The 521,883-nt window shown below is 42.7% G+C and overlaps 10 protein-coding genes, 1 long non-coding RNA gene and 4 other non-coding genes across 33 annotated transcripts; 10 read left to right on the top strand and 5 right to left on the bottom strand.

The window, feature by feature from the left end:
• Positions 1 to 27,761: 27,761 nt before the first annotated feature.
• NRIP3 (nuclear receptor interacting protein 3) lies at positions 27,762 to 53,775 on the top strand. Of its 3 annotated transcripts, none has more exons than XM_048855033.2 (7): positions 27,762 to 28,132; positions 37,272 to 37,448; positions 38,819 to 38,901; positions 43,638 to 43,777; positions 45,031 to 45,086; positions 45,192 to 45,289; positions 49,531 to 53,775. In XM_048855033.2, the coding sequence occupies exons 1-7, from the start codon at positions 27,959 to 27,961 to the stop codon at positions 49,544 to 49,546; spliced, it is 744 nt and encodes a 247-aa protein (XP_048710990.1). In that variant the 5' UTR covers positions 27,762 to 27,958; the 3' UTR covers positions 49,547 to 53,775. The 3 variants fall into 3 exon arrangements, with proteins under 3 accessions (XP_048710990.1, XP_048710989.1, XP_048710987.1); XM_048855032.2 differs by having other exon boundaries at positions 27,768 to 28,132; positions 37,269 to 37,448; positions 45,034 to 45,086; XM_048855030.2 differs by having other exon boundaries at positions 27,770 to 28,132; positions 37,269 to 37,448.
• On the top strand, positions 30,014 to 30,874 carry LOC125638835 (cilia- and flagella-associated protein 77-like). The gene has a single exon (XM_048855029.2). The coding sequence runs from the start codon at positions 30,014 to 30,016 to the stop codon at positions 30,872 to 30,874; it is 861 nt and encodes a 286-aa protein (XP_048710986.2).
• A 23,823-nt stretch (positions 53,776 to 77,598) lies between the features above and the next one.
• Positions 77,599 to 92,386, top strand: TMEM9B (TMEM9 domain family member B). Its single transcript, XM_048854656.2, has 5 exons — positions 77,599 to 77,788; positions 81,289 to 81,380; positions 85,107 to 85,215; positions 86,367 to 86,501; positions 91,259 to 92,386. The coding sequence occupies exons 1-5, from the start codon at positions 77,717 to 77,719 to the stop codon at positions 91,412 to 91,414; spliced, it is 564 nt and encodes a 187-aa protein (XP_048710613.1). The 5' UTR covers positions 77,599 to 77,716; the 3' UTR covers positions 91,415 to 92,386.
• A 1,360-nt stretch (positions 92,387 to 93,746) lies between these two features.
• ASCL3 (achaete-scute family bHLH transcription factor 3) lies at positions 93,747 to 98,654 on the top strand. Its single transcript, XM_048853929.2, has 3 exons — positions 93,747 to 94,827; positions 95,071 to 95,137; positions 97,736 to 98,654. Exon 3 carries the CDS (start codon positions 97,753 to 97,755, stop codon positions 98,278 to 98,280), a length of 528 nt encoding a protein of 175 aa, XP_048709886.1. The 5' UTR covers positions 93,747 to 94,827; positions 95,071 to 95,137; positions 97,736 to 97,752; the 3' UTR covers positions 98,281 to 98,654.
• A 2,626-nt stretch (positions 98,655 to 101,280) lies between these two features.
• Positions 101,281 to 113,673, top strand: C6H11orf16 (chromosome 6 C11orf16 homolog). 4 transcript variants are annotated; one of them, XM_048853927.2, is made up of 9 exons: positions 101,294 to 101,489; positions 103,137 to 103,321; positions 104,773 to 104,929; positions 106,525 to 106,753; positions 107,588 to 108,271; positions 109,044 to 109,231; positions 109,862 to 110,034; positions 111,816 to 112,065; positions 112,479 to 113,673. In XM_048853927.2, exons 2-9 carry the CDS (start codon positions 103,155 to 103,157, stop codon positions 112,560 to 112,562), a joined length of 1,932 nt encoding a protein of 643 aa, XP_048709884.2. In that variant the 5' UTR covers positions 101,294 to 101,489; positions 103,137 to 103,154; the 3' UTR covers positions 112,563 to 113,673. The 4 variants fall into 4 exon arrangements, with proteins under 4 accessions (XP_048709883.2, XP_048709884.2, XP_048709882.2 ...); XM_048853925.2 differs by having other exon boundaries at positions 103,124 to 103,321; XM_048853928.2 differs by having other exon boundaries at positions 101,295 to 101,489; positions 103,268 to 103,321.
• On the bottom strand, positions 113,162 to 123,165 carry AKIP1 (A-kinase interacting protein 1). The gene is made up of 4 exons (XM_048853931.2): positions 122,671 to 123,165; positions 119,712 to 119,789; positions 117,102 to 117,215; positions 113,162 to 113,610 (listed from the first exon to the last, which is right to left on the bottom strand). Exons 1-4 carry the CDS (start codon positions 122,785 to 122,787, stop codon positions 113,467 to 113,469), a joined length of 453 nt encoding a protein of 150 aa, XP_048709888.1. The 5' UTR covers positions 122,788 to 123,165; the 3' UTR covers positions 113,162 to 113,466.
• A 7,783-nt stretch (positions 123,166 to 130,948) lies between these two features.
• Positions 130,949 to 417,005, top strand: DENND2B (DENN domain containing 2B). Of its 12 annotated transcripts, none has more exons than XM_048854347.2 (21): positions 130,949 to 131,285; positions 193,428 to 193,517; positions 265,843 to 265,947; positions 304,755 to 305,972; positions 315,051 to 315,187; positions 334,694 to 334,845; positions 338,194 to 338,409; positions 341,807 to 341,903; positions 343,206 to 343,250; positions 346,913 to 347,097; positions 347,838 to 347,947; positions 349,858 to 349,927; positions 361,344 to 361,421; positions 365,995 to 366,135; positions 369,185 to 369,333; positions 401,329 to 401,506; positions 402,841 to 402,882; positions 408,628 to 408,739; positions 409,779 to 410,018; positions 413,595 to 413,681; positions 414,156 to 417,005. In XM_048854347.2, exons 3-21 carry the CDS (start codon positions 265,868 to 265,870, stop codon positions 414,188 to 414,190), a joined length of 3,372 nt encoding a protein of 1,123 aa, XP_048710304.1. In that variant the 5' UTR covers positions 130,949 to 131,285; positions 193,428 to 193,517; positions 265,843 to 265,867; the 3' UTR covers positions 414,191 to 417,005. The 12 variants fall into 12 exon arrangements, with proteins under 12 accessions (XP_048710304.1, XP_048710308.1, XP_048710311.1 ...); XM_048854351.2 differs by having other exon boundaries at positions 130,952 to 131,285; positions 334,697 to 334,845; XM_048854349.2 differs by having other exon boundaries at positions 131,272 to 131,368.
• Positions 417,006 to 422,237: 5,232 nt separating this feature from the next.
• Positions 422,238 to 427,888, top strand: LOC125638242 (large ribosomal subunit protein uL15). The gene is made up of 5 exons (XM_048853745.1): positions 422,238 to 422,313; positions 422,926 to 422,989; positions 423,295 to 423,370; positions 424,418 to 424,592; positions 427,717 to 427,888. Exons 1-5 carry the CDS (start codon positions 422,311 to 422,313, stop codon positions 427,843 to 427,845), a joined length of 447 nt encoding a protein of 148 aa, XP_048709702.1. The 5' UTR covers positions 422,238 to 422,310; the 3' UTR covers positions 427,846 to 427,888.
• Positions 423,902 to 424,036, top strand: LOC125639258 (small nucleolar RNA SNORA3/SNORA45 family). Its single transcript, XR_007357439.1, has one exon. It is a non-coding gene; the product is annotated as a small nucleolar RNA SNORA3/SNORA45 family (small nucleolar RNA).
• On the top strand, positions 424,979 to 425,110 carry LOC125639257 (small nucleolar RNA SNORA3/SNORA45 family). Its single transcript, XR_007357438.1, has one exon. It is a non-coding gene; the product is annotated as a small nucleolar RNA SNORA3/SNORA45 family (small nucleolar RNA).
• A 3,383-nt stretch (positions 427,889 to 431,271) lies between the features above and the next one.
• On the bottom strand, positions 431,272 to 435,264 carry LOC125638241 (large ribosomal subunit protein uL15). The gene is made up of 5 exons (XM_048853744.2): positions 435,172 to 435,264; positions 434,759 to 434,822; positions 434,481 to 434,556; positions 433,291 to 433,465; positions 431,272 to 431,444 (listed from the first exon to the last, which is right to left on the bottom strand). The coding sequence occupies exons 1-5, from the start codon at positions 435,172 to 435,174 to the stop codon at positions 431,316 to 431,318; spliced, it is 447 nt and encodes a 148-aa protein (XP_048709701.1). The 5' UTR covers positions 435,175 to 435,264; the 3' UTR covers positions 431,272 to 431,315.
• On the bottom strand, positions 432,171 to 432,302 carry LOC125639256 (small nucleolar RNA SNORA3/SNORA45 family). The gene has a single exon (XR_007357437.1). It is a non-coding gene; the product is annotated as a small nucleolar RNA SNORA3/SNORA45 family (small nucleolar RNA).
• Positions 433,953 to 434,084, bottom strand: LOC125639255 (small nucleolar RNA SNORA3/SNORA45 family). The gene has a single exon (XR_007357436.2). It is a non-coding gene; the product is annotated as a small nucleolar RNA SNORA3/SNORA45 family (small nucleolar RNA).
• Positions 435,265 to 436,389: 1,125 nt separating the features above from the next.
• On the top strand, positions 436,390 to 519,283 carry TRIM66 (tripartite motif containing 66). Of its 3 annotated transcripts, none has more exons than XM_048854860.2 (21): positions 436,390 to 439,699; positions 441,289 to 441,413; positions 461,474 to 461,577; positions 466,322 to 466,469; positions 474,971 to 475,103; positions 476,589 to 476,705; positions 478,543 to 478,657; positions 479,080 to 479,226; positions 479,700 to 479,817; positions 482,027 to 482,919; positions 484,854 to 485,015; positions 497,106 to 497,378; positions 497,594 to 497,819; positions 505,379 to 505,439; positions 507,783 to 507,957; positions 508,871 to 509,175; positions 510,816 to 510,948; positions 512,597 to 512,671; positions 514,825 to 514,977; positions 515,648 to 515,866; positions 516,185 to 519,283. In XM_048854860.2, the coding sequence occupies exons 2-21, from the start codon at positions 441,341 to 441,343 to the stop codon at positions 516,242 to 516,244; spliced, it is 3,690 nt and encodes a 1,229-aa protein (XP_048710817.2). In that variant the 5' UTR covers positions 436,390 to 439,699; positions 441,289 to 441,340; the 3' UTR covers positions 516,245 to 519,283. The 3 variants fall into 3 exon arrangements, with proteins under 3 accessions (XP_048710817.2, XP_048710816.2, XP_074985497.1); XM_075129396.1 differs by lacking the exons at positions 436,390 to 439,699; positions 441,289 to 441,413 and adding exons at positions 443,428 to 443,493; positions 445,731 to 445,784; XM_048854859.2 differs by lacking the exons at positions 436,390 to 439,699; positions 441,289 to 441,413 and adding an exon at positions 442,805 to 443,493.
• Positions 501,313 to 504,192, bottom strand: LOC142072508 (uncharacterized). Its single transcript, XR_012668899.1, has 2 exons — positions 504,115 to 504,192; positions 501,313 to 501,919 (listed from the first exon to the last, which is right to left on the bottom strand). It is a non-coding gene; the product is annotated as an uncharacterized LOC142072508 (long non-coding RNA).
• Positions 519,284 to 521,883: the final 2,600 nt, after the last annotated feature.

Raw genomic sequence — 521,883 nt, 5'->3', positions numbered from 1 at the left:
ACTTGATTATGTAAAGAGTTGTCACTTTGGATGGGCTAGCACCAGCAGGAGAGTGAATTTGTGTGGGGGGGTGGAGGGTGAGAAAACCTGGCTTTGTGCTGGAAATGGCCCACCTGTTGATCACTTTAGATAAGCTATTACCAGCAGGACAGTGGGGTGGGAGGAGGTATTGTTTCATATTCTCTGTGTGTATATAAAGTCTGCTGCAATTTCCACGGTATACATCTGATGAAGTGAGCTGTAGCTCACGAAAGCTCATGCTCAAATAAACTGGTTAGTCTCTAAGGTGCCACAAGTACTCCTTTTCTATATACACTGTGATACAGCACAGCCAGAGGGCAGCAGGAGAGTGTTAGAAGGGAGCCTTATTCCCTGTAAAGAGAAGAAAGTTTGCTATAAATTAATTAAAGCACCTGAAACCAGTCACATGATAATCCCCCCCTGCTTCTGAGACAAGGAGAGGAGTTGAAGCAGAGTGGATTGATGTTGGAGCAGAGAGCAGTTTGGAGGGAAGCAGAGGAGAGTTTGGAGAAGTGCTGCGGTGGGCTAAGAAGACCAAGACCCTAGGTAAAGAGACACCTGGTTTGTGCAGAGGGAGGGCAGGAAGCCCCACAAGCTGAAGGGCAGGAGAGGGAAGTAGCCCAGGGGAAGGAACCACTAGTTCTAGTGGTTTACCGCTATCTTAGGGCCCCTGGGCTGGGACCTGGAGTAGAGGGCTGCCCCGGGTCCTCCCTCTCCACTCCCCTCCCCTAGGACACTAATGGGGCAGTTACTACCCCAGTTCAGGGGCAAGAAACGGTACCCTGAACCCCCACCCAAGAAAAGAAAGTGCGAGACCCATCATAGTAGTGCCTGCAATTTTCCACAGCACATTGGAGATCAAAAACCCTGTAGGACAGGGATTGTCTCTTTTCAGTATCAGTACATTGCCCAGAACAATGGGGGCCTTTGGGTGCTACCATAATATAAATATTTAGTACTACTAATAATAGTGTAAGATTTGCAGCTTATTTAAATCCAAGTGATAGGAATGGATTTGATCAAAATAAGAGGGAAGGAATGGTACTATAATCTCTGAAAACATAACCCAAGGGTAACAGTTTGCAAATATAAGTAAATTAAATAAACTGTCTGGATTCTTTCAAATGCAGATAAATGGTTTACTGTCTGTGTTAATTACATTCTGTAAATGAAGTAACAAAGAAAATGTAAGTTTCCCTAGGTACTCTCCATTTTTTTATACAGTTCCATTCGTACATCGCTCTTCATTCTGACTACAGCTTTGCCCACACAAGTATTGCTTTTTAATAATTCTGGGCCAAATTCAGACTTGGTGGAAGGAGGTACAACTCTGTTGATATCAATGAAGCTGCATTCTCTTACACCAGGTCTCAGTATGGCCCATTACTGTTGTATGATTCTTTTGTTTGTAGGCAAACTATTGCTCTTAGATCTGTATGGTGGCGATCAGCACTGGTATTCTGCTCTCCCGTGTAAAGCTCCAGTGGACATTGATGAAAAACCCACATGTGCAGGGAGAACAGAATTATCTGTTCATGAGCTGATGGTATGCATGAATTAAATTCTGCCCTTAGAAGATGAGTACACATGGTTTATCTCAAAATCAATGTTAGCTCTGCATGGCCTTTGACGGTAGAATTTGGAATTATTTTATTAAATGGCCTTTTCAGTCTTAAAGGAAACAAACATTTGCTGTCTAACTGCATCTTTGTGTTCCTGCAGCCATTGCCAAGAGGGTGTTCTGATGAAAGAAATCCAGAATAACAAAAGAATCTGTCAGGTGGTAAGCAAAGTTCTCTGGGCTTCTATGTAGTGAAACCCATTTAGTATGCAATGAAAAATGTGAACCAGTAAAAAAGAAAGTTTCAGCCTTTTTGTGGCCCATGTCTGTGAGCTGAAGTTTCATTTCCTAGTAGAACAACATCCATAGCATGTTTAGGGCAATCCACTATGCAGCATAGACACCAAATTTGATCTAACTTAGGGCTAGTCTACACTATAGCTGTAGGTCAACCTAAGTTACAGTACTTCAGTTACAAAAAGAAAAGGAGTACTTGTGGCACCTTAGAGACTAACCAATTTATTTGAGCATGAGCTTTCGTGAGCTACAGCTCACTTCATCAGATGCATACCGTGGAAACTGCAGCAGACTTTATATATACACAGAGAATATGAAACAATACCTCCTCCCACCCCACTGTCCTGCTGGTAATAGCTTATCTAAAGTGATCAACAGGTGGGCCATTTCCAGCACAAATCCAGGTTTTCTCACCCTCCACCCCCCCACACAAATTCACTCTCCTGCTGGTGCTAGCCCATCCAAAGTGACAACTCTTTACATAATCAAGTCGGGCTATTTCCTGCATAAATCCAGGTTTTCTCACATCCCCCCCACCCCCATACACACACAAACTCACTCTCCTGCTGGTAATAGCTCATCTAAACTGACCACTCTCCAAGTTTAAATCCAAGTTAAACCAGAACATCTGGGGGGGGGGGGTAGGAAAAAGCAAGAGGAAACAGGCTACCTTGCATAATGACTTAGCCACTCCCAGTCTCTATTTAAGCCTAAATTAATAGTATCCAATTTGCAAATGAATTCCAATTCAGCAGTTTCTCGCTGGAGTCTGGATTTGAAGTTTTTTTGTTTTAAGATAGCGACCTTCATGTCTGTGATTGCGTGACCAGAGAGATTGAAGTGTTCTCCGACTGGTTTATGAATGTTATAATTCTTGACATCTGATTTGTGTCCATTTATTCTTTTACGTAGAGACTGTCCAGTTTGACCAATGTACATGGCAGAGGGGCATTGCTGGCACATGATGGCATATATCACATTGGTGGATGTGCAGGTGAACGAGCCTCTGATAGTGTGGCTGATGTTATTAGGCCCTGTGATGGTGTCCCCTGAATAGATATGTGGGCACAATTAGCAACGGGCTTTGTTGCAAGGATAAGTTCCTGGGTTAGTGGTTCTGTTGTGTGGTATGTGGTTGTTGGTGAGTATTTGCTTCAGGTTGCGGGGCTGTCTGTAGGCAAGGACTGGCCTGTCTCCCAAGACTTGTGAGAGTGTTGGGTCATCCTTTAGGATAGGTTGTAGATCCTTAATAATGCGTTGGAGGGGTTTTAGTTGGGGGCTGAAGGTGACCGCTAGTGGCGTTCTGTTATTTTCTTTGTTAGGCCTGTCCTGTAGTAGGTAACTTCTGGGAACTCTTCTGGCTCTATCAATCTGTTTCTTTACTTCTGCAGGTGGGTATTGTAGTTGTAAGAAAGCTTGACAGAGATCTTGTAGGTGTTTGTCTCTGTCTGAGGGGTTGGAGCAAATGCGGTTGTATCGCAGAGCTTGGCTGTAGACGATGGATCGTGTGGTGTGGTCAGGGTGAAAGCTGGAGGCATGCAGGTAGGAATAGCGGTCAGTAGGTTTCCGGTATAGGGTGGTGGTGTTACACCAACATTCCACACAAAGATGGACTACAAGCCGTCAAGAACACTATCCCCGATAATGTCACGGCTAACCTGGTGGCTGAACTTTGTGACTTTGTCCTTACCCATAACTATTTCACATTTGGGGACAATGTATACCTTCAGATCAGCGGCACTGCTATGGGTACCCGCATGGCCCCACAGTATGCCAACATTTTTATGGCTGATTTAGAACAACGCTTCCTCAGCTCTCGTCCCCTAAAGCCCCTACTCTACTTGCGCTATATTGATGACATCTTCATCATCTGGACCCATGGAAAAGAAGCCCTTGAGGAATTCCACCATGATTTCAACAATTTCCATCCCACCACCAACCTCAGCCTGGTCCAGTCCACACAAGAGATCCACTTCCTGGACACTACAGTGCTAATAAACAATGGCCACATAAACACCACCCTATACCGGAAACCTACTGACCGCTATTCCTACCTGCATGCCTCCAGCTTTCACCCTGACCACATTACACGATCCATCGTCTACAGCCAAGCTCTGCGATACAACCGCATTTGCTCCAACCCCTCAGACAGAGACAAACACCTACAAGATCTCTGTCAAGCTTTCTTACAACTACAATACCCACCTGCAGAAGTGAAGAAACAGATTGATAGAGCCAGAAGAGTTCCCAGAAGTTACCTACTACAGGACAGGCCTAACAAAGAAAATAACAGAAAGCCACTAGCGGTCACCTTCAGCCCCCAACTAAAACCCCTTCAACGCATTATTAAGGATCTACAACCTATCCTAAAGGATGACCCAACACTCTCACAAGTCTTGGGAGACAGGCCAGTCCTTGCCTACAGACAGCCCCGCAACCTGAAGCAAATACTCACCAACAACCACATACCACACAACAGAACCACTAACCCAGGAACTTATCCTTGCAACAAAGCCCGTTGCCAATTGTGCCCACATATCTATTCAGGGGACACCATCACAGGGCCTAATAACATCAGCCACACTATCAGAGGCTCGTTCACCTGCACATCCACCAATGTGATATATGCCATCATGTGCCAGCAATGCCCCTCTGCCATGTACATTGGTCAAACTGGACAGTCTCTACGTAAAAGAATAAATGGACACAAATCAGATGTCAAGAATTATAACATTCATAAACCAGTCGGAGAACACTTCAATCTCTCTGGTCACGCAATCACAGACATGAAGGTCGCTATCTTAAAACAAAAAAACTTCAAATCCAGACTCCAGCGAGAAACTGCTGAATTGGAATTCATTTGCAAATTGGATACTATTAATTTAGGCTTAAATAGAGACTGGGAGTGGCTAAGTCATTATGCAAGGTAGCCTGTTTCCTCTTGCTTTTTCCTACCCCCCCTCCCCCAGATGTTCTGGTTTAACTTGGATTTAAACTTGGAGAGTGGTCAGTTTAGATGAGCTATTACCAGCAGGAGAGTGAGTTTGTGTGTGTATGGGGGTGGGGGGGATGTGAGAAAACCTGGATTTATGCAGGAAATAGCCCGACTTGATTATGTAAAGAGTTGTCACTTTGGATGGGCTAGCACCAGCAGGAGAGTGAATTTGTGTGGGGGGGTGGAGGGTGAGAAAACCTGGATTTGTGCTGGAAATGGCCCACCTGTTGATCACTTTAGATAAGCTATTACCAGCAGGACAGTGGGGTGGGAGGAGGTATTGTTTCATATTCTCTGTGTATATATAATGTCTGCTGCAGTTTCCACGGTATGCATCTGATGAAGTGAGCTGTAGCTCACGAAAGCTCATGCTCAAATAAATTGGTTAGTCTCTAAGGTGCCACAAGTACTCCTTTTCTTTTTGCAAATACAGACTAACACGGCTGTTCCTCTGAAATACTTCAGTTACGTAACTGAAATCAATGTAACTTAGGTCGATTTACTGTCAGGGCCGTCCCTACCCATACGCAAAGAACGCAGCTGCGTAGGGTACCAGGAAATTTGGAACACCACATTTCCTGGTGCCCCATGCAGCAGCGTGCTGCTCCGGCCCCTGCTCTGCCTCTTCTCCATGGCCCCTGCCCCGACTCTTCCCTCCCCTGCTCTGCCCAGCCCCGCCCCTGCTCCCCTGAGGACTGCAGCAGGGCTGGGCCTGCGCTCACCAGCAGCGGGACGTGCAATGGCCTGGCCCCAGCTGTGGGTTTGCAGGGGGGCTGCCTTGGGCCCCAGAATAGCTAGGGATGGCCCTGCTTACTGTGGTGTCCACACTGCACTGTGCTGATGGGAGACACTCTCCTGCCGACTTCCCTTTACTCTTCTCAAGGAGCTGGAGTACAGAAGTCGACAGGGGAGTGCTCTGCCATCGACCTAGGGGTCTTCACCAGACCCGCTAAATCGACACCACCGCATCGATTGCAGCAGTGCCCAAGCCCTTACAACTGTTATTATCCGAGGCCCAGTCTCTTTAATGGAAAGTTTGCCTGATTAATGACTGTAGACTTAGGATCCTCGCAGGTAATATTGTCTAGTTTTTAAAAATTTACAATGAAATTTCATTTAAATGACTACCCATGGGGCCAGGATAAATGGTTCATGGTCTAATTGAACTAAAGTAAGGCTAGACTTGTACTGGAAATGATTGTGATATTTTAAAGTGGTCACTTAAGACAGAAGTTGGATTGTTGAAGGTGGTCTGCAGCGTAAGTGTATTTTGTACACAAATACATTTATATGATAGTCAATGGGGATTTTGTGTGCAGAAAAAACGCATGACGGGGTCCACACAAAGTGATTTTGCCTTGTACCCTGTGCATGGCTCTAAAATGGCAAAGATGGTTGGAATATTGTCCTGACTGTGCTCTCTTCTATGCGCTATGGTGGGAGGAAATATGCTGTGAACATAAAGCCTAGGACTAATCGATCAGAGTCTTGACTTTGTCCGGGAATCTGCATATGGGATTGAATAAAAAAGGTGGAGAATATTGTGGGGCATAGGTTAGAGAGTGTATATTTCATGAGGCTAAGATGGTGATGTGAGACTACAGAAGCAGCCTGTAGAGATATAACTGTCATTCAGCTCAAGAGGGAAGAGTCTGAAAACTCATTCAGGACTAATAACCTGGGGATATTTAGAATATCTGAAAAGTCATGAAGTGGGTGCAGGGGGGAAAGAGCTTTATTTTGAAACAACTTGTTTGTGCAAATTCACTCAGGACACACCGCCTCCATTGCCATAGCTCACATAGTACCACACAGAAGCTCCTCAGATCCTGTCCTGCCAAGGATGGGTGACATTAGCAGTATATAAATCCCCCTAAAGGCAAAACATGTGATTTGGAAAAAAAATTCCGAGTTTTCAGGAGGGGTTCTCAATGGGGTGTAGAATCAGGAAAAGCTGTACTGATACTCAAATCAGCTTAGAGTTCGTACAGGACTTTGAAGATGTAACATGCCACATAAGTGTTAAGTAAAAAAAATTATTAGGAACCTTTAAATACATGCCAGTATTGTCGCCAAAAGTAAACTAGCAGTGTGTTGAATGCTAATAGTGTAATTTCTGTCATTTAATATTATGCATACTCAGGAGACACAGTTCATGAGACAGCATCAGCTACAGCAACACAGTTGGATGTCAAACGTAGAGGCTTTATCTAACATATGACTATTGGCCCCACCCAGTGGTGGTAAAGACAAATATGTACAGTGCATGCATTGATGCAGATCACACTTCACTTACACAAAGTGTTTGCCATGTCTACAGCAAGTTAAGAGTATAAGAAGATGGAGAACAAGATCTGACATATTTAACTTCATGGCATATGGTTTGAGTGATTTTTTTTTTTGTATGTGATGTTATTAGCGTGATTAAGCTGCACAAAAATACATAGGGCCAAATTCAACTTCCATTTACGCCCAAGCAGCCCTCCCCAAAGCCAAGGGGAGCTGTGTATAGAAAGAACATAATTTGGCTGCAAAGGATTAAAGTTTCAGTGTTTGTTTATTATCAAGGCAATATCCCAGATTCCCAGTGATGTTTGTTCCTGTGTAATCTACATAGTAACAGCTGTGTCCTTTCTCTAACTTGCCTCAAGTCAATGTTATATGTCTTATCGTGGCCAGTTGTGAGAATAGAGAGCTTTGACTGAGAGAGGTATTGTAGGATGTTAAACTGCATGAGAGCCAGGGAAGTATTGCAGTGGCAGGGCCTGAGGTTGGATGGGAGACCTTCGAGGTGCTGTAGGGCATGGTAGTGATGGAGCAGGAAGCACTCAGTCAGTGCTGGAGCAGCATGCCAGGGATGCTATGCTGCTGGAAATGTTGTATTTTGGATTAGAAGTAAAACTGCAATCCTGACCCCACTGATCATTAAGAAACGTCTGAACGTCATCATGGAACGTCTGACTTGGGTCTGGCTGTGTTACCCTGATGTACTGGCCAAATTCTATATACTGTAACTCCACCCGGCCTCCCCCTGCACTGTCAATCACATACATTCTCCCTCTTCATTTCCTGTCCTAAAGCAGCTGCTGCCTTCTGGCCCAGAGGGGAGTGCACTGCAGTGCTGGGCCAAGCCTGTGAGGCCTGTGTAGGAAGGGAAACACGATCCTGCCACTCCCCTCTGAGTCCCTATGTTGGGAGGCAAGGCAACCAGTATTGCTGTCTGCACTCCCCACGCTGCCCAGCCGGCCCCTGTAGCTCTGCCCCCAGCTGCTCAGGCAGTGCCCCTCCTGGAATGGAAACCTGAGCAGAGGGCAAACAATGTGGGCGAATTGGCTGCTGAGTTAAAGGCTCCCCTGTTACACACGCCTGGCAGGAGGTGAGGCGTCACCCTGGGACAACTCACCATGTCCCTTCAGTGGAAGAGGGAGGGATGGGGTTATTTTAGGATAGGGGCAGGAGATGGGGTATAGTGAGAGGCATGTTGAGGGCAGGCTATGGGGGTGGCATGGTTGGGGGTTTCTAGGCTAGGAAGGAGGGTGGGGGTTTAAGGGCAAGGGATGGGGGATGAGATAGGAGATTGGGGGTGCTAAAGCAGGGAGGAGGGCATGTTAGTGGAGCAGGGGAAGCTGCAGGGCAGGAAGAGTATGGGGGTGTGATAGGGAGAATGGGGTCTTGGTGGAGGGGTCTGAGGATAGGAGTCTCCAGGAGGACATAAGTAGGGGTTACCACCTTTGAAATACAAAACCCTCGGCACTCCTCCTCCCCCACATCACACAAGGCAGTTATGTACATATAACATATAACATGGTCACGACTCCCACTGCACGCTCCTTGCCTCATTAACTTGTGTTGGTCTGGTGTTAATTTTTTTTGATGTTCTGGTACTGCTTTGGGGGGGAAGTGATGGAAAAGCTGGGATGTTGCAAATCAATCCATGGATGTGGTTGGGTAGCCTGCCTGGCTCGAGCAGTGTCATTATTACACTTTCACTCACATAGGTGCTAATTCTGTCAGCCAACTTACAAAAATAAAGTTGTGAAAAGGCTTTTATCCGCACTGAGAACAGTGGTTTCATTGAGCTTAATAACTAACCTGAATACTAGTAACTGGGCTATTTCTGTGTAGTATTTATTTAATAGAGATTGTAAGTCTGTGCACCTGTGTCTGTAGCATTAGGATGACAGAAGGATGCCACGATATGGAAAACAAAAATACTTATAAAAAGAAAAGGAGTACTTGTGGCACCTTAGAGACTAACCAATTTATTTGAGCATGAGCTTTCGTGAGCTACAGCTCACTTCATCAGATGAGCTCATGCTCAAATAAATTGGTTAGTCTCTAAGGTGCCACAAGTACTCCTTTTCTTTTTGCGAATACAGACTAACACGGCTGTTCCTCTGAAACCTAAAAATACTTATTGATCTCATATTTAGTATCCTTTTATAAATCTGTCTGTCTTTGCCATTTGCAGCTGGGACAGATAATCAAGGCATAGTTTCTCACCTACTTTCCAACACAGCCCAGCATCCAACATAAATCATCCATAGAACATATGATCTGTGAGACTGTGGCCTTCCCCTGCCCCTAATGTATTATTACATGCAATACTATGGAAGTAAAACTTGGTGTTGACAACAGCATTAGTTAGGAATGGCTATGGCCTGTGCTCAGTCATCTAAACACCTTGATGTAACAGCTTAGACCCTTGTGTGCACCATTAGGAGCTCACAGAGACCATTCTCCCCCGCAGTGCGATTGGGTGTGTGTATAGCTTCATGGGCTGTATAGGGATCAGACACACATGCTGTACAGACGTGTGTACTCTGTCGTTCCCTTATAGCAGGCACACATAGTGGTGCCCTCTCTTATGTAACTACCCCTGCAGGATATTCACAGGTTGTGGCTCTCTGTGGTGGCCATGTTTGCCATGCCATTGAGTGATGCTTTGCATATGGATCATGGGCCATACTATTGTGCTCCTTAACACACAGTTGTTTCCTGGTGTTTGGCACAGATGTAGCGCTTACCACATGGTTTTCCACAAGAGGGCAGCATATGGCCCCTAGTGAAACAACTATTCAAACAACACATGATGCCAAGCAACAAGAGGTTTTGTTCTATGTCCACTGTAGCATTCGGCTTCAATCTAAAGGGGACATTGAAACAGTGAGCTTCATTATGCAGGGCCCATTTGTTTCCTGCTGCACAGGTACATTACATAGTACTGATGAAAAATATCTTGTTACGCAGCCATAATTTCTACTTTATATGGTGAAATCTGAATGAAGAAGCTGCTTCCCTCTGATCCAGGCAAGAAAGACTCTAGATCTAAGCAGAGAAAGCATTCAGATAAATAACTCTAACAAAATGGTGCATCCAGTTTTACCAAGGGCACACTTAATAAAATAGCAGGATGATGAAAATGTAAAATCCTGTTATACCATGGATAGTATTTGTAGCAGCAACCATTACAATCACTGTAACTTTGCTGAATAAACATAATGACTTTAAACAAACTCATATCTTGCATTATTTCATATCCACAAACTGATTTCAAATGACAGAAACAAAATCTGGAAACTGTTGTGAAGCTATGGAAAATGCATTTTTCCACCTCTTCAGTCGGCAGTGGAAAGAGACCTTTTTTCTGAATGAAACTCCACACTGCCTCCCATCAGGACTGTTGTCTCCACTTTTGAATTCCCCGTGCAGAAGAATCCAGGCTGCAAGCTGTGGTTTGCACAGAGAAAACATCCAGCGCATGATGGGAAAAGGTATCCTGGATGGGTAAGACTATGCACAGTTACTATTGTTTGTGCATGAACACCTTAAGTATTTTTGGCAATCTGTTTCAACATGAAAAGTCCCATCCTTAACGTTATCCAGTTCTTATACTTGTCATTAGTGACATCTGAAAGTTTAACCCTGTCAGTAGAACTATACCTTCCCCCCCCCCTCCCCATTTTCTTTCTTTTTTCAGAAAAGCACGCTCAAGCTGGATGACAGCTTGACCAATATCCAATGGGCAGGCTCTCTTGGAAGAGTTGAGTTTCTAAGGTAGAGCAGAAGCCTTTTGAAGGAAAGGTATTCAATAGCTCAGTATTTCTGATAATTCTCATCAGTGCTGAGCAGACCTAAGCCTGTAGACAGGCTAGCATCCAGGCTTAGCGTAAGCTAAAATACTCAGCAGTTCACTAGACAGGAAGGTGAAGGTATTTAACTAAAACCACAACATGGCAAACACACCCACTCAGTAAAATTACATTCCAGGCCATTTGTGTACTTGACACACGGTTGGCAAATGTGTGCATTTGCAAATATTAGCACTAAAGATGCAGTAATGTCTCACTCAATCTTATTGGTTATGAGTTGCAACATTTTTGAATATGTTGTGTGGAGAGAGGGTGTGATATTAATTTGCTTGTACGGTACCACTCGGGAGTTCTGGATGTTTGGCCTCATAAAGTAAACATCACAGCACCATGTAGGTGAGAGATCCTGTGTTTGATTAGCACTGTGGTGTCTGCTTCTTTTCTATTGCTAGGTAAAGTATTTTTGTCCTAAATGGATACTGTCAAATAGCTCAGGCTCAAATTTTGATTTACCATAAAAATGATTCCAGGCAAATTTCAGGATTCAGAACTTGGGGTTGTTTTTTTCTGCTGGGAAATTGACTCCCCCCCAACCCCCCCCCCCCAAAAAGTTTGCAAACGACCTACACAAAAATGCTCTCGTTCCCCATCCCCTTTCTGCCCTCTCTGAAGGAGGGATGCTGCTGTAATAGTTTTGGAGTCCATAAGAAGGAGAAAATATTTGTCAAATAATGTCCTCTCCACAACTGGTCTTAAGAGGCAGAATATTTTCAAGTTTTGTTTATAAAAGATATAAATGTTAGTGTTATAGTTTGGAGAACCCACCATCCTTATTTGGTGAGATAAACATCTGGCTGCAGGGTTTTAGCAAAGGACCTGGGAAGTTCCTAGGTTCTAATCCCATTATGTAAACTCGGGCAACTGGACCAATGCACGAGAATGGCAAGCAAATCCACCCAAAAAACTGGCATTAACAAGTAGGATCTCAGTAAAAATCATGAGCTGTATCAGAGCTGAGTTTTCCTAGCTATGTTTCGGAACTGAATGATTATTTTTCTGTAGTTTTTAACTTTGTCACAATATTTCTGTTATGCAGACTGTTAAACATTCTAAATCAGACCTGACAAAACAGCCCTTTCATTCCTCTTCAGAAATCATGTAACAAGCACTCAACAATGTTTGGAAAATGAAAATGACCTTGCAGCTGATTTATACATGGGTAGAAGAAAATTTTTCATATTACAAATACCATACCAACCCCAGCTGGAAGGCAACAAATGTTAAATGGAGTACACATTCATCGTGTGTGTAGAGCTCCTTAAAGGAGGGTCTTTCATATTGGGAGGCACTTTCAAACATATTGGACGTCAGAATTAGAGCTGAGTGAATGAACGATTTTATGAGTTTGTTGGGCAAACTGAAAAACCTGGGGGAAAAATTTGTTTTGGGTCGAACTAAATGCTCTGTTGGACCTGAAACAATGTTTTTCATCTTTTTTGTTTTGTTTTTTGGGTGTGTTACTTTTTTTCTTTAAAAAAAAAAATCTAGCTAAATTTCAAAATGAAACATTATTTGGAAATTAAAAGACAAAGCATTTCAACTCCTCAAAAATATGTTTTCATTATTCTTTTTTGGCCGAAACTCTTGGCTGATTTGGACCCAAATTTATGAATCATTTCAGTGGAGCTGAAACTGCATTTTTCAGCAAATAAACTATTTGTCTGAAAAATTTCACCTAGCTCTATTTAAAGTAGTAGACCAAATTTAGGCCTGCTGTGAGCTGATACAATGTTACTGAAGTCAATGGAGTTACAACTACTTGTACAGCAGGCCTAAATTCGGCCACCTAACTCTACTTTGTCTTCACACATATTTTCCCTCTAATGCTTCTGACTGTGTGTTCTTGTTTGCTAATGACCCATTCATGATTAAACAGGGACTTCTCTAGTCTCAGCTGACCTTCTTCTTTCATATGATTCTGCAGTAAAGTCGTCATGCGGTATATGTGACATCAGTCACTTCCATTCTTATGTCACAGACACAGAATTGACTTTACCTCAGAGTCAAGCCAATAAAGAAGCAGGGCTCTGAGGAATTTGCCCTTGTGCTGTGACAAATATCTGTAATAATGGAGATAGAAAATGGAGCACAAACAAAAGGAAGTATTTCTTCACACAACACAGAGTCAACCTGTGGAACTCCTTGCCAGAGGATGTTGTGAAGGCCAAGACTATAACAGGGTTAAAAAAAGAACTAGATAAATTCATGGAGGATAGGCCCATCAATGGCTATTAGCCAGGATGGGCAGGGATGGTGTCCCTAGCCTCTGTTTGCCAGAAGCTGGTAATGGGTGACAAGATGGATCACTTGATGATTATCTGTTCTGTTCATTCCCTCTGGGGCACCTGGCATTGGCCACTGTTGGAAGACAGAATACTGGGATAGATGGACCTTTGGTCTGACCCAGTATGGCCGTTCTTATGTTCACGCTTTGAGTTACAAGGGGAAAAGCATTTGGTCAACTTATCCTAGTCTATCGCAGGCATCTGCCTAGCAGCAAAACTATTCTGAATGGAAGTCTTTGTTGGCCTGTTGCAAGTCACAGTTGAAGTGCATTAGCGGAGCTGTGTGGAGGAAGTGTGTACTGTATCTGCCCACAGTGCTAATGTGGCATTGCTATACCATATAAGACCACTTGTCCAGTTGCTTTGGCATTCTCCTTCTGGCAGTGTGCCATACGTAATAGCTGATGCTTTAGAGAGAGGCTAGAAACCCCTATAATATCAGTTGTGCAATGCTGTACTGGTGAGAGGGGGATTTCCTCCCTTACGCACACAGAGAAGACGCTTCTGTCCTGAAGCTTGTTATTGGATTATTCTTATTTTACAGAGCTACAGTTATAGAGCCAAAGCCTTCCTGTCTAGGCCTAGTTAGGGCTTCATCTGGTGAACAGGATATGGCTAAATACAACTTATACATCTTATTTTATTTAATGCTGTGTAGTTGTAACTGTATCGGTCCCAGGACATTAGAGAGACAAGGTTGGGGAGGTAATATCATTTATTGGAGCAACTTCTATTGGTGAGAGAGACAAGCTTTTGAGCCCAACAGAGCTCTTGCTGCAAAATGCAAGGTGGAACAGATTGTTTAGCATAAGTAATTAGCACATATTGTAAAGGACCATTCAAGGTAGACTGGCCAGTTAACACCTCTGCAGTCATAGGACCAAAAGACAGGGTTAGTGAGTTACACATAGTTGTAATCAGCCATAAATCCAGTGTGTCTGTTCAGTCCGTGATTATTAGTGTCTAGCAAAGTTATGAATTTAAGCTCCCAGGCTCATCTTTTGAAAATGTTGTGCAGGTTTCCTTTGAGGATAGGTCAGATACAGAGTGATCGCTTTGTGGAGAATGTGTTTAGCCACAGGTGATATGGTGTGTTTTGCTCAGCTACCCTAGAGAGTTTACAGCGGTGGAGCTGCAGCGATGCAGCTTCTAATTTAACCGCTCTCCCGTTGGCTTAACTATTCCATCCGTCCCCCTTCCCAGCCCCCACAGCATAGCATTGTCCTCCCCAATGCTTAGGTCAATGTAACTTACGTCACTTAAGGGGGTGGCTTTTTCACACTCCTGAGTTATACTGCATATATACAGTATACTGAGTTATACTGCAATAAGTGCTTGTATAGACATAGTCTTTGTCTTTTCTCATTTTCCTGTGTGAATTCATTCTAGGGTGTAGTACTAGATTGTCTAATTTCACCCACATAGTTGTTATTGGGGTGTTTAGTGCACTGGATGAGATACACCACATGTTGTGACAGGCATGTATAGGATCTTGAAAGGTGTGTTATGGGGGAGTGTTGATCATCGTAGCAGTGGAGATATGTCTACAAGTTTCACATCTGTTATTCTGGCAGGGTCTGGTGCTGCTTTGAGTTGTGTCCTGGTCTGTGGGGAGCTTGCTTCTGATGATGAGCTTGGAGAGGTTGGGGGGTTGTTTGAAGGCCAGAAGTGGGGGTTCAAGAAAGATTTATTTCAGGATGGAGTTCCCATTGAGTATGGGTTGTATTTGTTTGATGATACCCTGTATGGGTTCCAATGTAGGGTGGTAGGTAACAACTAAGGGTGTGTAGTTGGAGGGGGGTTTATTTCTGTACTGAAGCAGGTTCTCTTGGTGTATTTTGGTGGACCACTCCACGATGCGATCTACTTCTCTGGTAGAGTGTCCTTGTTTGGTGAAGGTGGTTTTAAGCGTGTTAAAGTGTGTATCCCAGACTTTCTCCTCAGAGCATATTATGTGGTATCTGAGTGTCTGGCTGTAAATAACAGATTTCTTGGTGTGTTTGGAGTGGTTACGGGATCTGTGAAGATAGGTGTGGTGATGCGTGTGTTTCTTGTACATGGTTGTCTGTAGTTTTCCATTGTTGAAGCTGATTGTGGTGTCCAGAAAGCTTATGCTAGTGTGGGAGTGTTCTAGAGAAAGTTGGATGGATGGATGGTGGTTGTCGAAGGTGTGGTGGAAATTTATGAGGGAGTTTAAGCTGGCTGTCCAGGGGATGAAAATATAGCTGAGATATATCAATGGTATCATTGGTTTTGTGGTCTATTTATCCAGAAATTCTTCTTCCAGATGGCCCTTGAAGAGATTGGCATATTTGGGAGCCATCCTAGTACCCATGGCTATTCTTGTGGTTTGGACAACATGTTTGTTGTTGAATGTAAAAAAATTGAATGTAAAATTGTTATGGGTGATGATGAAATGGATGAGTTTGGCAATGTGTTTGGGGTGGATAACTGAGGGTTATCGCATCATGGAATGGACCACCCAAACACCCTGAGTGGTATGTCTATTTTATTTGTCATAGTGTTTCTTTTCTAGTAGTGATTTTTCCACATGTTGATTAGCCTATGTAGATAAAGTAGCATTTTCTCTTATTCAAAATGTACTGTTCTTTAACTTCTTTGAGTGTCTACTTGTAATGAGACAAGTAAAGTGACACTAGATCAGCTCCATATGCCATTCTCTCACAGTTTCATATACCTTCATTGTATCCCCTCTAAGGCCCAGAGCCTGCCTGTGGTTAACTTTCCCATGATGAGAGTTAAGTATGTGCATGTTTACAGGATCAGGGCCTAATTTTTCTTCTTCCCAGTCTGCAAGAATCAGGATTATTTAATCTCATAAGTAAATTCCACATTGCCTTTAACCCTTCTTCTAATTCTGTTCAATCTCCACCTTATTGTAAAATGAGAACAAATTGGACCAAGTACTGCAGTTTGTGCCCTGTTTGTTTATCATTATTACACTGGGTAACTAACAGATGGACAAAGTGTTCAGTAAAAGCTACATAATTGATTCAGTTTGTGGGGCAAATAGAAATGGTTTTCAGTCTTTAAAATATCAGTTTAGAATATTTTATTGTTTAAAATAATAATGTTATTGACATGAAAAGACAGTAAGAAGGAAGCTATAACCTGTGGTTATATGTTTATGGTAACCTATAGCTAAATATTTATAGCAATTTACTGCCAAGTTAGATTGTTTAATCAATTACATCAGCTACAAAAAGAACCATCAGAAATTGACATTCTGAGCCAAACACATCCCTAGTGTAACACCAATGATGTTGCATCAAAGATAAATTTGGCTCTCTGGCTTATGACATGAATTAGGTCTGGTCTACACTGGCCGGGGGGGCGGTGTCGATCTAAATTAAGTAACTTCAGCTGGGTGAATAACGTACCTGAAATCAACGTACTTAGATCTACGTACGGAGGTGTCTTCACTGCGGTAAGTCGACAGCTGATGCTCTCCCATCGACGCTGCTTGCGCCTCTCGCCCTGGTGGAGTACTGGAGTTGACGGGAGAGCACTCAGCGGTCGATTTATTGTGTCTAGACTAGATGCAATGAATCGATTGCTGCCCATCAATCCAGCGGGTAATGTAGACAAACCCTCAGTCATATAGGTCTAAAACCAAACACAATCTCTTCAATTTCCCTAGATTATGTATGCAGTGAGCAATTAATATAAATACCTTTGCTCCAGCATCACATACACTGCAAGTTTTGGTGTAAGCATGTTGCTTCAGACATAGGAACATATACTTGCCAAAATGGGAGGAGACTTTTGCACACAGCTCTTGCAGTCTATAATCCCAACTCAGCAAGACATTTAAGTATGTGCTTAAGTTCACCACTATTCAGCAAAGCTCTTAAGTATATGCTTAATCTTTAGCTGGTGCTTCAGTGCTTTGCTGGATAGACATGGACAGATTGGGGCCTTTAATAGGAGAATACCCCCTGCAATGTTTAGAAACTGTTGAGATTTCTAGCTTGTAGACTAGCATACAGCTCTCTAATTATATGTTTCCTAGAGCTTCATCCAACACAGTCTTTGCACTCATGACAACTTTGCCTGTCAGATATGGGAAAATTGCTATTGGATGATTTAAGAAAAAAAGCAGAGAAATGGGGATCCATCATTATAGGAACAGACTGTAAGTGTCCATTTTTATTTGTGAATGGCTGCATATTGCTATCAATGGTCCTTGGTAGTTGGATTTATTTCACCACCGTCATGTTAAATGGTTTCTTTTTTGTGGATGATGACACCTGAAGTGTCAGAGATCACCTCTCTTGGGTGACCTTTTCAGTGAAGAATGCTTCTGGAATATTGCAAGAAATCAAATAAACTCTACACGATAGGAATGGTTTAAAAGTACTCAGCTGCTGTGTAAGAAGATGGCTGCTCAATCCAGTTAAAATCCTATGAGGCGCAGTCTAACAGCACTGTGATATGCCTTAAGTTGTGCAGGGATCCGGCCGTTTCTTTTCTCGATGCACCGAGCTGGCTCTGTAAAGTGACTTCCTGTTCTAGCCATTGCATGACATTTTTCCTCTGACTCTGGAATCAGCCCAGCTGCGTCACTGACAACTACAAACAAGCTGCAGCACGTGGCAGCTTTGGAAATGAGAGCCCAGTTCTGGGCTTCCTACTGTGGATGCTGAGAGGTGGCCCTTGCTGCTTTCCCCTCCCAGCTCTGCTGTGGTCCCCAAGGAACAAAGAGGAGCCTCTGGGCAGCCAGCAAAGGGAATAGGTCTCAGCAGGCGTGGAAGCCTCCAGAGAGGCTGCTGCCATTCCTGTTTTCATTGGTGTCCCAGCTCAATCACGATGAGAACGAGTAAAGATGTTGCTTCAATGCTGAAGGAAGTGACTGTCCCCTACCTTCCCCCTTCCCCCTCTTTTTTTCCAGCAAAGACTGAGAGGCAGCATAGGCTGGCAGCAGGTTCCCATGACTCTGCTGTGGTTACCAGAGAGCAGAAACAGTTGCAGAGCTTTAGCTTTAACATTTAACTGGGCCCCTCCAATATTTTTAACGCACTGAATGTCAATTTAAGGTGCAGAATATCCCAAATATCAAGGCTGGAGGAAACATTCAGCACGCAAGCATATCTAAAGTTTCTGTTAGGGTGAGGATACATATGGTTAAGATATGGAGCTATGGTGGGCACTTGGCACATACATTTAATTTACCTAAAATAAATATTTGCAGCTCAGTTCTAGCATGTGTGTGAAGGGGGGGATTAATGTTTCTCAGCGTGCTTTCAGAATTCACACATTTTTAATTTATGTATAGGAATAATCTATTGAAAATAGAACAGAATTTTGTGTAATAAATAAGAGGAGGAAAAGCTAGCCGCACCTCTGAGTCCTACTGTTAGTGTTTTGGACTGATACAGTGTGCGGAGAAATCTGTCACATCAACAGTAAAAGAGAGAGTATGCACAAATCAAGGACCTGCCTTTGCATGGAGACTGGAACAGCAGGCTGTGATCTCAATGCGAATGAACTAGAGAAGTTCTGAGCAATATTTTTTAACAAATCAAGAAGGCTTTGAAATAAGAGGCACGTGTGTAGCCAGTTGTGTTCAGTGTGTGTAACCAGTTGCAGGACAGGAACAATGTTAAGATTTTTGTGGATAGCATCCTTTGAGTTTCCTACAAATATTGTCTTGAAGGAAGCCAGCCAGGGAAAGGACCGTTAAGGTCAACCTTGCTATTGGCTTGTCTGCAAACAAAGTACAAGTTAATTCCTACAATGGTAACTTTAAAAGTCTACGAGAAATGCTTTGGCTAGAAAATGTGCCCTTTCAAGAAAAGAGGAAGACTTCTCTTACCACCTCTACCCCCACTTCCTCTTCCTCTTCCTCATTGTTGTTGTCATCTCCTTTTTTCCAGTGCCAAGGTTGGGTTGGGCTAATTGGTTTCTTGGGTTAAGTAAGTACCTAGACTGCTAGCCACATAAAGTCCAGGGTTCCTTAACCTGCCTGTGTGGTATGATTATTATTAAGGCTACATTTATGTCATGGAGGTCATGGAAGTCACAGAATCCTTGACATTCTCTGCTTCAGGCCCAGGGGCTGTGGGACTTTGGAGCTGGCAGCCAGTGGGGCCCTGGCAGGGTTCCAGCGACAGGCGAAAGCAGCAACGGGGCCCCCTGCAAGGTTCCAGCGATAAGTGACAGACTCCTGAGGGGGACATCCTCAGGGTTCCAGCGATGAGCGGCAGCCTTGGAAGGGGGGAAGTGGGATGCCTCAGGGAAATATGAACTTAAATTTAAATATGAAATAAAATTTCTCTTTTTGGGAAATATGGTCACCATGCAGCTTCAAGCGGTCGTGGATGGAGGGGGAACCCCACAGCTCCTGGCCACTATGGTGGCGGGGGAAACCATGGAGCTGCAGCAACAAAAGTCACAGACAGGTTACAGCTTCTGTGAATTCTTGTTTATTGGCCACAACCTGTCTGTGACTTCTACTAAAAATAACCATGACAAAATCTTAGCCTTAATTATTATGAATAATAGTAATTAGGAGAAGTGCTTTTCAGTCTGCATCAATCAAGAAAATAAAGGTAAGGAAGCTTTGGTGATACTAGTCATTTTAAGCCATATTTGAATAGTAGAACTGGAAGGGACCTCGAGAGGTCATCTAGTCCAGTCCCCTGCACTCAGAGCAGAACAAAGTATTATCAGACCATTCCTGACAGGCGTTTGTCTAACCTGCTCTTAAAAATCTCCAGTGATGAAGATTCTTCAACCTCCCTAGGCAATTTATTCCAGTGCTTAACCAACCTGACAGTTAGGACGTTTTTCCTAATGTCCAACCTAAATCTCCCTTGCTGCAATTTAAGCCCATTGCTTCTTGTCCTATCCTCAGAGGTTAAGAAGAACAATTTTTCTTCCTCTTCCTTGTAACAATCTTTTACATACTTGAAAACTGTTATGTCCCCTCTCAGTCTTCTCTTTTCCAAACTAAAGAAAGCCAATTTTTTCAATCTTCCCTCATAGGTCATGTTTTCTAGACCTTTAATCATTTTTGTCGCTCTTCTCTGGACTATCTCCAATTTGTCCACGTCTTTCCTGAAACGTGGCACCCAGAACTGGACACAGTACTCCAGTTGAGGCCTAATCAGTGCAGAGTAGAGCAGAAGAATTACTTCTCGTGTCTTGTTTACGGCACTCCTGCTAATACATCCCAGAACGATCTTCGCTTTTTTTGAAACAGCGTTACACTGTTGACTCATATTTAGTTTGTGGTCCACAGTGACCCCCAGATCGCTTTCTGCAGTACTCCTTCCTAGGCAGTCATTTACCATTTTATATGTGTGCAACTGATTGTTCCTTCCTAAATGGAGTACTTTGCATTTGTCCTTATTGAATTTCATCCTATTTGCTTCAGACCATTTCTTCAGTTTGTCCAGAAATCATTTTGAATTTTAATCCTATCTTCCAAAGCACTTGCAACCCCTCCCAGCTTGGTATTGTCCACAAACTTTATAAGTGTACTCTCTATGCCATTATCTAAATCATTGATGAAGATATTGAACAGAATCAGACCCAGAACCGATCTCTGTGGGACCCCACTTGTTATGCCCTTCCAGCATGACTGTGAACCACTGATAACTACTCTCTGGGAACGGTTTTCCAACCTGTTTTGTGCCCCCTTATAGTAGCTCAATCTAGGTTGCATTTCCCTAGTTTGTTTATGAGAAGGTCATGCGAGACCGTAACAAAAGCTTTACTGAAGTCAAGATACATCACATCTACCGCTTCCCCCTTATCCAGAAGGCTTGCTACCCTTTCAAAGAAAGTTATCAGGCTAGTTTGACACAATTTGTTTTTGACAAATCCATGCTGACTGTTACTTATCACCTTATTATCTTCTAGATGTTTGTAAATTGATTGCTTAATTATTTGCTCCATTATCTTTCCAGGTACAGAAGTTAAGCTGACTAGTCTGTAATTCCTAGGGTTGTCCTTATTTTCCTTTTTATATATTGGCACTATATTTGCCCTTTTCCAGTCTTCTGGAATCTCTCCCATCTTCCATGACTTTTCAAAGATAATCGCTAATGGCTCAGATATCTCCTCAGTGAGCTCCTTGAGTATTCTAGGATGCATTTCATCAGGCCCTGGTGACTTGAAGACATCTAATTTTGGCCAAGTAATTTTTAACTTGCTCTTTCACTATTTTAACTTCTTCTGATCCTATCTTATTTTCACTGACATTCACTATGTTAGACGTCCAATCACCACCAGCCTTCTTGGTGAAAACTGAAACAAAGAAGTTATTAAGCACCTTTGCCATTTCCACATTTTCTGTTATTTCTCTCCCCTCATTGAGTAATGGGCCTACCCTGTCCTTGGTTTTCCTTTTGCTTCTAAAGTATTTGTAGAATATTTTCTTGTTACCCTTTATGTCTCTAGCAGTTTGATCTTGTTTTGTGCTTTGGCCTTTCTTATTTTGTCCCTACATACTTGTGTTGTTTGTTTATATTCATCCTTTGTAATTTGACCTAGTTTCCATTTTTTGTAGGACTCTCTTTTGATTTTTAGATCATTGAAGATCTTCTGGTTAAGCCAGGGTGGTCTCTTGCTACACTTCCTATCTTTCCTACAGAGTGGGATAGTTTGCTCTTGTGCCCTTAATAATGTCTCTTTGAAAAACTGCCAACTGTCTTCTATTGTTTTTCCCCTGAGACTTGCTTCTCATGCAACCTTACCTACCAACTCCCTGAGTTTGCTAAAGTCTACCTTCTTGAAATCCATTGTCTTTATTGGGCTGTTCTCCCTCCTACCATTCCTTAAAATCATGCACTCTATGCTTCTGCTTTCATGATTGGCTTTTTAAAACTGAAAATATCAACTATCTTTCTGTGTTGTATGTCAAATGAACTAGGAAGATGAGCAAAGCCTATACTTGTGCAAGGATCTGCACTGTATCTGGTTCCTGTGCCAGTTTTCATTAATTGCTCAGTGGCTTACCAAACTCCAGTCATATCCTCTAATGTTCCATATAAAAGACATGGAGAGAAGGCTCCAATTGTGTCAAAGATAAATGGGCAAATCTGCCATTAGGAACAGTTATCTTGACAGGGATGTTCATATTTGTGAATGAGCTCTTTAGCCCGGTTCTGGAAGCTTCTTTATCTGTTTATCCACTGAAACTTCAGGTAGTGACACATGGCTACTGGCTGGAACCACCTAAACAGGAATTCTTAATCTTGAGAGCCACAAGCCTAATGCTGCTTATACCTTGCTATGGTATAGCATTTTCCATCTCCATAGATTTTTTAGTTCTTGACATAAATAATCAACTCTATTACTACCTGATTAAAAAAACAACTAAAATTTTAAGAACATTTGTAACAAATCCACATAGAAAATACATCCTTTCTAATCTTTGAATTACCTCAGTTGTTGGAGTGATTACACTGCATCTGACCCTTTTCTGTCTCAGACAGAATAATTTATTTCTCCAGTTCATCTGATTACACTTTGTGGAGTTCCATAGTCTTTACTCTGAGCTCTATCTCCTTCTATGAAATTTGTCTTCATTTCAGGAGTAAATTGCTCTTTCTGGGACTCCAATCTACCTTCACTTCAATTTCCAGTAGCATAAACTACTCTGTCCCTTTCTTGTTTACAGTGCCTGGATTCTTCTGTTTCCTGCAGCATTTTATCTTGACAAGAGTCACTTTAAGATATAGCTGTTACTAACACTCTGTTTCTTAAAGGAGAGATGAAAAATCATACGAAGACCAAGCACCCTTTCTGTCCATTTTTACTTGCCACTGGGAGGGGAGATGAAAGTGTCTGTGTGAAGCTCCCCAGCCTTTCTTCCCCAATGTGAGCTATAAATCACAGGTGCAAATTAAACCAATATAAGACAGTTTTAAACTGATGCATAGCATTGCACTGGTTTAACAAAATCGGTTTAACATCTCACATGGTGAAACGTCTGTGTTTAGACAAGCCCTGAGTGAAACATACTCAGTCTGGTTTAAATTCCCTTTTCAGCAAGGAATGCAAACAACATGCAACTTGATTATTCTCATACCCATCTAACCTCCTAATCTGGAAGAATTGGGACAAACAATCTCAGGACATCAGAAGCATGACAGTGAAGTTGACACTGAAAAGAAGAGAGCAAGGGTCTCTCATGCTTTTCCCCAAGGGACTGGCTTGGGAACTGGGGGCAGAGGTGTTGCACTTTGATTTTGCACATCTGGCCAATGTGTTGGGTGCGGGAGAGAGCACAGGTGCTTCTCCCCATATCAGATGTTTGAAGCATCACTAGCAGCCTGTCTTTGCTCTTCAGCACATGCTGTCTCCAGCATATGAAGCCTGTCTACGTCTGCAGCTATGACTCTCCCAGATTTCGAGCTGAGATTTAGATATAGGCTGTGATGTGAAATTACTTTTTCTTTGTTTTCTGACAGCTGCCATTGCTTGAGGAAAATCAAAGTTTCGGCCTCCAATCTTCTCTTACTGCGCCCTTAGCAGCTCCTTTCAAAAACCCCCAACAGAGAAAATGAGTCAGAAGAAAGACTGTTGTCAAACATTGGGAAAACTACACACGTCAACAATCCATGCTCAAATGGAAGTACCTGCTGCTGCAAGTGCTGGAGCTGGATTCACAGAGCTGTGTGGGGCACTTACATTCACATTTGCAAATGGAGAAAAATATTTCATTAGGAAGGAGGTAACCTAGTTGCAAGGATCCTTCCCTCCCCCTCTAAAAACAGCCCATAATCAATGTTAGGGGGCTTGTCAACCTCCACACCATATAAAGGCACACGTTGTTTTGGCCAGATTTTCTTGCACCTTCATGGAAGATGGGACGAACTTCTCCAAAATTAGAAGAGAACGTGTTTGATAGCAGCCTGGTTCAAGTCTCCTGATGATGGCAGCCTTGGTTTCATGCCACTTTGGAGTCAGGAAACATGGAGAAAGATCTTGATGAACTTTGGGTATGTCTACACTGCAAAAAAAAAAAAAAAAAAACAACCACCCAAAACAAAAACCAATCCCACTTCAGCAAGTCACAGAGCCCAGGTCTACAGATGCGCTAAAAATAGTAGATGTTCTGGCTTGGGCTCTGAAGCCTGAGGAGGGACATCCGGCCTGAGCCAGAACATCTTTTTTTTAGCACCATAGCAGAAGCCCGAGTTTGTAGATCCGGGCTCTGAGAGATGCTGCTGCAGGATTTTGTTTTTGTTTGCAGTGGAGACGTACCCTTTGAGGCCTTACTTCCATAAAAGCTTCCATGGAAACACCTTTGTCCAGCAGAAGGAGACTTTTGCTAAAGTCTTTTCTGATTTAAACATTCCAAACTTGGAAGAAGGAATACATTTGGCTAATCTGAGTTGATCGTTTGTTTGTTACAAAAGTTAAGTGGTGTGTTAAAAACACAGAGAAGAACTGATGTACTGCTCTGGATACAGCATATTTTGATTGCATAGATTTGTTGCTTTTTTCCTCCTCTTTAACACCTAGGATAGGGGGTCAATCTGAAGACCTTTTGTATCTTATAAATTGCCTTTAAGCACAAAGATTTAATCCTATTGGGCACATTTTCTGCTTATTTGTTGGCGTAAGGTATATTTATAACGTGTGGATGGTGTAAGTGAATTTGCGGGACTTGTTTCTTTGCCAGATTAATACATAAACTGTACCTTGGAGCTGTAGTAGAAGCTTTTAGTTTAGTACTCCACCTGATATCTCTGTTTTGATGCAGATGCTCTTCTTGCTGTGAGTCAGAGCTAACAGGGCATTTGCTAATACAGCTAGACACAGAATGCTTCTGCAGTGTGGCTCCTGTAATATAGAATTGATACACTGCTTTTAATATGAGTCTTTGTTTTATTGTACCTTCTCTTGCCTTAGGGATGCCATAGAGCTAATTAAAACATCTTTATTTAATCAGCTGGCTGAGTGCCAAATATTTCTTAAGGTGAAAAATAAGGTGCTTTTATCCTCATCCATGTTCAAGCTGTTTTGGTGATGTTTTGGTCGTTATCTTTCAGCACAGACACAGAATTGCTGAATGCTCAGGTCTGTTCCCACTTCAATGGCCTTTTCAGTCAAGACCGGGAAAGAACCGCCTTGCACGTCAGAGCATTCTGCATTCTATTTCCCCTTCTTCAGGAGCATGGGGCCATGGTATAAAGTGGCATAGGTAGGATGACTGTGCAGCTGCATGCTGTACTAGATTGGTTACAAAGCTCAGAGGCCTGAACTTATCTAAGGGGCTCCTCCTCTCGAGCATCAGCACAGAGCAGTGGTGTACGCTGACGTCGGCAGCATGCCTCCAGGAGACTGTCAACGTCAGTGTAACTCTTTGTCTTGGAAGAGAGGTGATGTCTTTGGAACCAGCGGATCTGTGTACTGTCTGAATCATATGGCTTATGGAATGTCAGTGGGGCCGGGGGGGGGGGGTTTGATGTAAATGTTTGAATAATTTCTCACTCTATCGTAAGTCACAGTCAGTCTTCCTGTCATCATCGGCTGGGAGCTATTCTGAATGAATGGTCTCCTGTTAGCCTTCAGCACCTTCCTAGCAGTGAAACTGTATTAAGGTTTAAATGTGCTAATATAAATTAATATGAGATTAATGCTGCATTGCTGCAAACGGACGGATTATATGAGGGGATGGGTCTAAGTGAGGAGGGATGGGTGACTGCTGCTCCCGCTCTGGCTCACCGTGAGCCACATTCTGATCCCCTTCCTCTCATTATGTAGCACCTTCCTGCATTTACTGTAATAAGACTACTTGTGGAGTGAGGTACTATTCAGCGGGAACACTGGGACGAGAATCTGGCCCTATGTAATTTACAGCCAGTTTGCCTACCTGCCTTTTTGTTTTTTTCTTTAAAAAAATAATCAGCTCAGTTTCTTCAAGAGGAGATAAATTTGTCTTTCCTTGTTGGTCAGTTTTTTTTACTTCTTAACCCCATCTCCACTTATTTTTGGTCACTTTCTGGGGCATTTTTCCCTGTCTGCCCCATTCCTTTTTGCGGCTAAACAGTGACAGACAGAAACTTGTGAAACCCCTATGAAGCCTACATAAAAATCTGAGTTATGAGCTGTGTCCCTGGTGAGAGACTGAAGCCCTGTGTGTGACCCAAGGGAGCTAAGGCTCTGTTTAGGGGGAAGATCCTGGCCTACAATGTGTGGAACCCATGCAGACTGTTCTAAATATTCAGACATGCGTGTCATAAGCATCAGCCCTGCCTTGTGCTTTCTGTGCGTGTGCAGGCATTATTTTTATTACTGAGTAAAAAATGACCTTTGGTCAAAACCATGCAAATATCTCTCTTTCCTCCTTATGTACAATCCAACCAGAAAACCTACTCATGTTTTCAAACATAAAATATTATTTTAATTAAAAAATAATTCTTGTCTTCATCCTCTGTTCTGTGCAATGTAAACTGCATGGCTGGCTAAGCTGTAGTATTCAAATGTTCAGGCTCTTTTGATAATAAACACATTGTCTTTCTTCAGCAAGCAAAATCTCATGTGAAACCCCTTGGATATACTGAAACAAATCTACATATAGTGATGGTCCTTAAAATCTTCCCAGTTTCACATAAAATGAATGGATACAGATAAGCTGGCCTCAGTATCTGTGGTATTACCATGACACACTATCAGTGCTGCAGATATTTACCATATCAGATTACAGATAGTTAAGAACCAGGGTCTAATGGCTGCACAGGGAGTAAGGCCAGGCCACAAACCCCAGCATGGCCACGTGAGACCTACCCAGATCACGACGCCAGGTACAGGTGGGAAAGCAGGGGACTGTGTGCCCATATTTTCCCTCAAACCCCCCACTACCTGGGCAGGGGTGGGAGGGCTCTTCCCCACATGGTGTCAATCAGCAGTCACCTGTAAAGGGCTGTAGCAGATTCCTCCCCTCACTCAGTACAGGAAGGGAGTGGTTATGCCTCAGGGGGTGTCATTGAATCACAGTGTCTCCTAGGGCTACTTCTGGGTAGTGCAGTTGTCACATCACCCCTTGCACAGGGCAGTGCCTAAAGCCATAATGTGACCCTTAGTTATCGAAGGCACCTGGCAAGCTTTTAAGAGCCACCCCTATATTGCTTATTGCACACATCTCTGCTTTATTTTTGTTTGAAGACCCACATCTGTTTTATTAGAAAACAAACTGGTTCCACTTGCAAACTCTTGTAGCTCACGAAAGCTTACGCTCAAATAAATTTCTTAGTTTCTAAGGTGCCACAAGTACTCCTTTTCTTTTTGTCTCATTTTGTGAAACTTTTTTTTTTTTTTAAAACAACCCACCCGGAGTCACCCAGCAGTGTGAAGTGTGAAAGGCAGGTAGCCTATGGCTAATGTTCCTTTGTCATTCCAGTTCTCCCTTGCAGAGGAGCCAATGAGGAGTAAGCGTGCAGATTATTCCTCTAGACCGAGTCTGAACTAACCCATGTTGTTTGTGCAGCATATTGCAATGTGCCTAACCCCGCCTTTACTACATTGCACTGGCTGGAGTACCTGCTGGTCTCAAACGTCATGAGGCTTCAGTTATAAGTGCAGACAATAGATAATTTCATTGCTCATTTTTATATAGGAGTGTAACGTCTTCAGAGAGAAAGAGAGTGAGAGGCACACAGACTGAAAGATGTTCTATTCAGGTATCCTCACCGAGCCTAGTCGGAAGGAAGTGGAGATGAGGGAAGCTGCATCTCTCCGACAACAGAGGAGAATGAAGCAGGCAGTGCAGTTTATTCACAAGGATTCAGCTGATCTGTTACCTCTGGATGGACTGAAGAAACTGGGGACTTCCAAAGACACTGTAAGATTTTTTTTTAATTCATGAGGAAAAAATTATATTTAGGAGGCTAGCATGCATTGCTCTTCCCTCCCCCACCCCCCTTCTTGTTGCTGTTTAGATATGTTTTTATGTTAAGAGGATAATGAACTTGGTTGCCTGTGGAAGCAGAGGTAAATCAGCATGACCATGAGGCTCTTGTATATCGAAAAAGGAAGTGGAAATATGATTTTAGTTGCTCCTGATGAGGTTGTTAGCCTTTTCACTACTAACCTCATTTACAGGTCTGTATCTCAGACCTCAAAACAATTTAAACAAAATAGATGCAATTTTACCAGTACAGAATGCTTTCTTTGTATTGGAGTACATCAAAATGGCTTCACATATAATATATATGTATAAATTTGGTAAAACATAGAATCCCTTTGGTATTTAAAAAATGTAAAATTGTTGACATTAAACTTTGCTCAATGTTTTCTGTCTATGCAGTTTAATTTCCTTTCATTGAGATTTCATATTCAGGCTATAAATACATATTTGTGATCCGTGTTATCTGGTAAATGGTGTACAGTATAGAATGGTGTACAGTATACAGTATAGTATCACCTCCCATTTCCAGAAGAACTGGCTTCCTTCTAAAAGCTAATAAATAAAAACTTCCTTGCTTTCTTTGAATAGGAATAAAGATAAAATAGAACATTTAAGGTTCTGATGTAAATGAACAAAATTCCCAACATGTAATGTAAAAGTTGAATATCACTTCCCCATTGAGTCTAGATCTTGGAGTATATAACATACAGTATGTCTGACTGCTGTAATATCTCACACTAGGTTAACTGAAGGAGCTGAACTTTCTTACTATTTTGGCAAATTAATTTCGTTCTAACCTGGTCTTTTTGCTTGGAAACTTTGCCTTAGATCTATACATAAGTAACCAGTGGAATGAGTTTGGTGTTCTCTGCATTGTGCATAACAGAGATTTGTCTGACATTATAGAATTCACACTTGGGCACAACTCAGGGTGACTAGAAATTCTTGCCTAAGGGGTACACTTGGGTCCAGACTTGGAAAGTACTTTTCAAGTCAACATTGAATTGTGTTATTATTTATAAAGAGCCTAACACTGTGTGGTATTATTATTAGTATTACAATAGAGTCTAGAAACCCCAGCTGAGATTAGACCCCTGTAATGGTAGGCACTGAAAGACAGTCCCTGCCCTGAAGAGTTTACAGTCTAAACTGACTACAGAGACAAAGGGGGGGATGGGAGATAAAGGCACTGAGAAACTGACTGTGGCTCTTAATGAGCAGGTTAGCAGCAGAGCCAAGGATCAAACCCAGGTGTGCTGACTCCTGTGTCTAGTGCCATGTCTATCAGTGCCTGTCAGTGTTTGAAATGTGTAACCGGTGAAAGATTCAGGCCTTTTAGAGGCATTTGAGGTATCCTGGTCTGGAAATCTTTTTGATACATACAGTAGCAATTGTAATAACTTGATATATAAAAGAAGGAAAAATATTGCTCTTTGGAAGTATTCTTGTCTAGTCATGACAAGTCATTGTTGTCAGGGCTGGATTAGCAGCATCCAGAGTGTGGGAATGAACTCCCTTTGACATAGGTAAATTTCCTCCCTTCATTCCAAACCATCGCTATATCTGTCATGCTGGCTTCAACAGGGGCTTTCATTCCTTCTCTTCAGCAAGCACTAACAATTCACCCACAGCCATCTACCTCTTACTACTGTAAATGGTGACTGAATGGCAAGCAATAAATACATGGGTTGATGACCTAATATATCATAACAATACAGATTGTATGTTTGTGATGTCACCAGAGCCTCAAGTTACACGAGCAGGACTAACAAGTGGAGTTGTCCTCATCAGATGAGAGAGTGGGAGCAACTATCTATGCTAGTTTCTCGTTCATCAGCAATGGAAGCATCTAAGAGTCCAAAACCTTTTCAGAGGCTGAAAAAGAGGCACAGTGCTACTGTCATCTGTCCCCCTCCCCTGCTGCCCTTGAGAACAGCTGAGCTCCAACCCGGGATGGAAAATGAGAGAGTTGGAGTAGTGAGGGACACCATGCTCCAGAACCACCTCATCCTCAAGCCAGAGCTGGGAAAGACTCGCCCAAGGTGCACCCGGCTGCCTGGATCTGATTTTGTGTATGGACTAACCCTTCATGGGACCGATGGGGGAGTTCCTGAAGCAATAGGCCACTGGAACTCAGTGAAACACATTAGCAAGGCCACAAAGGAACTGCCGCGTGATTTTGTTGCCATGAACCGTGGAGCAGTCATAGCTGGTCTTGTCACAACAAAGGAACACTACCGGTACCGCCAAACCCATGACATCCGCCGTGCGGAAGATGAAGAGCGTCACTTTAAAAGGGACCCGCCGCGCCTCCCTGATGCCATGATCTATGGAATGCCAGCTCGCCCATCCACCCCCATCATAGATGTTTTTCAGCACAAGTATAAGGAGCTTTGGATGGAGGGACAACGAGTAGCAACCCAGGCTCATCATAAGGCAAAACAGAAAATAATGCAGCGAGGGAAAGTATATGAAACATATTCCACTACGCTAAAGAAATACAAACAGCCCATGAAGCCAGACCCACTTTGGCATTTGCCCCACTTTCAGAAAGTGGGTCGTCATCTCGATACCTTCCCAAGCCAAGGAGATCGGGAGAAGGCTTTCAAAGTCCACCAGTCAGAAGCTGGAGTACGATGTGGAATATTTGCCCAGGGCATTTATACAAGCAGCTGAAAACTCAATAGGTTAAATTATTATAAATTGTGTAATAAAATAGAATATTCTCATTTCAGGTCTGAAAGAGAACAGTGGCAGTAACCAAACATATCAATCATAGACTTTAAGGTCAGAAGGGACCATCGTGATCGTCTAGTCTGACCTCTTGCACAACGCAGGCCACAGAATCTCACCCACGCACTCCTGTAACAAACCCCTGACCTATGTCTGAGCTACTGAAGTCCTCAAATTGTGGTTTAAAGACTTCAAAGTGCACAGAATCCTCCAGCAAGTGACCGCTGCCCCACGTGGCAGAGGAAGGTGAAAAACCCCCAGGGCCTCTGCCAATCTGCTCTGGAGGAAAATTCCTTCCCGACCCAAAATATGGCGATCAGCTAAACCCTGAGCATGTGGGCAAGACTCACCAGCCAGACACCCAGGAAAGAATTCTCTGTAGTAACTCAGATCCCACCCTATCTAGTGTCCCATCACAGGCCATTGGGCACATCTACTGCTAATAGTCAGAGGTCAATTAATTGCCAAATTTAGGCTATCCCATCGTACCATCCCCTCCATAAACTTATCAAGCTTCGTCTTGAAGCCAGATATGTCTTTTGCCTCCACTGCTCCCCTTGGAAGGCTATTGGAAGGTCTTGGAAGCTTCACTCCTCTGATGGTTAGAAACCTTTGTCTAATTTCAAGTCTAAACTTCCTGATAGCCAGTTTATATCCATTTGTTCTTGTGTCCACATTGGTACTGAGCTTAAATAATTCCTCTCCCTCCCTGGTATTTATCCCTCTGATATATTTATAGAGAGCAATCATATCTCCTCTCAGCCTTCTTTTGGTCAGGCTAAACAAGCCAAGGTCTTTGAGTCTCCTTTCATAGAGCCTGATTTTCAGAGGTGCTGAGCACATGTGAAAGTCAGGTCAGTAGTGTCTTGCCATCCTAATTTTGACTGCTGTCAGAAAGCTTTTCCGGCCATGTTTATTACATAACACTGTTTTGTAATACTTACACTGACGATGCCAGGTTTCAAAGCAGCAGCCGTGTTAGTTTGTATTCGCAAAAAGAAAAGGAGGACTTGTGGCACCTTAGAGACTAACACATTTATTTGAGCGTAAGCTTTCGTGAGATTTCCACTGTATTTTCCACTGACTGCGTCCGATGAAGTGAGCTGTAGCTCACGAAAGCTTATGCTCAAATAAATGTGTTAGTCTCTAAGGTGCCACAAGTACTCCTTTTCTTTCTACTGACGATGCAGCAGCCTCTTTCTTCCTTTATAGAGGAGTTTGATATGCACAAATAATAACTGTTTTAATTCTTGATATTCTTCCTCAAATATTTTTCTTTTGTTTGAATTAACTCCTTTTAGCCCAAATTACTTCTTGTAGGACTGTGAAACCACCCCCTGGGCAATGTTTATTAGTGTCTTTAATAAATTACTAGCACCCTGAATTATTGCCAACCTGTAAATCTTTCAAGCTGCTTTTGCCTTCTTAAGGTGCCTTAAGAATCCCAACACCTGTAACATGCATGAACTCAGAATGGGCCTGCTTCTAACAGATGATAGTGTTACCTACAGGAAATCACTGAATAGGCTTGAATAAAGACTGGGAGTGGATGGGTCATTACACAAAGTAAAACTATGTCCCCATGTTTATTCCCCCCCCCCCCCCCCCCGGCTGTTCCTCAGATGTTCTTGTCAACTGCTAGAAATGGCCCACCTTGATTATCACTACAAAAGGTCCTGCCCTCCCCGCCCCTGCTGGTAATAGCTCACGTTACCTGATAACTCTCCTTACAGTGTGTATGATAACACCTATTGTTTCATGTTCTCTGTGTATATAAATCTCCCCACTGTATTTTCCACTGAATGCATCCGATGAAGTGAGCTGTAGCTCACGAAAGCTTATGCTCAAATAAATGTGTTAGTCTCTAAGGTGCCACAAGTCCTCCTTTTCTTTTTGCAGATACAGACTAACACGGCTGCTACTCTGAAAACTGAATAATAGGTGGAAGTGATTTTAATCTGATATCTGCAAGTGTGTTAGAAGAATATGGATTTCTTCTCTGTGTTTTTCCCTTCACATACAGTCAAAGCTCATTTATCTGGACCTTCATTATTCAATAGCAAGTATCAAATACAGTGAAAAATGTCCATTTACTGGCAGCTGCTAGCCAGTGAATCCAAATTATTTTTGTATCCTCCTTTTCATTTGTATAACAGAAAGTTAACTGTATCTTAGCACATATTGGATTTTGGCAGATATATTTAAATGTAATGTTATAAGTATTCGTTAATTTGCCAGTAATACATTGTCATCATCTCTCTGATCGAAAGCCTGAAGATTGACAGAAAACCTTCATGAATTGGGTGGTTTTCTTCCCAAACAGCTGAATTATGACTCATAATCCAAAAGTTATTGTGCACCGCCTCTTCAGTTTTACCCTCTGACTTCTCTCCTTCTCTTAACAACCGTACAGCAAGAATCCTTGCTAGCACCAAAAGTCCATCTGTGAAAGCTGACCAACAGACTGGTATCTTGACCACACACACACCTGACCATAAAGTCCTGAGAACAGCATGTGGAGCAGAGCAGTGGTTCCCAGACTTTTCACTAAGCTGACCCAGCAGCTGCATTTTGTCTTTTTTTGTGATCCACCATTACCTATATGGCCCCTCCACCACCTCACTCCTAATCCTGCCTGGTGCAGACGGGAGGCTGCAGTAGCTGGAGAACGAGCCCATCCTGCACCCACCTTGCAGCAGTGGCTCCCTGCTCTGGGCATCGTGACCTCGTGAGGGGGTCGCAGCGCCACTCAGGTTTGGCCCAGTTGCCCCTCTGCTGCCGGGCCAAACCTGAGTGGCGCTGGGACCAGTGTTCCCTGTAATTTTGTATGTCCACGTGCGGAATGAATTTTGTTATGTGCACCAATATGGAGGTGATGTGTGGTGGGGGTGGGGCCGAGGGGTTCGGAGTGTGGGAGGGGGCTCAGGGCTGGGGCAGAGGGTTGGGGTGAGGGCTCTGGCTGGGGGTGTGGGAGGAGGCTTAGGGCTAGGGAAGAGGATTGGGGTGTGGGAAGATGAGCGCTCTGGCTAGGGGTGCAGGCTCTGGAGTGGGGCTGGGAATGAAGGGTTTAGGGTGCAGGAGGGGGTTCAGGGCTGGGGCAGAGGGTTGGATGAGGGCTCTGGTTAGAGGTGAAGGCTCTGGGGTGAGGCCGGGGATGAGGGGTTCAGGGTGAGGGAGGGGGCTCAGGCCTTGGGCAGAGGGTTGGGGTGCGGGGGGGTGAGGGCTCTGGATTAGGGCTGGAGTTGAGGGGTTTAGGGTGGGGGAGGGGGCTCAGGGCTGGGGCAGAGGGTTTGGGTGAGGGCTGAGGGGTGTCGATGGGGATGAAAGGTTCATGGTGCAGGAGGGGGCTTAGGGCTGGGGCATAGGGTTGGGGTGCAGGGGCATGAGGGCTCGGGCTGGGGGTATGGGCTCTAGGATTGGGTCAGGGATGAAGGGTTTGGGGGGCAGGCTTCCCCGGGGCTGCGGCAGGGAGAGAGGACTCCCCTCAGCCCTCTCTCGATGGAGAAGCTTGGGACTGGGTGAGAGATGCCTCTCCCTAGCTGCAGCAGTTCTGGCTGAGCTGGGCCGGGGAGAGGCACCTGTTGGGTAATTTGGACCCTGTTGAGTAAATAAGATGCTAGGCAAGGGTGGAAATTTCTATAATTAAGTTCCCTAGCTTTTTCCTACTCTAGCCTCAGGGATAGAACAGCACTAAAAATATTTCCCTGATCCTCCTTATTATTTGTCATGTGCTTCAGTATGCTAAATCCTGTGAAAGGATACAAAGTGACACAGGCCTTGTCTCCAGGAGAGTGCAATCTAGTTCAATCACGGGCAAAACAGTTCAGATCGAGATGATACACTAGCTGATGGTACAGGCTTGCGGTGATGAAGAAAGGATGGAGTCTTGCAGATGCTGTCCATGAAAGGCTGTGAGGGAGAAGAGCATCTGAAGGAGAGGGGACAGGGTTTGATGCAGAGAAAAGGTAGTTGAGTCCAAGCGGAAGGGGGGAAGGTGTGAAGATGACCGTGCCAGAAGAGCACAAAGGGGCTGTCTAAGGGGAGGCACGGGTGGAGCAGGAGGAGGAGTTGGAGGCAAAGAGAGCACAAATGTACATTTTGGAGGGGCCTCGTTTAGTTCCAAATAAATATACCAGCAGCATTCAACAACAGTGGGCTTCCGTGTATGGAAAGGGATTGGTGAAGGGAGACCTACATTATGGCATCAAAAGGGAATAGATTCAGTAGCTATTCCCAAGGGGATTGATTCCATGAGGGGCCACATATAGAAGTGAGAGGGCTATAAAGGGCAGTTAGAAGCCAAATACAGTTGGGGAAATTGGGAAGCGAAAAGTGAAGAAATAAAAACGTACATTCATTCCTCTGGCACCTCATCAGAGCTTAGCCCTGGGCCATATTCCTTCCAGCAGGCCTTTCTCTGCCCTGCATAGGGGACAGTGCACTCTGGAGATTTTTGTTTTTGCAGTTACCTCTCAATTGTTTCATCTGGGATAGGGTTTCCATCCCCAGAAATAGTAAGGGTGTTCAGACTTATGCATCAGTAGCCAAGGCTATCCGCTTACAGATCCAGGGCTTCACACGGCATCCTGTCCCCCATGGGAGCATGATTCCCTCCAGAACTGTACTCTGAGACTTCTGATCTGTTGCCCCCAAGCACAGCACTTGTGTGTGTGTGTGTGTGTGTGTGTGGTTTGATTTTCCTGTAGTATAGCTATTCCACCTGCCCTCCCTGGCTGGTCCCTTTGCAATCCACAGAGCCTATTCTTTGCTGTGCTCCCCACCCCAGGATCACAGTAAATGGAGATTGTGCTGTTGAACTAGCATGCTGGATGTCCCCCAAACCCAGTGTGAATTGAGGGGACAACTGGGCCTTTTGTTTGGTAGAACTGCTTGCTTGATTGGATGCTCTCTAGAGATCGAGATGTGACAGGCAGGCCAGAAATGTGAGCGGGGATGTTTGTGTTGCATAAATTGGTTAGTCTCTAAGGTGCCACAAGTATTCCTTTTCTTTTTGCAAATACAGACTAAAACAGCTGCTACTCTGAAACCTGTCATAAAATACTATAGAGGCTGAAGCGTCACATTTAGAGCCTTGTTTGTAATTTTCCTGCTATTTGCTTTATATGAATGTTTGGATCCAAAGGTTCCTTTGGTTTCTTTGTTTATTTCTCAGTTCTATTCTGTTGCAGCCTCACCTACCTGATGAAAGATGACATTTAGCAAATTCATTTTATAGTTATTTGGTCATATTTTTATTTTCTTCTTCTTTAATAAACTTTCCTTCCTTCAGCTACCTAGACACTCAATTGCTCTTTGACTGCTTGGCTGATACTTTGAACAAGCAGAAACAATGGTTCTCAGGCTTGTACAGTGTCAGAACTATGAATGACAGAACTTTATCTGTTCTGCTTAGTGGTTAATAGTTAGGCAATGTATGTACACTGGAGGCGGTCTGTGACTTGTTAGCAAATCCTCAGGAGGGAGGAGAAAGGTGACCTACTTTGTGATATTTCCAAGAAAGGCTGGCTTATGAAGTACCTCCGTCTGATCACGTATTTTACAGTAGTGTTTAGGCCCCAGCTAGGTGTCCTTGTGCTAGACACTGTCTCTGCCCTAAGAGGTTTACATTCTAAAGGGACAAGACAGGCAGAGGAAGTGCTATCATCTCCATTTGACAGAAGCAGAACTGAGACATTAAATGCCTTGGTCACACAGGCAGCCTGTGGCAAAGCCAGGAATTAAACCCAGATGTCCTGCCATCCCTGTCTTGGGCTGTAACCACAAGACCATCCTTCCTCTCTGTTGAGGGCCTAATTCTGAGAGATATTGAGCACTTGCTGGTACGTTTCTCTTTGGCTTGGCTGGAGGGTTGTCGTGGCCAGTGTAGTAGAGAGCAGAGCTTCTCAAGCGGCCTGATGTGGGGGACTCAGTAGGTCACGTAGTCCTCTGCATATTAAACAAGGCACTTAGTCAAAGGCCAAATTATTATCAGTTAAACTTCCAGATAGTTGAAGAATCAAATATATCTTCTCAAGTCTTTCTGAGGTCTGTTCTGATTCCAATGTTAATATCATGCCCTCAACTTGGCTATCCTCTTGGAAGGGGAAATAATGCTCTCCAAATACTATTTTGATGTCATGGAGTTTTCCCTTGGCTAATACATTTATACTTCTTTTGGTCTAGGAATTCCTATTGAATGTAGCTGAAGTCAGGTAGGTTATTTAGCCTTTGCTGTCTATATAAAAGACTTGTTGAGACTCAAATCACCAACCAACGGAGCCCAACAGTAGTATTATAATTTTATAATTGTATTATTATTTTTTGTTTTGTTTTAAAGCAGCCACATAACATTCTGCAAAGACGCTTAATGGAGACAAATTTATCAAAATTACGAAACAACCGAGGGACATGGACTCCAAAGAATGACATCTCAGCACAGACCAATAAGCTGAATCAAACCAAGCCAGACAACCCAAAGAAAAAGGAGGAAGAAGACTTAATATTAGTGTGCTGTCAGGTAATGCTTCCTCCATGTCTTCGCTAGCTTTTCCTAAATCCTTTTATCAGCAGTGCAGGAGGAATTGAACCCACCCATATAATAAAGGTACAACTAGGCTCCTTGTATTCCAGGGTTAGTGTTATGACACCCAATGTTTTTGCTGATGGGATATTATTTTTGACAGCTGTCTGTTTTCCTTCATACAAGGAAATGGACAATGTTGACAGCCCTGAAAAAATGCATTGTTACTTTCCAGCTAACTGTTCTCTCTCATATGATGGATATAATAGCAGTTCTGCAAAGCAAAGGCTCCAGTAACTTAAAAACGCAGCTGTTATGCTGGGTGAGCCAAACATAAGTCTCCTGGGGCTTTGGAGTTCCTGTGCTCCTGAGATGCCCAGTACATTAATCTTTCCATCATCATCATCATCATCATCATCATCACCACTAACTTCCCTTCAGTGAAGGCAGCCTGAGTGTGGTAGAACTGTGTGTGTCAAACTCTAAAGCCTTCCTCTCTAGGCAGGCAAGGGTCTGTCTGTGTGGAAATGCTCCAGGGAATGTCCTGACTGCCATTCCCGTTGACATTGGAGCATATAGGATAGCAGATCTGGGGTATATTTATTTTAAAAGTTTGGATAATTTTGTTTTGTGATTAAACCCCCCTACCTCCAGTGTCCCCTGTATCTTAGTCCCCTCAGGTCCCATCTCTCTTTCCATAAGGCTCCCACTTCCTGCCATCTAATATTGGATCTAGCAGAAGATGCTTATTTATAGAGCCAACAGGATGCTCAGTGCTGTATATATGTCCAGATCCTCAGATGCTGTAACGTAGCTCCACTGAAGTCCGTATAGTGACATTGGTTAGGATCAGCTGAGGAACCAGGCCTGTAACTTTTAAGGGGATAGGGAAGTTTTGATTGCCAGCATGTGGCCTCCAGTCAGCACAATGACTTTATCACTCTATCGAGAGGCTATGCCAGCCAAGGAATGGGATCTGAGACCTTTGGGGAAAGGGCAATCCCAGGACACCACAATAGGGACTATTTTTTTAGATATCTGATTGGCCCAATAGCTACAGATAAAGGTTCAATGGAAGTTGCAGGTGCTCAGCACCTCACAGGATCCAACCCTACATTTTCATTATTCTGTAGAGGAGTTTCATTTAAACATTAGTATGAAATCCTCACGTGCGCTAAGCCACAGTTGAGAGCCTGAGGGAAATAGAAAAGAAAGTGCTGGAACACTGAAACCTCAGTGGTGACATAGCAGGTGCTGTAGGAGTGCTGTGTTCCATGTACGTGGACCTTAGCACAGATGCAACTAACATTGGATTTCTTTCTTACATTCTGTTGTTCCTTTCCAACGCTCTTGTTTTCTCCTTGCAGTGTGCTGGAAAGGACTTGAAAGCTGTGATTGACACCAGTTGTCAGTATAATCTCATATCGTCTGCATGTGTGGATAGGCTGGGGTAAGTGGCCTGTTTAAACCTAACGCACGGTACAAGGCAGCATGTTGAGTACTCATACATGGTATCATTGCTTCTGTACAAACAAGGAAAGCTTTCAGAATTTCCACATTATTTCTGAAACGGTATTTAGGGGCCTGTTCTTGTGCCCACTGACATCAGTAGCAAAATTTCTCCCCATCAAAAAGAAAGGAAATAGGTTTAACAATATTAGAAGACTGACTTACAATAATGTATGGCAAAACTCCCATTGACTTGAATGGAGCAGGGTAAAGCCATTGGTGTTGATATTTCCCCCCCAGCAACACTGAGGTTTCAAGATCAGTTTACCATGATTATGCAAACAATTGTAATTGTTCCCTACGCACACACCACTAGGTAAATAATGACCATTTTCCGTAAAGTCTGTTATTTATTTGCACAAGTCTTTAATGGCTGCAAAGCAGCTGCACCTGCTATGAACAAGGAAGTAATCACAAGCATCCGACACTGACAAGTGATGATTATGCATTTAGGACTCAGTCCTGGAAGGTGCTGAGCACTCCTGAGAGGAGAGAAGAATTCTCAACTCCCAGTGAAGCCAATGGAAGTTGACAATGCTCAGTATCTCTCCACAGTGAGCCTTTACACACCAGACCAGAATGGCGCCCGATGTGTCTGTTCTTGTCCATTTACATGTCAGACTTGATTCTTGTACTATTTTCAATCCCCTTAGAAAAAACAGTCCCAGCCGTCAAAGAGAAAGTCTAATGAGCTGACTTAGGTCAATATATGGGCCAATTTCTGCTCCTACTGAAGTCAATGGGAAACTTCCCGTTGGCTTCAGTGTCAAAACCCCTCTCTGTCAAAGAGAGAGGAAATGCGTTTAAATATTAGAGTACAGACTTACAGCCATGTGTAGTATTGGGCCCTATATCAGGAAATTCAAAATTAAAGCAGTCACTGCCTCCCTATATTTATTTGTACTACAGTAGCACCTCAAGGCACCAATTGAGATCCGGACCCCACTGTGCCAGGTGTTATACTGACACACATAGTAAGAAATGATCCCTCCCCTGAAGGAGTTAGTCTAAAAATAAATAAATAAATAAATAAATAAAGAGTATTATTAACCCCATTTTACAGATGAGGAACTGAGGCACAGAGGTCTTCAGGTCACTCAGGAAACCTAAGGCAGAGCTGAAAGCTTGAACCTGGACCTGAGTTTCTTGCTAGTGCTTTGACCAAAAGACCATTCTTTCTCTCAGCCAGCCTTTTGGGCCATTTCAGTTTATGTTTGCAGTGACCTGAGATATTGGGAGGTTGTGCTGCAGTGTGATTAATACAATAGCTTTGGTTAGTTTAAATCAGACATCGCACCCATTCAGTTCTGGCATCCACAGAGGCTCTTGTGCTGCAGCAGAATGCAGCAGCAGAGTTTACTTCAAAATGACTTAGATGATACATGGATCGACACTGAAAAAATTAGGGTTATTGAATATAGGCTTTTGTATTTCATGCGGCCATTGAAATCAGAGATTGAAAATACCTATGAAGAGACCTCATCCATTTCTCTGCCAGTACAAGAAGGTGCTTATAGTACATTGTCTAGTATTACTTTGAGCAGTCTGGTTTTAAAGGTCCCAGGAAAGGACTCCACCCACTGGACTCCTAACTCCTTCACTGCCTAAGAGATCTCACCATCAGAATGTTCTTGATATTCACACTGAATTCTCCCTTTCTTTTCTTCATCTTTTTACACTTACGCCTTGTGCCACCCTAAATACTTTCCTTACATGTTAGGTAAGAGATCAATTTAATTAGCCTGAAGTGATCTTCTAACAAATCCTCCATGCCTGGCAGTGAGGGGTATTAATGGGCTCGCTCTGCAGAGATGAGAAGAAGGATCCCACTTTATCATCATTTAAGTACCTCCTTTTGCTGGTTATGGCTTTTCAAGCTTGCTTTCAGGCCGATTTTCTGTCTGACTGAACATACATGAACACATTCATTACACGCCCTTAAGGAGCTGTCACCATGCATCCATCTTGTCCTGAGGTTCTGTCCGTGTGGCGTGCTCTATCCACAGCTCTGCTTTTCTTAACTGAGTCTGGTTCTGACTTGCAACCAAAAGCAATTTAGAAAAGGCAAAAATCCATGTGCCTGCCCCCAAGTAATTGTTCTCTCCTTTGCTGCAGGCCACATTCAGCCCTTGGTTACAAATGTGCAACCCCACTGACGTTAATCTGGCCCTGACTAAGGGACAAAAGGGGCCAGATCTTGCCTTCTTCTCAGCTTCCTGTGTACTGCTATAGTGGCACAAAGGGGGCAGAAACCAGCTGCATCTCACCTGTGGATGTAGATCCAGCATAGCTGGCTCCTACCGACTCCCTTCTTTGCAGTCCTCAAAATAGGTGGTATTTAAGGAACAGGAAGGGTAATGGAGGGAGTGTGGCCAGAGTACTGCACTCCTGTCCTCTACTGGCAGACAGCTCCTCGGGCATTCTTTCCAGCTCATGGAGTTTACAGCAGCACCCAGTCTGCTCTAAACATTTCCAGGGTCAGCATAAAGCCAGTCTGAAGATCAAGGAGCGACAAGTGGCTCCCTGATGCCTTTCCCCACCTGCGTTGCTGTTCCCAGTAGAGACTGGGTGCAGCAGAGGATCTAGGCCAGTGATTTTACCTAACATCACAGAGAGACATGGAATTCCTGGCAAATAAATTGAGCTACTTTTTTCTATATAACGAACCCTTAACATTGAATATTAAACAGCAAATTTCAATGTCCTCCTCTGGCCGTGACCTTCTTAGAGGGACAATAAAACAGCTCCGGGAGCCTTCTGCATCCCATGGGCCAGATTTTCAGAACTGCTGGTTCCCCAGAACTCCAACTGAAGTCCATGGGAGCTGTATGTGCTCAGCTTCTCTGAAAATCAGGCTCTTTGGTCCTGACACTGCAAGATACTAATCCCCCTTCCGCCCCAGTGAAGTCAGTGGGAGTTTAGGGTGCCTGGCACCTCTTGGGAGGCTCAGGCTGTATGATCTTTTTGTGCATCATGGGACTGTGAGCCTGAATTCCTGTTCTTTTAGCTACATTATTCACCATCTGATGAATCATTTGGTCATAACTCAGCCAGGCAATGATGTCTACACGCTGAGGTAGCAGAGAAGCCACACACTTGCCAGCTCCATAAAAAAGCTTTGCATCCCCAGCTGAGATATCTGTTGGCATCGGGGCAAGACCCAAGGCATCTCTTTACTCTACATTTTACTATAAGCTCTGTCTGTCTAGGCTTTTACACTGCACTCAGTATACCTGAACACCCACACCTCCTATAAGACAGCCCAGACAGAAATAAATTGATAAATACAGATCTAAATATAACCCATCATCTCATAATTAATTATGGAAATTAGACAATAGCCTTCTTTGAAGAGAGTCCCTTTGGGGCTGAATTTGCCCCATTGTCTAATAATTCCTGGTGCAGCCAGGCAGAGTGCTGCTTAATATCATGTGAGTGCTGGTGGAAAACAGGATTTCCTAATATTGTGTTTATACTTCTCCTGAGTGGATTATCAATTTAGATGGTGAGGTCATCACTTTGTGATGCTCAGTCATGTGCATTTGGTAGAAATATTATTGGTAATCACCTGCTTCACTCTGAGCAATCACAATAATTAATCAGAATGTTAAATGGTAATGAAATCAGCTAAAGGAGTTTTGCCATTCTATTCAGTTCAGATGTAAAAGGAAACTCGGGGGAAAGTATTCCACTTCACTGTCTTTAATGTGCCTGGTAAACCAGAACACATGGAAAGATTTACAAAAAAATGGAAATCAACAGAATTAAGAAATTGAAACTTGTTGGTCCTTCGCTCGGCAAGACAGTTCTCTGGGACAGGAAAATGGCGCTTTTAATGGACCCAGCCTCAAAGTGCCTTGTTCAGGGTTGGTTCCTCTAGGGATGACTGCTCTTGCAAAGCAGATTTGTGGGGGGGAAAACCACCTTACAACAATCAAAAATGAATCTGGATTATCCCAGGCAGGAATTATTGCTTTGTGTTTGAATTTCTACTTAATTTCAGTTCAATATAAAATGTGAAAAAATGCACCTAAATAATCCATACATGTTATCAGAATAGTCTCTGGAATGTAGTGAGCTAGGGAAAATACCTTGTTGAAATATAATACATCATTGACAAGCCTTTCCTCTTCTGCTGGATATTTTATTTATATGTTACCACTTCCAGGGAAGTAATTTGTCATCATCTCCTAATGAACAAAAATCACATATACTCTCCTAGCTGTAAGATAGTCTGGAGAAATTTTTGGCCAAATGATGATGCGGTGGTAGTAGTTCAACTGCCTTGAATTCAAAGCAGCGAACACCGGCGCTGACTTTGGAACATTGTTACTAGAAGACAGCTTCGGATTAACAGATTCTTCTGTCCTGGGGAAATGAGAGAGAACTCTAAAGAACAGGCTCCTTCAGAAAAATAAGCTGTGAAATACAACCCAAAACAATTTCTTCATTTTGGGCTTGATCCCGCCCCATAGAAACCAATGGGACTTTTGTCATTGACTTAAACAGGAGTAGGATCAGGTCAGGATACTGTATCATCACAGACAGGTTACTAATAAAGAAGCTTCAGATGATAATCACTTAATAGGAATGAACTGAGAGCTCAAAGAATAGAGTTTTACTGCCATCTCAGCTGAGCAGCCACTGTTAAATACAGTTACTGATTTCAATGTACAGGTTAAAGGAGCATATCAAAACATACAAGACTGAAGGAGAGAAGATTTCATTACCACGCAATATGAAAGTGATTGGCCAGATAGAGCATTTAGCTGTTACAGTGGGAACTATCCACGTGGACTGTTCTGCAGTTGTCACAGGTAAGTGGTTGGGCAGTATCTTTCCAGTGCTGTAGATATGATATCTTCAGACTGGCTTTATGCTGACCCTGGAAATGTTTAGAGCAGACTGGGTGCTGCTGTAAACTCCATGAGCTGGAAAGAATGCCCGAGGAGCTGTCTGCCAGTAGAGGACAGGAGTGCAGTACTCTGGCCACACTCCCTCCATTACCCTTCCTGTTCCTTAAATACCACCTATTTTGAGGGCTGCAAAGAAGGGAGTCGGTAGGAGCCAGCTATGCTGGATCTACATCCACAGGTGAGATGCAGCTGGTTTCTGCCCCCTTTGTGCCACTATAGCAGTACACAGGAAGCTGAGAAGAAGGCAAGATCTGGCCCCTTTTGTCCCTTAGTCAGGGCCAGATTAACGTCAGTGGGGTTGCACATTTGTAACCAAGGGCTGAATGTGGCCTGCAGCAAAGGAGAGAACAATTACTTGGGGGCAGGCACATGGATTTTTGCCTTTTCTAAATTGCTTTTGGTTGCAAGTCAGAACCAGACTCAGTTAAGAAAAGCAGAGCTGTGGATAGAGCACGCCACACGGACAGAACCTCAGGACAAGATGGATGCATGGTGACAGCTCCTTGAGGGCGTGTAATGAATTATAAGCTGATCTCATATCTATTTCAGTGTGCCATGAAGTAGGTAGTGGGTTCATTTGTGCACATCAACAACAAATGTGAAGCTGTTTGACCATTTTAAAATAGAGATCTTTAATATAAGAATGAAAGTATTTTTTTCTCTTATTGTTTTAAAGTGAATTTATTGCTGGATCAACAGCGCAAGTCTGTCTGTTGATCCACAGAGCAGGTATCATAAAGGCATCAGCATGTAAGATTCCCTGTACTTCCCTGCCAATAACATATCTTGTCCCTGACCTGGAAACAGTTTCGTCTCCACGGCGTATTCTATCCTTGGCGCCTCTGTTGGGACTGCCAAAAAAGATGATTATTTTGTGTTGTGAAAATCTGATCACTAGGAATTGGATGGAAGTCACCAAACTCATTTCACACCAGGACCTGATCAGGCAGTAATGACTTTCAGTCACTACCCTCTTTGGGTCAGAGGTGAAAAGCTCTGTAGTCTACTTCTGATCCCTCTGGGCTCATTCAGTCCCTTTAGTAACTGATCTGTATTTAGCTGAATGTCTTTCCATAAAAAGTGGAGATATTTGCAAAGAATACAATAGACCATTGTTAATTCAGAACCTGATTTTATTTATTTATTTTTTTTAGCAGAAGACAATGAGAAAAACTTTTCCCTTGGGCTCCAGACCTTGAAATCTCTGAAGGTAGGATTTCTCTTGTGTGTACCCTCTTGTTCTTTTACTATTGTGGAGAGGATCATTATGGGTTTTTTATTTCCCCTCTTACATTTGTATTTATTATTATTTTAGTGTGTCATAAATATGGAAAAGCATCACCTTGTACTGGGGAAGACAGAGAGAGAAGAAATTCCATTTGTTGATAATAACATCTCCACAAATGGAGAGGAGTAAGTATGTAATTCTAAAGCTGTGCTGGAATCTCATGGTGTGTGTTTTCCTTTTAGCCTGGAATGCAGATCTAGCTAAAGCAGTCATCAAACTGGACCTGATCCAAAGCCCATTGATAGAAAAGGAAATCTTTTCATCGATGTCAGAGGGCTTTGAATCGGGCCACTGGATTGTTTTCGGGTGATTCTTGTCATGTTTTTGTAAGCTACCCTCAAACAGTAGAGGGTCATTTTCAAAGAGATACACAGAGGGGATTGACTTAGCTACTTGGCTCTTTTTGAGGTTAATGGGGGTCATCTGCCTGACTCCTGACACTCTGCTTTGAGAATGTTCCCTGAGAAATATTTTTTCTGGAAAGGACTTTAAATACAAGGGAAATGAATACACACAAAACTCTTAATAGCCCACAGTGCAGAAATGTTGTGAAGCACTTCAAGGTAGTGTTGGTACCCCTTCCCCTCATGCTATCCTGTCACCAATGGTGCCTCTCTGCTGAGTTAGCTGATGGTCCGAGGCCATCCCCAGTGGAGGAGAAATCAGTGACTTGGAGTCTGGGTATATTCTAAGTGTCACTTGCTTTATTTACACACACCAGTCCTGAATAGAGGCAGTCAAGGAGCATGCAGGGCAATTCCTTCTTCCAGGAATAATAACAACACCTAGTTCTTGCATAGCTCTTCCCATCAAAGATCTCAAAGCACTTTACAAAGGAGTATCATTATCCCGCTTTTCAGATGGGAAAATGAGACGTAGAAGGATGAAGTTTCCTAAGGTAACCAGAGCTACAGCTAGAACCCAGATTTCTTGAGTCCTAGTCTGGTGTCCTGTCCATTAGGCCACATTATATCTCTCTTTGAGTGTTACATCAATGTCTGGTTACTAGAGAGCTTCTCTACCTCAAATATGGACTCTAATCAGAGACCAAAGCAGAGACCAAACTCGCCTGCAGCTCACACAGCTCCTTCTCTCAAGATCACCACTCTTTACAACAAAAATTTATAGCAACACAGCATGTCTTCCCAAAGCTGAACATTTGCTTATTGCTAAGGAAAAGAACTGGGAAGAACTATGTGAGAGAGGACCACCTGCTGACCCGTGACATAACAGTATTGTAAGTTTTCATAGTGTTGTTCAGGTGTCTTTTAGCAGCCTGTTGTTATCAATAATTATGTGTATTCTAGTAATACCTACGGACTTCAACTAGTTCAAGGCCCTGTTATGTTAAAGATGACCCCAATAAATATAGCCCAGTGAGGGGTCTCAAACATGCGGCCCGTGGAGTTATTTCCTGCGGTCCACCATAGGCACCAACTCCACTGGCAGCCAAGCTCCCCTCACCACCCCCACCACCCCGCCCTAGTGGCAATGAGAAATAAACAGGACTTCAACTACTTCTATTTGCTTTCATACGGCAACATGCCCAAAAAGTAGGCCCATGTACTAACAACGAGATTAGGGAGTCTGGGCACATGTATATACAGTGGTTGCCATTAAAAGTCAATGTTTACCAGCAGGTGACACACAACTGTCTGTGAGATACTGCTGTTATTTTCCATTCTAAGCAAAGAGAAGTACTGACTGGGGGGTGACTGTGGTCCAATGTTGACTTTTTAATGGCAACATCTGTATGCAAGTCTCTGGCATTTCTGAGACTCCCTCCACTACCATCCTTTCCAAATCTTATGTTTTATCATGATGATACCAGACAGTGCCGCACCCCTGGCATACTCAAAAACTCCTGTTCACTCCCAACAAATTTACTACCGTAGCTCGGCTGAGTGCAGAATGCTGCCCTTTGGCTACCTGGGTTAGAATGGAAATTTGGGATTAGGAATATCATTCATCTGACCCTTTCAATCTACAAGGTAAAAACAGCGTGCTTTTCCCTTTTCCTTCAAGACATATGTGAATATGGCAGAAGCTAAGGTTGTAGTCTGTTAGAACTGGCAACAGTAAGAGGTGCTAATATTGCTAAACAATACTATCTCTTAGTACTGACTAGGGTCCAGTCTTGCCATTTTTACTCAGCCAAAATGTAATGCGCAGACTCCAGTGCACCCATCGTTTCCCAGTTCCTAGGACTCCGAGCGAAAGGCACCTACCCTTACCCAGTTCCTAGGACTCAGGGCCACCCATACCCACTTCCTAGGGCTTGGCATAATCTGGTCCATTTAAGTACCAACCCTTACCCTTCCTTTGGACTCAAGGCATACTCTTCTACAGGTTTGCAGGATCTTTTTACCAGTGAAAGAACCTTACACAGAAATATCCTTATTCTCTATTTATTAATTACCAAGCAAAACACACATGCTAGGCACCGACTCCGTGGCTGCTCCAGGGCTGGAGCACCCATAGGGAAAAAATGGTCACTAGCAGCCCCCCCCCATGAGTCCCCACCATCCCCTAGTGCCTCCCTCCCGCCGCAATCAGCAGTTTTACGGTGTGCCAGAGACTCTGGGGGGAAAGCGGGAGGACCGAGGATGTGGTGTGCTCAGAGGTGTTCCAGGGGTGGGAAGAGGCGAGGTGGGGACTTGGGGGAAGGGGTGGAGTGGGGACAGGGTCTGATGCAGAGCTGGGGGTCGAGCACCCCCCCGGCACATTGGAAATTCAGCGCCTGTGCTAAGCATACAATGCTATGCTCACCAGTCCTGATCACGCAGGCAGACTTTCCCTATTGGCCACGCAAGGTCAGTTACATCTGGGTTCTGGTTGCTTGCCGCATGTTACGGTCATGCAGAGGATTCTTAGCAGCTCTGATTTTAAGGTGTGTCTTGTGGGGTGTGTAGTTCTTTCTTCTTTCAGCTCTTTCCTCCTCCTCCTCCTTCTTCTTCTTCTTTCCCCACTGCTGGTCTCCTTCTTTGACCCTAGTTTATATAGTGAAATTTGAGTCCTGCTTAGCTATACCTTAACCAATCATTTTACTAAAATATTACATAATAATTCTTTGACCAATCCTAACATATTGCAAAATAATTCTTTAACCAATCATATCCTACCACCTTGGTTGATTTAAATTTTTCAAAATTAGTTATGGAACAGACAGAAACAATCAAAGAACCAGACAGAGACCATACAGCTGAACAATAGAGAAGTAGGGACCATAAAGACAAAACAATAGAAGTATAGCTTTTACAATCACAACTGTTGATAAGTGATTCCTTGCCAGACAACGTTTTCCTTAAACAGCTTAAGAGATTCCTCACTTATCTGTGATGGTGGGTACTACTAGGGGGGGCGGCTTCTTAACAGTCCAATATTAATTAGGTTGTTCTGATGTAATTTAGAAGAAATGTGAGGAGTTGACTTTTTGCTTCTTGGCTCTTGGCTGCTGCTCTCCTAATGACAGGTTTCAGAGTAACAGCCATGTTAGTCTGTATTCGCAAAAAGAAAAGGAGTACTTGTGGCACCTTAGAGGCTAAGGTGGGCCACCAAGGTGGGCCATTGGAAATCAAGGTGGAAATGGCCCACCTTGATTATCATACACATTGTAAGGAGAGTGGTCAGTTTGGATGAGCTATTACCAGCAGGAGAGTGAGTTTGTGTGTGTGGGGGGTGTGTGAGAAAACCTGGATTTGTGCTGGAAATGGCCCACCTTGATTATCACACACATTGTAGGGAGAGTGGTGACTTTGGATGAACTCTTACCAGCAGGAGAGTGAGTTTGTGTGTGTATGGGGGTGGGGGGTGAGAAAACCTGGATTTGTGCTGGAAATGGCCCACCTTGATTTTCATACACATTGTAAGGAGAGGTTTCAGAGGAACAGCCGTGTTAGTCTGTATTCGCAAAAAGAAAAGGAGTACTTGTGGCACCTTAGAGACTAACCAATTTATTTGAGCATGAGCTTTCGTGAGCTCACTTCCACGGTATGCATCCGATGAAGTGAGCTGTAGCTCACGAAAGCTCATGCTCAAATAAATTGGTTAGTCTCTAAGGTGCCACAAGTACTCCTTTTCTTTTATTGTAAGGAGAGTGGTCACTTTGGATAAGCTATTACCAGCAGGAGAGTGGGGTGGGAGGAGGTATTGTTTCATGGTCTCTGTGTATATAATGTCTTCTGCAGTTTCCACAGTATGCATCCGATGAAGTGAGCTGTAGCTCACGAAAGCTTATGCTCAAATAAATTGGTTAGTCTCTAAGGTGCCACAAGTACTCCTGCTCTCCTAATGTGGCTGCAGAAAATAGCCCCAGACCTTACAGAAACTCCAGTTGTATTACATTCTTTTTTTCTTCCCATTTCAGCTCTTCTGAGGAATAAAGATTGAAACACCCACAAATGAGAAACCCTGACATCGAAGAAAAACTGCACAGCTGCTCCACATGAAATAGCAACGTGTATCATGGATAACACCTATGCTAGGCTACAGCTGTAAAGCTAAATTCAATCATATTCCGTAGCCAGTAACTTAGCAATGTTGTCTTGTTTTTGAGATAGAAACATATGCTTATTTTCTAGACTCGAATATAGTGCACCACTGATTATGAATGGTTTGACAAACCTGATGAGTTTACTCTAACGATGAGAATAGTACTTTTTATAGCAAACACAATTATTTCATTTGAGGCTATCTGTGATTAGAAGCTACCAGAATTAGATTTTTACTAATGATTTTTTCAATAGCTACTATTTATATTCACTAAATTGACACCACCAGGTTTAAATAGCCATAAAAGGAAGCCACTCATATTAAAATATCAACATGAATACCACATATTGGTAAAAAAAAATGACCCTAGTAGCCATAACGTTATTGCCATGTTATTAAGGATGTGACTGTGGAGTCTATGAGAAGAACAATCATATGATTATTCACTGATCAAATTTGTCTTCAGGACTTCTATTTACCAGAAGACTATGACCAGAACTATTCATAGTTCAATAACAGCAATTATCAAAAATTCTCCATCCTGCTAGATTTGTATGTTGAGTCACAAGCACAAAGTTTTACAGTTTAAAAAGCAGCCGTGATGCTGATAGACAATTTGGCCTACTAGATTCAGTCGTGAACCAAGCCTTAGTGGTGTAGGACATTGTGATCCAAATTCACTCTGAGCGCCTTTACTTGTCTCCCCACCCAAGTGCTACTCCCTGAGCCTATGCCAGCATAACAGCTCTAGCTTGAGCTTGAAACTACCCTTGGAGCACCAGCAGTTAGATAGCTGGGTGGACTTTAAACTCCTATACTTCAGCATCATTATCTTTAATGCACTACTTTTATATCTATCTGCAAATTCCCCAGGAAGTCTTAAAGTGCAAGACCAAACCTGATCCCCCTGAAGGAAACTGGGAGTTTTCATTGGGACCAGCATTTGGCCTTTTTTGCTATCTTATTTTAATGATGATGCCACTACTTCACAGAGAGCCTACCTGTATAACAAAAGAAATCCACTGCACCACTTGAAAGAATCTGACCTTTTACAAAAAGAAAAGGAGGACTTGTGGCACCTCAGAGACTAACAAATTTATTTGAGCAGAAGCTTTCGTGAGCTACAGCTCACTTCATCGGATGCATTTTACAATGATCCTCTATATGTTTTTAAAGGCTAATGGGAATTATTTACTATCACCAGCTGAGGGGCTTCTTTCAAAGCTAAGAACTTTGCTAGCCAATCAAGTCAGCTAATATCCTTCCTTATGTTATTGAGTCAGAGTGTTTGGCATAACAGGTGTCAACACAGCTAGATTTTCAAAGAGGCTCTTTGTACTGCTTCTTATGCTGTGTAACCATGGGGCTGAATCCTGCAGCCATTACTAAGCCTAACTCAGGTACCAAAAGCACTTAGGTACCAATTCAGCAAGGTACTTAAGCATGTACTTAATTTAAACATGCGTTAGTCCTACTGAAATCAATTAGACTACTCATGTACTTAAAGATACATGTGCTTATTAAGTTCTTTGCCTGATCAGGGTTTCAGCTGGTAAAATCCTGCTAGACTTAGTTTCTGCAGCACCCACTGAACTCAAATGGGACTCAGCACCAGTTAGGAATTGGCCTAGTGGGAATTTTGTTGGAATAAGGACTAAGGGCTCTCCTTGACTTCATTGGGAATTAGATCAGGCTCAGAGCATGACCTGCAGAGTTTGACCCATGGTATAGGTTTGTCCTGAGTTTAGGGGATCTGTTCACAATAACATTGATCGCTGTATACTGCTGTCCTATGACTACAATAGCAGGTCTAACTTTACCACATGGGTGCCTGTATTTTACCAACTTGGAGCTTGGTCTCTTGCAGTGGATTTGAAACTATCCATTTTTAGTCTTGGGTATTTATACTGCTATCAAATTTGGATTATTAGTGTTTTGGGCTATTTTCTATTTCAGTGATATGGTGCAGTACTCTCAGGGCCGTCCTTAGGCATACGCAGCTGTGTAGAGCACCTGAAAATTTGGGGCACCACTGGGTCTTAATGTCCACCCTTCTTGCTTTTCTATCCCTGTTCTGACCCTTCAGGCAGGCTCCCACAGCTGGGTGCTGCAGCCTGGTGAGTCTTCCTCAGGAGGAGATCTAGCAGTTAAAAGTGAAAAAGCCTTCCAGCCTGCCAGACCTATTAGCACAACACTGAAACTGTTAAAGAGCCATTCAAGGGGTAATGAAGCCTTTTATCAGGCACTTGACAACCCCCAGTTTCTGAATTTACTGACAAAAACAGTTGTGCTTTACTGTAATATTTACTCAGAACATGTTAGTCTACAGGATCTTAGTTTAAAATGTGCTTTAAAAATATTTCATTAGTGAGTTGGTGAAGATTATAAAATCACATCTCTAAAAAAATCCTTGCACAGATTTTTTAGATGCACAATCATCTTTAGCCTTAAATGCTTGGATCTTCAGACATACCGTTTTTTAAATAAATCCTTCAAAAGACCACCCTTATCTAAAATACACATTTTAATTACTATAGTAAAAAAACCTTGCTTCCAAAGTTTTCCTGTCCTTTCTGTCCATCCCTTTCTCCCTTCATCCCTTCTCCCCCCAACCCCCATTGAAGAAAGCCCTTAAAGGGACAACACCCCTTTCCTTCCAGATAGCTGGACAAAGAGTTTTCCTTTCTTTAGTTCTGGCTATCTGATGAACTAGTTTTAGGGTGACCAGACAGCAAGTGTGAAAAATCGGGACAGGGGGTGGGGGGTAATAGGAGCCTACATAAGAAAAAGACCCCAAAATTGGGACTGTCCCTATAAAATCAGGACATCTGGTCACCCTAACTAGTTTTAAGAAAACCCTCCAGCAAAATCAGTACCTTAGTAAGATATAAAATCATTTGTTATGCCTAAAATCTTTAGAAACATATTTTTTAAAATTGGTGAAATTTCATAAACATGTCTATTGTTATGGAGATCACACAAAGTAAATTAGTGTTCCCTTTTTCTAAAAGCAATGAACATTGTAATGAACACACTAAACTTCTGTGACTGATTAATTTAAAATAATATCTTTATTTCAGTGAGTTAAATATATAGTAATCTGGAATGATTACTTTATGAAGGCTTGAGAGTACATTTAAAATATAAAATCAGCTTAGAAATACTGATTAAGAAAATGTAAAACAGAGAAGAGTTGCATCATGTATTCCATAATATTTAATGTTGTATTCAGCAAAGCAGCTGGCTCACCCTCACTACGAAGATTTTGCAAATAAATGTCTGACAAACTTCAGGGCATATCAAAAAACCTGTGACTGACATTTTTTATTCCCAAGTTTAGTGCTTTTAATTAGGTATCTTCTGCATATCCATTCTGTGTGAGGGAGAAGGTACAGGGGTCTCTGCAGGGAACTCCGACTGTCCGCCACTGAGGTGGGCCAGGCGTCTCGTTATCCTTTGCTGCCTCGTCCTTCCTCCCCCTTCTCCCCCCAGGGCTGCGAGCTCAGGCTGCTGTCGGGCATAGGGGCACCAGTTTAATAATACTGAGTAGGGCCCCATAAATCCTAAAGACGGCCCTGAGTACTCTCCTGTACATACAGTATTTTATATAAGACCGCTCAATATATAGGAGAGTTGGACTGCACTGTATGATTCTGCCAATGTGTTGTACAAATGTCTTTCACTAAATAGGGAATATATTTGATGAAACGTATATGCCATGAGTTTTGTATTTTGGTACTTTATTCTTTCTGTGTTTGTTACTGTGCCAAATGTCGAATTAAAGTCTAAATAAAGTTTAAGCTGCTATTACAGTTTATTTGGTTGTGCCCTGAATACTCCAGTGATCTGTTTTTACAAGACTTACACTTGCAGCCATTGAAAATATGTAATAGGTTTCTGGCCTGAATAATCTAAAAAGTAGTTTTGTAAATCTTCCTGGAATTTATTCTCTGCAGTAGTGACATGAGTCATTTACCCTGTTAACAGGACATGAGTCCCTTTGTGATTGTTTGCTTCCAAATGTGCTAAATAGCATGCAGCATATTGTTGTAAAGTAACAATGTTGGAACTTTATCTTATTTCGCTGTATATCAGATTGCAATAAGATCTTTGAAATGAATTTTGTTTGTTTCAATTTTACTTTTTTTAAAAAGAGCTGTTTACACTCACAATAAGTTTCCCCACCTCGTTGAGACAAATATAGGTAGGTTTAGAGTAATATCAAGGAGACTTTGTGAATTTCAGACACTCCAATAAACATACTCCTAGAAACCTGGAAAGCAAAATAATTAGATGAAAAAGATAGAAAGGTCATTAGTGGGTGGTTTAGTGGATATATTGCCTGCAACATATCAACAATAAAATAGCAGAAACCTAGGAGTTAAGCCTTCCCCAAGCTTTTAATTTTTATTTGAACAGTTTGTAGCACTGAGGCCTAAGAGTGTACTATGCAAACCTCTTTGTTTCAGAAGATGCTTAGTAGAAGATTTCAGAGTAGCAGCCGTGTTAGTCTGTTTTTGCAAAAAGAAAAGGAGTACTTGTGGCACCTTAGAGACTAACCAATGTATGCATCCTCACGAAAGCTTATGCTCAAATAAATTGGTTAGTCTCTAAGGTGCCACTAGTACTCCTTTTCTTTTTAGTAGAAGATGTTGCTGGCCTCCTCATAATTTACAGGGTTTACTGTCACATTATCCTACATGCATATAATTATTGCTTCTCTAATCTAATGTCCTGCTGAGCTGATATTCCTCACTTGGATTAGAAATTCCTTTTGATCCCTCGCTTAGCCCTTCAGATATAACTTCTCCTTTTTGTCACATCACCAAATCTTTCTTTCTTTCTTTCTTTCTTTTTCTTTCTCATGTATTTCTGCTATCTGGGTGAACTAAACAATACAATTTGCTGACAAAAACAGTTGTGCATTACTGTAATATTTACTCAGAACATGTTAGTCTACAGGACCTTAGTTTAAAATGTGCTTTAAAATTATTTCATCAGTGTGTTGGTGAAGATTATAAAATCACATCTCTAAAAAAATCCTTGCACAGATTTTTAGATGCACAATCATCTTTAGCCTTAAATGCTTGGATCTTCAGACATACCGTTTTTTAAATAAATCCTTCAAAAGACCACCCTTATCTAAAATACACATTTTAATTACTATAGTAAAAAAAACTTGCTTCCAAAGTTTTCCTGTCCTTTCTCTCCATCCCTTTCTCCCTTTATCCCCCCTCCTCCCGCCCCCCATTGAAGAAAGCCCTTAAAGGGACAATACCCCTTTCCTTCAAATCCTTCAAAAGACCACCCTTATCTAAAATACACATTTTAATTACTATAGTAAAATAATGTTCTTTTAGGGTCCAATCCTGCATCACTAGAGTCAATGGGAACTTTGCAATTTACTTCAATGGGCTAGGATCAGACCTTTAGTTTATATGTGTATATACAAGACTAGCTCATCCCAAGATATGGGCCCTCACTCCAAAAACTTAAAAATCACTAATATTTTTTAAAAAATCGTATTAGATCATGTAGATTGCTAGGGTCCGCATTATCATAATCTAGATCTGGCATTTCTTCCATGCTACTAAACAACTCTGTCCAACCCTCTTCCCATTTTGTCTTCAAACGCCTGTGGGCGGTTGGGGGCATGATTTTTCAGCATGTCTGGAAAGGAAATAAATCTAGGCCCTGATCCAGCAAGGCACTTAAGCATGTGCTTAACTTTAGTGGAACTACTCAGATACTTAAATGCTTTGCTCAGTTGGGATCCTGTGCTCTAATGACCCATGTCTGAGAGTTGAGGGGTATGTGTGGAGAATACCCTGCCAGCAGTTCCCTCTTCCAGAATCAAAGCAGCTCCATGTCAAGCCCCTCTGAGACAGCATTTGTGGCAATACAACACAGCGGAAGGAGGAGTTTCCTGGTAACCCTGGCCCAAACCACTTTAGTCTTTAAAAGTCAAAAGTGACAACTTGAATTCCAGCTGGAAGATACAGACGGCCAGTGCAGCTCAGAGTGCTGGTGTCACGTGCTTCCTATGAAAAGTGCTATTTAATAAGCAGCTTGTGCATTCCAGGCTCGCTACAGCTTCTGAATGGGCTCAAGGTGTAGCCTTACAGCAACCTAATCCTGGCAGGATAGTCACAACCAAGCACATCTAGGTCTATGTCTGAGACAAAGAGTTGCATTCACCTTACCAGGACATATGGAAAAACCCAGCCTGTAAGAAAAATTGACACAAGCGTCCCAGGAAGGCAGCTGGGAAACAGACAAAATCAGTTTTATTTCTCTCTAAATAAAATTTTTCTTTAAATCACCTCCCACAAAATTTTTCACATTTGCCACGTTTTGTCCTAGTTTGGACAAAATTGTTTTCAAAAACACCCCCCACCCACCTCCAGGAAAGGATTCCCATTTTCCAGCCAGTTCTAAATAAGGGCTCTCAGTTTGTAAAGGTGATTCGCAAATAACATCCTTGACTAGAGGGGCTGATATAATTCTTGCCAATTCTTTCAGTTACTTCCCTCTACCTACTAGCAATATCTTTGCCTTGTCTGGATTGAGCCTGCATCAACTAGATCTCCTGTAGATCCTGGGTCATCCATTCTATTACACCACCAGCACCAGGTATCATCCACATGCTGCAGACAACATAGCCCATATCTCCTTATCACTCTTTCTAGTGTTGATGCCAGTTCTGTGCTTAATCCACTAGCCCATTGTCTCTCATCTTATTTCTCACTCATTCTGATATGACGCCCTCACATGCTGACCCTATTAAACTTGTATTACTCTGTCCTTGGACCACTGCTTTTCTTCTCTAGCCCACATGGCTTGCGGGGGAGGAAGGGTGATTTGGGACCTGAGTAATCTCAAATGGGAAGTCTCTGTTCTTTGGGCTGAGGGAGCCAGGAAGGAAAGGGCAGTGAAGCCCTGCTTAGAAACAGCTTATACACCCTCAAAGTACATTCTTTAATACTGATCCCTTTTAAACAGTTGTGTGGCACAAGGATTTTATTCAGTACGTAACATTTAGGAGCCTGTGTGAAGATGGAGGGCCAGACCCAGAAGCTAGGCCTGCCAATTTGCACCAGCTGCAGATGTGCTCACAACAGTCTAGTGGTGTGCGGTGCTTACTGTGCTCAGACTGCTCTCTCAAGAGCTACTTTTCTATTGTTGCTGGCAAAATGTTTATTTTCCTCCAGTTTATTTTCCTCCAGTGCCACAATTACAAACAAATTGAATTTTTTCATGGCTCAATAAGCCTACAATTTGCAGCTTTCAGCTTGTAGATTTGTTTGTCAACAGGGTGGATGTTATGATGTTCTCTCTCTGATTACAAAAAGTCCACAGGCATCAGAGTTCAGCAAAGACACAGCACAAGAGGAAGAGAAGTTAGTTGTCATCCTTCCAAGAGTTGTTACAATTTTCAAGATGCTCAGAGCTCTTGAAAGGAAGAAAGCAAGAAAGGAAAGCAAAATCTACATACAGCCACTCCCAGCCAGTGGAAAACACAAAGCCCCATGCTAGACTCTCCCAATGGGAGCCTCTCCATTGACTTCAATGGGCTTTGGATCAGGCCCAAAGCCCATTTCACAGTAGGACTAGGAAATCTACCACAAGAACAAAATATTGGCTTTCCCAAGCTCAAATGGAAATTCCATAGCCAAACCTCAGAACAACTATTACCAAGAGACCGGAAAGTCTTTTAGCAACTATAGCAGCGTGTTCTGCATACTCATTAAGAGCAGACCCCTCTAGCCCAGCCTATAAGGAATATATTTCTGAGGAAGGCCAAATAGGTTATATGTTACAGAGATCATGCAGTAGCAAACCACTGTATCTATCACAGGTATTAAGAAGGCCCTTATTGCCATAATATCTGATTGCCTCATAATCCTTAATGTATTTATAGTCCTGTCAGGTAGGGAAGTGCTATTATCCCCATTTTGCAGATGGGGAACTGAGGTATGGAGAGAGTGAGGTGCAGATTCTGAAAGGTATTTAGGCTTCTAACTGGAGATCGTTACCATTCCACTATCATAACACTGAAATCCATGGAAGTTAGGAGCCTAAACACCTTTGAGGAGCTGGGTTAAGCGATTTGCCCAAGGTCACACAGGACGCATGTGGAGAAAGGAATTGAACACAGCTCTTTTGAATTCTAAACTAGCACCTTAACCAACCTTCCTCTCTTTATAAGAAAAGCTTCAACTGAGGCACAGCAGCTGAGATCTGGAAAGATCGGGGGAGAAGAAGCACTCAGCATGAGAAAGGGAGGCGGAGGAAAAGGCTAGAAAGGGGGCATTGAACTGGTGTTAGAGAAAACCCTTGAGGAGAGGGTTCGGAACCAGAAAAAGTCTTTATCGGAAGAGGTCCTGGGACTAGAGAGTCAGGGCAGTGTTGAGTCTGAGAGTGAACAGCGGGTCCTAATGTCAGCATCCAGTAGTAGAGGGAGGGCCTGGGTCCTCCCTATGGTGATAACTATATCAACAAGCTGAAGGCTGGGTGGACAAGAAGAGAAAGCCATAGCCCAATGAAGGTGAAGGTACTGGTCAGTCTAGGCAGGGAAGCCTGCATTAATGGGTGAAGGGCTACTGAGCCTCACGAGGACAGTAAGAAGGTGTTGTTTTGAATGTCATACCCTCTAAGGTGGCATTTTGAACCTTAGCCAGAGGGCTAAGTCACCTCAGCACAACAAAACCAACATGGGAGACCATCAGTCAGGAAGGAAGCAAACTGAGGCAGACTGGTGAGTGGAGCGGACAGAACCTACTTATACCAACTATTAAGACTGTCTTAGAAAAGTCTCAAGGCCTGATTCTGGGCTCTGCTGTGGCCCCCTTTTGAATGGCTTAGTCATTATAATAGGGCTTCACAGCCAGCTTAACTGTCTCTCAGAGACTACCCCAAGTGCAGAGGTAGTGCAGGGCCAGTGTAGGTGACCCTATGCTTCACCCCCCACCATGAACTCTTTAGCTTAGGAGCATGCCTGGGGTGAGTCGGGGTGGGGGGAAGAGAGGGAATGCTATGCTGCAGTTAAGTTTGCACTGTGGATCAGCCGCCATAAGTCAGAGTAGCCCTCTGGAGAGGGCTGGCCTCCCAAAAAGCAAGACCAGTATTGTGATTCCTTGGCTTTCCAAAAAGGAAGTGAAGAGGCAATCTCTGCAGACCAGAAATGACCATTCACATCACTACACTAACCAGCATTAGTGGTAGTGTCAGGACTCATCAGATGTTATGACCTTTTGCGATAGCTCCCTTTGCATCTTTTACACAATGTCTCGCTAAGTGTGTTGCCAAGAAATTCATTCCCTCAAGCAGGGAGGATTTCACAGTGGAAGGAAATCTGAAGGAGTTTAAATCCTCTTAATTCCAGAGAGATCTGGGTATTAAACTGAGTCAAAAATTCCATTTCTGGGAAATCAGTTTCAAAAGAAGATACCAAACTATTTCAGATTATTGCCAGCAAATATCATACTTCAAACAAAGAACATAACCAATGTTTTAAAGTCTAAAAGAGGAAGAGATCATTGTTTCCGCTCTCAAAACTGTCATTGGTGCTAAATCTGAAACATTTTTATACAGAGCTAAATCTCCCAAGACAAACAGCCTAAAAGCTGTAGCCGTTGTTGGGCTATAGGGAAAGCTACCAATAATGGAACATTGTGAAATATTTTCTATGTGTGGTTGAGCTAGTTAGTAAGAGGGAAGGATTTTCTGTTTATCTACAGCTCCCAGAACATGCAAAGTATAAACATTTTGTTTTTCATATTTTAGATGTAAGGCTTCTTATACACTAGTATGGTATCTTGCCAGTTCACACGAATATCTCACCCACCATTTCAACAGCACACATCACCTAGATCATGCTGTTAATTTTTAAGCAGAATGTTACCTTGACTTCAATGCAGAGTTCAGTTTAAAAGCTGATGGCATGATATGGCCTGTCCATTTACAGACCTGAACCGACAAAGACTTAAGCGCATGCTTAGCTATAAGTACATAGTGGTTCCATTGAGTACTTTAAGTTAAGCACATGCATAAGTCTTTGCAGGATCAGATGCTGGGGCCTAAAGCAAAGCCCTTCTGAAGAAACGTGACTCTTTCCACTGACTTCAGTAGGTTTTGGATCAAGTCCTTACATTATTTATTGCTTGATCATAGCGAAAGTCAAATGACAAATTACACTGACTTTGATTGACCTGCATATTCAGATCTCCGTATACATCCTAAATTACCAATAGTGACATCTACTAGAAAGTAGGAATTCTTTTATGGTAGGCCAAATTCTGTCCTCTTGTCCACTAATGCAACCTCACAGACTTTAGGGGGCTGCCCAGTGTAACCAAATGTCAGAATTTGGCCTAGTCTATTTTTTGATGGACTCAATAATTGTACTGTTATTTTAGCAGCTTCCAGCACTGTCTGCAAGAAGATAGTACAAGCATGTGCAAATGATTTTGTTAATCTATACGTTTACCGTGGAATCAGGATCATGCTTGGGCCTAGGTAAACTAATGCAGCTATTTCAGGGACCCGGTTATAACCTGATCATGGTTAAAATCTGGTTCTGTTTCATAGTGTAGACAGGATGCACACTATATTTTAAACATGTCCCCAAAACATACTGTCCCTTTGGACTGTCAGGTATATGGTTAAGGTCCAGTCTACACTACAAAATGCTACAATGGTAGAGGATAATAGGATTGTAACAGCATTCCTAAATATGGTTGTATATGGTACAGATGGGCTCCGGTATTTAAACACAGTGATATTCTAACACAGGTTCTCTGACCAGTTGAGATTGGAATCTTTACTGAGAACTGTGCTAGTCAAATCATGCTATAAACTAATCTATCTTAGAGACACCTGACCGTACCCCTTTCCTCCCAGAAGTGCGCTGTATGTTGGGGGCTGGGAGAGGTGTACTGTAGGAGCTGCTACAGGGCTCAATACTGCCCAAGGATCCTCCATATCAGGGAAGATTTAGATTTCTGACTCTGCCAGCTTTATGCTGATGGACTGGCACGAAGCAGCCAAAACAGAGACCAGGATCTGATCCTGTATGTTTGCTTACCAGTATAAACACCACAGCTTGTTTTTCCTCTCATGTTCATGCTGAAGTATAATATGTTTAGTGCTCATTGGTTTTGGTTTTTTGGAGAGCCTCATGCACATGCTTCTGCTCTCAGAAGTGATTGTACGGCTAATGGGGCAGAAAACATACAAGGGGTTACTGTTTCATCTTGATTTTAGAAGAATTGGATTCACAACATTCACTAGCCATAACTAATGAGATTTAGAACTGATTCCCTGCACACTTCACACCATAGTTTGTCCCAGAGACTCATGCTTTGGAGATTCAAACCTAATGGGCCATCAAGACCTTCATTCCAACCTCAGAGTCATCTTCTAACAGACCCCTTAGTGGCAATGGGAAAAATGAAAAGCCTAGTCACATTAGTGCAAAAATGCTAAAATCACTTTCAGACCTGATCACCCCTTCTCTTGGGGGCTTGTTAAGCAAAGCACCTTGAACTACCAAAGGACAATTCTCTAAAGCAGAGGTTCTCAAACTTCATTGCACCGCGACCCCCTTCTGACAACAAATATTACTACACAACTACAGAAGGGGGGACTGAAGTCTGAGCCTACCCTAGTCCTGCCACCCTGGGTGGTGGGGGCCAAGCCGAAGCCCAAGGGCTTCAGCCCCAGGCTAGGGCCTGTAACCTGAGTTCCACTGCCCAGGGCTGAAGTTCTCAGGCTTCGGCCCCAGACCCAAGCAAGTCCAAGTCAGCCCTGTAACCCTATTAAAATGGGGTCACCACCCACTTTGGGATCCTGATCCATCGTTTGAGAACCGCTGCTCTAAAGATATACTGTAAGGGACTAGCTGGGTAATGGGCTACAGTCTAGAGCCTTTCACATCTAAGTGCAGGGCAATGTATTGGCTGAGTCTCTTTCCACAACTGCTTCATGGAATGTCAGACCTGCTCAGATGTGTCTGACAATGTTGCTTTTTAGTGACTTCAGCCTAATGATGACATATACCCTAATGCTACTGCAGCCAATAGGGTTTCTTCTTTAGCTCAGGTGGAGTAGGCCTGTGTTTCTGGAGCAGAAGGACCTGAGTAGCACACCGGATATCACAATTTATACAGCTTAGCTAGCTGATATCTGTTGTTTGCAGCAATGTATTTATATCTGATAAATGGTTGCCAATTGATAAATTCTTGTGAGCCTGAGATATTCAGCGATCAGCTTTCTGTGACTGGGGAGAATAAATAATGTAGTGGCGCAATGTGCCTTGTACCGCTGCCCTCTACAAGATGCAGTCTCAAAGATATGAGTCTGCTGCCTTTCACTGGCTGCACCAAGGACATAAATTCTTCAGCTCCAACAGCAAATGGATTAGTTAAGTCTTTTATATGGGATTTATCTGCCAACCAGGGTTTTTTGGTCAAGGATTAATTACAACTGCTTCAAACCTAGCTCAGGGCAGAAGAAGAGACCAAGTTATCACATCTGATGGCTCTTTGGTGGCTTATATGAGCTGGATTGCTGGTCTCAGTCCAGTTTCTAGTGGAGAAGAGCCCACATTACAAAAACCACCAGCACAGTTGATGCTATTCACCACACTGTCTGGCGGTCTCAGCAGAGAAGCAAGGACCGAATGGGCATGGCAACTGGATTACTCACGGGTCTGTCTGTGTTTTGTGCAGCAAGAAGAAAGGCCTGTCCCTGGATGGGAGAGAGAGACATCAAGAGGTCATTTTATTGAGTGCTGCAGGTCCTCAAGCTTAAGAACATAAGAATGGCCATACTGGGTCAGACCAAAGGTCCATCTCGCCCAGTATCGTGTCTTCCGACAGTGGCCAATGCCAGGTGCCCTAGAGGGAATGAACAAAACAGGTAATCATCAAGTGATCCATCTTGTCACCCAGTCCCAGCTTCTGGCAAACAGAGGCTAGGGACACCATCCCTGCCCATCCTGGCTAATAGTCATTGATGGACCTATCCTCCATGAATTTACCTAGTTCTTTTTGGAACCCTGTTATAGTCTTGGCCTTCACAACATCCTCTGCCAAGGAGTTCGACAGGTTGACTGTGCATTGTGTGAAAAAATACTTCCTTTTGTTTGTTTTAAACTTGCTGCCTATTAATTTCATTTGGTGGCCCCTAGTTCTTGTGTTATGAGGAGTAAATAACACTTCCTTATTTACTTTCTCCAAGCCAGTCATGATTTTATAGACCTCTATCTTATCCCCCCCTTAGTCATCTCTTTTCCAAGCTGAAAAGTCCCAGCCTTATTAATCTCTCCTCATACAGAAGCTGTTCCATACCCCTAATCATTTTTGTTGCCCTTTTCTGAACCTTTTCCAATTCCAATATATCTGTTTTGAGATGGGGCGGCCACATCCACACGCAGTATTCAAGATGTGGGCGTACCATGGATTTATATAGAGGCAACATGATATTTTCTGTCTTATTAGTTGGACAGCTTGGACCTCCTTTGGGTAATGCTGGGTATGTCTCTCCCTGTTTGGACAGGGACAGTATAAGAACAGACCCTTAGTCTGCCAGCATAGGGGAAAGGGAAGAAAGTTGTGATGACATATACATTTCTGTGTACTAGAAGAATAAGAATGTTTCTAATGTGGGAGTATAAGGTTTACAATGTCCTTAAATGTTCATTTCCTTGGGTCAAGTGCTTTCCTTTTTGTGATAGGGTGCTTACCCCCACACTAGCCCCAGAGGGGATAATATAGGAAAGAGAAGCCAATTAGTCATAAACTGCACCTGGAGGGGAACTAGGCCACAGGGAGGCTTAATTGGGGATGAAGTTCACATGAGCAGAAACAAGCAGGACTTCCATGAAGCTAGGGCACTGGCAAGAGAGAAGGAGGATCTGCAGTCACATTCCCTGCTATGGAGTTATAGCCTATAATAGGCAGTGTAGAAAGTGGTCTGGGGAAGGAGCAGTAAGGGCTGGTAAGGGAGAGTAAAGACCTGAGCTGCTGGGTTGAGGGTCCCTGGATTGGAAGCCAGTTTAGCGAGCAGGGCTGGGTTCCCCTAAAAGCCACTGCAGGAGTGGCACACAAGGGGCAGCCTATTTGAGGGCTGCTGGGGATAATTTTCAAGGGGGCGTTGCTAATATCCTGGAAGGAGGGGAGTGGAACTTCAATGTGACTTGGCCAAATGGCTAAGCCACAAAAGAGAGGCGCTGCAGCTCCTGACTAGCGAGAGAGAGAGGCCACAGAGCGAGTGACTGAGGCAATGGGCTGAGTGATTGCAGGATGGGGTGCAGACAGAAGTGAGGTAGTTCCCCAGCTGTGTCATGAGGAGGTGCCACTGAGCAATGAGTAGCTGACCCCATTATCTGTCACCTCCTTTACAAAAGGGTAAGTACATTGTCACCTAGCAACCTTAACTGTTTCTTTTTTAAATGAATTTTTTTTTTGCATTCATATGCTATCTCTTTAAGGTACTTCTCTGGCCCCCACTTCTGTAATATCTGAGTTCCTCAGTTTGTACTATAGTAATTATCCCCATTTTACAGATGGGGAACTGAGGCATAGAGAGACTAAGGATAAAATTACCAAAAGTGATTTAGGCATCTGAGTCCCATTTTCACATGTGCATTAGGTACTTGCTTAGGAATAGTGAGATGCAGGCTCCTACATGCCCAAATCACTGTTGAAAATGGAATGTAAGCTCTCAAATCACTTAAACACTCTTTTGAAATTTTCCCCCCTACGTCACTTGCCCAAGATCACCCAGGAAGTCTGTTGCAGAACAAGGACCTGAATCTTGATTTTTCTGAGTTCCAGTCTAGCCCCATAACTGCTAGACCATCCTATGCCCCATAGTACTAAAATAGCATTGCCTGGATTTTGCATTGAGCTCTTACCTGCAGATTTGTTTTCCTTTTAAATTAACTTTGAACTCTTTACTAGATCCAAAACTATGGAGAATGACAACTGGCAAAACATATACCCTAGCCCATGAAGTGTCAAATACCTTCCTCTGATTTCAGTGGGAGTAGAGTGGGCTCAGACCTTTGCAGGATTAGCCCCACATCAGGATTGTTACTGAGTGTTTTCCATATGATTTAATTTTATGCCCCAAGTTTCTATATCTTTTGTCAGCGGAGCATCTAATTAGACTGAGACCCTCTATGGCAGGGGTGGGCAAACTTTTTGGCCCAAGGGCCAAATCTGGGTGGGGAAACTGTATGCAGGGCCATGAATGCAGGGCTCAGGCAGGGGGTTGGGGTGCGGGAGGGAGTGTGGGGTGTGGTATGCAGGAGGGGACTCAGGGCAAGGGGTTGGGGTGCAAGATGTGGTAGGGGGCTCAGGGTAGGGGGTTTGGGGCTCAGAGCAGGGGGTTGGGGTGCAGGAAGGGGTTCAGGGCAAGGGGTTGGGTTATGGAGTGCAGGAGGTGTTCGGGATGCGGGCTCTGGCCCGGTGTAGCTTACCTCGAGGGCTTTGGGGTGGCAGCAGCACGCAGCGGGGCTAAGGCAGAGTCGCTTCCTGCCCTGGCCCCATGCTGCTCACAGAAGTGGCCAGCATGTCCAGCAGTGGTTCCCAGGGGTACGGCAGGCGGCTCCACTGCGTGCTGCCCTTACCTACGGGTACCACTCCCGCAGCTCCCATTGGCCAGGAACTGGGAACCATGGCCAATGGGAGCTGCGGGGGGTGGTGCCTGCAGGCGAGGGCAGCGCATGGAGCCCTCTGTGCCCCCTTCCCCTAGGGGCTGCAGGGATGTAGTACCGGTCACTTCTGGGAGCAGTGCGGGGCCAGGGCAGGCAGGGAGTCTTTGAAAGCCCAGATTGAAAGCCCTGATGGGCTGGATCCAGCCCGCGGGCTGTAGTTTGCCCTCCCCTGCTCTAGGGCCTTCACTAGGGCTCTGTCTTGGGTACTCTGTTATCTAATCTGCTCCATGACACTCAGAAGTGAATAACTGGATGCCTTATTTTAAACTATAGTATGATAAAAGCAAAGTGTCTTTGGGAAAGTGTCTTTGGGATTTTTATTTCATTTTAATACATTCATTTCAATATCTATCTGAGGTGTCATTTTGTAACCAATCAAGGACACTGACAGACACGCACAATGGGCATCAAATCCTGATTTTCAGCAAGGAAACATTTCTATCACTTGAGCAGGAGGTCAACCCCCTTCATTGCAAGCAAGCAGCAGGCTGCTGAGGATAGCCATTACAGGAAGATATGGTTGTGTGAAGTTAGCTGCATCATTATATAAACATCCTCGGGTTGAGTATGTTCTTTAAAGGGCTTTTTCATGAACTCAGCTAAAAAGAATATTAAAAATGCACCATTTATCTTATCAAAGGGGGAATATATATTATACTTTTAATCCCCTGCTTCCTTCCCCCCACCCCCGCACCAAAATGATGATAAGAAATGGAGAATATTTTCAGGCTCTCAAACCTGAATCACTGAGAACAAATTAAAGCTCAGTGGCAGTTTAATCCATTTGACAAACCTCATTACAACCAGCTGGTCTGGCTATCCATTTAAAAAGAGAGGAAATATTTTAGGATAGATCATTAGTCTTTCCCAAACTCTATGACCACACTGTAGCTTAGCAACCAGACTTTCTACTGACAACCTTAGAGATTTAGACCTTTTGAAAAATGATCAGAATCACTTGAGCATTACTTAAGTGGTCTTGATGCTGAGAAGGAGTAGGCCTTAAAGGAGGTAAAATCCGATTCGGTGCTGGTCTACTGAAAAGTAGGTGCTTAAAGGATCAGAATTACAGATCATTCTGTATGATGATAGTGGAGTTAGGCGACTGAAACCTTCCATAAAGCATTACTTTCTGACTCGGCAGACTTACAGTGAAAACCTGTGGATTCTAAGAACTCTCTACTCACTACCAGCTTCTTTACTGAAGCCAACATGTCCTTTATCAATTTCAGCTTAAATGCAATATTTTAGGGTTGGGATTTTTTTTTTAAGTAAAAAGGAGTGGGGGAAAGCTACTTTGCTCCTCAGGATGGAGATTTTTTATTTTTAAAACCAGATTCTACCTGAGGACTAATTAATTTGAAATTTACAGCATCTGACTAACTTTGTAGGTGAATTTGCTCATACAGAGATCATATTTTTGTTGCCAAGGAAGCCCCTCCATAGTCTCTGCCTGCCTGCTGCTCTGTATGCTGTGATGTGAAGGTCATGAGCCACTTTCCAGTGTCCTTCCAATTAAGTTAAATAACAAACTGAAGACCGCTTGTGTCATTTAGCTATGAGACCCGATGATGAAAGCCTTGCATCTGTCAGCATGACTTCATGTGGCACAGGTTAACATTTTAAGAGCTAGAAAGAGCCTGCGGAGAGATACAGGAGTCAATGCTCCCAGGAGAGTCAAGTCACAGAGATGCGATTTGCAGAGGAGGATGCTTGTGCCTCTGCTTCAGTTTAGTGGAAAAGTTCTGAAAATGAATGAAGGAAAGTGTGATGAGGTATCTAACAACTCAGGTGGGGAAAGGGTTAATGTGGGCCTGAGAGGCCAATTAACCCACCTGGTTGCTAACAAGCTGTCAAATTATGTGACATCCTGATGGCTGAACTAATGGGGCTAATGTTGGCACTAATCTGGATAAGAAAGGGATGGTCATAGCCTCTTATAATGAGGGTGCTGCACCTAAAGGTAAAGAAGAGGGCTATAGGGAAGAAATTCTGCAGCATTGCTCTTGGTACTAGAGAGTAGGGAGACTGGTAGGGTCAAGGAGTAAATTGAAGGAAAGAGTGAGACTTGGGATCCTCTACTGAGTTTTCAAAAGTCACCTCTGATTTTTGGGTGCTGAAGCTGGGCACCCAAAAACGGTTGCAACCAAAATCAGAAACTACTTTTGAAAATTTGACCCTTAAATTCTCACCTGCAAAAATTACCAGCATAAAGCACTGATGTAATGAATCTTATTAATCTCTCCTTCCTAGAGATTAACAGGCTGTTCTCATTTAAGAACCATAGGAGAATGTGACAGGTTTCAGAGTAACAGCCATGTTAGTCTGTATTCGCAAAAAGAAAAGGAGTACTTGTGGCACCTTAGAGACTAACCAATTTATTTGAGCAGAAGCTTTCATGAGCTACAGCTCACTTCATCGGATGCATTCAATGGAAAATACAGTGGGAAGATTTATATACATAGAGAACATGAAACAATGGGTGTTACCATACACACTGCAATGAGACTGATCACTTAAGGTGAGCTATTACCAGCAGGAGAGCGGGAGCGGGGGGGGGGGGGGGGGGGGGACCTTTTGTAGTGATAATCAAGGTGGGCCATTTTCAGCAGTTGACAAGAACGCCTGAGGAACAGTGGGGGGTGGGAATAAACATGGGGAAATAGTTTTACTTTGTGTAATGACCTATCCACTCCCAGTCTCTATTCAAGCCTAAGTTAATTGTATCCAGTTGGCAAATTAATTCCAGTTCAGCAGTCTCTCTTTGGAGAATGTGGTGATTTCAACCAAAAGTGAGTCTCTGTCAGTTGCTCTCCTTTGACTATTACATTTGCAAACTTAACTTGATACAAACAGTTCTTCCAAGTGTTTTAGAGGAGCAGACGCCTTCACAGAAATGAATAACTAACGAAAGACAGGCAAGATAGAGAAAGTATACAAACATACAGACAGATCCTTGTCTGATGTAAATCGGAGTCAATGGAACTATGCCCATGGACAACATTGGAGCATCTGGCCCACAGTGTGTGTAGAGAGAGAGAAGACTCTCAGTGCTCTGTTTGCTAGAAGACAGGACCGATCTGTACTAACAATAAGATTGATGAAGTATGAAAGTCTTCAGTTGCTTTGATTAAATGTGCAAGCTGAAATCCTGAATTTCTCTAATCCCCCTTTGATTTTAACTGATTTTTTTAAACCCTGATTTACACCTTTCAAACTGTATATATGCTGTTCACTTGCTTCCCACAAGTCAGATTTGTACATCATTTGTATGAGTCAGATGATAAATATGTGAAAAAAGTATATACAATTGAATAATGATATAGATCTATTGTAGTAAACCCCCTAGTATTAGACACTGTACAAACATATAACAGACAGTTCCTGCCCCACAGAGCTCACAAGCTAAGATTCAGACAATATGACAGGTGAAAAAAGGACAAACAAGAGGTGGGGTAAGGAAGAAGCAGGGGGTAAACAGGGTTTATAGCAGAGACAGATGTGTGCAGAAATTAATGGTAACAGTGGTCTTAGTGGCTAGCAGCCAATGACACTCCATTGGACAGGACATGCTGCACATTTGAGAAACCAACACAACTATATTAAAGGGAAGATCTAAAAAAAAAATCACATACGTGCTACTGCCCAAAGTGAACTGCATCCACTCTCCCATTTTAAAGAAGCAAAGCAACTGAACGCATTTGGCTGTGTACTTATTAGAGCTGACCATATGCACCCATTACCTAAAATTGTAGATGCTCAGGACCTCTGAAAATCGGGCCCAAAATTGACACCCAAAATAAGAAGCCACAGCCTTCAAATACAGTACAGTGCCTTTCTTTCAATTCAAACAGGTTCCTTTCTACCTCCTGAATTTAAAGTAGCTGCTCTTATTAGTTATAGGTAAGGCTGCGAGTCTTTGACTTTCTGGGACCTCTGTGACTTCTGCAGGGGCCAGTGTGGCTGAGCCCATGGCCACCCAAGCTGCTTGAGTGGCCCCAGGCAGCTGGTCCCGGACGTTGCCCCAGAGCAGCGGTCAGGAGTGGTGGTGGGGCCATGAGTGCCTCCCGCCTGGAGTGGCAATGGCGGCGGGGCCCTGGGCCGCTCCCTGCCTGGAGCCCCCCGCTGCCCAGCAGCAGCATCCACTGGAGCACCCCCCCAGATCAGCAGCAGCGTCCGCCTGAGCGCTCCTCCCACCCGCAGCACCTAAGATTTAGTTAGGGGTATTTTTCGTAAAAGTCATGGACAGGTCACGGGCAATAAACAAAAACTCACGTGACTGAATTGTAGCCTTAGTTATAGGATCACCAGAAGCCTATTGCCGCTGGCGCAGAATGTGGTATGGGGAGTACTTGTCATGCCTCTAATAATGTTTAACACATTTAGTTGCCGTTTTCTTTCATTAACAACCTGTGGGTTGTCTTTGGGCTCTTCCCACTTTTATCTCATTTAGAATGGTCCCTCTCTCCTTATTAATTTAAAGTGGGCTTACTATAGATAGTGATCAAATTGTCCAATAGTACCTGCTTGAAGCGATCAAAATAAGAGATGGAAACTGTGTAATTTGCAATATGCATGATTCAGTTCTAGAGGCTCATCTCAAATAAAATGGAGAAGCAAATGATCAGTGATTGAATTAAGTGCAAGGCAGCATACTGGCTAACCTTGAGATTGCAGCGTCATTTGGGATGGGACATGCAGACTAATCTAACATATCAAAATACATGTGTTGCAGACAGGGAGCAGCAGAACTAATAATTTACAAATTCATTCCTTGTATAAATACACTGGAGCTAATGGACTTACACCATTTTATAAAATAGATAGATTTGTACTAGCTAAACATTGCCCAGATGTGACATGAAATCAGTAGTAACATCAAGTGCAGTTACATTTTTTTAATAATAGCGTGTGTGTGAAGCACACAACAGCTTTAACAAGCATATTGTGCTCAGCAACAATAAAAACAAATAGAGTCCTGGGAGCAAAAAAAGTCAGACCTAATTTCGTACACTACCAAGTCAATTACATTTGATGGCCATGGAGAACAGAAACTGAAACTGTCTGCCCTAACAATATTTGGATTGGGGTGTGTTTGATATCTATGTTCCGCAAACTAAAAACATAATTATTTCAATTGTTTCTTTTCATAAAACATTTTTTGTTAATTGGAAGAAGATGATGGGGATGGGTCTCATTCAGAGTACAGCTGTCATGTAATGAAGCAGTCAGAAGGAAATTCACAGGGAACTGTTTTGCAGATTGTTGTCATGGAAACACAGAGCAACTAGGGCATGGGTGGTATTATCACCTGCTTCTGCATGAACTCTGGCAGTGTGATGACACAAAATCAATACTGTATAGCAATATTAGGACAGTCAGCTATTAAAGATCTTTTATCAGAGATTTAGTTTGGACTAAAATCCAAGAGCCAGAACCTCAGCAGGAGTTAAATTGATGTAGTTCTATTGATTTCAATGCTTCTAAACTGACTTTACACCAGCTGAGGATCTGGCCTCATGTTTTAGAGGCAATGGCTTCAGTACAAAATACCTAGTAAAACAAGAACTTCATTTAAACTTTCTTAAAGAAAAAAATTCCAAAAGCAACTATTTAGTTTGCTTGTTTAAAACAGACAACAATGTATCACCAATTAAGTAATCCTCTATCTTCATTTACTACTTGTTTTTTTTAATGTTATTTTGTATAGATGCATATTACTTTAGAAACACACACTGGGCAACTTCAATAGGAGCAGGATTTAGCACACCATAATATTAATATCTCACTGAGGTACACAAGCTAAGAATAGGAAATACTGCAGTAAAGGCAATAGAATCATAGAATATCAGGGTTGGAAGGGACCTCAGGAGGTCATCTAGTCCAACCCCCTGCTCAAAGCAGGACCAATCCCCAATTTTTTCCCCAGATTCCTAAATGGCCCCCTCAAGGATTGAACTCACAACCCTGGGTTTAGCAGGCCAATGCTCAAACCACAATACTGCGGTCACACAGTACTTTAGTTCACCTTGCATTATACAGAATTTGGTGTCCTATATACGTAGTCTACATTCTCCCTGCAGATACATGAGCAGCTTTTTTTTCTTTTTTTTTACTTCTTTGTGACATCCCTGTGTGCTTTTCAGGATAGAATTTGACTCTTATAGTAAAAATTACTTGGTAGTGTAATTGCTGGGGCAAATATGAGTAGTGAGAAGAATTGCTACCCAGATAAAGACAAATGTAAAGAGGTCCTATTGTGGCAGTTATAAAATAGAGAATAGTGTAGCGTGAAAAAAAATCTATTTCCACAAAAGAACTTTATCATTTTACCACAAATGATACCCAAAGAAATCAAATGTAGTTGAGGAGTCACAAGTTGGGAAAGGTTGGAAAATGATGGGTCTTGGATTGGTTAAGGGCAAAACTCAATGAACAGTCTGTAAGTATTCATCTTCGATTGCCATCTGTCAATGGAAGTAAATTCTTCCTCATTTAGGCTGCCATATGGAGTGCAATCATGTTTCTGCTGAAGACTCAATCCTGCTAGGCCAGAGGTGGTCAAACTGTGGCCCGCAGGACCATCCTGCCCTGCCCCTGAGTTCCTGGCCCAGGAGGCTAGCCTCCGGCCCGTCCCCCGCTGTTCCCCCTCCCACGCAGCCACACCGCCACGTGGGCAGCGGGGCTGTGAGCTCCTGCCGCTCTGAGCAGCATGGTAAGGGGGCAGCGGCGCACGTGGTGGGGGGGGTTGGGTAGGAGGTCCCGGGGGGCAGTCAGGGGACAGGGAGCAGGGGGTGGTTGGATGGGGCAGAGGTTCTGGGACGGTCGGGGAACAGGGTGGGTTGGATAGGATGTGGGAGTCCCGGGGGCTCTGTCAGGGGACAGGGGTGTAGATAGGTTGGGGCAGTCAGGGGACAGACAGCCGGGGGGGTAGGATCCTGGGGAGGGGGGTCCCAGGAGGGGGCGGTCAGGGGACAAGGAGCCGGGGGGAGGGGTTGGATGGGTCAGAGTTTCTGAGGGGGGCAGTCAGGGGGCGGGAAGTGGGACGGGGCGGAGGCCAGGCTGTTTGGGGGGCACAGCCTTCCCTACCTGGCCCTCCATACAGTTTCACACTCCAATGTGGCCCTCGGGCCAAAAAGTTTGCCCATCCCTTTGCTAGGCGCTGAGCATGTTTTCATCTCAGTGAAGTTGCCTGGGACATGAGGGTGCTCAGATCCTTGCAACAGGCACTTAACATGCACCTTGGAAGAACAGGTCTCTAGCCGGCAATATAAGAAAATGGAGTTTACGCAGAGAGAAGTTCAAGCAAGGTGAGATCATTGATTAAAGCTACTCCCCTTAGGAAAGGCAACAAGCTTGAAAATATTGATGCTGAAATTTACTGCAAAAACAAATGTCTTTTGCAATTTCTGCTTTGTTGCTTTTACTATAACGTTTTATTGTTTTTATGAATGTTATGGCAGAGAGTTGAATAAGATAAATATTTTTAACCAAGGCTAACTCTGGTTAGAACAGATTCATAGTGCTTTCAGCCTAAGCTCTGACTGAAATATCCAACAGAAGTAATGAATTTCCAGGAAGGATGTGGAGATAGCAGGGGGAGAAAAGATTCACTAGAATAATTCTGGTGGCCCTGTGAAATGAAGCATGAGATGATGAGAAAACTATTGTTAGAAGATGCAGTTCATTATGCTGCAGGGAGTGAGATTAGAATCTTAGATTTACAGGCTAGGAGGTGCTAGCTGAAGACCTCCTTTCACCTACATCTATAGTTCCGTGTACTTACAGCACAGTTGGTTACTTATTGAAGGAAAGGGTTATGCTGTTAAGTGAATCGCATAGGTCACTAATCCAGATCGTACCTTGTCCACTGTATCCCTCAATAGCTTGTTGAAATTTTGGGCTAGTTGGTGGTAATGCTATGCTTTATCATGAGAGGATACAAAATTACCTTGGAATAATGGAGATAGACCATGGACATCATCCGATAAGATAGGGAAGAGCTGATACATACAGCTCTGCACGGATACAAAAGCTGTATCCGCATCCAATCTGCAAATGTGGTCTATGGATATATAACAGCCGCAGATTTGCAGGGCTCTATTGATACTTTTGAACTGAAGAGTATGCTGGATGTAAAGCTCCCTCGGCACCTCATGCCATCTGATTCAGGTAATAAATAAAATAATACACACAAATGCATACGCACAGTCTGCTTGTCTAGTTCCATGCCCTTTCCATATACATATGTTCATCGGGATGAAAGGCACATCATATATAGAATTTCCTTTATCATAGACATCACTGAACTCATCCTTCCTACTTCATTTGCTATATATTTCAAAAAGATGAGGTGGATATGTTAGAGCAGAATAACAGCTCACCGTGTCCTGAACCAGTCAGATCTATGGCAGTGACCAGAGTTCAAGGGGTGAAACTGCACCACCAATCTCTAATAAGGTATCAACAACAGAATGTATTCAAATGAATGCTGCTAACCAATTTGCTGAAATGCATTTCTTGTAATCCTAGAACAATTCAGATGTGTAGCTAATTGCTACCCCCATATCTTTCCTAATTAAAGCCTGCTGTACTGAGAAGGATGTATAATTCTGTTGACTTTACTTTTTAACTGCAAAGATGGGGCTTTCCACAATGTATTTTTTTCCCCTCTGAAAATGCCAGTTGTCCTTGTACTGGCAAGCACAACAAATGTGTTTATGTTTCATTCTATTTGCTTGCTTATTCCTAGCTGACTCTTTTATTATGAATACGTATACAAAAGAGAGCTTCTCAGCATAGAAAAGGGATGGAGGCTGGCAACATTTGAAAGCACGTAGGCGAAATTGATATAAAAAGGTGACAGTGTGCAGCAACAGGAAAGCATCATAATGTAACTGATTAAAATCAGGGTAGAAACTATCTACCCTGCCTGTCCTGAGGTGTACCCACTGAGACAGATTGCCTATTCAATGGTGGAATGTGAGTCCTATACCATAACAATGCCTGATAAAGACTAACAGACACGATATTATTACTGCAGGTATTTTTAAACTTCTGTACCTGTAAAGTACTGTTGATCATATCTGGTCCAATCCAGCACAACAAGAGGGAGTAGAGACACTGCCCAGTGCATTGTTTGCTACAGGAATCATGTGTGCCTGGGAAGGATTATCTTGTTCAGGGGCTTGATCCAAAGCCTAGTGAAGTCAGTAAGAATCATTTCATTGCTGACAATGGGATTTGGATCAGGTCCCTGAACAGAAGCAGTATGCACTTCTGACTAGTTCTTCAGTCAACTGCAAGTATGTACAGTGCTCTGAAAATGTTAAGCTCTATATAAATGTAAAGTATCATATTGTTTATTTCTTGGCTGAGAGGTTAGAAATATTCCCCTAAACCATAGATCCTTTTGGGATGTGGTATGTGGGCCACGTTAACCTGCCTTTTTCCTTGTGCTCTCTTGAATGCTATGATGAGATCCTGCCATCTATTGCACAGGGAGGAAAGGCTCACTACACCCTCCTCCACTTCCTCTTGTGTGCCAGTGAAGTAAAGGGTAGGATTTAGCCCTGTATCAGAGTTCTGAGATGGAACCTATGAATTTTTACAAAATTATTTGGAAGATTTAAAGAGAGTCATTGTTCAATCCATACTGAAATTGCTCAGAGTGATCATATGTCTAAGGGAATCCAATATGACAGGAGCTATGAAAATATAAAATGACTATATAAAATTCACCATATACATTGATTACCAAAACTGATTTCAAAGTTAGAGACTGACAAGTAACTCTAACCTTATTATGCTCAAATAAATTTGTTAGTCTCTAAGGTGCCACAAGTACTCCTTTTCTTTTTGCGAATACAGACTAACACGGCTGCGACTCTGAAACCTTAATAACATGCAGACTTGAATAATAAAAATATTTGCTGTCCAGTAAAGCAAATGAAGATAGAATTCTCTATCCCATTGACTTAAAAGAGGAGTTTACCGGGGTAAAGACTGAATATGATTTGGCCCTAGATTTGCACTGCTGTGTAAACTCCTGAAATACACATGCAGCAGACTAAGGTTATGCTCTACAGTTACATCCTTTAGGGCTCTATACAGAAAATATCTTCAACCTTTCTGGAACACTATGTACATGAATGTTAGCAGCAAATGGGGCTGTAATGGCTAGGGTAATATTTTCTTTGTCTTAGTTTAGTGCAATATTGCTACTACGTTCCCTGTATATGCACAGGTTTTTTTTATACTGATTTAACTATACTGGTTTAGGATTCACTATAGTAGAGCTGGTCTACAATATATTTTTGTACCAGTCTTAGGTACAAAATATTTTTGGGGAAAAAACATTATTTTTAAAGTACAGGAACTAACTTCTGTGCTTCCTGTTGTTTTTCTGCTTATTAAATAACTTCCTTTTGTGGATAGCATAACCCAAAGTATAAATAGCTAACAAATTGTATAATATTTTCAGAAAAGAATTAACTATTCTAAGTGTGAAGAACTCCATTTCATGGAGCAGTAGCTTGTTGCTAACAACCTCAACTTTCCTCAATAGATGTCACTAGATTGCAAGGTATTTCCAAGATGAGGTAAGAGGGCACAGAAGAATGTTGACTAGAGCTGGGCAAAATTTTTTGGACACTTGTTTTTGTTGTTGTTTTTTTTTGCTGAAAAATGAAGTTTTGGGTCGAGTTAAACATTTCATTAATCTGCACCCCTTCCCAGAGCTGTCAACCCCGTGCCCCAGCCCGGAGCCGCCTCCTGCACTCTGAACCACTCATTTCTGGCCCCACCCTGGAGCCTGCAGGCCCAGCTGCAGCCCTCACCTCCTCCCGCGCTCCAATCCCCTGCCCCAGTCTGGTGAAAGTGAGTGTGTGTGTTGGGGGAGAGCGAGCAACAGAGGGAGGGGGCTGAAGCTAGCGGGGGCAGGGCAAGGGTGTTCGGGTGTGAGATTAGAAAGTTGTCAATCTTATAGACTGTAGAGCAGGGGTGGGCAAACTTTTTGGCCCAAGGGCCACATCTGGGTATGGAAATTGTATGGTAGGCAATGAATGCTCATGAAATTGGGGGTTGGGGTGCAGGAGGGGCTGAGGGTTCTGTCTGGGGTTGCGGGCTCTGGGGTGGGACCAGAAATGAGGAGTTCAGGGTGTGGCAGTGGGCTCCAGGCTGGGGCAGGGATGTGAGGGAGGGGGTGATGGCTTCGGCTTGGGGTACAGGCTCTGGGGTGGGGCTGGGGATGAGGGGTTGGGGGTGCAAGAGGGTCCTCCAGGGTGGGACCAAGGGGTTTAGAGGGTGGGAGGGGAATAGGGGTTGGGGTGTGAGAGGGAATCAGGGGTGCAGGCTCCAGGTGGTGCTTGCTTCAAGCAGCTCCCGGAAGCAGTGGCATATCCTCCCTCCGGCTCCTATGCAGAGGATTGGCCAGACAGCTCCGCGCGCTGCTCCATTTGCAGGCACTGCCCCTGCAGCTCCCATTCACCATGGCTCCCGGTCAATGGCAGCTGTGGAGCCCCATGGCTGATCCTATGCATAGGAGCTGGAGGGCGGACATGCCGCTGCTTCCAGGAGCTGCGCAGAGCTACAGCGCGGGGCAAGCCCCCAGCTGGAGCGGCAAAGCAGAGCAAGCCCCGGACCCCACTCTCCTGCAGGAGCTCAAGGGCTGGATTAAAACATCTGGACGGCCGGCTGTGGCCCCCGGGCCATAGTTTGCCGACCCCTGCTGCAGAGCAGCTTTACAAAGGGAACCCCTGCAATGCCTGGCACGCTGGCAGTGTATAAGTACTGCTTTAAAAGGAAGTGTCTGATACATTGCTTTAAAACAAAAACCACTCTCTGGATAAGGGATCACTTTAGTCACCATGTCGTTGGAATCAACTCTAGGGAAGAAGATGGCACCTATTTGACAGTCTATGCCAGTACCCTACAATGTTTAGGACAGGAAGTGAAGAAAGAAATAGCTAGTGGAAGCTGTGCGCTCACGGGGGGGGCTAGGGCCAGGCCCCTCAGGGGGCTTCTGAAAGGCAGGATCTGTCGCTGCCCTGCCAGGGTCCCACCCCTGTGGCGGGTGACCCGGGAAGGCCGCAGGGCGGCTCGCCAACCCCGCCCCGCTTGTTCCGCCCGGAACGTTGTGGTGAGTGCACCGAGCCCCCCACCCCCACCCCCGGAACCCGCGAACGGAGCCGCAGCTCCCCGGGGGCGCATTAGCCAGAGGACTGGCTGTCACGAGACGCCAGCCCGTAGCGGAAGTAGGAAGCGATGGTAGCGCAGCTCCGAGCTGGGCCTCGGGGGTTGCTCTAGCGGCCGTAAGGAGCCGGGCCCGGAGCCCGACATGGCGGCGTGCGCGCGGCTCTGCTCGGTGCTGGCTCTGGCCGCGCTCGTGGGGCAGGTGACGGGGGTCAAGGTGAGCGGAGCGGAGCGGGGGGTCTCCCGCCCGGCCGGGATCCCCCGCAGACGGTCCGTGGTTTCCGGCGGATTCCCCCGCGGAGCCGGGGCCAGACTCCCTTCCCCCCACTGCTGGCCCCAGAGCGGCCCCCCCTTCCCCTGCCGACCCTCCTCAATAGACTCCCCCGCCCGCCTGGGGCCCTCAGAGCTGCTGCCGCCCAGCAGGTCCCTGCCCCGGGAGCCGGGGGGGGGGGGCGCGGGTGGTGCGGTGAGAGGCGAGCGCGTGAAACGCTCAGCCCGGTGCCAGCGCGAGCCCGGGGAACACACGCGGGGGCTGTTGCCTAGTTCAGGCTCTTGCTGCCTCAGCGGGCTGGAGCTGGGCGTGGGGCTTAGGGCGAAGAGGTGAGACCTGCCCTGAAGAACTGGGCTCGGGCTTTCGAAAGCAGGGGCCGAAATACCTGGTTTGGTTTTCAGGAGTTAATGGGCCCTCCTCAGCCTTGTTGAAGATCGGGCCACTTAGAATCATAGAATACCAAGGTTGGAAGGGACCTCAGGAGGTCATCTAGTCCAAGCCCCTGCTCAAAGCAGGGCCAATCCCCAACTTTTGCCCCAGATCCCAAATGGCCCCCTCAGGGATTGAACTCACAACCCTGGGTTTAGTAGGCCAATGCTCAAACCACTGAGCTATCCCTCTCCTCTCTATTTGTCTATATAGCTATATCTATATATAAAAAATCACTAGGACTACACACATGTTAGGCAGATGCTTAAGTACCTTGCCAAACCAGGGCTTGGGAACCTGATCTTGCATTATTGAAGTCAATAGGTCTTTGCCATTAGTTTCAATGTGTTCGGGATTAGGCCCTTAATGAGGAGAATGAAGAAAGAGAGGAGCTCTCCAGCTTCAATATATGTCTATATGACTATTGTAGAGCGGAGGGGAAGTGATTTTCAAAAAGCACAAAGGGGAATTATGTGCCTAATTCCCATTGACAACCAGTGGAACCTGGGCACCTAGAGGAGCTTTCTGCCTTCAAAAAATCTCCCCGAGAGTTCTGAGCAAGTAATTCATAGCCAGAAAAAATACTCATTCACGTTCTTTTTTTGTGTCATCCCCTGTACACTTAATTCAGCCCTGTAAAAACAAGTTGCCAGTAAATATTCTGTTGGGTTCACCTCCAGACCCCCATCCTCACTACATACAGGATATTTTATTTATGGCAAAGTGAAGACTGTAGAGCCAAAAAAACCCCGTTTCTTTGTTTCAGCAGCAAGTCTTCACTAAAAGACACATTTTTTTTTTCCTCATTAACACTTGTGGGAGTTGCCAGCTAGACAGCACTAGAACCTGAAATCCTCTATTGGTCTACCAAACCAACACAGTGCAAGTAGTAGTGACGCAAGTTTCATACAGTTCTTCCATACAGTTCTTGCTCCTACCCTATCCCTGTGCGGCCTTATTTTCTTCTTTGTTCTCACCTTATCAGAAATAATAAATACTACTTGAACTTTGATCTGGAAGTTCTGCCTCTGGGGTAGCAGAATTGTTATATGCCCATTCAGTCCTAAGTATCTCCTATAAGATATCTATTAGTGCACTTACTTAGCAACCTCACTTTAGGCTCCTGTTTTTGGAAATCAAGGCCTTGGCTTGTCATACGAAGTAATTGGGGGGGGGGAAAACCAAAATCTTGAGTTAGGATGTTATTTTGAAAGGTGGCTTCTTACTTCAAGCATGTAAAAATATCTGCCTTGGGGTGAGTTTATGGACAGTTGGGGTTTATTGGATTGAATGTTTTAGGGCATCCATGAATATGCATGATTCACTCCATCTTTAATAAATTTTGATATAAGAAACCACATGAACCCTCTTTTCCCACTACCCCTCTCAAAATTCTTGATTATTGCATTTTATGTGGCTTTTCCTCAGTCACCCTTAAGGTCCAGCTCTTTATTTGTGCTCTCTTATTATTGAATTACTCAACTTCTCATTGAAGTTTTTGGCACCCATCTCCTTCACTATCTCTCAGAAGTTTGCCTTAGTTTACTTAATCTGTCAGTATCCTTCAAGTCCCATATCATCTGAACTGTGTTTTTGTATGGTTACGTAGGTAATGCACTCATAAACCAGGGTAAATTTGAATCTTAATTTTTATTAAACCAACATAGCTTGCTCTAGGGACAGAAGGCTGGGTCAGTGTGAAGAGAAGTTTTCTTTGGCAGAGGACCACCGCCTGCTAATTGACGTAAGCGAGGGATTAAGAACATAAGAATGGCCATACTGGGTCAGACCAAAGGTCCATCAAGCCCAGTATCCTGTCCTCTGACAGTGGCCAATGGCAGGTGCCCCAAAGGGAATGAACAGACAGGTTATCATCAACTGATCCATCCCCTGTCGCTCATTCCCAACTTCTGGCAAACAGAGAAAGTGACACCATTCCTGCCCATCCTGGCTAATAGCCATTGATGGACCTATCCTCCATGAATCTGTCTTTTGAACCCCATTATAGTATTGACCTTCACAACACTCTCTGGCAATTTGTTCCACAGGTTAACAGTGCATTGCGTGAAAAAATACTTTCTGGTGTTTGTTTTAAACCTACCTATTAATTTCATTTGGTGACCCTTGTTCTTGTGTTATGAGAAGGAGTAAATAACACTTCCTTATTTACTTTCTCTATACCACTCATGATTTTATAGACCACTATCATATCCCCCCTTAGTCGCCTCTTTTCAAAGCTGAAAAGTCCCAGTCTTATTAATCTCTCCTTATACGGAAGATGTTCTATACCCCTAATAATTTTTGTTGCCTTTTTCTGAACCTTTTCCAATTCCAATATATCTTTTTTGAGATGGGGCGACCACATCTGCATGCAGTATTTAAGGTGTGGGTGTACCATGGATTTATATAGAGGCAATATGATATTTTCTGTCTTATCTATCCCTTTTTTGATGATTCCCAATCTTCTGTTCACTTTTTTGACTGCCGCTGCACATTGAGTGGATGATTTCAGAGAACTAAATACAATGACACAATGAATCTTTTTCTTGAGTGGTAACAACTAACTTAGACCCCATCATTGTATATGTATAGTTAGTAATCCATGTTCTCTGGTCTGTAGCTGAATATGTACATGCTCAGACAAACAGATATATGGGTCTCATTACCAGAGTAAGAGCCTATATTTGTTTTCCCGGTTGAAGGGTCTTGGGAAAACCTGAACTAAGATATGAGGAATTTGTTGTGCACACCGTATCAGATTTAGGAGGTGACTTTAGCTTATTCAGCCAAGAAACTAAACTTGTGGGCTTTCAGCTGGTAGACAAGCTGATTCTTCTTTACTGTCTGTATACTGCTAATATTTCTTACATTTAAGAAAAATTGGTGATTAAGACAGGTTGCAATGGACATATGTTTGTAGTATAGTATATAATATGTATTGCATCAACTATATGCTTTTGTAGAAGACTTTTTGATAGTTGATAGCAATTTGTTCTAAACATGTGTTTTCTTTACAGAATTCTGAGGATGTCCGATGTAAATGTATATGTCCTCCTTACAAAGATCATCCTGGCAATATTTACAACAAAAATGTTTCACAGAAAGACTGGTGAGTTTATGGAGTTCAGAAATTAGAAGGTGTATTCTCATTAGGGTTATATTGTACTTCAGTGGGTCACCCTTCATTAATGATTATGTAAGGGATAGTTATTTCTTTTGTTGTGGTGTGGGGAGAAATGTTATCCCAAATATGAGTAGTTGATGCTCTCACTCTTCAGAGTGTTCGCCTATAGCAAGGGACAAGGCCTCAAACCCTTTCTTCCTGCTCTGGTTTTTTTTTGGAGGGGGGAAGGGGAGGTCATAATTTAGTTTGGCTTCTTGGAATTGTTTTTAGAATGTGAAGAAAAAGCATAGTCATGAGTCTGGGAGTTGGGAGATCTGATTTCTGTTCTATTCTGAATTTGTTGTGTTACATGGGTTCTGCATGCCTGAACCTTCTCGTGTGTGCAGTAGAGGAAAAGTAAAAAGTCTTTTGAGGCCTAATTCATTTCTGTAAAGTGCTTTGTAATCCGTGGATGGACTATCCTGTAGAAGTGCAAAGTATTCATTAGTGACATATTGGCCTTACCTTTTATCTATGTTTAAGAGACCTAGAGACCTCTGAGCATGATGGGAAGCCACAAATTAATAGTTCAATCCTGCAAATGCTTTCATATCTGAGAATTTCCATTGAAAACAGTGGAACCTATCATTGGAGTAGAATTATTCATGTACGTGTCTTCAGGATTGGAGTTTAATTTATTAAATCACTCACTCTCACCGGGGACACACACACACACAAGGTTTGGTAGAACCTAAATATTGTATATTTGAAGCTAAATTAATGTCATGAACATTATTTGAGTATAAAATGTTTGGTCTAGTTAAGGCCATTATTTTATTCCAAATTATTAAATTTGTCAGAGTAGAAATAATGTCATGGTGCAGTGATGAGACAGATTGAGACTATCTCAATTGCAGCATGCTTACGTGCTTAATCTAGGTTCTAGCAGAAGGCCTGCTGCTCCTATTTTGTTAGGTAGACATTTTCCCTGAATTCAACTGGAGCAGAGTTGAACCTAAGGTTCCTTACTATTGTCATTAACTGAAGGAAAAATCAGCTTTGAAGACTTGAACAATAAATTGTATGTGGAGAAAAACTGGTATATGAAGGATCTTGGATAACCTGCTCTCCAGCTTTAAATGTCATCTTGTAATCATGCTTGAGATGGACCATTTGAGAACAGTTTATGGTTTTGTGGGCTTCTTTTGAAATGTCTTGATGCTATTTCAAATTCCTGATTTACTTTTTCAGAGGAGTATGATGGCTGCAGAGTGCATTCATGTGTAATAAAGCGGGGATCTTAGTGCTGTACAGCTGGCCTCTTCTGCATCTGCATGAGTTAGTTTTATTGCTGAATAGGACAGTGATAGACTGCATTCACTTGATATTTAGCTCAGTTAGTTACATTGTACTGAAGAACCAGATCAATTTTTAATGTGCCTGTATAAGTTATTCACCATATAGTGGCCGCTTACAATTGGATTATCCAGTTATTAAATTAGATTTTATATCCAGTGTGGTGTCTGTAATGTGAAGATAATGAACTTCCCATTAGGGAGACTTGTCAGGGTTTTTATTCACACTATTTTTCCTGGTTCAGACTTTGGACATGATATTGCAAAGTGCTGATGTCAGTATGAGTTGAGGGTATTTTGACCTCACCAAAAGTGCTTACTGCTTTGTGGGGTCAGGCCCATAACTATCGTAGACCGTTCAGCCCTGATGACTAATGCAGTAGTCTGGCATAAGGGATGTTTGAATTTAATAGTTGAATACACTGTGCTCTCAGATATCAGTAAAATGTTAACCCTTTTGAAGGAAGTGTGTTTGAATGGGTTATAGTGCCCAAGAGACTGATCAAAGTGGTATAGCCATAGGTTGGCATTTAGTGGGGAGACGGAGGTGAGACACCTAACACTCTTCTGGCATAATGAGTAAGGCTATGATTTTTTCACGGAGGCCATGTGTGACTTCCAGCAACCTCCATGACTTTAGCCAGGAGCTGCACATTCTCCCTGCTGCCTACAGAGCTGTGGGGTACCTCTGCTGCCTTGTGAGGGACCCCAGAGTTCCTGGCTGCTGCGGGTCCTGGGGGGACCCCAGAGCTGAGCTCCCCATTTTGTCATGGATATTATTTAGTAAAAGTCACGAACAGGTCATGGGGTTCCGTTAATTTTTCTTTATTGCCTGTGACCTGCCCGTGACTTTTATTAAAAATATCTGTGACAAAATCTTAGCCTTACTAATGAGTATACATTTTATGTATAGAAACCTCCCTCCTGTCTAGTCTGTCTTGCACGCAAGGAAACTCCCTTAACAATTCAATTCTATTGATTCTCATGACTTCAAGCCATAAAAATACTGTTCACAGCAGTCATAGTTTGGAATGTTTAACTAATCAATTAGATTTGCTTCTGAATGATACTTCTGTAACATTGATATCTTTCCTTCATATTTTTGTGACTGTGTTCAACACACAACGATATTCTCTTTTCAATGTCCTTGTTAGCTGTAAATGAGGATGAAAGGTGGACCTGAGGAATTAAACAAAAATGTGTTGTACTTTGGCTACAATTCTATCAAAATCCTCATGTGCTAAAGTTAGTGCATAGCTTTTACAGGAATCTGTAAACAACACTTAGGCGTGCTTTTGACAGCACATTAAGTCTAAGATTTGCTGATATTGATATTTGAAACATTTATAATCTAATAGAATGGAAGCAACTTCATATTTCTGCCCATATAAGTATACTTCGTGGGTAACACGTTTTAATTTGATTTTGGATTTTAATATTGCAAGTAGCTGGTAGTTACTCCTGCCTTGCCATGATATCTGTCAACGTACACCTTGTCCATCCCTTAAATTCTGAGTTTGCTTTCATCATTAAAAAAAAAAAAAAGTAAATTCAACCCTTCTAATTTCTTTCCTTGATTCTATTGAGTGTTGATACCCTGCTCTTGAACTTTCCTTGTGTATTGTTTAAGGCCAAAAATCAGTGAAGCAAATGTCCTGTGCTCCATTCTTGTTTTTGAGATGTGGAGAAAACTAATGGAAACGCTAACCTGTGGGGAAAGTGAGGTCTGTTGCACTATTAACTGTGGCATCTTAATGTCTATTTCTCAATGTTTGAATAGACCAGTGCCCAGCCTTATTACACAGGAGGGCCACATAAACCTAAGCACAACTTTGTATGGGTCAGATAGATTCTACATATTTTAATAAGATTGAAAGTCACCTGTATTGAATTATATTTTAAGTTCATATGTATTTAGATAGGTTGTTTCTGTGCACAGTCTTGTCTATTTACACACTTGCGTAAACTAAAATAATGCAAACAGGACGATAAAACGCTAATGAATCGGACAGGAATATATTGTGTTCAAGCAGGCTCTGGGCCTTATGAAATGCTCTAGTGGGCAGTAGATTGGGCACCCCTGGAATAGACAATCTATATTAGTTTTAATAAGAACTTTCTAGCTGGCTAACTAAGTTGGAGCAGCTGAGTCGCTGTGTAATTCATCTCATTTAAGTAAATTCATTGTTGAAAAGTTAAAATCTGAAAAAGTTAAATCTTGACCTTTTCTAGGTATTAGATATTTCTAACTCTTAATCAAAGATCAGTTCCTCTTGCCCCTTGCTGTGGAATTGGCATGTGTTCAGAGCAGAGGGAACTGTCTAAGTAGTGGAGTAAAATCAACCAAACTGACTCTAAGCTGTTTTTCTTTCTCCAGTGATTGTCTTCATGTGGTTGAGCCTATGCCCATCCCTGGACCTGATGTGGAGGCATACTGCTTACGTTGTGAATGCAAGTACGAAGAGAGAAGCTCTGTCACAATTAAAGTAAATATGTCATTCCACTGCTGTATAGTAAACATTTCAGCCAGTTAATAAATGAACCACCTTTTATAACTGTATTCTTAAAAACAAAGCATTCTGAGTGCTCTAGAGGCATTATAATAATTAAATCACATAATCTCACCTAAACTCAGAATAGCAATAGTACTAATAGTTAAAGCTGAATCATCAGGCTTAAAGGGACTCTATTAAATAGTTTAGTCTCAAAATTTGCCATTCCTGACAGTTGCTAAGGGGGATTCATGTTTTTCTAAGCATTCTGGGTATTTTTATCAGTTTATGTGCTTAGTATCTTTCTCACCCTTTCCCCCTCCTTTGCTCGGTCCCTTGTTACTAAGATGCATATTTTGCTAGCTTGGCAGACACAGTTGGCTAACTATTCTCAGTTATGCTCAAAGTGATGCTATGCCCACAAAAACCATATCAACCATGTTAGCTTTAATGGGTGAATTTCATAAAAATGAGCTCAAGTTTGGGCAGGCAACCAGGTCTCTGTCTGCCTTTTTCATCCCTTTGCTGCTCTCCCTCTCCTGTGCCTGTTTTTGGCCATCTTGGAAGATCAGCTTATGGAGAAAGTTTTTAAAGTGGATTTTGAAGCATAGATTTTACATTTTGTTATGCATTGAAACTGAGCCCCCACCTCCATTGACATTATCCAGTTAATAATCACTGTGGGTTTCTTGTCCAAACCCAAGATAACTGAATGGAGACAAACAAGCTTGACTGCAAAGAGAACCCCCTGAATCACCAGCCCACAGCTGAAACTGAATGTTAGTCTTATTTTGAGATGGGATTTTTCTCACCACTCTTTTGCAGAGAAGGAGCTTGAGCTCTCAAGAAAGACTAGTTAAGAGGAAATTTTGTCTTAAACTGTGGACTTCCTTTCTCTTTGTTATTCACTCTAAACACAATATTATTTGAATCTGTGTCTGTGGCTTAATTTCTTGAGGTTGTTTGTTTAATTTAGAGACATTGTCAAGGTTAATAAGGTGTAAAGCAGATCTACTGACTGATTTACAGGCATTTTGTGTGTCTTGTTGTTCCTTTGTTCGACTGTCTGCCCTGTTCTTGAGAGTATTATGTGGAGTAAGTACTCAGCAACAGTGAAAACTGTGCTTACGTTTTACTGCATGCAGGTTACAATCATAATCTATTTATCCATCTTGGGCCTGCTGCTGCTGTACATGGTGTACCTTACATTGGTAGAACCTATACTGAAGAGACGTCTGTTTGGACATTCACAGCTAATTCAAAGTGATGAAGACATTGGGGTAAGTGCACTTGAATGAATGCAGTTGAACGCTTCCTTATGAAGGTTTTTCAATGGCAAAATAGCCCTCTTTTTCGAGGGGAGTGGTGGTAATCTTCACTGTTGCAGAAAGTTGTGTGGTCTCTCCAAGACCATTTCTTCACTTCCAATATGTCCACCCCATAAACAGGTGGATAGCGAGTTCAGGAGCCAGGGATTACCATTTTCTCCCCCGAACCTAGATTACGGAGTAGTCCCCCTTTCTCAGAGTGGTCAAAGGATGGAAAGAATAAGAAATAAAATTTTCCTTACAGGGCTAAATGCTGCATTCCACCTCATGAGGGTTGCTGTATTTTAGGTGGATCAGTGCAATTGTAAGGGGAAAATCTAAATAATAAATATATGAAGAGGTGTAGTCCTCCCTTGCTACTTCAACTTAAGTTGGTTGACATTATTTAAAAAAAAAAAAAGTTCTAGCAGTGAAATATTGTCATGAGGGGACATTTTATTTCAGTTAAGTCTTATTCTTATAATTAGTTTCCTGCATGTGATGAGAATAGGTTCCATAAGATCCAGACCAAACTGTTTCAAGAGGTCTACTTGCACTATGGAAATGGACCATTGGTAAGATGTATGAGTAGACATTTCCCATGTTTGGACCAGTTTGTTTATTAATGTAGACAAGACAAAACTGTCTTCAGCATCATAATGAGAAGGGTGTTTAAGACCGGAAACATGGTGCTGAAAATAATGGGGGATTTTGTCCTGGCTAAATTAGCGAATAAACCGTTCGTACCAGTTGAGTGGGGTAAGGGAGGATTATGTTACAGACAGCCGTTGCTGGCTTGGGTCATTTTTTATGTTGTAGAGAGACTTACAGAATATTTATTAAAATAGAGAGATGACAATGCATTATAACTAATCAGTTTTACAAAGCTGATGGTCTGTTGTTTGCTATGTAGAGATGTCTGAACAAAGTAATGTAGATATGCTAGTCTAGGGTGACATGGCTGTGAAGCCATTATAGTCACCTGTTACCTTGACTGAACTGACTTATTACATTGATAGTGAAGCACTTCACAAAAATATAAGCCAAACTCTCTCAGGGGAAGTTTGCTGAAACAATGTGAAAAATCAAGAACTTACGTTTGCAGTCTAAGAATTTATTAAGTATGTAAGGTTCCTAATCCATGCTTACAAGTAACTGCTAAATATACAAAACAATTTATCAAGTCTAGAAAATACACTCGTGTATTTACCATATTGTATAACCAAGCAACATTAGCAGTAGAGTTAAAGCACATTTTGAGCATAGTGTAACTTTAGCAGACCTTAAAAAAAAAAAAGCAAACCCATAAAGAGGTGAATTTCAGTTTGCTTTATCTAAGTCTGCCAGCAGCTGTGACCACTTACTGTCCAGTTTAGTGTGGTGGTGGTGTTTTTTTAAATAAACTAGGAAACAGAATAAAGAGATTAAAAGTGCTTGTTATGCCATTAAAACATGACCCTTAAGAATATTGTCATTATTGCTTCAAAGTAAATAGTAAGTTAACAATGCAGCAACACTAAAAGGTGTCACACAATCTTAGGGAACTCATAGCCATTTTGTTTACAGTGAAACAAAATGATGATATCTTTATTTACAAAGTCTATTTAAAAACCCAGTAGTATTGTGTGGCTGTCACTTTAATAGCTTTAAATCCATAGCAACTTTGGGCAGTAGTCAAACCCTAATGGATCAGACTTGGTTTACACTCATGCTCTGCATTTTTATTTGCAAGGTGCGTGAGAAACTCGCTTCCATCATATTTAGTATGGTGATTTGAACACTTTTTAATATGGAAAGACTTATCGTCATCCTGTGTAAACCGAGAATTAGATCACTTAGAATTCTGTCATCTTAGTCTACTGTCTTCATCAGCCATCTGGATGAAAAGTAATCTCATTCTTAAAAGATGTAAACAATTATAAATATTTCCATTCTGGAAACATAACTACAATCTCAACATTAAACACTTACATTCACCTGATACTTAATCATGAAAACAATCAAATACTTCACAAGTATTATTAAAATCTTTAAACTATTTTATCTAAATCATAAGAGGATCAGCACCAGCCCTCTTACAGATTTCAAGGCCAGAAGGGACCATTGTGATCATCGAGTTTGACATCCCGTGCACAAGAATTTCTTGCTGTGAGTTTGGGATGGTCATTACTTATATGTGGTCCAGCAGTGTAAATTTTAACTCAAGGCAGTAAAAACACGCTTCAGACCAACACATTTATACATCATCTGTTCCTGTATTTTCCCTCTTCCTTTTTGAAGCAACATTTAATATGAAAAAAATACTTCGTATGAGCGTTGTGGCCGTACCTAATTGTAGTATAAAACTGTCTGGTAACTTATGCCATGATTTATGACAGTATGAAACTTTCACAGCTGTGTATGTGGGGTTTGAAATATGCCTGACTACCTAGGTTAGATACTAAAGCTGTTTAGTATTTGTTTACTGCAGTTTGACTGTTATAACATAATGCAGAGCTAGAATCTAAGGCCCTGATTCTGCATGGCCCTCTATGTGGTCAGACTCCATTGAAGTCAGCAGAGTTTTGGATGGACCAAGGAGTCCATCTATGCAGATGTCACAGCAAGTCTGGGACAGAAAATAATATTTTCTTTCAGGGAGGGATTTTCAGAAGTGCTCAGCATAAATCTACCTCTGCTCCCGTTAAAGTCAGTGGTAAAAGTTAAGGCACCACTGAGTGCCTTTGCAACTAGCACTCTTAAGCAGAATCGTATTTCAGGAGTTTTAAAAATGCAAAATGGGCCACAGACAATAAGAAGTTTTCTGCACCATAATTACTGTAGGCAACACCTCCATCTTTGCTCTCCCTGAGACTTGTAACCTGGGTGTCATCTTCAGCTAGGTCCCAATCTAGATTTATGTCAGAATCTTGCAGCTTCTTCCTGATTAACATTTCTAAAATCTGGCCTTACTTCTCCATCCACATAGCTAAAACCCTTGTCCAAGCTTTCATCTCCTGTCTTAACTACTGCAATGTCGTCTTCTTTGGCCTTGACAAATGGTCCTGCTTATATCCTTCAGAACGCTGCAAAGATATTTCCTCATTCCTGGCTTTGACTACGTTGCCGCTCTCTTTTCATCCCTCCACTGGCTCCCCCTTCTCTGTCACATCAAACATAAACTACTTGTCTTAACTTTCAAGGCCCTTTGCAGCTTATCCTGCACTATACCTATGATCTCATCTCTATCAACTGTCAGCTCTTGCCTTCAGTCGGCCAGTCTTCATCTCCATCTTGCTAAACTTTTGAACGAGCACTTTTGTGCTTTCTCCTGTGCTGGGAGTGGATGGGAAGTGCTTCCAGGGAACGTCTACAAAGCCACCTCCTCTGTCCTCCTTTGAATTCCTCCATAAAACTCTCCTTTGCTATGTTTACAAAAAAGTGAAGTTAACAAGCTGCTGTGCTGAGACCCTCTATCATGCTAACTAGTATTTTCTAATCTTCCTTGTGCTCCCCAACTGGCCCATCTGTGTCTACCTACTGTCTCTTGTCTAATACTTAGATTGTAACTCTTTGGGGCAGGGAATGTCTTTTTGTTCTGTGTTTTGTACAGTGCCCAGCACAGTGTGGTCTTGGTCTATGACTGGGGCTCTGAGGTACTACCTTAATACAAATAATTAATAATCCATTTAAGGGAGAGGTGTATTGCTGATCACGGAGTTGCTGTACTCGACATCATGTCACAAATAAAATAACCACTTCTGAAAACTTTTTTGCAGTAAAACAAGGCAAGGTATAGAAATACACAAGCTTCAACATGGAATCTCCTTTGCTGTGTTAGCACAGTGCATAGTTTATAATGGTGGTTTTTCATCTGAAACACATCATATACGTGACCTTTTCCAATGTAGTTTTTAAAACATAATTTTCTTTGTCCAAAACATTTTGGGAGCCAAATAAAAGGTTCTGTTCCAAATGTCTTTGTTTATAACTTGGGACTTTTTTCCAGTAAATAAATCCAGCTTTGCAGATACTGTTAGAAAAGGGACAGCGTAAATGCTAAACAAACACTCAGTTGTTCAGCTCTTCGTCACTTAAACAGCTGTATTTACATGTAGCAGTGGGTTTGGTTTAGTGACAGTAAACATCAGTGTTTTGGTATTATAGGGCATCTTTGTGTAACTATCCAAAATTGCTTTATGGTAACAGGTTAAAATCTGGTAGCATGCTGGCTAAGCAAAGACGCGGGCTCCTCAGTTCAATTTTAAATTGAAGTACCAGCATGAAAACAAATGGGAGCATCCAAGTGTCTTGGTCAACAATTTCAGGCTTCATGTTCAAACAGGTGCTAATGTATGTAAAGCTGTGTGCATGTTACTTTTGAATACGTAGTGGTGCTCTTACCTACAAAGTCAGCATGGGCCTACTCCCATTGAACTCAGTGGCTAAATTCCCATTGACTTCACTGGTGTAGGATCAGCTTCCATATGATCATTACTTATTTCCTTGAGACACTGATCATATGAAAGCTACTGCAGAACATAACACTAAATTGTTTTATATAAGAAATCCACAGAAATTATTTTCTATAAAATGTTGAAGTGTACAGTCTCTATTCAGCTAAAGCTTGTTTTGCACACAAAGCTGCCTGGCAAGTTTGAACAACTTCTTTTATCCAGAAGAATATTGTAATTAACAGTAGTTACGCAGTGAAATTGCTGAAATATAAATACTACTTTCTGCAATTGCAGGATCACCAACCTTTTGCAAATGCTCACGATGTGCTGGCTCGATCCCGGAGTCGTGCTAATGTGTTGAACAAAGTGGAGTACGCCCAGCAACGTTGGAAGCTACAGGTCCAAGAGCAGCGCAAATCTGTCTTTGACCGTCACGTTGTGCTCAGTTAATTGATGTCTAATTCAATCTTGACCAGAAGAAAGTAAAAGGGACTAAAGGAAAGAGCTGACTTATGTCTTCCTGATTCTACCACTTTTGAATGGTTTGTTACGGGCAGCAAAAAAATGTTAACTTAGTAAGAATGTTCTGGAGTGGAAGCTATCAAAAATAAACAGCAAAGTTAATTAGCCAAAAGATAATTCTTTACATTTTTTTAAATGGCATTTACTAATAAAACTAAAAAAAACAACTTACTCTAAGGTATCTTTGGATGTAACTGGTACCTTATTTATTATGACTAAGATTTTTTAAATGTAACTCATACGGTTTAAAAAGCACCAGAGAGCATAGTCTGTAACAAAAGATCAGTTACAACACACTAATCATTTTACTCAGTGAACTTTTTTGTAAATATTCTTGGTTTTTCTCCTTGTTTAATGCGATGTTCTGGAAATCTAAATCTTGCTGTGTAGTTTTCCTATCTGACATTGGCCAGTTGTGTTCATCGTTTGGTTTCTTGCACTGTTACTTTGAAGATGTTAGTATAGCAGCTGACTGTTGCAAACTTAAGGCAAAACTTAAATGGACAATGACTTTTGGTGAGAAGCTGCACACTTAAGGTGCTGTGATGTAGATAAACTAATGCAGTGCATATTAAGACAGCGCTTTACTCTTTTGCTTTGATCACTTATTATATTGTATGTGCTACCTACAGATCTCTTCCCTGTCTCTTCATGGATAAAGTCTCAGGAGTTAGTGTATGATAAAGTATATATTTAAAAAATAAACTCTGTATTTGTCTGGGTTGATGGTATAAGGCATATACTCTCCAGCATCTTCTGTCATCTTGGGAGTTAGGTGTATTTTTTAACTGTGATGCTGTACTCATCCCTCTAAGATATACAGCTACTGAATAACTATCTTTCATATATCCTCTTTGGAATGGAACAATTAAAGATTATCATGATTTTTGAAAAATCCTATTTGCAGTATCTGTATTTCATCATTTCTCTCCCTCATCACACTGCATGTAAATTTCATATTTAAAATAATTTTGCCAAATGTGCCTAAGATTACAAATGATGTGCATTGTTTGTAAATGTTCAATGCTTGGGTGATGGAAAGGACAGCTCAGAAAACTGCTAATATACAGAGTGCCTCAAACCTCTGATTCAAATCCAGACCCAGGCAGCAGTGGCTGCAAGTTATCACCCATCTGAAGGCTCTGTTCTGTGTAAAATGAGCTGGCCTCAGTCCAATTTCTAGTGAGAGTTCACATAAAATCCCCATTTATTATTGCCTGGCACTTCTCTTGGCATTTTAAACAGCAAGGTGGAGGACTGAATGGGCATAGAAGCTTAAACTGGCTGTTGCACCTAGAGCTAGTCCATCCATGTTAGCATTTGAGACACTAGCAGGGCCATATAAGGACGCTTGCACTGCCCTTACCCTTCACAAATAAGTAGAGCATGGCAGTCTTTTGTTGTTTCAGCACGAGTACTAACTTCACAAAAGCAGAAACTCTTCAATACTAGCAGAATCATAAGCGGTATTTTAAAAAAACCCAAATCCCAGCAACATGGTGTAGCCACTAACCAATTGAAGGTTAACACCAGTGGGCTGACAGTACAAGTAATCAAAGTTCAGGAACTACCATCTCCCCACCCCCCCATGCAACACACACACACACACACAGTATCCAGACTGGTGACAATGATGCACTTGACATTCACAGAGGAGAAAGAGTTGCAGTTCCTTGTTGCAAGGTGCCTATTGCCTACCACTTCAGACAGCATCAGTGGCAGAAGACTGCTACTTGCCTGCCTTCCCTCACAAGCCATCAGCAGGTGAAGTGAATTTTTAGGGAGATAAACGGAGGACAAATGCATTTGTCTCTGAGTAGTGGATTAGCTTTCACTAATTTTACTTTCAGAGTAGCAGCCGTGTGAGTCTGTATCGGCAAAAAGAACAGGAGGACTTGTGGCACCTTAGAGACTAGCAAATTTATTTGAGCATAAGCTTTCATGGGCTAAAACCCACTTCATCGGATGCATGCAGTAGAAAATATAGTAGGAAGATTTTATATACACAGAGAACATGAAACAATGGGTGTTACCATACACACTGTAACGAGAGTCATCAGTTAAGGTGAGCTATTGCCAGCAGAATGGTTGACAACTGCTGGAAATGGCCTATCTTGATTATCACTACAAAAGGGTTTTTTTCTCTCCTGCTGGTAATAGCTCACCTTAACTGATCAATCTCGTTATAGTGTGTATGGTAACACCCATTGTTTCATGTTCTCTGTGTATATAAAATCTTCCTACTGTATTTTCCACTGCATGCATCCGATGAAGTGGGTTTTAGCCCACGAAAGCTTATGCTCAAATAAATTTGTTCATCTCTAAGGTGCCACAAGTACTCCTGTTAATTTTACTTTGTATTTCAAGTGTTCAAAATAAAGACTCTGCAGTATTATGATCTACAGAAGGTCTGATTAGTAAATGAGTCCCAAATTTAAAAAAAGGCTAGCTTCCTAATACTAGACTACAGAATTGAGGCTTTCAAAATGAGTTAATTTATACACACTCAATTCTAGTTAGAACTTATCTATAATACTTAGTAAAAGTTTTATAAACTAATTTGGCACAATTAATAGGTAGTAGTTGCCCACTTAAAGTTGCACTTGCTGGTAAAGATGCTAAAAATCTGTGTTCGGGTTCCCTAGTTCTCGCCTCAGCTCCACCCTGACCCTAATCTAGGAACTGTTCACAAATTAGGGAAATTAGCCAGTGAGTGTGCAACTCACACACCATCTGTATGGCTACTGGGAATCCTCCAGAGAGGATATCCAGGCAGTTTCTATTCCTCAAGTAATGGAAAGGAGTGGAGAAGGGTTGAGAATCTGGCCCAGTGTTGAGATTTTGGAATTAGCACACCAAAGCAGCAGTTTAAAGATTACTCAAAGCAAGACCTATCTTGTGACATTACCATAAAATCAATCTAGTGGCAGATACCAATTTCATATATCCTCTTGTTCAAATATATTGAGATTTCTGTATTTAACAATAAAAATCTAACTGAAGTGCTAACTAGTTTTTATTCTTTTAAATATTTGGGTGTAAAATTCAATTAAATGAAAAGGACATTCATTACAGCAAATTGCTATAGCATATGGATCCAAGGGCTGTAAATAAAATTTGTCACTGATTACTGTCCAAGGTAGTTCAATTGTATCTAATACATTTAAACTTTCTATCCCATAATTCTAATATTTGTTGCCATTATAGCTACAGTGTGGGTGGAAAAAGCTAAACCAGAAAAGAGCAGATCTAAGTGTAAGCTACTTTGCATATTGTCAATTGACTATAAATTACACCAGTCTTCGACACAACAAAACAGCTTTGGAACAACAATAGTTCAGGTAAGAGATGTAAAAGAAAGCAATATGTCTTTGAAAATATATAGCATTATGGCTTGAATAATTATAAATCAAAATTGTTGTAAATAACTTGTCAGCTATTTAATGAGTACTTCAAATAGTCTATTTTAATGTGTATTTAGAATGACACATTGTTTGATAAAATAAGTTACGCTGGCAGGTCAGAATTGAAAATATTAACTTTAAAACTTTTAATTTTCCATACAAAATTCTGATATTTTACAGACATTTTGAGCAGCCTGAAAATTCTGTTTCCTTGGATTACTTGAGAATTTTCTCCATCTCAGAACAGGTGAGTCTCTATAGCAATGAAACAATCTTTGGTTTTGTATTTGTCTTGGACATTAGGACGGCAGAGAGTGTTTTGTGTAATCCTGGTGTGCAGCAAAAGTGTTAGTGCCATCCAGTCAACGCTATGAATTTCTGATTTTTTCAGTTTTTTGCTATACAGTGCTCATGTAGATTTTATCTTATGGTAATATTTCACATTCACACGTCAGTAGAATATAATCAAAGAAAATAATTCATTTTCTTCTCATATTAACAAAAGGAACAATCACCATTTGCTGTTTTGAATTTATCTATAATAGCTATATGTTCACCTCAGATTTCCCCTCATGTATAGCAAGTTAAGTTGTCTTCTGTAACTGAACATGAATTTGTGTGTTCAGTGCATGTTTATGCTAGCAGCTAGCCTATGAAAGCATCTGTTCTAGAACATATTTGATTTTCTCTTTTGGAGAATTTTTGGTGAATATGGATTCTCAATTCAGTGAAAGTTTTTAGTAAAATCAAAACTGAATTAAAACAGAATTTGAGATTGGATACACAAATATTTTGACTGAACATGACTTTACACATGGGAATAATGTGCACTTGGGATCTGAAGATAGGCTCAAACTTTGGTCACACAATTCCCTCCCTTTTGAGTATGGAGGGTATGAAAGTATTGGAAAATCTGCTAAAATAGCCCCAAATCTTTGTGAAGGAGTTGAATCAATGGTGGCATTCCCTCTGTCAGGTAGCAGACATCCTTCTGTGTACACACTGAACACCTAGTGCTTGGCAATTTTATTTTTAATGAGTGATGGAAGTAGGGCATTTCCAGTAATGCTTTTTAGTTCTCCTCCCTCTTCTCCCTTAGAGGGCATGAAGGAACCTGACTACTTTAGATGGTGCCACCTTGATGACGTGGGGGTGGATGGTAGCAAAAGGAAATCAGGCTGGTCTCTATATAGGCAAGGATTGCACACAGTCACTGAAAACCAATAGTGGTCTTATGAAGTTGCAGCTACGTTATTTTTAAAGGGTAGCTTTGTTACAAAAACCTTACTGGAGGGCTGAGGTTAAACTACTCTTATAGTGTCTTGACAATCCCATAGAAGTACAATATAACTTCGTATTAGAGAGACGATTTTACTGTCTCTCTCAAACTTCCAAGTGTGATTTTAATGGTTAAATACAAATCCTGGACAATTGGTTCTGTCATATCTGCTGTCAGGCAGGTGTAGCGAGAGTATGTGGTCCTCTAATGGGCCATCATGAATTAAAGCAAGTGCGGCTCCATGCAATACTCCAAAGGGAAGTTCATTCACTTACCATGTAGACAAGTATCAGAGGGCTAGCCGTGTTAGTCTGGATCTATAAAAGCGGCATCCGACGAAGTGGGTATTCACCCATGAAAGCTTATGCTCCAATACGTCTGTTAGTCTATAAGGTGCCACAGGACTCTTTGCCACTTTTACCATGTAGAAACCCCTCTCCCTAATAAAACTAACAAGCAAACAAAATGTTTGTACAGCTGGAATGTAATCTGAACAACTTTCATTAGCATTGTTTAATACTGGCTATTAAAATGATCCTCAAATAATCCCGTCTCAATGGGAGGTGGAGGGGTGGGGGACGGACTCTGCAAAACAATCCTGGGTACAAGAATCCATAAGGAATCCCCTTCAGAGGAGACCTGTGGAACCAGTGTGTCACTTTACAGACATAAAGATAAGATTGAGGTCCCTGCACAAAGGAGTTTTCAATCTAATTGCAACATAATACAGTGAGTGAAAACATCAAACATGTCGGTGAAAAGACAAAATAAGGGGAGAGTTTAAAACTCTTAATGAATGTGTTGTTTGGCTCAGTGAAGGTTACAGGCACTTGAGTTGTAATGGTTTTTGGAGGGAATGATGGGATGGAGAGGCTGTTTACTTTGCCAATGTGTGATGGGTATATGGCAGTGCCTGTGTCTCTCTGAGTGGCAGAATGCTAACTGAAAGTGGTGAGGGTTGAAGAGGGAATTGAAGGAGATTGAGGTCACTGGAGGCACAGGAGGAAGGAACAAAAATTCAGCCAGTTTTATTTTATATAATGCCAGCAATAAGTATTTTTTGTCAATTTCAGACTGAGCTGGACATATGTTTTGAAATGAAGAGGATCTGGTATTACAAATGCCAAGTAAATTTGAGCTCTCAGTGTAGCTTAACTGTGGTTTCCTTTAGGAGGCGGAAGGGATTACTTTATCTTTAGTCAATGCTTAGTAAATTTCTATAGCGTATGCTGGTGATTATGCACTTTTGTGTGTATGTGAAGGATGCTATTCAGTTAGGACATCATTACATACCATGTGACAACCTCCCACATCATTTGATAATATCAGAAATGCATTAAAATCCCTCCTTCTGGAAAATTATTATTTATAATTTGTTTAATTGTAGCACCCATGAGCCCTAGTCATGGATCAAGACCCCATTGTGTGAGGCGCTGTACAAACACAGAACAAAAAGACAATCCCTGCCCCTAATAGTTTACTGTCTATGTCAGTAATAGAACTTAACTCATTTAAGTAGTTGTAGTGTATGAATCATTCAGTTAATGTGCAAATATACATTTTCAGGTTAAACACAAAACCCAATGGATAGTAAAAGCTACTGTAACTTCATGGACACGTTGTCCATCTACGACTCACAACATGTACAAGTGACTAGGCCTTTCAGTGGGGACCCTTTTGTCACGTTTCATGTGTACCCTGAGACACCGACCCAGTTCACTTGCTCTGAGGATTTGCCACTACTTCCTTTTACATCCGAGCAGTTGATCACAGAGAACTTCTACATGGATCCTTGCAACTTTCCTTACCAAGTGGCCCAGGCTAATTATGGCAGAGGTGACTGTTCTTACGGACCAGCTTTCATCAGAAAAAGGAATGAAAGGGAAAGGCAGAGGGTTAAGTGTGTCAACGAAGGATACGCCAAACTCCGACGTCATCTGCCTGAGGAATACTTAGAGAAACGGCTCAGCAAAGTAGAAACACTTCGAGCTGCAATAAAATACATTCACCATCTACAATCCGTTCTGTGCAGTGATTCTGCAGTGACAGAGAAGAATAACCTGGAACTGGGCCATACTTCCAAGGCAATGGCCAGAGAGATCCAGTTTTGAGGACTATCTGAACTGCTCCAGGGAAGAAAAATAATCACAGCTGAGGCTAATAACAATCACATTATTGGTGACACAAATAATTCTGTGAAACTGACACATTTTATGAACTGTACAAAGCACACATCCCTACCAGTCTACTGGGAAAAGAGTTTAAATTAAGCTACAGGGAATTACATTGAGATGAGAAATACTAATCTACAAGAAAATGAAATGTAAACTATTTTAGTTAATTCATGGAAATTAGAAAAAAATCCTTTAACTTTGTTAGTTGGAAACCGAAAGTAGGACTACGTTTCATTTTTCAGAAAGGAGCAAATATATATGCCATTTCAGTCTGCATATTTTAAATAAAGTGTAACCTTCTCATTGATGGGGCTCAGCTTCTGTTTGTTTTCAGGGATGTTTCATTTCCTGCTCATTTTCACACCTCCCCAATTTTTCTTTTAAAGTTGCTTGTGTATTGGTCTAGTGGCTATAGCCTGGGACTCCAGTTTTGCCACAGGCACGCTGGGTGAACTTCAGCAAGTCAGTGTCCCCCATGTGCCTCAGTTTCCCCAACTGTAAAATGAGGATAGTGACCTTTTGAAATACTTTGAGATCTACTCATATAAAGCACTATAAAAGTGAATTATTATTATTTATTAAAAAGGGGTAAAAACACTTTTCAAAATAGTTACCTGAATGTGGAAAAATGCAGCATTTTTGGAAATGCAGCTCTATCCTTTTGTTAACCCATTCTTTTTTGTACTTGAAACCTGGAAGTCTTACTGTGGTTTTAAACCCCTTTTTTCCTGGCCAAACTCCAATCTGTGAGCTGGATTCCATCACCCATGCTGTCAATGAGCTTAGTTCATGAGTCGTCTTGTTGAAAATCACTGAATATGGATTTACTTACTGACATAGTAAGATACTACTCAGAGGAGGGGTGGCAGAATCTGGCGCTGGGGAATGACATCATGTAAGCCTGTATGCCGCTGCACTTTCACTGGGATAATGTTTTCTTCACTTCATGTCCTAAATTGTTGCTCTGCACTCTTAAATAGCTGCTCCATTTCACCCCACAGCTAGCTGCAGCTAGCTGTATTTTCAGCAAAGTTTTCTAGTTAGGGCCTACTCACATGAGAGTGATGAGGAAGATTTAGCCCATAGTTTGCAAAGAGCTTTGACATCCCTTGGGTTGAAAGGTGCTATATTATTTACAGTCCTATTTTATTGATATTCAATAAAAAGGCTCTCCACATACCATAATGAGAGCCACTGCAACATGGGTGCAGCAAAGTACTGAGGAAAAAGTCATTAGCACCTGATAATCTAAACCAGATGTGGCTTTTCCTTGAGGCCCAGCAGTCATCTGTACGCTACTGGGTTTATGGAAGCAAAAAGCTAGTTTTACCATGGCACAGAAAAGGAACATTAGTCTACTAATCACTATTTGCAGTACTATCCCTTTACGTGTGAGGCAGGTCTCTAGTGCACACGTAGCTCTCTCCATTCTACTTGAAATCTTGAAATCTCCACTGTTGTTTTTGAAGGCTTAAAAGCTTTGTTGCTGCTACAGCCCACACTGGACCTGGTCATGACCAAGCTTATCTTTGCTCTTTTCTGAGTGAAAACAAAGCTTTAAGCCCAAGAGTTTCAAAAATAGGATCTTCAAGTCCACATTCAGGTTTCTGAGTAAGTGGCCTGATTTTCAAAACATTGGAGCCCCCATGACTTCATGCCTGAGTTCCTCTCAGGAGGAGGAAGACAGCATGACTATTTTCCAAGCTTTTGGACACTATATTTCCAAGCTATTTTCCAAGACAATAGGGATCAGAAGTAATTCTGCTAGTCATCCACTTGTTTTAAATTCATTTCCTTAGGACAATCATCTGGTTAAAAGACTATGAAATACAATTCTGATGAAACAGCTCGAAAGTAGATCTTGTTTCACTAGCTGGCAATGAGATTTCATCCGTGCTTAATTTGTAGTGAAAGAGGTGCCGGGGCTCGAGCAATTTTTTTACATTCATAATTCATGCAGCAAACCCAGAGGTGCCAGGGCTATGAACTGCCAAGCCTAGAGGTGCCGGGGCTCAGCCCTGGAACAAATTAAGTACTGGATTTCATATGTGTAGCGGATGAATGTAAAAAAACCCAGCAGAGGAGCAATGAAATGCCTTTGCAACAATTCATTAATGTTATGGAAGAGGAGACAGATCTAGAGGTCAGAGCAGGGATCAACAATCAGGAAGACTCCTAGATCTTATTCCAGGTTAAGAAATCTCTGTTTACTCACCTGAAAATGGGAGGGAGGCAGTATTGTCCAGTGGGTGGCCCCTTGACTGGAACTCAGGAAATCAGGGTTATGTTCCAGGCTCTGACATTGACCTGCTGAGTGACCTTAGGAAAGTCAGACTGGAAGCTCTGTGGGGCAGTGGCTGTCTCTGTTAAGTTTTTGTACACTGCCTAGCACAATGAGGCGGGTGCTACTGCAATACAAATAAAAATAAATCACTTCACCTATCTGTGTCTCCTCTGACCCCTTATCTGTCTAGTCTAGACTGTGAGCTCTTAGGGGTTGGAACTCCCTCTTACTGTTTATACAGTGCCTACCACGATGGGGCTCTGATCTTCTTTGGGGCATTGAGGTGTTACTGTAATACACAGCATACTGTATTATTATCTACCTAGTAGATGGATGTGAGGCTTAATGACTTAATGTTTGTAAAGTGATGTGACACCAGCTCAACCACTTCCCTTTTGCCCTAACTGCACTGCAGCACTTTTGTTACCTCATATAGGCATTTTTATTTTAATCCCACAGGTTCATATGACCCTGTCTTGGTCAATAAAATTGTGTTTGGTCATTCAAGGGTGCAAAATAGACTGTATATGCACAATGCATTCCTACACTATGACCCCACCACGGTAACTGATACTTTGATCGAATGGATTATGTCTGTCACATTTAAAATAGAATGGATATGTGTTAGATGATCATCTATGGGACTACCGTTCCTTTGGCTGTTGGCTGAAACACTCATGTACGTGCATGCGTGGCTTTCTTCAACACAGTCACTTCCTGTTGGTAATGAATCTATGGCAACCAGCTTAGTAACTGGAAAACACTAGCAACAAATGACTTTTCACACTGAACAGGCAAAAGGGCAGGATTTCTGAAGTCAGGCCAGGTGTGGGACGACAAGATTGGGCACTCTCAATATCTGGTAAGTTCAATATATTCAGTTTCCAGAACCACTGTATCTAAGTAATTGAAGCTGCTCAGTATTTTAAAAATTAAAATAATATAATTTTATACAAGTCACCTGTGTCTTTGCTCTCCTCTGCCCATGCTGTATCTGTTCTGTGGATAAGAAGGGACTTTGCTCCTCAGGGCTGTCTGGCCAATATCTTTCCCCAGCACTAAATTCACTGCAAAAAATTTTTTTAATGTTAAGTTAAAAATAAAATTAATTTGAACATCAATACAAAGTCTAGCTTTACATTACATTAATTTTTTCATTAATATTTATGTGTAAGAATCAGTATGCTTGTAAAGTAATCAATATCCTTGACATTATTTGCTTATTTGCAGACACAAGTTTTGCAGAGATTATTACAATAATTGTTGCAATCTGTGATCCTGTTGCAATTTATGATCTAGTTGGGAGTTTATATAAAACACTGGTTTGTTAAATAAGAATTTGCTGAAATCTGACCATATTTATCAAAAGAGCAGCCAGATGATAGTCTTTTATACCAGAGAAAATGAGAGAGTAAAATCCACAGGTAACATTTTTCAAATGCAGCTAAATAACATAGGAGCCTAAATTCCATTTGCAAATGTAATTTAGGAGCATAGTCCAATTGTCTTTCAGTTAGAAAATTTTACCCCATGTATAAATATTTTAAAGTAATATAAAAAATCTAGTTAGAATAGAAATGTCCTGCTAAATCTTACCCAGGTTACAAGGTAGCTATAGCATTGTAAATCTTAACTTGACAGCCACAGAATAGTTATCTCTTCACTTGTCATATGTGAGCCATGATTTCCTTCTCTTGCTAAAAGCATAACCTTTCATCATAAAACATGACAGAACAGCTGCAAGATCAAATGATTGCCCCTTAAATACATCACTATAACACAAGTAACAGGCAACATTAATCTAGTGCTACATTCAAAAGCTGTCTTCGAGCTCATTCAGCTATATCAGCTCCAGCTATGATTTTGGTCATAGCTCATAAAATATGTAGGATTGGGTTGGGACAGGACACAGATGGAAATCATTTTAGGAAGAATGCAGGTGCAGCAGGTGATGGTGTTGATTCCTGAGGTGGCATAACTATGAGTCTCTCAGTGGTGTTCGAGGGCACTAATCTATGGAGGACTTGATTTAAAACAGGAAATTCCCGAAGACTTTTCTAGTTTATTTAATGTTGCTAAGGTGCCAATCACCTTTTGTAAAAGTCTGATTCAAAGTCCTTTGAAGTCAATGGAAAGGCTCTTATTGACATCAGTGGGTTTTGGATAGTATAGGGGTGTTAACCACACTGACTTCTCCTGGCCAAATTCAAGTCTGGTGAATTACATTCCAGCTACCTAAATCCCCCCTGTAATTTCAACTGAGTACCTTAATCTTCAGTTCCTGTTGCTCTGCACTGTTAAACAGTTGTTATATTTCACACCAGAAGTGGCTGCATTTTCAGTGGTAGGCAAAGTTTTGATTCATGTTCTTATGTAAAACTCTTTTGGGAGCCACTAGAAAATGTAAGTCATTGTGATCATCATCTAACTACTGTGTATATTTGCTTAAAACCTGGTACGTTGTGTTTATTCACATCAAATATAAAATTATCACAGTTCCATTTTGTAGGTAACTGCTTATGGGGGAATGGAGAATCCAGGAAGATCCTTGTTTACAGAGCACAAGTACTGCAGAGCAATGACAGCACTAGATAAACTCTCATGCAGCAACTTTCTAACTAATATCGATCCCTTCTCTAGTGGGTCTTCCATGGTGCATCCTGCTTGGGTTACCAGACTTCTCATCCCACAAAGGTAATAAAAAGTTCTTGCTTGTGTCTGTCATTTGCTTTCTCACTTCGTCTCTACCCATCTTGACAAATTAGCAAACTGAAGATAGTTTGAGAATTGCCACAATGTTTTTCATTGTCAGCTTTATAGACCATTACTGATTAAAATTTTCTGCAACACTATTGACGACTGAAAACAAGCTATGAAGTAAGTCCACAAACTAAAGAGACAGGCCCATTGGCGCCAGCTGTTCTTTACAAGCAACTCTTCTCAGATCTGACAAACTCACTACACTTAATACATCCCTTTCGTGGTATTTTTCCATGAAAGGTAGCATGTAAGGTCTCTACTGAAAGCTTGTAACTTAATAATACTCATAATCATTGTGAGATGTGTGTACGGGTAATATTTAAGGCATAATTTAACTATATTGAAAACTATGTTGTATCATCTTAAAGTTGGTCAGAAAACATCGTATGATTGGGTGATAGCCCACTCGAGTGGGAGGGAGTTGTCATCCCTCCCTGCTCAGCTGGTGATATAATGCCCTGTCCCAGAACAGTCATTGGAAAACCATCAAAGACAACTGCAAACAATCAAAACCACTTGGAGGTGAAAAGGACCATAACAACAGACAATGCCCTGTGTGTGAATAAATACGAAAGACTGATTCAGTGTAACACATGATGGAAAAAGACTCCTTGTATCCATTCATTGAGGAGACATGTTGTTGAATGGGGGGCAGGTTTTATGAAAAATTGGATCCTGGTTCCTGTGATGCCAGCCAACTCTGCAACAGACTGAACTGGGGGTGGGGTGCTTTGTTAGCTAGGAAAAGTAACTATTAATAAACTGTAGGCCCTAGTTTGCATTTTATGATTTGTTTTCTATTGTAACTGGATGTTTCCATTACTGTCTCTTTTTTCTAGTGGAGTCTCTCTTCTTTCTTATGATAAAACAAAAGAAGGTTTATTTAAATGCAGTACTTTATACAAAAGTGATTTAGGGTAAAAGTGGTAAACTGGGGCACACTGCTCCTTTGAGGGCAAAGGAGCTGGGATTTCTGAGAGTAGCCAGTACAGGGTCTGGATATCACAGGGGAATGCTTCAAGGGAACTTGGGACACCTCTTGTTAACCTGATGTTAAGGGCAGTTAGAGGCTAGTTTGTTAGAGCATAAGTTAGAGCAACTACTGCTGTAGGTTATACCAAACTAGGATCACAGTGTGATCCTTCCAAACACCCTCCCGCACAGTGGTGTGAGGCTGAGAGGAGCTGCTTGAGTTATGCAAGCAAGGGAATCTCCTGCACAGGCAAATCCTCAGCCAGCTCCTTATGCCTGCTTTACACCATAGGGGTGGAACAAAACAGGTCCACCAGGGCCCGGGATCTGACCCTTGAAGGTTAATAGATTGTCTTCGTTTGACTTATGGAAGCCGTTTGCTCTCACCACTAACCCTTTTCTTTTTATTCAAGGTGCTCATGGATCGGCCACTGTCCACATTTCCCTGACACAGCATGTAAGGGGCTGAAGGTGTGGGAAAAATCAGTGGACATTGCTCATGTTCCTGTTCTAGCAAGAAGGGAATCTGATGGGTTTTATTATCTTGGTACGATAAAACAGGAGATAGAGGCAAGTGATTATTGGCTCACCTATCTTGTATAGCTATTCTTAATTTACTGTGTGCCCCCATTACAGTGAGATCTGTTCATTGTAGGAAGTCACATGGATCAGACCCTGGACTCTCCCAGAAGAGATTCACAAAGGGTCAAATTCATGGATTGCAGAATGCCCCCCAGTAGCATCTCTCCACCACTTGAACCCCTGCTATGGGTGGAACTGGGTGGGGGGGTGCAAAGGCAGATCAGCTGTGCAGTGGGGTCTGTGCATCATTTCTGTCGGTTCTGATGTAGGCTGTTGCATGAAGTCAGGAGGCAAGTCACAACCAGAGCATCTGCATTTGTGATTATATAGCTCCAGTGGATTAAAGACCATGTATACGGGCAGTAGTGTCCAGTGGTCCAGCCCATCCTACTGTACCTATTGATTAAGAGCATACTGTATGAGTCTGCTCCGGATAACAAAGGTATGGGCTGAGATGACACCTGTATGCAGCCTCTATGCCTCCTTTGCTGGGCCTTCTCTTCCTGATGTCGGACTTTCTGGCAGCTATTCTAGTCTGCAAAAGGGACTGTTGGCTTGTGGAAAGTCGGGATATGCCCATTATTCAGAAAACAAGGCAGCTGCTTGTCCGATAGGGACTACCAGACTGATCTCTTTAGGGAAGCTCCTGCTGTGACGCTATGCTACTGTAACGCTTTGGCGTCCCATTCTTCCACCAGCGCTGATGTTTTTTTGGAAGGTCGTTTTGCCCCAGTTGGGCCCATCCTGCAAAGTTGCAAGAAGCCTTGGCTCCTGCTGCGACTCAGGGCTCTCAGCACCTTGCAGGGACAGGCTCTTTGTTTCTGAGCCAGTCGTGCTGGGCATTGAGCCACGTTTAGATTAATTTTGTGGTGTTATGGCCCGTGCCACACCTACTGTTGTGAATAGACAGATAAACATCAATACTGTTGGAAAACTGTTAGTGTGTTATGGATACACTTAGGGCTTTATTCCCCTGCAAACCAAGGCACAGCATGTCTTTTCAGAGACACTAGTGAATGCTTTAATTCATTAAGTTGTTAGCACTTAAAACTTTAAAGAAAAAAGGGCCTATTCTTTCTGAAGAGCAGGGGAGTGGCTTGCTTCACTTGCTGATGCAAAGCTCCTTAACTGTTTTCTAAAAGATAAAATGCCTGGTTACCCAGTATGTAACAGGAAAGGATTCATGAGTGAATAGAGAACAGTTCTGAACTGCCTTTGGGTACTTTGTCACCATCTATGTACAGGGTAGTTTGTGAAATTGGCAGCATCCCATGAATTACAGCTGGGCATGGAATCTCAGGCCTGTAGTGTCTTTTGCAGGGGAGAAAATACAGGTCTTAGTTGTCGTATATGCACAGGGGTATTTTACCAAGGCTGCTGAACACAAACATCCCCTGTAGTTCTTTCCAGTTCTCTAGATGAGAGACTAACACAGCACGTGCTGCTTACTGTCACCATTCCTACTGTCCTAGAGTTCAGGCCTAGTCTAAGCTGCCATGGAAGGGACTGCTGACTGCAGTACAAGGCCTTATATTATGTATACAGGGTGGGCTTCCTCATAATTGTTTTGTTCCTGGTAACAGGGCGAAAGAGGAACTTTCCTGGTAGAGTTTGACAAACCACCTGCATCGGGTGACAAGTATTCAGTATGTGTGCAAAAAACAGCCAGGGATGACATCCTTGAATATGTCAACAGAATGAGGCACTCCATACTCCCTGGAGACAAAGTGCTGGCACCCTGGGAACCAGACCTTGTCAGATATGGTCCTGGAACCATCCTCCTGGGCATTGAGACACGGGATCCCCTGAGAGGTAAGAAGGGATCCCCTGAAGTGGTAAGAATGAACACTGTTTTTGATATTGCAATTGCAGCAGAAGCATCAGTACAACTTGCAATGTTTATTTTAAAAATTTATACCAAGGGATGTAGTGGGAACTAGTAACGGATCCCTAGAAAGTGCTCCTTAGTAATACCTTGAGTGTGAGAGTTAACTTCTAGATTGCTCTACCTTTTATTAAGAAAACAGTGACTTTTTAAATTTGCACCTTTGCTATCCACTACATCTAGTCTTTTAGCAGTTATTCAATTTAACTTCTTACTGAAACAAGGGCACCAGCCATTGGGGAAAGGATAATGTGTTCCATTATCTGATTCATAGGGAAACCCCATGGGGGTAGTGTTAAGAAGATGGCGCCCGTTAGAATGCTCAGATCGGCACTGGGTTATTTATATATCCAAGTGCTGATCTGAGCACCCACATGTGGAATTTAGATAGACTAATAATCCACCCATGTTTGACAATTTGGCCCTGTTTGCTTATCAAAATACTGGTAAAATGTCATTGGATTATCACGGCCCAATTTGGCTGCAATACCAAAATTACCAGACAATTACCACTTGTGTCTTTCACATGGGGACAGATTTGCAGGAAAACTTCTGCCAGGTCTGTGATAACAATGGCAAATTCAATAGCAGCCTTCATATTGTACAGTATATGATGAGGAGGTGTTAGAACAGGAGGGTGTTCCTGCTCTTGGACAAAGGTAGAAAACGTGTATTAAAGTGCTAAGACCAGTCAAGAAACTAGTATTTTCCCAACCAGAGCAGTACTGTCTAATGGTATCTTACCTTTTTCTTTTCAATAGCCTCAGAGGATGAAGAAATCATGGTCTATTTTTGGAATGACAAGAAAGTGAAAGTACCACTAGGTGTGGCCTTATGGATTCCACCAGACATGTGGGAAAGGATAGTTGAGATGATTCACATGCCCTTCAGCAGCAGATTAAAGTTTATGAACCCCCACAACACTACTAGCTCTTACACTTCTACTTGCAGATTTCTAAGAGCCCCCATCCATTCATGTGCTTTAGATGATGGGCTAAGTAAGTACAGGTGGCCAAGGCCATGCCCATTAATCTGCCCCCCCTTTCATGGTCACTGTCACAGTGTATGCTGTTCACCAGTCCATGTGGGATGTATCGGCTGCTCCCATCCCAAATTCAATGCCTGGTGGCCTCTACTATCCACATCTTTGGTCTCTCAAAGAGGCACTAAACTGCAAGAGTCCAATAACAAACCCACGGCACAACTTCTAGAATTGGAAAGTCCAAAGGAAAATGAACCAGCAGCTGCTGCTGCTTCTTCCTCCTCCTCTTCCCCTTCTGATTTAGAAAGTGAGGAGGAGATGTGCCTAACTAAGAGCACGATGGTGGATAGTGCTATTTATACAGATTCCAGTCTTTCTGAAAAGCCCAAACTGAAAGATGCTGCAAGACCTGAGTGGAAGTATTGGAAGAGAAGCCACCCCAAGTCACATCCTAGGAATCCAGGTATATTTCATCTCTTTCCTTAGTTATTTGTCAACAGGTGCTTCTTCACTGAAAGCGTTCTATGACCCTCTTCAGTCTGGCACTGTATCTCATTCAGTGTTAGACTTGAATGTGGGTCTATATCTCTGCTAGCAGTGACACAGATGTACTTGTAAATGTCTAAACTTACCTTATTTCAACATTGGTAGACAAATCGTATGTATGATGCATAGAAAGCAGAAAAAAAATCTGACCATCAATATGTCATTTATCCTTTAACTACTACCTAGAATTTAAAATAGGTTAAATAAATTCATAAATCTGAAATTCATAAAAATGTTATTTTGTAGCCCCACTCCCCTTTTTGAAAAGCAAAACAAAACTTTGTACTGGGGCCTAAATCAGGCATCAGTTAAAAATCCTTTTAATTAATTTCTATAAATGCAAGATCTGCACCAGGTTTTGCCTTCTTCATCACATGTAAGGGCTCCTCTTTCAGTACTTTATCCAGTGGAAAAATGGAATCAGCAAAAATGGAATCAGATTCAGGAACACACACACACAACTCTAAATTCCTAATCTTCCCCCCCCCCCCACTCTTCCCACATTTTTCATGATGCCACCCACACAGTTAACTTTTACTTTAGTAACTGATATCCAGAACCAGAAATCGTGAACCTACAAGAGTTCCTTTTAGGTTAAAATTGCACTTTCCCTTCCAAATGATTACCATTTTTTATCTTTAATGTAAAAGTAAGATTATGCACATTAAATATAGTATCTATATCCCCAGGAATCAGCATTCCCAGCAGCAAGTGTACAAAGGGGAAAGCAGAATCCAGAGCCATTTTCTGCTTGGACATGTACCCTGTTGCACCAACCAACCAGAGTGCAATGTTTGAAACTATTGAGCAGTCTCAGAAAAAACATTTCACACTGAAAGATGTCTTAATCCACCATGATTTCAAGCCATCACTGGGGGTAAGTAATCTATGGTGAAACAGTATTATCATTAGGTACATTGGTTCTTTAAATTGAAGATGATGATGTTCTGGATATTAGCTGCAGAAGCAAATGGCCCTAAGGTTACCCTGTTGCCTACTAACCCCTCCCCCACCCCATCTCTGTTTTTGCGCGAGAGCTCCTCTTCTAATTCAAGATGCAGCTGGGCAGGATCTGAAGCCATCTTACTCAGTTTAAAAAAAAACCCAAAACTAAAACTTGGCATGTAACTCAATGGTGATTCAATGGTGCTTGTAACCTTGGAGACTGATTCAATGCTCACTGAAGTCATGGGAGCTAGATTACAGCTTTAGGAAGGTAAACAACTCCTATAGAATGCTTGATCCTGGGAATGGATGGCTCTGAAATTCAGGAGTAATAGAATCCAAGCAAAGAGCTCTCCTTCCTTCTATCTACACAGCTCTGCACCAGGCTCACTCCATCGAGGGCATTTTGTATTGCCCCAAAGCCTGATGCGTGTGGGTATTTTTCTAGAAATCAGTCTCTGCTGAATACTGCTCTAGAGTTCAATGAGAGGATACAAAATGCATAAACCAAGTCAAAGGAAAGAGGACTAAAGTCCTAGTTTTCATGCTTAATTTCTCCCAGCCGCAGGCCACTCCTTGTTTAGAGAAACTTGGAGAAAATCAAATAGAACGTGAACGCCAAAGAAAAGCCTGCATGGAACAAAAAAGAAAGAAAAAATTCTGGCAGCAGACGTGGGAGCATGAAAGAGAACAGCAGGCTGAAGAGAAATACTACACTGCACAGGAACACCGGAGGTACATCACACAGGTCAAGTATTAGCTACTCTGCATCTTCCCTCTTTTGGTTCAATGGACTTTGACCACAGAGTAAAGCATTGTGCACACTAAACTTATATGAAGAACTCCTAATAGAAAATATGCATAGTAATTTCAGCAGAATGTGTCTAGTTTAAATTATCAATAAATGTCCACATTGTGCTCTGTTGTAACTGATTTATACCTTTCTTAGGAAACCACTGTTCATAGGCTTCTTTGAAACAAGTACAAAACTTCAGGCATTCTGTACATTAATGGTTAATGGGTAGGTTATGTCAGATATTTGTTTCTACCAGTTTTGGAATAAATGACTAAGCAGTCATATCCTGATGGACAGGGCTTTAACACAAACCCCTATGTAATGCATAATTTTTACTGAAGTCAATAGTTTTGCATGTGGGAGGACTGCAGGGTTGGGCCCTGTATGTTTGTAAAGACTATAAAAAAAACTAAATGAAGAGACTGAGTTGCATCTGTGGCTGGCCATCCTGTTCCCTGCAGAACTGGTGGAAGAAACACAAGGGACATTCCTTCTCTGATTGATTAAAGATTTAAAGGGTTGACTCAATATGACATTCCCCAAAAGACATAGGCCCAGTTCAAGTAATTTTGTGAGACCAAATTACAATGTGACTGTCCCTAAACACAGTTAAAGCACAAGTTCTATCTTGTACTCTAGATCAGGGACAGGCAAACTTTTTGGCCTGAGGGCTGCACCGGGTTTCTGAAATTGTATGGAGGGCTGTGCCTCCCCGAACAGCCAAGCAGGGCCTGGCCCCAGCCCCAGGCCCCTATCCGACTGTCCCCTGGGGACTCCTGCCCCATCCAACCCCCTGTTCCCTGTCCGCCCCCCCAGGGACCCCTGCTCTTGGTCCCCTACCTGCCCCCAGACCCCCCACCCCTAACTACTACCCCCAACCGCCCCATCCAAACCCCCCCTTCCTGACCTCCCCCCAGGGACCCCTGCCCCATCCACCACCCCTGCTCTCAGTCCCCTGACTGTCCCCCACTGCTCCATCCAACTCCTCCTCTCATTCTTGACTGCCCCCCTGGAACCCCTGCCCCCATTCAACCCCATTCCCCACCCTCTGACTGCCCTGACCCTATCCACACCCCCACCCCAGACTCCCTTGCCCTCTAACCAACCCCCCCTGCTCTCTTACCGCGCTACCTGGAGCATCAGTGGCTGGCAGCATGGTTGCACCAGGAGAGGCAGCTATGCCGTGCAGAACAGAGCACTGGGTCAGGCCGGGCTCTGCAGCCACACCACGCAGAGCATTGCACCAGCTGCGGGGGAGGAGGGGCAGTGGGGGAGGAGCTGGGAGCTAGCCTCCAAGGCCAGGAGCTCAGGGGCCAAGCAGGACAGTCCCATGGGCCGGATGTGGCCTGCGGCCCATAGTTTGCCCACCTCTGCTCTAGATGGAGCCTTAAACTACTTGACCATATCCTTTACAAACATACAAGTTTAGTTAAGAGCCAACTAAAACTTCAGGGTGGGTTTTCAAAAGTGCTTAGCTTTATCCTATCTTTGCTCCCACAGATGTGAACAGTGAAAGTCCCACTGAGTGCTTCTGAAACTCTATCCTAAGGTTTATTTTTAAACATTTCTATTCCATTGAAGAGTTTATGTACCTGTAAAACTGCTTCCACTGAGAAAGCTACACCAGGCAGGTGTATTTATTTTGAGGATAAGAGAAGAGCAGACAAAAAACACAATCTTTTCAGAAAAATGCTTAACTCACTGGGTTTTTCTTCTCCAGGAAAAAGCTGCTGCAGCATTTTGAGAATGAAGATAAGAAGGTAAAAGAACAAGATATAAAGCAGAATCAGACAATGAAAACAAAGCAACTCACACAGCAGAGGACAAACCTGAAAATGCAGACTATGGCAGAGGACGACAGGCAGAAAGGACAGCAAAGACTAGCTCATCTGCAACAAGTCAAAAAGACACATGATCAGAGGGAATTTAATAAGTGTATAGCTGAAGAAATTAAAAAGAAACAATCTCAGGTAAACTACCCATCTATACAGGGTTATTTTTATACAATGAATAAAGTGTGCCCTCATCATCAAGCTCTCTGCTCTAATGACCTTCAACTCTCTGTTAAATGAACAAAAGCTGTAGGTAGCCAGAATAGCTTTATGGATAACACCACCTTAACCGATTAAAATCAATTCCATTTAGATGGAAATTCACAGTCCTGTCCAGAGGATGTGTGTCTTTCCATATTAAGTTCCATTCTAGTCCACTGTGCTGGACTAGAAACCAACACTCTTGGGGACAGAGGAAGAACAAGTAATAGTACAGAAAACCTGAACAATTGGAAATTGAGAGAACAAGGTTTTAATAAGCCTCTCGTTTGTTCTCATGGTTTCAAAAAGTCTGTGAGAGGGATTTCAGCATGATGGTTTCTCTCTTGTAGGAAGCCCGAAGGAGAAGAGTGGAGACCCAGTACAAGTTAATGGCAGAAAAGATCTTTCAAGATGAAAAACAGAAGGGAAAGTAACCAAACAGCACAGAACAAAGGAGATACAAACAACAAAAGTAAAAGTTTGCATATGGATACTAAAACACGACATCCATTTTATTCCCAGGTGCCCATTCAGCAAGCTACCTAAGCCCATGAGAAGTCCCATCGACTTCAGTGGGATTACTCATGTTCTTAAATTAGACACATGTTGAAATGCCTGGCTGAATCAGGGCCTTAAAGATAATGAACTTAAGTGGGAGTTAAGCATGTGTGTACATGTTTTGCTCAAGTGGGATTTGGCTTAATGAAAGTGAAACCGAACAATACTGCCGAAACTTGCATTTATGTAGCAATAACTGGGATTTTTTTTTTTAATTGCAACCGTGTGCACATTTTAGCTTGACTTACAGCTCCAGTTTCTTCATTCACACCAGTATGACCAGTTAACTACAGTACTCTACATGGCACACTGTAGCCAGATCCTCACCTGCTGTAAATGGGCATGAACTTCAATGGAGCTACACTGATTTATACCAGTTGAGGATTGGGCTTTTCATATTCAAGTAATTATAAATATAACTTGCATGACTTTAGTTCCTAATTTAAAAAAAAATAAAAAAAATTCATCTCAAAGATTAATTTTTAATCCTTTATTCCACTGATTGCTTGACTTAAAAATAACCCCAAACTCTGGGTGATACATGTCACATAATTTCAATTAAGGCATATTTATACAAACATTCATAATGTCCGTGTACACAATGGACTATAATAGCACTGAGTGCACAATAAGTAGACAAAGTGAGTAAAACAGAAGAAGCCCAGAGAAAGGAAGTTGTTAAAGTGCTAAAGAGAAACAGATCTGCATAGCTTGTTATATTAATTCATTAGGATACCTTAGTATTGTTTTATTCCTATGATTGCTGAGAGAGAGCGATCATCATATACTGAAAGTTAAATCAATACTTTGTCCTGCATTAACATCCACCACATGTGTGTCTTTCACCATATCCTCTGAGGTCGCTGTGACAGAATAGGTGCCAGGGGAGACTTCAATGTAGAGATCTTTGGAAGTCTTTCTACCCTGAAAGGGGAAAAAAAATAAATGGTAAGTAATACTGTTTGGTTGTCTTACCTAGACAGAAATGGAATTTAGTTTATAGAGTTACAGTTCAACTAATATACTGACATTTTTCAAAAATACATTGGTAGGACGGATGTTAATGGTAGCAAAATTTTTCTGTCCAATACAAAAATTAGCAAGCTGTGATTGTAAAAAATTGCCATATTCGAATCCTTTCGTTTTTTTAAAGAATACTTAGGTAGAAATAATGTGCTAATTAGCTATCCTCTAACACTGTGAAAAATAGGTTGTCAAAACAAACATAACAAATATGGATAACACCACAAATTTAGTAGAAAAAGAATTGTTTGGGGTTATGATAAAGATTCCATATTTCTCATTTTCTGTGGCCCAGAAGCCAAACCACCTGGTTCCTAAAACTGCCTCAGCAAATTAGCCTTTGGGAAATGTAAAGTATTTCTCTCCTTCCCACTGACCATTAAGCCTACTGGGTCAGAATTATACTTCTCCACCAAGTCAGTGCAATGACTGATGCCCACAACCAAAATTAACTTTCCACGGTTGCAGCAGATAGTGTGTTCAGTAGTTAACATCTTTAAAGAGAATTCTGAAACATGTGACCTCCTCCCACAATAGAATTTTCTAGGCCAGATCCTTGGCTTCGATATGGTCCCTTTGCACCACTCAGGCAGCACAGCTGGCTCAAAAGTTACACTTGCCTGGCTTTGCTCCAGTACAGGAAAGATGCCAGAAGTACAAGGTGGGGCTGAAGAACGGCTGGACTGTTACTCCTGGTGTAAGTTAGAACGCCTAGAACAATTTAATCATCCACTCACAATTCCTCACAAATTTTACATCCATCCAAAACTCCACACATGGGTAACCTTCAATATTTTCAGTAGCACTCTGCTGCCAGCCTGGGGTTCCGTCCGCCGGCCCCCTGCCAGCTGAGGTCCCGTCTGCCGGCCCTGCTCAGCCTGCTGCTGGCCCGGGGTACGAGCCGCTGGCCTCGGCCTGGTGCTCTGCAGCTGCCCCTAGCTGTGACCTACTGGCCCCAGTCTGGGGAAATGAGGGGTACAGACAGGGGCAAGAGGGGGTGCAGCTCGGCCCCCCCCTTCAAAATTGTTCCAGTGCCACTGGGATATTTTTAAGTCCTGATTTGCTGCTTACACCATGCTATGTGGAACAGCGCACTGCGTTTGACATTGTGCGTTCAGTCTGTCGCGATTTTTCCCCCCCCACTGTGAGTTGAGGGGTACATTTGACAAAATGTCAGGTCCTAAGAAAGCAAAGTTAGATCATTTCAGCCTTTTTGGACAGACACATTTGGATTTATTCCAAAAAAGGACCATGCTGTTTGCGCTTTCTGTTGTGAAAGCGTTTGTTGCACATCAAGTGTTCGACATTTTGAAACGAAGCACGAGAAAACCTTTCTTGACTAAGCAGACAAGACTGAATTGATCAAAAAGGCAATAGCAGGATATGAGAAGCATAGCAGTGTTTTTAAAATGCTTAAGTGTAAGTAAAATATCAAGCTACAGAAGAAAGTTACAAGATTGCACAGTGCACTGCAAAAAAACGGAAAGCCATTTACAGATGGGGAATATATAAAATTTTTTTCAGCAGTTCAGAGGCTTTGTTCACTGATTTGCCAAATAAAGATACGATCGTATCTTTAATAGAAAAACTGCCTGTCTCTGCCAGAACAGTTGAGAGACACAAGCGAAACAGCAGAAAACATTAACGAAAAGCAGACGACAGCATTAAAAGACACAGCAGTGTTTAGCGTTGCAGTTGATGAGAACGTGGATATAAACAACGTTCCATGTTTGGCAGTTGTTGCAAGATATTGTGTCTCCAATGAAATCCAAGAGGAACTTTCTTGCCCAAAACCCCTGCATGGCACCACAAAGGGGGAAGATACAGTGGAAAGTTTAGTAAACCATTTTGAAGAACGAGGAATTGACATCAGAAAAATATTTTGTGTGACAACAGATGGTGCTCCTGCTAGGGTCGGAAAACAGAAGGGATTTGTAAAGTTACTTGAAGATCAAATTGGCCGCCTGACAGTCAAATTTCACTGTATCATCCATCAAGAAAACCTGTATGCTAAAATTTCTAATTCAGAGTCAATAATGTGATTAATACAGTGGTGAGAATTGTGCATTTCCTTGTTGCTCGATCTGCTTTGACTCTGACAGTTTCAAGCACTGCTAGAAGAGATGAACCATGCTTATAACAATATTCCAATTCACAGCAACATTTGGAGGCTAAGTCATGGCAAAATTGTGGTGTGCTTTGTAAACGGTTTTGAAGCAATCAAGGCCTTTTTGTCGGAAAAAGAACAAAACTACCCCGAACTGGATGATGACAAATGGCTGTGTAAGCTCATATTTCTAACTGACATCACCGCTCACCTAAACAAGCTCAACCCCTGTCTCCACGGTGCAGGGCAAATGTTTCTAGATCTTTATGAACCCTGGAAGGCATTTGTAGTAAAACTAGCAGTTTTTTCTCGGGATATTTGAACTTCGACTTTCTGCTACTTCCAACACGTAAAAGAGCTATCGGCGTGTTGCACTGTCAGTGTCACTGAGATTGCAATGTACATGCAAGAACTGGAATCAGAATTTTCTGACAGATTTCAAGATTTTCAACTATTTGGCCCAATGCTTTCTTTTCTAATTAAACCTGAAAAGTTCAACGAAAGCAACTTGGATTTGTCTGTATTTCAGTGGATGAGTGTTGAAGATTTCGAAATGCAGCTCATTCAGTTAAAAAGCTCAGAATTGTGGACATCAAAGTTTGGAGATCTGCACTTAAAGCTACCAAGAGAGAGCATGGGGCCTCTATTCTGACCTGTTGGACGTCCCTGCCAGTGAAATTTAACTGTTTGAAGAAAATTGCGTTTGCAATGCTTTCAGCATTTGGATCCACATACCTGTGTGAACAGGTATTTTCACACATGAAATCTGTCCTCTGTCCCTCTCGGGGCCAGTTAACAACTGATCACTCAGAAGCCTGTGTCCAGCTTAAAGTATCCAAATGTAGGCCAGACATTGGAAAACTCAGCAAGGAAAAGCAAGGGCAAGGATCACACTAAACTGATAAGATCTGCATTTTTTCATTTAATTTTAAATGAAGCTTCTTAAACATTGTAAAAACCTTATTTACTTTACATACAACAATAGTTTAGTTATATAGAGACCTTCTAAAAAAGTTAAAATGTATTACTGGCACACGAAACCTTGAATTACAGTGAATAAATGAAGACTGGGCACACCACTTCTGAAAGGTTGCCAACCTCTGCTCAGATTCTTATATTGGCACTCATTACTATAGTATCTGAACACTTGAACTGAAACTCAGATTAGTGTGACAAAAGGGCCTGGAGAAGAAGCAGACACAGGGAGATCCCGTGAACATTATGCAGACATCTCCATGTCTTGGATGAGGAAAAGAATTAAATTAAACATGAGCAGTACACTTACCCCTTGTTCCAATGTCTGTAACAAGTTTTCTGCTGCATGTCTGCTGTGATATCTGCAGATGTGTTTAATTTCATTCTCTTGGCATCTACTTGCTGGCACGTAGCTATAATATTTCTGGAAGACAGTTAAAGCAAAGAGGTTTACATAGCCAAACCTCACAACCACACCTAAGAAATCCCTTCTTTCACAGTTAAAAACTAAAGAATGGAAACCCATCACTGTTGACCTTTTGAATTAAATCAGCTGATCTGTTCCCATGTTAGAAAGGGGACTATACCCTGAAGCATCAAGTGACTTGAAACCAACCCCTTCAAAGTACTTGAGAATGACTCTACTGCCATCTGCTGTTCCCACTCAAACGAAACACATGAAATATGCATGTGTAGATTTGTTCTTTTGGGTTCCTAGCTGCAAAAGTAGAAAGTTCCATTTTACTTATTTCCTCCATCTGATCAGACATGTGGCCAGTAGACATTTTTGTTTCCAATTCCACTCCCTTGCTTTACTCCTTGAGGTTACAAATGGAAGGAGTTTATATTTGGCAATTGGTTAGTTTAATTTTTTTGTTTATATTGTATGGGTGCCCAAAATTCCATAAAAATAGAAGAACAGCTACACTGACATAATGGATAATATGTTACATATCACTGCATCACAAAAGTCAGCAAAACTTTTGACATGTGGTAAAATTTTCCAAAAGTGCTTAAATGATTTAGCTCCCTAAGACCCATTTTCAGAAGTGAGTTAGTAACTTAGGAACCCAAGTTCCACTGATTTTCAATTACACTTACCCATAAATTCTAGGGTCAGATTTTCAATGTGTGTAAGAGAATCCCCCCTCCCAAAATTATGATCTTGGAGAGTATATTAGACAGCATGGTCTAGTGGACTGAGCATGAAGGGTGGAAGCCAATGACACAAATTCCCATCCCAGCTCTGCTACTGATTCCATTGAGATGCAGCAAGATTTAGGCTCTTGCCCAGCTTCCTCTTTTGTAATACAGAGAACGTCCTGTCCTGCTTGATGGTTGACTAGTGTTTACACAAATGCTTAGAAATTATAAAAGGTGCTGTGATACATGAAGGGGGCAGAGGGTGGGGGTGGGGAGTAACTCCCTTTAATGGACATCCAGACAGCCAGTTAGCTGTAAAATCCCTCTTGGTCTGTTCTCTGCTTGCTTTACCTGTAAAGGGTTAACAGGTCCACAGGTTAAAAATAAAAAAAAGGGGAGTGGGCACCTGACCAAAAAAGCCAACGGGAAGGTAGAACAATTTAAAATTGGGAAAAACTTTCCCTTTGTCTGTTTTCTTGGCTGCAGGGACACAATGTTACAAGCAGAAATGCTGTGTGAGGTTTGAACCAGGTATGAAAAAGTATCCTCCATACCTAGAAGAAATAATTTTAATAGGGAACATTTAGTTAGATGCTATCAGGTTTATTTCTTATTTTGGCTTGTGGATCTCCTGTGTGCTAACCCCAGTTGCTTTTGTTTGCTTGTAACCTTTAAGCTGAACCCCCAAGAAAGCTATTTGGGTGCTTAAATTTTTGGAATTGTTTAAGATCTAGTAAAAAGCCTAAGTTACAGATGTATTTTTTTCCTTTTCGTTTTTAACAACATTTACCTTTTTTAAGACCAGGATTGGATTTTTGGTGTCCTAGAGGTTTGTGCATGTTGTTTGATTAGCTGGTAAACACAGCTAATTTCCTTTATTTTCTCTCAGCTCTTCCCTGGAGAGGTAGGGAGAGAGAGGTGTGTGTGTGCACGTGCGCTTGCTTGAGGGTATCCCACAGGAGGAATTCCCAAGTGCTCCTTCCTGGGTTCAAAGGGGTTTTTTTTTGCATCTGGTTGGTGACAGCGTTTACCAAGCCAAGGTCAGAGAGAAACTGTAACCTTGGGAGAGTAATACAAGCCTGGAGTGGCAAGTATTAATTTTTAGAATCCTTGCAAGCCCCCACTTTCTGCACTTGGAGTGACAGAGTGGGAATTCAGCCTTGACAGGTGCTGTCCAAAACAAAACTACTTCAGTGGTGTGAATGTCTGTGTACCATTGGAAGCAATTGTGTGTATAGATGCATGGGCAGTTCACAAGGGTAAATAGCGTTTAGCAAGTTTTATCTAGTACAGATAAGATTTATGCAATGGATAGCTCCTCCATTTGAAGTTTCTCTTTCTGTCCATCACTACCCCATAATCGAACTTTTCTTCCAGCTGAGAGGAAGAAATGGGCAGCCGCCTTAGGCTGTGACTCCATTATAATTCCACTGATGCTAGTAACCATGGGAATGTAAGTACAGGCTAGGTGGTGGTGTATATACCAGCATATTATCTAACCCAATGCAGAGCAGGTTTAAAAGACAGTGGTAAAAATGCTAATCATCAGTCTAAATTTGCTCTCACACAGGTAGCATGGTGAGGGTGGGAGATGTCCCAAGATTTCTTGTTTTAGACAGGGCCCTAGAAGCCACTACCAAAGCTCTTATTGGTCAACTTGTGAGGTTGCTCTGAATCTTTAATTCATTCCTAGTTTTCCCTAACAGCAATGGAACTGAGCCACTAACAGGCACAACATTAGAATATTTCCCCCCATCCCTCCTCGCATAAAATTTACCTCACACTCCTTTGTGGTTCGACTCATGAACTCCACTATTGAAGCAAATGCTGCATTGAGACGTTCAGAATCTTCTTCCTGTGATTAAACACACGTGTGTAAGTCATTATGTCATGTTATTTGTTTCAAAGCAAAAACCTGCCGAGGTGCCTCTGCAGCTTATGCCTTGTTCGTTTAATTCATAAAGCCAGTCCCCTTGGACATTACTGCAGCGATGCTAGTAGCTTACATAACAAAATGCTGATGAGTTCTGACAGTTTTCTCCATGGTGAAACTGAACCATCTGTAGCCTAATACTGTGTGTTACGTAGCCAATTAAAAACTATGCCACGCTGGCTTTACTCTATCCTTGGTAACATACATCAGAGGCAACAAAGACCTTTACTGTAGGATTACATCCAGTCAACCCACTGCTACACTATGTGAAACAATTACCTGACCTCAGTCTCTCTCAAAGCACCGAGTTAGATACTAATTTATGTGTTAAGCAGCCTTGAAGATTTCATGTTGGCTTTGACTGTTTACCAAATGGAAAGGTAACCAAGCTTGACATTGTACTAAGGGATATTCAAGTGTCCTCATGTGTTATAGCTAATTAAAATGTAAACACTGTACATGTCTAAGTCCTGCACATTCATATGATAGGCCCTTATGGGACATGGGATACAATCATTAAGGATATGTCTATATTTAAAACACTGCAGCTGTAGTGCTTCAGCATAGACACTCACTACAACAATGGGAGAGGTTCTCCCTTTCCCCTCCAAGAGACAGGAGCTAGGTCAATGGAAAGACAGGTTGATGGAAGAATTCCATCTACTCACGGGACTAGGTCGGCATTGCTATGTCTCTCAGGGTAAGGACTTTTCACATCCCTGAGAGACGCAGCTATACCAATGTAAGTTCTCAGTACAGACCAGCCTTAGATATAACATTTCTCTGACACTGAGGTTCACATGAATTAGTTTATATTCACTGGTATTTTCAATCCTTCTTTACCTTACAGCTTTCTCAGAATAAATCTATTACATTCAATTTGCCTCCATTTTAAAGGGTCTACAATATTTGAACAATTGCAGTTAACATGTCACCTTCAAAGCTAAAGGTTAGCACTGTCTTGACTTGGGGCAATACTCAGTCAGCAAGTCGAGCGGCGATGCTTTTGCAATCCTCTGTCTTATATTTATTTTGCAATTTACACACCAGCCTGATTCAAGTCCACATGGCAGAAAATCTAGGGGAGTCAACTCAGTGACCATGTTGAATGAGTTTCAGCAGAGCATGATCACTCCCTGAATGAGCAATAAAGAACGTACCACCTTGTTCCAATTTAAGTGTCTGCAGATAGGCACAGAAAATTTATTTAAATTATTCAGGGAAGGGCCCAGTCTCCTTACCTGTAAGGTGTTATACAATTCTCTATCACTATAAATTAAACACGACCTAAAAAGTACCAAGCACCAGTAAATGTTTAGTTTGAGAACACTGTTTAAAGTATTTTTCATATTTAAAAAATGAAAGCCATAGTTAATAAGCTGAAGTATAAATTACTGTAATATCTTGGCACCAATTCATCCATCACTAAAATGCAGATACCTGCAGGGCTAGATGTGACAGCTGTTTAACAGCACACAATTTCAGGCAGGAACTAAACAAAGTCTTTCAAAATTGAAATTTCAGGGGGATTTTTTGGGAGCTAACACCACTGTGCAAGACTGGGATTTGGCTACTTAAAGCATTATTGTGCTGCAGGCAAGTTAGCCTGCATTACTCTGGAGGGAGTTTATGGTGATGGAGATAAACATGATTTGTGCGTGCTGAGCAAATCATCTAAATACCCAAAGGAACACAGGGTGAGATTTTAAAGAGACTTGTGCTCTCAAGTCACTTAGGTGCTTTTGAAAATCCTATCTTTAGTCAACCTGCACTGACTCCTTACAATATTTATTCTTAAAAGCTATGGGACCCTCTATATAATTCAAATGGTGCCCTTACTTAAAGCTCAGTGTTTTTTACCAGAATATAACACTTAACAGTGGACCTTTTTCCCGTCAACAAAGGCTCAACTGCTCACTTTATTTTTCAAATCATCTTGCAAATTACTTAATATGGCCAGGTGTGTTACATTGTCATATACAACAACTGCATATTTTAGATCCCCAAAATGCTTTGAAGATAAAAAGGCAATTGTATGTGCCAAGTGTTTATACATATATTAAATTTAGCTATTATTAATACAGAAAGACTGCAGAACTATATTAAGCAAAAATGCTATTCAACAGATGTGCAAACATAAAGGACTAGTGGTAGGGTCTACTTATCATGGCATATGTGGAACTAAGGGCCAGCTCTATGTTTTGCAAGAGCTATCTGCCAAGACATATAGGGCTCTCTCAGCTTCCCCTGACCCCTAACTTAATCCCCCATCTCCACTCTTGCCTAAGCAGCGAGAATGGACTGAAATTCTCTGGCAGAGTGGCAGAAACAAGAGGGATGGGCACTAGAGAAAGCATACAAGGATAAGTTGGTTGTGGAAGGTTGCCACCTTTAAAAAGTATTTTTAGCTGGCCAAAATAAGGCCAGTTTTCCACTGTGGCATTGTTACAGCCCTGTCGTCCACAAGCAGTGTCATCAATGCATTGTTACAGACCTGACACGACAGAGTCAGAGAAGAGAATCTGAGGTTCTTCTAGCCACATAAAGTCTGGATTTGTTTGGTTCAGCAAGCAGGCCTTCGGGGGGGAGGGGGAGGCAGCATCCCCCAAATCCATAACTGCCCTGTGTAAATCAGAAGAGGCCGCCACCCTCCACACTTACGTGGCTACTCACGCCTAAGACTAGCACCGGACTAACGACTCCTGGACTCTTCCCGGAGCACGAGGGAGAGCCGCCCTGACTGGTCCTAGGGGTTCGTTAGTAAAAGCCAGGCGGGGAGGAATCGCCGTTTCCAGACACTGACCACAGGCTCCGGCCAGCTCACTTTCCGCCGCTTAGCCCGTTCCAGGACTTCCCGAGCCAGCCCCGCCGTGCGCTGAGCGACGCCACAGGCCCGCCTCGCTGGCCGGCCGCTCGCCATTCCTCGTGCCCTGGGCCGGAGAGACCCAGGCAGGCTCCTCAGAACAGCCCCCCGGCGGGGAGGCGGCGGCGGCGCCCGGGGCCGGGAAGTAGCTCCCCTGAGCCGGTCTGTGCTGTAGGCTCCGCGGGGCAGGGGGGCCTTGCCAGGCAGCCCCTCAACCAACAACCCCAGGGGCGGGCAGGGCCTCGGGCCGCCCGGCGGCGGCACTCAGCGCGTCTCGGAGCACCGCGGGGGCGGGGCGGCTGGCTACAGGCGGGCAGGGAGCAGCGCCTCTCTCCCCGCGCTTATCAAGGCCCGGGGCGGGGGCTGGGAGCGACTGCAGCCCGAGTCGCCGCGGCCACCGCTGCCGCTGCCGCTGCCGCTTCCCTCGCCCCGCGCGGGCCGGGGCCTGCGCGTGGAACACGGACAGTGCATCACAATGCGCGTGCGCTGAATGGCCGCCGCGCGCCGCCTGCCCGGGGCTGCTTCTCCCGCCCCGCTGCGGACGCGACCCCCTGCCGCGGGAGGAGCTCAGCCCCGGGCCGGTTCCCAGGGCAGGGGCGGCTCTCTCGGTTGTGTAGCAGGGGCTCCGCCTCGGGGAAAGCGCTCCGCGGGCCCCGCAGCGGGGTTTGCGCGACCCCGTGCGGCTCCCAGGGGCGATGCACCCTCCGCTGCAGCTGCTCTCCCTTAGGGCTGAACTTCAGCTTGTTAGCCCAGAAAGAAACCCTCTTGTCATATTCACAATATGAATGTCCCCAAGGCAACCCCGAGCAGATTATAATCCCTGCTAGGTAAAGTTCCTTGAAATTGCGTTAATCCTCTTTGTCAAGTGCAGGGCTCCTCCTCCTATAACTCAGTGGTTCTCAACGAGGGGTACATGTCCCTTAGGGGACCCAATGATCTTACAAGGGGTACATCAACTCATCTAGAAATTTGCCTCATTTTACACCAGGCTACATAAAAAGCACTAGTGAAGTGAGTTCAAACTAAATTTTCATACAATGACTCGTTTATGCTTTTCTGTATGCTATGCAGTGAAATGTAAGTACAATATTTAGAGTTCAGTTGATTTCTTTTATAATTATATGGTAAAAATGAGAATGTAAGCCATTTTTCAGTAATAGTGTGCTGTGACACTGTTGTATTTCTATGTCTGTTTTGTAAACACATATTTTTAAAGTGAGATGAAATTTAGGGTACACAAGACAAATCAGACTCCTGAAAGGGGTACAGTAGTCTGGAAAGGTTGCTCTAAGTGACTCCAGATGAAATGTATCCCATTTACAAATAAAATGATTGTTTTAGTTTAATTGTCAGACCTGCAAATGCAGCGTGGGCTCCCAGAGCTAAGCAGGGCTCTTTCCATCTCCTACATCATCCCTAGTTTTGTAGACCAGACTGTATTAGTTGAAGATACACAAGCTGGAACAGAATCTACAGCTTAATCAGTCATAGTAGCGTTGAGCCTGCAAGGCGAACAGTCATAAGAAAAGCAGTAAAAAAAGTTAGTTTTGTCACTAAAATCAGCAGGTGGGACAATAAGCACAAGGCTAGATCTGTTGAATAACAAGTTTTATGCAGTCATTTTTTCAGAGTAACATTCAACTGCTCTTTAGTCATTAACAGCAGCAGGGCGGGATTTAGGGACAGGTGACCCAGGCGCTCTGGGTGCTGGGCTTGGGGGGGCAGGGGGGGTTGCTGTTTTTGGTGTTAACAACAAAAGGGAAAATAGAACGTTTGAAGTAAAATGTTTCAGGTATTCTGTATGTGGATTCATTTTTCACTAACTTCCTAGAATGTTCTGGACCTTTGTAGAATCTCATGGAACCTTCCAGACTTTCTGAGAACTACATTTTCCTCAAACCTCCTAAAATGTCAGTCTAACGGTTATATAAGGGCAGGACATGGCCAGCCAGTTAGTGAGATATGAGAATGAACTGAATTGAAGGGAGAGCCCAGCTGTGATATTGTGAGCCTTGTTTTATTCTGTAATTGTGAAAGTGTACTTGTGTTTTAAGACTTGAAGAGTGTAAGTAGCAACTGATTAAGGACATATTTACTGAGACATGAGAGAGATATATTGAACTCCTATCTACGCAACAATATAAAAGAAATACTGTTACTACTTTTGCCATGCGTAACACCGAACATCGACTTTTGCTCTCCCTAATACTGTCTGTTTTCCCCTGTAGAAAATAAAAGATGGCCCAAAGAAGCCTGGGAGATCAGTAAGCAAAAAGCTTAATTGCAATCTAGTTTGCAACAAGGGGTAAATTTGATGGGAAAATATCTGAACCAGAAAAATGTAGGGTTAACATTCTAAGGCTGTCACCTACTATAACACTATTTAATACTGGTCCAACCAATGTTGGTGCACAGTTCAATTTCTTGATGTTAGTACATTCCAGTTATTCTTAAAATTAAAAAGTTAAGGTATTTCAAAGTTTAACAGAAGTTTTACTAACTCAGAGCCCTCCCCATCTAGTTCCCCATCTCAGGCTCTTGGGGATTTTTGCTGCAAGCAATTGCTGATGGGCAACATGCTATTTTAGGCAATTTCATCATTACCATCCCTTCTATAAATTTATCAAGCTCAGTGATGAAACAAGTTAGGTTTTTTGCCTCCCACTGCTCCCCTTGAAAGGCTATTCCGGATCTTCACTCCTCCCTTGAGTGGAAACTTTGGTCTAATTTCAAGCCTAAACGTGTTGATGGCCAGTTTAAATCCATTTGTTCTTGTCTCAGCATTAGCACTTAACTTAAATAACTCCTTTCCCTCCCTGATATTATCCCTTTGATGTATTTATAGAGAGCAATCATATCTCCCCTCAGCCTTTGTTTGGTTAGGCTAAACAAGCCAAGCTCCTTAAGTTCTCTACATGTAAAAGGACTTGTATCTCATTTAAGCAATATTATACACAGTGATTTAAAGCAGTACTATACCTTGGAGGTATTAGAATGATATTCTATTTCATGACATTATATGCCAGAAAAAATCCGGAAATTATTTGTAAAGCAATGTGACACTTCATAGCTACAGCTACACTTCTCACTAAATCACTTTCCGTGCAACCATTGCTCTTTGGTGGTATGTTTAAAATGATATGAAGAAAAATGACCACACTTCATGCAGCCAGTGCTTGCTTCATAATGCGAGTGCTATGAAGTTGCACATCTACTTAAAGAACACAGAGTCCTCGTCCAGTTTTGGAGCGTTGCTGCCATTGTGTTCTTCTGACAATTTCTAGGTGGTGGCTCAGCAAAAACATGTAACTATAATGTAATTTGTCATTGCATTAAGTTGCCTTTTAAAATGAACAAGACAATAACGCTTTCAAGGACATTTAACTAGTTACTTTTACTGTGGCGTATCAGAGTTTATGAGACTACAATATTACTACTATTCAATACCACAAAAGATATTAAATAATTCTCAGGGCTGCATTGGAACCAGCAAAAGCACAGGAAAGCTAAAGGCTTGTCTCATTCCAAGTATGCTAAGTTTTGGTTTGATGTTGAGATATAAACCCCTTAAACTTGTGGTTTATATGGCATTGCTGAGAGACCCTTACCTAGAAAATTGAACCTTGTCCACACTACAGCATTGTGCCATTGAAGGCACTGTTGCAAGTTTCTGGAAGGCTAGTGACATATCTCAGGCCTGATTGTCCATTCTACTCAGGCCTCTTTACACTGTTTTGATAGCAAAAAGATTGTAAAATAGGCATATCTGTCCATCAGGGAACATCCCCAGTGTAGTGGGACTCACATTGTCTCTACACCATCTGGAATCAGGGCTACACCACTCCCTCAGAGAGGTCTGTACAGGGGCATGGCCACAGTGTTCCTGCACTCTGGCTATTCTCAGCTGTCGGAAAGCCCCTTGGAAGCTGTTGCAGCTGAGTGTATGTTAGAGCAGTTCTGAGGGTTTCTAACCTATGCTGGGGAGGGGGGTCATAGAGGGAGGAGCAAAGTGGGCAAACAAACCTTCTTTACATTCAGTTGCTGTTCCAAGTGCAGCTTGGCTGGAGCCAACAATCAGGCATGTTGGCCCTGATTTTCAATTCCTCCATCCCTCTGTTTTAGGCTTTGCCTGTCTAGCTGTAATCTATCCAGCAACAGAAGAAAAGGACCCCCTCTTAACTTACATTTTATCAGCATCTCTCAATTGCTTCATTAGAGCAGCAGCCAGCTGCTTGCCAGAAACTCACTCTGTAATAAACAAGCCTTTCCCAGCTGGCCTGAAGGGATAACTTTAAGCACACACTTAAGTCTCCCTCTTCAGCAATGCACTTAAGCATGTGCTTAGGCCAGGGGTGGGTAAACTTTTTGTCCCAATGGCCACATCTGGGTATGGAAATTGTACGGCCGGCCATACATGCTCACAAAATTAGGGTTGGGGTGCAGGAGGGGGTGAGGGCTCCAGCTGGGGGGGTGCAGGCTCTGTGGTGGGCCAGAAATGAGGGGTTCAGGGTGCAGGAGGGGGCCTCTGGCTGGGGCAGGTGGTTGGGATGCAGGGGGCAGTGAGGGCTCTGTCTGGGGGTGTGGGCTCTGGGGTGGGGCCGGGGATGAGGATTTGGAGTGCAGGAGGGTGCTCTGGGCTGGGATCAAGGGGTTCGGAGGGCAAGAGGGGGACATGGGCTGGGGCAGGGGGTTGGGGCTTTGGAGGGGGTCGGGGTGCAGGCTCCAGGTGGTGCTTACCTCAAGCAGCTCCCAGAAGCAGCGGCATGTCCCCCCTCCAGCTCATACGCGGCGGCGCAACCAGGCAGCTCTGCACGCTGCGCTGTCCGCAGACGCCGCCTCTGCAGCCCGCATTGGCTGTGGTTCCAGACCAGTGGGAGCTGCGGCAGCAGCAACTGGGGCGGGGGTAGTGTGCCAAGCTCCTTGGCTGCCCGTATGTGTAGGAGCTGGAGGGGGGTTGTGCTGCTGCTTCCGGGAGCCGTGTGGAGCCATGGAAAACAAAGAGCGGGGCAAGCCCCCGACCCTGGTCCCCGACTGGAGCACTAGAGCGGGGCAAGCTTCAGACCCTGCTCTCCGGTAGGAGCTCGAGGGCTGGATTAAAATGTTTGAAGGGTCAGATGCGGCCCCTGGGCCATAGTTTGCCCACCCCTGGCTTTGGTGCTCTGCTGGATGGAGCCTACACCAGCAACTGGGATGAAAAACAAGTTGATTCAGGTGTTTTCAGTGTATCTGTTTACTTTGTTTTACATGATGGTGAGAACAGTCAAGAAAGATCTTCCCCATCCTCCCCAACCCCCAGTTTCCAAAAGCTGGGCTTCTCTCTTTGGGCAGGATTTTCAATGTTCATTTTGGACAGCTACTGAGACTAGAGGCTCAGTCATCAGTACCTTGTTTCTTTTTCAAATGACAGGGTAAGCGCTTTGCAAAATTAATTTTTTTTTAGCACTTTAGAAGACATCTAAAAGGTGTGTGACATGGGTGGCTGCCCCGAGTTTCAACAGCTAAGGGTGTCCCTTGGATGTATCTATATAATAAAATTCCAGGATTGTCACTCTTGTCTGTGCATCATTCTGAAGCTTAGAATGTCTGTTGAGTCTGTGTGAAGCCAAGAAAAGAGCTATAAGCAAGGCTGAGAGCTCTTCCTGTTTACAGCATAACCCAGGTTTTTCGCAGGAGTGGGTGGGTAAGATTCTGTGGCCTGCGTTGTGCAGGAGGTCGGACTAGATGATCATAATGGTCCCTTCTGACCTTGGTATCTATGAATCTAGGTTCAATTATCACTGGGATTTGTGGTCTGTTCCTATCCAATTTTAAATTTTCAGCCATTTTTGGCTTTTTTAGACTTTATTAATTATCCCCATATGACAACATGGGCTTTCACCTAGGAGGTGAATATTTATCTCCAATTGCATGGACAACTTATTTTGGGATACCCAGTCCCTGCTCACTGTCTGATTACATATAGGCTGTCTCTGGTTCAGAACAAACTTAGTACATATAAGACTTTATTCTTGCCTTACATAAAAATAAGAGAGAGACAAGGTGGGTGAGGTATTATCTTTTACTGGACCAACTTCTGTTGATAAGAGAGAGACACGCTACACTGCATATAAAAATAACAATAACTTTAATGTATAAATGATTAATATGTTGCACTTATTTATTGCCTTTTATCTGAGGCTTCTCAAAGTGCTTTACAAATATTAAAGTCTTGCAAAGCCCTTATATCTCTTGAATAAACTGAGGCACGTATAAGTTATGTGTTGTAACTAAGGTGATACAATCGGTCAGTGTTAGAGTGGGAAACTGCTGATTCTCATTCTGCTGGTCACTGTGTTACACCCATTTACATCTTCAGGATGCTGCATTTTGAAATAGCCACTATTGCATGGGCATAATATGTGAAGATATGGGATGGAACTAACAAAAGCTTCTTCTATGTCCTTTCCTTGGTTAGAAAAGATAGATTTATTCATTTTTGTTCCTGCCATGATTTGTCATGATATTTTTAACAGCAACTTTTTAAATCAGAGTTAGTTCAGTTATTCTCTGTGCGTTGTAACTTAAACTCCGACCATTTTTGATGTACAGTGACACAATACATTTTTTGCAGCTGAGTAAATACATCTGCTACAAGAAGGCTGACAGCTGAAGTGCTTTGAAACACATTTTAGCATTAGAAACCAGATGAGTGTTGCACTTATTTCCTTTATATTCTTTTTCTGAAATGTAAGTGGGTTTGTGAAATGCCAGACAGCTATATCATATTTCCTTGTCATGTGGGACTATACTGTCTTGAGATATCAAGATTCATCACCAGTAACTTATTTGTATGTGTGCTGTGGAAGCTAAGAAAATCTCTGTCCCCTCTGTCTTGATTCAGTAAAGCAGGTAAGGAGGTAAGCATGTGCGTAATTCTAACTATAGGATTAGGTCCCATTGAAGTCAATGGGATTTAAGCACATGCATAAAATGAAGCAAATGCCATACGGCCAGAATTTTAAAGGTATTTAGGTGGCCAATTCCCCTTGAATTAAGTGCCTGAATACCTTTACAAATCTGGCCCTTGTGTTTTCCTGATTTGTTGCCTTTCTGATCTTTTCCCTTTCACTTAACATGTCATGATGTGATTTATCTCTATATAAATATTTACCTATGCAAGACTTTTGTGTTTTTGTCACCCCCCCCCCCCATTAATTTCACAAATAAACCAACTGGCTATTGCAGCTAATTGCTGGCAATGTGGGTCTTTAATAGGATGATCCATATTTATATTACATTAAACATTGTGGGCCAGGTTCTCAGTGGTAAATTTCAATGCGGCTACCCATTGGTGTAGGTGCACTGAAATCAATGCTAAGGATTTGGCCCATAAGGTGCTAGTGTGCTCTGTGGGTATTCAATAGACATCTAGAAAAGTGGCACCATGTTCTCTTTGCCAGGTACACCATTCCAATATCTTCATGTTCCCTTAAATTTTGGTGTGTCTCTGATCACACAACTGGATCAGTGCGGGCTCCATTTGGGTGCAGGATCAGGGTCTCACATTTATTTTGTCTCTTAGTGGCTATAGGGCTTAGGACCCATAGTTGGACAGTTTTGTTCCCATCCACTAGGGAGGAGTTCATTACAGTATTGTTATGAGTAAGGCTAGCCCTAGCAGACTGGAGCGGTACAACAGATACCATTAATGAAGTTCATATGCATGCTGTTTCCTCTCTTCCCCATCCTTTGGAGATTTATACCGTGACCTTAATACTCTTTCATTATGAGTTTGGAGAACTTTTTAGATTTTTGTAAGTCGGTTCTCTCACCCCAAGCTCTCACAGTTTCCATGCATACTATCAGATTCACTTCTTCTCCTGTGATTAAAACCATGTGGTCTACATGAGGGTCTGTGTCTGTCTATGAAAATGACAGAAAGTTGCAGTTTGTTTTGCTCCTGACAACGCTGGCTTCTCTAAAAGAGAGGTTTTCTTGTTTAATACAAATAATAAATAATACAATAAAATACAAGAGTCCACTTAAAAATAAATGAGGGCAATAGTTCCCCTGTCTCGCTCATTTCAATCTGACCCCAAGGACCACGCAGTATTGCCCTTTGCTGCTGCCTGGGGGGATTGGTCCCCTCTGCCTGGCCAGGATCCATATGCTCCCTGGGGCTGTCACTCTGCAGACAATCCAAAGCGTCGCATATCTCCCTGGGACTAGAAATCAGTTTGGGGGTTGCGTGCTGGGGAGGGCAATGACTTCTCCTTTGTGAAGGCAGCCCTTTTTTGTGGCGTTGGCTGCAGCAGAAGCCAGGAAGGCTGTGATTAGGAAGCAGGTTCCTTTGTTGGCTGCTGGGTTACTGGTTCCCATTAATCTCCCGCACTGGCCGCTGCTGTCTCCACTTCCTGTCTTTGCATATTTCTCTCTCTCCCTCTCCCTCCCCCTCTTCCCAGCTTTTCCAAAAAGCTGCCTCTGGCCAGACTAGGAGATCAGAACTGGAGGCGTCCAGCGAGCTGCAACAGCTGGAATTTGCATCTGCATTCTTTCGGCTCTGGGCAGCAGCCTAGGTAAGAGCCTAAAACCGTGCTGGGGTGTGTATGGGAGATTAACTAGGTCTCCTTTCTGCAGGGGAGATGGAGGCAGAAATCTGGTAGGTGACTCTTGGTAAGATTTATTATCTCTGAGACCTATGATCCTTCCTCCTCTCTGCTCGGTACAGGAGGGGACAGGGAGTGTGTGTTTTAATGAGCTGCTGGCTTTGTGTGGCTGTGCAGAACAATAGATATTAGCAGCTAGCTGGGGAGCGGGCTGCAGAGGGTCAGGAAAGTGTGGAAGGAGATTCCTGATGAGCGATCTTCACACTCCCACACTCAGCGGTGTCTTTGTGTCTCCCCGGACGCTGGGAATTCTTTGTGTTTTAAGCTATATCCCTCTGTCACTAGTTCGGATGGATTTTGAGAGGGACTTTGGTAAGAAAGTCTCTCTTCCCCTAGATTTGCTTTTATTGCGCTGTGCGGTGGACAGGGGGCGCTTGTGCATCACTTTGATTGTGTACCTTTCATACTGTGCTTCAGTACTAAAGCTATTTTTCTTCTAGTGTATTGTTTGTTCTCCTCAGATATCAATTGGTTATGTCACCAAACCCAGCTGTCAGGCTTTTTCTTTTTTAAAGAAAGTAAAAGATATTTTAAGGTTGCCCTTTTGGGGAAAAAAGAAAAGAAAGTGTTTATGGTAATTATAACTATATTTGCACAAGGATGGAATGTTGTGTGGTATGGGCACTTAAAAGTAGCATAGAGTTTTATTCTCTGGTTTGGAGACATAACTGCACATGCAGGCCTAGGTCCTCAGCTGATGTAAATTGCCCAAGCCTCTTCAGTCGAGAGGAGCTAATTTATGCCAGCTGAAGATGTGGCCCATAGTTTTAGAATCTAACTGTGTTTCTTCTCAGCCTTGATCCATAGAAGTAAGGACAGCTGTAAGAATTTGTCTTTTCTCCTCCCTGCTCATTCACACAGCCCAGCCAGCTGAATATTTGCACACATATTATAAAGAATAAATGAGCCACCTGAACTTGAATAGAAAAGTTTGTGATCCCAAGATAGACTGAGCTGAAGAGCTAAAGGAACTGCTTCAACAGTTCATTTGGTGGGAAAATCAGATGTACTTCTCCTGGATTGTTACCAAGTGTTTGCCTCACGAAGGAGCAGGAGGTCACTGCAACCAAAAGAGTAGCTGCAAAATATTACAGGGCTTTCTCATTGTGAGTCCAGTCTTACTACTGAAATGCACTTTTGATCTTGTTATCCAGTCTAAATGTACCAGGGTTCATAGCACAGCTTGTACAGAACATGTCAATAATAATGTTGGAATAACACAATGTTTAGCTGTAGTCCTCTTTTATTATCACATGGGCTTTTTTGGGATTGTTCTCCTAATGTCTAGTTCAGAACAGTCTCTTGGTATTTGAGTGTATATAGCCAATGATTAAATCATCCAATAATATCCACCTAGAGTAGTCAAAACTGATGGAAAATAAAGGAAGAAGTTGTGTTGTTAACGTAAATAATTTGGTTCTAGGACTTTTCCTCGAATGAAATAGGAGTGTATTAAATAGTGTTTTAATTAGTGTGTTTTGATTTTTTCAAGATTAACATATAGTCAGTGTGTGGAAATATTCCTAACCTAGACTGGGAATGACAGGATCTCAGATTTAAGAATAGTATTGAGCTGGTGATGTATGTAATTGCGGTGTCGTCATTTGTTTTACATGTTGATTATCAGGCTACACATCAGATCAGAATTTTCTATTAGTTGGCAGGTTGAATACTGGGAATGGCTTTAATCACATTAATTATTAAAATTCCTTTAGTTTTGAGACTTCAGGAAATTATTGTTGTTATTTAAAGGAAAACTGCAATTCATTAAAATATGATAATCCCTTTGTCTAGTTAACAAAACATGTATGTTGACAATGATTTTTTTTAAATGGATAAACTTCATACAGTAATAGGAATGACTAAAGTAGCAGGAAGCTGCCACGCTTGCTTGTATGGTGACATAGGGCCCAGTTCTGTCATCCTGAAATTGCACTGTTAGCTCCCTTTTAGCAGTCTATTATTTACTTAGCTATGTATGGGATCAATTGTGCCTTTAGGGCTGGCGGCATGTTAAAGCTGTCTCTCTTCAGTGGGTGTTCCAGGAGACATTAAGTCTCCCAGGCACAGGGGAGCATGGATGCTGCTTCACATCTTAAAGTTGTACAGCATGCACTCCACTTCTCTGACAGCCAGCTGACAGTGCAGAGGTGGGGAAGGATCATGGCCTTGTTTTCTCCCCACTTCTTTTAGGGTGGCTCGTGCCATTAGCCATGAGCAGCCCTGGTGGTTGGCTTAATGATTGCAATTGTAACTAGGATGGGACACAAGGAGAGAGGCTCCCTTTATCCTTCTCCACCTTTGTGGATGCATGTAGAGTCCAGCCTCAATCCATTCCTCGGAAATTAGAACTAATCACTACAATTTTCCTTTAAATGAGTGACTTTTAAAATGTACAGTATCCTTTTTTTTTTTAAAGGACCCCTTATTAGTGGTGACCCTGTAAACCATTGTGTAATCTGTGGACTTTAATGTGCCATGCCAATCTATCCTGGGTTGAGAAGCCTTGCCAAGGCCTTGATGGAATAGCCTGATTTTATTGTTTTCATTGTGTTCCATAAACATCTAAGACCCGCTGGGAAGAATCATTGGGGCGGCTGGGCCTCCTTTTTTAATTGCTGGTTAAATAAATGTTGCCAGTTTAAAAAAAAAAAAAAAAAGTTACTTAGGATCTGCGAGTGACGGGAACTGCTGAAGTACGTTTAGCAAGTCAAGCTATTTTTAGGGTTGGGATATTTGAAGAAATGAGGCTAACCCCTTGTAAAGAGGTCAGCTTTCAGTGCATTGAAGGGTCTGCATTTTAACTGTAAAGCATAGCTGAGTTTCCTGCAGTATTTTTTCACTTGATTAGGGGAGAAAGGATGGGCTTTTTGTTAATATACATAGGTGGGAATAAGGGGACCTGAGTTCTATTTCTGGCTGCACTGAAGATTTTCTGTGTGGCTTCTGTAAGAGGCATAATCTTGGTGGGCCTAATTCACCCCTGGGAGAAAAAGCATGACTCCACTGAAGCCCTCAAAAGAATGTATGACAGAAGGGGCTTGGTACTTCAAGATACTGAACCTCTTCTGTGAGGTACTGAGCACCCTTCAGTTGAGGATGAACCCTACTTCAGGGGAAGTGTGGCTGTTCTATACTGGTTTAATATGTGTGATCATGGCCCCAATAACTGTAACACCCTCCAACTTATTCACAGCTAACTAAAGGAGCATGGATAAAATTTTAAAAGTTCCTAAGTGATTTAGGTGCCTAAATCCAATTTTCAGAAGTGACATAGGCACTTAAATCCTAAATCCTCAAAGGTATTTAGGTGTGTAACTCTCATTGATTTCAAGTGAAGGTAGGTGCCTAAATACCTTTGGAGGATCTGGACCTCAGGAGCTTAAGTCTAATGGAAAATCAGTAGGATGTAGGCTCTAAAGTGCCTAAGTCACTTTTGAAAATGCATGACTGGGGTACCTTAGTCACTTAGGAGCTTTTGACAATTTTACCTTTGCTACTAAATTCCATGGGAGAAGCACTTGCTTTTGGTGGTAAAGCTCATGTGTTTGCTCTCTGCTGATGACTGTGGTGTCTCTGTGTATGTGATCACAGTTCATTACACTCAGCATCTTGTGTGGTTAGGCTTTTTTTTTTTTTAAGGGGGGAGGGGGACCAAAGCTCCTTGGTCTTACTATGCTATTAGAACTTCCCATATGATCACTGAGCCAAATCAGGTTTCAAACCAAGCTTCTTCAGTAAGTCTTGTCCAATGCAAGCAAAACCAAATTCATTTTACTTTACAAGTTACTTCATTTTCTCATGCCAAATGCCGTGTGTGTTACTTTTGTCTCTCGGTTGTACAGTGTATGTAACTATTGCTTTTCATTTGTTTTGGTCCGCACTTGGGGTTTGGTTGGCAGTACAGATATTGACAAGTTTGGGGAACTGAAACCAAATATTTACATTCTCAGTTTGGCCCAGTTCTTGAGCTTGTAAATGCTCCCAGTCATATTAAACTTCAGAAAGGTTATTGGAGACCTTGCCAATCTCTGCAGAACAACCCCCTCCCTCCTGCCCTCTCTGACCTGAACTTTCCTGTTTGTGAAGGATTTTTGATTCACTTTTTGGACACAGCTACCTGCTGAGACTTGATGCTCTGCATGCTCACCCTGATCTGATTGTCAGCAGTTCTTTTCCCATATCTTGTTCTTTGTTCCCTTTACACATGGCATTTTTGAAAGCTGCTAATGCTTGCTGAATTGACCTCCATGTTTACTGAAATCCTGCTCATAGATGAGGTGCAGCATAGGTTCTAGGAACACAAGCTTCCCTATATTGCCTTATGCCTCAATCCTAATCCAAAGGGGCTACCTCTAAATTAGTTCAGTTTCAATTTGAATTCAGTCCTTGGCTTCTCTGTTGAGACTTCAAACAAGGAACAATTGGTACCAACTGTGACGTTAACTTTTTTAAAAAATGTTTAACTTTATTATTATTTGGTTGGTGTCACTCTGGCACTTTGAGTGCAGAAGGTGGGGCCTGCAAGGACTCTAAAAATTAATACTGGCCACTACAGGCTTGTATTAAGCTCCCAAGGTTACAGCTTTTCTCTGACCTTGGATTGGTAGATGCTGCCACCACGCAAGTTCAGAACCCCTTTGAGAGCCCAGAAAGGCGCACTTGGGAATTCCTTCCTGTGGGATACCCTCATGCCCCTTCCGGGGAAGAGCTGAGAAAGAAGAAGAGGGGGGGGAAAAAAAGGGAGGGGGGGAAATCGGCTGTTGCCACCAGCTAATTAAACAACATATGTACAAACCTCTTAGACACACAAATCCAATTCTGTTCTTAAAAAAGATAGAGGCCCATGCACTCCCAGAGGGGCGGATTACATCTATCTGTAACGTGTCCTTGATCTCCCTTTCTATTGCGGTTTTGGCTTGAGGAGCCATCCGGTAGGGTTGGGCTCTAATTGGGCGAGCATCACCTGTGTCAATGGAGTGGTATGCCCATTCTGTCCATCTTGGGGTGGCTGAAAACATTGGTGTGCAGCTGGTGCACAGCTCCTGGATTTGCTGTCGCTGCTTAAGCCCAAGAGTTATGGAAAGGCTCACCTCTTCTATGCCAGCGTTGCTTTTCCCTTCATAGTAGACTCCTTCAGGCCACTCAGCGTCGTCTCTCTCCTGGGCTGTAAACTGGAGAACTTTGATTTCTCTGGAATAAAAGGGCTTTAGAAGATTAACATGGTATACTTTGGGTTTTAGGGTAGGGTCTGGGAATGCTATGAGATAATTAACATCTCCCAGGCTCCTTCGGATCATAAATGGCCCCTCCCACAATGCTTCCAACTTACTGGGCTGGAGTGCTTTCAGGATCATGACTTGGTCACCTACTTCATCTCACTATCAACCTCAGCCTGGTCCAGTCCACAGGAGATCCATTTCCTGGACACTGTAGTGCTAATAAGCAATGGTCACATAGACACCACCCTATACCGGAAACCTACTGACCGCTATGCTTACCTACATGCCTCCAGCTTTCATCCAGACCACACCACACGATCCATTGTCTACAGCCAAGCTCTACAATACAACCACATTTGCTCCAACCCCTCAGACAGAGACAAACACCTACAAGATCTCTATCAAGCATTCTTACAACTACAATACCCACCTGCGGAAGTGAAGAAACAGATTGACAGAGCCAGAAGAGTACCCAGAAGTTACCTATTACAGGACAGGCCCAACAAAGAACATAACAGAACACCACTAGCCATCACCTTCAGCCCCCAACTAAAACCTCTCCAACGGATCATCAAGGATCTACAACCTATCCTGAAGGACGACCTGTCACTCTCACAGATCTTGGGAGACAGGCCGGTCCTTGCTTACAGACAAACCCCCCAACCTGAAGCAAATACTCACCAGCAACCACACAACAAAACCACTACCCCAGGAACTTATCCTTGCAACAAAGCCCGTTGCCAACTGTGTCCACATATCTATTCAGGGGACACCATCATAGGGCCTAATCACATCAGCCACACTATCAGAGGCTCATTCACCTGCACATCTACCAATGTGATATATGCCATCATGTGCCCGCAATGCCCCTCTGCCATGTACATTGGCCAAACCAGACAGTCTCTATGTAAAAGAATAAATGGACACAAATCAGACGTCAAGAATTATAACATTCAAAAACCAGTTGGAGAACACTTCAATCTCTCTGGTCACTCGATTACAGACCTAAAAGTGGCAATTCTTCAACAAAAACCTTCAAAACCAGACTCCAATGAGAGACTGCTGAATTGGAATTAATTTGCAAACTGGACACCATTACATTAGGCTTGAATAAAGACTGGGAGTGGATGTGTCATTACACAAAGTAAAACTATTTCCCCCCCCTACTGTTCCTCAGACGTTCTTGTCAACTGCTGGAAATGGCCCACCTTGATTATCACTACAAAAGGTTTTCCCCACCCCGCTCTCCTGCTGGTAATAGCTCACCTTACCTGATAATTCTTGTTACAGTGTGTATGGTAACACCCATTGTTTCATGTTCTCTGTGTATATAAATCTCCCCACTGTATTTTCCACTGCATGCATCCAATGAAGTGAGCTGTAGCGCATGAAAGCTTATGCTCAAATAAATTTGCTAGTCTCTGAGGTGCCACAAGTACTCCTTTTCTACTCCAAAGGAATGCTCTGTGGCATGTTTATCATACCAGGCCCTTTGCTCTTGTTGAGCATCCTGTAGGTTTTCTCGAGCAAAGGCTAGAGTGTCTGTGAGGGTGTTTTGCAGATACGTTACGAAGTCCAAAATGTTAGTTCCTGGAGAAGATGTAACCATCTCCCATTGCTGCTTCACCAACTGTAATGGCCCCTTAATATCATGGTCATAAACGAGTTCAAAGGGTGAAAATCCCAAACTGGGATGTGGTTCAGTCCTGTAGGCAAAGAGCAACTGCTGCAACACTAGGTCCCAATCATTGGAGTGCTCTTTCATGAATTTACGTATCATGGCCCCCAAAGTCCCATTAAACTTCTCTTCTAGGCTATTTGCTTGATAGTGGTAAGGGATGGCAACCAAGTGGCTCATCCCATGAGCTTCCCAAAGACATTTCATGGTTCCTGCCAGGAAGTTAGTTCCTGAATCCGTAAGGATGTCTGAGGGCCAACCTACCTTGGCAAAAATGTCTGCCAATGCCTGGCTCATGCTTTTAGCCCAGGTGTTGCTTAGAGCTACTGCTTCCGGCCATCGGGTGGCAAAATTCATGAATGTACAGCTTTCCTCTGGGTGTCTTCAGCAAGAGCAAAAGGCCTGGTATGATAAACGTGTTAGAGAGCGTTCGTTCAGAGTAGGTGACCAAGTCCTTGTGTCCACCAGAAAGGGTTTCCTTGTATACGAGTCCTCCTACAACAAACCTGGACCTATTAGAAGAGCTGAGAGGTGGTGGGTCGCTCCGTGCTGCCATCCACTTTCATCTGCTTCCTGCTCTGCCTGGAACTGCTCCCTTGATGCTGGAGACAGTTCCTCGCTGGGTTGTGGACTTGGGCTTGGTCCCACTGGAAGCGATGCAGGTGATGATGGGGGGGTGGGGTCTCCGTTGACTGTGAACCGCTCTCTGCTGGTGCAGTAGGTGGTATTTCAGGCTCCAGTTGAGCTTCTTGTGCCAGTTTAGCTGCTGCTGTGCAGGTGCAGGTTCCATGGCACCTTTTGGTGCTGGCTCCCCTGACTCTGGTGGGGTTGTAATCACGAGCTCTGGTGCTGACTGCTCTGCAGGTTCCGATCCTTGGGCTAGTTCTGGCTGGGTCCCAGGAACTGGATCTACAATTGGTGCCATAGACTCTGGTCTGGGGGTCTGGTTCCACAACCACTGCCTGGGTCCCCGGGCCTGTGGTATCAAGGGACACAGACTGGGTCCTTGTAGGAGGCTGAGGAATGGAGTTAAGGGTGGAGGCCTGTTTAGTTTAGCTGTGGGTGACCATCCTTTTTGTTAGCCTCACATGGTTGGCTAAGTCTTCTCCCAGCAGCATGGGAATGGGATAATTGTCACAGACTGCAAAAGTCCATATTCCTGACCAGTCCTTGTACTGGACAGGCAACTTGGCTGTAGGCAAGTTAATAGTTTGCCTTAAAGGGTTGCACTGTCACTTGAGCTTCTGTGGAATTTGGTGTCCATCGGGGATTGGTGGATAGCTGACACCTGTGCTCCAGTGTCTCTCCACACAGTAGTCTTTCTCCTGTCCACACTCAGTTTCCCTTTGCTCTGGGGGTATTTGCGAGGCATCTGGACCTGAAGGCGCTCTCTGGGATTCTGGGGTGATGAATTGCAGTCAGCTGGTGCTCTTGGGGCAGTTGGCCTTCACATGCCCCAGCTCATTAAATTTAAAGCATTGCCCAGCTGACTGTGGGCTGGGGCGAGGTGGGTGGTTGGAGAGTAGGATGGTGGGACGAGAGGGCATCTGGGGTCTTCCTAGCTGTGTGGAGGACTCCTCCTTGTGAGGTGGGGCCTTGGGCTGACTCCAATGAGGGGGTGTCCTCTCGGGTTGCCCTTTCTGATATCCCCACCAACAGCTACTAGCTTTCTTCTTCTTCTCCTCCACCTCCATCCATTTGGCTCCGATCTCCCCGCCTCGATTACCGTTTTGGGCTTCCCATCTAGGATGTACCTTTCTATTTCCTCAGGAACACCCTCTAAGAACTGCTCCATTTGTATGAGGGGAGACAGATCTTCCAGAAACTTAACGCTTGCTCTTGATATCCAGGCATCCCAATGTTTCACAATGTGGTAGGCGTGTCGGGAAAATGCCACGTCTGGTTTCCACCTTAGGGCTCTGAACCGCCGACGGGAATGCTCTGGGGTTAGCCCCATCCTAATTCTGGCCTTTCGTTCAAAAAGTTCGTACTTGTTCATGTGTTCTTTAGGCTTTTCAGTTGCCACCTCTAAGAGTCCACTGAGTAGTGGCCCCAGCTCCATCATATACTGATCTTTGGGATGTTGTACCCAAGGCAGGCCCTTTCAAAATTTTCTAAGAAGGCCTCTGTGTCACTGTCTACCTTGTATGTGGGGAATTTCTTGGAATGGAGAGCGGTTCCTGGAGAAGGACTGTTAGGGTTAACTGGTGGACCCAGCTTAGCCTTTTCCAGCTCTAAGTGCTTCAGCTCTGTCTCTGCTTTTAAGTGCTTTGCCTCCATTTCAATTTTAAAAAGTTCTAGCCTTCCCATTGTCTCTTTTGGCCAGGTGCCCACTCACTTCCTTTTACCTATGCATAGCAGTGAGACTTTTTAACCCTTTACAGGTAGAACAATTAGAGAACAGCTACTAAGAGGGATTTTTATAGCTGCTGGCTGGGTGTCCATAAAAGGGAGCATTCCCCCCCCCCCCCCATTTATCACAGTTGTGTGTTTTTGGTTTTTTTTTTTTTTTTTGAGCCCCCTCCCAAAATGTACTGGATGCTTCACAAACACAAATAAAGACTTGGCCTTACGCAGTTTAAATTGAACATGAGGTCATGGGCAGCTGGTGAACCGGCTGTTGGGGGAGGCTAGCCCCTGGCCACTCCCCTTCTGCCCAAGGCCCCGCCCCTCCATCTCCCTTTTTGTCCCCACTCCACCACAGGAGCCCAGAGCATCCCCACTATGGCTGCTAGCGCCCCCACCCTACCCGGGCTGCCTGGATCGCCAGGCGACTGGATGGTGCAAGTGCAGAGCCCCCGTGCAGCGAAGTCCCAGTGCCAGGCAGGTAGCATGGCACCGGCCCCAGCCCCAGCCGCAGCCAGCCTGGGCCACGGAAGAGCAGGAAGTGCAGGAGAGGGTCTGAGGGCAGAGTGTGGGCGGGGCCACACCAGGCTGTTTGGGGAGGCTCAATCTCCCCTGGCCCATGCATGAGGTCATAAATAGTGTATCTGTGGTCAGGAAGGGGAGTAGGGTTGCCAGCCCTCCAAGGTTCTCCAGAAGTCTCCAGGAATTAAAGCTTAATCTTTAATTAAAGATTCTGTCATATGATGAAGCCTCTGGGAATACATCCAACCAAAACTGGCAACCCTAATGGGGAGAGGACACACAAGAATGACAGCAGTTGGATTACATTGTTGCTCATTACTGTATATGCTGAGCTTGATGGTTCTGTTCCCTTGTTTGTTACATTCTCCCACTCCTTTGCTTCTTGTAGGTGAGGGGCAGAAATGAAGTTTGGGGAGGGATTTGAATGAGGTGGATACTTGTTCATGAAGAACTGGATGTAAGCCATCAATTCATTTCAAGTAGGACACCAAACACCCCTCAGATTCTGGTAACAACTCTATCATTACTAGAGATAGTGAGAGCCGTAAAGTGTGGATCTGCATGTGTGTTTGTAACTGCCCAAACTTTAGAGGTGTTTGGATTTAGTACAGTCCTTTATAGAAATGGCAAGCTCATACTTGAGTCCAAACTACCCTATTTCAAAGATTGATTCAAGCCCATCTCTTGCGATTGCTGATCAGGGCTGGATTTGAACTGGTAGCTTAGGGACAAAAGGCTTGAGATTTCGAGGCATGTATTATTTCAGTTGAGGTACGTGCATCTATCCCAAGCAAGGAGAAATGGTGTAAAAATTAAGACATGCTTGTGTGAGTCAAATACCACTTCAGAGAGCCCATAAACTACAGCCATACAGCTGAGACTTAAATGGATTATGTGCAAACAGAAATGTTCTTCCTGACAGATGGAGGGCACGGTAATTTTTTGTTAGAACTGCAGCCACCCACAAAAGAAATGGGATGTTGTTTAAGTTCAAATGCATGTCACTTAACGTTTATTTAAAGCTGAGATTTAAAAATGCCTGATGTGTGGACATTTAATGCTAGTGCTGGTGCCAACACAGGAAACTGGGTCTTTGAGTTTAAGCATTTAGCATTATTCCCTAACTCCCATGGTATTAAAAATACCCATTGTGTAAAGTTCTGTTACTGTTATTCATGTCAGTATTTTGACAGGGTCACCACACTGAATTAATAGTTTGCATTTTTTTCCCTAAAAAAGGATTAGTTGTCTTCATGGAACATCACAATCACAGAAGGAGACAGATGCAAAGTGACTAGCATCATACAAAATGCCCTATTCTGTCTGGCATTCTAAGTGACTTAGAACAAAGTTCTCAATATTTGATGCAAGTTGCCAGGGAAGATCACTTCTTGCTCTCTCACACTGTTCTTGTGATCAACACACATTTAAGGGGAGAACTTTATGAAGTTCTGTAAGCAAACTTTCCAGAAAAGCACTCCCTGCATTGGTCTGAAAAATGCTTCATGTCAAGAGATGTAACTGGAAAAATGTCTCCTGACATTTTTTGATACCACATTGTTACTTCTTTGAGGGAGTGAAAATGGTTCTTCTAAGACAGGGTAAAAAGAATGAAAAGTTCCAATGATTTTGAACTTTTGTTCTGGTGGAAGTGCTTAGAGTTGAGGTCACTTTAAAAATAACAGTAGCTGAAGAAAAGAAAAGGAGTACTTGTGGCACCTTAAAGACTAACAAATTTAATGTCCTGTTTTTTCCACGTGCTAGAGAAAAGTTGGTCATTCAGAGTCTGTGTATGTGTGTGGGAATGCTCATTTGGGGTTATGAAACTAAATGTTGGGGGGATTTATGGTGTCTCATCTCGTTATTCTGCTGTAGGGCTAAAAGCTGCTGTCCGTTGCTATTGTTCCATTGATCAAGAATATCGCTTTCGAGTTATGTCAGGTCAGCTGAGGCTTGAAGTGCTGGGACAATGAAGTTGCTTCCCAAATCTCCTGTGTGACAGTAGAAATCATTGTCTGTGAATTGTCAGACATGGTGACTTCCACTGCCAGGGAGCAGATTTGGGAGCAATTTCACTGCAGCGTGTACTTACCGTGTAAAGATCTAGGGTATTACATGTGTTGACCTTGGTTTGTGGACAGTGAGTTTGGGTGGGATGGGAAACCATGCCTGTGTAAGAAATGCACAATTCAGAAAGGAGGTGAGATCCAACTGAAAAGGGACATTGGTAGGGCAAAAAGGAAAAAGGCTTAAAAACTGTCTCAAAAAATAACAAGTTACCCAGGTTTTATGTGACTATTTTCTTAACTAATAGAATTCTTACAACCACCATGGCATCTGCTGCCTGTAAATACACCGTATGAGCCTCCAGGTTTGCATGTTTATTTCTTTTTCAGTATATTACAGATTTGCCCATCACCCTATCTCCAGAAGAATTGGGTGAATAATATTCATTAATTATTTCATTTTTTTTTTTTTTGCAATATCTTTCTCAAAAATGATTCCACACATTTTTTTTTTTTTCACCATTTGCCCACCTCTGGCTAATGGACAAGTCCAAATCAGACCAAACTGAATGTAATTAAAACTAACAAAACAGCCTGTTCTCCTGACACATACCCCAGCCCGCCCTGAATAGACAGATTGGCTTTACGCTGTGCCTGAGGGTTCGCAAACAAGGGCTTTGGTGGACCAATGAGAGAAATGAATTCTAGAGCCAAGGGACCTCTGGTGAAAATGCTGGCACCACAGACCCTTCCATTTAAATGTAACTGTGCATTGGCTGAACTCAAGTGTTGTGGAGCTGCGTGTCGAGAAAAATGGTCTAGATCTAAGTCAGGTAGCTAGATCCCAAAGCTCAGAGGGTTTAAAAACACTGACAATACCCTGAATTGCTCTTAGAAGCATATATGAAACCAGAGCTGTCTCTGGAGCACTCAGACGCTGTCTCTTGCGAATCTCACTAAGAGATTGGGCTGCCATGTCGTGTACTATTTGACACTTCCAACAGGTTTTTTAAGGGTAGCCCCCATCCCGCCCCATGTTGTGTTGAAGAACAAGATTGTTGTCTCTTGAGCTGCTATGTTTTTCTGAGAGAGACGGCATAACAAATTTTTTTTTTAATTTCCCTTTAAAAAAATAAAATAAAAAACATCAGGATTGTGCCTGGCACAAGGAGAAAGTTATGGTTGACAAAGAAAAATAGTCAATGTTACAGTATTTTCCATACACTTATCTGTTGCTGCTCTGAGAGTAGATCAAAATTGTTTGACTAGCATTGATGGTTTAATATATTCTCAGACTGAGAGTGACCCATATGACCTCTAAGGTCTTGGATATATATCAGGTGGGTTATAGAAATTACTTTCCTCTCCATTTTCCTGCCTCTACTCTTCCTACCAGGCATCTCATAATGTTCTCAACGGGCAGATTTTTGCTGTCTTCCTGTAAAGCGAAGGGTTTGTTTGGAAGGTCCTGCTGCTCAGGAACTGGCATGGTCACACTACCTGAGGGATTTCCTTTGTCCCTCCTCAGTCCAGCTCAGGGCACAGTTGCTGTTACTGGGTAATTTATCAGTGTACAACTGAGGAATTGTCAGAGTCCAGGATAATGCCTGTGTAGGTGGCTTGCCATTGCGTGCAGTCTGATGCATTCCAAAGTCAAAAGTGTTGCTCTTCATAGTATCTCTTTGAGCCAGGGATAAAGGCAGGAGTGATTCCACAGGGGTGGTTTAAAGTTAAACAAGGCCCAGGTCCAACAAAACATTAGGGCTCTTTGTACAGGCTCTTCTTTTTAGCCTTTCTGTGAGGCCTCTTGCCTCCCTCCCTCCTTGATCTTCCCCTCACCACTTCATACCCAGACAGCAGGCTTTAATAAACTTTGCGTCACTGCCTCCTGATGCGCTTCCTTTGGGTCTGGAGCTGCTGCACATGTGGGACCTGTGTCCCAGGGATTTGATTTAAACTTATCCTTGTTTAACAGTACCCAAGAGGGGGATAAATGGAACCAGAAGCAGGGAAATTGCCCCATCCACCAATGAACATTGAATTGAGTAATCCTTGATTTACACTCTCTGGTTCTGGGTATTTGGACAGGCCAGCACCATTGTACAACCCTTTTAAAATCATTTGTAGTGAGAAAATTCGCACTGGTGGCATGTCCTTCTGCTCCCACTTAATATACTGTAACGTATGAATGACCTGTTGCTTCACACGATAAACTGGTGGTTACTGTGGGCTTGCTCGGATACTCTGTAGGTAAAGCATTTCAGTGGTTACAGGATACTTAAGAGAGAGAGAACAGTAAGTAAGGTCACAACCACATGGCCATTTTTCTAGTGTTCATAATCCCGCTTGGCGCTTCATGCTTACTGGAAGGCCAGGAGAAATATCAGACTATAAATTGAACATTGAAGCCAGTGTCACAAGAGAGTCAGTCAGGACTCAACATGAAGTCTGGCTTTGCTTGCTAATGAGTTCCCTCACAGATACTCAACTTGTGAGTCAGGGAGCTAGCAGAGAAGCTGGTGAATGTGGAATTAAGACATCGTCTCCCAAATGAAACCATGAGAGAGCCAGGGAAATCTGAAGAATCTGTGCTCTGGAACCATCTGAACCTTGATGGGAGGGAAACAATACTGAGTGAGGGAGAAATGTTGAGAGAAATGCTTGTCCATCCTTCAGCCTCCAAGAGAGAATACATCTTAGAAAGGACATAAGTATGTGGTTGGGGGCAGAAGGAGAGGGGAAAACAGACTGGAGGATGATCGTGCACAGTAATAAGTATGTGAATAGAAACATTGCTTCTCTAGTCTGGTCTCTAATTATTGCAATCTATAAGAGACCCTGGAAAATTTACCTTTTCACTAAGGGGGAAATGAAATGAATTATTGTCTGAAGTTTAACTGTTAGCCAATTTTAATCCCTTTTAAGCAGTGTACATAATAATGCACATATAGCATGGGCTGGGCAATGTGTGCCCAGAGACGCTGGAGCGATTCTGATCGCTGTCACACTAATGTAAATCTTGAGTAACTCTGAGTTGCTGCAGATTCTCACAGGTATAACTAAGAACAGAAGCTGCCTTGCTATTTGTTGGAAGTATTTACGTATGTGTCTCCTACATAGAGACACATACGTAAATACCTGAATTCCTGGGCTGGAGCTTATTGGGAAAGTATCCTGCTCACAGAGCAAAGAGTGCAGTGACGTATACGTAAGATTAAAATCTGCATTAAGTTTTGGGGACTCAGCCTGTGTATAATGACAAAACACCAGGATTTCAGGCTGGGCAGCCAGTACCTGCTGTCTTTGGCTTGAACTAGCATCTCCATTTCTCTCTCCTGTATGCTATAGAGAAATAAGTTGGCAACCACTGCAGCTGGCCCAGCCTACATAAACATATAGGCTGGAGGGCACTTGGGGAAAGACCACACAAGCTCAGCATGATTTGGACCATGTGATTATCACCAAATACAGATGGTGGCTACCCAGCTGCTGCCCACGACTCAACACTTCACTAACTTCATTATGTAAAGTTTCTTTTCAGATTGTTTTTAGGCTCAGCAGTGTGCTCTTTTTCCATTTAGCAAAAGAGTAAAAGGAGAGTGTCTTTCTAGATATTCGTAAGAGATTTTTATGGAGGCCTAGTATGACCTTGAATAGTCTTTAGATGTTCAGTTTGAGACTGATTCAAAACCCTTTGACGTCAATGGGAGTCTTTTTGCTGGATCAGACTCTTTAAGAATAACAAAGGGATTTACTTCCACAGGTAAATCTCAAACACTGAAAAGCTGTAGGTTCTACCGTTGGATATGATAGTCCCACTTTTAACAGACGGGACCTAGATCTAAAAGGGGGTACATTATTTTCATCTCTGGACTTATTTGAATTTTATAACCCTTACATTTAGGGCCTCTGAAATAGGTTAGGTGGGAGTAGGGTAAATGATAGAGAAAATGAAGTAGTAATAATATGTTGCCAATTATAGTGTCTTATATCAAAGCACTTTACAAAACATTAATTAATTAAAGTATCACAACACCTCTGTGTAGGGAAGTATCATTATCTGAACTCTCTACATAGCCCTAACTTGGCTAGGTCCCATTTACTTAGAAGACCACCTCTCAGTGTCTGAGTTACCATACGATCCGTAGACATCTGGAATACTGCAGCCAATAGTGAGATTTTCAAAGCTACCTAGGAGACTTGGATACTCAGCTCCTATTAAAGTCAATGGGAATTGGGTGTCTAAATTGACTAGATAAACTGAGATTTTTAAATCAAAGTGAGATTCACCTCTATAGTTCCTAGAGGTGAGCTGGGCTCCTCTTTTCAGGAAGAAGATTCATTAGAGTGAGTATTAAAAGCAAAAGTCATGACTTAGTTTTTAATCTTTAACCTAATCCCCCTCTCTTCATATAGCCCTGTAATAAATTATATGTTCAGTAATTTATTGTTCTGCTTGTACTTTGCAATAAAAATATTTACTTCCCTGTATAAATCTCTGCTGAAGCAGAAACTTGCATATTGCTTCAAATAGCTTTAGCCTAAAGAAGCTCCTTCCTTGTTATAAGTATTTATCCCAAGGCCCGAATTTCAATCAGAAGAAAACCACTTTGTTTTGTTTTTCAGTGTCTTCATTCTCTAATCCATCTGATTTCCCTGCGGTGTGAACGCTCACCCAGAAAGAACAGTTCATTTATCCTTACAGCCGAAGGAACCTTTTTCCTAAAAGCAGAAGTTATCTATTGTATTGTCCTTAAAAATATACAAACCATGGGAAGTGAATATTAGGAAGTGACTGAAATTTCATTCAGGATGTATTTATACTATGAATTAGACTCCTTTCAATATCTTTGCCCCTTGAGACAAAGACAACATATTTTTGTTAAGCTCTGTATTTCTTAAAAAAATGAAATCTTACCCCGTGTTTGTTAAACTAACAAAGGAAATGCAGTTGGAAGGGCACCAGACTGGGAATCTCCTGGGTTCTGTTCCCTGCTCTGCCATTGACTCACTGTGAGGCTTTGGGCAAGTCATTTAACTTCTCTGTGCCTCAGTTTCACTCCTGTAAAATGGGGACGAGTGCTTAGCCTCTTTTGTAAAATCATTTTGAGATCTACAAATAAAGCACTGTGGAAGGAGCTAAGTATTTTTGATAAGTATTGTGGGTTCATTCTGATGTATGCTTCCATGGTTTGCTCTCACTTTCTCAAACTGGCGAGGACTAGAGGCCTTAAACTGCACCTGTGAAGTTAATGGGAGTTTTGCCATTGTATTAAATGAGCTCAGCATCAAGCTCTAGGAGAGCAGTTGAGGTGGAGAGCTCTGTGGTGACCTGTGTGGCCAAGCAAAGAGAGGCACTGATACCCAAAGGAAGGCCAGCCACCCTTCTCAGTTGAAGGTCCTTGAAGGAGGGGTAGTGATGATGTGACATGTGGGATCCTCCAATGAGTACCCACCCCAAGTGGCTGAAACAGTTGTTTCCCAAAGTACCTGATAATTCACCTAGGACCAATTTTTGCACCCACATTAAAAGCTCTGAAACAGGCCTTTATGATGGGATGCTGACAGGCCTGTACGTGTAGAGCAGCAGAAAGGGTGCCGTTATAATCATTTGTGGTGCATCAAGAGTTATGGATTTTGTTCATTGGTCACCGAACACTTCTCATAGACCGGTTAATTGTACCTGCCCTACTTTTTACATGGCTAAATTTTAATTTCACACATATAGAGCGAGAGGGCCTTATGTATCCTGTCTGAATATCTATTTCACTGCTTTATTAAATATATTCATCTGCATGATGATCTCCTGATAGGAAACTGCACATCAGTTAGAAAGTTTTTGCTTTCAGCCTCATTTGCGTTTTTAGATGTAAAGTTCTCTTCAAGGCCCATCAGATCACTTCGCTGTTTCCCAGATTTTGTAGGAGTCATTTGTTTTGTTATTTTTGTACTTTTACTATTGTGCTTGACTTGCTGCAATGACTTCATTTCCACATTGTAAGAGTAGCTAAAATCTTACCAAGCTATGTTTTCGCACTGTGGAAACGCATCTTATTCAGGGTCAACTTCCTGATCAGCCTGGATAAAACAGAGATAAAAAGAAGACAATGAAGAGCAAGCTAAGATAATTGTATCAAGCCCCATAGCCATCCTTTGTTTTTTTTGTTTGTTAGCTTTTTGTTTTAAGAAGCCTTTTTACTAAGGAACTGAGCACTCTGGGGCAAAGCATCCCCCTCCACTCTGCTTGGTGAAAGGACTGAAAACCTGGCAGATGTGGGCTGGGATGGAAAGGGTAGGAAAGCAGGCAGCATTGTGTGGATTGTCATCCCTCCCTTCCCTGACCTTTTGGAAGCTTCTCCGTCAATGTTCCGTAAGTGAGAGGTGGGGCTGGGGCAGAGGATTGCCAGCAAAGTTCATCCTACCTACTAAACGTCTGTTCAGGGCCAGCACAGAACTTTTAGTCACACTAAGCAGACCTTCCCATTTCCCCTTGGCACTTTCCTACCTTATGGTGGGAGATTGACTAGGCTGGAGCCACGTTGGTGCAGCAGTTCTCAAAGAGCCAATATCCCTTCTGGTGAAAAGGGGATATTCTTAAAGGGGCAGAAACCCTTGAAAGCTGTCCTAGTTTGTGGAAAGGGTGATTGGCAGGAGCTATGTTGGCACAGTGGCTCTTGGCCTGGCTGTTGTCCCTGTTAGGGTTGGAGGAGGCCTGACAGAGTCATCCCTGAAAATTCTCTGCATCCTAGGCAGCAGTCTATCCCTAGCACTGGCTCACTGCATACAGACTAGGCCAAATGCCAACTGTATAGTGCAAAACCCCCCTCCGTCCTCTGAGTCAAAAAAGCATTGCAGAAAGTTTGACTTTCTTTTGTATTTTGTAATGGATGGTGTTGAAATAGGGAAAATGAAGTTTTAATCTTGAGCTATATAAATATTTGAATTATCCTAGAAAAATGCAAGTGCCCCGGAATGGATACAAAACAATGAAAACATGTTTCTAAGAAGGGCTAGAGAAACAGCCAAATAAAACAAGGTTAAATGCCTTGGGAAAATGAAGCCAGGTCTTCCCAGTATTTCTGGTTTTCCCATTGAGAAACTTGAGCCATTGATGGTTTTCCGCAGGAAGTGCGGTAGCAACCTGTGACATGAAATATAAGGGTGAGGATTTTTTCCACAGTTAATACTTTCCTTTAGTCTGGCTTTAGATCCTGGTGTTTATCCTTCCCTAAGTGAGAAGGAAGCCCCTCAGCACTGTTCACACGAGAGTGCAGCTGTACAAAAGCTAATGCTCTATGTTTCTGCTCCTTATACTCATGAGGGAATTCTGCGCCCCAAAATTAAAAATTCTGCACAGAATATTTGTGAAAATAATGCAATATAATCACTCTGGTTTCAATTATTTTGGTAATTTATTTAAACTACAATACAATGGATGGAGAATGGGAGTGGGGAGCATTGGAGGAAATCCCCACCCCCCCTTGCCTAATAGTAATGTAGCTCCATTTGACCCTTTATTTTTAGCTATTATTCAACAAATATATGCAGCCATATGCTCAGTGTTACATCATCACTGAAGAGCAAGTGAGGATGGGGGAATCAAACTCGCAATTTATATTGGCTACTGACCATCTCCAGAAACAGTTAATGGAGCACATTTTGATAGGAAATGTTTTCAGTCCAAAAATTTAGACCAGTTCTAATCGCTAAAGCATCATAAGTATTTATAAGGCCATACTGTCCTTTACACCACTATGGCAATGTAAAGGAGCCTTAAAACTTTCACACCAGTTTTATACTTCTGGGGGAATTCACAAAGACAATGGGAACAATTCACTAAGCAGGCAGGCTGCTGCGTTCTGCTCTGCCTGAGGGGACAGAGCCTGCCCCACGCCTACCTCCTTAAAAACACCCCAAAACCCTGCCCCTCCATACCAAGCATGCTGCAGTAGTGTGTGTGAGAGGGACAGTCAGTCTCAGTCTGTCTGTCTGTGTCTCTCTCTCTCTTCCCCTCCCTCCACGCACAACTGCCCATCCCCCCTCCCATTCCAGCAGTGATTTATGTCTCTACAGGCTGCTCCAGGCGCTCAAACCAACCTGTCTGCACTGCTGGGGACGGGCGCTTGACCACTCTTGCGGCTTCCCTTTGTTTCCCCATCAGAAGTCATTTTTCTTCAGGGGACACGAATTCTGCACATGCTTGATGGGGCAGAATTCTCTCAGGAGCAGTAGAATTTACCCAGGACATTGTTCCTTGTTGGGAGTAGCTGCATTAAAGAAAAAGATGCTGCTGGATGGGGGCATGTCTGCACTTACAGCGCTGCACCGGTGAAGCTGCACCATGGTAGCACTTAGCGAAAACGCTACCTACATTGACAGAAGAATTTCTCCGGTCGGTGAAGGTATTGCACCTCTCTGAGTGGTGGTAGCTAGCTGGACAGGAGAAGCCCTCCCATCAACGTAGCACTGTCTATATTGTGGGTTAGGCTGGTATAACTACGTTGCCGTGAGGTATGGATATTCCACACCCCCAAGCGACGGAGGTATAACAACATCTTTTGCAGTGCAGGCTAGAGATAAATGTGTAAATGACTGTGTACAGTGCTGTTACCTAACAAACGGCCACATCCTGCAGTCTGTAGGCAGTGATTTCAATGAGAGTTTAGCCTTTATAAGCACTGATGGCCCATTTCACCACTCGTCCGAGCCTTGTACGCTTATTTACTACAGTGAGTACCAACAGGTGTAAAATGCTACCACTTCATAATGGTAGCATTTCACACCCATTTTGCATTGATGTAAATGACTGCAGCAGAGAATCTAGCCCTGAATAAGGATAGCCCATACCCAGGCCAAAGACTTGACCTAGAGTGGACAGCAGATGATGTGTGTTGTGTGAGAAGCTGTGGGCTATTTTGTGCAGGATTCTGTAAACATTTCTTGAGCTAAGCAGGATTGGGTGGGTTCACTATGTGGACAGAAGTCCTCCAAGGCACATGGAGGTGCTGAAGGAAGTGGTGCTGGTGATTCTTAGGCTTTCTACGCTACCGCAGTAAATTGACCTACGCAATGCAACTCCAGCTTCGTGAATAACATAGCTGGAGTCAATGTAACTTAGGTCAAGTTACCGCGGGGTCTACACCATGGGGGGTCGACAGGAGAAACTCTCCCATTGACTTACCTTACTCTTCTCGTCGAGGGTAGAGTACAGGGGTCGACTGGAGAACGATCTGCTGTTGATTTGGTGGGTCTTTACTAGACGAGCTAAATCAACTGCCAGTGGATCGATCTCAGAGCATCGATACCAGCTGTAGTGTAGACCTTCCCTAAGCCTACGCTAAGCAGCTTTTAGCAACTGGGCTGTGTCGCTACAGCCATGCTGCTAAAAGTCACGCAGTGTAGCTGCTGTTTGTTGACTCTCCTGCCGACAAAAAACATCCACCCCCAATGAGCAGCGTTTGTGTTGTCGGCAGGAGAGCGCTCCTGCCGACAACATGCTGTTCACACTGGCACTTGTCACAGCAAAACTTTTGTCTTTCGGGGGTGGGGGGGAAACACCTCTGAAAGACACAAGTTTTTTATCATTCAATTGCCTGTGTAGACAGCCTGAGTCAGGGCTAAGCTCGCGGCTCATCATGGAGCTAAGGGCACTGTGCTGGGTAGAGACACAGTTGTTCAAATGAGATATAAAGCAGGGACTGGTCATTCACAATGATTAAGGCCCTAGATGTGCTTTTATTCTGAATATTTGTAATTCTTTTAGATTTAACAGTAATTAATGAAGTCCCAGGCACCCTGATAATTATTAGTCGTACTGGAATGAAATAATGACTGCCCAGAAGCATTCAAATGTCATCTGTGGATAACAGACTCAGCCTGCCGGCAGCATTAAACAATCATAAACGTTCACCAATTAACTTAGCTAGTGAATCAAACAGAGAAGCTCCTTTCCACCCTCACTAGCTCCTCCCAAATCCTGTCAAACTAAAGCCTTTTTAAGCATGCCCAGAAAGTTATCAGATGTAGGGTATTTTGGACCGACAGTCCGTGAAGCTCAGTGTGCTATCCCAATTCTGCTTTGGATAATTACACTTTTACCTCTTCAAATGTCCTGTTTCTTCAAGAGGTACAGTAGTATCCTTCATTCTAAGCCCTCTCTGGTTCTCTAGCATTGCTGTGTACTGTTAAATGGCTGCTGTACTTCACCCCAGAGAAGGCTGTATTTCAGCAGTGGTTGAAGCATTCTCTATATGTGCAACCCTGACTTCATAAGGGTATTGCAGGGCTTAGTTAATAATTTGTAAAATGCTTTGAGATCCTTACTTGAAAGGTGTAATATGACTGCCAAGTATTCTTAACTGAATTATGAAATAATAAATGTGTCCTTTGTGTTTTGAATTCTTACTGCACATCAGTATAAGTAATAATAATACCCAGCTCTGATATAGCACATTTCATCAGTAGGCCTCAAAGGGCTTGACAAGGGAGGGCAGTATCATTAGAGTGGAACATTTTCAACTAAATGAAGTAGTGTTGACATACGTTGTTTTGCAGAGATGTATGGGTTTTGACACAGGTTTGTCAGGAAGGGGTTTTGAGGTGCAGGGCTCTATGGCCAGTTCTAATGTGAAAGTAAGAGGGAGGGACCTGAATCAAAAAGCTCACGTTTTGATCTGAAATTGGCAACTTAGACACTATTCAATTTCACACAAATGTTTGAGAGGTTTATGTTTCATTTCAATGTGAAACAAACACACACACACAAATTCTGAAACCTCAAAAGTTGCGACAAATCAGACTTGTCATCGTCTAGTCAGGTCTAATCATTATCTCCATAATTCTATCATCCATTTTACAGATGAAGAAACTGAGGCACAGAGAGGAGAAATAACTTGCCCAAGGTCACCCAGTGGTCCAGTAGCAGAGCTGGACTCCCAGGTTTCCTGAGTCCTAATTCAGTGCTCCATCTATTGGGCCACTCTGCCTCCCAGTTTAGTACAACATTAAAACAGTTTCCCAAGTAGCTGATTTCACCACTTCTACATTGACCCTATCAGTTTCTTCACAAATCAGAGGTGCCAACTTTCTGACATGTTGGGGGTTCTCCCCTCTGGCTCCACTCCAGTCCCTGCCCCCGCCCTGCCTCTTCCTGCCCTGTTGCACCCCACCCTCACTCCTCCCACCTCCCCCGCAGCATATCCTGCATGCCATGGAACAGCTGATCGCGGTGGGTGGGAGGTGCTGGGAGGGGAGGGGGAGGTGCTGATCAGTGTGGCCACCGGTAGGCAGGGGAACTGGGGGGAGGGGGAGGAGCTGGTCAGAGGGGATGCTGAGTACGCACCATTTTTTCCCCCTTGTGGGTGCTCCAGCGCCTATGCCAGAATTTAACATTTCATTAAAAACAAATGTTTCTAAGTGTGGCCCTGTCCAAGGCTGATTTTCTTGAGTCTGCAGACAAACAATAGCTGTGAATTTTGCCCATTCAAAGAAAAGGTGTGGTAAGGCTGTAGTCTAATGTTAAGAGTTTCAGTGGCAATATTGTTAGCTGTTTCATTGCTGATCATTGTGCACAATCACCCAACTATTCTGGTATTTTGGGAGGAGTTTGGGATTGTGGGTATATACTATGGAAATATAGTACCACTAAACTTTTTTTTTTTTTAACCAAATTGATCGCTATTTCTTTTTGGCAATCCACAGGAAAACTAAATCATTGTATTTGTTATGACATTAGAGAAGGGGTGTCAAGAAAATACTTTAATATGCCTACAGCTGTATGGATTTTCTTTTGCAGTTTCTGAAAATAGTGGGCTAGCCAAGTAAATTTGTGCTGCCCTATTCTGTTATCTTTCCTTAGATGATTCTAGAAGATGACGTTTCCTCTGCAAGTCTCTGCTGTTTATGAAGTGAAAACGTATTATTCCCTTCAATTCAAACAGGGCCTCCCTCTGACAAACAGAGATTCAGTGCCCCATTTATTGACTTGACATTTTGTTTTATCATTCCAGTTTACAGAGTAGTCTCTGGAGGTTTGCAAAGTATGCATGAGTAAGAGAGAAATGTGCTCCTATTTTTTGTTGGGAACATAGGGGATTTCTGCTTGGAAGCAAACACGGCTGTCCATCTAGATCCATTTTCCTTGTTTCAATTAGCCAGGTCAGCTGTGGCGTCCCACAATACTTTTCTCCCCAAGTACTCATTGCCACATCACGCCCATATTCTTCATAGATATATGAATGTGGCATAACTAAGTTGTATTTGATGCAAGATGCATCTTGAGAGATATCATTGGAAAGGTTATGATTTACCAAATATGATTATACTATCCTATGTATCATTGCAGTATCTGAAGTTAGGAATATAAGATCTGTATCAATTGCAAAAGTGTTTGCATCTGCGAAATGCCCACCAGACAGTAGGCAATCAGCATGAATGGGTCATGAGGAAGGACAATAAGACTTTGAAGATACTACTCTCCCACCTTCCTGAGAAGCTTCCTGGGTTGCTGCTTTGACACTACAGGGTGAGGTGATCGTGTCACCTGGTACTAGACCCCCATGTTGGGCTTTCAGTATATTTCCATTAAGAGGGGGTATGGGGGTCAGACTGCAAAAGAAAAGATGCCCACCATATATAAATTCTGTTTAAGGCTGGAGAGTGAGTTAATCATGGTCACCAGTTCTTCAAGGAATCACTGGCCAGGATGACTGCTGGAAACACCTAAGACTGATCTGGGGAGAAGGTCTGGGACCCAGGCTGAGAAAGGTCAGCCTGTGAAGGGTGTACCTGGAGATTTAAGCTGCAAGCAGTGCAGTTTACCTTCAAGAAACTCTGCAACCTGCATAAAACAACATTTAGGGTGAGAAATTACTATTTGTAGCCAATTTCCTTTATGTATTAAGCCTAGTTTGTGTGTCTTGTTTTATTTGCTCAGTAATCTGCTTTGATCTGTTTGCTATCCCTTATAATCACTTAAAATCTGTCTTTTGTAGTTAATAAACTTGTTTTTTCTTTAAACCAGTTTGTACAATTCATATCTGGGTGGGGCAAAAAGCTGGGCTTATCTCCCTCCACATTGAGAGAGGGGGGTAATTTTTATGAGCTTGTGCTGTACAGATGTCTCTATAAAGAGCAAGACAATATTATTTTAGGTTTACACCCCAAAGGAGGTGTGTACGTGAGTGCTGGGTAAATCCCTGAGCTGAATCCTCTCACACACAGCTGATTTCAGTCTCTGTCTGCAGCTGGGTGGGGCCTTACCTGTGTTTGTGTACGCTAGAGAAGGCTTGAGGGCCTGACACAGCAAGGACAGGGTGAGGAAGCCCAGGCTGGTGGAACAGGGGGGCTTAGTGGGATCCCAGTATATCAGGTGGCATTCTGGGCGGGGGTGATCCAACCCATCACACACATCATATTCCTTCAGTGGTTTATATCTATACCAACCTTTAGTAGCTTACTCCATAGTGTTATGTTCTTGTTTGCTTACAACTCCATTTACAAAGAAGTCTCTCTAGATTTCTTTACCAACTGGCCTATAGCTGCTACTTATTTTATTACTCTTAATTATTTGTATTGCAAGGATGCCTACAGTAGTGGTTTCAACCTGTGGTCTGCGGACCCCTACTGATCCGCAGACTGTGTCTAAGGGGTTCATGAAAGGTTGTCATTACTATAGAAGAGTGGTTTTCAACCTGTGGTCCATGGACCTCTGGAGGTCCGCAGACTATGGCTAAGATTTCTAAAAGGGTCCGACCTCCATTTGAACGTTTTCAGGGGTCCCCAAATTAAAAAAGGTTGAAAACTACTGGTCTAGAGGCGCCATTGTGCTAGGCACTGTATGGACACAAAAATGGTCCTTGCCCCAAAGAGCTTACAGCCTGAGTATGAGATGAGAAGAACTAGAGGGATTCAACAAGCAGCCTGGGGAAGCCCAAGGTAACACTGGGTATGTGTACACTGCAATCTGATGTATGACAGTGCAGGTAGCATGGCTAAAATAACAGTGCAGATGCGGCAGTGAGGGCTTCAGTGTGGGCAGGCCAGGTATTTTGGAAACCTGGGGTATCTACTCATGTATCTGAAGCCTGCGCTGCTGCATCTCCACGGCTATTTTTAGCCATGCTAGTGCAGGTAGAGCTAGCATAGGTACATCTACCCTAGCTGAAGTCATGCCTTGGGTTGCAGTGTAGACGTACCCACTGAGACAGTTTGAGTCGTGTACTAAGCAGTGGTCACAGCACAACAGCTGCCTAGTTATTCTCCAGTGCTTAGTAAGCATCGCAGCATGTGTGGTCTTTAAGGAAGATAGTGTAGTGTTGGCTCTGCAGACACACATGGGAGACAGATTACGTTCATATCCCCACACTATAAATGTGACACTAATTCCAATACCTGTTAGTGTGGAACTTCTTGGTTCCCTTCAGTTTTGCATAGTTCCGTACTGTCCCCTCTTAATTTCCTCATATCTAAAAAATACTAATGACTAGAGAGGGTTAGACTCTATAGCATTGTATTCACAGCACTCTCTGATCAGAAGACCATGTGCCATGTCAGCAACAACTGTGTCTTTTAAAGTAGGTGGTTTCAACTGTCACGTGAACAGTGGAGAGCCCAGGTGTTCCTAGCCCTGCGCATCTGGGAAAGGGGAGGGGGGCATACAGAAAAGGGTGCAAGGAGCCTTTCGTCCTTACACTTGTATCCAAGGGCCATGCACAACCACAGTCCTTGTGCTTACCTGAATTCAAGGACTGGTCCCAGCTAATACTGCTGCCCAGAAGGGGCAAAGAGTGGGTGGCTAGTGGACCATCAGGGACACAAGCTAAAGCTGCTTCAAGAGGGTGGTTCGGCTGCCATGCTCCCTATGTTCCTGGAGGCATTGTGTTTACCTCAGAGCCTGTCTACATCAGAACCCTCAAATGATTGTTCTTCGGTCAGTTGTATTGTACTGACTGAAGGACCAACAATTGAGGATGTCCACACCAGCTACCCTCAGCTTATTTAGGGTTTGCGTATTTGTCCATAGTAGGGCTGCCCTAAACCAGTTACGATGGGGAATGTCATCTCTGGGGAATGCAGAAGGAAGGTGGGAGAGCATGGGGGAGTGCAGAGGGTACAGTGTAAGGAGCGAAAAAGGGGGCATAGCATGAAGCAGAGAGTGGGAATGGCTCTGAGCCGTGAAACTGAGGAGGTTCATGCGCTGAGGGAGCTGTCAAGGACACCACCTGATTGTGCCAGTGTATTGCATCCAGGCTGTCCCACAGTCAATTCTGAGACAGGCTTTTCCCCTTACAGATTTCAGGGGTAAGTCTGCAATGGTTTTTTCCAACTCCCCTTTCCCCACACTCAACTGAAGTATTTTTGTTTGTGGATGCAAGTCTAGCGAGGGGAACAATTAGTGTAACTTGGTAGTACAGGTAAAGCCACAGGCATGTTTTCACTGAGGGGGAGCACCTCTTTTGTGGTCCTGGCAGCATAACTGAGGCCTGACAGAGTTGACCTTAGAGAAGCTATGCTTCTGGCACAGACTGGAAACCTTGTCCAGGCAGCATCATGGGAACCCCTGGAAAGTTAATATTTCGTACAGAATAGGCACCAAGATCCAAAAGCTGAAATCTTGACTCTCATCCAACAAATCGGGCAAAAGCTTCTGAGGAAATAACCGGGGAATTAATGCTCTAGAAATCTGGGAAATCACCTGGAATAGGGGCAAGCTGTTGATGGATTAGTGAACATAATCAAATACTGTAGAATGGCTGAGAGAAGAGAAGAGTGGCTTGACTGAGATAAGTACAGCTACTGCTCCCATACTGTCAAGTTTTGGCCACGTTTCTCAGCCTTTCTTCACACACAGGGCTTCTGCTCCCTTTCTGTTTTCACTGATCTTTGCCGAATAGTCTCTGCACTTATACCTCATTTGGTTCTGCTTCCAAGTCATGTTTTAAGTATGAGTCCCTGGGGCCTGCTGATTTTCCCATTGAAGTAGATGGCAAAATGCCCATTGGTTTCAATGGGAGCAGTACTGGGCCCTTAATGTCTGTTTCTATTTTCTTGTCCTGCTACATGCATTTGTGAATAGAAACTGCCCTGACTGACCTCCTTCTTGCTCTCTGAAATCTTAGCCCTATTCTCACATTTTCTCTTAGCATATTTCCTTTTCTTTCCGTAGGCCTCACACTCTGCTGAAAAATATTTTGTCCTCCCTACCCACTCTTTTTGGTGACCTTTCTTTCTCTCTTCTTGACTTCTATATGTTCTCCCCGTGCATCTACCCTGTTCGCTCCTGTGCCTTAGGATTTTAAAAAATCTTTTATCCAGGAAATATGTAGAGCATATTGTTTCATTATAAAAGGTGACAAAGAACTTGATTTTCTGTGGGTGTGGAAGTTGGAATGCACTGGCTGTGTATAAACTGTGTTGCTCTCAGAGGTATCTCTGCCATTGGGATGCCTCGGGCACTGCCATGCTGAAGGAACTGAGACCACAGATCGGTGTGAAATATATATGCCTTCAACCCATTCTGTGTGTGCCATTCACAGCTGATAGATGAAAGCCCTACTCCCTGTTAACTATCTTCCAGATGAAGGATCTGTGTGGACAGCTAATCCACTGTCCCCAGACTGGGCAGGAGCTGCACTCGTTCAGATAAAGGTTTCTCCTCAACATTTTTTTGTTGGTTTGTTCCAGTTTCAGCCTAAGTGGACGCAAGAAGTATTTGGGAGTCTTCTGGGAAAGCCTAATCTTGTGATAGTTCCAGCCGAATTAAACTTCTGGGTTGTGCTGTGAATGAAACCCAAACTCCCCACCTATGTGAGGTCATCCCGTCATTTCTGGGTATTCATGGAATTACTTTTTATTGACAGGTAGACTAAAAACATTTGAATGTGATCTCCATAGGTGTGGCTGTCTGGAGATCTGCGTATCCTTAAGGGGGATTGAGTTTGGCACTCAGTCCCTCTTGAGCAAGTTTAATTCTGACACTGAGCAAAGAAGACAAAGTTCAGACCCTCCTATTGAGTCACAATCCTCAGCCTGAATGGTGAGAACATATACAAGCTGTATTTACCTTCCAGGAGGAAAAGCTGAACAACCATTGGGGAGCCCATTGGGAATGGTGTAAGGTGCTATTCCTTTTCCTTTGGGACTAATTTCTGCCCCCATCTCTTCCATTGACTTCAATCAGAGTACAACTGGGTCTTTTGTAAGTGTGTATATTTAAAGGCTGGGGGAATGGTTGTAAATTGACAGCTTCGGAGAGTTAAGTCCTGTGTTTGGCCTCCGGACAAGCGTAACACGAGCAGCACCACTTCAAGCTGCTTCCTTCTCTTAGGCGAGTAAAACCAAATTACCCCAATTTACCAAGCAATGGTGAAGCAGGTTGGTGCCCAGGAGACTGTCTACTGTTGCTTTAGATTTGGGGAGCAGTCTGTGAACACAGGGTTTGAGCCAAAGCTTATTGAAGTCAGTGGGGTCAGGGAAGTCTTTCCACTGACTTCAGTGAATAGCCTTTGGGTTAGCAAACAGGGCTGCAGCCTGCCTGGTGCATCACTGAGCTCTGATGGACTCATTTTAAAGGCAGTTTCCTTTATTGACCAAGCAAGCGGAACTATATTAGCTCATTAGGTAGACGTTGGAATTGTTGCAGGACTGGAATTGTTAATGAGAGTTAATGCTTTTAGCACATGGACCAACTGTGGGGAGTGGTAGGGGGAGAGGAGGGGTGGCAGAAATACGTGCTGTACTAGATTTTGTGCATGTGCACCACTGCCATCTACTGGAAATGTAGAGAGATCAGCTCATATGTATTTTATCCTTCTGGTAGAAGGGCATCTTCTTATGCCTTAGGGCTTAATCATGAGAACCGCTTGACGAAATATCTCCCAGTTTGCACAATAAAGTCTACCACAGTGTCTAGCATGGTATAGCTATTTTCAAGGCAATCTGCATATACATACTGAAACACTTTGGAGAAGTTAAAGCAGGTTAGTTTTTTTGGGGGGAGGCTGTACTGTGGGAACTCCCTGATGAAATGATCTCAAATTTACACCTCAAATTGTTCCAGGCACTTAGCTGACATACCAAATGTGAGACCAATATGTACATGTGAATTTTAGATCACTTTGAAGAAGGGAGTTGAAACTGACATGCTCTTTTTCTATTCTGGTTACTTAAGAGATTTCTGGTTTGCATCAGCCGTGCACGCCACTTTACAGAACGAGAACCAAATAACTCTGAAATATCCCATTGTGTAGCTGGGTCTTGATGACATTCATTAGATGAAATCAGGGGAGTTCCACTGAGGTCAGTTTCATGTGGAGGGGACCCTGCCTGTATTTCTTCCTCCTATCTGTGGGCAAGGACCAAGGAAAGTTATAGGCACCAACAAATTTTAAAATTAGGTCATTGGGGCAGCAGGGCGGAGAAGGGAAGACAGGGCTGTATCTCAAAAAACGTGACTAAATGACCCCAAATATACCCCACTAACCGTGCCCTGTGTCCTCAACTGGCATAGCAATGTTTAGGCTAATCTGAGTATGCATGTGAATTTTAGAACACTTTGAGTGGAACTTTCCATTTAGAGGTGATTTTTCAGTCTTAATGGTGCTGCTGCAAGGGCTGCCTCATGATACTTCACTCAGTGGTATTGGTAGACACTATTTGGAAAGTTAACTTAAAATATGTAGAGGTTTATATTTATATTGCTTAACACAGGTAATTGTTATCCCTCAACCCCTGCGTAAGTAGGATATAATACATTCTTGTGATATAGTATCTCTGTTCAATGGAGCGCTTCTAGTTTGAAACTGCTTGCATTTCCTGTTCACTGCATTCGCTGCAGCTTTGTGTAAATGCAAGATGTTTCAGGCCCTCAAACTGAGCCTGAGCAGCATCCCCGGTTAGAATTTTATCCCCAGGAAAATCAGTGATCCAGTTTTCAAAAGCTTCTCAGATGCCAGCATAGGTGCTCCTCCTTCACTGCCTCCACACCCTAGCTAGGAGCTGTCGAAAACATCTAAAGGAATTCATCTTGCCATGCAGAAATATGGACGCTCTCCCATCCCCAAAGCTAATTTTTACTGCACTCCTCCTGGGGATCCTCGCAGCTCCTCACTTTTAGCTGGGGTCAAGCTGGGGAAGATAATCAGCTGATGGCAGCAAAGTCCATTACATAGTGCAGTGGTTTTCAACCTTTATTCATTTGCGGATCCCTAAAAAATTTTGAATGGAGGTGCAGATCCCTTTGGAAATCTTAGACACAGTCTGCAGACCTGCAGGGGTCCACGGACCACAGATTGAAAACCACTGATGTAGTGGGTTTGTTAAGCATTCAGAGCCGGACGCATAGTATCGTGCTCCACAAGCAGTCCCACTGACGTGTGGAAAAAGGGTATCAGAACTTGCAAGTAGGATTCTTTCTTGGAGGCCAAATTTATGGACTAAATTGTGAAAATGCAACAAACCCAAAGCAACGGGCAGCGCATTGTTGCACTGCCTGAGGAGCAGACCTGGAGGCAGATTTTGACTCTCACACAACTGAAATGTCACTGTCTGCTTTTGTTTCCACCTTGCTCAAGGGAAAAGCCTCCCGCACAAGCCCTTTGCCTGGTGCAGTGCACTTCCCCCAGTGCAGCTGTCCTGGACAACATGTTGTGGGGTGAAGCCATAGTCTCATCCACTCCCTGCCCCTGCGTGCTGGAGAAGTAGTAGCAGCTCTGCAAGAGGCCATGTCTGCCTCTCCGCTTCTCCCTGTGATGCTGGTAACTGGCACAGGGAAATAAGGACGTGCTGTATGCTCCCTTACTCCCCGGCATGACTGTGCAAACCAGGCCGCAGGTGCGCCCGATTCTAACGCTTTGCATGTACAGAGCGCCATTGATGAGAGGTTGCCCACTGGAGTCATGGAGGCTACTTCTGTATATAACTGCTCACTAGAGTAACCTGTTCACAGTTGGGCCCACAGCACCTTGAATCCAAAGATTTGCAGAGATGGTGTTTCCCTGTGTATCGCTGCTGCGTTTGGGTAAAAGGAAGACTTCCATTAGCACTTTCGCTGTTGTTTGCTGCTCTGTGACCCTTTGTGGAATGATTCCCAATAGCCCTTATAGGGCAGCTCCATGACCCTTGTGGCTTGGTATAAGTGCACTTTCCAGCTAATGCAAAGAGAACTGTGTAAAGCAGAAAGCATGACCCTGTGTTGGTATTTTAGGGAGTTGACAGTACTGCCGGCCCACCATTCACATGTTGGTTGTATTGATCTTTTGTCAAAAGTCTCATGCATACCATTGGGGATGGGGGGGATTTGTATAAAGAATTTCTGTGAATACAAGGCACACAAAGCGGGGGTGAGGGGTGGGGGTGGGGGGGGAAGGAGAACCATTTTGTCCCAAAGTTGTTTTTCTTTAGGACTAGTTAGAACTTGGTCTGTGCACTAAAGAAGCACATAAATAAATCAGTTAACGATTTGCTTTAGAATATTGAACTTAGTTTCTAGAAAAAGTCCAGGTGTGGAATCCATGTGCAAGGCAGAGCTGAGAGCGAGAGAGAGAGGCATGACCTCGTGACAGCCTTGGAGCCAGCCACCCCTGAGTTCAAGTGTTGGCTCCACCACTGACTTCTACTGTGGTCTCGGACAAATGGCTCTGGGCCTGATTTTTCAGAGGTGTTGAGCGCCACAGCATTCAGGCACCTCTAAAAATAACATTCCCCTGCCCCAGTCTCCCCTCACAGGGGTTTGTGAGACTGTGCTTGTAAATTGCTTTAGCGAGACATTCTATGTAATGCTAGTTGCTAACACAGCAAAATAGACTCTGGTTGATACGTGATCATTTCCAAGATTGCTATAATTATGTAGTATTACCTGTATTGCGGTAGTGCCTAGGAGCCCTAGTCATGGGCCACTTAGAAAAAAATAAATGAAACCACAGAGCAGAGTAAGTGGGATCTTTCAAATCCCCCTGACGTCTGTGCCTCATGAGCTTCTGGAAAGAAAGAGCTTGCTCGTCCAAATACTTTCCCCCAGTCTCACAGCTGTAAACTCTTTGGTGAACAAATTGGATGCGATTTTGATTTTCTTGAACCTAAAGGACGATGGGTCTGATCCAAAGCTCCCTGGAGTCAATGAAAAGACTCCCTTGTTTACTTCAATGGGCAAGGCTCGAGTCAGGCTGGCGCCACGCAAAGCTCCCACATACAGTACAGTCAGTGCACATGTGTGCAAAATGCATGTCAGGCTAGTGCAATTATGTGAAAGTTCAAAAGAAGCTATGCATTCAATAAGGAATATTCATGGATTTGTGCTCCTATACCCCAACGTTCTCCACATCTGCCATCTCCAGTGCTGGGCCTCGTCAGAGAAGAGGCTGTCAGTCGTGACAGATTCTCTGAGGGTTTTGTGATGTGCACAAATGTCTACAGGGGGTTACAGTGTTGCCAACTCTCATGACTTTTGTCATGAGTCTCGTGATAATTATTGTTTTCCTCAAAGCCCCAACTCCTGGAATCACATGGAGATGTGATAATTTCAGCGTTCGTTCTTAAAGAAAAAGTAAGTTTCTAGCCTCCATGGTTGTGCAGAAAAAGCTTCAAAATGTGACCCCAGCGCACCCTAAAGGCTCGAGAAGCAGAAGACAAATAAAAAGAACACCCAACTCTATTATTTTTACACAATCTCATGATTTTTTGTGAGTCTGATTTTTCAACATTTGGGGTCGGCAATACTAGGATTAGGATACGGACACTGCATTGATTTTTGCACATGTCCTAATCAGATGATGAACCCAACAGCAACTATTTGAATAAAGGGATTTCAGCCTAAGAGCGCACAGTCGTTCAACCAGTTTGATGGGACCAGCTGAGAGGAAGTTACAGAATAGGCACCTCTTTGTTAGCATGCACTTCTGCAATGAAATGGGATGCTTTTTTTGTTTTTGGAATGAAGATGATGTGGTTTTGTATGCATTACATAACGATTTACATCCTACGAAAACAAAAATCACAGGAGCAGTTGTGGAAGGAGACGGGAGCTACTGAATGGGAACAAGATATCTTGGAATATCCCATCCACCAAGGAAGGTGGCTGCCTGACCTGGTGAGGACCATGTCAACTTTTTGCTTTAAGGGGATGCTATGCATAAGCCTAGAAAAGTTTCTGTGATGTGAGACTTCACATGTTGTATTGGCTCAGTGATTAGTATTCGAGCCTCTGTCAGACTGGATTTATATTTGAGCTGCAGCTATAACACTCTGGGGTGTGGTTTCATCTGATTTCTCAAATTAAGCTGGGTTGGGCCTGGTCAATACTGTGTCTGTAGTAAACCAATGCCCTGACATGGTGTCAGGGGCACTGTGCTGCTGGAATTACCTGTCCAGTTTCATATAAGAGGATAAAACTGAGATTTGAACCACTTGTGGTCATCCAAGATCTCATGGCAGGCACTTTTCACAAGACTACGTTTATGTTAGCCCTTGTATTCCGGTATCTAAACTCCAATCTGGTGAATTCCTTGTTTATAGGGTCTTCTTCCTTCAGTGCCATAACTACTCTGCGTTCTTAAGGAGCTGTGATGTTGTGTTCCACGTGTGATCACACCAGCTACAACACTCAGCGCTAGTGATTCCAGCTCTTCCCATTCTATTCTTCTCTCCTGAACTGAAGAATCCATTCTGTTTCACTTCTCCCTGGTGTCTAATCTCTGCTAGGTACCTGGCTAGGGAGATGTGCTTTCTCACCCTCAAGTCAGTGTAAGGAGAAGGAGGTTGGCAGCAGCAGAAGCTATTCATCAGGCCACATTTTTTTTCCTTCAAGGACCAGCAGTGACATTATTTCTTGCCTTTAGCATATTAGTTTCGTCCAGTAGTTGTTTTATAAAACATCAGGAACAAAAAGGAGGCTGGCCACATCACCTGCACCTTTCAGCACCACCAGTGGCTCTCAGTCCATCTCAGGATCCAATTCAAAATTCTGTTCCTTAGGGAAAATGCATGGTGGAACTCCAGTAAAGACAATGAGGTGACACAGTTAATAATGTGGCACCATGTTTTTAAAACTCACCAAATACTGCTCCAGGCTACTGAATTCTAATCTCAGTTACGCTCGTGTAAATCTAGAGTCACTTCATTGAAGTCAGAGGCATGACATTAGACTTATGTTAGTGTAATCGAGAGCAGAATTTGGCCCCTGGTCTCCCTCAACCCCACCTACAAGATCGGTCTGTTTGTCTGGCATGGGCCTTTCTCGCTGTCCTTCCATATAATCTGGTTATTACTGTTGCAAGGATCTCCTCTCCTGCATGTGTTTCCATCCGGAGCAACCTTGTAAATTTCTACCAGACATTAATTCTCACAGAAAAGGATATTTTATTTCCCGTCATTTCTCTCCCTTTCCTTTCCTTTCCTTTCCTTTCCTTTTATTTGACTCCATAAAGTATCTTGAGATACAGTTTTCATGAAAGACATTCTTCAGAACAAAATTGTATGGTGCTGGACTGGTGCTGAAAGGAATCTATTGGTTGCCAAATCCTCATGGGTCGGAGACTGAAACTCCAAGTCTAAAACATTCTCAGCTTTGGGGAAGTTCAGGTCCAGAGGCAAACTGTGGCTGGCCCCATCTCTGCAACTAAATACTGGATCCAGACTCCCCTGGCCTATGGCGAAGTCCTGATCTGGATCATCCATTGTACTGCAGATGGGCTTGAAATGTAAACAGTGTGGGCCAAATTCTTTAGTCAGTTACACCATTGGCTTCAGAGCAGTTGCAGGCATGTAATGAAGTGAAGAATGTGGCCATGCAATTGCATTACCGAGCTGGGGAAAAGCTTTGTTCTCAGGGAGAAGGGTTTTTTTTACTTGGTAGTTAGAGCCTCAAGTTCACTTGAAGAATAAATTGGTAGGAAATGATAATAGAATTGAAAAGAAATTCCTTTTCCTTTCAATAAGAAGACTATTCCTCAGACAAATCCTGTTAGGTATGTGCAATCTTCCTTCTCGGAAACTCATGTTATTCAAATCTACCCCAAAACCAAAACAAAACCAAAAAATGCATTCTTGATGGTTTTCTTCCTGCTGCCAAGTCCACAAGACCCCCCAACCTCAGGCCTTGGAGGACTTCCTGAGACATTTGTTTATTTACGTGGAGTCAGAGTTGGAATGCTTCACTAGCAGACTCACCCCTGGTAGAAGGCTTTGACCATGTGGGGAGGCAGTAACAATGTAGAGTTTATTTCCAGTGACATCAGCAGGAAAAAAATAACTAGAAATGCTGTAAATAATAACTGTTAGTTACTGCTAGGAACCAGATTGTTCTTTGCAAGCACTGGTCCGTGTTGGGAATGGTGCAAAGCTGCCTCACACTATGGTTCCAGGGGGCAGTGTGTTTCCCAGAGTTCTGTACATCACTCCCAGGGTTGCAATCTGCACTCCTCGCTGCAGCCAGCCAGCTTTTCTGGACAGTGTGGCCATGTTCCCTGCTCTCTTTGAGGTGAGACACTAGCAGTCCCTGTATTCAAAAGAGGGAGCCCAAATGTGTCTGACTCCCATACAGAGAGAGAGAAGAGATGCAGTGTTGCCAGGTTTCAGAACATTCCAACGTAATAAGTCAGGGCCCCCCCAAATTGTGAGGTTGGCTTTAAAATCACGAGATTTTTAAAATAATAAATATTAGGATCTTTTCATTTGCCATCTGTTTTTTGAGCATGTTTTCAAACTTCTCTGTGCAGCCCTGGAGGCCTGAAACTTATGGGTGAGATTGTCGCACAATCACAGGACTCCAAGACCGGGGGCTTTAAGAAAACCATCAAATATCGCAAGATTTGCAATAACATTGCTAGAGTTGATGAGACTGAGGAAGGGAAGACTTCTTGCACTACCCCCACTCCTGATTTGTTCACTCATGTAAAGATCATGCCTTGACATGAGAATCTCAGCTTTCATTTTAAAAAGTTAAGCTCTTATTTACTTAGTTGTTGCAGAGAATGGCTAGTTTAAAGGCTCCAAATACAAAGACACAACATTTATTATTTTGTAAAACCTTATGATTTTTAAGCTCTTGTGGGTCGGGGGTGATTGACATGCTGTTTGAACACTTGGGGTTGGCCTGATAAGTGTAGCATGCACAAATTATTTCATTTGCCAGTGAAATGCAACGACATGTGGAACACAACATGGCAGATGTTGTATGGATTTCATGCAGCCTATTATTTGACTACCTGGTTACTTTGCTTTTAAATTAGATATATTACCAGTATGGGGTCATGTTTACACTTAATATTGTATGGGTGAAATTTTCAAATAGAATTTAGGTCACTTAGGCATTAATGTACCTCATTTGTAGGTACAAACTGGTACTCAGGCATCATAGAGATATACAGTGAGCCCCAAATAATTGCAGGGGATGTGGATGCAAAAATTGTGGATGCAAAAACAGAGGCTAGGATTTGAAAGTCTGGCCCCATTTAACTAGATATCCTGTTCCTGGTAGCTGCAGCACTCTGGGAGATCCAGTGGGGGATGGGTGGGTGATACTATTTGGGTTCTTTTGTAGAGCTCATTAAACTGATGATACTTGGCCTTTAAACAGCACTTTTCATTTTCAAAGCGCTTTACAAACATCGGGCCGGATTTCCTGTGGGCTTGAATCAGCATAGCTCTATTGACTTCAGTGGAGCTCTCCTGATTTACACTAGTTGTGGATCTGGCCCATTTACTAATGCGTCTTCATGACACCTTGTGAATTAGGTACATTCTGTGCTCACCTCACTTCATTGCGTTTTTTAAACTAAAGACTGCTTCATCTTCTCTCCCCACCCCCGTTTTCCATTGCTCACTGACATTCAGGAACAGACACTTATCAGGTATCAGATCAGGACAGTTAAAACAAGCTAAATATAAAACTGTCTGGAAAAAGAATGGCTTCATTTTGCCACAGAAAAGTCATGCTTCACATGTGAATGATCCCTGTCTGACCTAAGCTTAAATCATGGCTTTGGGGAACATTTACAGGCCTGGTTAGGTTTATAATTCCCTGTGTGAATAACAGAGGATAGTCTTAAAGAGAAAACAAAGATCCCCACTTCTCAGCAATCACAAAGAATAAAGAATATCAAATTCTCATGTGTTTTCTGTTGCTGGGTTTTTTCCCCTCAGAGTACAATTCATGGGGGTTCAGAAATATATTCAGTCAGTGTAAACCATTTCCTATTGTGGCTGGCTGCTGCTCACCCAGCATTTCCAGACATGGGTCACAGCAGAGCTCCTTAAAAACCAATCTGCTAAGAAAAGCAGATGAATCTGCCTGAGGTTCTGGCTAAGGGAGCATGCACCCACCATAAATTAGTGCATTATTGTACCTCTGGAATACTTAGCCTTTGTTATTGGAAGTGAATGTAATAGGAGTTCTAGGAATAAAAACAAGGCAGGTCTGGAAGCAGGCATTGAGTGGGATTTGGCTTTCTGCTCCTGATTATGGTCTCAGTTCATCAAAGCACTTTAATGATGTTTCATGCATGTGTAAGTGGGGGAATAGTCCCGCTATTGTGGGGAACTTTCCTGGCTTCTGCACTATCCCGGTGAAGTGGGCTAGCGAAAGGATCTGAGTCCTCGCTCCCACTTCCTTTACCCAGTGGCCTCCCTGCCCTTGAGCACTCCCCTTCCACTCTCCTCTCTGGCAGAGTCCTCGTAACCCCAACAAGGCTGGGCCCAGGATTCCTGGGAGGCTCGACCCCCAACCCTGCTGTGGTCACCTAGGACAGGGGCTAGGGTGTCCCCACTCCGGGGTACTCTCTCTGCACTGGGCACTTCTCTGACCCACTGACCATTATATACAAGTTAAAGCAAATGCAAGTTATTTAATCAACAATTAATTTTAAAAAGAATAAGGAAAAATGGGAAAGGTTAAAGGGAACACATCAACCCGCTCTGTGGCAGGGAACATCACAAACAGTGTCTGTGGAATCAGGGCAGTTCACAGTCTGTTCCTTGTAAGTTCCAGGCCTTCTTCTCAGGCCCTGGCTGTGCTGCAGGGATGCTGTGGGTTGGACACTTGCTCTGATGGTGGCCACACACTCTCAGGCTCTTAAGTGGTAGGACCCTTCTTCCCAGTGTCGTCCCTGCCCTGTCGGGGTTACGATCCAAGCCTGGCCTGCAGAGCATCTTGACTGAGGCGTCTCCCTGTGCTGGGCCTGCTGCCCAGGGTCCCCCTCGGTCTCCCCAGCTGCTCACCACAACCAGCTCCGGACCGCTCCAGCCTCAGCTCCACCCCTCTGTCTCAGCACTGCTGCTGCTGCTCTGCCTCCAGCTCCCTGGGCTGCTTCTTTGGCCCCTCTGGCTCTGGTTGCTACAGCTCTGCTCCCAGGACAGGTCTGCTCTGCAGCCTGCTTCTGTCACTCTGCTCCCAGCACTGACCTGCTTCGTGGGCTGCTTTTCTGGCCCCTCTGGCTCTGGTTGCTGCAGCTCTGCTCCCAGGGCAAGTCTGCTGTCTCTGGGCTGTGTCTCTGGCTTTGGGGCTGCAGCTCTGCTCCCAGGACAGGGTCTACTCTCTCTGGGCTGCTTTTCTGGTCCCTCTGAATCTGACACAGCTCTGCTCCCCAGCTCAGCTTGGGCCCCTGCTTTCTCCTTAGCTCAGCCCCACTCTGTCTGACGCAGGCAAATCCTGCTCACACAGAGGACAGGACCCCCCTGGCCTCCTGACTCTCTGATTAGCCTGCCCGCCCTGTCGTTCTGGCTGACCTGGAGCATTGGCCTCTCCACATTGTTCCTGGTTTCCCATAGACCCTTCCCCTTGTAGTACTGGGAGCTAGCCAACCAAAACACCCCCACAGAATGTTAGTGAGGGGACAACAGTCCCTTTACACATGTGTTTAAGTCAATGGGCACATGCTTAAAGTTAAGCAAGAACAAGCCTTGTGGATGGGGGGAAGCGGTAGATGTGGTATATCTTGACTTTAGTAAAGCTTTTGATGCTGTCTTGCATCACCTTCTCATAAACAAACTAGGGAAATGCAACCTAGATGGAGCTACTAAAAGGTGGGTGCAAAACTGGTTGGAAAACCATTCCCAGAGAGTAGTTATCAGTGGTTCACAGTAATGCTGTAAGGGCATAACGAGTGGGGTCCTGCAGGGATGAGTTCTGGGTCCGGTTCTGTTCAATATCTTCATCAATGATTTAGATAACGGCATACAGAGTACATATATGTTTATGTATGAGACCAAGCTGGGAGGGGTTACAAGTGCTTTGGGGGATAGGATTAAAATTCAAAATGATCTGGACAAACTGGAGAGATGGTCTGAAGTAAACAGGATGAAATTCAGTAAGGACAAATGCAAAGTATTCCACTTAGGAGGGAACAATCAGTTGCACACATACAAAATGGGAAATGACTGCCTAGGAAGGAGTACTGCGGAAAGGGATCTGGGGGCCAAAGTGGACCACAAGCTAAATGTGAGTAAACAGTGTAATGCTGTTGCAAAAAAAAAAAAAAAAAAAGCAAACATCGTTCTGGGATGGAGTAGCACAGGGGTTCTCAAACTTTTGTACTGGTGACCCATTTCACACAGAAAGCTTCTGAGTGTGACCCCCCCATACAAATTAAAAATACGTTTTTATATATATATAACACCATTATAAATGCTGGAGGTGAAACAGGGTTTGGGGTGGAGTCTGACAGGTTGTGACCCCCCCCATGTAATAACCTCGCAACCCCCTGAGGGGTCATGACCCCCAGTTTGAGAACCCCTGTATTGGCAGGAGTGTTGTAAGCAAGACACGAGAAGTAATTTTTCCACTCTACTCTGTATTGATTAGGCCTCAACTGGAGTATTGTGTCCAATTCTGGGAGCCACAAAGATGTGGACAAATTGGAGAAAGTCCAGTGAAGAGCAACAAAAATGATTAAAGGTCTAGAAAACATGATGTATGAGGGAAGATTGAAAAAATTGGGTTTGTTTAGTCTGGAGAAGAGAAGACTGATAGGGGACATGATAACAGTTTTCAAGTACATAAAAGGTTGTTACAAGGAACAGGGAGAAGAATTGTTCTTCTTAACCTCTGAGCATAGGAGAAGAAGAAATGGGCTTAAATTGTAGCAAAGGAGGTTTAGGTTGGACATTAGGAAAAACTTCCTGTCAGGGTGGTTAAGCACTAGAATAAATTGCTCAGGGAGGTTGTGGAATCTCCATCATCGGAGATTTTTAAGAGCAGATTTTTTTAGATAAACACCTCTCAGGGATGGTCTAGATAATACTTAATCCTGCCATGAGTGCAGGGGACTGGTCTAGATGACCTCTCAAGGTCCCTTTCAGTCCTATGATTCTGTGTGCTTAAGTGCCTATTGCTGAATAGGGATGATTTGCTGAATCCGGAACTATGTTAGCACTGGAAAACTACAGGATTTCTAGTAAAGAGAGGAAAAATAATTACTATTGTTCATTCCTTCTAGGAGAAGGAAAAGCTAGAGCACTAGCTCTGCAGTGGCCGCTACACTCATACCTCTGGTGATTGTATCACATGGAGCTATCCACTTCTTGTTTGTGTTTGATCCAGTTGTACTTGTGTTAGAAAAATTGTCACGTTGGGCCAGTTCAAGTGTTGACTCCCACCCTGTAGCATCCTAGATTTGGCTCAGATTCGCTCTGATGGATTCTGGGTTGTGTGTTAGTGTGACATTCAGTTCTTTGATGTGCACTTGGAGAGTACTGTTGAACTGAAAGGGAGCATGCTAGAGAGGCTATTAGTATGTTGTGTTGTGATTATTATATGTATTACAGTACAGCCTAGAGACCTCTACTGAGATCTGTCCCCTCTGGGCTAGGGGCTGTGCACTCACACACAAGAGACAGCTCCTATCCTAAAGAGTTTACCATCTAAATAGACCAAGGGTGGCAGAAGAGAAGTAATGTTGTTCCCATTTTACAGGTGGGGAACCGAGGCACAGACAGACTTGGGAGGTAGATTTTCAAAGGCTCAGTGCCTTAGGCACCTAACTCCCATTGACTTTCAATGGAAGTTAGGCACCTAAGTGCCAATTATATCTCTGAGTGCCTTGCCTGCGGTGAGGTCTTGCCCAAGCTGTGGCACAGGTGGGAACTGAAATCAGGTCTCCTAACTCCCTAGCGCCTAAACTGATAGATCACCCTTTCTAATGAGCTAATGTTGGGATAGTGATATGCTGGGTCTGACTGTGCAATAAATAGTGACTCCCTAGCTTTTTAGGTGTTTGATTTGTTGGGAGGAGATATCACCCTTAACTTTAAGTTACCACATTTCCATCAGTAGATGGGCTCTTTTTGATCACTGTAAAAGATGGCTTCCCACATGAATCTATGACCATCCTGTCAGTTACTTCTTTTGCTTTGAGCAGAAATAATTGTACAAGCATCTCTTGGAGTGTCATGGTGAATGGTTCCCTAAGTTGCACAGCTTTGCTTCTGTGTTTCTAGATCACAGATGATTTGCAGCTGATTCCAGTTTGGAGCAGTCAGCTGTGCACATTCAATGGCACTTACAATATCCTGTTGTGCGTGTAGCAAGTTGATTTAACAAGGCTTGAGTGCGAAAGAATGAGATAAATGTGTTTGATGGAACCCCTCACCCATCAAGTTCCTGTTGGGAAAGTTTGATGTAGCTGCACTGGAGGGGCAGATAGAAGCCCTTCTAATGCTTAACTTCAGCTGCACTGTATGGGCACTGGGCGTCTGGAATTTAGGGAGATAAAGCAGACCCAAGAGCAGAATTATAGATCTTCACTCCATTATTCTAGTCTCGCCTAGCTTTTTTGCTAACTTGCTCATTCAGACATTGTCTTCTGTCGCGTTTCATTTCATGGCCTGCATACCATTTCAGCAGCATAGCTAGCAGCAACAAATGCAGTGTGCTTACCCTTGTACTGGCGTACGAACACATACAAGTCTGTCCAGCTCTTACCATACTTTCCCCCACTCCCATTGGCCAGCTCTGTATTCTAGCTTCAAGTCTGAGGTAGCTGTGAGCACACCTGGAAATCTGCATTGTGGAGAGTCTGGCAAGTAGAAGTGGCCAGACTGGTATCAGGGATGATCTGAATGTGTGTGTGTTGTTTTTTTTTTAAAGAGGTTACTTTAAAATGGGTAAAATTTCCCTGCCTCCTGGGAGTTCAGGGCATTCAGACCAGATGTGCCCCTGCTAATAGCTCCTATTTGATAAAATCATTGTGCATTATACTTAGAGATTTAAAGAGATGTCTGGCTCAGGAGCTGATCTATGGACTGTGCCCAAGGGTGAGGGAAAGAAAAAGCAAGACTGTGACACGGGGAGCGGCAGGAGAAGGATGAAGATGAGAGTCTCTGTTTATCAACAGAACAAACAAACTCTAGTGAGTTTAAGATGGCAGAATAGCTGTGTCATCTTAGGAAGGGGTGGGGTCAAATTACACAAGACCTAAAAATAATGGATTCCCCCCATAAAAGCCACTTCAGATGCACACCCCTACCAGACACTGAACAGCTGGCAGTGTGTGCAATCCATGGGATCATATGATTCATAGCCCACTGCATTTCTCCTTCTCTTGGGTAACATTGTGATGTGTCCTAAGGGGAGAGGGTCCAGGGTTAATGGTTCTTCTCTTCCCCTGCTCCTGCATCAGCAGCATTTGGCTAACAATGCTTAGCTGGCTGATGCATTGTCTGCTGCTCACGGTTACACTTCGTGGTCCAGGATGGTTCTGTTCCACCAGGATCCAACAAACAGGATGTTGGGCTCTTGTCTCTTTGATATCCAAGAATCCTGCCTTTAATCCTTTGGTCTTTAATCGGCATCTCCCTGAAGTCAGTTTCTAGTCCTTTTCTGTGTAGAAAACACCTGTCACTCAAAGCCCTATCTGGCTTTGAGTAAAGAACAGGTGGAATAGTGATGCCAGAAGAGCAGCTCTTCCTACCACAGACTGATCCCTCGATTAAGCAGGTTTGAGCTGATCTGAACAAAATGTCCCCTTCATGGAAAATTTGATTCAGAAGAAAAAGAAAAATAAATGTTTTGAACAGATCACCCAGCCCTTTATAAAGATCTCCGTTTTGTGTTTATGGTTAATAGGTGTATTCTAGCAGAGGTAAAGGCTAGTGAAACATACAGTTTCTTTGGTTTTTAACAGGAACTGATGATTTAATAAGCAGCTATAAATCTTTGGAATGTACAGAGATAGTCAAACAACACACTCCTGCCAGTTTTTCACTGACTAGACTTAAAACCTATGAGTCATAATGGCCTGTTTCATTCTCCACCTCAAATGCCCTTTTTTGTTTTTTTTTGTTGGTAGAGATGCTTTGTGCTACAGATTGCAAGTGTTATCAGCCGCTTGCATTAATGGACTTTCTCTTTCATCCAGTAGATAACATTAAAATTGTTGACTTTCATTATCTCTGTTTGCACACATGCGTGTGAAATCTTTTTTATTCCATAGCAAAGCTATAGAATGCTAAAAATCACGCAAGGAAAACATTCTAGGATGGTCCCATTACTGCAATCTCATAAATAGGGTTTGCAGTGGGAGTTCTGACAGCCCTAAAGAGGCACTGTCAGCCTACTCAGCTAGCAGTATAATGTTTTGCCTCCAATGATCTCAAAGTACTTTACAAACTTTAATTAATTCATTATGACCCCCCCCCCCCCCATTAGGCTTTATTTATTACCACTGGGTTTTTTTTGGGGCGGGAGAACTGAGTAGAACAGAAGTTAGGAGCCAAATTCTGAATACCCTTACTCATGCTGGATAGTATCTTAAGGTAAAATTTTCAAAGCGCTTAAGTAACTTAGGACACTGAGTCGTATTTTCAAAAGTGACTTAGGCCCGGATCCTCAAAGGAATTTAGGTGCTTAACTCCCATTTATTGACTGTCCATGAGACTTGGGTTCCTAAGTGCCTACGTAACTTTTGAATATGGGACTTTGCCTAAGTGACTTGGAAGCCACTGTTGAAAAAAGTTCTCTTTAGTCCACAGGTGATCAGAATGAAATCAATGGGGCCATTTGTGGAGCAGGGTGGTGTTCGTTATGATAAAAGGTATCAGAATCTGGCCCTAGGTGATTTCCCCAAGGTCCGTGCTGATGAATCAAAGGCAAAATGGGTGATAGACACCCCGCCCCAACTGTTTAGAAACGTCTTAACATTGTTTTGGATCTTATAATCCCAGTGCTGTAGGGCTCCTATGAGTCTGAGTGTACAAGGCTCAGTGGAGAGGATGAATAGTATAACTAATGCATTTTGAGAAACTTTTAAAAGGATCTAAAATAGCTTTTTTACTTATAATATTGTTGCAGTTTAAATGTCTGATATCCCAGGGTCCTGCAGGGATGAAACAAAAGCTTATTCCAGTGGAAAGTTGATATTCTTGGCTTTTTAAAGGTATACAACTCCTTTTTCTACCCATAACTGGTCTAGAGATATTGAACCTTAAATCTGCTACTGAATATTGCATTTCCTGCACTTTGGGCCAGTGTTAATTTTGGGAGAAATTCTATCATTGTGCAGTGAGGGAGGATGAAGAAAACATTTCCTTGGTAAGTTGGGGGGGGGGGTGAGGGGGGTTGTGTGTGGGGAGGAGGGAGGCATCTGTGTGACTATGGCAATAAGTTTAGAAAGTTGAAAATAGCCCTGATGGGGGTTGATTGGGGGCAGAATGCAAGTGAGGTGGTCAGAGGTGCATAGTACATGCAATGCATGATGTGACTGCAGTTGATTACTTGGTAGTTATCAGTCTGCAGTTATCAGATCTGGATTTCAAAAGGGTTTGCAACGCTGGGTAAGCATTATCCCTATGGTACAGATGAAGAAACTGAGGCAAGCTGATTGCTCAAGGTCACACAACAGGTCAGCATCAGAACTAGGAAGAGAACTCAATTCTCCTAGCTCCTACTTTGGTGCCCTCTCCACTGGCATCACACTGATTCTTTTATAAAAGGGACTTCAGCACCACATGTTATGGCCAAAAATTCCCTTCTTGGATCTACATGGTGAACTGTGACTGTTGTTTTGCATTTTTGACAAGCACAGAGCTCCCACTGAAACTGATGGGAATTTCACATATGTTGGGAAATTATAAAGTTAGAGTCAAGATCTGACATGCAGATGATGAAAGGGGAATTTTTCCCTAAGCAAACCAAGATGCATGCTCTTAATGATCTGAATCGTATGGTTCAGATTTTCCATAAGTAGTTTCCTGTGGGCACCAATCTGTGCTCACAATTAAATATGGAGACAAAACTGCCATCACAGTGGCACTCATTTGGAAGTTTAAATGTGGGCAGAATCTGCGTGGTGCTGAGTGCCCTCATCTCTTGGGTCTTTCTGGGAGTTGAATGCCCAGAGCCTCATGGGATTTGCTCTTGTTGGGCAGTTAGGTGCAGTTGCAGGGACAACTTCAATGCCCACAATATTTCAGAGCAGGTTATTGTTCTGTTAAAAGCCCGCGTCTATTTCCCAGTAGATATTAACGAGACCTTATTAGCACTTCCATTGTGGTGGCAGGATCCTGAAAAACCAAAAAGCCAGTGTGAGCCATCTGCTGTGCTTGAGATAGTTGTTATGTGCTCTTCCTGCACAAAGTGGCTCATGTTTGACCTAAGATGTAGAATTCTTTTTCTATGTAGAATGCCATTTTCACAGTGATACTAGCAAGCAGCAGTTCTAGAGAGTTAAGTGGTCACCATAAAGTTACATGCAGAGCAATAGAGCACATTATGCAAAGTGCATGGATGTTTTCCAGCATTTTCAAGGAAGAGTAGCTATAACAGCTATAATAACATAGATCCTCTTCCCAGACTTGGAAGAAAAATACTGGTACTTTCCTAAGCTCCATCCTTTCCAGTTTCAGGGGTTTGTTTATGTTTTTTTAAAAAAGCTGATTCTCAGTAACTTTTTTGTTCCCTTTTTTCAAAATGACATGGGGCAAACTGATGATTGACCTCTGATCCATCTACGGTAATGAGAATAAAACAGGGAGTGGCTGCTTCTTTCTTTTTAAGTAGTAATTGACAAGGATACTAGTCTTGCCTACATAGCCTTTTCTGAGTAACGCACAGAATTAGGGGAGGAAGGATGATCTTGCTTTTAAGGCATTAAATTAGAATTTAGGAACTTTGGGTTTAAGTTCCCAGCTCTGACACAGACTTCCTGTGTCACCTTGAGCAAATCACTTAGGAACAGACTTTGAAAGTTTTTCAGGCATTGAAGAGTTAGGCACCTAAATATCTTTAAAATCTGGCCTTTAATCTCTTGGTGCCTCAATTTCACACCTGTAAATTATGAATGTTATTTCCCTACTTCACATACATATTATGATGATTAATTAATGTCTTTCTATCTTACTTACTAATATAGATCTAACTGCCATATTGTATGAGCACCTCATAATTTTTATGTATTTAGTTTGACTGCACCCCTGTGAGGTCAAGAAGTACTGTTATCCCCATTATACAGATTGGGATCTGACAAAGAGAGAATAAGTGACTTTCCCATCTTCCTAGACTCAGGGCATGGCTACACTTGCAGATGTAGAGCACTGTGAATTAAACCCGCCTTGGTAGAGTGCAGTAGGGAAAGCGCTGCCGTGTGTTCATACTGACAGTGCACTGGCATGGCCACATTTGCGGCACTTGCAGCAATTGGGAATGGTGCATTATGGGCAGCTATCCCAGCATGCAACAACGTGTTTTTCAAATGGGGGAAGGTGAAGTGTGACAGGGAGTGTATTGTATGTATGTGGGGGGAGAGAGAGTGGGTTTTTGGGGTGCTGAGAGTGTGTCAGCATGCTGTCTTGTAAGTTCAGACCCCCCCTCCCCTGCCTTTCTCACTCACTCAAAGCAAACAGTAAATGTTTGCTTTTTCTCGGAGCTGATAAGCAGCCGGCTTCTCCGAAACGGAGCTTTCAACGGGCATATCCGCATTCCTGCAGCCAATTTCACCACAATGACAAGAGTGGCCACTTGACTTAAGGGGATTATGGGACGTTTCTGGAGGCTGATCAGAGCGCAGTAATGCAACACCTTGTCCACACTGGTGCTGCAGCGGTCCAGCAGGGGCGCAGCAAACGTTATTCCACTCCCTGTGGTGGAGTACCAGCAGTGCTGTAACCATGGAGTCAGAGCGCTCTACGTGCCTTGCCAGTGTGGACGGGGAGTGAACTAGTGCGCCCAGGGCTGCTCTATTGCTCTGTAACTCGCAATTGTAGCCAAGCCCTTAGATGTTGAGATAAATTTTGCACTTTATACACAATGCAGTAAACTTACTGATAGGTATAACTCTAAACCAGATTGAGTTTTGTAAAAGTAGTAGTAATTATTATGAAAGATGTAAAGTATAATTTTATTTGATTCTGCTATTAGCCACACTGCAGAGAAGAAAAATAACTTACAACAAGATCCCAGCATTAGATGCGGAATTGTGTGTAGATTATGTTGGATTTCTGAATTACGTATAAAATACGTACCCAAATTTGTGCATTAACATCATGGCAAAAGACTGAAAGAGGGGGCCCAGGGAAAGAGGACACATTCCCAAACTCCACTCACAAATAAAGCTCCACCCACTTGAGTCTAACACTAGAAATCACTTGCAACAGAGTGTGCTGATCAGAAATGAATGCCCTCCTTTCTTGTGTTCTTTGATCAGTAGTGAAATAGGTGTTCACATTTATATTAGCCTTCAGAGTGAATGAATGAATAGAGGACAATTAATCCATTCCTCGGCACCATTATTTCAGACTCTGCAGACTTGGGCAGGCATTGCTTTGTGTCTGGTTCCTGTTTTGAAGGGTGTTTTGTGTTTTTTTTTCACAATCACAAGGACTGGAAGCTTAATTATTTTTTTAAAATGAAAGCTTAGCTCTTGGAGCACAAGACGGCTGCCTCCAGAATAAAACACTGATCCACTGAGGTGTTGCAAGCCAGCCTAATTTGACCCCTGAATATGGCAATGTGTTGGACATCTAGGGCCAGACAGTCAGCTAATGTAAATCAATATTGCTCTATTGTGGGATCTGGCCCCTTAAACAATTTTGCAAAATGGGAAGTTTGAGGCTTTAGACTAACTACAAAACTGAAATATTTAAGCTTATTTCAAATTCTGTTAGTCCTTCAAAAAAGTGTTGTTAGCTGACAACACTTAGTTTTAATGTGATTGTTGCTCATAGGTCTTTTTTTTACTAAACTTTTCACATATTTGAGAAAAAGTGTTTACGATGATGTGTGAAGACAATAGCAATAAAAGGATAGCCTTTCTTGTGCTATTTTGGTGCTTGCTCTTCCAGTCTTGGCTGGAACCAGAAAGTGCTGAAGGGACACACAAACAAAATAACAAGTGAATCAAATGTTTTTGAACTGCCTGAAAAGTTTGTTTTGAACTTGTTTCCAGTTTTACGGGAGCTTGGGTTATTTCTGATTTTTATATGAACTCATTCTTCCATTCCCATTACGTCATAGTCTTCCTTTTTTTTCCAGGGTCATAGGAACCAGTTAAAAGGGAAGCTTAGTTTATTCCATTTCCCAGGCCTAGCTGATTGTTCTATAGGGAGAGAGGAGCCTTAATGTTTGTAAGCTGTCGAACTGACACTGAGCGCCATCCAGTTTTGACATACAATCTCATGGGAGGTAACATGGTTCAGTGGTTAGAATGTGGAACCAAGTTCTATTTCCGACTTTGTTACCGGCCGCTACAATATGGCTTCAGGCAAAGTTGATGATTCTTATGTGCCTCTGGTTCCCTATCGGTAAATAGGGGCTAGTGCCTTGTATGCATGAAAGGTGCCATGTGTGCACAAAACATTCTTTTGTTTATTTTCACTATCCAAAGCCAAGAAGAGAAGATGCCTACAGCTGGGAAACCTCCCTGCTGTTATGATGGTGTTCCCTGGTTGACAATACGCAAGACAAACTCATTGTATGCCTAAGAAAACACATGATGTTTTATTGTTCCAAATGCTGAATAGTGTAGGTGTCTTGAACAGTCAATCTGAGTTGCCGTTTAAGATACCATTCCTTTCTGTTGATGTGAGGCAGAGTCCCATGAGAGCCCTTCTGCACGTTGCCTGCAGTTCACATGGTCACACAGGTCAGCTCTGTGACTCAAGGCATGTCTAAAATAACTCCAGTGCTTTATTTCCTTTATCCCACACACAAGTGATCGCTTTGCAAAAATAAATAAATAAATAAAAGGGATGGTAACATCAGGCTGACATTTTACCTCCAATGTCTATTTCCTAATAGACTTTTGAAGATAGCATCTGCCCAGTCATCAGAGGTTGTGTAAACTTCCCAGTGCACTTTTCTAACTGACTATCAAAACAAACCACAAAATGCACTGCAGTTGTTTTTTGCTTTTTCAGTTCAAAGAGAGCATAGTGGTATTGCATGAGATCATCCTGTGTACACATGGTGATATTTACTGGACAGCCAACCTCATAGTCTCTGACATTTATATTTTGTGTGTAGAAGAGGAAAAAAACCACACCTGTTCTACTTGGAACAATGGCCCCACCTTACTCATTCCCTGTGTTCGTTGCTGTGCTGACTAAAATAAACTCTTACTCATGTTAGCTCTACAGAGTCAACACAGTTAAAGCTGTGGTCCTACAACCTTCTTCAGCCTTTGGCCCAATATGCAAGTGAACATCCTTTCTTAGGTGCTCCTTCCCTTCCAAAACCCTCGTCCTCCACTGCTTGGTTCTTACAATGCTTCATTTCATTCTTTCTTCCCCAGAGAGGCCTCCACAGACCTCAATTTGAGAACATGTTCAGTGTGGCATTTGACTTAGCCCTGGTCTACACTATGAGTTTAGGTCAAATTTAGCAGCGGTAGATCAATGTAACCCTGCACCCATCCACACAACGAAGTCATTTTTGTCGACTTAATGGGCTCTTAAAATTGATTTCTGAACTCCTACCCGACGAGGGGATTAGCGCTGAAATTGACATCGCTGGGTCGAATTTGGCTTAGTGTGGCTGCAATTCGACGGTATTGGCCTCTGGGAGCTATCTCACAGTGCTCCATTGTGACTGCTCTGGACAACACTCTGAACTTGGATGCACTGGCCAGGTAGACAGGAAAAGCCTCGCGAACTTTTGAATTTCATTTCCTGTTTGGCCAGCGTGGCAAGCTGATCAGCACAGGTGACCATGGAGTCCCAGAATCGCAAAAGAGCTCCAGAATGGATCAAATGGGAGGTACTGGATCTGATTGCTGTATGGGGAGACGAATCCGTGCTATCAGAACTCTGTTCCAAAAGACGAAATGCCAAAATATTTGAAAAAATCTCCCAGGGCATGAAGGACAGAGGCTATCACAGGGACCCGCAGCAGTGCTGCATGAAACTTAAGGAGCTTAGGCAAGCCTACCAAAAAACCCAAGAGGCAAACGCCCGCTCGGGGTCAGCGCCCCAGACATGCCGCTTCTATGATGAGCGGCATGCAATTCTAGGGGGTGTCCCTACCACTGCCCCACCCCTGTACATGGACTCCTTTAAGGAGGGAGTCTCACGCAACAGGGATGGGGATTTTGGGGATGAGGAAGATGAGGAGGAGGGGGAGGTTGAAGATAGCACGCACCAGGCAAGCGGAGAAACCGTTCTCCCCAACAGCCAGGAACTGTTTATCACCCTGGAGCCAATACCGTCCCAACCTGGGCTCCCGGACCTTGAAGGCGGAGAAGGCAGCTCTGGTGAGTGTACCTTTGTAAATATAATACACAGTTTAAAAACAAGCGTGTTTAAAGATTACTTTGCCCTGAAGACTTGGGATGCATTCGCAGCCAGTACAGCTACTGGAAAAGTCTGTTAACGTGTCTGGGGTTGGGGCGGAAATCCTCCAGGGACATCTCAATGAAATTGTCCTGGAAGTACTCCCAAAGCCTTTGCAAAATGTTTCTGGGGAGGGCAGCCTTATTGCATCCTCTATGGTAGGACACTTTACCACGGCAGGCCAGTAGCACGTAGTCTGGAATCATTGCATAACAAAGCATGGCAGCGTGTGGTCCCGGTGTTTGTTGGCATTCAAGCAACATCTGCTCTTTATTTCTTTGTGTTATCCTCAGGAGAGTGATATCATTCATGTCACCTCGTTGAAATAGGGGAATTTTATTCAGGGGATATTCAGAGGTGGCTGTTCCTGCTGGGCTGTTTGCCTGTGGCTGAAAAGAAATCATCCCTGCTGTTAGTCACATGGTGTGGGGAGGGGTGAAGCGATCATCCCAGACAATTGGGTGTGTGAGGGGGGTTAGTTGGGTTTGTGCTGCATGTTAACCCGAAAACATCAGCTCCTCCTTTTAAATGGCCAATGTGTCTTTTTCAATTTTAATCTCCCTTTTTTCCCTCCCGCAGCTGCAAATGTTTCAACGCTGCGACTAGCATCTCTGTCCCTGAGACTAGCGCAGATAAGAAGGTGAAAAAAATGCACTTGTGATTAAATGTTCTCTGAGCTCATGCAGTCCACCCAAACTGAAAGAGCCCAGCAGAATGCATGGAGGCAGACAATGGCAGAGTCCAGGAAAGCACAAAATGAACGCGAGGACAGATGGCTGGAGCAACAGGAGAAGTGGCAGCAGCATGATGAAAGGAGGCAGGATGCAATGCTGAGGCTACTGAAGGATCAAACTGATATGCTCTGGCATATGGTTGTGGTGCAGGAAAGGCACAGACCGCCACTGCAGCCCCTGTGTAATCAACCACCCTCCTCCCCAAGTTCCATAGCCTCCTCACTCAGACGCCTAAGAACATGGGGAGGGAGGAGGAGGCTCCAGGCACCCAACTACTCCACCCCAGAGGACTGCCCAAGCAACAGAAGGCTGGCATTCAATAAGTTTTGAAGTGCAGTGTGGCCTTGTCCTTCCCTCCTCCCCGCCTCCCCCACTGCACCCGGGATGCCTTGGCAGTTATCTCCCTATTTGTGTGACAAATTAATAAAGAATGCATGAATTTGAAACAACGTCTTTATTGCCTCTGCAAGCGGTGATCAGAGCAGGGAGGGGAGGGTGGTTAGCTTACAGGGAAGTAGAGTGAACCAAGGGGGAGGGTTTTCATCAAGGAGAAACAAACAGAACTGTCACACCGTAGCCTGGTCAGCTATGAAACTGGTTTTCAAAGCTTCTATCATGCGCAGCGCACCCTGCAGTGCTCTTCTAACCGCCCTAGTGTCTGGCTGTGCATAATCAGTGGCCAGGTGATTTGCCTCAACTTCCCACCCCACCAAAAATGTCTCCCTCTTACTCTCACAGATATTGTGGAGCACACAGCAAGCAGTAATAACAGTGGGAATACTGGTTTCGCTGAGGTGTAACCGAATCAGTAAACTGCGCCAGCGCGCTTTTAAACATCCAAATGCACATTCTACCGCCATTCTGCACTATTGCTCAGCCTGTAGTGGAACAGCTCCTGACTACTGTCCAGGCTGCCTGTGTACGGCTTCATGAGCCATGGCATTAAGAGGTAGGCTGGGTCCCCAAGGATAACTATAGGCCTTTCAACATCCCCAACGGTTATTTTCTGGTCTGGAAAGTAAGTCCCTTGCTGCAGCTGTTCATACAGACCAGAGTTCCTGAAGATGCGAGCATCATGTACCTTTCCCGGCCATCCTACGTTGATGTTGGTGAAATGTCCCTTGTGATCCACCAGTGCTTGCAGCACTATTGAAAAGTACCCCTTGCGATTTATGTACTGGCTGCCATGGTGCTCCGGTGCCAAGATAGGGATATGGGTTCCGTCTATAGCCCCACCACAGTTAGAGAATCCCATTGCAGCAAAGCCATCCCTATGACCTGCACATTTTCCAGAGTCACTAGCCTTGATAGCAGCAGCTCAGTGATTGCGTTGGCTACTTGGATCACAGCAGCCCCTACAGTAGATTTGCCCACTCCAAATTGATTCCTGACTGACCGGTAGCTGTCTGGTGTTGCAAGTTTCCAGAGGGCTATCGCCACTCACTTGTGAACTGTGAGGGCTGCTCTCATCTTGGTATTCTTTTGCTTCAGGGCAGGGGAAAGCAAGTCACAAAGTTCCATGAAAGTGCCCTTACACATGCAAAAGTTTTGCAGCCACTGGGGATCATCCCAAACCTGCAACACTATGCGGTCCCACCAGTCTGTGCTTGTTTCACGGGCCCAGAATCGGTGTTCCACGGCATGAGCCTGCCCTATTGCCACCAGGATGTCCAAACTGTTGGGGCCTGTGCTTTGAGAGAAGTTTGTGTCCATGTCCTCATCACTCTCGTCACAGCACTGCCATCGCCTCCTCGCCTGCTTTTGCAGGTTCTGGTTCTGCATATACTGCATGATAATGCGTGAGGTGTTTACAATGCTTATAATTGCCGCGGTAATCTGAGTGGGCTCCATGCTTCCCGTGGTATGGCGTCTGCAGGAGAGCAGAGTGGCAGCAGACGCGGTCGTTCAATGACAATGGTTTGCAGACCTACTGCACCGTCTGCCTCCAGGACACAATAGCTGAGCGGGCTGCATGCTTGCCGTGTTATGGCAAGACAAGAGGAGCCGAGCAGAGTTGCAGTGGAAGTGGCCCTGCGAGACCAGCAGGAGAGCAGAGTGGCAGTGAAAGCGGGAGCCCATGAAAGACAACATGGAGAAATTCACTATCGAGACAAGAGCGGGAGAGCAGAGTGGCAGCGGAAGTGGTGGTTCCATGACGACGGTTAGCAGTCCTACTGCACCGTCTGCTGAAAGCAGTATGGGGCCCGCATGGAAAAAAGGCGAGAAATGATTATCTGCCTTTGTTTTCATGGAGGGAGGGGCGACTGACGACATGTACCCAAAACCACCCGTGAGAATGTTTTTGCCCCATCAGGCATTGGGAGCTTAACCCAGAATTCCAATGGGCGGCGGAGACTGTGGGAACTGTGGGATAGCTACCCACAGTGCACCGCTCCGTAAGTCGATGCTAGCCTCGGTACTGTGGATGCACTCCGTTGACTTAATGCGCTTCGTGAGGACAGACACAATCGACTGTATAAAATCGCTTTCTAAAAATTGACTTCTATAAATTCAACCTAATTTTGTAGTGTAGACATACCCTCAGCAGCACATTCTGCTGCTCTCACTCCTATTGGACTAGACTGTCACAACACTTGCTCAGCTGGGCAGGACAGTAATGTCCTCCCTCTCCTTACACCCTTGCTTAGCCCTGCTCAAATTGTGACTCCAGCTGTGGGAGGCAGGGGAGAACAGTGGTGGTTTTCCCAGTACTCCCCTCTACTCCCATGATCAAGTGTGTGGAGGGAGGTGGGGAGAGGGACGAGCCCTGGCTCCACCCAGCTTAGTGGCCAGCCAGAGTTGCAAGCCAGGTACACAGAAAAGAGGAGTAAGATGCTCCATGAAAGTGTCTGAGTTAACTTCCTTCCCGCTCCCCACATCAAGTGAGGAGCAGGGCAGGAATGGTGCCTCTTTGAGTCACAGTTCATTCTCTAGGGTGGTGAGGTGACGTAGCTTTTCACAGTCCCCTTCTCAAGGCAGATATTTAAATTACAGTTTAGCCCACCGAGTAGTAGCTCCCATTGCAGGTAGAGCCTTGTGAGTCAAGGTGACACAATGTTGCACTTCAGGGCCATTTCATTGAAAGAACTGCAGCCCTCTTGATCTTTGCAACCTCTGATACCATTTGTGACAGCTTAAGATACTGTGTATGTCAGTATTAATGAATCAGACTGTTGGGTTAGTCTCAAAGAACAGGGCATTTAAATTAGTTATTCTTCCTTATTGCACAGGTTTTATTAACCTAAATAATGGGATTATTCTATTCCTTGCTCAGCAGTTTATTTTCAACTTCATTAACATATTTAAAATCAAGAATATGCCCCATTATCTCACCAAATACTATTTTAAATCCAAATAAGAGCCATTTCCTTCTATTGTCTTTTTTTAAACATACTATACTACTTAAGGTCCCACTTCAACAAAACATTTACGCACACGTTTAACTTGGAATATGTGCTTAAGTCCTATTGAAGTTAATAGGGTTTAAGCACATGCCTAACTTTAAGCACATGATTAAGTGTTATGCTGAATCAGTGAACCTTAATGACTAACTGTCCAATCCTGCAGTTTGCTTAGAGTTTACTACTAGGGCTGTTTCTCTTGAAGTTAGGGGAATGTGGTAGTAAGCACTATGGATAAAATTTTCAAAAGTTCCTAAGTGATTTAAGAGTCTAACTCCCATTTTCAAAAAATGATTTAGACACTTTGGAGCTCAAGTATCATTGGGGCAAAAATTGGGGACTGGTCCTGCTTTGAGCAGGGGGTTGGACTAGATGATCTCTTAAGGTCCCTTCCAACCCTGAAATTCTATTCTATGAAAGTTAATAGGTTCCACAGGTTCCTACATCACTTAGTGTGGTGTTTAGATGCTGCTTGTAATTATTAGAACTGGGAGCACTGGCTGTTGGGAGTCTGAAAGGACAGGAAACAGGAAGGAGGGGGTGGGGGAGTTGAGGAGGTGAAGTGAGAGCTACCGAGGGTGCAGCAGCAGCTTGGTAAAGAGGTTTCCACTTTAAAAATAAAGTCCTGTTGAAGTTTGTTAGTACCTTGCCTGGTTGCTACAACACTTAGGAACTTTTGAAAAATTTGCCCTGTGCACAATAATAAGGCCTGACCCGGCAAACACCTATGTGTCAGGCTTTCAGCTGCAAAATGAGATCAAACTGGAATGAAATATGAAACCTTAATGTGCCGGGCAGAATATCAAAAAGGCCACAGCAAAGATTAGTCATTTCCTATGTGCTTGCTGAGATAGTGAAATCACTGCGGTAATCCAAACACGGTCCTTGGTGGGCTATAAAAAAGATGTTATGATCATCTTTAACTCTACTGTTAAAAAGAAAGAGTTATTGTGAAAATATTAAGGATAATAAGTTGATACAGGAAGGGGGAGGAACTTAAGTTCAGAGAGTTCTATGACCCCCCGTCCCACACCTATGTAGTGCCATTGAATTTAATGGCACTCTACATGAGTAGAGTCAATCCTATGCTTAAGTGTTTGTAGGATCAGGTAATATTTTTTTAATACTTAAAAAATTGTATTGCAATGCAACCATCATACCAGAATTATTATTATTATTTATTATCTATTTGTATTACTGTAGTGCCTAGGAGCCCTAGTCACAGACCAGGACCCCAACATGCTAGATACTGCACAGATACAAGACTATGTGCTTCATGTACATAAGAAAGGCAAAGTCACTGTCCCATGTCCCATTGGCTCTAAATATGCTATGTGAACCTCGTGATATATCACTTACCGCAATACTCCTGCGCTGTAGTGCTAACAATAAGTTCCTGATCCTGCAAACCCTGTATTCACACGAGAAATGTCACTGATGTCAGTGACGCTTATGTGAGTAGAGGTTTGCTGGATTGGACCCTGAAACTGCAAGCCTTCTCCACATGGGTCTCCCATTGAAGTCAATGGGATTCCTGTGCAAAGGAGTTACAGGACTGGGCCTTAAAACAAAGAGCAAGAAACGTGGCTTACATCACATTACACTTTGTTGGTGCATTGATACAGTGTCTTTTCTCCTTACTACCATTCCTGCCCAAATAAGCCCCTGATGGTGATGTGCTGAGCCCCTGGTTAGTAGGAATCACAGCTACTTGCCACCTCTCAGGATCAGGACCAAAATGGATCAGAATGGGATTTTGACGTTCACTTTAGGTCGGCGTGTTTTGTTGGTAACTAACACTGTAGTGTTCCATCTCTTGACTCAGCAAGCTAGAGAACTGACTTCCACCTGAATCAGAGTGTAAAAAGAGACATTTCTCTGAAGAACACAGCTTCGCAGGAGAAATCAGCATGATAACTTATGGATAGAAGACATCAGCTGGTGTGAATTGCGTTCTGTTGAAGTCCATGTTGCTGTGCCAGTTCACACCAGAGTTACTGTAAATTAACCAGCTATGTCAATTGAGCTGTATTTAAACATTTTTATGTGGAATTTCATTTCCTTTTTAAAAACATAGAAAGAAAAATATCATCAGGCTGTCTTTTAGAGTTGATGCGATAGGCGAGCTGAGTGTTTCCATAGCTAAAGGCTGCTCATGCCACTGTGATTAGGTTTGCCTGCAGCCCTGTTTTGTTTCTATACTTTAGAGCCAAAACTTAATGTCACATGTTCCCACCTAGCTGAAACAATAAGATTTCATGAACCATTTAAGAGCAAATCTGACTTCTGTGGCATCTTCTGCTCCTGATTGTTTTTTTGATTTAAAAAACATTCAGCAAAGAAACGCAACTTATCATGATCATTGGACAAGCAGGTCACATTTCAGTTTTCGCTCTCCTTGGCATGGACTCCAGATGCGTACTGCTGAGGAGTCACTCACTGTGCTCTGATCCTTTATGGTGCATGCAGTACTTGTTTGTGCATGCACTCCTCCGGTGTCTGTGTCCTACCAGGGCCCATGGAACCACAGTGCATATCATGAAGCCTGTTCAACCAGTCAGAATGGGACGTGTGTCAGAAATAAGCAGAAGGCACATATGATCTCCCTCTCTCCGTAAATGGATTGCTTGTGTAGTTGTTGCGTTCTGAGTGCTCATGCACACAATATACCAAGAAACCACGATTCTTCTTGATTACAGCCTAACCTAATGGCATTTACTAGTGTAACACAGACATCTCCTGCTTGTGGTGCTCTGTCCCACTTGTAACACTGACAGACCTCAGTCGTCGGCAGGCAGGATGAAAGCTGGGACCTCTGCAGCTGAGTGCATGAGCCTCTACTGCATGAGCTAAAAGTCACATGCCGCTTAGCTAAGGCTGTAGCAGATTAATTAATCTCTAAGTGGTCTCGATGCCACTAGATGGGACAGAGCACCACATCCAGGAGGCGTATGGGTTACACTAGCACCTTGTATAACTACTTTACTATATTTCTTTTGTTCATTCTAGTTTCCTCTGTCACTACAGGCTGAGATTCTGGCTTGGGCTCTGCATATCTACTCACCACCCAAAAAGCCATGACCAAGTGGTGAACTTTAGGATGGAAATTGTCCTGATTCTGGCTTTCCTTCAGAGTCACAGAGAGGCCAGCAGACATGTCATCAGTGGCAAAGCCATGAAGAAATGTTCTGGGATCAGGCTTAGAAGTCAGGGGACGTGATCCGTGTTTTAGTGCGTGCTTGCTCTGTCAGTCCCAACTCCACTCCCCTCTGAACCTCAGCAGATTATTTCTGCTGTTGGCCACAGTTATGTTGGAGGACTCTGCATGGGGCTTATGGTAGCCTGCGTACTTCCATTCATGTGTGCCTGTTTGGGGGTCATTTATGGTGGTTTCATGTTGGGAGCCAGAATTTGTCCCATAATGTTTGTTCTCTAGTATACATAAATGTTTGGCTACGCATGCTGTATTTTAACTGCTGCATTTGTTCTGTCTGTAACTGTTGACTCTGTGCATCTGTCTGATATTTAGAAATTTTCCAGAACAGTGTAAATGCTAACACATGCACACAAGCACCCTGTATACAGAAGTTATCTCCATGTGATACGTTGCAAAGCCGTGAGATGAACGATAGAGCTGTGCACGATGCATTTATTTATTGTGTGCTCATATTCTGTGTTGATGGGAGTCATAGAAATAAATACTCACATCGATAAATGAGATTTGACCTCTACATCTGCTCACTAATCTATCTCCCCAAGATTTGATATTTATATTATAATTATAGTTTCCTAAGCCTTTGAGCAGCTTCAAACATTCAACATTAAAAAAAAAAAAGAGAGAGAGAGTGTGAATCCCTCTCCCAGCCCCCTCCAAGATTACACCTGCCTACTCCCCATCATGGGTATAATTCAGTGTTGGACCAGTGTTGGCTGTTCTAGACATAAAAATGTCATGACTCCAATAGTCCAATATTCTTGCCGCCTGTAGGGCTCTGTGCCATTGAGATGGGTAGGTTCCCTGCTTCCCAGTGAAGACCGGCACTCTCTCTTTACTCTGGAATGGTCTGAGATATTGGACCTTTTTAAAGTTTTGACATTTTTATGACCCCAAAAAAGCTATTTAGATAATTTTTAGAAGGTTTTCATGACTCCCTCTGAATGCTGTACAGTAGGACTCATGGCTAACTAAAGTAGCTGACTTCATGGGTGGGAGGTACAAAAATCGTCCCCATACAATTTTTAAAAACTTCCCTAAAATATTTCTAATATATATTTTTCTGCAGTATTTTTGAAATATAAAGAATGCGAATGGTGCAACATTGTTTAAATGTCTCATTGGCACTTGTTTAGGGTAACCTACGACAGGGTAGTCAATATGCAGACCAAATCCGGACCAGATGCTTTTGAATGGATCCCGAAATCTTTTTATTTACTTCTTCTTATTATTTATTATTAATTATTATATTATCATAATTGTTTTTTAAATTATTTTCTCTGGATTCTGGACCTTGACTGCACCTTGACCAAGAAAGTTGGACCTTGACAAAAAATAGACTACCCCAGTCTATTTTGGCTTTGCCATTCTTGAAAAATGTGGCCTTCCCAAACTTATGTTCATGAAACCTTTGTACTGCAACTTCCTGTCTGTCTATCTCATCCATCAGACATTTAAACCACACCATACCATTGTGTATTCTTTGTATGCAACATATATTACAGAAAAATGTTAACAGATATTTTATAGAGTTTGTAAAACAAAACTAAACACACACACACACACACACACACACACACAAATGTATTGGAATTTTTTTGTATCCACCCATGTATAAAGCTGCTGCCTTGGTTACCATGATCTGGCAACTGTCTATAATAATTTTCTTGTGTAGCATTTGCTGGATAAGATAAGAATGGTCGCAAATGTCTATATTGTTTTAAGTTGTTGATTGTAATAGTCTGTTTCATGGGCCCTGAAAGTTGTTTCAGGATCCTAAAATGTCTCCTCATGCACTATGTGTGGAGGATCATAACATCAGAATGGACGTGATAAGGGGGGAAAATGGATTAAGTGCTGTACTTACTTCATGCTCCTTTGCTAAATGTTTCAGCTTCACATTTTATGTCCTCTAGGGGGAGTGTTGCCTATATTGCATGTACTGTGCAAACTGGAATCACACAGCCTCTAAAATACTTTTTATGGAGCTTTTAAAACTTTCAGTGACTGTCTCCAATTAAATCCTCAAAAGAGGAAGTCTCCAAGCCTCAATGCAAAGTCTGAAAACTTTGGGCCCAATCCTGCTCCCACTTAAATTAAAGTTCCCAGTGAGTTTGAATGCCAGCAGGATCAGCTCCCTTTGCTTTTACTGACTAGAAGCTTAAAAAATCTCCCAAGAGTACTTTTGTCTTGATCACAACCAAGATTGTTACTGTAAGTACTATGTGCAACTGCCAGACATTTAAAGGAACACCTCTCTCTCTGTGTTTTGTCATGGAAAAATATTGGTGTGTTTTTATTTATTCTTGGAATCAGTTTTATTTTACAGCCATGGTGGCAGCAAAGACATTTTATTTAGCAGTTCTACTGAGTTCTCTCTCTCTGATATGATTGCTGTGAAATAGAGCTCTGGTTTCACCGGGTGGCAGTGGGTTTGGGGTAAAACCCATTTAATTATATAATGGCTATAAGAAAAATTCCATGAAAGGTAGCAACAAAAGGTCCTATTTCAGCACTGTGATATTACCAGAAGGCTGTATTTCAAGGCTGTGAAATAGGTCTTTGAGAAAAAGGTTAAAATCTCTCTATCTCTCTCTCTCTGTCTCATGTTAACTGAAAATATGAATTAATGTTGAGGTATGTAGTTAATCTTGTATGTGATTTCTATATAACTGGGCACTGTGAATACTTTGGGGTCTTCGGTTTAAAAAAATGAAAAGTAATCTTTTGTCATTACTGCCTTCATGTAAAGTAACTGGTATTTGATTTTGAAGCTGGCGTTCAGATTTTAAATTCGTGGGTTTTTTTTAATTATTGGTCAATGGAAAGGGCGGAAAAGAGAACGTGTCTACACATCCACAGACATTGACATAGATGTACACGTACAAAAATATCGATTAAGATGTAACCAGCATATACATGTCTGTATACCTCTCATCCTGCCAAGGTCCTAAACGGGAAATGCAATGTGTGACAAACACCCAAAATGGGGAACTCCAATTCAGGCAGGGCACGATACAAGTGCGAGGTGGGCAATACATTTGTGTGGAAGGTAGGTAATCTTGGCAGATAGTTACAGGGATGGCTCTGGAAATGAGGGTCTTTTGAGAGGTAAAGATTATCTCTTCTGTTTCATAACCTTTGTACATTACTGATCCACAGATTTTTCTTCTTCATTACAGAGACATGAAAGAATACAGGAAATCCTCTCTTGGCCACCATGAATACCTGCACTAATTAAGCCACTGACAAGGTACTGGGCAAACAGCAAGGTAAGCTGGCAGTCTGTGCCAAGAGCTTTTCATGTAATCTGCATAATTGTATTTTCACAAAGCCTCAGCACTGCAAATATCAAATTTATTGTAAGCTGAACAAAGACAAATAATGTCCCAGGTTAGAATACAGCAGATTTGTTTTTATTTTGAAACTTTTGCAGTCAAACTATCCTTCCCATGGAAAAAAGTCCACAAAGCACTGTGTTGTTTTTGAAAAGGCAATATCTTTATAAAACTACAACAATCAATTCCCAAACAAAGCTCTGCTCCTCAGATTGACTCAAGGAGAGGTTGGGAGGAGGGGTGGAATGCCTGAAAAACTTAGTTGATGAAAAGGCATGCTGTTTCATGGGTGCCTCCCAGAATTGTGACTCTGTGTGTGTGTGTGTGTCTGTGTATGTGTGTGTATGAGTAAGAGAGAGATCTCCATGACAACTGATTCGGCTAGTCTGTGTTCCTTGCAATCATTTTAGCTGGAATCAGTGCTGTGAAAGGTCATATGAAGGAGTTGTGGGAAGCACAGCAGGTATTAGACCCTAAACTACTAGTTTTTCAGTGCCCCAGCTAATAGGACAAAGTTTTGTCTGGGAAATACAAAACCAAGAATGGAGTGGAAAGGGAAGTGCTGCAAGTTTCAGGTAATAAAAGCTCCCTTTTATTTTTTTTATCTTCTTTGAATGCTTTTCCGTGGTGTTTACTTCCAGCAGAATGACTGTTAGTTTGAAATCCCTGGCTCTAGGGAATGATGTCATGTTCCGACAGTTGGATTCTGTTAGGCAAAGAGGGGAAATAAAATTGCACTTCTTCTGAATAAAGAACCTTTTTGGTTCTTTATTGAACTGAATGTAAGGGACTGCAAATGTGCTTTTTAAAAAAAAAGTTCTAATGAAGGGACTTCACTCCAGGAAAATGCAATTTTATGGGAGGACTTCTAGATAACAAAAAAATTTAAAAACCATAGCAATATTCATGATTATATCCAAGATCATTATTCAAGCATTGAAGTCATAGGCTTCAGCAAACTGTTTGTTTGTTTTTCTTTCTTTTTGGATGTTACCATGTCTCTCTCATGTAATGAGAAAATAAACAGATTACAGAGCAAATTAAGCATAATATTTGGAACCTACACACTTTTGTGATCTTTGCACTGTTTGAAGAACGGGTTGATGTAGAGTTTCTTCTGGGTAGGTCTTGTATCTCAGATTTCTGCACACGAATGTATAGTGGTACATCCTTTTTGCTGGCAATCTGGTTTGAAACAAGATTTTCTAACAGAAATTGTATTTTGTTTCTGATCTGAGTCTTTTTTATTTTTAATGGTGAACATTTTTAAATGAATAGGAGTGCTTTAAACCTAGCAATAGGAACCTTTTTCTTTTGTTAGTCACACCTTGGTAGATACTATAAATGGGATCAACATTATGCTGGTGTGAATAGTATCTTTAGTGGAAAATGCGTGAAGATTAATTTAAAATCCTATGCCTAATGGAGTAACCTGACTTAGAAAAATTTATGAAAATTCTTGTTTCTCAGACATCACAAAAATACACTGCCCTGATGACAATAACCTGAAGATTAGATTGGCCACTACATTGCTTAAAACTTCCCTCTACTTCTCGCTACTTTTGTTTATAACTACTTCGTTTTGTGCATTTGTGGCTTGATCCAAAGTTCATTGAAGTCCATGAGATCGTTCACATTGGCTTCAAAGAGCATTGGATCTGGCCCTTTTTGAAACCATCTCAGCCTCTGTTTCAATCTTTGGGACCAGGCCACAAGGTCTGAGTTTTCTTTCTTGAACTTTCCAAACAGAGGGTCTTTTGTGTTTCATCAAACAATGAAATACACTTCTGATTGGCTTAAGGGTGTCTGCTAGCACAAATCAGAGATAATGATGATGATGCTTGTTTCCGCTTTCAGTTAGTGATTGTGGGGGGGGGGGGGGAGCATGGAATGAATGGAAATCAGATCTCTCTTGCCTCCTCCCCTCCAAAAAGGTCATGTTTTCAAATGTCCCTCTATCAAAAGGCATTATCAGTCGCACTTCAAGGATGAATTTCAGAAAAGCTTTAGCAAGCAAACACTGACATCACTCAGCTCTGTCAACAGCAAACTTCAGAGAGACAGAATCTCATGCTGCATGTAACCCTGCCATAACACACACGGTAGCTGATAATTGCCTGTCTGTCAGTGAAGTACTGATCCACATTCTGTAACATTGTTTCTTGCCCATCAGATTTAGTCCATTTTGTATTTTATTAATAAAATACTCCTTTCAGTAATTTAATATCTAGCCATCAATAACTTAATTAATTTATTAAAACCACTATATAATCATATGTTTGCTGATTGGCTGGGGGCTAAGAAATACATAAAGGCGTATTTCTTTAAGAGGGAGGAGGACCAGTATGTTCCTTATAATGTTTAATCAGAAACCTGTGCTTTGAACATGACACCTCTACCACCTGTAAGCTGCACATTGCGTGTGTAAACCACTGTTCAAACATAAGCTGATCGGGTATGCAAAAAGAAAAGCCTCCTACTTGTGCATGAAGAAGTAAGATCGGTAATGAGCCATTAAAGAGCAGTAAGTGCAGAAAGGCCATAGATTCCAGTTTTCAGCCGGGTTTTCAGCAGAGTCGGTTTTTGTGCACGTAAACAGATGTGCCAATATGTGTTGAGGCCTGCTGAAAATTTGGGTTGTTGTTTAAAATTAGGATAATAAATATTATGTTGACCTGGAGGTGCTTTTAAAACTGCGAAGTTTACTTCGCTGTGGTATTTACCTTGTCAAGTACTGCCATAACTTTTAACTCTTGCAAGTGGTAAGCGTCAAGATTTTAATGGTGCCCTGTGCAGTGCAGGATTGGTTCAATGCAGATAGCATTGAACACACTTACTAACCTTTCAAGTTCTACCAGGTGATGCTTGGGGATCTAACTACATGTCTTCCCATGATTTTAATGGAAGATACGAGACTAAATGGAAGACTTATTGGAAGATACGATCCTTTTGAAAACATAGGGGTCCTCTTTTCCCCCACCTCTGTGACTGCACTTCTCTGAAAAGGCCTGGTTTGGTTTTTTCTTTCTTTTTCAAAGGCTTCTCTTAATTTAAGAATCAGAAATCATTCAAGGAGGAAGGGATGCTAAATATGCTCTTCGATTAATCCCCAGAGCCAGGGAACTAGCAGGAGAATCGAAAGGCAACGTGGTTTCATGTAGCACTGGAGAGAGATTCAGGAAACCTGTGTTCCATTCCTGGCTCTGCCACTGACCTTGAACAAGTCACTTCACCTCCCTGGAACCCGTTTTGTCTATTAGATTGTAAATTCTTTGGGGCTTGGATTGTCTCGTACTGTGTGTATACAATGCTTAACACAAAGGGGCCTCCGTCGTGGTTAGGGCCCCTAAGCACTATTGTAATATTAATAATAGTAAGATGGCAAGTCATAGTTGAGCATCAAGAGGAATAACTAGCATGGTTACAAAGACCTTGCTAATTTGTTTCCAAGGGGTATGCAACTTTGTGATTCCCAAATTTGGAACACAAAATAGCAATATTAAGCACTCCCCTAAAAGTCATTAGCCATATTTCTGTGAAAGGGGACAACCAGATTTATGTTCTAAGTTAGTGGAGCAATTATATGTTTATGAAGGCAAAGGGCAGAGAAACTAGCTCAACACTTCCGCTTCAGAGCCCTCCCCGAATGGAACTGAGACATTGGTCTCTTTTGCTGGTGTGAGTCTCAGTGGCAGGTTGTGTTGTGGGATAGCTTGTTGTCACCACCTGCCTTGTTTGGTGCTTTTCGTTTGTGTGAAGTAGGGTTGCTGAATTTATGCTGAAAGGTGCAGCTCAGGTTATGGCTTTGTGTGACATCAGTGCTCAACTCTTCCAGGTTTTGCTGTGGGTCTCCCAGCAAAGGGCGAGAGGCTGTCTTTTTACAGAATAAAGGGAAAAGAATAAAGGGAAAAGCATTTGGAGGAGGATCCTTGGCTGGTGTAAATCAGTGTAGTGCCATTGACTCTAATAGAGTTATGCTGATTTTCACCAGCTGAAGATCTGGTCCTTTTAAAAATGGTTTTTAGCTTTGCAAGTTATTCACATGTGTATTTGATAAATTAAAAAGAAGAAAAAGGAAGGGGGAAGAGCCAATTATATCTCCAAAAATATGACACATAACAAAGATTTAATGCAGAGGTGCAAAATATGGGCTAAAGTGGCAGGGCAAAATTTGTCATCATCTAGGTGTATGAGACATTTGAGAAAGTACCATTACATTACAGATTATAAGGCCAGAAGAGACCATTGTAATCATCTAGTTGTGTGACCTCCTGTATAAGACAGGCCATAGGACTGTCCTGAATTAATTCCTGTTTGAACAAGAGCATATTTTTAGAAAAACATCCAATCTTGATTTTAAAGATGCCAGTGATGGAGAATGCACCACAACCCTTGGCAAATTTTTTCCAGTGGCTAATTAAGCATACTGTTTACATTTGCACCTTATTTCTAGTCTGAATCTGTCTAGCTTCAACTTCCAGCCTTTGGATCTTGTACTTTTGTCTGCCAGACTGAAGAGTCCTCAAACATCAAATTTTTTGGTCCCCATGTTGATATCTGGAGACTGTGATCAAATCACCCCTTAACCTTCTCTTTGTTAAGCTAAACACGTTGGGTTCCTTGAGCCTATCAGTGAAAGGCAGGTTTTCTAATCTTTTAGAGTAACAGCCATGTTAGTCTGTATTCGCAAAAAGAAAAGGAGTACTTGTGGCACCTTAGAGACTAAATTGGTCAGTCTCTAAGGTGCCACAAGTACTCCTTTTCTAATCTTTTAGTTATTCTTGTGGCTCTTCTCTGAATTTTCTCCAATTTATCCACATTCTTCTTGAATTGTGGGCACCAGAGCTGGACACAGTATTCCAGAAGTGATCACACCTATGCCAAATACAGAGGTAATATAACCTCCCTATTCCTACTCACGGTTCCCTTGTTTATGCATCCTAGGACTGCATTAGGCCTTTTGGTCACAGCGTTGTATGTGCATGATAATGCAGCAGGACTTAATGAAGCATGCTGTTTACAAAGCTTAGGAAAGTCTTTTCAGCACTTGCTTTTGGCTAGTCATAAGCGGTGTCTTTGGTGACAAAGTTAAGTGAAGCATCTGAAGGAGGAGTGAAAATCCAGGGCAACGATCAGGATCATTGTTTGTGAGTTCTCAGTTTGCTGTTTGGCAAGAAGGCCACATACTTCCATGGCAGGCTGGGGATGAAGCATGGCCTTCCAGGGCACAGACATCAAATACCATTTGGTAGCAGAGTGGCACCGCAGTTTAGCTTCAGGCCAGTAAGGTCTTTGCAGGCAGTTGTACAAAGCAGATTCCTTTATATGTGGACATTTAACTTCCTGCTGCCTATACACATGCTGTCCAGGAGCTGCTGCACTTGCCCTTTATTACAAGTTAATGAGGTTTGCTTCAAATATCTTTTAGAATCTGAGGATGTGATTGTGGTGAGACTGTAGGGGAATAACCAACACACAGCCTTTCCTGTGGGCCTGGAATGGGAGCACATGCTGCAAAGCTGAGTCACTGGTTCACAGCATCATCCGCTTGGGATCAGGGAAATAGCTGTGGTGTAGGGGAGTGGGGCTAGATCACAATTTCTGGTGTTGCCTGGAGGTCTGTGGAAATTTCAGTGAGCACCCCATGGATCCCAGATTGTATACAGGACTCCTGTGCAGTTTCATGCCATGCTGGCTGATGGGAACACAGCTGACAGAATTCCCATTATTACCGAACTCCCTCCCCATGGCCAGGCACACACCTCACCCCCACATGGATGTTGTGACTGTAGATGTGGGGCTGGAGGTAACTCGGTGGTGGTGGAGGAAATTAGTCCCATTTTCTGCAGATTACTTTTGAATTTGCTCCCGCTCTGCACTACACAGAGGAGAAGGGTATGTGACCCTTAGCTGACAAAATGAATTCTGTATAAGTTCTGAGGTCTAGCGGTGTATGGGGCCTCTCTCTTCAGGTGACACAAACCAGTCTTTACATCAAAACCTCATTTGGATGGTTTTATCTAAACTCCTCCTTGGGATGATTTAGGGTAATGATGTTCAATCCACCTGAAATCCCCACCTATTTTCAATGGGATTGGAGCAGGAAGCAAGAAAAAATACACCCTAATGTTGTGCAGAGGTCTTAGTTAGGCAAAGGGAACTTTAAGCATAAATATGTATTTATACAGTAGTTGAACAGAAGCCGAGTATCTGCTTTGCCTGGAGACTAATCTGAAATATCCTCTTCCTTTATTATGGGGTTATTCTCTGAAAGGATTATCTAGAGTATAATGTCTAGAATGCAATGCCAGATTTCCAAGGAAGGAAAAGGAGTGCCCAAATCTAAAGGTTATTTGTGATGGGGAGAAAAAGCTATTAGCCCCAGATATTTCTGCAGTATCTCAGGTTGGGCACCCATAATCACTCGTCTGAAAATCTTGGCTAGAGCCCTTTTCTGGAGCTCCATGTGGTTGATTTTGAAGTAAAGTCTCTCTCTCCCCCCCCCCCCCCCCGTATCTGGTTGAATGGTATTTCCATAATGTTACATTTTGCAGCTTTTACATGTTACCTAGGAAAGTGATACAAGGCATAATTTCAATATTCCTATGACGTAATTTCCATATGTCCTAACGTTTTCTGTGGACATATGCCAAATGTAGTCTACATATGTTTATATACTGTATATATATACTATATATACACCTTACCAGTGGGAAATAAAAAAAATTAGTAAATCATAACATTTTTACAACTATACTACTAATAAAAAGATACCTGATAACTTACCTGCAGGCGCCCACCCTGGTCTGGTGTAAGTATAATAAGCAGCACATGGGCAGTGGCAGACTCTATATTTTCATTGAATTCACTGACTAGAATTTCAGAGGGGTGGTTATATTACCCTATTCACAAACTCAGGGTTCCTCTACAGAGCAATAGGATAGGTGCAATGACTGGGTAGGCCAACAAAAGTCAGTTCCACTGGATAGTCACCATAATTGACTTCTGTCCACCATTCACAACCTGCTGGGGTCTTTGCTTTATCCTATCTCTTCTGTGTCCTGTATTCGTTTGTGTCTCCTGAAAAATAAGAGGTTTGCATTGTCCATAATGGTGTAGACATGGTGTCTGACTTGCACTCATTTCCTCTCTAAATTTAGATGTACATATGGCTATATCACTATGTAGACATATGTACAGAGAGAGAAAGAATATTGGTAGAGCAATAGTTTCATCCTGTGTGCAGAGTTATGTATGTTCCGTGTCTCTGAGAGGCCATTACAGGTTCACCTGTTCTAGGAATTGCCATACTCTTTCATCTAGCCCAGTATCCGGTCTCTGATCGTGTCTGATATCATCTACTTTAGAGGAAGGTGCAAGAACCTTGTGGTGGATAGCAAGGGAGCAACATGTCTGGAGTGGAAGTTTCTTCCTAAACTCAATTAATGGTCACTTTATATCCTAAAGCATGAAGGTTTATATCCTTGTTTTTAATCATATTTCATGGAACTGTGGATGTTCTGATTATCCATATAGTGAATTCTACTATGCAGTTAGCATTAATGGTACTTTGTTGCAATAAGTTCTCAGGTTAATTACGTATCAAGTCGAAAATGTATTTGCTCTTATTAGCTTTAAATGTGATACCTTGTTCTTGAATTATGAGGGAAGATAAATAGGAGTGCCTGATTTACCTCCTCTTTCCCAGTCGTGATTTTGTATCCCATTAGCATGTTCTCTGTTGTTTTTGTCTCCTCTCTTAACAATAGTCCCAGGCTTTTCAATCTGTCTTCACGTCGACAATCTAATCACATGTTGTCTTTGGACTTCCCTCTATTTCTGCAATATCCTTTGGAAAATGGGGTGATTAGAACAGAAAACAGTTTTCCAAATTAGGGTGTGCCATTGCATTATGAATGATGTTATAATATATTTGGTATTATTCCCCATTCCTTATGTGTTTTAGCACTTTGGTTGATTGGTTATACTCATGCTGCATATTTAGGAGAGCTGCCCACAGTGACACCCAAGTCTTTCCCCCAGTGGTTGGAGTTAATTTAGAACTCAGCAGTGTGAATGAGTAATTCAAATTATTCTTTCGAATTTACTCCCTCCCATGTGCTCCTCTCTGATTTTGCTCATTCCATAGCCTTGCCTTAGAGCAGGCATTCGGTGAAATGTATAAAAAGTTGGCAATGCAGCTGTATCTGTTCCAAGCAGTGCACACTGGGAGTGGGAGAGATGGATGTGTTACCTTTTAATTACAGGAAGAACCCTGCAATGATTGTGCTATCCTTCTGCATGGCCATACAGGATGTCATTAGCCGTAATTAGTGATCTCTGTTCTGCCTCTGCATCTTTGACCTAGTTACTTTTCCGAACTTAACACAGTTGCTATTGTGACGAAAAGCAGACTCCTGGCACAGCCACCATCACAGAGTAGAGGGAAGTCTGGCAACTTTCACACAAATCTGTTATAATTAAAGCTTCCGGTCTGGGGCTTCAAGTTAATCTCACTGCTAAAAAGCCAGATGCATTTTTTTAATGTTTCTAACTGAAAGTGAACCTAATGCCTTTAAAAGCGAAGGCCTGGATACTAGTTGGCCTGGGGCTGGCAGGTGCTCTCACGTCCCTCAGTGAGCTTTGATGATGCACCTCAGTCCTGGCTTGCAGCCCTGGATGTTTTTTTGGGCGGAAACTTCCAACTGATCCAGAGCATGGTGGGACACTGACACAGTGCCATTAGCGAGTGGCTGAGTGTGCCAAACTTGTCGTCACTTGAATTCCAGCCATACTCCTGAACTCAGCTCTCTGGACTCCTGCTGGAGTGTTAACCCTTTCTACCACCTAATTGCAGAACTGGTGCTAGTGTTTGTGGGGCCCACTTCCATGGCATTCCCATACCCCAGTGAGAAGTAGCATGCTCCCATCCTATCAAACCCTCCCCACCCCAGCACACCTCAGTGACAAAAGAATGGACTCCCCTGACCCCCCCAGCTGCCAAACCTCCCATGCTCCCCATCAGTGGCAAGGGAACAATTTGGCCCTTCCAAACTCATCCCACTCCCCAAAAGGGGCAAACATCTATAACCCTCTCTAAGCTACCAAACATCCCCATTCTCTTGGTCCAGCTCAGACTGCCTGGGTGTGACTAGAGCTTCACCCAGTACTGCTCAGACAGACACACATGACAATTTAAAGGCACCAGTGAAACACACAAAAAGACTGAGAGAAAAGAGGCCTGAGGACAATTGAGCCAATTCAGGGAGCTACAAGCCCTGTTCAGAGGAGCACTGCCCTGTAGTCCCCCTGCAGAGAGAAGGTAGTGGTTACAACAATAGCTGCAACAATGTGGAGGCATTTGTAGCAGCATGATATATATTCCCAAATACATGCCTCACCTGAGGCTTGTGGACGACCTCTGTTATTAGCTTGACACTAAACTTATTAATTGGAGAGCAACATTTCAGAGCAAGCTGTTTGTGTTATTAAGCGCTGAAAGCAGAGGAAGGGTTGCCAGGAGCTATGAAGACCATCGCTGTAATGTACAGCACAGTCCTGCTTATCCAGAATATTTGGAGATGCCAAATATGTTCTACTGTCATTATGCCTCAGAGTTGAGCTGGAGCGTCTGCCTAGAGGAAACTCAGTCTCCCTGCCTAGTCACTTCTTGGCTTCTTTGCCGAGGACGCTTGCACCAGTTACTGGTGGTGATTTTTATTATATGGATGCTCAGGCCCCTTCCAGAGAACACCAGTGCACAGGTCCTGAAACAGTTTTCACTTTGGAACTGATTTCAGGTGACACTGTTGTGTTGCCAGCCCCAGCTTTTGTAGATGAGGCAAAAGTGTTTTGAAAGGGTTATTGAAAAGTGTTTTAGGACATGGGAAATGGTGTAGTGTGGCTGGAGCCTTTCTAGCTCATGCTCTTGGACAGAGCCATTCACTTGCACAACACAGGTCACTTGGACACTGCTCTGAGCCCACCAAACTCATTACACATGGCTCCCTGAACAGGCAGCAGGCTGGGTTTTGAAAATTGATATATTGGCTGTGAGAGGAGTGTTAAACCCTGATGTGCAAGATCTCGCTTTTGAGGGATTCCTGCCCTTTTAACAGCAACAGTAAGTTGCAACAGAGCATGCATAGGCTAATGACATACTGGACATGTACAGACATGTTTCCTGAGAGAAGAGCTGACTTTGTATTTAGAGACAAAGACAGACAGTAAATGACGCAGCACAGACGATCTTAAAGGCACCCTTTACCTGACTTCAGTCTTGAGAATGGTAATGCACAAGATGAAAAGGAGTACTTGAGGCACCTTAGAGACTAACCAATTTATTTGAGCATAAGCTTTCGTGAGCTACAGCTCACTTCATCGGATGCATACTGTGGAAACTGCAGGAGACATTATATAGACAGAGACCATGAAACAATGCCTCCTCGCACCCCACTCTCCTGCTGGTAATAGCTTATCTAAAGTGATCACTCTCCTTACAATGTGTATGATAATCAAGTTGGGCCATTTCCAGCACAAATCCAGGTGAACATCTGCATCTGAAGGTGCAGTGGGGCTGAACAGTACCCCAAGAACTGCGCATTGAGGGGTCCATGTAAATCTCCCCTCCTGTGCAGATGCCATCCTCTGCTCCAATAGTCCTGGTTCAGCTGCTTTCACAGCCCCATTCCCTCTGCCCCTTCCTACGGCCCCGTGGAGGGCTCTCTGCAAGGCTGAGCTCCACATAGGGGGTGGGAGAAAGGACTGCTCGAGTTGTGGGGAGGAGATGTTGTTTAGCTCCACTTTGCATGTGGCCGGGAGGAAGCACATCAGCTTGGAGCTGCAAATCCTTCTGTGTAAAGATCCCCTAAGTCTGATCCCCTGGGCAGCAATGGAGAAGAGTCCTTGGGTGTGCAGCTCCACTCAGCCTGCTGCTAGTGCTTGGAGTGGTAAGCAGGGGCTGGAGTTGGTGTGGGAGCACCGAGGAGGGAGTCCCTACCTGCAAGTGGGCATGCTCTCGGAGTCTGGGGTTGGGATCCTCTCAGATCCCTGATTCTCTGCTGCTGTTTCCAGCCTGTATTGTAACCCTGCCGATCCAGTGGATGGAGGTGGGGGCTGCTGTGGTGCTTTCCCACAATTTATTCCCTTCTCTACAGGGCAGAGTCTATGCGCTTCAGTTTCCACTCCAACAAAACTTCCGTTGACGAGAGCTTTGTCTGAGTAAAGACTTAGGATTCTGACCCTGACACATTTGGAAATGCTCGCTTCAGATCTTACCAACTTCTAACTTACAGTGAAGGAAGAGGTCAGGAAAAGGGGGTGGAGGGATGACAGACACAGGCTAGCTGCACACAGGACCACCAGCAGCAGGTTCTAATCTCTAGACGCTTAGGACAGTGTAATATACTGCCAGATTTGGCATTCATATCATGGTCTGCATTCCTCTCCTACTGAGATATCGTCCTGTCTTCCACTACGACACGCACCAAGAACTAGGAACCCTGCTGCTTTTATTACTGGCTGATATGGATGGATGATAGAAAACAAATGTAAACAATGAATCAGTGTCTTGTGTAAGCAATAACTATGGAGGCACAGGGCATTTCCTGGGGATTTATGGCTATTTGGGAAGAACTGATGGGCTAAGGTACGGCCCAGGGCCATCAACTCCAGATGGCCATTAGCAATTCCCAGCAAAGGCCCTGAACCTGGGCAATTATGGGTGTTACAAGATGAAATATATTTTTAAAACATAAGGACAGATCCTCAGCTGCTGTAAATTGAAGCCCATGGAGCTATGCTGACTTGCACCAGCTGATGATTTAACCCATAGTTTTGAAGCGTTCATGATTTTTGTTCTTTATTTGAAAATAGCAATTCATGCATGATGTCACTGGGGTCATAGGTGATTGTGACAGCCCTGATGGCAGTGCTGCATATGTAATGTCACTGACCTCAGCGGTATATGTGTAATGTAAGTGGCATCACCATGTCTGCCAGCCATGGGTAACATCAATCACATTAGTTATATGCTGATGTGGGTCTGATTTCACTTCTGTCGGTGGTGCACACATGACCTCAGATAGCCATGGTGCTCATGTGAATGGTATGTCTAGGTTCAGAAGAGTGCATCTATGGTTATGCTGATGTCAGTGATATGTGTAATGTCATTGATGTGTGTGTGACATCACTGATAGCTGCAATAGCATGTGAGGTCATTAGCATCAGTGATGTGACATCATATGTGCCTTCCAAGAGTTGCAAGTCAGGGAGCAAACTCCATGGAGACTGAACGCTTGCTATGAGAAAGACGACTAGCCCTTGCTAATGATGAATGATAAATCTGCTGGATGGAGGATCAAGATGGCTGCTGTTGAAAAACAATGCAGTCTTTGTTCCTCGGGTGTTTCCAGGAGTGTCCTTGTTTGGGGAGTGAGGCCCCTAGATGGCGAGTGAGGGCCCTAGTGAGGCCCACTTTATATAGCTTTACCATATGGTGGGAACCCTCTGTTCCAAACTTAGTTTCCAGGCCTGTTTGTGGAAAAATACAGGTACTCAAAATGCAGTTTAGTATCATGCGGTCTGGTCACATGCCCTTGCTGAGTAATAGCAGCCATTACTTACAGGCTGGCAGAAATGTTTACAGGAGGGCTACACTCTTCCATAGTCTATTGTCTTTGTTGATGGGCCATCAGCACTGTCTAGCTTCTTCATTTTTGTACCTGAAAGGCTATCTGTGGGTGTTATCCAGAGTAAGCACATTTGAATTACAGATACATAGTCAATATTCATAACTTCAGATACAAAAATTATACATGCATACAAACAGGATAATCATATTCAGCAAATCATAACTTTTCCAATGACACCTTACAAGACATATCTTGTACCAGATGGATTATAATTATGTCATCATCATATCAGAAGCATACTACTATGATGAATGTGGGGTGGAGTGTCACAAGGATCAAGAGGGCTGCAGTTGAAAAAATGCTTGGTAGTGTTGAAAAAATGCTTGGTAGTGAGGAAGGGAAAGGCAGGTTGTTTGTAAGGAGAAGGGAGAGAAAAAGTGACCTGCTGCTTGCAGTTGAGGGAACAGCCAACTACTCCGAAGGCTGGGTGGAGAAAGGGAGAAGAGCCCACTGCTTGTTAGAGAAGAAATGGAGGAGGGTGCGGAAGAAGCCAGTTACTTGTTTGAGGAAGAGGGGAGAGAACCTTGCTTCTTTTAAAGGGGAGTAGGAGATTGAGTGGTCCACTACTTGCAAGATGTTAGTGGAGAAAGGGGAGCAAGGCCGTAAAGCCATAAGGATGAGAGGAGAGAGTTGGTAACTGACTGGTTCACTTCTCTTTGTATGTGAACCAAACAGTTAGGATTCATTCCATTTCGCTGTAATTTGCAGTAGCTGCTGCCTGCAGCCGACTCAGGTCATATATTACAGACCAGGAATCAACACCTCTTCTCATTTGTTGAGAAATTTCATCCATTGCTCCAGGAACTCTGAGGACTCTCCAAATGCTGGCCAATTGCACTCTTTCACATTGTAAGGCACCCACGGGGTAACGGACAAGGAACATCAACAATGGCTGATAATTGCATTCAGCACTGTACAGACTTAGCAACACTGGATCAAATTGGCTGGCCTGGCTAGGGGATGCTACATGTATGTGTGTGGCTTAGCTGATTGCCATGGTGTGTGTGTGTGTGTGTGTGCGTGCGCGTGCACACATACGGAGCCACAAATTATTACACTCTGTCCAACTTGACTATATAAACAGAGTCCAAGTAATAGAAACGTCACCAGGAATATTCTGTCCCCCAGTTAGGGGGAACCATTTGATCAGGAGAGTCCAATTTTGCCCAAGAGAGGGCCATTAAACAACTTTTCCAAGAGACCAAAGGCCAACCTGCTTGAATCAAGACTACACCCTGGGACTTATTATTCCTGCTGGCTGCATCTCTCGATTAAGGAAAGCGTGGGCACAGTCCGTGTTGTATAACTCCATGGGCTGTGTTTTCAAATGGCCACCTTTGAAACAAGCATTGATGGTGCTTCCATTACTCACGGCATACTGAGATCTGCAGTGATGTCATACTGAAGTTTTGCTGTATGGGCAATATAGCCCCAAACGTGGTGATGGAAAAGCTAACTGACTACACATAGGTGTAAACAGGCTTTTAAAAATGATTAATAGTTCTAATTATTATTATTATTATTTATTATTGTTAATGCAATTAGAACTGTAATTCTACATGGCACTTTTCAAGTGTAGATGAAAATCCTGGATACAGGTGCAGAATGAGGAATAGAAACTTTTTTTTTTTTTTTTACAGCCTGTGTCTGTGGAGACAGTAGGAACCTGAATAATAATAATAAAAAAGAACAAGGATGTAAAGCAGAAGGGAGGAGCTTGTCTCACACTAATGGCAAAATGATTATATTGTTCATCTGCTGTGTGAGCTATTGGGCTCGGGGTGGGGGCGGATCAGCTTTTTTGTGATATATCGGGTCTAGTCACAGCAAAAGACAGAAGGGAAGGCGAGAGACGGAAATGTTTTCATTTTAAAGGAATGCCACTCTGTATCAAGGCTAGACTTCCACGGTGTCTTGTGGGAGATCTTAATGGCAGATGTGCTTTTTCTGTCGAGGCTTTTACACATTGGTGGTGTTGGACATTCTGTGAGATAAAGCTCTGAAAAAAGAATTCATATCTCTAATGTCCGCGAGAATTAGGATATAGAGTCAAAGGTGGAAGAGGAGACCAGAGTGATAAAGCATTTCTCTCTCTGACTGGGCATGCCTTTCATGTCTCTGATGTGGAAGCTGGGAGTAGCCCCACAGCACTCAAGGACAACTGATCAGAAGTGGGTATCAATATATATATATATATATATATATATATATATATATATATATATATATATATATATGTGTGTGTGTCCTGCAAGACAGAGGCCAGATTCTGCCACCCTCCCTCACACTGAGTAGTACCTTATTTTGTGAATAGTCCCATTTGATGTCCGTGTGACTACTTGCAGGGTATAAAATACAGCTAAGCTGACTGCAGTGGGACTAGTCACTGAATAAGGGACTACTCTGCTTGAGTGAGGCCAGCAGGATCTGGCCTCCAGCGTTGGGGTGCTCTGAATCCAGAGGCATTGAAAAAACGTAACAATTAAAACTGACATTAGCTCTGCCTTTTTGTGGGCAAGGGCAATGGCAAGTTAAAGCAAAACAATCCTCACAATGGAGCCTGAGCTGTGAAATCAAAAGCAGCTGGTGGCAATGGTCGGAGGCGTTACCAATTGTTTCTTTTCAAAACTACAGCGAGATGAAGAGTTAAGAGTTCACCCAGGAGGTTTGCTGAAAAGGATTTTCACTCTGTTTGCAACAAACAATGATACTGAGATACCCGTCCCATCCACCCCCCTCAGGAAACACAGGTGGTGGCTTGAACAACTGTTTGGGTTAAAAGAACCATTGTAAATCCATATTGCTGCAAAGACTGAGGGTAAACTATCTAAGCAGGGACTGTCTTTTTGTTCACTCTTAGTGTAGTACCTAGTATAATGGGGTCTGGGATGGGATTTCCTGGGCACTACCTCAATAATAATAATAATACTTAAGCCTGATTCTGCCATTCTTACTTTAGGTGGGGTAGTCCTTAACACAGGCAGTTTATTTCCACATCTGGCCCTGTGTGTCCTGAGGTTTTTTTTTAATAGTTCCTTTTGAAATGAAAGAGTCATTATTTTACTTTTTGATCAAAATGTCTGAATCACGAATCAGTGAAAAAAACCCCAACACAACGGTGGCTAAAAGATGCAATACAGGCCTCTGAGGAACATGATGGTGCCAAGAATTAATAGGAAAAGTCTCTTCATTTTGTAACTGAACTTTGCATTCCTGTCCTGTTTCCATGCAAAGGTCTTTCCTGCAAGCAGTGAAAGGGGGAGACGGAATTGCCACTTCAATAGATATATTTAAAAAATCAGTTCTTGGAACCCTGAAGGCCCCCTCCATAGTTAGTGGTCCTCAGCCTTGCGTGGATTGTGATGCTGAAAACATTTCTCAGAATAGTGATTCTGTAGTGGAATGGTCTGTCCCCAATAAGGGCAGTAGGGGGTCAGCCAAACCCTCCGCCTTAGCATGGCCCTTTAAGGGTTTGGGAGTGCTGATGTATACAAGGTCCTAGGAAGCAGATTTTGGTAGAGGGGAAGCAGCCCCAGGGAATAAATAGTGTTTGGGGGCAAACTCATTACAGTTCCTTTAAGGGCTTGGGATGAACGTACTTGTGGTGCAGGATGGGATAAGGTGCCCCTCTCTCCTAGCCACCCGGGATGTGCTATGGGTAGAAAGGCAGCACCTGTATTGCCTCGTTTTTCATAGAGGGGAGAAACTATTAAGAGGAGGCCTGCCTGCGTAGGGGTGAAAGGACTGAATGAGAAAAGGGGCCAGCTGGCAAGAAGCTGGCTGAGGCCTGTAGCAGGCCTGAATTACAGCCCAGCTCGAGAAGGAGGTCTGGGGACTCCTGATCCATGGAGAGTGAGCCTGTGTGTGAATTACAGCCCACCTTCAGGAGGAGGGCTGGGGGCACCTGAACCTGGGAGAAGAAGCCTGCCCGAACTCTCAGGCAGCAAGGCTTGGAGTTGAGGGACTAAAGAAGAGGTGTTTGAACTCTGTAAAGAGTTAATGAATCAGACCCCCACAAAAGGGGGTATCTGAAGTACTTGGGTCTGAGTAAATGATTGAAGGAACAGAGTGGGGGCTGAGGGCAATGAGGAGGTGTGCTCAAGGGTATTGGCGGGCAACACAGCCCACAGAGAATACATGTAATGTTCCCATCTAAATGCCTGATTCTTCCAGGTGACAAAGTGGGTGTTGCTGGCTTAGCGCCCCCTGAGATTGGGCCCCAAGTCAATATGAAGATCAGCTCGATTTGTATTTATGAAATCTGCTAATGTATTAATTCAGGAAGAAAGGGCTGCGTGTCGTTGTGCACAATCCAAAGAACACTCGTGGCTAGGGCCGCCCAGAGAATTCAGGGGGCCTGGGGCAAAGCAATTTAGGGGGCTCTTTAATTAATTAAGCGCCTTTTTAATTTTTACTCAACCAGCAGCGCTCCGGGTTTTCGGAGGCATTTCGGCAGTGGGTCCTTCACTCGCTCTGGGTGTGTTTGGTGGCACTGAAGGACCCGCTGCCAAAGACCCAGAGCGAGTGAAGGATGTGCCGCTGAATACCCGGAGCGCCGCCCCGTCAGTAAAAGCGCTGCCGGGTGGCGTCTTTTTTGTGATCGCTCCCCCGGTTCGCTTCACCTGGCTACGCCACTGGCCCTTCCATAAAAAAAAGTTGCAATAGTATAGAATACTATATTCTCGTGGGGGCCATTGCGGGGCCTGGGGCAAATTGCCCCACTTGCCACCCCCCTCTGGGCGGCCCTGCTTGTGGCTAATGAGCAGTAGAAGACAAGAAAACAAACAAAATATTAGGCTACATAAGGAATGGGATGGAGAATAATATTGAAATTATTATAATGTCACTTCACCCTCATCTGGAATACTGTGTCCAGTTCTAGTCACCCTAGCTCCAAAAGGATCTAGCAAAAATAGATTGATTTCAGAGACAACAAGAATGAGTAGAGGTTGTGGAAAGAATGTGTGATATGCAATTTTAGCATTATAGAAAAGCAAAGGGCTGAATTCTGCTTTCTCCTCCACCCTATGCCACCCCATTGAAGCCAACCTCATTGAAGTCCATAGCAGAGAAAATAAAGGGAAGAATTTGGCCTGGAGTCCTGTGATCTGCCTTTGTGTAATTGTCAGTGCTAATGTTTTCTGTTAAGCCAAACTCTCTGTTTTCCCAGAAAGCCTTAAAATCTAAATTGTATAGATCTGATGTTTGGCATAGTTTAGTACTGTAATTGGATCAAGATGATATAGACAGGTACGGCCCAGAGAAAAACTAAATTGTTGTTAATAATGAGCAGCAGCCTTATGTAGTTAGTTTTGATTTCTGCTTGAAATTAAGCAGTAGGATAACTTCAATTCTGGCATCTGGCTAAAGCTGGCCAGAGTCTGGGTGCCAGGCACTTGTCTGTTTTTGACACAACTTAATTTCTGAATCTGCAGTCTTTGCTCCAATGGAGGTTTGTCCAAGTAAGGTCTGCAGAACTGTGCCCCAGCTAGTGAAGCAATACAGACACCGTAGAGCCTGATTCAAAGCCCATTGAAGTTAACACAAAGGCCATCACTGACGTCAAAGAGCTTTGGATCAGACCCATAGTAGGCAGGTGCATGCAACTGCTAGGAATGAATATGCTTTTATCTTAATGTCATTCAGTCAGGATTTGTTGGGGCTAGTACCCAATATTTGCACAGGAAAAGTTAAGGACAGAATGTGGCTGGCTAATGTTTATAAATTAATATAGGACAAATGAGTCCAGCAGGACAGAATTTTTGCCATGCTCAGGCGGTTTTCATTTTTACTTCAGTGATGTAATTGGTCCTGCTTTGAGCAGGGGGTTGGACTAGATGACCTCCTGAGGTCCCTTCCAACCCTGATATTCTATGATTCTACGATGCCAGAAAATTGTTTCAGAAAAAAAAGTCTCCTCCACTTCAACAAAGAGCAGGTTCAAATCAAACAAGGTACTGTCACACAGCCTAAAATAGTTTGGAACTACTACTGTCCAAGCTGCTCAATAGGGGGTTTGTTTAATTTTTTGATTGTTTGGAACATAGTTGCAGGACCCTTTGAGCCTGTTCTAGAGAAGCCTGAAAAAGGGTAAACAAAATGACAACACATTTACAGCAAAAAAATATTCCTTCAGGCTGTGTGAACCGCAGAACACATGCATTAGAGGGATTGATTTACAGGCAGCATTACCCCTTGAATGGAACAGTGGCCTCCAATAGGCACAATGAGTTAGATTTTCAAAGGTATTTAGGTGCCTAAAGATGCAGATAGTCACCTAATAGTATTTTCAAAAGCACATAGATACCTAACTCCATTGAATTAAAGAAAGTATTAACATTGAATTAACAAAGAAAATAACAGAACGCCACTAGCCATCACCTTCAGCCCCCAACTAAAACCCCTCCAACGCATTCTTAAGGATCTACAACCTATCCTGAAGGATGACCCAACACTCTCACAAATCTTGGGAGACAGCCTACAGACAGCCCCCCAACTTGAAGCAAATACTCACCAACAACCACATACCACACAACAGAACCACTAACCCAGGAACCTATCCTTGCAACAAAGCCCGTTGCCAACTGTGCCCACATATCTATTCAGGAGACACCATCACAGAGCCTAATAACATCAGCCACACTATCAGAGGCTCATTCACCTGCACATCCACCAATGTGATATATGCCATCATGTGCCAGCAATGCCCCTCTGCCATGTACATTGGTCAAACTGGACAGTCTCTACGTAGAAGAATAAATGGACACAAATCAGATGTCAAGAATTATAACATTCATAAATTAGTCGGAGAATACTTCAATCTCTCTGGTCACGCGATTACAGACATGAAAGTTACGATATTACAACAGAAAAACTTCAAATCCAGACTCCAGCGAGAGACTGCTGAATTGTAATTCATTTGCAAATTGGATACAATTAACTTAGGCTTGAATAGAGACTGGGAGTGGCTAAGTCATTATGCAAGGTAACCTATTTCCCCTTGTTTTTTCCTCCCCCCCCCCCCCCCCCGACGTTCTTGTTAAACCCTGGATTTGTGCTGGAAATGGCCCACCTTGATTATCATACACATTGTAAGGAGAGTGATCACTTTAGATAAGCTATTACCAGCAGGAGAGTGGGGTGGGGGGAGGTATTACTTCATGCTTTGTGTGTATAAAAAGATCTTCTACACTTTCCACAGTATGCATCCGATGAAGTGAGCTGTAGCTCATGAAAGTTTATGCTCAAATAAATTGGTCAGTCTCTAAGGAGCCACAAGTACTCCTTTTCTTTTTGCGAATACAGACTAACACGGCTGTTACTCTGAAACCTAAAAATATCTGCATCTTTAAGCATCTAAAGCCTTTCAAAACCTGACCGACTGAGTCTTAATGCATCCTGAGTAACACCTGTGATTGTGGGGTTGCAGAAGTACTAATGAGCTGCTGATACAGGACTTGATTAATAAATAATTGAAGAAGGGTAATTTAATTAATACCAATCAACAAGGGGTTTTGGGGGGGATTACTGGATTGCTTGGTAAACTGCAAGCAACATTATACATTTTAATATGGTCACGCGTAAATGTGTACATCTAGGCACAAAGTATGTAGGCCATGGTTACAGAATGGGAGAATCAATCCTGGGAAGCAGTGACTGAAAAAGACTTGAGGCTCATGGTGGATAATCAGCTGAACATGAGCTCCCAGTGCGACACTGTAGCCAAAAGAGCAAATGTGGTACTTGGATGCATAAACTGGAATTTTGAGTAGGAGCAGAGAGGTTATATGTGGCACCAGTGTGACCACTGCTGGAATACTGTGTCCAGTTCTGGTCTCCATAACTCTAGAAGAATGTTGATAAATTGGAGATGGTTTAGAGAAAAGCCACAAGAATGATTAAAGGATTGGAAAATATGCCTTATAGTGATAGACTCAAAGAGCTCCATCTGTTAAGTGTAATATAGAGAAGGTTAAAGGGTGACTTGATCACATGCCATAAGTACCTATATGGGGAACAGAAATCTGATAATTGATGAGTCCTCAATCTATCAGACAAAGATATAAAAGGATTCACTGGCTGCAAGGTGGAGCTAGAGAAATTCAGACTGGAAATAAGGTATCAATTTTTAAGAATGAGGGTAATAAATCATTGAAACAATTGACCAAGAGTTGTGGAGGATTCTCCCTCAATGGCTATTTTAAAATCAAGATGTGATGTTTTTCTAAAAGGTATGCTATAGTTCAAACAGGAATTATGCTGGGGCTGTTCTGTGGCTTTATATTATATTAATCTCTGAATTTGATCCACTGAGATCAATTTTTCAATCCAACAAGACGTTATCATCCCTCCACAGACTTTCTACCCCAGTCAGTATCTATTTTGTCTCTCTGCCTGATTATATATGACTTATCACTGTGCTAGCTGAGGTTCTATATGCTGTATATACATAACATTTTCCAAAGCACCTAAGGAGCCAACGTCTCATTTTCAGAAGTGACTTGAGTGCTTAGAAGCCTAAATCCATAAGGTTTTAATGAGATTTAGGATCTTAATTTCCTACATCGCTTTTGACAATGAGGCTTGGGCTTCTCAGGTGCTTTGCAAAATTTTACTCTGTGTGTGTTGTGTGCATGTGCGTATCTTTAGAAATATTTCATCTTGAGTTATTAAAAAAAACCCCACAAAAAACACATTAGTAAAAATGACACTTTTTTTTTTGCAGAACAACCTGTTCGCAGATCAGCAAACATTGAACTATTTTACTTTCTAACAGTTTAAAGTTTTGTGTAAAATTTAGACCCAGAATGAAACTTGAAACAATTACTTCCATCTGTCTGTGAGAAAAATGGCTTAGAAAATAATGTGAAGTGAAGTGGAGGGCTTGAGCAACATTTCTTTCACAATAGCCCATGGAAGAGTGATGAAGAGAGAAGATCAGGAAACAAACGATGACGAGAGCAAGGGATTAAGAAGCACTTTTAGTGGAGCAACTGCCAAACAATCCTTTTAAAAAAAAAATCATGGTGAACATCACCTTCTGGGATAGACCAGTGAGGGCTTGTGTCACCATTTGCCCTTTAACCCCAAGTAATATAAATGCTCTGTTGCTTCAGTTTCCTGCCTGAGATGCTCACAGGCAGCAACAAGCATGCACTCTGTGTCTGTGTGCAGTGCAACCCTGATCCGGTACTCTGACATCAGCAGTTTGCCTCCTGCAGCAACACAGTCACTCTCCGCTTTCCACCAGCTTTTGATTACACCTAGCAAGATGACCCCAACACTCTTCTGTCCTGAATTTTCCCAAAACCAAGGGCTCTGCATTGTCCAGTCCTTTCCTGGACTATTCAGAGGAATAATAATGTTCATTTGCTCCTCTAGAGAGACAAAATGCATAGCTAATCGCTGTAACTGGAGTTGACAATCACTTCAATTCAAACATCCCATTGAATGGGTTTAGATTACAAGTAAAATAAGTTTATTTATTTATAAAGAGAGGTTTTAATTGAGATCAAGTATAAGGGATAAAGATTGAAATGGTTATGAACAAAAGTGGAAAACATTTTCTAATGCTAAGACTTCAACAAGCTATCCTCTAGGTATTGGGTAAGCTTCTTACTGCATACTTCTTCCAGCAAGATGGCTGACCACCCCTCCAGTCAGGATCTATCCCCAAAGACAAAGTGCTCAGTTTCTTTGTCGTCTTAAGTGAAAAGATAACTCTGGGTTCTTTAAGCCTCTCTTTCATAGTCCAGTGAATCCTTGAAATGGATTCTTCTAAATGTTACCCCCCCAAAATAAAGTTCATTCAAACTGTGAGGATGTAGACATGGAATCTGGTGGTGCAGGAACTTCTATGCTTGTTTCTGTCCTCCTCCCTGGTGTTTCCTCTACTGCAAATTGATCTGTTCCTGCCCCCCCCTCTGATGCAAATGAATGGTCAGTTGACATGTGATTGCCAATCGACTCTGATGACACCTGGCTAGAAGTGTCAGCTTCTCCTTTGTCTGGGAGAAACCTGTTTAACCACTTCCCAGACTTGTCTGGAAAACACATTTTAGTCCTATATTTCCTTCACATTTGTATGATCCCTTGGGCATTTACCATCCATACACAACACAAGAATATTAATGATCAGTGTGTTGTTAGTTTTCGAATGATACCTTACATGACACACATCAGGTACAGTGTATGACATTAATTAATTGGGGTACACTGAATTGGGGCCAACTAAAACTGTCTACCAGATATCATGGAGCCCCTTGCCATCTGGCATTACGATGCTTTTTAGGTTTTGGTGAGTTCCCAATTAATGCACCTTTAAAGCAGTCAGTGTTCAGTATTCTTGAAGGTGTAGAACTGTACTAACTACTGTAGTAATTGTTCAGAATTTGGAGTCATTTTCTCACTTAGATAAGATATCTTTTTAAAGGCCAAGAAGACGAATTCAGGTTTAGCTAGGGAACCATAACATAGTTTTTAAAATAAAATCTTATTAAAATTTCAGTTCAACAAAGTTATATGTTTTCAGGTTATCGTGGACCATGTTTGTATAGTTTCACCTCAGTGCTTGTACTAATGGCCATAAATGTTTGGCTGACTGTAAATGGGATGAACTTCTTTATGGATAGAGTTAACTTGTAACCTGTGCTATTATGGAAAACTTTTCAGGTTTCTGTTTCTGGCAAAAGCAGACGAATGCTTCCCTAAATAGTAACAGATATACCTATTTAGACTGTTAATTTGTCTGATCTTCTACATACATATGCTAGCAGAGTATGTCTCAGTTGTAAAGAAAGTTGGGGTAAGGTCTGAAGATATTCATCTCCGTTTCTTAATAGGTGAATAAATAGATCTCTCTCTAGATAGAAAGTGAGATAAATGGATAAAGAAATCCAATGGGTAGAGCCCTACCAAATTCCATTTTGGTCAATTTCACGGTCATAGAATTTTAAAAATGGTAAATTTCATGATTTCAGCTATTAAAATCTTAAATTTCACAGTGTTGTAATTGTAAGGGTCCTGACCCAAGTTGCGTGTGTGTGGGAGGGGGGTCGCAAGGTTATTGTAGGGAAGGTTGCGGTACTGCAACCCTTAATTCTGCACTGCTGCTGACGGCAATGCTGCCTTCAGAGCTGAGCGGCCGGAGCGTGGCAGCTGCTGGCTAAGAGTCCTGATCTCAAGGCAGAGCTGCTGCCAGCAGCAGCACAGAGGTAAGGATGGCCTGGTATGGCATTGCCACTCTTCTGTGCTGCTGCCTGCAGAGCTGGGCCCTCAGTCAGCAGCCGCCACTCTCTGGCTGCCCAGCTCTGAAGACAGCAGCGCAGAAGTAAGGACAGCCTGGTATTGTGGCTGCTGCTGCAGCAGTGCTGCCTGCAGAGCTGGGCACCCAGCCAGCAATCGCTGCTCTCTGGCTGCCCAGCTCTGCAGGCAGCACAGATGTAAGGGTGGCAATATTGTGACGCCCCTAAAATAACCTCATGACCCCTCTGCAACTCCCTTTTCGGTCAGGACCCCCAGTTTTAGAAATGCTGGTCTTCACCCGTGAAATCTGTACAGTATAGGGTAAAAGCACACAAAAGACCAGATTTCGCAGGGGGAGATCAGATTTCATGGTCCGTGACACATTTTTCATGGCTGTTAATTTGGTAGGGCCCTACCAATGGGTAGACCAATGTCTTCAGCTTTCTCTGGTCAATGCAATGACAGTGTTGACTAGTGGGCAGGAAATCGCATTCAGTTCTCTTCAGTTATAGAATGGGCACAGGGACAAATGGGCCTTGTAGGAAGGAGCCATATAGAGTTGGGGAGAAATGAATAAGAATAATAGGGATGAAAGAAGAACCTAGAAAGAAAAGAAAAGAAAAGAAAAGAAGGTGTTTTTATTGAGTAATTAAACCTTCCTAAGTGAATGCTTCACAGATCCTATCTCAGGTGTCTTTTGGAATAATCTCTAGAACAAGCAATGTAGTTCTTTTGGCTGTAGCCATTATTAAATGGAATGAGGTGAAGGTCTTTCTAGGTGGTTATTTTTGTTATGATGATATTTAATTATAAATGTAAAAATATTTCTTATGTCAGCCACAGAGTATAGAAGTCCTCAGTGCTGAATTCAAATGTTGAAACTACACATTTTGACTTTTCGAAATCAAAATTTTTCTGAATTTCCATTTTTAGTGACAAATTTCAAAATTTCAGCGATATATCACAATCTGGGACAAAACCAAATGTTAAAATCTTGGAATTTCCAACAGGAAATTCTGAAGTTTGCTCACTCTGTTGAAGACGTGATGGAATCTAAACTAATTCACTGGGTACATTACTAGATGAAGCATAATGAATGAATAAAGGGCTCCTGTTAAGCAATGGAAGTGTTTTTGGTGGTTTTACTCATAGCAGAATATATATCTGTACTTATCAGGTGGCAAGCTTTTTTACTTGTGTGGGGTTTTTGTATTGATTATTTTACAAAAAACAAAAAAACAAAAAACATACTATAAGGATGATCCTCATTCGGTGTAACTGCAGTGGAGTTATAGTGATTTATGCTGGCTGAGGATCTGGCCCTACATTTCTATCTACCAAAGTACTATTGAAATAGAATGCCTAGAAGCCTTACTCTAGGGGGTATTCCAGTCATGTTGTTGTGTTTGAGCAAAAAACAAACTGAGTTCTTTGGAAGATTTTAAGAATTAGAGAAGTGAGAAATGGATATATAAAAAAGGAATCAACAACTGAATGTTAAGCCTGAGTTCATTATTCTAGATATCACCCTATAACTGAAGGACCATGACGATAAGCTGTAGTTCTAATAATATTTGTGTTCTCACACAAATTGAAATCCCTCATGTACTAGTCAAAAAGCTAACTTTTTTTTAACGCCTCTCTTAGGGCTTGTCTACGCTACCACGCAGGGTCGATCTAAGATACGCAACTTCAGATACGTGAATAACGTAGCTCAAGTCGACATACTTGGATCTATTTACCACAGTGTCTTCACTGCGGTAAGTCGACAGCTGATACTCCCCCTTCAACTCCGCTTGCGTTTCTCGTTCTGGTGGAGTATCGGAGTTGACGGGAGAGCACTCAGCAGTTGATTTATCACATCTATACTAGACTAGACGTAATAAATCGACCCCTGCCGGATCGATTGCTGCCCACCGATCCGGCGGGTTGTGTAGTCAAGCCCTTAGAAGCTTTAGTGTCGTCACCTCACACCCTCCTGTCATCTTGCTCTGCAGATTGTTGTGTGTTGGAAATGCTGTCAGCTCTGATGTATGTGGGCACTGTTTGCTTGGCCTTGTCAGCATCAACAATGGAGCATTTTAAGATTCGTGGTAGAAAAATGGCAAGACTGAAAAATAAATATTAAATCTATGGGCTGAGATTTTCAAAGCCACATAAGGGATTGGATGCCCAGTTCCCATTAATTTTAATGCCAGCTAGGTAGCAAGCTACATGGCTCTGAAAATCTAAGCCATAATGTTTTAATAATATCTTGCATTTATATTACCTCTCAGCCATGGAATGTAAAATGCATTAACCCTTTATATAACATAGGCAGGTTGTGTTTTACTGATATTACGTATGGGGAAACAGAGGATTAAGTGACTTGCCTACAGTCTCACAATGAGTCTGTGGCAAAGCCAGGAATACAGTTGAATCCTGACTCCCACTTCCATGCTCTGATCAATAGACTATGCTGCTTAATTTCACAGTTTAAACTGCACTGGCTTGGAAGTATGTGTACTGGATTTTTTCTTTGATAATGGGATGCATACTTGGGTTTTATTCCTTTGTGTCTACAGGCAGTCAGGTTCTTGTCTATTTTTCTGTTCATGGGCAGTCCCAGTTGAGAGGTCTGCTAATCTCATTGGATTTGACAGACAAAAATATTAGGGATACAGTTTTGAAACTGAAAAGTACCGTGCTTTAATAAACTGTGGTTCTCTAGTCCAACACAAGGATAAAATTCATTCCAGACGTTGTGTTCAAATGGAACAGATTATGAATGGAAGCATAGCTTTAGGATTGTATTTCAGCTTTAGTATGCAGTTTGGGATTGTGTTATTTCCAATGTATATAAGAATATATATTTTATAAGCAATCACTCCCCTATTCCCTAAAATTGTTCAAATATAAAATCTATCACACTGCAGATAGTTTACAGATGTTTGATGGTACAGAAGGAAATTTGACTGCTACCGCAAGACACATGTTACCATTTTGTCTATATTTTAGATACTGAAAAGCTGTATATTTGACTACCGGGAGATGTTGACCAGTAATTAGAACAGGAGTGGGGTGGGAGTCCTATCTCCTGACTTCCATTCTCAGTTCTGCCACTGTCTTGCTATATAACATTGGGCAAGTTATTTAAATATTCTTTGCCTTAGATTAGTCAACTATAAAATGGTGATAATTCTAATTGACTACCTCACAGGGGTGTTGTGTGGCTTCATTAATATTAGTTGGTAAAAGCACTATGCAATGTTTAGATGAAAGGTACCATATGCAGTAAATGTAAAGTATTATAATTTACATGTTCTATTGAACTAACTAAAGGGAATAACATATTTACCAAAGAAACAAACAAAAAATAAAATCAGATCTGTTTCAGCAGTATATATTTGGAAATGTGGGAGCCCTGTGCTGAAGTTTACAAGCTTTTCTAGCCACTACTTAGAGACTCAACAGCTGAGAAATATATGCTTAAAAGTAAAGAAGGAGCCAAAACCTGCTGTCAGTTAAACTTTTTGTGGTTTCACCCACTACTGAAAACCCTTAGCTTTTAAATCTCTCAGATGGCTCACACTATAACATTGACAAAGGAAAAGTATTAGATGCAAAACTTCACATAAAATAGAAAAGCTTACGCAGAAAGGTTTTATATGTGATTTTACAGCTGTTAGCCACAAACTTTAAACCGCTTTCGACTTTCTCATGCCTTATTTGGGAAGATGCTGTGTTCCTGTAAGTTTTGCAGAGCAATGATAAATTATGTTCTAAGCTCATACTTATCTCTCTCTGTTCCTACCATTTTTCCAGAGGTCAGTTTTCAAACACACAACTACCTGATTTCTTTTCTTTTCTTAGATTAATGTGACTCTTTGTTTTTATTATTTCTATGGGGCTGTCTCAAACTTCAGAGTGAAAGCAGAGATGTTAGAGGCCACTATTTCAAAAGTGGAGGCCTGAATTGTGCATGACCAAATGTGGGATTTGTAGGTGCAATTTAGGCAGCTGATTTTGAAAAATTGGCCTGCAGTATGCTCATATATTGGAACACATCTTCGACAGATGTAAATTGATGTGGCTCAGTCAAGCTCAATAGATCTATACCAATTTACATTAGCTGAGGGTCTGGCCCATTGTTGTGTATGAAAGGGGACCATGGAGGAAATTTTAGTTCGAGCTTGTGAAGGAATGTGGGTGTGGCAGCTAAATTTTGCCCAATTGAAGATTATACTGATAACCGGGCAAGAACTCAAAGGCTCCATTTAATTTGCATTAAATGGAGCACATTGTAGCTGTCCTTGTCTTTAATACAGAAGTTTGACTTCTAGAGCTTTCAGGACCCAACATGGGTCAAAGTGGATCATTGCATGCTGGTAGCTGTTGTTCAGTGAGCTGCACCTCTCCATTAAATATGAAAGGGCCTTGGGCTGAACTACAGAACTCTGTGGACTGCATTTGGCCCATAGCCTCATGTTGGCTACTCCTGGATTTGTAGGACACAGTGTGAGTTTGAAAAGCAGTCCTTTCACAAATTAAAGGGCTGATATTGTCTTTCTTAACTTCGTCGTTGCTTGAATGCAGGTTTCTTTCTGCCACCCTCTTCCTTCTTCTGCATGGTGAGATTGACTAGATATATTCAGGTGTTCTAGTCATTTCAATGAATGTCTATGGAGTATTGCTGCTGGGACACGTACATGTCCTGGCAGCTAATGTGAGGGTTAATTACATACTTTCTGAGGCCGAGATACAAATCTATGCTTTTAAGTGGCGAATGATCCTGCTGCATCTGCAGCACAATGCAAGACTTAATTGCTGTGCACAAGCTTTTTCTCAGCAATGATGGAGGGAGAAAAGTAGGCCAGCCACGTTTGGCTTGAAAGTAGACAACCACCTAAAATGACCTCATTCAGGGCAACAGCAAAGACATAGGAGGGTGGGGAATGGAGTCCTTCCAGAACTCAAAGTGGAGCCATTATTAATTAATGTTGTATACAGTACCTAGAGATACTATACTGATGGGTACTTTGGAACAGCCAAGTCAGATAGATTAGTTACTAGATCAAATGGTGAAGCTGGTTTTAGACACCATGAAGAATCTTTCCAACAAAGGTGATGCTAATAGTTGCTTGTTGAAATGCTATGGCCTGTGTTATGTGGGAGGTTAGACTAAAAGTGTACCATGGCCCCTTCTGGCCTTAAAAGCTATGAATCTTGAACACACAAATTCCTGTAAATACCTGTGGTCTTTATGGGATCCCTTCTGCTATCCAGTGGATAACACTGATTTTTGTCTGTTACTTAGTGCAAAAGCATATGGAGTGGCTTTTTGTATTTTTGTATATTGACTCTTGTCTCATAGGACATTGAACTATCCCCGATGAAATTCTATCAGATACCTTAACAATCTACCATAGATGCAGAAAGTGGGAAGATCTTTACCCCCGCAACCACAAATATAAACTGAAGCTTAGTGCCAGTTTTTACTAGAAATCCTTATAGGGCATCTGGAGTTCGATACAGCAATATTTGTTATCATTCCACTTGCTTGGCTGGTTTACATAGAATAATAGTGAGATTTCAAGAGCAAATTCCATGCTAGTGATGGACAATATCCACTGTCCTGGAGGATTAAAATCAACACCAGTCCCAATCAGATCCCTTTTTCCTTACTCCTAATGACTATAGCTGGACTTTCTCTTGGGCAGCAGGCAACAGAATTTCTTTGAACTCCATATCAACGGTGTGGTTTATATAATTTCATGAGATCATTTTCTATCACATAATTACACTGATTTTTGTGTTAGATGCCTTTACATTTTACTTTTATCATATACATTTTGTGAAATTATTATCATTTAATATTTGTATTACATTATCACCTAGAGGCCCCAATAAGGAATTGTGGTTCCATTGTACAAGTCATACATACAACAAAAAGTCTTGCCACAAAGTGTTTCTAATCTATCTCATGTCATTGCCATCTCTATTATCTGTGACTGTTGTCATCTATGTTAGGCAGAGGCAATATGGTCTAGTGGACAGGGTGCTGGGCTGGGACTCATGACCCTGGATTCTATTCCTGTCCTGTTGCTGACCTACCATGTGAACTGGGGCAGGTCATTCCACCAAGTAGTGTTTGTTTCCCCTTCTGCTTTTTGTATTGCTTTTCTATTTAGATTATAATTTTGGGGGGGCAGAGATTTACTATGTGTGTGTACAGTGCCTTGCACAATGGGAGTTTGATCTCAGCTGTGTCCTGAGGCAACACTTTAATGCAAATAATAAATAATTATTTATATCATAGCAAAAGTTTTGCTTTCCTGTTCCTGTTAGTTAAAGTCCTCTTGAAGAGTTTGGAGTTGGGGCACATGGCTGGGTACTGTATTGATGGATTTTTATGCTTGTGCATAATCCTTCACACATAAAACATTTGTTTAGATTTCTTTTGATTGTTGTATTGATGTTGCGGTGTGTATTTGCATAATATTGAGAAAAGCAAACCAATATACTAGATAACGTTGAGGGATTGCATGGGTCTTATATTTCAAGTTAAAACTCAGGAATTCATAAAGTCACATATGCTAATGATGGGTTTAACTTTCTCTATTGGAAGAAGTCATTCTACGTTACAGGTTGGTTTTAATCATGCACGTGTGACTTTTCTGGTCCACAAATATTAATGCTGATATTCGATGACAGCATTATTTCATGATAGTTTGAAATGCTAAGCAGTATGGGAAGACGGAATGAATGGTGCTAATTCATTAGCTGTTGCCACTATGTCATTTACAAGAGGAGTGGTTTAGCACTGCATACAAAATAGTTAGCTATTCCTGTAAAAGGCTCGAAATCAATGGTCTGCATGTTAGAAATGTAGGACTTGCAGTTTTTAATGCAAAATTAATTAATTTTATGTTTCAAGAAGTACTCTCAAATTACATGATTGATAATATTTATCCAAATTGGAAAAATGTTTTCTCCCATCTCCCGGGATTAAACTTTAATAAAAGGTCTACTAGGCTCTCAGCTGGTGTAAATCAGTGTAGCTCCACTGAAGCCAGCTGAGAATCTAGCCAAGCTATGAGTAAACATATCAAGTTGCTGGGAAAAAAAGGAAAAATTCTTTAAATTGTTTTAAAAGATTTTGGGAATGCTGAGCACAAGAATTGCTACGTGTCACAACAAGACCAGTGTTCTAACTGTGGCCAGTGACAGATGCTTCAGAGAAAGTCATAAACTCCCCCGTAATGCACTTAGCTGTAAACTGGAGGGGGGAAATTTTCTTCTTGATGATGATTTTATGCCTTGAATTAAGGGTGAAGGTCAACATCAGAGCAAAATTAAAGAGAGGAAACCACACAGAGCTGTAGTGTTGCACAATCATTTCACAGTCTAACCAAACTGATTTGATTCAGAATTCTCAAGTGTTAGGGGAGTAAGAGAAGCATTAGAATTTTGAAATAATACCAAATCAATGCAGCTAACATGAATGATGGCCACTAATGTAATGACATTTGGATAAGGTAGCTGAAAATAATATAATTAATCTTCTGTTTTTAAAAAAGAGAGAGCGATAAATAGGTTACAGCATGTTCTTTCTGTGTTTGGATGGGGAACACATTGCACCCAGAACTCATCAGGGTAAATTTCACTTTGGTTGTGGGGGTGAATGTAGGCGAGTGTAAATGTTTGGTAAGAATATGGATCTAGGCATCCAATTTTCTCCATGCAGTTCTCTGATGAAGAATACTGGTACCAGGCTGAGTTTTCTTCTCTTATTCTGTAATAGTAACAAAAGTGAGATACCACACATAACAGCTAAATTACACACATACCAGTTGGTCTTCACAGGGCCCACTGCCCCTTTGGCTTTTTACATGAATGCTGCACTAAATATTGTGGTTCAGAAGTCTGCATTGCACTGTGTTTCTCGTGGAACTTGCTCTGTAACTACTAGCAGATGATGAGGCATTTCCTGAGGTATAGTGAATGTGCACTTTTATCTTAGTGAGCAGCTGATTGTATGAATGCTTTAAAATAGCTGTTTCTTCTAATGTGTATGCAATGTGTGCCCCAAGGAGATACACAGTTTAGCACAGACTGTCTCTCTTTTCCCTCTGGGATATTTATAAATCAATAATTCTAAGAAACCTAGGGCAAAATTCTGTGCCTGGATTCTCACTGTGGATTATTTGAGGGGAAGTAGGAAACCAGGATTTAACCAGTCCACAGCATGGAAGCCACAACAATATAACCAATCTGCTGAGTGGATCAGAGAGCAGAAATTTGCCTGGATCTCTCAGGATGAGGTCACCAACCTGCAGCAAGCATCTAAAAGTAGGATTTTGCCCAGAGTCTGCTCTGTTTTACCAGTATAAATCCAAACTAATTCTACTGAGGTCAGCTGAATTACTCTGGATTTAGTTCAGTAGGACTGAGAAAAAAGTTTGTCCCATTACGTTTTAGTTTATGCTATTTCAGTGAGTACAAATTATGACACTGCTCAGTGGAATTTTGCAGAAAATGCTATTAATTGTTCTCACTTCATCTTTGCCGCACGCAAAAGGCCCACTTGCCTCTTTCAGTTTCAGCTGGAGACTTTGGTCCGTTCCCCCCTTTAGCTCAGACTCCTTTGGTAGAGCTCATAAGGGTAAAAGCGTAAGGAAATCTGTAGGAGGGAGAATTGAAAGCCGAGTATCAAAGCATGTGGGATGTTTTTGAAGTAACCTAGCTTTGAAAGTTTGTAATTCAGCTAAATTACAAGAATGAACAAATTTATGAACTAATCCTTAATATGTTCATTTTAAAACACGGAGCAGTGGTTAAATCTGTTTGTTATGGTTTCCCTTTTAAAGGTTTTGTAAATTCACATATTCAATCAAATTTTTTTATTGCTGAAATGGTTAGTTTACATGGTTATTTGTCCAAACTATGAATCTTCAGCTCAGTTGCTTTTTCCATCTTAACATATGAATGGGAAAGGTGGAAATTCACCAAAGGTACAGACAGTTTAAATTAATTTGAAAGCAAATTCCTTAGAAAAATACTAGATACTAAATTAAATTTATTTATAACAAATGCTGAGATTAATGAGAGTGTAACTTTATTGGTAGTTATCCAGAAAAAAGGATAGAAATATCTGGGACACCGGTTAATAATGAAGCCAGAGCATCTACCATGGCAGTCGTGCCATTGGGCAGCAGGAGAAACACATAAAAGGGGCTGACTGAAATAAAGAGAAGGAAAACTTGTGGGACTTACCCACACCGAGGACATGCATAGAGCAGCCTAGGATAGATAGTCATGGTGGAGCCTTGTTTGTGCCCTAAGCAATGTCTGATGGTGACTGGGGGATTCACATTTCGTTTTGCTTGTTAGTGAATCATGGAACACCATTTTTCTTATGCCATTCCCAGTACACCCAGCTATTTTGGCTGGGAAGCCCTGCTGTCTAAATATACTTTTTGTTTAATAAGAGAAAATGGTACAGTAGATTCTTCTGGAGTAGACTTGACTTGAAAGGCTCTGTTCATCTTTCTAGAGAGGAGAAGCGCAATTTTTGTTTGAATTCACAAAGAAAATAGAACATTGTAAGTAGCTCAAAAAGCTGTGATTGACCCACATTCAAGGGGAATATTAAAGGGATTTAGATTAGAAGGAAAGTGTGATGCAACCAAGTCTAAAAATACTGATGAAATTCCAGAGAGAACTGCACAGAACCTAGGAGCTTATTTTAGAAGCAGTCTGTAGAAACCGGTTTTGTGCATGTGCTTTGGAAGCTAGGCAGGTAGATCAGACAGGATTATCTGTCTGCTGTGCCCATAGGAAGTAAATGTGCTGGAGTTTCTACAGCTATGTATATGGCTAATTCTGAAAGACCTTATCTCACTTCCCTTACCCTCCCCCACCATGTTAGTGTGGGATCTTCTGCACCCAGCCCTGAGCAAGGACAAATGTTAGAATAGCTCTCATCATCCTGAGGCAGAGACTTGGGTTTCTGGGCCAATCTGAGCAAATCCTTTGGATTTTAACTTAATTCTTCATTCAGAGTCAACTTTTTAATTTTCATCCCCACTTCCTGGCTTCCTCTTATGCTTATAGAATTCACTGTTGCCATTGAGAACTGTTCTTCAAATGAGACTTTTCAAACTTATTTCCCAAATGTTGAATATTCTGAATCTATTGGGCAGAATTAACTACACAGGGTTCATGTTTTTGTTTGTATTTCCTTAATTTCCATCTGTTTTAGCCTGGCCTCCAATACAGTAGTATCTGAGCACCTCACAATCTTCAGTGAAGTTATTTTTACAACACCCTGTGAGATAGGACAGTGCTATTATCCTCATTGTACTGAAGGGGAACTGAGGCACAGAGACTAAGTGATTTGCCCCAGGTTTACACAGGAAGTCTGTGGTGAAGAGAACTGAACTCTGATCTCCTAAATTCCAGGCTAGCACCCTAATCACTGGACTATCCTTCCTCTAGTTTGCATCTTCCGTCTCCACTTTGAAAATTGTGGAGTTATGAAAAGTACATCATGATGTCATCATCATCTGAAGGTCCGTCCTGTGACCCGGTTAAGGGATATTCTGTTCATGAGATCTAAGCCTAAGAGAATCTGTCTTCCTTGACCTTTAGGGAATATGCAAAAAATGGACAGAAAAGGAGATGTTTACCAAATACTTTTTATTGGGGAAAAATGTTTAATGTTGTCATATTAATTTTTATTTTCAATGAAAAGTAATACTATTAGCCTTAACAAAAACACTCAATAGACTTCCTAATTTCAAATCAGTTAAATGTGAATGATTAATAGTAACACCAGATCTGTAAATATCATGTCTAGTAAAAAGTGCCCCCTACACTGGGATTAAAATACAAAGCACCATAAATTTACAATACCTAACAGGTGTCCTCTATTTCTTTTTGCTGCTGGTATGGTTTAATAACCTGTTGTTAGTTTGTCCTGAAGTCCAGATGGCCAAACTCTCATTGTTTTCAAGTGGAAGCTGGGTTGGGCCCTTTCATCCTTACTACTCCAGACAAAACTACATTGATTTTAGGAAAAAGGGAACTTCAGGATTCAGACCAATGGTATTAGCAATATGTTCCATGATAAAGTTCATGGAAAATAATGTACAGTCCCATTACTGGGAAATAGTTTATTTAGGCATCATGCATCTAGAAACTTTACAGCTGTGAGCCATAATTTGCTGATGTGGTAGGGGAAGCTGAAATCACAGGGTGGAGAAGTGTAATGGAATGTTTGTACAGTTAGGCCTGAGCTGATTGAGCTTTTGAGGTGACAAGTTTGTTTGGCTTTAAGTGGTTTTCTAAATCAAAATCTGATCCAGGAGACCTGAATTCAACGTTTCACTTGGAATGAAGTAGGGTGTGTTTATAGATAGGGCCCTATCAAATTCACAGTCAATTTCATGGTCAAAGGATTTTAAAAATAAAAAAGTCATGATTTCAGCTATTTAAATCTGAAAGTTCACAGTGTTGTAACTGTAGGGGTCCTGACCCAAAAGGGAATTGTGGGGGTGGGTGGGTTGCAAGGTTATTGTGGGGGTGGGACCCTCAGTATTGCCACCCTTACTTCTGTGCCGCTGCGGGTGGCAGCACTGTCTTCAGAGCTGGTTGGCCAGAGAGCAGCAGCAGCTGCTGGCTGGGAGCCCAGCTCTGAACACCAGCAACAGCAGCACAGAAGTACGGATGGCATGGTATGGTATCACCACCCTTACTTCTGCGCGGCTGCCTTCAGAGCTGGGCCCTCGGCCAGCAGCCACCACTCTTTGGCCACCCAGCTCTGAAGGCAGCAGCACAGAACAAAGGGTGGCATGGTATGAATTGCCATCCTTACTTCCACGCTGCTGCTGGCAGGGCGCTGCCTTCAGAGCTGGGTGGCTGGCCAGCAGTCGCTGCTCTCCAGCCACCCAGTTCTGAAGACAGTGCAGAAGTAAGGGTGGCAATACCATGACCCCCATACAATAACTTTGCAAACTCCCCACAATCCCCTTTTGGGTCAGGGTTCCCAGTTTGAGAAATGCTGGTGTCCCCTCTTCCTCCCTCCCCCCACCCCCCGTGAAATCTGTATAGTATAGGATAAAAGTACACAAAAGACCAGATTTCATGGGGGAGACTAGAATTCACTGTCCATGATGCGTTTTTCACAGCCATGAATTTGGTAGGGCCCTATTTATAGAAAAGATTTTTTTTTTCTAATTTGCCCCTCTCTTTCTGCTTAGACATGCAAGTTTCCTACGAGCCTGAATGGCATGGCTACAATAATAGTGGATATGGAGTTCTTCCACAGATAGGTAACTGATTTAAATCCTTATCAGTAGGATCTCTAATTTTATTGTCTAATAGCACACTGAATAATGGGGCTTTTGACTGAAGCAATGTACATTTCAAAGGAAAGATTTAGCTGTCAAATTAGATTTTCCTTCCACGAGAAAAAGAAATGCCTCTGTTAAAGCATGATGTGGTGCCTTGGGTTGGTGTGAAGTCAAAGCCTCCTTGTTGACAATATTTTTGGGGTGAGGGTAGGTGGGTTATAATTTATTTAAAGATGTTGTCTCAGTGTTTTCTGTATATTGGAGAAGGACACACCTTTCTAAAGTGTGGATCTCTGAAAAGAGATTGTAGTGTAGTAAATTACATTGTGGGATTGCCTATTGATTCTCATAGCAAATGCACTCATTTCATGACTCCAAAAAGGATTCTTCTAACTGCCTGAACACTCCACCCATTTGAGCAGGTGAATTATGCTGCAGGAAAATGTTTAAATACATTAGGCTTTTTTTGGAGGATGCCTATCCAAGTATTTACTTGCACTCACTCTGATTAGCTTATGTGCTCATATACTGAATGAATTACGTGCTTAGACCATGAAGTGTTTCCTCTGTACACACTGTGTTTATGGGGGGTAATCTTTTCAAAAGTGCTCAAGTGACTTAGATGCTTAAGACTTGTTGAAAGTCAATGGGAGTTAAGCTCTTAAGTGCCTAAAGACATTTCTGAAAACAGTATTAAGGCTTCTAAATGACTTAGGTGCTTTAAAAAAAATTTACCCAGTATGTCTATGAGTAGTAATATTCTTTATCATTATTCACAACTGGTATTTAGGGCTTGACTGTGATTCTCCATACATTGCCACCCAAGAGAGTAAAGGAGCATTTGCAGGGCTTATCCGGATTATGAGTCTGGGCACAGGGGGCTGGGGAGGAGCAGTGACTGTGTACCAGTACAAGTGTTTGTATAGGGGGGAGTAAGCAGAGCCATGGCTCCATTCTTCATTTCACACATCTCCCCCATATTCCAGGTAGTGAATCCGGCAAGGGCAGGGGAGTATACGGTGTCTGGTAATGATGCAACACAGGATGTTTCCTCCCCGCTACACTTAACAGGAGCTCTGGAGGAATTGTGACTTTCAGGGGGTGTGTCTGTTCCTTTTCAGAGCTGCTGTGGGATTTGCACAGCTACACGCCATCTTCACATGGGGCTGAGAGTAAACTCTCAATCTAGCTGTCAAATAGCAGCACTGTGCTCAGTGATTCACAAAACGTGGAACGAGCCCATCTCTGCCCTGAAGAAGTCTAACATATGGAAAGGACTTATTTATAAGTTAAAGTTTGTACACTACTTTGATATCATGAGTGTTAAATCTTATTAACCATAAGAATAAATTTGCAAAGTGCAATGGTCTCACTTCAGAAGTGTGCTGTCATAGCTAGTGTCCCCAAGAACACTTTATCAATGGCACTGTTCTGGCTCAGCTACGTCATCTATAGGATTTGTTCCTCCTTGCAGCTGTTTTTTAAAGGCTGAAAGGCTCTGTTTCAGTTTATAAATGAGTATTTCTCCAATGCTTGTATCTGTTGTCACTGTTCAGGTCCAAATAGTCATCTCTACATGAAAAATAAAGCTTTAAAAATAACCCTATACATTAAACCAATTGGAATGATCTTTTGAGCAGTGAGTCCAAAATGTCAGCCACATTTGAGCTGCTATTTGTAAAGTTTTGTAAGCTGTGTTTCCTGTGGAAATGCATAGCTTGGTGTTGACAGTGGGAATGGAGCAGAGAGAGATTTGGGATATCGTTACATAACAAAAGGTATTTCATTATTCTTTATGTCTTGGCTCTGATTTTCTCAGTAGAACTGGAAATGGCTGGAACTTGCTACTATTAAAGAGGACACCTGAAATTCTGGTGCTGCTGGTATCAGAAAGATATTTTACTTTTTTATTTTTTAAGAGAATTTCTGTCACTCCCCTGAGAATCAGACTATATTGACTTCTTACTAGGAAAACCCTTCAAATTATTGAGAAAACATAGCTGTCTGGAGCAGCAGAGATAATGCACTGAAAGTGTGTGCGGTAAAACTTTAAGCCTCAGATTTTTCTGAAATGATCCAGATTTATATCCACCCAGGTGTTTTCTTTCGTGTTTTACTCCATATACAGTCACTCTGGTGATACAGCTGAGCACCTCGCAGTGTTTTACATATCCTGTAGTTTTCTTCCCAAGATCAACAAAAAGATCTTTTGCATGATGCTTGCATGAAACTGGATACAGATAATCCTTGATTGATCTGTATGGATGTCCTTCCTGTGCTGAGTGCTTCCTTTACATGAAACAGCAAAGATTTACCCAAGGAGCACTGAGTAGGGAGATTTAAGATTGTCATAGATATTAAACACAAAAGACAGACATATTTCCAAAATAAAATTATGAGTCATCTATAGGAGATGTGACAGAGTCAGACCGGACAACTGTAAGAGAGCAGACAATGAACTCTAAGTGAGATGAAGGGTGAGCCAGGGAAATCGGGGGACCATCCTACCTTTGGGAATCTGGGGACTATCTAGCTTCCCTCATTCCCTCAGGGATTCAGAGACCTGTTCTAGAGCAGCACACACAAAGGACCTCCAAGGGGAATTTGAAAGTAGCACGGGATATAGAACACACTGGACCTGTCATGAAGGCACAGCCCATTCAGAGGTCACCCTAACCACAAACAGGGCAAGACTCCCTGCAACCTCACGGTCCCGGGACTGGGGGAGCCTTGATGAGGCCCTAGCAGAAGAGATGGGACGCTGGCCACTGCAACAGGGATTTTATTTCTTCTTCCTCTCCTGGGAGCAGCGAGGGCAGAGCGGAAGGCAGGTATATCAGCCTTAGAACAGTGAAAGCCCTTTTCCCCATGAGCTGAAAAGGGATTACCTCAGGTCAACTAGGAACACCTGAGTCCAATTAAGGATTGCCCCCTGTGATCTTTAAAAATCCCTTTTCTGGTGAAGTGGGGGGAGGAGATGTTGCAGACAAGTAGCAGCAGGCTAGTGGCCCCAGGGAGAAAAGACTTCTCCTGGTGGAAAGCTGCTCTCCTCCCTATAGGGGAAGCAACCATGCTAAGGGACTGTGTGGGGAAGGACTGACACCCAGAGGCCAGCATAACAAGGCAACTCCCCAGAGAAGGGACAGGAAAGAGGTATCCCTGTCCTTTGTTAGGAACTTGTTTCTTTTTGTTTGGCTGAAAAGTACTCCTGGGGCCTACCCTGAGGCCCACCTTGCAAATATTGAAGAAAAAAACCTGAGTTCGGAATAAAATCTCCCCAGAGTGGGACTGATTTATTCCAGGTCCCCACTGCCGGAGGCAGAAACATTGAGCCTGGCAAAGCAAAGGAGGTGCCTTGCCAGAGAGACTGGATCCTAGTCCCTTGACGATTTATGCTCATAATTCCAATTACTATTAAAGAACATTATCAGCATGAGTGCCCCTCAATCAACAGTTGATTAGCTCACCACAAGAGTATTACATTTTAAATATATCATTTCATTGATTAGTAAATTTGGTAACACAGAAGATCTTTGTTTAGTACTAGAAGAACTGAAGGAATGACAAAAGCTGAAACGGGTCAAAATTGATGTAGTTTTGAATGTCCTAAACAAGGCAAAACTAAAACACAATATTTTGTCTGTATAGCACATGGCACAATGCGACTCTGACCTAGTTGAAGCTTCTGTGTGCACTGTACTGCTTCCCGTAATAATAAGTAATTGCAAGCCAAGCTGTCACAGAAAGGTTAACTGAGGTGGGTTGAGTTTTGAGTGAACTTGTGCCAGTTTATGGTACTGATGGGAAACCCTGTGGAACTCGGTATGTCAGACCTGATACAAGACAAAACGGGGTGGCTTCAGTTCAGTTTTTCTTTCAGTTTTTGGATTTGTTAATTTATCAAACCAAGAAAAAAGTTTTGAATAAAACTGAAACTGCAGAGTTTTGGCATGCTATAAATCTCATAATATAATTATGTACCTTTTTGTGGCTTGTATTTTATAATATGACATGGACAATTTTATTACAAAAGCATTATGTACACTATGTACACTATAGAGAGCACTCTAGCAAATTCACTTGTTTATAGATTCCAAGGCTAAAAGAGACCACAGTGATCATCAAGTCTTACATCCAGTGTAACACAGGCCGTAGAACCTCCCCAAAATAATTCCTAGAGCATATCACTTAGAAAAACAGCCAATCTTGATTTTAAAATGGTCAGTGATGGAGAATCCACCACAACCCTTGGTATGAAGTCTTTGAAGTCTTTAAACCACGATTTGAGGACTTCAATAGCTCAGACATAGGTGAGAGGTTTTTTTGCAGCAGTGGTGGGTGAAATTCTGTGGCCTGTGTTGTGCAGGAGGTCAGACTAGATGATCATAATGGTCCCTTCTGAACTAAATATCTGTGAATCTATGAATCTATGTAGTTCCAATGGTTAATTACTCTCATGATTATTTTTTTACACCTTATGTCCAAGTCTGGAATTTGGCTAGCTTAATCTTCCAGCCATTGGATCATTTTATACCTTTCTCTGCTAGCTTGAAGAGGTTATTATTGAATATTTGTTCCCCATGTAGATATGTATACATTGCAATCAAATCACCCTTTAACCTTCTCTTTGTTGAGCTAAATAGATTGAGTTCTTTGAGTCTCTTACTCTAAGGCAGTGGTTCCCAAACTTGTTCCGCGCCTTGTGCAGGGAAAGCCCCTGGCAGGCCGGGCCGGTTTGTTTAGCGGCCGTGTCCGCGGGTTTGGCCGATCTCGGCTCCCAGTGGCCGCGGTTCGCTGCTCCAGGCCAATGGGAGCTGCTGGAAGCGGCGCGAGTGCTTCCAGCAGCTCCCATTGGCCTGGAGCAGCGAACCGCGGCCACTGGGAGCCGAGATCGGCCGAACCCGCGGACACGGCCGCTAAACAAACCGGCCCGGCCCGCCAGGGCCTTTCCCTGCACAACTGGCGAAACAAGTTTGGGAATCACTGCTCTAAGGTATGTTTTCTAATTGTTTAATTGTTTTTGTGGCTCTTTTCGGAACCCTCTCCAATTTATCAACGTCCTTCTTGAATTGTGGGCTCCAGAAGTGGGCACACTATTCCAGAAGGGGGTCACACCAGTGTCAAATATAGATCTAAAATAATTTCTGTAACTCCTTCTAGAGACTCCCATTTATGCATCCCAGGATCACATCAGCTCTTTTGGCTACAGTATCATATTGGCAGCTCATGTTCAGCTGATTATCCGCCATGACCCTTAAGTGTTTATCAGTCACTGCTTTCCAGGATAGAATACCCCATTGTGTATGCATGGCCTATATTTTTTGTTTCTAGATGTATTTATTTACATTTAGCCATATTAAAATGCACATTGTTTGCTTGCACCCAGTTTATCAAGCATGCCAGACCACTCTGACTCAGTGACCTGCCCTCTTCCCTATTTACCACTGCCCCAATTTTTTTTGTCCTCTGCAGACTTTATCAGTGATGATTTTCTGTTTTCTTCCAGGTCATTGATAAAAATGTTAAATAGTATAAGGCCAAGAACTGGTCCCTGCCAGACCCTGCTGGCTCGATGATGTTTACAATTACATTTTGAGACCTAGCCAATTTTAATCCATTCAATGTGCACCTTGTTAATTTTATATCATTCTAGTTTTTTAATCAAAATGTCAAGTCAAACACCTTACAGATGTCTAACCATATTACATCAATATTATTACCTTTATCCCTTGTTGAAGGACATTTTCTATATGAGATTTATTAATTAATAATTAGTACTTTAGATAGGGTGTGTGTACACACACACACACCTATACATATATGTATATACATAAACACTGTATGTCATTCATCTGTGTGTAAATTCCTCCCCCTCCTCCCGCTGACACATTTCAGCCAATGGTACTGTAGTATGCAATTGAATTGAAGAGAAGGACTGTTAAAGAGACAGAGGAAGAAAGAAGACTATGCGGGTGTGATATCATCTGTGATATCAACTCACCACTCTGCAGTGAGCCATGTTGTTCATAGAGCAGATGGAGAGGAGAAGAGAATATTTGTGTACGACTTTGAGGGTTTGGGTTTTTACGGCTTGATACTATATATCTGATAGCTCAGGGTCTGATTGTTGTTTGGGGCAGGGACAGTCTTTCTCATAAATGTTTGTACATTTCATAGCCCTGGCACAATGGGGCCTCCTGGGTTCTACTATAATGCAAATAAATAAAAAATAAATATTTTGATATTTATTTCCTATCAGTGACTTCCATGTCAGTCTTGCTCAGTTTACAAATCAGAACAAGGCTGGGGTAGCCACCACCTGCTCCAGTACAATCCAATTTAATAAAATCAGGCCCTGTTCTTTGTGTTTCATACACCAACCCCATTAAGGAAGTCTGGACTGTTGATGATGTGTAAAGGAGCAGAATAGAATCCAGTTTTGCTCTATAGCTATATGATCTCTGTAGCACTGAGAGTAGTAAAGTCTTGTTTTGTCAGCTAACATGTAGATGAGACTCATAAGACATATTAGCAGTAGATATATGCACTGCTAAAGATGCGGTTTAAACAGAGCTGCTTTCTGACCATAACCATGCTTTAAGAGAGCCAATAAAGATTATTTGTAGGGAACAGAACCAAATTAGATCTCCTCAACATTAAACCTAAATCTGTAAGAATGCAGAGAGAAGCATAAATGATGCTTTCACTGGGAGGAATGTGTGAAGCTAGCATTTGAAAGTCTGCTAGAGTGGGGATGTCCCACGAGATGGAGAAAGTTTGAGTCCAAATGTGTTGCTGGCTTGCTAACGTTTGGACTGGGAGTGCATACATGTTAGATGATAGTTTTTCACCCCAGTTTTGATTCAAAGAAGGTATTCCATATGGCTGTTATACTAAATTTACCCCAGTGCTTATGGAATGTTCTTTGCTTGGCAACAATCCACGCTTTCCTTTTAAGGGAAAAGGGACTGAAATTTTATCTGATCTGAGTGTTAATCTGACGTCCCTCAGGCTTACCCCATGGCCTTTCCTATGTTGCAAAAGCAGCACTGGATATGCTTTTTCAATGAGATCATTCTAAAATCAAATTCCTATTAAATTATATTTTACTCATGGCTTCGAATTGGATTAAACTAGGAACACTAGCTCTAAAATTTGGGGCTAGTGTATTGGAGACTGGCTTTCCAAGTGCTGCAGAAAAAAAGATTCTAACGTGTATATAAACACCTAAAAATGATGTTCGGGTTACATGTTCTAAAACTGTTAAATAGTAATGATATTCAGCATTACAACCAATCTGAAAACAATACAAGGGACCAGACGTTCTGCAGGGCTATTTCCTGATAGCGTCAATTGACTAGATAGGAAGTTATCCAGTATTCTTGATGATGCTTTTGAGGATTGCGTCCCCTATTGCCTCCATTGGCAGTGGAGCTGGTATAGCCATGCTGTGGGTGAGGAGAGGCAGGATCTTGAGGAGGTTGTACATCCTCATGCATGAAGTTAAGCTCTGTGAGGGCACTCAGTATGGCTGCATGCTGGAGGTAGGGGTTGGTCTGGTCTAGGGCAGTGCTGGGAGCAAGGCAGGAATATCTAATACTATGTGGGTCTGGATCCTTGTCCTCTTGCCTGCCCAGGAAGCAGGGGGGTGTTAATTCCCCAGACACTACTCCAGTACAGTGAGTCTGCTCCTGTTCAGCAGACTAGAAGCTCCCGTTAGCCAGATTCCCCAGTACCAGCAAAGGGCTTAGTTCTGGGGAGAGGATTTGTCCCTTAATCTCTGAAATTTGTAGCATAGAATCATAAGCCCTTTGGAGCAGGAACTTGTCTCCTTAGATGCCTCTAATGTGCTGTATGCACCAGTGGCACTATAGAAATCACGCATTAAGAATAGTAAGGGTGGAACAGACCTAGCAAATCATCTAGCCCATCTCCTAGTCAGTGCAGGACAAAAGGATATTTTGAAATTATTTGTATTTGTTGTTTATCTGACATTTGGAACCCAATAGGTATGATGATCAAATGAATGTGTCTCTCGCCAGGGGTTCAGCTCTCTTGCTCTGAGGAGCAAGGTTATAACAAACTGGCTCGGGTGTACGTGTGTCGAGTGGGCTTGTATTGCCTGGAATGTCAGAACTGCGTGAGTGTTTTTCTCTGGCTCACCCTCTGGTGGCTGGAGGCTTGAAAAGGGATTTATAATCCTTTAGACTGTTGGTAGCTTGCGGAGATTTTCCTTTTGTTCAAGTGGCAAAGATCAGTGCTTTGGGAGCTGAAGGTCCTGAGTTCTGTTGGTCACTTATCGGTGGTCTACCATATAACTGTCAGGGCTGTATGGATTGTTACAAAGTGATACTTGACCATGCATGCCCCTTGAAATCTATCAGCTGGTGTGTGGTAAGGAGACAGGGAAGCTTATTAAAACCATAGTTTTATGGTTGTTGGCTAGCAGGTGTTATCAGTGACTATGGCACTATCTCTTTAGCAAGAGACTCAGTGCCCCAATATTTTAGCTTGTTAAAATCTCCCAGGAGAAGGGTTAAATAGGAAAATCAGCAATTTCTTCTCTAGTAAATCTTACTGGTATTTTTAAAACTACATTTGCAAAGGGCGACTCTTGAAATTCCTGACGTTTCTTCTAATGGCTTTTCAGTGTTGATTCACACTTTCCCTTTTTGTTCTGGTATAGATGAGTGAAATTCCAGCAAGTCTGACTTAGTGAAAACTGAATTAGTGTTGATGTTTGAAGAGAAATGTAATTTGATCTTCTGTCTCCAGTGGTTGAATCAGGAGCAAAAATAATTGTTCTAAGAGCCTGGTAAAGTTGCCAGAAGAGAGTGGCACTTTTTTGCCAGATAGTTACCACAGAAGTGCTAGACATTCTTTTTGTGTGTGTGTGAGAGAGAGAGAGAGAGAGAATGTAACTAAATGCTTTCTGTCTCATTGATGCTTGCCGAGACTGGTTGAATCCTGCTACAGCTACTAAAATGCAAGGATTGGATGGGAGTAAATTACATAGAACTCAAGCAAACACTGCTGAGTCTCATTCTTACCCCTCCACATTGCTAAATGAGTGGCATTAGTCGATCCACCAGAATAAGCTGGGAGACGCCAGGGGTAAAGCTAACCAAAAGGGGACAGAAAGGTCTGTCATACAGGAATAGAAGCCAGCTTGTTCCCTGTGGAATTCTTAGTGCACTGAAAGAGAAGATGTTGTCTGCCAACTACTAAGGCCAGCTGTACTGGTTAATGATTCCTTCTCTTAACTGAAATCATTGTGCAGTATTATAGCTCTGCCCTGTGGGAGCTGCTGGTGCAATAAATCTTGATTTTTTCCATATTAGAAAACCATGTTCTTTGGGGATTTAAAAATGACATTTTTTTCTTTTGCTGTTGCTATAGCTCCTAAAATTCTTAACAAAGGGGCTACGAGGAGCTTGCTGCATTTAGCTGACATTATTATGACTCTTGTGTCGTTGCCAACATTTACTTTTTTCTTTCCAGAGACAATTCTCCAAACAAACAGGAGCAATCTGGGAACTGCTAGACTCCTCTATGGAAGGGCTATGCATGCATTCTGGGGAACTTTAGCCTTCTTCAGTATGAATTAGGGTCTCAAAAGATTTGGAGTTTGGATGAGCAACTGTCTGGAGTCTGCATACCTATCCACATTTATGGAGTCCCGCCCCCCCACCTGCGACTCCAAAAATCCTCCTCATAAAAAGAAAAGGAGTACTTGTGGCACCTTAGAGACTGACCAATTTATTTATACAGCAGATTTATTTTAAATAAATTGGTTAGTCTCTAAGGTGCCACAAGTACTCCTTTTCTTTTTGCAGATACAGACTAACACCACTGCTACTCTGAAACCTCCTCATAAAGGCTCTCCCTATCTAGAGGGTCTTGGGAGGGAGGCACCCTCTGCTGTATTCAGGAGAGTATGGCAGGTCCGTTCCTCTTAAGGGATCTTCAAGAGTATGACATAAAGATTATAAGGCTTTTCCTGTAGGATATAAACAACACAGAGCAACTCCCCTTTCTCCTGAGGAGAGATGGGCTTTCCTCTCTTCTGCTGAGGGACAAATGGGGCTACCCCCAAATGGAACTCATTTTTCTCTCCTTTCCTGGAGATTCTTCACTTTCCCCATTTCTCTTCCTATTGAAATTATTCACGTCTCTTCTCAGTATTTCCCCCATTTGTGTCCCATCCCTTTGTTCCCCCTACAGCTCAACTCCACTTCTACCATCAGTCTGTCTGCCTCCCTGATCCAGTCCTTCCATCTTTCTACCTCCCTGCCTTCCCCACCTCCTCCCAGTCCTTGCTCCATTTGTCTGTCCCTCCTTCTCCCCAGTTCTTCCTGCCATCTCTCTGCCTCCCTCCTGCAGCATGGCAATGAGGGGAGCTGATTCGCTCACTGTGTTTGCCAAGGCTGGCACCCCTACTGCTATCCAGTCTCTCTTGTCTGTTTGGTCCACTGTCTGAAGACTGAGGTGGGGCTGAGCTGGGCAAGGAAGGGAGCGGAGGCCATCATGGGCCTCCTGGTTCTGATCCCCAACATCCCCTAATGGCAGGAAGCCAGTTTCATTAAAAAAAAAGTTATTTGTGTTTTTCGTAGAGCTCAGCCAGCTGTGCAGGATGTTAGCAGGGACCGCAGGGTCGGCTGCATCAAAGCTGCACAGCTGGTAGGTCCTCTGTGCTCTTGCCACTCATCTGCCACTCATCTAAGCAAGCTAGACCTGTGGGTTAGGCCCAAGGGAGTGCTGAAGAGGGAATGGCTAGCATGTTTCTTGTTTTTTTATTAATAATGGATTTATTCATTCATTGTTCTTGTGAGGTCAACAAAGAAATCTATCCAGGTTCTCATACAGCCCCCATCCTAACTGAGTGCCTCACATACACTAATGGATTTATCCTCACAATGCCACACTGAGATGAGGGAGCATTATTCGCTCCAATTTACAAAGGCACAGAAAAATTAAGACAAAGATTTTCAAAGATAGGTGGCTGAAGTTAGGCTTGACTTCAAGAGCAACTGCTGGGTGCACAGCACTTTTGAAAAACAGGCCACGTGCTCAGATGGGCTAGGGAGCATAACGTCTGGCACTACATTTTGAAAATCTAGACCTAAGTGACTTACCCAAGGTCAACACAGAAAATATGTGGCAGAGCTAGACCTGAATCCAGATCTCTTAAGTCACACTCCTTAACTGCTAAAGCATCCTTCCCCTCAGAGGGGGAGTGATTAAAAGAGTGGGAAAGCATTGCGTGCATAGGAGTGGTGCACAGGGAAGAATGTACAGAGGCAATTGTGGGTGAGGGGGGCAAATGGGGTGTTGAGCTTGTCATCTGATTATTTATTATTTGCTGAGTGCAGAGTGTGCTCAGGGTTGTGTAAGACAAAGGGAAACAAGGGCCTGAAAAAAGAGCATGATGGTGAACTAAGCTCTTAACAGTCTGAAATATGGGAGTTGGTATCACTGGAGATAGAAAGTGATTTGTGTCTTTTCTAGCTCTGTATATATGAAGTGAAGCTGCCGAGGGATCTCAAGCCATCGGGCATTGGCTTACATGCCCCCTTTGTTGCCATAGACATAGGTCAAAGGGCATCCGAGAACTCCATGGAAAAAACTCTGGCTCTTGAGCCACTCTGACTAGCCAGGCGTGTTACATAGGGTTTTCTTTCCCCGTCATTCCTGAGCATCACTTTCCTCCTTCCTTGACTTTCCTCGTAACTGTACAGCAGGATGATCCACGCTTCCTCTGAAGCAGAGGGAGCAGAGTCCCCCTGTGGATTGGCCGACATAGGGCTCCTGCATGGTGATATGGGTTTTGTGTTTATCCTCATGATTGAAAGCATTGCCAGAAAGCTCTTGCCAGTGGTTTGGATTGAGAGGATCCTGAGCTGCTGCTTCAAGGAAGTGTGACTGTGGATCCCACTGTTGGTGTACTTGTGCTTCAGGCGCACAAGGCCGGATTTTGTTGACTAGAATGTTGGCCTGGGCTGTGTGTGCACCCTGTGCCATTTCATGCTCCCATATGAGGGTATAAAGGTCTGAGCAGTTGCAGCCCTCTCTCCGTTCCCTTTTCCCGCCTGTGGCACTTAGACAGTCTTGCCAAGTGTCTAATCTGCTGTTTTTCTCTGACCTTCAAACTCATCTTCTTCACTGGTTTTATGAAGAAAACATGTCTTCACTCTCCTGATCTTCAATAATTCCTTAATTTGGAGGGTCCTTAACACCCTCCAATCCATACACACACACAGAGAAAGAAGGAGCCCCCCAGTACAGCGAGGTGAGGCACCTCGCGCTAATCATCATGGTGGATTCTAAACCTGACCTGCAATGGATGTATCCCCTTGGACAATGGGCATAGATGACACCATTCTTGTCTTGGGAGATACTCATCCCTGATAGGTGTTTTTGGTGCATAAGTCCTCCTTCTCCTTGAGGATTCCCAAGTCGAAGGATGTGCAGCTAAAACTTCACCCTAAAGAGAGGAGAGGAGACATCACTCCTCTAAGGACAGGGTGTTCAAGACCTCAGCTAAGGGAATGATGCTAGATAAGCCAGCACTGGCAACAACAAAGACACCAGAGCCAGCTACTGTGCCATTTACAGGACTTCCTCATGGAATCATCAAGATCCCCTCCAGAGAAATCATCAGTACCGAGATCGAGACATTACCCTATGCCACTGCTGTTCACTGAGCATTGCTGGATTATACCTTCTTCCAGCGTTGAACAAGGATCCCTCTCCTCTACCTTCTGAGAGTGACCCAAGAGCCACTACCAGAGAACCCCCTTGCAAGGCTCCACTACAAAAGAGACATGAATGGCACTTGGCTGACCAGTTACAACTGGGCCAGAACCCATATACCATGCACCCTAACCATATTGGCCTTACTGGGGACTGTCATCGCAGCTATCCTGCAGACACCCCTTCAGTAGGTCCAGTAAGAAAAGGAGATGGATATCTCTGGCTCTGGCTCCCCAGTGGGATCTCTGTCCAGACCACCACCTCCAGAGTCCAATGGCGGCACCCAAGAGATAGGAGCTGTGGAAGATTCAACCAAAAGAATCATCCTTGTCACTTGATGAGGTAGTCACACCAGCTCCTACCCCAGTGGCTGATTGTTTTACAGTGTTTCAGGATCTCCTGCCTTGTCCCAGAGAGACCCCTGGGGCTTGTGTGCACAAATCATTAGTTTGTGGCAAGCCAGGTTGTGAATCTACCCCACAGACTAACCATCTGTGTGGATCCGGATATCGTGCATTAACTGTTCGTTTGCTTTGATCTAGCCCTCTTTGAACTGTTAATGCACACCAGCAGGGTCCACACAGATAGTGCATGGCAGGCTAGTGTAGGATAGAGTCGCACCCCAGCTTGCCGTGAACAAACTGTTCATATAGACAAGCCCAAGATATCAAAATGACAATCGTACAAGACAAATCCCATAAACTCTTTGACATTTTGAACACATCAGCCCCAGCCAGAATTGCTTATCAGGCTCCCTGACACAGTGCACAATACTGTCAGCCCCTGGAGCCCTGTCTCTAGCCAGGACTCCAGGGGCTGGCAGGCTCCCTGCTGTAGACCCGAGCAGCCCCAAGAGACTCCAGCTCCACCTGCTGCCACTGAGCCAGTGGAGCCTGTCAGTCTCCAGAGTCCTGACTCCAGCTCAGGCTCTGGCAGGCTCCCTTCTGTGGTACAGGGAGGTGCACGCCCCAGAGCCCTGGAAGGCTTCCTGAAACACCGTGGACTCTGAAACGTTAGCTGTCTGGCAGGCACATCTACGCTCCAGCTGGGGGTGTAATTTCCAGCTCGGATGGACATACATGCTTTAGCTTTGATTGAGGTAGCATGCCAAAAATAGAAGGGCAGCCACGGCAATGTGGGCCATGAGATGGGCCAGCTGCCTGGGTAAGTACCTAGGGTCCTGGGCAGAATGATACTCAGGCGGCTGGCCTGTCCTGTCCTGCTAACCGTGCACCCCAGCGGTGCTGGAGCTGGAAACGACATCTCCAGCTAGAGTGCAGATGTCCCTGGGTTTTAGAGAGAGTTTTGGCAAATCAGTGAAACATTTCACTACAACAAAGCAACATTTTCGAACAAAATTTTTGTGTTTTGTCAGAACACTTCTGAACAGGTCTATAGGCAACATCCTCCCCGCTGCAGAAATACACCAGGATGAGGGGTCTGGCAGAAGGCAATGTGGAGAAAGGCACTGCCATTTGTAAAATGCTATACCTTGGACTTAGAGGCTAGGTTAGATGCCAGGTTCAGGAGAGCAGGACTCTAATCACTGTCTGAGAGATGCAGCTGACGCTCATTCCCTGAGAGGATGCTGTTTGCCAGTCACCTACCGGGGGATCCACACTGATTATACCATCTTGAAGAATCACAGTTACTATGGGGTAGGAAATCATTTCTTTTCTCTTGCTCGCAGGGTCGCATGTTCACAGCCCATTGCTCCAGCTATGATGTGGAGTGATCTTTGATTGCTGAATTGAACCCTGGATGTTTTTGGAGAAGTTACTGTATCTGGGGACTAAATGTAATTCCCTCTCCTTGTTTGCCCAGTCCTGGGTCTTGAACAAAAATGCAATATGAATTATACACTGAAGGCTTCAGCTCGGCTTCATCTGCCATGACACCATTTTTATCAGATTTTCTGAAAGGAAATGAAAGCGACAAATTAACCCGTGGTGTAATACTCTGATATTGGTGGAGATACACCAGAAATGAGTTTGGCCCATAGCTTTCAAAGTAAGTGGTGTTCCTCTTACTCCCTGTCTGAAGCTGCTTAGATTTTAAATTCTTCAGGGCAGGCACCAACATTTTGTTCTGTGTCTGTACAGCACCTAGGACGATGTGTCCCGGTCTGTGACTGCAGTTCCTAGCTAGTATCACAGTAAAAATAATAAATAATAATAGTTAAATCACAGATTAAATGTTGAAAAAAAGCAAGCTTTCTAGAAGCTGAAGTAATTTACTATATCTTCCCTTTGTTTTTGTTTCCCCCTTCTGTTCTTTTCCTTTTATCAGACACTTTTTCTCCTATAAACAGACATCTCATATTGTACGGCGTAGAGGGCCAACCTGTCTGGGCTATACGTGGCCTGCACAACAGTGCTGCTCCTTAGCATGGTGTCCTAACCAAGTTTTCTGACCGCTCTGGCAATACAAATCTGCGTTACAACACATCCACTGCTAATTGTGGCAAAGAAATGGGTCCTGGAACAATTAGCTCTTGGATTAATTTTCTATACATTTTCACCCATTTGAAATCCTTGTTTGTTCTTTTTCTAAAAACTTCCTTCTCCTCTTTCTTCAACACATACAGGCACGTAATGATGAGCATGGTATAAACGGACTGAAAGATGACATGTTTCTTTACCGACTCAGGCTCCCACTCCCCTAGGCTTTACCTTCATTGTTCTCTCTCTCGCTCACCTCCCCGCACTGCAACTGCCTCTTTCTCCACCATCACCTTTCTCCCCCCTGCTCTGTGGCCCCCTGCCTGTCCTCTCTCCTCCCACACTTCCACCTCCTTGGTCTTCCCTCCTCTGCTCTGGGTCATTTCCCCTTTCTGCTGGTCGCTGCACTGGGGAGGGGAGTCAGGAGAGAAGAGCAGTATCCGCCTGTCACTCCATTCCTGCCACCACCTACATGGGAAGAGGAGGAAGTGTTGCTCCTGCATTAGTAGCAATGACATCAGTGTGTGTGGAGGGGGGATGGGGGTGGTAGTACTGTAGTGTGGTGCTCAGGGCTGCCGGTCAGGTGGTGGTTCTCTCCTCTCTGCATCCAGGAAGGTTTCTGCGGCATAAGCCTTTATCCCCCCAGACATCCCAGTGCTAGCCTTTACTTCCTTTGATCTTCTGTGGTGGGGCTATTGTTAGCATTGTCACAGTGGGTGAACCTCACAACAGAATTGTTTTTGGCATTTTGAGCAATGGATGCAAAGTGCCTTGTTGTCTCTCACTCAATTTATTCAAGGGTACTGCTAATTTAACCCTGAAACTGCTTGTTCAGATATTAGCTATAAAGTCTGGGTTAAATTCCCCACTAAAACTCAGCATTCTGTTCAGTTTAATTCAGTCAGTTACAGTAGCTGCTCCTTATTCCATCAGATGCCTTTGCTTTTATCCAGGCCTTCTTTATGGGAGACAGGTTATTTTCTGTTTTAGGAACAGGTCCATGTGACTGTAGTGTGCCAGAGCTGAGATGGGAAAACCTGTGGATTAATACTTATGCCAAGCCTTGACCACCCTCGGTTAGATACACCATACTTGCTAGTAAAATGCTAAAATCCCTCAAATGCTTAAATATATGTTATGAATATGAAAATATACAGCAACTTAGATTAACATAATGCACCATTTGTTAAAGCAACATCATTACTCATGTTGTGTAGTTTTAATGTGGGTGGCTCTTTGTTTTATTTATTTTAAACAGTCTACTGTATTTCTCAGTTCTGGCAAGAAAGGAGAGCCACGCAGGCTTCTCTGTGATCACAGAGGTAAACTGAGGTTACAAAAAGAGTGACCAAAAATACATCACCAGTACTGCAGATTATGGCACAAAACAAACTTCCCATTATATCCTTTGCATCTGCAGGCAGGGTAAGTGCATATCTTGTAAAGCAGCAGCTGCACAGAACCCTGGAATTCCTAGTATTTCAATACCTGTTGAAAATATTGGCCCAGGCTGTGATGTAGACATCAGTGGATTAACCTGAGAACATTAGGTGGTGCAGGTTTCACAATGGGCGACAGGTTTTCAGCTCCAGAAGCCTGGATCTCTATTTTGCTCTCATTTATGCAGGTCTCAATCCAAAGTAAGGTCATTCAAATCAGTGGAGTTAATCCAGATGGATATCAGAGTAACTGAGCAACATTTGCCTCCTGAGGCCTTCCCAGGATTTAGGGCACAATTAAAAATGAGTTTGTTCTCATCTGAACCTTCATTTGTACACTTTACAATTAGTAGTAAGATATCACCTAGGAGTCCTGGTCAAGATCAGGGCCCCATTGTGCTTGGCATCCTACAATCACCCAGTAAGAGAGAGTCCCTACCCTGAAGGATGTAACAATCTACACAGAGAAGACACATGAAGGAAGCATTAGCATCCCTGATTTACGGATAGGGAAGTGAGACACGTGGAGCTTAAGTGATTTGCCCAAGATCTCACAGGAAGTCTCTGGCTGACCTGGGAAATGAACCCAGATCTCCTGAGTCATAACCCAGTGCCTTGCCTACAAAATCATCCTTCCTTCCATCATATATCATAAAACCATTGTGCACATCATAAAAATGCCACTCTTTTTACAATTTCTACCCATGAGATGTCCTGGATAGGAGTTGCATTGGGTCTACCAGGTTGGAAGTGAAGTGCACCGGCAGCCCTGGAGAGAGATGCTTGCACAGCACCTGGCTCCATTGCTGGTTGTCTCCCACTTACACAGCGTGCAACTAGAATTTTCCTAAGGAGGGGGCCCAGAGCTCTCCCTCCACTGTCCTGCACCCAGCCCTGCACAGCCCCAACCTGTCCTGAGCGCTCTCATGCTGTCTCTGCACCCAGCCCTACCCTCTTTCCCCTGCACCCAGCTCCACATATACTGTCCTCCTGCAGTCCCCACCCAGCCCTGCCCTCTTCCTCCTCCCACCCCCTACATTGCCCCACACTCACCTCTGTGGTCTCTCTGCCCCACACGCAGCTCCAAGCTCTTCCTCCCGTATTGCCCCTCACTTAGCCCTGCAATTTCCCTGGCCCACACTCAATCCCAAGCTCTTACCCAGAGAGTTGATCTGGCTGAAGAGCAGCATCCCCACCAGGGGGCAGGCAGTTCTGGGAACCCCAGACCTCATCCTGCTTCGGTGTCTCTGCTTCTCCAGGAAGCACCAAAAGCCCAGATTCAATCCTTCCACCCTCCTGAGGCCTGGAGGTTCCTGGTGCCCCCTGCTCTGCTTCCCTCCAGAGGCGCTGGGGGAGTCTGGTGACCATGGGTGCTGGAGAGACAGCAAAAGTAAGGGGTGGTGGGGGCCAAGCAGGCACACGGGGTTGCAGTGCCACTCAAATTTGGCCCAGCCACCCCTCCATCATGCCAGTTCTGGTCAGGGATTAAAGGGGGGCCTGGGACCCCTGGTTCACCCTATTGCACCCCTGCACTTACATGGCTACTACATTTACTCACAAATTCAGAAATTAGTTTATAAACTTTGAGGTGCTTCAGTTGCCTTTTCTAAGCTATGCAGCAGGTTCTGCATTGAGGTTGTGGGGTGGGGTGTGTGCATATGAAGGGGGGGGGGGTTCAGTTACAAATGAAGTGCGAAAGTTTTCAGAAGGTTCATTCGGGGAAATGCCACAAGCCCCAGCTTAGCTTTGGTCCCTTTGTGTCTGCTCTGCAGCATGTGCTCCTCAGCAGCCACAGAAGCAGCAGCATGTGATGAAGAATGAAGTGTCCTTTGAACTGTAAAGTGCATGTTTTTAAGAATTGCTGAAACCCCATAGAAAACCTTGAGAAAACAGTGTGTTTTGAAACCAGTTGTTTGGTGCACCATTTTTCCCATTTCTCCCCTTTGTTCTTTATCACAAAGGAAATTTGCATGAAAAAAGGGTCTCTGCTTCATAAGAGCTCATCTGCTCGTATTGCTTATTCCTGCTGAAGTCATAATCCTCCATTTGTGACATCACAGAAAATTGGCTATTGTGCAAATTATTTTGATGTCACAAACAGAGGATTATGACTTCAATGGGGAATAAGCAACCAGAGCAGATGAGCTTTTAGAAAGCAAAGCTTGTGTTTTCATGCAAATATCCTTGGGGAGAAAAGAAAGGACAAAGGAAGAAAAATAGAATATGTGGTATATTAGTGACATCATTTATAAATAGACAATGGTTCAAAGTTTTCATTCAAGTACCAGGTCCTCTTTGAAGTGATAGGTTTTCACTTGTAGGTGTTGCAAAGACCAGATATATGCATGTTTCTAACTAGTTTTAACTTTGTTCTTTTCTCATGTGATGAGTTCTGATTGAGAGTTTTCTTCAATTTTTGTATGAGAGATGTTGAGCTTGGACTCAGTTAAAGACCATAAAGTAGATCATGAAACATATTGAGAGGGATTATAAGATTGTGAATTTACACTTAAATACAGCAGAGGAAAACAAGTAATTCTTACCTATGAAGGATTTGATCAGATGGTCCAGATCTGGGGATGCCCACATGTAGCTCTCATTAAAGTCATTTGAAAACTTCATGACAAAATTTAACTAAGAGTTTATGTGGCTCTTTTAATGCATAAAAAGTGGTATCTTTCATTGTGTAAGAGAAAGAATGGTTAAATGGACCCCTTTTTCAATTTTTTTCAAAAAGAAGTGCAAATAGTTGTTATGCTTGCAGAGTCCAAAATGTATTTTATATACATTAGTGACATAAAATATATTTAGAGTGCATTTCTACATTAGCATAGTTCTGCCTTAAAGTGAAAGCATAAAGACCGTCTGAGGTTTCAGTGCCTTGTTGAGTGTAGTATGCACTCAATTTAGCACGGGGACAATTTCCTTGTGTCAGATAGTCTCTGATCAAGCATCCTCTCTTCGTTAGACCAGCAACTCAGCAGTTCATTCCCTATTTCTGTTTCCTTCTTCCTGAACTGAAGGTGTGTAAATAACACTCTTCAAGAGCATTTTTCAGTATCTTCTAAAATTCTGAAGTAATTAGGGCTGTCAAGCAATTAAAAAATTAATTGTGCGATTAATCACACTGTTAATAATAGAATACCATTTATTTAAATATTTTTAGATGTTTTCTACATTTTCAAATATATTGATTTCAGTTACAAAACAGAATACAAAGTGTACCGTGCTCACTTTATATTTATTTCTGATTACAAGTATTTGCACGGTAAAAAAACAAAAGAAATAGTATTTTTGAATTCACCTAGTACTGTAGTGCAATCTCTTTATCATGAAAGTTGAACTTACAAATGTAGAATTATGTACAAAAAAACTGCATTCAAAAATAAAACAATGTTAAACTTTAGAGCCTACAAATCCACTCAGTCCTACTTCTTGTTCAGCCAGTCGCTCAAACAAGTTTGTTTACATTTGCAGGAGATAATGGTGCCCTCTTCTTATTTAGAAGTAGGACTGAGTGGACTTGTCGGCTCTGAAGTTTTACATTGTTTTGTTTTTGAGTGCAGTTACATAACAAAAAAAAAATCTACATTTGTAAGATGCACTTCACGACAAAGAGATTGCACTATAGTACTTGTATGAAGTGAATTGAAAACTACTATTTCTTTCGTTTATCATTTTTACAGTGTGCATATATTTGTAATAAAAATATACACTTTCATTTCAATTAAAACACAGAATACAATATATATGAAAATGTAGAAAAACATCCAAAATATTAAATAAATTTAAATTTGTATTCTGTTGTTTAACAGTGCAATTAAAACTGATTAATCATGATTAATTGTTTTGAGTTAATCGTGTGAGTTAACTGCAATTAATTGACAGCCCTAGAAGTAATCCAAATTAAATAAAACTGAAGAAGTATTTATTTTAAGATACAGCAGAGGAAAAAATGATGAAACATATTTTTTAAAAATACACTGTATGATTGCTATAGAAATCCTGATGCATATTAGACCTTACTTACAAAGGTAGGGTCAGGCTCTACTCTGTTATGCTGGTGTAAATCTGAAGTGATTCCACAGGAAGTCAATGGAGTAACTGAGTTCAGAATCTAGACCATGGGATCTAAGAGCTTTTCTAGACAAGGGAACAGGTGATTTTAGTTGAGTTAGCTAACATGATTTGAAACACCACTTACTTCTTACACCTAGGGCAAAACGTGTTTTAAAAAAGTTAGCTAATGTTTTAAAACTCTGTTGTAGATAAGGAAACTTTTACAGGTGTTGCCTGGTTGAGATGAACCCTAAGCTCACATCTAGGTTTCAACTGATTAACTAATATAGTTCAACTTGCCTTGTCTACACTAAAGATTCAGAAAATGTTAGATTGTGCTAGCTAACATGATCTAAGAAACAAGCCTTTTATCCTAGTCCAGACATACACCCCTACTGTAGATGCACTTTAAGGCTTTGTCTAAATGAGGATTTAAAGGTGTGATGATAACATGCATAAGCTAATACACGCTAACGTATTTGTTGGACAAGACATACTGTCTTCAATAAGTGCAAACCTAGTCAAGCCAAAGCACTAGGAAAGATTATCCTTCCCCTGGGCTACTTCCCTCTCCTGCTCTTCAGCTTGTGGGGCTTCCTGCCTCTCTCTCTGCACAAGCTGGGTGTCTCTTTACCTAGGGTCTTGGTCTTCTAGCCAGCCACAGTACTTCTCCAAACTCTCCTCTACTTCAACTCCTTCAAACTGCACTCTGCTCCAACTCCTTCCCCTGGCTGATTGAAGCAGGGGGGTTTTATCAGGTGACTAGCTTCAGGTGCTCTAATTGGCTTCAGGTGCTGTTAATTAATCTATAGAAACCTTTCTTCCCTTTACATGGAATAAGGCTTCTCCTCATCCTGGGACTTACATATCTCTCCTAGATCACTCTCCTGCAGCCTTCTGACCATGCTGTATCACATGATCTTATTGAAATCTTTAAAGGACGTGACCAGCTAACGCAACTGTAAAAGACCACGTATAGGCTAGGATAATAGGTATGTTTTTTGCAATATATAGCAACATGTGCTAACATGTTCTAGACAAGGAAACATGTACTTTAACATATTCTACATAGGCCTGGGTCCCTCCCTCTCCACTACCCGTCTCTGGGTTACTAGTGGGACAATAGATATCCTAGTTCAGGGGCAGGAAACTGCGCCCTGAAAATCCCCCCCAAGAAGAAGAAGCGTGGGACCCATCATAATCGTACCAGCAATTTGCCACAATCAGCAAACATTATTGGAAAGATGATAAGCAGTGTCAATGCTAGATGATAAGGGGTGTTTCAAATCAAATTTGTTAATGTGATTTTATGTATCTTTTTTCCCCAGCCTAGAAAGGGACTCTGACTCAACAATGACTAAGCCCATTTTCTTAATGTTTCCTTCCCTACCATTGTGGGACCAGTCACTTCTAATATTCCCATAGAACAGCTAGGCGCACAGTTTCAGATAGAGCAGTAATGTGCAGTGAAGGCTTATAGAGTCTGTAAAAGTTTATCTTCAGCGTAATGTATTTGCAGTACTGGACATGTTCATTTGCAAGTTAAATAATTAACACAAATGTATTAGTAAGTCTTTGCCACAATGAAGTTGTTTCTTTGCTTGTTTGAGAATAGCTATACCTTATCAAAAAGGGAAATAACTCATAAGCTAACTAGTGGCCAAATTAATGAATAAGTGGTTTATCACAGTTTGCTTTAAACAAGGCACAAATCAATACATAGTTTTGTCATTCCAGATTTATACAACTATAAGTATGCAAGGTTTAGTTCAAATCCACCTTACCTATAGACATGATTTAAATATCCAAGGCCAAGAATTAAAAAAAAAACTCATGCTATACTCTAATAAATGAATAAATAAATCGTGAAACACGTAAAAGCCAAGCAGTATACTTACCTAAATTCAGAACTGTGTCAAATACATATCACAATATGTTCCCCATAATTTCAACAATAGAAAAATCCATTTTAACAATATTGAAAACATCCAGTAGATGATAAGCAAGTATGGGACAGCAGTGCTGATCTTGTTTAGTTTTTATGTGGTTTTCTTTGTGTTTTATAGCTCTGATTGTCTTAGCAACATTGGAATTATGAGAATGATACAGTGCTTTAACATGACACTTTTAGCACAAACGGACTGTAATACACTCTGAGTAGCAATGATGTAGCCTATTAATCTGTCTGTTCTATCTACTGGAGGATTTATGCCTTCAGCTGATAGGAGGCAGCATGACAGAAAGTAAAAAGCCAAAAGATGAAGGAAATTTGTCATCATTAAGGATTTCTGGCACATGTCCACTGTTGATCAGATCAAGATCTGACAAATGCAGATATTTAAGCAGTAGATTTGTGTACAAAGCAAACCTGGTTTGGGCTTCACGACATCTCTACCCTCTCAACATCAGTGGACGAGATCTGCAATATGGCCTTAGATGGGTGACGATGCCTCTCAGCCCATAAATAAAGGAAATGCTATTAGATTAAAGATAACTTGATTTTGAGTAAAATTTGTCAGATGTGTGTAAGTGATTTAGTAGCCTATGTCTCATTGAATAGGATTCAGGCTCTTAAGTCACTTAGGTTCCTAACCCCTTTATTATGTTTCGGGGGGGGCGGGGAGGAGTGTTTAATATTGAGTTAGGCCTCGACTTCAGCAAAGCACTTGATCCTGTGTTGAACGTAAGCATGTGAGTAATTCCATTGTTTAAAGTTCAGCGTGTGCTTAAGTACTTTGCTGGATCAGGGCCTAACTGTAGCAGTGAGGTAAGTACAGTTAGGGCTGATCCAATTTTGTCTGAGTGCGGACTGCAAGATTCAGCCTGTACCAATGTGAATATTTAACTATCCCAAATTAATTAAAAGAGGACGGGTTAGTATCCTGTATGCAGTGGCCACTTTTCACATTAACATGGCAGTCAGACACTAGGGCTCAGAGATTCAATCCCTACAACCGGGGCTGAATTTTCAAATCAGCTCATCTCCCCTGAAGGCCCCTAAATGAAGTTCCCAGGTGGGTTCTGATCTCTTGTGAAAATCTGGCTTCAGCTGTGGATGCTGAGCCTTTCTGAAAGGTTTGGCTTAGAGGTGTATCCTGGGCATTCTGTAAGGAACTGAACTGAACTCTGTTCCCATGTGGGGTGATTGTTTGTTTTTTATTTTTCCTGTTGTAAACATGCCAGTTTAAAAGTCACTCATACAGAGGAAATTCCCTCCTTCTCCAGCTCCAAGTTGTCCAATTCAGAGCTGTGCAGTTGTAGAGGATTGTCAGGAAATAGTTGAGAAAAGGAATGCAGCCTCCCTCCTGGTCGCTCATCACAGCTGTGCAGCTCGGTCTGCTTGGAGCTCTTTTAATGGCTTCCTGTAAACGGCCAAGTGCTCTCAACGTTATTTTCTTCACTAAACGGTGACATATTTCTGGGTAGTGACTAATGTTGTTCGAAGAAAAGGGTGGAGAAACAAGGCTGGGCGAGTGGGTTATACTAGCATGTTCTGTACATTGTCACAGTAGGTCCTCTTGGTGAGAGCAAGGCCTCTGCGGTGCTCTATGCCTGCTCAGCCATGCTGGGTGCTATACAGAAGATGGCATAGCTAAAGATCCATCCCTTTTCCCATCCACTTTGGCAAAGCTAGTGACTACTGTGGTGCTAGCTTTCTCAAGCCTTGTGCTTAGAGGAGTGCAAAGATCACATTGTACCCAGACTCTGCACTGAGTTATGTGTGTATGTGTGTGTGTGTATGTATGTATGTATTCTATTTGTGCCCCCTTTTCCTCACGTTTGAGCACCTTTGTGCAGGGATGAGTATGGTGCACGAGAATATGGGTGAGCATTTGTTGCATTAAACCAAATATTCCCCGGCAGGCAAATTGCCATATTCTCTAGTACTATAGAACCTAAACTACAGATCTAAAATTATGACTCACTACAATCAAGAGGGAAAATATACATTGAGGTGCTCTGCAAATAATCCATTTTGGGCCCTGTATGCAGGTCTCTGACTTTCCTCTTAGGGGGGGTTCTGCACCCGTCCGAACAATCCTGAGGATGGGCTTGCTACCGTAGTAGGAGCTGTAGAGCTACCAATCAGTTACATGATGGTCGGCACCCGCAAACTGGTGTGAGCTCCCAGCCTGATGATTGGCCCTTCAGAAATTCTGGCACCTTTCTCCTGTGAAGGCCCAGGGAGTCCACTGTAGCCCTGTGGCCATTGTTTGGCCCATGTTGTATTTATGGATTTGTTGGAATATAAGGGTCTGACCCTTATATGTTGCCCAATCTTGCCATTCCTGAGAACCTCATGATATTTGGTGTTTTTCTGACACCCCTGTCTCCTGGAGTAACATGATCACATAAGAATCTCAGCTTTCATTTAAAAAAGAAGTTTCTATCCCTAATGGTTAGAGAGGAGAGTTTGAAAGTGTGACCCTCAAAGACTCCAGAACTAGGAGGCAACTAAAAAAGAGCCACACATTTATTATTTTTTAAATCCCATGATATTTAAGCCTCTCACAATTTTTTTGCAACCTTTCCCATGATTTTTGAATGTGTGGAATTGGCAACACTGTTTTATCTGCTTGAGTAGTCGCACTGGGACTATTCACATTCTTAAGGGCTGGTAGGGTAGAGCCCTAAATTTATACTCTGAACACACAGCTTCTTTATGGGACTGTCATGGTAAGCATTATTCTAGAGTGGCACATGTGACCTGAGAGCAGAGTTGAGTATTCTGATACCCCTCCCTTTCTCCACACCTTGACATGAACCATCTTGAACTTCTAACTACTTCTTTGCTAAAACTTGACTTTGGTGGGAAGACCCATAGACAAGGCTGCTATGATGTAAAATTGTCCAAAGCTAGGTGTGATGTCCTCTCTTTGTTTTCTACTGTAGCTAACAGAGCCCCATGGATAGGGAAGCTAGTCTGAAAAGTCAACAGGAGTCTTTCTTCTTCTGGTCTTTTCCTCTCTCCTTCTGGCTTCACACCACTGTGTTGAGCTGCAATAAGAAAACAGTCATATCTCTGTTAAATCATGACACAAACTTTGACATGTTCATCTCTTCACAAGTTTTTAGTGAGCAAACACAAGTTATTTTTCTCTAGCCATGATTTTGGATGTTCTATATCTTGATGTTTGGATTTTAGCACCACTTCTGACAGTGTACAAGCTGCTTTCATGTCAAAATCCTCAAAAAGGGATCAGCCTAGAAGCCGCAGCTAAAACAGAAAATACCTGGGGGACAATGTCCTATAAAAATGGCTTTTATGGTATCTGTGACGGGTTTGGGCCCTTTGGGGTGTCACCTGATCTGTTGGGGTTTAACTGAGCCTCCCCTGCTCACTCAGCCTGGGTTCCCTCTTACTGGTTTGCTGGATTAGGCTCTCCGGCTTCTTGCAGCGCGCACACACACAGGTAGGGCGACACCCCGCTGGAGACACAGAGTGAAGTCAGCTCTGTGTGAGAGAACTCCCCCAACACTCATGTGCCCACTCCCTTTGAGGGGTACAAACCCAAAGGTTTTTTTGAAAATTCCCCCTCCCAATGTGGAGGGGGATATGCACAACTTCTTGCCTCCCCAGTTAGAAATTACATAAACTGAGTTATATTGTAATCAAGAAATAAGTTTACTGACTACAAAAGGTGAATTTTAAGTAAATATAAGAGAACAGACAGAACAAAGCAGATACTGAGCAAATAAAACAAAGTACGCAAGCTAAACTCAATATACTTAAGAAACAGGTTACAAAGTGTAATTTCTTACCCTAAGTGTTATTTTAGGCAGGTTGCAAAGGTTCTGTGGTTCAGAGTTCCAGTTATATTCCTTTTCAGACTGGATCCCTGACTCAGTCTGGACTCTTCATCACCCCACCCCACCCCACCCTGCTGCCTTCCCTTCAGGTGGCTTTAGCAGTCTTTCTTCTTGGGCAGACAGGCCATGGAGAGGAGGAGACACATTTGCCTTCCTCCTCACCTTAAATAGGATTTATATAAGGTGGGAGTCCTTTGTTTCCCAAACTTGACCCCCCCCCCCTTCCCTTCCAGTGGAAAGTTACTGAAGTCCCAGGTAATGTTTAATATCAGGTGACAAGACCACATGACCTAGTAGTGTCACAGTTATGTCCCCAGGCAACTCCCAGCAGGCAGAGAGATTAGTATCTTCATGGTTTTGTTGTTCCTTCTTGATGGCTCATCAAGTCTGATGGCCTGTTATCTGGTGGGTGTCTTCCCAGTACACACCCAGTTGTAGTTGTTACATAGTCCATATTCCTAACTTTAGATACAGAAATGATACATTCATACAAATTGGATAATCACATTCAGTAAATCATACCCTTTCCAATGATACCTTACAAGACCCATCTTGCATAAAGTATATCTCTGTTATGTCATATTCATATCATAAGCATATTTTCCTAAAGAATATGTAGTGAAATGTCACAGTATCTCTACAGATACACACTTGAGACAAAAAAATTTTAAACAGTCACTGGCTTACAAGGGTGGATTTTCCTTTTTTAACCAAATAGGGCATTGGGGCTGTTGTGAGAGAACATAGTAGTATGTTTTACTGGAATGGAACAGGCACACTGCCACCAAGCCAAGCTGTGTCACTGAAGAGAATTTAGTAGTGCAGCTGTTCTTGAAATGTAGGCAAGATATCCTTAAACAAAGCATTTAGAAAAAATGTTCTTGCTTTAGAACTAACCCCTAGATGCCTAGACACCAGGAACAGCTCCTGCTAACTGAATAAACAGTCAGTCAACAATCTCACCATATTATTATTATTTATATTAATTATTTGTTTCCAGGGATTTGGTCATTGTAATATGGTGCAGGGACCATTTTTCAAAGCATGCACCAGGATTAGTAGCTTGCAGTGCTTTCCCTTCTCTATAAAGGCTTGTTTCCCATTAAGTCTCTAGCTCTCAAAAATGGCTCCTGATATTCCTTTAGGAGGGGGCCGGTTCCTTCAGATCTGCAGCAATAAAATTTCCTCATATTGTTTTGATCACCAGAACTTGCAAGATGAAAATAATTTGCCTTGACTGGGACTTTAGAAACACATACAGGCCTTGGATCTCAAGCAGTGAGCTATTCCTTGGTACATTGGTCACCCATATATTTAATATGTAGCAGCATTCATATCCAGGCAGTTCCGAACTCTTCATGAACATTAATTAATCTTTGCAACAATTAAGACAGGACACACTTTACCCATGATAAACTGAGGTACAGAGTTTGCAGGGCCTTGCTCAACATTACACAGCAAAACACTGTTGCAATAAGACTTACATACATGCTGACCTTTTATGCATAATGAGTTGCCCCACTGACATCCAAGATGAAGTCTTTGGAGAATTAAGGCTCAACTCAGTCAGTGACAAAGCCAGGTTAGAGCCCAGAAGTCCAGACTCACCATCCCCTATCCTAAAAACTAGACAATGCTACTTATTCCCCTCCATCACCTTTCTACATTCCCCCAAAATTCCTCCCACCTGATGCATTTGAGCAGGGCTAAATGGGTCCCTTGCACCAGGGACTATTTCGCAGGCTAGAACCCGGTAATTGTTGGAGCTAGAGGGTTAGGATCTTGGAGAAGTTAAAACGTTCTGTTTTTTGTTGTTTTTTTTTTATAGTTCAGAGCTCTTTGGTAAATAATGGAATCTGGATTCTTCATAAGCGGACAGATAAACAATGCTAATGTTTCTGACTTTCAGAGAGCTGGCTTAGAAGGATCACAACATACTTTAAGGACTTTTAATTGGAATTGTATAATTACTGGAAAATATTCTTTAGAAATGAGGGAAGTCTTTAAAAATCAGAGTGTAATGAATCCTGTTTAAGTCTAAGTAGGAAAAAGTACCATATGGTTGGGGAGGGATTTTGAGTAGGCTATAAAACGAAAACATATAAGTCTGCTAAACTGGGGGAGTTTCAAATGAAGGGCCATCTTCTCTTCTTAGTTACGCCAGTAAGTTGAAGTTAGAAAAATTCAAGATGCAATTTTTTAAATTAACTACCAAGTTGTGTGGTGAATGCATCATCTGGAGTCGTTACGTTGAGATTGGATGCCTTTCTCAGGGTATGTCTCCACTCCAAGCTGTGGGGGTGTGATTTCCAGCTTGAGAAGATATAAAACGTAGCTGCGGCAGCAGGAGTGGCTAACCTCCCCGAGTACATACCTGGTGTCTCTGATGGGCATGCACTCAGGGTGTCTAGCCCCTCTTGCTGCTCATGCTGCAACAGGTACCATCTATTTTTAGAGTGCTAGCTTGATGAGAATTAGTGCAAGTATGACAATCAAGTTGGGAATCACACCCCAATCTTGAAATGTAGACATACCATAAGAGAGAGCCTCTAGATCAGCCACAAGTGATGGGGTTCGAGAGCATTCCTTTTACATAATAGGAATGAATAGGGTCCTGCAATGCAGGAACTGCTGAGTAAATTCTATGGCCTGTTTTATGCAGGTCAGATTTGATGATTGTCGTGAACCCCCCTCTTCGCCCCCTCCGCCCCCCAGCCTCAATACCTCTGTCCCTCGTTCTCAGCTGGTATAAATTGACATGGCTCCATTACATACATGCAAGGCTACGTGTATTTACACCAGCTGAGGATCTGGCCCTATGAATCAACGTAACTGCAATTATTGGTATAAATGAGAGCAGAAGTTAGCTGGGAAAGGACTTGTGTTCAAGTTAACGGATAATGGTGATTCCAAATCCATAGGATACATCAGGAGATGCAGAGGCAGTAATGTCATAAGGGAAGCCTAGTTTTTACCTCAGCCAGCTATCACAAAGACCATCTAGTCCAGTCCTCTGCACACCTGGCAGGACTAAGTATTCTCTAGACCAGTGGTTCTCAAAGCCAGTCTGCTGCTTGTTCAGGGAAAGCCTCTAGCGGTGCAGACTGGTTTGTTTACCTCCTTGTCTGCAGGTTCGGCCAATCGCAGCTCCCACTGGCTGCAGTTCGGTGCTCTGGACCAATGGGGGCTGCGGGAAGGGTGGCCAGCATGTCCCTTGGCCCGCACAGCTTCGCATAGCCCCCATTGGCCTGGAGCTGCGAACCGTGGCCAGTGGAGCTGCAATCAGCCGAACCTGCGGACGCGGCAGGTAAAGAAACTGGTCCGGCCCGCTAGGGGCTTTCCCTGAACAAGTGGCGGACTGGCTTTGAGAACCACTGGTCTAGACCATCCCTGACAGGTGTTTGTCTAACCTGCTCTTAAAAATCTCCAATGACAGAGATTCAACAACCTCCCTAGGCAATTTATTCTTGTACTTAACAACATTGACCATTTTTCTTAATGTCCTACATAAAACCAAGATCTAAAACCAAGACCCGGGAGGCCCTTATCCAATACCTCCTCTTTGCTGACAATGCAGCAGTGACAACCCTTATGGACAGTTTTTCCAAAGCCTGTCAAGACTTTGGACTTCCCATAAGCTGAAAAAAAAAAACAACAAAGATAATGTGCTAAGGAGTTGAGGAAGCACCTCCATCAAGATCATCAACTATGAATTTGAAGTGGTGAACGAGTCCCTGGGGTCCACTATCACAGTTAGCCTTTCACATGAAACAGAACTCAGCATCTGCATTGGAAAAGCCGCCACAATGTCTAGACTGAGTAAGAGGGTATGGCAAAACAACAAACTGACAGACCACACAAAGATCTGTGTGTATCATGCATGTGTTATCAGCACACTTTTATATGGGCATGAGACATGGACCTTATACTCTCATTAGGAAAAGAGGCTTAACAGCTTTCATATGCGGTGCCTTTGTTGAATCTTTGGCATCTCCTGGAGGGACAGAGTCACCAACACTAAGGTGGTCAAGCGGGCCAGCACACCCAGCATGCAAACACTCCTCAAACAGAGATGCCTCCGCTGGCGTGGGCATGTGTGTCGAACTAGTGATGGGCACATCTCAAAGGACATTCTCTATGGTTAATTGACATCTGGAAAAAGATCCAGAGGATGCCCAAAATTGTGTTTCAAGGATGTGTGCAAGTGAGACCTCAAAGAAATGGACATGGATGTGGACAACTGGGAAGATCACACTCAAGACCGCAGCCTTTGGAAACAAGAGTTTAACAAAGGTCTCCGGAGTTATGAGAGACCATTTATCCAGTTTGTCCAGATCATTTTGAATTTTAATCCTATCCTCCAAAGCACTTGCAATCCCTCCTAGCTTGGTGTCCTCTGGAAACTTTATAAATGTACTCTCTATGCCACTACCTAAATCACTGATGAAGATATTGAACAGAACTGGACCCAGAATTGATCCCTGCGGGACCCCACTCGATATGCCCTTCCAGTTTGACTTTGAACCATTGATAACTACTCTCTGGAAACGGTTTTCAAACCAGTTATGCACTCACCTTATAGTAACTCCATATTGGTTGTATTTCCCTAGTTTGTTTATGAGAGGGTCATGCGAGACATTATCAAAAGCTTTACTAAAGTCAAGATATACCACATCTACAGCTTCCCCCCATCCCCAAGGCTTGTTACCCTGTCAAAGAAAGCTATTAGGTTGGTTTGGCATAATTTGTTATTGACAAATCCATGCTGACTGTTAATTATCAACTTATTATCTTCTAGATGTCTACAAATTCATTGCTTAATTATTTGCTGCATTATCTTTCTGGGTACAGAAGTTAAGCTCTCAAAAGATCTTGCCAGATGATTGTGGAAGAAGTAAATAAAAAGGATTTAATAATGAATAGGGGCAAAATTTTATCATCCTTACTCTGTCAGTAATACTCATTGTAAGGAGAGTGATCACTTTAGATAAGCTATTACCAGCAGGACAGTGGGGTGGGAGGAGGTATTTTTTCATGCTTTGTGTGTATATAAAAAGATCTTCTACACTTTCCACAGTATGCATCCGATGAAGTGAGCTGTAGCTCACGAAAGCTTATGCTCAAATAAATTGGTTAGTCGCTAAGGTGCCACAAGTACTCCTTTTCACTTTACTCTGAGTAATTCCATTAAAATTGGTAGGACTACTTGTGGAGTAAGGGGTTATTCAGTGTGAGTATGGGTACCAGTATCTGACTTTAAATATATAAATAAAAACAATTCTATAACCTTTTTTTTAAAGGCAGAGAGAGAGAGAAAGAAAGCAAAGCCGGGCATTGCAGAACGCATTTGATGTTGTCCATCCATGGTTGTTTTGGATCTGTATTTTGCAATGTGTCATAATGCTGGAAATGTTGTTTTTTGTTTCTGTGTAAGTCATTGGTGGGCAGCCTGTGGCCCACGAGCCTCATGTGGCCCATCAGGATAATCTGATTGCAGGCCACAAGACATTTTGATGATGATGACTATCTGCAGGCATGGCCCTCCGCAGCTCCCAGTGGCCACAGTTTGCCGTTCCCGGCCAATGGGAGCTGCGGGAAGCCACGGGCTGCAGGGCCGTGCTGGTCCACCACTGGTGTAAGTAGTTTATGAATATTGTGATAAAGAGTATTGTCATAGAACCCCAGGGGATGTGGTTATCACTCTAATATCTCTCAGAAAGTTACGGGGCTGTCACATTCCTTTAAACTCCCTGCAGTAAAACAGCAATACATTTATATTTGATTCTTTTATGTAGCTTTCTATCTGATCTATAAAACTTACTTCAGTTTCATCTATAGTTTGATTTAAGATCAATGAAACTTCCTACGTAACTAAATGTCACCAGCTGGTCTCCCAGACACCCCAATGTGATGCCGTTCGTGGTAATAGTACTACTGATTGATTTGTATTATGCATCCGTGACTATGGTATTTGGGTTCGCTTTATAGACTGAGATGGTACCAAACATCACCACCCCCAAAATTTTGATACGGAACAAATATTAAAAGAAAAGACAAATTATAAGGGAGAGTCATATTGTCTCACACTCTCTAACCATTGAAAGTACTTCCAAGTCACTTCTCTGTGATAGTATTATTCCTGTAGCACTGCTATTGCCTTATTTGCTTTTAAGCTGACAGGATTTTCCCAGTGGTAATTATATATTGCATAAGTTAGGGGCAATTTCTACCCTCAGATGTGAGTGGGTGGCTCTCACTGAAGTTGTAATAGAATTTATTTATTTGCATCTTGACCTTTACTACAGTAGTTTCTAGGGGCCGATCAAAAACAAGGCTCCATTGTGCTAGGCACTGTACAAACATAGAGTATTGAACAGTAAATATAAGAAATAAACAATAAACCCCTCATGCTTCTGGACGTAAGCAAACCTCAAACTCTTGGGGGTTAGGAGGATCCTTTCCCTAGCAGGCAAGTTATACCACAACTGCCTGTTGCAGGAACTTCCTTTGAAGCAGCTGGTACTGGGCACTGTTGGCGACAGGACACTTGGCCCCCTTGTCTGATTCAGATAAGGAAGAAGGTCCAGTGGTTAGGGTGCTGGCCTGGAGACTTCCTCTTTGTCCTTGAGTAAGTCACTTTGCCTCTCTTTTCCTTCATCCACTGTCTATAACCCTGGAAATCTTGCGATGTATTTTGAATTCAAGATTTTGCCCCCAAATTTGCCATGTTTTATGCATTTCTCAAAAACTGCTTCCTTTTCTACTGAAAAAGAGCCAGTTCTAAATAACAGTTGGTCAGTTCAGAGAGCTCATGGTAGCTTTGAAATACAGGGTTTAAATTATCACATATTTGTTGTGAAAACAATTATATCAAGTTTCGTAGTGCTGCAAAGATGCTCCAAACAGAAAATACTTTTTTATTAGGGGTGTGTGCATGTGTGTATCTTTCCTAAGTTTTACGCTACTCTGCAGCACCTCTAAAACAGATTTGTGTCCCAGGTTTCTTGAATCAAATTAGTCCATCTTGGTTCCTAACAGAAAAGTAAGTCTTCTAAAATGGATATAGCACATGTGTAGTAAAGGTCATCGTTTGACATTATGCTGTATTTATTTCATTTATTTTCAGCACCTTGTATTAGTGATTCAGACAGTCTTCCCCAGTACAAGCACTGGTGAGTGGAAAGTACTACGAAGCTATTGGTTCATTGTGGAGTTTGCAATCCTAGAAAGCCTGGCTAGCTTCAGAGTGTTTTTTTTTTTTCTTCCAAAGAAGTCATTTCCCAATTGTAGCAGGCAATTCATTGCAGCTCTGCTATCTGGAATGTATAATAACAATAACATTGAGACCTTAGTGGAATTTGGGGAACTTTAGTGCAGAAAAAATATCAGTAACTGGGAAAAACTTTCATCTGATCTGGGAAAGCTGATACACGTAAGACAATCAGAAAACTCCTGGAATCGGTAGTTTGTATAAGTGATTCTACAGTTTGAGCTGCATTCCACAGGAATTTTCTGTGACCTTATTTGCAGTGGAATAAAACAGTTTAGAGAAGGTCCTCTTCGCAGTGCTGAGTCTGTTTGTACAAGGCTTTATGTGTTGTCAATACCCAGCTCATCTGTCAGCATCGCTTTTCAAGAAGCCTTGATTTATGATGGGTTTAGGTAAACAGCGCGTCTTGCAATGCTTTTTATTGTTGCATTAACTATGCTATTTATAGGCTCCGCAGTCCGCAATTCTGGTCAGGGCTTAAGCAGCCCCTGGGTGGCAACTCAGCAACACAAGCTCCAGGCTACTGAGAGCTCAAAAGCCATTGAGAGCTAGTGTCTGGGAGTGTGCCAGCATCCTAAATCAGGGGCCCACTTCGTGTTTATGGTACCTGAGTTTTGTCTTGTTTCCCTCATGAGGGATGCTGTGTGGTATTTAAAGGTAGGGTTTTGGCAAAACATTTTTATAACAACTAAGGAATGCCACTAAAGCAGCTGTAAGCAGAGCACTGCTCTGTACCAGTGGAGTGGGACTATGATAGGCAATCCACAGAGCTAGGGGTCTATTCTGAAGAGGTGTGTGATGGAGGAGTGCACCAGTCACACATCTGGGATTAGAATCTGGCCCAAAGACTTTGTGGCTATATTCTGCTCTTGATCTCTGCACAAAATTCTCACTGGCATCAGTGGGATGCGGGCAGAATCCATCCCTCAGTAATGGGTTGTTTCTTTGCCAGTATGTGGAGATGTTGCAAAAGTCGACTCAGTCTGTGCAGTCCCCCTCTTTTGGCTCTTGGGAGCGTGACTGAACAATTCAGTGTTTCTCTGGCATTCCTTTCTCACATACTTGTGGAACTTGCCGAACACAGAGTTACCACTCACCATCTCTCCCCGTTTACCACTGAGTTTTTTCCAGAATGTGTTTTTTGCTCAGCAATTCCTGCTTTACACATCTAAGCCCCTTTGCAGTTGAGAAGCAAGCTGATAGATATATTTCTTGTTTGTATGTGTCTCATGGGGCTACATCAGCAAGGTCTTCTCCACACTGCCTGCCATCTCCACATTGTCATTCCTACAGGATTCTTGTTATTCTTTGTGCCTCCTGGGTATAAAACAGAACAAACAAAATTTGTCTATTTTTAACAGCATTTGGATGCTCTTTTACATCAGGCCATCCATAAGGAATCTGTAAACTGAGGAATGTTAGATTTTGTTTAGATTGGAAATTCTAGAAATAATAATTGGATATGTATATTTTTCATTGTGATTAAAATTTAATTTATGGCTTTTGGTTTGTTCCCAGATCCCATCCCGCAGTACCGCTAGGAAGTAATTAGGAGTTATTACCACCTTTCTGCAGAGCAGGAAGGCAGAATCAGTTTTATTGCCTATTTTAGTATCTCAAGGCCTCTTTACTTAAATAATCTCATGGCTGCCGGGGAGCTAGTCAGAACCATCCGTGGATCTCTTCAGTAACCAACAGGTTTGAGCATGATTCCGTAACGTGCTGATGGCTGTGTTCAAAAAAGGTGTAGTGTGGATACAAACTGTGTTAAGTTTCTTAAATTTTTTTAGAGTAGCCAGAACTTTAAGCTCAGCTTTATCATTTGCCAGTGTCACTCACTGCAACTACTGACTTCTGTGCAAGCACTATTGGACAGAAAGCCAAAGCCAATTAGTGAAATTTTGCAAAACGAAGACCCATCTCCGTACTAATAGGGATGCGCCAAAATCAGAGCCATATACCCAACCCCCACGCACCTATCACTTCAACTTTGGGTCTGAAAAAATGGGATTCAGATCTGAACCACAATTGGTCAGGGGTTTTGGTTTTGCAAAATCATTATCTGGCGGACCAGATTTTGCAAAACGAGAAGACGCTCTGGGTTTTGCCCGTTGCTGACATGGTATTTTGGGGATATTGTCTCTAGCACTTTGGAAAGCTTAATTGCCAGTTCAGCCCTATTTAAGCTTAATTCGCTTGACTTGGTTTCTTGCAGGTATCCAAATCCAGAGAGAGCAGAAATGACCATGACGGCCAACAAGAATGCTAGTGCCACTAACATAGCTGGAGGGAGTAAAGTGCCTCAGGATACTTTGGATCGGTAAGTCCACTGCAGACTGTGAAATTTAAACTAAACATTTCTGTGGATAATTTTGTATGTCTCAACATTTTGTCCCAGAAACTCTGGAAAAGGATGATTTGGTTTTGGAATTAAGTCTCAGATTTCCAACACTAGGAGAGCAGAAGAATATGTGCTAGGCAAGGCGTGGGCAAACTTTTTGGCCTGAGGGCCACATCTGGGTACGGAAATTGTATGGTGGGCCATGAATGCTCACGAAATTGGGGTGAGGGCTCTGGCTGGGGGTGCGGGCTCTGGGGTGGGGTTGGGGATAAGGGGTTGGGCTGTAGGAGGGTGTTCCAGGCTGGGACCGAGAACTTTGGAGGGCAGGAGGGGGATCAGGCCTGGGGCAGGGGTTTTGGGTATGAGGGGTGGCTCAGGGGTGCAGATGCCAGGCAGCGCTTACCTCAAGTGGCTTCCGGAAGCAGCGGCATGTCCCCCATCCAGCTCCTACATGGAGCTGCTGCCCCATCTGCAGGCACCGCCCCTGAAGCTCCCATTGGCCATGATTCACGACCAATGGGAGCTGCGGGGGTGGTGCTTGGGGGGCAGGCAGCATGCGGAGCAGAGCCCCGTGGCTGCCCCATGCATAAGAGCAGGAGGGGGGACATGCTGTTGCTTCCGGGAGCCGCGCACAACGGCCCCCGACCCTGCTCCCCAGCTGGAGTGCCAGAGCGGGGCAAGCACCAGACCTTGCTCCCCAACGGGAGCTCAAGGGCTGGATTAAAATGGCTGCTGGGCCAGATGTGGCCTGCAGGCCATAGTTTGCCCACCCCTGTGCTAGGCAAAGGGTGATGCTAGCAGGGACTGGAGACAGCAGTGTCTGAGAACACGTCCAGTCACTCCTCATGTGACATGTCTTTGTGGAGCTGCTGCTGCTGCTCACTGACGGATTTCACTTCGGATGGATCAGCCTTCGGAGGAGGATTTGCGGTTAAGGCACTGACTAGGACTCAGGGGACCTGGGCTAAATATATGTGTGACTTTGGACAAGTCATTTCACCTCTCTATGCCTCATTTCCCAGTTTCCTTCTAATGTGCTGCATCCCTTTGTCCCACCCTTTGTCTATTTAGACTTTAAGCAGGGACTCTCTCTTACTGTGTGTAGGTACTCCACCTAGCACAACGGGAGTGGAGACAGGTCAGGACTGAAGCTCAGTGTAATGACAACACGAGCTGAGGAGTGGAGCCAGCTGCTGCTCCCATGCAATGATATTCTCGTTGCCTCTGTGTTTATAGCTAGCAGGTGCAACATCCAAAACTGATGTCATAGAATCATAGAATCATAGAATATCAGGGTTGGAAGGGACCCCAGAAGGTCATCTAGTCCAATCCCCTGCTCGAAGCAGGACCAATTCCCAGTTAAATCATCCCAGCCAGGGCTTTGTCAAGCCTGACCTTAAAAACCTCTAAGGAAGGAGATTCTACCACCTCCCTAGGTAACGCATTCCAGTGTTTCACCACCCTCTTAGTGAAAAAGTTTTTCCTAATATCCAATCTAAACCTCCCCCACTGCAACTTGATGTTTTCATTTATGCTCTAGAGACAGCAAAGTTGATTTGATGCTAATCTCCTTTGAGAAGCATTGCCAGGTGTATTGCTTTGTGATGCAAATAAACAAATTATTGTCAATCCAGTTCAGTTTAGATTGAGTCCTTTTATAGACTTTGTTTTGTTATTTGTATTGCAATAGCACCTTTGTACTAGGCACTATTAGTACAAAGAAGTAAGAAGGATACTCTCAGCCCTAGAGAGCTCTCAATCTAACACTTGAAGGCTTTAAATACATTTGTGTCCTAGGCTGCAGTAGAACTGGGGTGCTGGAGTGGATGTGGGTCGAAAAATAAATGTTATGGAGAGGGAGGGTAGGGGACGACTACTGCCGTCTTGTCTACATTGTTTTTGGTTGTTTATATTGGGTTGGGGGTAGGGTTGCACTATTGTAGGTACCGTGCTACAAATCCCTATTGTAGATGTGCTACATCATTTTAAGCCACGGCTTACACCAGTGCATATCACCTGTAGGAAGTTGCACCAGTACAAGTCACAGTTTGTGCCAGAGTAGGGTAGTTATGCTTGATATTTGCAATGGTGTAATCAGGCTAGTGCCAACGGCCACCCCTCCGCTCCCTCCCCCCACCCCCCCCCCAGTGTAAATAAGATCTGATTTAGATGGATGAAGCCAACATAAGTACAGAATGATTTATCCAAAGTGGAATAAGTCCTTAGAGATGACAGTCAATAGCAGTGCATCTGCAGGCAGAGGTAGCTGATACTGAGGTATGAGTTTCATAGATTCATAGATACTAAGGTCAGAAGGGACCATTATGATCATCTAGTCCGACCTCCTGCACAACACAGGCCATAGAATCTCACCCACCCACTCCTGCGAAAAACCTCTCACCTATGTCTGAGCTATTGAAGTCCTCAAATCGTGGTTTAAAGACTTCAAGGAGCAGAGAATCCTCCAGCAACTGACCCATGCACCATGCTACAGGGGAAGGTGAAAAACCTCCAGGGCCTCTTCCAATCTGCCCTGGAGGAAAATTCCTTCCTGACCCCAAATATGGCGATCAGCTAAACCCTGAGCATATGGGCAAGATTCACCAGCCAGATACCCAGGAAAGAATTTTCTGTAGTTCAGAGAGATGGGGAATTGTGGGCTTTGGTTTTGATCCCAGTAGTGTGCTATGTGTCAATTTGTAACTGATGTCCAGGCTTGGCTTGGCTTGGCATACCTGCCATTTTATTCTGAACTTTTCCAACCACAAGCAGAAAAGAAAAAAATATAAATTAAGTTATGAAATTGTCAATGTGGAAACACTGGAAGAAAAAACATTTACAGCTTTTTTCTTTTTCCTTTTTGCTTTAAAGGAAAACTATTTCTAATGATGCCTTTGACTGTTTTGTTTTTAAACTACCTGGGTTTGTTCTCAGTTTTGTTTATCTTTCTTAATTTGATGTATTTGCTTGTTTTGCTGGCTTCCTATTCAACCTTCTGTGTCAAATCTTTCTATTTCTCTGTTTCAGCCATCTCCCACTCCTTCTCTCCTGGCTGTGCTGTGTGAGTCACACGGACTGCATGCTTTTTTCTCCTTTGGGTTAAATGGCCTCATCCTAAATTGTTGAGAAGTAGTGTGATACAGCACATGCAGCACAGGGTCAAGAATCTGGGGTGAAATCCTCACCCTGTTGAAGTAAGTGGGAGTTTTGCCATTGATGTCGGTGGCACTCCATTCCCATCTCTGTGGATGACTGGCTTTGTGGCCTTGGCAAGCCTTTTAAAGGCTCTGTATTTTCATTTTCCCATCCATAAAATGAGGATAATTATATTTACTCAAACATTTAAAGAGTTTTTCAATCTACAGATAAAATCATGTTATGAACCAAGTAAATTTTATTTCTGCACCAAGTCTCTCGTCTTGAGTTTTGTATTCTTTCCTGAGCCCCTCCTGATTTCTTTCACTGTGCAGATTTACCTTTCCTCTTCTTTACATTGCTTCCCAATTATACTGGGCAACAGGCTAGTGGCATGTGTCACTTCACGTGGTGTATTGATGCCTTTCTGCTAGAGATGGACTGTACATCCGTAACTCAGTTAGGTTTCACCAGGAATGGACCTGAGGATCTGGTCCATTCCTAAATTTGCCAGTCCACAGCACTAGGCTCTCCTGGTGCCTCTTTTTTACAATATAGCAAAAGAACACAAAATAATATTTGGGGCGGGCGGAGTGGGGGGAGGCGGGAGAGAAGAGCGTCTGTCTTAATTAGAGATGGGCTTGAGTTCAGAGCCAGATTCTTACAGCCTCAAGATTAAGAGGTGTATACAAATGGTAATTATGATACTTGGCACTTATATACCAGTTATCCATCCATCCATCCATCCATCCATCCTAGAGCCTGATTTGGTGTGTCAGTCTGAGGCCATTATAGAGACAGGTCTGAGCTGGGATGTTTGGAGCTAGACTTTACTGAACTTTGGATCTACAGTTCTGGTTCAAACTATTTCTAACCTTAATATTCTTTAGAAGTGTATGCCTGCCTGAGTTCTAAGGACATGTGACAGTAGCCCATCAAATGTCCTTTCTTTCCATAGTCTCATCATATGTTTTGACTCTGGTTAAGTAATGTAGAATTTGTAGGTGCAAGCATGGGCATAAATCTAGAGCTAATCCTGAATCATAGTAACATGACAAGTGAGAAGTTTAATAGCTTGCCATGCTTAAATTCTGCATCCTTTACTTTGCCTTTCTGTAATCTGACTGGATGACCTGACTTTATGACGCTGTGCAAGAGGATGCTAATTGAGTCAACTGAGAAATTTCTTCCTTTTTAATTAGACTTAAATCAACACATTAGGCGCTGGCAAAATAAAAGTTTAGTTTAAGGCGTGGAGTGATTTACTGTAAACATGCTAAATAACCCACTTAAACTGAGCAGTCATTGTCTCCATTTAAAATAGGATTTGATTAGAGATTTGCAAGACCATAGTACAGTATGAGATTTCTATACAATTTGCAGGGGTAGCATTTCATAAAGTGCTGATTATGGCATGACACAGGTGTAATTATCTCCCAATAACCAATCATCTTCCTACTGGTCATAGGATTTGATGAAAACTATTAGCTGAGTCTATCCTCCTGTGAGGGCAGAATGTATCTTCTTGGAAAGAAGATTTATCTTATCTATCAATCAGATAGAGGTACATCTATCAGATTTTGATTGATCAATATAATGTTCTTTTCTTTTAGAGCCTGGTAAATAATAATTAAACTCATGCAACCAAACAAAACTGTTTTCAGTAGTAATTGACTCAATGCTCAGAAATAGTAGAACAACAAAACCAGACAGTGGGAAAGAGACATATCAGCTAGCTACTCTTCCCTGACTTGAAAACATGTCCATACTTAGCTAGTCCATATCCAAACAGAGGTCTTGGTCTTAGTTATGTTTCTGTAATGAAGGAGCAAATATCAGAGCCAAATGACAAAAGCGTTAAAAAAAAGTTCTTGAGTAAGCTGAGACATCACTATTGTGTCTGAACATTAATAAAACAAGATATTGCATCTGGAGCAATCTCCAAAACTCAGTTCTTGTTCGGCCAAAATAACCTTTATCATTCAAAATAAGTTTATAGCATGTATCTCTCTTTCAGAAAGTGAGAGAACCCCCTTTTACATGTTAATGAGTTCAGTAGAAATGCCTTAGTATTTTGAATAAAAGATTATACCATATGAGGTCCAGCCAGAGGAATGGAAATCTCTTTTCTCTAGGCAAGGGGATCTCTAAAATAAAAGAAAGTGCAAAGGTACAGTGTCTGAGCTAACAAGTGCACCAGCCACCTTGATATCTTGTGGCAAGGTGCCAGATACAGTCATTTAAATTTCAGAGTTACCCTGGAAAACTGTATGGATAAAGGGTTGCATCCCTAAGGTTATTTTGCTTCAGGAGCAAATCTGTCTGTGTAGGGAGGGGAAAGTGCTGCTTCTGTTAAAGAAATGCTTGTGCAGTCATGTGCCTTGACCTGGGTACATCCAAGGTTAGTCAAAACGTGGTTCCATCTTTAGCTTATGCTTAAGCTTTACTGTCAGGTAACTCATGCAGGTGACTTCCCATCTGCCTAGATTGGAGGTGGAATGGTTTTGTGGTCAAAGCAAGGGAGGTCTGGTTTTCTATTTTAGGATTGGCCATGGATTAACTATGTCACTGTAGAAGAGTCGCACGGGCTCTCACTGGTATATTAAGCACTTTGGGCCAGGACTGTATGTTTGTTTATATACTTGCACAGTTTAACACAATGCGGATAAACATAATAAAATGGGAATCAAGGTATTTACTTATCTCATGTCTGTGATGAGGTTGAATTTAAATTCAGTAATGTTTATAAATGCCTTGAGATCCCTTTCTGGATGGAAGGTGCTGTATGGCTGTGGTTAAGGCACTGGACTGGAATTCAGAAGATCTGAGGTCAACTCCTAGTTCTGCTGTGACTCCCTGAGTGACTTAGGGCAAGTCACACAGGGTTTGTCTACATGAATACCTAGTTTGTGGCAAGCTGGGGTGTTAAGTCTGCCTGGCACTGGTGTGCCACATGCTAGGTGTCCATTTGGGACCCTGCTGCCTCACACTGAACCTTCCATTGTTCGCTTTGATCTGCCCTGCTTTGAAACAGGAATACATTGAAGCGTGTCATGGAACCCTTAGTGGTTGGCAGCAGGGTCCACACTGACAGTTAGAATCATAGAACAGTTGGGGTAGAAGGGACCACAAGGGTCATCTAGTTTAACCCCTGGCCAAGATGCAGGGTTTGTTATGTCTAAACCACTCAAGACAGGTGGCTATCCAGCCTCTTTTTGAAAACCACTCAAGACAGATGGCTATCCAGCCTCTTTTTGAAGGAGCTTCCACGAATTGCCTAGGCAGTTTGTGTTAGTGTGCAGCAGGCTAGCGCAGGGTAGATTTACAACCCAGCTTGCTGCAGAGTAAGTGTTCAGCTAGACATGCCCTTAGTCTCTCTGTGCCGCAGTACCTTGTCTGTAAAATGATGCTGATAATACTTCCTTTCTCCCAGCTGTGTCTGTATGGTCTACTTAGTTCGTAAGCTCTTCAAGGTATGGACGGTCACTTACTATGTGTCTGTACCGTGCCTAGGACAATGAGGTTTTGCTCTTGTTTGCAACTTCTAGGCACTGGTGTAATACAAATAAATAATAATAAATATATATGTAATAGTTATTGGCACAGTACTTAACTTTTTCCTGTATTTGCGGTTGGATAAAGTATTCCTCACTTTCTAAGAATTTGGATAGTGTTGCTGTGCATTGTTTAAAAGCTGCTTCCTTCCATCTCAGATGTGTCTGTATACTAAAGATGGGTGAAATGATCTATTTATAGTTTGTAAAGTTTTTTGAAAGATTTGGGACTTCTGCATGGAAAGCTATCCATAAAATTTTAGTTATTAATATTATGGTCAAGTAAACTGTTCTTTGAACAAGTCTGGAAATCTCATTGCAGATTCAATATGGATGCATACTTAATACAAGGCAAGATTCTTTCTGGGCTGTAAGCAAACTAACCCAATGTACATTGGAGGGAGGATCCTCACGTATTTTGAATTGCTTGGAATGTAACTGTGCCAAAATAGCATACCAACATAGAATAAAGAACATTACAATTAAGATTTTGGATTTCTGTAGGTGTAGTACATATAGGTATAGATATAGATATGTGCTGAGTGAATGCAGGAACTCATTTAGTGTGATGTTTTTCTTAGGCCATTGGTTAGCCTTATAAATGAGTACCTGGCTTAACAGTTCCTGGAATCCTACACACACTTGTATGAGTTGTGCTTTTCAGTGGTCTTTGGTCCTGGTGACTTGAGGTTTCAACTTGATAAGGCGAGTGAAAAGCTCAAGCTTGAGGCAAAGAGCTCAATCCTCAACTGCGCTGAGTGTAAAGTTTAAGCCACCTTTCTGTTCCCACACTCTTGGGTGGCCAATGTCTAAACTAGCCAGGGGTTAAAGTAACTTAAGGGACTTATCAGTACGCATGGCGGCTGGGGTCCTGAGCAAGGAGGTGGGGGGAACGGAGGAGGCTCAATGGGAAGGGGCGGGGCCTTGGCGAAAGGGACGGGGCTGGGGCCAGACTCTTCCAGCCAGCCCTTCAGCATGGCCCGGCGGCGATTTAAAGGGCCTGGGAAACCCAGCCACTGCTGGCGCTACCTTGGGGCTCCGGCAGCGATTTAAAGGGCCGGGGCTCCAGCTGCTAGCACGGTAACAGCGGCCAGGAGCTCCGGGCCCTTTAAATCGCCGCCGGAGCCCCGGGGCTCCCGGCCACTGCCAGTACGGTCGGCTGTGAACCAGCTCTTAGCAGTACGCCGTACTGGACCATACCGGCTTTCTTTCACCTCTGAAACCAGATGCCAGTGTAACTTAAAGCAGCCCTCAGGCTTCTAAGTTATACTAGCCGTAGTAGCCCCATTGGGACTGCCGCACTAGCTGCGGTTCAGGTGGAGTGAGTGCCAAGCACTCCCGCTCCTGACATGCCCCTCCTCACCCTGACACGCTCGCTACCTAGAAAAGAGGGAGCAGGTGGCACCTATCCAGGATCACCAGCTTCCCCTTTAAGGCAGCTTTCCAGCTGCTTTGTGTGGTTGAGGCAGTGCTGAGCAATTGGATCAGGGACTGAGGAATGAGCCCGAGTGATCTGACAAGGAGACTCTATCAGGCCAAAAATATTCATCTACTCCGTGGAATACCACTGAGAAAGCTTACATTATTATCCATGAGTATTATGCAAAGCCCATGGAAAGCATGTATCTCTTACTTTGAGGCAGGTTAGGGCTTTTACGTTTTGTCAAAGAAACTGAAAGTTGAATTCAGCTATACCGTTGGACAAATAGTGGTTTAATAAAAATCTGCTGAGGGTAAGCAATATGTCAAGTTATTGAAACCACTATGAGATTTGGCTCTTTTTTTTTAGGCACTGAGGTTTAGAAAACAGTTTAAATAAGCTTCAGCCAGAATGTTATGGAAATTGAATAACTGACTTGAGATCCATTAGTAAGTATTCTATTTCATTAAAAGCAGAGGCAATATGAACTATGCATCTGACCAAGATTTCAGAAGGTTAGTTCCCAGCAGTGCAAAGTTCCTTCAGATTCAGAAAAGTGTAGAGATCTCTGTTGTTGCATGAATTGCAAGTTTGCATTGGAATACAGAAACCCAAAGTGTGCCACTCTGATTTGTAGAGCCCAGTATTTGCATCCGCACTCGATTCATGATCCACAAACATGATCCTCGGATAGAAAGTGGATATCCGCAGATTTGCAGGGCTCTGCTGATTTGTGCTGCGGATGATGACAGGGCAGAGTTTATGAAGTTGCCAAGGAATAGAAACATCACAACTCTGTTAGAGGTGGGATTAAATGAAAACACGGATCCAAATCCTGCCTCTGGACTTTGGGAAAGTTTGGATCTGGATCTGAATTCCACCGCTGTCCCTTGTTGCTCTAATGCAGTGGCTCTCAACCTTTCCAGACTACTGTATCCCGATTTGTCTTGTGTACTCCTAAGTTACAACTCACTTAAAAATCAGTTGCTTACAAAATCAGACATAAAAATACAAAATGTCACAGCACATTATCACTGAAAAATTGCTGACTTTCTCCTTTTTACCATATAATTATAAAACAAATAAATTGGAATATAAATATTGTACTTACATGTCCGTATATAGTATGTAAGGCAGTATAAACAAGTAAGTAGTCTGTATGAAATTTTTATTTGTACTGTGCTAGTGCTTTTTATGTAGCCGTTTCTAAAACTAGGCAAATATCTAGATGAATTGATGGAAGGCCTCTGCATCTCCCCAGTAGTACACACACCCCTGGTTGAGAGCCACAGCTCCAATGGGCCTTTGACAGGGTACTGGTTCCCAGTGAATGACGGGTTAACTCCAGTTCAGCTGCCCTGTGCATGTGCTCAGAGAAAGGTGTGATTGCTTAGGAGGTATGGTGGGGTGTATGTGTGTGAAATACTCTTGGGAAGGCAAGATTTCTCACCCAGCTTGTGGTGGAATCCCAAAATGGGGCATTTCGCAGTTTAGTTTCTGGCTATGGTAACTTATTTCAAATTCTTGTTATAAATACTTATCTCAGGAAAAGACCTAGCTGACTGTAAATGGACTCTTTTTTTCAGACAAATCTTCCATTGAAGTCAATAAGAGTTTTGTCACTGTTAGGAATTCAGGATTAGTCCTGGGGTATCTCATTTTCATATGCACACAACTTTTTACAAATGAAGTCAGAAAGGAGTTTTGATTGCATTTTGTTTCACATGGTTTATAAAGTAAGAGGTTTTTATTATTATTTTGCTCTCTAGCTAATATGTGTGTGTGTGAATATATGCAAGCAAATTATTTCCCAGCGTAGTCTAATTTCAGAGGCCTTTGAATGCTTTACACAGCCTTTAAACGTAGCAACAAGCAGGCCGAAATTAAAGTAATCTATTTTCCCCCTATATTTCTGCAGTACTGATGTTTGTTAAATTCACTGAAGAGCTAATAAGGAGGAAAATAAACTGTGGATTGATAAAGCAGCCTTGAGAGATTACACTAGGAGCAATGTTTGCCATGGAACTCATACTATGTTTCCAGAATAGAGATAGCTTAGACCAGGGGTTCTCAAACTGCATTGCACCGCGACCCCCTTCTGACAATAAAAATTACTACATGACCCCAGGAGTGGGGGACTGAAGGCTGAGCCTGCCCAAGCCCCATCGCCCTGGGGGTGGGGGCAGGAAAAGCTAGAGCCTGAGCCCCACCACCCCAAGCGGTGGGGGTGGGAGGAAAGCCCAAGGGCTTCAGCCCCAGGCAGGGGGCCTGTAACCTGAGCCCCGCTGCCCAGGCTTTGGCTTCTGCCCTGCGTGGTGGGGCTCAGGCTTTGGCCCTGGGGCCCAGCCAATCTAATGCCAGCCCTGGTAACCCCAGTAGCGACCCACTTTGGGGTCCCAACCCACAGTTTGAGAACCGCTGGCTTAGACTGGTATTGCACTACAATATTTACTGCATTAAATAATCGTTTTATTATTGATGATCTTTTTTTGCATTATTGTTCCAAAAACAATAGTGTTAAGGATTGAACAAGTCTGCTATTTTTTACAATAAAATATTAGCTCAATATGAATTTGGAAATGTTTATTTTGCCTACTATGCAACATTAGGGAGAAAGGAGTAATAGTGATGAGCAAGATAACAAAGTTCATTAAATAACTTCTGGAAATCCACATGGCTCTAGCAGAAAGCGTTTAAGTATATTTGTTGCTGGTAAAGAGTGCTTGCTTGATCTACCGGGAGAAAGAAGCCCAGAAAAGGAATAGCACAAGTGGTGACCGGCAAAGTGCTTTCACGTTACCCTACCAATGTGTTTCAAACCTGTGCTGGTAGAACTCGTTTTCTAGGAAGAAAATCTTGTCTCCATGGTCCTTTCAATCCTTGGCCTTTGCAGTGAGACTGCTACTGAGGGTGCCAAGCATGACCATTTGTAATGTTGTCTTTTATTGGGTGGACATCTGTCCGTTAGGAGCTAGTCTGAGACCACTAAGCCTTTACAGTGAGCCACTGAAAAGCCATCACCAAAGGGGAATGATTTCCATTTACTTCCTATTTTGATCTGGGTTTGAACTAGTGATTTAGAAGGAAAGATTGTGTGTTCTGTTACCATTTCCCTGAGCTATTCAGTTCCCCTTAGGAGAAATTTTTACCTTAGCAAAACAGAAAATTCAAATAGACACAGTAAACGTTGATAAAGAATGAAACCCAAAGAAAGCTTTTGAAAATAATTTTTTAAAATGAGTGAAAAGTAATACTGTGTGTTTCTGCTGTGTCAGTGTCAGAATGAAATAGTCTGTCTAGATACCTGTCGAGAAAGAAATGAACTGGCTTGTGACTCTTAAGTTTCCTTCAGTGACTTTATCAGATGGACCATCACATAGCCATTTGGTATGAGCCATGTGTCCTGATTCACTCTCCATACAGAGGGACATCCCCGTGTTGGTGCTTGAAAAGCATATTCCGCTGTTGAAGTAGTCATTAAGTAATTTTCTGCAGGGGGAAAACTGAAATGGGAGCTAATACAATACGCATGTTGAGCTGTCCCATTATTAACTGTGTGCTTGTGTAGTATTTTTTCCATAATTAGGTTAGTCAATCCTACATACAGTGGAGTCACATCTTACGTGGGAGTTAGGTTCTAAAGTCAGCGTGTAAGACTAAAATCACGTATAGTCAAAATTACCCTTGAAAATCCCTTAAATCGCCCATAAAGTACAGTATACTGTACATGGTTTTGTGTATACAACCCTGAACAGTAATATATATAAATGTATAACTTATACAGTAATGTACAGTATAGAATAAAGAATACATATTCCAAATATAATTTTACAATACTGTATTTTTAATTACAGGGGGTAATTACAGGGGGTCGTCAGGGCTTGATGTCGATCCAGGAGACGGAGGTGACAGAGAGCTTGGGTGACAGAGAATGAGTCGTAGACTAAGTGGTTGGCTCTGGTTCAGCTCAAGAAGTTGATTGCGTAGGCTCATCTGCTCTTGGTTGTTTTTCCTGGAAAAGCATGGTGATTGGCAACTGTCACTGTTTTCTCTTGAGCTGCTCAAACATTGCTTGATACGGTCTCTAATCGTCCATAATACTACACGTGATTTTGAGGCTTCGTTCCATAGAAGGATCATATTCAGAAATTAAATCATTCAAGTGTTTTGCTGCTTGGAACACTTAAGCAAATGTATGAAGATTCCAACTTGCTGGCTCTTCCTGTTCGTCGTCATCATCTTCGTCTTCTGTAGACGATTTTATCAGTTCCTCTAACTCTTTGTTAGTCAATGTTTCTCTATGGCTCTCAATTAATTCTTCAATTTCTTCCTCTAGGATGTCGACGAAGCCATCACCACCCACTTGCCTGGCCACCTGAACAATGCGTTTCACTTCTTTGTCAATGGTCGGAAAACCCTTAAAATCATTCACACATTCTTTCCATAGGTTTCGTCAACATGCATTGAGTGTTTCAGGCTTGATTGCATCCATTGCCTGTTTAAATATAACTGATGCAATCGGCAATGTTGAAGGACTTCCAACAGTCCATCACATTAAGATTGGGATCAGCATCCATAGCGCTACATATCTGTGAGAACATAAGCCACGTGTACGTGGCCTTGAAACAGCGAATCACGCGTTGGTCGAGAGGTTGGAGGATGGAGGTGGTATTGGGGGGGGAAAAGACGACTTCAACGTCATTATGCACAAACTGGAGTGCCGCAGGGTGGCCAGGAGCATTGTCTACGATCAGCAACACTTTAAAGTCAAGTCTTTTCTCTTCAAGGTACCGCTTGACCTCCAGAATGAAACACCTGTGGAACCAATCCAGAAATAATGCTGCTGTCACCCAAGCCTTTTTATTTGATTTCCAGAACATAGGCAGGAGATTTTTGTTCTTGCCTTTTAGGGCACAGGGATTTGCAGCCCTGTGTAGAGCAAGCTTTATTAAATGCCCAGCTGCATTGCCACAAAACAACACAGTCACATGGTCTTTAGCTGCTTTGAAGCCAGGGGCTTGTCTTTCTGATTTCAAAGTGTAAGTGCAGTTGGGCATTTTTTTCCAGAAGAGCCTAGTCTGCACGTTTTTGAGGTTGAAGCGCTTCCTAAAACTGTTAAGCCAACCTTGGCTGGCTTTGAATTCCTTCTCATCAGAAGGCTGTCCCTCTTCGGCAGGAGGTTTGAACAGCGCATAGAGGCTAAGAGCCTTTTCTCGCAGTGTGTTGCCATTGATAGGCACACGTTTACGGTTCATGTCTTCCAGCCATAAGTTTAATGCCTTTTCAGTCGTTATTAAAGTCTTATCACGCACCTGCCTCGTCACCTTAGCAGTTATTGGAGCACTTGATGCCATGGCTTGACGAATTTCTCTCTCTCGAATCTTGATGGCATAGATGCGAGATTCGTTGCGGCCATATTTACGCGCCACGTTGGAGACCGACATACCATCTCTCAAGAAGTCCAACACAGCCAGTTTTTCCTCCAGTGTTGGAACAGATCGTTATTTCTTTGAGCACCAGATGAAATAGTTGGTTTGCGTTTAGGGGCCATGTTGTACGAAAAATACATACAGTATCTTTAAACACTAGAATCACACTCAGCACGGCAAGATGCTCACCCTATGAGAGGCACACAGGAACTGAGACCGACTGAGGGAACAGCAGATTCACGTCTTCCATCTCACACTCACTCTGGGGCACGCACTCATTGAGTGGAATGGTGGGTGGAATCGTCCACACTGTTTACAGGTATCTTCTTCTTCTTCTTTTTTTTTGCCGAGCGTGTATAGTTGAATTCGCGTAAGTTAAATGTGCGTATGATGCGACTCACCTGTACCCTATCTAGGAGCAGTTTTTGCTCAAGAAAACATTTTCTGTCATAAGTGGTCTGATGGTCAGAAGTGTTGAGAACACACAAATCCCACTGAAGTCAGTAAGAGCTGTAGTGGCTCAGCCTTATTTTTTGAGTCTATCTAGTTTTAGGAACTGGATTTGAGGCAGCCAGGTTTGAAAATCTTGTCCACGGTGCCCAAATTGTACTATATGCTTTAATAAAGCAAGCCTGAGGAGAGTTTCAGTTAGAATACAGGAATGATTTAGTTGAGTTAATGATGCTCTTAGTCCAATTTATTGGTATTGGTACAGTGTGATCCTTGAGCTATTTAAAAAAATATTTTGGATGTGAAGTAAAGGAATTATTTAGTAAGGTTAATGTATTAATGGTGCTCTTTAACCAGAATTAATCTCTGATGGTATAGAAGCTATAGAAAAAACTGGAATCAAGTTACGCTAAAGCTTTTGTTCCCTCCTTTTTTTTTTTTTTTTAAAGGAAGGAATGGAAATTGCAAGACATGACAACTTTGCTGATTCCACCCATCCACAAAATTGTGGCTGTATTATGGAAATACCTTTATGCTGAGCAGTGAACTGGAGCTAATGAGTAAACAGGGTAGTTCCAATTTTGGATTTATATAACAAGCTGTTTTATATCAGACTTTCCAGGCACAACCTTGTGCAGCAGCCCTCACAAATGGACTTTTCCATTTGCTAGGACATTTGGGAACATAATAAGACCTGAGCACTACTGGTCCAAGGTGCCCTTGGGAAAGACCTGCTAGACATTTCTGGTCCTGATCCTCCAATTGACACATGTCAGTATGCCTCAGCTGAAGCCCACATAGTAAGGGCCTAGTGTAATGAAGTGGAAGATCAGGCCCACTGTCTCCTAAGGCAGTATAATGGCATTCTAGATCTCAGTTTTTCTCACAAGGCAGTATCTAGTTTTGTATGAGTTTTGTTATTGGGCCCACAATTTACACAGGTGGAACTTCCACTGATTTGAGTGGAAGCTTTGCTTGCATAAGAGTAAAGACTTCAGTACTTGGGTGAATAACTATTTTGTAGCTGTGAGTACAATTATTGTTAGAGTTTATACGGAATAGTGTGGATGGTGCTTAATAGAAGCATAGACAGACAAGGTCCCTGCCCTGAGTCGCTTACAATCCAAAGACTTGAGGTGTGCTGCTCCTTTTCACTAAACTTCTTTTCACCTCTCAGGCACTGTAAAAAGGCCTTAGAGTGGATGCAAATTGCACTCCCTCTGTAAGCCCTCTTTATGATGACAGACCAAGGGAATCAGGCCCTTAATTTTATAATTTTATACATTTAAAAAAAAAGTGTTAAATTAGCTTTTAGGCTTTTAACAATAATGTTCCAAGGGAATAATAAAGCACCGATTGGGATTTATGTTAATAATGCAGTGCTTGAGTGTAAACTGATGGGGTCTGTTTTTATATTTTTGTACTGTCACGTGCTTGAAGGTATTAACATATGACAATGCAAACTTGATGGATGCATTAAATCAGCTAAGGAATGCTGTGGTATTTGCTATATGGTGTACTCCCAGCTTAAACCAGTTTCTTGTCCCATAAATCAGCTAATTTTGCCCTGAGAAAGGGGTGAGCCATAAACTGTGCCACCCCAGGCATAGCCCCAATAGGCACAGTGACTCAGAGACGCCCCTCGGAGGCACAGTTTCTGTCCCCCTTGCTCCAGAGTTGGGAGTAGTAAATTTAGGCTGGACTGTATCAGGCTGGCTTAGCTGCTCTAGCCAGAGCAGTTAAGGTTCTGCCCATCCCCCATTTCCCCCACACACAGTGTGGAGAGTCAGTGGGTGCAATCTGTGCAGAGGTAGACAGGCTCATGGGGGTGGGGGAGGGTCTTAGTCCCCTGCACGTTTGGAATCCAAGCCACAATCTAGCTCCAGCATACCAGTGTAAAACTCCTGGTCTGTTTTCTTGAATTGACTAGAAGTCGTATTGAATTTGGGGTCACTGCTTTTTATACAGATACTTTTACGGGTATTGGTTTCACAGCTGCATGTGCTAAAAAAGCAGCTCCTGTCATAATCTTGTATCTCTCGCTGGAATAATGGCATAAGCACTCAGAAAATCGCTCCTCTACCATAATCACCTCTGTTCCACATTGCAGCCATTTCCCAGGCACTGGCTGGTGACTGGATTATTGCAGTACCTAAGCTGAGCTGAGCAAGTTTAACCTTTTCTCTGGGCAATTCCACGAATGTTTCCTTCCTGAAGAGAAAAGTCAATGCATTGATGCTTGTCTACTAACGCTTTACCTCCTAGGGGAAGGCAGGTATCGGGAATGTTGTTTGCTTTGCTCATTGATGTGAGGTTGATGTGATGGGAAAGCACAGTACTTACAATATTTAAGCAGGGGGAAGGTGAGGTCATTGGTTAATCCTCATTTTCTATAACAGCCTGGAGATCCCAGGCTGACTCACCTGTTTTTCTGTATAAAGGGACCTTCCCAGGGAAGCAGCTGTTCCACAGTGGGGAAAGTGGGGCAATAGAGAGAGCTTAACTGGTACAGAAACTTTCAGACACAACATAGGAACAAGCTCACTCTCCATTTCAGAGCATTTGAAATTGCTGTCACCTTGTTTTGCTGCCAGGTTGGAAAACTGATGATAAAGGAAAACTAAAAGCCGACAGTGGTAAATTAGGCAGCTGGCAGACACACTGCATCGTTCCAAGCACTTAGTGACGATAAAAGCATTTTCTTGTGGATGCTTAGCTGCTCATGGAGTTGTCCTCTGTTTCTCTCTAGCCAGTACCTTCAGCCACGTGGTTCTTAAGGAATATGTTCAGCCCAGTGGTCTTGTCCAATACTGGAGTGTGTTGTCTAGTGGACCTAATACAGCTTTACTTTTCATAAACGAATCAGTGATTTTGTTGGCAATGGACAGTAAGGCTGCTTCACATCACGAAGTTCCAGGAAAGAATTTTAAACTGGTTGCTCCTGCCCTGCGACTTTAAAGAAGCAGAAAACATCCATGTTCCCGTTGACAGCTGGTAACTTTCAACTAACCTTAACTTTGCCACTGAATGCACTGGAAGTCAATCTGTCAGAGTCAATGGTAGGACTTTCTGTTTGTCTTGTTCCTGTTAATCATTAATGGCAAGTTCCTCCCTTTATACATACAAAAGGGACAGAGATTTGACAGACACAGATAGAGCATGTCCCATTTGTTGCTTGAGGATTGGAGTAGTAGGATTCCAAAAACACAGCAGGATGTACCGATCCAAAGGGGGTGAAATCCCCGCTCGTTTTTATTTCACATCCTTACAACATGATTGATTAGAACTTCCAACTAAGTTTGGAACCTGTATGACCAGATAAGGGCAAAGTGTGTGACAGTGGCATTTAAAATGTGTGACAAAAATGTCAGATGAGAAAGAGAAATAGAAGGAAAAGAAGCTTGAAATTCTGTAGGGCCGATTTATTTAAATAATAGTTGGTTTCAAAGTAGCAGCTGTGTTAGTCTGTATCCGCAGAAAGAAAAGGAGGACTTGTGGCACCTTAGAGACTAACAAATTTATTTGAGCATAAGCTTTTGTGAGCTACAGCTCACTTCATCGAAAGCTTATGCTCAAATAAATTTGTTAGTCTCTAAGGTGCCACAAGTCCTCCTTTTTTAAATAATAGTGTTTTCTATAGCCAGGGCTGTCCCTAGGTGGGTGCAGGGTCCGGGACAAATCAGCCTGTATGGACCCCCACCTTAACATTTTTTATCTAGGTGAAATCTGGTGTGGGGAGGGGACACCAGTGCTGGGGGGCGAGGGACGATGGAGAGACACAGGGTGGCACCTGTGCTAGAGGCAAGGGGCCCCCCTGTGCTGGGGGGGTCCCTGAAAAGGGAGGGGTCTGGGGTGAAAGGGCAATGGATGGGGTCAGCCTGACACTGGCATGTTCCAGTGGCACTAGGATGCTGGTGGCCGGTGCAGCGGCGGGCGAGCAAGAAAAAGAAATACAGTGCGACTTCCCACCAGTGAATGTGGGCCCAACTCCCTCTGCCAGTGCCAGGTCCCCCACTAACTTCCTGGGGTCTCCTGGCCCCCCAGACACCCCTAATCCCAACCCCCTGGGCTGGCCTAGAGCTCCCCGCACGACACATGCACACTGAAGCGCAGGGCCCCCCAAAGCACGGGTCCCAGAGCAGTTGCCCCAATTCCCCATACTGTCTATAATCAGTTTCATAGTTCAGCCTGCCTGGTGTTTGTAATCTATACTGGTATGCAGGGAGATAACACCAGAGCTGAGCTGGTCAGAGATACAGAGTGGAACAATAATTTTAAAAGTTGACATGCTGCGCATTATGTGCAATTCAGGGATCTGTGTGGGGCTACAACCCGCCAGAAACCTGTATATAGGCATTTATGGTCACTGTTCATAGCCTGAGAAAGCGAGGTCTGTTAGCAAAGACTTTTCTCCCCTTCATACTCAAAGCTGACCTCCAGAATTAAATGTGAGTATATACTCTCTATCACTGTATACCCTGCACTCCATTATCCCCTTGGAGATATGATTCAGGTCAAAAGGAGTGATGTCACCTATAATCCTGGACAGCTGGGAGGTATGTTTTAGACTGACCTGGGCTAAATTCAGCTCCAGTGGAAGCAGGTGCTCATCCACTGCCTCTGAGAGGTGATGTACTCATGCTAGGGTGCGATTTGGCTCCCAGTGACTTTAGTTCTCTATTCTGGCTAACAGTATTGGAACGGAAGCCCAGCATTAAATACTCTGCTACTTCCAAGCTCTTCTGTGCTTCATTGGCTCTGGTGCCCATTTTTGAAAGTGTTCTAAGAAATTCACCTTCTGGGGTAGAAAACAGCTTGGATCTCTTTTATTCAGATAGTCATTGAATGACTAGCAAGAGTTTATGGGTCTGTGCTTAAATATACATCAATATTGTGATCCAAACTCTGTGAGGTTGTGAGAAGTGTAACTTAAAGCCAGAATTTGGCCTTGGATTTGTTGTTCCAAGATTATTAGTTGAGATTCCGTTTTTAGTCTGGTTAAATCAAACTTGTCGTAGTTTGTTTTGTTTTTAGAGAGCAAAGATGAATGATTTGATGCAAGCTTTTCATTGCTCTTCATCCCTACCTTCACTTGCTGGCACAATCTAATTTATTTCAAATAATCTACATGTTCTTGGCCTAGTCTGATACTATCAATGTGTCTTCCTGTATGAGCATGTTCTCAATAAAAGGGTTACACGTGTAATGGAAATATGTTCCCAATTCTCGCTGCGCTAGCGGGCTGCTTTTTTAAGTATGGTATATTGAAACATCAGTCTCATTTATTTTTCCACCCTTTTGTTCTGTGACAATGGGCAGTACAGTGTTTTCTTTCTCCAGATTATTATAATGTACAAATTTCCACAGAAAAATAAAAGACACACTGGCAAGCTCCTTACAAAACCTAATAGGCCAACAGAAGAGTGTAAACATAAATCCACAGCTTTATAAGAAGCCAAAGCATCAGAGGAATAAAGCATTCATAAAGAGACCCTCAAATATCATCCAGTGTCCCGCGTTGGCTTCAGATACCATTACTCCTGGATATGTGGAGATGAGAATTGGCCTTGAAGGCTCATTTCAAAGTGGTGAGTTATGTGCGTGTGTTCTCTATACCTATATCCTGTTAACATCTACCTTACAAGCAGGATTTTCAAAAGCGCACAGCATTGGACCTAATTTTCCTCCCACTGACGTCAATGATACCACGCCTGTTGACTTCAGTGGGAGCAGAGAGAGGCCAACGCTGAGTGCTTTTGAAAATCTCTCCTCCCAGCCCATGTTATCCTGTAGTCTGCATGGCATTCTATGAAATGGGGCTGCGTATTGCTGCTGTTCGAAAATCCAAAATACTAGTTCCAGATTAGGAGCATATCCAGCTTCCAGTGAAATCAGTGGAAAGATGCCCATCAATCTCAGTGGAAACTGGATTTGGCCTTGAGTATACTAGTATGTAAATTATTATGATAATGACTGGGCTAGTGAATAATTCACAACAAATTATTTGTTTAATGCATTTTGCTTTATTTTTTCTGTTAATGTTTTGTCTGCAAACAGATTGTAAAATTTAAATTAGGGTGATTGTTGATTGTAAAATTTGTTCTTCATTCTGTGTTGTTTAGTGACATATTTCAGATAATAAGGAAACGTGCCATGCAGAAAGTGAATATTCACAAACCACAAGTAGTCTGCGGGCCAAGATTGATTATTCACTAAAGAAGAAATTTATGAAATTCACTTAAAAAAAGTTATTTGATAAGAAACTTGCAAATAATTTGCAATAATAAATAAAGCAAAAAATTTTTTGCAATCATCCTAATTTAATTTTTGGTAAATATTCAAAAATTTGGGCAAAAAAAATCACTTTTCATAAATGATCACCTAGTAAAAATCAAGGGCCTAATTCTTCTTTGACTTACACTGACGTAAAGCTGTTATATCTCCAATGACTTCTACGGGCTTATGCTTGATTTACAACAGTATAAATCAGAGGAGAACAACACCCCCAAGTACTCAAAAATTTGCAGAAAGTATAGAAAAAAAGGAGTCGCACATGAAGTGGAATAAAAATTCACTCTTAAATTCAAACAAATATTTGTAGACAGTTTCTTCTTCTATTTGTACAGCTCTAGACAATGTTAAATATAAATATGTTAAATATAACAAAGGGTTACATTTGCCAGTTTTAGCTAGAATTTATTCTGTATTCAACAAGAATTTGATTAAGATCACGGTCGTTAGAGACAGGACATGTGTATTCAGTCAAGTCTATCCTCTTGCAAGGCCAGGATACAGTCATGGAAGAGATGACCTGTTTTATTTACTTCTGGGTATTTCTGTTGTACTCATCATAACACCTACAAAAATATATTCTGTACAATCTCTGTGGTTTGTTGTATGTAACTGTATAGGTTTTAAATAAATCACAGTTCACAACATAAAAAGAACAGGAGTACTTGTGGCACCTTAGAGACTAACAAATTTATTTGAGCATAAGCTTTCGTGAGCTACAGCTCACAATACACACATGAACTGTGATTTGTAACCTACAGACTTAGACATATCAGCTCTATAGCCTAGGTTGGGCCACAGCCTTTTGTGTCTATCTATATATGAGCTTTGTTGGAAGTGGAACAGCTTTTCTCTTTTTCTCCTCGTAGCTGGCGTATGAGGTGGGATTGATTACCCTGCAGTGTGTTCTTGCCCTTTGAAGAAATAGTAAGTACACCTGTATTCATGTCTTCTCTTTTTCTTCCTCCTCCTCACCCTTTGGAACCTGCACAGTCCAGACACAGTTCTCTAATCAAATGCTTTATTTTTTCTGGTTTCAGGTGCTGAGAAAGATCCTACTCTGGGTTTTGTTCTTTTGGTTGTTTATATAAAAGCCCTGTATCCCAGAGGATAATTGCTCTAGTTTCTCCTTATGAAATACTGTTATCAATGTCAGCTGTGTTCCATTAAAAAAAAAATTACTATTGCTAGAAAATTGGCATTTGGTCATTTCTGAGAGCGGGGGGTGGGGGGGAATTGCACTGGATGAGTAACTTGAATTATTGGTAGCTCAAAGATGGTCAGTGTGAAACGCACTCTTCTGGCCTACCGAGGGCAAAGGAGTGAAGATAAATGCTTCCAAACCAAGCCAGAGAGGAAAGGCTACTATGTGTCTTTAGACACATTATTGTAATAAGTAAAGCAATACAATAATAAACAGAAAACTCTATGGCAGGTTTATGTTGTTTCATTTTTAACCATGGGAATGGCTTTATAAAAAGGCTTCTCTCTACATTGTGTAATTCTATTGCAGTCTCATGGTATAAGGCATGTTTACTGTAGGCCACTGGTTTAGAGTTTTGTTTACATCAGAAGAAATCTGCACAAAGTTGACTGTGCTGTGACTGAAGTTTGCAGAAAGAGTGACACTAAACATAAGGCCAAGTGATAAAATGTGGGAATGGGGCCTCAGAGATCTTGCCACAATAGCGACAAAGTTTAAAAATAGGATCGTGCTCTCTCTCCTCCTCCCCCAACCACCCCATGCCGTAGGTAACAAATACATTGCCATCAGACACGATCTATGTGTGAAGTTCAAGTGCATTATGGTCAGACTGGGTTGGTTCACAAACATTACACTCAGACAGGGCCGGTGCTTGAGGCTGAAATGCACTGAAATCCGATAGAGTTGGTGCTTCATGCTCTGTTTTACTGGAATTCATTTTTTGCTCACGTAGTGCAGGGACCCCAGAAGTGGCACAAATATTTACAATGCTAGTCTCTTGTGAAATTTTCTCAGCTGATGTGTGACACAAGCAATTGAAATGTGTGACAGGTGACTAAAATGTAGAACACCCATGTTTCATTGCATGTTGCACCCCAATTAAAAGATAGTTAATGCTTTTTAACTGTGAAATGTGTTTCAAGGATGTTTTCTCGCTATGTGAATTAACTAAACCAGTTTATAAAAAGAAAACTGGAAAAACAAATTAATTCATGCAGAACCACCACAGAAAGACACCTCATATGAATAATCAGTAGTGTTTGAACTATCAACCCTCAGACATCTCCAACACAGACATCTGCCACATGTCCTAAAGAAATAACTGTTATCCTCTATGTAGGTCAGCCACTAAAGGGGACTTGACACATACTTTACAGTGCATTACCCAATTATTTGCTGGACAGCAGTAGAGTGTTGGGAATTAGGATTCCTGGGCACTATTCCAGTCTCTGGAAGGAGTGTGTGGTCTAGTAGTTAAAGTAGCAGTTATAACTAGGCTAGCCAAGCAATAGATTTGGCACATTTATTTTGAAAGGCAGCATGCTTGAGTGGGTGAGACTTGGAACTGCCATATTAGAGAGTGGGGTAAAATGCTGGCTCCAGTGAAAACAATGGAACACCTGCCACTGACTTCTGTGGAGCCAAGATTTCACTCCTGGGTTCTAGTCCCAGCTCTACCTGACGTGACCTTGGACTACCTTGCAGTTAGCTTATTTGTAAAATCGGAGAAATTATACTTGACTGTCTACTAGAGTATGGTAGGGGGCTTTGCTCAGTAAAACATCTTGGAGTGCTAAGACATATAAACAGCGGACTGCAGAAGTGCGACCAGGACTCTTGGTTTCCAACTGAATACATCTTTCCTAAGGCTACAGAGTATTTGAACAGAATAGCCTGTCTGTAAACATTGCCTGGTCTATTTAGATGGAATTCCAGCCTACTTGCTGAATCCAGAGCTCCTTCAGATGTGTAAAAATAACCCAAGCATCACTATGTAGAGAAAGCATTTTGCCCCTGTGACCGGGGTCCTAGTAGGTCACTCAATTAGGGTGAACTGCAAAGAATGGGGCAGACAGTCCCCGTAAAACTGGTGGATATTCCAATACTTAGATTCACCAAACCAGCATAAAACAGCTTCTTTGTTATCTTACTGGTTACTCAGAAGTCCAAACAACACAGTTCCCTTAAAGTGATCTAGCCTCAGGCCCCCATCCAGGTACACCAAATATGATGAAAATTTCTGTATATCTTATTTCATCATATAAAAGAAAAGGTTCTACCAATCCCAAAGAATCGGGCACATTACCTCCCAAGTTCACAAACGTTTCAGATCTTACCCAAATACATGCTACAGCCGATTCTTATTAACTAAAACTAAACTTTATTAAAAAACGAGAGAGAGAGAAAGTATGGTTAAAAGATCAATATACATACAGACATGAGTTCAATTCATTGAAGTTCAGATTCACAGAAGAGATGGTGAGCTTTGTAAGTTGCAAAGAGTTCCTTTAGAATTCAGTCCGTAGGTCATGGTTCAATGCCCAAATCTCATATTCAGGGCGTACCAGCATAACTGGGGCCTCAGTCTTGCGACTCAAACTTCCCCAGATGAAGTCTAAGCAGATCTGAGATGACAGAATCAGGACCCAAGGATCTTTTATACAATTTCATGTCTTTTGACAAGTTTGGATTTCCTCAGGGAGCAAAAGGTAATTAGGATGACTTTGAAGGAGGTCCATCACGGGTACTTAGTTATACGAATTAACATAAGGCCATTTGCTTTTTCCTCCACCATTCACAGTACCTTTCAAAGAGAGATGAATACTGAGATATCCTGTGCTTACAATTCATTTAAATGCTAGGATCTTCTTTTGACCTCTGAATGATCAGATTTCAGAGTAGCAGCCGTGTTAGTCTGTATTCGCAAAAAGAAAAGGAGTACTTGTGGCACCTTAGAGACTAACAGATTTATTTGAGCATAAGCTTTTGTGAGCTACGTGAGCTCACGAAAGCTTATGCTCACATAAATTTGTTAGTCTCTAAGGTGCCACAAGTACTCCTGAATTATCAGAATACAGCATAGACAGGGACTGTTGATACATTGTGGACCCTACTCATACATACATAAATACACAAAACCACAAATATTATCTCCCCACGTGTCTTTTGAGGATTATTTATTTTGCAGGATGTTTAACCCTTTCTAGCCATGCGTCACAGCCCCTCTTTCAAATTTGATTCATATAAATCTAGAAGATTTGCTTGTTCTGATTGATTTTAATTGGCGCTGCAAAGCTCTAGCAGGATTCATCCCAAAATTGTTAATTTCCTTAAGACCCTGGGGTAAATAAACAGCCACACAGGAAAGTTGCCAGTACTGTGAAAAGATGAAACCTGAGAGCAACCCTGCACAGTAGGGCTCTGAACAAACCTGTTTTAGACATGCTTCTTACACAAACAACTTCCAAAGAATCATGAGTCTTAAGAAAAAAATTGATAGCTTGTGGGTTCTGCCTCATTTAAAGAAAACATTCACCCATTTGCAATGTTCAACTCACCTATAAAATTAAGAGTTAGTAGGAAAGAAAGACAAAAACCAAAGAAACTAGAAGAAGGATGTGACTCAGGTACTTTAGGCAAGGCAGTTTCAAGAATGGTGTCATTAAAGATAAGTGGAGGCACAGCTGTAAGAAAATACATTGTGTGACCCAATATTATTCAGAATAAACCTTAAGGAAAAGAGCAGGGACAAAAAGCAACTAGGAAGTGGTGTTTCATTTTTAACGTTGAATAACAGATTTATGTAGAAAAAACACCAGTCAGTACATTGTTCTTCAGGGAAAGTGGGGAGTTACTATATTTTTGACATTTCAAATAGCTGTGATTTTTCATATCGGAGCTCATCTTCTAAACACTGTGATGGAAAGCATCAGTTTGGTCCACCAAAATATTCTGAGTCTGATTATCTGTTGTCCTGTACCTTGTTTAGTTATTTACACCAGTGCAAAGTGGATGAAAAATTCTGATTTAGTAGTGTTTTGAAATTCACCTTGCATTAATCAGAAAGACTAAACAAAGTACAGGCCCTGCAATTCCACATAATTTCCAAATTCTCCATTCCCTATTTCTTCACCTTAGAAATTACTTGGTAAAATGTATTCAGAGTATGTCTAGCTAGAGCAGAACGGAGTTGCTCTTGGCTTTCTTTCTTTATGATTTACCATTCACAAAATAGTAAAAATCTATCATCTTTTATGTATTGAGTTTGCTTTTCTTTGGGAATTAATTTGCAAACTGGATACAATTAACTTAGGCTTGAATAAAGACTGGGAGTGGATGGGTCATTACACAAAGTAAAACTATTCCCCCACCCCCACCCCCCACACTGTTCCTCAGACGTTCTTGTCAACTGCTGGAAATGGCACACCTTGATTATCACTACAAAAAGTTTCTCTCCACCCCCCCACCCCCCTCCCAGGCTCTCCTGCTGGTAATAGCTCACCTTACCTGATCACTCTCGTTACAGTGTGTATGGTAACACCCGTTGTTTCATGTTCTCTGTGTATATAAATCTCCCCACTGTATTTTCCACTGAATGCAACCGATAAAGTGAGCTGTAGCTCACGAAAGCTTATGCTCAAATAAATTTGTTAGTCTCTAAGGTGCCACAAGTACTCCTTTTCTTTTTACGGATACAGACTAACACGGCTCCTACTCTGAAACTTTTCTTGTATAGTCATTGCACATTGTCAAACCCTAGATCTTTACTTTAGGAAGTGAACTTGATTAAAGCACGCAGGATCTGATTCACCAGCTCCCATCTGATTTTTACAATTGTAGAGCCTGATAATTGTCCTATGCTGTTCACTCAGTGGAGTAACTCCTGAAATGCACTGATGTGAGAGGAGAATCAAGGCACAGAATGATTGCAGTCAGCTGAGTTCTTATGGGTTTTCCTCAACAAAAATTATTATAAAGATTCGTCAAATGTATCTGAAGGGCTTTGCATCAACAGGAATTCATCATGGAGTTTTAAAAGTCTTGATCCCACAGCCCTACATGCCTACATGTACAGCCTACATGCACACAGCTCTAATAGAAGGAGCTGGAACTTCTTTCAATGCCAAGTAGAATTCTGCAGAGTCCATTTAGCTTATGAGCTGGTTATGCTGTTTCAAAGCCTTAGTTAGCAGCCTGTTTATTTTGTTGATAGTTATGATAAGGTCTAGGTTTTTACTTCAGTGGAGATTAACAAAACTTTCAGGAGAGTTTTGATTTCAGGAGCACACACTGAGAATGGCCTTTGATTTTTTTTTAAAGCACTGCAACCCACACCCACTCCAATCAGTTAGCTCTTTTTTGCCTCTCCATCTGTAACAGCCGGGATTTTTTTCATCAGTACTGTGTAGTCTGTCTTTCCTATGTGTGTTCATATGAATTGTTCTGTTCTAAGTAGCTATCTTATTATGTAAAAGTACTTTTAACTTTGGAATTTCTTTTGTTTTCCTTTTTGGCTCAAAGTCAGAGTCACCCTGGAAGAGGAAGTTATCCAAAGGGAGTGTTGTCAGGGAGTCTGATATATATGCCTGTTAAGCTCTCAAAAGCTACAACTGGCTTTCAGCAGAGGAAGATTGTTTTGCCTCTTGCATCATTTCCATTTCAGAGAAACAGCAAGATACGACAAGTTTTACCTTTTTGCTTCATGAACAAGTCAAAACAGCTTGAAAATAACCTTATGACACTAGTCCCACCTTTGGGTGAGAAAAGTTCACACCCTGTACTCATAATAAACTGTCTTAGTTAGATTTAAGTTAATGAACTGTAGTACGTATTAATCTATTTGAGATATTTATAGAATGGCAGTAGTCTATATTATCTGCCTGAATGTCTGAACATTGTAATATGGAGGTTTAGTTGTCAAACCAAATAGATACAAGGCCTGGTTCTCGGTTGCACTGAGGTTTCTGAACAATTACCCACATCCTCATGTCCCTTTACACAGCCAGTGTAAGGAGTTTTAATGTAATTGAGGATTCAAGCCATCTTCTTTGATAGGGTATACAGGGGTTTGTGAATATAGCAGTCGGTTCAGATGTAGAAAGTCACTGGTATCTGTACAGATTCAAAATATCTGCAACAAGTAGGTTCCTGCTGGGGCTTCCCAAATGCCCAGCAGGGATCTTACAAGGTACACAAATTACTGCTGGTTATGTGTTTGGCACTAAGACTAACTGCCCCAATGTGACTACCTGGGGTTAAAAGAAAAGGAGTACTTGTGGCACCTTAGAGACTAACCAATTTATTTGAGCATAAGCTTTCGTGAGCTACAGCTCACTTCATCGGATGCATACTGTGGAAAGTGTAGAAGATCTTTTTATATGCACAAAGCATGAAAAAATACCACCCCCCACCCCACTCTTCTGCTGGTAATAGGAGTGGGGTGGGGGGAGGTATTTTTTCATGCTTTGTGTGTATAAAAAGATCTTCTACACTTTCCACAGTATGCATCCGATGAAGTGAGCTGTAGCTCACGAAAGCTTATGCTCAAATAAATTGGTTAGTCTCTAAGGTGCCACAAGTACTCCTTTTCTTTTTGCGAATACAGACTAACACGGCTGTTACTCTGATACCTGGGGTTAGACTATGCAGTGTTGTTGTTGCTGTGTTGGCCCCAGGATATTAGAGACAAGGTGGGTGAGGTAATATCTTTTATTGGACCAACTTCTGTTGGTGAGAGAGACAAGCTTTCAAGTTTACACAGAGCTCTTCTTCAGGGCTGGGAAATGTACTCAGAGTGTTACAGCTAAATAGAATTTGGGACATATTGTTTAGCATAAGTAGTTAACAAGTATTTTAAAGACCATTCAAGATGGAAAGAACAGGAGTACTTGTGGCACCTTAGAGACTAACAAATCTATTAGAGCATAAGCTTTCATGGGCTACAGCTGCTACTTTGATTCAAGATGAAGTGGCTTAGACTGAATTTTGTTCCCTTCGCAGTCAACATCACTGCCATAGAATGAAGGCAGCAGGGAACTTGCCCAGGGAGACATAAAGGTGGTGGAGATAAAAGGAGAACAGTGTGAGATGCAAATAATGTTGAAATTTTGTTATGGATCTTCTCTATCTAATGGATTTGTCTCATAACCCGTCTCAAAGTCAAAGCAACTAGTGTATGGTGTGTTTGATAGTTAGCTGAAAGAAGCCTGCTTTTAGTTTTTCAGAGGGAAGGACTGAGGGAAGTCACTCATAGTTCTTGTGGAGATAGAGAGAGAAAAGAATTCACTGGCATGAATATTCCTCTACAATAGGCTCATTGCTTCAGTCACAATGTAGCTTTCTTTCAGGCACCCGAATTCTTCTTTGCAGCTAGGCTTAGGAGACCTATTTTTACTAGTGTGAATGGAGGCAGGTTGTACCATAATGGCACTCGCGACTGGTAACGCCTGTTTGTGTTCTTTTGGTCTTATTTTTATAACGTTGTTGATTGGTATTGTAAGCTTTTACAGGCATGTGTTCGGCACTGACCCCTAGACTGTTTTTCGGGAGCCGTTCATTTGCTAGACAATTTCCTAGCCATGGTGTCCATAGCAGAGGGAGAATATATCTGCAACATGATATCTCACTAACTGAGCTTTGACTTAACTTCTTAGTATTTCTCTTTTAACAAGTTCTTAGTTCTCTAGCTATCAGTACGAGCCGTGCTAGGTTTTAATCTGCAAGTTTCAATGCTTTGCTGCTTAGCCTCTCTCTACTGCCTGTGCAAATTCCACAGTAGTTGTAGGGAAATCAATGACCCATCAAAACATTTAAATTCAGTAATTCACTGACAACAGTGGAACATCATAATAGATGTGGTACATTGGCACCAGTAGCAGATTGACAATAATCTACAGTGTATTAATGTAAAATCTTGTGAAGTAGGTGACATTTTCTCATAATGAGTCAGGTTCTGACATCCTTATTCATGCTGACTAGCACCTGATATCATAGGTAACCCATGGCAGAATCAGATTTTGTAACCAGTGGGGGGCAGGGCTGCAAAGGATTTTGGGGGTCTGAGGCAAAATCTGAAACTAAGGCCCCCCCATCCTTCAAAAAAAAAATTATTCATGAGGGAAGGCAGGGTGGGTGGGATTGAAGAGTGAACTGACATGTGATCCCATGTGCCAGAGGCCCTGCCCTGTGGGATAGCAGCCACCATTGCTGGGTGAGTGCAGGGTGGGCTCACTCTCCAACCCCATGTAAAAATTCATGACTTACACGTCCTTTGAACCAGCGCCACCCATACATCTCAAGGCTGCTGGGGGGACAGTTGCCTTCTGTGCCCCTATTAAGGTAACCACACTGAAATCAGAGGAGCTACCCATGGACTAAAGTGCAACTCAACTGGATTAAGGGCTGATCTACATGAAAACTTCCATTGGCCTTGAGAGATGTAGTTAAGCCAACCTAACCCCTGGGGTAGACAGCACCAGGTCCATGGAAGAATACTTCCAGCGACCTGGGTGCCGCCTCTCAGGGAGGTGGATTAACTACAGCAATGGGAGAACTCCTCCCCTGAGAGTCTCCACTGCAGCGCTGCAGCTGCAGCTATATGCCACTGTAGCATTTTGGGTGTAGGCGTAGCCTAAGGAACGTGTTTCAGCTGGACCCGTTCCCTGCCTCTCTGTCTGTGGGGCTAGAAATCGACTTCCACGTTTTTGGGTTTCCAAAATTTGGGTATTTGCTACATGATTTGAACCCATAATAAAGCCCAGTTATATTTTGGATGCAGGTGCAGTTCAGGTGTAGTTTTTTTGGCGACAGCTTATGCTTGCATGAGGAAAAATGCAGGGCACTGGAGCTGTGCTCCGGCTCCGCTCCAGCTCCAGGTGAAAACCTGCAGCGCTCCGCTCTCCAGCTCCACTCACCAGCTCTGGGCTCCACTCCAAAGCCCTGGAAAAATGCTCCTCTGAAAATTTATCCCTAAGAATCTGATAAAATATATCCTCCACAATAAGAGGCTTATTTCACTTGTCTTTCAGCTGATTGGAGGCTTACATTAGATAGATAAGACTCAGACAACAGATAAGCTTATCTAACCATACACACAATAGAAACCTTAGAGGTTTAGGTTTTTTCCACCTGTCTGCTCGTTGAGATAACCTTGTTGCACACCTCTTCATCCTGTAAATCTGTACACATCAGCCTTGTTTGCTCGGCTGCCAAACAGACTGACAAATGTAGTGCCAACAGAGGTGTGGACTTTCCCCCTTCACTGTAATGGAATGTTAATGTCGAATACGTGTTTTGACTTCTTACAGTCACATTTTTAAACAACCTCATACAGAGCAGCAGCCCCCAGCTTCAGGCAATGAAGCTGAATGATTAAACAGGGAATATCATGAGACTGCTTTAAAACTGTTAATTAATTACCTGGACACTTTATCTGATAAATATCCATAATATTTATGAGGTATATATCCTCAGTGGGTGTAAATCAGTGTAGCTTCAATTACTTCAGTGGAGCTATGCTGAGTTACACGAGCGGAGGATCTGGCTCCCATATTCTAAACCAGGGGTGGGCAAACTTTTTGGTCCGAGGGCCACATCTGGGTGGGGAAATTGCATTCAGGGCCATGAATGTAGGGCTGGGACAGGGGGTTGGGGTGCAGGGTGTGGTAGGGGGCTCAGGGCAGGGGGTTGAGGTGCAGAAGGGGTGCAGCAGAGGGCTCAGGGCAAGGGGTTGGAGTGCAGGACAGGTGCATGGTACGGCAGGGGGCTCAGGGCAGGGGGTTGGGGTGCAGGGAGAAGCAGGGGACTCAGGGCAGGGGGCCCTTGCCTGCAGGTAGCTCCCCCAAAGCTCCCGTTGGCCGCGGTTCTCCGTTCCCAGTCAATCGGAGCTGCCTACAGGCAGGGGCAGCGCGCAGAGACCTTTTTCCCCTAGGGCCACAGGGAAATGGTGCCGGCTGCTTCCGGGAGCAGCACAGGGCCAGGGCAGGCAGGGAGCCTGCCTTAGCCCCATTGCGCCATGGGGGTGGCAATCCCATGGGCCGGATCCAAAGCCCTGATGGCCAGATGCAACCCGCAGATCCTAGTTTGCCCACCCCTGTTCTAAACAGTACAGCGTATGGATATACAGTCTTCAAATGTTTCTCTACTTTAATTCCTCCCCACACTGTGAATGCAGTAAAAGAGTTATCGTGAGGGTTTGGGAGCCTTTTTTAAATTCGGTGCTCCACTGAATTTTGCAGCTTTGGGTAAAGTTGCTGCAGATTTTTGCTAGTATTTTCTACAGATCTCTGTAGATGCTGATTGGAACAATGATCTTTGTGGTAAGTCTCCATTCATCTGTACTAGGCCACGTGGGCTGAAATACACTACTAGCCTGTTTAGGGTCCCAGCTGGTTCTGATTTTATTAGGATTGCTCTGATTTAGGTTAGGTTGCCTTGATACAAATGGCAAAATGCTCAGAGGAAAAGCTGGGATCAGCACAGAACCTGAATAAAATACTCAGCAGCAACCAAGCAGACATGAACCAATCCTGGGGGGGAAAAAACGCACAGAACTAATATGAACTTTCTAATGTAAACATTAGGCTGAAACAAAGGGATATTAATTACAGCAAACCAGGGAGGGAAATTTGCACTTTCACCACACCCTTTGTAGGTAAATACTTTGCCCAGGTGGTGTACATGTTGAAAAGTGACATTGCCTGAATTAGTAAGATCTAGAAACTATCTCACATTCTGGAAAGATAAAGGTATGTCAAACAGCTTTTCCTGACGTGCTGGGGCTCACCCTCTTCCATCGAATTTAATCTCTGGAGTAATTTATGAAACTTCAGGGAAGCTACAGTGATGCCTTGAAGTTGGTACTGCTTAGTCCTGGGGTCAGAGCAGGGCGCTGGGGATTAGGAATGCTGAGTTTTAGTCCCAGCTTTGCCACTGACTCACCTTGCGTTCAGGACAAGTCACTTAACCTCTCTGTGGCTGAATTTATTCACGAGTGTAGAATGTTGCTTAATAATAATGCTTATTTAATGTTTATAAAGCACTTGTAGATCCTTGGATGAAAACTGCTACCTAAGTGCAAATTATTATTGTTACCTGCCATAATGTACCATCCTAATAAAACATAGGGGCACCTCCTTGGCCACCACACTGGCTGCTTTGCACTGCAGAACCTGAAAAGGCAACGAGGACTTGTAAAGCCAGTGTTTCAGGCCCTGAATCAGCTACACCCAACCCACAGTGTAGGAGATGTTCTGAGGTGGTCTGGAAGCAGAAGAAACTGTGTTCCAAAAAGAGATCAGGCCCATAGTACTGATTTAACACATCAGGTTGATAATGTAGCTAACACCCTTATTCTGTGCTGAATTGGAATATTATAACCTGATGATCTTGGTTTGCTTAAAAAGTCATTTTCTATCGTTTTTTGTGTGTGGCAAGCATAAGTTAAAGGGCTTTCTTTGGCAAAATGCTTTCAATAGTATCCATGCACTCGTCCCCGATCCTACAAATATTGACGCTGGAGCTTAACTTTGCCACCATGAATAGTCACAGTCCATGGTGGCTCATGCTAGTAAAGGTAAGGAGGTACGTAAAACGTTGTAGGATCAGAGCCTAAGCAAGAGATCAGACTCTTACTGGTTCCTTCACTATGCAGCATGAATACAATGGAATAAAGGTGGGGCATCTAATTTCATCATCATCTTTAACAAATCTCTCTTGTATGCCAGGCATCTATACATTTTATTCCATACCCTGGTAAAAAAATTGCTTTGAAATTTACACTGTAGTTTGCTAAGTAAGGTCTGGGCTTTTCTCAATTGCTTGTTAGTGGTTTAAACACTTCTCAGCTAAGGCAGAAGATTTTCAGATGGGAGAAAATGGCAACTCATAGCAATTTGCTCTGTGAAATACTATTATTTCCAGAACAATGAGCAGAATTCCTGAGCAGGAAAGAAATATTCTCCTAGGATTCTGTTCAAGTGAACCTTTAAGAAATTCAATTTTGATTCCATAGTTTTGAGTTATGCTGTTTATACTTATTATTTTGAGGGAATGTGTAATGATACGTCTTCTAAGACATTGTATATATCATTCTGTATATAGAAAACTTCAATAAAAATATTTTGGCTTGAAACAAAGATTATAATAAAGTTATTTAATTATGTCTTTTTACAGTAATATCTATCTATCCTCCCATGGAAGTGGGTTTTTTGGGGAAGAGCATTTATTCTGTGCAGTTAAATTTTGGGAGTATAATTGTACTGTTCCTTGATTCCGGTGGTCTTAGTAAATCACATAGTTGAGTCCTTGTTAGAATGCCTGAATCCCCATGGGCAGAATTCTGCCTTGTATTCATATTGAGCAGTACTACTAATTTTAAGAGGATGACTTGGAGAGTAAGGTACTGTTCAATCACAGTAAGTGTAGGGAAATCTGCTTGTGGACCCTGCATCCTATGAGATGTGCACTTTAGAAGAGGTTTTTGAATAACTAGACAGTAGCTCAGAGGCTTTGGTCACAGTTTAGTATTAGGATCTCATCTGCAATCTGGGGAAATAAAGAGGCTTTTATCTCACTGGTGGCGTTACAGGGCCAAATCCTAAGATTGTGTAAAACAATAAAGTTCCACTGAAGTCAATGGAGATGTGCTGATTTACATTATCTGAGAGCTGGCCCTACTTTTTTAAATTGCAATTTTAGCTATATACTGATGTGTAAATCAGCCCCCTGACCGATTCAGGCTATACAATACCTTATGTGCCAAATTCTGCCCTCAGTTACATACATTGGACCTGGTTCTCCACTCACTGCCACCACACCAACTCCACACTTGTGTAACTCATTGATTTCCACAGAGTTATTCCTGATTTACCGTGATGGAAATAAGACTGTGATTGGGCTTTGTGTGTGAAGTATTCTACTACCTGGTTCTCCCTATAGCTTTGTGTTTTCGGTCAGCCATTCTTCAACTCATCTCTGCTTTCCACCTTTGGCCCGCTTTGGGAAAGTCTTGAGAATCTGCCATTCTGTTGTGTGTTCTTCAGCCAAGAAGTGTGTTAACAGTGCCAGGATTGTTTTGTAATATTACAAATGCCTAGCCATATGCATTACAAAAATGACTTTTATTCTAAAGACCTGGTCTTGACCGTTAAAGTTAATGGGAGTTTTTCCATTGAACTCAATGGTGCAAGATGAAGCCTTAACAGCAGATAATTTAAACAATAACTTTGCTATGGAAAGAAAAACCTAGTACTTTTGTTTGTGTATTAATATAGATTTTGGAGAAAAACTTTGCAATGCATGCAGAATCATGCAGTTTCTCCCTGCCGATTCAATAAACCTCGTCACAAAAGTAAAATATAAAACAACTCCAAAGATGTTCCTGAGACTATAAACTGATCAGGGAACATTCCTAACAGTAACATAGAAATATTATGAATGAAAATAACAGTAGTGTTCAATTCAGAAGAAAATGTTAAAGCAGTGGTTTTCAACCAGTGGTCCGCAGACCCCTGCAGGTCTGCAGATGATGTATAAGGGGTCTGTGAATGGAAACAAAGTTTCAGATCCCAGAAAAGGCATTCCATTTTTCTGATCAATCAAAAGTATGTGAATACCCCCACTTACAGATCAACACCCGGAAGCCCACAGTTTAGCGCCCTTCTGACACTGCATCAACGATGGGCTGAACATGAGAGACATTTATAGTTGAATTCTGTTCAGTCCGTTTTCAGTCTAAGACAGTGGTAGTCAATTATTTTTTGTCAAGGTCCAAATTTCTTTTCAAGGTATAGTCAAGGTCCTCACTCCAGAGAAAATAATTTAAAAAAATACAATAATGATAAGAAGTAAATAAAAAGATTTCAGGGTCCGTTCCAAAGCATCTGGCAGTTCAGATTTGGCCCGCAGTCCCCCTAATGGTCTAAGACTTTTATGGTAGGGCTCTGCGGACCACAGGTTGAATTTCCAAAGGGGTCTGCACCTCCATTCAAAATTTGTTAGGGATCCGCAAATGAAAGAAGGTTGAAAACCACTGCTTTAACATTTAAACGTGTTAGAACGTTTTAAAGCAGTTTTGGGTTATTGCAGTCAGAGGGCAGCACTCCACAAAAGCTCATGACAGCAATAAACCCCCTTCAGTTGCTACCTGTTCTCTTTATTATTTTGTTTTGTTTTTATCCTGTATCTTTTTAATAAATAAAATAAGGATTACAACTGCATTAATGTGAACAAAAAAACCCAACCCTACTGTCCCAATAAACAAATACGTTAGCATATACAAACACTAATATGAAGCACTATATATCAAGGCACTATGATACAGTCAGTGCCAGCCATTTGGAGAACTGTGGACTAGTAATTTGCACACAGGGCTGGGAACCAGGAACTCAAAATTATAATCCTGGCATTCTCTGCTTGCAGCTTTAGGATCTCTGCCTCACTTTTCCCATCTATAAAATGGAGCTAATGTAATTTACCTACTTCAGAAGTGTTCTTATTTATGGGAGTGGAAATGTTAAATGATACACTTTATTGTTTTCATATGGACTATAACAAGTGAAAACCACTGAAATAGGAGGCTTAACTATCTCATAAAAGAACTAAACTATCTCATTAAAGAAAACCCAATGTACTATTAGTAACAACTTCCTAAAATTGACTCAAAGAATCTATATGCTGTTTGATTTGAGCATTTGCTCTATTAGACTGTAAACTCTGGCTAGGGTTGCCATTTATTACGTGTTTGCATAGCATCTAGCACAAAGGAACTCCAGTTTGGTTGACCTCTAGGCACTTTCACATTACAAATGTTCAATAGTTTTCCTGATTATGAAGATTATTATCTTCTATTTAATGCAGCAAGGGGGAGGCAGGATTACATGAAAATCCTTTCAAAAACAACACAGTGAAGGCAATCATTCAAATATTTTCCATTAAACAGAAAAGTCAAAGACAGGCAAAAGATTATCAGGATAATCTCACTAGCTCCAATATCTAACTGCTAATCTGACCCCAATTACTCTGCACTTTATTCCTGCTATTATGAGTTTAATTTATCATTTGAGTTTGATGCTTTCATTTAACTGAAAAGTCCCCCCTTGATTTGTAACTCAGTGTTCCCACCCTAGAGAAGAAGGATAATCTTGAGGAGGGGAGAAAATCTTAACGTGCCCTCTGTGGGTCACAGACTCCAGATGGACATTTTGAATCCCAACTGGGGATCTGGCTAACACACATCTTGAAGCAGCAGCGACACAGACTGTGGATGTTAGGCATAAATGGCTCCATTTGGTCCAGGATGTTCTTGTTACGTTCAGACAAATGGTAGAGTGCCCCTGCAGCAGCGGAAATGCCCTTCTGGAGAACATCATTCCAAATCCCAACAAGATGAGTCAGCATTAGGGATGAAATCAGTAACGTGATTTGGTAGTTTAAAACTGAAGAGGGGGGGAAAAAAATCAAGACTCAGAACCACACATGTCCTTCGGAAGCCTGAGAAGACAGATTCAGGAAATGTCTTCAGGACCTACAGTGGTTGAGAGGGCTGCTGGGTAAGGAGGATTATGTGGAACATTCCATTATAAATTCAATTTTGAGACAAGCTTCCAAAAATACTAAACCTGCTACCACATGGTTGCTCCTGATCTTCTGGGATTTCTTGTCTACAAAGGAACATGTTTTTGAAGCTAAACAGAATAGCAGGGAATTTGACTTTCTGTTCTAGGGCTCAGAATTACACATTTATTCCCCGATACTACCATTACTGTCATGAAGACAAAACTCAACTGCGCCTAACCAGCAACTGGTGAATGATTTGTCATTGCTCTATGGGGCAAAGCATGCAGTTCCTCTTGGAGGACATATTTATTTTTTTGAAATGCAGAAGAAGCAAATAAAACTCATCTAGTCAAAGAGGTCTGCAACTTCTGTGCCAAAGAGATGTGATCCCTCACAGGACACTGAAAAAGAGTTAAGTTGCTTTTGGTGATACTTTGTTGTTCTTCTCTGACCTGAGCTTTTATTGTCCTTCTGAGTTTTTGCTTGCAAGGCGGCATTAACTCTGGGAAACTGGGATGAGAACTAACAACTTCTTGTTGTTGTTGTTCTGATTCACTGGAATGTTTCTGAAGGAATAAGACTCTCATGTCTCAAGCTAAGCTCTGTAGTGCTGTGCAGTGATTGTTTCAGTACTCTGGATATTCTGACCAGTGTGTAGGACTTGATCAGGATCCACACTGTAAGTATGGGCTGCCCATTAAGGGTGGAGACAACTGAGAAGCAGGGATCTTTCAAACTATTTCTGCACTGGTAATGTCTGAGTTGTATGGCTCACATGGTTCTTTGCATTTATCTAAGTAGATCTTCCATTTGGATTTTACGTATAGAGAGCGGGATAAATTAAAACTGTCCACGTTCTCCTTACAATAGAAAATCAGCTTCAGATGTAAGGAGATATGTTTTTTCCCTTCCCTTTAATTACTCTTTAGAACTGAAAGGGTTTCTAAGACTGACTGTTGAAGGAGTTGTGATTAATTTGGTGCTATATTTTGTGTGCATTTTTTGACAGGAGACTTACAACCCTGTTTTTGACAGGGTTTTGGCTTAATTTTCACATTGCTGCTATATTACTGATTTGTGAGTGTCTTACTGTTCTTTTTTGAAGCTCTTTGTAACAGTTTGCAAAAGTTTGATAAAATATAACTGGATAGTAACAATGGTGCATTCTGCAAACCGAGGCAAAAATGTGTCTTTAAAGGTCCTGATAATTTAGAAAAGGAATTGCTGAGAGCTTTTTGGATATTTTATACTTTTTAGAGTTAACCTTTTTTTTTTCTTTTTCCAGACAGTAATACTTTTTTTGATAAGGAATTATTTGTTCTTCCTTATAAAGATCACTAAATTTCATCTGTTGGCTTCTATCAGTCCAAAGACAAAACAGGTCTTTCCTTTGCCATTTTAATTCGATTTTGTATATAAATTTGTACTTGCTAAAAAATATTGTAATGTTATTATACTGTGGATGTCATGAGATAAAAACCTACATATTTTTAATTGATTGGCTTACTGTTTCCAAGATCTAAGCTATTTTCCTTATGTAAGCTTCCCTGATTCTTGCTTCAGTGGGAGTCTTCTTCGATGTAGTATTGTCTTCCTGCCAAGAGGCCTCAATCTCTCAGAGGCCAATGGATCTATGTTTGTTTATAGCAGCTGAGGATCTGCCCCATTTTCTCTGTGGTAGATGCTTTCAAGGCAATGGCTTGATATGAGGCTGACAGCTATACTCAGATGGAGCAAGCCTCAGTAAATCCTGGGCAAAAGGGAGGAAAGTTGGTTTTGGAAATGCCAGTTCTTTGCAAATTGCTACTCCCTGTAATTTTGTAGTTGGACAGCATTTAGTTGCCCTCGGAGAATGGTATTTGCTGTTGTGTGATTTGCATACGTAGTCCTGTTTACTTGTAGATAAGAGATTAGCTATTAACTTTAGTTTTCAAGGGAGCTGATTTTTATTTTCTTTTTGTTTCCAGGTGTCAGTCAGTCTCTCCGCCTCCTCTTTTGTCCCCACCCAGAAGCCCAGCCCATCCGCTCAGTGACAGTGAGGAGTCCTGCCGGTCCACCAGGTTCACCAAAGTTTCCAATTCCAGGCTGCTCCTCAAGGACTGGAGCAGCCGGGGGTCTGCGCTGAGAGGCACCTCCGGGCTCCACTCAGACACGGACTCTCCAAACCACTCTCTCAAAGCTGTGAGCGTTGGCTCCTTGGATAAAAGGCTATCTGTTCGCAAGGCTGAGGACCAAAAAGAGACCCCCAAGGAGACTCAGGATGGGGATGGAATAGGGAGCCGTCAGCTCACCCGGAGCACTCTCACCTTGGGAACTGCAGCCAATTTACGGAACATCTCTCTCAGCAGGGCAAGCATCCACTCCCAGGCACTGGACATCAGGCAGAAGATTACAGAATGGGAGTGCCGCAAGCAGCTTTCTCCCAGGATGAGCACACGTATGGACAAGAGGGACCTCGGGGACAGATCTGGCAGTGAGGGCTGCCCTAGCATATTGCCCTCTCCTTGCAGTGAGAAGACTTTTGATTTTAAAGGATTCCGGAGAATGAGCAGAACATTTTCCGAGTGCTCCTACCCAGAAACAGAGGAGGAGGAGCTCCCGGACAGAGATTCCTGCCATAGGCTGGAAAAGAGACCAAGCAGGAGCGAGGCTCCTTCCAATGCTTTCTTCAAAGGGCATGCCAGAAAAGAGACTTCCGCAGTGCTAAACAGAATACAGAAGATTGAACAGGCATTAAAAGAACAGCCTGGCAGGGGTCTCCCTCAGTTGCCAAGTAGCTGCTATAGTGTTGACAGAGGGAGGAAAAAGTCCATGACGCTGGGTACTGTGGAAGGTTTGAGTGAGAACGTGAGCGATAGCAAAGGAGGGACTGTTAGTATTGGGAGGGATCCAGAAACACCTACTGAGACTGAAAAAAGTAATAAGACGAAACAAGGGGCTACCATAGATTCTGGTAGCCCTAAGCTGCTCCCTGAGAGCCCAGCTAACACAGCAGTGAACCCTGTCCCCAAACCCAAACGCACCTTTGAATATGAAGCTGATAAGAACCACAAAAGTAAACCAAGCAATGGTCTACCTCCTTCTCCGACACCTGCTGCTCCTCCCCCTCTCCCATCCACCCCTGCTCCCCCCGTAACCAGGAGACAGAAGAAAGAGTCACGCTTTCACAGAAAATCCCAAAATAGGTAAAATCTGGGGAAATGTATTGCACGTAATATTAAAATAAATATAGAGTGATTTGTGAATAACAGGATTCTTCTCCCTCCTAATACAATGCTTTTGGCCCAAGAAAAGCAAGAAGCCTTTGATACTGGCTTGAGCTCTACCATAAAAGTGCACTGACTGGTTGTGAACCTGGTACATTACCTTTTTTTATTACAGTTTTGAAGACCACGGAAATTCTCCTACTAGGAAATCTGGATCCACTAGGGGAGCCTTCATGACTGCTCCATACCTGCTGAAGGTCATCTGTGTCAATCTGGCATAAACGCCTTACTCCAGATCTTTAATGAAGCATAATTTCATTATCTTCTTAGCTCTTGTAATACAACCATTATCATTCTATCAGTGTCCTTGTTGTGTGAGTGTTTTAACCTCAAAGCACATCAATAGGGGATGCATTTGCATCTGAAGGTTGCAGACACAGTAAACATGCCTGTTAGGTGGGATGTTGTTGTCTGTTTCATTCCATTCTTGGAATTGTCAGTCCTAAATGAGTGGCAATGGATTCGTGAGGGTTTAATTCTGATAAAACTCTTACAGAGTGGCTTTTATATGTAAATACAAAACTGGTGACCAGTATGGTAATTTTAAACTGTTAATCCTTACAGCTACATTTCCACAGTAGACTCTAAAAAGAAAAGGAGTACTTGTGGCACCTTAGAGACTAACAAATTTATTTGAGCATAAGCTTTCGTGAGCTACAGCTCACTTCATCGGATGCATTCATCGGAAAATACAGTGGGGAGATTTATATACACAGAGAACATGAAACAATGGATGTTACCATACACACTGTAACAAGAGTGATCAGATAAGGTGAGCTATTACCAGCAGGAGCGCGGGGAGGGGGGAACCTTTTGTAGTGATAATCAAGATGGGCCATTTCCAGCAGTTGACAAGAATGTCTGAGGAACGGGGCGGGGGGGAATAAACATGGGAAAATAGTTTTACTTTGTGTAATGACACATCCACTCCCAGTCTTTATTCAAGCCTAAATTGATTGTATCCAGGTTTCAGAGTAACAGCCGTGTTAGTCTGTATTCGCAAAAAGAAAAGGAGTACTTGTGGCACCTTAGAGACTAACCAATTTATTTGAGCATAAGCTTTTGTGAGCTACAGCTCACTTCATTGGATGCATACTGTGGAAAATACAGAAGATGTTCTTATACATACAAACCATGAAAAAATGGCTTTCTCTCCCCCCACCCCACTCTCCTGCTGATAATAGTTTATCTAAAGTGATCACTCTCCTTACAATGTGTATGATAATCAAGTTGGGCCATTTCCAGCCCAAATCTAGGGTTTAACAAGAATGTCTGAGGAATGGGGGTGGGAGGGTGGGGGGTGGTGTGTGTGTGTGTGTGTGTTGGTGGTGTTAGGAAAAAAACAAAGGGAAATAGGTTACCTTGCATGATGACTTAGCCACTCCCAGTCTCTATTCAAGCCTAAGTTAATTTTATCCAATTTGCAAATTAATTCCAATTCAGCAGTCTCTCGCTGGAGTCTGGATTTGAAGTTTTTCTGTTGTAATATCACAACTTTCATGTCTGTAATCGCGTGACCAGAGAGATTGAAGTGTTCTCCGACTGGTTTTTGAATGTTATAATTCTTGACATCTGATTTGTGTCCACTTATTCTTTTATGTAGAGACTGTCCAGTTTGACCAATGTACATGGCAGAGGGGCATTGCTGGCACATGATGGCATATATCACATTGGTAGATGTGCAGGTGAACGAGCCTCTGATAGTGTGGCTGATGTTATTAGGCCCTGTGATGGTGTCCTCTGAATAGATATGTGGGCACAGTTGGCAACGGCCTTTGTTGCAAGGATAGGTTCCTGGGTTCTGTTGTGTGGTATGTGGTTGCTGGTGAGTATTCGCTTCAGGTTGCGGGGCTGTCTGTAGGCAAGGACTGGCCTGTCTCCCAAGATTTGTGAGAGTGTTGGGTCATCCTTCAGGATAGGTTGTAGATCCTTAATAATGCGTTGGAAGGGTTTTAGTTTGGGGCTGAAGGTGACGGCTAGTGGCGTTCTGTTATTTTCTTTGTTAGGCCTGTCCTGTAGTAGGTGATTTCTGGGAACTCTTCTGGCTCTCTCAATCTGTTTCTTCACTTCCGCAGGTGGGTATTGTAGTATGCTTGGTAGAGATCTTGTAGGTGTTTGTCTCTGTCTGAGGGGTTGGAGCAAATGCGGTTGTATCACAGAGCTTGGCTGTAGACAATGGATCGTGTGGTGTGGTCAGGGTGAAAGCTGGAGGCATGTAGGTAGGAATAGCGGTTAGTAGATTTCCGGTGTAAGGTGATGTTTATGTGACCATCGCTTATTAGCACCGTAGTGTCCTGGAAGTGGATCTCTTGTGTGGACTGGTCCTGGCTGAGGTTGATGGTGGGATGGAAATTGTAGAAATCATGGTGGAATTCCTCAAGGGCTTCTTTTCCGTGGGTCCAGATGATGAAGATGTCATGAGTGTAGCGCAAGTAGAGTAGGGGCATTAGGGACGAGAGCTGAGGAAGCGTTGTTCTAAGTCAGCCATAAAAATGTTGGCATACTGTGGGGCCATGCGGGTACCCATAGCAGTGCTGCTGATTTGAAGGTATACATTGTCCCCAGATGTGAAATAGGTTTTTTCCCCCCGCTCTCCTGCTGGTAATAGCTCATCTTACCTGATCACTCTCGTTACTGTGTGTATGGTAACACCCGTTGTTTCATATTCTCTGTGTATATAAATCTCCCCACTTATTTTCCACTGAACGCATCCGATGAAGTGAGCTGTAGCTCACAAAAGCTTATGCTCAAATAAACTGGTTAGTCTCTAAGGTGCCACAAGTACTCCTTTTCTTTTTGCGAATACAGACTAACACGGCTGTTACTCTGAAACCTGGATACAATCAATTTAGGCTTGAATAAAGACTGGGAGTGGATGTGTCATTACACAAAGTTAAACTATTTTCCCATGTTTATTTCCCCCGCCCTGTTCCTCAGCCATTCTTGTCAACTGCTGGAAATGGCCCACCTTGATTATCACTACAAAAGGTTCTCGCCCTCCCCCCCACCCCCCGCACTCCTGCTAGTAATAGCTCACCTTACCTGATCACTCTTGTTACAGTGTGTATGGTAACATCCATTGTTTCATGTTCTCTGTGTATATAAATCTCCCCACTGTATTTTCCGCTGAATGCATCCGATGAAGTGAGCTGTAGCTCACAAAAGCTTATGCTCAAATAAATTTGTTAGTCTCTAAGGTGCCACAAGTCCTCCTTTTCTTTTTGCGGATACAGACTAACACTGCTACTCTGAAACAGTAGACACTGTGATTTTAACTGTGTGACTCCCTCTGACTTTTAATGGGAATGACATGGCTCAAAATCTGTTGGCTGCTTGGAAACTGTAGGGGTAAATTGTTCATAACCTTTCGAAGTACTAATTTATGGAGACCTTTGGATGCTGTGTGTGTATAATGCGCACATATTCAGTATTTATGAGTTTTACGAGTAACTGTTATGCGCTATTTTGAATGTACCCTATAAATTCAGTATTTGGTACTAGATATTGGCTCAACTTCTTGCAAGCGTATGTCAGCACAACCTGACCTAAAATGCAATGGGGCAGGAGGAAGGGAGGATTGGGCTTTCAGAGCCTGTGTCTGAATTGGATCAAATGACGTTACTACTGCTGTTTTTCATAGAAAGAGAGTGAGGAAATGCGAAAAACCAAACTGTGGTTAATAGTGTGTATCTGTGAACCGTGGCTGAAATCTCAGTGAGCAAAACCAAGCCTATGGGCTAATCAGAGTTCTCCCTGTAGCTGAACGTGAAAGAAAGCTGCACTCATTTTGCGTAGTGCAGCACTGTGAATGTTCAGATCACCAGAAGTAATTTTTGTGTGTGCTCATATGTAGGTAATGACATGTGTTTGAAAACTCAGGCAAGTGATATAGTGAGGAATGTGTACAGTGGCTAGAGCAGGGAATTGGGAATTCACTGTGTGATCTGTCATTTATTATAATAATATGTAGCTCTTATATAGCACTTTTCATCAGTAGATCTCAAAGCGCTTTACAAAGGAGGCCAGTATCACAATCCTCATTGTATACATGCTAAGTGTTGACAAACAGTCTGGGTGATGGAGAATATGCATACACCATCACCTATGCACACAGTTTTTGAGTTCAGTCACCTGTGGTGATTAGATTAGATAGTGAACTCACAGGGGCAAGGATATGTCTTTTTCAGCACGTAGCACAATGGGGCCTTAGGCCTGAATGTGTTAGCATTAAACTAATAATGATGATCATTAGGGTGTAAAATGTAGAGTTGAGAGGACTACCATAACTACTTGATTTAGTTGGGGTTGGTCCTGCTTTCAGCAGGGGGTTCGACTAGATGACCTCCTGAGGTCTCTTCCAACCCTAATTTTCTATGATTCTACTTGATGCCTTGCACAAATCAGGTCAACTTCTGCAGTCCAATTCCCCAGCTTTACACCAGTGTTGCAGCACTGATTTCAGTAGAGTTACTGTCAGTTTACACAGGGTAAGAAAGCAGTGAATTGGGCCCCTAAATTCTGTTCAAATGATTGCAGTCAAATACTGCAGAAGCAAATTCAAAGCCTGGATTGATGTCCATTGTCGATTCTGGCCCTGAACACCTCTGTGACTCTAGTTTCTAGCTTTAAAATAATTCCCGTGTTTGTAAAGTGTTTTGTGATCTTCTGATGCAAATCATTTAAGAAGTGCCATGTTTTTATTATTATTATTAATAAAATTGGCATCTCTGAGCTTCCACCTTACTGAAGATAGATATACTATCTGTGCTGCTTTACACTTGGATATTGTGAGAACTTGAACATTTCGTTTAAACTATTACTTCTCTTTGAGTGTTAATGTAACATAAAACAGAATTGAAAAGTGGCTTACAATCTTCTATCCTTGGTTGCCAGGGGGGCAGATTCAGGCGGTATCCTTGGGATCAGGGCCCCATAGTGCAGGGGAACAGGAAAGCAGCAGTGAATGACAGCGCTGGGAGATATCTGACTTGGCTGGCCCCTGAGGAAAGAAAATGGAAAAAAGGACCAATCTCTTAAGGATGCACTGTGTAACTAGGCTTCCTGGGACATCTACGAGAGATGGAGGCATCTTTTGTGAAAGGCAGGGGGAACAATGGAGGAAAAGTTTGGGAGGTGTCTGGGGGAACTTGTTAGTAGGAAGGTTTTTCCTGAGCAGGGGGAAGGAGCAATTTGTCCGCATGTTTTTTTAGAGAACCCCAAAGGTCTGGTGGGTCAGCATTTGTTTAGTCGTAATCTATCCCCTGCGGAAACAGATATTGTCCTAAATATTGTCACTTCTCAGAAAGATGGCTGCCGTTATCAGAAAGGTCAAAGAAGCCAATAATAATGATAAAGTCAGCTTTCAAAGACAGCACAATGTTTTTCAGCAGATGGTTTCTATTTCTGGGATTTTTTTCAGTTTCATGAGTGCATGAGTTCCCTTGACCCATGGGTCCAGAAATGACTTGTTTGAGCCTATGCAGTGCCTTGATTTGTGATATTGCATTGAAGTCAATGAGTGTTAAATGCCTAGACTGCTTAGGCACCTCGATTCAAAAATGCCTATCTGCCTCATTAGGTCCCTAAATAGTTTTGAAAACTGGCCCTAAGCCTCTGTGTTGCTTACCAATGGTTTACATTAGAAATAGGCCTGAACCAAAATCTCACAGCCAAGCATACCCTAAGTTTTGGAGTGAGTTCAGATTTGGATCTGAAACTCAGGGTTGGCTCCTATCAGCATCCTGTATCAGTACCATGGATCTGAACATCCTCAGTCTTTGAGAAGGGACAGTTGCAGAACATAGGCCCCTGTTAATCATAATGGGCTAGCAATCCATGAGGCTAAGCCCAGAGGAATGGGCAGTGTATAGCTGCCACTTCAGGGAGATATTGTGTATCTCAGAGAACAAGACTGTGCACCTACCACTCCTCACCACAGGCCCCTGATGAACAAGTTAGAGAGGGAAAAGCAGTGGGCGGAGCCTAGGTTCCACCTGACAAACACTCCAGACAGCAGCACGGACCCGGCGTGAATGAAAACATAAGAGACACTAATAGGAAGGCTTCAGTAAATTACCTTCCCCTGGGGTAGCACAGCTGCCAGGCTACCAACTGCCAGCCCTGTCACACGTTCCCACAGTCCAGGTGGACGATTTATGCAACCAGCTATACTGCAGGGATGGCCCTGAAATTGTACCTCCTAACTATTGTGATGCCAGGGTGGAAAGAAGGGGAGGGGCCCAATAGTGGGGCCAGTTTCCCTCAGCAGCCAGAGATCTCCACCCAGCTGCTCCCAGAGGGCTCTGAGTACGCATTCACCTCCAGACACCCCCAAACAGCTTTCAGCACACCCCCCAGATAGCAAACCCACCCCAGACTGCACCTCCAGATATCCTCCACACCCACCCCTCCAACTACCTTCCAGCACCCACCTTTGTAAGCCACAGCAGTCATGTTTTGTGCAGCTCTGTTTCCCATCCTTCCCACTGCCCAGAACAGGGTCTGTGAGAGAAATCCGTGACACTTTTATCCATGAGAAACACTGCACATGGAGCTGCGCAAAACCTTGGCAGCCAGGCGCTGCCCTTTATGCATGGCTGAGTCTAAAAGCTCAAACTAGCTCCCCCCCCCCGCAGTTAAAACTCAGTAGCAGGGGTGAAAGTAACTCCAGACACTTACCAGTACGGGGCCGGCTCTGGCCTCGGGTGGAAGGGGCCGGGCTGGGGGTCAGCATCCCCCAGCCAGCCCTTCCAGGCCGCCTGGCCCGCACTGCCTGGGGCTCCAGTGGCGATTTAAAGGGCCCGAGGCTCCGGATGCCGCTGCCGCAGTAGCAGCAGCGGCGTCCGGAGCCCCAGGCCCTTTAAATCGCCTACCCCAGGGCAGCTGCTCCCTTTGCCCCCACACCCATCGGCAGCCATGGCGGGGCAAAAGGGGCAGGGACGTTAAAGTGCTGCCGCAGCAAAGGACCGTCCTGCTTTAACATCCCTGCCCCTTTTGCTTCCCCTGTCGGCAGCCCTGCCGGTATGGACCCTACCGGCAGAGCTGCTGATGGGGGAGGCAAAAGGAGCAGGGACATTAACGCACTGCTGGTGCAGCGCTTTAATGTGGCCTGCGTAGGGGCCAATGCGGGTTCTTACTGGTATGCCATACCGGCCCGTACCGACTCATTTTCACCCCTGCTCAGTAACCGTGTAAAACCAACATGGTGCCTCAGCTAAAATGGTAGCTGATAACTATTAATGGCCACGATTTTTTCCAAAATAGAAACCTACATTTATATAGTCAGACATCCATATCTAGGCACCGGATTTTCACAAGTGTCCAGCAGCTCGGATTTTTTTCTTGGGTAGTGTGTATGCCCCCTTGTCCCCTCTGTGCTTCTGATGAGATTATGGGTATTGAAAACTAAATTAAGAGAGTAAACTGTTACTATGAGTTCCCAGGTCTCCTAATGCAGTGGCTCTCAACCTTTCCAGACTACTATACCTCTTTCAGGAGTCTGATTTGTTTTGCGTGCCCCCAAGTTTCACCTCACTTAAAAACTATTGGCTTACAAAATCGGACATAAAAATTCAAGAGTGTCACAGCACACTATTACTGAAAAATTGCTTAGTCTCTTATTTTTACCATATGATTACGAAATAAATCAATTGGAATATAAATATTGTACTTATATTTCAGCGTACAGAGTAGTATAAACAAATAGTACGAAATTTTAGTTTGTACTGACTTTGCTAGTGCTTTTTATGTATCCTGTTGTAAGACTAGGCAAATATCTAGATGAGTTGATGTCCCCCTGGAAGATCTCTGCATACTCCCAGGAGTACGCTTACCTCTGGTTGAGAACCACTGGCCTAATGCATCTGGGGAAAGCTTAACTTCAAGAGAGCATCTTTCTCCTGGGAAGAAAGGGCAGTGTATTCCAGTGGCTGAAACACAGGAGAAGTTGTAACCCTAGCTCTGCTATTGACTCATTTACAGCCTATTAAGTATTTACGTGGGGAACAAATATTTAATAAGGGGCTCTTCAGCCTAGCAGAGAAAGGTAGAACACAATCCAGTGGCTGGAACTTGAAGCTAGACAAATTCAGACTGGAAATAAGGTGGACATTTTTGACAGTGAAGATAATTAACCATTGAAACCGTTTACCAAAGGTCATGGTAGATTCTCCATCACTGGCAATATTTAAATCAAGATTGATGTTTTCCTATGCAGTATGCTCTAGGAATTATTTTGGGGATGTTCTATGGCCTGTTCTATACAGGAGGTCAGACTGGATGATCACAACAGTCCCTTCTGGCCTTGGAATCTCTGATATCTATGAAAGAGCAGTGCCTAAATGTCTTATCTGGACCTTAGTCTCTCTGTGCCTCATTTCCCCATATGTACAATGGGGATAATAGCATTTTCCTACCTCCCAGGGTGGTTGTGAGGATAAAGAGAGCAAAGACTGTGAGGCACCCAGATACTGCAGGAATGGTGGGTATATGTAAGTGGCTTACATAAATAGGACCTGTTCTTTTCATTATGCTGTTTCATAATTCACGTAGGGCTTGATGGTGCCCCAGACTAATCGGCCCTATTCAGGTACATTGGAGAGTCAGAACCCAACTTGTATCTGTGCATGGGCTACACAATCTTTGGTTTGGGTGGAAAGGATGGGGAATGGAAAGAGCCTTCAGTCTACCCAGCAGCACAGCTGAACTGGCTTGTGAGGTACCATAATTTCCTGCTGGTACAGGCCAGCAGCAACATGGAGGAAACAGAGAGGGAATTTTTCCTCTTGGAGGCACAATGCCTTCCCTGCACCATTCCCTGGGCAACACAGCTATGTGCTACTCCCTACTCAGGGCTTGTGGCCACCCCAGCCCTTAAAGTACAGCTCAGACATATTCAGTGATTTTTATCATTACTCAGAGAACAAATGAACAGCTAATTCTTTAGGTCATTATAAAACCTTGATACTAATTACTTCATTGCATTGTTTTAAACTCTAGAAAATCCTTTGAGTTTGAAGATGCTTCAAGCCTGCAGTCTTTGTACCCTCCCTCCCCAACTGAGAACGGTACAGAGAGCCAGCATAAGTTTGGATCCAAGAGCACTTTAGAGGAGAATGCCTATGAAGACATTGTAGGTAAGGACCTGTTACAGCACATGAAATAGCTACTTGATGTTGAGCAATTGTGGTTAGACAATACATTGTTGAACACATGCCCTGAACAAGAACTCTCAGCTGCTGCCAGTAAGGAGAAATGAAATGGGGGCGGAAGGGAGGTAAAGGGGCTGATGCATCAGAGCAAATGCATTATTCACAGTCTGCACGCAGGAGGTCTTGATTCCTTCAAACCTCATTGAATGGTCTTATTGGAAACAGATTGGTCAGCCATCCTTGTGCTTTTCATGGACTAACTCACTGTTTCCTAAGGTCTTGGCTTGAAGCCACAGTGGGTTTAAAATGTGCGGGGGGGAGGGGAAGGAACAATAGATGCAGAGTTTACAGAACTATCAAGCAGCAGGGCTGGTTTCAAAGTAACAGCCGTGTTAGTCTGTATTCACAAAAAGAAAAGGAGGACTTGTGGCACCTTAGAGACTAACCAATTTATTTGAGCATAAGCTTTCGTGAGCTATATCCGATGAAGTGAGCTGTAGCTCACGAAAGCTTATGCTCAAATAAATTGGTTAGTCTCTAAGGTGCCACAAGCAGCAGGGCTGTTCTTCTTGGAGTTGTGTAGTCAGCCTAAGCTCTGGAGGACTTCTGTGGGGACTGTCCCATAGCAATTGTTCTGTGATCTCCCCTCACTCCTCGTTGACTGGATTGGTTACATAGAATTTCATCTTCCTGTGCTGTCAGGAATGCAGAACATTGTCTTGATTAAGCCACAGAAATAAAAATAATCTTCCTCAGCCCAAGAAGAAAATGACTGGTCCTTCCTACTTGTATACATTCTTTTAACATATGCCCATCGAAAGGAATGTTGTTATAATAGGCACTAGGAACTCGAACCACAGATTTTCCATATGGGTGAGGAGCGCCTGCATTTTATTTGATTTTTTAGAAGGGTGCCCAGCTGGCATTCCTGCACACTGAAGCATTCTCATGTGTACAAGACCAGTTGACAGTGGCGATGCAAGTCTTCTTCCCACCCCCCACACCAAAGGGGGGGTCTGCCTGTCTTATCTAGCTGTGATACTAAAGCACCTGTCGCTATTGCTGTGGTGTCTAGAGGTTGTGGAGAAAAATGGAACTCGATCCTGCAATGGGCTGAGCACATTCAACTCCCATCGAAGCCAGTGGCAGTTGAAGATTCTCAGTACCGAGCAGAACTGTGCCTACGATGGGATCTTCCCAGAAGGAACAGTCAGTCCTCCTTATTCCTTGGTTTAGCTGTCTGCTTTTATCTTCCTTTGGTTTATGCTTTGCCAAAGAGGTAAGTCTCAAAGCGGTGAACAGAGTTATTCTTCTCCCATCTCTTTTGTGGCAGCACCCATGAGCTGTGGGCATGTTGTTGAGAAGGCTCTCCCTCTGGCTCCCTTGAGCTTACAGCTGGGCTCCGTTAGTTGAAATGCTGCTGAAGTGGCACATCCTGGCAGGAGATGCTGCCCTTGGACTAGCATGGGTCTATCCCACTAAGGGACTTCGCAGGTTAGTGACAGAGCCTGGCAGTGAAAGCCAGCGTACTTCATCCCTCTCCTAGAGAGACCAGCACTCGAAGTGAGAGAGCATTTGATTTGCCAGCCCATTCAGCCTTTGTTTTGCCAATTAGTTGTGGTTTTCTGTAATGTGTGCGGTCGATCGCTCCTGGTTGGGGTCAGATTACCTTACTAGGGAAACAAAAACCTGTTAAAATATTCCTCACACTCTTTGTTTAATTTTTTTAAAGTGCAGCAGAGAACCTGATAACTAATATGGATGGACAGATACAGCTGGCCTTATGGCTATAACAGTGTCTCTTTGTTCATCCTTCAGGCCAAATTCTGCCCTTCGGAGGACAGCTCCCACGGACTTCAGTGTAAATCTGGCATGCTCACAAACGCACACACCTGAAGGCAGAATTTGCCCCTTTGTGTTTTAAAACAGCTCAGCTGTGCTTTCCAGTTCTCTCACTCGAAGAAGATACTCTCAGAACTGCAGGGGTACTCCTGTCCCATCTGTGCACATAAACCTGCACCAGAGGCTGGATAGGCAGAAGAATACACTTGGCATGAAGAGTTTTCACTAGTAATTGCAGAACTTCTACATAAACTGACAGACCCCCTGGGTAGCTGACATGGGGAAACCATATTGCACGTTACATTACACATCACTGCTCAGGGACTGTCAACACGCTGCCAGATGTTAGTTAGTAACACTTGTTTTCCCCCTTTCCGTGGTTTTTTTACATTGTAAAATCAAAACAAATGCTCAGCATTGGCAAGAATATGCCTTTTAGCCAAATAGGGTCCAGTATAATAGAATAATAATTTGCTCTTCTACCTTCTGAGAACTATAAACTTGCTCCTGGAAGATTATAACTTGGGTACATTGACAGGGCACTGGGGAGAGTCTGCAGTGTTTCTGATCTGTGGATAAACAGAGAACTTCATTGTTTTCTACTTCTTTCTAACAGTCTCTTTTCCAAAGTGCTACATTCAATACATGCTGTGAGGAAAGAATGCCTAATGAATATAATTCTTTATAGAAGCCAACACATATTAATAGAGTAAAGCCAAAGCAAAGCAGTTTGATCTCAGCCTTTAATGAAAATCTGCTCGTGTAGTCTACTTGATCATTTGTCATCTAACACATTGTATGTCATAATTAATACCTAACTGGTAGTTTTAGGCCCAAATCTTTAAAGAGCACTTTTGTATGTGCCGTCATAGATTGTGCTCATGCAAGCCAGCTGCATGCAAGAGTCCATTTTGTAGATTTGGGCTTAAGTCATGGAAAGAAATCACTTTCTGTCACTGCTGACTGGGTTTGCAGATGAATGCTTGACCTAGAGGTGAAAATCTGTCTAGCCCATAACTGATTGCCTGAGACTGATTGCCTGAGTCATCTATTCACCTAAAGCCTTGCTAGTGACTAGCTGACCATGACTGTAGTAATACAGAAAGTTTTGCCAAAATAAATATGAATAATGCTGGTAACTGTACAAAAAGCAGGGAATCTCAGGCATTGCCATGGAGTTGTTTGCTCCTGGGACAAGGCTGCAGAATTTTTCGAGGCCTAAAAAATCTATACTTTTCATCCACCTCAAAGCTGCTTGCTTCTCATTCTGTCTAAACTCTGTCTTGGTGGAGCTGTATTGCCTGCTGCTAGCATTTGTATTGTGAGCCATTGGTAGCAGAAGTCTGTCCTTTCATTGGAAAATGGATGGCAGTTGTGGATGCTTGTTTTCTCTGAGAGAGAATTATCTACAAGAGAGGAGTGTTTCTGAAAAGCTTTTATAGTATATGGGGCAGTGACATGAGCACTATCTGATACTGAACTCTGTAATCAGAGCTAATATAGGGATCAAACTATTACCTTCAGGCATGCAAGGACCATTCATATTCATTGTTCTTTGGCAATAGTTCCCTACTTGATAAACCTTACATTATCCTAATGTATATTTACACCATACTTTTGTCTTCCTTCCTCCATAGAGTGTTTTTCTTTTTCTTTGTCCAGGTTGGGGAGGGCGGGAAATAAGGGGGTGGTGGATTAATGTTGCTAATTTATTTTGTTTTTAATTTATATTAGTCTAAGAGCTGAACTGATCTTTTACACAATATTTTTAAACTAATTGATAGAACTTTGACGTCCATTAAAGTACCTAAAGTACTAAATTGACGTCCATTAAAGTACCTAAATTGCAAGACAGAAGCTTTGTTTCATTTTGTAACATTTTTGTAATTTTCACAGATTAAATGTGAATTCAAGCAAGAGACGGGAAAACAATGATCCCTGCTGAACTGAGTAGTAAAATATTAGATAAAGAGGGGCACATTCCTGATATTATTCAGAGCTCAACTCAGTGTGCATGGAACCATGTGGGCTTCATTTATCTTCCATACTGGAGATTGGTGGAATGTGACAGTCATAGTAAACTTTACATAATTTTGCTTCTTGTGGTTTAGAATGAACCTTTAATCAGACCCAAATTGCTGTGGCTTTATAAATTCAGTTGGGGAAACCTACCATGCTTGGCTTGATATAAATTTAGAAAACTATCACAGAAATATAACAGAGATGTCTGAAAATGTTGCTTCTGCTGTTCTTGTAGACAGCAGTATTTCCTGCTATATGTGTCATATGTTTTCAGTTTTCCAGCCCCTTTCCCAATGATCAGTGAAATCATTTTGAACGTTGTTATCTAATTAAGTCTAATCTCTGGTATTTCTAAAGCACCTCTCACCTTAGTGTCTAACCTTTAGAAGAGAGCAAATGATGTTATTGCCACTGACGGTGAACTAAATGAGCATGAGATGAAGACAATGCACACAACAGTTACTCTCCACAGTCGTAAAATGTTGGTGAAAAATCGATAAAATGGTGATTAAAAGACAATCGAACAAGAAAATGGGCAACGATTCATATTAGAAAATAGATTATTTTGAAAAATCTAATTTTACAAGTACCGTAAGAGTTTATTCATGCCAAGAAACACTTGTTACCTTCTGAACCATCAGAGTGCTAGGGGTTCAGCAGAATAGCTGGAGCTTGTCTCTAACATGAGACTTTATAGAAAAGCCACTATTCAGTGGGGCTGCATGTGCTCAAAGAGTGTGTTGCATCTTAGCATGGAACTGGACATGGTCTCTCTGGCACCTCTGCAGTTGCCCTGTCCAAGAAGGATGCTACTCTTTTTGCTGAGAAATCTGCCTACCCCAACTGCTGACAAAAAAAAAGTTTGCTTGAGAAGGGTGGGGCTGACTTACATTCTTTTTCTCCTTGGAGCTGTATTAATAGTGATCGTGTAATTAGAAGCTCTGTGGTTTCTTGTTTCTCTGCTACTTATGAAACCATGGAGACGTATTAAACACCCAGCCTTTGTATGTGTGTCAGACTGTTCTTCTAACAGGTGTAGTCCTTCACTGGACTTTTGTTTGAAATAGGATTTATTGCAGTCACATGCATTGGTGCAGAGACGCCTTGCTCCCATGATAGACAAGGTTGTCCTTATATCTTGCCAGGTCATACACATTTGTTCATTTACTAAATTTCTGTCTTTAGTGGGTATGGATCTAAACAGGCTACATGTGATGATCGAGTCTAACTGTAAAAATGTAGCAGATAAATTCATCATTACTGTGAGTCTTTCAACTGAGACTAGGTCTAGTTAACCTCAAGTTATTTGGCTCCATAGTGTTCACTTAAATAGTAGGGAAGAATAACTCCCGTCCACATGAGGAATTTCTAGGTAGAATTCTGTGACCTGTTATACAGGAGAGTCAGACTATATCAGGGGTCAGCAACCTATGGCACGCGTGCCAAACACGGCACACAAGCCAATTTTTAATGGCACGCTGCTGTCTGCCGGACCTGGGCAGACAGCAGCATGCCACTAAAAATCCGGCCCGGCCCGCTCTTTTCCACTCCCCGCCCACCGCTCTCTCCTTGCAGGGCAGGCAAGCTTCACCCTCCCCCCGCCTCTTCCTCCAGCATGCAGAGTTCCTGCCCCTCCTCCTCTCCCTCCCTGCAGCCAATCAGCTGATGGCCCTTGCCAGGGAGCGGGAGAGGTAAAAGCGGAGCCGCAGTGCGCTCTCTGCTCCGGGAACCTTGGGGAAGGGGGTGGAATCAGAGTATATCCCCTCCAGCCCCCTGCTGTGAGCCGCTCAGGGCAGGGGGCTGAGAGCACCCCCATGACCCCAGCCCACACCCCTCTGCCCTGACCCCTGCACCCCTCACACCCCACAGGCCTCTGCCCTGACCCCTGCACCCCCCCCCACAACCCCAGCCCTGACTCTGGCACCCCCCACACATACCCAGCCCCCCCCCCAGCCCCCTGCCCTGACTCCTGCACCCTCCTCACACCCCCCCAACCCCCTGCCCTGTCTCTTGCACCCCCCACATCCCCACTGTCACCCTGAGCACCAAACGGGAGCTCCTGCACACACACAGGCACACACATTCCCACCTGCACCCCTCACACCAAATGGGAGCTGCCCAGGTAAGCGCTCCACACCCAAACCTCCTGCCCCAACCCTGAGCCCCCTCCCTCATTCTAGCTCCTGGCCAGACCCTGCAGCCCAACCCCCAGCCTGCTTCTTCAACTCCAGCTCTGTTCTCAGCACACTCCCACCCTCATCTCAGTGCAGAGAGAGGAAGAGAATGGCTAGAACCAGGGAGAAGGTAGGTACCTACTCAATGTGGACAGAGCCAGGACTTGAGACAAGCAGTGGGCTGAGCAGGGCCAGCAGCCAGGACCCTGGCTGGCAGGAGCCAGTGGACGGAACCCCAGACCGGCACTGGGCTGAGCCGCTCAGCCCACTGCCAGTCTGGGGTCCCAGCCACCGGCCCCGCTCAGCCCACTGCCAGTCTGGGGTTCTGGCTGCCAGCCCCTTGCCAGCCAGGGTCTTGGCCGCAGGCCCCGCTCAGCCTGCTGCTGGCCTAGGTGAACGGAACCCCAGGCCAGCAACAGGCTGAGCAGGCCAGCGGCGTAAGATCAGCATTTTAATTTAATTTTAATTGAAACTTCTTAAACATTTTGAAAACCTTGTTTACATACGACAATAGTTTAGTTATATAGTATATAGACTTATAGAGAGAGACCTTCTAAAAAACGTTAAAATGTATTACTGGCACGCAAAACCTTAAATTAATGTGAATAAATGAAGACTTGGCATACCACTTCTGAAAGGTTGCTGACCCCTGGACTATATAATCATAATGGTCTTTTCAGGCCTGAAAGCCTATTAAATCTATGGAAACAATGGAGATATGCTGATTTACATCAGCGGAGAATCTGACCCTTTGATTTTAAGCAGGTCTGGTTCAAGAACAATGATGTATAAGTACAGTACCTACAAGGAAATTCCCCTTGTTTAAAAAAAAAAAAATTAAGCAAATTGACTTTGGGACGCGGACGTGTAGTAACAGCACATGGGGAGGGAGCACTTTTCCTTGCACGATTGCACTCTGCCTTGCACAATACACAGGGAGGACACTACATAATAGACGGAACTTGGAATGCTCCAAATGCTTAGTACACACAGGGCCAAATTCACTTTGTCTAGAGTGGAGAGTGGTAAGTGATATCCTATCCTCAAGCCCCCAGAAGTGACAGATGTGCCACAGAAGAGGGCCAGTTGTGATATCGCCACTGCCTTCCACTAAGCATTCCTTTCAGTCAGGGGCAGGTTTCAGTTTGTGGCCAGGACTCCATGGGCACTCCACTGCTAATGGGACGTATTGAACAAGTTTGTATCCTGGCTAGGTTTGGTAATATGCCCGAGTTGTTTAATGCTGCATACTTCGGGGTTGTATTAGCCCGTTCTCCCTAATCCTTGGCTGATTTTCTGACAGGATCTTTTCCCCCCCAATCTGTACTCTTCTGCCAGAATAGCTCCAGGGCTGAATCTATTCCATTAGCTAATTGTTTTCCATAAATCCATTTGTAGGAGATAAGTAAGTGCCTGATACTGCCCCTATGAGAGTTTTGCTCTTGTCTTCAGTAGGATCAGGATCAGTCCCCAAGTATTATTATGTCCATATTGCAGAAGGGGGTACTGGCACACATAAGTTTAGTGACTTGCCCAAGGCCACATTGGGGAGTCAGTGTCAGAACTTGGACTAGAACTCACTAGTAGCAGGCTCCTGGCTCAGGGTTAGAATTAGACCACTAGACCGTGTCTCTCTGGCTCACTGTTATGGTTGATATAATCAGCAATGTGGGGGGTTTCTTGTTCATAAAGTTTAGATAAATTTTCAACCACCATTTAAAATATAATGTAGAATGAACAAGCATGGAAGATAGATACCAACAAATATCCACAGTCAGGAAGTGCCCTTGTAGAACCTACTCCAGTGAAATAGGAACTGCAGTTGAAAAGCTGTCAAGCTTCTAGATAGACAAGATATTAAAGAAGGACAGAGAATACAGAAAGGGGGAGGAGTGAAAGGATAGTCAGTGGCATTTGTTGGTATCGTGCACATATCTGTCCAAAAATCATTACATTCATTAATCAGGGTCCCAACTGTCGATTATAAGAAAACAAGATGATTTTATTTTAAAGTTGGGCTATGAAGTTCATGTCCAGATCTGGATGCTAGTCCCCTGAAAGCATGGAGGCATTTGGATCTGGGATTTGGGCAGTGCTCATTATAGTGATAGGCGCTAGCTTTAAAGTTTGGCTCTAGATTCAGATCTGATCTCTATTTCTCCCGCCCTTCACATCCAGAGTTTTACTTTGGCCTATTATGGGGACTGGAGACTGTCACAAATTCCTGATCTGGTTCCAAACCTCCCCAAAGTTCAGGGATGTCCAGAGCCAGGATTTTGGTTCAGACCCATCTCTCTTTTATTTGTCAAACATTCAGAAATTATTTGAGGCCAGACAAAATGCTCCTTTGAAGCCCTGTGAAGCTTCCAGTCAGCTGAACTATACATGATTTTTTTTTTTTTAAGATTGGCTTTAAATAAAAGGTGATAGTTAAGTTGTGTTGGAAATCTGGCCTTCTGAGAACAGATGTAAGGCAGGAAAAGGAGAGACACAGAAGAACTGAGCAGTTTAAAGTAGATGCAGCTGCTGTCAGCCACTGTGTGCGCTTTGATGTCTGCAGAATTGCTGCAGTCCACTGATGAAAATTGAAGGACTTGCAGTATTTCTAAAATAAGATGGAGTTTCTGAATGGGGTTCAAGCACCTCCTCCGCGTTTGCTCTGGGGGCTATATAGTAAAGAGTTCACAGCATAGGAAGTTGCTCCCTAGAATGCCGAGACTGCAATGGTGGCTGGGCTTTGTGAGGAATATGTACTGGGAGGGAGGTTCTGTGAGCTCCCCTGCTCATCACACCTGTTCACAAGCCACTCACAGTTGAGTCCTGTATGTTTCAATAGCCTATAGATAATTGGAAACTTTAACTAGTAAATGTTTGTAGCTGCACATGGCATTGTAAGGGTAGACAGAGACAATGCCAACTGAAATATCACACTTCTGTCTGAAATACCGTTAGGTACTGATGTTACAACTAACACCTAAGAAGATCAGAACCAAAGTAGATTAGAAGAACAAAATATTTCCTCTAGTCTTTCTGTTTGTTGTTATGCACATTTCACTGTACTTGGGATGGCGTCCATTTTGTGGTTTGTCTAGCATAGTTGGTCAGTTTCCCCTGCTGTGGGTCTGGGTCTTTCTCACAGCAACAGGGGAAAGCAAAACATTGAAAAAATAAATGATTGTAAAACTACAAAATTGGCAGAGATACACAGGAGCAGGCATAGTTAACTTGTTTGTTTGTTTGTTAATTCACTAGATTTCAAGATGACTCAGCCCACATAAATGTCATGCTTAATGGCCTCAACTGATCCCCATGCAGGCTAGAGAGAAAAATGTCCCCCCCTTCCCCTCCACCTTTCATAGCAATGCAAAATTGATCAGGTGCAGGGTTTTCACTACTTCCTCCAAGTCTAGTGTTTGCCAAGGTCTGGGGTGCAACCCCTGAGAACGTGTGGATGACTAGCTGGTGGGGTTAGGGGGGTAGGCCAATCTCTCAGTTGCTTTCCAGTGTGAGCAGTTGGTTATGGGATCGAACCAAGGGAATTGTGGGCATCGATTCCACCACCCCACACCAATTCCCATAATACACAGTGACAATTTCCCATAAGGAGGTGTTCCAGAAGGCAGAGCAGAGGGCATTGGGATGCCTTACCACTGTGCAACATGCTTTTGCTGATACAGCTTGATGCTGTGTGGACTCAATGCGCCATCACAAGCGGCTGAGAGGGAAGTAATTACGTAAGTACGTAAGTAGTATTGTTGGTGACAGAGTTCTTACTGGTACTACTTTCTAGTGTATAGACAAGGCCTCAGCTTAAAAAAAAAAAAAAAAGAGAGTAGATTTCTAGCTATGGTTGTGAAGGAACCTTCAAAATATGAAGTGAGCCTAAATGACGCATAGACATTTGGCTGAGTTTCCAGAGAATCTGCCTCGATAGCTTTAAGGTGTGAGCTGCCCCATCTATTCCAACGGGTCTAATGACGATACTTTAAATGTCAAGATTGTTCCCTACTTCACATCAAAGCATGTTGGGGGGGGGGGGGAATCAGGTTATGAAGTTCTACCCCAGCATGCCCAAAAGGAGGTGGCACAAGTGAGGTGGGCATGGGAGATGTGTAAACTGACAGGTGCTGGCCTTTAGCAACACATGGCAGGGCTGCTGGGTGGGGAGAGGGCTCGACTGGTTTGATATTTTTTTCCCTTGAGGAGAGCTCAGCTTTCAAACGTTTGGGAAACACTTCATTAGTCTGTTCCAGTAGGGCAACTCCCCTGTTTCCTTAACCAGTTAGCAGTTAAGCACTAGAACGCCTGTGAGCCATACCACAGGACATTTAACAAATACATATGAAGAATTAGTTGCTTTACCAAGTCCTATTTTCCGCATGTCAAAAGCTTAAGAATCGATGACTGAGATCCAGTCGGAAAATACTCCTGCTTCATTTTCCTTTCAAGCTAGGATGTGTGCAGAGCTTTTCCAGTAAACCTGGAAATGGCTCAATAGAGGGAGTGCTTGGACTCTCGATGTTTCCAGTAAAATCCTGTCATTGCATATCACATTATCATCCATCATACTATCATATCAAGACAGAGTGCCAAATCTGAGAGAGGCTAGAATTGCCCAGCTCCCAGGAAACTGAAGCAGCCTGATTCTTTGAGATCTTACACCTTTGCCTTCAATGCCCTGCTTGTATCTCCACTGAAGCATGACACCTGTGGTTTTAGATTAGCTGTCTGCTGAGCTCTGTGTAAGCTTGAAAGCTTGTCTCTCTCACCAACAGAAGCTGGTCCAATAAAAGATATTACCTCACCCACCTTGTCAATCAAAGACAGAACAGTGATTGGTACAGGATGATGATGGCCCAGATGGTGGCTGGGTCTGAAAGGGAAAGGTATTGTCCTGTCTTCCTTTAGCAGTCTGGAGAGCATGGCAGCTTATAGAGAACATAATTGTGGCAATGTTAATAATAAAAGTTGTGAGGTAATGGCAGCCAGAGCACATTAAATGAAACAGCATTCATATGTGCATGTCAAAGCAGGGCCAAAGAGTATCCTGGCTGTCCTGTCCTATTGGTAATCAGACTGCTGATTTGTTGCTACATTGAGATATTTGGGATTCAGTTATTTTAAAATATTGTCTTAGTCCAATATTCCCCAGTATCCTTTGTAGAGTCTGTCCTCACAATTACAGTTTCTACTATAATTTGTTTTAAAAGTCTTAAGCCGCATGACCAAGTGTTCTAGGTTTATAGCAGTCAGCTCTGCAGGTCAGGAAGATGCAAAGTAAGGGGGCCTGATTTTGATCTGACATATCCTAGTCTAAATCCACATTGAAGCCACTGAAATAAATGGTTTTACACCAGGGTGTTAAACCAGCATCAGTGAGAGCAGAATATCAGGCACAAGGATGTTGTACGGTGCTAATGTTCAGTCGCCACTTATGTTTATTCAAGTGATTTTGGGCTGTGTATGAGATGGATGACTGTTCTGCTGGCAAATATTTTTATTGGTCTATCAGCCACAGTTGTTCATCTGTAACTAATACTGTTAGTATTGCAAATCTGAGCTCTTACAGTCCCCACAGAGAAAGTGGAAAGAGGAAATTCTCTGCGATACTCTTCTGGTTATCTTACTGCAAAGCTGGAAAAGATTAGAAACTGCAGTTTATGAACCACAGCTGGGAACTAACATGCCTATGGACCAGGGCTCAAAGAGCAGATCCCATCTGAGGCTTTTTTCCTTTGGAAACGAAGTACTCCATGCTACAGATGCTGATCCTTTTTCTCCTTCAAAAGCAGGTTTTAAGGATTATAAGTAGGTAAAAATCTCTAATTCGGTTCTGAATTCATGTAGCTGTGGAGCAGATATGCTGTGCCTTGAATGTACTTTGTTATATTAATTCATCCTTAAACACTAAATTCCTAGGGCCAGATTCTCAACTAGGGTAAATTGGTATAGCTTCATTGAAGTTGAGCTACACCAATCTACACGACGGGGGATCTTGTCTTGGGTACTATATGATAGGGCAGAGATTTTGTGGTTCTCATCCATGTGCTCTGAATGTTTCTCCCAGAATGCATGCAGACGTCTGGTTTTTCCCCAGAAAATGGTGGTATTGGTCTGTGTTGGGGTAGTATGACGGGTAAAATGCATGAGCTGAGTGTACCTGGAATGCTGCTTTAGTGTGATTTCTGGCTAACTCTCTGCTGAGCTGTTCTTTTGGCTTTTAGTGGGGTAGGTGCTCTGAGATCTGAAGCCTGTGTAGAATCTGCAGTCTTCCCCACTCGCTCTCACCTACATGTTAAACAAAGCATCCCCGCTGAATCTCCATCCGTGGTTCTCCAGCTGCAGTAGAGGTAGAATTCCCTAACCACCCTCCCCAACTACCTGCTTGGAAAACTGTACTTTGTCTCTCTCTTCTGCAAATGGGGCTGGGCACCTGAAGCCCCTGAGCCTGATGGAATATTGCTGCAGCCTAATGACAGTCCTGAGCAGGAAATGGAAACGGACTGGTTTGGGGATATATGGATGGGGGGGAATATGTGATTATAATTGCGGGCAGGAAGCTGGATGATGCCCCACATGCCTGACTTCACAGAGGCACTGTAAAATCCAGAGGATGCCAAGGGTGGGTGCAGCCCAAAAGCAAGCACAAGAAGTTGGGTGTTGATGATATCTGGGGTCCCGTAGAAACCTGTCCCCCAAAGAAAGGAGGTGTGTGTTGGTACCACAGTATCAGTACATACAAAAGAATTCACCATATATTTCCTTTTAGCACCTTCCCTGCCCTGTTTCCCCTGCCTCTGCCCCTTTCCTTCCCCACTCCTACTCTTGTTTCCCCTAAGCTTCTGTACATGGCTGCTGCTTTCCCTCCAATTTCCCCTACCAGCTGTAATTTGCCAATTCACAGTGATGTAACAATTATGAATGATCAGTTTGGTTTTTGTCCTGACGTACTGTGGACATGCCATGCACACTCTGTTGTACAGTAAACGCCCCTGGCATTTACCAAGATTTAGTTGCTTGGTATATGTTACATTTGAGTCTTTTCAGTGCAAAGAAATGCAAAGGGAAGCGATGAAAACATATTCAGCGCTCCATGACTCACTCATTTCCTTAGCATAAATTCTTCTTTCTCCCAAAGTGGGAAAGAGACTGATACACTCCACTGCCCTGTGTAAATTGCAGAGGCATCTGCATGCAGTTTTTCTTTCCACCATCCCATTTTTCCCTCTTTTCTCACTGTGAGGCTGGCTTGCTCAGTTTGACTCGGCTTCCCGTTTGCCACGTCTGAGGGGCTGAGCAGCAGAACATTCTGTGCTGCTTCACGACTCTGTGGGGCTGCCTTGCAGAGCATCACAGAATGAAGAATTACAGCCACCAGCGGAAACTCATCGGCGCTTAAGCTCCAAGGCACTGCATTCCTCACAGCTTTTCCAAAGAGACTGATTATTTTACCATGACTTTTTACCGTGGACCAATCATTGTGTTGCCAATGAGACCATTCTGCAGATAAATGTACTGTAGATTTACCATGTGTTAACTCAGCAATCCTGTACGTAAAGCTCAAGGAAATGGGAAACAAAAGAGGGCTTGTAAAGGGAGCTGATCTGCAAGCACGGACTGTGGTTAGAAATAGTTTTTGCCAACAGTTTAACAGTTAATGTGACAGTATACAGTCACAGGGCCTGATCCAGCTCCCGTTAGAGTCAATGGTAGTCTTCCCATTGCCTCCAGTGGAAGTTGGATCGGCCACATATGGACAAGGGAAACTTTCTCTCTTTGGCTTCCACTAGGGGCCTCCTTAAAGGGCAGTCTTCCTCTCCTTCATGACAAATAGCAAAAGGAGCAAATCAAAAGGACTCCACCCAGTAACAGTCCAGAATGCCTGTGTGCTTCCCTCATGCACAAAGTCCAGTTGTATGTAAAAATTCTACACTTGGACTGTAGCTACAGACTGAATATTCTCCTTGGTTCACTGAAGCAGCAGGAGTGTGGTGTGGGATGGGGCTAAGGTCCAATAGGCACTAGAGTTTGGGGAAATGCAGAGATCACATTTATGAACCCGTGGAACCAGCTCAACGCATCGAGAATGGTCACCTCCATTGTGGCATTAGGTCACCCAGTAAGAAGCCCCTTACCTCAATTTCCCTTTTCCAGGCACTTCCATCATATGTGAGAAGGTGGCTCCACTTGGGATGCCCACCTGCAGCAGGCAATGGCACAACTGGTGGTCTGCCTCAGTTTCCCCTTCTGGAATCCCAGTAACTCTACGCAAGCTTTCCACATATCACTAGTCCTTTGTAGAATTCATTTATTACAAGAGCCCCACAACCATAGTCCAGAATTTCCCCAACACAGCCCAAACAGTACGTTCACTTTTCCATGTCCCAGCAGTCCGTCAACACACCCCTGTTCATTCACTCTGGAGCACCTGGCTCTGGCCACTGTCGGAAGACAGGATCCTGGGCTATATGGACCTTTGGTCTGACCCAGTATAGCTGTGCTTATGTTCTTATGTATAGCTCCAGCATCTCTCACCATGCTCCAGCTTGTCTCGGGAGGAATGGCTCTGGCTTCTCTCACCACACCTCACCCCAGCTTCTCCAGCTGAGGTGCTTCCCCACCCTGTTTCCTTCTCAGGGCAGGTTCTAGCTTGCACCTGGGGATATCAGTGGGCTCACCCTGCCATCATTCCTCAGCCCTCTCTGGCTTTCTGGCTTCAGCACTCCAGCTCAAAGAGCCAGCACACGTCTCTCTCTGCTGCTCTCAGCCTTCAGCCCTCTCTGGCTCGGGGAATTTTACAGGTTACCCCCTGACTGCTTTTCTCTTTCTCCAGCCTGATCAGGCTCCACTGCTCAACCAGGGAACTCTCATTGCTCCCTCCTGCAGGGGGTCACCTCCTGAAGCTCTCAGTCCAGCTTGGCTCTTCCTTTGGATTCTGGATTCTCCACTCTCCCTCTGTGGGCTCTGAACTCACCCTTGCTTTTGGGCTGTCTCTCATTTTTAACTCCGAGGGACAGCCCCACTCTCTTCATTACACCAAAATAGGGCTCACCTGGACTGGAAGAGGAGAGTTGGGCCCAATTTCATTTAAGGGGCCAGCCACCCTATTACAAAGGGATTCTTCTTAGCTTGGCAGCAGCACTCCTATCCCACAGCCATAGCTGCACACCAGGACCAGTAACTCTACTGCCATTGGCTGCCAGCACCCAGTTCCCCTCGGTGACCTTAGAGAGGGGAGCCACAGAATACACAGTCACCGTTAGTGCTGCTTTAGGCAGCATTAACTGCCCACCGACCTCTCTTTCAGCTTGCCTACAATCTGGGTAGTGAGTGGGAGTGGTTTTCCTCCAGCCCTTCCTTACCTATTCCTGACCCCACTCATTTCTTCTGCATGGTACAGGGGAAGAAAGGGGGGGCAAAGGTGGCTATGCAGAGTGGGAAGGGACCCACTTCTGTGTATAAATGGGCCCACTGGGGCTCTTTTTGCAAATTGGCTTCCTTCTGCGCCATCCAGCAAGGAGAGCGTATGGACTAAAAATGATAATTATCCAAGGCTTGAAAAGTGAATTAGACCTGAGAGGATCAAATTCCTCCCAGAACTTCCTGGGATTACACCAAGGAGGAATTTGGCCTGAGCTCCTCTTTCTGTAAAGGGCTCACATCAGAGGATCTTGCTCTGGTCTGTGTCACTTTGGTAACACTGTGCCCTCTTTTTCCTCTTAAAATACTCTTGACACCTATCTCTAGCTTTCATATTTCAGGTAAACATTGCACTGTCCTTCACTCCTTGGATTTAATTGGGTTTGAACCATTCCATGTTACTTAAGTTAATGAAAAAAGAAAATGAATGTTTGTCTACTGACTGGACTCATTTCTGCTCCGAGCTTTGGATACTATACAAGCCAATGCAATAACGTTCATTTTGACAGGAAAGCGTATGTTTAACCACTGTCTAATGTATTTGGGTATTTTGAAGTCTGTTAATCCATTCTGAAATGCTTCCTTGACCCCTACTTGACTCATTGGCTTACAAGGAATTTTAATGTAGTAGCTACAGTCCAATTCACTGTGAGTAAGTAAAAAAGGCATTATGAGAGGTTGACTCATTATGATAAACATAATAACAATATCTAGAGCTGCATGATTTTAAAAATCTCAGCTTTACAGATAATGGCATTTGGGTGCAAAAGTTATTATTTTTCTTCCTGCAAAAGACACCACATCAGTTTGACTGGAGATTCCCAGGTTCTCCTGTAGCATTTGTAACATTAGATTTATATTGTACAGCATGTCTCACCCCAAAGCCTTTAACTCCATCAACTGTCTTTCATTTGAATCTAAAGATGTCGACTTTATATAATCTGTGGCTTCACTAATACAATACGTACAATTAGATTCCATGCTTATGAGATAATAATCTGCAGCTGCCAATTGAAACATTCTCTAGCAGCAGCAGCTATCCAGTCTTTTTAATTAAAACAATACTAAAATATTCAGTCTCATGTATGTGTGTGTATATATATATATATATATGATTAACATCACTGCCTAAAGTTTAAATACTGTACTTCAGTATCTTACATTATTGACGTAAAAGCATATTTTTTCTCCATGCCCTTGGTGCACATGTATGTGCAAAAAGAAAAGGAGTACTTGTGGCACCTTAGAGACTAACCAATTTATTTGAGCATAAGCTTTCGTGAGCTACAGCTCACTTCATCGGATGCATACTGTGGAAAGTGTAGAAGATCTTTTTATATACACACGAAGCATGAAAAAATACCTCCTCCCACCGCATGTGTGTGTGTGGGGGGGGGGGGCTGAGAAAACCTGGATTTGTGCTGGAAATGGCCCAACTTGATTATCATACACATTGTAAGGAGAGTGATCACTTTATATAAGCCAGCAGGAGAGTGGGGTGGGAGGAGGTATTTTTTCATGCTTTGTGTGTATATAAAAAGATCTTCTACACTTTCCACAGTATGCATCCGATGAAGTGAGCTGTAGCTCACGAAAGCTTATGCTCAAATAAATTGGTTAGTCTCTAAGGTGCCACAAACCCAGGGTTGTGAGTTCAATCCTTGAGGGGGCCATTTAGGGATCCATCCTCTTTTAATTGGCCCGGGGGGGTCTCACTAAGAGCTGCAACGTCAATGTTGAGTCTTGCCAGTTCTCTGGCAATTATGGCAGTTCTTTCTGAGCATTCACTGTGCTGAGAGTCCATAAGGGTGTGGACATTCCATGTGCCAAATATTGGGGATTGGTCCTGCTTTGAGCAGGGGGTTGGACTAGATGACGACCTGAGGTCCCTTCCATCCCTGATATTCTATGGTTCTATGAATTGGACTGGGAGTCAGGTGGCGTGGGTTGTAATCCTGGTTGTGCTGTAGACTTGCTGTCACTTAATTTCTATGTGCTTCGTTTCCCCATTGTAAAACAGGGATAATGACACTTACTTTTTGTAAAATGCTTGTAAATCTCTAGATTAAAAGTCTTTTATCGGCACATATTATTATATTAATTATTAATATATTCTTATAACTTTATATCATTATACTGTAAATTGTCAATTAGTACAATGTATAATGTAATACAAACTGAATTTCTTTTGCACCCTTACATGTAGTAAGTTGCATTACAGTATATAGAGTGTAAAGATTGGGCTTGATTTTGAAGTCTCAGTGAGGTCTATCAATCAAACCCAGTTTGAAGAAAATCAGTTGAAAGGTTCAAGGTTATGAATATCTAAAATTGAGTTTTGAGAGTTTGAGAATGAAGACTTGAATTTTGAGAATCTCGAAGTTTGGTGATTGCCATTTTGGGTTGATCCCCTGATAACCATGAGACTGGAATGATCCTGAGCAGGGATAACCCAAAGTTCTAAGCTACCTCACTGATAAACTGATGTAAATAAATTACTGAAAAAAGTTTCAAGATGCCCATTTTCAGAAGTACATGATAACTAAAATGACTTTATCCAGGACCCTCAAGGAGACGTGTACTCATCCTGAGTGTACCGAGAAGGTGCAGCTCAGCAGCTCCTTAAAGAGTAATGGTTACCTTTTATTATCAGACCATAAATCTAGAGCACAAAATTTGTATCTGGATGTCAGAACTAAAGTTCACAAATGTTGGCCCATCTTTAGCTCTAAGGGTTAGAATAATGCTTTCCCTATAGGTCATGTTTAATGAATTAATTATTTGGACCTCTTTACATGTTACTGGCCAGATGTGTCCTCATGACCTATGGAGAATATTGATTTAGACAAAATTAAAAGAGAAAGAAGTATTTAACTGAGGAGTAGAAAGTATTTTTAGAGACAACTTTGAGAAGGCAATAGGAGTGGTGCAAAAAACCAGTGAACTGCATACAGTATGCATCCGATGAAGTGAGCTGTAGCTCACGAAAGCTTATGCTCAAATAAATTGGTTAGTCTCTAAGGTGCCACAAGTACTCCTTTTCTTTTTGCGAATACAGACTAACACGGCTGTTACTCTGAAGCCATACATTTCTTTTGGCATTGTTGAGTTTAGATGCTATTCCCTCTTCACCTTCTCTGGCAAGAGACCACAGAGGTAAGGCAGTAAGTAATAATGGTTGTAATACCTGTAGTTTAATGGTGGTGTGTTGAGAATCATAGAATCATAGAATATAAGGGTTGGAAGGGACCCCAGAAGGTCATCTAGTCCAACCCCCTGCTCGAAGCAGGACCAATTCCCAGTTAAATCATCCCAGCCAGGGCTTTGTCAAGCCTGACCTTAAAAACCTCTAAGGAAGGAGATTCTACCACCTCCCTAGGTAACGCATTCCAGTGTTTCACCACCCTCTTAGTGAAAAAGTTTTTCCTAATATCCAATCTAAACCTCCCCCACTGCAGCTTGAGACCATTACTCCTCGTTCTGTCATCTGATACCATTGAGAACAGTCTAGAGCCATCCTCTTTGGAACCCCCTTTCAGGTAGTTGAAAGCAGCTATCAAATCCCCCCTCATTCTTCTCTTCTGGAGGCTAAACAATCCCAGCTCCCTCAGCCTCTCCTCATAACTCATGTGTTCCAGACCCCTAATCATTTTTGTTGCCCTGTTCAGAACTGTTCAGTGCTATTCATTTCACTCTGTGAGAAGCTGCTATGGATGCATAAACCCACCAATATGTTTTAAAATAGGTATCTGCCTTGGGTTTTAGACATCAGTAAAATATTCCCAGCTGTGGATGCTCAGAAGCAAGTCTTGTGAAATCTTTGCATTTTATTAAAACAAAACAAAACAAAAAAAACAACTGCCGACATCATAGCCAAGATCTACTCCAAATACTTCCAGCTGCAGTCGAAGGGATGACTCATGCTGAAAGCTGAGGAGCTTTGCTATGACTCTTTCACTTAGTTCACATGATTTTTTTTTTTTTTTTTTTACATTCCTGTCTGTTTTTCCTTTCTTTAAAAAAAAAAAATGAGAAGGAGATTCACCCAAGGAAAATCCATACGAGGATGTGGAGCTAAAAGGCCGTCACGCAGGCCGAAAATCCCAGCAGCTCTCTGAGAATTCCCTAGATTCTTTGCACAGGATGTGGACGCCACACGACAGGAAGTACACATCACCTCCCCAGGTAATTCAGTACTTCTTAGAGTATAAGCCTTCATTTCTTACTGTGATTTAAGTTATTCTTAACCTTTTGCAAGAGAATCAACCAGGGCATAGCAGGAACAATAATTGTATCCAAGTGAGAAAAGGCATAAAGAAAAACAGTTTAGACAAACACTTCAAATAGTTACTGTAAAAACTTAAATGGCCATAATCTAGATACTCTTCAGCATCAATTTACTGTAAAGGTTTATTGTTACTTGGAACAATTCTGATATTATTGAATATATTAATTGCTAATATTTAGAAATGCCGATTCTGATCCAGCAGCTGTTGTAGTCAATGAGAGTGTTTCCACTTATTGTAATGGGACCTGTATCAGGCCCTAAACCCTTTTGATTACTGAGCCTTTCCCTACATCCATTCAAAATTCTCCACTGGGCTTTTAGAAAGGTCAGAACAAAGACGTGTTTTCATCTTGTGCAAGTGTTGTTATGTGGGGCTCACTGAGCAGCAAGGTAACTTATGTTATATTGTAAAATAGTTTTTATTGCCAAATTTAAAAAAACAAACAAACACAGTATTAAATGCATAATGAAGAAGGAGAAAGACAAAGTATCGTACCTTTTCCCCCAAAAGAACAAAACAAAAAAAAAAAAGGAGAAGCCTGAATGCCTACATTCTGGTCCTGACTTGGCTAGTGTGAATAATTTACAGCACAGTGCAAAGACCTGGAAGTCAGAGAGGTCTGCATTTTGTGGAGAATAGCCCAGAGTAGTCCAGTTTTGTGTGCAAATTGTGAAATGGTGTTGTTTTTTGTTCAATATAGGAGAATTTTCACTCAAAAATGGTCCTAGTCTCAAGCACAAATGTAGATTTAAAATATTTGCATATATAATGTTAAAATAATATGCATGTATTACTTTGACATTCAAAATTTCATTTTGGTCAAGATGTATTTTTGCATTGAATCAAGCAGACATTCACATCAGTTTCATGAAAAGGTCACACAAAGCCACATTTCCATCTTGTGAAATGGCCTCAAACCAAACTGGGACTATTTCATCACTAAATTAAATATTTTGGATCTTTTTGGCACCATGGTCCATAAAATTTTCGTAGTGTCAGCGTTTACAGTTCACATGATGGTTCAATTATAAAACAGGAACACTGGCAAAAAAGGAGGACTAAATAAGGCCAGCAAAGTGTCACTGAAAAGGCAATGACAGATGCAGAATGAGTAAGAAGACAGAGGAGAAAAAAATTGTAGCCCCAACAGAGATGAAAGAGTTACCACAGCTGATTATGATGATTTACTTGTATTATGGTAGCACCTCGAGGCCCCAAATGAGATATGCCCCACAGCGGGCCCGCGCTGTGGTTGGCAGTGTAACAGATACATAGTAAGACACAGTCCTTGCCCCCAGGAGTTTGCAGTCTAAATAGACAAAAGGTGGGAGAAAGGAAGGATTATTCTCCCCATTTTACAGGTGGGGAGGTGAGGTACAGATTGATTAAGTGACTTGCCCAAGGTCACACAGGAAGTCTTTAGTAGCAAAACCAGTAAATGAACCCAGATCCGCAGAGTCCTAGCCCTGTGTCATAGGCACAAGACTGTCCATCCACTGATAACTTCTTTCTGACAAGGGACTAGACTAGAAATTTTATTTAAATTCTGTCATAGCTATGTTGTCATTTTGCCTAGATATAAAGCAAGTAGGTAGCTACTATAGCTCATCCATGAACCTGTAGGATTTTTCAGTGATTTGAAGTATAAAAGTCACCGTCTCCTGAGGAACAGCCACTTTAGTTACTGTTCATCACCCAGTTTTTCCAGTGCTAGCAGCATAGCTGGTATTTCCTTAAAATCATGCATCATGATGAACAATATGGAAGAGATCAGGAGGTCAGCAAGCTTTGGACAATCACCTCCCAGCTGAATTCCTTTCACTAAGCTGTACACTGCTGATGATTTTTCTGGCTTGAGGACTTGTGGTAAGCAGAGACCTCAGAAACACTGGTCTGCGGTCTTTCTGAACCCCACTGTGGTTTTGATCTTCTTTCTAATATTTGAAGGATTCAGATTAAAAAAAGGAAGTGTTTTATTGATGGCATTGTGTCTGTAACACAAATCTCATGTATACCTGTCCCATGTATACCAAAAAAACATGCTTAAGCGTATAGAATATGCAGCTCCTGGAGCTCTTTAAAGAATAATGGTTGCTGCAGGAATATGAGACCCCAAAAGTGCTGGTTTGGGCTGTAATTGGTTAATCTGTTTGTTTTAAGCAAGTAGACTTCTTACTGTAGCATGTTAGTAGCTAGTTGGTTTAATAGTAAGATTAATAAATATCACATAATAGCATCTTTCATCTGAGCATCTGATTATACTCTAGAAACCTTGATTAGGCCTCTTAAATTATCTGAGGTAGGTACAGTAATTATCCTGATGCAGGTAGGTAAACTGAGGCACAGAGAGATTCAGAAAGTGGCTTGCACACATTTAAACAGTGGCTGGGCTGGAAAAAGAACCCAGGAATCTTGGCTCCTAGTCCACTGCGTTAACCCCTGGGCAGCAGTACAATATATTGCTGCCACACAATACAAAATACTGTTAGGAAACCTAGAATTGTTCATGCCCATAGATTGTTTGGTGCTTAATCAATGTAGTGAGACTCAGCTTTCCCACAGTGATCAACTAAGCAGATTCATGTTCTGAAGAGATTTTCAGAAGATTCTTCATGAACGTGAGACAGAAGAAAAACTAAGCTTCAAGTTCTTGAAATGATTGAGATAGTATTTACTGTATAGGGAAAGGCAACGTTATAGAAATACAGAAGGCCTGATTTCCCCACACCAGTGACATCAGTGGAGTTAGTCCTGATTTACATGAGTGTAAGGGAAGGGAGAATCAGACCCACTGTGTCAGTGCTCTGATCTCAGCCATACTTTTATATTGGGGTACAATATTAACATGCACACTTTATTAAATTGTCTGACCTGCACCCCACAACGTTTATGGACGTTTAGAGCCCTGATTCAAAATCCATAGGAGTCAATGTAAGACTTTCTGTTGACTCTTTGGATCAGATGCAGATCCAGATCTGATCATTTCGATTTGGACCCTTCTGTGCATAAAACCGTTGTACATGTTGCAGAGAGGATGCTTGCCTGGCAAGAAAATCTTTGTATTGCCATAACATGTTCACTAAGAGCCTTTTCCAGCTCTCTTTGAAGTCAGTTGAGTCTTTTCATTGACTTTGGAGGGAGATAGAACAGACCCCCACACAGCTGGCCTTTGCCACCATGGCTTCATGTCTGTGATAGGTGCTTCTCCAACAAATGGGATGTCAAGTTGTTCATGTTTTTGCAGCTACCTTCAAAGCCCAGCAGCCAGTCCCTGCGCATTGGCAACTGGTCCGAGAGGAAGAGCCATCGCTTACCACGACTACCCAAGCGACACAGCCATGATGACATGCTGCTTCTGGCTCAGCTTGGTATCCCCTCGTCCCCTTCCAGTCTGAATGAGGACAGTCTGAGCACCACAAGTGAGCTGCTGACCACACGCAGGGCCAGGAGGATCCCTAAGGTAATGGCCACAAGACTATTGTCCAAATTATGCATCAGTCACAAGGGTCCAGCCTTGGTTTCACTTTCACTAAGGCAAGTGCGAGTTGTCACAAGTACAGATCTTCAGTCCTGCTCTGACCATGCAAAACAGCCCTTTGATTGGCTTAACTGGCCCCTTAAGGATTCTCTCTGCACTGGGGAATGCTCTGATGATGTGGATCCGCAGTAGTGGCTGCTATTCCACCCCACCTCCTGCCCTGGGCCTAAGGGACGTGCCTGAGGAAAAGGAGATATGATCAAGGGATCCCTTCCCCACTGTGATCTCAGCTGCTGGAATGGCCTCTTGGGAACTAGGGGACTGCCAGCTTAAGTTAGCACAGCCTGCAGGCTGCTCTGATATGTGTTGGGTATCTGGGCAGGTGCAGATTGGCCCCAGGATCTGGGAGCAACAAAGATGGCTTAAAGCTTCCCTTGTCCCAGTAGCTGGTTTCATGCTGTTCACAGCTCAGCCAGTCTGGAGGACCTTGCCCAGTATGTCTGTACAGCATTTATCCATCAATTAAGTCTGTTTTCCCTGCAGAAAGAAATGTTGTGTCCAGATTTGAAACAGCCAGCAGAAGAGCTAGGAACTGTGGGGAGCAGAGGGAGATCTCACTGTTTACACACATTGGCTGCATGCAGTGGAGCTGGGATGAGAGATCCTCCCCTGGAGGTGGGGTGGCTCTGCACTGCTCCCAGCTGAGCGTGGGCCTTCATTATGGCCCAGTATATTAAACACCCTTTTGCCAGCCTCACCTAGCTCAATATTTTATTCAGCTTTTCCACTGTTTAAAACAATCACATGATTTTCTGAAAGCTCTATAAGGCCGAGCATTGTACGATACCTAGCTCGAGGAGTCTGAACTTGTAACTGTTGATCTATCACTGTTTATAATGTTCAGTACGCATCTTAAGATTTTTGCTTCTTTTTCTTTTTCTTTTCTTTTTTTTTCTTTAAAAGTTTTGTTTATTACAACTGTTCCCAAGGCAATCTCCACTGACCTAACATGGGCCCTATGCTTGACTCACAGCCTGTGCAGACCAGATCAACTTACAGATACAAAATAAAAATTAATTAAATTTAACGCTTTCGGCCAAATAAAAAGTTTCAATGTAAAGTGGGAAATGAAATAATTGCCTGGTACAATAGCATCAAGGAGGAGAGAATTGCCAACATGTTTATTTTTAGCCTGTGAACAATGCTAGTTTTTATTGTACATTTCGCTCTTTCCTGTTCTATAGAGCAGTGTTTTCAAAATGATGTAGCTATAAATATTGTGTGGACAGAAAAGGAACATTTTTATATTTCTGAAATTCTGCCTAAGCAGGAAGCAAACGAAAATGAAGGCAACTAATAATATGCCCTTAAATAATTCTATCAGGACCAGATTCTGATATCCTTACTCACACTGAGTATAATACCTTACGTCAGGAGTAAGATGTTACTCAATGGGACTTCAGTGGGTCTACCCCTGGAGTAAGTTACTACTCAATGTAAGTAAAAGTGGCAAAATTTGGCCCTTAATTTTGTACCTCTTTCCTCCATTTGTTTCTTTGATTTAAAGGGATAGCATCATCTTGAAAATTACCATTGTTGCCAACTCTCACAACTTTATTGCAAGTCTCACAATATTTGATATTTTCTTAAAGCCTTAGCTCCTGGAATCATGTGATTATGGGAGAACCTCAACTTTCATTAAAAGAAAAAATTAGTTTCTAGCCCTTGTGGAGAAAAGCTTGAAAATGTGATTCCCAAAGACACAGAAACTAAAAGGCAAAAATAAATAAATAAATAAATGAAATAAAACAACTATCTTTTTAAAATGTCATGATTTTTAAGTCAGTCTCATGGTTTTAAGGGGCCTGACATAGGATTTTTGAAGTGGTGGGTTTGGCGATACTAGAGACTACTTGTGGAGTAAAGTACTACTCAACATGAGTAAAAGCAGCAGAATTTGTCCCTTTAATTTTGTACCTCTCTTTCCTCCTTTTTGTTTCTCCAGTGAAAGGGACTCTGTTAACTCGAAAATCATATTTCCACCTGAAAATTGTGTATCTCTTATTATAACAAGTATTACCCAAGGTGATCTGAACTGACTAAAATTGATCAGTGAGAAATTATTTGTTCCTCTGCTTGCTTTGTGCATTTGACAGCGCTTTGTGTGGAGTCAGTTTCAGTGTGATCTTGATGGTCAATTGCACCGATTCCCAGAGCAACCTCATTTGGCCTTAATGTAACTGTTGTCACCAGCATGGTGACATCACTCTGATATGCTGCTCTATGGGGAGTTCACGTCCATGCTCTTCCCCAGGCGTTGAAAAAAGGTGTTTACTACAAACAGCAAAACTGGTATGGGGGGCTCGCTGTCAGCCTGGGGTTCAGTCCGCTGCTAGCCGCAGGTCCCGGATACCAGTTGGGGGGGCTCTGCTGCTGGCCTGGGGTCCCAGCCGCCGGCCTGGGGCTCTGCTCTTGGCCTCAGCCCGGGGCTCTGCAGCCGCCCCCAGCTGTGGCCCTCTGGCCCCAGCCTGGGGTAGTGAGGGGTGCAGACAGGGCCAAGAGGGGGCGCAGCTCAGCATGGATCGCATGGATTCTTAATACTGGCACGTGAAACCTTAAATTAGAATAAATAAATGAAGGCTGAAGACTCGGCACACACTTCTGAAAGGTTGCCGACCCCTGGGTTAGATCCTCAGCTGGTGTAATTAGGCATTAAAGTCAATGGAACTATGCTGATTTACACTAGCTAAGGATCTGGCCCTGTATCGCAAAATATTTTACAGAATTGGAGTCAAATTATGTAGTCCTTAGTGGAGCAAACTATGTCCCTGATTCAGGAAGAGGCTTAAGCATGTGTCAGTGGGACAAAGCAGGTGTTTAAAGTTAGGCATATTCTTAAGGACCTCCGTGAATTGGGACCTAAGAATTTAGCTCAACTGAGGATCACAGAATCTGGCCGGAAGCAGTGCAGATACAGAGATAAACGGTAGCACACAGACCAAGAGAGAGAGATTACAAGGCATAGGGTCACATTTTCAAAAGCACCTAAGTAATTTATGAGCTTAAATCCCATTTTTATACAGTACTTTTAGCACTGTTGACAGTTTTACCCCTAGATAAAGGGGTTTTCAACTGAGACTGGAAATAGGATGGAGAATCACTGAGGAGGAGAGAGACAGGAAGGCAGTTCCAGACGGCAGAAGCTGCAGAGGACAAAGCTGTCATGCCAGTAGGGGTCAGATTATGTGGAGGGTCAGAAGGAAATAAATGAAGATACATAAAAGATTTCTAAAGAGAAAAATGTTTACACTCGCTGTTTGTTTGTCATCCAGGTGATAGTGTATTCTAATGTTTCACCTTCCTGGTTTCTTTTTTGCAGCTTGTACAAAGGATCAATTCTATCTATAGTGCAAAAAGAGGGAAAAAAAGATTGAAGAAGCTTTCAATGTCCAATATTGAGACAGCATCACTGCGAGGTATAACACAAATCTCTTGGTCTAATGAGACAATACGGTACTTTATCCATGTGAATGTTATAGGAATTCGCAAAAAGAAAAGGAGTACTTGTGGCACCTTAGAGACTAACCAATTTATTTGAGCATGAGCTTTCGTGAGCTACAGCTCACTTCATCGTAGCTCATGAAAGCTCATGCTCAAATAAATTGGTTAGTCTCTAAGGTGCCACAAGTACTCCTTTTCTTGTTGCGAATACAGACTAACACGGCTGTTACTCTGAAACCTGTTATAGGAATTGTTATCCAGCCTTCTGCAGATATTCCCCTCTTTGATCCACAGTGTATATTTTTCTGTGATCTCCTACACTTGCTCTGTTTGTCATGTCCCATTGACATCAGTGGAAGTTCTGCGTCCTGGAAAGGGAAATATTGGATGGCTTAAAACTAACTCAGGCTCAGATCCCACACCAAGGTCTGTCCCACCAACACCAACCCCTGGCTAAACTCCTCGCTCTAGCCCCTTAGTCCTTAATTAACTTCTACGGGATTTTGCTTTTGTAGATGTTGTACAAAATTCACAGTCTTGTCCCTGCAATTCATTTGTGCTTTTTCCTGGCACAAAATTGTGGACTTAATTCACTGTGTGCTCAAGATTACACCTGCAAAAACACTGGCCCAGTTAGCAAATCAGGCCCTAAATGTTTATATTTGCTTAGAGAAGTAGTTCAGAAAGTTTTCCATTCCGAGAATCTGTGTGAGAGTATGTGTGTACATGCAGATGTGTAAATGTGCATGTGTGTAGTTTGAGCATTGTGGAACTTTCATGTGAACACTGTTCAAAACTCCCTCTCAGATCAGGTCACATTTCACATGTTCTTCATGTACTATGCTCCATGTCCAGCCAGCTTGAGGTCTTGCACTAATGAAGCCCACAAGAGCCTCCCTAGAGTTCTTTGATGCCATGCAACCTCCTTTCAAAAAGCTGAGAACAAGTGGAAGCGCTCAAATCATTTTTCAGAATGATGCATCCACCCATGTAGTTTTACACAGGTGGGGATTCAGTGAAACAGGCTTTGCTGTAAAGGGATCTAAACCTTTGTGCTTTCAGCTAGGCTGTACCCTGAATCTCAAACATAAGAATAATCCTATTCCAATTAACAGTCTCCAAAAATTGATCCTTTGAACCACTGATTTTGTGCAGTTTGAAACTCCAGCACAGAGTGTGTTGATCGCAGAGCTAAGCATTGCACCTTAGCCAAAAAATAAACATCTAAAAAAGTTGTTGTTTTGCCTTTAACATACATCTCTTTGTCTCTTTTGCAGATGAGAACAGTGAGAGTGAAAGTGACTCAGATGACAGGTTTAAAGGTGAGGGGTTAGTCCGTGTTAGCTTCCAGTCAGTCACACTTGCAGTCCCCATCAAAATAAATGCTCCTTTTATTGCATGATGTTCCTCTTCATGGGAGGACGTGAAATTTGATTTCCTCTTTGAAACCTGCTACCCCCACTACCTCCTGACTCCATTCACAAAGTTTGGAAATGCAGGATCATGAACATGGTATAAATATTGGAAATCAGGTGCATGGTGAACTGTGAGGGTCTAACTGATTTTAGGGGAAGGAGAAGCCATGAAACATGAGGAACCTGCTTTGGTAATGCCTGGTATGCTGGCATTTTCCTTTAAAGATGCACTTGCCTATGCGTGTGCACATGTATATGTCTGCAGACTCCAGATAGTAAAAACTAGTGTTAGCTGTGCATCAGGGAGACTAGCCTAGCATCTACATAAGAACGGCCATACTGGGTCAGACTAAAGATCCATCAAGCCCAGTATCCTGTCCTCTGACAGTGGCCAATGGCAGGTGCCCCAAAGGGAATGAACAGAACAGGTAATCATCAAGTGATCCATGCCCTGTCACCCAATCCCAGCTTCTGGCAAACAGAGGCTAAGGACACCATTCCTGCCCATCCTGGCTAATAGCCATTGATGGACCTATCTTCCATGAATCTATCTAACTCCCTTTTGAACCCTGTTATAGTATTGGCCTTCACAACACCCTCTGGCAAGGAGTTCCAGAGGTTGACAGTGCGTTACATGCAGTACACTTGGCTCAAGCCTGAGGAATTACTCCTTCATTTTCGGGAGCACTGAAATTCAGACCAAACTATAAAAAGGAAGGAAAGCAGCAGGGTTCTTCCTCTGCACCAGAAATTGTTTCTATTGATTTTCTTTTTATTGATTTAAAATACCACACAATATTAATCACAGGGAAAAAGAAAACAGTAGTGCAGAACTGTGGCTCTGAGCTGGGGAGTGGAATGCACAGTTATGTGCGTGTCTCTGTAATGGGCTGGAGCTGTTTTAGGTGCTATCAGTGTCCCGCTCTCTTCGGGAGAACTGAGCAGGCTGGTAGGGTTCTCTGAGAAAAGAGCATTCAATTCCAGGTGCTGGTGATGTGAGCATGCACTGTGTGGTTCCCTGTCATCCTGTTTAATTTTAGCCCGCAGTTTGGATACACTGTAACCTGCTTGCATGCCTAGAAGCCTCTGTGTAAAATGGAGACAGCATGTTAAACCTTACCGGTCACACTGCCCGTACAGAGCATGGGATACATTTCATAATGTGCCTGTATAATATCTTTCTAATTGAAGAAAAAGTGTCTTTGGATAGTAAATGGCTTGTGGAAACTATCCCCACTCTCTGAGTTATGTCAGGCTGAGTCCTGGCCCAGTTCCCATGGCCGAAAGAGGTGCATTAGTCCCATGGAAATAGGCTGTACATGGGAGTGAATGGCATGGGGAGAGAATCGCTTCTGTTCTCTGGGCAGCTGTCAGTGAGCTACCGCTGCCCTCAACAGCCTGATGCAAATCCTAGTCCTGACTCTCTCTGCAGCGGAAACGGCACCACTTACTTGCACCCCAAGCTGTGGCTGGAGGAGAGAAAGGAGTGTCGGGGCTGGGCTCCTTCATTACTTGAGGGAGCATTTGGGTCTCACGGGGAACTTGGGAGCTTCTCCCCTCATTGTGGGGGATCATCAGTCTGATGGGTCCATCTTAATAACTCATCAATATGGAGGCAGTTCTGCCTGTTGCGAAGACTGGGTTATGGGGTCACGGAGGCAGATGGAAGAGAATGGACATAGCCATGTCTTTTTGCACGCGTAGGGCCAGATTAGGTTGCCCATGTGCAAGGATCCTGGGGTGGAGAGGTGAGCGCGAGGATGCAGAGAGCCCTTTCCCACTTAATGTTTGTGCACAGGAGGCTGTAGTATGGCTGCTTGCATTGCCCAAGCAATTTGGGGGCTGTTGCTAACATGTTAGGATCAGAGCTGGGTGTGACCATGACTTCATCCCTGCCCTGCACATTAGCTAGTGTCAGAAGGGAGTCCCGTGGGGAACTCAAGCTCCCCCTTTTCTAAATGCCTTGGGCACCCAGGAGCTTGTGCCACACAGCACTCATGGGGAAGGCACTGTGCCTTATATATTAGAGAGCCACGGTGTGTTTCTTCAGCATCGCTAGGTGCCCTACACACCGTTCCCTACAGGCCAGCAGACGCATAATTTGGTTCACGTTAAATTCCTTGGTGATAATCAGCAGCAGTGGGATAGAAACTACAGAAAATGTTGCAGATACTCTGATGGGGGTTGTAGCATCAAGCTGTGGTCATTAAAGATTGACAGGCTGTGCTACTGGTCTTTCCTGATCTAGCCCAGGTCTGAGTCTGATCTGTTACCCTCACCAAGCCCCTTGCAGACATATACACAAGAACACAATTTAGCCCTTCACTCACTTACTTCCCTGGTCCTTCTCACATGAACAGAGAGCAACAATACCCGAAGTCCAAAGGTGCAAACAATTCGATGTTTACTGGGGTGAACTTCCAGCAAGCATGATTCCAGTTTCCTTCCTTAGTATCCCCCTTCCCAGCTCTAACACCACAGAGCCTTACATCTGTGTCCCTGTTCCCATTCCTGCCCTTAGCCAAACATGATTCCAATTTCCCTGTTCCCATTCCTGCCCTTAGCCAAACATGATTCCAATTTCCCCACCCCCATTCCCTGTTCCCATCCCCCCACCCACCTACTTCCTGATTGACTGCAGACTATATAGTAAAACTTGACTTCTGCTTTGCTATACCTTAACCAATCATTTTCCTGAAATTTAACTAACCAATCCTAACATATTGTAACATGATTATGTAACCAATTATATCCCACTACCTTAATTAGTTTACACCCAGCAAAATTAATTATACAGCAGACAGGAACAATCACAGAACCAGACAGAGATTATACAGACAAACAATAGCAAAGTGGGAACTACAATGACAAAACAATACAGAAGTGAGGATTTCACACCCCAGCTATTGATAAGTGAGTTCTTGCCAGACAGGATGCTATCAAACTAAGTTTCCTTTTACATTTTCTAGGCACTTCCCTTTCTCTGGAGGTGATAGGCACTATCAGGACAGGATTGTATTCCTAACAGCCCAATAGCACCTTCTTTCCATGTGACTAGTTTGGAATGTGAGGATGTGACCGGTCACTTCCCAGCTTATGGCTGCCTCTGTTGTTTAGCCAAAGGCCTTAGCCTAAGAACAGGGCCTCAGATTGTCACAGTAAGAGAAGGACCTTACACTGGCAGACAGTGATATTGATTCTTTCTTTTATACCTCTATAACTAGCCAACTGATAAGAATACACCTAAATTCTTAAGTATAGGCCTTTACAGACAGGCTTGAATATCTATATCCTAACAGCCCTATATGTATAGAACAAACCGAACTTTGGCAGGGTTAAAGTTCTATGAGTTGCAAATGATTCCACTAGCTTAGTGTTACATCATTTCAATTCTTGCAGAAGGCTTTGATTTATGGGTGGAATTAATAAGAGAGAGCACAGCATGAACGTCTACTTTTAAAGGGGAACATGTTTGGACTAAGATCTTGACAAACATCAAGTCCTTTCTGAATGTCTGCGGCTTACACGTCAGTTCCAGGTAACAATCTTTCTTTCTTTGTAAATGCTAGCTCATACCCAGCGTCTCGTCCACATCCAGTCAATGCTGAAGAGGGCTCCTAGTTACCGCACCCTGGAATTGGAGCTGATTGAATGGCAGGAGCGAGAGCTGTTTGAGTATTTTGTGGTAGTGTCTCTGAAAAAGAAACCTTCTAAAAATACTTATCTCCCCGAAGTGACATATCAATTTCCCAAGGTAAAGCAACAACCTACCTTGTTTGTGGTTACCTATTTTCAATGCATTTAAGACGTTTTGGCCAAGATCAAGAAAAGGAGCACGTAATAGGAATCTGCTTTTAAGCTGGGTCAATAGACCTGATCTCTGAATTTATCCAGAGCTTTCTGTTCTAAAATGCATCTTATGTTGAGAGCAGGGAGAAAGAGGCTCGGCTATTTCAGAAATGTTTTGCACATTCTATAGCATATCCTTTCCCAGCACTGAAGAGTTTGGCCTAATTGGGAGCACTTAGTTGCTGAGTTTTAATTTAGTTTCCAAATATTTCGTAGACATTTTAACCAGGTCTGGCTGCACAGTATTAGGGTCTGATCCAAAGTCTATTGAAGTCAGTGGAAAGACTCTTAATGACCTCAGTGGGTTTTGGATCATACCCTGACAGCTGATGCTGACTTTGAGGTAGGTTTGCATTTTGAAGTGCTGAGATGCACTGGTTTCACAAGAACATCAGGTGACTCTGGGACAAAGTTGTTTCAGATGAATTTTTTAAAATGTTAGCCATGAGGATTAATTTTATTGTGGTAGCTCTTAGATTCCCCATCATGGATGATGGCCCTGTTCTGTTAGACACTGTACAAGAACAGAACAGGATGGTCCTTGCCCCAATGGGTTAATTAGGAAACCTATTGCTGAGACTGTTCATTACAAATGACTGACTTGCTCAAGCTGGAATCAAGTGAATCTGATTTCATCCACCACAGCTTGAAAGGCCCACCAAGCAAGTGCGAGAAGCAGAGGAGCGTCTCAAAGCCATCCCACAATTCTGCTTTCCTGATGCCAAGGACTGGATCCCAGTATCAGAATACAACAGGTAAACCCTCCTGTATGTGTCTCCTGCTCAGTGTGGTTGGCGTGTACCTGTCAGAGTGACAGAAATGCCCTTGCCCACATAAGGAAGTAGCAGTTTTGAGTCTTGCCCATTTCACACTCAGGAAGCGGTATTTAATTTTTATTTTTTTTAAAGTTCCATAATATTTTTCCTTTTCCTTGTTTTGCCTGATTTACAAACCTGTGTTGTTGGGGGGAAGCAGTTGGAGGGTTTGTCACAATGCCAAGTCCAAATGCAGAAATAGATCTGTGAAAAAGCTGAAAGACAGAGGCTGATTCTCCTCTGTCTGGCACCATGTGTAGTCATTTACCCCCAGAAAAAGTGAGTGCCAGATGAATGTAAAACTCTGTGGGCCAGATCCTTTGCTGGCTTGAGTTGACATAGCACCATATGTTTCAGTGGAGCTACACTAATATACATCTGCTGAGGCTCTGGTCCTACCATGCTGGTTTGCACAGAGTTAAATGGCTACATGAGAGGCACGTCAATGGAGAACCAAACCCACCTGCTCCTTTTCTCGCGACAGAAACCTCCAAAACTGTGTCAGTCTTATTTTCCTGCTTCCCCGGTTTGCAGAAGGATGGACAGAGATGAATCATCCAAAATATTGTATGGATTTTTAATGTGTGTGGAATGACATGTATGTCAGTGAAATCGGAGATTCTGTACAGTATGTCTTACGTGCTTTTTGATTGTGATGTCACACCACATTAGCCTTGTGGCGGCACAACCTAAGTGAATTACCACAGCCAACAAGCAAGTATGTAACATTTCATTGGCTTGCATGGCTCATGCCACATAAGGGTACAGTAACAGTGGTGTGTTTGCTATAGCTTGGCTATGTTACTCAGTGCTCTGAAGTATACAGATTATGAGATATTAAAACCACTGAAGGAGCATTAGACCTCTGTATATTTTACTCGCTCTGGGTGAGTGGATAAGTAGAATTGTGCTATTCCCAGTTCAGAAGGGGTATGTGTACCCAGGGTAAGAAAATTGCTAGGGTTCTTGTTGTGCTTTATGAAGCCAGAGCAAAGCACTTTGAATGAGGGAGGAAAAAAGCTTAAATGTAAACTCAGATATGGGCTAAAACATTGGCCCGATTCTCATTTACACTGCCAGTGCAGCCTAAAGGGCCCTTAGTGCAAATAAGAATCAGATGCTATATGCTTTTGTAGTGGAATGGCCAGGTCCTCAAGTGCTGCGTGGACACTTTTGTGCTCTACTGCTGCTAGAATCCAGCCAGAGTGCTGACATGTCTCAACCATGGAGCGTTGCCCCAATGCAATGGAGATCTTCTGGTGTTCTAGAGCTGGTGTAGAGGTTCAGTACTACTCCTTGTGTTGGCCACCAGAATCACTGATGCCAGAGGAAAGAGGATGTGGTTGGGATATCTCTACAGTGCATGGATTCCCAGATCTGGTTTCAGATCCTTGGGACCATTTGAAATCAGCATAAGTCAGAGCAACCATACTTGGTGCACACGGTAACCCCAGGATCAAGGAGTGTGAAGGTGAGCTTAGTGTTCCCCCTAGTCTTGTGCTGGGTGCTCTTTGGCTGTAGGTGAGAAGCTAGCTCTGGTTCTGCAAACCTCTCCTATATACTTAGGGTTCAAAAGGGAACAATGTGGTAGAAATCCTACCACCTGCATAGCACCAAAAAACCCAGAATGACTAGTTTGAAAAAGCAGCAGCTGTCCGTTGATGCTGTGTCCATTTTGAAATACTTATCTATCTTGGAAGCACCTCAAGGCACTTCGTAATAATCTATCCACTAATTGAAAAGAAGGCAAAACTAAAGCTGTATTCAAAGGGTAGATTAACACCTTTTCCTAGGAACTCACTACAGTCCTGCCACTGTAACAATAAAATCTGGGACAATCTTTATTACAGCGAGACCTTCTCTTTCATGCTGACTGGGGAAGATGGCAGCAGAAGGTTTGGTTACTGCAGAAGATTACTGGTAAGTACATCAACTTGAGCTCTTTCCAAGCACAAAATTCAGTTGTCAGTCAACATTGCAGTGCATAGTTGTTAGCATGCCTTTTGCGGTCCAAAAGGAAAGCTGTTCCCAGAACTCTGAGAGTTGGAAAGATAACAAAGTCAAATACAACAAGAATTGTCAGAAACCTTTGTCTTAATGAAAGAGAACCCAAATATTTCAAGAGGGTCACAAAACATTTTCCCCCTTCATTGGCACCTGGTTTCGGTTTCAACCAAAAGCAGAAATACCACACCACCACAAAGAAGGCTATTCTCGCGGTGTTTCTAACATGCCTAATTCTTTCACAGCCCTTTTCATTTCCTAGATGCTGTGCAAACATTAATTAATCAATCCTTAGCACCCGTGTGAGGGTTGTCACCCATTTCAGAATCAGGAAAATTGCAGTAGAGGAGTTAAGTGATTTGCCCGTGGGCACACAACAAACTAATGCAGTGCCATGACTAGAACTTGGGAGGCCCAGATCGTCAGCCTCCATTTCAGTCCTTTCACCCGTATTCATCACATAGTAATAGATTTAGAACTGCAAAGGAGGGGTTGTGGTTTTTTATCTTGGGCTGATTCTATGCTGACATGGATCCAGCATACTTTGGAGCAGCCTAGCCCTGTTTTGAGAACTTCAGTGGAATTTAATTGGCGCATAGGCCATTTGCTGGATCTCTGGACAAGAGTGAATTTCACTATCAGTGTTGCTGGGCTTTGTGAGAGGAATAGTATAGAAGAAAGGGGCTTTCTTCACTGAGCCTCATCTCCCCTCCTAATGCACCCAAGCAGGGTAGGCATAATTTGGCCCTTAGTTAATAGAGACATTTTCTGATAGACATACTGAAATACATGTGTGTCTGATCCTGTTCTTGCCAAGGTCTGTGTCAAAGCTCCTGTTGGTGCTGCTGGGAACAGCACTGGGCCCTGTATTTGTAAAAGTTTCAGGAACATTAATCCAAAAGCAATGCACTTGTCAGTTCTACTGGCAATATTTTCCAAGGATGGCACCTATATATCCCACCTTTTGGAGTGTAAAATACATGGGGAAGCACAATGAAATATAAATGAGAAGTGGAAATGTTTATGGCTATAAAAGGGCATGAGCCACAGTGAAACTAGGACAGGCTGGTATGGGAGAGGATGGCTGCGGGAGAGACTCAGAAGTTGAATACATGGGGCACCCAGAAGATATCTTTATGGGAACAAATAAACGAAATAAAGATGGAGGCCAGCAGTACAATTCAATTATTTTTCATATGTGCTACCACTTAAAAGTAAATATGTATATTTTCATAAGTTTAGCAAAGCCTTCTCAGAAAAAGTTGGCTAGAATTAAATTGTGGAAACTATTCAGTCCACAAAATAAAGGCTGTTTAAAACTACCAAATTTCTGGAAGTATCAACAAGTATTTAATCTTGCACAAATCTTACCATTGATTGTGGAAATCCAAGGCATTAGCTCCTGGTTTAGTTTGGGATTTGATGTGACCAAAATAAGATATATTGAGGAAAATGTAATTATCTTGCCAATAGACATTTAACCCAGTCATTTTACACACTTGTGCATTATGGGGAGAAATTTATAGACTTTACAAATTCATACAGAAAAAAATAAATATGAGGTGATATTGAACGACATGCCCTTTCACCTACTTCAGGAGAGAAATCAGCATATTGGGAAAACTGGCAGAATAATGAGATAAGCAATCTGGAAGATATGTATGCTGACACTATATTTAAAGTATTTTATCATCTGAAGGACAAATAAAAGCTGCACAAAAAGTACTTTTGTAAATATTTGCAGACGAGCCACTGAATAAAATCAGTCATGAAAGATTCAGGCTTGTTTTTTTTCCAAGAGTAAGCATTTTGTAAACTCATTGCTACAAACATAATTGGTGCAGGAAATAAGTATATAAGATTTAAACATACCTGAATGATCCGGAGAATTAAATCCTTGAAAAGCCTATGGGAAAGCACATTGTGGAAAGAATATTATGGTTATGGCACTAACAGTCAGAGTGAGATATAAAGCTTAAAAAGATGCAAAGAGCTGTACTTCAGACCGGTTACTAGGTCACAGCACTCACCACAGAGTGTATAGAGTGGAATAAAGTGATAGTAAGTATTACTGAAGATGCGCAGATATGACAGGTTGTTAAAGACACATGCTGGGGGAATTGCTCATATGTTTTAAAATATTGACCTATTAAGGATCGTTCCGAATGAATAATTAAACAGATGATGCCAGTGGACTCTGGAGTTAAATGACATTTCAAGATTGAAAAGACTGAAAACAAAAGATAAATGCCAGAGCCAGTCACATGGATTGGGATTTTCTAAGTGCTCAGCACTGGCCTCAGCCTGCTCCCACTGACGTCAATGGTGGGAACAGAGTTAGGCCAAAGCTGAGCTCTTTTGAAGAGCTCGCCCATACAAGCTAGAACAACATAAACAATATACACGGAATGACAAAGACTGTCAGTGGCCAAATTAGCAATGTTAGACATTGGAAGGCCATTGAACCACCCAAGAGCAGAAGAGCATTAGCAGCTATTGCTGTATCTGAATGAGCAGATCACACTGAACACAGGATGAGTTAGAATGTTAGGAGGGTGTGTGGCAACTTGTCTTGGATCCTGGTAAACAATAAGAAAGATCACTTGTGCTGATCAGACGTTCTGAAATAATATAAGGAGAAGTGACTGGTGATGTACTGATCTGTTCTAACCCAGCGCATGAAGAACTGCCTGCACTGCTTTGAGGTGCCTGTGGTTTCTGTAGATCAGCAGCAGGCCACCACCTGGCCCATAGGTTTTACAGGAAATGTATGAAAAATTGATGGGAGTGTAGAAGATACTGTATAAGTAAAATGCTGTAGGCTAAAGGTTATTAATTCTTCAGTGAAGTAGTTGATCATTATGGGGCAAATGGTGGGCCATCTGCTGTGGGTGCAGAAAGCCTCTGACTAAACTGGTGCTGTCAGCTATATAGAGAGAGATGGGATTTTGGTGGCTACATAGAAGGTCTGCAGAGCGTCCCAGGAACAGCCCAGTGGATCCCTGTGCCTTGCGAGAAGAGGAAACAGATGTTGTTGAGACCATGCTAAAGGCTGTGGTCATTAGGGTGAAGTAGCCTTCACCCCACAGTTCCACTGCTCCTCTGTGGAGGAGAGGAGGATTTCTCTTCCTCCCCATTGCAAATCTCAGCACATGGGGGTAGCGTTGCCTCAGCTGGCACACAGCCTGGAATGGTGTCTTTAAAGGCTGTGCTGCACAGTTACATGCCCACTGACCTATTTTGCACAAGCAAATGAGGGATTTGTACCTGTGACAGGGACCAGGCAAACTCTGCAGGTGCCATACATGTGCCAAGTTTTGGCTCTCTAGTCTAATTCCATTTTGGTATTTGTTTGCAAAACTTTCCAAGCAACTTTTGAAAGCAGGAGTTGATGGGCTTGCTGCTGCACAGGGGTTGCAGGTGCAGGGTCAGGCCCTAAGTCCACTTCAGAACTGCAGAATGTGTCAAATAATATAAGCACTATTTTTCTAAAACCCACAATACCTGACTTACTATGGGTATGAGAGCACTGGGCTGTAATGTGCCTCATTCAACTATAAGAAACACTGGAAGTGTGCTTTAGGACATAAGGTAACCTCCCCAGAAGGGCTAAGGAGAAACCTTCCTCGTGGGCAGGTTATTCCATAATTGTCAACTATGGGGTTTCTTGGACCTTTGTCTGAAGCATCTGGTAATAGTCGCTGTCAAAGACAGGTTGCCGAACTACCTGGACCAGGGCTCTGATCCAGCATGGTAGTTCCTATGATCCTATGTTTTGTGTCTTAGTTTCTGGGGGGGTCCTTTATTTATGAGATAATTGTGTCTTTTATTACCAGGCATTTTTTATTTTGCGACATGGTCATATGAACTGCTCTATTTATTTTATTTTTATTTTATTTTGCCTTAGATTTTTTCCAGGATTTTCTGATAAAAGCCCCCTGCAAAAGGACCTCAAGGGATACAGTAATGATTATATTTTGTTTGTACAACAAAGTCCTACAGTATATCCATTTTACATATATTTATATTACACTGTTTCATTTAAAAACAGGATTAGAGTGGAATGTAACCCATTGTACCATAACAAACAGAGTTCTAAATACAGTAAGACATTTTCCAATTAATACCTGATACATCTAAGGTAGTGGTTCCCAAACTTGTTTCGCTGCTTGTGCAGGGAAAGCCCCTGGCGGGCCAGGCTGGTTTGTTTACCTGTCGCATCCACAGGTTCGGCCGATCGCAGCTCCCAGTGGCCGCGGTTCGCTGCTCCAGGCCAATGGGAGCTGCTGGAAGCGGTGCAGGCCGAGGGATGTACTGGCCGCCGCTTCCAGCAGCTCCCATTGGCCTGGAGCAGCGAACCGCGGCCACTGGGAGCTGCGATTGGCCGAACCTGTGGACGCGACAGGTAAACAAACCAGCCTGGCCCGCCAGGGGCTTTCCCTGCACAAGCGGCGAAACAAGTTTGGGAACCACTGCTCTAAGACAACCATGTTAAATCCTCGTAATCTGATATGAGAATTTGCATTTTGAGGTAAAAGAAAATGGCTCATTTATATCAGTCACGTTACCCCTTACCTGTTTTAGTATGGTTAGTACATTATCCCCTGTAATAACCCAAGAGAGTGTCAGTTTCAATTTTTACACCAGTGATTAACTTTGTCTTATTTAATTGGCTTTTGTCAGAGCTATATTACACAGTAGCCTGTTCACAGTACACAGTATTTGTACCTGGTTTTTGTTTTTGTTTGGTTGGCTTTTTTGTTATCTTGCTGTAGTACCTAGAAAATGTACTGAATAAAAATGTGTGAATTTAGGCCCTGTTTCTTGATGACCTATGTAGCTATTTATGCCTGGGCAAAGTGCGTGTAACATGGGTATGAAATGCTGTCACAGATGTGAGTGAGGGGAGAGTTCCAAACTGGTAGCATTTCGAATCCACTCTCCACATTTGCCAGGCAGTGCAGAATCAGCCCCTTAAAGTCTAAGAGTATGTCTACATTGCAGCTGGGAGCAAGCCTCTCAGTTCAGATACACAGACGCTAGCTCAGCTCAAGCTAATACCCTAAAAATAGCAGTGTGGATGTTGTGGCGCCAAGGGAGGTTTGGGTTAGCCACCGGAACTCAGACCCACCCACCCAGCGTGGCTAGCTCAAGCCTCTGCCAGTAGTACAATATCCACACTGCTATTTTCAGTCCACTATCTTGAGCTGAGCTAGTGCGAGTCTGCAAACCCAAGCTAGGAAGCTGCTCCCAGCTGCAATGTAGATACACTCAAAGGGTCTCACTTTCTCCTGGCTTTCATCTGGGTTCTGCTGGCAGAATCCCCCAGTGGTGGAAAATTTGCCAAATCTTTGTTGTTGTGAAGACCAGAAAGTGGGTGGAGCCAGCAGGCCCATGGGCTGTGGGAGATGGATTGAGTCAATGCATCTGCTAGGAAGCCTGTGCTTCACTCTCAGGGAATACTGGCTGGAACTTTCAAGCTGCCCTTTCCCAGTGGCACTCCAAGGAGAATCACAGCAGTAAACTATCCGAGAGAACAGAGCATCTTAACTACAGTTCCATGTCGTCTCCCCAGACGTCTCCGGCTGGGCTGCTGCAGAAGCTGCTCCTTGTGCTGTGGGGTGGTAGTTCTTCCCTAGCTGGGTTGTACTGAATTATATGATCTCCCAAGACCATATCTTTCCCAGAAACAGAGTCGCAGCCAATCACCATATTTTTATGATTACCACTGATTGTCATATTGTAATGCCTGGGAGCCCCAGCCATGGGCCAGGACCCCAGTGTGTGTGTGTGAACACCCAGGCAGTGAGATGGTAGATTAGAGACTCTGAACAGCTCAGCTAGATTTCAAGCACCCAGGAAGGAAGGTCTTTTTTAAAATGTCAGGCTCCTTTTTAGCATAAAGAGCCAAGGTTTCCCTTAGACATAATCTCAAAATAGAGGCGAAAGCAGGGTTTGCATCAGCAAAGTCCAGGGTAAACACTGTGCAGCAAGGCTGCTCCAGTCTTTGTGCTGGCCAAGAAAACTAGCAGAACCCCCCTGGTGCTGATCCTCACCCTTCTGTTTCACAGCTCAACTCGTGGTGGCTTATTTTCATCCTCCCAGGAATCAGCGTTCTGTTGTCTGTGAGACTAATTAGAATTCCTGCAAGCAGGGCTGGATTAAGACTAAGAATGTACTCAGCCCCACAAAAACAAAAAACTGCAAATGCTTCACTCCCCATTTCCTCAAGGAAGTGGGCAGTATAAGCTCTGCAGGCAAGCTGACTCCCAGCTGCTCCTTACACAACAGCCCCACACTCAGAAAGGGGCTTGATGTAGCAGTGGGGTATTAAGCAGCAGGCCATGTGGTCAACAGTTTATACCTATCCACAGTCACCTGACTGTGTTGTGGGGCCAAGAGAAGAATATAAGAATGGCCATACTTTTGGCCTTCACAACATCCCCTGGCAATGAGTTCCACAGGTTGACTATGAGAGTGTCCTCTGCAAACTCCTCAGGCCAGGTCATTTGATATTAGCCTTTATGTTATTCTGATGGGGTAAAGCAAAAATAGTCCTGGGAAATACACCAGTGAAGGGGGTCTTTCCAGCTGGAATTGAACTGGTGTAATGGCTCTATGTTGCCTCTCCCCACAGTGTAGGAGCTATGCGGTGGCACTCCAGCTATTCTCAACTGTCCACAGTCCCTACGTAGCACTTACTGATCTCTGAGTGGGCATGGGCAGGCTGTCCAGATAGGTTGATTCAGCACATCCACTGACCGAGTTCCATGTTCGCAGGTTAAAGCTGCTGTCCCCTGGTGGGACCACTGAGGGTGGATAGCGGTGCAAACACCATCTGTCTTTCCTAGGATTGGACCCATCCCCAGGGACAGAGGCCACCACTGATGCAAAGGGTAAATCAAGCCCGGATGTGGATGGCCACGGAGGGTTAGATGTAACACACATGCTCACAAGATTTTCCTGGGGAATTAACAAAGTACAGTATGAGAAACAGGTGCTGTTACTCTAATGTGAATCTGCAGCCAGAGGGACAGTTTCAGCCAAGGAGACCTGTTGATACAGGATCATGCAGGTTAATGCCTGTTCTTTACAAACTCCTGACTTTAGTCATGTTTAATTGGAGTAAATCATTTCACTTCAGGATCCCAGACCCTGAGAGCCTCCCCAGCCTGAGACATTTGCTCTTTTGCTCACAAAAGCTTATGCTCAAATAAATTGGTTAGTCTCCAAGGTGCCACAAGTACTCCTTTTCTTTTTGTGAATACAGACTAACACGGCTGTTACTCTGAAACTTGATGATTTATGTGCACCGAGGAAACTCTGCTATTGGCAAAGAGAAATCCCTAAAATACAAGGGCATCATGTATAATGAATATGAGTAGGGAAGATGCCTAGCACTCATAAACTCAGTGACATGTAACCTTTAAGATACTTGTAGGGAATAATATTTCATAGGGCAGGGTCTTTGAGTAAACTGCGTGGTTATTGTTTCTGGTCTTATAGATGACCCAGGAATGTGATGTTTTTACTGGCACTCGGTAAGATAGCTCTTGGCTGGTAGCTGTCCAAGACTCCTGGCATGACTTCGGCATTCCTGCAGATTTGACACAATGATTTTAACCAAAATCCTACATGCTTGATATAATCACTCAATGCCTTTAGAAAGGGTTTTATACCTAATATGGACAAAAAGGGATTCTGCTGTTTTCAGAGATGTGATGTGTGGTGAGCAGGTTTGGATTCAGAAATACACTCATCTGTGTTCACTTAAGTGCAGCATTTTTTCATGGTCTTTATTATAACAGCACAGGCACCTGCTGACTGTCCCAGACTACATTGTGATTCTCAGATTTAAAAAAACACAGCTGTCCTCCAGCTTCTTCTGAATCAGCTCTGCATGGCTTGTAAATGATAAACCCACTTCATGGAAACAGCTTGCATAATCCTCATAGTCTAATGATGAGACACTGAAACTAAATGCCACCAACTTATTATGATAAAAGGGGAAAGGTCGTTATCCACTTTGATTAAATATAAAAGGAAGCAAAAGCAGACAGAAATTATGACGTCGCTCTCCTCTGTCAGAGTATCATTAATATGGGGGGCTGATTCTTCCACTGTTTTCCATCTTGTGTAATCATTTACACAGCTGGGCAAAGTGGGTGTAAAATGATACCAACTCAGAGTGTTGACATTTTACACCCGCTTTTCATTCATTTTGCACAGGCAGAATGACTCCGGAAGGTGTGGGGCAACAGAGAACTAGACCCACTGTCTGAGATCCTACTCGGAATTTTTTAATGGCAGGGCAAAGTAGTTTGGTAGCGTGTCCGCAGTGGGTTGGTGCAGGGTGTTTGCAGTTCCTAGACAAGGAGAGACCGGAATTCCTGCAGTAATGTCTGCTCTGGGGCAGTCCCTGCATTCTATCTCAATAGCACCTCATGCCAACTGATCTGTTGAAAGGTGACTTTCGTTGAGTTCAGAGACTTCCTTTTGGTCATGGTTCTGTGCCCAATGGAAAAAGGAGAACGGGCTAGTACACCTTTCAAAGACATTTCCATCTGTGGACCTGCTGTCCCTCTGCAGGGCAGTAGCAAATACAAGTGACTGTGGATGACATTCTGGTAGTCTAGGACCTGATCCAGTGCCCTTTGCAGTGGGAGTCTTCCCACTAACATCAGTGGACTTTGGATCAGGTCTCTGATTTCCCATGGGTGGTGATTCAGGAATAATCTTAAGCACATGCGTAAGTGCTTTTCTGAATAGGGATACAGAAGCACAGCCATACTAGGTCAAATCAATGGTCCACCTAGCCCAGTATCCTGTCTTCCAACAGTGACCAGTGCCAGATGCTTCAGAGGGAATGGAATGAACAGAACAGGGCAATTTCAAGTGATCCATCCCCTGTAGTCCAGTCCCAACTTCTGGCAGTTAGAGGTTTAGGGACACCCAGAGCATGGAGTTGCATCCTGAGCATCTTGGCTAATAGCCATTGATGGGTCTATCCTCTACTAACTTATCTAATTTTTTTTAACTCATTTATACTTTTGGCCTTCACAACATCCCCTGGCAATGAGTTCCACAGGTTGACTGTATGTGTTTGTTTTAAGCCCACTGCCTATTAATTTAATAGGATAACCCCTGGTTCTTGTGTTATATAAAGGAGTAAATAACTTTTCTATTCACTTTCTCTACACTAACCATGATTTTATAGCCCTCTATCATATCCCCCCTTAGTTGTCTCTTTTCTAAGATGAACAGTGCAAGTCTTTTAAATCTCTCCTTGTATGGAAGCTGTTCTGTACCCCTAATCATTTCCCCCCCCCATCTTAGTGCCTTTTTCAATTCTAATGTATTTTTTTGAGATGGGGTGACTAGAACTACATTCAATATTCAAGGTGTGGGCGTAACATGGATTTATATAGTGGCATTATATTTTCTGGCTTATTATCTATCCCTTTCCTAATGGTTCCTAACATTCTATTAGCTTTTTTGCCTGCTGTTGCACATTGAATGGATGTTTTCAGAGAACTATCCACAATAACTTCAAGATCTCTTTGTTGAGTGGTAACAGCTAATTTAGACTCAATCATTTTGTATGTATAGTTGGGCTTATTTTTTCCAATGTGCATTACTTTAAACTAATTGACATTGAATTTCATCTGCCGTTTTGTAGCCCAGTCACTACACTGACTACTTATGGCCCAGTTTAGTAAGATCCTGTTCCTGAATCTGGGCCATAAGTAGTCAGTGGATCTGCCCAACATCCGTCCGTGAAGAACGGTCCTCAATGTTTTTCTGGGTGAAATTAAAGCTTCTTTGATTATTACTATTTTATTAAAAAGAAAAGGAGTACTTGTGGCACCTTAGTCTCTAAGGTGCCACAAGTACTCCTTTTCTTTTTGCGAATACAGACTAACACGGCTGTTCCTCTGAAACCTGTTACTATTTTATTATTCAGTGACAACAAATTTAACTTGGGGCGGAGGGCAGAGATACAAAGGATAAAAGGGAAACTCCTGATTTCTTCTAATTTCTGCTGCCTTTCTATTTGTCCCTGAAATCAGCAAAATATCTCTCTATGCCGGTTTAATTGCTCAACCTCAAACTAGATGATAGCAGAACTGGAATTCGGCATGTTAAAAATGTAATGGAAAGCTTCTGCACATGCCCTGTACATTGCAGCTGTTTGTTATTTAAATATTGACAGCGTGCTTGGCACAGTCTGAGGGACAAAGGAAGACTTGGTCTCTGTCCCAGGGAACTCACTCCCACTCAGATGGGATTTTCCAAAGTGCTCAGCACGGGCCTAACTCAGAGTGGAGCCAGTGATTTCAATGGGAGCAGAATTAGGCAGACTCTGACGACTGGCCATTGGCTTCAGTGAATAGCTCACCACTAAGAGAGAGATTTTGCCCAATAAAGGATGCTTCTTTTTCTTCGTCTGTGCTATCAGACTGTTCTAGAGGCACGGCACCACTCATACATACGACTCTTACCAATGCTCCTGCTGGGGTGGTTCTGCATTGCCCCCAATGCAGAGCTGTGGCTAAATGCCACAATTAAGAGCTATATGTGGACGATACGTTGTGTTCAGCTCAATGGAGCCAATGGCAATTTACACTAATGGAGGATGAGGCCTATTACAAATACATCTTTTGATGTACATTCAAGAGGGGAATGTACATCAAATTCTCTAGTAACTTTTGTTTGTTCATATGTTTTTGTATGTCAAGCATGATTTTCACTTTTAACCATGTAGATTATTCAAGTTTTGCATGTTTTTTGCATGTGCAAATAAGTAGCCCCCAACTAATGTGGAGGATCTAGATGAAAACCCTATTGGATTTAGGTTGTGCACGTCTTTGTTTAGCTCTCTGATCATACTAATCTTGAGCTAAACAGTCTTTGACCATTGTGGTGTGACTGGGAAACAAAAATGACCATTAAACCTTCCCCTAGCCTTCCCATTCTCATCCTTTCCTGCAGGTACCCAGCCCCGTGTGCAGCCCCACTCTTTCTACTGCTTCAAGGAATAAAGGAGAGCAATTGCTGAGACACAAGTTTCAGCTATCTGTAACAGTGCTGTATGGCTGCGAGTTGGAATGATATCGGAGAACAGTTCCGATACAATGTGATAAGCATTCTTGATGCCTTTTAGTTTCCTGCCTTATGGAAGGAATATAATGCTTTTTCAAGAATAACTATTTGGTGAAGAAATGGATAGCAAAAGATTTAGCGCAATAGCCAAGCCATTTTGCTACATAAGTGTATTTCCTTGTGGCTCAAAATTAAAATGTAATTTCAGTCTCTCTTTCATTGTTATCAGCCAAGTGGAAAAGGTCCACGTCTACCTGAAGTATATTGTGTCATCAGCCGGCTAGGTTGCTTTGACTTATTTTCCAAGGTAAGTTTCCTTTTCCCTTTCCCCCAATATTTCACTTAATTCGACTACACGCTGAGAAATGTGTATATTAATGAACCAAGCACACCGAATTTTTTAATTTGATGGGCAACAACAGTATTTTACATTTAGACATTTCATTATTATTGGGTACATCAAAGAATGTCTTATTACTGCTGTGTCTGAAGCAAATCTTGAGTTGAAAAACATCTGGGTGTTCGTATGCATTGGCTGCCTGAGGCTTTTTTCCATTGTTTTCTAAAACTATTCTCTTCTGACCTGTAATTCTTGGCATGCATGTTTGAAATGATGGGCCAGTACCACTTTTACACCAGTTTTCCCCCATTGGAGTAATGAGGTCAAGAATCAAGATTATTCCATAAGTGGATTCTATTCTATTGTAGTGGGATATTTCCATCACAAGAAGTTGTGTTAACAATAATAATCTAATTAGAAGGAACAAATTTGACACCAAAGTTGCATCATACTTTGATCTGGTTTACTTAAGGAATAAAGTTCCTAGTACAGAAGTTGCAAGACAATAAACAGCTTATTCAGGCTGATTAAACACTGAAGTAAGGCTGAGGCATTTGATAGTCAAAGAAGCAGCTGACTCAGAGTGTACTCCAGTACCACAAACATTCTTTTTACATTCGACAAAAGGATATTCAAATAAAACAAAGCAGTCAGAAATATTTTTCTTGCTTGATTAGAGTTTGAAATGTCCAGGCTGCTGCCAACGTAGTGCCTCTAACATCCAAGGGCACATCCTGTACAACTTCAGTGAGCATTTAGTCATGATAGAGCCATACCAACCAGGATTTTAGTGTGATTTGTGAGAGGACACTGATATTTCTGACTTTGAGTGAATACCTCCCCCCTTCCCCCCCAAATATACAATCCCTGGTAGCATGTCGCACAGTTTTCAGCTCATCTGTGAATACAGTGTTTTGTAAATGATGTGTCTGTTTGCAAGGTACTTATCACTTTGACAGTCAGAGCTAAGGGAGTTTTACAGAACTTAAGACCAAACTAATAATAATATTTTATTTATTTATTTACTGAATAAAGTTGGCTAGTTTTTGGCTGTGAGGTTAGTTTTTGGATTTGATATAATCATGACATTTTACGTAATTCACATGATCTAATCATACAGAATATTATCTTCCATATAAGCATGTTTTGAGCCGCGCAGGATAAAACTTTGATTAACATGAATCCAGCTTTAAAAAAATCAGATGAAAGTAGTTAATACCAGTCCTGCTTATGACGTCTTATAAAAAGGTCAAACCAAAGGGTTGTTCCAACAGCCTCTTGGCATAACTGGTGTCCAAATGAAGATGATTGCAACCGATGCAGAAACACTATGCTGGACTAGGTTAACAGAGGTAACAAAAAGTTTGTGAAAGCTAATGATACAGAGATATGTCATGATACTCTTCCTTCTCTTTTTGCTGTTGCTATCTAACTTTGATGATGGCCCAGTTCTCTGAGGTTTTTGGGGGGAAGAAGATGACGCAGATAATACAAAATTAAACATTACAATACCTTGCTGCCAGCACAATAGCCAAAAATATCAGTCAAGATGAAGACATGAAGCGTGCACAGGTCCACAGAGTGGAGAGTTTATGCCGGAAAATACCAGAGATGGGACAGAATTGCAAAAATTCTGTTTGCACATTTGTGCCCAAACCTTGCATTTGCTCATGTAAATGGGCATTTGATGCAAATTAGCTAGTCATATATGAAACTACCTGATTGACATATGCAAATAATTTCATTTATGTGAGCTTGCATATCATTTTAATGTGCTCACTTAGTGGCTGGCTGAAAAGTTTACCCCAAATATCAGTTTCCTCCTTATCAGCCATATAGTTAAATTGTAGTGAGGGTCTGTTTTTTTCTCTCACTTGTACTAGTTTTACACTGGTAGAATTGCATTGGCTTCAATGGGAGTGATTCCCAGGTGATCATGGAAAGGAAGAAGGCAAACACTGGTGACATTAGGGACATTTTGCCTAATCCAGAAGTTTCTATTTATTCCTGGTGTGGGTAGAACGCCCATTGAACGTATAGGCTCGTCCCACTGTTAGGGAAGAGCTACTCACTTCTTCCTGCTAATGTGGTCACTGAGCCATTGCGTCTGGTTCACACAGAAATAACTAGTCTTAGCTGGAGATTACAGACTCAACTCCCACTAATATGAGTTTGAATTGAAGGTATTCAGCACCTGGCGAGATGGGGTGCGACAGCCCTGAATCAGCTCTTAAATGAAAAAAAGAAGAGTCCGTTTGTAGTACCAGTTTGTAGAACAGATTTGTTCCTGGTGCAGATTAAGATTCTTAAGAGAAAGTGAGAACATCCCTTTTTCCTAGTTTGTAAAAGCGAAACCAAGGTGCCCCGATTTGGTAAAACTAATGGGAAGGAGGAAAGTTATCATGATGGTGCACTTAGCATAAGTAGACAAAACAGGAAACTGCAGCCTTCATATAAAAACGTGACGAGAGAGAGACTACTGAGATATTAAACTTTGTACATTACTTAGTTGAGAAGCAGAGAAAGCCCTTTGTTTTTGATTATCTGCATTATTTTAATTCCCCTTGGAGCCCTCTTTGTTCACTGTGGCGATAACTAATTAAAGACAGATTTGAGAACCACAGATTTCCTCACTCCCAAACTCAGCCAGTGCATGCAGTCGTGGTCTTGGCAGATGTTTTTGTCCATTTTTAGACTCATGAGATGTCTTCGTCCAAATTTTTTTTATTTTAAAAATATATATTATTTGTATTGTGCTGGCAGTCAGGATCAGTGTCCCACTAGACTAGGCATTGTCCAAACCCATAACATGACACAGTCGCTCCCCCAACAGCTTTCAGTTGACTGTATCTAATTTAAAAGTATGTGATTTATTTCATTTATATTTAGCATATAATGCCAACAATGTAAAGAATCACTTAGCACCGACAAAAAAGGAGACCAGTGTTGACAGCAACACAAAGGTTTGCCTAGGAGATACTACAGCTTGGTCTACACTAAAAAGTTAAGTTGACCTAGCAACATTGTTCAGGGGTGTTAAAAATCCATACCTCTGTGCAATGTAGTTAAGGCAACCTAACCCCTAGTGTAGGCAGTGCTAGGTCAGCAGAAGAATTCTTCCATCACCTAGCTACCATCTTTTCAGGGAGGTGGATTAACTATAGCAATGGGAGAACCTCTCCCAATCCTGTAGTGAGTGTCTACACAGAAGGGCTACAGCTGTGCCGCTCTAGTGGTTTAAGTGTAGATGTAGCCAAGGGAACAGAAGGAATAGTATTACGTCAATGCTACTTAGCCACTGGGCTGGCCTTCAGTAAGGAGCTTCTCTAAGCTGGAATGAGTGGTTGTCACCCAAGCAAGTTACCTTAAGAACGAAATTAATATAAACTTTTATGATCACCCCCCCCCACACACACACTCTCATTGACTTTAATGGGAGCTGCAAGTACTCGGTATTTGTTAGACTCACCATTCCTGTTGCAAAGAGGGCGGGGAGGCAATGCTCCAGTTAGTGCCTTTGTTGGCTTTTGATGTCATTTAGCTATTATTGTAACTCTCCAGCTTATAGTTAAGTAGCTTTTCCCATTCTGTTTCAATGGAAAGCATTTCCAACAGTAACAAGGGAAAGTGCCTGGCTTCGACAGACTAACTATTGCGTGGCCCATTGCTCATGAGTAGTGGTTAAAAGATCAGTCTTCCAGGTCAAACCACTAACTGCTTTAAAGCTTGCTTTCCCCTCTTCTTTAGGTTTATCATCATCATGTTCTATTTAATATGGGAAAACTTTGCTATGGTCTAATTTATGTTGGCTTGCGTGAATAAAATGAGAAGAAGAAGAGAAAAACAATCCTCTGAATCTATAAGGACTTCCATCTGTTCGGTATACAGCTAGATTGTCTATTCTGTGCCATGTCAAATGGAAAATGACATTAATGCAGACATCCTATGTAAAGAGTAGGGCACGCTTCACAAAACCCACTCAGGGTCCGCTCTGTTTTGAACATAGGGATTGTGAAGCGATCACTGTCTCCTCATTTCAGAATCTGAAGCAGGAAACGCTGTATACAATCCGAATATGTTAAACTGAGGTCCTGCAGTCATGGAATCCCATTTCACTTTTGTTAAGAGCAAAGATGTCAACCTTGATGTCCTGGCCAAAGTCCAATTCTACCAATCACATTCTGTCTCTGTGGAGTCTCCCTACAGTTACCAGTGGATATGTTATTTTTTCCTTACCTTTCTAAAAACTGCTTTGAAGTGTGACTGGCACAGAATGCCTTCTGTGCTCCATCCCAGAGGTGGCTGCATTTTATCAATAGATATGACATGATCTCTCTCTCTCTCTCTCTCCATATTCAGCCTTCAGTTACACTCATGCAGCCCCTCTGATTCTGCTGTGACATTAATGGTATTGAACACGTGCACATGAGGGAAGAATTAGGCATGTAGTCTGGTAAATGTTTGGGACAGAAGATGCTTTAGAAATGTATGTTGTTATTCTGAAATGTTCTTTCTTTCACATTGGACTGTGATGGATCAGATCCTGGATGAGGTTGAAAGGAGAAGAGGCATCTCTGCTGCCCTGGTTTATCCATTTATGAGGAGTCTGATGGAGTCTCCTTTTCCTGCCCCTGGAAAGACAATCAAAGTCAAGACTTTTCTGCCTGGAGCTGGAAATGAGGTAAAAAGCTACTGCAAACCTTAAACCCAAAACCTAACACCCCCACTCCACAAATAATAAAAAGAAGCCAAAGTAAGAAAGATGAGGATGGGGGAATCATGAAATGTCACGGGAGGGTTCTGGAAAACAGCAGCATAATTACTATTCACAATAATTCCCTTTGATTATTATGAACCAGTTTTATGAAGAGGTAGATATTTTAATATGTTTGTTAGTTCTCTGGAACTTTAATAATAAAAACATATTTAAAAATTCCAACATTCTCTAAGTCCTTGTGTATTTAACAGAAGAGCTATGATGTAGCTAAACTTTATTGCAGTATTAGCAAGCTAGAAGTCATCCATAAAGTGTTTTCCATTATGACTTCCACCAGATCAGGAACTTAGAAGTTATTAAGAGCATCACTGTTTAGTGATATGGAATTGGCTTAAGAATTTGCCAGCAGCATTTGGTGAGTTTTAAACATCAGGGTTTTGAAATAAATAGTCATTTACCTGACCCCCAAAGCAATGGCCTATATTTGGAACAGTAGGCTTTATAAAACATCTTATGGATTTTTAAAGTGTGTGTGTGTGTGTGTGTTTATTACAGAAACTCAGTTAAAAATGCAAGACGTAAAAGTCCAATGGAAACCTAGTATTGTAGATTATGTGGACTACTAGAGAATATCAATGTTAGTGTGTTTGTTAAAAAAAAGTCATTTTTAACTAGAGGGTTTGCCCATTTGGTGTGTCAAATTCTGCTGTATACTCCTGGTGTAAATCCATAATAACTCCATTCATTTATTTGGGTGGACTAACTGTAGAATTATGGAGAATAGAATTTGGCTGAATGAATGGCAGAAAAAAAGAAGGTGATTTTCTTCTTAGAGTTCTGTTTTATTGTCAAGTTCTCTGCTTATTTTTAATTTTTACATCGGATCACATTTTCTGGTGACCTAAAGCCAGTAACTTCAGTGATGTTACAGTTTGCACCATAATGTCTTTTGGGCTGAAACAAAAAGCGTTCCTTGCTCCCTGTAAGGCACATTGAAGTCTTCAATCCTCACACTGTGGAAAGCATACGGAATTCTGAGGGGCTGACTTTAGGAATAAAGGCAAGATTTCATGGTGCTTTCTAGATGCTAATGTATTTGATAACTGGCTCTGTAGTCCTGTCCCATTTAGCTCATGTGCCAGATCCCTTCCATGCAAAAATATTGATAATGCTAACCTTAATACGTGGAAACAAACATGTACAGTGAAGCAGGCAGCAGATCAAAAAGACTTTAGTTAGGCTCAACTTTGTTCTCAGTTACACAAGTGCAACCCCATTGATTTAGGTGGAATTGCACTGGCTTACTTGAGAACAGAATTTGGTCCTTCCACTGTAACACTTCTGGCATAAACGCAAACAGCAACTAACTGGGAAACAAACCTTGTATTCTTGCATAAAGAGCAGATAGAAGCAGAAGACGTCACTGAGCACAGAAAATGTCTGTGGTGTTTATGAAAACTGTTGTGACTTGCAGTGCATCCCCAGCAAGATCATAGTGTTGGAAACTTAATAACTAGTTCCCAATGATTTGGCGCATTTACATGACTTAACAAGCTTTCAAACACAATGCTGAGGAATGTTTTAAGTCTCAGTATTGGTCACCTTTATGAAACTTAAAGCAATAGGAGCTAGCATTTACCCCACTGGTAGTAGAAGTCAGGAAAACACGATCACTCAACAATGGTATGTTTGCTGATTTTTGCAGCAGTGGTAGGGTGGTGGATATGTGGTGTTACAGTGGGAGAATGTTTGTTTGCATATTTTGGGTTTCTAAAAAAATCTAATCACAAGATTTGACTCTACACAATATGGATGTGACCGTGACTTTCTTCACTCCATGCATCTGAAGAAGTGAGGTTTTTTACCCAGGAAACCTTATGCCCAAATAAATCTTTTAGTCTTTAAGGTACCACCGGACTCCCCATTGTTTCTTCTGTTTGTATCCTGTCCCTGAGCACAATGGTGTCACAAAAGAACTGGTATCAATCCATTTTGTTTCCACTCTCCTGCACTCTGCTGCTAACTGCAGTGTTGTTTTGGAGCAATTTCATAAGGGCTAATTCAGTTTCAAACCAATACCATAATGTTAATGGAATCTGGAACTATATAGCAATAAATTAGTGGTGGTTTTAGGACACACAGGAGGATGGGTAGTATCATAGATGATTATGGTCCTGGGGATGTGTTCTCTGAGATTTCAACCAGGCCTTAATCTACAAAAAATAATACCTATATTATATAGAGTATAAGGAGTGGGGTCTTTTTTGGTAAAGTCATGTGCAGTATTTTCCAGCTGTCCATTTCCAATGAGTTTACCCTAGTTCCTCCCAGTGTCAGTAGGTCAGCAGCTGCTGCCCTGCCCTTCTATATCTTTCTCTCCCTCTGCACTCTTCTATGTGTTTTTTACCCTTCTTTGTTTTTCTGTCCACCGTCTTTGATGTCCCAGCCTAAACCTTGCTCGCACAGGGCTGGATGTTAAAGGGATCATGCAATCCCACAGGTTAAAATCTTAGATGAAGAAATCAACCTAATAAATCTGCGAAAAGGGGCTCAGATGTGAGGGGACGGGTGCAGGACGGAAACTAGGACAGAGTGGAACTTGTCAGATGTTGCCATACAAGCCATGATCCTGACTCCCCAGAAAACGTTTTTTGCCTTATGCTGCTGACACAGTCGAGCTGCCCATTTTCAAAGTGGATGTTTATAAAGCAGGACTATTTCCTCCTAGCAGATGATGCCTGATTTACTGCACAGAGAGTTTCTTTCTGGGAGGCAGATAAGATTTGCAAGCGTAACCTGGTGAGGAGGTGTGCAATAGAATGTTGCTCTGGAGTGTGCATCTCCTTTTAGTCTCTCTCTGCAAAGGAGAGTGTGAGAGTGAAAGTCCCCTCTCTCCTCAGCGCAGGGAATGAGGCAGTTCATGCCATGTGGCCTAGGCATGGATGAAAGGCATCTGAAGAGCTAGTGAAGCCTGACCAGTTAACCTCACTTACATTTCTCTGTATGCATTCAGGTGATAGAACTTCGGCGTCCAATGGACTCGCGTCTGGAACACGTGGACTTTGAATGTCTTTTCAAGTGCCTTAGCGTACGACAGATCATCAGGATCTTCGCTTCCCTTCTGCTGGAGCGACGCGTGATCTTCATAGCAGATAAGCTCAAGTAAGTGGCAAAGGAACTTTAACGGTAACATATTGTTGGAGCCAGCATTGTCTAATGATACAAAGGGCATTCAGAGATGGAGAAAGGGACTGCTGGAAGTCAGGTTTCTCCCTCCACAGACTTGTGATGAGGCACTAAAATAACTCCTGCTGATTCCAGTGGAAGTTATTTGTAGCTTGCAGTTGTCGAATAGAAAAGCTCTGTTACTAGCTGCAAGCCACTTAACATGTCTCTATCTCAGTTTCCCCATCTGTAAAATGGGGACAAAAACATTTACCCATCCGTGAATAATCTTTGCACTCATAAGAGCACAGTCCTGCCCTTGTGCTTGGCTCAAGCAGGGGAGAAGGCCCTAATTAAACAACACTTTGCACTTACATAGCTATTTTTCATCCCTAGATCTCCAAGCTCTTTCCAAAGATTGGTAACATCATCATTTTACAATGGAGAAACTGAGGCACGATATCAATTGAAGCTCACATTTTCATGAGTTCACTAAGTTTGAGTGCCCACTTGAGACCTGTTTTCCAGATATAATGAGCACAGACACCTGCAGTCAAGGGGAGCTCTGAATATCAGGCCTTAGTAACCTTAAGAAGAGTCCCAGAAATTGAGGCACCCAAAATCAGCGGACATTTGCCAAAAGTTACACAATGAGTCAGAAGCAGTTAGGATAGAACCGAGGTCTCCTGTCTCCCAGCGTCCATGCATAGTCACTAGACCAGAACAGAGCTCAGCTATATATTCTGTAGTGGCTAGGCATGCAGAACTTCCATTAGGTTAGTGCTGTGAGCATTGGATGTTTCCTAAAGATATACACTGATTCTCATATACATAGGGATATATCAGACTGCCTTACCAGTAGATTAACAAGTAGTTACAGTGACATCTGGATTTTTAACACCTGGGTTAGTTGAAGACTTTGCTGTGTTGGTCTAGTTTAGTGGTGTAAGCGTGAGCCTTAAATTACCTAGATTCTTTGAAAACAAAGGTTCAGATCCCATTAAGATCAATTCATCTGTTCCTTTTTATGTAAAGTGCTGCCCAGTTTACTGTCTCAAGAGACCTTTCAAAGGAGATTGTTAAGAACAAGATCTTGTCATTTGGACATTAAAAATCTATGACACTTATTTGTATGTGGAGAGGTTTGCCACAATGTCCTGAGCCAAAATTTTCCTTCTCTGTGTTGCGCGCTGGCAATCTGTTGGACTGCTACCTTCCACCCCAGAAGTGGGTGCATTTCAGCAGTGGTCTTTGCACATCATTTATGGAGTACTTTTGGAATGAAAGGATCTATAGAAATGTAAAAAAAAAATTCTGTATTACTTTGCTATATTTTACCCCACAACAAGAATGTTTGTGTCCTTCCCCTCTGCACTGGAATTTAAGGAGCATATTCACATAATAGCAAAGATGCTTAGATTAGAAAAATACCCCAGTATTGCTAAACTTTAATAATAGTGACAATACTTTTCACTTAGCATCTTCAAAGCATTGTACAAACTTCAGTTGAGTTTCATAAAAATGCAGTGAGGCAGATAAATATTGTTAGCCCCATTTTACAGAAGAGGGAATTGAGGCCCAGAGAGATTGAATGACTTGTTCAAGGCCATAAAGAAAGTCTCTGATAGGTGCAATAGACCATGCTGCCTCTTATACTATCACTAAGTGCCCTATGTCTGTCTTTCTGTTGACTCAGGTACATATGCACTTCATAGAACCAGAAGGTTAATATTGCCCCTAGCAGCTGGTTGAGATATTTTCCCCAGGTGCCCATACAAACTCTGAATCCGTTTCCTTGCAGAGGCTTTGCTTAAGGTTCAACTGTACCATTTGGGCACAGTCCATGAGTGGTGCTCCCTGCTACACCTCTTCAGGGGCACATCTTGCACCTGTCCTACCTCCTCCCTGCCTTCTTTGGGGCATGCGATTCCCCAAGGTGATAGGGAGGGAGCAGTCCCTGTGTTCCCCAAGCTCAGGGATGGCAATTGGGCATAGCCCTTACATAGGCCCTGCAAGACAGAGGGGATGTCTTGTACCTCCCTCCCACATTGTCTCCCATTGGGATAAGGCCCAATCCAGCCTTTCATTAGATGCAAGTGTCATCAATGCCAACACATGTAAACATTTTAAACGAGATATTTTCAACCATAGCATGCTAAATAATAAAAAATGGCAAATAAAAATAAAGACCTCCATTTATTACACTCAGGAACATCCAGAATCCCTTAAAAGGCCCTAAAGGACTGTACGGGTGGTTGAAAACACAGATGGATCTAGCCAAACAAACTCTGCTAAGTGCTTTATCAGCCTTGTCCTTCTCTGAATGATTGCCAGGAATAATAGCTGCACTTTGTGGTCGCCAGTGTATATAATAGCAAAAATACTTGGCATAGTAAAAGCTTTACAACCTTTGGGGGATAATTTCTTAGAGCTGTGGACCCTTTTCAGGTTATAACATGCCTTCCTTAGCGGTATGTCTTGCTCTCTAGAACAACATGAAGATTTTATTAGATCACTCGTCCTGTCGGTAACCCTTAGACTGAATGACCATTCAGAACGATTTAATTCCATGTAAACCCATGGTGAAGATTGTTCCACTGTCCAGGGTTTCTCCATTCTTTTCAAAGACTGTCAGTCACATCATTGATATCAGTGGCAGGTGGCTTTGAAAATGCATTTTATGTTCCTTCTGGCTGTTTTTCTACAGTGTGATTAATTATTTTGTTACTAAATAATTTTGTTTTGCTGTTATATAACAATATTAGTGGACACCATTCTCAGAATGACACACGTCCCCCTCCATTACATAATGCGTGGGGGGCCTCCCACAATTTGCACAGAATGGCGCTGGAGCAAATGGAGAGTACAGGGTTCAGTGAAGTATTGTCTCCATTCTGTAGCTCCCCAGGACCCCTGTGCATATGGACCTGATCCTGCAAGCCACTGAGAACCCTCAACCCCATTGACTTTAGGTGCCCCTTGCAGGATCGAGCACTAAATCCACAACAGGGAGGCGTTTGGTGAAGGAAGCATGGCCTAATTATGGGGGGTTGAGATTCTTCTTAGCAGATGCAAAACATGCCTCAGGCGGCACATGACCAGGATTCATCACTGAATTTGATCCACTGGTTGTATCATTAGCTTCCCTGTCTTGGGCTGGGTACTGATGGGAGTGTGACGTGAACGCTGATCCATGCTGGGAAGCAGCCTCTCGGTAGCATGCTTTTCGTGGAAGACTGGCCTAACAATTGGGCAAAATACCTCTGCATACCACCTAGAGGGCCAGACACATTGAAGTCTCTTCCGAGGGAGCCAGTGGCAGCTTCGCATAGAAGACATCCATGCTGTCAGTGCTGGCGTAGCTAAGGACTGTGTGGAGGGACCAGATTTTGCACAAGAGATCTACAGGTTTAGTCTGGAATTTCCAATGGAAGCTCAACCTCCTTGCATGTGGCATGTCATGGCTGTTACATTAAGGCCCCCTCAATCCCATCAGACCCACAACATGAAGGCAAAAAGAGAGCCCTGCCTTACAGAGGTTTTAACTGGATAGAAAGCTGCTGTGTTTCCTTTTGGCATATTACATGCAGAGCTGGGAGGACATGGCCAAACAGAAATTAGAAATGAATAATACCGTCTCAATGTTGTTTGGATTTATATTTACCTCTGTCCCACACAAGCCTATAGTAACTCTGTCTATGTAAATTACTGGTCAAAATGCAATCCGTGCTCCTTGTTCTGTTATGGATTGTTGGTTTTGTTACATACCTCATTTGGGGTTTTTGGCATATATTCAAGTCATAGAGTTTGACCGGAGGGGACCACCAGATTATCTAGACTGACCTCCTGTCCATCACAGCTCACTAAACATCACCCAGCACCTGCTCACCAAGGCAAAGTGTTACAGCCCTCGGGAGACTAAACAATTATGTGCCACAGACAGAAAACAGAATGAACTGAGGTGCACCAGTGCCCAAGGGCCCTGAAGTAGCAGGTGATTTATTGAGTGAGATATACCCAGATAACCCTAGCAAGTGAACGGCTCCCCACGCTGCAGAGGAAAGCCAGTGTCACTCATCTGGACGATGAAGACCTAAGACTTTGGGTGGCTGCCACATTAATGAGGATGGATTGATTCAGATCCATTGACTATTGTTGATTGCTCAGGGAATTGATGCCCTCACAGCTGTGCGACTCCACCCATTGCAAAGCAAAGATTTTCCCTGTTACTTTATTTTGTGCAACTTTTAAGTACTCAACAACAACAACAACAAAAAATGAGCCAGAGGTAGTGTGGATAAGGCCTTGGACTGAGAGTCAGGGGACCTGCGTTTTATTCCTGGCTCTGCCACCAACCTGCTCTGTGACCTTATTTGAGTAACTTCACCTCTCTGTTCTCCCTGCCACTCTGTGTCTGTCTTGTCTAATTAGATTGTAAGCTCTCTGGGGCAGGGACAGATTCTTACTAGCACAATGGGCTCTGGTCTCAGCTGGGGCCTCTAGGCACTATGTAATATAAATAATAATGAGAGACCTTTGACAAAGGCCTGGGGACAGAGACAGTCAGAAGTGGATTTAAATTCAATACTTACTAAGGTTTTCATGGCTTAAACTGGGATGAAGTCTCAGATGAAACACTCTGAGCTAATAACTGCACGGTTTGGACCCTACTCTTGTCTGACGTGAGTTTTGTTTATGGGCACCGCTGGTAAAGCTGAAAGAGGTTACCAGTAATGTGGAAAAAAAATTGAAACATCTTATAGGTCCAGTCAGTAGGCCCAAGAATCAGGGCAGGAAATTAAAGATATTTTATAAGGGTTTGATTTCTTCATGTTCCGAAAAATCTAAGTTAAAAAAGAAAATAAAGTTGAGGGTTCAGGCTTCAAATAATGAAGCCTTTTGTGGCTGGTTATTTAATGGGTCTCCAAACAGCAAGTGATTTTACACATTATACAAGTTGGAAAAGCCTGGTGTAATGAAAGGAACTGAATTGTTACTAATGGTTTACACAGTGCCCAAAGTATATATGGTGCTTAGTAGACAAATAATACTCATCTCTGCCCTGAAGAGCTTACAATCTATAGCATAACAAGGGATGACATTAACAATGAAGAAACGAGGGTGAGAATTTTAACAACATTATGTGGTTGCCTTGGTTAGTTATGCATGTTAGCATTTAGGGTTTTTAAAAATGGGTTATTTGTTTATAAACTAAACTGTTCAGCTGCAAGCAGCAATACAAATAGTGGAAATAAATTTCTGCAGCAGTTTGTGCACATTTGAAAATGAATTTCAATTTAAAACTGCCAACAATTTTTGGTGTTTGCATTCTACAAATATTCAAGTGATCAAGCTTTACTACACAAATACTTACGAAGAGGGAATCTAAGTTCCAATTACTCAAATATCTGTTGAAAGCAACATTTAGGTGGGATCTCTGATTGTATCATGTCCCCCCTCACCATCCTCCTTCAAATCAAATTACTTCCCATTCCAGTGCCCTTAAAGTTGTGAGCGCCTGTTTATGCTCCCAGAACTCTGCCTAGCACTGGCCCTGATACACCCCAGATGGGTCTGACTACTTCTCCCTCTGTAGCTGACAGGAGCAAAGCCCTCTAAGACATGTTAGCGAGGCTTTGAAAAAAGCAGGGAACATATGGACAATAAGTGGATTCTTGGGCTTGCGGGACATCAGTGTTGCTACAGGCAGGGAGGTAGCAAAAGAAAATAAATACAGGCAAACAGTGAAGAAAAGTTTCTTTGTTTCTTTAAGCTTTGTATTGGGAGACAAACTTATGTGGACATTTTGCGGGGGTGACATGTCCAGGCTTGGGAGAAGAACCCCACACACACCTTTATTCTGAACCTTTGGAGGGAAGAAGGAAAGAAAATCTTTGGGCATGTTAATGTCCCTTTGTTACTTTTCCAGTTTTATAAACTGATCATTTGCCCCCGTTATAATTGCTTATATCTTAAAGTATCAGCCACACAGATGGTTTCCATGTCATGCTGCACGAATATGATCCAAAGTCCATGGAAGTCAATGGTAGTCTTTCCATTTATTTCAATTGACTTAGGATCAGGCCTATGTCCTCTGCTCCTCCCTTAGATCTAAGGGCTTGTGTACACAGTCATCTGTTTTCTAAGCTGAACAGTCCCAGCGTTTTTAATTTCTCCTTCAATGGGAGAGATTGTTGTTGCCCTTCTCTGTACCATTTTTGGCGCTAATATATCTTTCTGAGATGGGGCAACCAGGACTGAATGTAGTATTCAAGGTGTGGGTGTACCAGGGATTTATGTAGTAGCATTATAATATCTTCTGTTTTATTATCTATTCTTTTCCTGATGATTCCTAACATTCTGTTAACTTTTTTGATGGCCACTGCACACTGAGCAGTTGTTTTCAGAGAACTATCTAGGATAACTCCAGGATCTCTTTCTTGAGTGGTAACAGTTTGGGTGGTCAGACCAGGAGTCAGAGTCAGGAGCTGAACCAAGAGTCAAAGCTGGATTTGGAGTCAGAGACCAGGAACAGATCAGGAAGACAGGAATCAGGTGAGAAGGCAGGGTCCAATGGAACAGCCAGCCAGGAATTTACCTAGTTACACAGACAACTTCCTGTGCCTCCTTCTGGCTTAAATAGTGCAGCTGGACCAATCGATAGAGTTAGGCACTCCTCCAAACAGGACACTCATGGGCGGTGCCTCTGGTGGGACCAGGGTTCCATTAGTCAGCTCACTGGTTACTAGCAAGCCGCCAGCTGGTGGCAAGGGTGCAAATGTTGCCTGTGGATTTTCATGGCCTTGATTTTTCTCTTAGTCTTTTCTGCATGTCTGAATCTATTGGTACAGTAGCCATGATACCAAACTGGAAGACAAATACTACAGAAAGCACCATGTTTGGGGGCAATGTGATCACAATCTACAAACACCTACCCAGGGAAAAGACATTACAGACCTTTTAATCTAAAAGACAAAAATCATAACAACATCCAGGTTGATGTTAGAAAAAAATCAAATTGGAAATAAAATACTTTTTTTTTTAAACACTGTGGGTAATTTACAGATTACCAAGGGGGAGTGGTTAATTCATCATCACCTGAAGTCTGTCTGTTGAGACTGGTTGTCTTTCTAAAATATATTCTCTAGTACAGCCACAAATTATTGGGCTTGATAGTGTTCACTTACCTAGTGTTCATTTACAATAGTCGGGCTGTATTTTCAGAGTGGATAAGGAGGTAAAAATAAAAAAATTACAACACATGTCAACCTGGCTATTGCAGATAAACAATAGATAAACATCTTGTACGTGTTCCTCCTTCTGTTAGAACAAAGGGAGATGATGTGCAGTGTATTCACACCAGGATCACTGGACAGGTTGGCTGCTGGTCAGTACTGAACATTTCCTTTTACTTTCCTATTCCAGTCAAAAATGATGAGGCAAGCATGACAATAGTTAATCTGACCATGGAAAAGCAAATGCATGCCAGAAACCTGTTTTCTAGGGAGCATTTGCTGTGGCTGATCACCAAGCGTAGCTGGACAGCATTTTGCACTTTCTCAGTTCAGAGAGCAGATTAAAGGAGACAGACTCAGAACACAAATAAATCCTCTCTTTGTATCTGTCAGCCTTGATCTGATATTAAAGCCAGAAGTTGACCATTCTTATTGTCTTGGAGTAAATTGTTCTCTTTCTTTCTTTCTTTCTTTCTTTCTTTCTTTCTTTCTTTCTTTCTTTCTTTCTTTCTTTCTTTCTTTCTTCTCAACTGCATTGGAGAGGAAGAGATTTAGAAACACCATACCCACTGTCCACCAGAAGAATGCATAATAATTCAAAGATTCTAAGGCCCGAAGAAACCACTATGATCATGTAGTCTGATCTGCACAGTATAGTAGGGTCACCAATTCTGGTTGGATGTATTCCTGGAAGTTTCATTACATGACATAAACTTTACTTAAAGATTAATCTTTAATTCCTGGAGTCTCCAGGACAATCCTGGAGGCTTGGCAACCCTAACCATAGGCCATAGGCAAATTTCACACACTAATGCCTGTAGTGGAAGAAATTCCCTTTCCTACAAGAGACATGGATGGAACATATTTCATGGCTGGAATGTCAAGTTCTCTTTTAAGTAATGAGAGTCTTTCCATTGACTACAATGGGAGCTGGATAAGACGCCCATGTTGACAACTTGCTTAGAGCCCAAGGCTTACTGTTATTTTGCATAAAATAGAGAAGTTTGCAGCTTCCCTCATCTTCAATATGGAGATGCACCCCCTAGAGTCTTCCCAGGTCTCTGTTACCTGTCCCACAGCCTCTCTAGTGTAGTTTTTGAAAGATTTTTGATGTTACGATTCTCTTTGCTTTGTGGAGTAGCAGTGACTACAAATACATATATGCACCAAACTGGTTCAAATTAGTCTCAGAACCATCTGATAATTTCTTTCATATTAGATATAATTCTTTTCCCTTCTATAGCTACAACTCACCAGCATCTCCTTTCATTCTCTCCTACTTATCCCAGATGGTTAGTATCCTCTCACATTATGCTATAAATATAGCTGCATTTCTCATTTGATGAGTTGTGTATATGGACATCACTGCTTTTTGCTGTAATGTGTCAAATGCATAGTTCCCTGTATGTGCAGCTCAATCCTGCAAGGTGCTGAGTGCTGGGGTTGAGGGTTTTCAGTGCTTTGTGAAATCAATCCTTAAGTGAGCTAATAGAGGAGACATGCCAAACCCACGAAAAAAACCCGCAGAAATTGGGCCTGTTTTCGGCTTAATTAGCTTGAGAGTTGCTTGTTGGCTAGTTTTTGGCTTGTAGCTTGTTGCTTGTTGTAGCTTGTTGGGGTTTTTTTTGTTGTTTTTTTTTTTTTTTTTGAACGGCTTCTGGCAAGCAGGGACAAGGGTGGGATAGAGTCAGGGGTGTACAGTGGGCCCACCACAGTCCCAGATTGCACACCAGGGGGATCTGGTCACAATAGAGTGTGGCAGCTCTTAGGGATTGGCTTATTTTGGCCTTGTTTTGAAATGGGATTAGCTTGATTTTTGGCTTATTGTGAAGGTTGGAGTGCTTATTACCATGTGAAATTTGGCAACCGTGTAATAGAACTGCTCCTTTAGTTTTGGAGTGAGAAATTGTGCACTTGAATTCCCCAGGCCTTCTTATGGTGCACTTATACTGCACCCATTCTGGATTCTGACCCATTCACACTAGCACTCAGATACTGTGCTGGTGGGTGCCAATATAAGAACCTAGATAGCTAAATAGACATTGCAGTTAAATAGACATTTCTCAGAACACGTATGTCAGGTAGAAGAGACTTTAAGAACAAACTGGGCTTTGTAAATACCTTACTTGTTTAGGATTCAGCAGCAATCAGAGGAAAGCAAGCTGTTAATGACATTTTAATGCCCGTATGAATTTTGATAGTATAATTACAAAAAACAAACTACAAAGAGTTTAGTTTGTAGTTTTGTTTCTCTTTCCTGCCCCTCTTCTGTTCCAGTGGATATTTAGTCATGTCGTTTATTGAGACTTTGGCGACAGCTCTACAGTGGGAAAACCTCATTATCTCATTTGTGATTTGTAAAACAAAAATCTTCCCCTTCTCCCATGAATGGGAAAGAGATAGGAAGTGGGCCTGTTTTCTTTAGGTAGTAGTCTTTCAGTGGATTGGTTATTAGTGCAGTAATTGTGTGATGATAAGTTACAGCATTTTTCCAACTTGCCCACTAATCCCCCGTGACTTTTTGCAAAGATTCCATTTTCATCTTTGGAATGGATCTTTTTTCTCCTTTGTTATTGATCCCAGCTAGAGAAAAGAAAACCTTCCTCCAACTTTCCAGTAGTGATTCTGTTAAAAGTGCGGTGATCACCAGCTGATCTGACAACATCAGTGTGTGTGTTAACAACAATTATAGGGACTGAAGGCCTCAGTATGGAAGAGTGGTTTGTAGTTAACAACCCTTTGGGGTTATCGTAGCCAAAACCACGACTGTTTTTGTTATGTATTTATGCTAGAAAACTATCCTACAGAAAGAATCTGGATGACTCTGTGGAAGCTGGGGATAACTGTCCACTTATGGAATCCTTTTTTAAAAAAACATCCAACAGACCATGAGCCGGTAACCATGTCCAGTGGACAGTTTCATGCCAAAAATCCCGTGTGCTTGAGCTTTGTGCAAAGTACAGTTAGATGCCAGAGCCCTGAAGAGCCAAATCTCTATTTCTGAAGAACCATTTGTGCGTCTCTCTCTCCAGAAGCATTTATGTATCTTTCTTGCACATTTTTTATTACAGAAGCAAGAGATGATGCCTTGGTAAAACCACATTCCTCTTTAATGAAAACTTTTCTCTGTTTAATTTTAAATAGTTAAGTACTTTAAAACCACTCAGAGTGAGAGGTTTTCTGACATTTTCATATCTGTCGCTACCAATTCTTTATTCTGTGGGATATAACAATAAGTTGTGTCCCCAGCTAGGAATGTGTTTATTGCTGGATGCCGCTAATGCTTGCTGTGCCTGGAATGGGCCACACTGAGAATGCCACACACAGGGCAGACTGCAAGAAATAGGGCAGACAAATCCCCAAAGCTGGTGGTTTATTCTATAATTAGATTCACCAAGCCAGTAACAAGAGCTTCTGTAGTACCACACTAGTTAACCAGAAGCTAAACACAGTCCCCTTTAAGCATTCCAGCCCTTGGTTCCCATCTGGGCAACCAAGTCTAATATAGGGAGAGGTTATTGAAAACCCATTTCACCATATGTGAGGTTCTCACTAATCCCAAAGGATCTGACACTTATCCCCAAATCAATATGTATCTCGGATCTTACCCAAATATCACACTGTCAGCCAATTCTTAGTAAACTAACTAAAGATTTATTAATAAAAGAAAATAAGAGAGTTATAAACGGTTAATAGATCATAGACACACAAATGATTGCAAAGTCCTGGTCATAAAAATAAAGGGAAGGGTAACCACCTTTCTGTATACAGTGCTATAAAATCCCTCCTGACCCAGAGGCAAAACCCTCTCACCTGTAAAGGGTTAAGAAGCTAAGATAACCTCGCTGGCACCACACCAAAATGACCAATGAGGAGACAAGATACTTTCAAAGCTGGAGGGGGGAAAACAAAGGGTCTGTCTGTCTGTGTGATGCTTTTGCCGGAGACAGAACAGGAATGCAGCTTCATAAGTCCTTAAGTTAGTAAGTAATCTAGCTAGAAATGCGTTAGATTTCCTTTTGTTTAATGGCTGGTAAAATACGCTGTGCTGAATGGAATGTATATTCTGGTTTTTGTGTCTTTTTGTAACTTAAGGTTTTGCAAAGAGGGATTCTCTATGTTTTGAATCTGATTACCCTGTAAGGTATTTACCATCCTGATTTTACAGTGGTGATTCTTTTACCTTTTCTTTAATTAAAATTCTTCTTTTAAGAACCTGATTGCTTTTTCATTGTTCTTAAGATCCAAGGATTTGGGTCTGTGTTCACCTGTACAAATTGGTGAGGATTTTTATCAAGCCTTCTCCAGGAAAGGGGGTGTAGGGCTTGGGGGGATATTTTTGGGGAAGACGTCTCCAAGTGGGCTCTTTCCCTGTTCTTTGTTTCACACGCTTGGGGGTGGCAGCACAGGGTTCAAGAACAAGGCAAAGTTTGTACTTTGGGGAAGTTTTTCACCTAAGCTGGTAAGAATAAGCTTAGGGGGTCTTTCATGCAGGTCCCCACATCTGTACCCTAGAGTTCAGAGTGGGAAAGGAACCTTGACAGTCCTTTTGTCAAATTTGTAGCAGTGATGGAATAGACTGCTGGCTTGCAAAAGCCTCTCTGGTAACTTCCAGAAGATTGGAAGGTCTCAGTCCATAGTTGAGGATACTCCTTTTAGTGGTAAATCTACAGTCCAGAGAATTTGGAGCAGGAAAGAGGCAAAATGGAGGTGTCTCAGGTGCCTTTTATGTCCTCCGCCATGTGCATGGAAATTTACTGTCCCAAACAAAGCCCACATCCCAGGTGCATGGAAATGTACTGGCCCAATATGGAGTCCAGGGTCACATGTCCTTACATGTTTTGCTGAATCACAGAAGGTGGCCATTGGCTCCTTGCTGTCTGAGGCATCTGCAGAAAGACCGACTGGGGAGGATGAGATTCTTCAGTGGCCCATTGTGAAAGTGGAGTGTCCTTAATGGGCCATCAACACATAGATGACTAGTCCTAATGTAAATCTATCTTGGGGCTGTCACCTTGGAATACAACAGAAGTTTAAGATGACGCATATAAACAAGATGATAATACTTAGCAAATCGTAACTTTTCCATTGATACCTTACATGATATACATTGAACCTGATTTATGGAAACTGTGTAACAGTGGTAACAACAGAGATACAAACAGCCACCTTTCTTATACACAGCATCACACTTACTTTATCTGATCACCTGTCTGCCAGTACAAGAGAAAGGAAAACTGATAGATTTTAGACTCTGGGTGCTTAAGCTTTCAAGTTGTGGTTTTGGCTTTCAATTATCTTCAGGAGGAGGATGTACTGTAAAGTCACAATAGTTTTTTAAATAGAAATACTGGAATTTTTTTCGTCAGTATTTGGATCAAAAAAGCGAAAGTAAATTCTCATGCATAAGTAAAATGAAAAGCGAACTTTCTTTCTGGATGTTGTTTCCTAATGAGCTCTCTGATTACAGGGTACCTGGTGCCTGAACTGCTTAAATTATCTAATAATTCCGGATGTTTTAAAGTAGGAATCTTTTAGAACACATCATACATTTCTATCATCTCCAGTTGGCTAGGAGACACAATCCCATCATGACGGACAATGATATGGCTCTGTTACGCACACTTTTGCCAACCACCTCTTTGGACTACAGTACTGCATTATACCTGGGCATGAAGCCATCAACCCTTAGGAAACTCCAACTAGTTCAGCACACTGCATCCCATCTCCTTAGCAACATGAGCTATTCTGAGCACATCAAACCTGTCCTCTGCTCTCTCCACTGGTTTCCCATTGAATACTGAGTCAAGTTCAAGATCTCAGTCATTGTCTTCAAGATGCTCAATGGCCAGGGCCCAGGATATCTAAAATATGACCTAAAGCTCAGGGATGGTAAACAACTGCTTCTCAGGCCCAACAAAACTTTCTACCATAGGAGTAAAGTTCATCTGTGCAGGAGAAACAGCTCAGGGGCTAGACTGAGACTGTGGAATAAAGTCCCACATGAACTATGGATGATCAAAAACCTCACTACCTTCCACTCCCAAGTACAAGGTAGACTTCATAATGCACTCAGATACTACAGATGAGTGTGGGATAAGAACCTAGATAGAATAGAGTAGAATTTTGTGAGCTTAAGCTAAATGAATGTGCTGAGAACAGAGCTTACAAATGATGATATTAGACACTCAGTGCTCCACAAAATAATGTGAGGAGACACCAGCAATGGGGATTTCACATACACAGTGAAATGGACCATTGAGCGAGTATGTTCCAGATGTGATACTCATTGACACAGCTCTCTGGTGAAATACAGCTCCATGAATGAAAGTGGGTGAGAAAAGCCAGAAACTGGTTCATGAATGATTTGTTAATCAAACGATTGTTGGGATTCCCTTCAAGACCTCTACAACAATGACTGCATCACGGAAATCTTTGCAGCATGTGATTCCTGGTGTCTGAGCTCTCTGTAGACCACCTTTAAGCACTTGTGGTCCAGTGGAAACCAATCCATGAATAAGCTGTAGCACAGCTAATAAGGAGCCATTCCACTGCTGCAATTAGAGAGGCTATATTAGAGAGAACTGTATGAGTATTTTATGATGCATCATAAAAACTACCATGCATCATAGAAAACTTAATTTTGAAAATTCTGCCTGTAGAACACCAACCAGATAAATTGTGAGTTGTGACTCATTTCCTTACAAAATGAGCATTGTGTTAGCTTTTTTTCATGGGAAAAATACTTTTTTGAGGAGTAAGTAGTTTAGTTATGTTCTTTACATTGTAACCATAGTTAAAACAATTTTGTGCAAGGGATAGCTGATAATTGGGCTGATGTGATGTGGAAAATATGCATTTCCTCCTTAATTTGTGCCCTGCTGCCCAGCCTTATCACCAAGGCCTTGTTTGCGCTCTGTGATATGTCACAAAGCTTGCTTGCAGCAATCATGTCAGTGTTCAAATGAAGGGGGGCTACTTGGACTTGAGTTAAACTTTCGCTCTTGGCAAGTAATTTGCAATTCAGTCTTAGATTTTGCATAAAGCAGTTGCTGCCTAATATAAGGAAGATTAGTGTGGAAACAATGAACTGAGGCCTCAGGTTGAAAGGCATGGCTAGCAAGTAGTGAGCACCCCAGTGCTGTTGGTTTGTTTGAGTGAATTTCCCACCCTGGTAATATCAGACTCCTGAGTAATACTCTGTTTCGTCCAACTCATCTTGAGGATGAAGGACTTTCATCAGCTTCTGGCATTTTTTTGTAGTTAGTTTACATGTTAACGAAAGCCGACCTAGCATCATACATCTGATACAGCTGCCTAGCTGTTAAACAAAGAGGGGGAGACCTTTCCTTTTAATTTCAAGTTTATATTTATCCTACTGCATAGATCTGCCATAGCTGTCCCTCCAATAGGTCAGGGAGTGACTAAAGACAAAATGTTGAAAACTGGCCTCTGATTTTGGATGCTCAACTTGAGTTAGTTAGAGCCTTATTTTCAGACACGCTGAGCACCAAGAGTCTAAGGCTCTCTTGCTTTTTGTTCGTTTTGTTTTTGTTTCTGTGATCACACTTAGATCTCTTACTGCTTGTTTCACACTATCCCTCCAATATTTGGAATTCGTACTTTAGTAAAACATAGTAGACCAAATTTTCTGTGAGCAGAAAATCTCATTGACACCAGCAGAAAATTTGATGCAAAATATGAGCAAACAGATTTGCACACATGCCCTGAAAATACACATGGATAATCACATCTTGGTTACAGACTTCAATCTAAATGGAGAAGCCCTCATCTCACAGCTCTTGGTTTATTAATATTCTTACCTATGTGTTTGCTTTACGAATAAAGTTCATAAGGTGAAACATCACTGTGGAGTGTTTCTGTGGGCTTCTGTGTCCAGAGAATATTTCTGGAACAAAGATCACTTATCCTTCCCCACAACACACACCTATACATCCTCACTTCTACCAACATCTTCATCAACTTTTCCAGTGAGAGGCAAGTCAAACTTAATAATGGAGGAACCTCTGAAGTTCCGCCTCAGGTCAGGCAGGGATACAAAATTCATCCTAACCTTATCTGAACTGTTCAAACTTCCATTGTGGGCTTGTGGTACCATGATAGAAACTTATGGGGTACTTTGGCATTTGTACTTGAAGTCTTGATGGAGAGACATTGGAAAAACAAATAATGCATTTAATGAAATGCCATCCAAACTTTCTTGACATGCAAACAGGCCTTGGTTTCTTATTGTATTCTAAGGGTATGTCTACAGTGGAAAAAAACCCAACAACACGGGAGCAAGTCTCGGAGCCCGGGTCAACTCAGCTGGGCTTATAGGGCTCAGGCTATGGGGCTAAAAGTAGCAGTGTCGATGTTCCTGCTTGGGCCTACAGCCTGGGGTGGGGAGAGGTCTCAAAGTCCAGGCTTCAGCCTGAGTGGGACCGTCTACACTGCTATTTTTTAGCACCTTAGCATGAGCCCTGCTTATCCAAGTCAATTGCCCCAGGCTCTGAAAGTTGCTGCCATGGGGGGTTTGTTACTGTGTATCTAGCCCCTCAGTGGGGCATTCCTCCCTGGGCAGGAACACATTACAGGGATAGCTTTACATTAAAACTGGAATTAAGCCTGACAAGGGCAAAAGAAAATAAACTGGAGATCCTAACAGAAGACAATGACTTCCAGAATTACAGTCTTTCTTATGCAAACATTGCCATGGCACCTAGCCTTTCAGTAACCCTAAGTCCCGCCCTGTGCTCTGCGTTGTCTTTGACAGCAGCCAAACTGGAAGCATGACAGCAACAATGGCAGCAGCATCATGCGAGGAGCACACACTGTAAAGCCTTATGAATGCAGAGAAAAGCATTATTCTTTGTCTCAGTCGCTGTGGGTGAGGCTAAAGAGCGATATTCTATATCCAACCTCTGAGAATGGGGTTTACTCACACCCCCATTCCAACTGCCGTGGACCGCTCTTCAACTCCACATCCATAACGGGTGGGCCTCTAGTGGAACACAGGTGATGCCTTCCTGATACCAGAGCTCTGCTTCTCATTGATTGTAACAAAAAAGATGAAGCAGGCAACTTCCCAGCGTTTAGGAAACCCATAGGCTTAGCTATAGTAACAGGCCCCTCTCTTTACCTCTCCAGAAGCCAGGCCTGAGCACTTCTTTAGAGGGAATCATGTCACAGGTAAGTATGAGTCTGGGGGGTGAAATCCGAATGGTAAATACTCTGCTGGCAATTTTAAAACAGCCATTTACAGGGACGAGGACTTTAAAACCCATCAGAAACCTCTCTGGGCTGGGCTGTACGTTAGCCCAGTTAAGGAGGTAACAGCTCCCAGAAAAGCAAAGCACATTCTCACAAACAATATTCAATATCAAACGTCAGAGGCCCAACATGCCCTGATCCAAAGCGGAGCCTCGCTTCCCTGCCGCTTCCTAAAGGGGCTGTTCCTGTGGTGTATTTCTGTTTCCATTTGGGGTCTGAGTCGGTGAAAAATAGGATGGAGGGAGAAAAGGAACTTCAAGGCCTCAGTTCAGGAAAGCACTTAAGCATGTGAGCAGTCCTGTCACTGTTCTGCAAAGCCCTTAAGCACACTGAAATAAATGAGACTTAAACAGGTGCTTATGGACTTTGCTGCATTGCAACCATGTTTTGCTTGTTCTGAAAGTCTTCCTCTGTCTCTTGCTTTCAGTTTTGTGGAAACCAGAAGTGAATTAACTGTAATTCCTGCCATTCCTTTGTAGTCATTAGAAATAGCATTGTTGTTAGTGGCTGAACAAATTACCGTGTTAGGAATTAATTTGTATTTTGATCAGACAACAACAAACGAGGTCCAGATTTAAATGTCTACTTTGATCAGAATCCTCTTTCCCCCCACCTTTTGTATGAAACTTGTCTTTTTACGTTGTAAATTCTTCTGGGCAGCAACTATGGTTTGTGTGTGTGTGTTTATATACCACCTTGTATGATGGAGGTCTAATTTTGAGTGGGGCAACTGGGAGCTATTGCAATATAAATAGCTTTTAGTATACTTGGTCCACATATTATTAAGAACTTGTAGGGTATCAGGCATTCGCAGTAATTGATTCTGAAGCCCCATAATGGTATTGCTTCAACCCTGTGTATTAAATAACTTTCCAATATTTTTCCTGCTTGCTAAAAATCAGTAATGTGAAATGGCATGTGAAATAGTGCGTAGAATATATATGCTCATTGAAAGTATCCTTTGAAAATGTCACCTTCCTTCTAATTTTGTATTCAAGGGAAAATACAATTTACCTGTCAATCTGTATTATAAATTGCTGTATGTTGCTCCTCCATTATAAAAAAACAACAACGAGGAGTCTTTGTGGCACCTTAGAGACTAACAAATTTATTTGGGCATAAGCTTTCAAGGGCTAAAACCCACTTCATCAGATGAATGGAGTGAAAAATACAGTAAGCAGTATATATTCAGCACATGAAAAGATGGGATTGCCTTACCAAGTGGGGGGTCAGTGCTAACGAGGCCAATTCAATTAAAGTGGAAGTGGCCTATTCTCAACAGTTGACAAGAAGGGGTGACTATCAAAAGAGGGATACAGACTAACACAGCTACCACTCTGAAACCTGTCCTCCATTATACAAAGCCATATCACCTCTCCGCCTATCCCTGTTCTGACAGCTCCCTCAGAGGTCAATGGTCAGGAGACTGCTACTCACGGTAGGGCGCACAATTTGTTATATTTATAATGGTTTAGTTGTGTGAACAAAATCATAAAATGCCTACGGTCAAATAGCCATAGTGCTACCAAAGCATAGCCTATGTAACACTCAAAGCTTGTTAATGTCTCTAATCCTCTGAGGGATAAAACTAGTTGGCCCTCTGATCTTCTGCTTCTGCACTATATGTTATCCTGATCCCGGCCAAATATGGCTTTGGGCTGGGAGTTGGAATGTGTAACAAGAGAAGGGATATATGTAATTAAATCTAACTGTCATTCATCACTTTTGTCCACAGGAATAAAGTATTAATTGTGAAAAATGTTAAACACAGAATGTATATCTTATATTACACTTACACACACAAATGCCTATGTTGAAAGAACATTATTAAGGTTGAAAAATGGAAAAAATTATATGTAACCATGTAATTAAAGACTATCTCATAATGCATATGCAAAGGGGCGCTGAATCAAATTGTGCAGGCCGTCTTAGTTCTGGCATTTCCTAACTTTTGAGTGCTTGATTTTGCAACCTTACAAATGTTCTTTTAATATAGTTTGTATGTGTAATTTCCTAGGATTTTTTTTTAAAAAAAGCAAACTGAAGAAACAAACTCCATCATATTGACATCCACGTAAGCCATCAGCAGGGTTGGATCCACCACACAGACGTCTGCCTCTTGAGCTAATGGAGTAACTGATAGCAGTAGTAGGCCGTCATCCTCTATGTGGACCAGCACTAGGGGCGGATGGGGGCACTTTGCCAGTGGATTTCACAGCAGAGGAAAGCTGGGACTCTCAAAAATTGGGTTCCATTCCAGGCTCTGGAAAGGAGAGTACTGTAGTGGGCACAGACTCTTCTACCTATTCCCGCCTAGTGTGACCCCTTCTGCCTCATCCACTCCAACCTTTCCCCATCCCAGTCCTATCTTTTCCTCACCCCTGGCTCCTCATTCCAGTCCATTTCCCTCACCTAACCAGTTCCAGTCTCTACTCCTCAGGCTTCTCATCCCAGTCCCAGTGTCCTTGCCCAGCAAGTCCTGTCTCACTCCTCTGGACTGTTCTTCCCAACTTCTACCTCTCACTCCCAATCTCCTTGCCCAGCTATTCCCAGTTTCCCAACTCCCAGTTCACTGTCTGAAGCATCTCTCTCTCCTCCACCCATGCTTCCCATCACCACAAACCCCTCATCCCCGGCCCTACCCCAAACCCCTCACCCCACCTCCCTGCCCGCACCCCAACCCTATGACCCAGCCCTGAGCCCCCTCCCACACTCCGAACTCCTCAGCCTTGCCCCCGCCACACATCACCTCCATTTTGGTGCATATACAAAAATTCCTTCCACACATGGATGTAAAAAATTAGAGGGAACATTGGTCCCACCCCTTTTCCCTCCCTGACTTCTCATTGTCTTTCAAAGTTCTTTGGAAGTAACTGCCTGGTGGAGAAACCACATTCCGTTGTTTAGGGTGGGAGTAACTCTTGTTTGACTGGAAACACATTTTAAGTATGTGCTATGGTTGGGTGCGAGGGGGGATCCTGACATTTGAGAGTTCTAGTGTGAGATCATGCGAAATGGCGACTCTCGCGATCAATTCAAGAGAGTTGGCATGTCTGTAAGCATGGGTCTTGTAATGGGAAATGTTGGGCAACCTTAATAATTGCTTATGCTATCAGCGCTGCCTGTAATTACAAGCCTTAAAACAGGCGGACATGTCCAGGTACCAACATTGGTGTTAAATGCTATAGGCTCGATTCTCAAAGGTCATGGTGGTTATAAGCTTCCCTTCAACATTTAATTGCCTGCATAAGCTATTTAATACCTCATACTCCTATGTTAGGAATGTTATCCTTTAAACATCTGTCAGCTTCTGAGTTTCCTGTAAACATCATGCAATCAACTTCTGTTGTGTTTCCTCTCTAATCTCTGCATCTGATGTTGTGACTTTGAATGTAACTGTTGTTCCTGAATGCATGCTTTAGCACATTCCGTAACTTCAGGCCTTTTCTCATGGCCACAGTTATTCAATCAGCTTGCTCAATTTCTATGTTCTTTCTCTGTAGCAACAATGACTCACTATTTTATTTTGATATTTTCATGGGGATTCATCTTGTAAAAAATCTGCAAAGCATGTAATTTCTCTGGTATGAGTCGAAAGGAAAAGGTTCCAGATTTCTCCCTTCGGCTACCCCATAGCAATAGAATGAGACGGTATCTATAATACTCTTGCACAGGTAAAAGTTGCGCATCATCATAAGAGTGATGACTTTTTCTTGGCCAGAATGCAACGCAGTGGGCTTGCCTAGTGGTAATGTTCTGTCATGTGAAAGACCCAGGTCTGAATTCCTGTTTCTCCTTTCCTGGCCCATTGAGCTGTAAGCCCTGCAGTATCTGGGCTAAAGGGGAGTGCTCCATCATGCAGCAAGAGTCCCCCTAGTCAAGCAAGGGGGAACATTCATGATTTCCAAAGGGATAATGGTTGCAGTGAAGTGCCTCAAGGCAATAGGGGGGCATAATGCAGGTGATCAGTGTTCAAACAAAGGTGAAGGAAAGAAAGTGATGGCACTATCTGCCACTATCCATCAGTGCTGCAAATCATTCACAGGTCTTTCAGATTCCCTCCTTAAAACTCACCTCTGCCATGGTGCCAGCAATACTTGACAATGGCTAGGCAGCTGGTTTGTGCTGAGACTGCTACTTGTTATGCTAATATTTGTTTCACTGATAGCTTGTCTGCCTTGCCGTTTCTTTGTTGCATCCACGTGGTGTGTCTCATCATATTCTGATTGTAAGCTCTTTGGGGCAGAGACTTTTTTTTATTACAGTTGTGTACTAGGCCTGGCTCTTTCTGATGGACTGCAACCTTGTCATGGTGGAGAGGCTTGCATGGGCTAAAGACCCTCAGAGCTATATCGTCCAGAGCTTTTATACTCCTGGTAGGGTCCCCCTAGGTGAGCAGGTCTGAGGCAAGGCTTCTGACTAACCACGGTCCAAACGTCAAAAAACCCCAACAGTGGATCTGGCACATATAGAGGACCTTCTAGTACTCTGTGGCTCTGAAAGCGGATGAGGGCTGCAGCAGAGGGAGGCCCCTGGTTGTCTTGGATCTCCTTGCCACAGGGTCAGGGTTTTCCTCCTGTTAAGTTTCATGTGGTTACCACCCGTGCACTGGTTTCCCCACATTAAAAGATTTCATGTGTAGGCCTCTGCCAAAGGGTTCACACCCGCACAAAGTCCTGTGGTGATGGACGAGTGGCAAGGAAGACAGGAGCAGTGATCTCTGGGAGTCTTTAGTCACAAATCTACACACAGGCAGCAGCCGTGTGATGGTTGTTTTATGCTTTGTTGAGAGAGAAGTGCATGTTAGCAGCAGCAGCGGCTGTGACTGCGCAGGCCTTTTCAGGATCCCCTCTGCTCACCCCAAATGGGGAGGGGACTAGAAAAGGTGCCCAAACTATAGGCTGTCTCATACTCTTCCGACTGGATGGTCATATCCAGTGAGATCACTCAACTCCGCAGCCAAAACAAGAGATATAAGACCATGAATTTCGCCACATGGAATGTCCACACCCTTATGGACTCTCAGCACAGTGAATGCCCAGAAAGAACTGCCATAACTGCCAGAGAACTGGCAAGACTCAACATTGACGTTGCAGCTCTTAGTGAGACCCCCCGGGCCAATTAAAAGAGGATGGAGGTGGCTACACCTTCTTTTGGAAAGAAAAGCCACCTGAAGAGAGATGCATTCACGGGATTGGCTTTGCCATCAAAAATAAGATCGCCAGTCAGCTTTTGGAACTTCCTGTGGGGATCAACGAGCATCTCGTGACTCTTCGGCTCAAGCTTAGCAAAAACCAATATGCCACAGTCATGAGCACATATGCCCAAACACTCGATGATGAGTAAGATAATAAGGAGCAGTTTTATAGAACTCCTGATGCATCCTCACAGCCACACCTGAGGCCGACAAACTCATCCTCCTGGGAGATTTTAATGCCAGAGTTGGACGGGATTCCCAACTCTGGAGAGGCACAATAGGCAAAGAAGGGGTGGGAAATGTAAACCCCAGTGGTATTCGCCTCCTCAGCAAATGTGCGGAGCACAATCTGCTCATCACAAATACCATCTTTAGGCAGAGTAACAAATTTAAAACCACCTGGAAACATCATCGGTCCAAACACTGGCACCTCCTTGACAATGTTATAGTCAGAGCCCAAGACTATACCGACATCCGTATAACATGAGCTATGAGAGATACCGATCACTGTTGGACAGACCATTGATTAGTAAGACCAGTCATGTACCTGCAGCTCGCTCCACCACACCGCAAACACCCAAAGACTAAGCGAAAGTGGTACAATGTCAAAGCACTTCAGGACCAAACCAGCTGCAAGACGTTCCAGCAGCATCTGTCTGAGAAGCTTTCTAATCTGCCTGACAACATCATTGACATTCTAGAGCACTGGGATCAATTTAAAAACACCATTCACAGTGCATATGCTGAAACCATAGGATATTCCACTCATCGACACCAAGATTGGTTTGACGAAAACAACGAGGAAATCCTAGCATTAATTCAACAGAAAAGAAATGCATTTTGTAACTGGCAAAATGATTCCTCTAACAAATGAAAACATGAGGCCTATCACCGGCTTAAAGCCAAAGTCCAGAGGAGGTTATGTGACTTCAAAAACAAGTGGTGGCAAGAGAAGGCCTCTGAGATCCAGGGTTTTGTAGACCAGGATGACATGAGAACCTTCTTTCAAGGAACAAAAGCTATATATGGGCCGAGCTCCAAAGGCCCAACCCCTTTACATTATCAGGATGGCTCCACCCTCCTCAAGGAAAATGCGGCCACTAAACAATGCTGGAAGGAGCACTTTGAGACCCTACTAAACCACGAATCCATGGTCTCTGAAGACACCATCGAGTTTATTCTACAATGCTCAGCAATGGAACACCTTGCTGATCTCCCATCTTTTGAGGAAGTCCAGCATGCCATCACTCAGACAAAAATCACAAGGCACCAGGCCCAGATGGCATCCCAGCTAAGGTTTTTAAAGCTGATGAAACAATGCTCCAGCACAAACTTTGCCAACTCCTCAACAAAATCTGGACCTGTGAAGAAATTCCACCTGACTTTAAGAAAGCCAACATTGTTACAATATTCAAGAAAGGGGACAAATCTATATGTGGGAACTACAGAGGTATTGCTCTCTTCTCCATTGCAGGGAAGATTCTTGCCCGGATGCTACTAAACCGCCTCCTCCCCCTTGCCGAGGAACTCCTCCCCGAATCACAGTGTGGCTTCAGGCCATCCTGAGGCACAACCCACATGATCTTCATGGCATGACTGATTCAGGAGAAGTGCAAAGAACAACACCAGGAACTGTTCATGGCATTCATCGACCTAACCAAGGCCTTTGACTCTATCAATTATGATGCCCTATGGAAGGTGCTGTGTTGGTTTGGCTCTCCACAGAAATTCATTTCCATCATCAGACAACAGTAACCCCTCACTTAACGTCATCTTAGTTAATGTTGTTTCATTGTTACATTCCTGATCAATTAGGGAACATGCTCATTTAAAGTTGTGCAATGCTCTCTTATAACGTTGTTTGGTAGCCACCTGCTTTGTCCACTGCTTGCAGAAAGAGCAGCCCATTGCAGCTAGCTGGTGGGGGTTTGGAACCAGGGTGGACTAGCAGCCCCCCATCAGCTCCTAATTTCCCTAAGTTCCCTGTGCAGCAGCCACCCAGCAGGCTATCAAAATGCTGGCAGTTCAGCTGTCCCTCCCCCCTACTGCCATGTGCTGCTCCTGCCATCTGCCTTGGAGCTGCTCCTGGGAGCCTCCTGCTTGCTGTACAAGTGGGCGGTGGGGGAGGGGGAGAAAGAGGGATGCTAATGTCAGGGTGTCGTCCCGTCCCCCGCTCCTGTACCATATCTCCACAGAGCAGGTGGGGGGACAGGACAGGGCTCAGGACAGAGGGACCTTGCTGGCAGCAGCTGCTGTCTCAACTTCCTGATCTACTTAAAAAGGCAGTGTACTTAGAGTGGGGTCAGTGTATTTAAAGGGGCAATGTGTGTATCTCCCTCACACCCACACATGGTGTGTGTCTCTGTCTCTCTGCCATGCTGTGTCTCCTCCCTCCATTCGAGTGCCTTGTAGAGTGTGAGGCTACATTAACAACAATGGGTTAACCCTTGAGGGCTCAGCCAAGTGCTAGTTCATCATTTAGCAGTAAGGCATTCCCTGGGAAATATCCCACCCTCTTCACCCTCTGACTCCACCACCTCAACCAAGCTTCACAATCATCATTGCTGTGTACAGTATTAAATTGTTTGTTTAAAACTTATACTGTGTATATGTGTGTATAATATAGTCTTTTGTCTGGCAAAAAAAATTTCCCTGGAACCTAACCCCCTCCCCCCCCATTTGCATTAATTCTTATGGGAAAATTGGATTTGCTTAACATAATTTTGCTTAAAGTAGCATTTTTCAGGAACATAACTACAGTGTTAAGCAAGGAGTTACTGTACTCCATGATGGGATGACTGCCACCATTTTGTGCAATGGCTCAGAGACCAAACCATTCACCATTCGCACCGGTGTCAAGAAGGCCTGTGTCATTGCTCTAACACTCTTCTCCATTTACCTTGCTGTGATCCTGATTCTCATTCACGACCGCCTTCCTGACGGAATCAGGATAGAGTATCATATGGATGGCCAACTCCTCAATCTTTGATGTCTCCAAACAAAATCTAAGACCACAAGAATTGGCATCACTGACCTTCAGTATGCAGACTGTGTCATTCTTGCACACACCGAGACTGACCTGCAAAGCACCCTAAATCTTTTTACCGATGCCTATCACAGCCTTGGTCTCTCTCTCAACATCAGGAAAACCAAGGTACTCTACCAGTCCTCACCTGCACAAACTACTCTTTGTATTCCACAAATCACCATCAGTGGAGAAAGCCTGGAAAATGTGGACCCTTTTCCATACCTTGGCAGCCACCTCTCCCAAACAGCCATCATTGACACACAAATTGAATACAGGATCTGCTGTGCCAGCACATCTTTTGGAAGACTGGCCACTGTGTATGCCTGACGCTCGCCTCCCGAAGCAAGTCCTCTTCTCTCAGTTAAGTCAGTTGCAGGCTGGGAAAAGTCAGCTATTTACGAAAATTGGGGGAAAGTTTTTTTTAAAAACTCTCTCTCAGTAACTTGCTGGATATGGTGGGAAGGTTGGCCTGGGTTCCAGTCACCCAAGTGAAGGGGTTGAGAGGAAATTATGGCCAAAGTTTTTTAATATGGCCACTGATTCCGTGTGCCTGTGACAGAGAATGCTAAGTCAGGAGCTGACTCAGCATCCTGTCACTCAAATCCCCACCACATCCCCTAACTGGAAGGTCAGTCAACTGAGTAGAACTATACCTGTGGGGTTAATTAGAGTGGGAAGCAGCCCCAGAAGCTGGGCGCATATAAATTGAGAGTGAGGAAGATCTGGAAGGGGGACCTGAAAGCCAGAAGGAAGACACAGGTACACAGGGCTCCACCCCCTTGCCTTGAAGCAAATGGGGGAGCTGGCTGGGGCTTGTAAATAGCAGTGCAGGCAGAGACCTTCTGGAACAACAAAATAGAACGTGATGGTGGTGAAGGACACTTGAAGTGGTGCGGTCTGTATTTAAGGCCTGAAGGGACTCACAAGTGACCACCCCTTGATGGTGCTTCAGAATGCTGGCTGCCTAACTTGAGACACCTGTGCCTGTGTTTGTGACGTGCTAAGTGCCCACAGCTCCAACTGAAGCAGATGAAGATGTTCAGCACCTCTAAAATCAGGCAACAAATTGAAACACCTACACAGTGGTTATTTCTGAAAACGTGGGCCCAAATGACTTTTATGCAAGTGAGGGGACCATTCTCTTTTTTCCCTCCCATGGCTTGGAACTAGTCCAAGAGCGAGGATGGCATTGAGCTATTTAGAAAAGAGCAAAGCTATAGGGTACACCAACAATTTTGCTACAGAAGTTATCAGTGATTCCCCTGTCCCCATGCTGTGTTTCCTTCCCTCTCATTCCTAATGGCACAACAGCAGGAGCCATTAAAGAAAAGTGCTATTGTGGTCTGAGGTTAGACATATGGGTGTGGAATATCTACCTAACTCAAGTACTGGAAGGGATAGAACTTCAGAACTCCAACAGAAATCCAGAGCAAGCTCTCCCAAGAGGAAGAAGGAGGATGTGGGGAGGGAAGGTAACTCAGTCATGGAGCAGTTGTGGTTGGAGTGTGTATGTATTAAAAAAACAGATGAAAGAGTTCAGTAAATGTTGAGACAATGTCATAATTAAATCAGCAGGGAGAAATGAGAAACATGAAAAAGTTGTGGAAAAGTAAACACAGGCAATGGAAATGCATATCTGTGAATTTACATTTTGGCTACATTTCTCCATCTAAGGAAATAGAGAAAATCAGATTTTGATAATTGGTGCCAGTTAAGTACATGGTCTGTAGCATCTGCATAGCATGCACCTGGCATCAACCCATTGGGATAATGTAACACTGGTAGGATTTTGGCTCCCCATACAAATAGTTCCTCGCACTGAACAATCTCTCCCTGTGTTATGAGAATCACTACCCACTAGGAGAGGTGTGAGGTGGGGGAAGAGGGGATAACCTCGCCTTCCTCCACTTTCACTTCAAATGCCAACACATTTTAAGAAAATGCTCTAAAAACAGCAGGTAACAGAGTTGAGAGGAATCTGCAAATGATTTTCGTGACTAGAAGGGCAGTCTTAGTTCTGGGAGAACATCCTTAGGGAGGAACTTTTGAGAAATTATGGGCTACATGTGGCAATGGTAAATAGGGATGAGAGAGATCATGGTTAGATGCCCCAAACAATTCCAAAAGGTTTTACAACTTCCACTTCCTCAACAGTGGTGTGATGGGTTGGGTCACAGAGGCCCCCTTGGGACTGTCACCTGATGTGCTGAAACTACCTCTGAGTCCATTTTCTCTGCAAGTTTGGGCCTCCAGAACCCTGCCTTGTCAAGCTAGGCATGCCAGTCTGCTCCACCACAGACCCAGGGTCTGAACCACGTGCCCCAAAGCTGCAGACTTAACTGAAAACAGCTTAAGAAGTGCTCCTGTCTCTAGCACCCAGACACCCAGCTCCCAATGGGATCCAAACCCCAAAGGAATTGGTTTTACTCTGTATAAAGCCTATACAGGGTAAACTCATAAATTCTCCGCCCTCTATAACACTGATAGAGAGACATACATAGCTTCTTTGCTCCCTCAGATACTAATTACTTACTCTGCGTTCAATAATAAACAAAAGTAAAAGTATAAAAAGTAGGATTTAAGTGGTTCCAAGTAACAACAGGCAGAACAAAGTAAGTTACCAAGCAAAATGAAACAAAACACGCAAATCTAAGCCTAATACATTAAGAAACTGCATATAGGTAAATATCACCCTTAGAGATGTTCCAATAAGCTTCTTTCACAGACTGGACCCCTTCCTAGTCTGGGTCCAGCAATCACTCACACCCCCATAGTTACTGTCCTTTGTTCCAGTTTCTTTCAGGCATCTCTTGGAGATGGAGAGGCCATCTCTTAAGCCAGCTGAAGACAAAATGGTTTCCAGTGGTTTCCAGGGCCTTTTATCTTCTTTCTCTTGTGGGCGGAAACCCCTTTGTTCTCCTGTGCAAAGTCACAAGAACAAGATGGAATTTGTAGCCACCTGGGCAAGTCACATGTCCATGAATGATTCAGCTTTTTGCAGGTCGATGCCATTGTTTACATGTTAGTTTGAACCTTCCCAAGAAAGCTCAGATGTGGACTGGCGTCTCCCAAAGTCCATTGTCGGTTAAGAGTTTCTTGATTGGGCACTTACTGAGAATGGTCCTTTCTCAAGAAGCTGACCAAAAGCTTCCCTGAGGCTACTTAGAATCAAATACATTGAGATACAAGTACATAGCCAATATTCATAACTTCAAATACAAAAATGATACACACATACAGACAGCATAATTATAAACAGCAAACTACAACCTTTCCATAGACACCCCACTTGACCTGGACTCTGTACAAGACCTGGTGCAACCATAAGACCCTGATTGCAACAATGATCTATATGGTCACAGTTCATGTCAATAACATCATAAGTGGGCTTTTACGAAGAGAAAAAGTTCCCTACACTGATGGAATATTTCCAGCTAAAGTGGGAGGCATATGCAAAAAGATTCAGCGTTTCCTGGAGGCAGGAGACTTGCAGCACTGAAAGGGTTACTGTCTTTAAATACAAGCATCTAAAACTAGCCTCAGCATTTCCCATTGTCGGTTTGCTTGGGCCTAATTGTAAAGCCTGACCTGATCCCAACTAGACCACAGCCAATCCGAATCTGACCCAAGCCTGAGTGTGTTGGAGTGTTTTCATACCCAAACCCAACACTTGTAGTTGGGACCTGTCAGCTTCGGGTTGGGTTGCAAGGGACTAGCCACCGGCCCAGACTCTATTTTCTTTATTTTGTTTCCTCCATGGAGACACAGGGACTAATTACCTCCTGCAGCCTGATCTCCCGCCCTGGCTTGCCTTTTACTCCCTACCTCAGTCCAGCACCACACACCTGAAGGGCAGCTGATTTCACCTTCCTGGGCAATTCCCCCTGAACCTGCGTCAGTGCTGCCAGCTCACCCTTGGGGCTCAGCCTGGTGGGGGCTTCCCACACCCCATGCCTGTGATCCATCTGTGGACGTCACCTGTGGATGTTAGCGTGGCAGCAGCTGCTTGCCTTGGTCCTGCTGGCTGAGACTTCCTTGTTGCGCTGTGTGTGCTGTGGAGTGAGAGGCTCTGCCAACATGCACACTGCTGCGAGTGGTGGCTGCTGGCAGGACTGAGGTAGGCAGCTGCTGCCATGCCAATCTCCTGGGCCGAAAGAGGTGACCAGTGACCCATCCAGAGCCTCAGAACGTTGGGTTGTTTTGAGACACGACCCAAACCCAACACTTGTAGTCCAGTCCCATTGGATGCAGGTTGGGTTCAAGGCTCCAACAGTAAATGCTGTGTCTATCTCCCAAGCACTGTTTAGTGGTGAGCATGTGTGTTTCTGGGAATACAGTACTTGCCCTGAGATAAAGTACTGGCTTTTAGCAATTGACAAATAATCTCCTTGGTGTCATTTTTCTTGGCCTATATTTTGAGATTAGATATTTTAGTGTACCTGCACTGCTGATAGCAGATATCCTAATATCCTGTCTGGGTACTAGATACTCTTGTTTTCATTGACCCCAGTCCATTAAATATGTGGATTATTTCTCAATAGCTAAAAACTAGTGCATTATTTTAGTGCAAGTACTGTATTCCCAGAAACACACGTTATTCACAAGTGAACAGTGCATGGGAGATAAAGAAACCATAATCCTTTCAGTGCAAACCTCCTATCCTAGTTTATATCAGTTTTTGCTGACAACTTTCCTGGCCAAAAAAAAAGTCTGTATATAACACAATGGAAAAATGGTTTGGGCAGACAAATCACCCCAGAGAAATTGGCTTTGATTTAGAAAAGTGACCATTGGTCTCCACTTATAGCACAGTAAAAGAAAATGTATTGAAGACATTTTTTGATGGTACCTTCCACTAGTCATAGTAGAAAATATGTGTAGACTGAGTGGGGATGATGATTGGAGAAATTGAGTTGAAAACGGGGATTTTTATGCATATATGATGGACATGTTCCGCTATTGAAGAGGAAGAGCAGGAGAATCAACTAACAGGAAGACATAAGAAAGTGTAAATTAAAACACCCCGAAGGAGATACATCCATCACCTCTGAATTTGACCTCAGATGTGTAATCGCTTCATTTGCGGTCAAAAATGTCATGTAGGCCCCCTTCATAAATGTGATCGTTTAAGCCTATTATATGACCAGGACAAAAAATGTAGCAACAAGGGCTCAATTCAGCATGTGTGTATATACACATACACACACACACGAACCACAGTCAAAGTGGGGCTTTATCTCTGCATGGGGACAGGATTCTGGAGGCCTAAATTTAATGTCAAGTGTTTTGCAGTACTTTACCTGAGACATTTTAAAGGGGCCTAATTTTCAAATGATGGGTGCTGAGCACTTCTGAAAACATTTGCATGAACTGGCTTAAAATAGAAACACTGACATTCGCAATAACAGTGCTGCAAGCTGTACCACATTAGCATACTACAGCTTAAAGAAATCACTGTTGGGTGCAATCATGGTCATGTCCACATAACAGCCTCCCACTGCATGGTACTAACTAGCTTCAGGTGAAAGTTCTGAAAGAAAAAACTAGCACAGCGTTCGAAAGCCAAAAGCCTCCCAAAGCGTGGGAATAGCACATGAGAGAAGATGTTGGTGCTGATTTACGTCACAGCACTGCATGCGAGAGGAAAAGTTACAAAAGGGCATTCTATAGAAAGAAAAGATTATGATGAACCCAGTGTTGGAGAAATGTTTGTTTTCCTGCTTTTAGCTTAACGTGGCTTTTTTTTTTTTTTTTTTTTGGTAGTCATTCCTCTATGACAACCCAATCTGTAACGGTTGAAAATACCACAAAGGCATTAAAGGGAGATTGAGAATTGTGCTTGGGAGCCTGCATCATGCTCCATAGTTCCTTCTCCTGAAACACATCATTGTGCTTGCTATGGCATATGCTGCAGAGTGCAAGATAAGAGTCAAGGGCAGCCCCATCACATGCTGTGGAACAATATTAGAAAAAGCAGCATTTGATAAGAAACATGTAGCAGTCTAGTGTAGGCAAGGTCATAAAAACATACCATAGTTGATATATCTAGAGTAAATAATCAGAAAAAAACCTGATTATTTCCAGTGAAAGATGAACACTGCCCTTTGTATTTTAGTTTTGTTCATGATCAGGCAAATTCCAAAGTGTAATTCCTATAGCTAAGCAAACAGGTGATACGTTCTTCTTAGCGTATGCGCAATGTGCCTCAGGTGGCATGTGACCAGGATTCATCACCAAATATGGTTTGCTGGTTGGATCATTTGCTTCCCCGGCTTGGGCCAGGTACCGACAGGGAGCACGACGTGAACGCTGATCCATGTCCCCAGGTGATGCATTTTCCCATGTGTGCGGAATCATCTATGTTTTTCTGCTTATGATGCTTGCAAGAATTATCTGAATGGAAGTCTGATGCCACCTAAAGTCTAACAGAGGACTTGCAGTGAAGTCAGTTCGGACTCTTTACCCAGAATTCTCAAGTGGTAATAGCACAAAAGTTATTAGTTATTTCTAGTTCTTATAGTAGAAGTTTGCACTGTGAGAAAATTAGCTCAGTCAGTCTGAGCTGGGTAAAAAGCTGCACAAATCAGGCCATAGTGTCAGCTCTGAAAATGAGGGTCCTTTTTTCTTTCCCTGTCATAAAAATTAACGTGATGATGATGTTTTATTGCTAGTGTTCAGGAAGCATTTGACTATAAAGTGAAACCCAGATGTGTTCAGTAAGTAAAAGGACAATGTAAGCAAGGAATTTCCAGTGAAGGAGACAAATACTTAACTCTTATGGGACTTTTCATACATACTCCTCAAAGCACTTTACATAGGAGGGCCAATATTGCTATCCCCCTTTAACAGATGGGGAAACTGAGGCACAAAAAGGCAAAGAGACTTAGCCAAGGTCACAAAGCAAGTCAATGGCAGAGCCAAGAATAGAGCCCACGTCTCATGATTTCCAGTCTGGTGCCCTTTCTAAGTAAAGGCTGACCTTCCAGCCTCAGCTATGAGTGATGTGAAGAACATGGGCACGGTGGGAATTTACAAAGCTACCACACAGTTTAGTACAGAAGGGTGCTGGGATTGGAATAGCAGGCAGGATGCAGACTACAACTGAGGTGCATTGGCACAGCAGTATTAGGATGCTTGTAAAGCCATCCTGTGAGAAGGGAGCACCTGTATTCTCACTGTGCTACTATTTCAGCAGCAGGTAAGCAGTCATTCCGGGGTAAGGACAAGCTGTAGTAATGCTGATATTTCTCTCTCCTCAGCACCCTCTCGAGCTGTTCTCATGCTGTGGTGGCTCTGCTGTATCCCTTCTCCTGGCAGCACACTTTCATTCCTGTTCTCCCCTCATCCATGATTGACATTGTCTGCTGCCCTACTCCGTTCCTGGTTGGATTGCTGTCCAGCTCTCTGCCCAAGCTGAAAGAGCTGCCTGTAGAAGAGGTAGGAATCAGCCCAGGACTTGGTTATTAAATGAATCCAGAAATGGTTTGTATGCAGTAAAACTGATTTACACGAGCTGAGTATCTGGGCTTTAATATAGGTTTTTACTTTTCTAGTCCTTAACTTTCCCCTTTGTTTCTTCTCTGTCTAACTGTCATGCACAATTACCTCTTGGAAAAAAACTAAAATACTGTAAATAGATTTTAAGGATTCTAGTCTTCCCTCAATGCCGCCGTGTATGGTGATTGACAGTGAAAAGTAACATTCACCTTGTCACAACAAGGTCAATATTGGGATAAGGTCTCATTTTCTTGTATGTGAAATAACATAGTGAAGTGACATCAGCACAGTAAAAAACCATTCACTTTGGTGCCAGCCACTGTCACTCTCACTAATTCTAATGGGAGTTACACTCACAGCCATACACTGAATAGAGAATAGAACCCCTATGGCAAAGAAGGTCCTTTCAAGGTCTCATTGGTGCTATATTGCAAATGAAATTAGCTTTATGTTTATATAGTCTATCCAAAATACTGCTGCCACAATCCTTCCCCCTCACACAACTCTGATCATCGCTTCACTCTCCTCTGATTCCTTCACGGTTTTCCTCTTCCCTTCCACAGCAAATTTCCTTTACTTGTGGTCACTTCAAAGGCTCTCCACACAGCTGCTCCTTCGTAAATCTCTGCTCTCTTTTCCTCCTACCCTTCCCACACTGCCCTCCTTCATACCATTTTAGCGTTCTCTCATCCTTGCACCTTCATTATTAATTATTATTTACACTTCATCCATACCACCCCTTTAATGCTTGGAACCAGCCCTACTGCACCAAACAACTCCTGTTTTCACCAAAACCCCTTTTGAAATACAGTTCTTCTTCACAAATGACCCCCTTTATGGATAATCCACCAAAACAACAGTCAGGGGGTAGCAGTATTAGTCTGTATCCACAAAAACAAAAGGAGTCCGGTGGCACCTTAAAGACTAACAGATTTATTTGAGCATAAGCTTTCGTGGGTAAAAAGCTCACTTCTTCAGATATTTTAAAGCAAACCTTTCTGAAATCTGCCCATCATCTGAGGTATGAAATGTCTGAAGTGTTCTGTCTTACTTAGCCTCTGACCTTTACAGGGGCAGGGAGTCTGTCTTCCTGTTTTATATAGAACATTGCAAATGGTTTGATGCTGCAGACTTACAATAGAAGTTTGATTCTCATTCTAATTTCTGTTCAGACTAAGCACCATTTAGGTTCTCCCTCTATCTGTAAAAGCAGACACCAGTAGACTGTCTTCAGTCACCAAGATAAATTTTACCATATCTTTCTTTTCTTTTAGGCTTTGATGGTTAACTTGGGATCCGATCGATTCATCAGACAGGTACAGTATGGCTTTAAATTAACTAAAATAGGTAGGGTTGGCAGAAAGCAATTTTTATTATTTTATAATTTTGATGTTTATTTTTAAGTATTTTTCATTTTTATCAATTTAAATTTTCACAGTTGTGGAAAACTATGCGGGGGTGGGTGTCAGATAATAATTATTCAATAACAATAGACATTGAGATGCAAAAAGTTGAAGCTTTATAACCATTATAACACAAATTATCAACATCATATTGTGATGGGGTGCCACCTGGAACTGGGGTACCACAGAGCCCCCCTGACCCACCAGCCTGGGCTCTCTCTTACACTGTACTGCTGTGACAAGCTGCAAAGCCCTCCAAGTTTCAGCTTGCACTTTCACCAGCATACATAGAGGTAGGGACACACCCAGCTGCAGTTACATGCAGGCAGGCTCTTTGACCAGCCCCTACATGGGAAGGCTTCAGCTTGGGCACCTCCCAGCTCCTCAGGCACGCCCCCCACTCTGGAGTATAAACCCAAAATTATACCGTCTTGCGCTGCACAGGGAACTGTACAGCGTAAGCTCATAAAATTCGCCCCCTCCCTCAATGTGGAGAGAAATATGCAACAGCTTTCTGCCCCTGAGTTATGATTTCCACACACTGGTTTAGAGAAAGCAAAAACAATTTTATTTTGTCTACAAAAGATAGATTTTAAGTGATTATTAGGGATAGCAAAGAGATCAAAGCAGATTACCTTGCAACTAAACAAAAAATGCAGACTAAGCTTAATATACTAAATAGATTGGATATGAATAGCAGATTCTCACTCTCAGTGATGATACAAGCAGGCTGCAGATTCTTAAGGAGCAAGTTGCACTTGCTTACAGCTTGGAATCCCCAGGCGTTCTATTCACAGGCGAAAAATCCCTTTAGCCTGGGTCCAGCACTAAAATCCCTTGAGCACTGGGTCACCCAGTCCAGCCTTGTTCCTCAGGTGTTTCCAGGAGTCTTCCTGGGTGGGGAGTCAGTGAAGAACCCCAGGTGATGTCACTCCCAGCCTTATATAACTTTTGCATAAGATGGGAACTCTTTGTTTCAAAGCTTAGTTCCCAGACTGGTCTCTGGAAAAACACTGACATCCCAAGATGGAGTCTACAGACATGTGGTCACATCACATGTCCTTGTAGAGTCATAGCAGCTGTTACTTGGAAGCTGTCTGTAGGGTCCTCAGAATCGCTCGCTAGGTGGGAAATAAGCTTCTCCTAAGGCCTATTATTCTTTCTAACAGCTCTTCCCCACCCACTATCTAGAATGAAAGCATCTTGTCTAGTGGGCATTTCCCAGGTGTAATTACCTTTTGAAATACAGATCCAAAAGTGATATATGCATACAAATAGGATAATCATATTCAGCAAATCATAATCTTTCCAATGACATCTCACATGAAGTATCTTGCATAAAATACTTTATGATTATGTCACAATCTTATCATAATATCACTGTGAAGAATATGGGATGTGGTGTCACACATCTGTCAAAACATACAAAGTTAATAGCCTTAAATCAAAGTCAAGTAATTCTCAAGCAGCATTTTTCTTACTTTGCATAGCTGTACATTTCTATTATTTGTGGCACCTTAGAGACTAACCAATTTATTTGAGCATAAGCTTTCGTGAGCTACAGCTCACTTCATTGGATGCATACTGTGGAAAGTACAGAAGACGTTTTTATACACACAAACCATGAAAAAATGGGTGATTATCACTACAAAAGGTTTTCTCCCCCCCCCACCCCACTCTCCTGCTGGTAATAGCTTATCTAAAGTGATCACTCTCCTTACAATGTGTATGATAATCAAGGTGGGCCATTTCCAGCACAAATCCAGGTTTTCTCCCCCCCAAACGAGCCTCTGATAGTGTGGCTGATGTGATTAGGCCCTGTGATGGTGTCCCCTGAATAGATATGTGGGCACAGTGGGCAACGGGCTTTGTTGCAAGGATAGGTTCCTGGGTTAGTGGTTCTGTTGTGTGGTATGTGGTTGCTGGTGAGTATTCACTTCAGATTGGGGGGCTGTCTGTAGGCAAGGACTGGCCTGTCTCCCAAGATCTGTGAGAGTGATGAGTCGTCCTTCAGGATAGGTTGTAGATCCTTGATAATGCGTTGGAGGGGTTTTAGTTGGGGGCTGAAGGTGACGGCTAGTGGCGTTCTGTTATTTTCCTTGTTAGGCCTGTCCTGTAGTAGGTGACTTCTGGGAACTCTTCTGGCTCTATCAATCTGTTTCTTCACTTCTGCAGGTGGGTATTGTAGTTGTAAGAATGCTTGATAGAGATCTCTATCAAGGGCCTAATAACATCAGCCACACTATCAGAGGCTCGTTCACCTGCACATCTACCAATGTGATATATGCCATCATGTGCCAACAATGCCCCTCTGCCATGTACATTGGTCAAACTGGACAGTCTCTACATAAACGAATAAATGGACACAAATCAGATGTCAAGAATTATAATATTCATAAACCAGTCGGAGAGCACTTCAATCTCTCTGGTCACGCGATTACAGACATGAAAGTTGCGATATTACAACAGAAAAACTTCAAATCCAGACTCCAGCGAGAGACTGCTGAATTGGAATTCATTTGCAAATTGGATACAATTAACTTAGGCTTGAATAGAGACTGGGAGTGGCTAAGTCATTATGCAAGGTAACCTATTTCCCCTTGTTTTTTCCTACCCCCCCCCCCCTTCCTCAGACGTTCTTGTTAAACCCTGGATTTGTGCTGGAAATGGCCCACCTTGATTATCATACACATTGTAAGGAGAGTGATCACTTTACATAAGCTATTACCAGTAGGAGAGTGGGGTGGGGGGAGAGAAAACCTTTTGTAGTGATAATCACCCATTTTTTCATGGTTTGTGTGTATAAAAACGTCTTCTGTACTTTCCACAGTATGCATCCAATGAAGTGAGCTGTAGCTCACGAAAGCTTATGCTCAAATAAATTGGTTAGTCTCTAAGGTGCCACAAGTACTCCTTTTCTTTTTGCAAATACGGACTAACACAGCTGTTACTCTGAAACATTTCTATTATTATTGATGGAAATATTTTTTTCATTGGCTTGTGTGTGTATGGCCAAATGGATGTTTATTTATATTTAAAAATCTAATTCTTCCAAGCCTAAAAATAGGCAACTTTGCAGTCCTTTAATCAGGTGGTTTAAAGAAACATAACGGAGAAGTTCACCAACTGGAACTGTGCAATGAACTAGAGATTAGAAAAGTCTGAATCTTTTCTGTTTCCTCTGGAAATAAATAGTATGCCTAGAAGATGCCAAGAGAACTTACCTTCAGAGTTGCTTTACTGTTGCTTTCAAGTGGATCCAGCTTATTAGCAGCCTCTTGGCAGAAAGCTGACATTATCCAGCAGCTGCCAAAAAGTGGAAGGCAGGTTTGCAAGGCTGCAGTCAGGGAAGGAAGTGCTGGGACATACCTTCCCTGACTGCAGCCTTGCAAACCTGTCTTCAGGGAAGAGGGGCTGCAGCCCAGGTGTCAGCGGTTTCCCCTGGGAGAAGGGGCACCGGAGGCCTCTGGGGCTACATGTTACCTCTGTCTGTGCTCTCCAGGCTTTGCCCTGCACCAATGCTGAGGGCCTGTCTCAGCATATCCTAGCATGTCCTTCCCTGGTTGCAGGCCCCCGGTGTCAAGGCAGGCACAACCCCAAGAGCACAGGGAGAGATGCCATGCGTCTCCATGGGCCCCTAGTGCTCCTGCTCCCTGTGGAAAGCCCTGGAATTCTCCCCACTGGTGCTCTGCCCGCAGCCTCCCCTCCCAGCCCACAGTGCTGGACTCCAGCAGGGAATCCCCTGTTGGGTAGGGATGCGGGAACCCCAGTTCATTACCACACCATTCTCTGCAGGTGGTGGGGCCCCAGGCGCAGGCAGCTTTGCATAGCTGCAGCCAGGGAAGGCATGTGCCAGCACGTCCTTTGTTCCCACTATCCTGCCTGTTACCAGGGCCTTTCTTCCTGAAAAAGTTCTTAATAAGCATCATGCCATTGCCAATATCTGAATCCCTTTAACATTAAAGTCAATGGGCCGGGATTGGTTCCCAGCAAAACATTGCTATTAACTGGAAGTTGTTAATATCAGAACTGCTGTTAAGCAGAATCTGCTGTAATACAGAGATAAATCCAGGGCCTAGAGAGACAACTTGATCTTTTCAACATCATTTTAGCAAGACAACAAGCACAAGTGGAGGTGATAAGTTCAGGGGGGGAAAAAGCTGAGGAAGAAGTCTACAGGTGGAGAGGAGAAAATTGAGGATGAACAGTATTTTAGTTGAGTTGTGGAGTAAGACGGAACCTTGGAAAAAGAAAGATAAAGAATCACTATTTCCTGAAAGTAAGGTGGCACTAGAAAATTTACAGATAAAAGAGAATGTGCTGAGTCAATTGGATGTACCCTTTAAAGTAAAGGTTGGGCAAACAGATAAGATTACTCTAAAGATTCCTTGCAACTCTAGAAGTCTTATATAAGATAATTGTTTCTGGAGCAAACATTAAATATGGTCTGGAGAATGAGCAAAAGTACTTGCAGGAAAATAAGCAAAAGAAGAACTATCAAGAATTGAAGAAGCTTCCAGAACCGAGCCTGAGCAGCTGTGTGTATGTGTGGCTAGGCCTTCAACTTGTGTATATTCAAGGAAACACAGCTATTTGGAACCCATCATGCCTGCCTGGTGCCTTCATAATATGTTTGTTGTGTAACAAGCAGGTTCATGGCCTATATGTATTTACATTGCACTCCAATAGCATGTTATATTTCTCTACTTCAGTCTCATGAAAAACACTATAAAGTTAAATTCAGAAATATATAACAGAGGAACATAAGGTTTCATTATTGTATTCATATAGCCATTAAAGCAGGGGTGGGCAAACTTTTTGGCTTGAGGGCCACATCTGGGTGGTGAAATTGCATGCAGGGCCATGAATGTAGAGATGGGGCAGGGGGTTGGGATGTGGGAGGGGGTGCAGTGTGAAGGAAGGGGCTCAGAGCAAGGGGTTGGGGGGTTGGAGTGTAGGAGGGGTGCAGCAGGCAGTTGGGGTGCAGCAGGGATGCGGCAGGGGTGCAGCAGGGGGTTGGGGTGCAGGAGGGGGCTCAGGGCAGGGGGTTCGGGTGCAGGAGGGGGCTCAGGGCAAGGGGTGGGGTGGGGTGCAGGAAGGCTGGAGGGTGTGGCAGGGGGCTCAGGGCAGGGGGTTGAGGTGTGGGGTGCAGGAGGTGTTCAGGATGCGGGCTCCGGCCTGGCGCTGCTTACCTGGAGCAGCTCCGGGGTGGCAACAGCGCGCAGCAGGGCTCAGGCAGGCTGCCTGCCTTCCCTGGCCCCGAAGTGGCCAGCACCACGTCCCTGTGGCCCCCGAAGCTCCCATTGGCTACGATTCCCCGTTCCCAGCCAATGGGAGCTGCAGCGGGTGATGCCTGCAGGCGAGGACCGCGCATGGAGCCCTCTACCCTCCCCTCCCCCAGGGGCTGCAGGGCGTGGTGCCAGCCGCTTCTGGGAGCGGCTCGGGGCCTGCGATGCCACAGGGGTGGCAATCTCGCGGGCCGAATCCAAAGACCTGATGGGCCGGATCCAGCCCGCAGGCCGTAGTTTGCCCACCCCTGCATTAAACTAACAAACACAGAATATTTTATTTCTGAATTCTAGGCCCTGAAAAACCATTGATTGCAAATGAGCATATAGGGAAGAAAACAGTCTAAAGAATTTTTTTTCTCTCCTTTAGATGGATGATGAAGACACACTATTACCTAGGAAATTGCAAGCTGCTCTGGAGCAGGCTCTAGAGAGAAAAAACGAACTGATAAATCAGGATTCAGATAGTGATTCAGATGATGGTAAAATAATCTGGAAACAAGTCTTGTCTACCTGTGTGGTTGGGTGATATTGTGTCCCTGGGATCAGGAGAAAGAAACAAGGGCCAAATTTCAGAAAGCTCATCATCTCATCCCACAGCTACATTTTATAACATCAACTTACGTTTCTGAATTGGAGTTGATGATTGAGGGCATGTAATATAATTTTCAAAGCATGGTAATATATTAACAGCCTGTTTAAAATATCTTTTAAATGCCACAATGTACACACTCCCATAGATGTTTTTTAACCTTTTCTTAGAGACTTTGATGTAAAAAATCTAATATACAGTTAGTCCAAGTCATTTTATATTTATTTTTATTAAACTTTGCTTTAAATATGTAAAGCCACTTTAACATCTCTGAGGTATTCACAAGTGATACAAGAATTGAATCTACAATAAATCTTTTTCAATCAATTTTTTGCAAAGGTTCATTACCCTCAGCACAAAATTTTACTCTCAAGATCATTCAGAAGCATGCTAACTATCCAGGAAGAAGTAAAGTTCAAACAGCAGAGACACATTTCAGATTAAGGCCTCAAAGATTAATTTTTAATTCTGCATCTTCTGAGGGTCTCATGTGGATTTACCCAGTAAAGCAAACTGTATTTTTGTTGACTTTCAGATATGGAAGATCTGCTATTATATTGATTGACAAATTTAGTTATAACAACGAGAAGTCCTTGTGGCACCTTAGAGACTAACAAATTTATTTGGGCATAAGCTTTCATGGGCTATAACCCACTTCATCAGATGCATGTTTAGTTATAGTCCAGTTTATGCTTTCCACATCCAGTTAATTTTAATGGGGAAAGGGAAAGAGAGTGACAGGGCATTTATGTGGTTTTACGTGTTGCAAATCTTTTTTTCAGATATGATTATTATAATGCTAGTTAGACTTTTGGGGGAAGAAATATTAGGTGAAAACATTAGATCCAATGCAAGTGACCAAGCAGGGACCTTGTACAGCTGCTGTTCTTCAGATGATTTGGATGTTATATTGCTGCTTTCTTTTGCAGAGTGTAACACCCTGAATGGATTAGTATCAGAAGTTTTCATCCGATTCTTCGTGGAAACAATTGGCCACTATTCCCTGTTCTTAACTCAGAATGAAAAAGGAGAGCGTGTCTTCCAAAGGGATGCTTTCCGGAAATCTGTAGCTTCCAAGAGTATCCGTCGCTTCCTGGAGGTCTTTATGGAGTCCCAAATGTTTGCTGGGTTTATCCAGGACAGAGAACTGAGAAAATGCAGGGCAAAAGGTAAGGCTTGTGATTCCCTTTGCTACTATGCAGACTGTCTTTGGGGATTAATACACTTTCATGTTTTCACATGGTTTTAGCAATTACAGATTTATATAATGCCAAATATCAGTGCTGTAGCTAACTTTGCCAGAGACACAGTACCCTCTTCTTTTGCGTGCCCTGGATTAAAACTGAAATGATAGGTTTTAAAGGAATGAGTCTCATCCTTGTGACACTTCCCATCTCAGTACATGAAATTATTAAAGGGAAAAGTTGACTGCCCCACACCCTGAAATAATGTAAAGGATACAGCTCATTCATGGTTCTAGAACAACTCTCAGATGCCTCAAATGAGGTACAAAGTAAAAATGTGGAAAAAAATGTTATATTGGTTACAATAAATATCAGCAAATAAACGGGAGTGCAGGACATGATTTAAGAGACAGAATTTGGCCTGGTCCTGTAATCCCTTTCATGTGCGTGAGACACGTGTTTGTGTGAGTAAAGACTACGGGGCTAGACTATAGGGTAGAGTCTTACAGTTCAAGAAATCTGACCAATGTAGTTTACCTAGTGAGGGTCCTGCTCCTGCAAACCCTCACTATATAGTACTATAGAAGTGTAAATGGGAAGGGACCACAGCAGGTCATCTGGCCCAGTCCCCTGCACTCAAGGCAGGACTGTGTAATTAGACCATTCCTAACCATTCTAACCTGTTGTTAAAAACCTCCAGTGATGGAGATTCCACAACCTCCCTAGGCAATTTGAGTAGTCCCAATGCTTTAGTGTAAGTCCAACTGGATAAACAAGCAATTAGCTGATGAGTCAAACTCTCAAACCTGCTAGACTAGAGAGCCACTGTGCTCCTAGTTCTGGTGCATGTCCATAAAGAACACTGAGCAGCCTGTGCAGCAGCCAGCCCGGTCTGGGGCTGAGGCTGCTGAGTATTGCACAGCAATGCCATCTGCTGGCGACTGCCGGAGCCCTGCTCTCAGCTCAGCCTTGCTCCTCCCCCAGCCCGGAAGGCAGACCGAAAAGCTTCGGAAGGAATCAAAGGGACGCACAAGCAAGCTGGGGCGTCCCCTCCTGCATCAGGGCAATGCTGCACCACGTGGTGGGGGGGGAACCAGAGGTGAGGCAGGGTTGCTAAGCGTCCTGTGCAGCTAGAAGGCTTCCTAGCTTCATGTCAGAGAGAGGAGATTCCCTAAGGTATGGCGTTTGGGGGCTGAACAGCTAACGAAGAGAGCTGGAATGGGGGAGACAATGGGAGCTGACTGGGTAATTTGGGATGGATGGATTCAGAGGGGAAATTTTGGCAAGGAGGAGAGGTGGAAAATTGAACATGAGGGAAGGAAGAGAAGGAGATAACCTGCCTCTAAAGATACTTATGAATAGCATGGTTTTGCATTTGGAATCCACTTGATCACACGAAATAGCAAGTATTAAAAATTCCCAGGGAGGAAACCCCTAATATATGTTCCAAGGCCCTTCTCTTGCAAATACCCCGTTACACTGGCTCTATTTCTCTTTCCACTCCCCTGTGTCTGAAAACGACTCTCCCCAGCCTTAATCCTGCAATGAGCGCGGAAGGGATAGACCTCTGTGCCTGTTGAAAGCCCCGTTGGGGCTCCATGCAGGCACAGGAGCCCCCTTGCACAAATCTTATTGCAAAATCAGCCTTTTTGGGACAAATTCTACAAAATGGATCTGCTACTATACACTGAGCAACCTCAAACCTCATTTACTTCAAGAGCTGAAGGCCTGGAGCACCTGGATTCTGCCTCTATTTTGTGACTTTTTCAAAAGTTATGACCTAAATCACGTTGCACCTGCCAGTTTGTCCTTGTGCTTACGTGCAAATGGATTTGCAAGATCAGGCTCTACCTCAGTTCAGGATCGGTGATAAGTCTATGTTGCTGGGTGATACAATCCACTGAGTTCTGCTCTGATTGTTAAATTACAAAGTAGATATTCTAAATGTTAAAACTGCCCGGCCAGTTTTTTAGGGGTTGAGTTTAGGCATAAAAAGGTATTAGTTTGGGTGGCAGTGTAAGAAATCTTTGTGTGTTAGAAAGCAGTCTTAAGTAGGCTTTCTTTGAAGAAAATAAAATGTTAAATGGTATTTATAGCAGTAAATTGAATTACTGTTTCAAGCCAAGCACAAAGGGCAGGAAGTTGTAATGTGAGATGGGCCCAGCTTCATTTGGAGTGCCTACATTTCTAGTTCTTGTTTTCATTATCTTTCCAAGATTATTTTCTAGGATGTTTTTCTTAGGGTTTCCACCTTTCTAACTGCTGGTAATTGGACACCCAAGGCCCCACCCCTGCTCTGCCTTTTCCCCAAGGCCCTGCTCCTGTTCCACATCTTCCCCCTCCTCCCCCGCATTGCTCACTCCTCTCCCTCTCCCCCAACCTGGATTGCTGGCTGGATCATCTCTACCTCCCCACTTCCCTTTGCCCCTCTGCTCCAGGGCTGGGACAGGAGCTGCTGCAGCCTGACAAGAAGCCTGTCTGCAGGTAGGAGGCGGCCCTGGCTGAGCAGGGGCTGGTGCAAATTAATAATCCAGCCCCTCCCCCCACCCTATGATAACTGTAATTTTGGTGTCCAGTTAGGATTGGGGCTCAATGGAAAACATTCAGAACTGTTTTGTGAGAGTTATGTGCATAAATATCTATTTTTACCCAGGGATGCAACCAGTGTCGATTAGCCATCTTACTGAGTGCAATTTATGCTGATAATGTTGATACTTGGGCTGGGCCACAGACTCTCCGTTAGCATGTTGTACTGCCTGGGGGACAGCTGGAGTCTTGGGTTTGAAGGAAGACCTGGGCATTCTGTTTCTCAGCAAGATGGATGCTGGGAGAATCATGAAGGCAACTCATGCTGTCTTTGAAACTTTGACATGATGTCTAAGGTGGCTGATAACATTACTGATGGCAAGTTGAACTTGAGGAAATTGTTGTCCTGTTAAGTTTTCTAAGAATAAACTACTGACAAAAAGGCTGGTAGAAAAGACAAAGGAAGGGGAGGAAATTAATGTAGATTGCAAAAGCCACAAATTCTTAAAGGACTCTAGAACAGGGGTTCTCAACCCCCCAACATGCTGTAAAATCTCCATGGCCCACCTGTGCCACAACAACTGTTTTTCTGCATTTAAAAGCCAGGGCCAGCATTAGGTAGTAGCAATCAGAGCAGTTGCTGGGGGCCCCCCGCTACAGGTGGCCCTGCAAAGCTTAGTTGCTCAGGCTTCAGTGTCAGCCACGGGTGGCAGGGCTCGGGGCCCCGGGCTTCAGCCCCGTATGGCGGGGCTTCCTCTTTCTGCCCTGGGCCCCAGCAAGTCTAATGCTGGCCCTGCTTGATGGACCCCCTGAAACCAGCTCATGGGCCCCGGACCTCTGGTTGAGAATCTCTGCTCTGTAATACGCTCCTGAGGTGAATGTTGAAAGAAACTGTTCAAAAGTCTTCTCTTTCTTTGTGGGCAACACAAATCAAATCACTAGATTTTGATCCCCTTTTCCATAGCATCTTCCCTCACCCTCCCTTTCACTTGAAAAGAAGACCAAACAATGCTTTATTTTATCCACTTCCCACAGGTCTCTTTGAACAGAGGGTTGAACAATATTTGGAAGAGCTTCCAGACACTGAACAAAGTGGAGTAAACAAATTCCTGCGAGGTCTTGGTAAGGGAAAACTTTTAAAGAAATTCTGAAATGCTTTTAACAAATGGTCTTAAAAAAGCACAGCTCTGCCTAGATTGAAATGTGATACTCAACTCGTAGTTTAATTATATGATAGGCATTATCAAAAGAAAATCAACAACAATCTACTTATCGTTGATAATAGTAGGTTTCATTATGGTCTTTGCTAAGGAAGTCTCATTCTAATTTGAAAAAGAAACCTTACCTAACGACTGTATTCTCTCCCCCCCTCCCGCCCCCCCCCCCCCCCAAAAAAAATCTGGAAAGGGACCTTGCCTTTTATCAGATTTGGTTGTCCAGAATTTTAATAGTTGGATACCTACATTTTTTATATAGTTGGTTCATTATATATTGGTTACAGTATGCTTTTGAAACCTTTTTAGACTAACATTCAGTTTCTCTTTGTTTTTCAATGTATGTTAGTGACTGATAGATCACATTTTGTATTTGCTGTAGGAAATAAAATGAAGTTCCTTCACAAGAAGAATTAACTCCTTTCTACTGACACATCAATCCAAAGACTATTTATGACACTGTGCTTGAGACACTTACAACCTTTCAGATTCTGGTGCGGGAGGAGAATAAGATAAGCTGAATACAGCTTTAAGTGACTGCAAATGCTGTTTGACAATGTGCCAGCAAAAAAAAAAAAGAAAGAAAAAGAAAAGAAAAAAAGTTTATAATGACTCCTCTTTATGTATTTGGACAGAATTTGTAAATAATGTGCTGTAAGCTTTCTTTTTTAATGAGCAAGAAAAACTGTGGTAAATATTTGTATATTCCTGAGAATAACAGGTGCTTCTTTCTCTAGTATGAATTGAGTTATGCTTGGTGCAAAATGAATAGCTAATTATGTGCAGCTGACTGTCTCAGCAGAACCACTGACTTCAAAGGATGTTTCTGAGAACTACACTGATGCCTGAATATTGTAATAGTGAATGAACTCCAGGGTATATAGAGGGAGAGGTTGTATGCAAGGGGACTTGTTTTATGTGACAGAGTTTATAATTTTCTCTTGTTTTCCTACTAATCCATTCTAAAAGACAGAAATAACAGGTAATTTTGTAATAGGCTACTTGGTTCACAACAGAATTTCCACTTGGTTTGAACTATGGTCAGTAAATTGTTTTTTAATGCATTCTGCACTATGACTGCTAAATATGAGGAAATCTCAGTTCTTTGACATGCAACCTGCAATAATTAGGTACAGTACATCCTTTCCTAATATATGTATGGTTTTTAATAAACTGTGTAAATATACCTGTTTGTTTATGTTCATTGGATTCCCTCCAACATTTCAGCTGCTGTCTGAATAGATACAGAAAGAGTAAATTTGCTGTGATTTTTGTTGAATATCTTATAATTAAAGTATAAAATGAATAATATACACCTCTCTCTCTTAGTAGGATTGCTATTTCATGAAATTTATTCTAACCTATTTTCTTACTTGACACTAGATAACTCGGGATGTTACCCGACAATCTATCTCACCGTTCTGTCAATTTAAATCTGGCAACAAAATCAGCTTTCAAAATGTGTTCAGGTTTATTCTTTTGGTGGGACAATAACATACTAGTTTTGTCATTATTAACATAATGGGTTAAATGTACCCGGACGAGTAAAGTTTCATGTTGATTTTTGTAATGTTGTGTTTAAATGTCTTGAGAAGGAAACAGGTTGAGCGATGCGGACATGGAGGTGGAAAGGAATGATGATAGATGGAAGAGGGGGATGCCAAATCCCAGTCTTTGCCTTGAGTACCAGTGCAGCTCAGGTCAGCACTGACTCGATGTATGTTAGTTATATCCTTTTCTTCGCATTATCTAAGAATTAATAGCCTAAGCAGTGCAGAGGGTTTAAGTGGGACAGATGTACTGGCCTTATCCTGGCCCTTTGCACAAGGGGTGAAGTCACCCCAAATTTTCCTAATTTAAAATTATTTAAATTAATTGATCCTTGACCAATGTTAATAATATACCCATTGTCTGCTACATTGCTGTTCATTTATTATTTCAGTTAAATCCTTAGTTTCAAAGAGGGTAAATCAGAAAAAGTTTGCAAGCTTTATCAGCTAATACAAATGAAGAGATGCTTCCTCCCCCTAAAATGCATTCTTAGTGTATATATAGTTTTAAGTTTTTAAAACTTGATTTCTGTGCTTACCAAGACTGGATTTGAGGCTTGCGCAACTCCTAACCTGTCAGTGGTTCAGGTTTGCTACCAGCCTCATAGAATAAAATGGAGGGTTTATTCACTGAGAAGGTGAAGTAATTTCCTTTCCAGCAATTATGTCCCTCACATTCAATTCTAACATAACAGTTTATGTAGTGTACATAAAATGAAATGTGTATGAATCTGAAAATACCAAGTGCCTTTGATACATTAGAGATCTATTGATGTAATTTATTTCCTTTTTCACTAACAATTTCATATTGTGCTGTTTGTGGTTGCAAGGGCATCTCATCACACTGCCATATAAGATTTATCCATGACCTTGGGCCTTTGTTCTCTGAATTAGAGGTGACATTCTTGACCTTTTGAGGTTGACTCTTGCACTTTTGTAAATAAACCCTGCTAACGAATCTATGGAACAACATGAAGCATCTTCTAAGAAAATCATGGATACAGCACCCTGGGCTGGAGGAAATGGCTACCATGGGAACAGTTGTTACAAACACAAGAGAAAAATGGCCATAAAATACTCAGATGCCAGGAGGGTGCCCTATCATAATAAGGCACTTATCCTCTCACATTGAAGCTGTCTTCCTCCCTTCATCTGTGATTCAGCTATCTAGGTGGAAAGCTTACCAATTTTACTTTAATTTGCCATCTCTGTAGGTACTGTTTAAAGCATACCATATGTTGTGATACACCCCCAAATGCATATCTTGTTTCAGGTTTGGTGCCCGTATGTGAGATCAATATTGGACTCTTAAGAGGATGATGGCAGTATTGCACATCCTTCCTTGATTCTAAAATGTAGCATGTGTAAATAATACAACCCTAATGTTTTCTGAAAACCTGCCTTTCAAATCATCACATGAACAAAAAATATTGAGTTAATTATTCCCATCTGTCTGTCAGTCATTACAAAGTCCTGAACAAGGGAAAATTACTTAAATAGTGTTTAATAGTGAAAGCAAAAATCTTCAACAAGAAAAATCTGATCAGATGGTGGGACTTATGTTCTAGTGCCATAAGAGATTTGTATAATCCAGAAAGTGTAAATAAAAAAATGCATAAAATCTTAACCTCTTATTGAGTTACAATAAAGATATGCAGGGATATCCAGCCTTGCCTGTTGTACTTGTCTGCAGCATTTAATATTGTCTGAGTAAATCTAATTGGTTTCTTCATTGCCATGAACATGGGACAATGGAATATGGGTTGCTGTGTTGATCTGGTGTCTGAACTGGTACATTCTCATGAAATGTGATAAAAGGGTACTGTGATATCTGCTATGGAGTGGAGAGGGTGGCATCCACAAGGGGTCTTGGGGATTGCAATGCAGTTTCATGGCGCCTCAAGTTAGGCACCAAGAAAATCACGGGAACAACATTGTGATCCACAAAGCCAAATTAGGCACGTAGGCTCCCCATACAATGACCGGAGAGAGATAGGGCTCTAAGAAGGTGATCCACAAAAGCCAGCTCATTAGGCAGCTCCCTGCCTAAGTTAGCTAATAGGAGATGCTGGCCAGGGGTGTCTGCTAAGCTCCTCTCTTGGTGGTAAGCACCAAAGTCCAGTCTGTAAGGAGGCGTCTCACTTTGATAGTGTTCCATGAACAGAAACCAGCTGCCTGGAGTTAGGTGCCTCAGCCACTTTCTGAGGGAATAAGTCAGGTGCCTACTTCATGCAACACAAAAGAAGAAAAGGTCTCCACCTTATTACTTTTAGACCACTGGTTAGAGCACCTGAGATGTGGGAGATCTAGGTTACATTTTCCCATCACAAAATGATAATTTGAACAGGGGTCTCCTACAATGCTTAGGAGGGTGCTCTAACTACTGAGCTATGGGATAGTCTGATGTGGGGCTCCCTCAGTCTCCTGTTGAAGCTGTTGCACTCTGGGTAAAAAAAGTGATCGGAACAGTAGCACTGGACCCAGGATCTCCCATCTCCCAGGTGGGTGCCCTAGCCCCTGTATGACAGACACATTAACATTCTCTCTCCCTGGCCCAGTGACTTTCTGTGGACAAATACTTAAACAGTCATTAGGCCAGAGAAAGAATCACTCAGTAGCCCAGTGGTTTAGGCACCCACCTGCGATGTGGGAGAGCCCAGATCTAATTCCCCTGCTCCAACCACTCTCATTATTTACCCAGAGTGCAACAACTTCAACAGGAGGGACCGAGGAAGCTCCACATCAGAATACCCCCTAGCTCAATGGTTAGAGCCCTCCCCTGATCGGGGGGAAGCCCCTCTTCAAATGTTTTCTCCCCCTCAGCCAGAGGGCAGAATTGAATCTGTGTCTCCCATACCCCAGGCAACTGGGCTACCAACTGGGCTAAAAGTTATAAAGTGGGCACCACCCCCTCTGGCTGGATTTTGAATTGAATTCAATCCGTTAGGCAACTTCTGAGCATGCCTACCCAATCGGGCCTCACATGTGACTTAGGTGGTTGAACATGTCTTCTCCTGGTTCATGAATTGCTCTAGGTCTAGGACTTAGGTGGGAGATAGGCATTCAGATGCCTTGAGGGAGACAAAAGTGTCCAGAAGCAGGAACATAAGAGCCTATGGAACTTTTACTCTGAAAAACTTAGGTGCTGAGTGAGTTTCAGCACTTACAGGGCTTGGCAGGAATTTTGTGAATTGCAGTGGAGCCAAAACTGGGATTTAGGGGCCTATGTCTGGGGTTTAGCACCTAAGTACCTTCTTGGATCCCACACAGAGAAATTAGACAAAGGAGAAGATACATGCTTGTGATTGTGATGTACGGGCAATTACTGCAGTCCACTTGGTAATTTTAGTCCAAGGTCCCTTCATAACTGTTTCCTGTTGTATCAGTGAAAACTTAGCCTGCAAGTAACAGTAGAACCAATTAGTGTTTTTATAGAACTTATGCTGCACTTTAATAGACATTTCAGGACAGATTCTCAGGTGCTTGGTTGTATACCATACTATCAGTGTACAGTGACCCTAAAACTGATAAAACCAGTCCAGGACTGATTACAAGGGGGATCCTCTTGTGGAACAACAGAGTGGGTGCTTTTACGCAACCTCCTTTACCTATTGCCAGTATAGGAGGAAAAAGGGAGTTTAATCAGGCTGCCCCACAGCCACAGATCCTGTGGTTTTGGACCCTTCAGCTATCTTCAGACTGCTTCAACTTAATGTAGGGGACTACAAACCTACAACAGTTTTGCAAACAAAATACTCATTGGAGCTATGACAGTTTGCACCAAATAAGAATTAGCCCTCTGAACTGCACTCTCTTCTGATTGCTGCATCTTAAAATCTGGCCCAGAGTATTTGATCTTCTGCCACTGGGAAACACAGGGAGTTCTCATCTGTTGGCTACCAATGGTGTCCATTCCCGGATTTACTGTTTTCTAAGGAACATCAATATTCTTAAAACTAACTTTCTAAAATCTTTTTCCAAAATTTTCCCCCCCTTAAAATGGCACCACAAAATTTACACAAATTATTTAGAGAAACAATTCATGGTGGTTTTTCAGGTGTTCTTCAAAAAAATCACACAGTAAACATTTCAATAACTAATGCTAAGAATATTGGCAATTCTGAAGTTAACATTCATTGCCTTTTAGAGAGGATGCTAAATCTGATTTTAAACAAACTTACTTGCAATCTTAACTACAAAGTTATTCTATTTCCATAATAAACTCAACTTAATAACTCAGTTTAGATCAGTCTCTGATCATAGCTGTTTTTCATCCAGATGGAAGTTGTATGATACAATACACTGGATTTTTTGGTGTGTAGGCTACAAGTGGCATCTGTCTGTTTTCAGAGCTGTCACCAAAATCTTTCAGAAAATTCCTTAAATGATACAAAAATGTGCAAGTCTTTCTTAGACAACCTTATAAATACATACATATCACAAAGAAGACACCTACTGTCCACTGGTCTTTAATGTAAGATTCCTTCCTGACCAAGCACTTTTGTTGCTGTTACATGTATTCATTTGGAAATGGATAAACCAACATGACTGACAAGTATATAACAAATAGAGCAGAAAGCGGGAATAAGAATATGCTAATCTGTTTCTTACTTTCCCTAGACAATTACGTTCATTTTAGTAGCTGCATGCAATTCCCTGTCATCTTTTATCTTAAATTATCTCTATTTACTGTAGTATCTATTTAAATTGTAGACATAAACTACTGTCTTGGTTATTCATTTTCTCTTTTCAGTTACATTTCCTTGCGAACATCTTATTGAGACCGCCCTCCTGCCTGGGCCAGCCAGAGGGAGTCTTGCCACATGTGGTAATTTTCTTAAAGCCCCTGCTCCTGGAGTGAGGTGCTCATGGGAGACTCAGCTTGCATTGGAAAAGCACAGCAGCCCACCCTCCTGCTGGCAGAGGGGAGCATGGAAAGGGGACCCCAGTCCCCCTCCAGGCCCAGAGGTATAGCTCCCCTCCCACCCTGATGCACTTCTAAAGCTGGTGATGTTTGAGCTTTGGGGGTTGGTGGGAAGGAACCCAGCAGCGGCCTTACGGGAATTGCCTGCCCACGTCTAAAGGCCCCTCCCCCAGCCTTGCAGGAGGGACCACTGGACCCGGGAACCAACTGAATACATGGGACAACTAATGAATAACTGGGTCAGGAGTGAAGGTCACAGGTTCAAAAGTAGGGATCCAGAGGGGAACACTGAGCAGATAACCCCAGACAGCGCCCACTGCTCCTCAAAGCTGTCTAGGGAGCTAGTGGATGCCACCCAGAGGAACTCTGCCCGGATGTGTGAGACCAGGGAGGAGCGGAAATAGGCCCCACAGTCAGAGCATCTCCTCATCTAACCTCCTCCACCTGGTGTTGAAGATGGCCACTTTGGCCAGGGCCAGGAGGTTGATGAGGAGGTTTTGCGACTTGGTGGGGCCATGGACAGGGTGTGCAAACAGGTGTGGGGAAAAGTGCAGCCAAAACCTCAACAGGAGGTTCTGGAGGAGCCGGAATAGGGCTGCAACCTGGCGCATTTGAGATGAATGTACGCCAGGTTCTCCCTCATGCCGCAAAAGCAGCAGGCATCAGGAATGGGGGTGAACTGCGCCAGGTACATGCCTGAGCTCATGGCTCCATGGAGGAGCCCCCAACCTATATCCCCGGTGGGCTATGAGACCAGGGTGGAATAGAGGCTGGCCCACTGGGGTTCCTCACCCTCCACAGGTGGTAGATAATCCCACCATTTGGTATCAGGGTGGGACATGAGGGTGAGAAAGAGAAACATGTGGAGCAGGAGAGTGTATAGTTGTTTCCTTGGTACAGTTCGGAAGTGAACCAGGTGCAAGGCACACAGCTGGTTTGGACTGTGGAAGAAAGGGGACTGGGAGGGTTCGTAGGACAGAGGCCTGATGAAAAGGTCCGGAGGGCCAGGGGGGAGCGGGGAGCACCCTCTCGCAGTACCCACTCAAGGAAAACCCGAGAGGTGGGCGACAAGGCTGCCCCCCATCTCCTGGAGAACATGCAGGGGGAGGGTGGTGGGTCAGGAGATCCACCCAGTCCCCCCGTCATAGTCCAGGAGGTCTCCGATTCTGGTGGTTTCTGCCAGAACCAGCCTTTGGCACACCGAAGGGAACTCCGCCATCTGCACATGAAGGTAGGGGTTGTGTAGCAGGGGCTTTGCAAGGAGGTCTGCCCACTCAGTGGCCACAATGGACCTGGTCGTTGAGAACAACTTCCAGGCCTGGGAAGGTCCTGGCAGAAGACCAGCAGCTCGGAGAGATCTCGCAGAAGACCCCTCGGGTGGAGAAAAAAGAGCTGCCGGATGTATGAGAGGCAGGGGAGGAAGGCGTGTGCCACCATGCTCCGCGCCAGACTACCAGCACCATGAAGGAGTCTCTGCAGGGCCTGGGGGTGGAAGACATGGACCTGGCTGCGGAGGCAGACCTGGCCCTGGCCCTGTCCTCCCTCCTCCAGGGGAAGACTCAGGACCCCTGCGGAGACCCAGTGCAATCCCGGCCAGACGAACTCCAGAGCTACCCCGTGCCAGAGCATGGACAGGAGTCAGGACTACTCAGCAGCAGCCCCTGCGGAGAACAGCTGCCCAGGGTCACAGACCCCTTCCCGTGGGCAGCGGAAAGGAAAGAGCCCCGCCCCCCACCCCAGGCGAACGAGTCACGCTGGGTCGGGGGCTCCCGTCCCAGCTCCCGCCTGCCCCGGGATCGCCCCGCCCCCAAGACAGCAGAGCTGGGAAGGCGCCAAGGTCGGAGAACAAAGCCCCGCCCCCGCGGCACCAGCGTCAGAGTCCCCGCCTTCCAAAGCAAGAAGTCCGCAAGCTCGATTTCTCGTGAGGTTGGGGGTTTACCCGTCTCCTCAGTGAGATCTCGCGAGATCTTCTTGCCTCCTACCACCACTTCCCCCACCTCTACCCCCTTTCTGAGATCTCGCGACACTCCTTTGACTCTTCCTTTTTCCCGGCGGCCGTCAAGATGGTGGGTAGGAGCGCGAGGGGCCCAGCTTCCCCCGCGTCCTCTGGGCCGAGCTGCCGGTGGGGGAGGGGTTCTCGCGCCCGCTTCGGCCCCGGGCCTCCGCCAGGCAATACACGCCCCAGCTGGGCGGGGAAGCGGGCCGCCGCCAGCGAGCTCTGGGCTGGCCTGCGGGTTAAAGCCGGGCCCGGCGGGGAGACTCGAGCAGGCGCCTTCCTGAAGCCCCCGTCCCGTCCCGCGCCTGCCCAGAGAGCCCGAATGGGGGCGGCGGGAATTGGTCGGGTGCGTGGGGACACCTCTGGCTCTGCCCCGCCCCAGCGGCACTCAGCCCCTTCCTACTCTGAACCCCGGGAGCCACCCCCCACGCGCGCAGCGGAGAGCCTAGCTACGGGGTGCAGGTGCCTGTTCTGTTGTGGCAGCACGCAGAGGCCTCAGTCAGGGTCGGGGTCCCATTGTGTTAGGTGCTGGACACGTGACAGACATGGCCTTTTCCCCAGAAAAGGGCCAGCCATACACACGAGGCTTGGATTGTCCTCTGCTTATTTGTTTCCCACTCTTGTCGCTTGCTCTACATTTTTATTCATATATGTACTGTGGGGTTTTTTTGTGTTTTCCTAGCCTTCTAGGCTAAGGAAGACCAGGAAGCTGAGAGGACACGTTAGCCACGGCCATGGCCGTATTGGTAAGTGAGGAGAATGGTTACTAATATGCTTGTCCTGGAACTTAATGAATGGTAGCTCATTTGATTTACAGTGTGCCCGGTAAGTATCACTATTTAGAACATCAAGGAAGCAATATAAGAGAGAGGTTCAAAAATGGTCTGGTTAATGGTTAGACATAACCAGTTCAAATCATATATTTCTCTGTATAATTTGTGCTCATTGACTTGCATTGAATCAACTCCAATGATGACATAACGTTCAGTAGTGTATTCAGTAGTACATGTTGTTTTTCTTGCATCACAATACCTTTTAAAACTTCTTCTAGGTAAACACAGAAAGCATCCTGGCGGCCGTGGAAATGCTGGGGGTATGCACCACCACAGAATTAACTTTGACAAATAGTAAGATGTACCATCTTTTTCCTTTAAACCCCCTCTTCTCTTCCCCGCCTCCCCCCCATTTTTGTGTAGATATTTTTTAAAAGTTACAAGGGCATTCATTCTACCATATGTAGCACATACATCATTTAGTAAAAGTATACAGACGTTGGATTTTGCTACAATACAGATAACCTTGCAAGAAAATTTAGCTGTTTTCTTTCATAATCCTTGATATCCTTTATTAAATCTATGAAAATCCTTTTGTCCATCTGTTCTTTTAAAAGGCAAGTGCTAATAACAGGATCTCCTTTTTCAGTGAGTTACATATAGTAAAATGGCTTGTTTCAGAGCTTCTAGTGTGTATATGTGTTTATATCTTTTAGAATTTTTTTCGACAGTTAATTTAGGTTTGTAAGATACTAATAGTCTGCTCAGCTTTGATTCCACTGTGTGTATGTGTGTATATATATGACAGTAGATGACTCAAGCTCTTGCATTTCCTGATTTTAGTGGTGTGTATTGGGGAGGGTAAGAATTGTGTATCTAGACATTGCCGAGACTAGTGTCACGTCTAGACATTGCTCATTGTCATAGTTGTGCTTGAGTACTCGGAAAGTAACAACTAATCTCTGTTCACTGACTGTCACTCTTTTCAGCTGTCAGTTGGTTACTGGGTTAGTAACAGAAGATCTGAATCCACATTTCTTGTACAATAAAATCTCTTCTAAATTCAGAGTTCTGGGTGCTTATGAAATATAGAATGGGCCCCAAACTATTCACAAGAAAGATGAGTTGTGACTTCAGCTATCAAACATAAATATTTCATTAATAAAATTAATTATCCCTCAAGAATATACAAATAGCAACTTACTTACATCTGAACTTTAAAACTTTTTTGTTTTTGTGTATAAATTTTCTGTACCCTATAGTTTGTTTAATATGTATATGATAACGGTTAGTAGATAAACATAGTTTTAACTGAGGTTATATTGATTTTTAGCACAGCCAATTCAAAAGAAACTAAAAGGAATGTGGTCTTATACTGTATCAAATATTTTTCCTCCCCAGTCATCCTGGTTATTTTGGGAAGGTTGGTATGAGACACTACCATTTGAAGAAGAACCAGAACTTCTGTCCTACTGTCAACTTGGATAAATTGTGGACGTTTGTTAGTGAGCAGACAAGACTAAACTATGCAAAAAACCAGGCTGGATTAGCACCTGTCATTGATGTTGTACGCTCGGTAAGAGAGCTATTTAATCCTGTCTTCAGAATCTATTGCTTCTAATCACTTAAAATTAAACTAAATTATGGATAAATTACAGTTCTTAGATTGTTTGAAATGTCAGGTGAAAGACCTTGTGAGCATCTGACTGAGACTTATTTCCACTAGCATATGTGTGTTTGCTTCTCTGTCTTTCCACAAGCCCTTCTTATTTTTCATGAATTAGTATTAAAATGTTTTTCTTTAAATGAAAGTTTAGATTTTTCCCATTGTTCTTTTTTTAAAACTGGTGTTTGTGGTGATGAGAAGCTTACATATTAGCTTTTAAAAGGAAATTGGAAGGTTCTATGAAGAAAAACAACTTTTATTGCTTGTTTTGGCCCACTAAAGTCGGTCTCTTTAGCACCGAGACTAGAGTCACATCCTAACATGTTTCATTGTCTTGGTGTGCTATAGTCCTCGAAGATAAATTTCTGATCTTTATTCACTGGCTGTGGTGTTTCATATCTCAGTCAGCCACCGAATCAGAGACATTCATTAGTCAGCCCCTTAGGACAGAGGGAAGCAAAAGTGTCATTTGGGGGAAGACTTAGGTTTAGCAGCATCCTTTGGGACTAGTATTTTCTGGGCTGGAGGAAACCTGGTCTATTCATGGAGATGACAGTAATTCTAGATTAACAATTTGCTCTTCATCTATTACTAATTTATATTACAGTAATACCTAGAATCCCATCAAGGGATTGGGGCCCCATTGTGTGCTAGGCTCTGTACGGACATCCAGGAAAAGAACGTCCCAGCCTGATGGAGGTTAGAGTTGGGTTGAGATCCTTCCTTTTTAGGTAAAAAGTTGGAGTGCCATAATGGGGCTATATTGTCTTGTCTACACTACACTTTTGTCAACAAAAGTTATGTGGGTTTAATTAAAATCACGATTGTTTGTCCACACTAGCTCCTCATGTTGCAGACGCACTGTTGTAGGTAGTTATCCCACTGTAGTTATCAAATTAATATCCGTTATCCCACTGTGCAACTGGCCGCAGGGTGCTTTGGGAAGAGTTTGCAGTGCCTCATGGGGCATGTACATGGTGCAGGTTTCTCAATCCCATCTTTCCAGGGGCATCCTAGTAGCTTGTCAGCGGGGAGAGGAGAGTGGTGTGGGAGGCGGGGGAGACAGCAGGCTGACCTATCCTGAGGCAGGAGGGAGCGGCATCCTGAGCAACTCTGAGCTCTCCATGCTGAAGAATGTCAAAGCAGCACAGCAGGCGCCCCCCTTTCCAGCAGCAGTTTGTCTGTCTGCCTCTGTGTTCCTAGTGCAGGGCAGAACAGGAACATTCCACACTAATGATACTGCTCTTCCTTCCACCACCTGGAGCTTTGGAAAGGGAGGGGCTCATGCCTGCAGAGCAGCAGAGATCAAAACAATGAGCAGAGCGGTCACAGCAGGCATTGTGGGATACCATAGAAGCCAGTTATGTTGACAAAATAAACAGCAGTCTCTATACCAGGGGTGGGCAAACTTTTTAGCCCGAGGGCCACATTGGGGTGTGAAACTGTAGGGAAGGCTGTGCCTCCCCAAACAGCCTGGCTTCCACCCCGTGACTGCCCCCCTCTTAACCTCTGACCCAGCAAACTCCCCCTTCCCTCTGCTCTTTGTCCCCTGACCAACCCCACTCCCTATCCAACCACCCCTGACAGGCTCCCCGGAACTCCCATGCCCTGTCCATCCCCCCCCCGAATCTCCACCTCATCCAGCCGCCCCCTGCTCCCTTATCCAGCACACACACATAGACCCCTGGCGGCACCCCCTTACCATGCTGCTCAGAGCAGCAGGTGCTTGCAGCCCCACCGTCTGGACGGAGCCAGCCATGCAGCGGTGTGGCTGCAGGAGAGGGGGGACAGCATGGGAGGGGCCAGGGGCTAGCTTCCCCGACCAGGAGCTCAAGGGCTGGGCAGGACATAGTTTGCCTACCTCTGGTCTATACTGATGCGTTGTCGCTTTAACTTTGCCGCAAAAAGCTTTGTGTGTCTCACTGAGGTGGTTTTATTTTGTCTGCAAAACAGAGTTTTGCCACCAAAAGTAGCTTTGTAGTGTCTATACCTCCTGTTTTGTTGGCAAAAGGCAGTTTTTTCCAACGAAACTTCATAGCGTAGAAAAGGCCCAAAAGCCCCAGATCTGCTTGGATGAGGACTTTTCCTAGACCAGAAACTATAGAAGACAGCTAGCTGTAAGACTTCCTTCCAGAGATCCCTTCACAAGTTGGTTGTGAGTGTGGGTGTGCACAAAGATGGGTTTAAAGTTGCAGCACAGAATCTCATGCTTTGTTCAACTTTTTCCAGCACCTTCAGCAATCTGTGCATCATGATATAAGCCACAATCAATCCTGTATCCTTCAGTTTCAATGGAAGGGTAGTCATAGCTTTATCTCCTGGAAAGTCTGAAAAAAGTACATACTTTTTCTGGATAATAAGGAAAAAAAATGGATTTTTAAATGACTACAGAAGTCTGAAGAATGAGACTCTCTGGAAAACTTAGCATAAATTGAACAGTAAGTCGAGTAAAACCTTGTGCTGCACTATTTTTGTTATGAGCAGAAATGTATATAGCACTCTGTTCTTTTCTTAGACTGTGAAGTTAATTATGCAAGATGTATTTGGTGAAATTAGAAGAAAAAGAAAGTTGTTGGGTTTGTGGTTGTTTTTTTTTTCCAACTCTTTCAGTTTACTACTTATGTGCTCAAGATCTGGAAAGATTCCATGTTTGTCACAACATGCAAAAATGATATCAGTCGTGTTTGCAGTGTTGTGTCCATGTTGGTCCCAGACTACTAGAGCGAAAAGGTGACAAGCTCAAAAGTTTTTTCTTTTACCAACAGAAATTAGTTCAATAAAAAAAATTACCTCATCCAGCTTGTTTCTCTATCTGTCATGGTCAAGTAGTAATTTGAATTTGTTGTAATTCTTACTGCTGTTAGTGGAGTTAATCTTTCCTTGGCAGATGCATCTTCTCACTTGCATCAAAGTCCATTGATTTAGCCAAATTACACCTGTCACTGGTGTAGGTGGGAGAAGAATCTGAGTGCAGTACCTCTGGAGTTTTTATTGAAAATCTGTTTATGCTAACTTCTCTCTTGTATATTTCTAGGGTTATTACAAAGTCCTGGGCAAGGGGAAGCTGCCCAAACAGCCTGTAATTGTGAAAGCAAAATTCTTCAGCAGGAAAGCAGAGGAGAAGATCAAAAAAGTTGGTGGAGCATGCGTGCTTGCGGCATAAGTTTTGTATTTATTCAAGTTTAAATAAAGACACTATAAAATGAGTGGCTTTCACTTTGATTTACCAAAATGTTTTTATGGGGAAGATGTTTGCTTACCCAAATGTTTCTAATACTTAATCAAACTTAAGCCCTGTCCATACCATAACTTTTAACCTTTAAACTTTTAAGTTTGACATTATTGGCATGGCTGGTTCTCAACCTGATTGATGTCTGTCTGCATAGCACAGATAATAGTTTTGCTTCTGCTGGCATTTTTGCTTTCTTGTAACTGGACATTAGTCTCCTGCAGTTTGGCTAGGACCGTTGAACCATGTTTGTGTAACTGGTTTGATTGGTGGCCTGTCCTTCTAGCTCTTTGTGCTGATACTGTATTTCCCAGAATTCCCCCATTTTCTATAGAATTCTGTTGTCTCCTTCCCCCCTCTCCTCTTCTCTCCCCCCACCCCCCAATGCACTGTAACATAGGTATAGAGAAATACACAAACATAATTGTGACAGAAAAGCTGTCATATTGACACAGACTGAACTTGTAATCAGCTAAGGTGACATTGCTTCTAAGTGGGTTTACAAAACTGTTAGTTGTAATGTTGACAGCGCCCCACATACTCTCTGGGGTGTTACTCAAGCACTAATACTTCATACTCCAGTTACTTTCCAGGGTAAGTCTTATCACAGGTGCTGTGTAAGTGTGAACTCTATTCCTGTAGCACAGCCTTCATCTTTACTCACATTAAATGGGGATGGGGGAAAAAGACTTTTAAATCAATAGTCTAGGAAATGAAAGCTATCACCTCACACTGTCACAGGCATTGGACAGTTCTGGTGCTGTCCTGTGTGCAGCCTTGAACATGTGAAGTCTTGGTTTCAACATGCCCCCCTTACTGACAGTTGTTGAAGTGGGATACTGACTGCTAGCACCTCACTGTGTAGAAGGTATGCCCTATTTATTTATCAGTACTACAGCTGAGAATTAGCCATAAATCTCTCAAATTTCATTGGCACAGCTAAACTCTTATTACTATACCTCATAATATATCTTCCTATCTAATAAAAGGTTATATAATCTTGCTTTTTATAGGTAGTGTTATGGGTAATTCAGTTATTAACCATATCCTTGTTAGTAGAATGAATGTGGTAATATGTACATGGCTACACTTGCCGATGTAGAGCGCTGTGAGTTAAACCTGCCTTCGTAGCACACAGGGAAAGTGCTGCAGTCTGTCCCCACTCACAGCTGACAGCACACTAGTATGGCTACCCTTGCACTGCTGCATTATGGGCAGCTATCCCAGCCTGCAAGTGACTGCAATGTGCTTTTTGTGTGTGGGGAGTGGGGTTTTGGGGTGCTGTCACATGCTGTCTTAAGTTCAGAGCCCCCTGCTCCACCCCACTCACAGCAAACATTTGCTTTTTCTGAGCTGATGCTTTGAAAAGGCATTCCTACAGCCAGTTTCACAAGAGTGGCCATTTGACTTAAGGGGATTATGGGATGTTTCCAGAGGCTGATCAGAGGCCACAGCAACCGTTATTCCACTCACTGAGGTGGAGCACCAGAGTCGGAGCGCTCTACATGCCTTGCTACTGTGGACAGGTAGTGAGTTAGTGCACCCAGGGCTCCATTATTGCACTGTAACTCACAAGTGTAACCAAGCCCTTAGCCTTAACAGCACTAACACAGTCAACATTCTGAAAGCTAGCATGTAAATGTATTGCTTTACTAGTGCATTTAGCTCACTGCATTCCTAGGACTTCAGATCTTAAATTTCTTTGTTTCTAACACTTTAAATCACATGGTTTTATTTGTAAAAGTGACTCAAATGGGTAAGCAGTACTATGTACACAAGCAAAGAAGTTTGCTGTCAATACAGAATAGGTTGGGTGTGTTCACAATAGGGTATCAAAAATGCTAAGGAGTATAGTTCTATGCAGTAATTAAATTGCTGCTTGGATGTGAGCCTGTTAAACTGGACAGTCTCTACGTAAAAGAATAAATGGACACAAATCAGATGTCAAGAATTATAACATTCATAAACCAGTTGGAGAACACTTCAGTCTCTCTGGTCACGCAATCACAGACATGAAGGTCACTATCTTACAACAAAAAAACTCCAAATCCAGACTCCAGTGAGAAACTGCTGAATTGGAATTCATTTGCAAATTGGATACTATTAATTTAGGCTTAAATAGAGACTGGGAGTGGCTAAGTCATTATGCAAGGTAGCTTATTTCCCCTTGTTCCCCCCCCCAACATTCTGGTTAAACTTGGATTTAAACTTGGAGAGTGGTCAGTTTGGATGAGCTATTGCCAGCAGGAGAGTGAGTTTGTGTGTGTGTTTGGGGGGGGTGGTGAGAGAGCCTGGATTTGTGCTGGAAATGTCCCACCTTGATTACCATGCACATTGTAGGGAGAGTGGTCACTTTGGATGAGCTATTACCAGCAGAAGAGTGAGTTTGTGTGTGTATGGGGGTGGGGGGTGAGAAAACCTGGATTTGTGCTGGAAATGGCCCACCTTGATTATCATGCACATTGTAGGGAGAGTGGTCACTTTGGATAAGCTATTACCAGCAAGAGAGTGAGTTTGTGTGTGTGGTTTTTGGAGGGGGGTGAGGGAGTGAGAGAACCTGGATTTGTGCAGGAAGTGGCCCACCTTGATTATCATGCACATTGTAGGGAGAGTGGTCACTTTGAATGGGCTATTACCAGCAGGAGAGTGAGCTTGTGTGTGTGTGTGGGGGGGGGGGGGGGCAGAGGGTGAGAAAACCTGGATTTGTGCTGGAAATGGCCCAACTTGATGATCACTTTAGATAAGCTATTACCAGCAGGACAGTGGGGTGGGAGGAGGTATTGTTTCATATTCTCTGTGTGTATATAATGTCTTCTGCAGTTTCCACAGTATGCATCCGTGGAAGTGAGCTGTAGCTCAAGAAAGCTCATGCTCAAATAAATTGGTTAGTCTCTAAGGTGCCACAAGTACTCCTTTTCTTTTTGCAAATACAGACTAACACAGCTGTTACTCTGAAACCTGCCTTCCCTTTTGTTCACCAGCAGTGTTCTCTAAGAATGACTTCCATCTATCACCCACTTCAGTTCAACCTACAGGACTGTAAAGGTATGTAATTTAATATTTCAACAAACATTGAAAGAGGCTTCAAAACTGCTTTTCCAAATGAAAGAGGGTCTCAGTATTCAAAAGAGGTTACATCTGAAAAAAGGCTTAAAAGTAAATTCACTATGGCATTACTTTGACTTGAAGTTTATTTTAGCAGTTAAATAAGAAGAAATTGCTGACACTCATAAGAAAAACCCAATATATAATGACAAGCAAAGGAACTGTGGTCTCAGTAATATTCACATAAGCCAACATCTAACCTTCCCCCAAAATATCATGATTAAGTTTTGAAAGTAACTTGAAAAAACAACTTCAGACATTTGATAAAGTCTTTATTCAAACTCGATTTAAAAAATCCTTTATGCCACAAGCACACAGGCTCCACCAACTTCTTTGATCTTCTCTTCCGCTTTCCTACTGAAGAATTTTGCTTTCACAATTACAGGCTGTTTGGGCAGCTTCCCCTTGCCCAGGACTTTGTAATAACCCTAGAAAGATACAAGAGAAATCGGCATAAATAATATTCATAAAGAACTATAATCCTCTGCATCCACAATCTTTAACAATTGGAGAAATGCAAACTAAACAAATGTTTAAGTTTGCATTTTCTTCATTTAAATTTGGTCATGATTGATGTTTGCACTTCAGTAGTTTTTGCATGGTGTGAATTTATCATCAAATACTCTCAAAACCTAAAAATTACATCAGCTAAGAGCTGTACAGTTTTGCCAAGAATTTTAATTGTCTGAGTTTTACAAACATCTGTAGATAATGAAACTCTACAGTCCATGAAGAAAGTTATTTACATACCAGATTCTTCACATTTAATGGCTTTTTTTGTTAACCAACACAACCAGCTCAAGATAGGATTGTTGAAAACCATGCCAAAATTCTAACATTTCATGATACACAATAAAGCCCAGCTTATCTCTTGGCTATTGGAGAGCTTATAATTATTCAGCTCCCCCCCACCCCCAAAATAGATATCAGTAGGGCTAGCTGCCTCCTTTGGATGTTGGAAAAAGAGTCTAGGAAACAAAAGCAGCAACTGCTTGACTAGTTAAGATCTTCCAACAGCTAGTTGGTTCTATTAAAGATGACACCTCTTCTAGATCTCACAGGAGTCCTTAAATTGGTGGTAAGAGTTCCCCCCACAGGGTTTTGTTTTGACCTACTCTAACCAGGCTGGCTAAAAGTATCAGTTTTAATTAAAACAATGTTACTGATCAGGTGACTGACTGAGGCATGAGACACCACAGGCAGTGAATATAGATCAGTAGTCTTTCTCCGAGAACTATAGCACACCAAGACAATGAGAAGTGCCAGGATGTGACTCTAGCCTCGATGTGGGGAGGCTAACGCACATTACATTGGAAAATTACATGCACTAAAAGCTCTAAGGCCATGTCTACACTACCACTTATGCCAACAAAACTTATATTGCTCAGAGGTGTGGGGAAAAAAAAAACCAAACATTGTTACACTGGCATCCTCCAGTGGTCTCCTAAAACAGATGTATGCAACTGCTCAGAGCAGTTATAGGTAAGGCTGCATGTCTGTCATGGATTCCATGACTGTCATAGCAGCTGGTGTTAGCTTAGAGGCTTACTGGCTTGGGCCCTGGACCTGCAGCAGCAGTTTCGGTGTAGGAGGGGGCTCAGGGTCAGCCCTTACCTAGGCATGGGGCTCCCAGCTCCCACTGGCATTTCCCTGTAGCTCCTAGGTGGAAGGGCAAGGGGGCCCCCACCACTCCCACTGGCTGCAGAGTCAGCACTTGAAGTACACAGAGCCCCCCTGGCTGCCCCTCCCTCCAGAAGCCCTGGGGACATGCCAGTCAGAGCCAGGTAGGGAGCCTGCCAGCACCGCCCCCAGCGGGGGGCCAGGCTACTGCCACATGCCTCCCCAGTTTTAATGAGAGGTATATAATAAAAGTCATAGACAGGTAATGGGCCATGAATTTTTGTTTACTGCTTGAGACCTGTCCATGTATTTTACTAAAAATACCCGTGACTAAAACGTAGCCTTAATTATACGTACGCAAGGGGAGAGACAGACTCCAGTAAGACTGAGTTTAATGTGGAGAATACTGATTACATACATCACAGAAGCTAGTTTAAAGTATTTTTCTTAACTCTGAACATTAAATACTAGGGGAAAACAATTTTAAATTTGTTTTAAAAAATGTTGAAGTCAAGCCAAATAAAGATGAAAAATGCAGTGGCACATATTTAAGCATAATTAGTTTAATACAGTAGATCAGTGAACAAGACCCTAGGCAAAAAAATAAATGCAACCAATTCCAATGTGAATGTATGCTAAATCAAGCACACTTACCGAGCGTACAACATCAATGACCGGGGCTAATCCAGCCTGATTTTTTGCATAGTTCAGTCTTGTCTGTTCACTAACAAGTGTCCACAGTTTATCCAGATTAACAGTTGGGCAGAAGTTCTGGTTCTTCTTCAAGTGGTAGTGTCTCATACCAACTTTCCCAAAATAACCAGGATGACTAGAAAGAAAAATCAATATAGACATTCTGTTTGGTTTAAATTGGAACTATTGGCTTTTCAAGAATGTTAAATGCTTAAACAAAGTATTTTTTTTCAAGCAGCTGAAGTTTTAGTATTTGGATTTTTTTAAATCTGGGACTCATGTATAAGACTACATGTGAATAAAATGTCTGTGTAATTTCATAACTAGTATCTTCAATACACACATTAATATCAACTAATTTGTCCCTGGTTCTTCTTGCTAATTTATCAAATAAGCAAAACCTATGACAGAAAAGGAAAATAAGTAGAGTAATACTGTACTGAAGTGTTATTTGCTGATTTAATCAACTGTTCTTATATTTCAGTGATGATCACATTTTCTGAATCTACAAATAAAATTTAGTATTTTTGTAAGCAGAAATCACAACTTGTGCATCCTTTCTGATTAGTTTTGGTTCAGCCTGCAATCTCCGACCACCCAAAACTTTGGAATGGAGGTCTCGGCCTTGTTACTAACCTGGTGACTGACTGAACTACTAATAGGGACAGTCAGTGAATAAAGGTTAGTAATTATTCTCTGAGTACTCTAGCACACCATAACAACAAGCAGTGTCTAGATGTGACTCTAGTCTCAGCCATCTTTAAATACATATCTCTTGTCCCATGAAGGTTAATAAAATCAGGATAACGTTACATTTTTGATCTGTATGGTTACCATGTATTAACATTGCATTGGCTCAGATCTGAACAGACTAGTGTCCCAACCTTCTGTTACCTAAGTTCTAAAAAACCCAACACGTTAACAGTTTTGAATAATTACCGCATTCTGATCTCACCAACATTGTCAGTCACACTAATTTGTGTAAAGAAGAACGTCATGCACAAAAGAGGACTACAAAGTGCTGCCTTGTTACAAAGTCTGTCCGTTTACATGAATGGTTCAAAATGCCCACTGTGGAAGCTAGTTCGCCACGTGACATCTCAACACGACTAGCAGACAGAAGGACGAGGCATGGTTTTTAGGTGCCTTACTATTTGTCAAAGTTAATCCTGTGGTGGTGATTGCCCCCAGCATTGCCGCGGCCACCGGGATGCTTCCTGTGCTTGCCTGGAAGGAGAGAGAATAAGAAATCGTGATGCCAGAAATGCTGTACGTCGCTCAAGCCCCCGAGAGACCGTCGACGGCCCAGCAGGCACCGTGCGAGCGGGGCTGCAGCCTGTCGCTGCACGGGGGGCGGGGGGACACGTCCCCGGGTCCCGCGGGGGAACAGGGGACGCAGAGCCGACGCGTGGCCGCGCTCCGCACTCACCGATGCGGCCATGGCCGTGGCTGACGTGTCCCCTCAGCTTCCTGGTCTTCCTCAGTCTGGAGGGCTGCAGAGAGCAGAGCGCGTTACCGAGCGGCCGGCCGGACAGCGGGCCCCGCTTCCCCCCCGCCTGCCCGGGCCCCCTCGGGACTGGGACGAAGCTCCCCAGCCTCCTGGCGACACGGAGGAGCCGGGCGAGGCTCCAGGCCGCCCCCTGCGCGCTCCCCGCCCCGCCGGCCCGGCCCGGCCCGCTCCCCCGGGAAAGTGGTAGCGGGGCGGCGCGGGCACGGGAGGGCCCGGCCGCGAGCACGCGGAGCCCCCTCTCTAGAGCGCGGGGAGCCGCGCGCGCCGGGCTCCCCCCTCCCGGCGGCTCCCCTCGGCCCTGCCCAGCCACGCGGCCGCAGCCACCAGCTCACCATGCTGGCGGCCTCGAGTGAAAGAAAGAAGAGGGGCCGATGTCTCGCGAGAAGAGCGAAGGGGCCGGAGGAGGAGACAGAAATGAAGGGACGGGAGCGGCGTCTCTCGCGAGATCTCAAGCCGCCTATTTCCGGTAGCGGGAGATGGGAGGGGCCGAGCGGGGCTGGGTGAGTGAGGGGGTGGTCAGTGCCGCTGGGTCGAGCCCCGCGTCTCTCCCGCCTAGGCAGGATCGGGCCATGCGGGATCTCACCCACCCCCAGGTCTTCCCCGCGCGCTCCAAGTCCCCGGGCGGGGGGTCTCGCGTGCTCTGGGCAGGGGTTTGTGAGCCCGGGCTGCTCCCCGTTCCGGCTCGGGCAGAGTCCTCTGCGGTTCCTGGCCTCCTCAGCCGAGTCTCCTGGCGTTATCACCCGCCTGCTGAGGCTTGATGTTCTCCCGGAAGCCCCAGCTCCGGGAGTCGCGGGGCTAGGGAACATTCGGCTTGTACTTTGCGAGTCAAGTAGCGTGGTGGCCCTCCTTGTGCGACAAGCTTGAAACCATGGACCCTAAAGGCTGGAAGGCAACGAAGAACACCCCGTCTTTTGTATTTTATTTTAAAAAAATCATGTTTTTAAGGCAAATGATTTGGTGGGCGTGTGGTTGCACCCCAAGAGCTTGCGTGGCGGATGCTGTGGGTTTGTGCTTAGAGCACAGGATATGGATTCAAGGCGTTCTCGAGTCTGTTCCTGGCCCTGTGACACATTTGCTGTGTTACCTTACCCGAGCCGCTTAACCCCTATGTTCCTCAGCTTTCCCATAGATTCAGTGGAGATGCTGTTTACCTTGCCTGGGTGGTGTGAATCTTCCTTAATGTTTTAAAAGGCTTTTAAAGTATTCAAAGGTAGGGTTACCATAGGTCCATATTTTCCCGGACATGTCCAGCTTTTTGGTTCTTAATCGTCATCCAGGAGGAATTTTTAAATATCTAAAAACATCTGGGATTTTGCCATTATTATTTTTCCCCAAAGAAGAGTTGATCATTCAAGAAAGAGAGTGAATGCTGATCACTCAAGAGATTGCCTGCTTTTCCCCCCTAGCTCCTAGGCTTGTGCCGCAAAACAGCTGTTTCACATGGGGGGGAGGAGGGGGAATGTGGCATGCTCAGGGGAGGAGGTGGGGCTGGGGCAGGGATTTGGGGAAGGGGTCCAATGGGGGTGGGGAAGGGGTGGAGTTGGGGTAGGGCTAGGGGGCGTGGGCAAATACACACACCCCCTGTGGAGCGTCCCCTTTTTTTGAATGTTCAGCTGTGGTAACCCTATTCAAAGGGAGCTTGCTATACATGTGCAGAGTAGTCATTTCTTTCTTTATAAAATAAATATCCTCCAAAAATGAAACCCTCTGGGTATTGTCTATATGGTAGCGAGCCTTCCAGTCCCCTAGAGAGACTTGTGAAAGTAGGGTTCAAGCTAGTGCACTAAAAATTAGCAGTGTGGATTTTGCATTTCAAGTGGCAGTTCAGGCTCTCCAGCGTGCCAAACCCCCTGGGTCTAAGTTCAGGTGGCTAGCTTGAGTTTTCACTGGAGCCACAGCATCCACACTGCCGTATTTTAGCTGAAGCCCTCTTAGAGCAATTCTGTCTTAGAGCAATTCTGTCTACCTGGGCTGTGACGCTTCCTCCCAGCTGCAGTTTAGACATAGCCTATGTGGCCATGTGTTAGCCCAGAATAAATTTTCATGGTTGAGTTGTAAGCTCATGCAAATAGAGTAACAGTAAAAATATTTACCGTTCTTTGGCTGTTCCAAAATCTTCAGACTTGCTATAAACCTAGTTTAAAATGGCTTGGGCTTACTGGTAAACGATTATTGTTTTTACCGCATAATTTTGGTTTAAAACAAGTGTTTTATCTATTTATACTTTAGTGAAAACATTGCCTGTTAATTACAACTAATATTTTTGTTTATAAATGGATTTTTTTTACAGTTGCCTCCAAAGTTTTCCATTAAATATGGTAGTGTCCTTTAATACTTGCTACTTAGTACAAATAAAAGTGGGGAGAATGACATAGGAGAAACTGTTACTAAAATATGTCTGCATATTTTTTTTAAATGTTGAGGTCCTGTTTGTAAATGTTTAGGAGCAATTGTGAACCTGAGTGGTTTTGTCCTTTACAGTCTTGTACTATACATTTGCTGAGGTGTCTAGTAACCTATTTGCAGCAGTTGATCATAGTTCGTAATAAAGCTAGTTTTTTACCTTTCCGTTTACAAATTGCACAGATGTAGAGTTGCTGCACGCTTATGACCTAAATAAGAAAAGTGAGTGAAATGGGAGTGGAGGGAACAAGCTCATAATCTGTGAACCTCACACAGCTCCCATTAGGTTGTGATTTACAACTGCAGTTTTCTTAAGACCGCTGAATCTGACCCTTTCTACTGACAGTGTTTTAGAATTTAATTTCATAATTTCTTTTTTTCTCCATAGTGCAGGATAGTTCTAGTGTGTCACATCAGGTGCATTATGTTTCTTTAGTTTCTTTGGAAGTATCAGGTACTAGCCTTTGCTGAAGAAAGGTTACCACCATGCTAAATAGAATTTACTAGATACTCAGTGGTCATCTTTACAATTTAATATGATTCCCAGGAAGGACATCTGATGATATTTAAGAGACTTCCAACGAAGGATTTTCCCATTAATAGGTTCTGCACAAATAGAGAGCAAGAATGAAGGAGCTAATTAAAATGAAGACTTGCTTAACTTTTTGTTTTTAAATGTTTTGCTTGTTTTCCCTCTTGTTCTTTACTTTGCATCCATGTTTTATAAATATGAAAAGTTATTTTTGTTTGGTGGTATTCAACCACCTTGCCAACCCAAATAACTGTCAATGTATCCATTATAAAATAAACAAATATGGTAAGATAAATATTATAATGTTGTAAAAGCCTTGTGGAATCCTCACAACAAACACCCCCTTTTAACACCAGGAAGATATCAAAACCACCCTTTGATGACATCAGCAAGAAATAAAGATGAGGACAGAGAAGAGAGAGAAATTCAGATGACTTATGAAAGTCCCAGCCCTAAGCTACAAAGATGCTCAAATTATGGTACCATTTGCCTTCTGCTTTCCTCTTCTATGAAACATATTTACACCTTCCTGGAAATCCTAATTCTGTGATGTATTGAGTCCTTCAACTGAAACCAGGGTGTACTGATGGCTCTCAGTACTTCACAAGGTGGGTTTGCACTGTTGCTCCATGGCCTTGGTTCTGGAAAACGTTTTAGCCATCTGTCTAAACATTACACTTCCTTAAAAACTCAGCCTCCTATTGTAAAATTAATATATTTGTGTGTTCTAATTCATAATGAAGCAATATGTTAAAGGATTTATGAGGAGCAGAGACTTATAGACTAAAGCCAGAAGGAGCCATCATAGAATCGTGGGATGGGAAGGGAGCTTGAGAGGTGTTCTAGTCCAGTCCCCAGCATGATCATGATCACCTAGTCTGGCCTCCTGCTTGTTGCAGGCTACAGAACCTCACCCACCTATTCTTGTAGTAGGTCTGTAACCTCTTGCTGAGTTACTGAAGTCCTCAGGTCTTGATTTAGAGACTGCAAGTTGCAGTGAATCCATTGTTTATGCTAGTTCAAACCAGCAAGTGACCTGTGCGTCGTGCTGCAGAGGAATGCAAAAATCCCCCAGGGTCTCTGTCATTCTGATCTGGGGGAAAATTCTTTGCAGTCCCCAAATATGACGATTAGTTAGACCCTGAGCATGTAGGCAAGCCGCACCAGCCAGACACTTGGGAAAGAATATATTAACTCATCGCTCTCTCCCGATAGTGTCCCATGTCTGGCCATTGGAGATTTCTATTACATTTCTATTACTCCTGTTTTCAAGGTCATCTAAATATTCTTGTATGATATTCTGGTCCTTATCTGTATTGGCAATACCTCCCAACTTTGTGTCATCCACAAATGGTATTCGTGAACAGCCACTTTTTGAGCCAATATCATTAATGAAAATGTGAAATAAGATTGGTCACAAGATGGATCCTGGAGGAGTTCTGCTAGTAACCTTCCTCCAGCCTGACAGTTCACCTTTCAGCATGATTCATCGTAGTTTCCCCTATCACCAGTTTTTTTTATCCATCTCTTGATTCTCATATTAATCCCCATCTTCTCCAATTTAACTAATAATTTTCCATGTGGAATGGTACCAAATGTCATACTGAAATCCAGGTATGTTACATCTACTGCAATTCCTTTGTCTAGAAAATTGGTTATCTTCTCAAGGAAGATCACGTTGGTCTGGCATGATCTACCTTTTGTAATACCATGTTGTATTTTATCTTTAATGTCCTTAACTACTTTCTCTTTCAAAATTTGTTCTAAGACCTTGCATTCTATTGAGGTCAAACTAACGGGCCTGTAGTTTCCCAGATCACCTTTTTTCCCCTTTCTAAAGTATAAGTACATACTGTTGGAGACTGAAGAAGACCACTTTGAACATTTACCTCTGGAGGATGGATCATGAAGATGTATCAAATAAAGTGAGTTCATATATAGATAATCATTATTATCATGTTTCAGAGGAACAGCCGTGTTAGTCTGTATTCGCAAAAAGAAAAGGAGTACTTGTGGCACCTTAGAGACTAACCAATTTATTTGAGCATGAGCTTTCGTGAGCTACAGCTCACTTCATCAGATGTTTACCGTGGAAACTGCTATTATTATTATCATGTTATCTAATTATACTATTGGTACATTTAATGGAACTTATTTTTAAATGGGCCTTAAAACGGCTTCTAATGTTGAACCTGCAGTCAACTATGGATGCAAATGATAGATATGCTAGTGCAATCAAGTAGCCAGATAGCCACATATTTTCATTTGCACCTGCAACTGGTTGTGGTTGCAAAATAAGTGGCAGGTTTTAAAATTTAGTCCACTATGTTTTAAAATTTTAAATAGTAATATTAAAATGTGTTACTCTTAAACTTTTTTTTTAAATGGACAGATCGTAATTTTTGAGTCATTCAGATTTTGTTATTCCATGATACAAAAAGAGCATGCTTTCCAGCCTTTGCTTTTAGAGAATCCATTTGTTTTGCTTTAAATGTGTGCACATTGTTTATAGTTTGTCTAAATGTTTCTTTATTCATATGCTTGTTTGTCTGGCTCAGACCCTCAGTAAAGTCAAGAGAGATTGCTCAGCATTACTCAGGACCTGAGAAGCTCTCTAGCTATATCCCACATATTTGTTGTTTTTGTCCTCAAGTTTACGCACATGCTGGTAATATTATGTAATTTATTGTAAAGGGGGAAAATTTGTTGTTTTCTGAACCCCTCAGATGTAATAAATATCTTTTGGTAAGGGGGCATTAATCTTGTAAAGGGCAGACTAGTAACACTGTATAATTTAAATGAGAAACACATAATGTGTCTCTGTCTCGTTTAAAGAAAAGGAGTACTTGTGGCACCTTAGAGACTAACCAATTTATTTGAGCATGAGCTTTCGTGAGCTACAGCTCACTTCATCGGATGCATACCGTGGAAACTGCAGCAGACTTTATATACACACAGAGAATATGACACATAAAGTCTGCTGCAGTTTCCACGGTATGCATCCGATGAAGTGAGCTGTAGCTCACGAAAGCTCATGCTCAAATAAATTGGTTAGTCTCTAAGGTGCCACAAGTACTCCTTTTCTTTTTGCGAATACAGACTAACACGGCTGTTACTCTGAAACCTGTCTCGTTTAAGTGATATGAAAATGTTATATGTGTTCAATGGGTAGGTGTCTTGTGCCTGCAATAAAGCTTTCTCGAGTACTTTCCCCAGATGACCTCTAAAGAACAAAAGCTTGCAGGAAACATCAAAACTGATCATTTCACAATTGCACAATTCCTGTCTTGCTAATGGAAGCTAGAATGGAATTGCAGTCTATGGGAACAGTATGTCATCCTGTTTATTCTGTTGTATAAAGCCACTGCACCTACATTATGGTCTCTCCAGCTGGGTTTGTTAAATAAAAAGGATATGCATTCAGTTCAGCAAATTTCTTGTATTCTGCATTCATTGCTTTTTCCTCTTTTTGAAGTTTATTTTGATGTAATAGGTTATGATTTTATATTTCTAGGAGGCGGAAGTGAGCTACTTTGTGGTGTGGAATGGGAGCCCTTCTGTGAAACATGAAAGCTCTGGCTGATATTGAGTGGCCCAATTCTCTATTCAGCTCTGGTAATCCTGTTGAAGGGGACATGGGTAGGCTGAGAGGACTTCTTTGGCTCAAGTAATAGCCATCCTCTGTTTTCCACTTTGTCCTTTTCCTCTGACTTCTGAATGGACACCATTTTTTTGCCCTTGGAATGCAGCAGATTATTCCCAATGGCATGGTTATTTTTAAAGAAAGAAAAAAATGTCACTGGAGGAGTCCTAGACCAATTATTGCATGTGAATACTTGGTAAATCCCTGTGGAAGAGCTTGACACAAATAAAATAGAACATCAGGATTTCTATCCATTGGAAAAGCTGGATGAAAGTAGAAAAGGCACACTTTTGAGATGTATCTTGACAACTATTAGATATGTCATCTAGCGCTTTGTGTGGGTGGGGTGAAGTTCTTAGTCAACTTGTCTGAAACAAATGCATCTCTGCATTCTGAACTGTTACGATATTCATAGAATCATAGAATATCAGGGTTGGAAGGGACCTCAGGAGGTCATCTAGTCCAACCCTCTGCTCAAAGCAAGACCAATCCCCAATTTAAATCAATATTATTTGAATATTTAAATATTATATTATTGTGGGAGACAGCTGGATTTGTCTTGGCTCACACACCATGAAGAGAGTGATTACCTAAGTGACGCGTGCTCCCCTGTGTGCAGGGGCCATTTGCACCTGCAGAAGTGGGGTATTCTGCTTCTGCAGCATGCTTCTCTCTCTCTCTCCTACCCCACAGAAGCCCCTCTGCAATGGCTCTATAAAGGGTATGGGTGAAGGGTTCCTGTGGATTCTCCCCTGCCCATACACATGGGAGAAGGCAACATCAATTAATACAGTCCAAACATGTTTGAGCTGTTTCCCTCCTGTGATGTGGAGCTCCTTTATAGGAGAGCTCCAGAGACAGTCCCTGTAGAAAGCATGTTTCCAGGGCCAAGCAGCAAAGTGGAAGCAATGAACAGCAGTGTAGATGTGTCCCTTGCCCTTTGAGGATCTTTCAGGATCTGTGGCCCAATGGGATGAAATATTCAATTTATTTCAGGGAGTAGGGGAGGGCAGAACTACATTCACCTTTTTCCCCTCTCTATAAAATAACAAGAAGGAAACTCCATGAGCTGTAACTTCCAAAGTTTCCTGCTGCATGTTTGGATTATTTCCATGTTGGAACTGAGACTTCAATTCCAATTTCAGAATCTCGGTTGAGGCATAAGCCAGCAAGTACACAGTTTTACTTGGAAATCGCAGGCTAAAGTTAGGGAAAACATTGCTTTACTTGTAAAGGGAGCAGATTTGATTTGTAGCCTTTGAGAGGCAGTAAGCATGGAACCCCAAGATGCCATTTGTACAGAGTGTAAGGGGCACGTTATTAAATCTTTAGAAGCAAAAACGTTCATAATTACAAGTATCTTTGCATTTCTGTATGCAGCTTTCTAACATGCATTGTTCAAATGGGAATGGGGTTTTAACTGTTTATTCCCTTATTCCCGTTTATTTCTCTTGCTGATTGTAAAACATTGGGAAAAAAGTGTAGAAAAAGTTGGAACATTTTCCACCCGCTTTGAGAACTGCAAGCAGAAAGAGTACAGCGTGTGAGAATTTAGACAGTTAGCATTACTATAAATAGATCCACAGTACAGTATGCCTCAGATTTTATCAAAAGTAGCAAGCACTACGTACTGAGAATGGAATTTTGGTTTGTTTGCCTAAAACCACTCTTTCCAACACGCTAATCTGCAAAGAAAACGTTATTTTCAGTAATGTGGGTGTGCAATTTTCACCTGCAAGGAACTTCCCCTTTCTTCAAAGGGGCTGAATAAATGTTTTTGAGAACGTGCCTCCTGCAGTTGGCTTGTATTTTTCACTTGGGTGGCCGAGCGCTTCATTAAGTAGAAAGTGGTTGTAATGAGTCATTTTGTGACTTTTAGTGTCCTTGATGTCAAACTTTGGACTAGGAAAATGGAGAGCCTAGATCTGTTGAGGAATTGTTTGGTGTGCAAATGGGAACTAAAGAGAAGAGATCCCAGACTGCTGCCTTGTCTTCACTCCTTTTGTAAGGACTGTCTTCCAGATTTGATTCAAGGATACAATTACACTCCCACTGAACGTGAAGTTATGTATGAAGGTAACATTTCATGAACTATTTTGTACTTCTTAGGCACTTTATAATGCAATATTGGAATAGGCCGATTGAGAAGCACTTTTTTACACAATTATTCTTTAAAATATGTTGTAAAGGAATTACTAGGAGACTTAAAATTAGAAATGAGAAAGAGATGGGTGGGGTACCTTCTCCCCTAAATGAACTTTTATTGGGAAAAACAAATCTATTAGAGACAAATTAAATAATTTGGAAAAATGTTTAAACTCACATAATCAGTTTGTTTTTAATTAATTGTTTTAAACAAGTGTCAACATCCTGGATGTTTGTTTTACAAAAAGGTATTGTAAGGTAGCTGCTAGGCTATAACTTCTTTACACAATTCTTTGAATACAATGGAACTTTCTCAGGTAAACAATTTTTCCATAGAAAAATTTAGAATAGATTTTGATATCTCGATCTGGTCCTTCACTTCTATCGAAGGTCATTATAACTAAAATTGCAGTGTATATATTCTGATGCACTTCCATTTTACTGCATCTCAAGTTCATCATAAGTAGATTCCACTATATACTGTAATTATCATACTGACTCAATCAGTTTTTAACTAAACTAAGCTTAGTGCTCTTCAGTTGCAAAGCCAAGGATTTTGTGAATCTGGCTCTGTTGAGCATGAAGTTGTGGTTAGAGTTTTTAGTAGTTAATTTAAAAATAAATGCACAGGTGTTTCTGAATTGTAGAACGAGACACACAATCAAACAGATATGGTAATATGCTAAACTAGAACCTAGCTTGTTGAATTCAGTCACTTTTTTACTGAGAAAACATTAACACTGATTGTAAGAAAAAAAAATCCTATTAATTTGTAACAGTTCCAGAGCAGTTCTGTTAGAAATTTTTAGGAAGACATAGTCCCTGATGCGAAGAGCTGAGAATCTGAATTGGATAGATAACACAAACCAAAATGGTTCAGATGTGAGAGTGGCTGGAAACAGCACTAGGAAGCAGATCATTGTTGAAAGGCTAAGTGGAAGAAATGTTGGAAGAGGAAAGGGAAGTCACTTAGCACAGAGGAAGAAGGAGGCTATTCATGTGCAGGGAACTGAGTAAAAAATGTAAAAGACTAGAGTAAGAGAATGAACAGTCACTTCAAATAAATTACAAAAGGGTACCATTAACTGTCCTCTGGTATTTCTACATACCACAGTGGTATCTAAGCTCTCTGGTGGCTTTTTACTATCAATTCCAGGAGAACTAGTTTCTCTTTTCAACTCAGCCTCTGATATACCAGAGCCTAACTGGATGTATCCTAGTTTGAAAATGTTGGCCTCAACCTCTCTGTGTATCAGTTTCCCCAAATACAGAATGGAGATGATGATGATTCTCGTCATTGTAGAGCCCTTTGTCATCCTTGGTTACATTGGATTTAGCTATGATGAGGATTAATTATATTTTTAAAATATTATATTTTTTTCATGTATAATGATCATAATTCCTGATCCACTGCCTGTGGAGTGGATCAGGAATTATTAACCCGCAGCACTAGTGGACCTGAACATGCTAATCTAGCACCCCTGAAACAGAGTTTTGCTGAAAGCTGCAATGCGTTGCTTCCCAACTTAGCTTATTATAGATCAGGAGCAATTATGGGTAAGAGCCAGATAGGAGAAATAGCAGAGAAAAGAACCAATCAACAGTGATAACCCAATAAACTTAAGGAAGACATCAGGTGCAAACCTCTAATTAATATCTGAGCAACATGAGCAGCAAAGAAGACACATCTGTGTCTCACTTAAATCCATGGCTGAAAATGCTGGGAAAGGCTTGTCTATACTACAAAATGTTATTGTGTTTTACCAAATGTTACTGTGCTTGAACACATTTGTAGAGAATTAAGTTAGCTATGTGATGCTGACCATGACTGTATTATCAGCATAGACCCAGATAAATCATTGAATCAGTTAGGTGACATGATGCTGAACATGATTTGTTCTAGTATGTCCTTAGCACAAAATTGTCTTCAGCACCAAGTCAGCTAACTCAATTCTTCACAAGTGTTTTCAGACTCGGCAACGATTTATCAACAAGCCCTAAATGCAATCAAATGCAAAGTGAGGGGGAAAATCTATTACATTTCCAAATGAAGGCAATCTAAGATAAATAAAGCCCTTAGTTATAGAGATGTATTTTAATCCCTGTCTTTCAGTACAGTAGTACAAATTATGAGATGGCAGGATTAAGCCATCTCTTCCCATTTTCAGTTGTCTTTGTGATGCCTCTAGGATTGCTGCAAAGGTGGATTTAAAGTGCACTGGGTAAGTTACTTAATGGCTGTTGCGGTTGCGAAGAAAGTACGTGTTAAGCTGCAGCTCAGTGTTCTTGCTCAGGAAGAGGTGTTAGCAAGACATCGGCGGTAAGCTGGACACTCTGGGGAAACTGGGAGTACCTTAGACTTGATTTGTGAGAGCTGGTGGTTTAAAAACATGGGAACTTAAGTCAGTGAATTTCATTTGAGGACAGCTCTGACAAGAGGACATAAAAGTCCATGATCTTTGCAGGTTTGGTGACTGAACATTTTATTGGTAATGGGAGGCCTTGGAAATCAGTGGGAGTTAGTGGTTTTACTCATTTACTTTTTCTGTAATTCAGTATATGTTTTCCAATCTTTCTACATGTTAAATAGTAATGGCCACATTCATCCCTTGTGTAGCTCCACAGGATGAATGTGTTTAGTGTTCGGAAAAGTGTTTCATTCAAAGGACAGATTTGGATGGGGGGAAACAGGTGGTATTCCCACAATAAAAAAGCAGGCTCTGACTACAAAGTAAGCTCTACGTACATGAGAAACCACCCTGTCATAAATATAAAGGGAAGGGTAACCACCTTTCGGTCCACAGTGCTATAAAATCCCTCCTGGCCAGAGGCAAAACCCTTTCACCTCTAAATGGTTAAGAAGCTAAAATAACCTCGCTGGCACCTGACCAAAATGACCAATGAGGAGACAAGGTACTTTCAGAGCTGGAGGAGGGGAACAAAGGGTCTGTCTGTGTGTTATGCTTTTGCCGGGAACAGATCAGGAATGCAGCTCAGAACTCCTGTAAAAAGTTAGTAAGTAATCTAGCTAGAAATGTGTTAGATTTCTTTTGTTTAATGGCTGGTAAAATAGCTGTGCTGAATAGAATGTATATTCCTGCTTTTGTATCTTTTTGTAACTTAAGGTTTTGCCTAGAGGGATTCTCTATGTTTTGAATCTGATTACCCTATAAGGTATTTACCATCCGGATTTTTACAGAGGTGATTCTTTCACTTTTTCTTTAATTAAAATTCTTCTTTTAGGAACTTGATCGCTTTTTCCATTGTTCTTCAGATCCAAGGGTTTGGGTCTGTGTTCACCTATACAAATTGGTGAAGATTTTTATCAAACCTTCCCCAGGAGAGAAGATGTCTCCAAGTGGGCTCTTTCCCTGTTCTTTGTTTAACACGCTTGGTGGTGGCAGCATAGGGTTCAAGGACAAGGCAAAGTTTGTACCTTGAGGAAGTTGTTAACCTAAGCTGGTAAGAATAAGCTTAGGGGGTCTTTCATGCAGGTCCCCACATCTGTACCCTAGAGTTCAGAGTGGGGAAGGAACCTTGACACCCCCACAGTAGATTGTGCAGATGTTTAAAATTTGCTCAGGTATGCTGTCTGGTCTCCTTGGGCTTGGCTGCCCCTCACTGCAATCCGAATGCATCCATGGTCTCTGCTGGGGGGTTCCTTGTGTTTAGTTTTCCTTCCTTGAAAAAGCTCCCTTGTGGCGCCTGTATATTGTTCAGTTCTTCATCATATAATCCTCCCTCTCCTGTCTTACAGGCTTTGCTGAGAAATGAAATAGTTAATTTTAATTTTTTTTTATCATCAGGTATCTGAGTTAGCACCCTTTGAGATGTTATGATGTCAGGTTCTACAACATAGGTAGATGTCTGTGTGTCAGTTATACTCAGGTCATGTTTTCAAGATTAAATTAGCAACCATAACAGCTAGAGACTGTTTTTTTAATGAAAGCTTAGATTCTGAATCATAAGAAGGCAGCATGAAAAAGGTGCTGACACACCATGCTAGCATGTACTGATTGAGTTTAAGCCCTGGTTACATTTCTGTTTTGTGACTTTAGGCAAGCTGTTTGTTTCCATTTGTAAAATGAGAATGATACTTACCCACCTCTGTAAAGTGCTTTGAAATGAATAGATGAAAAGCCTTCTAGAAGTTGAAAATTTCAATAATAATTTTTATTACTATTAAATCTTTGTTTGAATTCATCCTGTGGAATGACTTTTATTTTCTGTGAAACCATATAAATAAATTGTGCATGATATCATTGGGTTTCCATGACTTGTATAATAATATTTATGGCAAAATTATTACAGAGCTAGCCTACAAATTGTACTCCTGTGGGCATTCTGTGCCAAAAAATAAACAATTCTGGGCACAATGTTTTAAAATTCTGCAAATTTTATTTGTCAAAATGACACTACATAATCATGTCACTTTCAATTATTTTGGTAATTTATTTCAAAATACCAGTCAGCGAGTATGTCTGTAACAATACAGACACACAATTTCCCCCCCAGGAGTAGAGAGTTAAAGAAACCCCTATGACAACCCATTTCCTGTTTCTCTGTCCCGTTCTCTCCTTTCCCGAGCCCAGCCAAGGGGCCAGACACCCACAACCTCCACCCTTCCCCCCCCCCCCCCGAGGCCAACTGTAGGGCGCCCCCCAGCTAATACACCCGAGCCCAGCTGCAGGTTCCCCCTAGCCCAGATGCCTGCACCCTCTCACCCCAGAGCCCAGCTGCAGGGCCTCCCCTTGCCCACATACCCACACTCTTCCCCCCCCAGAGCCCAGATGTGGCTCCCCCCAGCTCAGACACTCTTCCCCCCCCCGAGCCCAGGGATCCAGAGGGAGAAACAACCTAATGCTCAGTCCCAGGCTTGCGTGGAGTTTCCTGCATGCCACCCTGTCCTTCCCTCAGGGTGCGCTGAGAACTGCAGCTGTCAGGAACCCTCTAGCTCCCTCCTCCTCCTCCTTCCCCCAGCAATGTCGTCTATCTGCGAGCTTGGCTCTGCTGGGTCCAGCGGCCCCTTGTGGCGGCCAGCAGCACTGCAGCCCATTTCTGTGTGGGAAAGGAAATTCTGCACCACAATGTTAATTTCAGAAAAATTCTGCTTTGCGCAGTGGCACAGGATTCCTCCAGGAGTAAAATTGAAATGAATAAGTCGGAACTACCCACTGATGGACACTCTTTTGTAAGAGAGAACTCAATACCCAGATTCAAAAATGACAGGAAAATACATACTAAAGGTCAAGTAGTGAAGAACTGCAAACTGAACTCAACTAAAGCAGACCTTTAGACGGAGTCAACATGGCTGCTGTTGAAAATATACAGTTGTCTTAAACTGGAAGAGCAGATATTATGTAGCAGCCCTACCACCTAATGCCTACTTGTGAAATCTTATAGGTAATTGGTGAAAGGCATCAAAAATTTGCCTAACTGATGATCACATTAGCATTCATGTATTCTGAGCTGTCTTTAATGAGAGAAGTGTATTGTTCTTTATGAAACAAGTTAATCGCTCTGTCTCCTTTTACTCTGCAGTCACTTTCAATATGAAGGTGTGGTTTGTGGAGACTACAGGTCCCAGCATGCAATATTCCATGTTGATTTAAGCATTCTTCTGGATTGTATTAAAATGTGGGTGTCAGTACAGCTTTTTAAGAAGCTATTAACTTCAATTTGGCCTGTGTTAGAGCAGCCAGATTATGAGGGCAACAAATAATCTTGTTTTGATGCAATATCACATAGTGCAAGTGATGCAATATATTACACCTGTTAATTCTGAAAGAGAATACTCATTTGTTTTAATTAGATATCCACAAAGAGGTTTAGAGCAAGCACAAAATATGAATTGTTTCAAAAGGGGGAGGGAAGAAAACCTCATCAAGAAGCATGGAAAAGCATCTCTGCTGTCCGCAGGCTTCTAATTTGGTCCATTTAAATGAATTTTGGGGAATTTGGCTCATCTCACTCTGTGGTTCAGCTGCCAGACCCAAAAGGCAAGCAAAGCAGCTGGGTTTTGTTAGATAAATATGAACCTGTAAAATAGGGGGAGTTTTCTTTAAAACTGTTTCCTATAGCCTATAATTGGATCTCTAAGGAAACCGTGAACCATGCCAGCAGCTCTGAGCATTAGCTAATGATCTCTGAGAATAATTATCCTGGTATTTGCACTTCTTGCCTTACCCTCTTTCCCCTCAACAATGTCTGGACAGCAGGTAGAAATGTGATGGGTATGATATGCCTGCTGCCTGTTTCTTTATGATCAGCAATTTTTAGAACAATCAGAGATTGTCAGTTCCGATTTATTAAGCAGACACTTGAGCTGAGCTTTTCTTGTGTTAAAGCTTGACCTAGGGCTGGAGTTGGAGGGCCTTGAAACAAAACTGTAAGTTGAGTCCTGTGATACTCAGTTTAGAAGTGGTGGATCTACAGTTTAAAATCAGCCAGGGTCTCTGTGCTTGGTGAGGAGATGTAGACGTGGCCAGTTATTCATGGATTACTGCAATTTACTGTATTTGTAGCAAAATTTGAAGGGCACTCTGACACATCAGCTCTTTATTCATGGGTATTTCTCTCAGGGAGCATATGGCACTTGTAGTCAAAAGACTACACTGGCCTCCAGTTAATCTCTGGGTCCAATTCAGGGTGTCAATTTTGATTCATAAATTTCATTATGGTGTAGGTCCTGTGTACCTTGGAGACTACTCTCTCCTTATATCTTATACTGGCTGTTGAGATCCACTGGGTAACTAGATTTGTATATCTGAAGTTTCGTTATTCTCTGGAATTCCCTCTCCATGTCATGTGTCAGAGTCCATGTTTGTTGAGCTCCAGGCATACTTCAAGGCCTGTGTGTTACCTGTGGCAAGGGGGGTGTTTGGTATTGTTTGTCTGAATGCTGATTTTAAAACTCCATGTGTGGGATTTAGATATCCAGTTTAGGTGTTTGTGTTTGAATATTGGGCCCACTGACTGCTTTCTTGTGTTCATTAGTATGAATGTTCTGTGCACCTTCAATTTAGTTACTATTGCTGAGGTGAGTGACATAGCTGACTTGAATTTGCAGGATCTGCGATCCATGAAAAAGGAGCAAACACAGCGTGGCAAAGTGAGAACATCTCTCAGAGAAGAGAGGTGTTTTTATAGCTCCAGTGGGTGCATGCATTGTGCCTTCTTCATGGTAGCTTCCATGGTGCTTTTCTTCATGCTCCGTAGTACACCATGAAGGAATGATGGAACAGTTTCAGGGCTGCAGCAGTGTTATTTCTTCATGTACAACATCTGAAGAAGACTTTTCTGAGAATGACTTCAAAACAGAGTGGCCCTCACTGGTCTTGTAGTGCCTGCTAGTAGGTCAGATATATTGAGAAATAGCTATGAGTGCATGTATCTGGAATTTCAGTGTTGGCTTATTAGGTAGCCTATCCCACAACTCATGAAGAAATTGGGTTCAAGTCCAATCTTAGGATCCTTGTTGGCATCCCTGAAGTTATTAGCCTCTGTGACATCATAATCCGCTGCACATCAATGAATTGTGATGTCATAAGTAGAAGATTAATTATTTCAGCTGATTAGTAAACAGGAGAAGCTAATGAACTCCTAGGAAAAAGATCAGATTTTTATGCAAATGTTCCTATCTCCTTGCCAGAGTAAATTACATATAAACAACATGGGGTTCTCAGCAACCCTTTACCCATGAAAGAGATTCAGCTTCTGTTTCTAGAAGTTTTGGGAGAAATAATGGGCCTGATTCAGATATAGTGGTTGCATGATTTCTTGAAATGCAGATTCTGTTGTTTGAATCCTATAATTCTGTGTTGGATTACAATTTAGATACAGCTATTGCATCATTCTTCATACGTATAAACAGTGAGTCTCTAGGGCAATGCTTTCCTTCACCAACGATGCCGTAATAATGATACATTTAAATGAGCTGTCTGTAAAGTACAGGTTCCTGAAACAAATGAACCTTGTTTGTTTATAGGTAATGTTGAGAGATGAAGTCTAGAAAGATTTGTAGGGAATAGTCTGCAGAGGGTACGCTGAGAGTGAATGGCTTTGTGATATTCATTTAGCTGAAGCAGAGAGACTCCCATTTCTTTCCTTCTGAGCACCTATTAAAAGTTACTCTGAGGTTTGAAAGACAATCCAACAAGAAAGAGAGTGGATGCTGTTGTTGTCTTACTGTGTGATCTGTATTTCAACACTTCTGGAAAAATACAGCCAAGAAAACTTTAAAAAGGCCTAAAAGCATCTCAGGTGAGAGCAAGAAATAAACCGGGAGGAAAATAAGGTGGATCTTGGGTGTGTGCCTTCTAATAACCCACCTCTTATCTTGACCTTGTTACTTTGTGAATGTTTCTTGAATGAAGAAGGGAAAGCAGTTCCAGATGCTAAGCAGAAAGGTCTAATCACTTTCTTTCATCATCAAATGATACTGTACAGAAAAGGCTGTTGCTAGGGGGTACTATGTATGGACTTCTGCTTAATAACAACCCATTTCCTGTGCTTAGTGACTTTGATTTGTGCACCTTTTCAGGTGACTGTTTATCCAGAGGACAGGTAAGCAAACATGAGTTGCTTTGTTTTCTTTTTTTATTTAAGAAAACAGTGGTTTAGCAGCAATCTACATTTTAAGTATAAGCTTTGCAGCGAGATTTAGCATAAGCACTTTATACTCTTGAAGCAGCTGTTACTTGTCTCACTGTTTACAAAAGTACATACAGGCTATTTGTCCAGCTTGCTTAATTTCATTATAATTAGTTTGGATAACCATTCTATAGTGTATTTTTAATGTCAAGAATAGTTAAGCTTTTGTAGAATGCATGTGAGTGTTGAGCATTTCTACAGTGTACTCTTTAATATATATAAAAAGTATCACAAGTGAAGTCCCATTATCTGAACTGAACTCATTCAGCAAGATGCAAATATGTCTATCATGAAGGACAAGAAATCTTAATCATGAATTTCAAGAATAGCCCATGATCTGTTAGGGAGATATTTAGCCCATTAGCAATGCATATTGGCAGCTGCATAAGTCGAAGAATGTCCCCCGTACAGTATTGCCATGTATCTAGAATTTTCTGAGTAATTTCTTTTAGTTGTTCCTTCTATTCCTGACTTTTCTTGGTATTCTTCACACTGAGAACTTGAGAGTTAGAAGCATCTCAGAAGTGTATCTAAGAGGAGCTTCAAGTTTATAGGTCATGGTTACTTAACTCTCATTTAGCCAGATGTTTCAGATATACTTCAAGACATTTAGATGGTCAGAGTTCACCCACATTTGAATGCATGTCAGTAATAAAGATCCTAATATCATGTTTGGTATCTGGGGCCATATTCTATGTGACTCACATTCCATGCAACTGCACTGACTTCAGTGTCATGGATGGGGTATAAAATCTGGGCAATTTAGTGCCTAGTGGTTCAATTTTAGATATCCAGTGATTTTAAATTAGAAGAAACTTTCTCTGCATCAAAAAATCTGATTGTTCCAAATTTGCTAATGTGACTACATTTCTCAAAATAAATGAGGCTCCTGGACAGTCACGAGGACCATGTTATTTTTAAGCGTGAAAGATGCTGAAATATTTCTTTAAAACATTAATTCTGACTCCTATAAAAGAGTAAATACTATTTATATTTTGCATTTCCCTGGTCTCTGGCAGATAAGCACAAATTAAATTCATGTTAGCCTGCTTGAGGCCACAAGCACCCCATTAAGTGTAGGTGAATAGATATAATTTCTGTTATAAAATATTTGTGCTAACTGCATAATACTGGAATGTAGCAAAAATACATTATTGCAGTATTAACCCATTTTACAGTATGACAGATCTGCATGAAATGGCCCTTGACATGGAAATACCTTAAGCACTGCTTTTGCTAGCCAGCCAGTAAAAATTCCCAGTGTGTCATGTATAGTCCAGGATATGCACCACCATAACATCCAAGTGGAATAATGACTTTGGGGGCAGCTCTCATTAAACTCCATGCATTTTCCCATTTCTAGAAACTGCTCTGCTGATTGACTTTCTTCTGAGTCATTGTGAGAAGCATTCTGTAGCCCTAAGCCACTGTCTTGCTAACTGTTTTAGGCATGAATACAGTCTAGTGGTTCTTAACCTATTTACCATTGTGGGCCACATATGCAGCTCTCCACACACTATATATACTACTTGTATGGCCCTGAGGTTGCTTTGGCTCTGGGTTGAGAACCATTGGTCTGGAATTTACAGTTTTTACACTGATTGGGCTGCAGTATTGTGTGTAAGGAACTGGTTCAAAGTCTCCAAGGGCCAGATCCAATTCATGGAAAGATTCCCATTGACTAGAATAGTATTAGAGCAGGAACCCATGTGTCTTTTAAAAAAATTACCTGCAAAGTACATTTTTTGTTCCAGACTTATTAATCAATGTTTATTTGCTTCTTCACTCACGTTGCTGTTGCTAAAACAAAAACTTGTGGCAGATGCCATCTGAAGACCTCACATGACCATTTGAAAGCTAGCTCTGAGCCTAGCAACCACCCATACTGCAATTCACAGGTGTTCCCCACCTGCGCCAATGGTAATGGCTTGGGAGAGCTGTGGTAATGGCATTGTACCCATAGCATAGATTGCCTTAGGTATGCCTGTGCACCTGTTATATTTGCACATATCTCTAGAGAGCAGAGTTGTTAATGGTTTACGTAAAAGGTGCACATAGAAATTTTATTTCTGATAAGCAGGGAAAGATTCCACCATCACGGATAGGACAATATCATTTTGATATACTGCCCTGGTACTAAGGCAATTAGCTACAATTGTCAGAGATAAATAGATAAAACATGAAATAAAATAATGTAACTAATAGCCAAAAAAGCAAAACAAGGACAGTGCTATGGAACTAGGATGTTGTGAAATGTTATGTTTTAAATATGTGTGGAATTGTAGTTATATTTTATCTTTTTTAAATTACAATCTTTTTTTAAAGTGGCTATTTAATTTTCAGACAAAATCCGACCTCAGGCCACCTGAAGAGGATAACTGTGCTTGTAATAGTTCTGTGGAAAGAATGATTAATAACTGACTTTTGGGTCCATTCTTCTCATGATATAAATGGGAGATTTTCACACAGATGTTCCCACAAACATCAAAAGATGGTACTCTTTATTTCTGACAGCTGTTGGTCCTCCTTTAACTTTCTATATGGAGAATGCCAGTCATTAGGCAGTCTGGTAAGTTTTGCAGCTGGAAGAGTCCTCTGTGTAAAAATATTGATCTGTGATGAAATGTCATATGTAAACAGGAATAGTAAATGAATAGTGGGTGTAGATGTTTACAGAGTAATGTGAAGCACTCATGTTTGCTACAGCATTTGTTGTGGCAAATAAAAGTTCACATAGAATACATAAAAAGAAAAGGAGTACTTGTGGCACCTTAGAGACTAACAAATTTATTTGAGCATAAGCTTTCGTGAGCTACAGCTCACTTCATCGGATGCATTCAGTGGAAAATACAGTGGGGAGATTTATATACAAAGAGAACGTGAAATAATGGGTGTTACCATACACAACTGTAACCAGAGTGATCACTTAAGGTGAGCTGTTACCAGCAGGAGAGCTGGAGAGGGAGGAGGGAGACGGGACCTTTTTTAGTGATAATCAAGTTGGGCCATTTCCAGCAGTTGACAAGAATGTCTGAGGAATGGGGGGGGAGGGGGAATAAACATGGGGAAGTAGTTTTACTTTGTGTAATGACCGATTCACTCCCAGTCTCTATTCAAGCCTAAGTTAATTGTATCCAGTTTGCAAATTAATTCCAATTCAGCAGTCTCTCCTTGGAGTCTGTTTTTGAAGTTTTTTTTGTTGAAGTATTGCCACTTTTAGGTCTGTAATCGAGTGACCAAAGAGATGTGCAGGTGAACGAGCCTCTGATAGTGTGGCTGATGTGATTAGGCCCTATGATGGTGTCCGCTGAATAGATATGTGGACACAGTTGGCAACGGGCTTTGTTGCAAGGATAGGTTCCTGGGTTAGTGGTTCTGTTGTGTGGTTGCTGGTGAGTATTTGCTTCAGGTTGGGGGCTGTCTGTAAGCAAGGACTGGCCTATCTCCCAAGATCTGTGAGAGTGATGGGTCGTCCTTCAGGATAGGTTGTAGATCCTTGATGATGCGTTGGAGAGGTTTTAGTTGGGGCTGAAGGTGATGGCTAGTGGCGTTCTGTTATTTTCTTTGTTGGGCCTGTCCTGTACAAAGTAAAACTATTTCCCATTCCCCCCTCCCCGCTCTCCTGCTGGCAATAGCTCACCTTAAGTGATCACTCTGGTTACAGTGTGTATGGTAACACCCATTGTTTCATGTTCTCTATGTATATAAATCTCCCCACTGTATTTTCCACTGAACACATCCGATGAAGTGAGCTGTAGCTCACGAAAGCTTATGCTCAAATAAATTGGTTAGTCTCTAAGGTGCCACAAGTCCTCCTTTTCTTTTTGCGGATACAGACTAACCCGGCTGCTACTCTGAAACCTGTCATTATAGAATACATACTCTCACAAACATTCTATATATAATGTTGCCACCACAGAATTCCCCCCAGGCATGAAGTCCTCCAATGCCCATTTCTTCTGGGTTTATAGCTGCTTCTGGCTGTTTATAGCTGCTGTCTTCCATCAGGCTTTGCGCCCCTGGTTACACCCAAAAGCAGTCACAGTGGTGCCAGCTGTATGCAAACCCCTCTCTACTGGGATGGCTTGTAACCAGCACAACCTGGTACTGTACTGTGGGATACAGACCTGGTGTACACCAGGCCTGTATCCCACACCTCTCCACCTATAACTGGAATAGGCCTTATGCAGTCAGACATGTAGTGGGAAGGTCTTCCTTCTCCATGCAAACACCCAGGACAAAGGCACAGTCTTTCCCTCAATGGGAGCTAAGAAAATATGAAACTATACACTTTTAAAATGTTTTACTTTTATTTCAAGAGCAGAGCCTGTAAAGGAGTCATATAATTTTTATATAGTGAGGACAATTCTTGGCAAGTTCTGTTCTGACAAGAATGCATGAAATTTTAAGTTTTTAAAAAGTTTTGTAAATGAAAATGAACTTAATCGCAGATCTCACTGAATGATTCACCAATGCGCATTTACACATATTGATATTGGAATTTGATTTATGTGACCAATCTCTGCCAAATTACTTAAACTGCAAAATGCTGTTATGAAAGTAACACAAACCCAATCCTAGGAATTGCGTACGCTCAACACATTGTAATATCAGGCCTGTGATCAGGCATGTTTATCTGGCAAAATGTTGCAGGATTGGGATCCCAAGGACAATTAACAATAAGAAACTGGAAAACATTCAAACCCCAGAAAATCGCTGACACAAATCTAGTTAATTTCAAAGGTAATGGACAACTTAATATTACATTATTCTATTTAGTCCCTGCCGTTTGTACACAACTTCTTAGAGGGATAAGTGGTGTTCAGCCATCCGAGATTGAGCAATTATTCTACAAGGCATTTTCTTTCTAGAATAATATTTTTAGTTAAGGAAGACAGCATGTATAATAACGTCATTCTGGTTTGAAGTCATAACTGAGTACCAGTCTAAAAATATTACTAAAAACATAAACTTAAATAAGTTTACCTCATTTAGCCCTGGAAAACATTGCCCTCTGTTATCATAAACTGATTGCTTGAAAAGAGATAGGAGGTCATGATGTCTAATGTCAAAATTCTGTGCTCACTTGAAAGTTAAGGACTAAGATTAAAAAGGATTTGTTGCATGAATGCACCACCCTCATCTCTGAGGAATTAGGTTCAAGTCCATTATAATTCACACGTGTATTATTTTGGTGGTTTCATCTTAGTCAAAAGTGGATGTGTGCTCTGAGGGAAAAAACACCATACAGTATGTCAAGAGTGTGAGTTTCCTATTGCAAGAGGCCCATGAGTGAACTGGCTAGGGTTATTATAGATATGGTGCGTTTTCAGAGCTTGGAACAGCTACTTGAATGGCAATGTTGGTTCCCAACATTTGTAATGACTAAAATTCCCATTGGTATACTAGTCAGGAGAGGAACTGAATGATCATTCCTTAGACACTGAGACATATTAAGAGATCACTGGTAGCAGAGCAGAGCAATTTCTTTCTCTCTTCCTGTATTTGTTGTGTTAAGTGCTCTGTCATAGTGAAAAGATCTTTCAGAAACTTGCAACCTGCTTTTGTTTCTGTGGGCAGCTTATTTCCTCCTTTGGCTTGACCTTGATTAGTGGTTGCTATGTAAAACTATTGCAAGGCAGTGTATATTATACCTATTTGAATATTATGTGCACACAGTCATTCTGAAACTACTTTTATTATTTTCCATAGTGCGGAAGCTGCATATGGTGCTGTACGCTAGGTAAGATGTGTTGAACAGATAACAGAGTCCCTGGCCTGAAGAGCTCACAGTCAAAAGGGACAAGTGGATAAAATAGATTGTGTTTTGTAGTGACATCATGCTTAGGGGGATGGAGGCATGAACAGTGAAGGTGGGCCTTACATGAGCTGCCTAGTCCTCTTACATCACTATACTTTCCTCTCTCTCAGCAAAGCTCCCATTGACATCAGTAATGTAGAATTGGGTCTTTACTATGTTGTTAACCACTCTAAATGGCAGTGTAAGAGAAAGCAGCCTGATGTCACCAATGCATTTTATACCTGTATAATATGTTTTACTTTGGAGCACCAAGGCCTAGATTTTCAAAAGTCACTAGTCATTTTGCATACCTAACTTTTTGGGTGATCAACCTGAGATACCTTGACAAGGCCTAATTTTCAAATGAGAAGTGTACTCTCTGTTCAGAGTGCTACCTATATGCTATCTGAAATGTTAGTGTGTCAGGAGAAGGAAGGTGATGGATAAAGTGACCAAATTAGGAATATTTATCAAACTGTTTGTAAATTAGCTAATATTAGCGGCATCATCCAAAATCCAGTGAAGTCAGTGGAAAGACTCCCATTGATTTCCCTGAGCTTTGGATCAAGCCCATATTCATTACCGGAAACCAGTTTCCTCCTGAGATTTGAAGACTCTTTTTGAGCATCTCAATAGTAAATAAATACCAAACGGAAGTGAAGTGAGATCTTAATGTACTATCTAATCTGTGCTTTTATAGTGTGACATTACACTCCATATTCTTTATGGAGATATGCTTACGATATGGATATGACATAACTGTGAGATACTTTATGAAAGATGGCTCATGTAAAATACCATTGGAAAAGTTATGATTTACTTAATGTGATTATCCAATTTTTATGTATGTATCATTTCTGTATCTAAAGTTAGGAATATGGACTATGTAACAATTACAACTGGGTGTGTATTGGGAAGACAATTACATGTAACAATTACAACTGGGTGTGTATTGGGGTATGGGGGGGAGGGATAGCTCAGTGGTTTGAGCATTGGCCTGCTAAACCCAGGGTTGTGAGTTCAATCCTTGAGGGGGCCATTTAGGGATCTGGGACAACTATGGGGGATTGGTCCTGCTTTGAGCAGGGGGTTGGACTAGATGACCTCCTGAGGTCCCTTCCAACCCTGATATTCTATGATTCTAAGACACCCACCATCTGACAGGCCATCAGATTTGATGAGCCATCAGAAGGAAACAACAAGATTGTGAAGATACTAATCTCTCCCCCTTCTGGGAGGCATCCTGGGATGTAACTGTGTCGCTGCTAGGTCAGGTGGTCTTGTCACCTGATACTAAACATTATCTTGGACTTCTTGTAACTTTCCACTAAAAGGGGAGGAGGGTCAAGTTTGGGAAACAAAGGATTCCCGCCTTATGTAAACGTTATTTAAGGATGGGGAGGCAGGCAAACAGGACTCCTCCTCTCCATGGCTGGTCTGCCCAGGAAGAAAGACTGCTAAAGACACTTGAAGGGAAGGCAAGTGGGGAGTCCAGACTGAGATGGGGGTCCAGTCTGAAAAGAAATATAACTGGAACTCTAAGCTACAGAAACGTTGCAACCTGCCTAAAATAACATTTAGGGTAAGAGATTACAATTTGTAACCTGTTTCTTGAGTATATTGAGCTTAGCTTGCATATTTCGTTTGATTTGCTCAGTAATCAGCTTTGTTCTGTCTGTTATCTCTTATATTCACTTAAAATTCACCTTTTGTAGTTAATAAACTTATTTCTTGTTTATAATGTAACCCAGTTTGTGCAATTCATAATTGGGAGGAGAGGGGGCAAGAGGCTGTGTATACCTTCCTCCACATTGAGGAAGGAGGCGGATTTCTTAATATACCTTTGGGTCTACACTCCAAGGGAGGTGGACACCTGAGTGCTGGGGCAAGTCCCTTAAAGCTGAGTCTTCCCAGAGCTGATCTCAGTGTCTGTCTTTCCGTAGTTGGGTGTGGCCCTGCCTGTATGTGTGCTAGAGGAGGCTTAAAAGCCTGGCTCAGCAAGACAGGTAAAAAGGGTGCCCAGGCGGGCTCAGTGATATCTCAGCACATCAGGTGGCATCTTGAAGGAGGGCAACCTGTCACATATAGCTCTTAAACAAATATAACGAGATTGTGCAGGCTAACTTCCAAGAGTTCTGGTTTTAATGTTGGCTAAAGAAATTTTGATGGAATTTTCAAAGGTGTCTAAGAGAAGAAGAAGCACAAGTCCCATTGACTTTCAATGGAATTTATGTTCCTGTTTTTCTTAAGTGCTTTTGAAAATCTCATCCTTCGTCCTTTTCAAACTAATATGTGGAATTAAAAAAAAAATCACATTAACATTCCTGGTCTATTTAAGCAAATAGTTCAGAAAAATATAGTACTGGTGATTTTAGTTCTCATTAACGTGTCAATAGTATGAGAATTCATAACACAGAATTCTGATATTGTTTTGTATAGAAAATACCAGTGTTCATTCTCCCCTGGAAACGACAAGAGAGTAGCCATCTGAATTTCATGTCAAGAAAGGACCCTGTCCTACAGCCCCTTACTCACATGAGTTGTTCTGCCTGGTGATTTCACAGCAACTACTCTCTTGAATATTAAGACCCCAAAAGTCTTTTTTGTAGAATCATAGAAATGTTGGGCTGTAAGGAACCTTGAGAGGTCAAGTCCAGCTCCCTGCGTTGAGGCAGGACCAAGTGCATCTAGACCATCCCTTGCAGGTGTTTATCCAATGTGTACTTAAAAACATCCAATGATAGAGATTTCACCACCTTCCTCAGAAGCTTATTGCAGAATTTAACCTTATAATTAGAAAGTTTTTCCCAATATTTAACCTAAATCTCCCTTGTTGCAGATGAAGCCCTTTTTCTTCTTGTCCTATCTTCGGTGGCCATGGAGAACAATTGATCACCATCCTCTTTATAACAGCCTTTAAGATATTTGAAGGCTGTTGTCAGGTCCCCCATCAGTCTTTTTTTCTTATACCTAAACATGACCAGTTTTTAACCTTTCCTCATAAATCAGATTTTCTAAAACTTTTATCATTTTTGTTGCTCTCCTTTGGACTCCCTCTAATTTATCCACCTTTCCTAAAATGTGGTACCCAGAATTGGACACACTACTCCAGCTGAGGCCTCACCAGTGGGGAGGAGAATGAAAGGTTGTCGCAAAAGAACAATAGCTAATGTAAGAAAATACTGGTGGATTAACAGTTTTTATCAGAACTTCAAGAGCTTGTGTGGATTTGAAGGTACTCAGATACCAAAAGTGATAAGTGCAGCATAGAACATAGAATCACAGAGTCACAGTAGTGTTTTGTACTGTGCCAAAACTAGGCAAATGTAATTCGTTAGTTGATGAAGAGTTGAGTTTCCTGGAACTAAGCCTTTTGGTGTGATATCAAAGAACTGTCAGTACTTCAGTGTGGTTTATTTCATTTCCTGATTCATACAGCTGTTCTGTTTCTTCGCTCAGGTATCCTCTCATGTCCTGTGTGCAAACAGACGTGCTTCGCAGGCGATGTAGTTGAAAATTTCTTTCTCAAGGACTTTCCCACAGCAAATCCAGCTATGGCAAGGGTAAGTGGAGGCTGCTAAATAGGTTGCAGCATGAGTCTTTTGAAAACCGATAACCAGACTCAAAATTTGTTGTTTGAGTAGCTTTATATAGCATTGTAATTTCACTGCAGCTCTTCAGTCATCCCCAGGGACTGAACATACTGCCTCTAAAGCACTTTTCTCACCCTGTGTGAAGAGCAAGGCATTACAGTCAGTGGGAGCTTTGACAATGACTTCAGTGGTGCAGGACTGGGCTTTTGGCATGAGTATGTGGCAATACAAATCCCTGCTGCTAAGCCCCTAGGTTGGCCCTTGGAGGGAACTATTTCCCTTAACAGTTGTATTGCACGAAAACACTTTGTCAGTCACCACAGCACTAGCCACAGTGGAGCACAGACAATTTTGACTTGTTGCAACATCAAACTGAGTAGCACAGAACACAAGTTTCTAGTGGGTAGAATTGTCTTTCAAATAAACCCAACTTACCACCAAAGTTAGGTTTCTCAGTGACGAGCTAGGATTTCACTCTTGAATTATGTTTCATTCATTATAAAAGTGATGTACAGGTAATAAATGCATCTGATGCATCCAGCAAGATGCTGGATAGCCCTTTCACTCTGTGTTTCTCAGTATCCTCTGTTCCTTTGTTAGGGCCAGGTAAGCAGTGACAAAGGCTACTGGTTGTATGGTTGTCTCAAATTGATTGCTTCTGTTAAATGATAGAGATGTCAGTCTAATAATAATAACAACAACAAATAAAGTTCTTCCTCAATCCTGAGGGAAGTCTCCCAGAACTTTTGTCTTTCATCAGGATAGAATGGATGTAACTGAGAAGTTGGAGACATTTTGTCGTTTGCTGTGGCCTTATGTAAACAATATGCCTGGAGACAAATATGCTTCTCATGTGCCATTTAAAAAAGTTGATTTGCAATTTAGTGTTTTAGTTATGTATAGTCTTCTCCTATACTAGTTTAATTGTACTGTTTCCACTGTATTTAAGTGTTTGTCCAGCTCCAGGGGAATTGTTCTTGTTTATTTCTGCTCTCTCTATCTCACTATAATACCCTTCCTGAATGAGGAAGCAAGACATTGGAAAATGATTATATTGCACTGGAATGAGGAGCTAAAATAGCACTAAATGAATCAAAACTACTTTACAAACTATTGACTGATTTATTTTATCCTTTTTTCTACTGGAGTCAAAAGTGTTGCCCAATGGTTAGAGCTAGTGACTAAGAGCTAGAATTCTTGGGTTCAAATCTCTGGGCCAGATCACGGACCCATTCCATCTGTTCTGTGCCTCTCTCAGTTCCAGGGAGGTATAAAACCAGCTTAAATATCCAGTTAAAGATTCCTCTGGCATTGGAGATTCCTTTAGCAGGTTTTACCAACTTAGGGGACATATCAAGGGTACAGCCAGAGCACTGCTGCACCCCAGCACTGCCAATGGAATGGTCCTTTGTGGGTTATCAGCCAGAACAACTTACAGAAGTCTTGAGGTTGCTCTAAGTTGTTCTGGAGACTGGCCCCAGGATCCAGTGGGAGAAAAGCATAAGGTCAAACACCATCTTTGTCTTCTGTGTTTTAGCTCTGTTCAGCCTTCTGTTGATTACCAATGCCCCTGAATTGCTCTGAGTCACTTAACTTTCCCATTCCTCATTTTCCCCATCTCTAGAAATACATACCTAACTCCTAGAGGGTACTGTGTGAATTCAATGAATAATGTTTGTAAAGTGCCCTGAGATCTTCAGATGAAAGGTGCTATTTATATGCAATGTATCATTATGTGAACCAGGAAGGATCACTTCACACATACTCTTCAAAGATAAGTTTCAGAGTAGCAGCTGTGTTAGTCTGTATTCGCAAAAAGAAAAGGAGTACTTGTGGCTGTAGCTCACAAAAGCTTATGCTCAAATAAATTTGTTAGTCTCTAAGGTGCCACAAGTACTCCTTTTCTTTCTTCAAAGATAGTAAGAGCAAAATTTACACAATGCTGCTGCAGTGATAAAAGTTCTTATTACATTGAGTTTTCTTAATTATCGTAACTCAATTCATCTACTTTCTAGAGAGAGCCAGTGTATGAAGGAAATCAAATGAATAAATCTTTTAGCCTCTTCAAAGGCATTGGGATATTTCTCAGATCTCCAGTAAGAAGATTTTCTTTTCTTCAGTCCCTTAGGACTCCGAAGAGCAATTCAAAAAGAAAACAATTCCCACAGGAGTACAGGAATCCTACAGGGGAATGAAGAATGTTCCTTTTTTTATAAATAGTCTCATAACAGTGAAGCCTTTATAAAAGGAAAAATAGGAGAAAACCAGGGCCCGATCCTGCTGTCACTGAAGTCAGTGGGAGTTTAGCCAGTGACATCAGCGGGAGCAGCATAAGGCCCTCAAATTATGAGGCTGCTAGAAAGACATGAAGGCCAGTATTTTCAGACTTTGGTGTCTAAAGTTGACATCTAGTTCCATAAAAATGGCCTAACTGGGAGCTCTGAAATTCAGTCCCCATAATTAGGTGCCTACATATGGATTTAGGTTCCTAACTTTAGGCAGCTAAATCTGAAAATTATGCGCAAATCTGTTAGCTGGCTTGATCAAATTGGACTTGGCAATGTTGCTAAAGGGAATGAGAATTTGGGGTGCAAAAGAAATGTAGGATCAAGTCCTACATCTTGCCATTCTGACTTTGGTAGAGGTTTATCGTTGCACTCAGGTGGTAGCCAACATGAATGTCACATTTTAGGGGAGCAATTAATGGTATAAAGATAACCAAAGTGATACTCCAAGATCTTGACCATATCTTGGACACTGTAGTGATGGATTCATTATAAATGGGATAGACAGATAACCTCTATTGTAAAGTTATCTTCCTGGGTAAGCTTGGGGAAGACACTTACTCTTTCTCTGTACCCCAACTATAAAATGGATGTAGTGATCCTTCCTGTCTCCTACCCTTTGTCTGTCTAGATTGTAAGTTCTTTGGGGCAGGGTCTGTCTTTTACTGTGTGTGTGTGTACACTCTGGGGCCCTGTTGTCAACTGGGGCCTCTAGGTGCTACTGCAATAAAAATAAATGATGATAATTGTGGAAGGACTTAAGTGTACAAGTGTATACTAGTTGATAAACCACACCGTGCTGAGCTACCCTGATTGGTGAGTTGAAATTCCAGCCTCACTTTTTTCAGTTGGCCTTTTGGCAACTTATCAGGGTAATTGCTTTGCAATGTATGTATTGTGTGCTTGAGTTGCTCAGTTGTTTTTGCTTCTGAGCTCCTTGGGTGAATGGTCTTGAAATCCGCACTTAAAAGAGAGGTGTAGTCTGAATACCTGAGCAGGAGCCAGGAACTCCTGAGTTAATCCTGGCTCTCTAAGCCTAACTTCCTGTGTGGCCTTGGGCAAGTCACCCTCTCTGCTTCAGCCTTTTTCTTTACATGTATGGTAAAAGAGGAAGCACATACTGCCCATCTTGTGAAATGGAGGTAAGTAAATATTATCATCTCTGAGAGGTATTGTGAGAATTAATTAATGTGTGTAAAAGTGCTCTGAAGATAAAAAAAAAAAAAAAACAACTATGCATGGTCTATGTAAATATCAAAGGACTGGAGATGTGTGAGGTAGGGGATAAGTGTTGGCTACTGGAGGAGTCAGGGCTCTTGCCCAGAGTCTGACTAAGGTGGTCAGACAGAGAGCTTGAATGGGGTTTAGTACAGCTTGACTAGGCCTGGGCTAACCAGAACAGACCATTCTTTAACTTTCAGTTCTCTGTGCTAACCTAATGATTTCCTATGCTATGTTTCTGTCGACTAATTAATAAACCCTACTGTTTTGACAACGCTGTGTGAGTATTGCTGCAAAGGCTGGGTGAGGTATATTAGTCTCTGAAGAGCGTACAGTTCTCCATCAGGAATCTGTCTCAGTTGAACTCACCGTGTGAAGCAAGAGTGCTGAAGGCCCAGAGGTCCAGCCTAAGGAAGCGGTGAAGCCATCCTGTCTTATCCTGGAGGAAGAGTGAGAACCTTAAGGGGTCTGGAACACTGAAGGGGTACCCCCACGAGACTGTTCCAAAGCGGGGGGCTGTAGTACCAATCCCTTGGATCTGTGATGCTTGGTTAGATTTGGTTAAACTTTTCTTCACAGACTGGACAATATTCTATCATGTTCATGAAGGGACTTACAATTCCTGTGCACTGATTTGTTTTCTTGTGTTTGTACATCATTATCTGTTATGGTACTAATATTAAGGGTATACAAATGACCTCTTATCCTCTGCAAGTTCCATTTTTTTGAGAAGCAACTATCCCCACTCATTCCGTGCACTGAAATCAGACCATTCTTAGTTTATCAATTAATAGATTTTTAGGAACAGAAGGCCAGAGCTATTATGATCATGTAGTCTGACTTCCGGCATTGCACAGGCCATAGAACCTTGCCCAGTAATTCTGGTATCAAACCTGTAACTATTTCTTCAACAAGAGAATATTAGAAAGACATCCAGCTTTGATTTAAACATATCCATTGATGATCTTGTTCTCCTCTCTCTTGCACCAGTGTAAACCAGGAGTAATTCCATTGATGTCAATTGAATGACACTGGTGTAAGAGAGAAAAGAATCAGGGCCAGTGCTCACAGTTATTGGCGTAACCAAACCGCCAAGGTTTTGAATCAGTGTCTTAAATGAAGTAGTTTCTACAAGCTCATTGGAGGAGTTCTGCATTTAATTATACTTGCATGGAATTGCACCTTTTCTTTTTTCTTTTTTTTTTCAGAGCTGTTCCACGTGTAATGAGAAGAGACCTGCTCACAGTCTGTGTACTAACTGCAATAAGTGGCTGTGCAGCTCATGTACAGAGGAACACAGACATGGCAAAGAAACTGGAGACCATTTCCTGTCTGTCCCCCTGAAGGGCTCTTCAGGTAGAACCATAAACTTTGAAGCTTTGTTCTTTTTGTGGGGGTAATTCAGCTGGACCGCCACAGAGTCTGCACTTTGCAATGATTGTGAATAAATATTATGCATACAATAAGTGGGGTTTTGATAGACAACATTCTACAGCTCCGAAGAGCTGACCTTGCACCAACAAAGTCAATGCTACCCCACCCCATGGGGAGGATTGGCGCTTGTGTTTAAGGGAGGCACAATCCCTCCAAAAAGCCCTACCAGTGCGCAGCAATTTTTCAGGCTGTACAGTCCTTCAGGATCTTGCAGCCTGATCCCAGTGTGCCTGTGTGGACATGGCTCCTCCCTGTTCCCTGTGGGATATCTGCCTCCAGGGACACACCAAAGAAGCAATTGAAGCCAATTGCCCCCTTGCAACACACTGGTGGTTTGGTCTGCGTAACGTGAGGGAGGAAGGGGAAGGCTCTTTCCATCCCCCTGCACACCCGTGCAAGGGCTAGGCATAAACTGATCCTGGCCTATTATTCCAGTGTCAGGGGATGTCCAACCACGTACCTGAGCTGAGGCCTAGGCTCCAATCCGAGCCAAGGATAAGAGGCTTATCACCCAAGCTGGAAACTGTCCTTTTTGCTCTATCCTGAGATAAAATGTGAATGTTCATGGAGTCAAACAGATACCATGTTGGGATGTATGTTGGGCTGTGGAAGCAAGCGTGCCCTCATCTCAGAGCGTTTGTATCAGAGGAGGTGAACTTTGCTTGGTGGTTCTTCTAATAGATAACTCTCTCATAACCAAACATGTGCCCCTGTGCTATGCTTTCACTGGGAAAAGAAAGCAGTTCCACTGGAAATGGAACACTTTGGAACTCTTTAACACTTCCAGGTTACAAATGCAAATTCTTCCGTTCATGTCCCACAGTCACAGCCACCCAGGAGCACCTCTGTGATTTGGAGCAGGGATTTCCTTTGAAAAATATCTGTTTGCATATGTTCAGTAGAGATTTCTTAACGTGTAGCAGCTACGATTGCTGAAGAGTCTGTGCTCAACAAGCATACTCATCTCCTCACAGCTCTTACATTTGACTGAGCAATGCTTTTTTTATCCTCACAGAGCAACTGAGTGTTCTCTGGCCCAGGGCTATTGGGTCAAGGTCAGACTTCCCCTGTAATGGTAGGTCCAGGCAAGTTAGGGAGCTTGGCTCTCCTGTGCTTTCTGTGACATTGCTGCTGGTGCCCAGGCAGCATGAAGGAGGAAGCTGCCTGACAAGAATGCAGAGGGGACAAGAACTGGACCAAAGGGGAGGGAAAGGAATAGATTGGGGCAAGGAGCCAGGTGAGACAAGTATTGAAGATAGGGTAGGGGAAGAGAGAAACTGGAGGAGAGGAGGAGATTGGGACATGATGGACAAGGAGACTGAGAACCAGTTGAGGGAAGACGGAAGGCAGATCTGATGAGAAGTTGGTGTATGGGAGAAGAAGTGGGACTGGCTGGGCAAAGAGATTGAGACTGGAATGAGAAGACTAAGGCATGGAGATTGGGACTGAGTATGCAAATAGACTGGGACTGATTTGAGGATTCAGGGATGAGGAAGAAACGACAGGGACAGAGTCAGTTTAGCGGGAATGGCACAGAAAGGGTCAAGCTTGGGGGTAGTAGACAGAAGAGGCTGTGATCACTGTAGCATGCTTCTCTCTAGCCTGGAATGAAACCCAAGATTCCAGAGTCTCATCATTCCTCTGCTTTCAGCAAATATCTGAAAATCACTGGCAGAGTCTGTCTCGTCCCCCTGTAATGGTCGTCCACATGGAGGATGATCTACTATGGCTATCAGTTACTCCATTATCTCAAGTGGTAGAAGTCTTGCAGTGATCTGAAGGTTCCAACTGTGCTGATGAACCATCTGGGTGTCAATTTGAATTTCTGTTTTTTTCAGTTTGCTTTTTTTTTTTTTTTAAAGACTTAGGAAATTGCACACAAGCTATGTTAAAAGAACATTAAAGTTGCAAAGGCAAGTTATCAAAGGTTAGGAAGTTGTATTTCACTAAGAAGCTGTTATCTGTGTCTGTTATCATTTGTTGCAGAAATTGGAAGGTGTGTAGTGAATGAGGCAGGGGATGGCAGGAAGAGAAAAGATGGTCTCATGGTTTAGGCAGTTGAATGCCACCCTGGAGAAGTGGATTCTATACCTGCTTCTGCCACAAAGTTCCTGTGTGATGCTAGTCAAGTCTCTTACATCAGACTTCTCACAAGTGGTCATTAGTTGTGTGTTCATCATTTTCTGGGTGCATGATTTGAGACGTTGGGGTCTGATTTGTGGAAGTGCTGCTTGCTCACAGTTGCAACTGAAATCAGTGGGAGCTGTGCTTTGAATATATAAAGTCCTTAAAAAAAGCTAAGTACTCTGAAAAATCAGGTCCTAGGCAGCTCAACTTGACACCCAAAATTAGCAGACCCTTTGGACCTTAATTTTTCTGTGCCTCATTTCCCCCTGTGTAAAGCAGAGATAATACCTCCTCATCTCACCAGAGTGTTGTGAAGATAAATGAATTAATATTTGTGAAGTTCTCCAATACTATAGTAATGAGCACCATAGAAATGGCCATGAGGAAATAAATAATTCTGTCTTCAGAGAAGGGTTTGAATAGTGTGCAGTAAATAAGGCCTGGGGCCACACGTTGAACAATGAGGATAAACAAAATGTAGAAAAGGTGCTCATTAAGTGAGCACTCTCCCTTCTGTGCAATGAAGGAAGTAGTGGTCCTGTGGAAAAACTAGTAAGTGATCATATAATTAAAGCCTGTATCAATGCATACATACAAGGGGGCCTAAGTAAGGTTGCATATCAATGTTAATTATGGCATTTTCTAACTTTTGAATTTTTGACTTTGCAGCTTAATATTTTTAATGCAGTTTTATGTGTGAAATATCTATGTAGCTTAAGTTGATTAGGAACAAATTAAGCTAAACTGAAATAAGCTATTCATAAACTGTAAAGTATTTTGCAGTAGGATTTTACACCAGTTTAACTAAACTGATTTAAGGCTACACCGATGCAGCTGTGCCGCTGTAAGATCTCCTGTGTAGCCACTCTGTGCCGACAGAGAGAGCTCTCTCACTCCCAACAAGTGGCAGTAGCTATGTCGGTGGAAGAGCATCTCCTGCCAACATAGCATTGTCCATGCTCGCACTTCTGTCCGTGTAACTTATGTCGGTCAGGGGTATGGTTTTTTTGTTTTTTTTTCTACACCCCTGAGCGACAGAAGTTTTACCAACTAAAGTGCTAGGGTATGTATGGCCTAAGTTCACACCTTAATTTAACCCAATGCATCTTTCTCGTGTATGGTTTTGTGGATGTCAGAGAGACTGAGCAGAAGATGGGTGAAAGGCAGAAAGTAGAACATAAAGGAGTCCCAAAAGAGCACATCTAAGTGCATTTTAGAGAATGCTGCACAATCACTTTAGCTATAGGAGAGAGAAAGGACAGACACAAGGAAGAAGCATAGATGAAGACTATTCTTTGAAATGTTTTTTTTTTCTTGCAGGTGTTATATAGAACCCAGTCCTTTACTCCTTGTACAGGCAAAGCTCACCTAAAAGTCAATGGGCGTTTCTCTGTGTAAGATGTACAGGTTAGGGTACTTAATATTAGAGCTATTGATCAGTTACCAGATGGTAGAGGGAAGGAAAGGAAACTTTATAAGAACAGGTCAAAAATAAAACAGCACATAAAATGTAGCTTTTAGAATTATATTTGACCCCAAGCAAGGAAATGTAGGCTCTTTTCTCAGCATAAAGCAAAGATAAAACAGCCTGTTGTAAGAACATAAGAATGGCCATACTGGGTCAGATCAGTAGCCCAGTATCCTGTCTTCTATCAGTGGCCAATGCCGGATGCTTAAGGGGGAATGAACAGAACAGGGCACTTTCATCCCCTGATTCATCCCATATCATCCAGTCCAATGTTCTGGCAGTCAGAGGTTTAGGGACACCAGAGCATGGGATTGAATCCATGACCATTTTATCTAATAGCCACTGATGGACCTATGCTCCATGAATTTATCTAAATTTTTTTTTAAACCCATTTATATTTTTGGTCTTCACAACAACCCCTGGCAATGAGTTCCACAGGTTGACTGTGCGTTGTGTGAAAAAATACTTCCTTTTATTTGTTTTAAACCTGCTGCCTAATAATTTTGTTGGGTGACCCTTGGTGCTTGTGTTATGTGAAGGGATAATTAACACTTTCTTATTCACTTTCTCCACACCATTCATGATTTTATAGACATCCCTTTAGCTCTAGTCCCTTGAGTCCGAGGCAGCTGGCAAGGGTCAGCTGCAGGTTTTTAATTGCAGTGTAAACATACCTACAGAGATCACACTGTCTTATATTTGTTTGAGATAAGGACAATTACTGTATGCAGGCCTTGGAAGAGGTGATCCAAAATGGTGAATGTGTTCATCTTTTTTTTAAAAAAAGAGAGTTAAAATGCCAATTTTAAGCTTCTGTGAATTAGATAGTTATTTTCTTAATCTGTTTCAAAACTCACATTCTGAAGGAAAGTGATGGTAGTGCCAGTACATAGGGCAAATGATTCCTTACTATTGTTGAGATGATGCTCAATAAACTGACTTGGATTATGATAGCTGTGATTCCCACATGGAGAGCATAATTCTGAACTGGGAATAAAAGTAAGTGTAGAATGCAAGCAATGTAATGAGAGTGCCAGTTGGCACCTGATATGTTTATTGAGTCCTGGGAGTTACTAGAGTGATGTGGCTTTGAATCTGTGTGATTACAGCTGACAAGGGTATTTCCCTAGTTTCCATTTGAAAAGTGGCTGTCTTTTAAATCTGACATCATACTGAAAAAACATTGATTTCTTTGGAATGATTTAAATCACCAGTAGGCTACCGATCTTTCAGAGGGAGAAAGCAAAGTGGAAGCTTTTGCTGTATGACTGTAAATCGGAGTGTTTCATGGTACTTGGACCGGTTTGACCTTAAAAAACTGTTCCTGCTATAAGCAAGAGCTATTTGCGTTGTCCTCAAAACCCAAACAGCAGGGGTAGCCTTGGTCCTGTACTTTCACAGTATAACCATCATGCCTCTCATGAGCCTGCTGGGAGATGGGACACAGAACATCTCAAGATGTTTTTCAGATTGAGACCTGAGGTACAGATTATGTTGCTGTCTGCATTTGGTACACTGCTCTGATAAGGTAGAGGAAAATCACCCTTGAACATCTAACTGCTTGATTTTTTGCAGAGATTTTTAATGCATAAGCAGGTGTTTGCACAGAAACTAGAAACCCATTGAAAACATGGGATTGTGAATTCATGAAGCATGAGTTCTTTCTTGGATACAGAGAAGGCTATTATGAGAGGGATGAATAAAATTCAGGCTCAACTTCAATTTTTTAATAATACTGTTTATTAAAATTTTACATAGTGATAATACAAAACAATGTCAAGTAATTACACATCCATGAAAAATAAAACATGACACCATGGTTACTAATGTATCAAAAAGGTAAAATATGCTATGCGGTTGCATAAAAATGTTGATCTAATACCTCGTACAAATTATCTTATTACACGTTAAATCCAGGATGGAAAGAAAGATGGTTTTGAATTTTGAGGCAGTAAATGAACTTAATCATCAATATAGAGAATAGGCTGGAAATCTAGCCAAGAACGCAATAAGATACTTGATTTTAACTGCTCAGATTCATGCTGTCCTGAGAGGCAGGGGATGGATTCCATCCATCCATACTTTTATTCTAAGCGTCAGAAACAAGAAGGGCCTCACTGTAAGCAAACCTCAGGAGTCTATTGTGCCTTTTATATCATGACTTTGAAACTAGCATTAAGTGACTGAATTAGAACAGGGACTAACGTGGTTGATGCATGTGTTTAAAAAAAATTGTCTACAAATATGTGTTAGCAATGGTCTTGAACTAAAACACACACTTCTCAATTCAGAAATAGTTTGGCTCTCTGGGCCAAACTTTTTGGCTCACCTAAGGAAGAATAGATTTGTATTATATAGTACATCAGAGAGAGACTCAGCTGTGAGCAGAGTGATATATTTTTGCATAAGTAAGCACACAATGAACTAGGGATCTGCCTGAGATGGCAAGAGTTCACTCTCTGTGACTGGTCCTTCTTTTTTCTTCACTGGCAACATCCTGTGAAACAAAGACATCATCAGCTTCAAGACAAATGTGTCTTATTAGAATACATTGGTTCAAAGCTGCTAGTCCATCTCTGGATTCTTCTTGTGATTTAACTGCATGAAGGCTTATTCACCATATTAGTCACTGGCCTATTGTACTCCATTTCTTTGTTGTCAGATTAGTGTTGTTGGTATTATTATTTGTTTATATTACAGCAGGGCCCAGATGCCCCATAATGGCCTGATTTGGGGATTGTACTGACTCACAGTAAGAAGCAGTCGCTGCCCCAGATTGCTTAGTGTCTGATAGATATACCAGGCAAAGTGTGGAAGAAAGGAAGTATTATCATCCACATTTGTATAAACAGGGAACTGAAGACTATTAATCTAGAGTTGGTAACTTCAGAGACATTTTCGAGAGATGGTGACCACACAGGACACAGTCTCCGCAAGGGTGTTCCTTTGGGATGTGATTATGTGCTCCCTCCCCCCAAAAATGCAATGCTTATAAAAGACCTAATAACATGGTCTAGAGTCAGCCATGTTATGGGCAGGGGCTGTGTGAACTCCTCGGCACAGTTCTGTGACAACACCTTAGTCCTGATCTGTTTGAGCCTTCAGCCTCTCTTCAACAAAGACTGCCTGTCATGCCAGACTCTGTGAAGTTTTGGTGATGTGCATGAAGTGGAACTAATATGGAGATATTACATTTATTTTCACTTGCAACCTAAGCTGGGTCTCCACAGATGAAAATAGAAAAGGAGTACTTGTGGCACCTTAGAGACTAACCAATTTATTTGAGCATAAGCTTTCATGAGCTACAGCTCACTTCATCGGATGCATACTGTGGAAAGTGTAGAAGATCTTTTTATATACACACAAAGCATGAAAAAATACCTCCTCCCACCCCACTCTCCTGCTGGTAATAGCTTATCTAAAGTGATCGCTCTCCTTACAATGTGTATGATAATCAAGTTGGGCCATTTCCAGCACAAATCCACCTTTTCTCACACACACACACACACCCCCCCCACACACACTCACAAACCCACTGTGTGTGTGGGGGGGGTGTGTGAGAAAAGGTGGATTTGTGCTGGAAATGGCCCAACTTGATTATCATACACATTGTAAGGAGAGCAATCACTTTAGATAAGCTATTACCAGCAGGAGAGTGGGGTGGGAGGAGGTATTTTTTCATGCTTTGTGTGTATATAAAAAGATCTTCTACACTTTCCACAGTATGCATCCGATGAAGTGAGCTGTAGCTCATGAAAGCTTATGCTCAAATAAATTGGTTAGTCTCTAAGGTGCCACAAGTACTCCTTTTCTTTTTGCGAATACAGACTAACACGGCTGTTACTCTGAAACAGATGAAAATGTGCTCTGTGAACTGCTTTTGCCCTATTATGAGCTAGTGATGGGTGAACCTTAAAATGGTTAGGTGGGTGGACTAAGTTTGAGATCTCAAGTCTGAACACTTATCTGGAGCCTCTGGGATTCAAGAAAATAGTTTCTGAGTTTTCAACACAGATGCACTTGTGAGCATATAATTCTAGAAAGGGGGCTTTGTTACTCTTGTTTCACCATCCCTTTGAGTTCTCTCTCACCCTGCTCCCAAGCTCTCTTTCTCTTTCTAAGGCAATTCCTCCCCATGTGGGGGAAGGCAAGTATAGACTGCATACATGCAACCCTCCCACTTCGCAGTTCCACTGTGCATTGCTTATCACTTCTGTTTGGGGACTAATGCTAACCCTGTTTTAGTGCACAAGAGCAGGTATAGTAACCGCAAGTTGTTGAAGTTTATGTAATGCTGCATTTGAACACAGAAGCCAAACATGAGTGTGGAGAAAACCCCACAGAAACCTTTTTAGGAATAAAAATCTCCTTGCTTCTGTCCTGACTTTGGATTCACTTAGCATATTTATTTTACTGCATGTTACACCAGTTTCTTTGTTACAGTATCAGTATTGGCAACTTCAAGCATTCAAAAGTCATGAATCAACCCCCCTCTCCCATCATGAGATTTTAAAAATACTACAATTTGGGTTCTTTTGCTTTGTGATCTGGTGTCTGAGCCTTTAGGCTGCACTCAGGTCATGTTTTCAAGTTTTGCTCTGCAACCATAAAGGCTAGAAACTTAACTTTTATGTTTTTTTAAAAAGTAAGTTTCTCATGTAAGACTCACGTGACTCCAAGAGCTGAGGCTTTAAGAACAACGTCAAGATTTGCAATAAAATTATGAGAGTTGGCAACAATGGAATATGTAAAAGGCAAAACCAAGGCAGCTTTGCAGTGCCACAGTTGCAATTAGTGTTCAGTGTCTCCACTGTCTTATATTTTCCAGGAACTGAAGGGGGAGCAAATGAGTTTTCCTTGTTTTGCCCCATACACTGTCAAGAGAGCCTTAAACTGTTTTGTGAGACCTGTGATGTCCTTACTTGCCGCAACTGCCTTCTGACCGAACACAAGGAACACAGGTACCAAACATGAATTCCTTATTGACCCCACCTAAAAACAGTTAACTTGGCCTTGAAGTTGCAGTCACCAAAATTCAAGGAAATCACAGGTTAATACAACTTTAACAGGCATGCCAAACTCAATTCACATGACTTGCACCTGAACAGCTTAATAGCCAGACACGCTAACAGCCTCTGCAGCTCATGCCCTTCCAATTCCAGTGTCTATCCAACCACCATGTGCACATCCAGTTCCTCACAATCAGACTAACCTGAATTCTGGTCTTGGCATAGCTAAGAAATTTCACCAATAGATATACTTTTATTTAAAGAGTCTATAATGTATTATTTTTACAAAAAGAATTCTGAGGTCAACGTTGTGAGTTTGACTGTGATTGTGAGAAGGGGTGTGTGCGCCATGGGAAGTTTTTATGTCGAAATTGAAGGAGATTTTTGTGAGGTGAGGCTGTGACTATGTGTGGGTAGTAATGTGTGGAACAGGACGGGTGGGATACAGAGGTGTTGGATGTCAGGGGATGTAGAGAGTTGGTGATTAGAAGGGAAGGTGGGATCATGGCAAGGGGTTAGAAGGGAAGCAGAAGAATATGGGAAGCAAGTGAATGTGGGCAGTGAAAATGACGTATCTGTTTTACTGCAGCCTGTATTTAGGTGGTAGATGTATTTGCTCATGTACACCACAGGACGGGTGCTTTTTGAGTTTTAGGTGAACAATTTTGGATGCTCAGATTGAGGTCCCTTTGAAATTTTTCTATAAATATTAGTTTCTCATCAGTGCAGTCTAGCAGCTCAGGTTGTGAGATAGTAATATGGCCTGTAAGGTTTGTCTTGCATTATATATATTTTTTGAAATTAGCAAAGAATATTTTTTTGAAATAAATCCATAAGAAATACAAACCTGGCTTCTCTGACTGTCTGTAGTGTGTCCTTAGTTGCTCCTCTCCTAAATAGATTGATCCCAACTATGTTTTTATCTAGGTCTTAAGCACATGCACTTATTTAAGGCAAGACCATGCATGAACCTTTGTGTAGAGAAGAGGAAGGGTGAAAGGACCCATGTAAAAGCCAGGCATAGCTGGAATCTTTGTGGGGGAGTGTAGGGATTGTTCCTTTCCAACTCCCTTGCTGGGGGTTCATAGCCATCCAGAGGCTGTGGAGGAAAGCCCCTTACTCTGCACACCCTATGTGCTCACCAGCAGAGCTTGCTGGCCGCACAGAGAGAAATAATAAACTGCACCCAATAAAAGATGGTAGCAACAGGTGGAAAATAACAATGGGCAAATTCGTTTGGGATTGGTGCAGCTCCCAGTGTGTCCTGGCAGGCACAACTGAGCTCTTAATTCTATTCTGATTTATTATCAATCTGCTAAGTAACGACAATGCCTTATTGTAACCTAGCAAAGAAGGAAAAATATTTAGGGATGACCTGAAGAATGGCTAATTTGTGAACAGAACAGTAAACCATGTGAAACTTCCCTACTTTCCCAGGTTCATGCATCTTGAAGAGGCTTTGCAGAATCAGAGGGTTATCCTAGAAAATGTAACAGCCAAAGTGGAAGAGAGAAAAACTGGGATGCAGGTCTCAGCTAAACAGCTTGAAGACAGGTAACCGTCGCACATGACAGGAGGTATTCAGTAAAAATCCCGTTTCGGTTAAAATGCAGCTAGCCAGTGGTAGCTAAAGGTATGAGATTTTTTTTCTTTACACGTAGAAAATAATAGGTAGATTTAAATATCTCAAATATACCAATACAGTTAAACGGGCAAAGATGCCATTTCTCAGTATTACAGAACTGGGGCAGACTGAAAGAGTGTATGACAATTGACTGCAATTTCCAAAGATATTTTGATGTTCTGTAGTAATACCGAAGTAGAAGAAGAAAAGATCAGAACTATCTATTATATAAAAATCTAGTACTTGTTTTTTCAACAAACCTGGCAACCAAGCTGTATGAACTAAGGCCATGTCTATCCTAGCACTTATGTTGGCAAATCATATGTTGCTCAGGAGTGTGAAAAAAAACACCTCCCGGAATGACATAAGTTTCACTGGCATAAGGGGTAGTGTACACAGTGCTATGTTGGCAGGAGAGCTTCTCCTGCTGACATAGCTACCGCCGCTCACTCGTTGGGGGTGGTTTAATTATATCGATGGGAGAGATCTCTCCCATCGGCATAGAGCGGCTACAGGAGAGATCTTACAGTGGCACAGCTGCATTAGTACAGCTGTGCCGCTATAAGATCTCTAGTGTAGACATAGCCTAAATGGTGTAACAGTAGAAGATAGTTCATTATATGAACTGATTTTCAGTTACTTATGCTGGATTTGTTTGCTGTCAGGCCAATTAATGGAAAAGTTGAGATCAGTTTTAAAACCCTCAAACCCATATAAAATCCATCTATACTGTAGTGTGGTGTGAAGTAATTAATTAGACATTAATTTTTCTGAAAGTAAATTAAAGATATTTATTTGAGACTATTGTTTTTCTTTCTTTTGCCTCTCTGTTGTCAGCTGTCCATCTGAACCATGTGAGGATTTCTGGTATGCAGAGGGTAGATGTAGTTTTTTCTGTTCCCTAGGGAGAAGAGTAAAGCAAGTAAAATATCCTAGAATCATAGAATATCAGGGTTTGGTAGGGACCTCAGGAGATCATCTAATCCAACCCCCTGCTCAAAGCAGGACCAATCCCCAATTTTTGCCCCAGATTTCTAAATGGCTCCCTCAAAGATTGGACTCATAACCCTGGGTTTAGCAGGCCAATGCTCAAACCACTGAGCTATCCTTATCAGTAAATGTCAGTAAACGCACAAACCAAAACCAAAACATTTCCATCCATGATCATTGAAATTTACAGATAGGCAAAATAAAGAAAGTGCTGCTTGAGAACTTATGAAAGTTTGATTCAATTATATTTACTTTGTACATTTTGACATGCGATGCTGGAAATTTGTATTTAATGGTTATAAAGGTTTAATTTATTGAATCTCAATGTCTTCTGTTAAATAATTAGTGTCAGACCACCACATAATTTCCCACAACTGTGAAAATTTAAATAGATGATCATTTTTACAGATACTTAAAAACCATAATTTTGTGCAACTCTGAAAATTTAAATAGATACAAATAAAAATGCTTAAAACATCAATATTATCCATCAAAATTATAAAAAAATAAAATTAAATTCTGCCAACCTTAAATATTCTTGACTTGTGTTGTGTATATGAAGCAATTTTAGAAGACCAGTTGGGAAGTGTTTGAAAGCCTGATCTAGTTCCACTGAAATCAATGGGAATCTTTCCATTATCTTCAATGGAAGATGGATCAAGCCCTAAGTCTTTTATTAATTCTCAAATCTATTCTCATTGTAATTAATAACTATCAAATGCTGAATAAATGGAATGCTGATTGATTCATGAAGGTGTATTTATACTTTCCCCACAGGTTATTTGAAGTAAAACATTTGCACAGAAAAGTGGAAAATCAGATCAAAATGGCCAAGATGGTTTTGATGAATGAAATCAATAAACGAACAAATGACCTTCTAGAGCAACTTGAGGTAAGTGAGGATGATACCAGTGATACTGAGAAGTGGTTTAACAAGAGAGTTTTTCTGACATCGCCTTGGCAAGTTAAATCCTAACCCCAACCAGAAGAAAGACTATGTCTTGTGTAAGTTATAATGTATCAATTAAACAAAATATTTTTTCTCTCAAACTTAAAATGGGATCAGAGCTCAGCACTTTTCAGGGTTGAGCTCCCATCTGTTCCTGTGGAACTTGGAAGTGTCTGTTGCATAAGAAGGGAACCTATCTGTTAGCTCTGTTGTCTCTTTCTACTTGATGGCTCAAAGAGGTTCCAAATTTTCAGCAAGTGCCCGTCCAGACAATGCCTTTGATGATGCACACTGACTGTATATAGTAAGTATATCTGAACACTGGCTAAAGTTGTGCAGAACATATTATTTCTCATTATCACCAGAGAATTACCGGCGAGAGGAAACAGAAGTTGGAGCAACAACTTCAAGGCATCATGGTTTTAAACCGGCAGTTTGAACATGTGCAGAACTTTATCAACTGGGCAGTGTGCAGTAAAAACAGCATTCCATTCCTCTTCAGTAAGGAACTGGTAAGAGTAATACCCACTGTCTGGATTAGAGGAAATTGTGCAGTGGTACAATGAATGAAGATCCAGAAGGGTAACTTAATTAGGAACATAGTGAATCAGAAAGAAATGGGTCGGAGAAGCCTTGTGAACCTGGCTTGAACTGTGCAGGAACCATAAGTCAGGGATTGGGGAGCCCTAAAAAGATAGGAGCCTACCAGGGCACTCCGCACACAAGGTCGGGGTGCAGGGGAAAGCCACATTCAGAATGGGGCTCTTGTTGCCTGCAAATAAAAACTAAGAGAAAACATATTGTGCAGCACAACATAAATCTGAATGTTGTCTGGGAGCCGAGGTTAGAGGAGCTTTCTATGATATTGGGCTAAATTCATTCCCGCTCAATGACTCTCTTTTAAGGATTTAATGTTTCTTCAACATTAAACGATAATGATTTTAAATCCACTGGATGAAACAATGATTCTTTGATTTTTCACCAGATTGTGTTTCAGATACAGCATTTGCTGGAGACAAATTGTAGCACAGAAGTAGGCCCTCCTTGGAAGATCAGATTCACTTGGGACCCTTCTTTCTGGAGTAAACAATTGTCCAATTTAGGTAAGAAAAATACAGCATGATGACTATGATTTTCTGTATTAGATAAGTGCTGGTGCTCAAAGCTGTACTAGACACACCGATAAAGAAAGCCCCTGTCTCAAAGAGCTTTCCTTAGTTAAGAAATTGTATAGGGCATGATAGTGTAAAATATAGTGTCTCGTTAAACCTTATTTCACTGCCATGGGGCACTTCAAAGCAGCTGAACGGCACTAAATGTCAAGTATTATTACACTGTGATGTACAATAGATCAGCTGTCCAAGAAAAAGAGTGCCCAATGCTGTAGATGTAAAGAACTTACACACAATACTGTGCGATGGTAAATGATTCATAATAAAATCCCTTGTAAAATAGGAGGCCCCCAGGTGGTAAGTGCTGACTTAGTTAGATAAGGTCATGACAAAATGTGACCCCTTTGGTTATATGGGAGTTGCACAATAATAAACTGTGCAACTGACATTACTTTGGTTTTGTGAAGAGTGGTGGTGGGGGTGTCTTTGTGTAAATGTCATCAATGATGGTCAGAAAACAGAACAGCTAATATACATTTAACTCAGAGGAGTAAAAGACACAGGAAGACGTTACAGATTTTCAGGAACATACACTTACGGTATTTTATAATGATAATCTACAGAATACAATGACATAGCAAGCTGTTTGTGTGCTTTATTACGTAATAGACAAGGTGGGTGTGGTAATACCTTATACAATACCTTATATGGACTCTATAGGATACCCCATAAAAGTTTAACTTCACCCACCTTATTTCTCATATCCTGGGACCAGTATGGCTAGAACAACTTATTATGTAATGATGTATTAATTTCAAGCTGTTTGCTATGTGATTGTGTCCTAATTATTTGAAAGTTTATTATGAGAAGGAAATAAGTGAAGGGTAAGAGCTGGACATGTTAATTCCAGTATTTATTAGAGTACGTTAAAACAAAACCCAAACCACAAATTATAAGTTACTCTGTAGATGCCTTTGTTATTCATGAAGTATATTTGATTGAACATAAACAATTAACTGAAATGACATACATTGTAGTAACACTCAATGCCAAATTCAAATCAAGAGGTTTATTTTTGCCTGTTTTGTGCCAAATACCGTTTTGAGCAAACTGGCCCCCATCCCCTAGCAAGTGGCAGCTTTGTACTATTCCAGTGGCCCTAAAATCAGCCTGGTCAGTCAGTGGAGGATTCCCTGGGTGGAAAAGAGCCACTGTGGCAAGTCCTATACCATTCCTTCCTGTCTTCCACAGAATGGCCTTGGCTGGGGCATCCCTATGCTCCAGTCATCCCCTGCTGCTGGATGGCCTTGGGACCTGACCAGTGCCTGGCACAGTCAGGATTGGGGAGCACAAAGGTGGCTTAAAGACAACTTTGTTCCCCCCAGACACACTGCAGTGGATGCACAAGACATGGTGGACCTAAGGATGCGGCCTGTTGTATATCTATTTATATAATATATATGCATACATTCAATCTTGTGCCTTCCACCCGCTATACATTGGCTGGCTGCAGTAGGTTTTTCCAGTAATCCAGTTCAGTCTTCTGATCAAAGATCTAAAAGGTCATTCCTCATCCCATTTTAAGACATTTAACACTAGACTGCATAAAGGACTAGAAAATATACTGTAGGGAATAATCCTGTACTTTCAGAGAGATTGACAAGATCACCTCATAGGCCGTGTCTGTCTTCTGTGATTTTATGATTCTCTTCTACATGACATCCATCCAATTTATTTGTCTTACTTTCATTCTGAAAACAAATATTCCGTGTGCCTATGTTTATGGATGAGAACTTAAGTGTATACGTTAGTAAAAAATGGTAGCTTTCGTCACATCCATCAGTTAAAATAATGGGAGTTGAGTGGCAATTTTTCAAAGCAGTGACTGGTGTTTTAATCATGAGTCCAATTGCCATCAGGGAGTTTTATGGGATTTAAAATCATGCAAAATTCTTAGAAAATGTATCCTCAATGGTTTTGTTTAGTGGAAAAGATAGAAGAAAATGAGAAGTTATCCTAAAGGGCTTTTTAAACAGGATTTGAGTCATTTCAAAATTGAACCTGAGACAAAGAAATTGCCTTTGTAGAATTTACCCATAAAGTAGTAAATTAAACAGTTTGTCAAGATCCCAGTTCCTTGGCTAGGAACAAGTGAAGGTAGAAGTTAATTGTATCGAAAGTAATTGTACTGCTTTCACAGGTGGCTTAACAATGGAAGGTGGACACACTCCTCATTCAGATGTCCCAACCTTTGGAAATGTACAAGGATTACAGACATCAATGTATCATGGACAACATTCGCCAGCACCACAGCTTGAGGCTATCCATAACCAGTCACATCAGTTTCCACCTCCTGTTCAGTCTCCTGCACCAGCGTGTTGCTCCCATTGCCTCAACATCCCTCACATGAATAAGGGTCAGCGTCTTCAGCACAAGATGAGCCGCCATCATCAGAATTTTAGACATCCTCTTGAAATGCAGCAGCAGCCGCCACTGCATTTCCCACTGCAATACAACGTTCAGCAGCATGAAAAAGAGCAGAGGGCCACACCTCAGCCTTTGAAAATAATGCAGCCTTGTCTACAGCAACCATCCCATTCAGAGCAGGATAATGTGTCTGTGAGGATGGGAAAACGTTTGCAAGCTCAACAGCCACAGCAGACTCCACATCCAGTTTACACGGTTCCCCCACAAGATGTTCATCAGGTTCACACTGGTCATGGGCAACAATTGCACACCCAGCCTGCTTTGCAGACTCCAGCTGTGCAAGTGCAGCTTGGTCATCTTCAGAAGCTGAAGCTTAACCACATGCAGCAGCAGCAACCACAGCCACTGCCTCCCCCAGCCAGTCAGAATGAAAACGCTCATGAACAAGTCATACAACAGAGTTTGGACATAATGCACCACCAGTTTGAACTGGAAGAAATGAAAAAGGATTTGGAGCTTCTCCTTCAGGCTCAAGGGCAACCAAGCTTGCAGCTGAATCAAGCCAAACAGCCTCAGCCTGTTCAGCAAACCATTGTTGGACAGATAAACTACATAGTGAGGCAACCAGCCCCAGTTCAGCAGCAAATCCAAGATGAAGTGCAACAAGTAAGTTTTCCAGACCATCCCTTCCCCCCCAATGCATTTGGTCGGCACTGGCTCAGAGCTTGAGACTGAGAGGATAAAGGTAGACATTTCAGTGTTGTTAACCAACTCACTGTAAATGCAACAGATCTGATAGCAGCTTTAGTTGTGAAGCATAACTCAGGTAGTTTTGAGAGTTTATATTTGGAATACGCTCATTTAAATGTATGGAAATCACTTTGCCACCATTTTGGGTGGTTAAAACTTTATTATTTACAGTACAAGTTATTTTCTTCTTGTGAATATTTGTGTAACAGTATGGACTCAAGCCTCAGCTGAGATCCAGGCCCTGTTGTGCTAGGTGCTGTACATACACAACCAGAAGTAGTTCCTGTTCCAAAGATCTTACATTCTAAAGAGACAAGACAGACAAAAGGTGGAGAAAATAAGTGTCGTTATTCCCATTTTACGATGGGGAACTGAAGGACAGAGATATTAAATGACCTGCTGAAGGTCACACAGGAAGTTTGTTGCAGATCTGGGAACAGAGCCCAGATCTCCTGAGCCACAGTCCAGAGCCTTAATCACAAAACCACTCTGCCTTTCTTTTGCTAAATAACAGGAGTGGCCAAATTTACTGATCCTCTGAGCCGCATACAATAATCTTCAGAAGTCTGAGAGCTGCAAGGCATGCACAACCTGCCCTGTGGGCCGGCGCCTGCTGGGGCATGGGGCTAAAGCCCTAAGATCCCCGTCCCTGCAGGGCAGAAGCCCCTAGTCCCACCACCCCACCACAGGGCAGAAGCCACAATCTCCCCCCACCCAGTCTAGTAGATGAAGAATGGGGGTGTCTGGGGGGCTCCATGAGCTGCACTTTAACTGTAAAAAGAGCCACTTGCGGCTCAGGAGCTGCAGTTTGACCATGCCTGCTACATAATGTCAGTAAATGACAGTGTCACATAGACAAGTGAAGGGAATAAAACAGAGTCAGAGCAGTATAGGTGACGGGTTACAGTAAGTGTACATTCCCTGTTCGCTGATTTTTCATCCAGCAGGAGACCACGCTAGATAATACACTAGAATTCTATAAAATGAGCCATATTCTCCCCTTCCTGCCCTCAGTCAGAACCATATAATTAAAGTCTAGAACTGAGCCTGGTGGCAGCCATGGTGGCCAACTCTGGCAATATGGCTAAGAGCTTCCCAGACCCCATTAGGCAAAGCCTGCACAAAGAGATGGCTCTTGCAATGCACTCAAAAGATGGTGGGAGCTCTGGAAGATCTCCCAAGAAATGAATTCCACAGTCATGATTCTTTCACTTGGTAAACTCTGCCCAGGCCTAAGTGCTGTAAACTTCGACCATCTTCCAAAGTGCTCACATTGGTTTTAGCTGTCATGGCAGATAGTGTGTGGGAATACCTGGATTTTAGACCATTCAAGGTAGATTCTGTACAGGATTTTCCCCATGATGTACTACGGCTATATCTACACTATGGACCTGACAGTAGCACACCTGTACTGCTGCAGCTGGGCTGCTGTGCGGTCTCCTGTGTAGCCGCTCTATGCCTGCAGGAGAGCGCTCTCCCACTAGCATCATTAAACCACTCCCAAAGAGTGGCAGGAGACGGTCTTCTGCTGACATACCGCTGTTCACGCCAGCGCTTTTGTCAGTCAAACTTGTGTCAGTCAATGGTGGTTTTTTCCACACTCCTGATTGACAAAAGTTTTGCTGACAAAAGTACTAGTATAGACAAAAGCCTAAGAGGGAGATCAGTTTCTCTTTCTCTCTCTCTCCCCCTCCCCTTTTGGGTTATTTTGAGTGTCTTTAAAACAATAGTGTTGTTATAAGGAATTTTCATGGTTTTAATATTTCACGTGCAGTGTGCTGATGTTATCTTCCTACCATTTACTGGATCTGAGTTCCTGGAAATATTGAAATCTTATCCTTTCATCATAGGTTTGTGAGGATTCTGCTGAACTAGAAAGTGAAAAGCCAGTGCTTCCTCTTGATAGAAATGTTATTCCAGCTCCGTCACAACCATTAGCTGAAGAAACCACTGTCAGCAGTCCCTCCTCAGAGAGCACCTTGCAACACCCCTCTTTGAATCCAGTGAGGAAGGTACACAAAGCTTTTCAAAATCCTTTTTAAGAGAACATGTACTTTTATAGTAGTGAATGTCATGTGATACTTCTACTGGAGTTCACATCCAAGCTGAAGGATTTAAATGTCTGGCTTATGTTCTGTCAGCACAATGGCTTGCAAATAACCAGGCAATTTTCAAAGCTGGTTACAGCTGCTTCTTCTCCCCTCCCTTTATTCTAACCCTCTTTATTTACTTTATGTATTATGATGAATCTGGTATTTTGGTATATATGTTGCATTTTGGAAAAAAAATAAAAATTATAAATGAAAAAAGATGGTTGCAACCTAATATAGTTTGCATCCACCTCTAACTTAGTTACAAGCCATCTTACAATCATGACCTGTTAACTGTCTATGGGGGCATCTATAGCCTGGATGCGTCTAACATCGCTGTTAAAAATGTAAATAAATACAGCAATGGACATGCTACAGCTATGGTGGTAGTTAAGCAGCGTTCTGATAGAATCTTGCTTGGCAATCAATCTTGGAAATGGTTGGATGGTTGTTGCCAGTGTCATTTATAAACTGTGCTGTAGAGTGTCTTAGGCCTGGTGTATACTACAGGGTTAGGTCGACAGAAGCTGCCTTGCATCAACCTAGCTATGGAAGTGTCTTCACTTAAATTTGGCTCCGACCGATGTAAGTGCCTCTACGCCGATTTAGTAGCACCTCCTCAGCGTAGAGTCATGGACGATGGAATTAGGTAAACACAATGTCAGTGTAAACACTGCGTTGCTTAAGTCAACTGTGACTGGCTTCCAGGAGACATCCCACCGTGCCCCACACTGACAATATAGATCAGTACAAGCCCTCAGAGTGAGGACGCAAACCGGCAACACAAGGAGCCAAGCGTGCCCACACACAAACGATTTAATAACTGCGGTGGCTATGTGCCGATGTAACTTAGGTCGACAAAATTTTGTAGTGTAAATATGGCCTTAGTGACCTGAGGAAAGAAAAGGGGGAAGTAGGAAAAGAATAGATTAAAGGGACATAATTGTCTAATACATCTGCTTTAATTTTCTTTCTTGTGTATATTTAAGCAGAAAAATAGCGGTCTCTTACACTCCTAAACATTTTATGCACATGCTAGAACCATAATTTGGGATCCCTGACCCAAAGTGAGCCCCTGATCACCAAATAAAGCATATAGGCAGAGACTCTCAGATATTTTTTAACATAAATGGTAACTCTACAACTGTCTTGCTTCTTGAGGCTTATTTAATGTATATTGAGAAGCTGTCGTCTTCTCTAGAGCTGAACAGAAAACCTGTCTCTGAGGAAATGAGGCTTCCTGAAGTGCCCAATTATCTGTGAAGAGGTACAGTAGTCATGGAAAGAAGTCAGATGCAGGAGGGGGAGTCAAGAGCTTGGGAAGGTGACAGAAAGAACTAGGTGTAGAGCAGAAGGAAGCTCAGATGGAAAGGCAAGAAGAGAGAGGAAATGAAAGGAGGATTCTGAATATGAGAATGGAAGAGAAGAGAAGAAGGGTACTTGTAGAAGGAGAGAAAAAGAGGAAAGAATGACAGGTGTCTAACAGACCTGACTGGTGTAAATCTTTTTGTAAAGAAAGCTAAGCTTTCTCAATGTCACTGGCGTACTGGTTAGCTGTGGCTGAGATTGCAGCACCCCTGTACCACAAAGCTTTGTTGTTGCTGTTATTAATATATGGTAACTGACCATTTTGGGAGTGATGTCATGACATACTCAAGACCCTGCTAATTGATAATTTAGAAGTGAATGTAAAGGGAAGAGTGTGGCAGGATACTGTTTTTGTGGAAGCTTTCTAATAAGGAAGACAGTTTTCCTGATGTGCTAAATCTTGCTTTGAATGGGAGATTGGTTCCTACGTAAGAAAAAAAGAGAGATGAACACCCTGCTGGTTTGGGTCTATTTTTGGCTGCATTTGAGTGTACGTTTCTATGTAGATCTCCATCCTGACAACAATTGTCTTGGTACAGGGAGTGTTGGACCCCTTCATCTTCCACATACAAATTCTATGAGGCCACTGTAAAATGCTAATATATATTTTATTTAACTGAGTAGAGCCCTAAAACATAACAGATAGAATGGCAGGAGGCAAATATGAACATTCTTCTAATAAAAGAAAAACTGTTCTCCCTTTTAAGTAGTAATTGGTGTTAGCCATTTAAATGATGCTTCCCAATTCTGCTCAAGTTCATTATACTAGTACACACCCCTCTTCACACACTGCTTTCCCAGTGGAGCTAGGATGTAACAGTAACTCAGAATAAACTGATTAGTGATAAATTAGGCAGGGTCTGTTAACAGAGTTAAAAATTTCCACTGTAACGACTTGTAGCCCAAAGTTGGTTTTTTGTTTTGTTTTGTTTTTTTTTTGCCAGGCTTGATTGCTCATGTGATTAGACACCTGTGTTTTAATTTCACAACATATTTAATTTCACAACATATTTATGGTGTGCATCTGAGGCTATTGACTAATAACTAGCCTGTGTGTCAATATAGGGGATCATATCTGTTTGGGCGTGAAGCTATACAAAACTGATGCTAATAATATTTTGGGATAACCACATTATTTGCAGGTGGCAAAACCTCAAGTAAGTCATGCAGGTCATTCCAAACAAGGGCTAGTAAAGCCATTATACCATGCCCCATCACCGGATATTTTTTACATAAAGCAGGTGTTGCTAGCCATGGTATGTCATGAATGTTGGCATTTAAGCCGTCACTTTCCCAAAGTTCAGGAGTGTACCTGTTTGGGCCCCTCTGTACTTTTATGTACTTGCTGAATGTAGTCTAGTGCGTGTGTGTGTGTGTGTGTGTGTGTGTAAACAGTATCTTCAAATGTCTGCTTGCTCTCTCATCTTCCTTTGCCTTTTGTGTTTTTTTTAAAACACGTCTGGGAGTATTTACATTTCTGTCAGCTATGCTGTCTTTCCGTGTCTGCCTCTGACTAGCCTTTATTTTTGCAGACTAGTTAGCTTGTGGATGTATTCATGTTCAGACAGTTGTGTGTTTTGTGTAAATCTTCATTATTCCATGTAATATAAATGTTGGGTTTGTGCAGTTCCCTTCAGGAATACAGCACTGAGTGTGGAAATCCTCTTTTTAGCCACAAATCGGACAGAAGGTTCTCCACACTGCCCTGTCAATATACTCCACTTCTGATCTGGAGGGAGCCAGTTTTCTGGGTGAAAGGATAGTTTTGTCTCCAGACCTGTTCAATTCATGACCCCTCTGAGAGTGCCAACAAGGCAGTGAATTAAATGCAAGTTGATTTAGTGATTTTTGTGGTAATGACTTTTGTCTGTTGGGAACTGGACTGAGCCAGCAAACTCATTATACATTAGCCATTAACAGCTGTCTGATGGAGGTAACTTTCAGTCACTACCAACGTGGGCTACTTCTAACTAGGGATCTAGAGGTGAAGGTTACCAGCTACCTGAATCATTTGGTGGTCCTGTTGTTTTTGCAGGGTATACTGGTGAGTTACTTATTTGCAAACAGGACTGGGGAGGGCAATCTATTTGAGAACAGATGCAAATTCTGTAAGATTTTTTGATGTAACTATGATTTTGGGGATGATAAACTGCACATGACATTTCCTTGGCTTGAACGTGTTTCATTTTCCTTCATGATTGTGATCAGTTAGAGGTTTAACTTTAAAGCAGATAAAATGCAGAATTAGGAAGAAGTGCCATTGTTATTGTACAGATGCACCATGTGCATCTTTTAATAGGAAGCTCAGATACCATGGTGATAGTCATGGTCATATTTACAGTTCTTCCCTTTGTGAGTGTGTAACCAGTGGTGAGTATAATAACTAGACAGCCTTCCTCAAACCAAAGTGTTCTTTATTCTCACAGGAGGAACAAAGCATAATTTGGATTTTAAAACAAATAGTCTATGTGGATGTATATCCTACTTGAGGCTTACTGCCTCCTCATGGTGACCTGGACAGGCCTACCCTCTTCAGACCTTCCCAGCGCACGGTTGTGTCAGTCTGGCTTCTATATCCCAAACAACTCCTGGCCTCCCCTTGCCCCGAGAGTCTCTTCTTAAACTGTTATAGTCCTTTTGATCTTCTTGTGTTCCATAGTCTTTTCCTGTCACACGCTGTCTCTTACCAACCCATAATGCTCAAATAAATTGGTTAGTCTCTAAGGTGCCACAAGTACTCCTTTTCTTTTTGCGAATACAGACTAACACGGCTGTTCCTCTGAAACAACCCATAAGTGTTTCCTGAGGATTGGCTTATCTTGAGCCATTGTTTCGCTTCCTGCTTATTTTTCCTTACAGCAGTACAGTACCCTTTTAAACAAAACCAACATATTTGCACAGTAAACACCTCTATAACCCACTCAACATACAGTATTCATTATTACAGAGCAGCTCCACATCTGTCACAGGCACCATAGAAATACCTAAATTAGATAGGTAGATCCCATCAAATGCTTCTCATCAGAGTGATGCTCCCAAATGCTTCACATTTTCTTTTATTCCCATATCAGGTAGTCTTTCATAGATTCTAAGGCCAGAAGGGACCACTGCGATCATCCACTCTGACTTCCTGTATATCATAGGCCGGAGAAGTTTTCCAAAATAATCCCTCATTGAGCTAGAGTATATCTTTCAGAAAACATCCAGTCTTGATTTAAAAATTGCCAGTAATGGAGAATTCACCACCATCCTTGGTAAATTGTTCTAGTGGTTAACTACCTTCATTGTTAAAAATTTACTCCTTATTTCCAGCCGGACTTTGTCTAGCTTCAACTTCCAAACATAGCATCTTATACCTTTGTCTTGGAAGTTCTGATAGGACTGCACCTTGGTAGTTCAAGATGGAACTTCTTCCCCCCTTCTGAGATGTAACGCACATGAATGCCTCTAATTCGGTCATGTTAATATTACGATCCAGTGAGATAAAACTGGGTTTTATCTGCTAGAGATGGAAGTGCTGTGCACTCTCCAACACATCACATTTGTCCTTAGCTTTACTGGTGACCTCTGTTCTGTCTGCTGCTCATGCGCAGGTTGTGCTGGGACCCCTGAAGTATAGCATGGGAACGTGGGGCCCCTGTGCCCCCTTAACTCTCTAGCCTGGGTTCTCCCTCTCAATGCTTTCTTCGTGACAGGCAGCAAACCCTTTCGGATGCTGTTATCACTCAATACAACGGCATGTGGAGCCCCACACCCAGCCAGATTGCACGAGTGCTCCCAGAGCCACTCACGAATCACAGAGAAAGGCACCAGCCAAACCCCCCCAGCTCCCAGCACTGTACCTCAGGAAGAGCAGTGCAAATTTATTAATTGGTTCACCACTTTATCAGTGGTGAACCAATAAAGTAAATAAAATATATACAAGAACACAGTCTAAACCAGAGGTGGGCAAACTATGGCCTGCGGGCCACATCCAGCCCGCAGGACTGCCCTGCCTGGCCCCTTAGCTCCTGGCCGGGGAGGCTAGCCCCTGGCCCCTCCCCTGCTGTTCCCCCTCCGGGTGGTGGGGCTGCAAGCTCCTGCTGCTCTGAGCAGCATGGTGTAAGGGGGTGGATAAGGGGCAGGGGATCCCGGGAGGAAGTCGGGGACAGGGAGCAGGGGGGGTTGGATAGGGGGTGGGGTCCCGGGGGGCGGTTGAGGCAAGGGCTGTGAGGGGGCAGGGGATTCCTAGGGGCTGTCAGGGGACAGGGAGCAGGGGGAGGTTGGATGGGGCGGAGGTTCTGTGGGGGAATAGGGGGAGTTGGATAGGCGTGGAAGTCACAGGGAGCCTGTCAGGGGGCGGGGGTGTGGATAGGGATCGGGGCAGTCAGGGGACAGGGAGCAGGGGGGGTTAGATGGGGGTGGGGTCCCAGGGGTGGCAGTTAGGGGACAAGGAGCACGGGGGGGTTGGATGGGTCGGGGGTTCTGAGGGGGGCAGTCAGGGAGTGGGAAGTGGGAGGGGGCAGATAGGGGGCAGGAGCCAGGCTGTTTGGGGAGGCACAGCCTTGCCTACCCGGACCTCCATACAGTTTCGCAACCCCGATGTGGCCCTCAGGCCAAAAAGTTTGCCCACCTCTGGTCTAAACTCTCAGTCCTATTAGACTGGGCCACATCTAGATTAAGCAGTTTTTCTCACCCCACTGGATTTTGCAATCCCTATAGTATACAGGTTTCACCCTTGAAACCTGGGCCAGTCCCCTCTTTTGGAGTCTTCAGTCTTCTGAGTGTCTTTGTTGCTTGCAGTGTAGGTGCGAGTAGGAGAAAGGCCAAGCATGGGGCCCCTGTGTTGTATTTTATTGCTTGGAGAACACAAGTCCAGGCATGTCTGGGGGCATTGCTGAGTCCCCAGGCAAGGTTGAACAATTCCCCTGGTGTGGCCTTTTGCAGGTGATGCACTGAATTGTAGCTCCCTTGCTGGACAGTGGCTGTTGATGGGTTGTTTGACACTTGCTTGGGCACTGGTTACTTTCCTTGGCATTGTCTCTGGAGGTGCTAGTATCTGGGTGCTTCCCCAACCCACAGCATATTTTAGTGACAACCGTACAGCACGTTCTCATAACTTCATATGCATTGATGATATATATATTTAGATGGAAAAATGGCTTTCAGCAGATCATAACTTTTCCCATGATACCTCACTTGGCATGCTTTATATGCAATATCACAGTTACCTGAAAATGAGGAATAGGGGGGTTACAGGGGGCTCCCCCAAGGTATAGAATATCAAACATGTCTAACGGTGCTTTTTCCTACCATGGTATTTGAGCGTTTATGAAGAATACATTTTGGAGGGTAAGGGCGTATCTTGCTTTATTTTAGTACAGCACTGAGAATGCTGTCCGTACTCAGGAATGAATAATTGTAATAGTTTCCTGCTAGTTTCCAAGATACTTCAGTGTGTTGGATGAAGAGTTGAGCTGTTCACAGTACAAACATGTTCATGCTTAATTCAATTAGCTATACTTCATAGAATGGTAATTTAACAAAACCCATTGCTTTGACCTGGAAAGTAGGTTAAATAAAACATGACCACACCTGCTCTATGGAATCTTTCTTCCTCCACTTTAAACAAGGTCCAGTTTGTTAGGATAGAAGGTTAAGAAAGATTTGGATTTTTTCTTATAGGAGGTAAAGGAGATCCTTTGGATTATACCCTATAATTGTGAAATACGAATAGGAAGCATGTATATAGACTGTTTTATCAGTGCTACTGTGAGTGGCGGAGTTAAACAACTGGATTGGAGCAGTGCATTTGTTTAACCTCACTAGCATAATGAGCTGCCATGGGGATTGCTCCACTTAATAGCAGTCGTTCATTACTCTGCAACCGTTTGCTCTGTTATTTCTCTTGTAGCAAAGAGAATTGGCAGTTCATAGTTTTAGCCTTCTTTATAAATCACACTTAATGTCAACAGCCTTGAGACTTTGCCAAAACAATCCTAACAAATCCTAACCCCAGTCTTTCAAGGTAAGTATTTGCATCTCAGAATTCTTCTGTGTTAGTGCTGCATGTTTGCATAGGACCTTCCTGGAATGCTACTGTGATCAAAGACATATTTAAATAATGTATTACTTTTTAGTCACCGTTACTTTGCATGTTATTTATTCTTACCTTAAACTACCATTGGTATGAAATTTTGGGCAGAAAGTATGTTTGGATAATTGAAATTTGGATACAGCCAAATTTATGTGACAAAGGTCATCAGACCAAATTTCATTATTACATAACCCGAATTCCATTTGCAATGACACAGGTTTATTTGTGTGTGCCAAGCTGTGCATTAAAAGGTTAAACCCTAAAGATTTTCCTACACCTGAAACCACCATCTACCCAGGAGGATAGTTAATGCTTGGTGGTGTTCAAAGGGTGCAATGTAAAAGCAATAGTGCTTTCATAAAACAAAGGTCTGTTCTTTGAAGCCATCACATTTTCAAACCCTAGCTGAACTGCCAAGGGAAATGAGAGATTTTTTGCTAATGGCAAAAGAAATGATTATTTTAGGGAGTGAATTAATAGGATATTAATGAGCCTTGTTCCCAGTGCATTGTTCGCTTCACACTTGACAGCAGCTCCATGGATCAGAATGGAATGTGTCTGTTCTTTACTGTGAGTTTTAATATTTTGCACTGAAAGATCATAATGTTACCTCATCGTTAAAATAACCACAAAAATTAACTCCTGCCACCAGGGAAAGACAGATGGCAGTTTGATGGCCTCATTATTCTTTTTCCTTTTTAGCAAGAGTAATGTTTTATACTGGCTTATACAATGTAAAAAGTTTCCTCACGAAACCTACTGTAGCTGGCAGAGTATATAACTGTTGAATTTCAGCTCTCTAGAAATGTTCATTGTAAATACTTCAGACCTTCATCTTGTAAAGACCTATGCATATTTCTAACTATATGCGCTGTGAGTAGTCCAATTGTCTACAGCATGACAACTCACAGGATTCAGAGTAGCAGCCGTGTTGGTCTGTATCTGCAAAAAGAACAGGAGTACTTGTGGCACCTTAGAGACTACAAATTTATTAGAACATAAGCTTTCATAGGCTACAGCCCACTTCATTGGATGCATAGAATGGAACATATAGTAAGAGGATATATACATACAGAGAAGGTGGAAGTTGCCATACAAACTGTAAGAGACTAATTAATTAAGATGAGCTATTATTAGCAGGAGAAAAAAAAACTTTTGTAGTGATAGTCAAGATGGCCTATTTAAACAGCTCACAAGAAGGTGTGAGGATACTTAACAAAGATTCAATATGTGTAATGACCCAGCCACTCCCAGTCTCTGTTCAAACCCAAGTTAATGGTATCTAGTTTGCATATTAATTCAAGCTCAGCAGTTTCTCATTGGAGTCTGTTTTTGAAGCTTTTCTGTTGCAGAATTGCCACCCTTAAGTCTTTTACTGAGTGGCCAGAGGTTGAAGTGTTCTCCTACCAGTTTTTGAATGTTATGATTCCTGATGTCAGATTTGTGTCCATTTATTCTTTTGCGTAGAGACTGTCTGGTTTGGCCAATGTACATGGCAGAGGGGCATTGCTGGCACATGATGGCATATATCACATTGGTAGATGTGCAGGTGAACGAGCCCCTGATGGCGTAGCTAATGTGATTAGGTCCTATGATGGTGTCACTTGAATAAATATGTGGACAGAGTTGGCATCGGGCTTTGTTGCAAGGATAGGTTCCTGGGTTAGTGTTTTTGTGGTGTGGTTGCTGGAGAGTATTTGCTTCAGGTTGGGGGGCTGTCTGTAAGCAAGGATTGGTCCGTCTCCCAGGTTCTGTGTGAGAGAGGGATCTTTTTCAAGCTAGGTTGTAGATCTTTGATGATGTGCTGGAGAGGTTTTAGTTGGGAGCTGAAGGTGATGGCTAGTGGTGTTCTGTTATTTTCTTTGTTGGGCCTGTCCTGTAGTAGGTGACTTCTGGGTACTCTTCTGGCTCTGTCAATCTGTTTTTTCACTTCAGCAGGTGGGTATTGTAGTTGTAAGAATGCTTGATACACATCTTGTAGGTGTTTGTCTCTGTCAGAGGGATTGGAGCAAATGCAGTAGTATGAAATCCTGGCACCATTGAAGTTAATGGCAAAACTCCCATTGACTTCAGTGGGGCAACCATTTCACGCACAGCATGCATGGGTCTTTGCAGAGTGAGGCCTTAGTGTGGAACAGATGATGACAATGTTGTAATATTCACGAAAGATGTATATATTGGTTACAGCAGGAGACAAAAAGTGAGGACATCTGGGTTCTACTCCCAACTCCACTACTAGCTTGCTTAGGGGTGTATGCAAAAAAAAATGGATTTCAGCCACCATTGCTTTCCCTCAGTCCTGGAGCAGCTTTGATCTGGTCCTCAAGTGCCAGTTAGAACAACCTGAGGGCTGGTTTAAGTGGAGGGTGTTCCCTTCATCTCAGATAACTGAGATGCAGGGAAAACTCAGCCACACTCCCTTTTCCCAAGCCACATTCTCTGCACTAGCCACAAGAAGGGATGGTGGCACAGAGTCTGATCTAGTGACACTATCTCACCTGAGGTTCCCCCCTACAGGGAAATCTTGCTGTGGCTGGTTAAGCTCTAGTGGACTTTTGTGCTGACAGAGACATAAACTTACCCTAATGCTGGGGAAGATAAGGTCCCTTCTATCTTAAATGCAGTTGTCTTATCTTGTTTAATAGGAGCCTGATCCTGCAGTCCTATTCAGGCAAAACTCCCACGGTAGGATCAGGTCCAGGGTGGTTAAAAGAAAATTAAACTGCGTGCGCAGGTGAAAATAAGTCATAGGGCTGGATTCTGTTCTCAGCATGTACCTGGGCTGCATTGTAAGACTTTCAAATACCTCTTCCGACTTTATTGGAGTTAGCCAGATGTGACCCATCCCACTCCTGTCTTTTGCTTAGTATACACAGGCTTGGAGACCTTCAGTTGTTAAATATCCCAGCACATTTGTTTACATTTGCCTTACATTCCCACCACCTTAACTATCCATACACCATCTCTGCTAAAGGAGAGAGGGAAGGGATCTCTACCAGAGATCCTTTCTACCTCTGCTAGCCTGCATCTTTCTCCCCTGCATGTCCTTCCTCTGCTGCCTTATACCTCCTGTGTTAGTGGACCAATTTGCTCATTAGTCCTTCCCCCAGCCCATTCTAAGCCACTAATTAGGCCCCAGCAGGTCCACCTGAAGGAGACTTAATTGGTGTTTAAGTGACCAGAGTGCTTGCTCAGCTGTTGATTCCCAGTACTGTGCCATACTAGAATTTATACAAATATTGTACAGAGAGCGGAATCTGGACAACTGTCTTTTAATGCTACTTCATTATTGCCCTGTTGACTGGAACAAGTTATCAGAATTCAGAATGGACTAATAATAGTTAATAAATATAAAAAACAAATGGCTGTCTTTGTCATTCTGTATAACAAGTAAAACTTACGATATTGCAGTTAAATTAAAAGGATTTATTCAGTGAATTCTCCGGCATAATGAATATCACTGAACTGTGAGAAACTAAATGTGGTAGCATCTTCAAAGAATGCAGATCTGCTTACTTCTTAAGACTACTTACATTCGTTTGATAGGGACTATAGAAGAGTCAGGATTTCAATCATGTCACACATACAGTGCTGTAAAACAGCTTAAAGAAGTCACACAGATGAGTGGATTTGCTTTGGTTTGCATATCCTTATTTCTGTGTTTGACAGTGAAATGCCCCAAGAAAGCACGAAACGCTAGCAGATACATTTCATTAAAATTATTCTTGCAGAGACCTTGCTTGGATGGGTAGTTTTTCTCCCCTTTCTTTGATAACTAGACAGGTGCATCCTTTCTTCAACAGTCTCTGATATTTGTAACGTGTATTTTTCCCATTTACAGTTTGATGTTATAAAGAGCAGGTGCTTTAAGCTCAATTGGCCAAACTAATCCTTTGGTGTAATGTGCTCCGTATCACTGAAGTCATTAAAGTTGCACTCACTTATATTAGGTCCATTTCTTACATAGTCTTTAGTAAAAAGAAAAGGAGTACTTGTGGCACCTTAGAGACTAACCAATTTATTTGAGCATGAGCTTTCGTGAGCCACAGCTCACTTCATCAGATGTGTACCGTAGTTTCCACGGTACACATCTGATGAAGTGAGCTGTGGCTCACGAAAGCTCATGCTCAAATAAATTGGTTAGTCTCTAAGGTGCCACAAGTACTCCTTTTCTTTTTGCGAATACAGACTAACACGGCTGTTCCTCTGAAAATAGTCTTTAGTATAATTTCATTGAAATCACCAGAATTACATCAGAGATTTGGTCCAATATTCCATGTGCTTAGATTTCTCATTCATTATAAGGAGTAAGAAATCAGGACCCATTATAGTGATAAAAGAGAGAGAGTCTGGTAGCTTGCAGGGAAGAGTCTCAGGAATCTACTTTTCCAGATTTTGGCTTTAATCATGGAAATTATAAAGCCTTTTGGTAAATGACATAGATACTTTCAAAGCCCTTGTGACATGGCTGCTTCATTAGGCATTATGAGTTGCAGCATCTCATGCTCTCTAGAAATAACAGCAGCATTTTACCGTTTTAAAAGCTGATTAACATATTTGTTTTTCAGCGTTCGGCTTCACTGAACATTGTGGGCTTTTCAAACCCTTTAGAAATGGAACAGTCTTCTACAAGGTTATCTAGGTCAGTTGATCCACAGATGCAAGGTGTATCTACTATACCGCTCAACCAATCCCAGAACATGCTTCATGCCTCTGATGTGCAGCCAGAATCTGTGCCTAGCTACAGCTTGGCATTAGACAGAGCTACAAATGACCTGAACCCTTGGACTACTGATAACCTAGCAACAGGTGATGTGCTCCTGGGGAACACTAAGTGCAAGGTAAGAATTGCTAACACATCTGGCTACCTTATAGCTAAGGAATGCACTTTAATTCATCATGCTTGTTGTTGTAATAATCAGTAGGTTGAAGGTTGTTTGAAAAAAGAAATCCTGCTTCTCTAATGATATTTGAAGACTTGTTAGAGTTATTTTCTTGGAGTGGAAATTTAAAAAAGTAAACAGTAAATTTTGAATTACTCTTTTTTCCTCTCAAGCTGGAAAATGAAGATTTTAGTACCATGAATGACCCTCTTGGAAATGACTCAGCCACTGCTGGACCGAACACCATTAATGAATTAGCTCTTCCTATGCAAAAAATGCTAGAAGAGCCTATTAATCTTTCAGTCAAGAAATCGCAACAGTGTGCCTCTCCTTCTGCACCCATCAGCAGTGCTGCCTGCCTGCAGTTGACCAGTGTAAAACAACTTAGAAATGAAGAAGGTACCAGGTTTTTCTTTGTCTGTTTTTTGTTTTTGTTTTTTAAACTGCTGTTGCCCGTTTTTATTCCGAGTGGCTAGTCAAAGTTTGGGGCTCAGTGGGTGTTCCAGTTGGGAGTAGAAATTGGTAGTAGACAGGTATTATTTAATGCAATCTTGTTTATTTACGAGGAATGTACAAAGTCCTGTTTCTCTGAATGCAGGAGCCAAGAACAGAATAGAGCAATTTCTTAGCTTACCAGCCCCCCAAGCCCCTTTAGCCAATACTCGACCCAAAAAGCTCTCTCTCTCGCTTTTTCCAGGGTCACAGGATTCTGCTTGTTTTTTTTTTTCTTGCCTCTCTTTTCCTCTGCCTCAGTCTTGTCTGTGACCCCAACCTCTGTATATGTTCTCTCTTACTCCCACGTACCCCTGCCCAAAAACAAGACTCAGCCCCAAAGCTCCTGGACAGGTTCACACATACTTATGTCATAGGTGGGGCTTATGTTTCCAGTTATGTTAATTGAAGCATGAGTTCACACGTATCAACCTCAACAAGGATTTTAACCCAACTCATGACAAAATCTCATGCAGCTCAACACTGCCATACTTCCAGGCCTTGCAGTACAGTGTGGTAATTTCTGTACTTAACTAAATGTAATTCATCTTATTGTATTGCATACTACTCCAGCATTGTTTAAAACATTATCAAGTACCTAACACAGTGGAAAGGAATTTTTAGGCTCATTTGTAGAGGGAAAACATGGAAATATCATCTCTCAAATTGCTAGCTAGGACATCACTGAATCAGAAAGGGCTGAAAGCTTGCAAGTGGTGTGCTCAGAGGATTAGTTCTCTTAGAAGATCTCCTGTTAATGAGACTTGAAGGGATCACTAGTGAAGAACTGATTTGAATCGTCCACATTCTCCGTTTTTAAAAAATTATTTCTGAAATGTAAGGTGACTACCACAAAGTGCTACACTTAGGTAGCACAGCAAATATTGGTTAAGTTAATATATATTGCACAGTGTGGGTTTTTTTTCTTGGCTTATTGTACTGCAGAACATTCCTTTCAGCCAAGGACTACGTCTCTATTCTTAATGGAGAATGAGATTTTGCCTAACTGCTTTCACAGGCAAAGTGCCAACATTGTAAGGGCTCAATGCTGCAAACTTTAAAGTCCTGAGGATTGCAGGATCAAGCTATTATTCTGTGACTTATACCAACATTTGGCTGCTTTTCTCTATAATGGCTAAATTAATATTAACTATCTGAGCAGTGTAGTTGTACTCAGAAGCTTATAATTGATACACAGAGGGCTCCACCACAGTGAAATGAGAGAACTCATTAGTCTTACATGTATTGAGCCAGGTGCTGGCAGTTATGTCACAACACTCTGTAAGGGTAGTGAGGATCTGCAGCACTCCAGAAGGAGCACTGGAGAGACTGTTTGTCAGGCAGCTACAATCTGAGGGTACATCTACCGTACAAAATTATTTCAAAATTATTCTATTCGAATTTTCGGAAGCGATTTTATACATTCGGTCTTGTGCGTTGCCACTAAAGCGCGTGAATTTGGCGGAGTGCGTCCACAGTACCGAGGCTAGCATCGAATGTCGGAGCAGTGCACTGGGGGTAGCTATCCCACAGTTCTCGCAGTCCCCGCTGCCCATTGGAATTCTGGGTTAAGCTCCCAGTGCATGATGGGGCAAAAACATTCTTGCGAGTGTTTCTGGGTGTGTGTCGTCCGTTGCTCCTCCCGCTGTGAAAACTACGGCAGATAATCGTTTTGCACCTTTTTGGCGTGCAGGCGCCATACTGCTTTCAGCAGACAGTGCAGTATGGTGCACCACTTCTCTCCTGGTACTATGAATCCATCTCGCATTTCCTCTCCTCTTTCTATGTAATCTCTATAAGTATCTACTCTTTCTCTTCCTCATCGACCGCTTCCACTGCCAACTCTTCTCGGCCATCGTGAACTGAACAGCACAGCTTCCGCCGCCAACTCTGCTCTCCCGCTCTTGCCACACGTCCGAGTTTCTCCATGTTGTCTGTCCTGGGCTCCCGCCTCCATGAAAGCTACAAAAGACAACCATTTCCCGCCTTTTTTCGGCTATCGTGAACCGAACAGCACTTCTTCCGCTGCCACGCTGCTCTCCTACGTTTCACGCCCTTTTTCCAGGATTACCGATGCAGGCGTCATAGCACGGCAAGCATGGAGCCCGCTCAGATCTCTGCTGCAGTTTTGACCATTGTAAATACCTCGCGCGTTATCCAGCAGTATGTGCAGTACCTGCAAAACCGGGCAAGGAAGCAACGACAGCGTGATTAAGATAGTGATGACGACATGGACACAGACGTTCCTAGAAGCACAGCATGTGGCGATTGGGAGATCATGGTGGCGTTGGGCCAGGTTCATGCCATGGAACGCTGATTCTGGGCCCGGGAAACAAGCACAGACTGGTGGGACTGCATAGTGTTGCAGGTATGGGATGATTCGCAGTGGCTGCAAAACTTTTGTATGTGTAGGGCCACTTTCATGGAATTTTGTGACTTGCTGTCCCCTGCCCTGAAGCTCAAAGACACCAAAATGAGAGCAGCCCTCACAGTTGAGAAGCGAGTGGCCATAGCCCTGTGGAAGCTTGCAACGCCCAAAGTTACCGGTCAGTCGGGAATCAGTTTGGAGTGGGCAAATCAACTGTGAGAGCTGCTGTGCTGCAACTAGCCAGCGCAATCATTGACCAGCTGCTATCCAGGGTAGTGACTTTGGGAAATGTGCAGACCTCTGTGGATGGCTTTAATGCACTGGGGTTCCCTAACTGTGGCGGGGTGATAGACGGAACACATATCCCTATCTTGGCCTTGGCACACTGGGGCGGCCAGTACGTAAACCGCAAGGTGTACTTTTCCATGGTGCTGCAAGCACTGGTGGATCACAAGGGACATTTCACCAACATCAACGTGGGATGGCCAGGAAAGGTGCATGACGCTCGCATCTTCAGGAACTTTGGTCTGTTTCAAAAGCTGCAGGAAGGGACCTACTTCTGAGACCAGAAAATTACTGTTGGGGATGTTGAAATGCCGGGGACCCAGCCTACCCCTTAATTCCATGGTTCATGAAGCCGTACACAGGCACCATGGACAGTAATAAGGAGCAGTTCAACTATAGGCTGAGCAAGTGCAGAATGGTGGTAGAATGTGCTTTTGGATGTTTGAAAGCACGCTGGTGCAGTTTACTGACTCGGTTAGATCTCAGCACAACCAGTATTCCAATTGTAATTGTTGCTTGTGGTGTGCTCCATAATATCTGTGAGCGTAAGGGGGAGACATTTATGGTGGGGTAGGAGGTTGCCAGTTTCGCACAGCCAGACAACAGAAGAGCGCAGTAGGGTGCGCTGTGCATCAGAGAAGCTTTGAAAGCCAGTTTCATGACTGGCCAGGGTACAGTGTGACAGTTGTGTTTGTTTCTCTTGAAGTTACCCGCCCCCTATATATATGAAAGGAAATAAAGTCACAGTTGTTTTATAAACCTTTCTTTATTATTTGTTGCACAACACATTGAGAGAAATCAGAAGGTAGACCTGCGGGGGAGAGGTATTGGGGGAGGGGTGTGGAGGAGGAGGGAAGGACAAGTCCAGAAACCAAATCAAAATTTCGGATATGCCAGCTTTCTGTTGCTTGTGCAGTCCTCTGGGGTTGAGTGTGTGAGTCCCCGAAGCCTCCACACACCCCCACCTCCATGTTCTTGGGCATCTGGGTGAGGAGGCTATGGAACTTGGGGAGGAGGGAGGGCAGTTATACAGGGGCTGCAGTGGCAGTATGTGGTCTTGCTGCCTTTCCCGCATTAGATCCACCATACAGCGGAGCATGTCAGTTTGCTCCCCCATGAGTTTGACCATAGCATCCTGCCTGCTCTCATCGCGTGCATCCCACCTCTCTGTGTTCATTTAACGCTTTACGGGTCTCCGCAATTGTTTGCCTCCATGCATTCAGCAGGTCCCTCTCAATGCGGGAGGACTGCATGAGCTCGGCGAACATGTCGTCCCGAGTTCCTTTTTTCCCCCTTCTAATCTGGACCAGCCTCTGGGACGGAGTAGATAGGGGCCGCGCTGAAACATTTGCATCTGTTGGAGGAGAAAAAGGGAGGGTAGTATTTTAAAAGATGCATTTTAGAGAACAAAGGGGACACTTTCTCAATGAAACAGGCAATTCATAGTACACAGCACATGTTCTTTCTGTACAAGGTTGCATTTTGCCTCTTATACTGAAGTGCCTGCCACTTTGGTGTGAGTAAGCCATCACACGTGGCTTGGCAACAGAATTCAGCTTACAGGCAGCCATGGTAAGCCCTAGGGGTACGCGGGGTTCTGCTTCTTCTGCATTCATTTCAGTGCTTTCAAACTGCCAGGCCCCCTTTCCCATAGCAAGCAATGCCTCGTGGGTTTGTCATATAAAAGGAGGGCCTGCAGACTCTCTGGGATGATCGCTTCACACAACAACCCCCCCCCCCCCCCACAGTGTGGCTCCAATGAGGCTCTGAGCAGGGATGAGCCCTTTAAACTAAACGCGAACAGCCCAGCGTGGCTGGGTTTCCCCCCCACACCGCGTGGCTCCGATCAGGCTCTCACTCACCAAAAGTGCCTTCTCCAGGGTCATGGTCCGGGAGCCCACATTGGGAGTGGGGGGAGGCTATTGGGTCCAGCGTTAAGAATAGTTCCTGGCTAGGGGGGAAAATGGATTCCCCACTTGCCCCCTGTGCACTGCCCTCCTCCTCCTCTTCAGCCTCCAACAACTCATCCTCCTCACTCGGTGCAACTGCCCCCTTGCAGGTGGTGGGATAGTGGTGGCATCACCCCCCATAATTGCATGCAGCTCATGGTAGAAGCGGCATATATGGGGCTGTGACCCAGAGCACCCATTCACCTCCCTGGCTTTTTGGTATGTTTGCCTGAGCTCCTTGATTTTTGTACGACACTGCTCTGTGTCCCTGGAGTAGCCTCTTTCTGTCATGGCTCTGGAGACTTTAGTGTATGTATTTGCGTTTCTTTTTTTGGAACATAGTTCTCCATAACAGATTCGTCTCCCCAGCATGCGATGAGATCCACTACCTCCCGTTTGGACCATGCTGGAGCTCATCTGCGAATCCAGGACTGCGTGGTCTCTTGTGATGGTGGACTCTGCACGGTCACCTGTGATGGTGGACTGTGCTGATGGTGACCAAACATGAAATGAAATTCAAAAGTTCCCGGGTCTTTTACTGCCTACCTGGCGAGTGCATCAGAGTTGAGAGTGTTGTACAGAGCGGTCACAAGGGAGCATTCTGGGATAGCTCCCGGAGGCCAATAACGTCGAATTGCATCCAAAGTACCTGTAACCCGGAACTGTGATCTCAATTTTAGCGCTACTCCACTTGCCGAGGTGGAGTACAGAAATCGGATTAAAGAGCCCTTTAAATCGAAAAAAACGGTTTGGTCGTGTGAACAGAATCAGTTTTATTTCAAATTAATTTGGCTAATTCCAAAATAACCACGTACTGTAGACTTGGCCTAAGTGCCATTGCTGCCCTTGGAGCTCTGGCCCCAGTCTGCGGGCTGGTGTAAAGATCAGAGCCTTGAGCATGCCTCCTCCCTGCCCCCTTTTATTCTGTCCTGCTCATCAGGAACGAGCAGAAGCGAGCAGCCCCTGCACTTCCTGGAATGTAGCGATTGCTGTTGTGGAGGATCTTTTGCAGCTGCATGATATGGGAGGCTCCGTGCTTACTGTGACATACCCAGGATACAATCCAGATAATGAGCAGTTGTGTCACCCCTGCCCCCTAACCTGGGGTGCCCTTTATACTGCTTTGCTGCTGTAGCCTCCAGTCTGGATTATTCATAAAATGCCTCCAGCAGCATGCAAGTCACTCCCAGCTATGTCTGCGTGTGCACTGCAGACAGCCAAACCTTGGCTCTTGCCAGCCTCGGTTATACTGCAGGGTGGCCCCAATACACTCCCAATCTTAGATTTCCCCCCAGAAATGTATGTCTTGTATTGCCCAGCTCTCTCCTAGACCATACAAATTCATATAAAGTCCATATTTCTTTAATATAAATAACATGCACACACCCGATTATCCCAAGTTGAGTTTCCAGGCACTTCAATTTAAACACACTTGATTAGATGAAACAATAAAATAAGCTTAACAACTACAAAGAAATAGATTTTGAGTACAAGTAATGAGGTATGAAAGTCAGAAAGGATTACAAGAACAATAAAGATAAAATGCAACTGGCACGTAACTTAACAAACTATGTTAAATTCAAAGCAAAGTTTTTCTCACCACATGCTCTCAACAGTCGTACTGACCACACTTCATAGGCCAGGACCCCTTCCCCAGTTCAATGGTGCTTCCTTTGTTTCTGCTGGTGCAGTGAATCAAAGGACAGAGAGAGAGAGAGAGAGAGGAGGGTTGTCTTGGGGTCTGTCTCTTCTTTTTGTAGTCCTGTCCTCCCTTTGAGAAGCATTTCCTGCTGGGAGCAGTGCGACAGGCAGTCTGTGTGGAAGGGAACTCCATGCTGTTTCTTTGCTAAGATGTAGATTTTTGCCCTTGCCCCCTTTCCTGCCAAAGAATGGCCACTGAGCAGGTAATGGTCCATCAGCCTTGCTGAGGTGTCACCTTGCCCTTTGTCTCTGAGGAACTGGTTTGATCACGCCCCAGATTTCTCTGGAAAACATACTTTTAGTCATGATTTCAGCTTGGTCATCACTTCACATATCATGCTGCTAACATATATTTTTGCCATGGCATTATTGATCAGCAAATTGAGTTTTCAGATGATACCTCACAAAGCATAGTTTGGACAAAGATGATTACAACAGCATGTAGGGTATGGACACGGGTACGTTCAGTCATACTCACCCCTTCGTGGCCATACAAGGGCATCTCACAATCTGATCCAAGTGCAGTGCTCCTGCAACATTTACCTTGCACTTCTGTGTTGACTGCTTAAAACTGTGGCATTCCGATTATTTTCTCTTTAACATTGTCCTATTTAAGGAGGAAAATGATAGGGTTCATAATGGACCCAATCCTGTTCCTATTTCAGTAAATAACGGTAGAATAGAGCCCCCGTCCCAAATTAATCCTGTGTAGTTACATTTTATAATGGGGATTACACATGCACAGTGCCACATGGGGAGGAGAAAAATGGTGCTTGTCTGTGTGAGGAAGGATGGGCTGTGGGAGATTCATATTCAATTCCTGCTCCACCACAAATATCCTGTGCAATCTTGAGCAAGTCATTTAGGCCCAGATCCTCAAAGGTATTTAGGTGCCTAACTCAGTGCCTCAGTTCCCTATCTGTAAATGGGGATAATAGTGTTTCTCCACCACACAGAGGTGTTGCGAGGACAAAGACAGTAAGGTTTTGTGAGGGGCTCAGGTACTGTGAGTGATGGCGGGCATGTAATTACCTTAGATAGATATGAAATTATTCCAGATTGCAAATATATCACATCACATTACATGAATATTAAAGTGCCTCTCTACCCTAATCTGACTCTGATATTATAGATATTTTCTTAATTTTCTTTTTCTGTTCCAGAATCCATTAATTATGAAAAGGAACATATTGAGATGGATGTAAAAAGTAATCAGAACATCAGGTAAAAGAATCACTTTCTGCATAGAAGTACTGGCCATGAAATTTGATGCACATAGTAAAATAGTCAGAGTGTATCCAGCTTAGTGTTATTGGCAGGTTGTTTTAAAAGGAAAACAGGTTGCCTTGTAACTAATAATTCCAGAAGACACAAAGTAGCAACCATGACTAATGCCATATATTCCAGTTGCTTGAAGGCATCTGCAAGGGCTTTTTGAAATTGCATTGGTATCTTTAAGGGGTGTGAAATGGGCCCCAGCCATACTGGGACTTGGGGGAGCATAAAGGTGGCTCCAACTGCACACACCACCCTCTCCACCTCTGCAGCTATGTTGCACAGAGCTCTGGTATGGGTGAGAATCTGGGCCTGCATATCACTGATGAACAAAACAACACCTCTTGTGTTCCTAATTTCAGTGGAATGTACACTTAACACAGCAATACTAGCAGTGTGTGTAGTAGGGATCTAGCAGCTTATGGGGTCAGGGAGGGGTGGGTGATTAAATAAGATCACTTGCAAGTGAAGGCAGGTTATCACCTTGACAGAAAAACAAAGACGCTTCCAGACCCTTCTCGAAGCTCTTTTTTATTTTAGCCGTCTCATTTATAATCAAGTATCAGTTAATTCTCCTTAAATACGACATTATTCTGCTCCGGTTTCTTATAAAAAATACGCATACACATTTTACAGCTAAGGGTCCTTACCATTTTATAGCACTTTGTTCACCTGTATAAATTATTTGGAGGTATCAACCCAGCTCAGGGCAGACAGATTTCCATTTTAAAAAGCATTTTCATAAACTTGAAAACTACATTTTCAAAGCAATGTTGGATTTGTACATCTTCAGTGACACGCTTTATGAGCATACAGAACATGTCAATATTTATAGACTGCACCATTAACTACTGAAATGCCACATAATCCAAATTATATATGAAAAATACTGTATAGTCCAGAAAGACACAACAGAACAAGGAGTGCATGATTCTAAATTATCTTGCCATTTTTGCATAATTTTGCTTCCAAAAATTGTTTTCCGAATATTTTCATTTTGAAATGACGTGGCTAGTGCGATCTTTCTTGAAGCCAGTCGCACTCTGAAGAGTAAAAAGAAAAGGAGTACTTGTGGCACCTTAGAGACTAACCAATTTATTTGAGCATGAGCTTTCGTGAGCTACAGCTCACTTCATCAGATGTTTACCGTGGAAACTGCAGCAGACTTTATATACACACAGAGAATATGAAACAATACCTCCTCCCACCCCACTGTCCTGCTGGTAATAGCTTATCTAAAATGATCAACAGGTGGGCCATTTCCAGCACAAATCCAGGTTTTCTCACCCTCCACCCCCCCACACAAATTCACTCTCCTGCTGGTGCTAGCCCATCCAAAGTGACAACTCTTTACATAATCAAGTCGGGCTATTTCCTGCATAGATCAAGGTTTTCTCACATCCCCCCCACCCCCATACACACACAAACTCACTCTCCTGCTGGTGGTAGCTCATCTAAACTGACCACTCTCCAAGTTTAAATCCAAGTTAAACCAGAACATCTGGGGGGGGGGGGGGGTAGGAAAAAACAAGAGGAAACAGGCTACCTTGCATAATGACTTAGCCACTCCCAGTCTCTATTTAAGCCTAAATTAATAAAGGAAGATGATGTCTGTCTGTATCTGTACAAGTTTCTTCATGCAGTTGATAGATTTCCACTCCATACGGCTAAATGCAGGAGAGTGAATTTGTGTGGGGGGGTGGAGGGTGAGAAAACCTGGATTTGTGCTGGAAATGGCCCACCTGTTGATCATTTTAGATAAGCTATTACCAGCAGGACAGTGGGGTGGGAGGAGGTATTGTTTCATATTCTCTGTGTGTATATAAAGTCTGCTGCAGTTTCCACGGTAAACATCTGATGAAGTGAGCTGTAGCTCACGAAAGCTCATGCTCAAATAAATTGGTTAGTCTCTAAGGTGCCACAAGTACTCCTTTTCTTTTTGCGAATACAGACTAACACGGCTGTTCCTCTGAAACTCTGAAGAGTGTCAGCCCTAACTGGCTTTGGGCAGTTGAAGCACAAAGGCAGGAGGGCAGACATCATAGGTAGAGATTTAGGCCCCAATTCAGCAAAGTAGCTAAGCACATGATGAAATTCAAAAAGGTGAGGAGTCCTGTTCCTATTTAGCAAAGCATGTCAGCGTGTGCTTAAATTCCACTGACTTCACCTTTAGAGCATGTGCTTTAACGCTTTGCCTTAAAAAACAAACAAACAAAGAGTAACATGGAAAAGATGTTGAAATTAGGAGAAGAGGACTTTGTACAATACTAGTGAATTTTATCATAATTTCAGAGCTTATACTAAAGAGCTGAAGATCCCCTATGTGCGATTGGAACGCCTGAAAATATGTGCATCAGAATCTGGGGAGCTTCCAGTGTTCAAACTGCAGCCCCAGAAGGATGACCAAGATGAGACTTTCCTTCTGATAATTGAATGTGGTACCCAGTCTTCAAGTATGGCTATAAAAGTGAGTTGGGTTTGCATTGTTGTTTGTTTGCTTGCTTTCTCTCTCTTCTCACACTGACTTTGCTAGGCTTCTTGTGATACTCTGAACTGCTCTGCTGATGGATTTTACTGTTCTAAGGTACTCTTGACACTTTGGTGATGGGCAGCAGTATAAAACCCTAAGATTAATAACTATTGCAGCACTTGTTAGCTGTATTCTTAAAGTATCTCCCGCCACACCGTTACTTCCCTTTCAAGAATACTTCAGACAGGCTTTGACAACAAAGCAGTGGTTGTATATTGGTGTTGTAACTGGCCCCTTTGATCCATCCATCATACAGGGTGAACCACTTAAAAACAAATCGAAGACCTGTCAGACCTATGCTTTAGAACTGAAGTTCAATTTAATAGTATTTTAAAAGGAACCCTCTGCTTCCTCAACATAGCTTTGGGCCTGAACTAGTTCCCATTGAAATCAGTGGAGGTTTGGCGTTGACGTAGATGAGAGCAACAGAACTAGTCCCTTTTTGACACACACAAGTGCATTTCCTTTAAAACTTGCATTCACCAGGGATGCTGCATGGAATTTAGTTGTCACGAAAAACAATATAGACTTGACATCTAAGCTGGAACTGGTTCCTGTGACAGACTTTTAATAATAATAATAATTAATAATATCCGGTTCTTACATAGTACGTTTCATCTTTAGTTTTCCAGGCACTTCATGATGGAGGTCAGTATCATTATCCCTGTTTTACAGATAGGGACATTGAGGCCAGGAAGGGAAGTGACTTGACCATGGTCACCTAGCAGGCCAGTAGCAGAGACCAGAGTCCCAGTCCAGTGCTGTATCCAGCAGAGTCCATTTCAGATAGGAGTTAGGGCATCAGTTGTGAAAAAGATGATTCTGTTATTTTGGATTTCTTTCTCCCAAGGTCAATCAAGATAGTCTGCCTGAAGGACCGATTCCCACATATGAAGATAGGAAGTTCCCCATCAGCCGCCCAGCAGGACCGGCACCATCTGCTTTTGTAGATATCCCTCCTGTTGATCACAAGCTTAGCAATGGGAATGGCATTCCCAGCATGAAAAAATCTCTGCTCGCTCAGGAAGCCAATCCGATTGAGAATGAGGATTTCTGTGCCGTTTGTCTGAATGGAGGAGAACTGTTGTGTTGTGATCACTGCCCCAAAGTGTTCCATCTCTCATGCCATGTTCCAGCTCTGCTCAGCTTCCCAGTGTGAGTACATATAACACTCTCCTTTTTCTGCCTCTGAGTCTGCCTGAGGGGCGTATATGTCAGTGTTACAAGGGCTCTTTTACGTTCTCTCTCTGTGTTGCCTTTTTTGTTCATTTTACAAAAGGCAGAAAAATTTTCCCACTCTCTCATACCAGGAGTCAGATGAATTATTAACCATATCTATGATCTCCTCCAGCAGTCAGCCAGCACTATAATGGAGAGACAGACTTAAATTTTATAAACATGACTGAAGTGTGACAACTAAATCCTTAGATTTTGTATAAAATCTGTGGTAAAATTCAGATTATCCCCTATTGGGGTAAAAAACAGTACAGAGACCAGGAAAATCAGTGAGTTTCATTTTGTAGAGTTTCCTCCTAGTTTCATTAGGGGGAGATCGTCACACGCAGGCAGGCAGGCAGTCAGCAAGGCCTTCTAAATACAGTATGTGGATGACCTCAACTTCAGACCTATGACTATTAAGATATTTGTGGAAGGCTGGGGCTTTTGTACAGAGAACCAGTGCTTCTGCACTAGCCCCTGGGTCCTTCTCATATCTCTCAACCTGCCAACAGCTATAAACCACAGTTCCATGATTCTGAATTTCAGCTGTAAGTCATTTACAAAAGGAAGAGTCAAAGGACACCACATTTGTGTGGAGTTCAGATAAATTTGCCTCTAAAATGACGGAAATCCCTTGAAAGGTGGGGTATTAGTTTGAGGGGTATTGACAATCGTTTCTCCTCACAAGCCAGCAAGATTTCATTTTGTTGTTGTTGCTAGAAATAGCTAAATTGTTAAACCATTGTATAAAGTAAAACATTATATAAAGCAAACTTTCCCTATAACATAAACGTGCTGGGCCAGCTTCAGATTCATCCCTGTTGAAGACATTTGGTCCCTAAATGTAGCTAGTTCATTTTCAGGGGCAGGAGGGAGGCAATGTTGTTTGCCTGCCATTGTAACTTTTCTTAATGGTAGATATTTAGGCCTGCATTCTGCAAAAGTTGCATCTGTCTGAGTTCCACTGAAAGCAGTGGGCTCCTGCTAAAGCAGGGGTGGCCAACCTGAGCCTGAGAAGGAGCCAGAATTTACCAATGTACATTGCCAAAGAGCCACAGTAATTCATCAGCAGCCCCCCATCGGTTCCCCCCCTGCTCCCAACACCTCTCACCCACCGGCAGCCCCACCAATCAGCTTCTCCCTCTCCCTCTCCCTCCCCCATCTCCCGATCAGCTGTTTCGTGGCATGCAGGAGGCTCGGGGGGGAGGGGAGTGAGGGCATGGCAAACTCAGGGGAGGGGATGGGAAGGGATGGAGGGGGGGCAGGGTCTGTGGCAGAGCCAGGGGTTGAGCAGTGAGCACCCTCCTGGCACATTGGAAAGTTGACGCCTGTAGCTCCAGCCCCAGAGTCGGTGCCTATACAAGGAGCCACATATTAACCTCTGAAGAGCCGCATGTGGCTCCAGAGCTCACTGCTGTAGCTCACAAAAGCTTATGCTCAAATAAATTTGTTAGTCTCTAAGGTGCCACAAGTACTCCTTTCCTTTTTTCTAAATACCGTGTTTCCCAAAGCTTTCCATTAGGGATCAGTTGTCCTTTCAATTCAGAGACATTAAGTTTTGCTGTCTTGTGCTGCAGGGGAGAATGGGTGTGTACACTCTGCCGTAACCTGTCAAAGCCCGAGGTGGAGTACGACTGCGAAAACACACGCTACCGCCGTTGTAACAAAGGGGAGAGAGCACTGCATGGCCTTGATGACCTTGACCAGAAGGTGGGTACAAATATATACCAATAAATATAGACACAGAATTCCCCATTGCCAGTCTCCTCAGCTGTTAAATCCCCCTTGAAATATAACTCTATTCTGAAAGCCTGCGCAGTAAACTCCAGTCTACTCAGCACCTTGCAGCATGAACCAAGAGTCACAAATACAAGACGGAGCTTGTGCATCTCAGTGATATCTGGGCTTAGATCTTTTGGAGTTGAACAGTGACGTTTCTGTAGGGAAAAGGAATGGACTACAAAGATTTCCCTTGGTTGGTTACCGAACAAAGCTGAAATGTAATGGCTCACTGACCGTTCTGGAGCAAAATTCCTGGCATCAACTGAGAAAACAAAAGAATGATGATAGAAATGTTTCTCGAGTTACCATGAACTGTATGCTTTTTTCATATTGTACTACTAACCATCTTTCACCAGTTATGTATGCATTTATATCAATATGGAACATTTGGCCAACTACTGCCAGAGATTTGTGCTGATTGCCTCCTGTTAATTGGTCCTTGGTGGCGAGCTTTCTAAAGAAAAGATTTCTTTTAATTGTGGCTGTGTTTGGATGCATTGAGAAGATTTATAAAAGGGATTAGACAGAATAGGAAGCAGCAAAGAGTTTATCTTTTGCAAAATTCTAAGTAGTATCAAATTATTTGATGTGTTTGTTAGATTCTGTATGCTTAAAGAAATAGGGTCAATAAATTAATGTCAACTAGCAGACACCCAGAGCCAAATTTTCAAAGGGCCTTTGAAAATATACGTGTGAGATGAGTAAGTGTACCCATTTGTGCACACAAAACAATTGTGTGTGTGTGTAAGCACTAGTCTTCATTCACAGATGTAGCCCTTTGTGCACTTGCAAAAAGAAAAGCTAAAAAGGAGGCCACATTTTCATGTTCTGTACATATACCTTCATGTAGATCACAGCAGGTGCCTCTGACAGTGAAATGTTCTCAGCTAAATCGTTTTTACTGTTGTTGCTGTTCTTTTAATCAGTGACTTAAAGAAGTGTGAGTGTGGAAGGAGTGAGTGCAGAAGGGGGGATGGGGGGTGATTTCCCAAGAGTCTGTCTAATAATGCAATAAAACATTTATTTAGAAAGAAACATCCAAAATAATATGGATCTTAAAAGAAACAGAAGAAAACTAGTGTTATCATCATCATGGTGTGTGGTATTAAAGTACTTGGTTATGAAATGAGGCTGATTATACACAGGGTTAGGAAGCATACCCTTCAGTATTCAGAAGTGCATGCATAGGTGCTAACTCCGTGGGTGCTCTGCCTCCCCCCCCCCGCCCCAGCTCACCTACACCTCTTCCCCTGAGTGCGCCTTCCACACTTCTGCTCCCAGCACTTGCCACCACGAAACAACTGTTTCACGGCATAACAAGCTGTGGGAGGGAGGGGGGAGGAGCAGGAACGTGGTGTGCTCAGGGGAGGAGGCGGGGAAGAGGTGGGCGGGGATTTGGGTCAGCAGTCCAATGGGGGCAGAGTTGGGGCAGGGACTTTGGGGCAGGGGTGGAGTCAGGGCAGGGCCAGGGGGCGCGAGCACCCACCGGCACCAGGAGAAGTTGGCGCCTATGAGTGCATGGCTCAGCAGCAACTCCCAGTAGTCTCAGCATTGATTCTAACTTTGGATTTTACAGAAATGTGAAAAGTTGGTGCTTGCCCTGTTCTGCAGTAGCCTGAGCCTTCCGTTCCATGAGCCTGTCAGTCCACTGGTAAGTGCTACCTACTCAGGGAACTTGGAGAAAATCCAAAGAATAATCAACCTCTTCTTGTCTTCTCAAAGGATCATCACTGACATTCCAACCAAACAGTGGCGTCACCTACTGTTAGGTGTTCCCTCTTGTGCAGTGCCACTAAGGTACCAGATCAGAAACCAGAACACTGATGACCTATACAACATGCCAGCAAATTTTCTAATAGCACTTTTGGGTGTTCAGTGTAAGATGCTTACAAAATGCCAGGTTGGTGGGAGGTGTCACATTAAGTTAGGACTATTGATTTACTGGCAGTGGCAGATTAGCCACTGGGCCAATGGGGCCTGTACCCAGGGGCCCCGGAAAAATGGGTGCCACGGTGCTCCGTTTTGCTCCATCTGCCTACCGGGAACTCTTGCCTGTGAGGGAGGACGGTGCACGGGGGCTTGCCCTGCTCCGCCTGGCAGAAAGCGGGGGGCCCCACCTGCTCTGGCTCAGGGCCCCCACAAGCTCTAATCCACTTACTGGATATGTAGAAAATGCAAGATAGCTCAGTGGTGCAGTGGAAGTATATCATCCTGCCATACAAGTAGGTTTGGAAGGATTAAATTTTTACCAGTAAATGTTGGTAAACATCAATTTCACCTTACAAACACAAACCAACAATAAATATTTCCATCTATAATAACAACAATTTACAGGTAGGCAAAGTAAGAAAAATGCAGCTTGAGAATATATTAGAGTTTGAATTAAGGGTATTTGCTTTGTATATTTTGACATGTGATGTTGACAGTTTGTGTTTTAACGATTATAAAGCTTTAACTTTTTGAATCTCTGTCTATTGTCATTAAATTATTGTCTCTGACCCCCCAACCCTTAATTTCCCAAAACTGTGCAAATTTGAATAGATTGAAATAGAAAAAATGCTTAAAACCCATAATTTACACAACTGTAAAAATTTAAATTGATAAAAATAAATGCTTAAAAATAAACACTGATAATCTGTCAAAATTATAAAAATATAAAAATAGAATTCTGTCAACATACCTAAGAGTGACCTGGAGTAAGAGTAACTGGATGCATGACAGAGTTGATGCCATTCTCTGGTGTCTGTCTCTTAAGACAGTCGTTGCTCGTTGATCCATGCACCATACTGTCTCTCCAGTATTTACTGGGTATGTTTGAGGAGAACACAGCAGTAAATATCATGATACTGGACCCCAGCATGAAGCAGTTTGGAGGAGAAAATTAGAGAAAAGCAGGATGAATGACCCATATAGTAATATAATAGAAGGGAAAAATTGCAACTCAAAGCAAATCACCAAGCACTTGTGGAACTCATTACCAGCAAGGAAGGTGCTTCTTGGGAAGATTAAATGAGAGGGGAAGAGAGAGATCTGGCACCCACCAAAGAAGCTGAGGTTGGCATCAGAAAAATTCTGTGGTGACACACTTTATAGCCACTACAGGCTGAGCCCTGACAATGGTGCTTTGGCTTAAAGGCAGTATAAGAATGCCAGTCTATTATGGTTTAACCCGCAGTTTGTGCCCCCTAAAAGGCCCTGATTAGTTTTAGATACATTTGTTAAGAACATAAGAATGGCCATGCTGTGTCAGACCATCTATCCCAGTATCCTGTATTCAGCAGTAGCCAGTGCCAGACGCTTTTCTAAACTGCAAGGTGACGTCGTCTCAGAACATTATTGTTAAGGCTGATTTGGGGGAGATGCTGGTTTTTTGTCAGTATTATACATGTTACTGTATCCATAAGGGTTAAATGACAACAGGAGTATCATGCTATAATGGGGTGGAACTCCAGAGACTGGAAATAACAGAAGAACAGTTACCACAGTGCAGTGGTTTGAAGATCAGGCTTGCTAGCAGATATGTGTTTAATCCAGCCTCATATTTGTTAACTAAGGAATGAGGAAGATTATCTTTACGTGTAGGAGTCAGATTTTTCCTCAACCATGGGTGAATCACTCCTGTTATTCTGTAACTCACTTTCCTTATTTGTGGAATGGAAATAATAATACTTATTTGTCTCACAGGGATGTTTGAGATCTTCAGATGGAAGGCAATATAGCCAGAGCAGTAGTATTAATTAACTGGGTTCCCACTTTGAGAAAGGTTATGCCCAGCAATCTCCGTGCATTTTCTTTTTATCACAGGCTCGTCATTATTACCAGATCATCAAAAAGCCCATGGACCTGTCAATCATGCGGAAAAAACTCCAAAAGAAGGACAAATCACACTATTCTGCACCAGAGGAGCTGGTAGCCGATGTGCGTCTCATGTTCTGGAACTGTGCAAAGTTCAATTATGTAAGTATCTGCTATGCAGAAACCAGCACACACCACCATCAATCTGTGAAACAGAAATCTTGGGTCTTATCCACCACTTTATTACACTGGTGTAATTATTGATTCCATTGGAGTTACACTGGCATAAAACTGGTCTAATCGAGTGGATGATGAGACTCCTTAACGCTGAGAAGCTCTATAGATTTGTTAATGCCAGAAATATGTGTTTGGAGACTGTTCTTTTAGTTTTTATATCCCTGTAGCTCCAATGTGTCAGCCAGCTAATGGACTGCCTGAGATGTGAGCTGCTGGAGTGCTACTGGATTTACTATAAGGATCCAAACGTCCAGCAAAGTAACTGGGAGAATTAAGGTGTGCAGGAGGAGAGCTAACAGATTCCAAAGCACTGGAGGATGCTGCTCTCAGTTACTGTAGCCCATAGCAGATCCGTTTTCTAATAGGTGCAGAAAATGCTTCTCTTAATAGCAGTACCTGGATTAAATGAATGGTGTAAGTGCAGAGGGATTTGGCAGACTATGGGAGGAGCAGAGGAGGCTAGCGAAGATGTAGGAGACAAGTTCCAAATACAGGACGCTCCTGTTTCAGGCAGGAGGCTAGGCAGACCTGCTATTTTAGCCTTGGCGAGTTATGGGCATACAATGATACTGGATTATTATTTCTTCCCTTGCAGCCAGATTCAGAGGTTGCAGAGGCTGGACGATGCCTGGAAGTGTTCTTTGAGGGCAAGCTGAAGGACATTTATTCAGACAAGCATTTTCCTTTCATGCAACAAGAAGACTCTGATTCTGAAGAAGTGGAAAGGGAGAATAGCCAAATGGCCCCCAAAGGGTTCCCATGGCCATCATATGGACAGGAGTGCATTCAGCCTAAAAGGAGGCGACGCCATGCTGTAAGAATGCAAAAGCAAAGGCATTTGGTTGTTAAGGGGCCACACTGCTAATTCTGTTTACAAGTGTTGATGTGAAGTTTTGAAAATGCTTTGTGGGAATCAACTGTCAAGCTTCTATCCCATAAATGCAATCAGTTCTACAAATGTGTATAGCAAGATGCTCTCAGTGGAATAAAGTGTCAGTGGTATAAATGTGTGTGACTGAATGAATGAAATCTCTCAATCTACCTGGTTATCTTCCTAGTAGAAAATGGTGTAAAGACTTTTTTAGAAGACTAAGCCCTCTAGCTATTCACTGTTTGTTTCCTTTGTATGCAGGAAAGTGAAAAAACTAAAAGAACGATGTTTCAGCCAGCTAACAGCCTGCCTCAGGTGTGACCTGCCAGCGTTCTACTGGATTTCCTGTGAGGAACCAAACACCTAGCAAAATAACTGACAGAGTTAAGGTGTGTGGGAGGAAAACAAAGAAAACATTCGGATTGTTAACTTAAAACATTTATCATCTGCTGACCACCAGCCTTACTCAAAGACTTGGGGAATGATTAAGAGATTTGGGCATTTTTAATCTACCCAGTACTCTGCCTATCTAATTGCTTGTATGTTTGCAGCATTTACCCTGAAGTACTAATGTTATGGTGACATATAATGATGATTAATAATAAAAGTAGATGTTAATAATCTATAATACTTCTGTACAATCTCATAATCTATTTAATACAATCCTTCATTTTATAGAGCACAGCTAACCATGTACTCTTGCATCTGCAATGCAAATGTTGACCATGATGTATGTTAAATATGGAGGCTAGTCACCAAAGACCAAATCCTGCAGTCTTATTCAGCAATTTCTCTGGGAACTCTGACTGAGTTAGGCCTGCAGGATGTAATTATCTGGTTAGTTGTTTCTTTTGAAGCAGCACATTCTCATGAAATCAGAAAACAGCATGTGCTAATATGCAGGGCTGTGTGAGAACTATTTCTGAGTGCACAATGGATGCTCAATTTGCAAAGAGTCACTGCACTTGTATCTAAGTCAATGCTTTGTATTGCATCGGGGATCCCTTGAGTATCAAAGGCAGTAAAACCAAATCCTGTTGTGTCCTTTGAAATGTGCAGTGGAGTTTGCCATATTAATGACAAAGCAATTATATGGTTATAGAAGTGCCTATAAAATAAAGTGGTATCTCGTTGATTTTCTGTTTGGTTACTTCTGGTTAACAACAATGCCTTAAAATGGTATTAGCCATTGTACACACAGAGCTCACAGGAGAAATGAAATTATCACTAATTCTTCATTTTCTCAGATTGCCCAAACCGTTGGCAGAACAATTCCTAGGGACAGATTGTAGCCTTGCAATTTCCCTGAGCAAGGTGCAGCATGTAATTGTGCTGGGCCAGTTCTGAATGGTGACCCGGAGTCCAAAGGTCACAGGTTGCCTCCTTAGAGGAGAACTAAGCTGAACCAGACCTTATGCTGGCCAGCACATTGGGTGTGGGGGTGTGTCTTCCTCCTCCTTGCACTCCAGCCCAGCTGTGGAAGTTAGGGCCATTATCTGGCCCCAGGAGAGGAGAGCTGTTTCAAATCCCATACCCAGTTGATTTCATTGAGCTATAATCTGTTTCCTAAAAATAAAGAAGAAATTTTCAGCACAGTTTATACTGGCTGTTGTCTGGTCACCATGTATGTGATTTTAGAGAACACTCTAAACGAAGACTTTGTGTATGGAATAACAAGACTCCAAGGCTATATTTTGTTGTCTGTGTTACTTATTGTTTGCCATTAACTCAGTAGTGAGATGGTGTCTTCTCTGCTTTGACATAATAAAATATGCACTGTAAAAGACTGCATGTTACAAGCTGAATGAAAGGGAGAGAGATGAATCAAGGGACTGGACTGATCTACAGCATCATATGTCTGTAAGCATGTCCTGTTTGTACTAGCTGAAACAGCTGAAGGAAGATTCATGTGCCTCTCCTTTTCATCAAATTCATCCTCTTAGAGCTAGCTAGAACTTCCATGGCACAGGGCACTGGCTTGCAGGTTTATGAGTGACTGCGTTGACCAGACTTACCTGTGCTGTCTCCAGTATCTTCCCAGCTGGTAATTAAACCTCCCACCAAAAGGCCTATCCCTCCATCATTACTGTTTCAGTGGGTGATACTATTGTATAATGTTCATAGAGGGTCATAGAAATGGAAGAGACTGACATATACACTTATCAAGTCCATTGTCTTGCCAGGGCAGAGTAGCTTAGAATTGACTTAAGTTTCTTAGTTCCTGTAAACATATAGTTGTATGATTTAATATTTGTTTAGTTTTCTAAAATTTGACTTTTAATCAGTTAAAGTCCAGGTACATTGTTACTTTTTTAAATTAGGCCCAGGTCTGTTGTGGATGTTACTGTAAATCCCAGGAGTGGAACGCTGGCAGGATATAGCTCTGAGATCCAAGCACTTTTCTAATGAGTTTTAGTTCACTGGGTGTAAGGTCAAGTGCTTTGGTCCTAGTGCTTTCACTTGGGTAACAGACACAACAACTGTTTAAACAATGGGTATTGGACATAATGTCATGGAGGCTGGCAGCCCAAAAGCTGAACGTAACAGCATGACAATGTACATTTTAGATCTCATGTGACTTGGAAACATCTTTAAGCCTTGATCCAGGGGTCACCACCACCATAGTGCATAATGTGTGGTGAGACCAGCATCTTCTATCACAGCAGCTTCCTTCAAATTGTTGCCTCTACAGTCTACCCCTTTGAGCCTGGGTAAAGAGGGGCACCACATCTCTAAAGGCTATGTCTACTCTAGAAATTCTTCAGGCAAAGTAAAAAAAAAAAAAACAAAAAACAGTGGCACCAAGAATGGAGGATATGAAAGCAAGAAGCTCTTTTTTTTGCCATCAGAACAGCCATATCTATTTAACTCAAACACAAATGTTGGGTGATGTTGTTCAAAGGGTCCTTTTTCTTCTGACTATCTCACAGCCAATCCCACAGTCTAGAAGATCTGAAGGGGAAAAACCCCTCCAAGTATTAACTGCATGCTATTGAAAATAAGTATGACCCAAATTGTGTCCTGGAAACATCCAAGAAATCCCAGTGGGCTCATACTAATGTAACTGGGGTCAGAATTTCTCCTTTTGCCTTCAGCACTAGGTTACATATGGAGTGGAAAAATCCTCCTCATGCTTAAGCAATTTAAAAACAGGTTAATTACATTTAAGTAATAGGTCTGCTGAAGAAGAGATATCATCTACCGTTTGAACTTCCCTTAACTTATAGTTTCAAAGAGACACTCTTAATATGATTAGAACAGCATGAATGACAATAAAGTTAATAAAAGCAGGTATTTAAGATTGATTGCATGTTTATGAAGGTAATGTGCTTTGCTAAACAATAAAACTTGTGAAGTGTATTTGTGTGCATGTCTTAATCTGAGATTGTTGCTCCAGCTCTCTTCAATTACAGAATGATGGTCTAACACCATTTTAAAAAGCATCAACCAACTTGTTGGAAACTCAACTGTTGTGGCACAGAGCAGAATGGATAAGAAAACATATGGTATGTTAACATGTAAAGTAAGTTTCCTAAGTGTGCTGGAATCTAGAACAATTCATAAGTTTGCCTTTTGTTTTCAAAATTAGTTCAGAATAATGCAGGTCTATATACTGTACAGACCCAAGTACACTGAGGTTCAGCAAATAATACTGGCAGAAGTTTACATTTATGTGGACATTATAATAGTAAGGAACATTCCTTTACGCTTACTGTAATAACATAAAAATCATTCCTTTGGTCTCTTTGACCAGGGACAGGAGGATCTTAAAAGGTATTTTAAATTCTAGAACACTATAGAAATATAAGAAGGATGCTAGGCTAGATTTGCATTTAGAAAAAAAAATTGCAAGCAAAATTATTTTGATTCTAAAAAAAAATTAAACAAGTGTTTTTTTCTAACATGCCCGACCCTTCCCATTTTGTGTTACAGTGGGTTAAAAATAATAATCAAACCTCTGAATGCTAGTTCCCTGGGTTTGAAGGCTCAAGGCTTAGTTCCTTCCAGGTTGTTCTTTGCTCAGTTTTCTAAAAAAAATTTCTGTCCTTTCAGCAGTCCACATTGCTGCCCTAGGTCTCTCTCTTCCGTCTCCTAAGCCTCCTTTCTGATCCTTTTCCTGCTGCTAATGGAGTTTGGTAGGTTCCTCATTTCAACACTCACCTATCTAACGTTGAAAGTCGGGTGCTGCTTACGAGGACAGAGTTACTTTCCTGCCATGTTGGATACCTAAGTTCACCTTAGCAGAGCTGCACATTTTAATGGAGCTGTGTTTGCTTTAGAAAACCTAACTTCTTTCTGTACAGAATTTGTGCAGGAACTTATTAGAACAATTTCTCTCTTTACCTGCTTTTAGGGCCTGATCTTACTACCACTGAAGTCAATGGGAGCAGGAGTAGGCCCTTAATCTCCTCTGAATTCAGTACCACACCTTATTTCCACCATAACATATGGTGTGATATCAGCATTTGGGCCATTTCATTTTCTGTAATAGACTTACCAGTCTTTCTTGATATAGCCAAGGAGGTCCTAGGGTTATTATTGATTCTGTATGGGAAGTCTTTTAGGTCATTCTAAAAAATAGGAGCATAGTAATCATTGCAGCCATAGAACGCTGCTTTTTGTGTAATGCTATTATCCAGGATTTTTCATTGTTTTATTTTCATGTAGAAGGTATTGTGAAGTCTGAGGCTACACTGAAAGAACAGAACAGTTGGGTTGAAAGTTAAGATGTAGCAAATCCCATAGCAGTCAACTGATTGAAAAATTTCCTTTGGTTGTTTATAGAGTACACTGTACTTACAATGGTGGTAGTGATCCTTCTATAGCTAAATGTACCTTTGCTGCTAACTGCTGTCATTAGTGCTTCTGTTCAGCACCACCGAAATGGCCCTGAATTTATACCAGGGAAGCTCTTTAAATGTACTTAATAGCACAGAGGTAACTCTCTGTATTCTGACCGGCATCAGACATTTCTGACTGAGAGGCTCATAAGGCCAAGCTAAACAATTCTGTCCTGAACTTGAATGGCAAATGGAAAACCCTATCTAAGGAAAATAATATAGGTATAATATACCCATGAGGCACTGTGGAAATGCTCTCTAAATCACAGAAATTAGAGATGGGAAAAGACCTATTAAGTAATCTACTTTAGTCCATTCTCCTGGAATATAAATAAAGCACCAATCTGTATCTTAAACAAAATAAAAATGTATTCAGAGTAACGATAGTCCTCACCTCCCATTCCGACTCAAAGCAGCCCTATGCTGCATAATGTAGCTATTTGTAAAAATCTCAAGCATTTTCAATGTACTCTATTCATAGACTGGTGTGTCTCAGGCTGTGAGAAGTCACATTTAAAAAAATATTGCCACAATACTCTGCAGTTCATATGTTGCTTTTTCCAAGGATCTCAAAGTGTTTTACTTTGAGATGAATAATAAACTTGAAGAAATGAAGCCCCTGCACGTATTTGTGAAATAGCTGGGTAGTAGTATCCCCATTTTACACATGGGAAAACGAAATCCTGGAGAAGTTATAGAGCAAATAAGTGGCAGGCTAGGAATAGAATCAAGAAGTACTGATTCCCAGCCCTCTGCTCTAGCCAACAGACTACACTTTAGCAGTATCACAATATGCTATGTGCAGCATTTCCATTTGGTACCAAAGCTAAGTCGTGCACTACAGAGTAGGCAGGTGTGCTCAACCTCGATGAAGGGAGGAAGAGTATTTCGCATGGCTCTGCAAAGAGCTCTTTGGCTGACTCCAGGACAGCAGTGATGGGTTCTCGGGTCGTCACTCACACTGAACACTGCTCAGCCATAAGGAAGGTTGGATTGGAGGGCACTGGGCAACGCTCACGGCTGGTCAAAGATTACAAGCGCCTTTTTCTGCTTTGCAGCCAGCATGCAGCTACATTGGCCTGGACAGTAAGGACTTTAGATAATGATGTAATGGCAAAC

Source organism: Caretta caretta, chromosome 6 (assembly GCF_965140235.1).
Source record: "Caretta caretta isolate rCarCar2 chromosome 6, rCarCar1.hap1, whole genome shotgun sequence".
Classification (NCBI taxonomy): domain Eukaryota; kingdom Metazoa; phylum Chordata; order Testudines; family Cheloniidae; genus Caretta; species Caretta caretta.
The sequence above is the reverse complement of the archived record's forward strand: the minus strand, read 5'-3'. Positions and strand labels throughout refer to the sequence as shown.

Excerpts from the sequence above, each read along its gene's own strand:
- NRIP3 (XM_048855030.2), top strand. The coding sequence starts at position 27,959 with ATGTTCTATTCAGGTATCCTCACCGAGCCTAGTCGGAAGGAAGTGGAG. Across the intron at positions 37,449-38,818 it reads TAATATTAGTGTGCTGTCAG|TGTGCTGGAAAGGACTTGAA; the intron begins GTAATGCTTCCT and ends TTCTCCTTGCAG. Across the intron at positions 43,778-45,030 it reads CTGTTCTGCAGTTGTCACAG|CAGAAGACAATGAGAAAAAC; the intron begins GTAAGTGGTTGG and ends TATTTTTTTTAG.
- LOC125638835 (XM_048855029.2), top strand. The coding sequence starts at position 30,014 with ATGCTAGTTTCTCGTTCATCAGCAATGGAAGCATCTAAGAGTCCAAAA.
- TMEM9B (XM_048854656.2), top strand. The coding sequence starts at position 77,717 with ATGGCGGCGTGCGCGCGGCTCTGCTCGGTGCTGGCTCTGGCCGCGCTC. Across the intron at positions 77,789-81,288 it reads GGCAGGTGACGGGGGTCAAG|AATTCTGAGGATGTCCGATG; the intron begins GTGAGCGGAGCG and ends TTTTCTTTACAG. Across the intron at positions 86,502-91,258 it reads AAAGTGATGAAGACATTGGG|GATCACCAACCTTTTGCAAA; the intron begins GTAAGTGCACTT and ends CTGCAATTGCAG.
- ASCL3 (XM_048853929.2), top strand. The coding sequence starts at position 97,753 with ATGGATAGTAAAAGCTACTGTAACTTCATGGACACGTTGTCCATCTAC.
- C6H11orf16 (XM_048853927.2), top strand. The coding sequence starts at position 103,155 with ATGGAGAATCCAGGAAGATCCTTGTTTACAGAGCACAAGTACTGCAGA. Across the intron at positions 109,232-109,861 it reads ATTTCAAGCCATCACTGGGG|CCGCAGGCCACTCCTTGTTT; the intron begins GTAAGTAATCTA and ends AATTTCTCCCAG. Across the intron at positions 112,066-112,478 it reads TTAAAAAGAAACAATCTCAG|GAAGCCCGAAGGAGAAGAGT; the intron begins GTAAACTACCCA and ends TCTCTCTTGTAG.
- AKIP1 (XM_048853931.2), bottom strand. The coding sequence starts at position 122,787 with ATGGCGAGCGGCCGGCCAGCGAGGCGGGCCTGTGGCGTCGCTCAGCGC. Across the intron at positions 117,216-119,711 it reads GAACCACAAAGGAGTGTGAG|AAATATTATAGCTACGTGCC; the intron begins GTAAATTTTATG and ends ACTGTCTTCCAG. Across the intron at positions 113,611-117,101 it reads TACAGACATTGGAACAAGGG|GGTAGAAAGACTTCCAAAGA; the intron begins GTAAGTGTACTG and ends TTCCCCTTTCAG.
- DENND2B (XM_048854347.2), top strand. The coding sequence starts at position 265,868 with ATGACCATGACGGCCAACAAGAATGCTAGTGCCACTAACATAGCTGGA. Across the intron at positions 265,948-304,754 it reads CCTCAGGATACTTTGGATCG|GTGTCAGTCAGTCTCTCCGC; the intron begins GTAAGTCCACTG and ends TTTTGTTTCCAG. Across the intron at positions 334,846-338,193 it reads AGTACACATCACCTCCCCAG|CTACCTTCAAAGCCCAGCAG; the intron begins GTAATTCAGTAC and ends ATGTTTTTGCAG.
- LOC125638242 (XM_048853745.1), top strand. Across the intron at positions 422,990-423,294 it reads CCACGGCCATGGCCGTATTG|GTAAACACAGAAAGCATCCT; the intron begins GTAAGTGAGGAG and ends AACTTCTTCTAG. Across the intron at positions 424,593-427,716 it reads TCATTGATGTTGTACGCTCG|GGTTATTACAAAGTCCTGGG; the intron begins GTAAGAGAGCTA and ends GTATATTTCTAG.
- LOC125638241 (XM_048853744.2), bottom strand. Across the intron at positions 433,466-434,480 it reads AGGATTAACTTTGACAAATA|TCATCCTGGTTATTTTGGGA; the intron begins GTAAGGCACCTA and ends TTTTCTTTCTAG. Across the intron at positions 431,445-433,290 it reads TCATTGATGTTGTACGCTCG|GGTTATTACAAAGTCCTGGG; the intron begins GTAAGTGTGCTT and ends GTATCTTTCTAG.
- TRIM66 (XM_048854859.2), top strand. The coding sequence starts at position 443,274 with ATGAGTCATTTTGTGACTTTTAGTGTCCTTGATGTCAAACTTTGGACT. Across the intron at positions 479,818-482,026 it reads TAAACAATTGTCCAATTTAG|GTGGCTTAACAATGGAAGGT; the intron begins GTAAGAAAAATA and ends CTGCTTTCACAG. Across the intron at positions 507,958-508,870 it reads CTTCAAGTATGGCTATAAAA|GTCAATCAAGATAGTCTGCC; the intron begins GTGAGTTGGGTT and ends CTTTCTCCCAAG.